General features: G+C 42.5%; 2 protein-coding genes, 1 non-coding gene and 1 pseudogene across 8 annotated transcripts; all 4 read left to right on the top strand.

Annotated features, from left to right (window-relative positions):
* The first annotated feature begins 23,058 nt into the window (after positions 1 to 23,058).
* LOC126108218 (probable cytochrome P450 6a13) lies at positions 23,059 to 69,873 on the top strand. The gene is made up of 6 exons (XM_049913451.1): positions 23,059 to 23,097; positions 23,188 to 23,396; positions 42,484 to 42,574; positions 51,705 to 51,828; positions 66,821 to 67,036; positions 69,821 to 69,873. Exons 1-6 carry the CDS (start codon positions 23,059 to 23,061, stop codon positions 69,871 to 69,873), a joined length of 732 nt encoding a protein of 243 aa, XP_049769408.1.
* Positions 35,175 to 35,249, top strand: Trnas-cga (transfer RNA serine (anticodon CGA)). The gene has a single exon. It is a non-coding gene; the product is annotated as a tRNA-Ser (tRNA).
* A 48,176-nt stretch (positions 69,874 to 118,049) lies between the features above and the next one.
* Positions 118,050 to 550,425, top strand: LOC126108568 (histone acetyltransferase KAT2A). Of its 6 annotated transcripts, XM_049913855.1 has the most exons (18): positions 118,498 to 118,629; positions 148,381 to 148,545; positions 180,080 to 180,199; positions 199,182 to 199,319; positions 228,213 to 228,583; positions 244,539 to 244,662; positions 268,637 to 268,785; positions 288,013 to 288,150; positions 330,064 to 330,197; positions 345,409 to 345,600; positions 353,013 to 353,231; positions 373,399 to 373,591; positions 471,308 to 471,513; positions 490,485 to 490,705; positions 497,263 to 497,423; positions 526,869 to 527,093; positions 533,907 to 533,997; positions 549,881 to 550,425. In XM_049913855.1, exons 5-18 carry the CDS (start codon positions 228,215 to 228,217, stop codon positions 550,072 to 550,074), a joined length of 2,616 nt encoding a protein of 871 aa, XP_049769812.1. In that variant the 5' UTR covers positions 118,498 to 118,629; positions 148,381 to 148,545; positions 180,080 to 180,199; positions 199,182 to 199,319; positions 228,213 to 228,214; the 3' UTR covers positions 550,075 to 550,425. The 6 variants fall into 6 exon arrangements, with proteins under 6 accessions (XP_049769814.1, XP_049769812.1, XP_049769816.1 ...); XM_049913857.1 differs by lacking the exons at positions 118,498 to 118,629; positions 148,381 to 148,545 and adding an exon at positions 118,050 to 118,109; XM_049913859.1 differs by lacking the exon at positions 180,080 to 180,199.
* Positions 322,590 to 322,707, top strand: LOC126109022 (5S ribosomal RNA; annotated as a pseudogene).
* Positions 550,426 to 576,716: the final 26,291 nt, after the last annotated feature.

The raw sequence follows: 576,716 nt of genomic DNA, 5'->3' as shown, positions 1-576,716 counted from the left end.
AAGTATTAAAATATGGCTGTATGTTCTTATTGCAGTGACTTACAAGCTTAAATGTTTTGCACCACCAAGAGACCGTACACCTTAGTTTGTGAGACAAATTTCACCTCGATACATCCACCCCTTCCTGAGAAAAAGGGTTTTTGACTGTCTCACAGATAGATAGACAACAGAGAGATTCTAAATAGTTCAAATGGCTCTGAGGACTATGCGACTTAACATCTGCGGTCATCAGTCCCCTAGAACTACCTAAACCGAACTAACCTAAGGACATCACACACATCCATGCCCGAGGTAGGATTCGAACCTGCGACCGTAGCAGCAGCGCGGTTCCGAACTGAAGCGCCTAGAACCTCTCGGTCGCAGCAACCGGCAGAGAGATCCTATAGGAGTTCAATTTTTACGGTTCGGGACACGAAAGCCTAAAAACAAGTGAATGTAAAAATAATATCGCTAGCAATGACGTCGTACGTAAAATTGGCGTCTTGCAATTATTAAAAAAACTCCGTCTTCAAGGCACGAGTGGCCTACCGGGACCACCCGCCTGCCGGCCACGCCCTACAGCGCTTGACTTCGTTGATCTGACGGGAACCGGTGTATCCACAGCGGCAAGACCATTGCCATTAAAAGATAAAAAAACTACAATAAAAAATCTTTAAAATGTTGAAATTGTTTTTGCTAAAATCCTTATGTGGCATGTGTCAAAATTACACTACTAGCCATTACAATTGCTACACCACGAAGATGACGTGCTACAGACGCGAAATTTAACCGATAGGAAGAAGAATCTGTGATATGCAAATGATTAGCTTTTCAGAGCATTCACACAAGGTTAGCGCAGGTGGCGACAGCTACAACGTGCTGGCACGAGGAAAGTTTCCAACCGGTTACTCGTGCACAAACAGCAGTTGACCGGCGTTGCCTGGTGAAACGTTGTTGTGACGCCTCGTGTAAGGAGGAGAAATGCATACCATTACGTTTCCGACTTTGATAAAGGTCGGATTGTAGCCTATCGCGATTGCGGTTTATCGTATCGCGACATAGCTGCTCGCATTGGTCGAGATCCAATGACTGTTAGCAGAATATGGAAACGGTGGATTCAGGAGGGTAATACGGAACGCCGTGCTGGATCCCAACGGCCTCGTATCACTAGCAGTCGAGATGACAGGCGTCTTATCCGCACGGCTGTAACGGATCGTGCAGCCACGTCTCGATCCCTGAGGCAACAGATGGGGACGTTTGCAAGACAACAACCATTTGCAGGAAAGTTCGCCGACGTTTGCAGCAGCACGGACTATCAGCTCGGAGACCGTGGCTGCGGTTACCCTTGACGCTGCATCACAGACAGGAGCTCCTGTGATGGTGTACTCGACGACGAATCCGGGTGCAGGAATGGCAGAACGTCATTTTTTCGGATGAATCCAGGTTCTGTTTACAGCGTCATGATGGTCGCATCCGTGTTTGGCGACATCGCGATGAACGCACATTGGAAGCGTGTATTCGTCATCGCCATAGTGGCGTATCACCCGGCGTGATGGTATGGGGTGCCATTGGTTACACGTCTCGGTCACCTCTTGTTCGCATTGACGGCACTTTGAACAGTGGACGTTACATTTCAGATGTGTTACGACCCGTGGCTCTACCCTTCATTCGATTCCTGCGAAACCCTACATTTCAGCAGGATAATGCACGACCGCATGTTGCAGGTCCTGTACGGGCCTTTCTGGATGCAGAAAATGTTCAACTGCTGCCCTGGCCAGCACATTCTCCAGATCTCTCACCAACTGAAAACGTGTGATCAATGGCGGCCAAGCAACTGGCTCGTCACAATACGCCAGACACTACTCTTGATGAACTGTGGTATCGTGTTGAAGCTGCATGGGCAGCTGTACCTGTACACGCCATCCGAGCTCTGTTTGACTCAATGCCCAGGCGTATCAAGGCCGTTATTACGGCCAGAGCTGGTTGGTCTGTGTACTGATTGCTCAGGATTTATGCACCCAAATTTCGTGAAAATGTAATCACGTGGCAGTTCTAATATAATATATTTGTCCAATGAATACCCATTTATCAACTGCATTTCTTCTTGGTTTTGCAACTTTAATGGCCAGTAGTGTAAATTGCATGTTTTTCAGATAAAATACTAATAGTAGACGATAAAATAGTAAAACTCAACTATATTTAAAAAGTTTTGCGCCTGATGACGTCATGAGAGAAACGGGTAAAAACTGTGCAGTCCGTACATTAAATTTGTTAACAAGCTTTCGTTTACATATATATGGATAGTCTACAAATCACAATTTAAATGCCTTGCAGTGCGTTCATCCAGCCACCTTTACATTACTTCTCTGTTATTCCATCCTCGAACAACGCGTGGAAAAAACGAACATCTGTATTCTTCCGCGCGAGCTCTGATTTCCCTTATTTTATTATGATGATGATTTCTCTCTCTGTAGGTTGGCACCAACAATATACACTCCTGGAAATTGAAATAAGAACACCGTGAATTCATTGTCCCAGGAAGGGGAAACTTTATTGACACATTCCTGGGGTCAGATACATCACATGATCACACTGACAGAACCACAGACACAGATACAGGCAACACAGCATGCACAATGTCGGCACTAGTACAGTGTATATCCACCTTTCGCAGCAATGCAGGCTGCTATTCTCCCATGGAGACGATCGTAGAGATGCTGGATGTAGTCCTGTGGAACGGCTTGCCATGCCATTTCCACCTGGCGCCTCAGTTGGACCAGCGTTCGTGCTGGACGTGCAGACCGCGTGAGACGACGCTTCATCCAGTCACAAACATGCTCAATGGGGGACAGATCCGGAGATCTTGCTGGCCAGGGTAGTTGACTTACACCTTCTAGAGCACGTTGGGTAGGACGGGATACATGCGGACGTGCATTGTCCTGTTGGAACAGCAGGTTCCCTTGCCGGTCTAGGAATGGTAGAACGATGGGTTCGATGACGGTTTGGATGTACCGTGCACTATTCAGTGTCCCCTCGACGATCACCAGTGGTGTACGGCCAGTGTAGGAGATCGCTCCCCACACCATGATGCCGGGTGTTGGCCCTGTGTGCCTCGGTCGTATGCAGTCCTGATTGTGGCGCTCACCTGCACGGCGCCAAACACGCATACGACCATCATTGGCACCAAGGCAGAAGCGACTCTCATCGCTGAAGACGACACGTCTCCATTCGTCCCTCCATTCACGCCTGTCGCGACACCACTGGAGGCGGGCTGCACGATGTTGGGGCGTGAGCGGAAGACGGCCTAACGGTGTGCGGGACCGTAGCCCAGCTTCACGGAGACGGTTGCGAATGGTCCTCGCCGATACCCCAGGAGCAACAGTGTCCCTAATTTGCTGGGAAGTGGCGGTGCGGTCCCCTACGGCACTGCGTAGGATCCTACGGTCTCGGCGTGCATCCGTGCGTCGCTGCGGTCCGGTCCCAGGTCGACGGGCACGTGCACCTTCCGCCGACCACTGGCGACAACATCGATGTACTGTGGAGACCTCACGCCCCACGTGTTGAGCAATTCGGCGGTACGTCCACCCGGCCTCCCGCATGCCCACTACACGCCCTCGCTCAAAGTCCGTCAACTGCACATGCGGTTCACGTCCACGCTGTCGCGGCATGCTACCAGTGTTAAAGACTGCGATGGAGCTCCGTATGCCACGGCAAACTGGCTGACACTGACGGCGGCGGTGCACAAATGCTGCGCAGCTAGCGCCATTCGACGGCCAACACCGCGGTTCCTGGTGTGTCCGCTGTGCCGTGCGTGTGATCATTGCTTGTACAGCCCTCTCGCAGTGTCCGGAGCAAGTATGGTAGGTCTGACACACCGGTGTCAATGTGTTCTTTTTTCCATTTCCAGGAGTGTATTTTCGCATTCGGAGGAGAAAGTAGATCACTGAAATTTCGTGAGAAGATTCCCGGCACCGCTTTTGTTTTAATGATGTCCACCCCAAAGCCTGTCTCATGTCCGTGACACTCTCTCCGTCTCTCCCCTATTTCGCAATAGTACAAGACGTACTGCCCTTCTTTGAACTTTCTCGATAAAAACGTTAATCCCGTCTGGTAAGTATTCCACACCGTGCAGCAGTACTCCAAAAAGAGGACGAACAAGGCTACTGTAGACTGTCTCTCGAGCAGATCCGTTGTATTTTCTTAGTGTTCTGCCAATAAACGCAGTCTTTGGTTTGCCTTCTCCATGACGTTTTGTGTGTGTTCCTTCCAATTTAAATTGTTCGTGATTGTAATTCCTAGGTATTTAATTGAATTTACGGACTTTTGTTTGACTGATTTATCGTGTAAGCGAAGTTAAATGGATTCATTTTAGCACTCATGTGGACGACCTCTCACTATCCGCTATTTAGGGTCAATTGTCAATTTTCGCACCATAGAAATATCTTTTCTACGAGGTGCATTCAAGTTCTAAGGCCTCCGATTTTTTTCTCTAGTTAACTACTCACCCGAAACCGATGAAACTGGCGTTACTTCTGGACGTAATCACCCTGCAGACGTACACATTTTTCACAACGCTGACGCCACGATTCCATGGCAGCGGCGAAGGCTTCTTTAGGAGTCTGTTTCGACCACTGGAAAATCGCTGAGGCAATAGCAGCACGGCTGGTGAATGTGCGGCCACGGAGAGTGTCTTTCATTGTTGGAAAAAGCCAAAAGTCACTAGGAGCCAGGTCAGGTGAGTAGGGAGCACGAGGAATCACTTCAAAGTTGTTATCACGAAGAAACTGTTGCGTAACGCTAGCTCGATGTGCGGGTGCATTGTCTCGGTGAAACAGCACACGCGCAGCCCTTCCCGGACGTTTTTGCTGCAGTGCAGGAAGGAATTTGTTCTTCAAAACATTTTCGTAGGATGCACCTGTTACCGTAGTGCCCTTTGCAACGCAATGGGTAAGGATTACGCCCTCGCTGTCCCAGAACATGGACACCATCATTTTTTCAGCACTAGCGGTTACCCGAAATTTTTGTGGTGGCGGTGAATCTGTGTGCTTCCATTGAGCTGACTGGCGCTTTGTTTCTGGATTGAAAAATGGCATCCACGTCTCATCCATTGTCACAACCGACGAAAAGAAAGCCCCATTCGTGCTGTCGTTGCGCGTCAACATTGCTCGGCAACGTGCCACACGGGCAGCCGTGTGGTCGTCCGTCAGCATTCGTGGCACCCACCTGGATGACACTTTTCGCATTTTCAGGTCGTCGTGCAGGATTGTGTGCACAGAACCCACAGAAATGCCAACTCTGGAGGCGATCTGTTCGACAGTCATTCGGCGATCCCCCAAAACAATTCTCTCCACTTCTCGATCGTGTCGTCAGACCGGCTTGTGTGAGCCCGAGGTTGTTTCGGTTTGTTGTCACACGATGTTCTGCCTTCATTAAAGTGTCGCACTCACGAACGCACTTTCGACACATCCATAACTCCGTCACCACATGTCTCCTTCGACTGTCGATAAATTTCAATTGGTTTCACACCACGCAAATTCAGAAAACGAATGATTGCACGCTGTTCAAGTAAGGAAAACGTCGCCATTTTAAGTATTTAAAACAGTTCTCATTCTCGCCGCTGGCGGTAAATTTCCATCTGCCGTACGGTGCTGCCATCTCTGGGACGTATTGACGATGAACGTGGCCTCATTTTAAAACAATGCGCATGTTTCTATCTCTTTCCAGTCCAGAGAAAAAAAAATCGGTGGCCTTAGAACTTGAATGCACCTCGTAAATCGTTTTGCAATTTGTTTTGATCTTCTGATGACTTAAGTAGAGGAGGATGGGATTAGTGTTTAACGTCCCATCGACAACGAAGTCTTTAGTGACGGCGCACTAACTCGCATTAGGGGAGGATGGGAAGGGAAATCGGTCGTGCCCTTTCAAAGGAACCATCCTGAAGTGATTTAGTGAAGTCACGGGAAACCTAAATCAGGATGGATGGACGCGGGTTTGAATCGTCGACCTCCCGAATGTGACTCCATAAGTTTTAAAGATTTATATTCAGACAAGTTTCAGAATTACGACTGCATGTTTTTCAAATAAAACATTGAAAGCAATTATTTTGATTTAATAATAGTGTAAAATAGTTGTAAGGATTGAGGTACAGCCGTTAACAAATAAAATTTGAACCATAGGGAGCTGTTCAGGGTTGTAACGTAGCTCTGACGTATCGGCGATTGCTTACAAAGTATGATTACAAACTCTGCGAATTTGCGGAATAACTGTACAGTAGATATCGAAGAAACTGTCACTCCTTCACGTTTATTGCTCTTCAAGCGCCTTTTCTTTTCCTTAGCTTTGAGTTGACAATGGCCTAATCTAAAGTCCGAAACCGGTCGTATGTGGGTTTAAAAAAATTCCAGTTACACAACTGGAGCAACCTTTCTTCAATTGAACAAAAGCTGCGGAATCAGTGTCATCTAAACATGGAGAAAACAGTAATGCATTTTGAATAGTTTTCAATAACATAGAACAGATAAATAATTTTTTTTTTTTTTGAAAATTCACTTTTTCATATTCAATAAAGGACTTTAACATTGGAAGTAGAAACAAAAGCATGCCTTTGCTTCATTTCGAACGATAGTGTGCACATTGTTTTTCCAAAACAGGCTCTTCTTCTATAAAATGCAAACAGTATCTTAGGCAATAAGTTCGTTCTGTGGAAGCCTGATAATATTGGTGAAAAACGTTTACAAATCTGAGGGTTAGTAGTTTTTATACGTCCTCTTCCTTTTATTGTTTAATCCTCTTCAGTAATGACACTTCGATTCTGTTTGCTACTTTGTAAGGTTTTACCCATGTTTGCCTCGTGGCAAAAAGCACTTTGGCGGATCATCAGAAAAGTAATTGCGCTAAGTCTTGATTTTCACACGAATTACACATTCGCCCATCACGTATTGCTTCAAGTGAATCCTTTTCTGATCACCGGTCCCATTCACAGGTTTCAAATATTTCGTAGTTCCTTTAAATCAGTCATTTCCCAATCTTTCCCCAAAATCCTGGTTTCCACATCTGCATAAACTTCCTGGTATATATTTGGATGCAATATTTTTTTTTTTTAATTTTGGGAAGTTTCTTTTCTATTCCACCAAAAACTCATGTTAGCAGGTAAATAGGAGTGTCCTCGAATTGAAAAGCTCAGAAGTACACCAGTTAACATTCACTAGAGATTCTCTTCTAACAAAAATATCGAAAATCAATGAAAAATACAATTAGTATCCACACACTATCACACACCCAGTATCAACACTAACAGGTTTTTACGTCTGACTTCTGTATTTCTAACAGGTAGAATGAAAAAAAAACCATACATAGTAATGCTGTAACACTGAATACGAATATCAGTTGATCATTGTTGGTCAGTTGAAAAGTTTGCACCATTCTCACATTGCTTAATAAAACAAAATAAAATAAACTGATGGACTTTCGCAGTTCGATACATTCATAGTAGAGGATAAATACTATTTTTTGCATTTGTTCCTTTTGGCGGCTCCTATCTACATCTACAAAGATGTACGTACGGTACGTGGCGGAGGGTAACTTCTACCACTACTTGTCATTTACACGACTGGCCATTAAAATTGCTACACCAAGAAGAAATGCAAATGATAAACGGGTATTCATTGGACAAATATATTATTCTAGAACTGACATGTGATTACATTTTCTCGCAGTTTGGGTGCGTAATAACGGCCTTGATACGCTTGGACATTGAGTCAAACAGAGCTTGGATGGCGTGTACAGGTACAGCTGCCCATATAGCTTCAACACGATACCACAATTCATCAAGAGTAGTGACTGGCGTATTGTGACAAGCCAGTTGCTCGGCCACCATTGACCAGACGTTTCAATTGGTCAGAGATCTGGAGAATGTGCTGGCCAGGGCAGCAGTCGAACATTTTCTGTATCCAGAAAGGCCCGTACAGGACCTGCAACATGCGGTCGTACCGAAATGTAGGATTTCACAGAGATCGAATGACTGGTAGAGCCACGGGTCGTAACACATCTGCAATGTAACGTCCACTGTTCAAAGTGCCGTTAATGCGAACAAGAGGTGACCGAGACCTGTAACCAATGGCACCCCATACCATCACGCCGGGTGATACGCCAGTATGGCGATGACGAATACACGCTTCCAATGTACGTTCACCGCGATGTTGCTAAACACGGATGCGACCATCATGATGCTGTAAACGGAACCTGGATTCATCCGAAAAAAAGAAGTTTTGCCCTTCGTGCACCCATGTTCGTCGTCGAGTACACCAACGCAGGCGCTCCTGTCTGTGATGCAGCGTCAAGGGTAACCGCAGCCGTTGTCTCCGAGCTGATAGTCCATGCTGCTGCAAACGTCGTCGAACTGTTCGTGCAGATGGTTGTTGTCTTGCAAACGTCCCCATCTGTTGACTCAGGGATCGAGACGTTGCTGCACGATCCGTTACAGCCGTGCGGATAAGATGCCTGTCATCTCGACTGCTAGTGATACGAGGCCGTTGGGATCCAGCACGGCGTTCCGTATTACCCTCCTGAACCCACCGTTTCCATATTCTGCTAACAGTCATGGGATCTCGACGAACGCGAGCAGCAATGTCGCGATACGATAAACCGCAATCGCGATAGGCTACAATCCGACCTTTATCGAAGTCGGAAACGTGACGGTACGCATTTCTCCTCCTTACACGAGGCATCACAACAACGTTTCACCAGGCAACGCCGGTCAACTGCTGTTTGTGCACGAGAAATCGGTTGGAGACTTTTCTCGTGTCAGCACGTTGTAGGTGTCGCCACCGGCGCCAACCTTGTGTGAATGCTCTGAAAAGCTAATCATTTGCATATCACAGCACCTTCTTCGTGTCGGTTAAATTTGGCGTCTGTAGCACGTTCATCTTCGTGATGTGGCAATTTTAATGGCCAGTAGTGTACTTTCCTGTTCCACTCACAAATAGAGCGAGGAAAAAACGACAATCTGTATGTCTCCGTATGAGCCCTAAATTCTAGTATCTTATCCTCGTGGTCATTATGCACAATGTATGTTGGCGGCAGTAAAATCGTTCGGCAGTCAGCTTCAAATGTCGCTTCTCTAAATTTTCCCAATAGCGTTTCTCGAAAAGAAGGTAGTCTTCCATCCAAGGTTTTCCATTTGAGTTCCGGAAGTATGTCCGTAGCACTTACGTGTTGTTCGACCCTACCGGTAAAAAATATAGCAGCCCGCCTCTGAATTGCTTCCATGACTCCCTTCAATCCGACCTGGTACGGATCACAAACACTCCAGCAGTGCTCAAGAGTAGGTCGCAACAACGTCCTATATGCGATCTCTACTAAGGAGACCGCCTACACTAAGCTTGTCCGTCCTCTTTTAGAATACTGCTGCGCGGTGTGGGATCTTTACCAGATAGGATTGACGGAGTACATCGAAAAAGTTCAAAGAAGGGCAGAAAGTTTTGTATTATCGCGAAATATGGGAGAGAGTGTCACAGAAACGATACAGGATTTGGGCTGGACATCAATAACAGAAAGGGTTTTTCGTTGCGACGGAATCTTCTCACGAAATTCCAATCACCAACTTTCTCTTCCGAATGCGAAAATACTTTGATGACACCGACCTACAAAGGGAGAAACGATCACCGCGATAAAATAAGGAAATCAGAGCTCGTCCGGAAAGCTGCAGGTGTTCGTTCTTCCCGCGCGCTATACAAGATTGGAATAATAGAGAATTGTCGACTGATGACCTCAGAAGTTAAGTCGCAAAGTGCTCAGAGCCATTTTTTGAGAGAATTGTGAAGGTGGTTAGATGAACCCTCCGCCAGGCACTTAGATGTAGATGTAGATATCTCCTTTTTCCTAAATTTCTCCCAATAAACCGAAGTCGGCCATTCGCCTTCTCTGTTACAGTTCTCACACGCTCGTTCCATCTCATATACACTCCTGGAAATGGAAAAAAGAACACATTGACACCGGTGTGTCAGACCCACCATACTTGCTCCGGACACTGCGAGAGGGCTGTACAAGCAATGATCACACGCACGGCACAGCGGACACACCAGGAACCGCGGTGTTGGCCGTCGAATGGCGCTAGCTGCGCAGCATTTGTGCACCGCCGCCGTCAGTGTCAGCCAGTTTGCCGTGGCATACGGAGCTCCATCGCAGTCTTTAACACTGGTAGCATGCCGCGACAGCGTGGACGTGAACCGTATGTGCAGTTGACGGACTTTGAGCGAGGGCGTATAGTGGGCATGCGGGAGGCCGGGTGGACGTACCGCCGAATTGCTCAACACGTGGGGCGTGAGGTCTCCACAGTACATCGATGTTGTCGCCAGTGGTCGGTGGAAGGTGCACGTGCCCGTCGACCTGGGACCGGACCGCAGCGACGCACGGATGCACGCCAAGACCGTAGGATCCTACGCAGTGCCGTAGGGGACCGCACCGCCACTTCCCAGCAAATTAGGGACACTGTTGCTCCTGGGGTATCGGCGAGGACCATTCGCAACCGTCTCCATGAAGCTGGGCTACGGTCCCGCACACCGTTAGGCCGTCTTCCGCTCACGTCCCAACATCGTGCAGCCCGCCTCCAGTGGTGTCGCGACAGGCGTGAATGGAGGGACGAATGGAGACGTGTCGTCTTCAGCGATGAGAGTCGCTTCTGCCTCGGTGCCAATGATGGTCGTATGCGTGTTTGGCGCCGTGCAGGCGAGCGCCACAATCAGGACTGCATACGACCGAGGCACACAGGGCCAACACCCGGCATCATGGTGTGGGGAGCGATCTCGTACACTGGCCGTACACCGCTGGTGATCGTCGAGGGGACACTGAATAGTGCACGGTACATCCAAACCGTCATCGAACCCATCGTTCTACCATTCCTAGACCGGCAAGGGAACTTGCTGTTCCAACAGGACAATGCACGTCCGCATGTACCCCTTGCCACCCAACGTGCTCTAGAAGGTGTAAGTCAACTACCCTGGCCAGCAAGATCTCCGGATCTGTCCCCCATTGAGCATGTTTGGGACTGGATGAAGCGTCGTCTCACGCAGTCTGCACGTCCAGCACGAACGCTGGTCCAACTGAGGCGCCAGGTGGAAATGGCATGGCAAGCCGTTCCACAGGACTACATCCAGCATCTCTACGATCGTCTCCATGGGAGAATAGGAGCCTGCATTGCTGCGAAAGGTGGATATACACTGTACTAGTGCCGACATTGTGCATGCTCTGTTGCCCGTGTCTATGTGCCTGTGGTTCTGTCAGTGTGATCATGTGATGTATCTGATCCCAGGAATGTGTCAATAAAGTTTCCCCTTCCTGGGACAATGAATTCACGGTGTTCTTATTTCAATTTACAGGAGTGTAGCTTTGTAACGTTACGCCCGTATACTTAAACGACCGAACTGTCTCGAGCAGGGCGCTAGTAATACTGTGTCCGAACATTACAGGCTTGATCTTCCTATTTATCCGGATTAGCTTACATTTTTCCACGTGTAGGGCTAGCTGCCATTCATCAGACCAACTGCAATTGTTGTCTAAGTCGTCTTGTATCTTCCTAGAGTCACTCAACTTCGACACCTTACCGTACACCACGGCATCATCATCAAACAACCGCACATTGCTGCCCAACCTGTCCGCCAAATCATTTATGTATGTGGAGAAAAACAGCGGTCCTACCACACTTCCATAGGGCAATCGTGAAGATACCCTTGTGTCCGATGAACACTCGCAGTCGAGGAAAACATACTGGGTTATGTTACTTAAGAAGTCTTCCATCCACTCACACACACTATGTGGTCAAAAGTATCGGACACCTGGCTGACAATGACTTACGTGGCGCCCTCCATCGGTAATGCTGGAATTGAACATGGTGTTGGCCCACCCTTAGCCTTGGTGACAGTTTCCCCTCTCGCAGGCATACGTTCAATCAGGTGCAGGAAGGTTTCTTGCGGAATGGCAGCCCATACTCCACGGAGTGCTGCACTGAGGAGAGGTATCGATGTCGGTCGGTGAGGCCTGGCACGAAGTCGGCGTTCCAGAACATCACAAAGCTGTTCTAAAGGATTCAGGTCAGCACTCTGTGCAGGCCAGTCCATTGCAGGGATGTTATTGTCGTGTAATGACTCCGCCACAGGCCGTGCATTATGACCAGGTGCTCGATCGTGTTGACAGATGCAATTGCCACCCCCGATTTGCTCTTCAACAGTGGGAAGCAAGAATGTGCTTAAAACATCAATGTAGGCCTGTGCTGTGATAGTGCCACTCAAAACAAGGGCTGCAAGCCCCCTCCATGAAAAACACGAACATAACACCACCGCCTCCAAATTTTGCTGTTGGCACTACACACCTTGGCATATGACGTTCACCGGGCATTCGCCATACCCACACCCTGCCATCGGATCGATCGCCATATTGTGTACCGTGAGTCGTCACTCCACACAACGTTTTCCCACTGTTCAATCATCCAATCTTTACGCTCCTGACACAAAGCGAGGCGTCGTTTGGCATTTCCCGGCGTGATGTGTGGCTTATGAGCAGCTGCTCGACCATGAAATCCAAGTTTTCACACCTTCCGCCTAACGGTCATAGTACTTACAGTGGATCCTGAAGCAGTTTGGAATTCCTGTGTGATGGTCTGGATAGATGTCTGCCTATTACACATTACGACCCTCTTCAAAAGTCTGCGGTCTCTGTCAGCCAACAGACGAGGTCGGCCTGTACACTTTTGTACTGTACGTGTCCCTTCACGTTGCCGCTTGACTATCACATCGGAAACAGTGGACCTAGGGATGTCTAGGAATGTGGAAATCTCGCGTACAGACGTATCACACAAGGGACACCCAATCACTTGACCACGTTCAAAGTCCGTGAGTTCTGCGGAGCGCCCCATTCTGCTCTCTCACGATGTCTAATGACTACTGAGGTCGCTAACATGGAGTGCCTGGCAGTAGGTGGCAACACAATGCATCTTATATGAAAAAGCTATGTCTTTGGGGATGTCCGAATACTTTTGATCACATAGTGTGTATAGAAACAGCAGCAGTCCTGTCACACTTCCCTGTGCTGCATTCCTGCCGATACCATTGTCTGTTACGAACTCTCGCCGTCGAGATCAACGTACTGGGCTCCGTTACTTAAGAAGTCTTCGAACCACTTACATATCTGTGAACTTATTCCATATGCTAGTACCTTCGTCAACAGCCTGCAGTGGGGGACCGTGCCAAATGCTTTCCGAAAATGTAGAAATACAGAATTTGCTTATTGCTTTCGATGGTTTTAAAACGAGTTTTGACAATATCTGAGCGTAGGAGTGTGTAGAACGGGTCATGAGATACACGAGTTCATATCAAACTCAATTTTTTCCTCCAGTGGACATTACGCGTTTTGAAATTGCGCTCTTTAGATAGAAACTAAGTTTTCAACAAACGTTACAATGGAGAGGGGAGGTAAATTTTGTTACATATTTAATCATCCAACTTTTTATATCAGTCGAAATATTAAATCAAGTACACATATTTTTGGTAACGTTTTTATATACCCGCGTCTCATTTGCCGACACTTTAGCCAAAAAAAAATTGCACCAAAAGTGGTCCGTTTTCGAGACATCTTTAATATGGCGTAACACTGAAACTCCATATTTTCGAAATATGCAAGTATAAATGCGAAAATCACCAAATGCGGCATGTTAGTTTCACAAGCACTGAAGTCAGCATGGTGGCAACCCTGTTTGTTTCTGTTAGCCAATCACAATACGGGACGCGTGATATACTCAGCATATGACAGCACAGGGCTGGAGTTGCAGTTAGGTTGGGAAATAATAGCACATCTAAAATTGCTCCCAGTGAAGTGAGTAGGAATCACGTTTTATAACCTTGGTTGTCTGAAATATTTGTCTGTCTTTTCTCACAGCAATTTAAACTGTACTATAAGTGTAGTGTTGGCAGAAGAGCCAACACTGTGGAGCAAGAGGAGGCCGAAATGCACGCGTCAACTCACGCAGGCTGGCGTTAGGTCTGGAACAGGATACGTAATGAATGCTATAAAGAAAAGTAGGTAACTGCTGGAATACTTAACTTTAATCCATCATTTGTATACAGCATTCTTGATGATACAAGTGAGACTCTCTCTAGAAATGGTTAATGGCGCCTTGCTAGGTCGTAGCCCTGGACTTAGCTGAAGGCTATTCTAACTATCTCTCGGCAAATGAGAGAAAGGCTTCGTCAGTGTAGTCGCTAGCAACGTCGTCGTACAACTGGGTCGAGTGCTTAGTACGTCTCTCTAGACCTGCCGTGTGGTGGCGCTCGGTCTGCAATTACTGACAGTGGCGACACGCGGGTCCGACATGTACTAATGGACCGCGGCCGATTTAAAGCTGCCACCTAGCAAGTGTGGTGTCTGGCGGTGACACCACAATAAGATCCCTACATTGTACCTCTTTCCTTTAAGTGCGCCTACAATTTTTAATATGGGCTTCACACGATCGCACGAGCGGCAAGTTTTATATGTTGGAAGCAATGAATTGCGCTGCCCAGGCAAAAACAGAATTTGCGGAAGTTCGCCTCCAAATACAAATGGTTCAGATGGCTCTGAGCACTATGGGACTTTACATCTGAGGTCATCAGTCCCCTAGAACTTAGAACTACTTAAACCTAACTAGCCTAAGGACATCACACATATCCATGCCCGAGGTAGGATTCGAACCTGCGACCGTAGCGGTCGCGCGGTTCCAGACTGTAGCGCCTAGAACCGCTCGGCCACTCAGGCCGGCCTCCCAATACAAATACGCTCCAGGCATATACCATACACGTAGCTTATTAAAAATCACATCAATATTGCCAGGTACAAAACGGTGTTACAGAGAGAGATGATGTAATCACCTACGTAGCTATATTGAGGCAACAGTCATAATGATAATATCCTGTTCTGACCTGATTTGACGACGAAATGCTTTTAAGTATCTCGATAGAAATTAATTTTATTTTTTAACGAAAGCTGTTATCTCACTGTTATTGATCAAGGATATTACTTAAATTCAGATTGCAATCAGTCAGACTTTAATATAATGACCTTCATGTATTACGCAAGACTGTTTGAAACCATTTCCTACGATTATCTTTTCGGCTGAAGGCCGTAAATAATTAATGTTTTCAAGTTTAACGTAATGGCTGCCTCTGCGCCATTACGACAAATGAAAAGCAGATGTTCAAAACAATCTCCCTACCAGATTCTTATGTTATTATTTTCTTAATCATTTCACATGGAGGGAGATGAAATGGGGGTACACGTAATTACGTTTAATACATACTGGGTGTTTGGAAATTCCCGTTGCAGACTTGTGGGGCGTGTATAGGGGAGTGAGTACATAATCTTTTCATAAGGAATCTATGTCCGGAAACGTACCGGTTCTCTTCTACGACGGTTTCTCTTCAGATATTAAACTCGTATCAGCAGACATTTCTCTGTCTCTACAGGAGTCTTGCAAATTAAACTTTGCGTAAGACCTTACAAGAAGTAGTTCATAGGGGATAAATCCGGCGATCCTTTCGAATAACCTAATATCTGTATTGCTTCACGCCTAATTAAATTCTTCAGGCAGAAGTGAATGAGTTATCTGAATTGTAACCGTTGAAGAACGGAAACGGTATGATTCCGGACGTTGGTTTCTATCCGAAATATTATGTACTCAATCCCCTCTACAAGTCGTAAAAGCGTGTAACGGGAATTTCAGAACACACCGTATATTGCGGAAAGATACATATATTCACCCTTACGTCCGTAGCTTTTCATTTCTAGAAAAAAAGTAAAAGCATTCTTCTTTAACATCAGACACGTAGTTCATAATCAAGAACTTTCTATAATATGGGATCTTGGGAGTATTACAATCTGTAGGTGTTCTTCCTGTTTCTGCGTTTTCACATTTGCTTACAACTGTGGGTAATAGGTACTCTTAGATTAACATGTAGTTTTTCTTTCTGTTTCATTCTTACATTTTGTTCATGGGACGGACTTCTATCAGAATTTTTCCAGTTTGCGTTACATCCTAAACTATGCGCAATCAGCAGTTGTGATATATTCGAGTAAACTGTCAAATATTTGTGATAACCAAGACTATTAGCCTGTGCTAATAGATCCCAACTTAACCCTACCCTCGGTCATGTCCCTTGTGCTGTGATTGGTTGACGCTGTCCCGTGTCCTGTGCTGTGATTGGCTGACAGAAGCAAACCAAGCAGTCGCCATGTTGACTTCAATGTTTACGAAGCTAACGTCCCGCATTTAGTGGTTTTCATATTTGTACAAGCGTGTTACGAAAATATAGAGTTTCAGTCATACACTGATTTAAAGATGCCTCCAAAATGCACCTTTTATGGTGCAGTTCGTTGGGCTAAAGTGTCGCGAAATGTGAATAGAACGATTTACTTTTCAGCGACATTCTAAAGCTCTTGAGATGACGAGTACACAGACATACGGCTTGTTAATACTGTCGCTGAAACTTTCAGTAAAAATGTCTGACAAATGAGATAAACCTGAAGGGCAAGGTGACCGAAAAAGCCGGCTGTTGCGGTGTGCCGGCCGGGGTGGCCGAGCGGTTCTAGGCGCTTCAGTCCGGAACCGCGCTGCTGCTACGGTCGCAGGTTCGAATCCTGCCTCGGGCATGGATATGTGTGATGTCCTTAGGTTAGTTAGGTTTAAGTAGTTCTAAGTTTTAGGCGACTGATGACATCAGAAGTTAAGTCCCATAGTGCTCAGAGCCATTTGAACCATTTTTTTGTTGCAGTGTAAACATGGTCAGTTAGGGCTCCAATGCTATGCTCCCTCATTCTCTCTTTTTCCCAGAAAATGTCATCAGATAAAATTGAATATGTACGCACATGTGACGTAGTTTTCCTAGGACCTTTTGATACGTTGCAAATTATCGTATGCAGTTGTAATCTGTGTCTTTCTCGTGTAAAGTAGCTCTAAAAGGTAATATATGTTGTTTTACAAGTCGACCTTAGGTACTGGCTGTTTGAGTTCTTCGTACTCGCGAGACTTGAAGATCATTGCCAAAACTCCACCCCCCCAAAAAAAACCACCTTTGAAATTAAAAAAATACCAGCACCTTTCAAGCACAAAACATTTCATTTTAGTCCCTGGTAGCGCAGTATTTAGAACAAAAGTTTTATAATTGAGAATAGGCTGGTTCAATTCTCTTAGTAATAAACTTCGTTTTTGCTTTCACTTAAGTCCTAATTTACACACGTCAAAAAAAAGTTTTGCATCACCCCAGTTCCCATAACATCTGAAGATAGACGTTGACTGTGGATATTGTATCACAGTACCTTTGACTGTTAACAGAAGTCACTAAACCCGCCCACAGATGTAAACAAACATGCATGAGCAGCGCCTATTAGACGGAGTGGGTCCGAAAGCCGATCAGTTCCAGTCACTCCACAAGGAAGGAGGTACACGGTTCGTGTTGTCTGTAGTTCAACCGTGCCTAGACGGTCAATACCGCGGTTCTATCGCGTCCGCATTGTTACTTCGGGCCAGGAAGGGCTCTCACCAGCTCGTCGGAGTGAACCAAAGCGATGTTGTTTGGGCATAGAGGAGACACAGAGAGACAGGAACTGTCGATGACATGCCTCACTCAGGCCGCCAAGGGCTACTACTGCAGTGCATGACCGCTACCTAGCCGGCCGGAGTGGCCGAGCGGTTCTAGGCGCCACAGTCTGGAACCGCGCGACCGCTACGGTCGCAGGTTCGAATCCTGCCTCGGGCATGGATGTGTGTGATGTCCTTAGGTTAGCTAGGTGTAAGTAGTTCTAAGTTCTAGGGGACTGATGACCTCAGCAGTTAAGTCCCATAGTGCTCAGAGCCGTTTGAACCATTTTGAACCGCTACCTACGGATTAGGGCTCGGAGGAACCCTGGCAGCAACGCCACCATGTTGAATAATGCTTTTCGTGCAGCCACAGGACGTCGTGTTACGACTCAAACAGTGCGCAATAGGCTGCACGATGCGCAGCTTCACTCCCGACGCCCACGGGGAGGTGCATCTTTGCAACCACAACACTATGCAGCGCGGTACAGATGGGCACAACAACATGCGAAATGGACCGCTCAGGATTGGCATCAAGTTGTCTTCACCGACGAGTGTCACATATGCCTTCAAGCAGACAATCGTCGGAGACGTGTTTGGAGGCAACCCGGTCAGGCTGAATGTCTTAGACGCACTGTCCAGCGAGTGCAGCCAGGTGGAGGTTGCCTACAGCTTTGGGGCCGACGGACGCCACTGGTGGTCAGGGAAGGCGTCGTGAATGCCATCCTCCGACCGATAGCGGAACCGTATCGGCAGCTTATTGGCGAGGGATTCGTCTTAATGGACGACAATTCGCGCCCCCATCGTGCACATCTTGTGAATAACTTCCTTGAGGATAATGACATCGCTCGACTAGAGTGGCCAACATGTTGTCCAGATAGGAACCCTATCGAACATGCCTGGGATAGACTGAAAAGGGCTGTTTATGGACGACGTGACCCGCCACCCACTCTGAGGGATCTACGCCGAATCGCCGTTGAGGAGTGGGACAATCTGGACCAACAGTGCCTTGATGAACTTGTGGACAGTATGCCACGACGAATACAGGGATGCATCGATGCAAGAGGACGTGCTACTGGGTATTAGAGGTACCGGTGTGTACAGCAATCTGGACCACCACCACTGAAGGTCTCGCTGTTTGGTGGCAGAACATGCGATGTGTGGTGAGGAATAAAAAGGGCGTAAATGATGTTTATGTTGATATCTATTCCAGTTTTCTGTATAGGTTCCGGAAGTCTCGGAACCGAGGTAATGCAAATCTTTTTTATTTTTTAATGTGCGTATTTTTAGAAACCCACTGATGTGTACTTGTATGAAGTTACGTTGACATGCGACCGTGACTTCCGGGTGCTTCACCTATTTAGCAGGCAGTGGTCGCGCACTTTGCCTGCTTACTGTGTGCTGTGCCTTATCGTGTTGTGCTGTACGTATGTGCCAGGTGCGATGCCGCGCGGTATTAGCCGAGCGGTCTGAGGCGCTGCAGTCGTGCACAGTGCGACTGGTCCCGGCGGAGGTGCGAGTCCTCCCTCGGGCATGGGTGTGTGTGTTTGTCCTTAGGATAATTTAGGTTAAGTAGTGTGTAAGCTTAGTGACTGATTTTTGTGTTAGCAGAAGAGGGAACACCGTGTTACGAGTGGAGGCCGAAATGCACGCGTTTTAGCTCACGCAGGCTGGTGTGAGAAGGGAAGAACTATACTGACGTGAGGTCTGGAACATGACAAGGAATGACAATTCAGAAAGTGGATGTGATTAGTTTGATACTTTAATCCATTAATGATGAACGTCGCTCTTGACGGTACATGATTCACAATACTACCTGTTCAGATTTTAGCAACTGAATATGGCGCCTTGCTAGGTCGTAGCAAATGACGTAGCTGAAGGCTATACTAAACTGTCGTCTCGGCAAATGAGAGCGTATGTAGACAGTGAACCATCGGTAGCAAAGTCGGCTGTACAACTGGGGCGAGTGCTAGGGAGTCTCTCTAGACCTGCCGTGTGGCGGCGCTCGGCCTGCAATCACTGATAGTGGCGACAAAATGGTTCAAATGGCTCTGAGCACTAAGCGACTTAACTTCTGAGGTCATCAGACGCCTAGAACGTAGGACTACTTAAACCTAACTAACCTGAGGACATCACACACATCCATGCCCGAGGCAGGATTTGAACTTACGACCGTAGCGGTCGCGCGGTACCAGACTGAAGCGCCTAGAACCGCTCGCCCACACCGGCCGGCATGGACGAGGTGACCCACCAACCAGTCTGAGGAATGTACGCCGAATCGCCGTTGAGGAGTGGGAGAATCTGGACCTACATTGGCTTGATGAACTTGTGAATTGTCTGGCACGAGAAATACAGCCATGGATCAGTGCAAGAGGACGTATTAGAGGTACCGGTGTGTACAGCAATCTGGACCACCACCTCTGAATGTGTCGATGTTTGGTGGTACAACATGCGATGTGCGGTGAGGAATAAAAAGGGCGGAAATGTGTTTATATTGATCTCTATTGCAGTTTTCTGTACAGGTTCCGGAACTCTCGGAAACGAGGCGATGCAAAACTTTTTTTGATGTGTCTACATTTAGAAATCGATTGATGTCGTGCACTTGTATGAAGGTACATTGACATCCGACCGTGACTTCTGGGTGCTCCACCTTTTTAGCGCGCTTTGCCTGCTTACTGGGTGCTGTGCCTTATCGTGTTGTGCTGTACGTACGTGTCAGGTGCGACGCCGCGCGGGATTAGCCGAGCGGTCTAAGGCGCTGCAGTCACGGACTGTGCGGCTGGTCCCGGCGGAGGTGCGAGTCCTCCCTCGGGCATGGGTGTATGTGTGTGTGTGTTTCTCCATAGGATAATTTAGCTTAAGGGGCTCCGGAACGCCCTGTACTTGCAATGTTAAAATAACGCTTATAAATTACATCTTTCGTCACAAAGTATTTGCGGTAGGAAGTTGAACTTTTTACAGATTATTTATTGGAATATGGGCTACAGCTTAACACAGAGATTTTACAAAATTTTAGTTCAGTTATTAAAGATGATTCTTTTTTTCAATTGTAATTAAAATTCACAACATTTTTTTGCAATTTTTTATTTATATATTCAAAAATATACAGTTTTTTGGAAAAAGGCTGTGTTAAATTATGCAGAAGGTACTGTGTAACATTTACTGAAAGTTTGAAACAAATATGTTTGGAAGATCCTTAGAAAACATGTAATTAGTATGAGAAAATAAAAGTTTTGGGAATCGAGCGACAAAGATTGGATTAACTTTTTAGTGCATTCCAGGTCCACTGGATGGATTATCTTCATCCTCTGCAAACTCCTCCTCCAGCTTCCTCTTGTTCCTCCTCCTGTTTACTCTTGCTCGTATTTCTAGACTCTTTACAGCCCTGTCTGCAGCCCGAAGGCGTTCCTTGTCTAAAGCAAGCATCGCTCGTACCGTGTTAGAACCTATCTTCATTCCCATATTTCTAAATACCTTGCACCTTACAATGTTGCCATCATTGAAAGTCGCAACAGCATCATACACACCAAAGTGAAGTGTTTCTATTCCTACAAATACAGTCTTGGGGATTCTCGACCATATAACACTATTTACACTTTCATTGGGGTTTTGAGTTGTTCCGTGAATACACTTTTTCAACAGTTCAGGTGCTGCTAAGTCTCTGAAAATAGGTTAGCCACAACACATACTTTATCTCACATCAGTAAAATGTACCTGATGAACACGGACGTTAATAATAACACTATTTGACAGCAGTTTAACAGCGCCACAGTGGGTCACGCCCATGTAGAACACATTTCAAAAAAATTTTAAAAATACGAGGGCAGTTCAATAAGTAATGCAACACATTTTTTTTCTCGGCCAATTTTGGTTGAAAAAACCGGAAATCTCTTGTGGAATATTTTCAAACATTCCCGCTTCGTCTCGTATAGTTTCATTGAGTTCCGACAGGTGGCAGCGCTGTACGGAGCTGTTAAAATGGCGTCTGTAACGGATGTGCGTTGCAAACAACGGGCAGTGATCGAGTTTCTTTTGGCGGAAAACCAGGGCATCTCAGATATTCATAGGCGCTTGCAGAATGTCTACGGTGATCTGGCAGTGGACAAAAGCACAGTGAGTCGTTGGGCAAAGCGTGTGTCATCATCGCCGCAAGGTCAAGCAAGACTGTCTGATCTCCCGCGTGCGGGCCGGCCGTGCACAGCTGTGACTCCTGCTGCAATGGCGGAGCGTGCAAACACACTCGTTCGAGATGATCGACGGATCACCATCAAACAACTCAGTGCTCGACATGTCTGTTGGTAGTGCTGTCACCATTGTTCACCAGTTGGGATATTCAAAGGTTTGATCCCGCTGGGTCCCTCGTTGTCTAACCGAAGACCATAAACAGCAAAGGAGAACCATCTGTGCGGAATTGCTTGCTCGTCGTGTGGCTGAGGGTGACAATTTCTTGTCAAAGATTGTTACAGGCGATGAAACACGGGTTCATCACTTCGAACCTGAAACAAAACGGCAATCAATGGAGTGGCGCCACACCCACTCCCCTGCCGAGAAAAAGTTTAAAGCCGTACCCTCAGCCGGTAAAATCACGGTTACAGTCTTCTGGGACGCTGAAGGGGTTATTCTGTTCGATGTCCTTCCCCGTGGTCAAACGATCAACTCTGAAGTGTATTGTGCTACTCTTCAGAAATTGAAGAAACGACTTCAGCGTGTTCGTAGGCACAAAAATCTGAACGAACTTCTCCTTCTTCGTGACAATGCAAGACCTCACACAAGTCTTCGCACCCGAGAGCAGCTCACAAAACTTCAGTGGACTGTTCTTCCTCATGCACCCTACAGCCCCGATCTCGCACCGTCGGATTTCCATATGTTTGGCCCAATGAAGGACGCAATCCGTGGTACGCACTACGCGGATGATGAAGAAGTTATTGATGCAGTACGACGTTGGCTCCGACATCGACCAGTGGAATGGTACCGTGCAGGCATACAGGCCCTCATTTCGAGGTGGCGTAAGGCCGTAGCATTGAATGGAGATTACGTAGAAAAATAGTGTTGTGTAGCTAAAAGATTGGGGAATAACCTGGTGTATTTCAATGCTGAATAAAACAACCCCTGTTTCAGAAAAAAAATGTGTTGCATTACTTATTGAACTGCCCTCGTAGTTGTAGTCTTCGGAATTGAATAAATTATATATCTATTAAAAGGTAATAGTCTGCAGATTCAGAAAACGCAAAAAAGTAAACATTGAACTTTTCATGATTTTGAGCCTTTCCGGAGCCCCTTAAGTAGTGTGTAAGCTTAGGGACTGACGACCTTAGCAGTTTAGTCCCGTAAGATTTCACACAAGTTCGAACATTTTTTTTTCTTTCCAGGTGCGGGACCCGGTGCTGGCGCGCCGTCTGCTGGGCCCCGACTTCGTGAGCTTCTCGTCGCGCGGCGTGCCGTGGGACGCGCGCGGCGACCCGCTGGCCGCCCACCTGCTCACCATGGACGGCCCCGCGTGGGCGGCGCTGCGCCGCAAGCTGGCGCCGCCCTTCTCGCCCGGCCGCGTGGCCGCCGCCGCCCCCGCCGTCGCCCACTGCGCCGCCGCCCTCGCCGCCGCGCTGCGGCTCCAGGCGCTGGAGTCCGGCGCCGGGTCGGCCGACCTGGAGGCCAGGGAGCTGGCCGCCCACTACGCCACCGACGTCATCGGCCGCGTCGCCTTCGCGCTCGACTTCGGCTCCCTGCGGGGGCGCGGCGCCGCTGACGCCGACGTCGACTCCTCGCAGCGCTTCGGCGTCATGGCGCGGCGCGTCATCCGGCCCACTCCTTCGGCCGTGCTCAGGTCTGTACCGGCAAGCTGCCTTCACTGAAGCTGCCCCTAGACTGTCAATACCATTGTTTAATGCTTCTACAGGGTGTTTCAAAAATGACCGGTATATTTGAAACGGCAATAAAAACTAAACGAGCAGCGATAGAAATACACCGTTTGTTGCAATATGCTTGGGACAACAGTACATTTTCAGGTGGACAAACTTTCGAAATTACAGTAGTTACAATTTTCAACAACAGATGGCGCTGCGGTCTGGGAAACTCTATACTACGATATTTTCCACATATCCACTATGCGTAGCAATAATATGGCGTAGTCTCTGAATGAAATTACCCGAAACCTTTGACAACGTGTCTGGCGGAATGGCTTCACATGCAGATGAGATGTACTGCTTCAGCTGTTCAATTGTTTCTGGATTCTGGCGGTACACCTGGTCTTTCACGTGTCCCCACAGAAAGAACTCACAGGGGTTCATGTCTGGCGAATAGGGAGGCCAATCCACGCCGCCTCCTGTATGTTTCGGATAGCCCAATGCAATCACACGATCATTGAAATATTCATTCAGGAAATTAAAGACGTCGGCCGTGCGATGTGGCCGGGCACCATCTTGCATAAACCACGAGGTGTTCGCAGTGTCGTCTAAGGCAGTTTGTACCGCCACAAATTCACGAAGAATGTCCAGATAGCGTGATGCAGTAATCCTTTCGGATCTGAAAAATGGGCCAATGATTCCTTTGGAAGAAATGGCGGCCCAGACCAGTACTTTTTGAGGATGCAGGGACGATGGGACTGCAATATGCGGCTTTTCGGTTCCCCATATGCGCCAGTTCTGTTTATTGACGAAGCCGTCCAGGTAAAAATAAGCTTCGTCAGTAAACCAAATGCTGCCCACATGCATATCGCCGTCATCAATCCTGTGCACTATATCGTTAGCGAATGTCTCTCGTGCAGCAATGGTAGCGGCGCTGAGGGGTTGCCGCGTTTGAATTTTGTACGGATAGAGGTGTAAACTCTGGCGCACGAGACGATACGTGGACGTTGGCGTCATTTGGACCGCAGCTGCAACACGGCGAACGGAAAACCGAGGCCGCTGTCGGATCACCTGCTGCACTAGCTGCGCGTTGCCCTCTGTGGTTGCAGTACGCGGTCGCCCTACCTTTCCGGCACGTTCGTCCGTCACGTTCCCAGTCCGTTGAAATTTTTCAAACAGATCCTTTATTGTATCGCTTTTCGGTCCTTTGGTTACATTAAACCTCCGTTGAAAACTTCGTCTTGTTGCAACGACACTGTGTTCTAGGCAGTGGAATTCCAACACCAGAAAAATCCTCTGTTCTAAGGAATAAACCATGTTGTCTACACCACACTTGCACGTTGTGAACAGCACACGCTTACAGCAGAAAGACGACGTACAGAATGGCGCACCCACAGACTGCGTTGTCTTCTATATCTTTCACATCACTTGCAGCGCCATCTGTTGTTGAAAATTGTAACGACTGTAATTTCGAAAGTTTGTCCGCCTGAAAATGTACTGTTGTCCCAAGCATACTGCAACAAGCGGTGTATTTCTACCGCTGCTCGTTTAGTTTTTATTGCCGTTTCAAATATACCGGTCATTTTTGAAACACCCTGTACATCTACATACATACTCCGCAATCCACCATGCGGAGGGTACCGCGAACCACAACTAGCATGTTCTCTCCCTGTTCCACTCCCAAACAGTTGTTGTGGTCTTCAGTCCTGAGACTGGTTTGATGCAGCTCTCCACGCTACTCTATCCTGTGCAAGCTTCTTCATCTCCCAATAACTACTGCAACCTACATCCTTCTGAATCTGCTTAGTGTATTCATCTCTTGGTCTCGCTCTACGATTTTTACCCTCCACGCTGCCCTCCAATGCTAAATTTGTGATCCCTTGATGCCTCAGAACATGTCCTACCAACCGGTCCCTTCTTCTTGTCAAGTTGTGCCACAAACTCCTCTTCTCCCCAATTCTACTTCATACCTCCACATTAGTTATGTGATCTACCCATCTAATCTTCAGCATTCTTCTGTAGCATAACATTTCAAAAGTTTCTATTCTCTTCTTGTCCAAACTATTTATCGTCCACGTTTCACTTCCGTACATGGCTACACTCCATACAAATACTCTCAGAAACGACTTCCTGACACTTAACTCTGCACTCGATGTTAACAAATTCCTCTTCTTCAGAAACGCTTTCCTTGCCACCGCCAGTCTGCATTTTATATCCTCTCTGCTTCGACCATCATCAGTTATTTTGCTCCCCAAATAGCAAAAGTCCTTTACTACTTCAAGTGTCTCATTCCCTAATCTAATTCCCTCAGCATCACCCGACTTAATTCGACTACATTCCATTATCCTCGTTTTGCTTTTGTTGATGTTCATCTTATACCCTCCTTTCAAGACACTGTCCATTCCGCTCAGCTGTTCTTTCAGGTCCTTTGCTGTCTCTGACAGAATTACAATGTCATCGGCGAACCTCAACGTTTTAATTTCTTCTCCATGGATTTTAATAGCTACTCCGAGATTTTCTTTTGTTTACTTTACTGCTTGCTCAGTATACAGATTGAATAACATAGGGGAGAGCCTACAACCCAATCTCACTCCCTTCCCAACCACTGCTTCCCTTTCATGTCCCTCGACTCTTATAACTGCCATCCAAAAGGAATTTTTTTTAATGAATGGGACTCAAGAAGTATTTAATTGTAAGAAACTTCCTGGCAGATTAAAACTGTGTCCCGAACCGCGACTCGAACCCGGGACCTTTGCCTTTTGCGGGAAAGTGCTCTACTTCTCTCTCTCTCCTTTTTTTTATCTACCCAAGCACGACTCACGCCGAGTTCTCACAGCTTCACTTCTGCCAGTACCTCGTCTCCTAGCTGTGAGCAGGGAGCGTGAGTCGTGCTTGGGTAGCTCAGGTGGTAGAGCACTTGCCCGCGAAAGGCAAAGGTCCCGAGTTCGAGTCTCGGTCCGGCACACAGTTTTAATATGCCAGGAATTTTCATGTCAGCGCACACTCCCGTGCAGAGTGAAAATCTAAGAGCATCGTTCTGCTGATGAACGATGGACTACGGGAAATTTTGTTTCATAATATGTTAAGTATGGTTATGCTAAGAGGAAAGCTAATACGAGTGCAAATGAAAATAGTTAATAACATAAAGTACACTATGTGATCAAAAGTATGTGAACACCTGGTTGAAAATGACTTACAAGTTCGTGGTGTCCTCCATCGGTAATGCTGGAATTCAATACGGTGTTGGCCACCCTTAGCCTTGATGACAGCTTCCACTCTCGCAGGCATATGTTCAATTAGGTGCTGGAACGTTTCTTGGGAAATGGCAGCCCAATTTTCACGGAGCGCACCACTGAACAGAGGTTACGATGTCGGTCGGTGAGGCCTGGCACGAAGTCGGCATTCCAAAACATCCCAGAGGTGTTCTGTAGGATTCAAGTAAGGAATCTGTGCAGCCTAGTCCTTTATACGGATGTTATTGCCGTGTAACCACTGCGCCAAAGGCCGTGTGTTATGAACATGTGTTGAAAGATGCAGTCGCCATCCCCGAATTGCTCTTCAACAGTGGGAAACAAGAAGATGTTGGCCTGAGCTGTGATCGACCTACGCAAAATAACAAGGAGTGCAAGACCCCTCCATGGAAAACACGGCCACACCATAACACCACCGCCTCCGAACTTTACTGTTGGCACTACACACGTTGGCAGGTGACGTTCAACGGGCATTCGCCATACCCACACCCTGCCATCGGATCGCCACATTGTGTACCGTGATTCCTCACTCCAAACAACGTTTTTCCACTATTCAACCCCCCAATGTTTACGCTCTTTACGCCAAGCGAGGCGTCGTTTGGCATTTACTGTTGTGATGTGTGGCTTATGACCAGCCGCTGGTCCATGAAATCAAAGTTTTCTCACCCCCCGCGTGTCACAGCACTAGCACTCACTGTTCAGTCGTCCAATGTTTACGCTCCTCACACCAAGCGAAGCGTCGTTTGGCATTTACCGGCGTGATGTGTGGCTTATGAGCAGCCGCTCGACCATGAATTCCAAGTTTGATCACCTCCCGCCTAAGTATCATAATACTTGCAGTGGACCCTGATGCAGTTTGGAATTCCTGTGTGACGGTCTGGATAGATGTCTGCCTATTACACATTACGACCCTCTTCAAATGTCGGCGGCCTCTGTCAGTCAACGGCCGAATTCGGCCTGAACGCTTTTGTGCTGGACGTGTCCGTTCACGTTTCCACTTCACTATCACATCGTAAACAGTGGACCTAGTAATGTTTAGGAGTGTGGAAATCTCGGGCACAGACGTATGACGTAAGTGACACACAGTCACCTGACCACGTTCGAAGTCCCTGAGTTCCATGGAGCGCCCCATTCTGCTCTCACGATGTCTAATTACTCCTGAGGTCGCTAGTATGGAGTATCTGGCAGTAGGTGGCAGCACAATGCACCTAATATGAAAAACATATGTTTTTGGAGGTATCCGGATACTGTTGATCACATATTATATATTTGTACCACAGAAGCGAATTTCTCAGTCTTATCAATTTAATTTCAGAGACAAAAATTGAGCTTCGATACTCACAAATTGTCGAAACAGAACTGCACATTCACGTCGCCGTGTAGACAGCCATTTACTAAACTAGTTTCACAGTCGTGCCTCAAGTTTCGAGACTCACAAGGGGAAGGCCAACCGATTCGGCTCAAATTTGGCAGGTCGCTTGTGGACAACCTAAAATGAAAGAATCTAAGATATTTTGGGTCAACACCCCCTCGTTTTTGAGAAAATCACCCCTAATGTATGACGAGCAATCAACACAAAATTGACGGGATCGATAGATAATTGTAAGTACAGCATTTTTCATCATCAGGTATGGGGTCCGAAAACGCATACTTTTCAAGAAATGGGGGTAAGAAACTTTTACAACTGCCGCTTCTGTACCGACATGCAAAAAGCTTTTCGCCGGCAGCGCCGATAGCGCAATGGCCAAGGTAACTGGCTCGGAATGGGAGAACCCGGGTTCGAATCTCGAAGAAACCTAGAGCATGTTATTCTTTTCGTTTCTATCTTTCCATATCTCAATTGATAGGGATAGGAGGGTTAATAAGGCAAGTAAATCAATAAGGAATGATAATAATAAGGTAGGAAAACTAATTTCCCAAACGCCGTGAGTTAGTAAAGTATTAAACTTTTAAGCCTTGTCACATGAAAACAACTCTGAGTAAGAGTGCTGCGAATTCCTCACGAGGGATCACAGATTGCCAACCGCGCGACGCTTGTTTACAGCGAGGCACGGGACAGAATGTACGCGCGGAGAGTTAAGTTGTCACGGTTGCCTCTTCGTCATATCATAATTGTGAAGAGTGAAGGTGTCCAGCACGAGCCTTATAGAAGTCAATCGGAAAGAGTTGTTTTCCGTCATTAGGCTGCCGCGAACCTCGCGGATACATGTAGTGATTTTTCCATCGTTAATGCACCGAATGAAATACGTTTTGTGAATGAATACAGTGCCCTTCCGTAAGTAACATACACTCCTGGAAATGGAAAAAAGAACACATTGACACGGGTGTGTCAGACCCACCATACTTGCTCCGGACACTGCGAGAGGGCTGTACAAGCAATGATCACACGCACGGCACAGCGGACACACCAGGAACCGCGGTGTTGGCCGTCGAATGGCGCTAGCTGCGCAGCATTTGTGCACCGCCGCCGTCAGTGTCAGCCAGTTTGCCGTGGCATACGGAGCTCCATCGCAGTCTTTAACACTGGTAGCATGCCGCGACAGCGTGGACGTGAACCGTATGTGCAGTTGACGGACTTTGAGCGAGGGCGTATAGTGGGCATGCGGGAGGCCGGGTGGACGTACCGCCGAATTGCTCAACACGTGGGGCGTGAGGTCTCCACAGTACATCGATGTTGTCGCCAGTGGTCGGCGGAAGGTGCACGTGCCCGTCGACCTGGGACCGGACCGCAGCGACGCACGGATGCACGCCAAGACCGTAGGATCCTACGCAGTGCCGTAGGGGACCGCACCGCCACTTCCCAGCAAATTAGGGACACTGTTGCTCCTGGGGTATCGGCGAGGACCATTCGCAACCGTCTCCATGAAGCTGGGCTACGGTCCCGCACACCGTTAGGCCGTCTTCCGCTCACGCCCCAACATCGTGCAGCCCGCCTCCAGTGGTGTCGCGAAGGCGTGAATGGAGGGACGAATGGAGACGTGTCGTCTTCAGCGATGAGAGTCGCTTCTGCCTTGGTGCCAATGATGGTCGTATGCGTGTTTGGCGCCGTGCAGGTGAGCGCCACAATCAGGACTGCATACGACCGAGGCACACAGGGCCAACACCCGGCATCACGGTGTGGGGAGCGATCTCCTACACTGGCCGTACACCACTGGTGACTGTCGAGGGAACACTGAATAGTGCACGGTACATCCAAACCGTCATCGAACCCATCGTTCTACCATTTCTAGACCGGCAAGGGAACTTGCTGTTCCAACAGGACAATGCACGTCCGCATGTATCCCGTGCCACCCAACGTGCTCTAGAAGGTGTAAGTCAACTACCCTGGCCAGCAAGATCTCCGGATCTGTCCCCCATTGAGCATGTTTGGGACTGGATGAAGCGTCGTCTCACGCGGTCTGCACGTCCAGCACGAACGCTGGTCCAACTGAGGCGCCAGGTGGAAATGGCATGGCAAGCCGTTCCACAGGACTACATCCAGCATCTCTACGATCGTCTCCATGGGAGAATAGCAGCCTGCATTGCTGCGAAAGGTGGATATACACTGTACTAGTGCCGACATTGTGCATCCTCTGTTGCCTGTGTCTATGTGCCTGTGGTTCTGTCAGTGTGATCATGTGATGTATCTGACCCCAGGAATGTGTCAATAAAGTTTCCCCTTCCTGGGACAATGAATTCACGGTGTTCTTATTTCAATTTCCAGGAGTGTATGACGAGTACTGTATGTAGTTTGTTGTAATTAGCTCGTCTGTTTATGCTGTAGTTACTAGTTATTGTTTGTTGTGTACTATCTTTCGAGATTCGAACCCGGGTTCTTCGAGTCCCAGCCAGTTACCTTGGCCGGTGCGCTATCAGCGCTATCGCCGAATAGCGTTTACCACGTGGGTACAGGAGCGGCAGCCGTATAAGTTTCTTCCCTCGATTTCTGGAAAAGTTTGCGTTTGCGGACCCCATACCCGATGATGAAAAATGCTCTATTTACAATTATCTATCGATCCCTCCAATTTTGAGTCGATTGCTCTTCACAACCTTTAGGGGTGATTTTCTCAAAAACGCGGGGGTGTTGACCCAAAATAACTTAGATTCCTTCGTTTTAGGTTGTACACAAGCGACCTGCCAAATCTGAGCCGAATCCGTTGGCCGTGTCTGAGGCCTTCCCCTTGTCAGCGTTGGCGACGGCAGTTAGCGCTGAAACAGCCAGTTTTACGTTATGTCGCTTTTTTTTCATGTCTGTTTAAGTTGTCTGTTAAACCGCTCAAAATAGCTGGTTTCTGAAATAACTGATTTTTGGTTTCTTGTTCCTATTATTTCCTCTAATAAACGCAGAAGTCGAACAAAGATTGAAATAATTAGTCTCTAAGTTTAGAGGTACATGGAATCAAAATATTTAATAGGCAAATAAAAGAAAACTTCCTCCGTCCACCGTTCGTTGTTATTCTTGAAAAGTGATAGTAAGTGGTTGAAAAGTACAGATCTCCAGTATTCTCTTATTGATTCTTGAAACTCTGCTCAAAAATCATGTTGTCACCAGGATCATATCGATCTTTGGCCATTATGAATAGTTAATGTTAGAGTGAAAACTCAGGTTCGAGAACTCTATTTTTCGTGTTAATTTGTCCGTCTTCGAGGGCTCCAAATAGGTAAAGGCATATTACCGGGTGATCAAAAAGTCAGTATAAATTTGAAAACTTAATAAACCACGGAATAATGTAGATAGAGAGGTAAAAATTGACACACATGCTTGGAATGACATGAGGTTTTATTAGAACAAAAAAAACCATATTGCTAGACGCAGGTCCCCAGACCTCAGTCCGTGCGATTATTGGCTTTGGGGTAACCTGAAGTCGCAAGTGTATCGTGATCGACCGACATCTCTAGGGATGCCGAAAGACAGCATCCGACGCCAATGCCTCACCATAACTCCGGACATGCTTTACAGATCTGTTCACAACATTATTCCTCGACTACAGCTACTGTTGAGGAATGATGGTGGATCTATTGAGCATTTCCTGTAAAGAACATCATCTTTGCTTTGTCTTACTTTGTTATGCTAATTATTGCTATTATAATTAGATGAAGCGCCATCTGTCGAACATTTTTTTTTTGTAACGTTTATATTTTTTGGCTCTAATAAAACCCCATGTCATTCCAAGCATGTGTGTCAATTTGTACCTCTCTATCTATATTATTTTGTGATTTATTCAGTTTTCAAATTTATACTGACTTTTTGATCACCCGGTATATAGACACCGACAGCAGATCAGCTACTGTCTATTTTTATTGTCAACTGTGAATGGACTTTTGTTAAGTTTTTAATTTATTAGTCTTACCATGATTTCCTTCCTCTTCAGACAAATCTTTAATCTTTTAAAGCAAATGGAGTGTTGTACTTCATTGCTACGTCACTTCGTCAAAATATTTCCAGTCTAGGGTTGGTGTCATTCTGCAATACAACGGGTGCCCGGTGACGACAACAAGAAACTACCGTATAGACCAGGCGGGGGGAAACCTTGCACACGGCACGTAAGTGCGTACCTTAGCCACGACACATGGCAACAGCAGCATTATTGTCTCACCAGTACTGTACTAATTTTTATGCCGATTCTTTACTGCTTGCTTCTGTCGGCATTGTTATTAAAGAAAGCAATGGTCGCTTCTTACATTTTCTGCAATAACACAATATTTCAGAATAACCCAAATTTTACGTATAAAATTACTTTGCTTTCAAGAAAGGTTTATTTAAAAACGAGAAATTGTAGCACAGTTGACATCTTGGGTTGTCGGGTGTTCTGCCGGATATCAGCGTCGTACTTGCACCATATTTCGGTCACGTAGCTCGTGACCTTCATCAGGTGCGACCTGAGACTGCTCCTCGAGTTTTTTTTTCCTTTATTGGGTTTCGATTCCCCCTAAAGGGGGCGGGCTGGCAGCAGCTGATTACGCCGCTCTTCAGCCTACAGAATTTGTTTTAAAAAGATGAAGATAATAAAAAATAATAACGGCGATAAAATCGGTGACTTAAAGGTAAAAATGGCAGAAAATTCTGGAGCGTAAAACATAAAACACAGGGTGGATGAAGCTAATAAAACACACAGGAAGCAGAAAAACAATAGACAGACAATTAAAAAAAAACACGGCGACAGTCTGGGTTCTGTTCGCAAGAGATATAAAAAGCACACCCAGCGACAGCATGATTTCCGTTCGCAACACTGTGGAAGGACGCACAACACCGAACACTCACTTAAACACTGCGCTAAAAGTTGGCAAAAATACGACATACCACACCCGACAGCAGGTGGGGGGAAACTGGTCAGATGACGGGAAAAAGGGGGGGGGGAAGGAGAGGAAAAGTGAAGGGGGAGGGTGGAAAGGAGCCAATGGAAGAGGAGGATCCATAAGAGGGTTGGGGGGGGGGGTGCTGAGCAGACGGGCCAGGGATTGGGGAAGGCAGAGGAGGGAAGTACAAAAGGACTCGGGGGGGGGGGGGGGACAGAAAGGAGATGATAGGCGGGGAGAAAACACAGGATGGAAGGGGGGAGGAAGAGGGAGCCCAGGGAAAGGACGGAGGAAAGGAGGGGGGGTTGAGGATCAGAGTTGATAGGAGGGATAAATGGAGGGAGAGAGGGCATCATCCGGGAGGGGGAGCTGATGGAAGCCACCTTGGGAAAGGAGACGTAGGGTGTAGAGATGGAGGGTAGGGGGGACACAACGGTGAAGACGTGGCAGGGGGCGGGGATGGGAGAGGAGAGGAGCAACTAGGGGGTGAGGGGGTTCAAGACGGCGGGAGGTGTAGAGGATGCGGATATGTTCGAGGAATAGGAGCAGACGGGGGAAAGGAATGAGATCATAGAGGATCCGCGTGGGGGACGGGAGGCGTATACGGAAGGCGAGGCGGAGTGCATGACGCTCAAGGATTTGGAGGGACTTATAGCTTCTCGAGTGGACCTGGTCCAGTATTTATGCCTATGACCTTCCCCCTCCACCAACGGCTGCAGGCGCTTCGTCTGTGGTCCGCGCCCATTCCCTGCGACCTGCTGGGGCGTTGCTGCTCTGTTTTCCATCATCCAGAGCCGCAGCGGACGAAAAACGGAGCGGCAACGCTCCAACAGGTCGTGGTGAGCGGGCGCGGACCGCAGGGGGAACGCTCGGTACCCCAGACCGTAGATGAAATCCCCAGGAGCGGGTTTGGTGGGCGCGGACCGCAGAGGGAACACCTAGAACCGCAGCGGACAGAAAACGGAGCAGCAAAGCCCCAGCAGGTCGCAGGGAATGGGCGCGGACCACAGAGGAAGCGCCTGCAGCCGTTGGTGGAGGGGGAAGGCCATAGGCATAAATACTGGACCGGGTCCACTCGAGGAGCAGTCTCAGGTCGCACCTGATGGTCACGAGCTACGTGACCGAAATATCGTGCAAGTACGACGCTGATATCCGGCAGAACACCCGACAACCCAAGATGTCATTAGATCGCCGGGAAAGCCTGAAGAGTTGTAGCACAGTTGCTATGGACAATTGATATTTCGGTTTTTGTACTCTGTTATTTGTAAAAAAAAAAAAAAAATAAAATAAAATAAAATAAAATAACAGTCGGCCGAAGTGGCCGAGCAGTTAAAGGCGCTACAGTCTGGAACCGCACGACCGCTACGGTCGCAGGTTCGAATCCTGCCTCGGGCATGGATGTGTGTGATGTCCTTAGGTTAGTTAGGTTTAAGTAGTTCTAAGTTCTAGGGGACTTATGACCACAGCAGTTGAGTCCCATAGTGCTCAGAGCCATTTGAACCATTTTTGAACCAAATAAATAACACCTGTTACAACCGAAAATACCGGTTAAACGGAGCTAAAATACCATTATCAGTTTCAACAGGTCGGTTTTCCCCATCAGTACTCAGTGCCCTCGTGTAAACCAGGCTTGGGCATCCATCTCTCCGAACTCTTGACGCCTGACACCAGGTTCATCGGCAACCCGCTACACTTGACGCCATTGCGGGGTTGCATCAGTGCCATGAGAACGGCGCAACTCAGCATCTTCATTTATGATTTAAATAACAAAACGCTGCCAAAGTCACGATTTTTCATGCACAGCACGACGGTTTTCGGGAATTATTCTCATTATCAGGTGCAAATAACTAGGTCGGTATTTTATGTGGCGGTTGTGTGTGTGTGTGTGTGTGTGTGTGTGTGTGTGTGTGTGTTTTGATCGGCTTCTATAGCCCTGTTACACACCTAACCAGTTCTCAAAACCAGGCATTACAAAACACATAAAAAACGCTGGAACCAATTCGCAAGTATAGAAGCAGATCTTAGGATACTCCATCACTTACAGAAATCACATACAGTGGATTTGTACACCACAAAAAGCAAGGAGAAAAAGTTTCAGTGACAATATATATGTCTCCAGAATGAGATTTTCACTCTGCAACGGAGTGTGCGCTTATATGAAACTTCCTGGTAGATTAAAACTGCGTGCCGGCCCGAGACAGAAGTAAAGCTGTGAGCACGGGGCGTGAGTCGTGCTTGGGTAGCTCAGTTGGTAGAGCACTTGCCCGCGAAAGGCAAAGGTCCCGAGTTCGAGTCTCGGCCTGGCATACAGTTTTAATCTGCCAGGAAGTTTCAATATATATGTTCGTTTCTGCATACATGTCGCTCAATATAAGCAAAAATATAATATAACCAGTAAATACCCGATTTTGAAGCATTCTAACTCCCATGTTTAACACAGATTCAAACTTCTGATTAATTTACAAATCGGTATGCATGTCACAGCATGTGTTACCAGTATGTTCCGAAACGCCGTGCATAAAAACGTGATCTTACAGTGCATATACCTCGGCCACATTTCAGGCCGTTTGCTTCTCACATTTTCTCGCAGACGTCCCGATAGTACCATCGATTAACAGTTTGTCCCTGTGGTACGAATTTATGATGAACTGATCCTTCAAAGTCAAAGAATACTATCAGCATGGCTTTGACATTTGACCTGACCTGACGAGCTTTGTTTGGTCTTGTAGAATCTTTACTGACCAATTGTGAAGACTGAACTTCAGTCTCATAACCCTAGACCTACGTCTCTTCACCAGTTATGATTCTCTTAAGGAATGTCTCTTTCTCATTTGCGCGATAAAAAAACTTTTCACAGATTGCTAGGCGATGGTCTTTCCGGTCTTGACTCATCAGCCGTGGGACGAACTTGACGGCAACACGCTGCATTCCAAAATGCTGTGTCAGGATTTCGTGACGTGATCCAACCGAAACGTTACACTACTGGCCATTACAGTTGCTACACCACGAAGACGACGTGCTACAGACGTGAAATTTAACCGACAGGAACAAGATGCTGTGATATGCAAATGATTAGCTTTTCAGAGCATTCACACAAGGTTGGCGCCATGGACGACACCTACAACGTGCTGACATGAGCAAAGTTTCCAGACGATTTCTCATACACAAACAGCAGTTGACCGGCGTTGCCTGGTGAAACATTGTTTTGATGCCTCGTGTGAGAAATGCATACCATCACGTTTCCGACTTTGATAAAGGTCGGATTGTAGCCTATCGCGATTGCGGTATATCGTATCGCGAAGCTGCTGCTCGCATTGGTCGAGATCCAATGACTGTTAGCAGAATATGGAATCGGTAAGTTCAGCAGGGTAATACGGAACGCCGTGCTGGATCCCAACGCCCTCGTATCACTAGCAGTTGAGATGACAGGCATCTTATCCGCATGGCTGTAACGGATCGTGCAGCCACGTCTCGATCCCTGAGTCAACATATGGGGACGTTTGCAAGACGACAACCATCTGCACGAATAGTTCGACGACGTTTACATCAGCACGGACTATCGGCTCGGAGACCGTGGCTGCGGTTAGCCTTGATGCTGCATCACAGACAGGAGTGCCTGCTATGGTGTAGTCAACGACGAACCTGGGTGCACGAATGGCAAAACGTCATTTTTTCGGATGAATCCAGGTTTTGTACACAGCATCGTGTTGGTCGCATCCGTGTTTGGCGACATCATGGTAAACGCGCATTGGAAGCGTGTATTCATCACGCAATACTGGCGTATCACCCGGCGTGACGGTATGGGGTGCCATTGGTTACACGTCTCGGTCACCTCTTGTTCACATTGATGGCACTTTGAACAGTGGACGTTACATTTCAGATGTGTTACGACCCGTGGCTATACCCTTCATTGGATCGCTGCTAAACCGTACATTTCAGCAGGATAATTCACGACCGCATGTTGCAGGTCCTGTACGGGCCTTTCTGGATACAGAAGATGTTCGACTGCTGCCCTGGCCAGCACATTCTCCAGATCTGTCACCAACTGAAAACGTCTGGTGAATGGTGGCCGAGCAACTGGCTCGTCACAATACGCCAGTCACTACTCTTCACGATCTGTGGTATCGTGTTGAAGCTGCACGGGCAGCTGTACCTGTACACGCCATCCAAGCTCTGCTTGACACAGTTCCCAGGCGTATCAAAGCCGTTATTACGGCCAGAGGTGGTTGTTCTGGGTACTGATTTTTCAGGATCTATGCACCCAAATTGCGTGAAAATGTAATCACATGTCAGTTCTAGTGTAATATATTTGTCCAATGAGTACCGGTTTATCATCTGCATTTCTTCTTGGTGTAGCAAGTTTAATGGCCCGTAGTGCAATCTCTCGAACATTCTTTCTTCTATTTACTTTACTTTACACGTGGCTAAGGCCTTATCGACCATACACCTGCTCTACGAGCCTCTTCCAATTATTTCTATCCAGGGAAATTGTTGTCCAATCAGAGTTGATGCCCATCCTAGCTGCATCTTCCCGGATATTCTCCATCCACCTAATTCGAGGTCTTCCTCTTCTTCTCTTTCCTTCTAATTTCTTAGTGGATGCTATTTTGGGTAGTCTGTTCTCCGGCATCCTTGCTACATGACCAGCCCAGTTCAGTCTTCTCTTCTTTAACATTTCCACAATGGTACTATGTTTGTACAGCTCCCGTAGTTCTTCATTTTTCCTTATCCTCCACTCCATGACATTTTCATCGAAGATTGGTCCAAATATTTTTCTTAGTATTTTTCTTTCAAGTATCAACAGTTTTTCTTCATCTTTTTTCCTGAATGTAATACCTTCACATCCATATAATGCTACTGGTACAATAGTTGACTGATAAAAACGGATTTTGAATTCAGTACTAAGTGATCTCATCCTTAAAATTTTGATACAGCTGTAAAAAGTTCTATTAGCTGCTGCTAGACGGGCGTCTATTTCTATTTCTGCCCTATTGTCTCTGCTAAAAAGACTCCCTAAGTACTTGAAGTGGTCAACTGCCTTGAAAGTGAGACCATTTACGGTCAGTGGTGTATTCTTTTGGAGTTTTTTACTTATGACTAGATATTCTGTCTTTTCTTCATTCACATGAAGTCCAGTTTTCTCAGCTATTTTGTAATAATTTTCTTTCTTCTATTGGCATGCACAATTTCGTTGACATTCCTGACATGAGCGTCGTCGGTAGACAGCGAAGGACGTCTTGAACGAGGGTCGTCTTTAACTTCCACCCGGCCATTTTTAAGCTGCGTGAACCGTTCGTAACACCGAGTACAGCTCAACTACTCGACACCGTGGGCTTCCTGCATGAATTGGTGTGTGTCTGTAAAGGTTTTCTCGAGTTTCGCACAAAATTTAATGCAGACGCGTTGCTCCTCTAAGTCTGCCACTTCGAAATTCGCAAACTGTGCGGCACAGCGTTATACTCAATGCAGCACTGAACAATAACTAAGAGACTTGCAACAATGAAACTTTGCAGGGATGCCAGCCGCATTTCGCTCCAACACGCCACTTCCGCGAAATTGTGAATGTTCCGGAATTTTTTGTACAGACAACGTACACTGATTTTGACTGTAAGCCTTGTCTTACTGTGTTAAACCTTTGGCGTAAAATTATACGTTTTACTTTGTAGATTTTGACAAATTTTTTAAATTCGGTGAGTAACTAGATGAACATTTCGACTTAATTAACGGAATAATTGTTATATTTTTGCGTTCCATGCATTAAAAAGTTACCAAGAGGCACGGATTATCGCGAAATACACTCCTGGAAATGGAAAAAAGAACACATTGACACCGGTGTGTCAGACCCACCATACTTGCTCCGGACACTGCGAGAGGGCTGTACAAGCAATGATCACACGCACGGCACAGCGGACACACCAGGAACCGCGGTGTTGGCCGTCGAATGGCGCTAGCTGCGCAGCATTTGTGCACCGCCGCCGTCAGTGTCAGCCAGTTTGCCGTGGCATACGGAGCTCCATCGCAGTCTTTAACACTGGTAGCATGCCGCGACAGCGTGGACGTGAACCGTATGTGCAGTTGACGGACTTTGAGCGAGGGCGTATAGTGGGCATGCGGGAGGCCGGGTGGACGTACCGCCGAATTGCTCAACACGTGGGGCGTGAGGTCTCCACAGTACATCGATGTTGTCGCCAGTAGTCGGCGGAAGGTGCACGTGCCCGTCGACCTGGGACCGGACCGCAGCGACGCACGAATGCACGCCAAGACCGTAGGATCCTACGCAGTGCCGTAGGGGACACTGTTGCTCCTGGGGTATTGGCGAGGACCATTCGCAACCGTCTCCGTGAAGCTGGGCTACGGTCCCGCACACCGTTAGGCCGTCTTCCGCTCACGCCCCAACATCGTGCAGCCCGCCTCCAGTGGTGTCGCGACAGGCGTGAATGGAGGGACGAATGGAGACGTGTCGTCTTCAGCGATGAGAGTCGCTTCTGCCTTGGTGCCAATGATGGTCGTATGCGTATTTGGCGCCGTGCAGGTGAGCGCCACAATCAGGACTGCATACGACCAAGGCACACAGGGCCAACACCCGGCATCATGGTGTGGGGAGCGATCTCCTACACTGGCCGTACACCACTGGTGATGGTCGAGGGGACACTGAATAGTGCACGGTACATCCAAACCGTCATCGAACCCATCGTTCTACCATTCCTAGACCGGCAAGGGAACTTGCTGTTCCAACAGGACAATGCACGTCCGCATGTATCCCGTGCCACCCAACGTGCTCTAGAAGGTGTAAGTCAACTACCCTGGCCAGCAAGATCTCCGGATCTGTCCCCCATTGAGCATGTTTGGGACTGGATGAAGCGACGTCTCACGCGGTCTGCACGTCCAGCACGAACGCTGGTCCAACTGAGGCGCCAGGTGGAAATGGCATGGCAAGCCGTTCCACAGGACTACATCCAGCATCTCTACGATCGTCTCCATGGGAGAATAGCAGCCTGCATTGCTGCGAAAGGTGGATATACACTGTACTAGTGCCGACATTGTGCATGCTCTGTTGCCTGTGTCTATGTGCCTGTGGTTCTGTCAGTGTGATCATGTGATGTATCTGACCCCAGGAATCTGTCAATAAAGTTTCCCCTTCCTGGGACAATGAATTCACGGTGTTCTTATTTCAATTTCCAGGAGTGTATATGTAAAAACAGACGAATCACACTGATTTAGTGACATGAGCCATAACTAATTCATGAAGAAATACTTTCGAACATGTCTATACCTACAGCTTATTTCGCCGAATGCAAGAGAATATAAACACATTTCATGCGCTAATGCTGTCGTACGTTGTCGTCTTTATAGGCACCTTTCTTGACACTTAAAACTTTTGTATGGAGTCAGATGATTTGCTCTTTCTTATACTTCGACTTTCTGATACATGAATATATTTATAAATTTAATTACTTTTGCTTCAAAAGCGAATGCGTTGAAGATTCTTGCCGTCTGAGGCTCATTTTTAGCAACAATAGTGGATTTTGCTTTTGACGATTTATTATCACGTCTGTGTGGTTTTCCTGTAAGCTACAAATGTGTGGCTTATTTGGTGCGTGAAATAATGTAGGTCTTACATTCCATAAAGGTTTAGTACTTTCCGCATTCACTGATTTGGCTGAAAATGTAGTGAACAAAACTCTGCTTTGTTGGATAGATATACGACGTCTTTCTGCAAAAGCTCAGGTCTCCTGGTGTTTACTAACAAGTTTTTGTTATTGAAGGAAAACGACACTATTCCGTACATGTCTTACGTCACAAGAGAATCGCAGATAGACTGTCATGTAATGCACCGTTTCATATCTCCAAAGGTTCATAGGAAACTAAATAATCACAAATTTGGTGTAATTTTTTTATTAGATTTTTATGGAACTACATACACTCCTTGTTGTAAAAACTATGTTACAAATCAGCATAAACGTTCGTATTCGCAGTCATCCCAAATCATATTCATAAGTGTCACTTGCTGGCCACTTCGGGCGCTGCAATCGCTGGGGAGCAACAAAAACCAAACGGAGTGTCGCGATCATAGACCATAGATAACGCAGGCTGACCATGACGTCATTTGACTGATACCAACATATGAGTCACGTGTCTCAGATCATTACTCATTTATAGTGCGCAATTAATGACACTTTTGTTGCGGATCAAATGTGCTTTTTACTAAATGCAGAAGTGAAGACCTTCACGTATGCTCAGATAAGTCTTGTTTTGTGTCCTACAGATTTGGTAAAGTGACAAAAATCTCAGTTGTGTAAATGAATTACTGTAAAATACTTGCAGAGGTATTTCCATAAGTTGAAAGTTAGGATGGATGTTGGTTCTTGCATGTAAAACTTGGTGAATGACTAAGACTTTGAGACGAGATATCATTAATATATAGCTCACTACACCAGTATAATCAACGTTTTGTAATATATTACGCTCTCTGTCTTGATATCGTTTCGGTATCTGTACTGGATTAAGCAAAAGTCAGAAAATATATATGCTTATTTTACGTAAATATCTGATATTACGCACATAAACGAATTTCTTTTCTCACAAAAGGTTACTAAATCATTTCACACATATTGTTGTGGAATCTGTAGAAAACGAATGCTGCATTCGAAATTATTATTTTGTCTTCCACTCCTGTGGAAGCGATGAACTAAAAGAATTCAAAGTGAAAAAAAAAGTGTTCACTAAAGGACAGTAATTCTGTCGCTTGTTAAAAGAACTATCAATACATTTCAACTTAGCCACATGTAGAAACGATAAACATTGCTTTATTATCTGGAATTTCGGAGAAACTAGGTTAACTGCACTACTGCATGTATAAGAGTAGTACTACAGTTCGTTGAACTGTCAAAATCAGAGCTTGATTTCAGCTATGAACGAGAGAAACTGTAACTGTCAGTTCCACTTCACACTGGGCGTAATGTCAGAAACTCGGCCTTCTGCCCCGAGTCACGTGACTTAGATGTTGGTTTCAAGCGTTAACGCGGCAGAGATAGTGACATGCGCAGTCCCGTCTGCTTTTAGCCATGACGACATCGACATGTCGGACTAAAAAAGAGGGGAGGGGGCATCGGACTCTTCAGTTGACTCCAGCTCAGATGAAGCAGGCGATACCGCGAAACACCCAAACATACAAGAGAATGTGGTATTGAACACTTCAGTTTACATCATCTCAAATGGAGCATGCGATTCCCATCAACTCCTGAACAACAAAAGAAAATGGTATCGTAGACTTCAATTGACCTATAATACACTTCAGATGAAACAGGTGAGTCCAATCAACCCTCCAGTCAATGACATCGCTTTTACCACCAAAAACTGTACTGGTATCGTTCGTGTGTATATATATATATATATATATATATATATATATATATGTGTTTGTGTGTGTGTGTGTGTGTGTGTGTGTGTGTGTGTGTGTGTATGTGTGAGAGAGAGAGAGAGAGAGAGATTACACCGATTTCAGGTAGTGTTTTTATTTTGTATTTCTGTCCATTTGCAGGAGGTTTGCAAGGCTGCTGCTCCCCGAGTGGTTCTACCGGCGCCTTAAGGTGCGCTCTGTGCCTCAGGATGTGGCGGACTTCTTCTGTGAGGTACGTGCCGGCCTCACTGGGAAAGCATTCAATGTCAGAGTAGTGGCATAAAACAGAGCATATAATTTGTCACCATTTTTCTTCAGGAAGGGAGTATCCACTGAATTTGCTATTTATTTATTTTCTTTGTGTGAGGCTGCAGCAGGAGTTGATAGTTTGGGAACACTGTATTTTCTTTGATTGAATGAGAGCATTTGATTTTGTGGACCATGCAGTACTTTTACATAAGTAGAGTAAAAGCTTGAGATCTGGAGAGTAGAAAACCATTGGTTGTCCTCCAGTGTCTACAGATAGGAAGAGGTTTGAATCTGACTCTGTTCATGTAAAGTGATAGGTGCCACAGTGCTGTGTTCTGCATCCACTGCTCTTTTGATGCGCACTGTCTGTTAAAAAGTGTCCAGTCACTTATTAGTGAGCATCAATGTGGGGTGCGGCAAACCTTCGCCTTTGTGACAGTTTCAACTCTGCCGGGAACAGTGTCACAGTGATCTCTGAGTGTTTGTAGACGAATGGCAGCATATTCTCCCTCAAGAGCCAAAACTAAAAAAGGTAGTCATGATGCGAGTTGGGGTCAAAGCAGCCCCGAATCTACGATTTCTCTGAACCGAACCAAAAACTTGATAGCGGTGCTCCCTCCCCCGAGAGTTTGAGAGAGGACATCAGAAATTAAAAATAAAATCGATTTTTCAAAAATATGTTCAATTTGTAGCGTACATCTTTCTGAAGAGGTTGATATATCAAACATATATGTTAGAGGATATTTAAGACATGTTACTTGGTCGTGTTGTTGTTGTGGTACTCAGTCCAGAGACTGGTTTGATGCACCTCTCCATGCTACTCTATCCTGTGCAAGCTTCTTCGTCTCCCAGTACCTACTGCAACCTACATCCTTGTGAATCTGTTTACTGTATTCATCTCTTGGTCTCCCTATACGATTTTTACCCTCCACGTTGCCCTCCAATACTAAATTGGTGATCCCTCGATGCCTCAGAACATGTCCTACCAACTGATCCCTTCTTCTAGTCAAGTTGTGCCACAAACTCCTCTTCTCCCCAATTCTATTCAATACCTCCTCATTAGTTATGTGATCTACCCATCTAATCTTCAGCATTCTTCTGTAGCACCACATTTTGAAAGCTTCTATTCTCTTCTTATCTAAACTATTTATCATCCACGTTTCACTTCCATATATGGCTACACTACATACAAATACTTTCAGAAAGGATCATCAGTTATTTTGCGCCCCAAATAACTAAACGTATTTAATACTTTAAGTGTCTCATTCCCGAAACAAATTCCCTCAGCGTCAACCGACTTAATTCGATTACATTCCATTATCCTCGTTTTGCTATTGTTGATGTTCATCTTATATCCTCCTTTCAAGACACTGTCCATTTCGTTCAACTGCTCTTCCAGGTCCTTTACTGACTCTGACAGAATGACAGTGTCATCGACGAACCTCAAAGTTTTTCTTTCTTCTCCGTGGATTTTTATTCTTACTCCGAATTTTCCTTTTTTTTCCTTTACTGCTTGCTCAATATACAGATTGAATAACATCGGGGAGAGGCTACAACCCTGTCTCACTCCCTTCCCAACCACTGCTTCCCTTTGATGTCCCTCGACTCTTATAACTGCCATCTGGTTTCTGTACAAATTGTAAATAGCCTTTCGCTCCCTGTATTTTACCCCTGCCACCCTCAGTATTTGAGAGTATTCCAGTCAATATTTTCAATAGCTTTCTCTAAGTCTACAAATGCTAGAAATGTTGGTTTGCCTTTCCTTAATCTATTTTCTAAGATAAGTCGTAGGGTCAGTATTGCCTCACGTGTTCCAACATTTCTGCGGAATCCAAACTGATCTTCCCCGAGGTCGGCTTCTATTAGTTTTTCCATTCGTCTGTAAAGAATTTGTGTTAGTATTTTGCAGTTCGGTAATTTTCACATCTGTCAGCACCTGCTTTCTTTTATTTGGTCTTAAGTGTGCCAAAGTGCAGTGCCATGCCTCTTCACACAGCAGTCTTGTACCGCACATTACTGTATTTCGCTCTGTGAAATTTATTTTGTAATTGAAGCCATCAAACCTTCATTCAGAACAGTGGAAGTTAAAATGCCCTGTGGTGCTTCTTCTGGTCCAAGTAGGCCGGTTTGACAACCTACCTCTCTCTCTCTCTCTCTCTCTCTCTCTCTCTCTCTCTCTCTCTCTCTTTTTTTTTTTTTTTTTTTTTTTTTTTTTTTTTTTTTTTTTTTTTAAAGGAACTCACAGTTAATACTGGGTGGGATTATTTGTGACCCGGAGGATAAAAGCTCTTCAGAAAATTTGCACTCCTTGTTGCCTACTAGCTAAGAACTTCCTCTTTTGTGTGACATGAAATTAAATATAGGAAACGTAAAACCAGTAAAGACAAGAGAGAAGCAAGACAGTACACGTTTCTTCAGTCCTTAGGTCCTAGCATTTTTTTCTCTCTAATCTTCCTACAGCTTTACATGGCATAGTTTCCTTTCTGGAAGAGAATCTGTTACCTCATCAAAGTTCGTCAAACATTTTGCTATATGAAAAATGAAAATGTCGTTGCCTAATACTGAAAAAAGTTGTTAATACAAATAGCACCAGGGTTGGTGTGATTTCTCGATTTGATTACGTCTGTTTTGTCACTGTCTGGTAGATAAAACGAAATATGCCTTTCTAATATGGCAGAAATTGTAACACACGCCAAATAAGCAAGACTGTTTTGGCACAAACGGTCATTTTTATGTACCTCATTTATATAAATAACGCGACAGAATATAATGCATGAAGTACCAATATCAAATGCTTATTAGGCTTACGACAAGCAAAAAGTTATATGTTAGGAAATAGTTTGACATTTCAGTTATATGCTTCAGTTTGTCAAGCTCAAGATTGAAAAGTAGTAGTACAAAATTTTTATGTAAGTTTCTAAAGGTCATATTCTTCCGTATAATTTGTGTGATGTCCCCATTTCTGCTTCCTCGTCCTAACAAACAATCTTATACACTAATTCTGTAACTATTCTTGCAACTATCAAAACTTATCCTCTGGTTAAATTCACTAGCCCTTCCAGAATCACAGGTACAGTAATCCCGCATTTATTCTCCAGTTAGGCGTTACTACGCGATCGTTCAACATGTTTTCTGCTCTATTCTGAGCATAGAACATAGCGGTTGCTGACTGGAGACTGTACGACTGGATCTTAGTAGTTTAGCGGTCTGGCAAAAATTTTCTGTCAAACTTCCATTTTCTTGGATGCACCCAGAAGATAATATGTAATCTTTGTTACCTGTTGTTCCTATTCATCGTTTATTTCCACTCTGGTAATCTGAATCTATGAATTTTCCTAATAATTATAACAACACTTACATTCGCACACCCAATCAACCACATAAGCAAACAGCGATTGGAATTCACCCATTCGGGTTTATTCGGCACATCTCATATAATCCCATTCCCTTTTGTCTCCAGGAAAGGCTTTTATTTCTACACTACTGGCAATTAAAATTGCTACACCAAGAAGAAATGCAGATGATAAACGGCTACTCATTGGACAAATATATTATACTAGACCTGACATGTGATTACATTTTCACGCAATTTGGGTGCATTGATCCTGAGAAATCAGTACCCAGAACAACCACTTCTGGCCGTAATAACGGCCTTGATACCCCTGGGAATTGAGTCAAACAGAGCTTGGATGCCGTGTACAGGTACAGCTGCCCATATAGCTTCAACACGATAACACAGTTCATCGAGAGTAGTGACTGGCGTATTGTGACGAGCCAGTTGCTCGGCCACCATTGACTAAACGTTTTCAATTGGTAAGAGATCTGGAGAATGTGCTGGCCAGGGCAGCAGTCGAACATTTTCTGTATCCAGAAAAGCCCGTACGGGACCTGCAACATGCGGTCGTGCGTTATCCTGCTGAAATGTAGGGTTTTGCAAGGATCGAATGAAGGGTAGAGCCATGGGTCGTAACACATCTGAAATGTAATGTCCACTGTTCAAAGTGCCGTCAATGCGAACAAGAGGTGACCGAGACGTGTAACCAATGGCACCCCATACCATCACACCGGGTGATACGCCAGTATGGCGATGGTGAATACACGCTTCCAATGTGCGTTCACCGCGATGTCGCCAAACACGGATGCGACCACCGTGATGCTGTAAACAGAACCTGGATTCATCCAAAAAATTGACGTTTTGCCATTCGTGCACCCAGGTTCGTCGACGAGTACACCATCGCAGGCGCTCCTGTCTGTGATGCAGCGTCAAGGGTAACCGCAGCCACGGTCTCCGAGCTGATAGTCCGTGCTGCTGCAAACTTCGTCGAACTGTTCGTGCAGGTGGTTGTTGTCTTGCAAACGTCCCCATCTGTTGACTCAGGGATCGAGACGTGGCTGCACGATCCGTTACAGCCGTGCGGATAAGACGCCTGTCATCTCGACTGCTAGTGATACGAGGCCGTTGGGATCCAGCACGGCGTTCCGTATTACCCTCCTGAACCCACCGATCTCGTATTCTGCTAACAGTCATTGGATCTCGACCAACACGAGCAGTTATGTCGCGATATGATAAAACGCAATTGTGGTAGGCTACAATCCGACGTTTATCAAAGTCGGAAACATGATGGTACGCATTTCTCCTCCTTAGACGAGGCATCACAACAATGTTTCACCAGGCAACGCCGGTCAACTGCTGTTTGTGTACGAGAAATCGGTTGGAAACTTTCTTCATGTCAGCACATTGTAGGTGTTGCCACCGGTGCCAACCTAGTGTGAATGCTCTGAAAAGTTAGCCATTTGCATATCATAGCATCTTCTTCCTGTCAGTAAAATTTCGCGTCTGTAGCACGCCATCTTCGTGGTGTAGCAATTTTAATGGCCAGTAGTGTAGATGTGACAGGAATTCCCTTGTCAGAGACATCACATACACTATGCATGCGTTCAAAAATCAGCTTATGGTTCGTTCAAAAATCACCTTAGAATGTATTAAAAAATGTTCAAAAACCAACAGGGATGCATTTCAAAATAATATGTATAATCGTTAGACTAACATGCGCGGGATGCTAGTCACTTTGTGAAAAAAGGTTTCTTTTCTTCAAGAGTATGAATTTGGCACCCCCTGAAATTGCCACCGAGAGCACATATCCCAATTTCCCGCCCCCTATATCCGGACCTGGTTTGGGGCGAAGTTGACGTTCCAACTCATCCCAAAGATGTTCCATTGGGTTCAGATCAGGACTCTTGGGAGGCCGGTCTGATGCAAGAAAGCCATTCCCCCAAACCATTTGCTGCTTTATTCAGAGTGCAGAATGGAAATGAACGTATGTCGCAGTGCCTGGGGAAGTTCTGCTGCCGAGTGCAAGTCTTATTTTAGTCGTCACCACATTGGATGACTTGTGCACCAGTGATGAGGATGAAACGATGATGAGGACAACACAACACCCAGTCCACGAACGGAGAAAACCTCTGACCCGGCCGGGAATCAAACCCGGGTCCACCTGCACAGGAGGCAAGCCACAGTACCACCCAGCTAAGCAGGCGGACATTCAGAGTGCAATGTCTTGCTGATGAAAACAGCTATCATCTCTGAACAGAGTTCTGTAAAATGTTTTCACATCCTTCCATGTTTACCATTTTCTTCAGCACAATAAGGGCCCACACTCTAACCATGAAAAACATCGCTATACCTTAACACCGGCTCCTCAACGCTTGACTGTTGGCACTACACGTGATGGCAGGTAATGTTGTCTGGGCATTCACTAAACCCAAACTCTTCCACTGGATTGCCACAGGGTATAGCATGATTCGTCACTCTAAATCACTTGCACTTCACAGCAAACATAAACATAGCCAAAGCCTTGCAGACAAACAAAAATTACGCGAAGCGAAATGTAGTGTGAGGAGGGCTATGCGAGAGGCGTTCACTGAATTCAAATATAAAGTTCTATGTACTGACTTGGCAGAAAATCCTAAGAAATTTTGGTCTTATGTCAGAGCGGTAGGTGGAGCAAAACAAAATGTCTAGACACTCTGTGACCAAAATGGTACTGAAACAGAGGATGACAGACTAAAGGCCGAAATACTAAATGTCTTTTTCCAAAGCTGTTTCACAGAGGAAGACTGCACTGTAGTTCCTTCTTTAGACTCTCGCACAGATGACAAAATGGTAGATATCGAAATAGATGACATGGGGATAGACAAACAATTAAAATCGCTCAAAAGAGGAAAGGCCGCTGGACCTGATGGGATACCAGTTCGATTTTACACAGAGTATGCGAAGGAACTTGCCCCCCCCATCTTGCAGTGGTGTACCGTAGGTCTCTAGAAGAGCGTAGCGTTCCGAAGGATTGGGAAAGGGCGCAGGTCATCCCCGTTTTCAAGAAGGCACATCGAACAGATGTGCAGAACTATAGACCTATATCTCTAACGTCGATCATTTGTAGTATTTTGGAACACGTATTATGTTTGAGTGTAATGACTTTTCTGGAGACTAGAAACCTACTCTGTAGGAATCAGCACGGGTTTCAAAAAAGACGATCATGTGAAACCCAGCTCGTGCTATTCATCCACGAGACTCAGAGGGCCATAGACACGGGTTCCCAGGTAAATGCCGTGTTTCTTGACGTCCGAAAGGCGTTCGATACAGTTCCCCACAGTTGTTTAATGAACAAAGTAAGAGCAAATGGAATATCAGACGAATTGTGATTGGATTGAAGAGTTCCTAGATAACAGAACGCAGCATGTCATTCTCAATGGAGAGAAGTCTTCCGAAGGAGGAGAGATTTCAGATGTGCCGCAGGGGAGTGTCGGTACTGGCTTGTACACTCCTGGAAATGGAAAAAAGAACACATTGACACCGGTGTGTCAGACCCACCATACTTGCTCCGGACACTGCGAGAGGGCTCTACAAGCAATGATCACACGCACGGCACAGCGGACACACCAGGAACCGCGGTGTTGGCCGTCGAATGGCGCTAGCTGCGCAGCATTTGTGCACCGCCGCCGTCAGTGTCAGCCAGTTTGCCGTGGCATACGGAGCTCCATCGCAGTCTTTAACACTGGTAGCATGCCGCGACAGCGTGGACGTGAACCGTATGTGCAGTTGACGGACTTTGAGCGAGGGCGTACAGTGGGCATGCGAGAGGCCGGGTGGACGTACCGCCGAATTGCTCAACACGTGGGGCGTGAGGTCTCCACAGTACATCGATGTTGTCGCCAGTGGTCGGCGGAAGGTGCACGTGCCCGTCGACCTGGGACCGGACCGCAGCGACGCACGGATGCACGCAGAGACCGTAGGATCCTACGCAGTGCCGTAGGGGACCGCACCGCCACTTCCCAGCAAATTAGGGACACTGTTGCTCCTGGGGTATCGGCGAGGACCATTCGCAACCGTCTCCATGAAGATGGGCTACGGTCCCGCACACCATTGGGCCGTCTTCCGCTCACGCCCCAACATCGTGCAGCCCGCCTCCAGTGGTGTCGCGACAGGCGTGAATGGAGGGACGAATGGAGACGTGTCGTCTTCAGCGATGAGAGTCGCTTCTGCCTCGGTGCCAATGATGGTCGTATGCGTGTTTGGCGCCGTGCAGGTGAGCGCCACAATCAGGACTGCATACGACCGAGGCACACAGGGCCAACACCCGGCATCATGGTGTGGGGAGCGATCTCCTACACTGGCCGTACACCACTGGTGATCGTCGAGGGGACACTGAATAGTGCACGGTACATCCAAACCGTCATCGAACCCATTGTTCTACCATTCCTAGACCGGCAAGGGAACTTGCTGTTCCAACAGGACAATGCACGTCCGCATGTATCCCGTGCCACCCAACGTGCTCTAGAAGGTGTAAGTCAACTACCCTGGCCAGCAAGATCTCCGGATCTGTCGCCCATTGAGCATGTTTGGGACTGGATGAAGCGTCGTCTCACGCGGTCTGCACGTCCAGCACGAACGCTGGTCCAACTGAGGCGCCAGGTGGAAATGGCATGGCAAGCCGTTCCACAGGACTACATCCAGCATCTCTACGATCGTCTCCATGGGAGAATAGCAGCCTGCATTGCTGCGAAAGGTGGATATACACTGTACTACTGCCGACATTGTGCATGCTCTGTTGCCTGTGTCTATGTGCCTGTGGTTCTGTCAGTGTGATCATGTGATGTGTCAATAAAGTTTCCCCTTCCTGGGACAATGAATTCACGGTGTTCTTATTTCAATTTCCAGGAGTGTATAATCCAGCCTTCGTTGCCAATGAATAGCAGTCAGCGTGGGTGTGTGGTCAAGGTGGCTGCTGTGGAGGCCCGTACAGAGCAGCATTCAGTGAACAGTCATTGAGCACACACTGTTCGTAGCTCCTTGGTTCATCTGGGCAGTCAGTTCCTCAATAATTGCATGTCTATTCCCTGGTACACATCTTCAAAGCTTTCACTCACTCCTGTCAAAAATGGTTCAAATGGCTATGAGCAATATGAGACTTAACGTCTGAGGTCATCAGTCCCCTAGAACTTAGAACTACTTAAACCTAACTGACCTAAGGACATCACACACATCCGTGCCTGAGGCAGGATTCGAACCTGCGACCGTAGCGGTGCCAGACTGTAGCGCCCAGAACCGCTCGGCCTCTCCGACCGGCTCACACCTGTCATCTAGGGCCCACGGTGGCACGTAAAGTGCCCCCCGCCACACACCGTTGGGTGGCTTGCAGAGTATAAATGTAGATGTAGATGGTGCACCACAGTTTCCTTGTTGCCGTTTTGCCACGTGTGGTGTACTTCAACCATAGCAGCACCCGTACAGCTTAGAAACTTAGTTGTTTTAAAATACTTCCACCCGTGGCCTGGAAACCAGTGATCGTGCCCATTTGAACTTCAGATAAATTTTAAATTGCTCTGTTTACACATTACGAGGACTTCTCTGTTTTCCACATTGCCCTGACCCGCTTTATATACCCTTCACTGCTAGTGCTGCTGTCTGCTGTCTTTGGTTGTTGCATGTTGACATGTAATGTAGGCTACGATGACATTCGTGTGACTGGACCGTGTGTCTACAGACTCATTTGAGGACCGAGTAGCTGTGGCTGTTGTGGTTCCCTTACACGTATGTTGTGTGTGTATTTCAGGTAGTGCGTCACTCGATGGACGAGCGCGAGCAGTCCGGCGTGGCGCGGAAGGACTTCCTGCAGACGCTGCTCGACCTGAGGAGCGAGGGGCGCAGGGAGGGCGACAACTCCCTGGGCGGCATCGGTACGTCTCTCCGTGTGCCGATAAATCCGGCACTTTTTAACACTTCCACTATGTATATTTTTTGGAGTTATCTTAAGGGGGGTTTGACGTCAAACGGGCCGACTTGGAGCAGGAGAGGCATCACAGGACATTTTAATTACCAGTGTCTATACTTTTACAAATAAATTCATCAAACTTTGTCAGCATCACCAGGAATGATTCAGGATTCACACTAATTGCAGTGGAAGTTCAAAAACATGACAAAAAAATTTTTTGTTACGTGTGAAATTTCATCATTTTTTCACTTACTAATGACTGTATTTGTTGCTATAGGTACACTTTTCTTCATAAGTTAGAGAGATTCTTCGATGAATTTTGCAGAGCATACATACCATACTTACAGGTGTATGAAACTCTAGAATTTATTTAATTTATGAAAAAACGAATGATCTGTTGGATTTTAAACTTCGTGTTTAGAAAAAAACACAAATTTTGTAGTTAATTACCTGAATTTTTACCACAGTTTTTAATAGATTTGGAAAATTCTAGAGTTTCATAAACCTTTAAGTATGGTTTGTACGCTGTACAAAATTCATCGAACCATCTCTCTTACTGTGAAGAAAAGTGTACCTATAGCAACAAATGCTGCCATTAGTAAGTGAAAAAAATGATGAAATTTCACATGTAAAAAAATTACTTTATTATGTTTTTGAACTTCCACTGCTATGAGTGTGAATTCTGAATCCTTCCTGGTCATGCTGACAAAGTTTTACGAATTTATTTGTAAAAGTATAGACAGTGGACATTAAGATATCCTGTGGTGCCCCTGCTGCTCAAAGTCGGCCTGTTTGACGTCCTACCCCCCTTAATTAAAGCCTAGTCACATGCAAAAATATGAAAAAATGTCGCTCATTGTGGGAATGGGTAGCACCTACAGGGTTACTCGGAAATATCTCCAGGGTTTTCGAAGATAACTGTCCAAACACTAAAAGATATACAAAAACAGACACAGAGTATCTCTCCAAATTTTAGCTCACATTGCAGCTGCTCAATGTCAGCACCATTTGTAATGCTGGAAATGTCAATACGGCATGCAGTTTTCTGACTCAGATAAATTGGCCGTGCGGTCTAACGCACGGCTTTCTGGAGTGGGAAGAAGCGCCTGGTCCCCGGCACGAATCCGCCCGGCAGACTTGTGTCGATGTCCGGTGAGCCGGCCAGTCTGTGGATCGTTTTTAGGCGGTGAGTCCGGGCTGGTTCCCCTTATTCCACCTCAGCTACACTATGTCGGTGATTGCTGCGCAAACAAGTTCTCCACGTACGCGTACACCGTCGTTACTCTACCACGCAAACATAGGGGTTACACTCGTCTGGTGTGAGACGTACCCTTGGGGGTCCACTGGGGGCCGAACTGCACAATAAGCCTGGGTTCGGCGTGGGGCGGCGGAGGGGTGAAGTGGACTGCGGTAGTCGTCGTCGGGTTCCGGACCACTGCGGCAGGGACCTAGCGTCTCCGTCATACCTAGGCCCCCGGTTATCACACAATTCAATACAATACAGATAAATTGTCTGAGATGTTGCGACAGTAGCCTGCTTTGCAAACCTGTTAACTGAATTGTCTGTGTGCAGGCCTGAGCTTATTCAGTGTGACAATACGGAGCAAAGGGTTAACAATGAAACTTCAACACACCACGACCTAAACTGAGGTGAAAAAATCGTGGAGTACCTTCCAATATTGTGTCGGACTTCCTTTTGCCTGGCACAGTGCAGAAACTGTCTGCGCCCCAGAAGCCAAGTGGTCAGTGCGACAGAATGTCAGTCCTGAGGACACGGGTCCAATTCCCAGCTGGGTCGGAGATTTTCTCCGTTCAGGGACTGGGTGTCGTGTCGTCTAATCGTCACTATTTCACCCTCGTCGACGCCCGAGTCGCCGACGTGGGGTCAAATCGAAAGACTCGCACCAGGCGAGCGGCCTACCCGACGGGAGGCTCTAGTCACACGTCATTTTAGTGCGGCAACTCGACTCGGCAGGGACTCGACAAGTCATTGCAAGTCCCCTGCAGAAATACTGATCCGTGCTGCCTTTAAAGCCATCCATAATTGTGAAAGTATTCCCACTGCAGGATTTTCTGCACACACTGACCTCTACATTATATCTCATAAATGTTCAGTGGGTGACCAAATTATTCACTCAAGTTGTTTAGAATGTCCTTCGAACCAAATGTGAACTCCATAAAATTCCACCATTGTTTGGGAACGTGAAGTCCACGAATGGCTGCAAATGGTCTCCAAGTGGCCAAACATAACAATTTCCAGTCAATGATCGGTTAAGTTTGGACCAGAAGACACAGGCCATTCCGTGTAAACACAGACCACATAACTGTGGAGCCACCACCAGCTCGCACAGTGCCTTGTTGACAACTTGGGACCATGGCTTCTTGGGGTCTGTGCCACACTTGAACCCTACCATCAACTCTTATGAGCTAAAATCGGGATTTACATAACCAGTTCAGTTTTCCAGTCGTCTAGGGTCCAACCAATAGGCTCACAAGCCCAGGAGCGCGTTACAGGTGATGTCACGCTGTTACCAATGGCACTCACATTGGTTGTCTGTTGCCATATCCTATTAATGCCAAATTTCCTAATGGGTACATTAGTCATATGACCCACATGGACTTCTGCACTTACACTCCTGGAAATGGAAAAAAGAACACCGGTGTGTCAGACCCACCATACTTGCTCCGGACACTGCGAGAGGGCTGTACAAGCAATGATCACACGCACGGCACAGCGGACACACCAGGAACCGCGGTGTTGGCCGTCGAATGGCGCTAGCTGCGCAGCATTTGTGCACCGCCGCCGTCAGTGTCAGCCAGTTTGCCGTGGCATACGGAGCTCCATCGCAGTCTTTAACACTGGTAGCATGCCGCGACAGCGTGGACGTGAACCGTATGTGCAGTTGACGGACTTTGAGCGAGGGCGTATAGTGGGCATGCGGGAGGCCGGGTGGACGTACCGCCGAATTGCTCAACACGTGGGGCGTGAGGTCTCCACAGTACATCGATGTTGTCACCAGTGGTCGGCGGAAGGTGCACGTGCCCGTCGACCTGGGACCGGACCGCAGCGACGCACGACCGTAGGATCCTACGCAGTGCCGTAGGGGACCGCACCGCCACTTCCCAGCAAATTAGGGACACTGTTGCTCCTGGGGTATCGGCGAGGACCATTCGCAACCGTCTCCATGAAGCTGGGCTACGGTCCCGCACACCGTTAGGCCGTCTTCCGCTCATGCCCCAACATCGTGCAGCCCGCCTCCAGTGGTGTCGCGACAGGCGTGAATGGAGGGACGAATGGAGACGTGTCGTCTTCAGCGATGAGAGTCGCTTCTGCCTTGGTGCCAATGATGGTCGTATGCGTGTTTGGCGCCGTGCAGGTGAGCGCCACAATCAGGACTGCAATACGACCGAGGCACACAGGGCCAACACCCGGCATCACGGTGTGGGGAGCGATCTCCTACACTGGCCGTACACCACTGGTGATCGTCGAGGGGACACTGAATAGTGCACGGTACATCCAAACCGTCATCGAACCCATCGTTCTACCATTCCTAGACCGGCAAGGGAACTTGCTGTTCCAACAGGACAATGCACGTCCGCATGTATCCCGTGCCACCCAACGTGCTCTAGAAGGTGTAAGTCAACTACCCTGGCCAGCAAGATCTCCGGATCTGTCCCCCATTGAGCATGTTTGGGACTGGATGAAGCGTCGTCTCACGCGGTCTGCACGTCCAGCACGAACGTTGGTCCAACTGAGGCGCCAGGTGGAAATGGCATGGCAAGCCGTTCCACAGGACTACATCCAGCATCTCTACGATCGTCTCCATGGGAGAATAGCAGCCTGCATTGCTGCGAAAGGTGGATATACACTGTACTAGTGCCGACATTGTGCATGCTCTGTTGCCTGTGTCTATGTGCCTGTGGTTCTGTCAGTGTGATCATGTGATGTATCTGACCCCAGGAATGTGTCAATAAAGTTTCCCCTTCCTGGGACAATGAATTCACGGTGTTCTTATTTCAATTTCCAGGAGTGTATTTCACATAGTGTTGCTTATTTGTTAGCACTGACAACTCTATGCAAATGGCACTGCTCTCGGTTGTTAAGCAAAGGCCGTCAACCACTGTATTTGCAATGGTGAGAGGTATTGTCTCAAATATGGTATTCTAAGCATACGCTTGACACTGTGGATCTCAGAATATTGAGTTCCATAGCAATTTCCGAAATGGAATGTCCCGTGTATCTACGATACATGATCAAAAGTATCCGGACACCGGGCTGAAAATGACTTAAAAGTTTGTGATGCCCTCGTTTGGTAATACTGGAATTCAATATGGTGTTGGCCCACTCTTAGCCTTGATGACAGCTTCCATTCTCACAGGCATATGTTCAGTCAGGTGCTGGAAGGTTTCTTGGGGAATGGCAGCCCATTCTTCACACAGTGCTGCACTGAGGAGAGGTATCGATGTCGGTCGGTGAGGCCTGGCATGAAGTCGGTGTCCCAAAACATCCCAAAGGTGTTCTGTAGGATTCAGGTCAGGACTCTGTGCAGGTCAGTCCATTACAGGAATGTTATCGTTGTGTAACCACTCTGCCACAGGCCGTGCATTATGAACAGGTGTGCGATCGTGTTGAAAGATGCAATCGCCATCCCCGAATTGCTCTTGAACTGTGGGAAGCAAGAAGGAGCTTCAAACATCAATGTAGGCCTGCACTGTGATAGTGCCATGCAAAACAACAAGGGGTGCAAGCCCCTTTCATGAAAAACGCGACCACACCGTAACACCACCGCCTCCGAATTTTATTGTTGGCACTACACATGCTGGCAGGTGAAGTTCACCAGGCATTCACTATACCCACACCCTGCCACATTGTGTACCATGATTTGTCATTCCACACAACGTTTTTCCACTATTCAATCGTCCAATGTTTAGGCTCCTTACACCAAGCGAGGCGTCATTTGGCTTATGAGCAGCTGCTTGACCATAAAATCCAAGTTTTCTCACCTCCCGCCTAACTGTTGTAGTATTGCAGTGGATCCTGATGCAGTCTGGAATTCCTGTATGATGGTCTGGATAGATGTCCGCCTATTACACTTCAACTGTTGGCGGTCTCTGTCAGTCAACAGATGAGGTCGGCCTGTACGCTTTTGTGCTGTATGAGTCCCTTCACATTTCCACTTCACTATCACATCAGAAGCAGTGGCCTAGGGATGTTTAGGAGTGTGGAAATGTCGTGTATAGACGCATGACACAAGTGACACCCAATCACCTGACCACGTTCGAAGTCCGTGAGTTCCACAGAGTGCCCCATTCTGCTCTCTCACTACGTCTAATGACTACTGAGGTTGCTGATATCGAGTACCTGGCAGTAGGTAGCAGCACAATGCACCTAATATGAAATATGTATGGTTTTTGGGGTCCCGGATAGTTTTGATTATGTAGTGTAGCTACAATGTCCATTCCGCGTTCAGAGTCCGTTGATTTGTGGCTATAATCATGTTGGTAACCTTTTCACATGAATCATCTGAGCGCAGATGACAGCTTCACCAATTTACCAGCCTTTTGTAACTTGTGTACAGATACTACCACCATCTGTATAGGTGCATATCACTACTCCATGATTCTTTTCACCTCAGTGTATAGGTCCAATCTGTAATTATAAGAATTCTGAAAAACTACTAGCAGGCTTCCCTTTGCCAGTGGGACATTGATACACAGCAATAACATGCAGCAAATTCCCACTAATCTCTGCTAACTTATTGCAGGCTACATACATCCCAGTGGTAGTGAAAGGGTTAAACAAAATAACATTATTCTCAAACAATTCACCTTCATTTCTCAACATGATTTATAACATGAACTGTTCACCTTGGAGTGTAAAATAGTCTTTCAGAAAAAACATCATCCAAACAATTCTGAAGATAGCAAGTGGCAACAAGTGTGAGAATTACCGCGCAGTCAGCTCACCACCTCATGCATCTGACATGCTGACAAGAATAATATGCAGAAGACTGGAAAAAATTGAGGATCTGTTGGATGACAATCAGTTTGGCTTTAGGAAAGGTAAAGACATCAGAAAGCCTTTCTGATGTTATGCTTGATAATACACTCCTGGAAATTGAAATAAGAACACCGTGAATTCATTGTCCCAGGAAGGGGAAACTTTATTGACACATTCCTGGGGTCAGATACATCACATGATCACACTGACAGAACCACAGGCACATAGACACAGGCAACAGAGCATGCACAATGTTGGCACTAGTACAGTGTATATCCACCTTTCGCAGCAATGCAGGCTGCTATTCTCCCATGGAGACGATCGTAGAGATGCTGGATGTAGTCCTGTGGAACGGCTTGCCATGCCATTTCCACCTGGCGCCTCAGTTGGACCAGCGTTCGTGCTGGACGTGCAGACCGCGTGAGACGACGCTTCATCCAGTCCCAAACATGCTCAATGGGGGACAGATCCGGAGATCTTGTTGGCCAGGGTAGTTGACTTACACCTTCTAGAGCACGTTGGGTGGCACGGGATACGGCCAGTGTAGGAGATCGCTCCCCACACCATGATGCCGGGTGTTGGCCCTGTGTGCCTCGGTCGTATGTAGTCCTGATTGTGGCGCTCACCTGCACGGCGCCAAACACGCATACGACCATCATTGGCACCAAGGCAGAAGCGACTCTCATCGCTGAAGACGACACGTCTCCATTCGTCCCTCCATTCACGCCTGTCGCGACACCACTGGAGGCGGGCTGCACGATGTTGGGGCGTGAGCGGAAGACGGCCTAACGGTGTGCGGGACCGTAGCCCAGCTTCACGGAGACGGTTGCGAATGGTCCTCGCCGATACCCCAGGAGCAACAGTGTCCCTAATTTGCTGGGTAGTGGCGGTGCGGTCCCCTACGGCACTGCGTAGGATCCTACGGTCTTGGCGTGCATCCGTGCGTCGCTGCGGTCCGGTCCCAGGTCGACGGGCACGTGCACCTTCCGCCGACCACTGGCGACAACATCGATGTACTGTGGAGACCTCACGCCCCACGTGTTGAGCAGTTCGGCGGTACGTCCACCCGGCCTCCCGCATGCCCACTATACGCCCTCGCTCAAAGTCCGTCAACTGCACATACGGTTCACGTCCATGCTGTCGCGGCATGCTACCAGTGTTAAAGACTGCGATGGAGCTCCGTATGCCACGGCAAACTGGCTGACACTGACGGCGGCGGTGCACAAATGCTGCGCAGCTAGCGCCATTCGACGGCCAACACCGCGGTTCCTGGTGTGTCCGCTGTGCCGTGCGTGTGATCATTGCTTGTACAGCCCTCTCGCAGTGTCCGGAGCAAGTATGGTGGGCCTGACACACCGGTGTCAATGTGTTCTTTTTTCCATTTCCAGGAGTGTAGAAGCAAGACTGAAGAATAATCAAGACACATTCATAGTATTTGACAACCTGGAAAATGTGTTCCAGTGTAAAATGTTGCAAGATGTTTGAAATCCTAAGAAAAGTAGGAATAAGATTTGGAGAAAGACGGTTAGTATACTGTATGTAGACGAGCCAACGGGGAACGATGACAGTATAAGACCAAGAAAGAAGCGCTCAGATCAAAAGGAGTGTTAGACAGTGATGTAGTCCCTCATCTTTATTGTATAATCTATACATCAAAGAACAATCAGGGAAATAAAAGAAAGATTCAAGAGTGGAATTAAAATTCAGGGTGAAAGAATATCAATGATAAGATTTGCTGATGACATTGCTATCCTTGGTGAAAGTGAAGAAAAATTACACAGGACATATTGAATGGAATAAAAAGTCTAATGAGCGCAGACTATGGATTGAGAGTAAGTTGAAGAAATATGAAAGTAATGAGAGGTAGGAGAAATGAGAACAGTGAGAAACTTTACATCAGAATTGAGATCATGAAGAACATGAATTTAAGGAATTCTGCTACCTGGGCTGCAAAATAATCTATGATGGACAGAGTGAGGAGGACATAAAAAGCAGAGTAGCGTTGGCAAAAAGAGCATTCCTGGCAAAGAGAAGTCTACTAGTATCGAACAAAGGCCTTACTTTGAGTATGAAATGTGCGTGATTCATCTACATCTACATCTACATCTACATACATACTCCGCAATCCACCATACGGTGCGTGGCGGAGGGTACCTTATACCACAACTAGCATCTTCTCTCCCTGTTCCACTCCCAAACAGAACGAGGGAAAAATGACTGCCTACATACCTCTGTACCAGCCCTAATCTCTCTTATCTTATCTTTGTGGTCTTTCTGCGAAATATAAGTTGGCGGCAGTAAAATTGTACTGCAGTCAGCCTCAAATGCTGGTTCTCTAAATTTCTTCAGTAGCGATTCATGAAAAGAACGCCTCCTTTCCTCTAGAGACTCCCACCCGAGTTCCTGAAGCATTTCCGTAACACTCGCGTGATGATCAAACGTACCAGTAACAAATCTAGCAGCCCGCCTCTGAATTGCTTCTATGTCCTCCCTCAATCCGACCTGATAGGGATCCCAAATGCTCGAGCAGTACTCAAGGATAGGTCGTATTAGTGTTTTATAAGTGGTTTCCTTTACAGGTGAACCACATCTTTCCAAAATTCTACCAATGAACCGAAGACGACTATCCGCCTTCCCCACAACTGCCATTACATGCTCGTCCCACTTCATATCGGTCTGCAATGTTACGCCCCAATATTTAATCGACGTGACTGTGTCAAGTGCTACACTACTAATGGAGTATTCAAACATTACGGGATTCTTTTTCCTATTCATCTGCATTAATTTACATTTATCTATATTTAGAGTTAGCTGCCATTCTTTACACCAATCACAAATCCTGTCCAAGTCGTCTCGTATCCCCCTACAGTCACTCGACGACGACACCTTCCCGTACAGCACAGCATCATCAGCAAACAGCCGCACATTGCTATCCACCCTATCCAAAGATCATTTATGTAGATAGAAAACAACAGCGGACCTACCACACTTCCCTGGGGCACTCCAGATGATACCCTCACCTCCGACGAACACTCACCATCGAGGACAACATGTTTGGACTGCAGCATTGTATGATAGTGAGAGACGGGCTGTGGGGAAACCAGAGCAGAAAAGGACTGAAGCATTTGAGATGTGGTGCTACAGAAAAATGTTGAAAATTAGTTGGTCTGATAAGATAAGGAATGATGAGGATCTTTACAGAATCGATAAGGAAAGAAATGTATGGAAAACACTGACAAGAAGAAGGGACAGGGTGGTAGAACATCTGTTAAGACGTCCCATAATATCTTCCCTAGTGCTAGAGGGAGCCGTACATGGTAAGAACCGTAGAGGAAGACAGAGGTTGTCATACAGGGTGTTTCACAAATGACCGATATATTTGAAACGGGAATAAAAACTAAACGAGCAGCGATAGAAATACACCGTTTGTTGCAATATGCTTGGGACAACAGTACATTTTCAGGCGGACAAACTTTCGAAATTACAGCAGTTACAATTTTCAACAACAGATGGCGCTGCAAGTGATGTGAAAGATATAGAAGACAACGCAGTCTGTGGGTGCGCCATTCTGTACGTCGTCTTTCTGCTGTAAGCGTGTGCTGTTCACAACGTGCAAGTGTGCTGTGGACAACATGGTTTATTCCTTAGAACAGAGGATTTTTCTGGTGTTGGAATTCCACCGCCTAGAACACAGTGTTGTTGCAACAAGACAAAGTTTTCAACGGAGGTTTAATGTAACCAAAGGACCGAAAAGCGATACAATAAAGGATCTGTTTGAAAAATTTCAACGGACTGGGAACGTGACGGATGAACGTGCTGGAAAGGTAGGGCGACCGCGTACGGCAACCACAGAGGGCAACGCGCAGCTAGTGCAGCAGGTGATCCGACAGCGGCCTCGGGTTTCCGTTCGCCATGTTGCAGCTGCGGTCCAAATGACGCCAACGTCCACGTATCGTCTCACGCACCAGAGTTTACACCTATATCCGTACAAAATTCAAACGCAGCAACCCCTCAGTGCCGCTACCATTGCTGCACGAGAGACATTCGCTAACGATATAGTGCACAGGATTTATGACGGCGATATGCATGTGGGCAGCATTTGGTTTACTGACAAAGCTTATTTTTACCTGGACAGCTTCGTCAATAAACAGAACTGGCGCATATGGGGAACCGAAAAGCCCCATGTTGCAGTCCCATCATCCCTGCATCCTCAAAAAGTACTGGTCTGGGCCGCCATTTCTTCCAAAGGAATCATTGGCCCATTTTTCAGATCCGAAACGATTACTGCATCTCGCTATCTGGACATTCTTCGTGAATTTGTGGCAGTACAAACTGCCTTAGACGACACTGCGAACACCTCGTGGTTTATGCAAGATGGTGCCCGGCCACATTGCACGGCCGACGTCTTTAATTTCCTAAATGAATATTTCGATGATCGTGTGATTGCTTTGGGCTATCCGAAACATACAGGAGGTGGCGTGGATTGGCCTCCCTATTCGCCAGACATGAACGCCTGTGACTTCTTTCTGTGGGGACACTTGAAAGACCAGGTGTACCGCCAGAATCCAGAAACAATTGAACAGCTGAAGCAGTACATCTCATCTGCATGTGAAGCCATTCCGCCATACACGTTGTCAAAGGTTTCGGGTAATTTCATTCAGAGACTACGCCATATTATTGCTACGCATGGTGGATATGTGGAAAATACCATACTATAGAGGTTCCCAGACCGCAGCGCCATCTGTTGTTGACAATTGTAACTACTGTAATTTCGAAAGTTTGTCTGCCTGAAAATGTACTGTTGTCCCAAGCATATTGCAACAAACGGTGTATTTCTATCGCTGCTCATTTAGTTTGTATTGCCGTTTCAAATATACCGGTCATTTTTGAAACACCCTGTACATCCAGCAAATAATTGAAGCGGTGGGTTGCTGCTGCTGAGATGGAAATGTTGGCACAGGAGTGGAATTTGTCATGGGCTGCGTCAAACCAGTCACAAGACTGATGGGAAAATAAAAATAAAAAAGAAACCTTTCCAGAAAAAGAAAAAAATGCGATTTTCTGAGTTCTGTGAACTAAGAGTTCGCTTGTGCCTCGACATCTTCACTGGATGTGAATTTCTTCTACATAACGAATTTTTAAAGTTTTGAGTGAGGAGAGAAGTCACTCAGAGCAGAATTGAGAACAGGGTGGGGTGATGCACCGCTTTGTGGTGCAAAACCGCGGTAATATGCTATGGTGAAAGAGAAAATTTTTTTCAACAACTCGTTCATCTCTGTGGCAGGAATATGTGCAGTAAATGAATCTGAGGTAGTTCTGCCCTCTGCTAGGGGATCTATAAATATATTGATAGACATTTAAAGTGTTCACCATGAACACCTAGAGCAAATGCTACTGTACTTAAAATGGAACTAAATTCATAATCAGTTTTAATTTTGATTAAAATAAAACAACCCTTGTGTAAAATTTCATAATTTAGGTTACATATGCATTTAAGTGTGCAATACATGTTTATATTTAACTGACATTATTATGTTGAATATGGAAGAAACAAACTTCAAAATGCCACAGTCTCTTTAGTAGAGCATTTATTCAGATAACCAGTTTTTACAAACTATGTTGCCATCTTCGGATCTTATGCACTACACTTGAAAAATCACGTCCATATGTACAATAATTTGTGTCATATAATAAACAGCCATTCCAAGGACATGCATGCAATAGTATATTCTTATGTCAAAAGCAAAAGAATCATTAAATAAAATATCAAACAAAGTGCACCGAATATACATGCTCATGCTCACTTAAAACCATGTATATACTCCCATGATAATACAAATAATTGCTCAACTAAAGTGAGCATCGTATTTCGAAGTTTATTACAATACTTCCATTTTCATATCAATCTGGATTGCCCCCAGATTGCAATAGTGTCAAATGTATATAACATTATTAACTTTGCAAAACGGAAAACCTAATTTTAAGATGAAGCAAAATCATTATCCACTAAGAACTGTATGACAGTGCCAAAATTCTGGAAAGAAAATCAAAAAATGCACATGTATCAGCTACTTCACCAAAATAAAGTATAATATATTCCATTAGAACCTGGCTGACCCAGTGACATTTTAAACTGAAATATCCACCATTTGATTTTCTCAGTACTGATACAAATATAGAATGTTCATTAATTGTTGTTACTGATTTCTAGGACATGTAGAAGCAAATGAGTGCATATTATTTTGATTAGGAACTGATGCCTGAAAAATATACCTTTTCCATTCTATGACAGTTCCAGTTCAGGTGTTTAACTCATCCACTTCTGCTTGAGGAATTGAATTAGCCATGCTGCAGTACAGTTATTTGGTAATAGTTCGAAAGGAAACATAATGAAACATCCATTTATCATTTAAGCACATTTGTTTGTGATGATGTTTGGTTTTTGGGGTTCACAACTCCGCAGTCATCAGCACCCGTACAAAGTCCCAATTTTTTCACAGTCCAATTTTTTTCACAGTCCAATCTAGCCACAGTCATGAATGATGAGGATGATGATGAAATGATGAGGACAACACAAACACCAAGACGCGTGCAGAGAAAATCCCCAACGCGGCCAGGAATCAAACCCAGGACCCCATGATCCAGAGGTAGCAACACTAGCCACTAGACCGTGAGCTGTGGACAGCACATTTGTTTGTTTTAACACTTAAGCATTATGTGTTTACGTTTTTCCAAAACAAAAAAGAACCCAGGATACTGTACGTACAGAACAGTACTGATGTACAAAGAGCGTTCAAAAGGTTTTGCACAGTAATCTCCAATTTCTTTATTTTTTGCAGGAGGCTGATTAAAACTGTGTGCCGGACCTAGACTCGAACTCGGGACCTTTGCCTTTCGCGAGCAAGTGCTCTGGCAACTGAGCTACTCAAGCATGACTCACGCCTCGTCCTCACACCTTTACTTCAGCCAGTACCTCGTCTCCTACCTTCCAAACTTTACAGAAGTTCGAGTCTCGGTCCGGCACACAGTTTTAATCTGCCAGGAAGTTTCATACTTGGAATGTTTAACTGTACATTGAGCCTACTCAGTGTAGCCTCCGTCAGCTGTGAAGCATCTGGCCCAACTTTCTTTCTATGATGTAAATTCACTTTGGTAAAATTGTGGGATTGATTTTTACACCATCGCCTGACACAGGAAATAAGGTCTTTCTCACTGTCAAATGTTTTAGTGTGCAGGTGGGCCTTCAGATGACCAAAGATGTAAAAATCAGATGTAACCAAGTCTGGACTGTAGGGAGGATGAGGAACAATTTTCCAACCCATTTTCCTGATTTTCTTGTGCGTCATAAGAGCTGTATGTGGTTTGCCATTTGTCATGGTGTAGTCTGATGAGCTGACCCTGAAGCAGTGGTTTGTGAGCCTTGATGGCATGTCGCAGTTTGTCCAGTGACAAATAGTAATGGTCCTGGTTAATTGTGGAGCCAGGTTCCAAAAAGTCCATGAAAATGACACCACACTGATCCCTGAAGAAGGAGACCATCACCTTTCAGCCTGCTGTTTGTGAAAGTCTCGGTTTCTTCTTCCGAGGGGAACTCGGATGACGCCACTACACGATTGGGTTTTGCTCTCAGGTTCGTACAAAAACACCCATATTTCATCCTGGGCAATGACAATATCAAAACACTGTATCCACTCTTCAGTAAAGGTCTTCATGAGACCCTCACACACATTGTTTTCATTTCTCTTCTCAGTAATTTAGTCACCCATTGTGCACAGACTTTTGTGTACCCTAGTGACTGTACCAGTGATACAACACTACCCAATGTCAAACGAGTCATTTCAGCAAGCTGTCATATCATCACACATATGTCATTTTCGATGATTTGATCAGTGATCTCCTTATTCACAACACTCACTGCTGTCAATGGTTTACCGTATCGTGGATTGTCCAGTAGAGAGAAATCACCTTCTTTAAACCTCTGCAACCAGCGCTGGATACTGCAGTGATCCACTGTGTCCTCCCCACAAACAGGGAGCAACTTCCTGTCAATCTGTGTGGCGGAGTCATCGCCGGTCTCGAAGACGAACTCCATCACCTACCATTGTTGCAACCTGACATTTACGTCGTGGTCCATTATGGCTCACATGTAAATAAAAGAAAATACTTTTATATACCAATTTATAGCTAAATGTTCCAAGTATGTTCACAAAAAATTTCATTCTCCTCCTGCAAAAAATAAAAAAAATAGAGACGACTGTGCAAAACTTTTTGATTGCCCTTTGTATTACGACAGCAGCTCGATGTGTTGACCGTCGACATTGTTGCAGACATTGTACCTAGTCTGTGCGGTGTTGCCTTGGAGCATCACAGTCTTGTCTCCTCACGGTGAAGGTACCTGTTTCTCGGTGCCACTGCATAACTTTAGCAAAACTTTTGTGCTATGGCATGTTACATTACAGAAAACATTTGTGATGCTGCCGACTAGCTGCTCTTCTGTTAGCTCCAGCTTCATTGTAAGCGAGGAGCATGTCTGCACGTTTCAAAAATGTGTAACAAACCACATTTACTGTACCGGAAACTCACAGGCACCAAATAGGTCTCGCAGCAGGGCAGATGTTAAGTGACATCAGGTAATCGTCTGATACAGTACACACCATCTTGTTTACCCTATATCGCACACCAGGACAAGCAGCTTTGAGAGTTTTCTCTTTCCTTCATCAGATGTGTGCATTACTTGTGCGAATTGAAACCATCGTAGAATGGAAATGGTATGTTTCTGCACGTGGATTCCTATTTAAAATATTACGTACTCACTCCCCTCTACAAGTGCTCGAGGTTTGTAAAGGGACTTTCCGAACACCTGGTATAGTAGTAACTATTTTTGTTGAGACAACTACGTGTGCAACTATACAGCTTCCTGCTTACTCTCACTTCACCCCACCGCATTGGTGCGCAGAGCTGACGGAGGCGGTGGTGGCGGCGCAGGCGGTGGCGTTCTTTGCGGCGGGCCTCGAGACGACGGCCAGTGCCGTCTGCCTGTGCCTGCTGGAGCTGGCCCACGCTCCGGACATCCAGCAGCAGGCCTTCCTGGAGCTGGAGAAGGCCGGGGTGCAGGACCCGCCTGCCTACGAGGAGCTCCAGGGACTGCCCTTTTTGGATGCCATCGTTGCCGGTACGTTGTCTGAGCCACTTTATCATTGTACAGGGTTATTACAAATGACTGAAGCGATTTCACAGCTCTACAATAACTTTATTATTTGAGATATTATCACAATGCTTTGCACACACGTACAAAAACTCAAAAAGTTTTTTTAGGCATTGACAAATGTTCGATATGTGCCCCTTTAGTGATTCGGCAGACATCGAGCCGATAATCGAGTTCCTCCCACACTCGGCGCAGCACGTCCCCGTCGACGAGTTCGAAAGCATCGTCGATGCGAGCTCGCAGTTCTGGCACGTTTCTTGGTAGAGGAGGTTTAAACACTGAATCTTTCACATAACCCCACAGAAAGAAATCGCACGGGGTTAAGTTGGGAGAGCGTGGAGGTTCAACTGTTTCTTCGCTCATTGCAGGCCGACCCGTTGATTTCCCCTTACAGAGGCATCCAGAAGCTTTAAACTGCGCATACCGTCGCCAAATGGAGTTAGCAGTTGGTGGATCTTTGTTGAACTTCGTCCTGAAGTGTCGTTGCACTGTTATGACTGACTGATGTGAGTGCATTACAAGCACGACATACGCTTTCTCGGCTCCTGTCGCCATTTTGTCTCACTGCGCTCTCGAGCGCTCTGGCGGCAGAAACCTGAAGTGCGGCTTCAGCCGAACAAAACTTTATGAGTTTTTCTACGTATCTGTAGTGTGTCGTGACCATATGTCAATGAATGGAGCTACAGTGAATTTATGAAATCGCTTCAATCATTTATAATAGCCCTGTACTTAACCATTACTGTCCTAAAAGCATTTTCACTCTGCAGCAGAATTTCCAGCGTAACTATGGTTTGTTTGTCATAAGAATAAACCTGACGTAAACAAACTCAAACATGATGATTGGTTAGCGCAGTAGCACACATATGACGGGGTAAAAAAAAAAAAAAATGCAGATGATTGTTTTTGCTAGCGCTATTTTATTCCCTTTTTTTTCTTTTTACGTATATAACTGGAAATTTAAGTGACAATGAGCAGCTGTGAAATTAATTTTGTTTTCTTCTCGATAGAAACGCTGCTGAAACTGTCTTAATGTTGAAAACAGCTTACCGATATGACATTATGGGAAAAACTCAAGTGTACGAATGGTTGGCTCGATTTAAGAAATGGTGACATGTCGACTGATGACAAACCTCGTTCTGGACATCCATCAACTGCCCGAATCGACGAAAAAATTCAAGTGCTTGCACTTGCAGACCATCGACAGACAATTGATCCACTGTCAGACGTTAGTGAGTTATCTTGGGGCTTCGTCAGTGAATTTTAATTGAAGATATGGGAATGAAAAGTGTTGCTGGCAAGTTTGTTCATCGGGTTCTGAATGACAATCAAAAGGGATTTCGAATTGAAACATGTTGTGCTTTGAAACAACAGCTTGAAACTGTTCCAGATGTTCTGTTGGAGGTCATTACTGGCGGTAAGTCATGGTTACAACCGAAGAAAGAAAACAACAGTCAAGCCAATGGAAGGTGTCATCATCACCCAGTCCAAGAAAATGTCATCAAGTTAAGTCAAACATCAAAACAATGCTAATATGCTTTTTTGATGCCAGAACATAGTAGTTCATTCAGAGTATGTTCCCACAGATCGTCAATCACACCTTTTATTTGGAAGTTTTAAGAAGATTGCACAATTCATCAAATTCATCAAATAAGACTCAATTTGTGGCAGACAGGAGACTGGTTCTTCCAGCACGACAACGCACCTGCACACCCAGCCATCTCTGTTAGGCAGTTTTTAGCTAAAAATGGTATGGTTCCACTGCCCAATGCACCTTGCTCACATGACCTAGCTCCATGCAAGTTTCTCTTATTTCCACATACGAAAAGGGGTGTGAAAGGACAGTGATTTGACAACACTGAAGAAGTCAAGAAAAAAACAAGGGAGGATCTGTCAGCCATTTCTAAAGATGACTACAAACAATGTTTCGAACAGTGGAAGCACCAGTGGGACAAATGTATTAGTTGTAGTGGAGAGTCTTTAGAAGGGGATGTGGCTGTTTTGTAAACAGTTTGAAAATATATAGCTTTTAAAAATTAAATTTTTTTTGGAATACCCCTTGTACACTGGTGTTGCTATTCTCTTGGAAGTTGTTACACTTATATATCAGATATCTTATACAGAAAAAAATTAGGTATCTTCTGTAAATGAAAATTCAAGACATTCTAATGTATTAACAGCCATCTACATTTTCTTAATCATACCTGAGCTATGTAGTTTCTATCTAAAAAATAGTGTACAGTCTGTGTAAACGCTAGTTGTTCTTAGATTATCACAATGTTAATATGAACTATAAAAACGGTTTATGCTGTCTCCTGCTGTGTAGTGAAACACATTCATGGAACACCCTTGAAAACAGATGAGGAACAGTTTTTTTTAATGTTTTACACAAGGTTAAAGTGAAAATCTGCTTTGAAGTTTTCTCAGGAACTTTGCTTACTAAAGCCAGTTTTTTGAACAAGATGTGTGGGTGTTTCAGTAGCATCAGTGAATAGTAATCAGGTTTTCTCTGGATATCTGGTTCAAAACTCGCTTTGGTCTTTTTCTTTTAAATTTTTGTATTCAATTTGAATACCTACAACGTTTGGGGGTGTACAAGTCAGAAATTGTGCTTTGTATTTTGAAAATTATGGATGTATTTTCAGTAATATTTTAATTGAACCTCATTAGAATATCATCTTTTAGCTAAAAAATAGATATCTGTTTTGAGTTACTCTGACCTCCTCCTTTTTTTTTTTTTTTTTTTTTTTTTAGGTACCTTACTTGATTCAAATTACACCAGAGCCATAACAAAGTATACAGAATAAAATTTTCACTCTGCAGTGGAGAGTGCACTGATATGAAATTTCCTGGCAAATTCAAACTGTGTGTGAGACCGACACTCAAACTCTGGACCTTTCCCTTTCACAGGGAAGTGCTCTACCAACTGAGCTACACAAGCACAGCTCACGACTCTTCCTCGCAGCAAGTTTCACAGGAGAATTTCTGTTAAGATTGGAAGGTAGCAGATTAGATGCTGACAGAAGTTAAGCTGCGAGGATGGGTCGTGACGTGCACGTGGGTAGCTCAGTCAGTAGAGCAGTTGCCTGCGAACGGCAAAGGTCGTGAGTTCGAGTCTCAGTCTGGCACACAATTTTAATGTGCCAGAAAGTTTCACGACAGCACACACTCCACTGCAAAGAGAAAATCTCATTCTGGAAACATACCCTGGACTGCAGCAAAGCCATGTCCCCACAATATCCTTTCTACTGGGAGTGCTAGTCCTGTAAGTTTCACAGGGGAGCTTCTGTTAAATTTGGTAGGTAGGAGATGAGTTGCAGGCAGAAGTAAAGCTGTGAGGACGGGGTGTGAGTCGTGCTTTGGTAGCCCAGATGGTAGAGCACTTGCCCGTGAAAGGCAAATGTCCTGAGTTAGAGTCTTGGTCTGGCACACAGTTTGAATCTGCCAGGAAGTTTCAAATAACGTAATTTAGAAATTTTGTAAAGTTTTCCCTTAATATTATATACATTTTAAAAAAGGGGGATTAAAAGTGGTATTTATCTCGAGTTCTTAAAATTGGATGAGCCCGAAACTTTTGGCTACCTTACTAGTACCTATATGGTAGTGTCTTGTGCAGCCACATGTATCATGTCACAGGAGATTCAGCTGTGCCACCGAGCGAGGTGGCACAGTGGTTAGCACACTGGACTCGCATTCGGGAGGACGACGGTTCAATCCCGCCTCCGGCCATCCTGATTTAGGTTTTCCGTGATTTCCCTAAATCGTTTCAGGCAAATGCCGGGACGGTCCCTTTGAAAGGGCACGGCCAATTTCCTTCCCAATCCTTCCCTAACCCGAGCTCGCGCTCCGTCTCTAATGACCTCGTTGTCGACGGGACGTTAAACACTAACCACCACCACCATTCAGCTGTGCCCAGAAAACAAAATTACAGAATGGTTGTCCCATTGTGTAATGGTGGTTCCTCTGTGGTTATTAATTGCTCAGATGTCGTGTGACTATCTCAGAGAGAGACTTTTACGAAGGCACAGGAAACAGTGTGCGGCTGTCCTCAAACTTTATTTGCGCGTGTACATTTGCAGAGACGCTGCGGAAGTACCCTCCGAGCCCAAACCTGGTGCGCGTCGCCACGCAGCCGTACCGGCTGCCGCACTGGAGCGAGGAGGGCGAGGAGGGAGGAGCGAGGGAGGTGTCGGTGGGGGCGGGCACGCGGCTCGTGGTGCCCGTGTTCGCCATACAGCGAGACGCGCGCCACTTCCCGGACCCGGAGGACTTCCGGCCGCAGCGGTTTCTCGCCGCCAGCTCCAGGGGGAACCCCGCCTACATGCCATTCGGCGACGGCCCCAGGGTCTGCATCGGTACGTGCTGCCTGCCAAACAAATGTTCCTGTGGGTTGAAAGTGAACATTTAAAAATGCACACGGTTCATTTAAAAACTAAACAACTGAAATGTGTGGGACTTAAAATACAATATAACAATCAATTTTTGGAAGGGATCGACATGATCATATTCCTCGGATTTAAAGTGGATAAGAATGTAAGGAGATCGGGATATCATTTTTATTGGTATTTTGAAATATAATAATACAAAAAATTTAATATATATTGAAATGAAACGTTAACCAAACAGTTCGTATATTTTGGTGTCTATGCAAAGAAAATATAGAAACTGTGGAATTCATAATGGAGTGAAAATTGATTTTTATTGTTGTGGACTGACAAGACAGCCAGTCCACAGTGACGGGTAACCGAAATGCACGCGTACACACACGCCGGCTGGCGTGAGGTCTGAAACAAGATACGTGATGAATGCTATAAAGAAAAGTACGTAGCTGCGTTAATACTTAACTTTAATTCATCCTTGTGGTACATCGCTATTGTTAATACAAGTGAGACTCTCTCCAGATATGGTTAATGGCGCCTTGCTAGGTCGTAGTCATGGACTTAGCTGAAGGCTATTCTAACTGTCTCTCGGCAAATGAGAGAAAGGCTTCGTCAGTGTAGTCGCTAGCAAAGTCGTCGTACAACTGGGGCGAGTGCTAGTCCGTCTCTCTAGGCCTGCCGTGTGGTGGCGCTCGGTCTGCGATCACTGACAGTGGCGACACGCGGGTCCGACATGTACTAATGGACCGCGGCCGATTTAAAGCTACCACCTAGCAAGTGTGGTGTCTGGCGGTGACACCACATTTATCTTACATAATGAATTATTGTTAAAAACTGTTCAAAAGCTGAGATCACTTTTTTTTTTTTAGTTGGTTTCAACAGTCGTAGCTGTCATCCTCAGGCCTAAGATTAAGATTATTGAAACCGGTTGTCTTGAATAAAAAAGAAAAATATTTGTGCAATCTTGACTTTTCAATGGTTTTTACAATTAAAACAGATTGCCCTTCAATACTCTCATAATGAGAAAAATCAATAAGGAATTATGTTTAATTTTTATTTTAGGTACCCTATACTCCCATACTATCACAAATAAAAGGTTAAAACAAATTATATTCTTTTAATTGTCAAAATGTTAAAAGAATAAAGTAGGAAAATTTACCAATTTCTTGTTTTGTGTATTTACAAAAACGTTTTTTAGAAGCTGATTTTTTTCCCGTGATAATTTAAGAACAGATGACGAGCTCCAACTTAAGATATTCAATACATTATGGGATAATAATGTTCACTTTGTAGGCAAGTACTGTGTTGTTATTCATGCAAAATTTTGTTTTTGTACCTTTAACATTAGATGAGGTGAAGATACCTAAGTATGCTAAAACACTTGCTGTCTCTGGTTCCTTTTCATCTTATTTGGTTTTCTTTCTTTCCTTTGTTGTTCTGGTCTCCTTTGCCAATCTTTGAGCTGCTTTTTCAACATCAGAGACATGTCTGTCTACTCATAGTAGTTCTGTTTTCATGTTGTCCCTAGTTTTGATACCTTGTCTGTTCACAGTTTTTAATCTGCTTGTTACTCCATCATCAAAACGCATTATGGCTTCCATCACACCAATCTGAATAGCCAACATGCCAAGAAAAACATATTTTGGTGCTGCCAATTGCAGCTGTGTAAACTGTTGTTTGGATTCTGCATTTTGAACATAAAAATGTTTCCAGGAGTTTCAAATCTGAAAGATCCCTATGTATTGGCTGTAGTTCTGCCATAACAGTCCTGGCGTGGGGTGAAGCATTTCCTTTTGGCCTGAGGCTATGCCATGTTGATAACACAAAACATTTTGGCACGTCGTAATGTTGCGAAAAACACAAGTAAACTGAAGTAAACTACTTATATCAATAGAACGATAGAGCGCAATACATCCCTGCTCACAACACTGTCGACATGTTCCTCAAGAGTATAACACAAATGAGTTTCCACAGGTATATTGGCACCAAAATTAAATAATGTGACATTTAAGATATTGAATACATTATGGGATAATAAGTTCACTTTGTAGGCAAATACTGTGTTATTATTCATGCAAAATTTTGTTTTTGTAGCTTTAACACTGGATGAGACAAAGATAACTAAGTATGCCAAAACACTTGCTGTCTCTGGTTCCTTTTCATCTTATTTAGTTTCCTTTCTTTCCTTTGTTCTTCTGGCCACCTTTGCCAATCTTTGAGCTGCTTTCTCAACATCAGATACATGTTGTCTGTCCACTCATAGTAGTCCATTTTTCATGTTGTCCCCAGTTTTGATACCTAGTCTGCTCACAGTTTTTAATCTGCTTGCTACTCCGTCATCAAAACGCATTATGGCATCCAGCACACCAATCTGAAAAGCCGACATGCCAAGAAAGACATATTTTTGGTCTGCCAAATGCAGCTATTGAAACTGTCGTTTGAATTCTGCATTTTGCACATAAACATGCTTCCAGGAGTTTTAAATATGAAAGATCCCGATATATTGGCTGTAGTTCTGCCATAACAGTCCTAACATGGGGTGCCCACATGTATGTTTTTGTCCACTTGCTTGACGCCTATTGTACTTGAACCATGAAGCATTTCCTTTTGGGCCGGCTGCGGTGGTCTAGCGGTTCTGGCGCTGCAGTCCGGAACCGCAGGACTGCTATGGTCGCAGGTTCGAATCCTGCCTCGGGCATGGGTGTGTGTGATGTCGTTAGGTTAGTTAGGTTTAAGTAGTTCTAAGTTCTACGGGACTTATGACCTAAGATGTTGAGTCCCATAGTGCTCAGAGCCATTTCAACCATTTCCTTTTGGCCTGAGGCAATGCCATGCTGACTAACATAAAATTTTTTGGTATTTTGTGATGTTGTGAAAAACAAAAGGAAACTGAATAAACTACTTATATCAATAGAAAGACAGAGTGCAATACATCCCTGCTCACAATACAATCAACGTGTTCTTCAAGGGTATCACACAAATGAGTTTCCACAGGTATATTGGCACCAAAATTAAATAATGTGTCATTTTAGGCAATATTGCGGAGTGGACAGTGCAGCTCAGTGTGGTGTTTCAGGTCAGCGGCTGGGGATGCTGCAGCTGAAACTGGCCATCGCTTCCGTGGTGAGGCACTTCGAGTTGTCGCCCGTGCCGGGCCGCACCGTCTTCCCTCCCCGGCTGGAGCCGCGGGCCCAGGTGGTGGCGCCGCGGGACGGCGCGTGGGTGCGCTTCACGCCCCGGCAGACGCAGTCGTAGGAGAGAGGCTGCGGGCCGACCTCGTGTCGTTCTGGAGTACGCTGCGTGGAGCCCGCTTCTCCACACACTTAATACGGCTGTGTGCCACGCGCACTCCTAGACTGTTACCGCAGCAACTGTTACCAGTGTCCTCGCCATTCGATTAACGTTTCACTACCGACTTCACTATCGGCAGCGACGACAGCTTCCCTTTCGGCACTGTCGGCGTCGACACGCGTGCACCCCTTGCCGTAATATGCCGAGCCGCTGTGTGACCGTGTCTAGCCTCAGCACACACATCATAATACATATTTTGTATCAGACAGAAGCGCAGATAATGGCTAAAAGTCACGTATGAAATATTTTTTGTTTACACAAACTGAAGTAAGAAATTTGAAACGTGATTCTGTGTACTGGCATGTAGCAGTAAGTGTGATACTGTTGTTAACACTCACCTGGCAACTTCCATTTTCATTTACTGTCAGCACAGAATTAATCACTACTCGCATAACAAGTTCTCATTAAGTTATCCGTGTTAATGGCAGTTGAGCTCTGAGACTGGAATAAATTACTCGAGGAGATACAGCAACCAACCACTTATTATACAGCTCTATTTATAAAAAGATTTTGACCTGCCCATGTACCTGAGTGTAGTAACACGCCACTTCCAGCATGTGAGGAGTCGACCCTACCTCAGATTGAATCCACCTCGTGGATTAATGACGGGGGGTAGTGGGCTGCGAGACCAGGATGTGGTTTTTAGGCAGTTTCCCACATCCAACTAGGTAAATACTGGACTGGTACAAACGTCCCATCTCTGATATGTGATATGGAAACATTTAGAAAAGCAGTCTCAAACTTGAGCACGAGATTTACCCTAAATGCAGACACTTGGGGTACACGAATTCTGTCCCGGGAGCAGTGGTCGCTTCAGGAATGGCATCTGGCCACTAACATAGCCCAACCTGCTTCATATTCCAACATCACAGAGAAACTAGAACGGGCACAAGAAGAAAGGATTTATAATGAGATTTGTTTTGGGCTTATGTCCACTTTTAATTGGAGTAATAGATTTATATCTTTGTAACATTTTTGTTGATTGCATTTTGAATGCTGCAGCTGTCCTGTGCAAAATAGTGACTGTCTTAATTTTTCAAGCTGTATATTTACCTTTAATTAATAGTCAGATACCTTCTCATTTATCTGTGCAGCCCAAACACTTTCAGCTTCACTGATGAGCTGATGCAATGCAGCATTCCCCAAATGTTTTTATTGGAAATTACATTGAAAGTCAAGTTACAGCTTTCTCACAGACTGCAAAATTATTTCTCAATTCAGTTATGTTTACAGACCTAATTCTGCCGACCTTAAAATTTGCGACACACTTCTGTGAGACTAAAAATCTGTTTAATATACAATGTATATTCTGTAATAAATCATGCTAGGTTATTTTATAGCTAGCTTATTTTCAATTTTCTTAGTGTTAATGACATAAAATGATTACTAATAGGAATTAACATGAAAGCATATCTGTCTAGTAAAATAATGGCTGGGTAGCATTAATAGAATGATAACTAAATTATATTGAATTTTACGAAAGTGATACGGCATATTTCACACAGTAAAAGCAACGTTACTATTTTGTGCTGACCCACTGTAGCATTCAAAATATCCAATAGAAGCAGTGAAATTTATTACACCAACTGAAAACTGCTGAAGGCCTGAAAGGCATTTTGACATAAATAAAGCTGTATAAAAAGCGACTAGGCAATTGTTGTAATTCTTCAGGTCCATTTCTAGTACAATTTTTGTTGGTGTGCTCACTATGCAGGTAATATTTCACTACTGACATCATTATCAGAGACAGCAGCTGCTCTGCCATCATTATTTACAGCCTATATCTGCACATACCACGAGCCATGACATAGGGTACCTGGAATAACTATTACTTCGTTTCTCTTATATTCTGCTTTTGAATGGGACAAAATTCTACATCTAAATACTTATTTGTGTGTGGATCTACAACCACTATAGAATTCTCAGAGAAAGTCATTTTCTTGCATAGGCTGTTGTTTTAATTTTGAAGTGAACATTTTATTTCATTATTCAGTAATCAGCTGATTTCGCCCACTTGGGTAGCATCCAGTTCAATTCAGAGTAAAAGTAGTCCCGTACTCAGGGAATGAGTTTGGGAGAACAGGTGCAGGAATCCTGCATCACTATCCCAGGCCGCACTGTAGTGGAGTTTGTTCGCCATTGCCTTACCCCGACCTGTTACCGAGTGCCAAATGTGTATCTGTGTCATACGGATGACTGATGAATGCTTGTACAGTTTAGTGTCGGGTTTGTGCTGTTTTGGATGAAGGTAAGGGAGAGGATGGCCAACGGCCTCGCCGCAGTGGTAACACCGTTTCCCGTCAGATCACCGGAGTTAAGCGCTGTCGGGCTGGGCTAGCACTCGGATGGGTGACCGTCCGGTCTTCCGAGCGCTGTCGGTAAGCGGGGTGCACTCAGCCCTGGTGAGGCAAACTGAGGAGCTACTCGATTGAGAAGTAGCGGCTGAGGTCTCGGAAACTGACATACGTCCGGGGGAGTGGTGTGCTGACCACATGCCCCTCCGTATCCACATCCAGTGACGCCTATGTCTGAGGGTGACACGGCGGCCGGTCGGTACCATTGGGCCTTCGTGGCCTGTTCGGGAGGAGTTTAGTTTAGTTTTTAAGGGAGAGGATGAAACTTAGTGCCGGCACACGTCCGGCTCTTCTCGAATAGCATCGTCATGGCTACCGAGCTTAACAGTTCCTTCTGGTCGATGGATCACCATCTACGTTGTCGCAGGAGCACTTTGATGAGAGACTGTGGGGAGGTCTGCAATGAAATCCAACACATTGGTGCAAAGTCTGGCAGTCAGAAACTTCACGCCATGACCTCTCCTCCCCCTGCCAGCCAAACACTGGCAGTGAAAATTTTCCATCACCAGGATACGAACCAATAGGCCTGCAAGTCGAGGGCCACCGAAAGAGTATGCATTAGCAACCTCGGCTACGGAGGTGGATTTATCGAGCTATATCACAATAAAAATTATTATTACAATGTCACGGTCCACAAATTAGTGATGATGTCCCGAATAATAATTCCACGCAACCATATTAGTATGGGCACATATGGGCACAAACTGTATAAACATCAACATTTGACACAATTGACACGAAAAAGTGCAAAAATACAAATTACATATAATGTTGCCAACCTATTGCATATGTTAAGTCCACATGTAAAAATGAAAAAAAATTCATCCTTTTTCTGAATATCGTCACTGTTAAAACATGTTGACCACACCATGTGTGTTTGCACTTCATCAGCTACACTACAATACTGCAATAAGTCATTCATGCTGGTGCAGTGATGAAACCTGCACAACGGCAGCATTCCTCCCATTTTTCAGGTGGCCTTCACATTTGTGACAGCCTAGCAGGCATGGTTGCAGAAAACTCTTACTGGAGCTGCCATCATATGTTGCTTTCCCTACCACAAATGCTGCGTGGATCATGACATGCCATAACCAATTTTTTAATAGCTTGAGAAGATCCAACAGGATGAAATTAACTGATTGCTAAATAATGGTATCAAGTGATAATTTCACAATAAAAGAACAGGCTATACAGGAAATTGACTTCTGTTGTGGATGCCACATCTACATACACACTCTCAAAGCCAGTGTACAGTGTTTCTTTGTACAATTGTGAGTCATTGCTCCATTTTGTTTTTGCTTGCAGAAAGAAATTCCTGTTTGCCTCTTTACAAGCCCTAATCTCTCTTACTTTATCCTTATGGTCCTCATAAAGTATGAAAATTTGAGGCAATAAATTGTTGTGCAGTCTGTCACAAATGTTAGTTCCCTTAACATCCTCCGTAGAGTGTCATTGTTGTTTTCCCTCCAAGTATTCGCTTTTTTAACACTCTGCTACTGATCAGACTGACTCATAACATACCTGGCAGCACATCTCTGAATTGCTCCAATGTCTTCCATTAGTCTTATGCTCTGTAAATCCCAAACACTTGAGCAGTACTTGAGAATGTGTCACACAACTGTTCTGTAGGCTGTCTCCTTTACAGGTAGAATTCTCCTCGTACACTGTAGTCGGCAAAGAGTTGAAATAATTGTGCCAAACCCTGATGTGTTTATAACCGTGGAATGTGCAATTTATTCACAAGAACAGTGCTGATAATTAGTTAGCACGATATTCACTACGACAATAAAACTGATTTTGTGATGCACGATGTGCAGCCAAAATTACAACTTGAACGGTTCAATACTGGCCAGTGAGGTTTATTGTCACAACATCAGCAAGTGATTCCAAGTGTTTTCTCTAAACATCACATTCATTGGCCTCCTCCTACTCGCAACTATTCCATTATGGCACAGCATAACCTAGACCTTGGCTATGTTACAGCTCTCTCTATCTCTACAACCCTTCAGTACAAAAAATAATTTCTCGCATATAGCACTCGTTGGCTTCATCAACTTATGTTTCATTCTGTTAATCAAATTGGATGCTTCTTTTAAAATAACCTTGTATATCTCTCCTTTTTTCCTAAAAGGTAGCTGCAAGAAGATACAGAAGGAAATTTCAAATTGACATATGTCATATACGAGGGCAGTTCAATAAGTAATGCAACACATTTTTTTTCTGAAACAGGGGTTGTTTTATTCAGCATTGAAATACACCAGGTTATTCCCCAATCTTTTAGCTACACAACACTATTTTTCAACGTAATCTCCATTCAATGCTACGGCCTTACGCCACCTTGAAATGAGGGCCTGTATGCCTGCACGGTACCGTTCCACTGGTCGATGTCGGAGCCAACGTCGTACTGCATCAATAACTTCTTCATCATCCACATAGTGCCTCCCACGGATTGCGTCCTTCATTGGGCCAAACATATGGAAATCCGACAGTGCGAGATCGGGGCTGTAGGGTGCACGAGGAAGAACAGTCCACTGAAGTTTTGTGAGCTCCTCTCGGGTGCGAAGACTTGTGTGAGGTCTTGTGTTGTCACGAAGAAGGAGAAGTTCGTTCAGATTTTTGTGCCTACGAACACGCTGAAGTCGTTTCTTCAATTTCTGAAGAGTAGCACAATACACTTCAGAGTTGATTGTTTGACCACGGGGAAGGACATCGAACAGAATAACCCCTTCAGCATCCCAGAAGACTGTAACCGTGACTTTACCGGCTGTGGGTATGGCTTTAAACTTTTTCTCGGTAGGGGAGTGGGTGTGGCGCCACTCCATTGATTGCCGTTTTGTTTCAGGTTCGAAGTGATGAACCCATGTTTCATCGCCTGTAACAATCTTTGGCAAGAAATTGTCACCCTGAGCCACATGACGAGCAAGCAATTTCGCACAGATGGTTCTCCTTTGCTCTTTATGGTGTTCGGTTAGACAACGAGGGACCCAGCGGGAACAGACCTTTGAATATCCCAACTGGTGAACAATTGTGACAGCACTACCAACAGAGATGTCAAGTTGAGCACTGAGTTGTTTGACGGTGATCCGTCGATCATCTCGAACGAGTGTGTTCGCACGCTCCGCCATTGCAGGAGTCACAGCTGTGCACGGCCGGCCCGCACGCAGGAGATCAGACAGTCTCGCTCAACCTTGCGGCGATGACGACACACGCTTTGCCCAATGACTCACCATGCTTTTGTCCACTGCCAGATCACCGTAGACATCCTGCAAGCGCCTACGAATATCTGAGACGCCCTGGTTTTCCGCCAAAAGAAACTCAATCACTGCCCGTTGTTTGCAACGCACATCCGTTACAGACGCCATTTTAACAGCTCCGTACAGCGCTGCCACCTGTCGGAAGTCAATGAAACTATATGAGACGAAGCAGGAATGTTTGAAAATATTCCACAAGAAATTTCCGGTTTTTTCAACCAAAATTGGCCGAGAAAAAAAATGTGTTGCATTACTTATTGAACTGCCCTCGTATAAATAAGAACGAGTTCTTCATGACATTTGGAACAGTGACTGTGAAGTAACTCATACTGTCCTTGCACTCACTTGGAGCCCTCTGCGTGGAACAGAGGTGCTGGTAAGAAGGAGTGCATGCATTTCCATCACCACCTACAGCCACATTGTACCTGTTTCAACCCTTTGAAGCACATTGCCAGTTTGGGAATAGGAGATGAAACAAACTTTCTCAATGCAAAGTATGCCATTCTGCTGGCCATTTATGCAATTTCTTAAGTTATAATTTTTTTAAATGTATACAGTGATTTATACTTAACTATGTTCAGTCTCTCTCTCTCTTCTCTCTTTCTCCCCCCCCCTCTCCCCCCTGTCTGTCTGTATGTCTCCCATCTTGTCTCTAACCCCTCCCTCCCTGCCAACTGTCAAGTGTATGCAAGGTGTCCCAGGAGAAACATTCAATATCAGGGAGAAGACATGAGTTCTCACTTGAAGCAAATAACTTTATATGGACATATGCCCTATTCTGAATGGTTTCTGAGATAAAACGTGTTAATTGTCACTGTTGTACCCTTTTCTTGAATAACTCTAAAACTGTGGCATCTAGCGAAAATGAGTCGCAGTACAAAATTAAACTACATCAGATCTTCTACAAAAAAAGTTCCTATTCATTTTTTCTTTAGGACTAACAGCTTGCTTGAAGAGAGGGAGATAATACTGAAAATCTCACACAATGTGCATGTGCTGTAGCTTATGAACTTCTTGTGGGATAATTGAAAGACCACAAGTGTTCTATTTCAAGTTGTTTGTCTTGACACTGCAGAGGTTCGTTGTAAACAATGACAATGTACTGAATAATACAGAAAGTAAATAACAGTGTACATTAAATGTGTTCTATCTCGGAAACCATTCGGAATATGGCGTATCTTTATATGAAGTTTTTTTTTTCATTCAAATGATTATTCCTGCCTCATCTCTGAATATTGTCCATCACCTCGTGGTATACCCTGTATATGATTTCAGTTTGTGCCTGAAGTTTATCCACTAAGTACTTCAATTGATGGATGGGTGATCAAAGACTTTTTATTGCTGAGTACTTCACTCCTTTCTGGGCCACACTAGGGTGAATGAGTACATTATTTATACTTCTGATATTCTGTTCATATTTCTAGTATTATATTTATGAATGTTACTCTTCTTTTCAAACCTCGATTGATTACTGACGACAAGCTCCGTAAGGGGGTAGATGTACTGTGTGGCTGTGGTCAGTATACTCAACTGCTTATGGAGTTCTCTACAAGAGGTTCTAGTATGAACACTACATGCCACCCTTATTACAGCCTCCTGTGCAACACACACTTTTCTCCTCAATGATGTATTACCACAGAATATCATGCCACCAATATTAATGAATGAAAATGGGAAAGGTAAAGTTTTTCGACATTTTCACCTCAAAAATCTGATATTGTCTGCAATGAGAGTAAATGTTCAAGAGAATCTGTAACATATGACTTCCAGTTCAGGTTCTTATTAATATGCACATACATTCATACATACACCCACCCACCCATCCAGCCATACATACATACATACTACTGATGACGAACCCTGAAGACATGTGCCAACCTTACAGTATTCCTCCACAGATGGTAATCTTGTGCAATTTGGATTGAGTTCTCATTCATGCCCAGCTACTGAAGGTCCTTCTGCAGTTCATCCTGCCATCGGCCCAGTAGGTGTCTGGCATCGTGGAAATGTGCCCTCTCCACTTCCATTTTCTGCACAATTCTTTTTGGTACGTTTTTCCCTTCTGGTCCTTATTGACATTGGAACACGCTTTGCCGCCACATGTCGGGTACCATTTTCTGTGATACTTTTTACTACCAGAGTTGTTTTACAAATGTTTGTGTAAGTGATACAATATTTCAAATGCTTCATTACATTATTTTCCTTTGTTTATTACCTACCAGAGCATTCGGCTACATGGAAATCCATGAATCATCAGCTTCCCCTTCTGAGCCAGAATTGCTGATTTCTTCTTCCAGGGCACTACAAACATTGCTGTCATCAAAATTTACAATATGAGAACTACCTCGAGCATGAGCAGTGGGCCAACAAAGATACAGGTAGCAGACGAACAGATAGTTCAGAACTGGAGAATTACAAGGAATGTTTTTTAAGTAAGTACCGTTTTGAAATTAAAAAAAGATTTGCTAAGATATCTCAATAATTTTATCTTTACATGAAAGCCTGTACCTTAATCTGATTTTCTACATAATTTCCATCAATATTGAGGCACTAGTCATAACGTTACACCAAATTTTTAATACCCTCCTCAGAGAAGTCTGCCGCCTGACTTGTTAACCACCGTATCACCACTGTTTTGACTTGGTCATCGTCTTGAAGACGCTGACCGCCCAGGTGTTTCTTCAAGTGCAGGAGCAGATGGTAGTCACTGGGCACAAGATCGGGGCTGTACGGAGGATGATCTAGAGTTTCCCATCGAAAAGATGTGATGAGATCTTTGGTCCGATTCGTCACGTGCGGATGGGCATTGTCTTGCAGCAAAATGATGCCCTTGCTCAACTTCCGTGGACTGTTGCTTTGATTCTGGTGTGACATAGGCCACCCACATTTCATCGCCCACATCACTTTGGCTTAAGAAATCGTTACCGTCGTTCTGGTACCGCTCAAGGAAAGCGATGCAGTGTCGACACTTTCGGTACCAAACGTGCGCACAATTTTCACTAATTCAAGTGCTCGGTCACAGTGCTGTACAAAACACTACGAGAAAGATTAGGAAAGTCATCCCGCAAGGAGGAAATTGTAAAGCGGCTGTTTTCTGTCACCTTATTGTCCACTTCCTGCACCGAACTTTCATTAACGACCGAAGGACGCCCACTCTGTTGTTCCTAGTGCACATTTGCGCAGCCATCTTTAAATGCTCGCACCCACTTTCTTACCATTCCATCACTCATAATGTTTTCTCCGTAAACTGCACAGATCTCACGATGAATATTGATCGCTTTCAGGCCTTTAGCAGTAAGAAATCTGATAACAGCCCGTACTTCACAGTCAGCGGGACTCACAATTATCGGAGGCATCTTAAACACTCAGTACACAACGTAAACAAGGAAGAATCAGACTGTAATGGCGTCAGTGCATACATTAAGGTACAGGCTTTCATGTAAAAATAAAATTATTGAGATATCTTAGGACGTCTCTTTTTAATTTCAAAATTATACTTACTTAAAACACACGCCTTGTATATGGTAGAACAATGCAGTGACCCTCCCTTCTGCAATCTACACGGTTACCAATAGAGAGCAATAGTGAGCGACACCTAAGTAACTGTCACTCCCAAGTCCCAGTCGAGCTCCATCTACAGTTCGTTAAATAGTGCCCAGCAAATATATGATCCTTGCCTTAATTTCTTAATGATATATAACCAATGACACTTGTGATTATTATCAACTGAATTACGTCAAAGGTAGTATTCTGAAATTGTAACTGTAAATATGACTGACAATGCAAGTCTGATGTGGCCGGAAGGGGTGCTCGTTGTGGCAGCTTCTTGTGATGAGCAGGAAGTCTAGGTTCGTGTCCCACGCTGGAACAGATTTCCATCAGTCACGAAACTGTCATGTCATTATTGTGCTGGCAGTAGAAGACTCAGATTTTGAAACCTCTTCTTCTCCCTTACAGCTGCACACAAGCTGTTAATGTAATCTGTAAATACAACTAAACATGAAAGAATAAGAATTAAGAATACTAATCTAAAATTTAAAAAAAAAAAAATGTGTCATAAATGCATCATGACATTGTGTACTCTGAAAATATTTATAATGTTGATGTCAAATTTTTATGTACTTAATTTGTTACCTCAGTCATATTTATATGTGGTTTTGAGACTGACAATAAATATTTTATGTGAAAAAATAAATATGATTTGTAACGTAGTATCAGATTTATTATTTTTTGCTGCAATGTTCCTGTGTTCTTGAACTGTCATTTTTTCTCTGACCCTTTTGCCGCACAGGTAAAATCCCTGTGGGAGACCCAGATGGGAGACCTGCCCAATTCACCCACCCGACACGTCTTGCTCCAGCCCTGTAATAGGCTTCTCCTTCCTGGCAGATTAAAACTGTGTGCCCGACCGAGACTCGAACTCGGGACCCTTGCCTTTCGCGGGCAAGTGCTCTACCAACTGAGCTACCGAAGCACGACTCACGTCCGGTCCCACAGCTTTACTTCTGCCAGTATCTCGTCTCCTACCTTCCAAACTTTACAGAAGCTCGCCTGCAAACCTTGTAGAACTAGCACTCCTGAAAGAAAGGATGATGCGGAGACATGGCTTAGCCACAGCCTGGAGGATGTTTCCAGAATGAGATTTTCACTCTGCAGCGGAGTGTGCGCTGATATGAAAGGTCCCGAGTTCGAGTCTCGGTCGGGCACACAGTTTTAATCTGCCAGGAAGTTTCATATCAGCGCACACTCCACTGCAGAGTGAAAATCTCATTCCAGGCTTCTCCTATCCAATCAGAGCCAGGCCACCTATGTGACAGTGCTAACATCATACACCATCCGTGCTGCAACTTCTGCTCAGCATTTTACGTGGGCAGGGTCATCAATCAGCTGTCTACCAGAATGAATGACCACCGCCAAGCTGTGGTCGGGAGCAGAACTAATCGGCCAGTAGCAGAACACAGTGCTGAGTGTAACGTGCTCCGAATTCAACAATAGCTGCTTCACAACTTCTGCCCGCTAGCATCCTTTTCTGAACTGTGTAGATGGGAGTTATCCTCACAATACAGCTTTTGATCATTTGAAAACATGAAGTCTGTACAAGAATCCACACTCATATTCGGCATTTCACAAAACCCACTGATTCCCATAGTGGCATACACCCAGCATGATGTTTAACTTCAAAAAATGCAGTCAGTGTGAACTTATTAAACAAAACTCATCATGAGTATACACTGTTGTTGTGGTCTTCAGTCCTGAGACACTATTGGCCATTAAAATTGCTGCACCACAAAGATGAAGTGCTACAGACGCGAAATTTAACCGACAGGAAGAAGATGCTGTGATATGCAAATGATTAGCTTTTCAGAGCCTACACACAAGATTGGCGCCGGTGGCGACACCTACAACGTGCTGACACGAGGAAAGTTTCCAACCGATTTCTCATACACAAACAAAAGTTGATGGGTGTTGCCTGGTGAAATGTTGTGATGCCTCGTGTAAGGAGGAGAATTGCGTACCATCACGTTTCTGACTTTGATAAAGGTCGGATTGTAGCCTATTGCGATTGAGGTTTATTGTATAGCGATATTGCTGCTCCCGTTGGTCAAGATCCAATGACTGTTAGCAGAATATGGAATCAGTGGGTTCAGGAGGGTAATACGGAATGCCGTGCTGGTTCCCAATGGCCTCGTATCACTAGCAGTCGAGATGACAGGCTTCTTACACACATGGGTGTAACGGATCGTGCAGCCACATCTTGATCCCTGAGTCAACAGATGGGGACGTTTGCAAGACAACAACCATCTGCATGAGCAGTTCGATGATGTTTGCAGCAGCATGGACTATCAGCTCGGAGACCGTGGCTGTGGTTACCCTTGACGCTGCATCACAGACAGGAACACCTGCGATGGTGTACTCAATAATGAACCTGGGTGCACGAATGGCAAAATGTAATATTTTTTGGGTGAATCCAGGTTCTGTTTACAGCATCATGATGGTCGCATCCGTGTTTGGCAACATCGCGGTAAACGCACATTGGAAGTGTGTATTCGTCATTGCCATACTCCATTTCAGCACGATAATGCTCAACCGCATGTTGCAGGTCCTGTATGAGCCTTTCTGGATACAGAAAATGTTCGACTGCTACCCTGGCCAGCACATTCTCCAGATCTCTCAACAATTGAAAACGTCTGGTCAATGGTGGCCGAGCAACTGGCTCGTCACAATACGCCAGTCACTACTCTTGATGAACTGTGGTATTGTGTTGAAACTGCATGGGCAGCTGTACCTGTACACACCATCCACGCTCTGTTTGACTCAATGCCTAAGCGTATCAAGGCCATTATTACGGCCGGAGGTGGTTGTTCTGGGTACTGATTTCTCAGGATCTATGCACCCAAAGTGTGTGAAAATGTAATCACATGTCAGTTCTAGTATAATATATTTGTCCAACGAATACCCGTTTATCATCTGCATTTCTTCTTGGTGCAGCAATTTTAATGGCCAGTAGTGTTCTAAAAGGAATTGATAAGTTCTTTGTCTATGTTTTTTATGTTTCACAATTAGTCCAACACTTCACGAAAAAAAAAAATTACTGAAATCTTTGTGCATGTACACAAAGTGCTTGATAGCACTTTATTGTATAGTGCTTTTGGAAATTCGCAGTTCATTGGACTATGGACTACAGACATAGATTACATTTGAAGTTTAAAATAAAGTTGGCAGAACAGGTTTTTCACAGATAAATTATTGTTTTTTAAATTGTTCTGCTGTTACATAAGTAATTGTTTGGTTCAGTTGATGAAAGCTTCTGAATGTGATGTGTTGAACTTGTTTTCAGATTATGGTGTTTTCAACCGAGGAACATACTTTTCTTGTTGAATATGTGTTTCAACAAGGCAATAAATAGATATATTTAGTGCAGGAGGCTTCTGCTTAAAAATTCCCAGAAACAGCTGTATGTCATCATACCACAGTTTGTTGACTCGTTCAGAAGTTTTGAAAAACAGGCTCAGTGAAACATGTTGAAGAAACTGAACGGCCAGTTAAACTAAATGAACAGACGTTGGTTGGATATTTCTGAATATGCAGCAGTGCCCAGTGAAATCATTGTGATTTGGCACAAGAAGAAGATATTGAGCTTCCAATCATACATAAAGCAGTTAGTCGAACACTAAACTGTTCCTGTGTAAAGTGACAGCAATGCAAAAATTAAAAGAAATTAATCATGAAAAGTGACTATGTTACTGCAAAAGACATACATCTTTCATTGGCTGTACCCAGCCAAACTTCCCTCTGCCTCAGTATGCTTAAGTGGAATGGAAAGAAAGGAGAAAGCACACATTCCTAATACGTACTGGAATTGGATATATGTCCTAATCTCCTTCACTGCCCCTTTCTTTATCCATCTTCTCTTCCTTCCCCCTGTCTCTCTATCCATCTTCTCCTCTCCCTCTCTCTTCATCTCCTCCTTCACGTTTTCTATCTACATTTCCTCCCACCTCTCTGCCCATTCTTCCCCCCCACCCCCCCTCTTTGACCTTGAGCCTTGTTTATTGTGGCAAATCCAAATTCTGAAGTAGTATTCTAATCATAAACCAGTAAGCCATAAATACAACTTCCTGTTTGCTAACAACATTTCACTACGGTATATTTCATATACATGTTTATGTATTAAGAAGTATACAGTCTATCTGTGACTAAACATTTATTACAGTAACAAGTAGAAATCAGAAAAGTACATTTTGAGGTTTTGGTAACAATGCTTTCCTTCCTTTTATATATAAAGAATTAGGTACCTAAAAACATGCCCATGTCTGAATTCTACATTGTGCCAAAATTTCAAAGCAGTCGGGCAATAACTTTAGGAGATTAACAGTTTTGAACAAGCCAACATTTACATTTTTATAATCTTTCACTTTTTGTTGTATGTATATATCTGACATATGTACCAGAGGTCATTGCAGTAGGTATATAGAAAAACACTTGGGAATTAGAGTGCAACATTGTGTTTAAAATTTCAATGCAATCCCTGAAGATTTAAGATTCTGAAGAAATGGACATCTATGTTTGTACTCGTATAGAAACTGTAAAAATTTCTAATTGTAAATCTCAGGAAGTTTACGTTTTGAAATTTTGACAAAGTGTTGCATTGGAATATGCATGTGATTTTATACACCTATTTTTTTGTAATATATGTAATTTATAATTTTTTTAAAAAAATTGATAATAGGGAAACAGTGTTACACAAAATTTCAAAAAGAAAGTAATTGGTCAAGAACTTTCAGAGATTAATGATTCTGAACAAACCAACATTTAGTCAAACAATGGAAAATCCAGGATGGAACATAACAATATTGTTACAAACCAACATTTACATTTTTATTTATTAGACTGAGTGGAATACAATGATATTCTGGATGTCACATTCTGTCCAGACAAAACCTACCTCCATCTCTCTGGAGTTGTTAACACAGGATTATGGTCAACAGGAATCCTCGTCTGTGCTTGAAACACCACTGCATCGTCAGAAAATTGGAGTGTGGGTAGCAATACCCAGACAAGGTATTACTGCACTTTTATTTTTTGATGAAACTATGAACGGTGAATGATTAAGTTTAATGATCTATAATTTCATTTGCCAACTAAAGTAATAAGAAAGCAACTACTCACAGTTTCAACAAGTTGGCACTACTGCACACACACAGTTAACAGCATGCATCTTCTGGAAGAGTTTTTCGGGAGCTTGTCTCAGAAAACCTACGGCCCCCTCACTCATCAGACCTTACAACAGCAAACTTTTTTCTTTGGGGAGCGACAAAACGTGTATTGGAATTGCCCGTGCATGCTTTGTGACCCAGAAACTGAAGACACTGCATACTCGAGAAATGTATCACAATCAGATGAGCAGAAAATGTTTTCCTATAAAACTGAGTGGGTTCAGACTTGCATAGCTGCCTTTGGATGTCATTTCCTACATATGTTGCAACTGCACAGCAACTTTCTAAAGACACTACACAATTTGTAATATTAGCAATTTTGGCTTTCTGCCAGCATCAAATGTGTTAAAACAAAATGGAAAAAACGCTAATAGAACATAATAGGAATAATATGGCTGAAGGCTGAGTCAGCAGTAAAAAACTAGCAGTACATAGGTGCCAAATATAAGGGGCTTTCAAAAAGAAATGAGCCGGAGACATAATTACAGAAACCAGTATCTGTATGTTAGAAGTATTGATCCTAGCTGTTGAGATACTTGTCCCACTGTGACACAAGGCAGTGAATGGCTGTCTCATAAAATTCCTGGGGCTGCGATGTTAACCAGTTCCGCACGTACAGCTGGACGTCATCATCCGAAGTGAATCGGAAAGGTTATGCTGATGTTCTTCTTTGACTAAGATGGCCCCCTTCTGATTCGCTTCCTGCAGCATGGGACAACAGTGAATCCCCAGCGTTACTCGCAACTCCCCTGTGATTACGCCACTTTTGGCCCCCTTAAAAAGGCTCTGAGGGGCAAACGATTTACCTCGGCCGATGATGTCCAGCTGTATGTGTGAAACTGGTTAACATCGCTGGCCCGGGAATTTTATGAGACAGCCATTCACCGCCCTGTGTCACAGCGGGACAAGTGTTTCAACAGCCAGGATCAATACTTCTAACATACAGGTACTGGTTTCTATAATTATGCCTGTGGCTTGTTTCTTTTTGAATGCCCCTTATACATAAAAGTTCATTTGTTGAAATATAGAAGTGACTGGAATGAAGAATACACAAGAAGTTAATAGAGAGTAGTGCGAATCACAAATTTATGTTAACACATTACGTGAGTCTCACAGATATGTTGATCATACTAATATTGGCTACAAACTTCCATGGAAATGTTAGCCATGTACAAACTCACTCATAACTTATTATACAGTTCTTCCTCACGTGTTTGTCGGTCAGAGACTCGTTACATAACTGTTAACATGGTAATAGGTAGCTTCAGACTTTGTACACATAGTGATGTTCATCGTGTGTCAGATCAATGTGGACTCATTACATACGGTAGTTATTGCTTATGTGCTAGCTCGCTCAGGACTGAAGATTTTTGGGTGGGGTCAGCTATTTAAGGACTTGCATATGAATACTGTTGGATTTTGGAAGCTATGTCTTTGTTTATGAATCTCAATGGTTGAAATTTACTACATTGGATGACTATATTCACAACATTGACTTGGTTTGCATAATGAGTAGTTAATTAGTAATTTACAAAAGGTTAAAAGAACTGTTTTTTATGTCTGCTCTAGAAATTACCATCTTACAAGTAAAGCTGCCATATTTGAAATTATGCAGGTTCTTAATTAGGAGCTTGATAAGTTAATTAAGGGTGTCAACCAGACAGAAAAATTAAGGTAAAAGAAGTATGTCAAACTTTTGAAACTAACAGGTGTAGTGGCTGAAAAGGCAAAATTAATTTTGGGTGTGTTTGAACTTAATTACAGTTCTCTGTTAATTTTATTAGTATCAGGAAAATTAAAACATAACCGCAAAAGCAGTTGATGAGATGCTCCCTCACCACTTTTATTCAACCCGGTCTTGGACAATATTAACAAACAGTGGGAAGAAAAAGTACAAGAGATTCAATTAGGAAGATCACATGCAAAGAAGACGATAACAAAATGCCTTGCAGTTGCAGATGAAATGGGAATACACTGAACAGTAGACAAAAAGCACTGGAATACTTCCACAAAGTCTCTGCCAAAAGAGATCTACAGATATCATGTGAGAAAATGCAATGCATGGAAGGAAAAAACAACAACACACAAGGTGAGCACACGAAACACAGAAAGGTTAACATCTACAACTACATCTACATAAATACACTCCTGGAAATGGAAAAAAGAACACATTGACACCGGTGTGTCAGACCCACCATACTTGCTCCGGACACTGCGAGAGGGCTGTACAAGCAATGATCACACGTACGGCACAGCGGACACACCAGGAACCGCGGTGTTGGCCGTCGAATGGCGCTAGCTGCGCAGCATTTGTGCACCGCCGCCGTCAGTGTCAGCCAGTTTGCCGTGGCATACGGAGCTCCATCGCAGTCTTTAACACTGGTAGCATGCCGCGACAGCGTGGACGTGAACCGTATGTGCAGTTGACGGACTTCGAGCGAGGGCGTATAGTGGGCATGCGGGAGGCCGGGTGGACGTACCGCCGAATTGCTCAACACGTGGGGCGTGAGGTCTCCACAGTACATCGATGTTGTCGCCAGTGGTCGGCGGAAGGTGCACGTGGCCGTCGACCTGGGACCGGACCGCAGCGACGCACGGATGCACGCCAAGACCGTAGGATCCTACGCAGTGCCGTAGGGGACCGCACCGCCACTTCCCAGCAAATTAGGGACACTGTTGCTCCTGGGGTATCGGCGAGGACCATTCGCAACCGTCTCCACGAAGCTGGGCTACGGTCCCGCACACCGTTAGGCTGTCTTCCGCTCACGCCCCAACATCGTGCAGCCCGCCTCCAGTGGTGTCGCGACAGGCGTGAATGGAGGGACGAATGGAGACGTGTCGTCTTCAGCGATGAGAGTCGCTTCTGCCTCGGTGCCAATGATGGTCGTATGCGTGTTTGGCGCCGTGCAGGTGAGCGCCACAATCAGGACTGCATACGACCGAGGCACACAAGGCCAACACCCGGCATCACGGTGTGGGGAGCGATCTCCTACACTGGCCGTACACTACTGGTGATCGTCGAGGGGACACTGAATAGTGCACAGTACATCCAAACCGTCATCGAACCCATCGTTCTACCATTCCTAGACCGGCAAGGGAACTTGCTGTTCCAACAGGACAATGCACGTCTGCATGTATCCCGTGCCACCCAACGTGCTCTAGAAGGTGTAAGTCAACTACCCTGGCCAGCAAGATCTCCGGATCTGTCCCCCATTGAGCATGTTTGGGACTGGATGAAGCGTCGTCTCACGCGGTCTGCACGTCCAGCACGAACGCTGGTCCAACTGAGGCGCCAGGTGGAAATGGCATGGCAAGCCGTTCCACAGGACTACATCCAGCATCTCTACGATCGTCTCCACGGGAGAATAGCAGCCTGCATTGCTGCGAAAGGTGGATATACACTGTACTAGTGCCGACATTGTGCATGCTCTGTTGCCTGTGTCTATGTGTCTGTGGTTCTGTCAGTGTGATCATGTGATGTATCTGACCCCAGGAATGTGTCAATAAAGTTTCCCCTTCCTGGGACAATGAATTCACGGTGTTCTTATTTCAATTTCCAGGAGTGTACTCCGCAAGCGACCATACGGTGCGTGGCAGAGGGTACCCTGTACCACTACTAGTCATTTCGCTTCCTGTTTCACTCGCCAATAGAGCAAAGGAAAAATGATTGTCTGTGTGCCTCTGTATGGGCCCCAATTTCTCATGTCTTATCTTTGTGTTCCTTATGCACAATGCATGTTGACGGCAGTAGAATTGTTCAGCAGTCAGCTTCAAATGCCAGTTCTCTAAATTTTCTAAACAGTATTTCTTAAAATGAACACTGCCTTCCCTCCAGGGATTCCCATTTCAGTTCCCGAAGCACACCTGTAACATTTATGTGTTATTCGAAACGGTAACAAATCTAGCAGCTCGCTTGAATTGCTTCTATGTCTTCCTTCCGTCCAACCTGGTATGGTTCCCAAATACTTGAACAGGTTGCACCAGCATCCTATATGTGGTCTCCTTTACAGGTGAACCACTCTTGCCTAAAGTTCTCCCAATAAACTGAAGTTGACCATTCACCGTCCATACCACCGTTCCCACGTGCTTGTTACATCTCGTGTAGTTTTGCAACATTACACCTAGATATTTAAATGACTTGACTCTGTCAAGTGGCACACTAGTAATACTGTATCCAATCATTACAGGTTTGTTCTTCCTACTCATCCACATTAACTTACATTTCTCCACCTTTACTAGCTGGCATTTATCACACCACCTGGAAATGTTGTTTAAGTCGTATTGTATCTTCCTGCAGTGACTCAACTTCGACATCTTACCATACACCATGGCATCGGCAAACAACTGCAGATTGCTGCCCACCATGCCCGCCGAACCATTTATGTACGAGGGCAGTTCAATAAGTAATGCAACACATTTTTTTTCTCGGCCAATTTTGGTTGAAAAAACAGGAAATTTCTTGTGGAATATTTTCAAACATTCCCGCTTCGTCTCGTATAGTTTCATTGACTTCCGACAGGTGGCAGCGCTGTACGGAGCTGTTAAAATGGCGTCTGTAACGGATGTGCGTTGCAAACAACGGGCAGTGATCGAGTTTCTTTTGGCAAAAAAAACGGGGCATCTCAGATATTCATAGGCGCTTGCAGAATGTCTACGGTGATCTGGCAGTGGACAAAAGCACGGTGAGTCGTTGGGCAAAGCGTGTGTCATCATCGCCGTGAGGTCGAGCGAGACTGTCTGATCTCCCGCGTGCGGGCCGGCCGTGCACAGCTGTGACTCCTGCAATGGTGGAGCGTGCGAACACACTCGTTCGAGATGATCGACGGATCACCGCTAAACAACTCAGTGCTCAACTTAACATCTCTGTTGGTAGTGCTGTCACAATTGTTCACCAGTTGGGATATTCAAAGGTTTGTTCCCGCTGGGTCTAACCGAACACCATAAAGAGCAAAGGAGAACCATCTGTGCGGAATTGCTTGCTCGTCATGTGGCTGAGGGTGACAATTTCTTGTCAAAGATTGTTACAGGCGACGAAACATGGGTTCGTCACTTCGAACCTGAAACAAAACGGCAATTAATGGAGTTGGCTCCGACATCGACCAGTGGCGTGGTACCGTGCAGGCATACAGGCCCTCATTTCAAGGTGGCGTAAGGCCGTAGCATTGAATGGAGATTACGTTGAAAAATAGTGTTGTGTAGCTAAAAGATTGGGGAATAACCTGGTGTATTTCAATGCTGAATAAAACAACCCCTGTTTCAGAAAAAAAATGTGTTGCATTACTTATTGAACTGCCCTCGTATACAGAGAACAACACTTCCCTGTGGCACTCCTGTCTATACCCTTGTCTCTGATGAACACTTGCCATTGAGGATAACATGTTGGATTCTTTTACTTAAGAAGTCTGAGCCACTCACATGTCTGTGAACTTATTCCATATGCTCATACCTTTGTTATCAGCCATCAAAGGGGCACAGTATCAAATGCTTTCCAGAAATCTAGAAATATGGAACTGGCTCGTTGCTCTTCATCCATAGTTCGCAGTATATCATGTGAAAAAAAAAAAAACAGAGTGGAAAAATAGAAGTATGCAGGGGAATATCTACAAACTGAATTATCAAACAAGGCGTCCAATATGGAATGAACAGAATAACTTGTAAAACCATATAAACTGACATGGACACAATTTAAACCTATCAAGACAGGCCAACTAAGGCACTAGAATGAAGTTGTATCAGGAGCACTCTGCACATCAGAAACAATTAGGCATCACAAGGACAGAAAAGACAGAACATAAAATCCTTAGAAAAACTTTTGAGCTATAAACAGAGATGGATGAAAAGACCAACCAAAGAATTATAGCAACACACAGACATGATCAAAAAACACTTTCTAATGTTCTAGGGACACATACATAGAATTCACAATGACAGACTCACAAAGATTATTTTTTGTGCAGTAAAGAACTCAATCAAAAAAACCAAATGGCTCCGAGAAACAGAAGATCTAAAACAATCAAGAATCAATATACAAATAATAAATGGAAGGCACAAATTCAGAAACAAAATTAGGAAATGAAATTTTAAGCACGAGGAGCGTTTGCAAAGTCCATGCAAAGTCGAGAGATGGCACTACCAGTGTGTATCAAACTCATAGCATCTTTTGAAAGAATGCACACCAAGTTTCAGCCATATTGGTCTATTTCTTTGTCTTTGGCATTCGTGTGAATCAAGGAAGGCGAGTGATTGTCAAAAATTAGACAAAAAAGCATTTCGTGTGGTGATTAAACATTACTTTATGAAAGGCAAAACACTTCAGGAGACTAAAGAGAAGCTTGATAAACATTACGGTGACTCTGCGCCTTCGATTAGAACAGTTTATAAGTGGTTTCAAAATTTTCGGAGTGGCCATATGGGCACAAGTGATGCTGAACGTTCTGGACGCCCTGTGGAGGTTACCACTCCAGAAATCATTGATAAAATACATGATATAATGATGGATGACAGAAGAGTTAAGGTGTGTGAGATTGCTAGTGCTGTGGGCATCTCATATGAACGGGTACATAATATTTTGCATAAACAATTGGACATGAGAAAGCTATCCTCAAGATGGGGGTCTGCAATTGCTCACGCTTGTCCAAAAACAGAATCGTGTGAAGTGTTGCAAGGGTGGTTTGCAGCTGTTCAGGAAGAATCTGCAGGATTTTAAGTGTCGTTTCGTCACTGTGGATGAAACATGGATACATTAATATACTCCTGAGATCAGAGAACAATCAAAACAACGGGTTACCAAGGGAGAATCTGCTCCAAAAAAGGCGAAGACCATTCCTTTGGCCGGAAAGGTTATTGCGACTGTCTTTTGGGATTCGCAAGGGATAATCCTCATCGACTATTAAAAGGGTAAAACTATTGCAGGTGCATTTTATTCATTGTTATTGGACCATTTGAAAACCAAACAGCAAGAAAAACGCCAGTGATTGGACCCCAAAAAAGTCCTTTTCCATCACAACAATGCACCAGCTCACACCTCAGCAGTTGTGGTCGCAAAATTAATGGAAGCTGGGTTCCAACTCGTTTCACATCCCCCCTATTCTCCATACTTGACTCCCTCGGACTACTATTTGTTCCCCAATTTGAAGAAATGGATGGCGGGACAGAGATTTTATTCAAATGAGGAGGTGATTGCAGCAACTAATAGCTCTTTTGCAGACTTGGACAATTCCTATTATGGGAAGGTATCAACAAATGAGAACAGTGTTGGATGAAGTGTATATGTCTAAAAGGAAACTATGTTGAAAAATAAAAAAGGTTTTTCCCAAACACGTAAGTAGCTTTTATTATTGCAAGGACTTTTCAAACGCCCCTTGTATGTAGCCTACACTCAGTTCTTTGCTATGGAATTCTTCTCTGGGACAATTGCACAAAATATGAACACATTTTTCAAATTACAAGAAAAAGATAATAGTTGAGCTCTTCGTAAAAATCTGTTCCAAACACTGTGGATTTTAATTACACCATACAAGTATATTTGTCAATCAGTTGTACACATCAAAAATAACATTCATAAGTCCTACACAAACAGCTCTGTCCACAACAGTGGAACAAGATCTAGACTGAACTTTCATTTACCAAGATAGAATAAACACAAAACTCAAAACAGCATTTTCTATCAAGGAATAAAACTGTACAATAAACTGCCCAAGGCGATTAAAGAGGTAACGAAAACAAACTTACTAACACCTTATCTCTTTCTGAGCTCAACATGTCACTTGTTATAGAGGGATGCTGACTCAGTTTTTCAGGCTAGCAAATGGGAAATTGATAGTTTTGTAAAGCCTCATTGCCCATTCTGTGAAGACCTCATCGTTACTGCTGTGAGGCCGAGTTGTCACTGTTGTTATGCTAGGGCAAACTTATGGGTTATGAAACAGCTTCTGGTACAGTGCACTGCTAAGACAATTTCTCACTGCCATTGTCACACAGCTATGCCCAACAGTCAGGTAGCAGGATAGGAGAATGAAGGTTATAGAACACTCCAACAAATCAGTAACAAAGCCACACAAATGAGTTAAAAAGGTTTACTTATCTTTGTGACTGGTTGAATATTGAAATCTGTAACACTACTTGTGCACTGTAGCACAAAAAAAGGCCCTCAGTGGCTAAGTGCAAATAATCATAGGTTAATTTCACAGTATATGGTAAATGCAATTTACAAATACTGTCTGTTCACTTCTAAGAGTTCACTAAAAGACGTTCCCTGTCTAAGTTATAACCTGGACGATGATCTAAAATCAAATGGATGAAAGCTGCTCTTCTATCTTCCGAGCAGGGTTCTGTCTGTTTTCGTTTTTCGTATACTGACTTTTCTGGAGACTATAAATCTACTCTGTAGGAATCAGCATGGGTTTCGAAAAAGACGGTCATGTGAAACCCAGCTCGCGCTATTCGTCCACGAGACTCAGAGGGCCATAGACACGGGTTCACAGGTAGATGCCGTGTTTCTTGACTTCCGCAAGGCGTTCGATACAGTTCGCCACAGTTGTTTAATGAACAAAGTAAGAGCATATGTACTATCAGACCAATTGTGTGATTGGATTGAGGAGTTCCTAGATAACAGAATGCAGCATGTCATTCTCAATGGAGAGAAGTCTTCCGAAGTAAGACTGATTTCAGGTGTGCCGCAGGGGAGTGTCTTAGGACTGTTGCTAGTCACAATATACATAAATGACCTTGTGGATGACATCGCAAGTTCACTGAGGCTTTTTGCAGTTGATGCTGTGGTGTATCGAGAGGTTGTAACAATGGAAAATTGTACTGAAATGCAGGAGGATCTGCAGCGAAATGACGCATGGTGCAGGGAATGGCAATTGAATCTCTATGTAGACACGTGTAATGTGCTGTGAATACATAGAAAGATAGATCCTTTATCATTTAGCTACAAAATAGCAAGTCAGCAACTGGAAGCAGTTAATACCATAAATTATCTGGGAGTACGCATTAGGAGTGATTTAAAATGGAATGATCATATAATGTTGATGATCGGTAAAGCAGATGCCAGACTGAGATTCATTGGAAGAATCCTAAGGAAATGCAATCCGAAAACAAAAGAAGTAGGTTACAGTACGCTTGTTCACCCACTGCTCGAATACTGCTCAGCAGTGTGGGATCTGTACCAGATAGGGTTGATAGAAGATATAGAGAAGATCCGACGGAGAGCAGCACGCTTCGTTACAGGATCATTTAGTAATCGTGAAAGCATTACGGGGATGATAGATAAGACTCCAGTGGAGGACTCTGCAGGAGAGACGCTCAGTAGCTCGGTACGGGCTTTTGTTAAAGTTTCGAGAACATACCTTCACCGACGAGTCAAGCAGTATATTACTCCCTCCTACGTATATCTCGCGAAGAGACCGTGAGGATAAAATCAGAGAGATTAGAGCCCACACAGAGGCATACCGACAGTCCTTCTTTCCACGAACAATACGAGACTGGAATAGAAGGGAGACCCGATAGAGGTACTCAAGGTACCCTCCGCCACACACCGTCAGGTGGCTTGCGAAGTATGGATGTAGATGTTTGGTTATTGGCAGATTGTCCTCAACCGGCAGTTGCCTGAGGCAAAGTCGATATCTTCATCCTCAGTGCCGCCTGTGACACCCTGGGAACTCATGCAAGTGGCCAGTCTATATGCCACTGGCACCAGCTCGCATCTTTGCACCTGTCGTGCTTTTGCCTTGGCTGTGTCTTTTTCAGATGACACAGCAGATAGTGGGTGTAGTGTTGTGAAACAATTTGTGTATAACAGCCTATGCGGAGCGTGTGCAGTGACTGGGAGTGAGAAATGAATGGACAGTGTAGCACTAGCCTTTTTCTTTGTTAAATAACTGCTTTGCTACCCAGTATTGTACACTAGGGGAAAGCCAAATGAGGAAGCACTGCTGTTAAATAGATCAGCCTTGTATTTGGGAGGATGGAGGCTCCAATCTTCATCCAAGCATCCTGAGTTAGGTTTGCCACGGTTTCCCTTCATTACAGGGCTATTACAAATGATTGAAGCGATTTCATAAATTCACTGTAGCTCCATTCATTGACATATGGTCACGACACACTAAAGATATGTAGAAAAACTCGTAAATTTTTGTTCGGCTGAAGCCGCACTTCAGGTTTCTGCCGCCAGAGCGCTCGAGAGCGCAGTGAGACAAAATGGCGACAGGAGCCGAGAAAAAGTATGTCGTGCTCGAAATGCACTCACATCAGTCAGTCATAACAGTGCAACGACACTTCAGGACGAAGTTCAACAAAGATCCACCAACTGCTAACTCCATTCGGCGATGGTATGCGCAGTTTAAAGCTTCTGGATGCCTCTGTAAGGGGAAATCGACTGGTCGGCCTGCAGTGAGCGAAGAAACGGTTGAACGCGTGCGGGCAAGTTTCACACGTAGCCCGCAGAAGTCGACGCATAAAGCAAGCAGGGAGCTAAACGTACCACAGCCGACAGTTTGCAAAATCTTACGGAAAAGGCTAAAGCAGAAGCCTTACCATTTACAATTGCTACAAGCCCTGACACCCGATGACAAAGTCAAACGCTTTGAATTTTTGGCGCGGTTGCAATAGCTCGTGGAAGAGGATGCGTTCAGTGCGAAACTTATTTTCAGTGATGAAGCAACATTTTTTCTTAATGGTGAAGTGAACAGACACAATGTGCAAATCTGGGCGGTTGAGAATCCTCACGCATTCGTGCAGCAAATTCGCAATTCACCAAAAGTTAACGTGTTTTGTGTAATCTCACGGTTTAAAGTTTACGGCCCCTTTTTCTTCTGCGAAGAAAACGTTACAGGACACGTGTATCTGGACATGCTGGAAAATTGGCTCATTCCACAACTGGAGACCGACAGCGCCGACTTCATCTTTCAACAGGATGGTGCTCCACCGCACTTCCATCATGATGTTCGGCATTTCTTTAACAGGAGATTGGAAAACCGATGGATCGGTCATGGTGGAGATCACGATCAGCAATTCGTGTCATGGCCTCCACACTCTCCCGACTTAACCCCGTGCGATTTCTTTCTGTGGGGTTATGTGAAAGATTCAGTGTTTAAACCTCCTCTACCAAGAAACGTGCCAGAACTGCGAGCTCGCATCAACGAAGCTTTCGAACTCATTGATGGGGACATGCTGCGCCGAGTGTGGGAGGAACTTGATTATCGGCTTGATGTCTGCCGAATCACTAAAGGGGCACATATCGAACATTTGTGAATGCCTAAAAAACTTTTTGAGTTTTTGTATGTGTGTGCAAAGCATTGTGAAAATATCTCAAATAATAAAGTTATTGTAGAGCTGTGAAATCGCTTCAATCAGGCAAATGCCAGGATGTTTCTGTAATGCCACAGCTGACTATCTGCCCCATCCTTGCCAAACAAGACCTGTAGGAATGTAAATGACTGTGTACGAGGTGTTTCAGAAGTGTTGGTCAATAATTCACACATGGAAAGTACAGGCTAAAAGTAGCTAAAAAGCTCCAATAAACATGGGTCTGCAAATCAACCTTTGCTGAGGTATCACAAAAATCGAGTTGGGAACCAACTGCAAATGCCCTGGATACCACGGTATTTACATTGGTATCTCAAAGTACGGGAACGACTATCTGTTTGTTTACACATGCGTAACTACTTCTCTTTCCCCCTCCGTGCATTGTGCCGTACCGGCCTCACAATCTAGTACAAATGTGAAGGCACCATTCACAGAGGTTACACCGACGAACAGTACGCTGACATGCACTTCACGTATGGGAATGCAAATGACGGTGGCCTTGAGGCTGCACAACTGCATGAAGAAGCTTTTCCTCTCCACAGGCAGCCTGACAAGCGTACATTTAGCCAGTTGCATCGGAGCCTAACAGAAACTGGGACTTTTGCACACCACGTACAAGCCGGTCGACCCAGATCCATTACACCCATTGCTGACAAGGGAACCTCCCCATCGCACCCCCTCAGATTTAGTTATAAGTTGGCACAGTGGATACTCTTCGAAAAACTGGACACAGATCAATTGTGAAAACAGGAAGAAGTTGTATGGAAGTACGAAAAAAATAAGCAAAATATACAAACTGAGTAGTCCATGCGGGAGATAGGCAACATAAAGGACAACCTGAGGTCATAAGTGCCGTCGTCCCGCGGTTAGCGTGAGCAGTTGCGGAAGAAGAGGTCCTTGGTTCGAATCTTCCCTCGAGTGAAAAGCTTTAATTTTTTATTTTCAGACAATTTTCAGTTCAGGCACTCACACATAATTAACTTCCCTCTCCGAAATTCTAGGACATGTTCAGATTTGCTTGGACAGATGCAGGATTTGACGGTCTACACACGGAAAAATTTGAAAACGTTAAAAACATATGTTATGACAGAGCACAGGGAAAACTGTGCGACTGTGAAACTGTTGCATTCATTTGTTGCAGCTTATGTGACAAACTCTTATGTTTTCATCACGTTTTTGGGAGTGATTATCACATCCATAAGAAAACCTAAATCGGACAAGGTAGAAGAATCTTTCTACCCATTCGCCAAGTGTACAAGTTTGGTGGGTCGACAACATATTGCTGTCATGTGACGCACATGCCGTCACAAGTGTCGTACAGGATATATCAGACGTGTTTTCCTGTGGAGGAATCGGTTGACCTAGGACCTTGCGATCAAATGTTTTCGGTTCCCATTGGAGAGGCACGTTCTTTCGTCTACTAATCCCACGGTCTTGCGGTGCGGTCGCAAAACACAGACACTAAACTTATTACAGTGAACAGAGACGTCAATGAACGAACGGACAGATCAAAACTTTGCGAAAATAAAAAATTAAATTTTTCAGTCGAGGGAAGACTAGAACCAAAGAATTCTCGTACCACAGCTGCTCACGCTAACCACAAGACCACAGCGCTCCTGAGCTCAGTGTGTCCTTGATGTTGCCGCTCTTAAGCATGGACTACTCAGTTCGTACATTTTGCCATTTTTTTCATAGTTCCACACAACTTCTTCCTGTTTTCTCGATTGATCTGTGTTCAGTTTTTCAAGGCCTATCTACTGTGCCAACTTACAACTAAATCTGAGAGGGGTGCGATGGGGAGGTTCCCTTGTGAGAAAGGGTGTTCTGGAGGGGCTTACAAAACGTTGTTTCGAAAGAGACTGGTTTTGAAGCTTTAATAGACAACAGTATTTGTAAAAGAAGTGCCAAATATGAGCCTACACTATTTTCACCTCCTCGCGAATTTCGTCATTTTTTCGACGAATAAGCGTATTACTGGAAAATAGTATGCGAATTAAATTTTGTATTCCACACTACTGTGCACAGAGCTGTTGCGTATTAAGTGTCATGTTCAGCATACATTTACTAGATGAGATATAACACTTCAAAGTTTACATTTTCTTCCTGCCACTATTTTCATGTCCAACTTTGATTCAAGTTATCTAGCATTGTTAGCCCACGTTGGATAATAACATACACTGTAAAACCGTGGTCTTTCTAATGAGCCCAGTTTGGAGAGTTTTACAGGACATAATTTTTCGTAAAATCCTGTTGAAAACAGCGCATTTTTTTTACTTTTTTACAAAATTTTAAAATATGCTCTTCATTTAATCAGTATTGGCAAATGGCACATAAATGAAACTTTATATCTGTTTCTTGAGCTCTTAAGTTACTACATGCCAAGTTTCATGTTCGCCTTACGTTTAGTCCCCGAGGTATAAGAAGCCAACTTAAAAATTTTTGGGCTACTTTGTTTAAAATTTTCCAGCTGAATATGACTCATAAAATTCTTTTCATTGATATTATTGAGAGATTGCATACAGTTGTACAAGATGGCCAAATTTCATTTCTTTCAGTAAAGTATTTCCCGAGATATAGCAGTTCAGAGTCGCCAGCAATTCACACTCGCTCTGCTGAATGTCGCGCATTGTGTCAAATATCTGACTATATTTCGGCCAGTACTGTTCCGACGAACGTCGAACTTCATCAATGTTCATCGGGGACGTGTGCAAATGTTCATATATACGAGGGCAGTTCAATAAGTAATGCAACACATTTTTTTCTGAAACAGGGGTTGTTTTATTCAGCATTGAAATACACCAGGTTATTCCCCAATCTTTTAGCTACACAACACTATTTTTCAACGTAATCTCCATTCAATGCTACGGCCTTACGGCACCTTGAAATGAGGGCCTGTATGCCTGCACGGTACCATTCCACTGGTCGATGTCGGAGCCAACGTCGTACTGCATCAATAACTTCTTCATCATCCGCGTAGTGCCTCCCACGGATTGCGTCCTTCATTGGGCCAAACATATGGAAATCCGACGGTGCGAGATCGGGGCTGTAGGGTGCACGAGGAAGAACAGTCCACTGAAGTTTTGTGAGCTCCTCTCGGGTGCGAAGACTTGTGTGAGGTCTTGCGTTGTCACGAAGAAGGAGAAGTTCGTTCAGATTTTTGTGCCTACGAACACGCTGAAGTCGTTTCTTCAATTTCTGAAGAGTAGCACAATACACTTCAGAGTTGATCGTTTGACCGTGGGGAAGGACATCGAACAGAATAACCCCTTCAGCGTCCCAGAAGACTGTAACCGTGACTTTACCGGCTGAGGGTATGGCTTTAAACTTTTTCTCGGTAGGGGAGTGGGTGTGGCGCCACTCCATTGATTGCCGTTTTGTTTCAGGTTCGAAGTGATGAACCCATGTTTCATCGCCTGTAACAATCTTTGACAAGAAATTGTCACCCTCAGCGACATGATGAGCAAGCAATTCCGCACATATGGTTCTCCTTTGCTCTTTATGGTGTTCGGTTAGACAACGAGGGACCCAGCGGGAACAAACCTTTGAATATCCCAACTGGTGAACAATTGTGACAGCACTACCGACAGAGATGTCAAGTTGAGCACTGAGTTGTTTGACGGTGATCCGTCGATCATCTCGAACGAGTGTGTTCGCACGCTCCGCCATTGCAGGAGTCACAGCTGTGCACGGCCGGCCCGCACGCGGGAGATCAGACAGTCTCGCTCGACCTTGCGGCGATGATGACACACGCTTTGCCCAACGACTCACCGTGCTTTTGTCCACTGCCAGATCACCGTAGACATTCTGCAAGCGCCTACGAATATCTGAGATGCCCTGGTTTTCCGCTAAAAGAAACTCGATCACTGCCCGTTGTTTGCAACGCACATCCGTTACAGACGCCATTTTAACAGCTCCGTACAGCGCTGCCACCTGTCGGAAGTCAATGAAACTATACGAGACGAAGCGGGAATGTTTGAAAATATTCCACAAGAAATTTCCGGTTTTTTCAACCAAAATTGGCCGAGAAAAAAAATGTGTTGCATTACTTATTGAACTGCCCTCGTAATTTCGAGGAAATTTGTGGTGATAGTTGACACGGAACGAGCAACTTGCCCGTGAAGGCAAAGGTCGCGAGTTCGAGTCTCTGTGTGGCATACAGTTTTAATCTGGCAGAAAGTTTCATCTCATCGCGTACTCCACCGCAGAGTGAAAATTTCATTCGGCAAACATCCCCCAGGCTGTGGTCAGGCCGTGTCCCCGTAATACCCTTTCTTCCACGAGTGGTAGCCCTGCAAGTTTCGCAAGAGAGTTTCTGTAAGTCTGGACGTTGGGACATGAAGCACCAGAGGAAGTCTGTGAGGAGGGCTCGTGAGTCGTGCTCGGGTAGCTCAGTTGGTACAGCACTCACAAACCGGGACATATACAGGGGATAGGCAAAATAATGTGAACAGTGGTCATAATGGGATTGTCGTGTTTGACGGTCAACAACACAAGTGAGGCTCGTGTCACGCTGGACTGAGCGTGTTCAGTACGGAATGTGAATCAGGCAGTAGTGCACACTTGGTATTTGCATTCAGAGGCCCAGGTTGACGTGCAATGAAAGACCTGGCGGAGTTCCAAAGAGGGCAGATTGTGGGGGCCCGAGTAGGTGGATCATCAGTAATCAAGACAGACAACTTATTGGACGTTTCAAGAGCAACTGTTCCAACGGTCATGACAGCCTACACAAAACATGGAAAGACATCACTGTGTAAACTTAACAGTGGGTGCAAATCAAAACTAAACGAGAGAGATCGAAGTACGCTAATACGAATTTTGTCAAAACAACACAAAACTACGGCAGCTAAAGTGACTGCACAGCTCAATACCCATCTTCGATCCCCGTATCTAATGATACCGTCCGCTGAGAACTCAATAAAGTGAATATTCGTGGACGAGCTGCTACACCAAAAACATCCGTGACGACAATCGACGCAAAGAAACGTAAAACACGGTGTCAGGAGAATAAATTCTGGACGGCTGATCAGTGGAAACATGTTATACAGGGTGATACAAAAAGGTACTGCCAAACTTTCAGGGAACATTCCTCACACACAAAGAAAGAAAATATGTTATGTGGACACGTGTCCAGAAACACTTACTTTCCATGTTAGAGCTCATTTTATTACTTCTCTTCAAATCACGTTAATCATGGAATGGAAACACACAGCAACAGAACGTACCAGCGTGACTTCAAACACTTTGTTACAGGAAATGTTCAAAATGTCCTCCGTTAGCGAGGATACGTGCACCCTCCGTCGCACAGAATCCCTGACGCGCTGATGCAGCCCTGGAGAATGGCGTATTGTATCACAGCCGTTCACAATACGAGCACGAAGAGTCTCTACATTTGGTACTGGGGTTGCGTAGATGAGAGCTTCCACCTGCCCCCATAAATAAAAGTCAAGAGGGTTGAGGTCGGGAGAGTGTGGAGGCCACGGAATTGGTCCGCCTCTACCAATCTGTCGGTCACCGAATCCGTCGTTGAGAAGCGTACGAACACTTCGACTGAAATGTGCAGGAGCTCCATCGTGCATGAACCACATGTTGTGTCGTACTTGTAAAGGCACATGTTCTAGCAGCACAGGTAGAGTATCCTGTATGAAATCATGGCGGTGAATCGAGGAAGTACAGTACATACTGACGAAACTAAAATGAGCTCTAACATGGAAATTAAGCGTTTCCGGACACATGTCCACATAACATCTTTTCTTTATTTGTGTGTGAGGAATGTTTCCTGAAAGTTTGGCCATACCTTTTTGTAACACCCTGTACAGTACGATGAGTCAACGTTTTCATTATTCCCAACATCGGGCCAGGTTTACATGTGGAGAAAACCAAAAGAATCCTACAATCCTGATTGCTCGATTCCAGCGGTTAAGCACGGAAGTGGAAGTGTGACCAGCTATTTGTGTTACAGCTAACAGTTATGTGAACATTTTAGGTGATCAGGTGCACCCCATGACTCAAATGTTGTTTCCCAACAGTGATGCCATATTTCAGGGCGATAATGCATCCATTCTCACAGCCAGGACAGTACAATCGTGGTAACAGAAGCATGCAACTGAACTGCAACTTCTTTCCTGACCAGCACAGTCTCCGAACTTGAGCATTACAGAACTACTGTGGACAGTATTGGAGCACACACTCCGGAGCAGAGTTCCGCCTCCCTCGTCACTTTTTTTTGTCATCAGTCTACTGACTGGTTTGATGCGGCCTGCCACAAATTCCTTTCCTGTGCTAACCTCTTCATCTCAGAGTAGCACTTGCAACCTACGTCCTCAATTATTTGCTTGACGTATTCCAATCTCTGTCTTCCTCTACAGTTTTTGCCCTCTACAGCTCTCTCTAGTACCATGGAAGTCATTCCCTCATGTCTTAGTAGATGTCCTATCACACTGTCCCTTCTCCTTATCAGTGTTTTCCACATATTCCTTTCCTCTCCGATTCTGCATAGAACCTCCTCATTCCTTACCTTATCAGTCCACCTAATTTTCAACATTCGTCTATAGCACCACATCTCAAATGCTTCGATTCTCTTCTGTTCCGGTTTTTCCCACAGTCCATGTTTCACTACCATACAATGCTGTACTCCAGACGTACATCCTCAGAAATTTCTTCCTCAAATTAAGGCCGGTATTTGATATTAGTAGGCTTCTCTTGGCCAGAAATACCTTTTTTTGCCATAGCGAGCCTGCTTTTGATGTCCTCCTTGCTCCGTCCGTCATTCGATATTTTACTGCCTAGGTAGCAGAATTCCTTAACTTCATTGACTTCGTGACCTTCAATCCTGATGTTAAGTTTCTCGCTGTTCTCATTTCTACTACTTCCCATTACCTTCCTCTTTCTCCGATTTACTCTCAAACCATACTGTGTACTCATTAGACTGTTCATTCCGTTCAGCAGATAATTTAATTCTTCTTCACTTTCACTCAGGATAGCAATGTCATCAGCGAATCATATCATTGATATCCTTTCACCTTGTATTTTAATTCCACTCCTGAACCTTTCTTTTATTTCCATCATTGCTTCCTCGATGTACAGATTGAAGAGTAGGGGTGAAAGGCTACAGCCTTGTCTTACACCCTTCTTAATACTAGCACTTCATTCTTGATCGTCCACTCTTATTATTCCCTCTTGGTTGTTGTACATATTGTATATGACCCGTCTCTCCCTATAGCTTACCCCTATGTTTTTCAGAATCTCGAACATTTTATATTGTCGAACGCTTTTTTCAGGTCGGCAAATCCTATGAAAGTGTCTTGATTTTTCTTTAGCCTTGCTTCCATTACTAGCCGTAACGTCAGAATTGCCTCTCTCGTCCCTTTACTTTTCCTAAAGCCAAACTGATCATTACCTAGCACATTCTCAATTTTCTTTTCCATTCTTCTGTATATTATTCTTGTAAGCAGCTTCGATGCATGAGCTGTCAAGCTGATTGTGTGATGATTCTCGCACTTGTCAGCTCTTGCCGTCTTCGGAATTGTGTGGATGATGCTTTTCCGAAAGTCAGATGGTATATCGCCAGACTCATATATTCTACACACCAACGTGAATAGTCGTCACTACAGGAGTTAGAAGAGGTTCTGATCGAAGAGTGCACTTAGGGACAAAAATAGCTTAATGTGGAGACTTCAACATTCATATTGGAGAAGGTAATGATAAAGAAAGAGCTTTCACGAACTTAGTAAGCAGCAATTGGCTATTCGTAGGGAACTGTGTACCAACAAGAGAAGCTATTTGTCTTGACACAGTTGTGACAAACCTAAATAGTTGGGACTACAAAGTAAGTGTGATGGACCCTATACTAGCAGATCACCATGTAGTAATCATGAAGTTATGGACAAACTCAGTAAGTATACAACAAATTCCCAGCTGGCATTCAGATTATGTATTCAGAAATAGAGTTATTACAAAGAAAAGCTTAGATGATTTCAAAGCTACAATGTCTTCTATAGAGTGGCACCAAACAATTGATGAATTGCCACCAAATTCTGCATTCAATCACACGTTCCAGACCCTTAAAGTGAAATTTGATGAACATTTCCCATTAAAACCCAAGAGATATTCAAATGCTAAATCAAAATGTAGACAAAAAACTAACAAAGTAAAGAAGTGGTATACTCCTAGACTAGCTAAAATAAGATGTATTGTCCAAATACTAAATGACAAGGTCAAAGCTGCTAAAAATATAGATACTAACAAGGGAACCTCCCCATCGCACCCCCCTCAGATTTAGTTATAAGTTGGCACAGTGGATAGGCCTTGAAAAACTAAACACAGATCAATCGAGAAAACAGGAAGAAGTTGTGTGGAACTATGACAAAAATAAGCAAAAATACAAACTGAGTAGTCCATGCGCAAGATAGGCAACATCAAGGACAAAGTGAGCTCAGGAGCGCCGTGGTCCCGTGGTTAATGTGAGCAGCTGCAGAACGAGAGGTCCGTGGTTCAAGACTTCCTCGACTGAAAAGTTTAATTTTTTATTTTCAGTTTATGTGACAAACACTTATGTTTTCATCACTTTTTTGGGAGTGATTATCACATGCACAAGAAAACCTAAATCGGGCAAGGTAGAAAAATCTTTTTACCCATTCGCCAAGTGTACAAGTTAGGTGGGCCGACAACAAATTCCTGTCATGTGACGCACATGTCGTCACCAGTCTTGTATAGAATATATCAGACGTGTTTTCCTGTGGAGGAATCGGTTCACCTATGACCTTGCGATCAAATGTTTTCAGTTCCCATTGGAGAGGCATGTCCTTTCGTCTACTAATCGCACGGTTTTGCGGTGCGGTCGCAAAAGAGAGACACTAAACTTATTACAGCGAACAGAGACGTCAATGAACGAATGGACAGATCATAACTTTGCAAAAATAAAGAATGTAAAATTTTCACTCGAGGGAAGACTTGAACCAAGGACCTCGCGTTCCGCAGCTGCTCACGCTAACCATGGGACCACGGTGCTCGTGGGTTCACATTGTCCTTTATATTACCTATGTTGGCCATCGACTACTCACTTTGTATATTTTGCATATTTTTTCAGAGTTCCACACAACTTCTTCCTGTTTTCTCGACTGATCTGTGTTCAGTTTTTGAAGGTCTATCCACTGTGCCAACTTATAACTAAATCTGAGGGGGGTGCAATGGGGAGGTTCCCTTGTAAGGATAGACTGTACTGTAGTTATTTACAGACCAAAAGGATCTACAGAAAGGAAGTAGAAAAAGCAAAGAAGGAAAGCAATGCCAGATTTATTGAAGAAGCTCACAATCCTTGTAAAGCAGCATGGAACCTGGTTAATGAACACAGGAAAAAGCCCACCTCTTGCTTTAATTCTTGCAGTGCAGATGAGTTTAATGATTATTTTATAAAAATAGTGGAAAACACAGTAGACGAAATTCCTGACTTTGGGATAGATCCTGCAGCTGCTGTGAAATATGAGAATAAATGCAGCATGGTAATGTGGAAGAGAGTGTATCCAAAAGAAATAATAAAAACTGAAAAAAGCTACAAATCTTCAGGGAGCCCTGATATTTATGGCATGTCCTGCACTATGCTAAAAACTATAATCAGTGAAATTGCACAGCCATTAGCAGTAGTAATAAATAAAAGCCTCTGTGCAGGGGATTTTCCAGACTTCCTGAAAGTAGCAGACACAGTGCCTGTTTACAAAACAGGCAGTCTACATGAAGTGTCAAGCTACAGGCCCATATCTATAATACCAGTACTAGCGAAGGTGATGGAATCGATAATGAAAGAACAACTATTAAGTTACTTTGAAGGAAATAGTCTCTTTTATGATGCGCAACATGCCTTTTGGAAGGGCAGGTGGACAACAACAGCTGTACTTGACTTAGTTACAAACATGAGTCAGGGTTTTGAACACACAGAGTCTATAGCACTAGTATTCCGTGTCCCTAGTAAGGCATTTGACTGCATCTCAACAGTGGAGCACCGGGTGATGCAGCAGATGTTAAACTTCTGGGCTTTCTCATTGATACCAAATTAACCTGGCAACAGCACATCAAACATGTATGTTCCAAACTTTCACGGGTCCTGTACCTCTTGAGGAAACTGAAAAGTATAGTACCAGAACAGTACCCTATAACTGTGTACTATGCAATGTTCCACAGCCACATTAGTTATGGGCTGTTGTTGTGGGGCCATTCAGCATGCTGCAAGAATATGCTTATACTGCGAAAGAAAGCAATGAGGAAAATTACTTCAAGCAAAAAAGACAGACCACTGTAAAACAATTTTCACCAGGTTAGGAGTTCTGGCTGTTTACAGCCAGTATGTATTGAACTGCCTCTTCCACATAAAGAGAAACGATGATATTTACAGAAAGAGAAATGAAGTCCACAAATGCAGCACTCGCAACAAAGACAGTATCGACATGCCAAGGCGTTGATTAGCAAAGACACAAAACAGCTTCCCAATGGTGGCCCTAAAATTGTTTAATGCTCTACCTGATCACATTCAGTCTTTACCATGGGAGCAGTTTAAAACTACTATTTTGTGTAAGCTAAAAGAGCAACCCTTCTACAATATTGAAGAATTCTTCTCTAGTAACAGCATAGTGTTTACTTGAGCTGCAGCTCAGTTCCGTGACTTCAACAGCAACTGTTATATTTAATTTCATTATATAATTGTATCTATTTTATAGTTGTGATATTATTTTAATCTAATTTATAACTTAAATATGTCTTGCAGTATTAAATTACTATCATAGTAGAGCTGTATTCATGTATTTTGATAATGTTGTATCTTGATGCTGTCTGTGCAGCTGTGGCTGGTGAATGACATAGAACTGGTAATAAAGAATTGGTAATAATAATAAAGAATTGACATAACATTCCTCTGGAGACTATACAATTATTATATGCAGCATTCCAAGAAGAATCGCACATGTGTTAAGAGCAAATGCGGGTCCAACCCATTATTAATAAACAATTCCCTAGCAAGTACAGGTGTTCGCATTATTTTGCCTATCCCCTGTATCTTAAGCTGAAAAATGGGCGTAATTTGGGAAGGAGAAAGTGGTGCAATTCTCTTAAGCTTGAAAAAAGTAATTTCTCCCTCCTTTTATGAAGAACCAATCTTCTGAATATTTTTCTTGGAATGAACGCTTCCTCTTAGGCATTTTGAGTTCACTTGAAATAGTCAAACGCTAATAACAAATTGATGAGATGATGAGGTCCCATACTCCGAGGAGCGTAGGAAACAATACGGGAGAACCGCACTACCGACTTGGCAAGGTCCTAGCGGAAGTGGTTTGCCATTGCCTTCCCCCAACCGTAATGGGGATGAATGATGATGATGATGACATAATAACACCCAGGCATCTCGAGGCAGGGAAAATCCCTGACCCTGCCGGGAATTCTGGTTCATAGTAATTTCTCCCTCCTTTTATGAAGAACCAATCTTCTGAATATTTTTCTTGGAATGAACGCTTCCTCTTAGGCATTTTGAGTTCACTTGAAATAGTCAAACACTAATAACAAATTGATGAGATGATGAGGTGCCATACTCCGAGGAGCGTAGGAAACGATAGGGGAGAACCGCACCACCTACTAGGCAAGGTCCTAGCGGAGGTGGTTTGCCATTGCCTTCCCCCAACCGTAATGGGGATGAATGATGATCATGATGATGACATAATAACACCCAGGCATCTCGAGGCAGGGAAAATCCCTGACCCTGCCGGGAATCAAACCCGGGACCTCGTGTGCGAGAAGAGAGAACACTACCGCAAGACCATGAACGGCCATACCATGTTGAATACACCGGTTCTCGTCCAATCACCGAAGTAAAGGCAACATCGGGCCCGGTAAGTACTTGGATGGTTGACCGCAAATTAACAGCAATAAAACTCAGGCAGTTAGAGAACCACATTGGTGCAGAGCTTCAGCTGAACAGAGCTAAGGGACAATAATGGAAACTCAACAGCATTTTGCACAATAATTCTTCCTAGGCTGCGTTCACAATGGCACCGACAACGGTTGTCAGACAACATCGCCAGAGGTCGCCCGATAACTTCGGGAGACAGCTGGTCATAGAGCGTACAATCTCTTTTGTCAATTTTTGGCAGGGTCAATGAGGTTAGGCGAGGTTAGAATCAATTCTGTGTATGAAGTAGGTTAGTTTTAACCTCTTAGGATGGGATCGATACCACGTGGCCTATATGTATGGAGAGAGTGCTGCCTGCATAGCGGCTTCTGCTGTTAAAAGAGACGCCGAATGAATTGAATGTGCTATCCTATCTTCGTAAAGAATGTGACGAGTGCTATACACTCTGTCCTCAGTTATCAGAAGAGCCAGACAAGTTTTATGAATACAGTATATGAGAGGACGAGAGAAACGTTCTGTTACATACTCGAGATAGTTCATCTTGAAAAGCAAATTATAAACACTATATTTCGCTGTATTTATTTAAAGTAGTGCAGACGTACGTCGATTAACCTTCCATGACTTTCATTTAGCACACGAGTGAAAGACAAGCATAAAGTGTAGCGTGAGATACTCTGAAAACCAAAACCAGTTAAAAATGGAAATACACTCCTGGAAATGGAAAAAAGAACACATTGACACCGGTGTGTCAGACCCACCATACTTGCTCCGGACACTGCGAGAGGGCTGTACAAGCAATGATCGCACGCACGGCACAGCGGACACACCAGGAACCGCGGTGTTGGCCGTCGAATGGCGCTAGCTGCGCAGCATTTGTGCACCGCCGCCGTCAGTGTCAGCCAGTTTGCCGTGGCATACGGAGCTCCATCGCAGTCTTTAACACTGGTAGCATGCCGCGACAGCGTGGACGTGAACCGTATGTGCAGCTGACGGACTTTGAGCGAGGGCGTATAGTGGGCATGCGGGAGGCCGGGTGGACGTACCGCCGAATTGCTCAACACATGGGGCGTGAGGTCTCCACAGTACATCGATGTTGTCGCAAGTGGTCGGCGGAAGGTGCACGTGCCCGTCGACCTGGGACCGGACCGCAGCGACGCACGGATGCACGCCAAGACCGTAGGATCCTACGCAGTGCCGTAGGGGACCGCACTGCCACTTCCCAGCAAATTAGGGACACTGTTGCTCCTGGGGTATCGGCGAGGACCATTCGCAACCGTCTCCATGAAGCTGGGCTACGGTCCCGCACACCGTTAGGCCGTCTTCCGCTCACGCCCCAACATCGTGCAGCCCGCCTCCAGTGGTGTCGCGACAGGCGTGAATGGAGGGACGAATGGAGACGTGTCGTCTTCAGCGCTGAGAGTCGCTTCTGCCTTGGTGCCAGTGATGGTCGTATGCGTGTTTGGCGCCGTGCAGGTGAGCGCCACAATCAGGACTGCATACGACCGAGGCACACAGGGCCAACATCCGGCATCATGGTGTGGGGAGCGATCTCCTACACTGGCCGTACACCACTGGTGATCGTCGAGGGGACACTGAATAGTGCACGGTATATCCAAACCGTCATCGAACCCATCGTTCTACCATTCCTAGACCGGCAAGGGAACTTGCTGTTCCAACAGGACAATGCACGTCCGCATGTATCCCGTGCCACCCAACGTGCTCTAGAAGGTGTAAGTCAACTACCCTGGCCAGCAAGATCTCCGGATCTGTCCCCCATTGAGCATGTTTGGGACTGGATGAAGCTTCGTCTCACGCGGTCTGCACGTCCAGCACGAACGCTGGTCCAACTGAGGCGCCAGGTGGAAATGGCATGGCAAGCCATTCCACAGGACTACATCCAGCATCTCTACGATCGTCTCCATGGGAGAATAGCAGCCTGCATTGCTGCGAAAGGTGGATATACACTGTACTAGTGCCGACATTGTGCATGCTCTGTTGCCTGTGTCTATGTGCCTGTGGTTCTGTCAGTGTGATCATGTGATGTATCTGACCCCAGGAATGTGTCAATAAAGTTTCCCCTTCCTGGGACAATGAATTCACGGTGTTCTTATTTCAATTTCCAGGAGTGTATATACCGTACACCACGTTTGCAAACCACCACTGTATATTAACAGTATCACTATCTCACCGGCAGAAAACGCCAGTAAGCACTAATATACAGTGGCCAAGCGGTTCTAGGCACTACAGTCTGAAACCGCGCGACCACTACGGTCGCAGGTTCGAATCCTGCTTCGGACATGGATGTGTGTGATGTTCTTAGGTTAGTTAGGTTTAAGTAGTTCTAAGTTCTAGGGGACTGATGACCTCAGAAGTTAAGTCCCATAGTGCTCAGAGCCATTTGAACCATTTGAACTAATATACATCTACTCTGCAAATCACATTTGAGTGCCTGGCAGAGGGTTCGTCGAACCACCTTTACAATTCTCTGTTATTCTAGTCTTGTATAGCACGCGGAAAGAACGAACACCTATATCTTTCCGTACAAGCTCTGATTTTATCGTGGTGTCATCAAAACATTTTCGTATTCGGAGGAGAAAGTTGGTGATTGGAATTTCGTGAGAAGATTCCGTCGCAACGAAATACGCCTTTCTTTGAATGGTGTCCAGCCCAAATCCTGTATCATTTCAGTGACACTCTCTCCCATATTTCGCGTTAATACATAACGTGCTGCCCTTCTTTGAACTTTTTCGTTGTACTCCGTCAGTCCTATCTGGTAAGGATCCCACACCGCACTGCAGTATTCTAAAAAAGGACGGAGAAGCGTAGTGTAGGCAGTCTCTTTAGTACATCTGTTACATTTTCTACGTGTCTTGCCAATAAAACGTAGTTTTCGGTTAGCCTTCCCCACAACATTTTCTGTGTGTTCCACCCAATTTAAGTTGTTCGTAACTGTAATACCTAGGTATTCACTTGAATATATGGCTTTTAGATTAGACTGATTTATCGTGTAACCGAAGTTTAACGAATTTATTTTAGCACTCATGTGGATGGATGACCTCACTCTTTTCGTTATTTAGGGTCAACTGCCAATTTTCGCACCATTCAGATATCTTTTCTAAATCGTTTTGCAATTTGTTTTGATTTTCTGATGACTTTATTAGCCGATAAACGACGGCGTCATCTGCAAACAACCTAAAACGGCTGCTCAGATAGTCTCCCAAATCGTTTATATTGATAAGGAACACCAAAGGGCTTTGGGGAACGCCAGAAATCACTTCTTTACTCGAAAACTTTCCGTCAATTACTACGAACAGTGATCTCTGTGACAGGAAATCACAAATCCAGTCACATAACGGAGACGATGTTCCGTAAGCACGCAATTTCTCTACAAGCCGCTAATAATAATTTGTAGAGGACTATTGACAACCTACCACAAAAAAGATCCAGTACAGTAGCTATAAGCGTATAAGATATGCCACCCTTTTCACTTGAACAAGTTATTTTTTTTTGAGGTCATAATCTAATGCCTAAAATTTCCATTAAAGATTTTACCTATTTGAGGTTTCGGATAAACCTGCCATTTCAGTGCAATGATTTCGAACTATAGCCTGATGATGATTTTTTCATCCTCAAGATGACACAAAGTACTTTTTCTTGGACTAAGCTTATCAGTGTCTCAAGCTCCATATTCGTCGGTCGATTTGACCGGAAAAAAAAATTTGAATTTCACCGATTCTCGTACGAAGTCTGTACGTTCGGGAGATAAGAACGGTATAGTGTGACTGCGCACTTACGTGACGTACTGATTTGAAAAGATCGGCCGTCTCCAGCCGATGTCGGTAGTCGGCGGAATGCACTGACATCGCTGCTACTGTGACCACAGCCTTAGGCAGTTACAATGCTTCCGATCTCATCACCCGAACGTGAAGAATTCGGACGATAGTCGGTAAAATTCAAATCTGCTTTTTTTCAGTTATTATGGCGGACGCGAGACTATGTGTGAACTGTGAGAAAGTTTAGTTAAAGTAGGAGTTCGTGGCGTCCTGTCCTGAGGGTGAAAAATATCAAATCAGGTTTTAGTTCGAACTCTACTAGACTGAAATCGCAGGTTTATTCGAAACAGCAAGCAGGCAGAAATCATTATGGGAAACTTAAGACACAGATTATAATTTCGAAAAATAGTCCGTTCAAGTGACAAGGATCTTATGTTCGAAGTTACTGTAAGGGATCTTTTTGGGCTGTCTACAAATTATCATTACTGCTTACTGCCGTTTTTATGCTAGTAGGGGGCGGGGGCGGGGGGTGGTGGTGATTCAGTTACATGAAGTTGTCTGCAAATATGGCGTACATATGTGTTTCCACTTTTCAGTGCTTCAGATGTTCAGAATATCTTACTCTAAACTTTGTCTATCACACGTATGCTGAATGAAAGACACTGATGGTTAATTGATGTATGTCTGCACAACTTCAAATAAGTTCAGAAAAACAGATTTCGAGTTCTTATAGAGGTGGGATTCGAATTCTATTAAAAAACCCGATACATTAAAGATTCAGTTCCGGCTCAGGTAAAACTAGAAATCACCCTTCAAAGTTTTTGGGTAATATGTTGGATGCTATTTATGATGCCTTAAAAACCAATTTAAAAGCCAGTATTTTCACTCTTGCACACGAAATACCACGAACTTTTTAAATTTGTTCTAAACCAGAATTTGGAGCTGTGTAAGTGCACTAAAGGACGCTGTAATTTAATTGATTGGCGTTATTAAAAGGTACACTCAATCTAAAATAATAGTGCCACCAGAAATCTTGTTACTTTCTTTCTCAAATCCACTGGGCAGGTGTACTAAAATTTACAGCACTCGCCATGTTCTTTACGAGACAGTCCTATGGCTCATTTACATGCATTCGCCATCTTTTCAATAGCAAATTTGTAGTACTCGTATCCAAGCACATAAGTGTCATGCTATCTACTTTAATGTTAAAAATCTAACCTACTTCATACACCGAATAGATTGTAACCTTACGTAAGCTAAACTCCTCGATCCCGCCAAAAACTGACGAACGAGATCAGAAGCATTGTGACCAAGCTGTCTGCCGATTTTATTGAACGACATCCGGTGATAGGGTCTGACGACCTTTGTCAGTGCCAGTGGAAAGCAACTTTAAGGGACAGCGGCAGCAATAACTCGTTTAGTTTAACAGCTGGAGATGAAATAGAGATCCACGCAACAATTTGGAGAAACAATAAATAGGATAAGAATATTTCTCTAAAATCCGAAAAACTGGAGCAAACTGCTGTCCCGGAAGTATTTTTCGGAACACCGACTCCTTCAATCAACGTTTTTACATGGGGCTCCCAAAACCAGATTTCGTAAACCGATTTCCCAATTCCGCTTCTGAATGGTTATGAACACTTCAAAATTGATTCGGGAAATCCATTTCTGGTTGCCGGTTTTTCAGTTACGCAATCGATTTTCGCTCCCATGTAAACGCAGCCAGTTTTAAAATATGCATGGGTGTCAGTTCTCGTCTTGTTTCTAAAACTTTTCGGCAAATATTGGCGGTGTGACTTTTTGTACATGAAGAATAAGTTGAATATTAGACTGAAGCTGTTTACATCTCGTCTAATTGAAGAGAAATAACGATTGTGCTAACTAAATCATTAACTGTATCAGCTGTTTTCCAGACGCCATATTTAACTAGGTTACCGAATCCGCTTCAGAACTTAACATGTAAACACGGCAACGGTAAACGGTTTCGGAGATTCGGTTTTCGTCTTCCGGAAGGTGTATCACAGGTAAACGTAGTGAATCTGAAACAGGGACTGTCTAGAAAAGCCTGGACTTCCGGCAACACCGTTTTAATGCGGTGGGAAGTTTCTAGAAAGAGCATTTGATCGCCACAGACGTTGCGCATGTGCAGTAGACAAAAATTGCAAATGGTCCTGATAGCTATGACATCTATGCTCGAACAACCCATGTACCTTTCTGTGAAAATCGACATCCGGTGGTAATCAATCTGCATAATGTGTGGTGGTTGAATTGAAAATGTTACATTTCCTCTGTTATTCGTGAGTGAACCAAACCGATTAGAATTTTGCGTTTACTCTCAGTACGTAATTATTAGCGTACTGTGATTTTGTTCCGTGTATTCTACACGGACTAAAGCAACGAGTTAACTCGTTGGAGAAATGTCAGTGTACCGTTGGTAACAATTTGGTATAATATCTTTAGCACTTGAGCTCTTTGACAGCTTCTGTGCAGCAGGCCTCATATGTTTGTTTTGATACCTGGGAGAAGCGTCAGCGGCTGTTAGCGGTTAGTTGACTACTGATTGAAGAAGCAGTTTTTGCATAGATGCTAATGTACGATAACATACTGTTTAATGGCACATTCCAGCCTATAAAATTCTGTGTATGTTGATGCTGCAGTTGTCTAAGAGAAAGAAAATTATTGTTTTGCAAATACAGGAAGGCTTATTATTGCCGCACCCTCCATCCCAAATATATTCCGTCACATATAAGAAACACTACGTGTAATTACATGCAAGTGTTTTCTGCAAGCGGATGCTACCTGTTTGTACACGATATGGACACAACAAATAGGGACGCTTGTCAGTGTGCAGATATAAAGTGCTGAAAGTCTCTCTCCCTTGCAGAAATGGTCCCCTCCTCCGTATGGTGTAAGCCACTATACCATCCACTTATTTTCGAGGTTTTTCCTGTTGTGAATTGTACATAGAATATTTAGAACATATTTTCCAATTATGATATTATTTGTATTAATAGCCTTGGGGGGGGGGGGTTGTATTAGTTGTCAGTGCAGTTGGATATTGCATAATTTTTTTTGCGGACACACAGTACGAGAGCTAAGACATTTCACTGAGGCCTCAGCACTGTACTGTGTGACTGCACGGTATTCGTGATTTGCACTAATACTGATGGCGTAGTAGGTACACAGTGATAATTCCTCAGTACAGTTCTGAAACTGTGTTAAACCTTTGAAAGTCCTTTTGTTGTCGTGCTCTTTCACTAAATGAAAACTTCCAGTTTCATCTTTGATACCAAAATTTATTCTGTGGTGAACCTGTCATTTCATACTCATTACATGTAGGCCTATGCAGATCTGTTTAAAGAAGATATAAGATGCAGGTTACAAATGTGTTATGACAGAGCTCTTTATTCAAATGTTGGATGTTGGAATATTTACTAGCAATCAGTTTATTTTCATTGACAAACTACTTTGTTTACTATCAGGAGTGCAGGCAATTTATTAAACTCCATTTATTTCCTTTAGTTTCTGTCCCATTGATCTACCCATTTGTCAGCAATGGTACATTTGATTAATAAATGTTTTTCTGATTTGGGGAATGCCTGTATTGTAGGTCCAGTTTTCAGTGACTAAAGGGAAAAAAAATCATTTAGTGAAATCAAGCCAATTTATACATCTGTTTACCCAAACAGCAAACCACTGTAAATTATACAGCAAATGATACTTAGCATTGAACGATGTGTTAGGGTTTCTTCACATTACATTTGTGTATGGTGCATAGGTCGATTGAGTACTTAAATCCTCAGTGCACACTGTATATAGTTTAATCCTGCTTTTGCAGTATCTCTGGACTGATATGAAGGTGACTGAAAAATATCTCTAGAATTTCCCGCAATACTGGTCCTAGAAACTTTGTACATAGGCTTTCACAGAATATTTGGCATCTACATTCAAACATCTGCCAATTCTGGTTTTTCAGCATTCTTATGACATCCTCCTGTTGGAGAAACAAACCTATGACCATTCGTGCTATCCTCCTCTGTGTAACCCTGTTAATCCCATATGGTATGAGACACACATATAAGCAATATTGTACATCCACATTTATACTCAGTGAGCCACTGTAAGGTGCATAGCAAAGGTTATGTCCTGTTGTACCAGTTGTTAGGGTTTCTTCCCATTCCGCTCACATGTTGTTCACAGAAAGAATGATTGTTTACAAGCGTCTGTGTGCACACTAATTAATCTTGCCCTCACAATCCCTATGGGAGCGATATGTGACGAATTATTATTCCTAGAGTCAGGATTTAAAACTGGTTCTTGAAACTTTGTAAGTAGACTTCCTCGGTATAGTCTACATCTATCTTCAGCAGTCCGCAAGTTCAGTTTCTTCGGCATGTCTGTGACACTCTCCCACAGTTCAAACAAATCTGTGACCATTTGTGCTGGCATTCTCTGTATATTTTCACTGTCCCCTGTTAGTCCTGTTGGGTATGAGTTTGAGTAATATTCCAGAATGGGTCGCACTAGTGATTGGCAAGCAATCTTCTTTGTAGTCTGATTGCATTTTTCCGGTGTTCTACCAATAAACTAAAGTCTTCCACCTGCTTTCCCCACGTCTGATCGTATATGATTGTTCCATTTCATAGGTCAGTACTTAATTAGAGTGGGGAATAGTGTGTTGCTGCTAGGTAGAGCCCTGGCAGGGGTGTAGGCAAGATGGTTCAGGCAAATTAGAAACGGGGTATCAAGTCACGAGTATTGTGAAGACTTAGCCAGGTGATAGAAGAAATAGGGAATTTGTGCAAAGGTTTTCGCAAACAGGACCAGATTGTTATAATAGGTGGAGCAGGGAACAGCCTGGCAAAGAACAGTAATTAAAGCATTGGAGGTGAACTTGATGATATAGGAGTAGCAGCTACACACACAAATGTGAGTTTTGTGGAGGTCCTGCAGTACCATGACCAGCCCTGGGTTAGCATTGCTTTGAGCTGTGTGAACACTGAGTTGAGAAGGCTGCCCCACTGACTGAAATGAAATTTCATACTAGTGCTGTGCCAGTTGCTGCAGTTGGGAGATGTGAATATACCAGACATGGGAAATACGGAAGCGTCCGATCCCGCCCGTCTGCTTTGACCCATGACGTCACAAATATGGCGGAAACAAAAACAAACACAAACACTTTCCACAAGAAGCCTAATGACACTATCGGGACAAGCGCGGGAAATGGGGTGTTTTGGGTGGGGGGGCAAACTAAATATAAACAAATTTAGACGTCTTGCGTAGCTACAACGTGTAAGTGAAGACAGCCATGCATGAATACCCACCCACCTCCCCAGGGGTCGTAACCCCTGCAACCCATAGAAGATAAAGATGCTTCAGTAGCTGATTAGTGTTTTTTGTCTTTTTTTTAAAAAAAAAAATCTCACGGGATAGAATGAACAGATCAGAAAAGTGAACAAAATAAGATAAAACAGAACTGGAGACAGCCACACTCAAACCAAACTCCGCGCCGTCATGACGTCACACACGACAACACCCTTACGTCACGGGTCAAAGCAGACGCGTGGGATCGGACACTTCTGTCGACCCCAGACGTGGCATATACCTGAATAGGAGAGGGAAATATAGGTTGGCGGATAATATAATAATATACAGAGGCCCACCATCACACATAGCAAGACACCCATGTTTACGATGTCAGAGGGACTCCTTTTTTTTTAGGTTAGAATCAGGGTTCAGGTACCCTGATTTGAAAGCACTGAAAATAATGGAAGAACCTCACAAAATACTTAAGAATGCACAGAAAAGCAAGGTTAGCTTATTTTATCAAAATATTAGAGGACTGAATAATAAGTAGAAGAGCTTCTTGTCTGTTTGGAAAATTTAGAGCGCTCTGGAAAGATAGACGTCCTGTGCCTGTTTGAACACCACATAACCACAGGGTTAGATAAGTTACATATAAAAGATTATGCTATTGCCGCCTACTTGTACAGAACTAATATGGAAGAACGATGAGTTGTTACATATATTAAGACAGAACACAAATTAAAAAACATTAAGACATGTAGATTTTATAGGGATTAGTACATAGAAGTGTGCGCTGGTGAATTAATATCGAAAAATAGTTCACTTTCAATTGTAACTGTATATAGATCCCCGGTGGGAAATTTTGAATCTTTTATGAGGAATCCAGGGTTTTGTTTTTCGTAGTTGTAGCTGTTGGCTCTTTCATATCAATAGCTATGGTTCACCTATATAGGTCAAGGGAAGTGTCCAACTACTGTAGATTTTGTAATTTTTTTTTTTGTTAGTCTTTTTGTGTGTTTTGGAATTGTGGTGTGTTTTTGATCTGTTATATTTAGCTTGTCCCCTCCCTGAAACCTCCAGTTTCCCGCAGTTGCCCCGTTAGTTTGATTGTATTTTAGGAGTGAGTTGTTATTGTCTTATTTATACGTATTTTCGTATTTGTTGCAGTGTGTATGTAGTGACATCATTGGCACCATATTGTAGACACTTAGAATAGCCCTTTCCGCTGTATTGATGATGTTACGGGTCAAAGCAGGTGGGTGGAATCGGACACTTCCGTAATCCCCAGACTTGTAACTGTGCTAGCTGTCAGACAGCAGCAAGCAGTTAATGGTCTGTGGTGACTTCAGTGTAGATTTTATACAGGATTCTGATAGGAAAAGTGACCTGTAAACGTTGTTTGGATCCTATAATTTGATCTCAATAATTAACATTCCATCACAGGTGGATGAAGATAGTTGGACCCTAACTGATAATGTTTTCTTTGGTGAAGCTCAAAGCAAGAGAATAATTGTTTACTCAGTAAGAAATGCTCTCTTTGAACGTGATACACAGTTAGCTATGATAAGTAACATAGTTCTTTCCAGTATGGATACTCTTCAGGGGAAATAAGTTGTAATAATTAATTACTCGAGGATGAATGTTTCTGAGAATAGTTTAAGAAGATGACTGGGAGAAATTACAATGAACCAAATGCTAACATAGAATTTAATCTATTTCATAATAAATTCATATCATTATTTGAAAATAGCTTTTTGCATAAGTTAATCAGAAAGGAATCTAAGCACAGCTACGTAAAAAAAAAAAAAAAAAGACCAAGACTCGAACTCGGGACCTTTGCCTTTCGCGGGCAATTGCTCTACCACTGAGCAAGCGAAGCACAACTTGCGACCCATCCTCACAGCTTAATCGTGCCAGTACCTCACCTCCCACCTTTCAAACTTCTCAGAAGTTCTCCTGTGAACCTTGTAGAACTAGCACTCGTGGAAGAAAGGATACTGTGGAGACATGGCTTAGTCACAGCCTGGGGAATGTTTCCAGAATGACATTTTCAGTCTGCAGCAGAGTGTGTGCTGATATGAAACTTCCTGGCAGATTAAATCTGTGTGCTGGTCTGACACTCGAACTTGGAACTGCGAAAGGCAAAGGTCCCAAGTTTGAGTTTTGGTCCGGCACACAGTTTTAATCTGCCAGAAAATTTCATACCAGGGCACACCCTGCTGCAGAGTGAAAATACCATTCTAAAAACACTTATTGTTGTAAATAACTTGATTTCTGGACTCATTACTTCTGGACAGACCAAATAGGAAAACTTCTGGCTGCCAATATTTCATGTCTAACCATTGCCACTAATAATAATAATAATAATAATAATAATAATAATAATGTGTAAACCATACAGCAATTTAATAGCCATTACATAGCTACTGTTGAGTTGTGCTGTCAATTAGTTTATTTATCTGTTGCAAACAGAGTAAGGAAGCGATTTCTGGTCAATTGCGGAAAGTACCTACAATTCAGAAAAAGGGTTTCCATGAGATATTTTAAGGATATGTAATGTATGTGTCTCAGCTTGACTTTCATAGATACATAGCACAAAGTATGTGTTTACGGGCTGCCCTATATAAGGAGGTTGTTCATACATTTATTTCACAAGCTGAAATCTCCACCATTTTATGTTGTTAGTAGTAACTTATCTAATCAGTATTAGACTAATGAAATATCACCACCACTATCAACGACAACAACTACTATAATAACAATAATAATAATAATAATAATAATAATAATAATAATAATGCTCTTTTAAAAAGAATTTGGTTTTGTGACCGAAACACAATCAAACCCTCTTCTTTCTGCCCCTCAGAAAATTTTATTTAGTCCCCAGAGAGGGTAATTAACTACCCTCAGGTTGGGAACCATTGCTCTAGAGACTAGAGGATCTGTCTGAAACTTAACTGAAGCACCCTGCAAGAGTTTAAGTAACTTCTGTCTACTGTTGCTTGCACCAATTTGTGAACAGTTTTGTGACAAAAGGACACACAAATCTAAATACAAATTCAGTTTTAACATTGCTGAAAAGCTGATGGTCCTCGTATGAACATTAAACACTTACCCGCAGCCTATGTGATTAGGATGTACTGGTATTCTTTGGGACTTCGTGAAGTTACCTGGCCTAGCTGTCAAATGTCACAGGTTAGGCTACAGTTAAGCTCAAATGTATTGCTCTGGAGGAAGGTACTGGGCAAGATGTACAGAACTGTGGATATTTCAATGTCATTTGTTTCCCCAGAACAATGCACTTGCACTAGAAATCGGATTTGTTACTTGTTGATGGAGCAAGACCTCCCACACAGGTCATAAATATGAAACTTTAGTTACTGAAGATGTTTTTTTTTTTTTATTTACATAGCAAAAAGTTCATGAATTTTAGTCATTTGAATCTTAACTACACTTTATCAGTTGTCACTTCAGAAATGTGGCCTTTCTTTTCTCAAATCTAAAATTTCATTATTTGCGAAATTTTGTAGAGTGGGTGGGGTAATGACTGATAATAGACCTCATTCAGGGTAGTTGTTGAGAATGACTGGTACAGAGTGGAAGGAGGGCAGTAATGCAGTTTGCTATCCACATTGGCAATGCACATGTTGGTGCACTTTGCTGTTTCAGGTTATCTTGTTATTTGGTATTGTGTTGCTTTTAATGTTGTTTGCCATTTGTCCAAAGTGAAATATGTAAAAATGAATGTGTAAGATTACGTGAAATCTCCAATAAGGCTTCGCCAACTCTCAACGAAACCTCGACCTCGGGCTACGCTACAGATCAGTATGTCATCACTGCTGCCATTTCATATTCACATTCAATGGTTTCCCTACTAACATCCAGATAGTCACATTTCAACCTATTCTATCCCTTGAATTATGCTACAGATTGATCTGTCACCGCCGGCTGTGGTGGCCGTGTGGTTCTAGGCGTTGCAGTCCGGAATTACGGGACTGCTACGGTCGCAGGTTCAAATCCTGCCTCGGGCATGGATGTGTGTGATGTCCTTAGGTTAGTTAGGTTTAAGTAGTTCTAAGTTCTAGGGGACTGATGACCTAAGATGTTAAGTCCCATAGTGCTCAGAGCCATTTTTTGATCTGTCACCACAACCTATATCCCAAAAAATAATATAGCCAATGAAAAGGCTATTGCCAGTGTTCGGCTCTGTTCCTGTTTCCACACATATGACATCATGTGGTATGTCATGTGGAATCAGTAGGTTCAGTAAAACCAATGTATACTTGTAGCAATTCATTTTTTTAAAACTGTGGGTTGTAGTTTAATTATTCCATAATCAGCATCAGTGGTAGCTAGAGCCAGTTGGTCAGTCTCTGGTCCAGAAATTCAAAGACAACACTTGAGTAGATACTATCCGTGTCAACTAATTTGAAGTGTTTGAGAGTGACTTTTTATTGCAAATGGCATTGGGGGTCTTCCTGTCAGAGGGGTAATTTGCAAAGCAAACAGGGTTCCCTTCCAAGTATCATAACTTTGTGTAAAAATGCCCTTATGGTGATGGCGGCTTTTCTGATGCATGCTGCAGTTGTGTGTCTGCGCAGTGTTTGACGGGAAGTGCACATAACAAATCATTGTTCTGATGATTAGGCAAGATGACAGAACCAATGAGAAAATAGCGTTCAATAAATGTTGCCGCAATGTGGAGGGTAATTACACAGTAGCATATAGGAATGGGCAGGATGTTGTTATAGAAAGCAGAGTATTCCACAGAATTTAAGCTGTACTCTGACATTCCTCTGTATATATTCGGGAAAAAACTCTGAGGAAAATATTGGTAATTGAAATTTTGTTTTACTGATAGCCAACTCAATTCATGTATTGTATCTGTGGCACACTCTCCACTATTTCACAATGGCACAAAACGAGTTGCTCTTCTTTGAACTTTTTCTATATTCACCATCAATCCTGTCTGATGCGGATCCCACACTGCACAACAATATTCCAGAAGAGGGCACACAGGCATAGTGTAAGCAGTCTCTTTAGTACACCTGTCACATTTTCTCAGTGTTCTGCCAATAAATCACAGTCTTTGATTTGATTTTCCCACTACATTATCTATGTGATTGTTCCAGTTTAAACTATCCATAATTGTAATCCATAAGTATTTAGTTGGATGTAAAGCCTTTGGATTTGTATTATTTGATATGTAACTGAAATTTAGTTTATTCCTTTTGGTATTCAAATGGATGACATCACACTTTTCATTATTTAGAGCCCATTGCCACTTTTTGCACCATACGGATATCTTGTCTAAATAACTTTTCCAGTTCTTTTGATCATCTGCAGACAATCTGAGAAAGCTGTTCAGATTGTCTCCTAAATTGTTTATGAAGATGAGGAATAGCAGAGGGCCTACAACACTTCCTTGGGGAACACCAGATATTACTTCTGTTTTATTTGATGACTTTCCATCAGGTACTATGAACTGTGACCTTTCAAACAGGAAATTGCTAATCCAGTTGCACAACTGCTCATTGGAAATTGGAGAAAAATTGACAGATTAAGTAACATGTATAGTGCTGTTGCAGATAGCAGTGTGTTAGCTGGTATTAGGGATAAATTGAATGTGGAGAGGCCAGAGGTTTGAGCACGCTCATAAAATAAATGTGTTACACCACAGCAAGTCTGTGGCCAGATGTTCTTTGCTATAGAAAGGGGACAGAAAGTGGGACATTTTATTGTACTGATGGATTACATGAAAATCTGTGATGTATATATCCAGTGCTTGATTAGTAAAAAAAAAGATGAAGTACCAGTACTGTGGTCTTCAGGGCAGTTAGACTTATTAAAGCATTATTTTAATGCTCTCCTGTGCAATTTGAAAGAGAAAATACAACATTTGTTCCAGTAAAAAATACGTTCTATCATATCACATCCCAGAATCTGTGGTTCTGATTATTTCTTTTGTCACAGGGTACTGGTAGTACTGGTGCGTACTGTCACAAATCAAGCAGCATACACAGCTAAAAATGTTCATTGCCACAGAAGCAGAAAGCTTCATAGCAGTTTAATGTAATAGTAACAATAACAACAATAGTACTAAGTATCGAAGTACAGGGACCAAATGAATGAGGTAGTGCAAGTGTTAAAGACACTAATCTCATGTTCAGGATAATGGATGTTGCTTCGTTTGACCTGCTAATTTAGATTTTTGAAGTTTTTCCTTAATAATTTCAAGCAAGCGGTTTCTTCATCGATGATACAACCAACCACATGTTCTATCCTCATAAAAGCATAGTTATATTTGGTTTGTTGGTTTGTATGTATGTATATTTTTGAGGTATTTATTTTCATTGTATTGTAATGACAGATCCTTTATCATTGTAAGATGATCTGTGCCTTACATTAACTTTTTTTTTAGATCACTCATGAACAGTCTGTAATATCATATATTTCTAACATTAAACAAGTTACATTCCTTTCTCATACAAATAGTTGTAATTGTTATACTTTAAGACCATATGTCAATCCCATAGAGGTAGTAGATGGACTAGTAGTAGCAGTCGTTTTTGTGATTGTGGTTTTCATCCATTGATTCATTTTATCAGGCTATTTGACATGGGATTGGTGTATCTAAAAAAAGAGAGAGAGAGAGAGAGAGAGAGAGAGAGAGAGAGAGAGAGTAATGTATAGAGGTATTTACACACTTACAGGTTTAGTTTGACAAGCATGGGACAGCTCTTATTGTGGGACCCATACCGGCATTTGTCTGAAATGATTTTGGGGGAACCATGGAAAGCCTAAATGAGGATAACTTCCACTCTTCCAAAATGAGCCCAGTCCGTTTAAAACAGCAACATCTTTATTAGGTTACTCCAGAGTACTATACCATTTTATTTACACGTTTTTGCAAAAAAAATCATTTCCTGAAGCATACCATTTTGCGGTGTTACAGCATGTCAATAATACATAAAATTACAACTTCTCCTCAGCTGTTCAGTTCTCCTTTTAATATTCTGTCAAGCCTGCCATGTGGTATGCCCATTTTCAAGCATATTTGCCTCCCCCCCTTCTCTCTCTCTCTCTCTCTCTCTCTCTCTCTCTCTCTCTCTCTCTCTCTCTCTCTAGCGCGTGCACACACACACACACACACACACACACACACACACACACACACACACACACACATTTTTCTATGGATTTGGGTGATTTGGCGAAGGGGACCAAACAGCAAGATCATTGGTTCTATTTGAATATGGAAGGACAGGGAAGAAAATCTCCCATGCCCTTTCAAAGGAACCATCCCAGCGTATGCTTGTACCGATTTAGGGAAATAGTGGAAAACCTAAATCACAAAGGCCATATATGGTTTGAACCACTATCCTTTCAAATGCAAGCCGAGTGTGATAACCTTCTATGGAGTAGGAGTAGCTGTTGTGGAGATACGATTTCAGTTTGTGTTTGAAGTTAATTTTATTACATAGTCTAAATTCTTTCTGTCACTAAATAGCTAGTCAAAGAGTTAGCTTTTTTTCTGAATATCTCTTTCTGTTCTGTGCCAAACTGAGGCTGATTGAAGGACAGTGTAAACCATTTCGCCTTCTAATACTGTATTTGCGGATATTACTGTTGTGAATCTTACCTGTCTTGGATGCAGTCAAACAGTTCTCAAACTAATTGTTGATAACAAACTTCACAAGGGAGTAAATGTTATCAGGATGTCCAGCTGTTTACAGAACACTCGCAAGAGATTCTAGAGTGGATGCCCCACATTATCCTTATTACATCCTTCTTTGGAAAACAAACTTTTTTTCTCAATGGCAGGCTATCCCGGAATGTAATTCGGTAATACGTTTGTGAATGAATCTTTTTCTTAAGGTCACCTTTCCCTCGGCAGTCCCCTCCTGGAGTTCCAAATGAAGAACTATTCCAGAATCCTTTGGCAATGGAGAGATCATCATGACACTTTTTCAGCTACAGGCCACATGTTCTGGGGATACACGTTATGTGTCTTTAATGCAGTGGTTTCCATTGCCTTCTGCATCCTCATGCCACTGATCACTGCAGGTTCTTCCACCTTTAGGGGCAGTACCCACCCCAAGAACAAGATAGTGCCCCAAACCTCTGACAAGGTCGTAGGCAGAATGAGGGCAACTTCTTATGCCGGAATTTTTCGGCCGGCAAAGCCAAATATTAATTAAAATTTGAATGATGGCGGGTTTTGAGAATGGGACTGAGGACATTTTGATTACTAATCAAAGACACTAAAGCTAGTAAAATAAGTAAAGTTTTGACATTTTCATCTCTAAAATCTGATATTGTCTGTAACGCAAAAATTAGAGTAGAGAACTTGGCTGTTATTTAGTTTAAATGAATTGACATTTTTTTCTATTTGTATTTGATGATTGTTTTATTTTGTTACTGTTTCTTTGTAAATAAAGTTTAAAATTGATAACATAGTTTTGTTAAAGAACATGTCTGTCGTGTAGAGGATGGCTGGGAGACATGTATTTAATGTTGTTGTTGTGGTCTTCAGTCCTGAGACTGGTTTGATGCAGCTCTCCATGCTACTCTATCCTGTGCAAGCTTCTTCATCTCCCAGTACCTACTGCAACCTACATCCTTCTGAATCTGCTTAGTGTATTCATCTCTTGGTCTCCCTCTACGATTTTTACCCTTCACTCTGCCCTCCAGTACCAAATTGGTGATCCCTTGATGCCTCAGAATATGTCCTACCAACTGATCCCTTTTTCCAGTCGAGTTGTGCCACAAACTCCTCTTCTCCCCAATTCTATTCAATAACTCCTCATTAGTTATGTGATCTACCCATCTAATCTTCAGCATTCTTCTGTAGCACCACATTTCGAAAGCTTCTATTCTCTTCTTGTCCAAACTGTTTATCGTCCACGTTTCACTTTCATACATGGTTACACTCCATACAAACATTTTCAGAAACGAGTTGCTGACACTTAAATCAATACTCGATGTTAACAAATTTCTCTTCTTGAGAAACGTTTTCCTTGCCATTGCCAGTCTACATTTTATATCCTCTCTACTTCGACCATCATCAGTTATTTTGCTCCCCAAATAGCAAAACTCCTTTACTACTTTAAGTGTCTCATTTCCTGATCTAATTCCCTCAGCATCACCCGACTTAATTCGACTACATTCCAGTATCCTCGTTTTGCTTTTGTTGATGTTCATCTTATACCCTCCTTTCAAGACTCTGTCCATTCCATTCAACTGCTCTTCCAAGTCCTTTGCTGTCTCTGACAGAATTACAATGTCATCGGCGAACCTCAAAGTTTTTATTTCTTCTCCACGGATTTTAATACCTACTCCGAACTTTTCTTTTGTTTCCTTCACTGCTTACTCAATATACAAATTGAATAATACCGGTGAGAGGCTACAACCCTGTCTCACTCCCTTCCCAACTAATGCTTCTCTTTGATTTCCCTCAACTCTTATAACTGCCATCTGGTTTCTGTACAAATTGTAAATAGCCTTTCGCTCCCTGTGTTTTACCCCAGCCATCTTTAGAATTTGGAAGAGAGTATTCCAGTCAACATTGTCAAAAGCTTTCTCTAAGTCTACAAATGCTAGAAGTGTAGGTTTGCCTTTCCTTAATGTTTCTTCTAAGATAAGTCGTAGGGTCAGTATTGCCTCACGTGTTCCATCATTTCTATGGAATCCAAACTGATCTTCCCTGAGGTCGGCTTCTACCAGTTTTTCCATTCGTCTGAAAAGAATTCTCGTTAGTATTTTGCAGCTGTGACTTATTAAACTGATAGTTTGATAATTTTCACATCTGTCAGCGCCTGCTTTCTTTGGGATTGGAATTGCTATATTCTTCTTGAAGTCTGAGGGAATTTCACTTGTCTCATACATCTTGCTCACCAGATGGTAGAGTTTTGTTAGGCCTGGCTCTCCCAAGATATCTTTTTGAAAATATTTTTACTGTCTGTCTTTTTTCATTGGGTATCATATTTAGATTTGTAGTGTACTGGCCACCTTTCTGATTTAAATATAGATTTTGATAGAGCTAGTGAAGATTTTTTTATAGCTTTCAATATTTTCTGTTAGATGCCAACTAGAACGGGTTGTTAATAATACATTTCATTACTGCTGTGTTGTTCTGCCTGGAGACTAGTTTGATGCATTTCTACACACCACATTACTAATGGGATGATTTCTTGATACCTCAGTATGTGTCTTGTCACCAACGGCACCACAACAGCACCAACTTTTGTTTCTAGTCATTCCATTTTTGGTACTGCTATCACACATCTCAAAATATTTATTTCTCTTTTTCACACTTTAGTTTTTCTCCTAGCTTTCAGCAGTTTATTTTCTTTACTCGGTAGCCAAAAACGAATGTGGAGAACAACTGCAGAGTGATCTTTCCTATAGAAGAAATTTGATCTGACTGTAAGTCGGCTAGGTGAGAAGAGAGCAAGACCATCATTTTCTGGTACCGAGAAGAGACTAAATGGGAAGATGCTTTTCTTTTAGTCATCTGTCTTTTGATTGGTTTGATGCAAGGCACAACGAATCCCTCTCCTGTACCAATCTTTTCATCTCAGAATCCCACTAGCAAACAATCTCTAATCTCTGTCTTCCTCTATACAGTTTTTGCTTTCTGCAGCTCCCTCTAGTAATGTAGAAGTCATTCCCTGATGTCGTAACAGATGAACTACTATCCTGTTCCCTTTTCCTGTCAGTGTTTTCCATATATTCCTTTTTCGCTGGTTCTGCAGACAGCCTACTCATTCCTTGCCGTATCAGTCCCCATAATTTTCAACATTCTTCTGAAGCACATCATCTCAGATGCTTCGATTCTTTTCTTTTCCAGTTTTTCCACACTCAGTGTCTCACTACCATAAAATGCTCTGCTTCAAACATACATTCTCAGAAATTTCTTCCTCAAATTAATTGTCTCTTGTCATGGAATGAAAGACATATAATTTTCATCTCACTTTGAAAGCAGCGTAACTCATATTCAGTAAGTTTTGTCTTCTTCAGAACGCATGAAAATCTTTCCTAGAAGGCATAACTGTACTTGTTACACGAAATTGCATTTTGTGCAGTTCCTGAGGAAATTGTGGGCTTGGGTGGAATCTGTCAGTAAACATGTGATAGCCTGAACCACCTGCACAGGCTGGCAAATGCTGTGCCAAACGAACCACTATTCGGGTTGCGAAAGGTAAACCAGGATTAATTAGATTGACCGTAGTTGTCTTTACACAATATGGGATGTGAGAAAAACATAGCCATTGTCTGAATTGAACAGTCAGAAAACTCTTTAACTTAAAATTCTCATCTTACTGTGCTGTCATCTGAAGCCACATTTCTTTTTTGTGCTTAAAGTTATTTGCATTTACTGTCAGTATACTCACTAACTTTCTTCACTTTGCTCCCTCTCATATGTTGACACCCCTGATCTGTGGTGGGTGGAAATAAACACAGCACCCAAAATATTTAAAAAAGAGAGATGAGAGGAAACATCCTTTACTTCTGCCAGCGCACACTCCGCTGCAGAGTGAAAATCTCATTCTGGAAACATCCCCCAGGCTGTGGCTAAGCTGTGCCTCCACAATATCCTTTCTTCCAGGAGTGCTAGTTCTGCAAGGTTCACAGGAGAGCTTCTGTAAAGTTTGGAAGGTAGAAGACGAGGTACTGGCAGAAGGTAAGCTGTGAGGACGGAGCGTGAGTCGTGCTTGGGTAGCCCAGATGGTAGAGCACTTGTCTGCGAAAGGCAAAGGTCCCAAGTTCGAGTCTCGGTCTGGAACACGGTTTTAATCTGTCAGGATGTTTCAGAAGTTAGGTATATTGGTCTAATTTTGGAGGTCTGTCCTTTTACCCTTCTTATATACTGGAGTCACCTGCGCTTTTTTCCGTTCACTTGGAACTTTGTTCTGGGCAAGAGATTCTCAATAAATGCAGGCTGTACTGTACTCTTAGTAAAATCAAACTGGGGTTCCATCCATACCTGACGATTTATTTGCCTCTAAATTTTTTGGTTGCTTCTCTACACCAGCTACGCTTATGACTATGTCGTCCATAAGGGAATCTGTCCGATGGTCGAATGACAGTATGTTTGATTGATTCCCCTGTGTGAACGATTTCTCGAACATGAAATTTAAAACTTCAGCTTTTGTTTTGCTATCTTCAATTGCCTCACCAGACTGGTCAACAAGGGACTAAATGGAAGCCCGAGACCCACTTAGCGTTTTTATGTAAGACCAGAATTTTCTCGAGTTCTCTGCCAGAACTTTTGCTAAGATGTGGCGGTGGTACTTGTTGTATGCTTCGCACATAGACCTTTTCACAGCCGTACAAATCTCTACTAACCTTCACTTGTCATCATTTGTGCATTCCCTTTTGAACCGAGAGTGCAACCCCACACTTCTGTCTGGTACTGAATTTGTGATCTCTTGATGTCTCAGAATGTGTCCTACCAACCAATCCCTTCTTCTAATCAGTCTGTGCCACAAATTTCTTTTCTGCCCAATTCGATTCAATATCTCCTGGTTAATTATTCAGTCTATCTATTGAATCTGTGACATTTTTCTGTAGCACCACTACTAAAGTGTCTCGATTCGTAACGAAATTTCCTCAGCATCACCTGAATTCGACCACATTCCATTATACTAGTTTTGCTTTTGTTGATGTTCATGTCGTATTCTCCTTCCAAGGCAATGTCCACTCGATTCAACTGCTCTTCTAAGTCATGTGCTATGTCTAGCAGAACTGCAGTGTCATCGGCAATCCCCAATATCTTTATTTCTTCTCCCTGCACTTTAATTCCTACTACAAACTTTTCCCTGGTTTCCTTTACTGCTCGTTCAATGTATCGATAGAATAACATCTGTGATAGGCTGGTGATAGGCTGCAATCCTGTCTTACTTCCGTCTCAACCTCTACTTCTCTTTCGTGCCCCTTGACTCTCGCAACTGCTGTCTGGCTTTTGTACAAGTTGTAAATAGCCCTGCACTCCCTGTATTTTATCAGTGCTATCTTCAGAATTTCGAAGAGAATATTCCAGTCAACATTGTCAAAAACCTTTTCTGATTCTACAAATACTGTAATGTAAGTTTACCTTTTCTTAACCTATCTTGTAAGAGAAGTCATAGCTTCAGTATTACCTCACACTTTCCTACATTTCTCTGGAATTCAAACTGATCTTCCCTGAGATTGGCTTCTACCAGTTTTTCTGTTCTTTTGTAAAGAATTCGTGTTAGTGTTTTGCAACTGTGACTTGTTAAGCTGATAGTTCAGTAAATTTCACATCTGTCAGCACCAGGAATTGGGATTATTATATTTTTCTCGAAGTCTGAGGATGCTTCGTGTGCCTCAAACATCTTGCACACCAGGTGGAAGAGTTTTTTCGTGGCTGGCTCTCCGACAGGTATCAGTAGTTCTGATGGAATTTCGTCTATTCCCAGGGCATTGTTTCGACTTAGGTCTTTCGTTCTCTGTCAGATTCTTCTCACAGTATCGTGTCTCATCTTCATCTACATCATCTTGCATTTCAATAATATTGCTGTCAAGCACATCTCCCTCGTATAGATCCTCTGTGTACTCCTTCCACCTTTCAGCTTTCCCTTCTTTGCGTAGTACTGGTTTCCCATCTTAACTGTTAATATTCGTACAGCTGTTTCTCTTTTCTTCAAAGGTCTCTTTAATTTTCCTGTAAGTACTATATATCTTTCCCCTAGTGATATATGCTTGTAAATACTTAACATTTGTGCTCTAGCCATTCCTGGTTAGCCATTGTGCACTTTATCTACATCTACATCTACAGCTATACTCTGCAAACCACCCCAAAGTGTGTAGTACGTGCTGTAACTACTCTAATCTTGTCATGATCCCTATGTGAGCAATACGTAGAGTCACCATTTAAAGCTGGTTCTTGAAACTTTGTTAATTGACTTTCTCAGGACTTTTTACATCTATCTTCAAGAATCTGCCAGTTCAGTTCCTTCAGTATCTCTGTGACACTCTCACACAGTAAACAAACCAGTGATCATTCCTGCTGTCCTTCTGTGTATATGTTCAATATCCCCTGTTAGTCCCGTTTGGTACGAGTCCCATACACTTGAAGCAATATTCTAGCTTATTTATAAGCAACCTCCCTTGTAGACTTTTCTACCAATAAACAAAAGTCAACCACCTGCTTTAGCTATAATCAAGCCTATATGATCGCTCCATTTCATATCCGTACAAAGTATTACTCACAGGTATTTGTATGAGTTGGCTGATTCCAAATATGACTCATTGATATTATAGTCATAGGATAATATGTTTCTTTGTTATGTGAAGTGCAGTTTTACATTTCTGAACATTTAAAGCAGATTACCAATCTCTGCACCATTTTGAAATCTTATCGAGATCTGACAGAATATGTATGCAGCTTCTTTCAGACTGTTCTTCACTATACATAACTGTGACATCTGCAAAAAGTCTGATTTTGCTATTAATATTGTTCAAAAGATCGTATATATACAACATGAACAGCAAGGGTCCTACCATACTCCCTGGAGCACACCCGAAGTTACTTCTACAACTGATGATGACTCTGCATCCAAGATTACATGCTGTGTTCTCCCTACCAAAAAGTCCTCAACCCAGTCACAAATTTCACTTAATACCGCATACCATTGAACTTTTGACAGTAAGCACAGGTGTGATACCCAGTCATATGATTGGAAGTCAAAAAATACAGCATCTCTGAGACTTTTTCGATCCAAAGCCTTCAGTATGTCATGTGAGAAAAGTACAAGTTGGGTTTCACATGACTGATGTTTTCAGAATCCATGCTGGTTAGCATGGGGAGGTTATTCTGTTCAAGATACCTCATTATGTTTGAGCTCAATCCTGTCAATCTCATTTTTTAGATGTTTATATTCCCCTTCACCTGCATCATTTACTGCATTTTTATATTTTCACCTTACATGAATTAAATTCAATATCGCCTGTGTTATTCAAAGACTTCTACTAGGCCTTGCCTCTTTACCTAGCTGATTGTGTGCTGTCTTCACTATTTTCTCTCAGAGTTACCCATTCGTCTTCCACTGCATTCTTTTCCCCTACTCCTGTCAATCATAGCCCAATCCTCCTCTGAAATTCTCAACAACCTCTGATTCTTTCAACTTATCCAGCTACCATCTCCTTACTCGCCTACCTTTTTGCAGTTTCTTCATTTTTAATCTGCTGTTCACAGCCAATAAATTGTAGTCAGAGTCCACATCTACCTTTGTAATGTCTTACAAGTTAAAATCTGGTTCCAAAATCTCTGTATTAGCATTTATATAACCAATCTGAAACCTTCTGCTGTCTCTAGGTCTCTTCCATGCAAACAACCTTCTTTTGTGATTCTTACACCAAGTTTTGGCAATGATTAAATTATGCTCTGTGCAAAATTCTACCAGGCGGGTCCCTTTTTCATTCCTTTCCCCCAGTTTATATTCACTTACAATTTTTCTTACTATCAAATTCCACTCCCCCATAACTGTTAAATTCTTAACTCCTTTAACCACCTGAATGAGTTCTTTTATCTCATCACACATTTCTTCAATACTGTCGTCATCTGTGGCATATAAACTTGTACTGTGGTGGTGGGTGTGGACTTCATGCCTGTTGTGGCTACAATAATGTGTTCACTAAGCTGTTCATAGTAGCTTACTCACATTCCAATTTGTTGTTCATTATTAAACCTACTCCTGCTACCCCTGTCCAATTTTGTTTTTATAACCCTGTATTCACCTGACGAGAAGTGCTGTTCTTTCATACTATGTCTGGCATCAACTATCCATTTCCCTTTTTAAATTTTCTAACCTACCTGCCCGATTAAAGGCTCTAACATTTCATGCTCTGATCTGCAGAATACCAGTTTTGTTTCTCCTTATGATAACATCTAAATGTTAAATATGAACTTCGTAAGCACTGAATGGTTGGTTTGGGTGTCCACACGGAAATTGTGTGTTGCAACTTTCCTACACAAAAGTCAGCATCCTAAAGATAGGCCATGAACTCAAGAATCAACTTCTACACAGTCAAGAATAGCTGCAGCTTCTCAGTATCTTGCATAGGTATTGGGTGAAGGCTTGCTGGTCCCAAACTGAAAATTTTGGGTGATGTCCAGCTGTTCAAATACTGTCATATGAACATACAGTACCACTCATTAATTTCAGTACACCCAGTGAACGACATCTAGTTCTCTGTAGATAAGATCCAGTACTGTGGGTACTGTTCAGGAAGCAAAGAAATAGTACAACAGTTGTCATGATTTTTGTTTGTGGTCATCGATATACAATAGTGTCCAAGAAACAATGTTGTGTTTACCTATATACCGATGGACGCCACATTTGGTGCACCTGTGTTGTTCTCTGTAGTGATGTGACATCCACAGCGAATGGCAAGTATTGCTACAATACATAACATGTGGTTCCTGAACGTCAGTTCCTTCGTTACATTGAAGTGTGCACATTGCTAATATGGCTCCACGAGTGGAGATATCCATAGAAAAACTTGCTGCAGTTGTAGCACTTAGCCAAGCAGGTTTATCTATTCGCCAAATTGTGAAACAGTGTAGTGTGTCTATAGCGGGAGTGCAATACAACCTTCACTGCCAGAAGACAACAGGTAGCAATAAGAACATACCATGACCAGGATGACCGAGTAAAACAACTAAAAGTGATGATAAATATATCAGAATTACCAGTAAGAGAAACAGATTCAAAACAGCACCCCAAATTCAAGCAGAATTGGTAGAAATGAATGTGAGAACAATATCTGTTGCAACAGTAAGAAGGAGACTGACAGGCCAGCTTGGAAGGATATTTCACAGCAAGAAAACTCCTTCTAAGGCCCATAAATAAACAGAATGGGCTAGAAAATATCGTAATTGGACATCAGAAGAGTGGACGAAGGTGTTATTCACCGATGAATTGAAGTTTAAGATTTTTGGAACTAGAAGGAGAATATTTGTTCACTGATTCGTAGGGGAAAGGGTAGCCCAGCAGTGTGTTCTACCTACACGTAAACGCGATGGAGGTTCTATTGTGGTTCGGGGATGTTTTGCCAGAGATAGAGTTGGTGACATTGTGAAAATAGAAGGATGTATGGATGAGAAGCAGTACCACTGCATACTTCATTATCATGTAATATGAAGTTGATTGCACTTAATAGGAAAAGGGTTCACTTTTCAACAGGATAATGTCCCAAAACATTGGTCGGCATACTGTGTGAACTATTGCGTCAAAGGAAAAACATAAAGTACTGACTGATATGCACTATGGTATGGTTGTCCCAAAGCCCCGATTGTAATCCCATTGAAATGGTCTGGGAGGAAGTGGACAGGTGTATCAGGGAAATTAATATATCCAGTAAGGAACATCTCTGGAATATTGTTAAGGATGTGTGGAATCGTATAGATTCACAATACGTACAAAATCTGATTGACCGCGTGCCTCGAGTTGGTGAGGGAGTCATTAAATCTAAAGGAGGATACTTTGATGAAAGTAAAATATAATGCTTGTGCTTGTATTACATATGTGGAAGTTAATATAATTTGTTTTGTGAGAAATAACATTTGATTTGTGTTGTAAATCTGAAATACGAGGGTGTATTGAAATTGATGAGCGGTAGTGTATTGCGATTTTGGAAGCTATATAATCATTTGAAAAATGCCTAGGTTATATTTTGCTAGTTAGGATAGACTGTAAATAGCAGTAATTTGACTTCTGAAATATGTTGTGGGTTAACAGATTGCAAAAGCTTATGAAACCATTTCTTGCATCCGTGTTGGGAATACCCCATTTATGAGTACACGTGCCATACTTAGAATTATGGTAAATTTTTCAAAAATCCTAATTAATGACTCAACTGATTAGTGAGGTGGGTCATTTTGTGCATAAAAATCTGGTCAAAGTATAATGGCAAGGGTTGGAATTTAATAAACACAAAGGCAAATCTACAATGTAAAATGTAACAGGTCCCAGAATGTAACATTAATTATCTGGTATTTAATTAATTTCAGGTAACTCAATATACCTTAATGGAAAGTCAGGATTTCACTCTTTTTAATGGACGTATGATCAGCTAACTGGCTCACTAGGAATTTCCTCTTGTATGTTGCATTAAGAAGTTCAGTTAGCCATTCCCCCCCCCCCCCCCTCCCCCCCCCCCCCCCCCAATTAACAAGGTTTTCATGTAAATTACCTGCACTATGAGAATCAACACATTACAAATAAGACTCTGAACAATAAAGCCAACTGAAACTCATCCTACATAATGTTATGAAATATTTATGCATGTGTTATACGCACACCATGTAGGAAGCTATCAAAATGGAATAATGAATATAATTATTAGTGGAGGTGCAAGAAGAGCAGATGGGAGATTCCAGCTTGCTCTGTTTCACATGTATATCTGTTTTCGTACTGTGCTTTTTGTATAGACTGAGATTCATCTTTTCTCTCTCTCTCTCTCTCTCTCTCTCTCTCTCTCTCTCTCTCTCCAGTCTGTTCCTATTTTATTGATTTTACAAACAGTTTTTTCCCATTCACTCGATCAAACGGGGTTTCGAAGTCAACAAATCCAACATATATTTGCTTTTCCAGAATATATTTTTCTTTCTAAAATCATTTGCAGTGCCTTTACAGCTTCTGCAGTTTCTTTTCCCTTCCTATTTCCAAATTGGGCTTCTTGTAAACGTTGTTTAATTTTAACAATTAGTCTTTCCTTAACAACAATATTAAGCAGAATTTTTCAAGTGTGCCTCTGGTAGCTGTGTCTGCGTCAAATCTGTCTGAAAACTGGTTGTCGGAAAGTAGGCTATTTTAAATGATGTTCACACCAGATTTACAGTCCAGAACACACTAATTGCACCTTAATATTAAATAACCTACATTTTATGGCCAGATTGAATGTCATCTATTATAATTTATGGACAGATAATCAGCTAGCCACATACTACACTCGGTATATGTTCTACAACGTGATCGCTCGAGTGCAGTAATTTAATATTGAAGTGACAGAAGTTTACATGTGGAGTACCGCAAGGAAGCGTGATAGGACCTTTATTGTTTACAATATACATAAATGACTTAGTTGACAACATCGGTAGCTCCGTGAGGCTATTTGCAGATGACACGGTTGTCTACAAGAAAGTAGCAACATCAGAAGACTCGTACGTACTCCAGGAAGACCTGCAGAGGATTAATGCATGGTGCGACAGCTGGCAGCTTTCCCTAAACGTAGATAAATGTAATATAATGCGCATACATAGGGGCAGAAATCCATTCCAGTACGATTATGCCATAGGTGGTAAATCATTGGAAGCGGTAACGACCGTAAAATACTTAGGAGTTACTATCCGGAGCGATCTGAAGTGGAATGATCACATAAAACAAATAGTGGGAAAAGCAGGCGCCAGGTTGAGATTCATAGGAAGAATTCTAAGAAAATGTGACTCATCGACGAAAGAAGTAGCTTACAAAACGCTTGTTCGTCCGATTCTTGAGTATTGCTCATCAGTATGGGACCCTTACCAGGTTGGATTAATAGAAGAGATAGACATGATCCAGCGAAAAGCAGCGCGATTCGTCATGGGGACATTTAGTCAGCGCGAGAGCGTTACGGAGATGCTGAACAAGCTCCAGTGGCGGACACTTCAAGAAAGGCGTTACGCAATACGGAGAGGTTTATTATCGAAATTACGAGAGAGCACATTCCGGGAAGAGATGGGCAACATATTACTACCGCCCACATATATCTCGCGTAATGATCACAACGAAAAGATCCGAGAAATTAGAGCAAATACGGAGACTTACAAGCAGTCGTTCTTCCCACGCACAATTCGTGAATGGAACAGGGAAGGGGGGATCAGATAGTGGTACAATAAGTACCCTCCGCCACACACCGTAAGGTGGCTCGCGGAGTATAGATGTAGATGTAGATGTAGACATTAAATTAACACTGTTACTGATTAATGTTCTTAAATCACTGTCCCTTCAGGTATATAGTCATGTCAAAATGAACACGCTGTGCACAGTAAATATCATTTGGAAATAACACAGCTTACAGTCTGATCTTATTGTCGCAGTAATCATTATCGAAAACGAACACAGTTTTTGAGATTAATTGACACTTCACAATGTTGTTGTTGTTGTTGTTGTTGTTGTTGTGGTCTTCAGTCCTGAGACTGGTTTGATGCAGCTCTCCATGCTACTCTATCCTGTGCAAGCTTCTTCATCTCCCAGTACTTACTGCAACGTACATCCTTCTGAATCTTCTTAGTGTATTCATCTCTTGCTCTCCCTCTACGATTTTTACCCTCCACGCTGCCCTCCAATGCTAAATTTGTGATCCCTCGATGCCTCAGAACATGTCCTACCAACTGGTCCCTTCTTCTAGTCAAGTTGTGCCACAAACTCCTCTTCTCCCCAATTCTATTCAATACCTCCTCATTAGTTATGTGATCTACCCATCTAATCTTCAGCATTCTTCTGTAGCACCACATTTCGAAAGCTTCTATTCTCTTCTTGTCTAAACTATTTATTGTCCACATTTCACTTCCATACATGGCTACACTCCATACAAATACTTTCAGAAACAACTTTCCTGGCACTTAAATCTGTATTCGATGTTAACAAATTTCTCTTCTTCAGAAACGTTTTGCTTGCCATTGCCAGTCTACATTTTATATCCTCTCTACTTCGACCATCATCAGTTATTTTGCTCCCCAAATAGCAAAACTCCTTTACTACTTTAAGTGTCTCATTTCCTAATCTAATTCCCTCAGCATCACCCGACTTAATTTGACTACATTCCATTGTCCTCGTTTTGCTTTTGTTGATGTTCATCTTATACCCTCCTTTCAAGACACTGTCCATTCCGTTGAACTGTTCTTCCAAATCCTTTGCTGTCTCTGAGAGAATTACAATGTCATCAGCGAACCTCAAAGTTTGTATTTCTTCTGCACGGATTTTAATACCTACTCCGAATTTTTCTTTTGTTTCCTTTACTGCTTGCTCAATATACAGATTGAATAATATCGGGGAGAGGCTACAACCCTGTCTCACTCCCTTTCCAACCACTGCTTCCCTTTCATGCCCCTCGACTCTTATAACTGCCATCTGGTTTCTGTACAAATTGTAAATAGCCTTTCACTCCCTATATTTTACCCCAGCCACCTTCAGAATTTGAAAGAGAGTATTCCTGTCAACATTGTCAAAAGTTTTCTCTTAAGTCTACAAATGCCAGAAACGTAGGTTTGCCTTTTCTTAATCTTTCTTCTAAGATAAGTCGTGAGGTCAGTATTGCCTCACGTGTTCCAGTATTTCTAGGGAATCTAAACTGATCTTCCCCAAGGTCAGCTTCTACTAGTTTTTCCATTTGTCTTTAAAGAATTCGCGTTAGTATTTTGCAGCTGTGGCTTATTAAACTGATTGTTTGGTTAAATAAATGATTAAAAACAGTCACTGAATTTCAGAATGATCTTCCATGTGTGAAACTTGTATAAACTCTGCACACTATATGAGCTTTAATTTGTGCCAGCTCATCTGCAATACATTTTTGGATGCAGATCTTACTCATTTTATCTCCTTCCCCAGACTGACTGCAATGCCTCTTGAAATGTCCCTTTTAAGTTTACAATTATTAACACTACTCTCAGATGATAATGTCTACTGCTTTTTTACAAGTTACAATTAAATATTTATGTTCCTGATTAACTGATTAGTAGAGAGATACAACAATAATTGCTATTGAGCTATGCTGTCTATTTTGCCAAAACCTGTGATCTTACCTCAGTAACAACATTTTTGGTAGTAATGCTAATTACTCTGGAACTAAGCTGATTGCAAGAGTTGCTAATATATTTCCAGCACTAGCTGCACAGATTCTTCAATTATTTGGTTACCGAAGAACATTTGACTCAGTACTGCACCAATGCTTATTGTCAAAATTATGATCATATGTAGTATCAAGTGAAGTTTGTGACTGGATTGAGGACTTTTTGGTTCACAGGACACAGAATGTTATCTCGGATGGAGAGTCATCGTCATACCTACTCTGTAGAAGTAACTCTGGGTGTGCCCCAGGGAAGGGTACTGGGACCCTTGCTGTTCGTGCTGTATATTGATGATCTTGCAGACAATATTAATAGTAAAATCAGGTTTTTGGCAGATGATGCAGTTATCTGTAATGATATACTATCTCAGAGAAGCTGCATAAATATTCAGTCAGATATTGATAAGATTTCAGCGTGGTGCAGAGTGGCAACGTGCTGTAAATGTTCAGAAATGTAAAATTTTGCACTTCACAAAACTAAAACGTGGTATGCTATAACTATAATATCAATGAGTCACTGTTGGACTGGGTTACTCATACAAATACCTGTGTGTAACACCTTGTAGGGATATGAAATGGAATGATCACATAGGTTCAGTCATGGGTAAAACATTTATTGCTAGAATAGTGGGAAAGTGCAATCAGTCCACACAAGAGATTTGCTTACAAATCACTCGCTCAACCAGTTCTAGAATATTGCTCAAGTGTGCGGGATCCGTATCGTATAGGACTGTGATATTGAATGTATGCAGAGAAGACCAGCACGAATGGTCACAGATTTGTTAAATCTGTGGGAGAGTATCACAGAGATGCTGTAGGAACTGAGCTGGTAGACTCTTGAACACTCCCGAGAAAGTCGATTAACAAAGTTTCAAGAACCGGCTTTAAGGGGAGCCGGAGGTGGTCAAATCCAAAAAATTACCGATTTTTTTTTTTTTTTTTTGCTACCGAAAATTAATTGGAACATTCCTCTTTAATGTAAACTTTGAATTATTGTTCTACTCACCCTAGAAGTGGAGTTATTACCATTTTCCCCCACGCCTGCAGAGGAAATGGGCGGCCGCTGAATGCATCTAACACCCTCTCGTGACTTCCTGGCGAACTGCTTGCGATTTTCTCGGCCTGTTACACATACAGCGCTTTATGTTACGCATACAGCGAGTGTGCAAGGGTTGGCTACATTGTTTTCTGTGACAAATGAAGCGCTAAGAGCGCGGAACATCGTCTCTTTGCTGTTTACCATTTCCAATTAGTTCAGTGTTGCGCCTTTTGTTGGTAGTATTATACTTCTTGTGTAAAGCATTGTTCTGGTTACGATGCCATGTTTTAGTAACCGTGTATATAAGAAGAGGAAAAACATAGGGAAAAGAAAATTAACACTAATACCAAGTTGCAATACTACAATTACTGAAACAGTGCGTTCTTCTGCTAAGCAACACGTGGCCGGCCATAGCCCTGTGACATCTTCTAGCAAATACAACCTTGGGGATGGTGACTCCAAAGGTTTCAAGACTATAGAGGAACTGAAATCATATGGAAATGAATTTGTAGTTGACAAGTTGGAATGCATCGAGCATGTGCAAAAGCCTATGGGTGCACAGCTTCGAAGGCTCAAACAAACTTTGGGTTCGAGTAAGCTCAGTGATGGAAAGACAATAGGAGGGAGAGGCAGGCTTACTGATGAGGTGATTGAACGTCTACAGAGATACTATGGCTATGCTATAAGGCAAAATACTAGTAATGTTAGTGACATGCGAAAAGCAGTGTGGGCATTGTTCCTTCATACTGCCTCTTCCAATGAATACCCTCAACACAGCCTGTGCCCAAAAGATTCCTGGTGCAAATATAATGCAAAAAAGGACTATGATGACAAACATGGTTTGCCAGCAGCTGTGATAAATGCAATAAAACCAATTTTTCATGACTTAGCACAGCCAGAATTGTTACACAAATGTCTACACGGAAAGACGCAGAATCCTAATGAGAGCGTAAACAATTTGATTTGGAAAGTGATTCCTAAAAGGGTGTTTGTAAGCATCAAAACACTGCACTTTGGCACTTATGATGCAATAGCAACCTACAACCAAGGGAACAGTGTGAAGTGTTAAGTTCTGAAGGCATTAGGATTTACAGCTGGGGCGAACACTGTACGAGCACTAAGAAATATTGACAGAGAAAGGATAAGAGGAGCAGAAAGAAGAGAAAGGCATACGAAGTATGATGGAACAACAGGCCAGAAAAGAAGACAGAAGAGGAGGCTTTGGGAGGATGAAGAAGAAGACCCTGACAATCCATCCTACAGTGCAGGAATGTATTGAGAAACTTTGATAGCCATTTCCCGTAAATTAGAATTTTTCGAATATAAGGAACATTTTCTCAAAATCCACTCAAGCTAGTGAGATGAAATTTTTATACAGCACTCCTAGTGGTCAAACGTACATTGTAACACAGCCATTTGGCAATATGTTCAGTAGTTTCATTTCAGTTTAATTATAAAGCAATTATTTGTAAAAAAGATTTGGGTCATTAATAAAAAAAAAATTGGAAGGAAACTAGAAAAGATACTTCAAAATCCCTCTGTCATAACTGGAATACTAAACCACTCTATATGTAAAAAAATTCAAATTTTTCTATTTGGTAGTTTATTCATAAATGTTCCTCAAACTTAGTGATTTTAACATGGGCAGCATAGGCACCTCTGGCTCCCCTTAAATGATTCCTCAAGGGATATACTACAATCCCCTACATGTCACTCACATAGGGATCGTGAGGATAAGACTAGAATAATTACTGCATGCACAGAAGCGTTCAAACAAACATTCTTCCCAAACAAACATTCTTCCTGTGCTTCATACATCAATGGAACAGGAAGACGCCCTAATTTATTTATTTTTTAAATGACATGTCAAGTTCCTTAGGACCAAATTGAGATCAAAGGTTCTGGAATGTGTCAGTACATGAAATTACAACATAAAAGTAATAATAGATAAAAATAAAATGTTTACGAACCCAAGAAAAGTCAAGCCATAAGATCAATTAAGCTCAATCAACAATACAACAAGAATCAGTTTAATTTTTCGAGGAACTCCTCAACAGAAAAGGAGGAGTGACCCACGAGGAAACTCTGCAATTTCGATTTGAAAGTGTGTGGATTGCTGCTAAGATTTTTGAATTCTAGTGGTAGCTTATTGAAAATGAATGCAGCAGTGTACTGCACACCTCTCTGCACAAGAGTTAAGCAAGTCCGATCAAAATTAAGGTTTGATTTCTGATGAGTATTAACTGAGTGAAAGCTGCTTATTCTTGGGAATAATCTAATATTGTTAACAAGAAATCCAGTAAGATATAAATATATTGTGAGGCCAGTGTCAATACAGTAGAGCGTCGATTATCCGAAGTAATTGGGGGACGTGGGTGTTCGGAAAACTGGTTTGTTCGGATAATCAAATGGGACCTGAGATAGGTTCTCCTTCCGATCCCTTTTGTGTAAACCACTTGTAAACAGCATCATCTAGATCTTTGTTAGTGGCGAGCTTCACAGTTTTACGGCTTGTTGATCCATCAGTAGAATCGAGCATAGCTATAAAATTTGCTATGCTCGTCTTTTGTTTTTTTATATCCGTAATTGTCGACTTCCCCACCTTGTACTTATTGGATAAAGTGGTTGCAGATTCACCTTCTTCTAACCTTTTAATAATTCGTACTTGTCCCTCACAGAAAGGACAACACGTTTACGTTTAAGCATTTTGTATCGTCAAGTTCACTTCTTCACGCAGCAGCACACAAGTGGACGTAACAGAGAACAGGAGGTGACTGTTTGCACAGTGAGAAGTCCTTCTCGGGGGCGCGCAATCCTTCAAACTGCGCGGAGCGGCACATCTCAACTCAAAGCTGGCGCAGCTGTTGCTGTGAACAGCTTTGATACTGCCGCTACTTCTACTGCCAGTGCCGAGCCGACAGAAGTGTGCCGATTATTGAAACACAGCGACTGGCGGCTCGGCCGGTCAGCAGCACCTTGTGAAGCAATGTTCCGCCAGCGGTGGCCCAGTGCGGCAACTACTGTGGGAAACTTGGTTTGGGAGTGAGGGGGATGATGGAGAGTAACAGGTGCGAGCGAGTACACAGTTCGGTTAAGCGGTCGTTCAGTTGATCGACGTTCGGATAATCGACGCTCTACTGTATACCCAGACTTGTGAACAGGGGTCGACAAGAGGTTCGTGAACTTATACCCTTTATTACCCGAACCGCCTGTTTCTGAGCCAAAAGTATCCTTTAAGAATGGGAAGAGCTTCCCCAAAATATAATACCATATTACATAAGTGAATGAAAATAAACATAGTGGACCCTGAACGTGGGCTTTCCACGGCAGTTTACTATCTGAACACACAAAAATTTGAACTGTTCAGTTTCACTAATCATATGCCCATTCTGTGAAATTAAAACATCAAGTTTTGTTGAATTGTGTGTTATAAACTGTAAAAACTGAGTCTTACTGTGATTTAACATTAGTTTATTTTCTGCAAGCCATGAACTTATGTCATGAACTGCACTATTTGAAACCGTGCCAATGTTACACGCAACTGGTATAGTAGGACATACTCTCTGCCCTGCACCTCATGGTGGTTTGCAGAGTGTAGATGTAAATGTAAATGTAGATGTAGATTTAGATTTATGTATATGTTTAAATAGGAACAATGATAATGAAGTTTTATATCACTGGTATTTGTAATTAGCACCATTTTTAGGTAAACTAATCACATTTGCGAATACCAGTTAATCAAAAGAATTTAACGGCTAACAAGGTTGACTAAGCCCTGAGTTAATAGTCAAGATTTCAGGTACTGTGCACTAACCACGTAAGTAATAATCTCGAAGATATTTGGCAAAAAATAAAAATTTTTCCTGGAAGAAAAAAAAAATAATTGGGGGGGGGGGGAGGGGGGGGGGGAATCCACCTGCTTTGTTACGACTGGTAGCATTTGATAAAGGACATTTTGATATGACTGTAATTTTATTTACTGTGAACTAGTACGTCGGAAGTACCGAATCACCCATTATGAGTAGTTTTCCGTGGCAGAACACGCATATGAGAGTGGCTGCTGAGCTGCATTTGTTCTTTTGTTACACAAACAGGTTCTGAGACAGTGCTATTAAAGGAGTGGCATAAAAGGTGCTGATAAGACATCAGTAATGGCGGCAGATAGCAGTTGAGCATCTTGTGATTGTGAAGGGAGTGTGTGGGTGCCGGGTGCTAGAGTGGGCTGCAGTGGAATCTCCGAGCAGTTAGCTGTAGTGCAGGTATACGAGGGAGACTTTGTTTTCCTCCTCTTTTTGTTTTGTTTCTGTTTTAATTTTTTGAGTCACATTGGGTTGTGACAATTAATCAGAATTGTTATCAGGTAAACAAAAGGCTCAGTTCTGCCAGTTCAGCAATTATGAACTTCTTTCACTGTTATAATTATATTTTTCCCTGAGACATTTAAGTCTCTTCTTTATCTGCAATAATGATTGAAGTAGAAGAAATGGATTAAAATTTGTGACGCGTCTGGGACTCGAACTGGGATGCTATTCCAATGCTGGAGAGACCTGGCAGCAGTGACAATGTAAGGGAAAATAAGCAGAAGATATGAACTGAAAGTTTGTGTTTGGGAGGGCACTCAACTTAAGTGGTTCGTGCAGCAATGTTAACGATAGTGCTGTGGTGGTGTAACGGTTAGCATTTCTGCCCAGCGAGCAAGACGACCTGGTTTTGAGTCCCGACCACAGCACAAATTTTAATCCATTTCTTCTGCTTCAGTCATTATTGCAGATAAAGAAGACACTTAAATGTCTCAGGGAAAAATATAATTATAAGATCTATAAGATAATCTATTACGTCCAATGCTGGGGTGCTTTCCAATGCCGGAGAGCCCTGGCAGTAGTGACAATGTAAGGGAAAACAAGCAGAAGATATGAATTGAAAGTTTGTGTTGGGGAGGGCACTCAACTTAGGTAGTCCGTGCAGTAATGTTAACCGTAGTGCTGTGGTGGTGTAATGGTTAGCATTTCTGCCTAGCAAGGAAGAAGACCCGGGTTCGAGTTCCAGCCGCAGCACAAATTTTAATCCATTTCTTCTGCTTCAATCATTCTTTCACTGTGTTGACATTGTCACATTACCGTTCACTGGCTTATGAAAAGTCACTAACATAGTGTGAACTTATAAAACACTGCAGATGATTTGCTTGGAGCATATTGCCAATGTAAATCAAGAGGCAAAAACATCGAATTTTAACATGCAACTAAATCAGTTTTTAAGTGGACACTTATCTTCAGGAAGCATAATTCATTTCTGTCTGGCTGTTCCTTTTGTAACATACCATAATAACCTGATAAATATCTCCATTTTGTGTTTTGTGTATTCTTTCCATGTGGAGCAAAATATGACAAAACTTTGCACCATCAGACTAGTACTAGCACATGGTTTCAGACTGGTTTAACACTCATCATAGACTCCCTTGACCACTTAAAGAAGACATGTCAAGTTGCACACAGGCACAATTAAGACACTCACGTGTTTCTGTTGGCAACTTGACGTGTCTTCTTTATGGTCAATAGCAATCTGTCTTTTCCTACATTGTTGATATTCCTTATTGGAGTTTCCATTGTTTGGCATGCAAAAAATGAACAAGACCTTTTTGTAGAGAACGTAATGTAGTTGAATTTTGTATTGGGATATGTTTTTGCTGGAGGCCATAGTTTTCGAATTATATAATAAAAAAAAGTACAAAAATTACCTTTGAAGGCATTTTTCATGTATGACTTGAAAACCGTGGCTGCCAGTGAAAAAGTATCCCAGTACAAAATTTAACTATGTTAAATTTTCTACAAAAAGGTCTTGTTCATTTTCTCTGTAGGACTAATTGTTTGCACATAGCAAGTGAGGGACTATGAGAAGCTCATGTAGTTTTTGAAGACATTGAAGGTTGCATAAACCCAATTGATAGTGGCAGCTGAATCACCTTGCTATGTGTGCGTGCGCGTGTGTGTCTAACCAGTGATTTTAATCGTGGCTGTTATTTTCTCATCAATTGCAGTATATATTTAAGAATAAAATTCACTTGTAAATTGCACAGTTGTTTTATTTCGCTTCACCGGTTTCAACAGATTAATCTGCCATCTTCAGTGCATAATATTGGTTTAGCAGATGTCAGTATATTCTTCATGTAAGCATAACAACATGTCAAGTCCAATAATGTTTGTATTGTATGTGATAATTGGACACACAGATTGATAATTTACGGTAAATGATACACATTTATATACATACTTATGCCGGCAAAACAGCTTGACTATGTACATAAATATGATCCATTTACTGTAAGTTATCGATCTGTGTTTACAGTTTTACATACAGTATGTATACTTTTTTGAGTTGTAATTTCATTATGCTTCTGCATAGAAAACATTGACATAAGCTAAACCAATATTATGCTCTGAAGATGACAGAATAATCTGTTGAGCCCAGCAACATGTAATAAAAGTAATTGTGTAACTGACAACTGAATTTTATTCCGAAATATATTTTACAGTAATTGACATGATTTTAAAGAATTGTTGGTGCTTAAATATGATTAAACCTACAATTAAACAATTTTACATAAATGTAAATATTGAAAAATATTCTACAACAAATGAAAATTCTCTTTACATAATTGTAAATGTCGTTATGTATGTCTTTGTGCAAAATTTCATTGGTTACATTTTGTTAACAAATAATTTAAGTAAGATATTCATTTACTTTTTAATTATTGGATAATTCTTAATACTAGCATTAGGTCTGAATCTTAAATTAGTAATGAGCATTATACATTTGACAGCTCCAGCGTAAGCAAATTTGGGAATGTGATTTCAGGACCTGGGGCCAAACCAACATTCTGGAAATTTCTGTGAAGCTAAATTTATGTAAAATAGGGATAATTTGAAAGCTGTATACAAGGTGAAGGTAATTACAAACTGGTATTCAAGTGCAATCAAAAATTGTCACATTAGCAGTTATGTACAAAGTATGTGTTCCACGTACCACCTGTGAATCGGGATGTTCATTAGTCCCAGCATCGATAACTTCTTGTTTCCTAGTCTGCTGTGTTACAACTTGCAAAGAGGACTGATGGAACACATTCACTTAATACTGTCCTGGGGCATAATTTTCTGGAACAATGCAGTTTAGTGCAAAAGAAGTATTCATCTATGGAAGTGTGTGCTAAAAATATTGTGTAAAGTTGATAACCAGACACCTTGTGAACAGTAAAGCTATTTGCAACAATTTGTGATATCGCATGAAATAGTAATCTCACAGAAGCCTTTTTGAGGATCATGGAATTCCGAAACTCACTTCCAACTATATTTACACCTTAATGGTTTTTGTTGCTGATGATAAAACATCAGTTACGAAGTGTTTTTAGGGAGATGGACTCGGCAACTATGATGGATAACTACAGCAACATGATGTTGCTATTAATGTCCGATGATCTACTTTTTTTTCTATTCTTTGGTTTTCTTTAATTAATTCATTGCATTCTGCAATGTGGACAAAGAGCAGAATATGTTCAAGAATGCTTGGTAATAAACTCTCATAAAACAGCTATAACTGTGTCTGCTAGATTTAACATAAACAAATGACTAGGAAAGCTACAACTTTAGAATGGACGTGGGAAAGGAGGTTGGCTGCTGTTTCTCCAGTTGCAGTTAACAGCTGCATGCTCAGTATTTACATATCTGTATTGATATTCATCAACTAGCAATAAGCACCTGGTCCCCATAAGAGTAGACGCCTGTTACTATGCGTGCAACAAATCAGAATCTTCAATTCTCAAGTGAGATTAATAAGATTACTGGTGGAATGAGTGGGAATGAAGTATGTTAATAATTCTCTTTTAATTGGTATAGATTCCCAATTTTTTGCTTTCTGTTTGATGGGAGTTTGTTAACCCTTAACTCACGAGGTGACTTTACTGTAATGTATACCCTGAGGTGTGGTCTCTGAGATCCCTATCTTTACACCAAGTTTTAAGCTGTAAATCATTTGAAAATTTAATTTATGTTATGTAATATTTATGGTTACAACTACAGGGCTATTACAGATGATTGAAGTGATTTCATAAATTCACTGTAGCTCCATTCATTGACATATTGTCACGACACACTACAGATAAATAGAGAAACTCATAAAGTTTAGTTCGGCTGAAGCCGCACTTCAGGTTTCTGCCGCCAGAGCGCTCGAGAGTGCAGTGAGACAAAATGGCGACAGGAGCCGAGAAGGCGTATGTCGTGCTTGAAATGCACTCACATCAGTCAGTCATAACAGTGCAACGACACTTCAGGACGAAGTTCAACAAAGATCCACCAACTGCTAACTCCAGCAATTCGCAATTCACCAAAAGTTAACGTGTTTTGTGCAATCTCACAGTTTAAAGTTTACGGCCCCTTTTTCTTCTGCGAAGAAAACGTTACAGGACATGTGTATCTGGCCATGCTGGAAAATTGGCTCGTGCCACAACTGGAGACCGACAGCGCCGACTTCATCTTTCAACGGGATGGTGCTCCACCGCACTTCCATCATGATGTTCGGCATTTCTTAAACAGGAGATTGGAAAACTGATGGATCGGTCGTGGTGGAGATCACGATCAGCAATCCGTGTCACGGCCTCCACGCTCTCCCGACTTAACCCCGTGCGATTTCTTTCTGTGGGGTTATGTGAAAGATTCAGTGTTTAAACCTCCTCTACCAAGAAACGTGCCAGAACTGCGAGCTCGCATCGACGATGCTTTCGAACTCATTGATGGGGACATGCTGCGCCGAGTGTGGGAGGAACTTGATTATCGGCTTGATGTCTGCCGAATCACTAAAGGGGCACATATCGAACATTTGTGAATGCCTAAAAAAACGTTTTGAGTTTTTGTATGTGTGCGCAAAGCATTGTGAAAATATCTCAAATAATAAAGTTATTGTAGAGCTGTGAAATCGCTTCAATCATTTGTAATAACCCTGTATTTTGTTGGAGAAACAGAAATTTCCTCATCACCATTGTCGTGAAGCCTCTTGTCTGCTAGCAGAATTCTGATCACTGGAATTTGAAAAATCATTATATTCTTTATCTACTTCTTGTTCTATGTCCTTCACATCATTCTCCATCCACTGACTAAAAATTTCATCGAACTTAGAGTGCGTAAAATTGTCACATTCTAGCGAACACATTTTGTACTGAACTGACGAAAACAGGTGTGTAGTTCACAAGATGCAGTTTAGGAGACCTCACCACATGTCAACAGCACATGTCAGCAACAATCAAATAGGGCGATAACGCAACTGACAATAATAATTTGTAGGGTTGGTGATTAAAAGAGTGTAGGTGATGTATAAAAACTATTCCACCATAGCTGACCTACGAGAGCAACCTAGAAAATTCTGGTGTGATCTACACTTCATGAGTTAAGTATTAAATGTTTGGAGTACATAACTTCAACCTGAACCCCATTCTGTATGAAAATTGTGACTCTGTCAATTACAGTATACCTAAGGCTGATATTTTTTATTAATGGCAAATAATTTGTAGACTTAGCGAAAGCTTTTGACGATGTTGATTGGAATACTCTCATCGAAATTCTGAATAGGGCTGGGGTAAAATACAGGGAGCGAAAGGCTATTTACAATTTGTACAGAAACCAGATGGCAGTTATAATAAGAGTCGAGGGGTATGAAAGGGAAGCAGTGGTTGGGAAGGCAGTGAGACAGGGTTGTGGCCTATCCCCGGTGTTATTCAATCTGTATATTGAGCAAGCATTAAAGGAAACAAAAGAAAAATTCGGAGTAGATATTAAAATCTACGGAGAAGAAATAAAAACTTAGAGGTTTGCCGATGATATTGTAATTCTATCAGAGACAGCAAAGGACTTGGAAGAGCAGCTGAACAGAATGGACAGTGTCTTGAAAGGAGGATATAAGATGAACATCAACAAAAGCAAAACAAGGATAATGGAATGTAGTCGAATTACGTCGGGTGATGCTGAGGGAATTAGATTATGAAATGAGACAAAATAACTGATGATGGTCAAAGTAGAGAGGATATAAAATGTAGACTGGCAATGGCAAGGAAAGCATTTCTGGAGAAGAGAAATTTGTTAACATCGAGTATAGATTTAAGTGTCAGGAAGCCGTTTCAGAAAGTATTTGTATGGAGTGTAGCCATGTATGGAAGTGAAACGTGGACCATAAATAGTTTGGACAGGAAGAGAATAGAAGCTTTCGAAATGTGGTGCTACAGAAGAATGCTGAAGATTAGATGGGTAGATCACATAACTAATGAGGAGGTATTGAAGAGAATTGGGGAGAAGAGGAGTTTGTGGCACAACTTGACTAGAAGAAGGTATCGGTTTGTGGGACGTATTCTGAGGCATCAAGGGATCACCAATTTAGTACTGGAGGGCAGTGTGGAAGGTAAAAATTGTAGAGGGAGACCATGAGATAATTACACTTAGCAGATTCAGAAGGATGTATGTTGCAGTAGGTACTTTGATATGAAGAAACTTGCACAGGATAGATTAGCATGGAGAGCTGCATCAAACCAGTCTCAGGACTGAAGACCACAACAACAACAACAGTATTACAGATTAAATAGAGGGAGCAGAATGACTCAAATAATACGAATATATACTGCAGAACCTGCAGTTACCTATTTTACACCATGTTTGCACTGCTTGTTTTTGCCAAAGAAATACTTAATTTACTTCAACCCAAGACACCTTAAGGGGACAAGAACTGAAGGTATGCTCAATAAACTAATTCCCCTATCTTCAGGTCAGTGCAAAGCTAGATACAGGGATTGGACAGAAATGCCAATATTATGAAAAGGCAAGATTACTATCACCATATAGCATAGACACTGAGTTGGAGATAGGCACAACGACAAAAAGGACGGTCAAACAAGTTAGCTTTCAGCCAAAGAGAAATTAGAAAACACACACACGCGGACGCAACTCTCACACACGTGACCACAGTCTCTGGCTGCCGAGGCCAGACTGTGTGTGTGTGTGTGTGTGTGTGTGTTTTCTGATTCTGGTGAAGGCTTTTATGGCCCAAAGCTAACTTGTTTGAAAGTCTTATTGTTATGCCTATCTGTGACACAGCATCTCCACTATATGGTGAGTAGCAATCTATCCTTTCCATAATGTTGTCGAAATACCATGAGAAACAGATGTTTCAACATTAATGCAGTTGCTAGCCAAGCCTGCAGGTTGCACAGCCGTGTTTGACTTAAACGAACAAGTCATCAATATGTTGCAAATGTCAGTCACGGTCAGAACAATCTTTTATGTCGTTGTGAGAGCTTTATGTCTGAGCTAAGTGAATTTGATCGTGGGAAAATTGTCGGTGTTCGTATGCCAGGTCATCCCATAAGCGAGGTAGCCGAAGTGCTTGGTGTTTCCAGGAGGCATCATATTGAAGATTTATATCGTATACTGGGAAAGCAGAAAAAGATAATCTGCTAGTCAAAATGTGGACGAAAGTGTGTGTTATTGTGATGGACAGACACTGAAGGGGGTTGTGATGAAAAGTGGATGGCCCGCAGCTACAAAAGTCATCGCAGAACTTAATTTCACACTCACAAATCCTGTCAGTACGAAAACAACATGATGGGAGCTCCATGAATAGCAAGGTGAACTGGAATTCCAAAATGACACATCAGTGATGCAAATTCTCATAATAGGGAAACATAGTGCCGAATGAGATTTTTGCTCTGCAGCGGAGTGTGCGCTGATAAGAAATTTCCTGGGAGATTAAAACTGTGTGCGGGACTGAGACTCTAACTCGGGACCTTTGCCTTTCGGGACCTTTGCTCTACCATCTGAGCTACCCAAGCATGACTCACGCCCCATCCTCACAGCTTTACTTCTGCCAGTATCTCGTCTCCTACCTTCCAAATTTCACAGAAGCTCTCCTGTGAATCTTGCAGAACTAGCACTCCTGGAAGAAAGGATATTGCAGGTACATGGCTTAGCCACAGCCTGGGGGATGTTTCCAGAATGAGATTTTCACTCTGCAGCAAAGTGTGCGCTGATATGAAACTTCCTGGCAGATTAAAACTGTGTGCCGGACCGAGACTCTAACTCGGGACCTTTGCCTTTCGTGGATAAGTGCTCTACCATCTGAGCTACCCAAGCACGACTCACGCCCCACACTTGCCCGCCAAAGTCAAAGGTCCCGAGTTCGAGTCTCGGTCCAACACACAGTTTTAATCTGACAGGAAGTTTCATAGTGCCGAAGCCGTAAAACCTGGGCTTTGAAGCAATGGAAGAAAGTCATTTGGCTGGATGAGTTTTGTTTCATGTTGTTTTTAATGTCTGGCCAAGTTTATATCCTAAGAGAGAAACATGGCGGGGTTTGGTTGGTGATTTAGGCAGCTGTGTCAGGGTGTTCTGTGGGGTCCCATGCAAGCTCACATTATTGCCAAGGATTGTGTAGACATTTTGGGTTATCAGGTCCATTCCACCCCTACCCTCTGCTGCTATGAGCAGAGTTTAATTAACTATTTGGCCGGATTTTTTAAAACCAGAATTGTAAGTATCTGTGGATTTGGAAAGGAAATAAACCATTGAGATTTTCTTTGTACTCTCCATCTTGAAGCTGTCTCAGGTGTCTTGAAACTGCTAATCCACAATTCCCCAAACTGTATGTTGGCGACTGCAGAATTGCACTGCAATTACTTTCAGATGCCAGTTCTCTAAATTTTCTCAAAAGTGTTCTGTGAAAAGAACATTGTCTTCCCTCCATGGAATCCTGTTTGAATTCACTAAGCCTCTCCATAGTACTCACGTGTCAGTCGAGTCTACTGGCAACAAATCTAGTAGAATGTCTCAGGACTGCTTCGATGCCTTCGTTTTATCTGACCTGGTTGGGATCCCAGATACTTAAGCAGTACTCAAAATGGGTAGCATAAGTCTCCTATCTACGGCCTCCTTTATACACTCGTGCTCATAAATTAAGGGTAACTGCAGAATGTGGTGCCACACAACGTGGCACTACATAGAACTGGGGCTAAGAGCATAGGGACATAGGGAACACATACGACACAGATCTGTTAGTCCACAGTATTGGCGATAAGTTGAGAAAACCATCCCGAAATACACGTGCTACAAAACGCCAGTTTCCTGCGCATTAATACGGGATATGATCACCATGTACACATACACAGGCTGCACAATGGGTTGGCATACTCTGGATCAGGTGGTCAAGCAGCTGCTGGGGTATAGCCTCCCATTCTTGCACCAGTGCCTGTCCGAGCTCCTGAAGTGTCGTAGGGGTTTGAAGACGAGCAGCGATACGTCGACCGAGAGCATCCCAGACGTGCTCGATGGGGTTTAGGTCTGGAGAACAGGCAGGCCACTCCATTCGCCTGATATCTCCTGTTCAAGGTACTCCTCCACGATGGCAGCTCAGTGGGGCCGTGCGTTGTCATCCATCAGGAGGAAGGTGGGACCCACTGCACCCCTGAAAAGGTGGACATACTGGTGCAAAATGACGTCCCGATACACCTGACCTGTTACAGTTCCTCTGTCGAAGTCATGCATGAGTGTAGGTGCACCAATCATAATCCCACCCCACACCATCAAACCACGACCTTCATACATTCAGGCTATAGCTGGACCCGACCTTGAAAGTAACCTCAGACCACTGTTCCTATGACCATGTACTGTGTTCTTGACACCAGGCTTTACGGGCTCTCCTGTGACCAGAGATCAGTGGTATGCACCTTGCAGGTCTCCGGGCGAATAAACCGTGTCTGTTCAGTCGTCTGTAGACTGTGTGTCTGGAGACAACTGTACAAGTGGCTGCGGTAAGGTCCCGAGCGAGGCTACCTGCAGTACTCCGTGGCCGTCTGCGGGCACTGATGGTGAGATATCGGTCTTCTTGTGGTGTTGTACACTGTGGACGTCCCGTACTGTAGCGCCTGGACACGTTTCCTGTCTGCTGGAATCGTTGCCATAATCTCGAGATCACACTTTGTGGCACACAGAGGGCCCGTGCTACGACCTGCTGTGTTTGACCAGCCTCCAGTTGCCTTAGTATTGTACCCCTGATAACATCATGAATATGTGTTTTTTGAGCCATTTGCCACACACAGTCACCATTAGCACATCTGAAAATGTCTGCACACTTCTAGCTGCACCGTACTCTGACGTGCAGCAACACACCTCTGCGTATGTGGACTGCTGCCAGCGCCACCGTGCGATGACCGCAGGTCAAATGCACCGCACGGTCATACCCCGAGGTGATTTAAACCAGCAAACCGCGCACCAGAGCGTTGTTTCACCATGTGTCACCAGTATCCTTGATTTATGAACATGAGTGTAGATCAGCTACAACCCATCCAGGTTACTAGGACTCTCTGTGGACTTTGGCTGTGTGTGTGTGTGTGTGTGTGTGTGTGTGTGTGTAAATGAGAGGAATGCTGTTTCATTCAGTTATTTGCTGTCAAAAATAGCAAGAAAGTGTAATAAATTTCCAGTCATATCGTAATACAAGATACATTTCTGTTGCTTGTGCACTGTTATGTTACATCGTGTAAATTATAATGATGTCAAATTTCTGTGAGTTGCTACAGTGGCTCCAAAATTAAAGCAACAAATCATAATTGTCCAAAGTTGCATTTAATTTGCTGTGAAACAGTATAAACAGGTGATAGTAAAGTAGAAGCATTGTAAAGAACACAGAACATAATCAACTGCAACATGCGTAATGGTAGACAAAAATGTTCATTTTTATCCAACTTAACGGATTTGCACACACAGCTGGTTAATGTGCCCAGTACGGGATGTGGCCGTCTCTGGCAGCGTACAGTCCTGACGACTACAGGGCACGCTGTGAATGATATCGTCAATCTCATGTTGGGGCAATAACGCCCATTCTTCCTGCAGAGCTGCTCACAAGTCTTAGACAGTGGTTAGTGGATGCTGACGTGCTGCAACCCGTCTCCCTAGTGCATCCCAGACATACTCTGTAGGATTCAAATCGGGAGAGTCAGTAGGCCACACTGTGTGTGTAATATGTTCTGTTTCCAGAAAAACATCTATCACCCATGCGCTTACGAGGTTGAGCATTGTCTCAATTAGTACGAAGTCTGGGCCCACAGCACCTCACAGCAACCGTGCATGAGATCTACATCTACATCTACATGGATGCTCTGCAAATCACATTTAAGTGCCTGGCAGAGGGTTCATCGAACCACCTTCACAATTCTCTATTATTCCAATCTCGTATAGTGTGTGGAAAGAATGGACACCTATATCTTTCTGTACGAGCTCTGATTTCCCTTATTTTATTGTGGTGATCATTCCTGTTTATGTAGGTCGGTGTCAAAATATTTTCGCATTTGGAAGGGAAAGTTGGTGATTGGAATTTCGTGAGAAGATTCTGTCGCAAAAAAAAAGAAAAAATGCCTTTCTCTTAATGATGTCCAGCCCAAATCCTGTACCATTTCTGTGACACTCTCTCCCATATTTCGCAACAATACAAAACGTGCTGCCCTTCTTTGAACTTTTTCGATGTACTCCGTCAGTCCTATCTGGTAAGGATCGCACACCGCACTGCAGTATGCGAAAAGAGGGCGGACGAGCATAGTGTAGGCAGTCTCCTTAGTAGGTCTGTTACATTTTCTAAGTGTCCTGCCAATGAAATAGGTATTTAGTTGAATTTACGGATTTTAAGTTTGACTGATTTATCATGTGGCCTAAGTTTAACGAGTTCCTTTTAGCACTCGTGTGGATGACGTCACACTTTTCGTTATTTAGGGTCAACTGCCAATTTTTGCACCATTCAGATATCTTTTCTAAATTGTTTGGTAGTTTGTTTTGATCTTCTGATGACTTTATTAGTCGATAAACAACAGCGTCATCTGCGATCCTGAGATTTCCTCACAGTACCTGACAGCAGTCAAATCTTTCTGATTCACCCGTACAATTTCACGAAGAGGTGTTAGGGTGATCAACATATCCCTGCTCACACCCCTCAATATCGGTCCATTCCGACAATGTTCGGGTGCTGAAATCGTCTCCCATGTTTCCACCAGGTGCAGATCGATCGAGAATTGATCACTCTCCGGACCCGAAAGGGACATTGGCCACTCTTCGACCATCCAGGTGGCATGTTGACGGCTCCACCTTACACGTTCCCTTCTGTGAAGACATGCCAGAGTAAACAGACAGCAGGCCTCCAACAATAAAGACCACTCTGCCGAAGCCTCCTGTACGCCGTTTGCCTCACTACAACGTTTCCAGTGGATGCTGCGAGGTCAGATGCCAATATCAGTGCAGTATTAAGGCAGTAACATTGTGCCCTTACAGCCAAATAACAGTCCACCCTTTCTGACGTTACACGTGTTCGACCCTGTCCTGTATACAGTTTTGGTCTCTCTAAACTGTCGCCTCATCCGAGCAACGACAGTACAATTCAGGTTAAGCCGTCAGGCCACATCACTTTGAGACTCTCCTGCTTCCATTCTTCCTTTTAGATTAGATTAGATTAGATTAGATTTACTTTCATTCCAATTGATCCGTAGTGAGGAGGTCCTCCAGGATGTGGAACATGTCAGAAAAACAACAATACATGACAAATATTTACAACTAAAACAAATAAGCTAATGTACCATTCCACAGGTCCCAAGTGGAATGATCGTCATTTTTTAATGAACACTAAGAGTCATTTTACAAATACTAATGCACTGAATTTAAAATAAAAAAGTTTTTTATTTATTTATAAGGTAATAAACATGTAATACAACTACTGTAATACTTATTTACAATAAACACATTACTGCACTGAAATGGTGCAGAAGTTAGATTATACACACACACACACACACACACACACACACACACACACACACACAAATTTTCAGTGAACACATTACTGCACTGAAATTGTGCAGAAGTTATGTTGTACTTATATACAAATCAGTTGGTTTTACTAAGAAATTCATCAATGGAGTAGAAGGAGTTGGCCACCAATAAATCCTTTAGGCTTCTCTTAAACTGAATTTCATTGGTTGTTAAGCTTTTTATGGCTGCTGGCAAGTTATTGAAAATGTGTGTTCCTGAATAATGCACACCTTTTTGTACAAGACTAAGTGACTTTAAATCCTTGTGAAGATTATTCTTATTTCTAGTATTGATTCCATGAATTGAGCTGTTGGTTTGAAAAAGTGATATATTTTTAATGACAAATTTCATTAAGGAATAAATATATTGGGAAGCTGTAGTTAGTATCCCTAGTTCCCTAAACAGGCTTCTGCAGGATGTTCTTGAGTTCACACCACATATAATTCTTACTGCACGTTTTTGTGCCCAGAAAACTTTAGCTTGGCTTGATGAATTACCCCAAAAAATAATCCCATATGACATTATGGAATGAAAGTAAGCATAGTATGCCAGCTTTTTCATTTTTATATCTCCTATGTCTAACAAAATTCGCATTGCAAACAGAGATTTGTTAAGACGCTTCAGCAGTTCTGTGGTGTGCTCCTCCCAGTTGAATTTATTATCAAGCTGTAGTCCCAAGAATTTAACACTGTCCTCTTCTTCTATCTTCTTGTCATCGTATGTTAGACATATACTCTTGGGACACCCCTTACAAGTTGTGAACTGCATGTAGTGTGTTTTTTCAAAGTTTAGTGACAAAGAATTGGCTAGGAACCAGTGATTAATGTCCACAAATATTTTATTGGCTGATCTTTCTAAGACTACACTTGATTTGCTATTTATTGCAATATTTGTATCATCGGCAAACAAAACATACTTGGCATCTGGTAATGTTACTGATGAAAGGTCATTGATATACACAAGAAAAAGTAAGGGCCCCAAAATGGAACCTTGTGGGACCCCACATGTAATTAGTTCCCAGTTGAATGATGCCTGATAGCTTGATACATGTCTCTTTCCTAATAACACCCTTTGTTTCCTGCCAGAGATATAAGATTTGAACCATTTTGCAGCATTTCCTGTTACGCTATAATATTCTAGTTTACTTAAAAGGATATTGTGATTTACACAGTCAAATGCCTTTGACAGATCACAAAATATACCAGTTGCCTGCAATGTTTTGTCTAATGAATTAAGCACATTTTCACTGTAAGTGTAGATAGCCTTCTCAATATCAGAACCTTTTAGAAATCCAAACTGTGACTTTGACAGTATGTTATTTGAGATAAAATGGTTATAAAGACGACTGTACATTACTCCTATGACCCTCCACAACAGAGAGCATGGTAGGTGACTTCTCTGTGTGATACTGCAGTGTCTGTGACTGTGTACACAGCGACTTTGGATGTAGGACTACCCTGCAAATGCTACTCTGGTCAATAGGTGCCCTGACGGCATTCGTGGGGTGGTTGTCTGTCAATCAGAATGCCATTTTCTGTGCAGAATACGATTGTAATGACATATGTTGACTGTTTCTACGATCGTATTGTGAATGAGACACAGGATGGGGAAATAGCAGTTTGTTGCTATAATTTTTGCCACTAGTGTATTTTAGTCCCTAACACTATTGCACGATACATGAACTTCTGACATTTTCAGATGTGTGCTGTGTTTCTCAGAAATGCAATTTGTTGGGAGGTATATTAAAGTGATGTACTATATGCAGGTGTAAACAAATCTACCTATAATCTGCAAAGCTGCCATGTCTATCTGTCTGAACTTGCTCCTCCGAAACTACAAGACAAATTTATGTGGGGTTTTCACAGGTAATGTAAGCGTAGCTTGGGGTACCGCTGTAAAGGCATACGGGCTTTATTTCATCAAAATCCAATCACGGAAAGAAATATACAGTATTGTGATTTTAAGTTGTAACTAAAACAATCGTATTTGTGTGCTACTCTGTTTGAACACCTAATCTCTTTCGTGGGGTTTTCACCGGTAGCTTGAGCACAGTTTGGGGACACTGTATAGGGTTTATTTCATCTAGATCGGATCACGAAAAAAGAAAGATATCGTAATTGGAAGTTCTATCTGTACAAAAACTCTGTCTGTTAGCTTTCACTACTAATCTGCTGTACTGATTTTGATGGAATTTGATATAGAAATACGAGATATGTCCACAAAGTAAGTTCCGTTTGGTTATATAAAACAAATGTGTAGAGATACAGAAAAAATATTTATTGTACAAAAATCTACAACTGTTAAACTACTTTTCCACATAGCTTCCAAAATTTTGTAGGCACTTGTCATAGCGTACCACAAGTTTTTGTATGCCTTCTTCATAGAAGGTTGCCGCCTGTACATTCAGCCGTGTGGTAACATGTTCTTTCAGCTCGTCATCATCGTTGAAGTGTTGACCACCGAGGACAGATTGTAGGTGTAAGAAGAAATGAAAGTCGCTAGGAGTGAGGTCCCAAAAAAAGGTGCACATGACTTTTCGAGGTGTCAAAATTTGCTCAGGCTTAACCTTCGTTGGGGATGAAGTATGCCTCCATTCCATTGATTGCCATTTTGTTTCAGGAGTGTTGTACAATACCCAAGTTTCATTCCCTGTGACTATCCGAAAAAGAAAGCCACCGCCTTCTTCATTGTAGCGTGTTAAAAACTGAAGTGAACTGCCAATCCGTTGTTTTTTGTGTCGTTCAATATGAGAAAAGTTTTCGAAATTTCAGTTTTTTAGTAACAATTTCATGAATTAGTGATCGTGAGATTTGTGGAACTTCCATAGCAAGGGCACTAAAGGTAAACTTACGGTTGTGCTTAAGCTTCTATTCAATTGTGTGAACCAGTTCATAAGTAAACACAGATGGGCGTCCACTTCGTTCTTCGTCATGCACTTGATCACGCCCTTCATTGAACGGTCTGACCCATCTTATAACCATAGAATCACTCATAGGATTTTGTTTGTAAACCTCGCAGATTTGTCGATGACTCTCCTTTGGTTTAACATTATTTGCAGTTAGAAAACGAGTCACAGATCTGATTTCAAACACAGCGGCATTTTCAATTACAGCTGACATTATAAAGAAACACGACAAAGCACACGTCAGCAACAGCGATATGAAAATGGTGTACATGTCTTCTCCTTGAGTCAGAGTAACTTCTGCGCATGCTCGGAACTGCAATCGTAGTGCTGCTGCGGAAAGAAATAGAAACGGAGCTTACTTTGTTGACAACCCTCATAGCTTGAACACCAAGGAAGACCATAGGCTACTTTAGAAAGTGTACACTCCAACAGACTTATTGGTTTGAAGAATTTTACACAAATTAGGGAAAAAATTTGTTCTTTGAGCTTTGAGAAAGCTGTTTACTTTTTGACTTTTGATCTTTATTATATTTGTAAAAATGTTTTTATTGGTTGATACACTATGTGATCAAAAGTATCCAGACACCCCCAAAAACATACATTTTTCATATTAGGTACATTCTGCTGCCACCTACTGCCAGGTACTCCATATCAGCGACCTCAAGAATCATTAGACATCGTGAGAGAGCAGAATGGGGCACTCCGCACAACTCACAGACTTCGAACGTGGTCAGGTGATGGATGTCACTTGTGTCATACGTCTGTACGAGAGATTTCCACACTCCTAAACATCCCTAGGTCCACTGTTTCTCATGTGATAGTGAAGTGAAAATGTGAAGGGACATGTACAGCACAAAAGTGTCTAGGCCGACCTAGTCTGTTAGCTGACAGAGACCGCAGACTGTTGAAGAGGGTCGTAATGTGTAATAGGCAGACATCTATCCAGACCATCACACAGGAATTCCAAACTGCATCAGGATCCACTGCAAGTACTGGGACAGTTAGGCGGGAAGCGAGAAAACTTGGATGTCACAGTTGAGCGGCTGCTCATAAGCCACACATCACGCCGGTAGATGCCAAATGATACCTCGCTCAGTGTAAGGAGCGTAAACATTGGGCGACTGAACAGTGGAAAAACGTGTGGAGTGATGAATCACAGTACACAACGTGGCGATCCGATGGCAGGGTGTGGGTATGGCGAACGCCCAGTGAACATCATCTGCCAGCATGTGTAGCGGCAGCAGTGAAATTCAGAGGTGGTGGTGTTATGGTGTGATCATGTTTTTCATGGAGGGGGCTTGCACCCTTGTTGTTTTGCATGACACTATCACAGCACAGGCCTACATTGATGTTTTAAGCACCTTCTTGCTTCCTACTATTGAAGAGCAGTTTGGGGATGGCGATTGCATATTTCAACATGACCGAGGACCTGTGGCAGAGTGGTTACACGACAATAACATCCCCGTAATGGACTGGCTTCCACAGAATCCTGACCTGAATCCTATAGAGCACTTTTGGGTTGTTTTGGAACACCGACTTCATGCCACGCCTCACCAACCGACATCGATACCTCTCCTCAGTGTAGCACTGCGTGAACAATGGGCTGCTATTCCCCAAGAAACCTTCCAGCACCTGATTGAACATGGAGTGGAAGCTGTCATCAAGGCTAAGGGTGGGCCAACACCATACTGAATTCCAGCATTATCGATGGAGGGCACCACAAACTTGTAAGTCATTTTCAGCCAGGTGTCCAGATACTTTTGATCACATAGTGTACCTGCATTGGTGTTGCACTGCGTTGCATATATGCTGCAACAATGACCTCAGATAGAAACTTTTTGATCACCTTTTATAGTAAGTGATAAACTGTGTTCCTTTTGTCATTTGCTTGGAGAGAAAGTTTGTGGAAGTTTGAAATTATGTGTAAAGTTTTTGGGAGTCTCCTAAAGATCTCATTCTCAAATACTAGATGAATAAACTCTGGGTATTGGCACACTGTCAGTTACACTGCCTCAAGATGAACACACAGTTTCTAACTGTATTACTTGTATGAAGATGGTATCTGTTCTTTTGGACATGTCCAAAGGACAGATACCATTGGTGATCTTGCAGCTCTCGAAGAATTAAATTACAGTGAAATGCAGACCATTAGCAGCATACAGGCGTCGATAAATATAAGCGAGAACAGATGAAAATGTTTGCCCCGACCAGGACTCGAACCCGGGATCTCCTGCTTGTATGGCAGATCCTCTATCCGACAGAGCCATCTAGGAAATATGGGTCTCACGGGGAGTGTGCCAGAGGTAAGTCCCTGCAGTTGCACTATCCTCTGTGTCCTCGATGGCTCAGTCAGGTAGAGTGTTTGCCATGTAAACAGGAGATCCTGGGTTCAAGTCCCATTCGGCGCACACATTTTCAACTGTCCCCGCTGGTATTTATCATCGCTCGTAAGCAGCTAATGGTCTGGATTACATTGTAATTTTGTGTATTACTTGTCTTACTGTGTTAACCTTTGAACGTATGAGATGTGTGAGAAAAATAATGAGACTGACAGTACTGCAAACAATCTGGCAACTTAGTGTTCTATTTGTGTAGACCAGTGTGTTCTTCCCTCCCAGATACTCAGACCGAATTTCAGCTCCGTACAATTACCACGTGATTTTTGAGAGCACCATAAGCTAAGTTTTGTTTTTATTGTGTGTTACGAAAATGGAATAATTTAATTTAGAGTAATGTTATGCCCTCAAGTTTTGTGCTAAACATGGGGAATCCACTAGTACAACCTTTGAAAAGTTGAAACAGGCCTGTGGGAAACATTCCTAATCAAGAGCACAAATTTTTTGCTGGCAGAAATCATTTTTGGAAGAGCGAGAACACATTGAAGATGAACCTTACTGCATGTGACCTTCAACTTCAAGAAACATTGAAATCATCGAATGTGTCCTTGATTTTCTGAGATCAGACTGACTTTTAACAATGAGGGTGACGGGTGACCTGTTAAACTTAAATGCTTTCACCGTACATCAAATTTTGACTGAAGTTTTATGCACGGGAAAAGATTGTGCCAAAATGGTGGTGAAAATCCATACAACTGAGCAGAATGATAGTCGAAGAAATGTGTGCGTTGATCTTCTCGAGAGAATTGCTGACGACCACTAATGGTTCAGTTGTGTGATCACAGGATTTCTTAGTATGATCCTAAGACAAACAACGAAGTGAGGAATGAATACTGAGACATCTCCTCGACTGAAAAAAGCTCGAACAAGCAAATCGGAGATCAAAACAATGCTGACTTGCGTTTTTGACAGTAGGGGTATCATGCATAAGAAATTTGTTCCTCCAAGACAAACTGCCAACCAAGTGTTTTACAAAGATGTCTCGGGAAGGTTCAGAAAAAGGGTGAATCGAGTGAGATAGACATTGCAGAAAGGGGAATGCTTCATCACGACAACGGCCCATGTCACACGGCCACTTTCATCACAGAATTTTTGACCTAAAAAGGGATTCCTGTTTTTCCACAGCCCCTCTGTTCGCCTGGTCGGAGTCCTTGTGTCTTTTTTTTTCACAAAATTGAAAAAGTCTTAAAACGATGTCATTTTGGGACTCTGGAGCACATTCAAAAGAATGTGATTGGCCTGTTGAAGGCCCTACCAGTTGAAGCCTTTCAGCATTGCCACTAAAACTGGGAACGACGACTCCGGCAGTGTATATCAGCTGAAGGGAACTGCTTTTAAGGGGACAGTATTGTTTTCGATAAAAAAAAAAAAAAACTTTGATAGACAACAAATCATTATACTTCTTTGTAATTAGATTGACAGCATTTTAAATTTATAAATTCGACCAACAATTATGCGAAGTATTGGAAAATAACATTTTTGTTGCCTGTACACTAGAACTGATATCTGGTTCTGTGTTCTGGGATACTATTTTAGTAATATACAGGGTGGAGAAAAATTGTGTCATGAAATTTTAACCCTGGATAGCTGATGCCGGTAGAAACCAGTTGTGTAGGTCGACAACGCAGAATTTTTAAACTACGGAAAGTTGGTGCCACGCGCTCCAATTGGCCACTGGATTGCCCAGTTGCCAGATGCTCTGGACAACCCGTGAGCACAAATGCATGCCCGACAGAGGTTGCAGTGTATCCAAAGCGGCCCCCACGCTACGTGGTAGCACGCCGGGTTTCCTTTCTGGGGGACTGGGGGCAAATCGACTGGGGTCCCGACACATCCGTTGTAGTCTCGTAATAAGACATTCTGGGAACAAACCCGTCAAAAGCTGATGGTTCGCATACAGAAAGTTTTTACAAATTTTTTGTAGCTAGGACATTGTTTACGTAAAGCAGGTGCTCAAACTGGCGACCCTCTGATGCGACACAAGCTTGGTAATGTCGAACTGTGTTTTGCCGAACTCTTTCAAACATTCCTGGTATTGCCCTGATGTGATTGGTGGCATGCTGAATGCAATGCATGAATTCCGCTTCATTTCTAGGTGGTTCACATCCAGGTGGGTGAACTAGAACCTTGAAGGATCCCCACAGGAAAAGGTCTGGTGGCGCGAGGTCTGGTGATTGTGGAGGCTATGTCCTACGAGCACCTCTGCCAATTATCCGGCCGTCAAAGAGTTCATTTAAATATCTGTGCACAGCACGACTGCTACGTGCGTTCGCCCCATCATACTACAACCACACGCATAGCCGTTTGTCCAGGGGAACGTCTTCCAGCAGACCGGGTAGAGTTTCTTGCAAAAAGTGAAGGTAATTCACCCCGGTAAGTTGAGGAGGTAGACGGACCAGCCCAATCAGGTGGTCACCCACAATACTTGCCCAAGTGTTGAGCGAAAATTGTTCCCGGTGTCCGTGGACGAACGTGACGTGAGGATTTCCCCTTGCTCAGTAATGAAAGTTTCAAGCATTGTTAAAGCCATCCCGATGGAAGGTGCACTCGTAGGTAAACAACACAATGGTGGGGAAGTCGGGATCTCGTGCAACATGTCGCAGAAACCACCGGCAAAACCCAAGCCTGTGTTCATAGTCCGCCACAGGATTTAGGTCTCGGACAGGGTGGAAACTAAATGTATGCTGGCCGTCATCCCTCAAATTCTCCCAGATTAACTGATGAGTGACCCCCATGCTGTGTCCAGCCGCTCGAGTACTTCTCACAGATATTTCCTCGAAGTGCTCGAGAACAGTCTCTTGAAATGCAGCATCCCTTTATGTTCGACGTCTTCCAGCATCACCATGATATCCCACTAAAGAGCCTGTTTCGCCACGTCACCGGTGAATTGCTGTGAATGTTTGCGGGTGTGAGTGGCACTGTTCTGTGTACTGTTCCTCATACAACCATCGAGGTCTTCGTGCATTACCGCTGGCTAGTCCATAAACAAAAACCATATCTCATTGTCCTTCAAATGAATACTGTGTGCCATGCTTACTGTATGACTAAATCACAGGTGACGTGTGTATGCTCCGAAGCGAAGCTTACGTGTGAATGCCTCTGATTTGAGGTGGAGACAGACAGCAAGACCTATCTGACACGTCTGCGTATCACGATGGGACAGTGACGGGGAGAGGGTCGTTTGTATGTGTGAACTGACAACCGTAGGGCTGCCTGTCAACCGACGAACTGCAACAGGGCAATCCCACAGCCAATTGGAGCGTGTGGTGCCAAGTTTCTGTAGTTTAAAAATTGTCGACCTACACAGCATTAGTAAATTTTGTTTCTATTGGCGTCGGCTATCCAGGGTTAAAATTTCGTGACACAATTTTTCTCCACCCTGTAGACAGACTGTGAGAAAACTGCAAAAGAAGAGAATCAAAACATGTGAGAATGGTGCTACAGAAGTATGTTAAAAATTAGGTGGACCAATAAGATAAGGAGTGGGAAGCCTTTCTGCAGAATCAGTGTAGGGATGAAACTGGAAAACATTGGCAAGAAGTAGGTATAGGATAATAGAACATGTGTGAATAAATCAGGGAAAACAGGGAATAACTTCCATGGTACTAGAGGGAGCTGTAGAGGGTCGAGGGGAAGATAGAATGTGGAATACATCCAGCAAATAACTGGAGACGTGGGGTGCAAATGCTACTCTGAGACGATGAAGCGGTTGGTCCGGAAGAAGAAACCGTGCTGACCTGCAACAAACCAATCAGAAGAATTTGGGGCGGGGTAATCCAGCAGTGGTTAAGTATGTTCACCATACCAAAACTAATATGGTTATCATTGTGCACACACAGTGTACGTTACAGACAAATCCACCAGAATGACGCTTGCTGTGATATGCCTCATCTGGCGTGATCATAGGGTGGCGCACCACAAACATTGTATTTCTTCTGTATATATTTCAGTTAGATAGGTGTAGGTAATTATTATCTTTCTTTGTACACAGATTCTTGTCAGGGATCTTTACCGTTAGCATCTAGATCGGTCCTTATTAAACTTTTTTGCTCAGAAGGCAGTACTGACATTTTGTGGCAACACCACAGGCTGCGTATGTAACGAATTTATTATTAACTGTCAGTGTACATAAATTTGTGTGTTATGAGCCCCCAATAGACTAGATATAGCTGGTGCGTAAGAAGTAAGAGAGAGTTAAAAATGGGGACCATTATGAACAGTTAGTATCGACTGCCCTCTGTTTTTCAGATTACTGCCACCCTCAGCAACCACCTCTGTAATTGCCTGACAAAGTAATGTTGTGTTGTGTGTACAAGTAGATGACTAATTGATTAATAACAGTAACTGTGATTATGTTTAAATGCATTCTGCAATATGAGGCACGATTACCAACGTGTACTAAATATCTTGAATGTCATTTTTCTTCTTGTCATTACATTACATTACAGGAACTTTAATTAATTTAATGTTTCTTACTATAAATATGCACCACGTTTGAAGGTGGTGGTCTCTGTTCCATGCATTCACTAATCCATATTACTTCTGTGTCAAAATACACTCCTGGAAATTGAAATAAGAACACCGTGAATTCATTGTCCCAGGAAGGGGAAACTTTATTGACACATTCCTGGGGTCAGATACATCACATGATCACACTGACAGAACCACAGGCACATAGACACAGGCAACAGAGCATGCACAATGTCGGCACTAGTACAGTGTATATCCACCTTTCGCAGCAATGCAGGCTGCTATTCTCCCATGGAGACGATCGTAGAGATGCTGGATGTAGTCCTGTGGAACGGCTTGCCATGCCATTTCCACCTGGCGCCTCAGTTGGACCAGCGTTCGTGCTGGACGTGCAGACCGCGTGAGACGACGCTTCATCCAGTCCCAAACATGCTCAATGGGGGACAGATCCGGAGATCTTGCTGGCCAGGGTAGTTGACTTACACCTTCTAGAGCACGTTGGGTGGCACGGGATACATGCGGACATGCATTGTCCTGTTGGAACAGCAAGTTCCCTTGCCGGTCTAGGAATGGTAGAACGATGGGTTCGATGACGGTTTGGATGTACCGTGCACTATTCAGTGTCCCCTCGACGATCACCAGTGGTGTACGGCCAGTGTAGGAGATCGCTCCCCACACCATGATGCCGGGTGTTGGCCCTGTGTGCCTCGGTCGTATGCAGTCCTGATTGTGGTGCTCACCTGCACGGCGCCAAACACGCGTACGACCATCATTGGCACCGAGGCAGAAGCGACTCTCATCGCTGAAGACGACACGTCTCCATTCGTTCCTCCATTCACGCCTGTCGCGACACCACTGGAGGCGGGCTGCACGATGTTGGGGCGTAAGCGGAAGACGGCCTAACGGTGTGCGGGACCGTAGCCCAGCTTCATGGAGACGGTTGCGAATGGTCCTCGCCGATACCCCAGGAGCAACAGTGTCCCTAATTTGCTGGGAAGTGGCGGTGCGGTCCCCTACGGCACTGCGTAGGATCCTACGGTCTTGGCGTGCATCCGTGCGTCGCTGCGGTCCGGTCCCAGGTCGACGGGCACGTGCACCTTCCGCCGACCACTGGCGACAACATCGATGTACTGTGGAGACCTCATGCCCCACGTGTTGAGCAATTCGGTGGTACGTCCACCCGGCCTCCCGCATGCCCACTATACGCCCTCGCTCAAAGTCCGTCAACTGCACATACGATTCACGTCCACGCTGTCGCGGCATGCTACCAGTGTTAAAGACTGCGATGGAGCTCCGTATGCCACGGCAAACTGGCTGACACTGACGGCGGCGGTGCACAAATGCTGCGCAGCTAGCGCCATTCGACGGCCAACACCGCGGTTCCTGGTGTGTCCGCTGTGCCGTGCGTGTGATCATTGCTTGTACAGCCCTCTCGCAGTGTCCGGAGCAAGTATGGTGGGTCTGACACACCGGTGTCAATGTGTTCTTTTTTCCATTTCCAGGAGTGTATGTACCATAGCTCCTGATTGGTACGAGTTGCACATACCTGTTATTGTCAGTACTGGAAGACAGTCAATAAAACATTAGCCCTCTCACGTCCAGTGACCACACTACTTACCCCTCTGCCCCTGAGCTAAATAAGCAGCCAACTTCACATAGATTACAACCAAATTCATCAACATCAATTAAAATTAAGCACATCGTAAAATATTTCTGCCTCTGTAAGTATTTTTATTTCTTATTGAGCAGAAAACTATCATCTTAATAAGCTTTTAATGTTATTTTTCGGATCTGGGTGCTAACTGCCAGATGCATATCTACGTTTTAAATTAAAAACAGTCATCAAAAACATCTGGAAAACAGAAAAGGTGCAAGAAGAATGGTAGTCAGTGATAATACCCCTCCACAGGAAAGGAGACAAAAAGATCCTAGTAACTACAGAGTAATTGCAATACTGCCTGTGACATACAAAATTTTATCAAAAGCTCTGTTAAATCAGCTAGAGCCTCAAATAGATCCACAGATAGTTGAATACCAAGGAGGGTTCAAAAAGGGAAGATCATGCAGTGAACAGATCTGGTGCTGGAGAACAATATTGACGACAAGAAAGTCCAGGAACACCACAGTAACATTTGATGACATCAAGAAGGTCTACAACTCCATTGATAGAGAAACACTCAACACACTGGCAGAAATCAGGGTGGACAACAAAACCAGAAAGCTAATCCAGGAAAGATTAACAAATGCAGCATCCGAAGTGAAGTTTATGGAGAGACTTTGCAACCTTTCAAAATCAAGACAAGAGTGAGGCTGGGAGATTTTGTCACCCAGTCTATTTAACTCGGTATTGGAGAAAATGATCAGGACGTGGGACAAAGGAGTCAGTGGGGTAAAGATGCGGAGACACAAGGATGGAACTGTCAACGTGAAGTGTCTAGCCTTTACCGATGATATAGCCATTGTAGCAAATAACAAAAAAGAACCCAAGGAAGCTCTGGAGACACAACACGAAATCTCATCCAAAATATGACTACAAATCTCACATGAAAAAATGCAATACATGGGCACAAAATCCACAGAAATCGACTAGTAACAAATTAAGGAAAGATAAGACAAGTAAATAGTCATCTTAGAACCACAAGTAGACAGTTTCAAATACACACATAAAAAAAAAGTTTTGCATCACCTCGGTTCCGAGAGTTCAGGAATCTGTTCAGAAAATTGGAATAGAGATCAACATAAACATCATTTCTGCCCTTTTTATTGTTCATCAAAAACACACATTGCATGTTGTACCACCATACAGCGAGACCTTCAGAGGTGGTGGTCCAGATTGCTGTACACACCGGTACCTCTAATACCCAGTGGGGTGTCCGAGACCCACTCCTGATTTTTATCCAAAATTTCCTGTCACTTCGTACTTTCCGTGTCCAAGTTGGGATCTCTCATAGTGCCCCCATATCCGGGAGAATGGGGTCCTGCAGGGCTCTGTATTGAGTGTGTGTCTATTTTTAGTGGCCATTAATGGTCTAACAGCAGCTATAGGGCCGGCTGTCTGACCTCTGTATGCAGACGACTTCTGCATTTCATACTGCTCCACCAGTACCGGTGTTGTGACAACGAAGGCTTTCCCGGCGTAGTAATTGATAATATTCTTCTCGGGTATGCAGCCGGGTCGTAACGTCTTCATGACACAATATTTCCGCGGTCCAACTGGCCGCCATCTTCAGGTGAGAGTGCTGGTGCACGAGCTCACCAGAACTGAGAGATTCGGCGAGCTCGTGCACCAGCACTCTCACCTGAAGATGGCGGCCAGTTGGACCGCGGAAATATTGTGTCATGAAGACGTTACGATCCGGCTGCATACCCGAGAAGAATATTATCAGTACTGGTGTTGCTGAGCGGCGCCTACAGGGAGCCATCCCCAAGGCGCAGTTATGAGCTCTAGCCCACGGTTTCCAGTTTTTGGCCACAAAGTTGCATATTATGCACTTCTGTTGGCGTTGTACCGTTCGTCTGGAACCAGAACTTTGCCTTAATGACAATCCACTCACTGTAGTGGAGACGTATCGATTTTTAGGACTGGTTTTTGATGCCCAGTTGACTTGGCTTTCTCACCTTCATCACCTTAAGCGGAAGTGCCGGCAGCATCTTAATGCCCTCCGCTGCCTGAGCAACACCAACTGGGTTGCAGATCGCTCTAAGCTGCTGTAGTTCTACAGAGCCCTTGTTCAATCCTGACTATGGGAGTCTGGTTTATGGTTTGGCGGCACCCTCATTGTGTTTACTCGACGCAGTGCACCACTGTGGTGTTTGCCTAGCAACAGAAGCTTTTAGGATGAGTGACCAGCATCCTGGTGGAGGCCGGAGTCCCTCCATTGCAGGTTAGGCGTGCACAACTTCTGGCCAGTTACGTTGCACATGTTAGTAGTTCTCCTGCGCATCCGAATTACTATCTCCTTTTCCTACCCACAGCGGTTCATCTCCCACATCGCAACCCTGGTCGGGGCTTCCAATTGCAGTTCGTATCCGACCCCTTCTTTCTGAACTGGAGTCCTTGCCTTTACCACCTTGAGGTCCATTCATGTACACCTCTATGGTGTACACCTAGGCCACGGCTTCACATGGCCCTAAGGACTAAGTTAACCCTGCGTCTCTCCGCTGCCACTTCCTCTAGATTCTTGACACGTACCAAGGCCACAAAGTGGTTTACACCGACGGCTCACTGGCTGACGAACACGTCGGCTTTGCCTGTGTCCGTGGAGAACATATTGAACAGCATTCTTTTATGGCGGTGGTGCCGCGACAAACACTTCGCTGTAGAAACGGCTTACCAAGTCACCGCCACACTTTTAATAGCGGGCCGACTGGTCCGCTGGAACAGTGAACAGAAAGATGAAAACCCAAACACTCTGATTCAATAACAGTCGGTACTTATCTTTATTAACGAAGATACAGAAACACAGTAGTGAACTCCGTGTCTACAGAAATCTGTCTAGCTTGAGTCGGAGCGGCTAGGTCAGCGTCGGCTGACGACAAACATCAACTCTGCTGCGAAGAACACACAACGGACTAGCAAGTACACAAATCGGTGGCGATCATACCACTGAGCGGCGAACACAGAACTGTCCTGGCGCTCGCGACTCCAGCGCTTAAGAAGCCAGAAGCCAGCGGTGGCGCGCGCAGCCTTGCGGCGATTTCCTGTATCGCCGGCGCTGCTTATGCGGACGGCGTCCGGACTTTGATGCTGCCAACCTTTTGGCAGCGGGCTCGGTTGGCATTACTGGCTAGGATATAACACATTCCTTGCCCGATGGCTGCAGTGTTTTCACTGCTGTGCTGGTGGCTATATCTCGTGCTATTTAGCACATCCGTTCGTGCCCTGGGGAATCGTTTCTTCTGTGTACTGACTCCTTGAGCAGCCTACAAGCTGTTGACCAGTGCTACCCTTGTCATCCTTTGCTAGCAACCTTCCAGGAGTCCATCTATGCCCCGGAACGGTCCAGTCGTTCAGTGGTGTCGGACCGGACCCCAGGTCACGTCGGAATCCCAGGCGACGGACTTGCCGACAGGCTGGCCTAACAGCCTATGCAGAAACTGCTTTTGGAGATCAGCTTCTCTGCAACTGACCTGCGTTCAGTACTGTGCCACAAGGTTTTGCGGCTTTAGGAGATGGAATGGCATAACCTCAGTAGCCACAACAAACTGTGTGGCATTAAGGACACTACAAAAGTGTGGAAGAACTCCACGCAGGCCTCTCGCAGGGAGTCTGTGGTCCTCTGCCAGCTCCACATTGGCCACGCTGGGTAACACACGGCTACCTCCTGCGCCGTGATAATCCACCTGTGTCGGTGAGGCTCCCGACTGACAGTGACCCGTACTTTGGTCAGCTGCCCTCCTTTGGCTGCTCTGCGACGGACTCTTCAGTTACTGGACTCGTTGCCATTAATTTTAGCTGACAATGCCTCATCAGCTAATTTTGTTGTACATTTGATGTGTGACAGTGGGTTTTATCATTCTATATAAGCTTTTGCACATGTATTTTGTCCCTTTGTGTTCCCCACTCTAATGCTTTTAGGGTGGATGTTTTAATGTGTCGTATAGTGGCTGGCTTTTCCTTTTAATTCTCGTGGTTGGCCAGCCGTGGTCGTCTGCTCTCTAGTTTTTATCCCTTCTGCCTGTTTTAGGCTTCTCTCTGTGGTTTTCTTTTCCTGTCTTGTCCGTAGTAGTGTCGGTTGTCCTGTCATTCTTCTGGTTCTTCCATTCTCTTATTATTGTGCTGTACATCTCCTTTCTTTTCTTCTTCCCCTTGTGTAATTATTTTACCGGGAACAAGGGACCGATGACCTCGCAGTTTGGTCCCTTCACCCCCTCCTTTAAACAAACCAACCGACCTTGCTGCATTTGCTGGACAGTGTGTCTAAGGCATTAAGCCTGACCGGGTTCCCTCCAAACACTTCTCTGATGATTGTGTGGTTGAAGGCATGTGCGACACTCGTCGGTGAAGAGAACACGAGTCCATCTATACTGAGCTATACGGTGTCGTGGTTGCAAAGATGGACCTCGCGGTGGATGTCGGGAGTGAAGTTAACACATCCTGCACCCTACTGTGCACAGTTTGAGTCGTAATATGAAATGTGACATCCTGTGGCTGCACGAAAACCATTATTCAACATAGTGGCATTGCTGTCAGAGTTCCTCCGAGCTATAATCCGTAGATAGTGGTCGTCCACTACAGCAGAACCCCTTGGGCGGCCTGAGCGAGGCATGTCATCGACAGTTCCCATCTCTCTGTATCTCCCACATGTCCGACAACATCGCTTTGGCTCACTCCCAGGCGCCTGGACACTTCCCTTGTTGAGAGCCCCTCCTAGCATAAAGTAACAATGCAGACATGATCGAACCACCATATTGACCGTCTAGGCACGGTTGAACTGCAGACAATACCAGCCATATAGCTCCTTCCTGGTGGAATGACTAGAACTGATCGGCTGTCGGACCCCCTCCGTCTAATAGGCACTACTCTTACACGTTTGTTTACATCTTTGGGTGGGTTTAGTGACATCTCTGAACAGTCAAAGGGACTGTGATACAATATCCACAGTCAGCATCTATCTTCAGGAGTTCTGAGAACCCTGAGAACTGGGCAATGCAATATGTGTACTTGGGAGAGATTATATCGAAAATAGGACTGAACACAACATCCAATGAAGAAAGGATCACAAAACTACAAAAAGCTTATAAACTTACATGAAACAATTACAACAAGAGAAGTATTTCCCTCAATGCCAAATTAAGACACTATAGTACAGTTGTCTTACCAGCGGCCTTGTATGCCCCAGAGACAACAATCAAGGAAAGTATAAAAATTAAGGAGATGGAAAAACAAGAAACGAAAATACTGTGGAAGATCTATGGGCCAGTTCAGAAAGAGGGGAGGTGGATAAAGATATGGACAAAAGAACTGTATGAACAGACAGAGATGATTACAAACAACACCAGGAAAAGGAGGGCAAAGTTCTACAGACACATACTTAGAGTGGACGAAAATAAATTGACAAAGAACGTTTGCAATGTTGTTGTTGTTGTTGTTGTTGTTGTTGTGGTGGTCTTCAGTTCAGAGACTGGTTTGATGCAGCTCTCCATGCTACTCTATCCTGTGCAAGCTCCCTCATCTCCCAGTACCTACTGCAACCTACATCCTTCTGAATCTGCTTAGTGTATTCATCTCTTTGTCTCCCTCTACGATTTTTACCCTCCGCACTGCCCTCCAGTACTAAATTGGTGATCCCTTGATGCCTCAGAACATGTCCTACCAACCGATCCCTTCTTCTGGTCATGTTGTGCCACAAACTTCTCTTCTCCCCAATTCTATTCAATACTTCCTCATTAGTTATGTGATCTACCCACCTAATCTTCAGCATTCTTCTGTAGCACCACATTTCGAAAGCTTCTATTCTCTTCTTGTTCAAACTATTTATCGTCCATGTTTCACTTCCATACATGGCTACACTCCATACAAATACTTTCAGAAAGTTCTTCCTGACACTTAAATCTATACTCGATGTCAACAAATATCTCTTCTCCAGAAACGCTTTCCTTGCGACTGCCAATCTACATTTTATATCCTCTGTACTTCGACCATCGTCAGTTATTTTGCTCCCCAAATAGCAAAACTCCTTTACTACTTTAAGCGTCTCATTTCCTAATCTAATTCCCTCAGCATCACTCGACTTAATTCGACTACATTCCATTATCCTCGTTTTTCTTTTGTGGATGATCATCTTATATTCTTCTTTCAAGACACCTTCCATTCCATTCAACTGCTCTTCCAAGTCCTTTGCTGTCTCTGACAGAATTACAATGTCGTCGGCGAACTTCAAAGTTTTTATTTCTTCCCCATGTATTTTAATTCCTACTCCAAATGTTTCTTTTGTTTCCTTTACTGCTTCTTCAATATACAGATTGAACATCATCAGGGATAGGCTACAACGCTGTCTTACTCCCTTCTCAACTACTGCTTCCCTTTCTTGCCCCTCGACTCTTATAACTGCCATCTGTTTTCTATACAAATTGAAAATAGCCTTTCGTTCCCTGTATTTTACACCTTCGACCTATAGGGACAACTAATACAGTGAATACCAACTGGGTAAAGGAAAACCATGGAAGACCTCAACATCTCCACAGAAGACATGAGAGACAGGGAAAATAGAGAAAAAAACCAAAAACGGAAATTTCAGCAAACACCCAAAGAGAAGAAAATGGGATAGAAGTGGACAGAAGAGAGGAAGAAGAAACACAGTGACTATACGTAAGGTCTATGACCTGCTTTACCCACGACTGAACCTGTGTGATCATTCCATTTCATGTCCCTACAAAGTTTTACTAGGTATTTGTATGAGTTGTTTGATTTTAACAGTAACTCATTGATATTATAGTCCTAGCATACCATATTTTTTCATTTTGTGAAGTGCACAGTTTTACGTTTCTGAACATTTAAAGCAAGTTGTCAGTCTCTGCACCACTTTGAAATCTTATCAAGATCTGACTGAATATTTATGCAGCTTTTGTCAGATAGTACTTCATTATGTATCACTGCATCATCTATTAATACTGTCTGCAAGGACATTAATATACAACATAAATAGCAAGGGTCCCATATCATTTCTGTGGGGCACACCCGAAGTTACATCTACATCTCATGATGACTCTCCATCTGAGATGACAAGCTGTGTCTTCCCTACCAAAAAGTCCTCAATCCAGTCACAAATCTCACTTGATACTCTATATGATCAAGGTTTTGACAATAAGCGTAAGTGCAGTACTGAGTCAAATACTTTCCGTAAACAAGAAACACTGCATCTATCTGATTGCTTTAATTCAAAGCTTTCAGTATGTCATATGATAAAAGTGTGAGTAGAGTTTCACGCGATCAGTATTTTGAAATCAATGCGTGGTTGGCACATATTGTGTGAGAAAAGGGGAAGCTGAGTTTCGCACAAACAGTGATTTCTAAATCCGTGTTGATTTTTGGACTGAAGTTCTTCTGTCTCCAGGAAACATTATACTCAAACTTATCTTAAGGATATTAATCTGTAATTTTGCAGGTCCATTCTTCCCCTGTTCATATATACCTGTGCTTTTTTTCCAGTCACTTGCAACGGACAAGACATTCATGGTTAATGCAAGCTAAATAAGAAGCCATTGCTGTAGAATCGGTGCATAACAACTTATCTCAAGTGGTTAGCTGAGACCTGTAAAGAGTATCATTGTAAGTAAAAAAAATTATGTGAAATTTATACAACTGCACAATCCTGTATTACTTCCAAAATTCCGTGTTGAGTGCAATTTCCATTCCTGTCACCATTTGTTTTGAGACATCCTTACTTTCAGATGTGAGACCTTCTTGCCTGGGAAGTTTAACACCAGTATCTATTTCCCATCCACTTTTATCCTCCTCCTAAAATGTTCTTGCACTTCTTACATTGCCTCTATGGCATATAGCCTAGACACAGTGGTGGTGAACTGTAATACCTTCCTTCCAACCATCTTAACATTAACTTGGAACAGTACATAAAAGAAGGGAAAGGCAATCACTCACCTTTAGCCAACTGATGTGTGGAGCATACAGATAAGTAACAGAAAATTGTGTTCACACTAGCTTTTGAGTTCTTGTGCTTTGTCTAGTAAAAATATGCACAGTCACACAGAAAACCACACAAGACACCCAAGTGTGTGGCTACAGTGAGACTGATAATTGATTATTAATTATTGACAGCAGTTGCCTGGGCAACACAGATGACTTCAGCCTCTGCTTCACTATGTGGGCCGTTTGGATGCTTCCTTCCAGCTCGAGCTATGCAGGTCGGAGTCATCTCTTCAGCGTATCTTGCCCTCTCACAGTGCCCGTTGCCAAAATCCCTGCTACCTACAGGGTTATTACAAATGATTGAAGCGATTTCACAGCTCTACAATAACTTTATTATTTGAGATATTTTCACAATGCTTTGCACACATATACAAAAACTCAAAGTTTTTTTAGGCGTTCACAAATGTTCGATATGTGCCCCTTTAGTGATTCGGCAGACATCAAGCCGATAATCAAGTTCCTCCCACACTCGGCGCAGCATGTCCCCATCAATGAGTTCGAAAACATCGTTGATGCGAGCTCGCAGTTCTGGCACGTTTCTTGGTAGAGGAGGTTTAAACACTGAAGCTTTCACATAACCCCACGGAAAGAAATCGCACGGGGTTAAGTCGGGAGAGCGTGGAGACCATGACGTGAATTGCTGATCATGATCTCCACCTCAACCGATCCATCGGTTTTCCAATCTCCTGTTTAAGAAATGCCGAACATCGTGATGGAAGTGCAGTGGAGCACCATCCTGTTGAAAGATAAAGTCGGCACTGTCGGTCTCCAGTTGTGCCATGAGCCAATTTTCCGCGGGCTACGCGTGAAACTTGCCCGCACGCGTTCAACCGTTTCTTCACTCAATGCAGGCCGACCCGTTGATTTCCCCTTACAGAGGCATCCAGAAGCTTTAAACTGCGCATACCATCGCCGAATGGAGTTAGCAGTTGGTGGAACTTTGTTGAACTTTGTCCTGAAGTGTCGTTGCATTGTTATGACTGACTGATGTGAGTGCAGTTCAAGCACGACATACGCTTTCTCCGCTCCTGTCGCCATTTTGTCTCACTGCGCTCTCGAGCGCTCTGGCGGCAGAAACCTGAAGCGCGGCTTCAGCCGAACAAAACTTTATGAGTTTTTCTACGTATCTGTAGTGTGTCGTGACCATATGTCAATGAATGGAGCTACACTGAATTTATGAAATCGCTTCAATCATTTGTAATAGCCCTGTAGTTTCCCATTACCTTACCTTGCATTTTCCCCTTTGTCCACACCACTCTTTCAACGTCCATATCATGTATTTCCAAGTCCATATCATGCACTGTCTTTCTCACATAGCTCCTCTACCACACCCTGTTCGGACATGCTCTCTCCCTCTCTCCCACTCTTACTTATGGTCTGGATTTTGTTGTAATTTCATTCTTTGAGAGCTGCAAGATCATCAATGGTATCTGTTCTTTCAGACATGTCCGAAAGAACAGATACCATCTTCATATAGATAAGGCTTACCGGCCAATGATCTTCTTCAGTGCAAATGTACTCACATTACTCAAACTCTTGCGGGAATCGGTAGACTGACTGCTGCGAGTAATGAGTGTAGTGGGAAGGCGCACTACAAATGTAGTGTGTGGACAGTAAGTTGGAAATGTGGGTCTCACGGGGAGCATGCCAGAGATAAGTCCCTGCAGTCACACTATCCTCTGTGTCCTCGGTGGCTCAGTCAGATAGAGCGTACCTGCCATGCAAGCACGAGATCCCAGGTTCGAGTCCCGGTCTGGGTATACATTTTCAACTGTCCCCGTTGATATTTATTAATGCCTTTAAGCAGCTAATGATCTGGATTTCATTTTAATTTAATTCTTCGAGAGCTGCAAGATCACCAATGGTATCTGTTCTTTCGAACATGTCGAAGCGGAAGTCGTCGCTCAAGACAATTCTACTTCAGTTAATGATGCTCCAGGCCAAAGATATGTCCCAGACAGCAACCTGATTATTGTCCACCTTAGGGCCTGACAACCACGAGTGATGATTTGAGGTACAATTTCATTCCATAGTAGGATCCCTTTGGTGTCATCTGCAGCACCCTTAGAGCACAGAGGTACGTCGATGATATTCTATGCCCCATTATGTTGCCCTTCATGCTTACATTTCAGCAAGATAATGCCCACCCGCACAACATGAGACTTTCTACTGCTTGTCTTCGTGATTTCCAAACCCTACCTCAACCAGCAAGGTTGCCGAATTTCTTCCCACTTGAAAATGTTTGGAGCTTTAAGGATAAGTCCCTACAATTATCTCGAGGTTTTGACATCTGATGTGCCAACTGGATAGAATTCCGTACAATATCTCTTAAGAGGACATCTAACAATCCTGTCAATCACTCCCGAGCTGAATGGCTACTTTTAGATGTGGACCAATGCCTAATTTTACTTGCTCAACATGTGAAGCTCTTTCTCTTCGATAAATCTTCCATTGTAATTCTTCAAGCTTTCCCGGCAAGGTGTTGTCGTGTTGATTAATCGGGTTTCTGCTGGTTATCTGGGTCTTTCCTGCACGGTATTTCAACTGTGTGACTGCTGTCTGATACTGATTCCAGTGTGGAATGAGTCCGGTATTTATGCCTATGTTGTGCTAGGTGTTCACTCTGCCATCTGCGCCGTGTTTGGTGCTCTGTCCGTTGCGTGTGCCGACCAGTAGCAACGGCTGCAGCATTTTCTTCTAGATGCAGCTGTTCCAAACGCTGTGCACGTACTTTGTGGTTATTATCCATTGTCAATATAGCTGAGTTAAGTTCTGAATGGCGTCCGAGCTGTGCTAGACGTTTCATCTTCTGATTGTCGTCGTTTGAGTCCTACTCTGAATTAGGACATTCTGTTACCGTGCTGTGTTGTGTTAGGTGTTCTGTCGGAAGTTCTTGTCCCCCCATGAGCGGCTGCAGTGTCATTTCCAAGCCGATTGTGTTCAAATCGTATCTCGAGACTCGGAAGAGCGTCCTCAGATACTTTGTCTGTAGTCTGAGGTGCCATTTCATGTACGTTCTTATATACATGTACTGGGCTGTTATCTCCAATTCCATCCTTATACTTGTGTCCCTTGGGGTCTGGATGTTGTCTATGTTGCGTCTTCAGAAGATTGAGTGCCGGGTTCCAGGCCGAGCTCAGCTGGAAACCGGTGTCCCGGTTAATGAGATTCTCCACAACTATAATCTCAATAGATTCTTTCATGACACTGTCCCAGTATCTCGATGTTTGTGTTAAAATCTTGGCGTTTACCATGTACTGTGTGAATGTGGTATGGCATACATCGGCCAGATGACCAGGACGGTTGAGATCAGGTGCAAAGAGCACCAGAGGCACACAAGACTGAGACAGGCAACCAAGCCACCGGTTTCCGAACATTGTTTAGAACTCGATCATTCTGTGAAGTATAATGATGCCAAGATTTTAACACAAACATCGAGATACTGGGACAGCATCATCAAAGAATCTATTGAGATTAAGGTTGCAGAGAATCAAATTAACCGGGACACCGGTTTCCAGCTGTGCTCAGCCTGGAACCCAGCATTCGATCTTCTGAAGATGCAACGTAGACAACATCCAGACCCCAAGGGACACAAGTATAAGGGTGGAATTGGAGATCATAGCCCAGTATATGTAACTAAGAATGTACATGAAATGGCACTTCAGACAACAGACAAAGTATCTGAGGACGCTCTTCTGAGTCTTGAGTGACGATTTGAACACAGTCAGCCTGAAAATGACGCTGCAACCGCTCGTGGGGGGGCAAGAACTTTGGACAGAATGCCTAAAGGTGCGTTTCCACTGAGTTCGCAACATTGTTCGCAACATTGTTGGTCGCTAGTAATGGTCTGCTGATATTTGCAACATGTTCGCAACACAAAATCAATGTTCCACGGCTGCGTTGGTAGAGATCAAAGAAACATTGTTCGTGGCCTGCTACCACTAAATTCCGGTACGCAGCGCTAGTGTTCATTTGCTCTGAGTGAGTATTTTGGTGTTTGTTTTGCAGGAGTGTAGTGGTGTGTTTATTTTATGTCCCTTCATTTTTATTTGAAATGGAGTGGTCACGAGACAAAATTTTCCAGATGATATCGCTCTGTGAGGCAGAGGAGTGCCTGTGGAATGTACGTTGCACATGTTACAAAACTACTAAAATCAAACATGACTCATTACAAAAAGTTGCTGCTGGTGCAGTGACGTGGACAAAAAAAATTAAATCTCTCTTGTCTCAGTACCGACAAGAGAAAAGAAAAATAGAGTAAAGTAAAAAATCTGGATGTGGTACTGACACACTTTATGAAACGAAATGGTTTGGATTTAAATATCTACGTTTCCTGGATGATAAGGAACTTCAAATGGTTCTGAGCACTATGGGACTTAACATCTGAGGTCATCAGTCCCCTAGAACTCAGAACTACTTAAACCTAACTAACCTAAGGACATCACACATCCATGCCCGAGGCAGGATTCAAACCTGTGACCGCAGCAGCAGCGCGGTTCCTGACTGCAGCACCTAGAAGCGCTCGGCCACACTGGCCAGTTATAAGGAACTATTTGAGATATGGCTGGCTTTGATAGGAGTCTCCTGACGCCAGAAAACGAATAGTAACAGCAAGTCTTTGGTACACAGGGATTGCTTTTCTGAAATTTATGTCTTTCTGTGAAACAACTGGTCCTATAATATTCAACAACATTTCAAAATCTGACTTCACATCCTAGTGAAGTTACAAAAGCCAGAACAGTCTTCCAAATACAGCTCACAAAGCATGTCATTCCCGCCACATCTTCTGTAGTATGTTTTGGTCCACCAACAACGACTACGTCGTTTTCTTTGCCTGTTCATTTCGTTGAGTATTATTAGTGCAGCACCAAATGTCATTAATTCTTCCTCTTCACTCGACATAGCGTATCTCTTGATGTGACTACACAAAGGAACCTGTCAGTTCACCGTCGCAGACTATGCGAATATGTAGAAATGTTGGTCGCTAGTGTAAACGGGAGTGCGAACAACGAACATTGTTGCCAACATGTTGAGGGAACAAGTTGCACACAATGTTTCGAACAAAAACATGTTCTGAGCTCAATGTAAATGCGCCTTAACACGACATACCACAGTAACAGAATGTCCTAATTCACAGGACGACTCAAATGACGACAATCGGAAGATAAAATGTCTAGCACAGCTCAGACGCCATTCAGAACTTAACTCAGCTGTACTGACAACAGATAATAACCACAAAGTGCGTGCACAGTGTTCAGAACAGTCACGGCTAGAAGAAAATGCTACAGCCGTGGCTATCAGTCAGTGTACACCACGGACAGAGCACCAGACGCGGCACGGACGGCAGAGGGAATGCCTAGCACAACATAGGCATTAATACCGGACTCGTTCCACACTGGAATCAGTATCAGACAGCACCTGAAGAAGACTGTGAGTCGTGCAGTTGAAATATCATGCAGGGAAGACACGAATAACCAGCAGAAACCCAATTAATCAACATGACAAATCTTCCGTTATTTTCTGAAATAATTTGTTTATCTCTACATGTCAGATCTTTGCTCAGGATTAACACGTTAATTGGCATGCTGTGCACATACACTGAAGTGCCAGAAGTCATGGGATACGTCCTAACATCCTGTCGTACCTCCTAATAGCCTGCTTAGTGGAGCAATGTGCCATGCTGTGGACTCAACTTGTTGGAAGTCTGTACAAATATGCTAAGCTACGCTGTCCCTATAGCTGTCCGTAATTCCAAAAGGGTTGCCATTGCCAGATTTTGTGCACAAGTGTTTGATGGGATTCATGCCGGACGATCTGGGTGGCTAAATCGTTCAATGGAATTGTCCAGAATGTTCTTCAAACCACTGGCGAACAATTGTGGCCTGGTGACATGACACATAGTCATCCATAAAAATTCCATCATTGTTTGGGAACATACAGATATATTCAAACTATTAGACTAAAGACATTTTTTTTTTCAAAACTTTACATTTATTACACATTTACATCCACATACAGATTATATTTACATATTCAGTACTTTGTATGCATGCCACTGTTCTTAATCAACATTTTTATCCTGTTTGGCATAGTTTCTATTAACATTTCACATGAAACTTTAATATCATTGTCATGGTACCAGATTACCTCTAGTTTCTCAATGAGACCTTTTTTGTTGGTTATTATAAATTTCCTTATCCTCTGTTTTGCAATGGCCCATAAATTTTCAATTGGGTTCATATAAGAGCTATTCCCTGGCCAGGGCAACACTTTCAGTTGTTTTCTTCCAAGTACTTTGAAACACTTTTGGCTTTGTGGCAAGTTGCCCCATCATCCATAAAAATGGTATCTTTAGTAGGAAACCACTCATTTATTTGGGGGAAAAGTTCCATTTCAAGGATTTCTTTATACAGGGTGAAAAGTATTTAAACCGACAAGGTTGTAGGGGACATCAAAACAAATATTTTTCCCTAATGTCATTTTTTCCTATGTGGAGTATTTAAACTGGTAGAGGAAGATTTCTCTGGCGGCAAATTAATTAAACCAACAAACACTTTTCCATTTTTTATGATCACAAGATTACACATTAACAAAACCCAATTTCAATTACAGTAGATTTTCAAAAATGCTTCCATTGACACGTAAACAAAGGTTACACCATCGGATCATGTTCCGTCTGACACAGGTAAAAATCCCAGGATTATCCTGAATTGTTTCTGCTGCTGCTACTATCCGGGCAACCAGATGCACTTCTGATGCAACAGAAGTTGCGTAAACAAGGTTGCGCATCTCTCCCCACACAAAAAATTCCAGAGCGGACATATCTGGGGATCGAGCACGCCACGGTACAGGACAACGTCTGCCAATCCACATTTCTGGGAACCGTCGGTCCAGGAATCGACTCACACGATGACTGAAATGTGCCGGTGCCCCGTCATGTTGGAACCACATGCATTCTCTTGTAGGGAGTGGGCCATCTTCCAGCAAATCTGGCAATGCTCTGGCGAGAAAATTGTAATAGTGCCTGCCATTTAATGGCCTAGGTAGCAGATAGGGCCCAATTAAACAGTCCCCAATAACACTGACCCACACATTAACGAGGAACCGCACTTGACGAGCGCTAGTAACTGTTGCATGTTGATTATACCTACTCCAAACATGTGAATTGTGCACGTTGAAGATTCCATCACGCCAGAGTGTTGCTTCATCAGTAAACAACACAGAGGATGGTTGGTTGGTTGGTTTGTGGGGGCCGAAGGGACCACATTACAAAGGCCATTGGTTCCATGCAGAGGATGGAAATGTAGGATGCATTTCACACTGTTCCAGGTACCTCTGCGAAAATTGTGCTCTGGGTGGATAATCAACTGGTTGTGGACACGCTGTAAGTAAAATGGACGTAACAACTGCTCTCGAAGGACTGTTCTTACATTCGTCCCCATGTTACGTGCAATTGCACGAGTGCTGATTGAAGGGTCCCACTCCACATGCTGCAAGACAGCTTCCTCAAATTGCAGCATTCTTACCATGCGAAGGCATCCCTGTCCAGGTAATCTGCTAAATGACCCAGTCTTACGCAGGCATTGGTACACAGAAGCAAAGGTCGTATGATGCGGGATACGGCAATTAGGATATTGTTGTTGATAAGCCCGCTGTGCAGCTCGTCCGTTGTGGTGTGCTACGTAGTACCCACCAACCATATCAGTGTACTCACTCCAGGTGTATCACTCCATTAATAAATAGCCTCCATCGGTTTAAATAATCCTCATAGGAAAAAATGACATTAGGGAAAAATATTTGTTTTGATGGCCCCTAGAACCTCCCAGAGTTTGTCTGTTTAAATACTTTTCACCCTGTATTGTTCTTGCCTCAGTGTCCCTTCTACAATGTGTAATCTGCCAGGGCGTTTCACGGACATCACACTCCAAACCATAACCGAAGTTGGATGCTTCACACATTGCTGCACACACTCAGCATTGAACTGTTCTCCAGGTCTGCGACAAACATACTGGCTGCTTTCTTCCACCACAGTGAATGCAGATTCATGACTGAAGCATACTTGAAGCATGTGTACAAAATTGCAAGCTAGAAAAGTTGGGAATAGTAGTGTAGGAGACCTCAACAGTCCCAAAATTCATTTTGTATCAATAAAACATGACAATTTCAAGACAAAAATCCTAACTTTAGAGATCAGACCCCCTTAATTTACCATATCTTTGCACATACCTTAGCCCACTCACTTGTCCACTTCTAAAGTTGTTGACTCCACTGCAATCTTTTGGTTTTCTTAGCAGGCCTAATTTTCTGTTTTTTTCCTTGGTCAGCATACCTTTAAACGACATTCAAACAGCCTCCTCCTCACTGTCACAGGTGAAACTTTGACACCCAAACCTTTCAGCTGATGGCTCGTGTCTGTTAAAGTAAGTTTACGGTGATACCACAGCCGAAATTTTCTGAGGTGAAACATCTTTTGTCTTCCCCATAACTTCACTTTCTTTGGGAACTCCTCGATTTATTCCTGTAGCTAAAAACGTGCAAGTTCACAAGCTACATAATATCTTGTTAATGTAGCAAGAAGTTGATAGAATAAATAACAAGCTGAAGTACACCACAGAAACATAAAACATTTTGTAAACACAGTTTCAAAGCATGTACACAGATATCTAACACAACACAATTTGGAGGGGAAATGATGAATGTTACCAACTGTGAAAAATTCAGTGGGCTGTGAGTTGCTTGGAAGTGAAATTTCGTGGCATCACTCGAACCATTAAAACAAATCAATTATTATACTTTTCTTTCCTATTTTTACACCAGAAAACTTAAGAGTATCAAAAATACACTCCTGGAAATTGAAATAAGAACACCGTGAATTCATTGTCCCAGGAAGGGGAAACTTTATTGACACATTCCTGGGGTCAGATACATCACATGATCACACTGACAGAACCACAGGCACATAGACACAGGCAACAGAGCATGCACAATGTCGGCACTAGTACAGTGTATATCCACCTTTCGCAGCAATGCAGGCTGCTATTCTCCCATGGAGACGATCGTAGAGATGCTGGATGTAGTCCTGTGGAACGGCTTGCCATGCCATTTCCACCTGGCGCCTCAGTTGGACCAGCGTTCGTGCTGGACGTGCAGACCGCGTGAGACGACGCTTCATCCAGTCCCAAACATGCTCAATGGGGGACAGATCCGGAGATCTTGCTGGCCAGGGTAGTTGACTTATACCTTCTAGAGCACGTTGGGTGGCACGGGATACATGCGGACGTGCATTGTCCTGTTGGAACAGCAAGTTCCCTTGCCTGTCTAGGAATGGTAGAACGATGGGTTCGATGACGGTTTGGATGTACCGTGCACTATTCAGTGTCCCCTCAACGATCACCAGTGGTGTACGACCAGTGTAGGAGATCGCTCCCCACACCATGATGCCGGGTGCTGGCCCTGTGTTCCTCGGTCGTATGCAGTCCTGATTGTGGCGCTCACCTGCACGGCGCCAAACACGCATACGACCATCATTGGCACCAAGGCAGAAGCGACTCTCATCGCTGAAGACGACACGTCTCCATTCGTCCCTCCATTCACGCCTGTCGCGACACCACTGGAGGCGGGCTGCACGATGTTGGGGTGTGAGCGGAAGGCGGCCTAATGGTGTGCGGGACCGTAGCCCAGCTTCACGGAGACGGTTGCGAATGGTCCTCGCCGATACCCCAGGAGCAACAGTGTCCCTAATTTGCTGGGAAGTGGCGGTGCGGTCCCCTACGGCACTGCGTAGGATCCTACGGTCTCGGCGTGCATCCGTGCGTCGCTGCGGTCCGGTCCCAGGTCGATGGGCACGTGTACCTTCCGCCGACCACTGGCGACAAACATCGATGTACTGTGGAGACCTCACGCCCCACGTGTTGAGCAATTCGGCGGTACGTCCACCCGGCCTCCCGCATGCCCACTATACGCCCTCGCTCAAAGTCCGTCAACTGCACATACGGTTCACGTCCACGCTGTCGCGGCATGCTACCAGTGTTAAAGACTGCGATGGAGCTCCGTATGCCACGGCAAACTGGCTGACACTGACGGCGGCGGTGCACAAATGCTGCGCAGCTAGCGCCATTCGACGGCCAACACCGCGGTTCCTCGTGTGTCCGCTGTGCCGTGCGTGTGATCATTGCCTGTACAGCCCTCTCGCAGTGTCCGGAGCAAGTATGGTGGGTCTGACACACTGGTGTCAATGTGTTCTTTTTTCCATTTCCAGGAGTGTAATTGTTTAGTCTAATAATATGAACATGTTTGTAAAGCAATGGATGGCTGCAAATGGTCTCCAAGTAACTGAACATAACCATTTCCAGTCAGTGATCGGTTCACTTGGATCAAAGGATCCTGTTCACACTGTTATGGAGCCCCCACCAACTTGCACAGTGCCTTGCTGGCAACTTGGGTCCACAGCTTTGTGGGGTCTGTGCCACACTCTGACCCTACCGTAAGCTCTTATCAACTCAAATCAGAACTCATCTGACCAGGCCACAGTTTTCCAGTGGTTTAGGGTCAAACCGATCACGAGCTCAGGAGAGGCACTGAGGGCGTTGTTGTGCTATTAGCAGAGGCACGTGCGTCGGTTGTCTGCTGACGTAGCCCATTAGTGCCGTATTCCCCCGCAGTGCTCTAACGGATATGTTTGTCGGATGACCCACATTGATTTCTGCATTGCTTCATGCAGTGCTGCTGGTCTGTTAGCACCGACAGTTCTACACAAATGCTGCTGCTCTCGGTCGTTAAGTGAAGGCCATCGGCAACTGTGTTGTCCATTGTGAGAGGTAATGCCTGAAGTTTGGTATCTTGAGAATACTCTCGACACTGTAACACTGTGGATCTCAGAATGTTGAATTCCCAAATGCTTTCCGAAATGGAATGTCCCGTGCATCTAGCTCCGACTACCGTTCCGTGTTCGCACGGTCATTATCACGTCGGAAACCTTTTCACGTGAATCACCTAAGTACAGCTGATAGCTCCGCCAATGCACTGCCATCTGTATATGTCCTTATCACTGTCTCGTGACTTTCGCACCCTCAGTGTATGGCTAACATCAGCTCCCACCATTCAGGCCAGCCACATACACTATATGATCAAAAGTATCCGGACACCACCAAAACATATGTTTTTCATATTAGGGGCATTGTGCTGCCACCCACTGCCAGTTACTCCATGTCAGCAACCTCAGTGGTCATTAGACGTCGTGAGAAAGCAGAATGCGGTGCTCCGCAGAACTCACAGACCTCGAATGTTGTCAGGTGATTGGGTGTCACTTGTGACATACGTCTGTACACGAGATTTTCACACTCCTTAACATCCCTAGGTCCACTGTTTACTATGTGATAGTGAAGAGTAAGCATGAAGGGACACGTATAACACAAAAGTGTACTGCCTGACCTTGTCTGCTGGCTGACAGAGAAAACTGACAGTTGCAGAGGGTCATAATTTCTATCTAGATCATCACACAGGAATTCCAGACTGCTTCAGGATCCACTGCTAGTACTGGAGCGGCTGCCCATAAGCCACATATGACGCCGGTAAATGCCAAACGACGCCTTGCTTGGTGTAAGGAGCGTAAACAATGGATGATTAAACAGTGGAAAAACGTTGTGTGGAGTGACAAATCGCGGTACACAATTTGGTGATCCGATGGCAAGATGTGAGTATGGCGAATGCTCGGTGAACATCATCTGCCAGCGTGTGTAGTGCCAATTTGTTTGTCTCGTGTTTTTCATGGAGGGGGCTTGCACTCCTTGTTGTTTTGTGTGGCGCTATCACAGCACAGGCCTACATTGATGTTTTAAGCCACTTGTTGCTTCCCACTGTTGAAGAGCAATTCGGAGATAGTGATTGCATCTCTCAACACAGTCAAGCACCTGTTGATAACATACGGCCTGTGGCAGAGTAGTTACATGACAGTAACATCCCTGCAATGGACTGTCTTTCACAGAGTCCTGACCTGAATCCTATAGAACACCTCTTCGTGCCAGGCCTCACCGGCCGACATCGATACCTCTCCTCAGTGCAGCACTTTGTGAAGAATGGGCCACCATTCCTCTAGGAAACCTTCCAGCACCTGATTGAACGTATTCCCGCAAGAGTGGAAGCTGTCATCAAGGCTAAGTGTGGGCCAACACCATATTGAATTCCAGCATTACTGATGGAGGGTGCACAAACTTGTAAGTCATTTTCAGCCAGGTGTTCGGATACTTTTGATCACATAGAGTATGTCTGAAATTGAAACTTTTGCAACCAATGAGAAATTCCATTTTTTCTTCCACTGTGAGTAATTGATAGATGTAAGAAAGAGCTTAAAATGTGAATATCATTTATACAGGGTGTTACAAAAAGGTATGGCCAAACTTTCAGGAAACATTCCTCACACACAAATAAAGAAAAGATGTTATGTGGACATGTGTCCAGAAACGCTTAGTTTCCATGTTAGAGCTCATTTTAGTTTCATCAGTATGTACTGTACTTCCTTGATTCACCGCCAGGTGGCCCAATTGAAGGAAGGTAATGTTGACTTTGGTGCTTGTGTTGACATGCGACTCATTGCTCTACAGTACTAGCATCAAGCAAATCAGTACGTAGCATCAACAGGTCAGTGTTCATCACGAACGTGGTTTTGCAGTCAGTGCAATGTTTACAAATGCGGAGTTGGCAGATGCCCATTTGATGTACGGATTAGCATGGGGCAATAGCCGTGGTGTGGTGCATTTGTATTGAGACAGATTTCCAGAACGAAGGTGTCCCGACAGGAAGACGTTCGAAGCAATTGATCGGCGTCTTAGGGAGCACGGAACATTCCAGCCTACTACTCGCGACTGGGGAAGACCTAGAACGACGAGGACACGTGCAATGGACGAGGCAATTCTTCGTGCAGTTGACGATAACCCTAATGTCAGTGTCAGAGAAGTTGCTGCTGTACAAGGTAACGTTGACCACGTCACTGTATGGAGAGTGGTACCGGAGAACCAGTTGTTTCCGTACCATGTACAGCATGTGCAGGCACTATCAGCAGCTGAATTGGCCTCCACAGGTACACTTCTGCGAATGGTTCATCCGACAATGTGTCAATCCTCATTTCAGTGCAAATGTTCTCTTTACGGATGAGGCATCATTCCAACGTGATCAAACTGTGAATTTTCACAATCAACATGTGTGGGCTGACGAGAATCCGCACGCAATTGTGCAATCACGTCATCAACACAGATTTTCTGTGAACGTTTGGGCAGGCATTGTCGGTGATGTCTCGATTGGGCCCCATGTTCTTCCATCTACGCTCAATGGAGCACGTTATCATGATTTCATACGGGATACTCTACCTGTGCTGCTAGAACGTGTACCTTTACAAGTACGACACAACATGCGGTTCATGCACGATGGAGCTCCTGCACATTTCAGTCGAAGTGTTTGTACGCTTCTCAGCAACAGATACGGTGACTGATGAATTGGTAGAGGCGGACCAATTCCGTGGCCTCCACGCTCTCCTGACCTCAACCCTCTTGACTTTCATTTATGGGGGCATTTGAAAGCTCTTGTCTACGCAACCCCGGTACCAAATGTAGAGACTCTTTGTGCTCGTATTGTGGACGGCTGTGATACAATACGCCATTCTCCAGGGCTGCATCAGCGCATCAGGGATTCCATGCGACGGAGGGTGGATGCACGTATCCTCACTAACTGAGGACATTTTGAACATTTCCTGTAACAAAGTGTTTGAAGTCATGCTGGTACATTCTGTTGCTGTGTGTTTCCATTCCATGATTAATGTGATTTGAAGAGGAGTAATAAAATGAGTTCTAACATGGAAAGTAAGCGTTTCCGGACACAAGTCCACATAACATATTTTCATTCTTTGTGTGTGAGGAATGTTTCCTGAAAGTTTGGCCGTACCTTTTTGTAACACCCTGTATAACATTATAGATATTTGAACTTAAAAATATAAATATCATTTATGTAACATTACAGATATTTTATTTTCTGTCATGTTTCTCAAAACATTCTCAGCAAATACACAGCTGATGAGGACAATTTGGCAAAAACACTTAAGCCATTATTGCTTTCTTTGCGGTGACATTCCTTTCTTTGGTTTGGTTTGTTGGAAAATTTGCAGAAAGTATGCATCCTATGAATTTTGTAACTTTTTAAAATTTTGTTTGTTGAGGTATAGTGAGCTTTGATGCTTATTTTTTCCTCACTTTCAGAGGGAAGGCAAAACAGTGATTCAGCATTTTCCTTTCTGAATGTTCTGATTCTGCTTTGTGATGTTGGTTTTTTACTTGACTCAGGTACACCTTTACAACAGTTATACTTAGAAGGTACTCTAGATCATGAAACAAATCTCTGTTTCAGTGCCTCTTGCACTTCATCTTTCTTTAAATTTTTTTATTCGGGCATTTCTGTAGATACAAAACTTGTACATACATTCCGTTTGCATATATTGTAACAAACAATGAACGAAAATAGACTACAATCATAGCACGACCATTATATCTCACTTTATTGGCGGTTGGAGTTAGTCACAAATATTTTAAATCCAAACATAAAGCAGTGTCTCTAACAGAATGACCTCTTCCATGACAATCAGCATGGATTCCTAAAACTTCAGTCAGGAAATTTATAAAAAGCATTTGAATCAGTATCACATGAACACTTCGTAATGAAAGTACTATCATATTGTATATCAAATAATAATTGTGACTAGATCGAGAATTTCATGCATTTCACAATAGTTTTCAGTATGGATCTGCTGCAGATACACTATGTGATCAAAAGTATCCAGACACCTGGCTGAAAATGACTTAAAAGTTCGTGACGCCCTCCATCGGTAATGCTGGAAAGCAATATGGAGTTGGCACACCCTTAGCCTTGATGACAGATTCCACTCTCGCAGGCATACATTCAGCCAGGTGCTGGGAGGTTTCTTGGGGAATGGCAGCCCATTCTTCACGGAGTGCTGCACTGAGGAGAGGTATCGGTATCGATGTCGGTCGGTGAGGCCTGGCACGAAGTCGGCATTCCAAAACAGCCCAATGATTTTCTATAGGATTCGGGTCAGGACTCTGTGCAGAACAGTCCATTACAGGGATGTTATTGTCATTTAACCACTCCACCACAGGCTGTGCATTACGAACAGGTGCTCGATCGTGTTCAAAGATGCATTCGCCATACCCCGAATTGCTCTTCAACAGTGGGAACAAAAAGGTGCTTAAAACATCAATGTAGGCCTGTGCTGTAATAGTGCCATGCAAAACAACAAGGGGTGCAACCCCCTCCATGAAAAACGCGACCACACCGTAACACAACCGCCTCCGAATTTTTCTGCTAGCACTACATACGCTGGCAGATGACATTCACACACAATGTTTTTCCACTGTTCAATATATCCAATGTTTACACTCATTACACCAAGCGAGGCATCGTTCGGAATTTACTGACGTGATGTGTGACTTATGAGCAGCTGCTCGATCGTGAAATCCAAGTTCTCTCACCTGCTGCCTAACAGTCATAGTACTTGCAGTGGATCCTGATGCAGTTTGGAATTCCTGTGTGATGGTTTGGATAGGTGTCTGCCTATAACACATTACGACCCTCTTCAACTGTCGGCGGTCTCTGTCGGTCAACAGACGAGGTCGGCCTGTACGCTTTTGTGCTGTAGGTGTCCCTTCACGTCTCCACTTCACTATCACATTGGAAACAGTGGACCAAGGGATGTGTAGGAGTATGGAAATCTCGCATACAGATGTATGACACAAGTGACACCCAATCACTTGACCATGTTCAAAGTCCTTGAGTTCTGCGTAACACCCCATTCTGCTCTTTTGCAGTGTCTATTGACAACTGAGGTAACTGATATGTAGTACCTGGCAGTAGGTGGCAACACAATGCACCTAATATGAAAAACAGTGTTTTTGGGGGTGTCCGAATACTTACAGAAAACAATTATGCAACCTCTGTTGTGCACTTTATGCAAAAATTAATGTTTGGTGCTGAAGAAGTATTTCTTGCAAATCTGCTTGGCGGACAGTAGACAACATTTTTTCTGGTACACTGTCCCACATGAGTGAAGTTTTTAGACAGTTTGCTCACGGTCATTTTCAGCTGATGCCAGCACCAAATCTCCACCTCAGAAAATAAAAGTGCTGGATTAAGCCAGAGTGGGGCCCATATCAAATGCTAAGAAGAGGCCTTCCACATACATTAGACCCCAAAGTTTAGGATATAAAATAAAACAAGACTTTACTTTGTTCTCAAAACAGTATGTATGGTGAACAAACATTTAAAACATAATTTTTTTGCACCCTTAGAAAATATAAACACACCCTTACTCCAATAAGTAGAAATTCACTTCATTAAATTTGTGCAAATTAATGAAGTTACATAATAAATGAAGTGAGGCTTTCAAGGATCAGAAATTAAAATCAAAGAAAGAATTGTATGTAAATCCAAATTAAACAAATAAAACTTACACCCATGTTCATTTTGATAAGGGTTTTGAAAAAATTATGATTCTGTAAGTAATGAACATGTAGTCTTTAGCTTATAAGCATAGAGCCTTAGCAATTTATGCCACAGAGCTACAAGGTAAACTAGTGTTATTTTTAATGGTTTAGATCTTTTGTGAGAAATTACTTTTGTCACATTTTCATGATTGGGGTCCACCAGGTTGGATGGCTGAAATGTGTGAAACCTGGCACCCAGTCCTACACCATTATATGGGTGGTTTCATGAAGTCAATCCCGCCACTGATGTCTTAGTGGCAAATAAACCTTTACTGTATTTGGAAGTAGGAGTGTAAGAATTATAACAATTACATTTCATTGCCAGATGAGATAAAACATCAATGATTCATACCTACATTGTTAAATACATTGCACACAGAACCCACATTTTTTTAAACTCGTTAACATGTATGAACAAACTTTAGTCTTCAGTTCTTCTTCTTTTTCTGTCTGCAAGCACTTGATAAGATTATATTTCACTCTCTTAACATTTTCTACTGTTGTTAAATATTAGTACTGTATCCTATTAGCCCACAGCAACTTGCAAAGAAACAGCAGCACAAAAGAAATGCAGCAAGTGTGAAACTGCAACACGTTGTACAATAGTCCATCGACAAGAAAGGAACCTTCACTCTAGATGGCCTGTATCAAAAGTGGGCCCACTGTAAGAAAAGTAAATACATTGTTGAAGGAAAAAATGACAGCTAGTAGTAGACATACAAAAGTAATGTGGTATCCATTCATTGCCCTCTTTTTGGTTATCAATAGCCCTATTCTAATTGCCCAGGTTGTTGTGACTAGCTTGGACAACTTTAGGGAATGCCCCCGCAAGTTTAGCAGTGTTATCAACTTAGGACACACAAAGTACGGTGTAGCCAGTGCTCACCTTTAGAAGGGAGCTAAAATTGTTGCTACTTATTGTTGATTTGGACATCACCATCTTTCCATTGGATGGTACATAGAATATCAAAAATGGTTCAAATGGCTCTGAGCACTATGGGACTTAACTTCTGAGGTAATCAGTCCCCTAGAACTTAGAACTACTTAAACCTAACTAACCTAAGGACATCACACACATCCATGCCCGATGCAGGATTCGAACCTGCGACCGTAGCGGTCGCGCGGTTCCAGACTGAAGCGCCTAGAACCGCTCGGCCACTCCGGCTGGCATAGAATATCAACTGATTATTTTACACAAAGGTGTGGGCCTCTTAGTGCGCAGTGCCCATAGCATTTAATAACTCCCGGATGGATGCTTCACATTTTCTCATCCCAATAATGCGCCCTCTTCCAAACTTGCTGATTGACGGTATGGTCCGCGCATATGTCTGCGAGGCATGCTGCGCGACTGCTCATGCCATACTAATCCATTACCTTTGCTTTATAGAGACAACTAGAACTGCAGGCACATTTTAGTGGCAGGCGGTGTTGCATTGTGATATTGGTGTTGACCTTGAACCCGCGGACTCACATGGTTCAAATACTAACCATTTCTGTAGAACATACTATTGTACATATCCTGTGAATATGAACGTCCTATGTCTAGTCATTCAAGGGGTTCTCACCATGTAGCGGAGATGCTGAGTCGCAGATAGGTACAACAAAAAGATTTTCACACTTAAAGCTTTTGGCCAATGGCCTTTGTCAACAATGCACACACACACTCACGAAAATGCAACCTTCACAGACGACTGCAGTGTGAAAATCTTTTTGTTGTGCCTATCTGTAACTCAGCATTTCCACTATGTGGTGAGTAGCTACTTTCCTTCTCATAATATTGTTACATTCCATCCTGGGTTTTCCATTGTTCATTCAAGGGGTTCTTTTTTTCCTGAACATGAGTGTACATTACCACACAGAACCAAGTTTACACAGTTCGCAAACAGGTGGCACGCACATCTTTACTTGCTTTGTTTGAGTGACTACTGTGATATCTGTACACAAAGTATGTGAGTTACCAAATTGTGCAGTAGCATGAATTGGCAGAGGTGAGAAGAATGCTGCATGGAATGAAAAAAATAAGACACTAGTATTTGAGTTGTTTCTTTGTTTTTGTTGTGCAGGTTAGTGTGTGTACCTGAGGCTGCAGAGTAGCTCCATTCACTTTCGGCTGCATTCCAGAGAGGATGAGCTGCTAACTCATCCCACACTGCGGTCTGTTCTGTAGCAGCGCTTCTGCAGTCGCTTCTCCGTTTTAACAGGTAACTGGACTAGCTTGTAGTGTAACATGTAAGCATCTGTTGAAGTTGTTTGTATTGCTCATGGGTATTTGGCCAGGTGTTCCTATTTACGTAACATGGCATTTTGACAGGTTACCTTAGTGTGTCTTCAGGTGATACCTGTAGACTGAGCTTCTTCACTGCATCACACCTCCTTTGCACTCTTACCAACCCACACTCCGTCCCCACGACCAGGTTGCATCCGACATTAGAATGCTGTGCTCAAATTCTAGTTCCTGAATGCTGTTGCTGCCCACGTCAGGCTTGGAAGTTGCAATCATCCACACTGTGACATCAGTTGCCTGAGTGCTGGATCCCATGCTTTACTGAGAGGAAGCCACCGCCTCTGTTGATCAGGCTGTAGGACACTCATATTTTGATTGCTTCCTTTAGAACAAAGTCTCAAAACAATGAAGACTGTCTCAACACTTACACTATGTGATCAAAAGTATCGGGACATCTCCAAAAACATATGTTTTTCATATAAGGTGCATTGTGCTACCACCTACTGCCAGGTACTCCATATCAGTGACCTCAGTAGTCATTAGACATCATGAGAGAGCAGAATCGGTCGCTCTGTGGAACTTGGGCACTTCGAATGTGGTGAGGTGTCACTTCCGTCTTACGTCTGTATGCAAGATTTCCACACTTCTAAGCATCCCTAGGTCCACTGTTTCCGATGTGTGAGTGAAGTGGAAATGTGAAGGGACACGTACAGCACAAAAGCGCGCAGGCCGACCTCATCTGTTGACTGACAGAGGCCACCGACAGTTGAAGACGGTCGTAATGTGTAATAGGCTGACATCTATCCAGACCATCACACAGGAATTCCAAACTGCATCAGGATCCACTGCAAGTACTGTTAGGCGGGAGGTGAGGAAAGCTGGATTTGATGGTCGAGCGGCTGCTCGTAAGCCACACATCGTGCCAGTAAATGCCAAACGATGCCTTGCTTGGTGTAAGGAGTGTAAACGTTGGACGATTGAACAGTGGAAAAAACATTGTGTGGAATGGGGAATCACAGTACACAATGTGGTGATCCAACTGCATAGTGTGGGTATGGCAAACGCCCGGTGTACTTCATCTGCCAGTGTGTGTAGTGCCAGCAGTAAAATTTGGAGGTGGTGGAGTTACGGTGTGGTCGTGTTTTTTGTGGAGTGGGGTTGCACCCCTTGTTCTTTTGCGTGGCACTATCTCAGCACAGGCCTACATTGATGTTTTAAGCACCTTCTTGCTTCCCACTGTTGAAGAGCAATTCGGGGATGGCAGTTGTACCTTTCAACACAATCGAGCACCTGTTCATAATGCAGGACCTGTGGGCGGAGTGGTTGGGTGACAATAACATCCCTGTAATGGACTGGCCTGCACAGAGTCCTGGTCTGAATCCTATTGAATACCTTTGGGATATTTTGGAACTGTGTCAGGCTTCACTGAACAACACCGATATCTCTCCTCAGTGCAGCACTCCGTGAAGAATGCGCTGCCATTCTTGAAGAAAGTGTCCAGCACCTGATTGAACGTATGCCTGCGAGAGTGGAAGTTGTCATCATGGCTAAGGGTGGGCCAACACTATATTGAATTCCAGCATTACCGATGGATGGCGCCATGAACTTGTACAAGTCATTTTCAGCCAGGTGTCACGTAGGGTATGTTTCTTCATATTTCATTGAGTCCCTGTAGCCATGCAATGTTCTGGAACCATGTATTTGGTTATTTGCATAAATTCAGTTTGTCCCCTGTGCTCCCAGCACCTTTCTTCAATTGTCTGCAAAGTCTGCCCAACATACGGCTGAATGCATTTAGATGGTGTGTGGTAGACGCCCACTTTACAGAGCCCCAAGACATCTGTTACCACGTCTAATAGTGTACACGTTCTTGGAGGTGGATAGAACATCATTTACTGTTACAGTAAGACAGGAATTTGCAAGTTTTGTTTGATACTTTGCTTGCATACGGCAGATGCGCCACTGTCTTATTCTCCTCATTGGTGGGCCTGTACCTTCTTGATTTCTTACTCCCACTTACTTTACACATTTATTGCACTGAAATTCACTCTAAGACAAAAAAATTATGCACCGTGAAGGAATTATCTGAATGGGATGGAAATTGGTAGATATGATCTTTGTTCACAGACAAACAAGTGGTTCCAATTTCACATCTACATCTATGTCTACATACATACTCCGCAATCCACCATACGGTGCGTGGCGGAGGGTACCTCGTACCACAACTAGCATCTTCTCTCCCTGTTCCACTCCCAAACAGAATGAGGAAAAAATGACTGCCTATATGCCTCTGTATGAGCCCTAATCTCTCTTATCTTATCTTTGTGGTCTTTCCGTGAAATATAAGTTGGCGGCAGTAAAATTGTACTGCAGTCAGCCTCAAATGCTGGTTCTCTAAATTTCCTCAGTAGCGATTCACAAAAAGAACACCTCCTTTCCTCCAGAGACTCCCACCCGAGTTCCTGAAGCATTTCCGTAACACTCGCGTGATGATCAAACCTACCAGTAACAAACTTGGCAGCCCGCCTCTGAATTGCTTCTATGTCCTCCCTCAATCCGACCTGATACGGATCCCAGACGCCCGAGCAGTACTCAAGAATAGGTCATACTAGTGTTTTATAAGCGGCCTCCTTTACAGATGAACCACATCTTCCCAAAATTCTACCAATGAACCGAAGACGACTATCCGCCTTCCCCACAACTCCCATTACATGTTTTCCCACTTCGTATCGCTCTGCAATGTTACGCCCAAATATTTAATCGACGTGACTGTGTCAAGCGCTACACTACTAATGGAGTATTCAGACATTACGGGATTCTTTTTCCTATTCATCTGCATTAATTTACATTTATCTATATTTAGAGTTAGCTGCCATTCTTTACACCAATCACAAATCCTGTCCAAGTCATCTCGTATACTCCTACTGTCACTCAACGACGACACCTTCCCGTACACCACAGCATCATCAGCAAACAGCCGCACATTGCTATCCACCCTATCCAAAAGATCATTTATGTAGATAGAAAACAACAGCGGACCTACCACACTTTCCTGGGATACTCCAGACGATACCCTCACCTCCGACGAACACTCACCGTCAAGGACAACGTACTGGGTTCTATTACTTAAGAAGTCTTCGAGCCACTCACATACTTGGGAACCAATCCCATATGCTCGTACCTTAGTTAAGAGTCTGCAGTGGGGCACCGAGTCAAACGCTTTCCGGAGGTCGAGGAATATGGCATCCGTTTGATACCCTCCATCCATGGTTTGCAAGATATCATGTGAAAAAAGGTCGAGTTGCGTTTCGCAGGAGCGATGCTTTCTAAAGCCGTGCTGATGCGTGGACAGAAACTTCTCTGTCTCAAGGAAATTCATTATATTCGAACTGAGAATATGTTCGAGAATCCCGCAACAAGCCGATGTTAAGGATACTGGTCTGTAATTTTGAGGATCCGTCCTTCTACCCTTCTTATATACAGGCGTCAACTGCGCTTTTTTCCAGTCGCTCGGGACTTTACGTTGGGCAAGAGATTCACGATAAATTCAAGCTAAGTAAGGAGCCATTGCAGTAGAGTACTCATCAATTGGATGATTTATGTGAGGGAAAGAGCTTCACAAATCGAGGAAGTCAGTAATGCGTTGGTTCACCTCTGACCCTTATGCAAGCAGTTGTTTGGCTTGGCATTGATCGATAGACTTGTTGGTTGCTCTCCTGAGGGATATTGTGCCAAATTCTGTCCAGCTGGTATATTACATCATCAAAATTCCAAGCTGGTTTGTAGGCCCTTACGATAATGTTCCAAATGTTCTCAATTGGAGAGAGATAGGGCGACCTTGCTGGGGAAGGTAGGATTTGCCAAGCACAAAGGTAAGCAGTAGAAACTCTTGCTGTGTGTGGGCAGCATTATCTTGTTGAAATGTAAGCCCAGGATGGCTTGCCATGAAGGGCAACAAAACTGAGCATAGAATATTGTCAAAGTACCGCTGTGGTTTAAGGCTTCCATGGATGACAATCAAAGGGTTCTCCTATGAAATGCAGACATGCCAACTATCCTGATTTAAGCAGGAGACTCCCGATTTTTCCAATTCCTACCGATCTCCCAACCGTGAAGACCGATCTTCCGATTTTCAGAGCAGTTTCAATCCTTACTATTTGAAAATCCTGCCCCTTCGATATATTTGTGGATGACAATGTATGGCCGGCTCTTGTATATGTTAACTTGGAAGATTCGTGCGGTGGCTGTAGGGAGCGGCAGTAGGCGTAGCTCACGCTTCGTATCTACAAGGAAGTAAGGAACTTATTGTTGACAGCGTTCGGAGACAAATGAATATCTTTCAACGAGTTTCAGTTTCCTCCACTTCTGGTAGCAACAGTGCAATCGTAAAGTAATTGTGGACAATGAGTAGTTGATAGTCGTTCCAAGCGAAATGATTAGCGTTGTTCTTTCTACAAGGAAGTGCTGTCAAGTTGGGGGATTTCCTCCTAAATTTAGGGGGAATTAAGCTGCCTGGGGGAAATTAGAGGGATAAATGTTTCAGGGGGGAAAAATATTTACAGTTACTACCCTCCCCTCCCTGCCCCTCCACTCAACAATTTTATTGTTGACTCCCTTTTACTGCCACAACCCCCCACTCGCTTACCCGACAGTGTGACAAATTATTTAGGGGAATTTGAAGTGCAATATAGAGGGAAACGGTGCACCAGGGTTGGCATTATTGATACATGACCATTGTCTAGAACGTATGACCATTGTGTTCCCGGTGCTGCTGCATGATTTGTGTACTCTGTAGTACTTGTTGCCTGCATATCATGGAGGTGTTAATTATTTTTTGTGCAGGATGGAGAAGAAATACGATGCAGTGTTCAGAAACGTATATAAGGAAGAGTTTCCATGTTTAAGTGAATTGAGGAAGGGACAAACTTATGCTTTTTGTAGTGTTTGTAGATGTGACTTTTCAGTGGCTCACGGCAGGAAATGCGGCATTCTTAAACATGTGCAAACTAAAAAAAACAAGGAGAGTGTCCATTGTGTAGAATGGAACCAGAAACTTCTCGTGTAAACCCCAAAATGTAGATTCTGTGACGAATGCCGAGGCTTTATTTATCTCATTTATTGTAGAGCATAACTTGACTATAAACTGTGCCGACCGTGCTGGGCCTTTGCTTCGCAAAATGTTTCCCGATTCTGAAATTGTGGAACAATACGGGTGTGCCAGGTACAGGTACTGAATTATTGCAACTTTGTCAGGGATGTGTTGTAATTCACAATAGTACAGCGCTAAAATTCTCCTGATTTTTCCCTTTTGAAAGTTGGCATATCTGGAAATGAAATGAAATGGCACTGCAGACCATCACTGTTGGCTGTTGGGTGAGTGACAGGTTGGTTTCCCACTGCTGTCCAGGGTCTCCTCAGACATGTCTTTGCCGGTCTCTGGGGCTCATTTCATAGTTGGCCGCATCATTGAAGATTATTCTACTCCAGCCAAAGAGATTCTGGGCTGAAGACACGTCTGGAAATGCTCTGGACAACAGTAGAATCCCCCACTCCCCATCCAGGGGGCTCCCCGCTCTTTGGTGAGTTTGTGCGTGGCTTCCACAGGGTCCCAGCCTTTGCAGCACCTCTTCACTTTCTGTGCTGCATGTCTATCCTCCTCCTTCCTTTTCCCCTCCCTCGGTGAGCACGTCTTGCGTATTTTCAGGAATGCATTCTGAAATTTCGTAGCCCAGCGACGGACAGTCCCGAGTCTGATTTTTCTTTCGTCCTCAATTATTTACCTCCTCTCCGTCCTCCGCTTCAGTGTTTGAGGTCTCTCTTCCTTCTTCCTCCCTGTGTGCTTCTGAAGGCTGACCCACATGTTTGACATATAACAGGCGACTTGGTAAAGCGCAATTCCCAGCCGTGGGCCGACAGGTGGGATTCGTACGTACCCCTGGTACAGGCCGGGCACAGGGAAGGGCGATTGCCTGAGCTATTGCCTTCCCAGTTGCCAATTGGTCCCCCTGTGTGGAGTTTGGGAGATATGACTTGAGGTATGAACAATCATCTAAGGCGAGTGAGCCCCCATCTGAGGGGGGCTTCCAGTCGCAGTGGGTGCAACATCGAAGACGTTGGTGATTGTGGAGGATTTTTTCGCAATGAGCTAATCATCTTTATCTCGAATTAAAGTTAAAGCAATTACAGCCCTCTGTCACAAAATTTAAGTCTTTTGACCAAGTTTCAAAACTTCTCTGGGTGCCTTCATCAGAAATTAAATATTCAAATTAGCGTGTCACATATAAGATAAATATCAAGCAAGAAAGGTTTATTCACAAAAATTTGAAAAGAATACATGGAAGGCTGCTCATACCCAAAAAAACGCAGTTTCCTCTTTTTTTTTTTTTTTTTTGACTAAAACTTTTTTCTCTTGATATTTATCTTATACGTGACCTGCCAATTTGAATATTTAATTCCTGATGAAGGCACTCATAGAAGTGTTGAAACCTGGTCAAAAGACTTAAATTTTGTGAGTGAATGCTGTAATTGCCTTAACTTTAATTTGTAAACAGTCACTGAACTAAGCAGCCATGTTTAAAGTTTTAATCTTCTTCTCGTGTTTAATCTTCCTGTTCGTGTTGAGGTGCATCGTATGCTGAATTCTTTGTGTGGTGTTATTTACACTCTGCTGCTTGATGGTCTGACAAAGGCAGAAACCTAAAATGTTCTCTCTGTGATCCATTGAGTAGTGAAAAATGTTGATGCTAACTTAGTGCCTATGCGCAACTTTTTTTTCACGTTTGGTGGAATAGAGCTTCCGTGAAAGATCAAAGCAGGCTGTGAAGTTATGATGGTCCGATTTTACATTCTGAAATTGGTGTGCTGCTACCAGAGTCAGTGTTACAATCACACTCACGTGTCCTGTCATAACGTGACCAAATATGTTACTTGTGAAACTTCCTGGCAGATTAAAACTGTGTGCCCGACTGAGACTCGAACTCGGGACCTTTGCCTTTTGTGGGCAAGTGCTCTACCATCTGAGCTACCGAAGCACGACTCACGCCCGGTACTCACAGCTTTACTTCTGCCAGTACCTCGTCTCCTACCTTCCAAACTTTACAGAAGCTCTCCTGCGATCTGCCAGGAAGTTTCATATCAGCGCACACTCCGCTGCAGAGTGAAAATCTCATTCTGGAAACATCTCCCAGGCTGTGGCTAAGCCATGTCTCCGCAATATCCTTTCTTTCCGGAGTGCTAGTTCTGCTAGGTTCGCAGGAGAGCTTCTGTAAAGTTTGGAAGGTAGGAGACGAGGTACTGGCAGAAGTAAAGCTGTGAGTACCGGGTGTGAGTTGTGCTTCGGTAGCTCAGATGGTAGAGCACTTGCCCGCGAAAGGCAAAGGTCCCGAGTTCGAGTCTCGGTCGGGCACACAGTTTTAATCTGCCAGGAAGTTTCATATCAGCGCACACTCCGCTGCAGAGTGAAAATCTCATTCTGGATGTTACTTGTGGTAGGGATGCTGACAAGGGTGAGTCCCCACAGTATCAATTGTAATGGCAACTACGCGGCCTTATCCCATTAGTGCCACGTGTCTCTCGATGAGTGGACCGTCCAAGAGATGTGGGCGTAGGGAAAAGTATCCTACACTGTCGCAAGTTGTTGGCTAGTCGAAAGCCCTGCATTTTACCGTGCTCCACTTATAGTACCGTTCTTGCTGTGCCTCACTCCATGAAGTACATGGCCACACAGACTTGGGATCTCCAATTCAGTATTGTAATTGTGAAATCATCCAATATCACTGTAGCATCCCTGTTTCCTTCTCTTACAGCTGTGCAACAAGCCACCAGATCTTTGCCCCTGGCAGAGAAATCACCTGGCAACAGACATCTGAGTCTCGTCTTCCTACTCTAAGAAATCAAACAGAGGCAAGCAGTCTCCTTCCCCAATGCGGAGATTCTGTTCGACAGTGTCACCGTGTGGTACCCTCACCTTGCCGACCTCCATTTCACTGGCACTCTCGGCCTACCATTTTTCTGCTCTGGAATCCACAGGTCGACTCAGGAACAACGCCGGCGCCTCTGTAGATTTCATAGAATAGGATCCTCCAGCCTCTGTGCCCCGTAGCGGTGTCCCTTAAAAGACTTGCACTCGGCAGCCGTTGAGGTGACTGCCCGTCATTTTCTCCCTCCTCCCCATTCCCCATTATGACACTTCCACTATGGAATGTTCGTGACATTAGATCCAACAAGTTGGAATTATGGCTGCTCTTGGAATCTCAGCATCCTGCTGTTGTTTTCTGCCTCCAAAAAACGAAATTGTGTCCTCTCAACCACTTTGACCTCATGCATTTCCTTCCGATCCGCTTTGACCTTCCCTCTGAGGACAGCATTCCGTCTGATTGGGGAGTCGTGCTGCTCATTCGTAATGATGTCCTTAGCCAAACCATCTCATTGAACGTCAGGCTGCAAGCTGTTGCAGTTTGCCTTTCCCTTCCTCCCTTGACCTTTTCCCTTTGTGCCGTCTACACCAGGGCAAACTTACTTCAGCTTATCGGTCAGATCCCTCACCCGTTTCTGTTGCTCGGTGACTGTAATGTCAACCATCCCCATTGCCGCTCTTCCAGAACATGTCTGAGAGGTTCCCTCTCTGCTGACCTTCTCAATCAACTCAACCTCGTCTGTCTTAACACTGGAGCATCCACTTTCTCTTCAGACTCCCTGCACACCTATTCTGATTTGCCCATCTTGTTCTGTACTGCCCAGCTTGCCTGTACTCTCGTGTGGTCCATTGTCTCCGACATATACTCGAACAACCATTTCCTGTGCTATCTATTTGCTCATTCCTACCCCATATGCATGTAAACCCAATTCACAGATTTCTAAGGCCGACTGGAAGCTTTACTCCTTCCAGGCGACCTTCAACAAAAATTCCACAGTCGTGATGAACAGATAAGAGTGTACCTTACGATTGTTATCCTTACTGCCGCAGAATGTTCCATACCTCGCATTTAATCTTTATTGCACCGTGTCTCCCGGTCCACTGTTGGACTGAGACATGCCGTGACACAATTTGTGCGCGGAGATGTAATCTCCGCATTTTTAACTACCATCGTATGACAGTGAACTATATTCGTTATAAACATTTGCGAGGGCTTTGTCACATTCTTCAGTATAGTGAAAAAGCTAGCTGGATTTTGTTTGGTTGTTCTTTTCACAGTTTCACTCCCTCTTATGCCGTACGGGCAACCTCCGTCGGCTCTCTGGTACCGAGGTCCATTCCCTGATTTTCAGCCTGACCATAGTAGATGTTGTCATTGGCAACTGTGTTGCTGTCTCCAAGACCTTGGGCCACTATTTTGTGGAGATTTCGAGCTCCACCCACTGTCACTCTGTCTTCCTCCCTCGGAAATGAGGGGAGGAGGCTCAGGTGATATTCTTCTCCTCTCAGAATAGTGACTGCCACAATGATGCCTTTACTATGAGGGAGCTAGACCATGCTCTCACCTCATACTGATCTTCTGCCCCAGGGCTGGACATTATTCACATTCAGATGATGCAGCACGTTTCTCTTGCGGGCAAGCACTTTCTCCTTCAAATGTACGACCGCATCTGGGTGGATGGCACGTTTCCTAGACACTGGCGTGAAGCCATTCTCATACCAGTACCTAAGTCCAGTAAGGACAACACCTTCCTTCTAGCTCCAGACCCATTTCTCACCAGCTGTGTTTTTAGGGTGATGGAATGTATGATTCGCGGTCAGCCGGTATGGTGGCTCGAGTCTCACAAATTACGAGGGTGAGTCAAATGAAAACCTTAAATTTGTAATAACAAATCGAAATTTCACGCCGTTATCCTGTAAGTTGGTAAGCGAGCTACAAACAGCGTGCAGAATGGCCTGTAGGTGGCACCATAGTGGAGATTCACACATACCATTGCAGTATCAATAAAAAGATGGCCACCCCACTTGAGACTTGCACCAGGGAAGAACAGCATTCTGTTATTCGGTTTTTGCGTAGTGAAGGTGTGAAACCTATTGAAATTCATAGACGAATGAAGGTTCATTATGGTGATGCATGTTCGTCAGAGCAGCAAGTCTACGAATGGAGTAGGAAGTTCGCAAATGGTGTGACTTCAGTGGAAGATGCTCCTCGTCCAGGTCAGGCAAGATGAGTTGTGACTCCACAGACCGTTGCAGCAGTTGAAGCCACAGTGAAGGAAAACCGCCGAGTGACACTACATGACATTGCAGCGTGTTTACAGGTTAGTCGTGGGTCAGCACACCACATTGTGCACGATGTGCTCCAGTTTCACAAAGTGTCTGCAAGATGGGTGCCACGGCGGCTGACTCCTGAAATGAGAGAACGACATGTTGATGCTCGTGAAGAACTTCTTCGGCACTTTGAACGAGAAGGTGATGGCTTCCTTGCAAGAATCGTTACTGGGGATGTAACCTGGGTTCACTTCCAGCAACTGGAAACGAAGAGAGCGAGAAAGGAATGACGCCACTGCTCATCACCAAAACCAAAGAAGTTTCGAACAGAACCATCGGCAGGGAAGGTTATGCTGACACTCTTTTCGTATGAAAAAGGCATCATTCTGGAGCATTACGTGCCTAGAGGGACCACTGTCACCAGTGCATCATACACAGATCTCCTAAAAAATCATCTGCGGCCTGCAATCAAATCAAAGCGACGTGGATTGCTGTCAGCAGGTGTCCTTTTGCAACATGACCATGCAAGGACCCACACTGCCCGTACAACAGTTGCAACAATCACAGACCTGCATTTTGAGTGTCTTCCTCATCCACCATTCTCACCAGATCTTGCCTCAAGTGATTTCCATATGTCTGGACCACTCAAAGACGCAATGGGAGGAAAGAAGTTCCATTCTGATGAAGAGGTACCCAAAAGAATTTTTTTCTAAAGGAATTTATGCTCTGTAAGCGCTGGAGGACTTGCATTGAGCATCGGGGAGATTATGTTGAAAAGTGATACAGCTTTGTACCACTTCCGCACTACAAATAATATTTAAGGTTTTCATTTGACTCACCCTCGTGCTAATCATTGCACAATGTGGAACTTGTGCAAGCCATTCTGCAGTTGACCATTTTGTCACTTTGTCAGCTGATGTCATTAACGCTTCGCTGCAGAAATGCCAGACTGTGGTCATGTTTTCTGGTTTGGAGAAAGCCTACAACATCTGCTGGAGGACTGTTATCCTCCATAGTCTATACATGTGGAGCTTCCACGGCCGCCTCCCCATTTCCTTCAGGAATTTTAAAAGATCGAGTTTTCGAGGTATGTGTGGCTTTGGCCTTGCAGACACCTTTACCCAGAAGAAAGAGTGCCTCAAGGCTCTATCCTGAGCATCGTTCTCTTTGCTGTAGCCATTAACCCTATTATGGACTGTCGCCTGCCAGAAATCTCCAGCTCCTCCCCTTTCATTGATGATTTTGCGGTCTATTGCAGTATTTCACCTACTTGTCTCCTTGAGCGGCATCTTCAGCGATGTCTCGATTGTCTTTACTTGTGGAGCATCGACACTGGCTTCTGCTTTACCACTGACAGAACCATTTGTTTGAATTTCTTGTGGTGCAATGGCCTTTTTCCACTGTCTCTTTACATCTTGGGCCTGTTGCTCTTCCATTTGCTGAAACTACAAAATTCGTGAGGCTCATGCTTTGTATGAAACTTTCTTGGTCCTCCCACACACTGTACCTGGTTCTGCAGTGTTCTACGTGTCCTAAGCGGTACTTCCTGGGCAGTCGCGCAGGATTAGCCGAGCGGTCTAAGGTGCTGCAGTCGTGGACTGTGCGGCTGGTCTCGGCGGAGGTTCGAGTCCTCCCTCGGGCTTGGGTGTGAGTGTTTGTCCTTAGGATAATTTAGCTTAAGTAGTGTGTAAGCTTAGGGACTGATGACCTTAGGAATTAAGTCCCATAAGATTTCTCACACATTTGAACTTCCTGGGCAGCGGGTCTGAACACCCTCCTCCATTTGTATCAATCCCTTGTTTGTTTGAAACTATGACTGTGGGTGTTTTGTTTATTCATCTGCATGTTGATCCATCTTACTCTGTCTTAATACAAACCACCATCATGGAATACATTTGGCCACTGGCACCTTTTCCACTAGCCCTGTTGAGAGTCTGTATGTAGGAGGTGCCAAACTACCATTGCCATACTGGTATAATGTCCCTCTCAGCAGATACGCATGCTGTTTGTCTGCCATGCCCTGACACCCGTTCTATGCCCTCTTTTTCGATGACTGCAACTACTGATCGTAGCAGTTCATTTTCCACAGCAGAATTTCTCGACACAGTGAAGTTCATAATAGTGATTGCAATTGCTTGACAAATCGATCCGGTGCGGGGCGTCGTAGCGAGCGACCAATTACAGGAGATTTTGAATATTGTGATCCACTGTGGGACCTTGAACAGGTCGAGGTAAAATATGTGAATAGTGGTTTGACAGGGTGTATACGGTCTGGGACATCCAGGAGAAACCCGGGAATTTTTTCATCTGGGAGAAAACCGGGGATATTTTAGAATTCCGGGATTTTGTCAGTGTTCTACTTTTCAGTTAATTTTTTGTAATTTTGGCTGGTAAGAACTGATACTCTAACGTCCGCCAGCAGTGAAATGTGTTAAAGGCTTTAGAACGAAGACTGTGCAGTATTTCATAACAACAAACTGCTTACGATGAGCGTGACGTCACAATTGGTTGCATTAGGTTCGTTTGAGCATTTTCCAGCGGGCTCACGCGCATGCATAGTGGAGTAGCATATGAGGTGTACGTTCTGCTTCTGGCTACGTGACTGTTAGTGATTTTGCTATTTCCTCTTCGTTACAAGCTCTCACGTCAAATGAAAACAAAACGGATTTCTGTCTGGGAGCTATCAAGCGAATCAAAATACAGTCACATAATTACGGACGGCCTTGCAGATCAATGAAGTTATTTTTGTCGGTTTGCTAAAGAAATTTGGCTTTTATTAATCTTTTCCACAGAGGCAGTCAATTTATTTGAAACGAAGTATTTCAGTCCAAACCGTTCGCTAGTTTCAACTGTTCGCTGAATTTCAAGTGCACGTTTTCGTCTTATGGCAGGTATGGCGTTACGCCATAATAAAGAACCTAACATGAGATAATACAATAGTGGTACTCCAAGAAAATTTACGTCCCGAAAATCATGTGGAGAAACTTAATATCAAGATGGGGCCTAATTCATTGTGAATCTGAACATACGAATGTGCACTTTAAGCCGAATTATGCATTTTAGTATGGTTTACTAAATTTCGATACTCTGATTACCTGTTTCTTTTATGACGTAAATTCGTATACGGGCTTCCTACGTCATCGTAGCCGGCGCACGCGCAGTAACGCCTGTTTTCTGAAGCTCTCTGGCAGGTGTTGAAACGAACCTGTTTGTAACAGGTTGCGGGAAAATATTACGAATGGTGGTTTGAGAAGCGTTAGTTTCAAAGTAAATATTCTTTTACGCAAGTTGGATTATGTTACGTGTGAGAATGTTGGATGAATTTCTTAAGCCACAGAGCGCTCGACTCTCATTTAATACTTAACGCTTTGAGAACCAACCGCTCGAAAGAATTTCGACCGCAGAAGACCATACATTTATTCATTATTTAAAATTTTACTGGCACATCTGTATATGTATCGTAAAGTGTAACACACGCAAAAAATGACTAATATTATATGTATGCTATAAGTACACTATGTATATTAATTTAAACCACAAACTTTTCCTATTTGTGTTCGCGATATTTAACAGTGATGTTGCTATTGTCTGACTACATCACGTGGTCTAAGCTCTTAATATCTGCTGTCATCGCCTGGCGAGATCACATGACATCAGCTATGATTGGCCTACAACGGCACGTAACATTCTCGATTTCAATGCTTTGAAAACTAACGCCCTATGTTTCGTGGAATTCGAATTTATAGTTTCGTACTACGCAAAAATGCAGCGGTTTTTTTTTGTTTCTTGCCGGGTTTAATTTTCTAAAGCGCCGGAAATTGTACACAGGTGTATAAAACTTTAACCCTTCATAGGATTTCCCGAGGGAAAGTATACTGTTACTTAACACTAAAAAGTGTATTTTTACCGGGAAATCCGGGATTTTTTTCCTTGTCCGCGTGTACGGTACACGCGTTACTTTAAAAGGAAATTTCTTTTACGCAAGATGAATTTTGTTACGTGTGAGAAAGTTCGACGAATTTCTTAAATCACGGAGCATTAGACTCTCATTCAAAACTTTACACTGAGGACCAGCCACTTAGCAAAATTTCTGGCCCAAAAGACCAGCCATTAATGCCGTTATAAAATTTTACCGGCACATTTGTGTTTGGTATATCGTAAATGGTAACACATGCTAGAAAAAGACCAAGTTTCAAGGTTAGTTCTTCACATTTATTTTAATTCTTTCATAGAGTACAAAGTATGCAGTACCGATGGCAAAAATATAATTATCCTTAAAAAGAAGTGAGTTCTTGAACAATTCCATATGTAATTGGCTTTTCTGTCGAAAAATAAGTGCCTGACGGAACATGTATTTTGCCCAGGTAACCCACGAAATTTTCGGTGCACAGCAGTGAAATTTATTAACGTGCCTGTCAGAAATATTCAGCTGCTGCAATTTAAGGTGTGCTCGTAGGATCTTGCCTAACCACACCCTCGGAAAAACAAAGCAAAAACTTTTTGATGACCAGTATTATATATGAAAGCTTAACTTTTCTTGCAGCTATACTGTATGTATATTAATTTAAACCATTAACTTTTCTTATTTGTGTGTTCACGCTACTTAACAATGACGTCGCAATTGCGTAACTACATCACATATCCTGTGCTCAGTATCTACTCTCATTGGCTGGCAGGATCACGTGACATGAGCAAGCTGTAACTGGCTGACCAAAGCGGTCGCAATCTCGGTTTCAGTGCTCTGGAAGGTGCCGAGTTGTATGTGGTGGGATTTGTTTTTATACTTTCGTAATATGAAAATATGCTGTGTAAATGTAGCTTTTTTTGCTGGGTTTCGTTTGCTAAAGTGCCGGGAAGTTTTATGCCGGTGAATAAAACCTTCACTACTGTAAGGATCGAGATAAGTTTTGCAGCTCCGAGGGAAAGTATATCGTCATTTAACACGGAATAAATGTACTTTCAGCCGGGAAAAAGCGTATTTTCGCCCTGAGAAAAAGTGTATTTTTTGCTGGAAAATCCGGGAAAAATCCAGGACTCTTTTCTTGTCTGCATATACAGACTGTCTGAGACCAATTGGTTGTGCCTTCGTCATTGGCACCTAACATTTTCCGTATTGGCTTCCAGAACACTGCTCGATTGTTACAGCAGAGCTCTCCACCCCATATCAGGTCACCCAGTAGATCCAGCGACACAGGGTTTCTAATTCCCATCTGCTTCAATTCTCTCATTGCCCTTCAGAACCTGTGTGTGCTCTACATAGTCCATCCGTTAGTGCAACTGCTCAAGAAAGCTTCCAGTTGGCAGCTGTCGAGGTAGCCACCATGACGTTCGTGTGGGTTGCCGGTCACGTCGGTCTGATGCGTTGCTATCGAGGCTGCAATCCTCTTATCTCGGCCTGCTGGCTCTTCTATTCCTTGGGATGATCTTCGTGTTGCCGTCTGTCAGCAGGTGGTGTCATTTTGGCATAACCTGGTCTTCACTTCTTGGGAACAAGATCTGAGGAATTAAACACTTCCCAGTGGCTTGGCCGAGTTCCTCTTGGCCCTCTCATTGTGAGGAAATGATCTTAGCTCAGTTGTATATTTGGCACTGTATTTTTAGCCATCACCGTTTGCTAAGTGGTGGTCCCCCACCACTTTATGCGCATCATCATCAACCTTTGACAGTTTGCCATTTCCTGACCCAATACCCATTTTTTAACTCCTTACATTCAAGTGTATGTTTGCCGTCCAAGTTATCTACGGTTTTATTGAATGACATGTGGGCTGTCGACTGCATTTAACTTATTATCCATCGTAGCAATATGGTGAAGTATATACAACTTTTGTTACTGGACCTCCGCTGTCTCTGTGGAGTATTTTGTGGACCTTTGTCCAAGGGGAAGTCATTTGTAGCTCTCTTTCCTTCCATCAATTGGGCTTAATGTATAGTTGCTTTAACTTCTTTTACTTGTTGGTGTTCTAATTTTATGACATGGGCACATATGACCTCATTTGTTTCTACACCCTAAAACAGGAAAAAAAGCAGCAGTGGCTTACCAAGCTGACTGTCGCCCATCATATGGCCTGACAACCAGGATTGTTGGTCTGTAGGCTGCCATCTCTTTCTCGTAGCAAGAACACTTGGTTGTCACAGATGCAAAGTTAATATGAGTAACCAACTGAATAAATCATAATTCATTGTTGTTGTTGTTGTTGTGGTATTCAGTCCAGAGACTGGTTTGATGCAGCTCTCCATGCTACATACAGTAAAGCTGCGTGCTCTCGGGAAAAATTACGGCTGTAGTTTCCCCTTGCTTTCAGCCATTCACAGTACCAGCACAGCAAGACCATTTTGGTTGATGTTAGAAGGCCAGATCAGTCCATCATCCAGACTGTTGCCCCTGCAACTACTGAAAAGGCTGCTGCCCCTCTTCAGGAACCACACGTTTGTCTGGCCTCTCAACAGATACCCCTCCATTGTGGCTGCACCTATGGTATGGCGATCTGTATCACTGAGGCACACCGAGCGGGGTGGCGCAGTGGTTAGACACTGGACTCGCATTCGGGAGGACGACGGTTCCATCCCGCGTCCGGCCATCCTGATTTAGGTTTTCCGTGATTTCCCTAAATCGCTCCAGGCAAATGCCGGGATGGTTCCTCTGAAAGGGCATGGCCGACTTCCTTCCCAATCTTTCCCCAAACCAACCAACCAACCAACTGAGGCACACAAGCCTCCCCACCAACAGCAAGGTCTGTGGTTTATGGGGAATTTCATTATTACTCTGTAATGTTCAGTTGGAGACTGTGATACCCTTATATTAAAATACTCAGTCAATATCCCTGAACAACGTCCAAAATTTGTCAGTAGAGTTTCAGTTCTTCCTTTACAAGTTGTCGTTTTGGAAGGAATAGCAAATATTTTGGGATGTGGCAGTACAAAAAATTCAAATAAAACATTCCATGTAATACATGTCCAAATTCTATTTGGTTATAGAGATGCAGGTATTAGAATGTAACCCAAACAAATACTCACAGAAGGTGCTGAGGAAAGGCAAATGATTAAATTCAAAGGTGATGGCCATAACTTTCACTTCTGACTTCGATGCAGAATTGAATTCTCTTGACAACAACACGTCTAGGTCTTGTGAATTCGTCTTTGCATTGTTTTATGAGGGCAGGGCTATTCATAATCCAAACAATGAATTCATCTCTTGTGTTTACTTTTTTTTTTGCAGACTTTTCCTTTATTCATCCCCACAGGCAACAAACTGAATGGCTAAGGTCTGGGGGCCTTGGTTGCCAAAATACCTGACCATTTCTGCCAATCAATCTTCTCAGGAACGCCGTGTTTGGATGACTTAAGTCACTTGAGAACTACAGAGTAGGCACAAAGTCCCATTACCCACTATCTCAGGTGCATATATTCATATATGGCCAGATTTTATTAATGTGGGATCATGGCAGAGGACAGCTTTGACGTATTGTGACCATACTTTACTATGTATTACAGAATGTCTGTATGTGCACCATTGTTTTGATGGCAGTGTATGACACTGCTCTATGTACAGTGTGAAGTTCTACTCAACACTGTTGACACAATTGCAGTAAATGCCCACGGAACGGCGCCCCGCCAACTCTGTCTCGTAATGTATTGCAGCAGCCTTCTGCCAATGAAACCCCCATAATGCACTGTCGCAAGATGACTGGTCAAGACTTTAGGATGGCCATTCCAAAGGTGCAGGCAGAAGGACAATGACACATCCAATTCATTTATCACAAAATGCGCCAGTGATATATCCTCTAACGGTAGTAGCATTATGGGCTGGTGCTTCATCCTGCTGGAACCATTATATGACCAAATAGTCACCGATCTTGCAGATATGGAATAAACCAATCACGTGTTATGGTAAGGTACACACTGCAATTCAGAGCATTGTCAAAGAAATATGGACCTACCGATTAGGTTGCAGGTATTCCAGTCCAGATCATGATGTATAGTGGGTTTTCTTCCTGTTCTTTGTAAAAATGAAGGTTTGCTTTACTCCAGAAATAAATGTTTCTAGGTTTTGCATTTGCCCACAAGTCTGATGACATTTTTGCATGTCATTATCACACAGTTCGTTTACAAACAAAAGTTTTAAAGGCCTATAACTTTTGTAATGTCAAGTATGGAACTCCCGATTTCTGTGACTGCTTACGAATGGTAAACTTTTGGTGAATGTTCAAGTGACACTGCAGCCTTCACACGTTTCCAGTCATGTTGGTGGTAATCCTGAGTAGGGCTTATTTTTTAAGCTCCCCCCTACCCCCTCCCCTCCCCCCTCCCACTGTAAGATTGTTGATTTTGATGGAGAAGGTTTCTGAAACCTTACAGTGAAGTTCCGATGAATATCTCCATTGATTTTCCTGTATGGGAACGTTTGTGAGCCCATGTGCTCATTACTGTCCGTTCCTCCATGGTGTAAATGGACTCAGCCACGATTTAGATGTACATCAGCACCTACAGCAATAAGAAATAACAATTCATTAATGTCTATGTAATACGTAGAGGGTAACGAGACTTTGTGATCACTCTGCAGAATGCGCATTGGCCTCGTCATCCTGCAAGAACGTACCCACCCTTGTAGCCACAGGAACCTCTTCCAGTAATGCTGGAGGCTCATTTTGAAGAAAGTCTAGATAAAAGGGCCTTTGACCTCCTTTTGTCCCTCGATGCCTTGGGCTTTGGCATAACACAATAGGCCTAATCAACTGATTGTTTACCACACTGCATATACAGGGTGTTACAAAAAGGTACGGCCAAACTTTCAGGGAACATTCCTCACACACAAAGAAAGAAAATATGTTATGTGGACACTTTCCATGTTAGAGCTCATTTTATTACTTCTCTTCAAATCACATCAATCATGGAATGGAAACACACAGCAACAGAACGTACTAGCGTGACTTCAAACACTTTGTTACAGGAAATGTTCAAAATGTCCTCCGTTAGGGAGGGTACACGCATCCACCCTCCGTCGCACAGAATCCCTGATGCGCTGATGCAGCCCTGGAGAATGGCGTATTGTATCACAGCCGTCCACAATACGAGCACGAAGAGTCTCTACATTTGGTACCGGGGTTGCGTAGACAAGAGCTTTCAAATGCCCCCATAAATGAAAGTCAAGAGGGTTGAGGTCAGGAGAGCGTGGAGGTCACGGAATTGGTCCGCCTCTACCAATCTGTCGGTCACCGAATCTGTTATTGAGAAGCGTACGAACACTTCGACTGAAATGTGCAGGAGCTCCATTGTGCATGAACCACATGTTTTGTCATACTTGCAAAGGCACATGTTCTAGCAGCACAGGTAGAGTATCCCGTATGAAATCATGGCGGTGAATCGAGGAAGTACAGTACATACTGATGAAACTAAAATGAGCTCTAACATGGAAATTAAGCATTTCCAGACACATGTCCACATAACATCTTTTCTTTATTTGTGTGTGAGGAATATTTCCTCCGCTACAGTTGCAGGTTCGAATCCTGGTTCGGGCATGGATGTGTGTGATGTCCTTAGGTTAGTTAGGTTTAATTAGTTCTAAGTTCTAGGCGACTGATGACCTCAGAAGTTAAGTCGCATAGTGCTCAGAGCCATTTGAACCAGTTTTTGAATATTTCCTGAAAGTTTGGCCGTACCTTTTTGTAACACCCTGTATACAGAGAAGTATTCTGGAAAATATGTCCCCACAATAACACACAGGTTTTCATTGGTCATCAGTGTGAGGTATGAGTGCTATTGATACAATCATGAATGACAGTGGCTTCATGAGTTAACAGAGAAATTTTCAGTTGGCTGACAATGAAATTCTAATCATCTAGCTTCATCTCCTTGAAGATGTTGAATACATTGTAAATGATGAGGATAGAATATGTGCATGTATAATGGCTATTGTATGTACAACACAGAAAGTATAAGAATTTTGCATGTGCTTGTTGAAGGACTTCTTTGTACCAACTGAATAATGTCTTCTGCTTCATCCGCACTGTTCATCGACACTTTCAGGAGATATGATGAGATATGACTGTTTGGAACTGCACCGATCTCTCACAGTTATGGAAAGCATCAGTAATCTCTCTTCAATCTGGTACTGTTTAGTTACAAAATCGTGCACAGTATTCCCAACAAGCAGCAGCGTTTCCGTTACAAAACCCACACACAAATACTGTATCGGCATAAAACATTTGTATCATATATATATTTATAGCATGCTTCAACAGTAGAGTAGGACTGGCCAACAAATTGATAATTTCAGTTACATAAACTAAAGCACAACTGCAGAACTTGAACATAAAAACAAAAATAGCAATCAGTAAATAAAACCATAGCAACTTGACTGACAACACACAAATGCAAGCTACCTCTGAAACTGACAAAAGTTAGACCCATGTTTTATGGCATGCTTTATTGAAATTATCCTATACTGTTGTTGTTGTGATCATTGTCATTGTCTTCAGTCTGAAGACTGGATGATGTAGCTTAGCTCTCAAGCTACTCTCTCCTGTGCAAGCCTCTTTATCTCCGAATGACTACTGCAACCTACATCCTTCTGAATCTACTTGCTGTACTCATCTCTTGCTCTCCCTCTAGAGTTTTTATTCCCTTGATGCCTCAGAATGTGTTCCTATCAGTTGATCCCTTCTTTTAGTACAGTTACACCACAAATTCCTCTTCTCCCCGATTCTCTTCAGTACCTCCTCATTGGTTACATGATTTACTCATCTAATATTTAGACATTCTTCCATAACACCACCTCCTAAAATATTTACTACTATCTGAGAAACCTGGCATTGCCTAGGTATTTATTTATTCCAATCTTCTATTAGTCCATCTTCTCCTCCCACCTGTATTTGTCAATCTCCACCACCCCTATTCTCTGTCCATCCCTTCTTCCCACCTCTCTTTCAATCTATTCCTTCCCCCTCTATCCACCTGCTGCTTCGCCTCTGTCCATCTCATCCTCTCTCTTCTAATTCCTTCTCTTCTTCCCCCTTTAATTCCATCTCCTTCTCCTTCACTGTTTGTCAGACCCCTCCTCCCACTCTTTGTCCATCTCTTCCTCGTCCCTCTTTCTGTCCTTTCTCTCTCACTGTTCATCTCCACCCCCTATCCATGTTCATCTTTTTCCCTTTCCTATCTGTGTCCTTGTCCTCCTCTCTCCTCTATCCATTTCTCACTTTCCTATCTCTGTCTATCTCCTCCTCTTCCTGCTCTTGCTCCTCCTCCTATCTGTGCCTATCTCCCCCTTCCCTTTCACTGTCTGTCCATCTCCTTGCCCCCTCCCCCCCCCCTCTCTCTCTCTCTCTCTCTCTCTCTCTCTTACTCTCTCTCACTCACTCACTCACTCACTCACTCTCACCTCAATAGGAGGCTGGTGGTTCTTCCCCCTACAGCATTTCTTTCCAAATTAACTAATATTTGCACTAAATTTGTCTGAAATCATTCCAGGGGTTTAGGGTGAGCTTTTTACCCGTGGCTTTTGTCACATGCGCACATGTCAAATACAGGGTGAGTCATGAGATTTTCCCCTGGTTGCTGGAGGTTATTCCATAGGTTATTTGGAACAAAAAATGTAAATACAGTAATGTGATCAGATCCGTAACATGCCACGGTGTATGGAGCGCTACACTTGTATTCACAGGACACACGATCGGTCTTAGGTAGACAAGTGCAGCGAGTGGTATGTTTGCTTAACAACCACGTTGTTGATACTGCAGTCACTGTTTACTATTACTGTCTCCTGTGTACAGTACACTTTGCGATACCATACAAGTTTTCATCGCAAGAGTATGGAGAGACGGCGTACATTTTGGGCTTCTGTGATGGTAATGCGAAAGTTGCTGTTGCCAAATATCACTGTCGGTATCCTAATCATAGGATTCCGAGTGCCAAAACATTTAGTGGAACATATCCAACATTGCTAGAAACTGGTACTCTTCCCAGTATTCATAGTGACTCCAGAAGACATCGTGGCATTCAAGAAGAGGAAAACATTCTTAATTCATTAGAGCGCAGTCCTCGCCTAGATACCCGATTGAATGTTTCACAAACTAAGGTACATACGATTCTTCATGAGGATGGCCTGTATCCTTTTCATGTGCAGAAAGTTCACCATTTAGAACCACATGATTGTGCCAACCGTTGGTACTTTTGTAACTGGTTAAATGGAAATCGGCAGCTCTATCGCTTCATAATGTTCAGTGATGAGGCTACCTTTACAAGAGGTGGCATCAACAACACGCATAACATGCATGTCTGGGCAGACGACACGGTACTATGTCAATTTCAGCACAGATTCAGTATCAGTGTCTGGTGTGGTGTTGTGTGTGGCCAGTTACTGGGGCTGTTTATTCTCCTGGGGAATTTAAATGGTCATATGTACGGTGACTTTTTTACAAGAAGACTTACTGCAGCTTCTTAAAGACGTTCCTCTGGAAACAAGATGCGACATGTACGTCCAACACGATGGCGCACCTGCACACTTCCACCGTGTAGTAACAGCTTATCTTAATCAGCAATTCCCACATTAATGGACAGGTCACGGGGGCCCTATCAACTGGCCTGCCAGGTCCCCAGATTTAACACCCCTAGAGTATTGCATCTGGGATGGATGAAACACATCGTGTATGAAGTTAAGGTGGAAACATGAGAAGAATTGATACAATGCATTCGATGGCGCAACATCAATAAGGAACCAACATGTGAAATTACAAAATGCTACTTGCACTGTACACAATATTATGGAAATGGAAGAGGATGTAGATGAAGGCGAAATGGGAGATATGATACTGTGTGAAGAGTTTGACAGAGCACTGAAAGACCTGAGTCGAAAGAAGGCCCTGGGAGTAGACAACATCCCATTAGAACTACTGACAGCCTTGGGAGAGCCAGTCATGACAGAACTCTACCATCTGGTGAGCAAGATGTATGAGACAGGCGAAATTCCCTCAGACTTCACGAAGAATATAATAATTCCAATCCCAAAGAAAGCAGGTGTTGACAGATGTGAAAATTATCGAACTATAAGTTTAATAAGTCAGGCTGCAAAATGCTAACGCGAATTCGTTACAGATGAATGGAAAAACTGGTAGAAGCCGACCTCGGGGAAGATCAGTTTGGATTCCGTAGAAATGTTGGAACACGTGAGGCAATACTGACCCTACGACCTATCTTAGAAGAAAGATTAAGGAAAGGCAAACATTTCTAGCATTTGTAGACTTAGAGAAAGCTTTTGACAATGTTGATTGGAATACTCTCTTTCAAATTCTGAAGGTGGCAGGGGTAAAATACAGGGAGCGAAAGGCTATGTACAATTTGTACAGAAACCAGATGGCAGTTATAAGAGTTGAGGGGTATGGAAGGGAAGCAGTGGTTGGGAAGGGAGTAAGACAGGGTTGTAGTCTGTCCCCGATGTTATTCAATCTGTATATGGAGCGAGCAGTAAAGGAAACAAAAGAAAAGTTTTATAGTAGATATTAAAATCCATGGAGAAGAAATAAAAACTTTGAGGTTCGCCGATGACATTGTAATTCTGTCAGAGACAGCAAAGGACCTGGAAGAGCAGTTGAACGGAGTGGACAGTGTCATGAAAGGAGCATATAAGATGGACATCAACAAAAGCAAAATGAGGGAAATGGTATGTAGTCGCGTGTACTTGGGTGATGCTGAGGAAATTAGATTAGGAAATGAGACACTTAAAGTAGTGAAGGAGTTTTGCTATTTGGGGAGCAAAATAACTGATGATGGTCGAAGTAGAGAGGATATAAAATGTAGGCTGGCAATGGCAAGGAAAGCGTTTCTGAAGAAGAGAAATTTGTTAACATCGAGTATAGATTTAAGTGTCAGGAAGTCTTTTCTGAAAGTATTTGTATGGAGTGTAGCCATGTATGGAAGTGAAACATGGAGGATAAATGGTTTGGACAAGAAGGGAATAGAAGCTTTCGAAATGTGGTGCTACAGAAGAATGCTGAAGATTAGATGGGTAGATCACATAACTAACGAGGAGGTATTGAATAGAATTGGGGAGAAGAGAAGTTTGCGGCACAACTTGACTAGAAGAAGGGATCGGTTGGTAGGACATGTTCTGAGACATCGAGGGATCACCAATTTAGTATTGGAGGGCAGCGTGGAGGGTAAAAATCGAAGAGGGAGACCAAGAGATGAATACACTAAGCAGATTCAGAAGGATGTAGGTTGCAGTAGGTACTGGGAGATGATGAAGCTTGCACAGGATAGAATAGCATGGAGAGCTGCATCAAACGTCTCAGGACTGAATACAACAACAACAACAACAACAACAACAATAACTCGCACTGTTCACTCCCGTGTGAATCTTTGCCCTCAAATGCAGGGAGGAAATTTTGAACACTTGCTTTAAATCCACTCTGAATGCAAAAGACTGCTGCAAAATTGTTTAAATTAATTATTATGTGTATTTTTGATAGTGAAATCCTGCAATAAAAGTTTTTTCTGCCATTTTCTTGAGTTTTTCAATTGCTTTAGCTCCTTAAGTAGGATCTGATCCCATTACGTTATTTACATTTTTTGTTCCAAATAACCTCCCGAAATCAGGGGAAAACCTCGTGACTTGCCCTGTGACACGTATGTAACATATGTCATGTGTATTTGTACGCAAATTTTACATGTATATCTAGCGAACTCCACCTGCGGTTTCATTTTCGTGCAGCTTAATGTTTATGAAAATGTGTTGTGGATAGAGGTGGTATAAAGAAGTAATAAATTAAAATGTCATGCATGATGCGGCAGTTTCTCAAGCATCTCAGTGTTTATGACATTAGATCTCCTGAACTGTGTGTTGTAAAATGATGTACAGGTTGTTTGAAAAAGAACTCCCTTTTTTTTTAGTATGAATTTAATGGGGAAATTAATGAAAAATTATATCAATGAGTACATATTATGAAAGAGAATTCCTTAAAGTTTTATTTAATGTTAGTAGACTTCAACGTGGGATCCGTTGCTCTGCAAATGTTGAAACGATATTCCACTTGAGAAGTGGATGTATTCACCGACATTTCAGGTGTAATTGTCCCAACTGCCATGACGATTGTTTCCCGTTAATGATTGATGTCTCTGATCCTTTCACTGTACACAAGATTTCTTATGTGGCCCCAAAAGAAAAAGTCCAGTGGGGTTAAGTGTGGGCTTCGCGGTGGCTGCGGTATTGGGCCAGAGCCCTTCCTATCCACCTTCCTGGAAAGTGAGTGTCAAGAGCCGCACGCTCGTGGTTACTGTAATGAGGTGGGGCGCCATCTTGTTGGAAAAGCACAAGCCCCTGTTCCACCTCAGTATCGTCCATTTGGGGGAAGACTTGCCCTGTCAACATGTCACAGTAAACGTCCCTGTTTATTGTTTATTGTACGAAAATGAAAGGACCAATCACACGATCTTCCGTAACAGACATTAACTTTGGGAGAATCGTTTTGACACTGAATAACTTCATGTGGATGCTCTGCTCCCAAAATTCTACAGTTATATTAACTGTTCCACTAACATGAATTGTAACCTCATGAGAAAAGAGAAACTTTTTCAAAAATTTGACGTAATCGTCAATTCTGTGTAGGAAGTCAACAACAAAATCAAACCTTTTGATTTTTTTCAGTAGGTTTTACTTCATGTAACATTTGCAATTTGTAGGTGTGCAGCTTAAGCCGTTTACGCGCATCATCATATACAGTACCTTTAGGCACTCTTGATTGTAGACTACGTCTGGCCAATGACTTCTTCGGGCTCCATACACACGAAATACAGATCTGTTCAACAACATCTTCATAAGTTCTCGGTCTACCTGGTGATTTTGTTTTTAAAATACTACCAGTTTCCTTGAAAGACTTGAGCCAGTGACGGATAATTTTTGCTGTAGGTGGTTCACCACCATACTGACGTCTAAAATTACTTTGCACTGTTATAACTGACACAGTTTTCACAAGCCAAATAACACAGTGCACTTTTTGTTGTGGAATACACGTTGTTGTTGAGTTGCTCTGTACTGCACTGCATGCACTCCTGGACTGAACTGATGGAAAGAAAAAAAAAGAAAACCAGCACTGGTGCCGTCCGATGCTCAAGCAGACCTGCCAACTGTAGGGGAGCCAATCTTGGAGAGTTGATGAATCGAACACCACAAACTAGAATAGTGTATGTCACTTTGTACAGATTCTAGGACACATTAAAACTAGGGAGTTCTTTTTCAAACACACTGTATTTGCTACATACATTCAGCAGCATATGTGGATGCTGTCTGTAAAGTGTGATGTGAATAGAGTTAGTAGCAAAGAATAATAAATTAAAACGTCATTTGTGATGTGGCAGTTTCACGCACATCTCAGTATTTGACATCATATCTACCATACTGTGTGATGTAAAATGGTATACTTTTTTTAGGTACATTCAGCAGCATATGTGGATACTGTCTGCAAAAGGTGTTGCAAATAGAGTTAGTAGAGTGAAGTAGTAAATTTAAACATTTTGCATGACGTGGTAGTTTTCACACATTTGATGCTTATGACATTGTATCTCATTAGCTAAGTTTCATACAATGATGTAATTTTCCTGATACATTCAGTGATATATGTAAATACTATCAGCAGAATGTGCCACAAATCAGTTAGTAGTAAAAGATTAATAAATTAAAATGTCATACTTCATACGGCAAACTACCATACAAACAATGAAAATGCAGTGAGCACAAACATTTTTCTTTACGTCATTTTGTGGGGGTCATCACAGAGAAAAAGTTTCATAAAGGTTTGAAATTGTGTGTAAAGTTTGTTGCAAGTCTGTAAGTGTCTCTTTCTCTAATATTGGATTATTAAAGTGTGGGTGTCCTTGTGTTGTGGGCTACTTTGCTTTTTCACCCACATCCCCACCCCTATGATAGGTAGGTGATTCTTACCCCATAGTGATTCTTTTCAGACAGTAAATGATGTGTGTACACTTCCATTTGCTATATTGTGTTAGCTCCCTCTACCACTTTCTTCCTGTGTTGTCCATGTTTTACTGCTGACGGCATGCTTCGTCCCACACTTCAGTGTGGGTAGGCACATATTTTTCCAAGCTTGGTACCTGTGTTTTACTTTCTGTTTTATCTTACTGTTCTGAGTATTTTCTTGACACACATCTCAATCTGTTACTGAGCGGGCACTGAAGACCTTGCTGTCGTGCGCCCATACAGCCCACTCCATCCACCTCCACCATCATCAAGTTTAGGAGCAGATGTGGAACATACGAGGGTCATTCAGTAATTAAAGAGACAAATTGGTCTGGAGAAAAAAGTGTTTATTTTTAGAAAACAATACTTTTTCTACTTTTCAACATGATCCTCATGAACATTTATGCATTTCTTCTAACAGGCTACAAGATTTTTTTATTCTGGACTCAAAAGAATTCTTTACCTTGATGTTTGAACCAATTTCCCACAAACTTTTTCACGTCTTCATTGTCCTGGAAGCTCTTCCCACGCAATGCCTCCTTCAGTGCGCCAAACAAATGGAAATCGCAAGGTGCTAAATCAGGATTGTAAGGGAGATGAGGCAGTACTTCCCAACTCATATTGTCAATGGTTTCATGAGTTAGTTGAGCAATATGAGGACGTGTGTTGTCTTACTGAAGTATCACACTTCTCCTCTTGAGATCCACGATGTTTCTCTCTCGTGGCTGGCTTCACCTAGCTTAAAAGCAAATCTGAGTAGTATTGGCTGTTCATTGTATGCTGTTCTTTGAGATAATCACAAAAAACCAGATCTTCAGCATCCCATAATACCATCAACATGACTTTTCCTGCTGATGCTTTGGTTCTGAATTCTTTCTTGACAGGTGAGTTGTTGTGCTTCCTCTCTGTGCTTTGTCTTTTTGATTCTGGCTTCTAATAGTGAACCCAAGTTTCATTACGAGTTAAAATTTTGTCGAAGAAGTGCTCACCTTCTCTTTCATAACGTTCCTTTAGCTCAGTGCACTCTCTCAACCTTGTTTCCTTGTGAAGCTGCGTCAACCCCTCTGGGACCCATCTTGCACATTTTTTGCCATAGTTCAACTTGTTACAGATATTGTTATGAACTGTACCAGTACTAACTTGAACCTTATCAACTATCACTCTCACAGCCACATGGCTGTCGGAATGAATGATGTTATCAATTCGACTTTGAAATGAGGGAGTTGAAACTGCAACTGGTCAACCGCAACGGTGTTTGATAGTCACTGAGTCACGACCATTTTTGAACTGCTCTACCCACTTAAAAAATTTGCACTGTTCATACAATCTTCACCATAAACTTTAGACATTCTAAAGTATATATTTACTGGTTTCTCGCCTTCAGCAAATAAAAAATGAATAACAGAATGTTGTTCAAGCGGAGTTGAGATATTGAAATGTATTTTTGAGGTTATAAACAAAGCAATGTTGATACATCAGCTGATCAAGTCTCGTCTCAGTGATGCCGACTTAAAGCCACAACAGTAGCTAACTTTCCCTACAAAATTTTTTTCCCCAGACCAATTTGTCTCTTTAATTATTGAATGATCCTCATACATACATATATAGTTTTATAATAATATATACGTAGTTTTATAATTTGTATGGACTTCTCCTGTAAAAAGTGCAAGGAAATTCTGCAACATCAAGAGTGTTAGGAGATACACGTATTATTGTAGACATGAGCCAGCAGACGCTCGCAGACGACGGGTCCGCACTGGCCCACCTGTCCGAGGACGACATCTCGGCCGCCGTATCCGGGGACGGCCTCGTGACCGTGACGGCGCCGGGCGTAGCCCCGGCAGACGTATCCTCTGGTATCGCCACGCAGGGCGGTGCCGGGGGCGACTCGGGCCCGGACGCGGCGTCCGCTACCGCGGTCGGCGAAGAGAAGGCCGGCGGGTCGCAGCCGGTGGGGACGTCGGGGTCGGCGGCGGACCAGGCGTCGCGGCAGTCGAACCTGCAGCGCATCCAGATGCGGAAGCAGCAGGTCTACAACTGGAGCCACAGCAAGAAGATGCTCAAACTCGCCATTTACTCCGCTTGCCAGGTGGGTGCGTCCTCTGCTCTCTACGGGACTCCGTTGGACCCTGGAGACTTTTTTAATTTTGGCAATTTCAGCTGTTTCTCAATAACACTGTCGTTAATATTTGTATCACTCGTCTTCACCATGGTGTGAGAATTAAACTGGAACAGTACTTTTCTTATTTATTTTGTAACGGAACATTTGAAAATGTTCAGGGTTTCTGCTGAGTAACAGAAAATAGCAGACCAATATGTGGCACTGAGACACTCATAACAGAGAACATGTGTTAACTGTTTACAAAACTTACACACTAGCTTTTCAGCTCTTGCTGCTTTTCTCGTAAATGTACACACATTCACACGGGACGCCACACGCCCTCCCGTGGACACGTGAGTGGTCATTTGAGTGTCTGCGTGGTTGTTTCTGTGAATGTGTGTACTTTTGCTAAAAAAAATATAGCAAGTAGCCCAGTCAAATGGTAGTTTTTCTGTAATAAAATTGCAGAAGTTCTTTCTCAACGGTTCTATATGTTTTTGGTGGTACCAAATCCGAATTTGATGTTTGCTGCCTCCTAGGAGGTTGGCTTCACAACGAAAATTGCATAAGAACCTCAAATTATTGGCACTTTTTTCTGTATCTTGATTATATTTCGAAAACTGTGCATTTTCCAAAGATGATCATTCTCTGCAAAATTAAGGAAAATTGCCTACAAAATTCACTACTCAGGTTTGTTATTCTGTCAAGCAGTACTAGAGCACGCTAAACAGTAGCTGCTGGTTCTTCTACGAAAACATCAAAAACACCCATTCCTGTGCCATACAACTCATAAAACATACGTGTTACGAACAAAACTCCCACACCAAGTGCAAATACTTTAGATTTCGTATAAGAAGTGTTTGTAACATTCAATTTTGTCGTAAAGGGGAAAGGAGGAAAGTGAAAACTACAAAATATACCTTCTCTATGCTACAGCTTTAGGACCCCTTCCATCTGTCTCTCATTGGCACCATACTTTCGGTGTATTATGCTTAAATGAGGTTGTTGTGAATCAACTGATGGGAAAGATTGTTCATTGAAATCAGTAACACATTGCATGTACAACATACCAGGTAAATGATACGAAAGAGGAAAATGAATATGAAATCTGTATGTAGTAATGTACATGCGTCATGAAGTGAGTGAATTCAGTGTCTACAGGTGGGTCATCACTGTGTGTAGGTTCTCCACCTGGAAAAGGAAGAGGCATGCAGTGATAGAATATGAATACAGAAGACAGATAAGCTGTTTTATGAACTATTGATGTATGAAGAATTACTGATGTCTTGTGCACAAGTTTTTTACTTGTCGCTGTTGGCTACTGATGGCCCAGGCAATGTTTCTTGGGCACTAGAAGACCCAAGGGTCGTGGGTAATGGAAGGCTCAGGCAAATAGTCAGGGACTGTGGAAGGTCCAGGTGGAAAAATGAGTTGTTGCTTTTCTTCAACTGAAAATATTGTAATTGAATATTTAATTATATGTTAGAGACAAATTGATTAGTAAAGATGAATAATGCTGCAAAATATGAGGGTAAGTCAATTATTATCCGCAATTTAGTTATATTTTTGCTTATTTTGGTAGTACTGTCATTTTACGTTGATGATGCATGCTTTGTGTATTTGTTGTTATATCTTTTTGCAATTTTCAAGCTGCTAGGTTAGTTTCATTATCACTGCCGTGCTGTATATTTCCACCAAAGAAGAGCAACGTTCAGTGATACATTTTTTGTGGTCGGAAGGCGTATCAGAGGCTGAAATTCATGAAAGACTTTTGGAACAGTGCGTGAGCAGTGTCTACAACGGAGTGTCTACGAATGGATTGAAAAATTCGAAAATGGTTGCACGAGTGTTACACACGATGAAGGAGCAGGACGACTGTTAACCGCCTTCTGAGCATTCACATGAAATGATTCTCTTAGACCGACGATTAACTATTGACGAAGTGGCACATTGTCTGCAAATTAGTCACGGTTCTGCCTATGAAATCATCCACAACAGACTTGGGTTTCATAAAGTTTGTGCAAGATGGGTCCCAAAACAACGCACACAGTTGCATAAACAAACACAGTTAGACATCTGCAAAAATTATTGGATCGCTATGGTAATGAAGTGGACAGCTTCTTAGACAGGATCATTACTGGTGATGAAACATTGATCCATCATTACGAGCCAGAGTGTAAATGGCGTAGTATGGAATGGAAACATCCAAATTCACCGTCCAAGAAAAAGTTCATGACCTAACCGTCCACAGCAAAACTGATGCTTACAGTTTTTTAGGACACACAAGGTCCAGTATTGGAAAATTATGGGGAAAGGGGCACAACAGTAAACAGTGTACAGTACAGTGAGATGCTTACTACGAGACTAAAGCCTGCAATTTGAAGCAAATGCCGAGGATTGCTGTCAAAAGGTGTTGAGTTGTTGCACGACAATGACTGTCCGCATTCTGCTGCCCACACTGCTGAAACACTCCAGAAACTCAAATTTGAAGTACTGGATCCCTCTCCATATAGTACCGATCTTGCCCCTTCTGACTATCACTTTTTTGGTCCACTCAAACGGGCATTAAAGGGCCGACGATTTGCCTCGGACAAAGTAGTGGAAGAAGCCGTGCTTTACTGGCTCACAGCTCAACCGAGAACCTTTTTTTATGAGGAAATCAGGAAGCTTGTTAAACAATGGACCACGTGCGTTGAAATGCAAGGAGACTATGTCGAAAAATGATGTTCTTGTAAGTTTCCTATTTGATTGCAACAAAATTTTATAACTACTTTGTGGATAATAAATGACTTTCCCTCATATTACATGAATTAATACAGTCTGTCACATCAACTGCTTCGGACATAGGCTCTGTGAGAGACTCGGCCCATTCGGTTTTGTCTTTTGTGTCAAAATTGTCGTTGATGTCGAAGCACAACCCCTCACATTGATGGCACAGTTTTGTGTAGAACAGTACTGCCCGCCTACATCCACACTGAACTTCGCAAGCTGTCTTTTATTTGCAATATATAAGCTGAAGTAGCTTCTCAGGAGTCAGGGTTTCAGAGTGGTAATGGGAGACAACTGATTTTTTGGCAACTTTCTTCCCCAATGCTCTGGATCAAAGTAGTTTCCGATCTACTGTAGCTCCCGATCTAAAACTCTACAGGTGTGCTGTTCATCTGCAGCTTCAGTGGAATTTATGAAAGTTGCTTCTGCTGATACCTTGTAGGCTGATGTCACATATTGCTCAAGCCTCAGCTGCAGTGTTACAGTTGGATGGTTACCACAATAAGCGGCAATCACAAATTTCTCATAAGCCACTATTATTTCTGTTGGATGGATTGAAGGATCAGTGAATTTATTAATGCTGTTGTTGTTGTTGTGGTCTTCAGTCCTGAGACTGGTTTGATGCAGCTCTCCATGCTACTCTATCCTGTGCAAGCTTCTTCATCTCCCAGTATCTACTGCAACCTACATCCTTCTGAATCTGCTTAGTGTATTCGTCTCTTGGTCTCCCTCTATGATTTTTACCCTCCACACTGCCCTCCAATGCTAAATTTGTGATCCCTTGATGCCTCAAAACATGTCCTACCAACCGATCCCTTCTTCTAGTCAAGTTGTGCCACAAACTTCTCTTCTCCCCAATCCTATTCAATACCTCCTCATTAGTTACGTGATCTACCCACCTTATCTTCAGCATTCTTCTGTAGCACCACATTTCGAAAGCTTCTATTCTCTTCTTGTCCAAACTAGTTATCGTCCATGTTTCACTTCCATACATGGCTACACTCCATACAAATACTTTCAGAAACGACTTCCAGACACTTAAATCTATACTCGATGTTAACAAATTCCTCTTCTTGAGAAACGCTTTCCTTGCCATTGCCAGTCTACATTTTATATCCTCTCTACTTCGACCATCATCGGTTATTTTACTCCCTAAATAGCAAAACTCCTTTACTACTTTAAGTGTCTCATTTCCTAATCTAATTCCCTCAGCATCACCCGACTTAATTTGACTACATTCCATTATCCTCGTTTTGCTTTTGTTGATGTTCATCTTATATCCTCCTTTCAAGATACTGTCCATTCCGTTCAACTGCTCTTCCAAGTCCATTGCTGTCTCTGACAGAATTACAATGTCATCAGCGAGCCTCAAAGTTTTTACTACTTCTCCATTTATTAATGTATGATACAATATTTAGATTTTTGGAGAGGGGTGTTGAAAAATTTAACTTTGCGTTCGTTGAATAATGTGGAGATAGTTGCAACAATTCATTGCTTGGGGGAAGAGCACATGGTTGACAATACCCTTCTCCACTGGACTTTCCAGATGGTGGAAGAGCAGAGAAGCTGTACATCTCCCTGGCTTGAGAGAGTCCGCAGCTCATGGCTAGTTGCTACCTCTGGATCATGGGGTCCTGGGATCGATTCCTGGCTGGGTTGGGGATTTTCTCTGCCCAGGGACTGGGTGTTTGTGTTGTCATCATCATATCATCATCATCATCATCATCATCATCATTTGTGACAGTGGCTAGTTTGGACTGTGAAAAAAAAAAAAAAACTGGACTGTGTAAAAATTGGGACTTTGTACAGGCGCTGATGATTGCGCAGTTGAGCGCCCTACAAACCAAAATTCATCATCATCCCTGGCTTGAGCAAATATGCATTGGCTGTAAAAGTGGGGGAGGGGGAGGGGAGGAATTTGGAGAGTCATCACTCAACCATGATTGCGACATGCTCCTGAGTCAAAGCCAGGAATTCTGCTGTCTGCACTATTAGTATGACATCATCATCATCATCATCATCTATTTACTTTTGCTGCATTCGTCATCAGCATGGAGATTACTCTACCCGTATTTTTCGCATTTTGTGAAACTGATGATGTCTTATTGCTTCTAAGTTGTATCTCCACAGACTGCTTTTTAGTCGACCACCTCAAGTGCTTTATGGACTTGGTAGTCTACTGCCCATCAGAGTTCTGTCAAACACAACTGTTACACTTTGATTATACTTCCTTAATACAAATAGATATATGAGTTGCATATTTATTCAAAGCTATGCCCACCCGACTGTACGAATCTGTGAAGAAAAAAGCCTATGCCGACCTGGAGAAGTGGTGGTTGAAATTGCAAAAAAATCAGTTTTCTCCTATTACCCACCGAAACCCTGGCTCCGGAGAGCCTCCTTCAGCTTATATGTTGTAAGTGCAAGACGGGCACGTCAGTGGGCAGGACTGCCCAAAACTGTGCTAGCAATGTGAAGGGTTGTGCTCCAACATCGACAACAATTTTGATGTAGAAGACAAAGACAACTTTGATTAGCCCCTTGCAGGACCACAGTCTGAAGCAGCTGAGCCGACACAAGGTATTAATTAATTCATGTAATATTTGCAACATTATGCATCTTTACCACTTGATTTTTCTCTGTCATATCATGAATCATTCAATTACAGTATTTTCAGTTGAAGAACAGCAAAAACTCAGTTTTCAGCCGAGACCTTCCACAGCCCCTGATGTTTTGTCTGAGCATTTTGTTGCGCAGGACCCTTCTTCAGATGGATGTTCTAGTGCCCAAGAAACAGTTTCTGGGCAACCAGTAGTCAAAAAAAGAAGAGTAAAAAAACTGTACATATGATATCAGTATTTGGTCATACATAAATGGTTCACAATACTGCTTATCTATCTTCTGTATCCATATTCAATCACTAAATGCCTCTTCCTTTTCCAGAGGGAGAACCCAACTGCAGTGGTTACCCAATCATGGACATGACATTCACTCATTTCGTGACACATGTACTTACTACATACAGATATCATATTCTTCTTCCTATTGTGTTTCATGAACCCGTTTTCCTATCAGTGCATTCAAAACAAACTCTTTTTAAGTGTAGCACACTGAAAGTATGACACCAATGAGAGACAAGTGGAAGAGCTCGTTTGGCTGTGGGGCAAAGAAGGTATTTTTCATAGTTTTAGCTTTCCTCCTTTCCCACCCTATGAGAAAACTCAATGTTACATCTGTCTCTTAAGGGAAATTTAATGTACTTTCACATGGTGTACGGGTTTTGCTGACGACATGTATTTTTTTTCAAGTTGTATGTCATGGGAGTGAGCGTTTTTGACTTTTTCTCAGAAGGGCCAAAAAGTCGCTGCCTTTCACTGGGCTCTAGTGCCAATACTGCTCATCAGAAAATCAAACCCGAGTAGTGCATTTCCTTGGGAATTTTCTCTTTTTTAATTTTGTACTGGATGGTCACCTTTGGAAAACTCGTAGTTTTCAAGATATAACTGAGAAAAAGAAAAAAAGTTCCAAAATTTGGAAGTTTTTTACATTTTTTGTTGTGAAGTCAATGTCCTACAACACAGCAAACATGAAATTGGGATTCAGCACTGCATAAAACATACAGAACTGCTGAGAAAAAACTTGCACAATTTGATTACAAAACAACAGTTTCGAACACGAATTGACAGGACTGAAGAGCTCAAAAACTAGTGTGTGTACTTATATCCCACATATCAGTCCACCACAGGCGAGTCATTGCCTTTCCCTTATTTTAGATAATTTTAAATACTAATTTTGAAATATAAAGTCTTTAGACACAGTAAAATGTTTGTTCGAAAGAAGAGCATGAGAGCTATAAAATGAGCTGTACCAGTTTAGAAACAAACAGTTTTCAGTTCATTTCACCTTTCCTTGGTTTTCATGCATAGTAAATCATGAATATTTCTTTAAATAAAATATTTCCAATTGATCTAACTATACTGTTGTCATCAATAATATATTTTTCTTTTTCATCTCATATTTTTCTTCAAACTGTAATCTTAAATTTATGGCTGTTGATCTACAGTGAATATTGAATGAGAAGATGAATGAATGAACCTTTTTGCGTCCAAGAAATAGTGCTGTTTTTGTGTGGCATCCTGAATAGTTTTAATTGACTTACTGTTTATGTTATTTCAGAAGTTTGAATGTAATTAGATAGCACTGGAGGTTCAATCTTCTTTACTTATTTGTGCTGGCATGTGAGGATAACTACACAATATCTCTCTTCCAGCAGCAGATGTCATAAGTTCTCCTGCAGCCACAATGAATAAAAACATAAAGGAATTAAAAATGTTAGCTGACAGTGCGCACTGATTTATGTCAATGGGACAAGTTGAAAATTTGTGTCTGTCTGGGATTCAAACCTGGGTCTCCTGCTTACGAAGCAGATGCATTGTCTACTACGTCATATGGTCATCTTAACTGCGGCATTTCCTGTCAGACCCAGAGTCTCAAATTGCACCACACAATACTGATGTAGCCAGCCATGAGAGAGAGATGTTGTAGATCTCAGAGGAGTAGTGTGATTCTGCAGCAAGACAACACACATCCTCATATTGCGCAACTAGCCCATGAAACCATTGACAAAATGGGCTTTAAGTACTGCCTCATCCCTCTTACAGTCCTGATTTAGCTCCTAGTGATTTCCATTTGTTTGGTGCACTGAAGGAGGCATTACGTGGGAAGGGGTTCAAGGACAACGAGGATGTGAAAAACTTTGTGGTAAATTGGTTCAAACATCAAGATAAAGAGTTTTTTGTAGCCCCCTGCTCAACTTTTCAACTTTCCCATTGATATAAATCAATGCCCAGTGCCAGTTAATGTCTCTAATTCCTTTGTCTCTTCATCAGTGATAATTAACACCATATCTTAAACTGTCTACTATAAAACACTTAAACAGAAAAGTAGTGAATGACAATGAGTGACATACAGGTATGAGTTTTTGAAATTTACAGTATTTGTTAGTAATTATTCTTTGTTGAACAGTGGTTATGATACACGGACCCTGAGTCAGTGGCCCAACCAACAATACAGACATGCTGTGGAGAGGAATTCTTCTGACAGTTGGTAAAATTGTTGTTTTATTGGTACATAGCCAGTTTTGTGGTGTATAGCCGCATCATTCAGCTGCAACGTATGTGGTAAAGGGTAATGTACAGTGTCTCAACTTTGTGGATTATTAGAATTAATGAAGGTAATATTTAAACCTTATCCACAGTGTTAAAACGTCATAGGTGTACCCATTGCTCCTACTCAAGATATATTATTCAGTGAATATTATCCATATTACGAGGGTCATTCAATAATTAGAGAGACAAATTGGTCTGGAGAAAAGTGTTTATTTTTACAAAACAATATTTCTTCTACTTTTGAACATAATCCTGGTGAACATTTATGCACTTGTTCGAATGGAGTACAAGCTTTTTTATTACGGCTGCAAAGAACTCTTTATCTTGATGTTTGAACCAATTTCCCACAAACTTTTTCATGTCCTCATTGTCCTGGAATCTTTTCTCATGTAATGCTTCCTTCAGTGCACCAAAAAAATGGAATCACTAGGTGCTAAATCAGGACTGTAAGAGGGATGAGGCCCATTTTTGTCGATGGTTTCATGGGTTAGTTGCGCAATATGAGGATGTGTGTTGTCTTGCTGGAGAATCACACCTCTCCTCTGAGATTCACCACGTATCTCTCTCTCATGGCTGGCTTCACCTTGTTTAAAAGCAAATCCAAGTAGTATTGGCTGTTCACTGTATGCTACTCTTCGAGGTACTCACAAAAACCTGGACCTTCAGCATCCCAAAACACCATCAACATGACTTTTCCTGCTGATGCTTGGGTTTTGAATTTTTTCTTGGCAGGTGAGTTGGTGTGCGTCCACTCCATGCTTTTGTCTTTTTAATTCTGGCTCATAATAGTGAATCCAAGTTTCATCACAATTTAAAATTTTGTTGAAGAAGTGCTCACCTTCTCTTTCATAACATTCCTTTATCTCTGTGCACACTCTCAACCCCGTTTCCTTGTGTAGCTGCGTCAACTCCTTTGGGACCCATCTTGCACATGTTTCGTGGTACTTCAGCTTGTTACAGATAATGTTATGAACTCCACCAGTACTAACATAGACCTTATCAACTATCATTTTCACCGTCACATGGCAGATGGCACGCATATTGTCATCAGTTCGACATTCAAGTGAGGGAGTTGAAACTGCAACTGGTTGGCCAGAACGGTGTTCGTCAGCCACTGAGTCGCAACCATTTTTGAACTGCTCTACCCACTTGTAGAAATTTGCACGATTCATACAACCTTCACCATAAACTTTAGACATTCTACAGTATATCTTCACTGGTTTCTCACCTTCAGCAAGTAAAAAATGAATAACAACGTTGTCAACTAATGTGGATGTTTCAAGTGGACTCGCCACCATGAAATGTATTTTTCAGGTTATAAACAAAACAATGTTGATACATCAGCTGATCAGAGCTTATCCCAGTGATGCCAACTTAAAGCCATTAAAGTACCAATCTGGCCCTACTTACAGTTTTTACCCCAGACCAGTTTTTCTCTTTAATTATTGAATTGGCAAATGAAGAGTGACAATGCTGTGATTCAGTTATTTTGTTAAAATTGCTGGCGGCTGCATCCTGTAGCTTTTGATCTTTGTTTTAAGATTTGCTTACATCTAAAAGAAGAAAAAATATTTTATATGGAGAGGATGTTGAATATTTTTTTAAAAAAAAAAAGCTGGATTGGCTATAAAACAGTCACTATTGACATGATAGTCAGTTCACAATACAAATTACTGTGTGAGATGGTATAAGGGGGCACTGTCTTACTGGAGTGACAGCAGGGCAACCCAGTGTTTGGAAGAGTAGAAACAGCCCACACAAGCATCTAAGATGGACTAACAGGTGGGCAGAATGGAATCTAGCTTATGGATGGTGCAATGTCATTTACACGTGACTAGGAGCACTGGTACACTCCCTTTCCAAGACAGTTTAATACTGAATTTTATTATATAATAATAATAATATTATGAAAGGGACAGTTGCTACTCACCATACATTGTAAATGCTGATCACAGGTAGACACAACAAAAAGACTGTCAGAAAGTGAGCTTTTGGCCGACAAGGTCTTCATCAGAGATAGAACACACACACACACACACACACACACACACACACACACACACACACATGACTACAGTCTCTGGCTGCTGAGGGCACTGCATGCAGCTGTGCACGTGGGAGAAACAACCAGGTGGTGGGGGTGAGGAGGAGGTTGGGATTGGGGGAGGGACATCAGGGTAGGAGTGGGGGACAACAAAACAAAGTGGTGCTTGTGGGAGCATACAGGGACGAGGTGGAGAGAGGATAGGGCAGCTAGGTGCAGTCAGAAGGTTAGATATATGGGCATGGGGTATGTGGTGGTGGTGGTGGTGGTGGTGGTGGTGGTGGGGGTGGGCGGGGGGGTTAGTGGAAAACAATAGAGGTGAAGAGACTGTGGGTGCGATGGTGGAATGGACTGTGTAGTGCCGGAATGGGAACAGGGAAGGGTCTAGAGGTTAAGGATGGAAATTAATGAAGGTTGAGGTCAGGAGGGTTACTCAAATAAAGGGTACATTTCAGGGAGATTTCCCACCTGCACAATTCAGAAAAACTGGTGTTGGTGTGAAAGATCCAGCTGGCATGGGCTGTGAAGCAGTCATTGAAATGAAGAATTTTATGCTGGGCTGCATGCTCAGCAATGGGGTGGTCTAGCAATGACATTATTTGAAACCAGTCATGTGATTTACTAACTAACCTGCAACCACTGTGCTGCATTCTACATTTGCATGACAACTAATAAGCTGTCTGTCCACAAATGGCCGAGAAACAGCTGGAACACCCTGTTGCTGAGCGTGTTGCCCAACACGATGTTCCACATTTCAGTGATCGCTTCACAGCCTGTGCCATTTGGATCCTTGCCACCAACACCAGCTTTTCTGAATTGCGTGGGCGGGAACTCTCTCAGCAATATATCCCATGTTCCTGTAACCCTCTTGGCCTCAACCTTCAGTAGCCTCTGTCCTTACCCTCTAGCACCTTCCCAGTCTGCTATTCCACCAGTGCACCCCAGGCTTTTCACCTGTCTCCTTTACCACTAACCCCGTGCCCTCCCAACTGCACCCAGCTGCCCTACGCTCTCTTCTCCTCCCGGTGGGGTCAGGGATTTTCACCTGCCTCGAGGTGACTGGGTGTTTGTGGTGTCCTCATCATTTCATCTTCATTTGTGAAAGTGGCGAGATTGGACTGTGCACTTGAGCGCCCCACCAACCAATCATCATCATCATCATCATCATCATCACCACCACCACCACCACCACCACCACCACCACCCGGGTTCGATTCCCGGCGGGGTCAGGGATTTTCACCTGCCTCGAGATGACTGGGTGTTTGTGTTGTCCTCATCAGTTCATCATCATCCAGGAAAGTGGCGAAATTGGACTGAGCTAAGGTTGGGAATTTGTACGGGCGCTGATAACCACGCAGTTGAGCGCCCCACAAACCAAACATCATCACCATCACCACCACCACCACCACCACCACCACCACCACCACCATCATAATAATCATAATCATCTCTTCTCCTCATCCCTGTATGCTCCCACAAGCAGCACTTTACCCCTATCCACTATCCCTCCCCCTCCCTGTCTCAGCCTCCCCCCCCCCCCCCCCCCCAGTTGTTTCTACCAGTGTGTGCAGCTGCATGCAGTGTGGCCTTAGTAGCCAGAGACTGTAGTCGAGAGAGAGAGAGAGAGAGAGAGTGTGTGTGTGTGTGTGTGTGTGTGTGTGTGTGTGTGTGTGTGTGTGTGCGTGCGCGCGCCATCTCTGATGAAAGGAAGCCTTGTTGGCTGAAAGCTCATTTTTCTGACAGTCTTTTTGTTGTGCCTATCTGCGACTCAGCATCTCCGTTGTATGGTGAATAGCAGCTACCCTTTTCATAATATTGTTACATTCCATCCTAGATTTTCCATTGTTGAGTTATATAGTAAAACTTAATCATATAAATGATCAGAGTTAGTGAGAATGCTATGGTGCTTTAATTCTAATTGATTATTCAACATGGGCAGTGCTTTTTCTTTTTTTATATTTAAAACTTTCTACTTCCTCTAATATATTCAAAATATGCCTTTATTCTTTTTTTTATGAGAGATTTTTAACTTTTCTGAAGGGCTTGTGATGCTAAGCCTTGCTTTGCATAAGTGCGTTGTTAATAAAAATTGGGGATTATTTAAGTTAAGGTGTTCTTGAAATCTTTCATCAAATGACCTACTGGTTTGCCCTATATTTTTCTTAGGCAATCATAACATTTAACGCAGTTCAGAAACCCTTCACTATATTTATTTACCACAGCTTTGTCCTAATGCCTGAGTTTTCTACCTAGATCTGAAGAAGTAAAGTACACTGGAGTGATGTTTGGAAGTCTAATACATCTGCCAATTTTTTTGGATAGTGCACACAAATATGGTATTCTATTAAAAGTAGTGTCCCTTTGTCTGATTATCTGGTCAAAGCATTATAAGATTTTAAGATGTAAAAAAGAAAATGCAAGTTCATTAATGGATCACAGCTTTGTCACCCTTTCTTCGCTAATGTAATATAGGTAGTATTCATAGAATATCTTGACAACTAGGAGTGATTGGTAAACGTGTGACCTTCTAACGTGAATATATTCTATATATTACCTTTCTTAATTTTAATAGTCCACAAAGTTGAGACATTGTATATTACTCCTTACCGTGTAGAGTACGCCCAATGACGCGGCCTTAGGCCATGGAATTAGTTGTGTATCAATGAAACAACAGTTTTATCAGCTGCAGATGCCCATAATATAAAATACTTTGTGACAATAATATAAGATGATGTGTGCAGTTATGACAGCAGCCAAAATTACGTACTACTCACTAGTAGATCAAGATGAGAGAGTGTGAACAAGATCTCATCATAAAATAAGTGCCGGCAGACACACCAGTGGTTTAATATATTTGTTGACAAGGATTTAAAGTCATTGTAATGGAGATGGAGTAATTGAGCAATACTTATACTCTTGTTCCAACCAGTGCTGGAAAACATTTCTCATTCTGATGTCAGTACCTCAAAAACGTGATTTTGGGTGGATTCCAGGGCTTCTTAACATGATGAGAATTGCTGACTATGCATTTTTTGTTTGACACAAATGAACAAAAAGAAGTTGGTAGGTAATAAATGAGACACTAATTCCATATTTTTCTCCATCAAATTATCAACTTTTTGACTTGCTGTGTCAGGTGGCATTTTCACAATGAAGAAAGGTGTGACGATGTTGGTCGTTTTACCTGATTTCGTTGATGACATGTGGCAAATAAATCAGCATATATCATCCAGCATTAACTGCTCTTCAATCCTCTAAAGCAATGGTGGCACCGTGTCCAGGGTAGCCAAACATATAAGCCATTATTTTCTAGGAATTTAGTTGCAAATGAACATCTTATGTTGGTTTTGGTTCATATCATTTGGCTTCTATCTCATATATTGTATGCAAGTTTCGCAAACTGTTAATGTGTCGTATACAGATAGATGTACCTATATTGCATCTACACATGTACTCTGCAAGCTGCCGTATGGTGCTTGGTGAAGGTACCTTGTACTATTGCTAGTTATTTCCTTTCTTGTTCCACTCACAAATAGAGCAAGCACAAACCAAGTCTACATGCCTCCATATGAGCCCTGATTCCGCTTATCTTGTCCTTGAGGTTATTGTGCAAAATGTACGTTGGTGGCAGTAGTAGTGTTCTGCAATCAGCCGGAGGTGCCGCTTTCCTAAATTTTCTCAACTGTGTTTCACAGAAAGAATGTCATCTTCCATCTGTGGATTCCCATTTGAGCTCAAGAAACATCTCTGTAATACTCACAGGTTGATTGAACCTACTGGTAACAGATCTTGCAGCACATCTTGTGAGTTTTTCGATGTCTTCCATCAACTCGACCTTCCGGGGGTCCGAGACATTTGAGGAGCACTTAAGAATGGAACACCTTAGTGTTCTGTATGTGATATCCTTAATAGGTGAACCACACTTTCCTACAATTCTCTCAATAAACTGAAGTCTGCCATTCGCCTTCCCTACCACAGTTTTCACCTGTTTGTTTCATTTCAAACCACTTCTAAATGTTGTGTTAAGATATTTAATCAGTGTGACTGTATCAAGTGGTAGACCACTAATACCGCGTTCAAAGATTAAAGGATTGGTTGGTTTTCCTACTCATCTGCATTGACTCACATTTTTCTACATTTAGAAGAAGCCATTCATCATGCCAAAATAGAAATTTTATTCAAGTCATTCTGTATCCTTGTTCCGTCACTCAATGCTGATTACTCCCCTTGTATTCCCATATATTTTCAGCATTTGTACACACCATTTGACGGGAGTGTGTTTTTGAGCATTGGTTAAATTGTGCAGTATCTACCACAAACAGGTAATTTTCGCAGATTAATACTGATGCAAAATCGAGTGTACTTCATTGTAAAGTGTCAACATTTTCTGGGACAACAACCAATGATGATCAGTCAACCTTCCTGAAATTCATTACCAACAAAAATTCTTCAAAACCAGGTGTAAACAGTGTTTTACAAAGGTGACTGCTTAACTGAAGATGAACGAAGTGATTTGGGGCATTTATGCTGATTGAGGCATTTATGAAAATTGTTAGAAATCGTCTGCAAAATCTTATCATGAAATTGTCTTTTCTCAGCCACACTCTCTTTTTTCTACACTTCCCCTTCACTCACACACCCACCTACTGTCCACATTCTGAAAACAGTGACTGTAAATAATCTACTGTACCAATTACTGAGTACCTATTGTTTTAACAATAGCAAATGACATATTTTATGACAATACTGTCACATCTCAATAGTATCGTATAATCTGTAACAACTACAATCTACCGTTCAATTACATACTAAAATTCATGGTTGTTCTTAAAATTTGCAATCGAGAGAACAAACGATAGCCAGAGATAGCTGCACATCGACGCCACGTGACGTGTGGTGGCGCCCCCTACGATCTCTATATAAGCGGCGGCCCCAGCTCCTAGCAGCCAGTCGTCGACTCACCTCGGAAGATGTTCTCCGTAGTTGAGAACGAAACGTCAGGAAGAAGAAGTTCTACAGATCGACCACGGCGACTTAGCCCGGAAGATTTTACTGATAAAGACGCCGGCCGTGAAAGCCTACAAGGAATGATTTGACTTTAGAAAGATTTCCAAGAGAGTTGATCAGTAAAATGACTCAGTGTTCATCACTGAGAGGCAAGCATTGAATGATAATGTTACTGCAAAATGAATTCTTATTAGCTTTAGTTAACAAAAGATGTCTTGGGGGCCCAAAATTAATAGAATGTTGTGTACATTTATGAACCTGATACTTTTCATAATCACAAATCAACGTGAAACCAACTAGCCTACTATTACTACTAACAGTTCCCTCCACCCCCACTCCCTTAGCAGGCACAGCTGGCTTACAGTCAAAATTTGTGGAACTTTGACAGATTGTGTACAGAATTTGTCAGCACAAAATATGGTTGTGTATTTTACATAAACAGAATTTAGGTAGGAATACATTTTCAGATCAGAAATTAAATAACTTTTGTGAACAATTAATACAGGATAATGGTGATTTACATTCTAATCACACAGTCCCTATATTCAGATCACACAGTTCCTTTTGAACTGTCATTTGCACTGTATCTAGGGTGAATGTAGAACAGGCTTTTTGTTCACATTGTAAATATTATTAAACTAATTACGTATTCTCATTATTTGTTTTGGAACATTTTATACCGCAATTTTACAAGAAATGGTTATAATTTGACATTAAAAAGCATGACTACCTAATAGAATTATGTTATTTAGCTATAATCCATTCAGAATCAAAAGTAGGGGACGTTTGACATCAGTAATAGATATTATCATATTTATGTACAACTGAATTCTTCATTAAATCTACATGATCAGGTGCTACAGTAGTCTGTGCCATTACAAGGGATGTTTGTTAAAACTTAGAATGTGACCCACACACCGTATTCTGAGCTCTCTGAAACAGTGCTGTGCTGCAGGGTGAAGACTGCAAGTGTAACGGCTGGAAGACGGCATCTCCCGCATCCAAGAACCTCCGTGTTGATGCCCCTCAGCCACTGGCCAACTTTTCAGACCCGTGTCGCAGCTGCAGCCACGCCCTAGGTGAGTTCAACGCGGTGCACTCTCGCTGTCGTTGATCGACTGCTTACTGTGAAAAATAAAATGAGGATGGGGAAAAGGAATTAAAACCCATGAACCTTTATAAACCTTTGATAATTGGTGCTAAGAGGGGAAACACCCCATTGTACAAATCCTCAACCCCCCCCCCCCCCCCCCCCCACCTCAGATTTTGTGGTAAGAGGACCCAGAGGAAAGGCTGTAAAAACCTGAACACGGATCAAGCATGAAAGCAGGAACAACCTATACTGAACTGTGAAAAGAAAGCAGAATAGAAACAGTGAACAGTCCAAGGACAAAAAGTGCTATATAGAGCAGCCCAAAAGAACAACAGTGTCATCAAGGTTGCCACAAGTTCTGGAAATCAGGGAAATCGAGGAATATCAGGGAATTTTGAACATGTCAGGGAAATCATGGAAATTTGAAAAAACACTGAAAAAATCTCATTTTTGTCTCAGTAGCTGAAATGATTTGTTTACTGAGTTGTCGTGCATCGTCGCTGGCTGGGCACAGCAGAGTACGTGTGCTGTTTCCCTACTCCCTCGTTCTTACTGCTTCTCCCCTTCCTACCATTCCCCTCGGACTGTAGTCACTGCTGCCACCACTTCTTGTGGCTAGCCTATCAGCTGCCGACCGAGGCAGGGAGGCGTGAGGAGTCGTTTGTTTGGATCTGATTCTCAGAGAGCGGCCGGAGACAGCAGTCGTGCGTGTGTGAGTTGTGTCCGAGTGATTATGTGAAAGTGTATGTGCTCTCCTTTTCTGACAAGGGCTATGGCTGAAAATTTAGTTGTGAGAGTGTCATTGTCATTCCTGCATGCCTGTCTGTGGCTCAGCGATCATCTTCCCTACCCTTATTAGTACTGATTCTTGGAATCTTTGCGCTAGTACCTGTTGCACGGATTGATCACTGTGGTCAACATAGTATCTGTGACATGTGAATTTTGATGACGAAGCAAAACCGTAGGCCATTTCTGTGGGTGTATCTAATGCAGGGCTTAACAACTGGCCGGTTCTGAGCGCGAGTACTCGCGTCTGCTCAGGCACGTGCAAGGTCGCGGAGTAGGGAGGGAGGGGAAACGCACGCGCATGTTTGAATACGGTCGCTGCGTGCCTATTGAATTCGCGCCGACTGTGTAACGTTTACAGTACTATGATAAGCTCTAACAGTCACTTCACTGGTTAAGAATCATGTCAAGTCACCGTTGTATAACCCCAACCATGCTTTCGCAGTTCAACCCCCATTGGGAGGAATTTTATCTGTTTACAGAAAAAGATGGTGTTGCAAAATGTTTAGTATGTCACAAAACGCTGAATTCTTTTACGAAATTCAATTTGCAGCGACATTATATGTCGTACCACGCAAAAGACTACGGACGTGGAAAATATGATGGACCAGATCATGTACAGGAAGTTATTAAACTTAAAAGGAAGCTATCCGAAGAAGATCTGGACGACGAAGAAAAATCAACTGAGGCAGCTCTCAGAGTGAGTTACAAAATTGCTTTGCTTTTAGCAAAATCCGTGCACCCCTTCACTGATGGCGATTTAATAAAAGAATGTTTGGTAGTTGCAGCGGAACATGTGTGTCCATCTCAAGTTGAACAGTTTCGGATTGTGCCATTATCTGACATGACCATTATGCGTCGCATACAGGACATGGCAGACGACGTCCAGAGCCAGCTTGCAAATATCTGTAAAGATTTTATAGCGTATTCTCTAGCTCTGGACGAAAGTGTTGATATCACTGGAACAGCGCAGCTTTCCATATTTATTAGAGGTGTTAATAGAGATCTTCAGGTGAGGAAGGAGCTCCTCGATGTAGTAGCCGTGAAGAACACTACAACCGGAGGTGATATTTTAAGTAGTGTTGAAGAAAGTGTTGAAAATATTGGTCGTGGAATTCTTTAGTTTCAGTGTCTACAGATGGTAGAGGCATACACTACGCTAATAAAATTGTGTGGCACGTTGAAATACGGCTAAGACACAAATTGAAAATATGATCACTATTTTTTCTTATTTACTTAAATTTGCCATATTTCGTGACAGTACCTTTTCCATTAAACGTTTATACGGCGATATAGTCTTGGCTTCAGTTGTCTGAGAATGATTCCACAATGCATCTTTGTTGGTTGCAGAATTGACGTGGTTCAACGTGTTTCTCTCATTTTGGTGTTTCAAATACAGTTTCTTCAAATGTAATTTCTTCTTTTTTTTTTTTTTTTTTTTTTTAGTTCATACAAAAATAATAGTAACATACTTCAAATTGTTCTTCCGTCAACACCATGGTCAACACACACCAAGAGTTAGCTGCCGACTAAGTACAGTCAAAGATGACTCCAACGTCAAAGATGTTTTACACCACACACAATCTTCCAGTTGTAATCAGTCTCTCTGCTAATCTTCGATACATTTTCTAATAGTAATCAATATGCTTTTACTCTCAAAAACAGAAGTAAATTAACATATAATAAGACAAATTATAATAAATCCTGACAAAAAATATAAGAAAACATTTACAATTCGGTATCGACAAATACGGTAAAAAAAAATAACGTCTCCCAGATCCATTACAACTGCTCCCCAGGGCTTTTGTTGTTATGGACATATACAACAAAATCCCGACCACACTCAGTAATGGATCTGTATTACACAATTAGTACATTAATGATGCAGTCTGACAACCTCTACCAAATTTGGACTCTTTGAATCTGTGGACTTGTTACTGGCTGTTGTTGCAATAATACTTCCCCATCAATATCATACACAAAAATTCAAGTAAAGAAATTATTTGACATGACAAATATACATGGTATAAAACATACATGAGAAATATTCTAACATACAGCATACAGATTGAAAATAATAGAAAGGCAAAACTCATTTCCTACAATAAGTTTCAAAAAAAATTTTTTTTTTTTAATATCAATGTTAATTTCATTATGCTTACATATTGTACAGTAAAAACGATACTGGACATATATAGTGTAATGTGTTTTTCTCTATATTTGCCTTTTATATATATATATATTTTTAACTTCTGATTTTTTTATTTTTTATATTTTTTTTAGTCATGTTTTTTGTTTTTTGTATATTTTTCTTTTGCTTATGATTTTCTTTTTAATTTTTTTTTACTCATGTTTTTTTATTTTGTATTTATTTTTTTTTTTTTCATATGATTTTCTTCTTTTAGTACAGCTAAAGATACATCAGTACTATCTAATTTTTTTTTTTTTTGCAATCATTTATGTACACTTGCCTCTCTACTACAATATTACTACAAATCACATTCTTGTGAAGAGTACTTTTGCTCCCCACAACATCAGTATAAACAACAATAAACTGCTCATATATCATGAGGCTTTATCTAAAATTGGTTTTGAAACTTATACCTTTGCATGCATGTCCTCACATGCATGCCTTCACCCACAGGGAAGACTTGGCTTCCAAAAATTAGAAAAATTCAGAAATGCTCACTATGGAGACTTTTTTTTTTGTAAAAAAGTAAAAATAAATCTCTATCTCATTTTTTTGTTACAACAGTGTTTTTTCATCAGTTTCAATTAACATGTGACTTCAAATTATTACTTTATACATACAAATATACATACTTGGTTGTACAGGCAGTTTTGTTCTAACAAGCATATTCCAGTGGAGGACTTTTGTTTTAGATGATAATAGGTTATTTAAATTTTGAAATTATGATTTCTATTTATATAGTTTCACTCCATCTTTTTTTTTCGAAACCACTACTAGAGGATTATTATATGCACTGATACTCCTTTCTATTATATTACATCCTTCCATCTTTTTCAACTCTTTCTCAACAGCAGGTCTTTTTGATATTGCAATACTGTATGGTTTTATGAAAAATGGTTCATGAGATTTTACCTGAAGCTCACACTGATAACCCTTTACCCTACCAGGTATGTCACTGAAAACATCACTGTATTCCCACAGCAGATTTTCTAACTGTTGTTTTTGCTCCCCAGATAAATTTTGTGTTTCTGAAATTTTCAAATTTACTAAATTCCCAAATTCAACTTCATCAGTATCAAATCTATGAGTTTCAATATTCTCCAATCTATTTTCTTTTAGTAAATTGATACTGTCAAAATTTCCATTACTCTGATCACCAAGTGTGTTCACAAAATTTGTCTGAATGTATTCCCTTTCACTAGTTTCTATCAAAAGTTTTCTTCCAACCCAATCAAATGCTGTATTTACTTTTACTATCCAATTCATACCCAAAAGAAAATCCTCATTAAATTCCTGAATTACAAAACATCCATGTGTGAACAACTTGCCTTCAATTAAAAATGTCACTAAAGCCTGGCTTTTTACCAATTTACTGCTCTTCCCAGTAGCACCTTTTATCCTTACCCCAACAACTGGCATTTCAACAAAATCTTTCCCCACTTTCAATTTCTTGCTTAACCTTTCAGATAGTCCCGAGATCTCACTTCCTGTATCAATTAAACATTTACCAATCCATGACCCAATTTGAACTTTTATATAAGGACTGCAAAATTGATCACTTTTCTCAGAACCTGTATCCTCATGTAACAAATCACTTTCAATTTCCCCAAACCTATACTTATCAGAATCATATGGTATATCATTACATGTATTATTTGTCACAGTTATAAAATTTGCACAAGACACAAAATTATCATTAGTACTCTCTATTATCTCAAATAGCCAAGAATTTTCATCCAAATCACATTGTATACTATTGAAGTACTTATCCTTCAGCTTTTCAAAAATAAAATATCTCATCTTTTTCCACCACTCAGGACATACAGTTTCACATACATTAATAAGCATCTTTCTAAAGTTCTTGTCAAAAGAAATAGTTTCACTGTTCAGCCATATATTCATAAGAAATGTGTGTGTGTCATTAGTATCTGTAAAAGTTTCACTTAGGCTACAAGTTATACATGTGGCACCGTTATTTGTGTAGTCAGATTCTTTACCAACAACATCAAAATTCACACTTTCACATACATCCATCTTGTGAGCTTTATTCATCCTGGTAACATCCCTGGGAATTTCTATAATATTCTCACTATTTAATCCATTTTCAACCATGTGTATACCCAACTCCCTATTTAAACTAATGAAATACCTTTCCTCAACATCATCATCAATACCATTACCATCATTATCAACTTTATCAACAACATCATTATCATTATACATATTCAAGTCATACACATTCAAATTATCCCCCAAAATATTATTTCCCCTTTCTAAAGGTACCAGATCCCTTTCACCAATATTTTCATTCTCACAGCATGCATTCTCTCTTTCATTCACACACATCTCTGAACTACTACAAATCACATCATCTGACAAAAAGTTGTTCTTTTCTGCCCAAGTGTAAAATTCTGTTAAATTAAATGGATCACAATTACTTTTATCTACTGTATGTTCTTGTGTACTGAAAATTTTATTTTTATCAATATTATTTTCCTCTTGAAATTTTTTCAATAAGTAACAACTAATAACCTCATGTGATAGCTTAGGTTTGGAACTGTCATGTTTGGGTTTATGATCGTCACATCCATTGGTCCTTTCATCATGCTCACCTTCTGCCTCAACCTTGCGGACCTTCAAGGGGGCATCTACTCGTTTTTTGTTTCCTGAATTACAACTGGTTCCTGTTTGAACTGCTGATTGTGGTTCTGCCAATGCCTCTGATCCACATTTCTGTTCCCATTCCTTTGCCAAACATTACCTGATTGTCGGTAGTTTCTATCGTACTGATCTCTATCAAAATTTCTGTGATTTTGATCCCTAAAGTGTTCTCTATTTTGTTGATTATTAACGCGAAAATGTTGTTCTTGTTTTGGATAAAAATTATGGTCCTTCTTCAGAAAATTGTTATATCCCCCTGAATTCTGACTGACACCATGATAATTGTTTTGTTCCCTTTTTTGAAAGTTATCATTTTCCCAATTTTGACCGTTACCTTTCTGAGTAAACCCACTGTGTGTTCTTGTTGTTACCCTATCCAACTTTTCAATATAATTGAGAAACTGCTCTACATTACTATCAGGACAATGAACTAAACTCAACTGCATTGCTGATGGCAATCTTCTCTTTAAGGTATCAATTTTGATCAAGTCATCCAAAGGTTTTGTTAAATGAATAAGTTTTTGAAGTTCACTTTTGCAAAATTGTTTCATGCTCCCATCTGATTCTCTATAGTTTCTCCCATTCAAAAATTCACTTTTGATTCTAGTTTGTTTAAGATCATCCCAAAAATTTTCCAGAAATTTTGATTCAAATTCTGAAAATGTCATCCCCATAGTTACAATCTGGTTTGCCCAAGTCAAAGCTTCCCCTTCCAAGAATTTTTTCACAAATTTAATTTTTATTTCATCTGGTGAGTGAGGTAAAAAACAATCTTTACAATACTGCATAAAATCAACGGGATGTAAGGGTCCATCTACCGAAAAGTGCTTCACTGGAATATTAGATACAAGATTACATGTGTTGAAATTGTAATTTTTGCTTTGAAATTCAATGTTAAAACTTTCAATTTTTTCGCTAAGTTCTTTGACAGATTTTTTGTTTTCTAAATCATTGCATTCTACTTTTTCTTCTAGAGTAACCAAACGATTGTCAGTTTTTTGTTCTACATTTTTTACTAAAACTTTTGTATTCTCATCCAAATTTTTAATTTCCCCTTTAATGTCATTAAAATCAATTAAATTTATTTCCCTATCTGCCAGTAACTCACTTTTTACAGTATTAATTTCACCGCTCAATTTAGCATCAATTTCATTTACTTTTGCTTCCACAGATTCAATTTTTTCCTCAGCATTGCCAACTCTGTTCGAAAGATCACCCACTTGGGTATTGACTGCTTGGACTTGCAACAAAATGTTATCAATTTTTTCATCCCAGTAAGTCTTATTGTCGTCAAGTGTTTGTTTAATTTCTTTCGTGAAATTTACAAGAAAACTTTTTAAATCAAACTTATCGGTTCTTTCACTTTCATTTGACCTGTCCTGATGTTCGAAGTCTATTAAATTACTACTTTCTACTTTAGGCACAATACTCTCGAAAATCTCATAAGTCATTGTGAAGAACAAAAAATTTATACACAACAATACAAAACAAGATAAAAAGATTGTTTTAACAAAATACGATGGTTTCGTGACTTATCTGGAACACTCTTCTACTGTTGCAAAACCACGTTATCCATCCATGTGATTGTTGACCAAAATTCTTGAAATATTTTCTTCTGTCGAAAATTATACACTCCTGGAAATGGAAAAAAGAACACATTGACACCGGTGTGTCAGACCCACCATACTTGCTCCGGACACTGCGAGAGGGCTGTACAAGCAATGATCACACGCACGGCACAGCGGACACACCAGGAACTGCGGTGTTGGCCGTCGAATGGCGCTAGCTGCGCAGCATTTGTGCACCGCCGCCGTCAGTGTCAGCCAGTTTGCCGTGGCATACGGAGCTCCAACGCAGTCTTTAACACTGGTAGCATGCCGCGACAGCGTGGACGTGAACCGTATGTGCAGTTGACGCACTTTGAGCGAGGGCGTATAGTGGGCATGCGGGAGGCCGGGTGGACGTACCGCCGAATTGCTCAACACGTGGGGCGTGAGGTCTCCACAGTACATCGATGTTGTCGCCAGTGGTCGGCGGAAGGTGCACGTGCCCGTCGACCTGGGACCGGACCGCAGCAACGCACGGATGCACGCCAAGACCGTAGGATCCTACGCAGTGCCGTAGGGGACCGCACCGCCACTTCCCAGCAAATTAGGGACACTGTTGCTCCTGGGGTATCGGCGAGGACCATTCGCAACCGTCTCCATGAAGCTGGGCTACGGTCCCGCACACCGTTAGGCCGTCTTCCGCTCACGCCCCAACATCGTGCAGCCCGCCTCCAGTGGTGTCGCGACAGGCGTGAATGGAGGGACGAATGGAGACGTGTCGTCTTCAGCGATGAGAGTCGCTTCTGCCTTGGTGCCAATGATGGTCGTATGCGTGTTTGGCGCCGTGCAGGTGAGCGCCACAATCAGGACTGCATACGACCGAGGCACACAGGGCCAACACCCGGCATCATGGTGTGGGGAGCGATCTCCTACACTGGCCGTACACCACTGGTGATCGTCGAGGGGACACTGAATAGTGCACGGTACATCCAAACCGTCATCGAACCCATCGTTCTACCATTCCTAGACCGGCAAGGGAACTTGCTGTTCCAACAGGACAATGCACGTCCGCATGTATCCCGTGCCACCCAACGTGCTCTAGAAGGTGTAAGTCAACTACCCTGGCCAGCAAGATCTCCGGAACTGTCCCCCATTGAGCATGTTTGGGACTGGATGAAGCGTCGTCTCACGCGGTCTGCACGTCCAGCACGAACGCTGGTCCAACTGAGGCGCCAGGTGGAAATGGCATGGCAAGCCGTTCCACAGGACTACATCCAGCATCTCTACGATCGTCTCCATGGGAGAATAGCAGCCTACATTGCTGCGAAAGGTGGATATACACTGTACTAGTGCCGACATTGTGCATGCTCTGTTGCCTGTGTCTATGTGCCTGTGGCTCTGTCAGTGTGATCATGTGATGTACCTGACCCCAGGAATGTGTCAATAAAGTTTCCCCTTCCTGGGACAATGAATTCACGGTGTTCTTATTTCAATTTCCAGGAGTGTATTTTTCGCCGAAACATTTCTTTTCCAAAACTTTTACTTCCCGATGAACACAAACACTGTAACACACATTCTGAAGAAACTGGTATTAACACACAAAAATTTTCTTCCTCGTAGCACTGTTGAAAATCTCGTGAACACGATATCCCGGCTGAGCCCCCAGTTGAAATACGGCTAAGACACAAATTGAAAATATGATCACTATTTTTTCTTATTTACTTAAATTTGCCATATTTCGTGACAGTACCTTTTCCATTAAACGTTTATACGGCGATATAGTCTTGGCTTCAGTTGTCTGAGAATGATTCCACAATGCATCTTTGTTGGTTGCAGAATTGACATGGTTCAACGTGTTTCTCTCATTTTGGTGTTTCAAATACAGTTTCTTCAAATGTAATTTCTTCTTTTTTTTTTTTTTAGTTCATACAAAAATAATAGTAACATACTTCAAATTGTTCTTCCGTCAACACCATGGTCAACACACACCAAGAGTTAGCTGCCGACTAAGTACAGTCAAAGATGACTCCAACGTCAAAGATGTTTTACACCACACACAATCTTCCAGTTGTAATCAGTCTCTTTGCTATTCTTCGATACATTTTCTAATAGTAATCAATATGCTTTTACTCTCAAAAACAGAAGTAAATTAACATATAATAAGACAAATTATAATGAATCCTGACAAAAATATAAGAAAACATTTACAATTCGGTATCGACAAATACGGTAAAAAAAAATAACGTCTCCCAGATCCATTACAACGTGTACATTCTCCTTTATTTGTTTCATTTGTCGCAGTAATAATTCGTGAGTGATATCCCTGCAGGTGGCCGCGGATTTACATTGACTGGCGGCAGCTGTTGTGTGCCCCACGTGACTCTCCCCACTCTCAGCTCTGGTCCGGTAGTGGGGGTAGCGTGCTCGCGCTGCTCCGTGCTCGCGCCTTGCTGCTCACAGCTTGCCTCGCGAGCACTTATGTTGTGAAGCCCTGATCTAATGGATCGGGCCTGCCGATATGAAGCCCATCGTTTCCCCTAACTTTCAGGCCCTCCCATCGGATCTGGTCTCACCAATCTGCCCACCAGCCGGGTCTGTCCGTGTGTGGTGTAATGCGGTAGGTTTTCACGGTTTATCCACTGATCCACAACTCCAGTGCTACTCGGCAGGCCAGAGGCCGTGCGTGATGGATTTCAGGAACTGTGACTGTCTCACCTCAAGTGCATTCTACAGTGCGGCATTTTGTAGACATTTTATTTATTCTAGTACATTTTGGCATATTGAAAGTAGCTCTTATATTAGAAAGTATTGACGATACAAAGAAAAAAATTGTGGCTGTTGCTGGCAGTTTGTACACTATGTACTCATACGTTTCTCAAAAGAAAAATCACATAATACCTGTAAAATCAAACGATTGTGTGGCATTGATGGCCCGGAGGCCCCATCCGGGGAAGTTCGGCTGCCGGGTTGCGAGTCTTCGTTCGGGTGACATCGCATTGGGCAACTTGAGTGTCGGTAATCGTAAAATGATGATGAGAACGACACGACACCCAGTCCACGAGTGGAGAAAATCTCCAACCTGGCCAGGAATCAAACCCAGGTCCACTGATTGGTAGGCAAATGTTACCACTCAGCTTAGTGGGCAGAAACACAAACCTCTAAAACAATAGACGTAACAAAGTGGGTAATAACTGACAATAATGAACATAATAGAATCAACATTTTATGAGTGATCACCTACAGTGTTGGTTTGCACAATTCTTCCCTGCCTTATACACTTCTTTCAAGAAGCCTACTTTTACCTGAGGAGGTTATTTCTGAAATTAGTGAAGGTATTTTAAATCTGTTTTGCGACTCCAAGGAAATGCATATTTTTGCCGCCAAAAGTGTCTTGTTGTTTTACTGAAATAAAATAACATCAGTGGTCTTAACTAAATACGTATACCGTTTGGCTTGCTTTCTCCATCTAAAAACAGTTCATTACAAAATGTGTCGATGTTAGTACTTAAAATTTTTGCTCACACATTTAGAAATACAGAATTTTTTTTCCTTACCCCCCCCCCCCAAACTTATGTCTATATTCACCTTTGAGATCTCAAAATTCACCAGGGAAAAATGCTAAAACTTGTCTGAAAATCAGGGAAATAGCAGGGAATTCCAGTTGGGGAAGCTTGTGGCAACCATGGTCATGATTAAGTGGTCAAGATGTTGCCCGGCCATGTAGGCGAGCCATGCTCAAATCTCTCTGCTGCCTTTTTTTCCCACTGTTCGCCGTATTCAAATTCGTGTCTTTCTCTTGGTGTAACATCCATTTGCAACAGTGAGGTGTAAGAAAGGGACCTATAATGACAGTTGATTGTGCACAACTACTCTATTAACAGCCAAAAGGAAGTGGCTTTCGAATGGGAAAACATTTGATGACAAAGTGACAAGTCAACCGAATTCTCCACCGGAAACCACGTCTGGTGTGTCATACACAGCATTAGTGACAGTACATGTGTCATATGATAGGAATCTCGTACTGACACACCTTATTTGTATGCCTGGTAAGTAAGTGAGATACATCTCCTTGCCCAGTTTAGGAGTTTGTATGAAGGATATGAGATCACTCCCAAGGAAATGGTGAAAACGTAATAGTTTGTCACATAAGCTGCAACCAGTGAGTGCAACAGTTTCACAATCACAAAGTTTCTCTGTGCTCCATTAAAACATATGTTTTTAATATCTTTGAAGTTGCATTCCATTTTGGAAGCTTTCACTCTTGAATTTCTTTGTTGTAAAATTGTTCACATCCGTTTGTTGTTTTCATTTCTGTGAGATGTTCACGCGGTATCTCTCCTGCTGTCACCGTTCATCACATTTACTTGCGATTGTAGCATATTCTTACCACATGATTCATATTCTATAACCAATGTATAGTGTGGCAACTACCAAGACTACAGAAAGAGAATGAACATTTCAGTGATCATACGAACAGTCCATAATGTTGTGAAGGAAAAAAAAAGGCAATAAAGATAAATGGTATGAGAGAGAGATGTGAACATGCTTGCATGCTTCACAGTCCAACACTGTGATCACCTGACCATAACACTGTTGGTGTTAATGTTGACTCAATATTGCACTTGTTAAGCTTGGACCATTCACTGATCCTAGAGTACTTTTTCACACTTCAATGCACCTTCTTCCTGTTTTCACACTGGATCTGTGTTCAGTTACGGGCTATCCACTGGGCCATCTTACTGCTAAATCTGAGAGGGAGGGGGGTCGTGGGGAGTTTCCCCTCTAAGAAGAATCCTGTGGAAAAAGACTGTTTAGCTTTTCCCTATAACATAGCTATAGTGACACAAAATTATGAAACAGCACAGAACAAACTAATGTACTGGAAGAAGTACTATCTTGCTAATATATATACAGGACGTCATGTCCAGACACTCCGGGATGATGATGGCATTGAAACAGAGGATGACAAGCGTAAAGCTGAAATACTAAACACCTTTTTCCAAAGCTGTTTCACAGAGGAAGACCGCACTGCAGTTCCTTCTCTAAATCCTCGCACCAACGAAAAAATGGCTGACATTGAAATAAGTGTCCAAGGAATAGAAAAGCAACTGGAATCACTCAACAGAGGAAAGTCCACTGGACCTGATGGGATACCAATTCGATTCTACACAGAGTACGCGAAAGAACTTGCCCCCCTTCTAACAGCCGTGTACCGCAAGTCTCTAGAGGAACAGAAGGTTCCAAATGATTGGAAAAGAGCACAGGTAGTCCCAGTCTTCAAGAAGGGTCGTCGAGCAGATGCGCAAAACTATAGACCTATCTCTCTGACGTCGATCTGTTGTAGAATTTTAGAACATGTCTTTTGCTCGAGTATCATGTCGTTTTTGGAAACTCAGAATCTACTATGTAGGAATCAACATGGATTCCGGAAACAGCGATCGTGTGAAACTCAACTCGCATTATTTGTTCATGAAACCCAGAAAATATTAGATACAGGCTCCCAGGTAGATGCCATTTTCCTTGACTTCCGGAAGGCGTTCGATACAGTTCCGCACTGTCGTCTGATAAACAAAGTAAGAGCCTACGGAATATCAGACCAGCTGTGTGGCTGGATTGAAGAGTTTTTAGCAAACAGAACACAGCATGTTGTTCTCAATGGAGAGACATCTACAGACGTTAAAGTAACCTCTGGCGTGCCACAGGGGAGTGTTATGGGACCATTGCTTTTCACAATATATATAAATGACCTAGTAGATAGTGTCGGAAGTTCCATGCGGCTTTTCGCGGATGATGCTGTAGTATACAGAGAAGTTGCAGCATTAGAAAATTGTAGCGAAATGCAGGAAGATCTGCAGCGGATAGGCACTTGGTGCAGGGAGTGGCAACTGACCCTTAACATAGACAAATGTAATGTATTGCGAATACATAGAAAGAAGGATCCTTTATTGTATGATTATATGATAGCGGAACAAACACTGGTAGCAGTTACTTCTGTAAAATATCTGGGAGTATGCGTGCGGAACGATTTGAAGTGGAATGATCATATAAAATTAATTGTTGGTAAGGCGGGTACCAGGTTGAGATTCATTGGGAGAGTCCTTAGAAAATGTAGTCCATCAACAAAGGAGGTGGCTTACAAAACACTCGTTCGACCTATACTTGAGTATTGCTCATCAGTGTGGGATCCGTACCAGATCGGGTTGACGGAGGAGATAGAGAAGATCCAAAGAAGAGCGGCGCGTTTCGTCACAGGGTTATTTGGTAACCGTGATAGCGTTATGGAGATGTTTAACAAACTCAAGTGGCAGACTTTGCAAGAGAGGCGCTCTGCATCGCGGTGTAGCTTGCTCGCCAGGTTTCGAGAGGGTGCGTTTCTGGATGAGGTATCGAATATATTGCTTCCCCCTACTTATACCTCCCGAGGAGATCACGAATGTAAAATTAGAGAGATTAGAGCGCGCACAGAGGCTTTCAGACAGTCGTTCTTCCCGCGAACCATACGCGACTGGAACAGGAAAGGGAGATAATGACAGTGGCACGTAAAGTGCCCTCCGCCACACACCGTTGGGTGGCTTGCGGAGTATAAATGTAGATGTAGATGTAGATGTAGACGTTACAGAAAGGTACGGCCAAACTTTCAGGAAACATTCCTCACACACAAAGAAAGAAAATATGTTATGTGGACATTTGTCCGGAAACGCTTACTTTCCATGTTAGAGCTCATTTTATTACTCCTCTTCAAATCACATTAATCATGGAATGGAAACACACAGCAACAGAATGTACTAGCATGACTTCAAACACTTTGTTACAGGAAATGTTAAAAATGTCCTCCGTTAGCGAGGATACGTGCATCTGCCCTCCATCGCACGGAATCCCTGATGCGCTGATGCAGCCCTGGAGAATGGCGTATTGTATCACAGCTGTCCACAATACGAGCACGAAGAGTGTCTACATTTGGTACCGGGGTTGCATAGACAAGAGCTTTCAAATGCCCCCATAAATGAAAGTCAAGAGGGTTGAGGTCAGGAGAGCGTGGAGGCCACGGAATTGGCCCGCCTCTACCAATCCATCGGTCACCGAATCTATTGTTGAGAAGCGTACAAACACTTTGGCTGAAATGTGCAGCAGCTCCATCGTGCATGAACCACATGTTGTGTCGTACTTGTAAAGGCACATGTTCTAGCAGCACAGGTGGAGTATCCCATATGAAATCATTATAATGTGCTCCATTGACCGTAGGTGGACGAAACTAAAGTGAGCTCTAACATGGAAATTAAGCGTTTCCGGACACATGTACACCTAACATCTTTTCTTTATTTGTGTGTGAGGAATGTTTCCTGAAAGTTTGGCCGTACCTTTTTGTAATACCCTGTATATGTTTTTTTTATTTGGGGAGGGAGGGTTGCAAAAACAATGTCAGATACTGAAAACACCACAAATCTGTTAAATACCAGACACAGAACAATAAAACATGTGAGTGGTTTTAATATCTGTGTGAATGGGTTACAGCCATTGGACAAAGTAAAATGTCTTGAAAGTAAGAGCCACAAAAATGTAAATAACTTTCCAAACCTAGCAGAAATTTAGAACAAAAAACTCTTTTCCATAACTAAAAAAATTTGTGGTGAGAACTGTCATTAAAACCAGTTTCAGTATGTATCCAAGTGTTTTATCTTTTTCTGGCAGAAAATAGAGAAAGATGTTCAACCATACACGTTATTTTAAGGCTTTGTAATATTTGTTACATTCCGCTTACAATTATAAATAATAAATCAAATGAAAGAGAAACTGAAACATTTTTTTCTTACAAGTGTGCAATGTGAGAACCATTCGTTGCACATTGAGTTGATAGATGAGTTCTTCCCAAACCTTGATCAGTGTGTTGGGTATTTGTTGTGGTGGTTGTAAAGTTGGGTAGATCAGCTGGTAGCAGATGCACATACACAGGATCCTTTATGAGCCCTCAAAAGTAAAGGTCGCATGACGTCAGATCGTGACTGAACATTCATGTAATGCAAAACGAGCTCTGTCACCTGCCCTCTTCACCCAATCCAGTGGTCGGGTACAACGTCATTTAACCGAGCGCTTAGTGGGTTACGCCAGTTACGCAGTGCACCATCCCGCTGCCAGAATGATGATCTGAGGTTCAGCTTCTTCCCATTGAGGAAAGGGGCATAGTTCTAGTGTATCAGGGTAAGAACACCAATTACAGTTGCCTCATTGATAAAGAAAGTCCATAAAAGTTCTACTGGGATACGACACAAAAAACATTCAATTTAGGGGAATCTCATGTGACTGTACCACCACCTGGTGATTTGCTGACCCCCGGATGAGCACTTTATGCGTATTCAGATTTACACTTAGGTGCAATGGCAACTCATCACAAAATATCGTTATCATGCAGCAACATTTTGTTTGCAAAATGGCATGTAAACTGTAGTATGTAAGCTTTAGAGCTTGCAACAACTGCAAATTATAAGCATGCAGGTGTACGAGTGGGTGCAGAAAAAAAAAAGAAAAAAAGAAAAAAAAGGGGGGGGGGGAGGACAACATTGCTGTGGGCGGAGTAGCTTGTGTACTATGCATTTCTACCACTAGGCGTGTATAGCATAACTCATTGCCAGTTCAGTGACGCCTGTGTTGTCGACTTGTTCATCTGCTGTGTTTGTTTTTGTTACCGCTGTTTTGTTCTTGTTTCATTTCTTATGATGGCAAGTTTAAGTGTACACACAGTTGTGAAATTATGTTTTCTACTCAGTACAAATGCTGCTGAAACTGTTTTAATGTTGAGAACAGCTTATCAAGATGATGCTAGGGGAAAAACTCAAGTGTACAAGTGGTTTGCTCAATTTAAAAATGGCAACATGTCAGTTGATGACAAACCTTGTTCTTGATGTCAGTCAACTGCCCGAATCGACAAAAATATTGAAAAAATTCAAGAGCTTGTGCTTACAGACCATCAACGGCCAATTGATCACTGTAAAGAGATTAGTGGGTTACCGTTGAACTTGGTTCATCAAATTTTAATGGAAGATTTGGAATTGAAAAGGGTTGCTGCCAAGTGTGTTCCTTGGGTTCTGACTGACAATCAAAAGGAATGTTGAGTTGAAACATGTCCTGCTTTAAAACAACAGCTTGAAACTGATCCAGATTTTCTGTCAGAGGTCATTGCTGGTGATGAGTTGTGATTCTATGATTACGGCCCAGAAAGAAAGAAACAGTCAAGCCAATGAAAGACGTTGTTGTCACCCCCGTCCGAAAAAATGTCGCTAAGTTGAACATCAAAACAACGTTGATATATATTTTTGATGCTAAGGGTCTAGTTCATTCAGAGTTTGTTCCCCCAGATCAGGCCATCTATCAATCCTTTTACTTGGAAGCTTTAAGAAGTTTGCACAACAGTGTTCGTCAAAAAAACCCAATTTTTGCCAGACAGGACACTGGTTCTTCCACCACGATAATGTACATGCACACACAGCCATCTCTGTTGGTGGCTAAAAATGGCACAGTTGCGCTGCCCCATGCACCTTACTTGTCTGACGTGGCTCTGAGCAACTTTTTCTTATTTCTATGTACAAAAAGGGCCATGAAAAGGACACCGATTTGACGACATTGAAGAAGTCAATAAAGAATCGAGGAAGGAGCTATTAGCCATTTCTGAAGATGACTGCAAAAAATGTTTTGGACAGTGGAAGTGCTGGTGGGACAAATGTATTAATCATACTGGAGAGTATTTTGAAGGGGATAAGGTTGTTCAAGAAGAATTTAATAATTCCAATCCCAAAGAAAGGACATGTTAACCAATGTGAAAATTACCGAACTATCAGTTTAACAAATCACAGCTGCAAAATATTAATGCGAATTCTTTGCAGACAAATGAAAAAAACTGGTAGAAGCCAACCTCGGGGAAGATCAGTTTGGATTCCGTAGAAATATTGGAACATGTGAGGCAATACTGACCCTACAACTTATCTTAGAAGATAGATTAACGAAAGGCAAATCTATGGTTCTAACATTTGTAGACTTAAGGAAAGCCTTTGGCACTGTTGACTGTAAGACCTTCTTTCAAATTCTGAAGGTGGCAGGGGTAAAATAGAGAGAGCGAAAGGCTATTTACAATTTGTACAGAAACCAGATGGCAGTTTTAAGAGTCGAGGGGGATGAAAGGGAAGCAGTGGTTGTAAAGGGAGTGAGACAGGGTTGTAGCCTCTCCCTGATGTTATTCAGTCTGTATATTGAGCAAGCAGTAAAGGAAACAAAAGAAAGATTCGGAGTAGATATTAAAATCCACGGAGAAGAAATAAAACTTTGAGGTTCGCCGATGACATTGTAATTCTGTCAGACAGCAAAGGACCTGGAAGGGCAGCTGAACGTAATGGACAGTGTCTTGAAAGGAGCACATAAGACAAACATCAACAAAAGCAAAACGAGGATAATGGAATGTAGTCGAATTAAGTCGGGTAATGCTGAGGGAATTAGATTAAGAAATGAGACACTTAAAGTAGTAGAGAGGATATAAAATATAGACTGGCAATGGCAAGGAAAGCGTTTCTGAAGAAGAGAAATTTGTTAACATCGAGTATAGATTTAAGTGTCAGGAAGTCGTTTCTGAAAGTATTTGTATGGAGTGTAGCCATGTATGGAAGTGAAACATGGACGATAACTAGTTTAGACAAGAAGAGAACAGAAGCTTTCAAAGGAAGAAAATTTGTGGCACAACTTGACAAGAAGGAGGGACCGGTTGGTAGGACATGTTCTGAGGCATCAAGGGAGCACCAATTTAGTATTGGAGGGCAGCGTGGAGGGTAAAAATCGTAGAGGGAGGCCAAGAGATGAATACACTAAGCAGATTCAGAAGGATGTAGGCTGCAGTAGGTACTGGGAGATGAAGAAGCTTGCACAGGATAGAGTAGCATGGAGAGCTGCATGAAACCAGTCTCTGGACTGAAGAATGCAGCAGCAGCAACAACAACAACAACAGCAACAAGGTTGTTTTGTAAACAGTTTGAAAATATATAGCTTTTAAAAAATAATTCCGGTTTCTTTTTGGGTACCCCTTTGTAAGTATCTCCTTAAATGTCTCCACACAGACATCACTGGATTTGCAAACTCACAACCAGCCTTTGCTACTGATTCCTTGAAGCTACATGTGAAAGACTCTCACTTGTTCAACAAGTTCTTCAGTCACTCTTGTTCATTTCATATTTTTTTCCCTTTGCACACAGGTATGCAAACAAAACTGTTTGCATTGCTCTTTCATTTGATGTATCATTTGCGATTGTAAGTTGAATGTAACAACTGCTACAAAGCCTCAAAACTCGTTTACACATTTTGAAGCCTCCTGTATATTGGTTTTATATTATGAGCAGAATCTATGCAAAACTGAAATCTGCATAAAAGTGAGAATAACTGCTTACCGCTGCGCACGGTGTAGCCTTCTCATTGTGGTAGGCACTGCCAGACTGTCGATACCTGTGCTGAAACGAACATTTATGTGGGTTGACAGGTCATTTGTTGCACCAATGCTTGGCTTCCAGCCAAGTTTGGAATAATAAATCCATGGAGCGGTGGTGTAGTAACCTTCTAGTCCTCCTTACAAGAGCTCCATCAATCCGCTCCACTATATGTGGTGGAAGTGGGAGAGGGGAAAAATAGACAGGCCAGAATATAAAAGATATAGTGTCTACTACAAATTACACATATAACTTTCCACACTTATTAACTCTTGCACGATGCTTTGTCAGTAATCTCTGCCTTGCTTATTATGCTAACCTCCACCCTTAAGCTCTCAGGTTTTCAAATCTTGTCTGGTTCAGTTCCCAACAGTAAGTCTCTCCTTCTCATCCTGTCCAGTAAGTCTCCCCTGACCTGGGGTTGTGAGTGACTTTTGCGAAATTCTTCTCCCCCTTCAACCTTTCGTCAAGGAGGAGGATCCAGTGGCTTCAAAAGCTTGCACATTTTGTTAACTTTGAAGTTTTCTCCTGCTGTCCTTTGGTGAGTAAATTTTTTGTCTGTTGAGTAACATTTTTAAAAATTGATTAGTTTTGTTAACAATCAACTTGCTGTTAATTTGTTTGAGTTAAATGGGTTTGCTTTTGCTATTTTACACCAGTTGTACAAAATTTACTAAATGTACCACTTTTTCTTTTTCCCACAGTTGTTGTTTTCTCGTGATAGAACAGCATTAACATTTCTAAATTTTATAGTTATTACATTACTTTTCATTTTCTCAAATATTATGAATTATTTTGTTAATATCAGGCTTTAACAATTGGCTATATGGTTTAAAATTATTTATCGTAGACTGGAATATGGAATTAATTTTTCCTTTCAAATTAATATTACAATTTGTGATGAAATTGAAATTTACTTGATGTAAACAATCGACTGTCCCAAAAATCCATATTTTTATCAGAAATTCTTAGGTTAGACAATCAGTAGACTCAAGTTTTAAATGATTTAAAATACTCTGGAAGATAATTGAAATTGAAAATTATCTATGCAAAACTGAAAGACAGTGTGTAGACTGAGGAGAGAAATTTTGAATATGAAATATACATATGAGGTTCTGGAACTTAAATAATGGCAACTATTTATTCACAACCAATACAGAAGAGTTACACGTTTGTACCTGTCACTGTCCTCGAAAGTAGTCACCAGCGTTGTGTAGAACCCATTGCAAGCGATGTGGAAGGCGTAGTATACCGTTAGCAGTGAGAATGGTGCAGTCTACTGCCTCTCGAATCTCTGGAAAAGTTCTGAAGTGACTGCTACGAAGTGGTTCCTTGATCTTCGGAATCAAATCAAAGTCGCAAGGACTTAAGTCGTGGGAGTGTGGTGGATGGTACAGTACTTTCCAGTCCCATCGACCGAACAGAACAGCCACAGCTTGTGCTGTATGCAACCGCAGATTGTTGTGCAAAATGATGGGTGGGTTGCGCAGAAAGTGTCGTCACTTCTTTCACAAAGCTGGTCACAGATGTGGTTGTTGTTGTTGTTGTTGTGTTGGTCTTCAGTCCTGAGACTGGTTTGATGCAGCTCTCCATGCTACTCTATCCTGTGCAAGCTTCTTCATCTCCCAGTACCTACTGCAACCTACATCCTTCTGAATCTGCTTAGTGTATTCATCTCTTGGTCTCTCTCTACGATTTTTACCCTCCACGCTGCCCTCCAATACTAAATTGGTGATCCCTCGATGCCTCAGAACATGTCCTACCAACTGATCCCTTCTTCTGGTCAAGTTGTGCCACAAACCTCTCTTCTCCCCAGTCCTTCCTCATTAGTTATGTGATCTACCCATCTAATCTTCAGTATTCTTCTGTAGCACCATATTTCTAAAGCTTCTATTCTCTTCCTGCCCAAACTATTTATTGCCCATGTTTCACTTCCATACATGGCTACACTCCATACAAATACTTTCAGAAAGGACTTCCTAACATTTAAATCTATACTCGATGTTAACAAATTTCTCTTCTTCAGAAACGCTTTCCTTGCCATTGCCAGTCTACATTTTATATCCTCTCTACTTCGACCATCATCAGTTATTTTGCTCCCCAAATAGCAAAACTCCTTTACTACTTTAAGTGTCTCATTTCCTAACCTAATTCCCTGAGCATCATCCGACTTAATTTGACTACATTCCATTATCCTCATTTTGCTTTTGTTGATGTTCATCTTATATCCTCCTTTCAAGACATTGTCCATTCCATTCAACTGCTCTTCCAAGTCCTTTGCTGTCTCTGACAGAATTACAATGTCATCGGCGAACGTCAGAGTTTTTATTTCTTCTCCATGGATTTTAATACCTACTCCGAATTTTTCTTTTGTTTCCTTCACTGCTTGCTCAATATACAGATTGAATAACATGGGGGAGAGGCTACAACCCTGTCTCACTCCCTTCCCAACCACTGCTTCCCTTTCATGTCCCTCGAATCTTATAACTGCCATCTGGTTTCTGCACAAATTGTAAATAGCCTTTCGCTCCCTGTATTTTACCCCTGCCACCTTTAGAATTTGAAAGAGAGTATTCCAGTCAAAATTGTCAAAAGCTTTCTCTAAGTCTACAAATGCTAGAAACGTAGGTTTGCCTTTCCTTAATCTTTCTTCTAAGATAAGTCGTAAGGTCAGTATTGCCTTGCGTGTTCCAACATTTCTACGGAATCCAAACTGATCTTCCCCGAGGTCGGCTTCTACCAGTTTTTCCACTCATCTGTAAAGAATTCATGTTAGTATTTTACAGCTGTGGCTTATTAAACTGATTGTATGGGAATTTTCACATCTGTCAACACCTGCTTTCTTTGGGCTTGGAAGTGATGCTCCAAAAACGAACAGTAATACATTGACGGTCTGCCGTGGAGGATTGTAATGCGTTAGGATAACACCATCACAGTTGTATAAGAGAATCCCCTTAACCTTCACCATACTGGGGTTCTGATGCACTTTTTACTTTCGCAGCGACCCATAATGACACCACTCGTTGGATTGGCGTTTCAGTTTTTGGCTCGTATGATGTGGCCCGTGTCTCATCCAGTGTTACGATACGGCATAAGAAAGCCTCTCCTCCGCACTCGTAGCACTCCAAGTGTGTCTGAGTAGCACTGTAACGCCTCCATTTCTGCTTTTCCGTCAAGTCGTGCGGAATCCATTGTGATGCAATTTTTCACATGCCCGAGTATTCCTTCAGGATGTGAAGCACAGTTGTACGCACTAATCCGGTTTTGTGGGCGAGCTCACGAATCGTAAGCCGTCGATCACTGTCCACTAATGCGGCAACAGCACGCACGTCTTCTTCAGAGACGCTAGGATGACCTGCCCGATGCACGTGTGCCACAGTTTGCCGACCTTTGTAGAAGGCTTTTACCCGATGTGCCACTGTTCTGTACGGCCATGCAGATTCCCTGCACACCTCTCGAAGACCTCGATGACACTGTCGTGCCGTACGACCTCTGGCACACTCAGTCTCGATCCAACTCCGTTGTTCCTGTTTCGAAAGCACAGTGTCACCGTTACGTTAGACTGCTCGCTCACAAGTGACTGTGTTTCCCTCGACTGTGGGCGTGCCGGTGACGTGGGACGGGCGAGTCCATTTGCTCAGAGGTAAGGTAGGTATGTCGACAACGTGTGCATCAGCAACGGTAATACACTCCTGGAAATTGAAATAAGAACACCGTGAATTCATTGTCCCAGGAAGGGGAAACTTTATTGACACATTCCTGGGGTCAGATACATCACATGATCACACTGACAGAACCACAGGCACATAGACACAGGCAACAGAGCATGCACAATGTTGGCATTAGTACAGTGTATAGTCACCTTTCGCAACAATGCAGGCTGCTATTCTCCCATGGAGACGATCGTAGAGATGCTGGATGTAGTCCTGTGGAATGGCTTGCCATGCTATTTCCACCTGGCGCCTCAGTTGGACCAGCGTTCGTGCTGGACGTGCAGACCGCGTGAGACGACGCTTCATCCAGTCCCAAACATGCTCAGTGGGGGACAGATCCGGAGATCTTGCTGGCCAGGGTAGTTGACTTACACCTTCTAGAGCACGTTGGGTGGCACGGGATACATGCGGACGTGCATTGTCCTGTTGGAACAGCAAGTTCCCTTGCCGGTCTAGGAATGGGTGAACGATGGGTTCGATGACGGTTTGGATGTACTGTGCACTATTCAGTGTCCCCTCGACGATCACCAGTGGTGTACGGCCAGTGTAGGAGATCGCTCCCCACACCATGATGCCGGGTGTTGGCCCTGTGTGCCTCGGTCGTATGCAGTCCTGATTGTGGCGCTCACCTGCACGGCGCCAAACACGCATACGACCATCATTGGCACCGAGGCAGAAGCGACTCTCATCGCTGAATACGACACGTCTCCATTCGTCCCTCCATTCACGCCTGTCGCGACACCACTGGAGGCGGGCTGCACGATGTTGGGGCATGAGCGGAAGACGGCCTAACGGTGTGCGGGACCGTAGCCCAGCTTCATGGAGACGGTTGCGAATGGTCCTCGCCGATACCCCAGGAGCAACAGTGTCCCTAATTTGCTGGGAAGTGGCGGTGCGGTCCCCTACGGCACTGCGTAGGATCCTACGGCCTTGGCGTGCATCCGTGCGTCGCTGCGGTCCGGTCCCAGGTCGACGGGCACGTGCACCTTCCGCCGACCACTGGCGACAACATCGATGTACTGTGGAGACCTCACGCCCCACGTGTTGAGCAATTCGGCGGTACGTCCACCCGGCCTCCCGCATGCCCACTATACGCCCTCGCTCAAAGTCCGTCAACTGCACATACGGTTCACGTCCACGCTGTCGCGGCATGCTACCAGTGTTAAAGACTGCGATGGAGCTCCGTATGCCACGGCAAACTAGCTGACACTGACAGCGGCAGTGCACAAATGCTGCACAGCTAGCGCCATTCGACAGCCAACACCGCGGTTCCTGGTGTGTCCGCTGTGCCGTGCGTGTGATCATTGCTTGTACAGCCCTCTTGCAGTGTCCGGAGCAAATATGGTGGGTCTGACACACCGGTGTCAATGTGTTCTTTTTTCCATTTCCAGGAGTGTAGATTACATCGCGTAGTGTCTCCACAGCAGTGTTGCCACTATTTCAGTTCCAACCTACATATGTGTCTGGTTGTATGTTAGTTTTGTGTATCATCATCTACAGTACTGCTTGATGTCGGTGGTTACAGTATAAATTAGATTCGCCAAATATGTTACAGCTGCCAGTGATCATTTACACAAAATGTCATTTAGTGTGTGTTCGTGTGCAGAGACCCACGTGAGCCACCTGCAGCCTCCGCTGTCTATGGAGGAGGTGAACCAGCTGCTGGGCATGGTGGTGGACGTGGAGAACATCTTCATGAGCATGCACCGCGAGGAGGACGCCGACACCAAACGTGTCTACTACTACCTCTTCAAGGTGGGAACCTAGCCTCTCCTGCTTGTCTGTCTCTACAGTACACCTTCTCTGTCCTGCGAAAGGATAAAACTTGCAGCCTGACACTCACAAGGAGACCTCCTCAGTACTTTCCTACTTGAATGTCACTGTCAAAGACACCAATTTTCTAAAGCAGTATTATACACTTCTTGAAAACATTAAAAAATTAAACTTTAAATATTTGGAGGTTGGCACTGTTAAGTGTCAGGAAGTCGTTTCTCAAAGTATTTGTATGGAGTGTAGCCATGTATGGAAGTGAAACATGGGCAATAAATAGTTTAGACAACAAGAGAATAGAAGCTTTCGAAATGTGGTGCTACAGAAGAATGCTGAAGATTAGATGGGTAGGTCACGTAACTAATGAGGAGGTATTGAATAGAATTGGGGAGAAGAGGAGTTTGTGGCACAACTTGACTAGAAGAAGGGATCGGTTGGTAGGACATGTTCTGAGGCATCAAAGGATCACCAATTTAGTACTGGAGGACAGCGTGGAGGGTAAAAATCGTAGAGGGAGACCAAGAGATGAATACACTAAGCAGATTCAGAAGGATGTAGGCTGCAGTAGGTACTGGGAGATGAAGCAGCTTGCACAGGATAGGGTAGCATGGAGAGCTGCATCAAACCAGTCTCAGGACTGAAGACCACAACGACAACAACAACAACAACAACAACAACACTGTTAAGTTCAAAAAAATTCCAGGCTTTCAACAGAAACTTGTTGATGTATGTGTACTGTACTAGCCTTGTAATTCCTAGGCCTTGGTTCATTTCTGACTACATGTAATTTAAAAAAAAAAATCTATTTGCATTCTATGTTTAATATCAGATAGAAATGGTAGCTAACATCTATCATGATTCTTCAGCTTCTCCCAGTGTGGCTCATCAAGAAATAGTTGACAGGTGAACGGCCAGATGTCGGTATCTGAGAAGCACAATATTTCGGCAAGCAGCCACGTTGCCATTATCTGGTCCACTTATGAACTGCCTGCTTAGGAGCTGGCATTGCGTTTTTATCTTTTCTCCCTCCTCAAACTTGCAACTCTGTTTGCGGTCACTGCGCAATGGTGGTGAACCATCTAGTGTTTCCTCCTGCAGTGATACGTATTCTTCATCCAGAAAAACGTGTTCCACCACTTCCTTACAGTCGGATATTTAGAAGATAATTATGTAAGAACATTATTTACATAGACAGTATCTAAACAACTTCCAACTGCATGCTCTGTTTGTTGATATATGTGCAGAGATGATGTAAGAAGTGTGGGCACAGAATGCCGGCAAAGCACAGTGGCGATCGTGCGTCTGTGCGTACTCTGAACCAGTCGCTTATGATTTGATATCGGAATTTGGCAGTGTGAAGGCAGAGAGAAAGAGGTGTGGTCCACAGTGCCAACATCCAGAAACAGCTGAACAAAGCATAAGAGAAATGTCACTTTCTTCTGTGATGTTACCATATTCACTTTGAAAATGTTGTTTTTGTTAATATGTGATCTGTTCACCCAGTGTATATGTATGTTATATAAGAGCAGCAGAATAAAGAAGAGTTCTTTAAAAGGCAGTTACATCATTTCATAGCTTGAAGACTATAGAATTCTCTTATAGCCATTGACCCTCTGCAAGCAGAAGCCGCCAACACGATGAGTGTTGGTGGCCCTGCACAGCAGGTCCACAGCATCGAAAAACTATGTCCACAGCTCGTGGTCTGGTGGCTAGCGTTGCTGCCTCTGGACCACGGGGTCCCAGGTTCAATGCCCAGCCAGGTTGGGGATTTTCTCTGCCTGGGAACTGGATTGTTTGTATTGTTCTCCTCCTCCTCCTCCTCCTCCTCCTCATCATCATCATCATCATCATCATCATTCATGACAATGGCTAGATTGGATTGTGAAAATATTGGACTGTGTAAAAATTTGGATTTTGTACGGGTGCTGATGACAGTGCAGTTGAGCGCCCTACAAACCAATCATCATCATCATTGTGGTGTGTGTACTGTAAGACCTTCGGTACACGCACCATCAGATTATTTGACTTGTCACTCTAACGAAGTAGGTGAGTGTCAGCAATATGTATCGTGGCGTGTTTATCTTCTGCCGTTGGGTCAGACGATAGAAATGCCACTTGCACGCTTAGAGTAGCAGATTGACGGTGACCAACTTTAAACATAACTTGATTAATTTTCACAAACATTTATTAAAATAATAACAAGCGTAAAATTACTTAACTTGGTTCTGGATGCTATTTACAATTGACAATCTGAAGTTCCTTTGGTCTTGGTATGTCAATCACATATCTCTGATACTTGACAAAGTGTCTATACATTTATCTTCATGGCTATGTACAGGAATATGATAATCTTATTAGGCGCAGACTGAAACTTGACTATAGACTGGTACAGACTGGTGCAGACTAGTGCAGACAAATGCAGACTGACTAATCGGAGGTCTGTACACTCATTATAATACCTCGTGCATTCAGGTATCACTGCACGAGTGTGATCCGCGAGGAGAAAAGGTTGTACATTAGCAGCAATCTCATTGGCTGCATTACATATTAATACGCGGATCGGCGGAAGCAGAATTTGGTCCGTCTCTAAGGCAGCGCCATCTTGTAGTGCGGAGACAGATGAGCGCTGCGCCTGCACTGTTGTGCTCAGTGGAGCGCGCTCTAGTGGGAAAGTTGTGTACGCACTGACTACGCGGAACTATGTACACAACAGTCATCATCGAGAAACTATGAGAAGACGACTGTAATAAAATACTCGGGGGGGGGGGATTCCACTAGCAGTGTCCGGTTAACAGTTGTTTGAAATGTAACCTGTTTTCTGGACTCAGCACAGCCATCAGAAACTCTCCCTTTCTTGTTACATTTCACTCGCCCTACATCGACCATCTCCTCCCCTGCCTTTTGGAATTAACTTTTTACTGCTGCTACAGACATGCTCTCTGCATTCCGTGCAGTACAGATGTACTACTCACTAAATGCTGGTTCTGGTGCTTGGAGATGGTGTTCTGGCTGATATGATACAATTACCATCCGATTTTTTGAAAACTATTAATTATCCAGTTTTTCGAAAACTGTAAGGAGAAAAATTTGTTTTTTCACATCTTACAGTCTTATGTCTTTGCTCAATAAACAACTGAATTTCTTTTTGTTGTCTGTCACACTTACTGTGGCGAATCAAGTAAAACATTACGCGAAATTTGAAGAGTTTCCAGAGGTAAAAATGCATTTCATAAACTTTGTGTATTGTTGATTTTTGCTCATAAGTTGCAGTGAGTGAAATTGAGGTAAGATATTGAAATTTTATTTAAAATGGAGAGCAGAATGATATCTCATTGTTTTCTCGAGTTGTGCAGTTCTATAACTGATGGGTGGTTGCGTGTGACACGCACATTTCTGTCTGTGCAGACTTGCCAGCTGGTATGAAATACTTATCACCCAATTTTAAGAAAACTATGTGGTGAAAAAATTTAGTTTTTGAACATCTTGCAGTCTGATATCTTCACTCAATAAAGGACTGAATTTCTTTTCATTAAATGCCATAGTTACTGCACTGTGTCAAATTAAATAAAACATTGTGCAAAATTTTATATTGCAGAGGTAAAAACGCGTTGCATAAACTTTGTGTAGTGTTGATTTTAGCTCATGCATTGCAGTGAATGAAATGTAGATAAGATATTGAATTTTTATTTAAAATGGGGAGTAGAATGATATGTCATTTTGTTCTCAAGATATTGTGTTTTATATCCAACGGAGGGTGGTGCGCAGCATGCCTGTTCACATACTTGCCCATCGCAAACGGTGTGATCATAACGATATCTGATAAATGATTCTAGATATCAAAATGAGATTTTTTAAAAATGATACCAGATACGGAAGTAACTTGTCCGCAGCAGTATGGCGTCAGTGGCTTTAGATGTATACTGAAGTCCACGGCGATGTAGGAGAACCCAAGTGGCTCTCACAAACACGTCCACAGCTCCTGAGGAATGTCGTAGCAGGATGTGTATACAGGGTTATTACAAATGATTGAAGCGATTTCACAGCTCTACAATAACTTTATTATTTGAGATATTTTCACAATGCTTTGCACACACATACAAAAACTAAAAAAGTTCTTCTATGCATTCACAAATGTTCGATATGCGCCCCTTTAGTGATTCGGCAGACATCAAGCCGATAATCAAGTTCCTGCTACACTTGGCGCAGCATGTCCCCATCAATGAGTTCGAAAGCATTGTTGATGTGAGCTCGCAGTTCCGGCACATTTCTTGGTAGAGGAGGTTTAAACACTGAATCTTTCACATAACCCCACAGAAAGAAATCGCATGGGGTTAAGTCGGGAGAGCATGGAGGCCACGACACGAATTGCTGATCGTGATCTCCACCAGGACCGATCCATCGGTTTTCCAATCTCCTGCTTAAGAAATGCCGAACATTGTGATGGAAGTGCGGTGGAGCACCATCCTGTTGAAAGATGAAGTCGGCGCTGTCGGTCTCCAGTTGTGGCACGAGCCAATTTTCCAGCATGTCCAGATACACGTGTCCTGTAACGTTTTTTTCGCGGGAGAAAAAGGGGCCGTAAACTTTAAACCGTGAGATTGCACAAAACACGTTAACTTTTGGTGAATTGCGAATTTGCTGCACGAATGCGTGAGGATTCTCTACCGCCCAGATTCGCACATTGTGTCTGTTCACTTCACCATTAAGAAAAAATGTTGCTTAATCACTGAAAACAAGTTTCGCACTGAACGCATCCTCTTCCACGAGCTGTTGCAACCGCGCCGAAAATTCAAAGCGTTTGACTTTGTCATCGGGTGTCAGTGTTTGTAGCAATTGTAAACGGTAAGGCTTCTGCTTTAGCCTTTTCCGTAAGATTTTCCAAACCGTCGGCTGTGGTACGTTTAGCTCCCTGCTTGCTTTATTCGTCGACTTCCGCGGGCTACGCGTGAAACTTGCCCGCACGCGTCCTACAGTTTCTTCGCTCACTGCAGGCCGACCCGTCGATTTCCCCTTACAGAGGCATCCAGAAGCTTTAAACTGCACATACCATCGCCGAATGGAGTTAGCAGTTGGTGGATCTTTGTTGAACTTCGTCCTGAAGTATCGTTGCACTGTTATGACTGACTGATGTGAGTGCATTTCAAGCACGACATACGCTTTCTCGGCTCCTGTCGCCATTTTGTCTCACTGCGCTCTCGAGCGCTCTGGCGGCAGAAACCTGAAGTGCGGCTTCAGCCGAACAAAACTTTATGAGTTTTTATACGTATCTGTAGTGTGTCGTGACCATATGTCAATGAATGGAGCTGCAGTGAATTTATGAAATCGCTTCAATCATTTGTAATAGCCCTGTACTTGTCCACAGCACTGAAAGAATTGATTAAAATGGATTACTACCATACAAAGGTGCTGACTCAAGCTTTTAACTTCTGTGACTGTGTCGTTAAAGAATCAATAGAGATTCAAGTAATTGAGCTGCTAATCAATCATGATAGTGCCTACATTGTTGGTAATGTTTGGGAACCTGCACTTAGACTGATTAAGAAGAGGGAGGGGAGATCTCTCAATGAACCAACTATGGGAGATGCCACCAATGTGTCCCCCCCCTGCCTCTTGGCACAGATCCTGGACAGAGCAGCAGTTGGGGGGGGGGGGGGGGGAGAGAGCTGCTCCAGCAGCTCCACTCCTAAGCCATAAGTTCATCAGCAAACTTGATGGCAGTGTAATCGCTTGCCAAAATACCGTGCCCATCTTTTCTGATAAACCCACAAATTATAGTTTCAGTTGCTGGGTGCGTGATAACCCGAGTATTCACAATAAATTAAAATTTGGTACCAAAATGCAACACATGACAAAAAATGAAATACTTTATTTCTGGACATTATAAAAAGATACAAATGAAACATTAAAATCTGCATTATTGATGTTTACATTACTGGTTCATTTAAGAAGAAGACATTTCACATTTTTGTACAAAATTTTAAGTAAGAAAACTTCTATTTTGATGCAGTTAGTAAATTAAAATAAAAAGTTGCTGGTTTATTTAAAAAAATTATGGCTCAGTGTTTTTAATTAACATCTCTATATGATAAAAGTAAAAAAAAAGTTACACCTAGAAAGAAGAATTGAACTAGTAACCTTGTGATTACAAGGTTAGAGTTTTATGCATGCAACTAACGAAGGCTCTGTCAAAATACCTGAATTTTTTGCTATAATTTCTGTTGACCTCACTGTGGATACTTGGTGAAACATGGTTACGGGGGAAAACACACTTTTTTGCTGATTCTTTTATTAATTATATCTTGTATTTTATTTTTTTAATGCTGTCAGTGTTGGTACGCAGCTGTTTGTTGTTAGGCTTCCCAGTACAATGTTCCAATTTATGATATAAAATTGCATAAGTTATCAAATGATGGCAGTGAGTAACAGTGTCTTCTTTACTATAAACTGCACGTTTGTGTGATGCAACGACACCAATTCAAAACAAATTCTCATTTACAAAATCATGAGTTCTGATTAATTAATCAGTCATAGTGTTGCCACTGTTTTGATCTGTTGATCTTCTAGAATGATTGATGTGCATCCCACAACTTAAGATATTTTATATAAATATGGTGTCCAGAAGAACAGACATGATTGGTGATCTTACAGCTCTTGAAGAATGAAATTACAGTGAAATCCAGACCTTTGTAGCTGCTTACAGGCATTGATAATTATCAACGGGGACAGTTGAAAATGTGTGCCCCAACGAGGACACGAACCCCTGCAGTCTCACTATCCTCTGTGTCCTCGATAGAACATCTGCCATGTGAGCAGGAGATCTCGGGCTTGAGTCCTGGTCAGGGCACACATTTTCAACGGCCCTCGTTGATGTTTATCAGTGGCTGTAAGCAGCTACAAAGGTCTGGATTGCATTGTAATTTCATTAAGACATTCTGTTCAATCTTTCAGAAAAAATTTAATTTATTTATTGTATTTTTTCTTTATGGTTTAGTACAACACCAGTCTACCCCTTATTCTAAAAGAATCAAACTCCCATGTATAAAAAAGCTTCAGACTTCTGATTACTTTACAAATGAGTTGATGTGCTACTAGTTTGATGTTGAGCATGTAACTGAGAGAAATATTAAGAAAGGGTGGAAATTTTGTTCAAAGTTGTTGTTGTTGGAAGCTGCTAACAGCTCTCATTATTAAACAGCAGGCAGTTGTAGTCTGGATAATTTGTGCTCCATTATAAGACAAAAGCTAGTTCTTCCACTCATTTCAATGTTTGATGTCTCACAACGATATAATTATGCCGGTATGTTCAGTGATATACATAAGTACTGTTGGAAAAGTGTGTTGCGAATAGAGCCGGTAGTAAAGAAGTAATAAATTAAAATGCGTTGCTTGATGCTGAAGTTTTATTGTATGAACTCCAAAAATGTAGTAAATGATAAACTTTATTTCTGTCATCATCATCATCATCATCATCATCATATGTAGCTTGTCACTGAGAAAAAGTTTGTTGTAAGTTGAAAGATGCTCTGTCTCAAGTGACACACACACACACACACACACAGTTTCTAACTGTAATACTGGCCTTGTCGTGTTAAACTTTTAACATAAGATTACACATCTAATAAGTAGATTGTCACAGCGTTTTAAATTTTTAAATTTAGTCAATAACTCAGTGAAATATGGCATTTTGCATCTTACATTAAAGTTCCCGTCTCAACTGGTTACCATGAATTACCGTGAATTGAAAGTAATGGTATACAGTGAAACAATTTCATTTCCTTCACTTAGTAATGATTTTTCTTTAGATACAATTTTTTTTTTTTTTTTTTTTTTTTTTTTTTTTTTTTTTTTTTTTTTTTACAAAGAGTCTGGCGTGTAACCTGAAAGCGATGTTCAAACTGTTCATGTGATCTGGATATGAAAGTGGGCAGTACTTGTAAATCTTCTGAAAGCTGACAATGGATCTCCAATTAATTATTCATAAAAGTGACTAGTTCTTGGATTATTCTCTACAAGTTAAATGGTTGTCTTAGATGTGTGATAAGCTGTTATGCTGCTTTCCGAATTGGATTGGGAAATTTTCCAGTTGATGGGTTTAAGTATATCATGATGAGATATGTAATTAGAATGTAAGAAGAGTATCTAGTAACAAAAGCTTTGAAACTGCCTGCGAGATTAAAACTGTGTACCAGAATGGGACTTGAAACCAAAACCTTGCTCTTTTGTAAGAAAAGTTTTCTTTACTGTTCCAAGGGGTGTGAAAATAGGGTAGTAAAAGCAGTGGGGAAGTAAATCTTTCTTCCTGAGATTTAGTGATTTGTCATTGTGGATCAGTAACAAAAGCAACAAATTAAAATTGATAAAATCTTCTTGGCCTTCCATCTGGCTGGCTGCTTTGAAATTCTGTGACATTTTGAGTCTATCACTCTCATCAGCTTGTGGTGAAGTATCTAGATAACGTAGGCATCCCATATGCATATACCTACATGGCAGCTGCCTCTCCCCACCCTGTACCCACCAGTGTGGCAGTCAACATCTCGTGGTGGGGGCAAACTGCCATTCAATTCTCAGAGTGTTGAGTCTCGCCCAGACTGGCAAAGCTTCTATTGCTGGGCACGGTCTCGTAATAAGTGCAGTACTCTGTACCAAACCTGTGTGGTAGCCGTCATCCCTGTTGGTGACATTGTCACGGAGCCTTATCTAAATTGATTTTTTAATAGAGCTCTCCGAAAACAACATTTTTGTTTTCAAATTTTGCAAAGAAGTAGTAGAGAAAGAGCAACTAACCTATGTCCCCCTTATTGGGCCTCCTTTTGCAAAGGTAGTGATATTCTTCAGTAACCTTTTGATGCCCACAAGAAATGAAAGGTAAGCTTGGCTTGGTAAAGGACAAACATCAACAGTGAGTGTGGCTCCCAGTACATTAGGCAAACATAGCAATCAATGTATCTCATAATGCTGCACGGGGCGCACTAGATGTGTACGTCAGGGGCATAAAGCTAAGCCGGCAGTGTCAGAACACAACCTCAAAGACCGGTATACTCTAGAATGTGAGAAAACATGAAATGGTGTGCTGGCTTGTGGCTTTTGAGACAGCATTATTAAACAAATTGAAATGGGGCTCCATGACAATCTTGTCATTAGGGACAAAGGTTACAAGCTTCGTCGTAGATCTCTGCACTAGCAGCTGTGTGCGAAGACCGTGCCCAGCAGTTCACACTTCACCAGTCTGGGCAAGGCTAAATGTGCTGAAAGTCGAATGGCTGTCTGCCCCTACAATGGGGTGCTAAGCCCCATGCCAGGGGGCACGGGGCATGGGGTGTGGGGAGACAGCTACCCTTCAGATATAGTGGGTCGGTGAATTTGATAACACAACAGGTATAAATAACAGAGACTATTCATCAATGATACACTCTCCTTGACTATTTACAAGAGTCTGCCAATGCTGGGGTAACTTTTTGATTCCATGACTAGAAATCGTGTGGTTTAGAAGTGAAGAACTTGTCGAACCATGTTCGCAGTGCACTTTCATCTGGAAAGGAAGTTCATTGAAAGTTGTTCGATAGACAGCAGAAAAATGCAAATCTGAGGGCCCAAGATTGGGGGAATAAGATGAGTGCAGAATGACTTCCCAACCTGACTACTGTATAGTGCTTTTTGTCAGTCCAACAGAATGCGAGCAGGCGTTATTGTGGAGTAGCGTCACTTTATGCATCTTTCCTGGTCGCTGTTCCCAGACTGCGTCTGAAAGACATCTGAGCTGTTGACAGTAAGTGTCAGTGGTGATGGTTATACTTCACGGAAGTAATTGTTAGAACACCAAACAGTCACTGTTCCGCCAGATGCATAACATTACCTTTTTGGATGCGCACAAGTCTTTGTACAAGAAGTTACTGCTTTGTTTGGGCTCACCCATTCCTTTCGTTACGTTAGCATAAAGACACCATTTCTCATCACTACTAACAATACAGGATAGGAATGGTCGGTGCTGTTCACGAGCCAGTTGATGATGAACAAGCAGAGATGCACAAACTGCCACCCACTGATTTTTGTGATTTAGTGTTAGAGCATGTGGTCCGCATACACCCAGTTTTTTACCCTTCTCCATTGCATGCAAATGTTGCACAATGGTGGAATGATCATAGTTTATCACATTTGCAAGTTTTCGAGTACACTGGTGTGGATCATTGTGGATTTAGGCATCTAAACAATCTTCATCCAACCTAGGTCTTCCTGAACATGGAGTGTCACTAATTTCAAAACAATCCTTCTCAAAACAAGAAAATCATTTTCTTGCTGTGCTCTGTCAAACAGCATAATCCTGATATACAGTACAAATATTTCCTGCCATCATCCCTCTTATTGAACTCGAACAGTAGAATATTTCAGATATGTTCAGATTTTCCCGTGTGGCATTCCATTTTCTAGCGTCCACGGTTCCATGCACTACTTCCGAATGAACGAAATGTAAACTGAAACAAATTTAAAGTCCAGGTCAGAATATTGACAATATTAGGAAAGAAGGATAGATTGCTACTCAATGTAAAGATAACCTGTTGATTTGTGGCAAGCACAACGAAAAGACTAACTACACACTATAGGTTTCGGCCAAAGGCTTCTTCAACAATGAACACACACACACACACACACACACACACACACACACACACACACGCGTGCACACGCACAAGCAAGCAAACACACCTTATGCACACATAACTGCTACCACCAGCAGCTCAGACCGCACATCTTTACAGTGAGTAGCAATCTGTCCTTTTCTTAATATTGTTAATATGTAAAACAGCAACAGTGAACTACAAATGAAAAATGAAAATCAATGAATGAATCCATAACAACTGGAAAACTAATGTACAGAACAAAAATGCTACAAACTTATAAACCAACTATTGGGACACCCCTGTAATCTCAGTGATTTGCCAGATGATGATGTCAATTAAAACTGGTAATGGCACTGTTTGTGTGAATAAATAGCATTATCATCAGTGTCAGCTTGCCATTTGCTTTTTTCCAAGAACCAACTTATTCACAGTCTCAAAAATGTCAGTTTTCAAGAAATAGTGGGAAGAAAGCTTTTGTTCCAAGTTCCATTAAAACTGAGGCACTACATTTTATTTGTGATAATACAAGAACAGAAATACAACTAGTAGAACTGTAGTCAACAAAAACAACTTCTCATACTTTTTAAATTTTGGAATCCTGGACGTAAGCACAGCTTGGCACAAATACCGTGTGCCGTCTACTAACTCATGTTTGAAAGTCTGTCTCCACAGTTTGTCACCTGGATCAAGTCTATAGGCTTGCAACAGAGTAATGAAAACATAACAGCCCTGAAAATCTGTTTTGAAAGAAAAATGGCATGTAAAATGTTTTGTATTCCCACCCTTGAACTGGATAACATGAAACTTCTGTCAAGTCATAATGTTCAACACAAGTCCTCTACATAGAAGTCTATCCAAAGAAAGAATAACATTTCATTTGTCTGATCAAAATCAAATGTATTCTTCAAGGACTGGCAGGGCTTCTGCAGAGTGGGGAGTGGGTTGGCAATGCGAGGAACTTCTATATTGGCATCCACACAGGTACTTCCTTTCACTGGATGACTGTAATCACCGTCCCATGTTGAAGACACACATCATCCCGCAGCATGGTACTTCACGTGCAAATAAAATGTCAAACCTGCTTAGTATTTTTGATCTCCTCTACAATGAAAGGTTTCCATTTGCAAGTATCAATTGTTAATAAGAATACATAGGCATACATATATAATAGAGGGAAACATTCCACGTGGGAAAAATATATCTAAAAACAAAGATGATGTGACTTACCAATGAAAGCGCTGGCAGGTCGATAGACACACAAACAAACACAAACATACACACAAAATTCTATCTTTCGCAACCAACAGCTGCTTCATCAGGAAAGAGGGAAGGAGAGGGAAAGACGAAAGGATGTGGGTTTTAAGGGAGAGGGTAAGGAGTCATTCCAATCCCGGGAGCAGAAAGACTTACCTTAGGGGGAAAAAAGGATGGGTATACACTTGCGCGCGCGCCCACACACACACACACACACACACACACACACACACACACACACATATCCATCCGCATATACACAGACACAAGCAGACATTTCATCATCTTTGTTTTTAGATATATACATCTTAATTGTTCCTCTTCCTTGACATTTTCTTTCAAGCAGCAAGCTAAATCCGAGGAAAGGCTGTCAACTCTGAAAAAATTTAATGACTATTTTTTTCATCGCTATGACATAAAAAGCATTCCAGTTATATATATAAGCTCTTCAATCAAGAAACAATTAACAATAAATTATTGTAAAAAGAGAACAGTATCTTTGAGGCATTGTGGTGCAACACATTCCCTCGACATCACAGGCCTGTGCGGCAGGCGCAATAGTGGACACGGTGCTATGCAGCATACGGAAGCTGCCGTGCTCGCTCACCTAAAAAAAAAGTACAGTAACAACCAAATGCTTGTGGAAGGAAACATTAAATATATGACACAGTTCACTAAACGAAACATAGTCAAATTAGATTTTACATGCGATCAGCAGGAATACACTTAGGTGACAAAAATCGTGGAATGTCTCGTAATATCGTTTCCGACCTCCACCTTCCAGGCATAGTGCCGCAACTTGACGTGGCATCAACTCGAGAAGTCGTCGGAAGTCCCCTGCAGAAATACTGAGCCATTTGCCTCGACAGCTGTCCATAATTGCAAAGTTGTTGTTGGTGCAGGACTTGGTGCACGAACTGACCTCGTGATTGTGTTTCTCGAATCTTCAATGGGATTCATCATGGGCGATCTGGATGGCCAAATCGTTTGCTCGAATTGACCACTGCGTTCTTCAAACCGACTGCGAAAAATTGTGGCCTGGTGATGTGGCTCGTTGTCATCCATAGAAATTCCATCGCCATTTGGGAACGTGAATTGCATAAGCAGTCTATAAAAAGGATAGAAAATCGGATGCACTTAGTTACCGGCCAGTTTCACTGACATCTATTTGTTGTAGAATCGTGGAACATGTTTTGTGTTCAGACATAATGATCTTTCTAGAATCTGAGAAGCTCGTCTGCAGAAACCAGCACAGCTTTAGGAAACAGGGGTCATGCGAGACACAGCTGGCCTTCTTTGCGCATGATATACAACAGGCTCTAGATGCTGGCTCCCAGACTGATGCCATACTTCTTGACTTTCGAAATGCGTTCGACTCAGCTCCGCACTGTCGCTTACTCCTAAAAGTGTGTGCTCACAGTCTATCCGATGACATACGCGGTTGGGTAGAAAGTTTTCTAACAGACGGGGAGCAGTATGTCGTCCTGACTGGGGAGACTTCAACAGAAACAAGCGTAACATCAGGTGTGCCCCAGGGAAGCCTAATAGGTCTGCTGCTTTTTAGGATTTACATAAACAATCTGGTTGATGGTATTGACAGTGGCATTAGACTGTTTGCCGATGGTGCTGTAGTCTACAGGAAAGTAGTATCACATGAAAGTTGTGGAAAAATCAATGAGGATTTGCGGAAAATAAATGCGTGGTGTAATGACTGGCAGTTATCTCTCAATATTAGTAAGTGTAACCTACTGTGTAAAACAAAGCAAAAATCCCCATTAATGTATGAGTACAAAATAAATGCCCAGTCTTTGGAAGCAGTAACATCCGTCAAGTATCTAGGTGTGACTATTCGAAATGATCTCAAATGGAATGATCAGATTACACAAGTAACAGGCAAGGCGAACTCTAGATTGCGGTTTATTGGTAATATCTTGAAGCTATGCAGTCCTTCAACAAAGGAAATTGCTTACAATATGTTAGTTCGTCCAGTCTTAGAGTATTGTTCATCTCTATGGGACCCTTACCAGTTGGGTCAATTCCAGAGATTGAGAAGGTCCAAAGAAGAACGGCAAGATTCGTGACTGGTGCATTTAGCCATCGCAAGAGCATTACAAATCTCGTAGACGGTTTGAAGTGGGATACACTTGCAGATAGACAGCGTGCTAAACAGAAGGGGCTGCTCACTAAATTCTGAATTCTGATCTTCATTGAGGATGTAGAGCATGTATTATTACCACCAACTTTCAAATCGCGCAGTGATCACTATTTCCCTTGTGCGATCTGCGAGTGGAACTGAGGGGGGGTGGGGGGGTGATATGACATTGACACGAATTGTGCCCTCCACCACACACTGCTTGGTGGCTAGTGTATATATGTATGCTAGTGTATATATGTATACATATAGAATGAATATAATAGAGGGAAACATTCCACGTGGGAAAAATATATCTAAAAACAAAGGTTTTGAGACTTACCAAACAAAAGCGCTGGCAGGTCGATAGATACACAAACAAACACAAACATACACACAAAATTCAAGCTTTTGCAACAAACAGTTGCTTCATCAGGAAAGAGGGAAGGAGAGGGAAAGACGAAAGGATGTGGGTTTTAAGGGAGAGGGTAAGGAGTCATTCCAATCCCGGGAGCGGAAAGACTTATCTTAGGGGGAAGAAAGGACAGGTATACACTCGCGTGTGTGTGTGTGTGTGTGTGTGTGTGTGTGTGTGCGCGAGTGTATACCTGTCCTTTCTTCCCCCTAAGGTAAGTCTTTCTGCTCCCGGGATTGGAATAACTCCTTACCCTCTCCCTTAAAACCCACATCCTTTCGTCTTTCCCTCTCCTTCCCTCTTTCCTGACGAAGCAACCGTTGGTTGCGAAAGCTTGATTTTTGTGTGTATGTTTGTGTTTGTTTGTGTGTCTATCAACCTGCCAGCACTTTCATTTGGTAAGTCACATCATCTTTGTTTTTTGTATACATATAGATATTTAGATGTAGAATGGTTGCAAATGGTCTCCAGGTAGCTGACGATCCACACCATTGTCGAACCACCATCAGCTTGCACAGTGCCTTGTTGACAACTTGGGTCCATCGCTTCGTGAGGTCTGCACCACACTCAGACCCTACGATCAGCTCTTACCAACTGAAATCGGGACTCACCTGACCAGGCCACAGTTTCCCAGTCGTCTGGGGTCCAACTGATATGCTCACGAGCCCAGGAGAGGTGCCGCAGGCAATGCTGTGCTGTTAGCAAAGGCACTCGCTTCGGTCGTCTGTTGTCAGAGCCCATTAACACCAAATTTTGCCACACTATCCTAACGGACACGTTCGTTATACATCCCACATTGATTTCTGTGGTATTTCGTGCAGTGTTGTGTGTCTGTCATCACTGACAACTCTGTGTAACACCATTGCTTTCGGTCATTAAATGAAGTCCGTCAGTCACTGCACTGTCCGTGGTGAGAGGCAACGCCTGAAATTTGGTATTCTTGGCACTCTATTGACACTGTGGATCTCAGAATACTGAATTCTTTAACAAATTCCAAAATTGAATGTCCTCTGCCTCCAGCTTTAACTACCATTCCATGTTAAAAGTCTGTTAATTCGTGTCCTGTGGCTATAATCACATTGGAAACATTTTCACATGAATCAGCTGAGTACAAATGACAGCTGTACTGGTGCAATGCCCTTTAGTACCTTGTGTACATGATACTACGGCCATATTTACACTATGTGATCAAAAGTATCCAGACACCTGGCTGAAAATGCCTCAGAAGTTCGTGACGCGCTCCATCGGTAATGATGGAATTCAATATGGTGCTGGCCCGCCCTTAGTCTTGATGACAGCTTCCACTCTCGCAGGCATACGTACAATCAAGCTGAAAGCAAGGGGAAGCTACAGCCGTAATTTTTCCCGAGGGCGTGCAGCTTTACTGTATGGTTAAATGATGATGGCGTCCTCTTGGGTAAAATATTCTGGAGGTAAAATAGTCCCCATTCGGATCTCCGGGCGGGGACTACTCAAGAGGACGTTGTTATCAGGAGAAAGAAAACTGGTGTTCTACGGATCGGAGCGTGGAATGTCAGATCCCTTAATCGGGCAGGTAGGTTAGAAAATTTAAGAAGGGAAATGGATGGGTCGAAGTTAGATATAGTGGGAATTAGTGAAGTTCGGTGGCAGGAGGAACAAGACTTTTGGTCAGGTGAATACAGGGTTATAAATACAAAATCAAATAGGGGTAATGCAGGAGTAGGTTTAATAATGAATAAAAAAGTAGGAGTACGGGTAAGCAACTACAAACAGCATAGTGAACGCATTATTGTGGCCAAGATAGACACGAAGCCCACGGCTACTGCAGTAGTACAAGTTTATATGCCAACTAGCTCTGCAGATGATGAAGAAATTGATGAAATGTATGATGAGATAAAAGAAATTATTCAGGTAGTGAAGGGAGACGAAAATTTAGTAGTCATGGGTGACTGGAATTCGAGAGTAGGAAAAGGGAGAGAAGGAAATGTAGTAGGTGAATATGGATTGGGGCTAAGAAATGAAAGAGGAAGCCGTCTGGTAGAATTTTGCACAGAGCATAACTTAATCATACTAACACTTGGTTCAACAATCATAAAAGATGGTTGTATACATGGAAGAAGCCTGGAGATACTGGAACGTCTCAGATTATATAATGGTAAGACAGAGATTCAGGGACCGGGTTTTAAATTGTAAGTCATTTTCAGGGGAGGTGTGGACTCTGACCACAATCTATTGGTTATGAACTATAGTTTAAAACTGAAGAAATTGCAAAAATTTGGGAATTTGAGGAGATGGGACCTGGATAATCAGACAGAACCAGAGGGTGTAGAGAGCTTCAGGGAGAGCATTAGGGAATGATTGACAAAAATGGGGGAAAGAAATACAGTGGAAGAAGAATGGGTAGCTTTGAGAAATGAAATAGTGAAGGTAGCAGAGGATCAAGTAGGTAAAAAGACGAGGGCTAATAGAAACCCTTGGGTAACAGAAGAAATATTGAATTTAATTGATGAAAGGAGAAAATATAAAAGTGCAGTAAATGAAGCAGGCAAAAAGGAATACTAACGTCTCAAAAATGAGATCGACAGGAAGTGAAGAATGGCTAAGCAGGGATGGCTAGAGGACAAATGTAAGGATGTAAAAGCATGTATCACTAGGGGTAAGATATATACTGCCTACAGGAATATTAAAGAGACCTTTGGAGAAAGGAGAACCACTTGCATGAATATCAAGAGCTCAGATGGAAACCCAGTTCTAAGCAAAGAAGGGAAAGCAAAAAGGTGGAAGGAGTATATAGAGGGTCTATACAAGGGCGATGTACTTGAGGACAATATTATGGAAATGGAAGAGAATGTAGATGAAGATGAAATAGGAGATATGTTACTTCATGAAGAGTTTGACAGAGCACTGAAAGACTTAAGTCGAAACAAGGTCCCGGGAGTAGACAACATTCCGTTAGAACTACTGACAGCCTTGGGAGAGCCAGTCCTGACAAAACTGTACCATCTGGTGAGCAAGATGTAAGAGACAGGCAAAATAACCTCAGACTTCAAGAAGAATATAATGATTCCAATCTCAAAGAAAGCAGGTGTTGACAGATGTGAAAGTTCCTGAACTATCAGTTTAATAAGCCACAGCTGCAAAATACTAACACAAATTCCTTTCAGACGAATGGAAAAACTGGTAGAAGCTGACCTCGGGGAAGATCGGTTTGGATTCCGTAGTAATGTTGGAACACGTGAGGCAATACTGTCCCTACGACTTATCTTAGAAAATAGATTAAGGAAAGGCAAACTTAAGTTTCTAGCATTTGTATACTTAGAGAAAGCTTTTGGCAGTGTTGACTGGAATACTCTGTTTCAAATTCTAAAGGTGGCAGGGGTAAAATACAGGGAGCAAAAGGCTATTTACAATTTGTACAGAAACCAGGTGGCAATTATAAGAGTCGAGGGGCATGAAAGGGAAGCAGTGGTTGGGAAAGGAGTGAGACAGGGTTGTAGCCTCTCCCCCATGTTATTCAATCTGTATATTGAGCAAGCAGTGAAGGAAACAAAAGAAAAATTCAGAGTAGGTAGTAAAATCCATGGAGAAGAAATAAAAACTTTGAGGTTCACCGATGACATTGTAATTCTGTCAGAGACAGCAAAGGACTTGGAAGAGCAGTTGAACGGAATGGACAGTGTCTTGAAAGGAGGATATAAGATGAACATCAACAAAAGCAAAATGAGGATAATGGAATGTAGTCGAATTAAGTTGGGTGATGCTAAGGGAATTAGATTAGGAAATGAGACACTTAAAGTTTTGCTATTTGGGGAGCAAAATAACTGATGATGGTCGAAGTAGAGAGGATATAAAATGTAGACTGGCAATGGCAAGGAAAGCGTTTCTGAAGAAGAGAAATTTGTTAACATCAAGTATAGATTTAAGTGTCAGGAAGTCGTTTCAGAAAGTATTTGTATGGAGTGTAGCCATGTACGGAAGTGAAACATGGACGATAAATAGTTTAGACAAGAAGAGAATAGAAGCTTTCGAAATGTAGTGATACAGAAGAATGCTGAAGATTAAATGGGTAGCTCATATAAATAATGAGGAGGTATTGAATAGAATTGGAGAGAAGAGAAATTTGTGGCACAACTTGACTAGACAAAGGGATCGGTTGGTAGGGCATATTCTGAGGCATCAAGGGATCACCAATTTAGTATTGGAGGGCAGTGTAGAGGGTAAAAATCGTAGAGGGAGACCAAGAGATGAATACACTAAGCAGATTCAGAAGGATATAGGTTGCAGTAGGTACTGGGAGATGATGAACCTTGCACAGGATAGAGTAGCATGGAGAGCTGCATCAAACCAGTCTCAGGACTGAGGACCATAACAACAACAACAGTGTATATGTGGAATCACTACCCTAAGACTTTGTCACCACTCTGTATTCTGCATGACGCAATCCTTTAAACGAAACGTAGTCAAATTAGACATTGCGTGTGATTGTGTCATCAGCAGGAGTATGAATGCTACTGCTGACAATGTTACAACACTACAAGTGAGAGTGTGAGGGCATGTGCTTGTGTGTGTGTGTGTGTGTGTGTGTGTGTGTGTGTGTGTGTGTGTGTGTGTTCTGATAGCTCTGAAGGAGGACATTGTCCAAGAGCTTACAGATGTTGTGTTTTATTTGTTTCCTATTGATCACACAGTAGTTGAGATGTATAGTGAGTTGTTACCTGGACTCCTCTCTTTATGTGTAGTCCACCAAACTCTTTTCATCACGACATTTACGTTCTCCGTGCCAATTATATTACATTGTTTGTGACGTGTTGCAGCTGCTGCGCAAGTGCATCCTGACAATGACGAAGCCATCGGTGGAGGGTCCCCTCGGACAGCCGCCATTTGAGCGGCCTAGCATTGCTAAGGCCATCACCAACTTCGTACTGTACAAATTCGGACATCTGCCACAGAGGGTCAGTAAATCTAGAAATATTGATTCATTTACAACCCCTCATTTGTCCAGCGCTATGAACTTTATAACAGTTTTCATTTTCTGCCGCAAACATGTTTATGTTTTTGATTAGCAGTTTCAACCATCTCATACAATAATCCTCAGATTTAGAAATAATAATTAAAATTTCAAGATTATGAGAAGGAAAGGTGCTACTCACCATAAAGCGGAGGTGCTGAGTCGCAGATAGGCACGACAAAAAGACTTTCTCACTTAAAGCTTTTGGCCAGTGGACTTAGTCAACAATGCACACACACACACACACACACACACACACACACACACACACACACACACACACACAAAAATGCAACCCACACACACGACTAGTGCATGATGGGTGTGGCAACTGGGTGGGGGAAAGGAAGGGTCTGTTGTGGGGCGGGGGGGCAGTGAAGTGCTGCAGGTGGGGCGGCAGGCAGAGGAGAGGACAGAATGGCAGAGGGGGAAATAGCAGAAAATGAGAGAAATAAATAAAAAATAATAAAATAAATAAAGAAAAAAAAAAGACTGGGTGTGGTGGTGGAATGACGGCTGTGTAGTGCTGGAATGGGAGCAGGGAAGGGGCTGGATGGGTGAGGACAGTGACTAACGAAGGTCGAGGCCAGGAGGGTTATGGGAATGTAGGATGTGCTGCAGGGAAGATTTCCACCTGCACAATTCAGAAAAGCTGGTGTTGGTGGGAAGGATGCGTATGGCACAGGCTGTGAAGCAGTCACTGAAATGGAGGATATCATGTTTGGCAGCATGTTCAGCCACAGGGTGATCCACTTGTTTTTTGGCCACAGTTTGTCAGTGGCAGTTCATGTGGACAGACAGCTTGTTGGTTGTCGTGCCTACATAGAATGCAGCACAGTGGTTGCAGTTTAGCTTGTAGATCACATGACTGATTTCACAGGTAGCCCTGCTTTTGATGGGATAGGTGATGTTAGTGACTGGACTGGATTAGGTGGTGGTGGGGGGACATATGGAACAGGTCTTGCATCTAGGTCTATTACAGGGGTATGAGCCACGAGGTAAGGGCTTGGGAGCAGGGGTTGTGTGTAAGGACGGATGAGTATATTGTGTAGGTTCGGTAGACGGCGGAATACCACTGTGGGAAGGGTGGGAAGGATTGTGGGCAGGACATTTTATTTAATTATTATTATTTCTCTCTATATCTCTCCTTTTCCACTATTCCTCTCCCCACCCCTCCCCTGTCCTCCATCTAACCTGCAGCACTTCACTGTGCACCACTCCCACCGTACTATCCCTACCCCTTCTCACCCCAGCCTCCTCCTTATCCCCACCCAGTCACCACTCCCATCATGCACTGGTGCTGCTGCTCACAGTGTGGTTTCAGTTCTCTGAGACTGCAGTCGTGTGTGTGTGTGTGTGTGTGTGTGTGTGTGTGTGTGCGTGTGCGTGTGCGTGTGCATGCGCATTCGTGCGTGCACGCGTGCATCTATTGTTGACAAAGGCCATTGGCCAAGAGTTTTAAGTGTGAAAATCTTTTTGCTGTGCCTATCTGCAACTCGGCATCTCCGCTATACGGTGAGTAGCAACTTTCCTTGTCATAATATTGTTACATACCATCCTGGATTTTCCGTTATTTGGTAATTCATATTTCTATACAATTTGACATGTGGCACATGAAATAAATGTAATGTGATGGACAGAGGAGCTGTGCATTGAATTGCAACTAATGTAAAATGTGTTCTGCTACAGACTGTACTGCAGAACCAAAAAATAAAATGAAAACCGTTCATTATCACTATCTGGTAGTGGTGGAAATGATAAATGTAAAACAGTGGACATTTTTTCTTAACTCTGATGCTAAACTACATTCTTTTTTAATAAATATAATGCAGTTGTTAATATTAATTGAAAATGTAAATTCTTGTAGTCAATCATATTTATTATTTATTCTTTCTACTATTTTTGTCAGTAAGATGAACAGTAACATAAACATGCTACTGAACACAGGCTCTTTTTCCAGCCTGTGACTGCTAGAAAGGTTTATATTAATGTTCATCTATGCAACACAAGCATCCACATACTTTGAGCCTTGTAGTAAAATAGTAATAAGTTTTTTGTTGTGTACTACTAGTCATTGGCACAGGCATTTCATTTTGGACAGCAGGAAACCTTTAATTTTTTGTGGAGGCTCAGTTTTCTGTTATCCACAGTAGGTGATAAGTTAATATTGTTTGCAAACTTGCAGCTGTGACAAACTAGTGTTTCTGGGAGTTGTCCTTTTTTTTCAAAGTGTCAAATTTACCATAATTTAATAAAGTCATGCACTTCTGAGAATCATAGCTCAGTAAAATTATCAGATAAAATTCAAAGTATTTGTAATATCGTATAGCTTGAAGTAGTACTCATGCGATATTTTTAGAAGTTAAATTTAATTCTTTCATAGTTTTTCATACTTCTTGTGAGAAACACCATTTCAAATGAAATAATAAGTATGCTGTATTGTTCAGCATTTGCTTTAAAAACAGTATTAGTAATTACTTTTGTGGTATCTTCAATGCGAAGCTGTAGAAAATTAAAAAGTAAATAGAAACAGGGGCAACACCCAGGAATCATGACATGGCCGTTGCCAGTTGCCTGTTGCTTAAGTTCTGTTGCAGCCCTTCACAACCTAAGTACAGAGTGAGCCCAAATATTTATTATTTAATTATTTTTGCTCCATGTTTCAGGCTCTATAAACCTTAAAGGTGAAATGACTGTGTAATAAAAAAAGGTTCAAGCCAGTCTAAGTTTAATCTGTATAAAAATGGTGTTTTTGCTTGATAAATTAATAAAAGATTTTAAAAATAGGTTATTATTGTTATATACCTCCATCAAGAACAGACATTTAACTTCAAAATGAATCGTAGTTCACTGAAATGCAATATAAAGTTTTTGAGTTACTTGGCAGACAAATTGTCACAGTTTGAAAATTATCCAAAATATAGCAAATTTTAACTCAAAAACTTGTAAATGTATAAGAGATAACATTGGGAAAGTTGTTTTCTTTTACAGTGACTGACTCATGTAAAAATTATTAATGATTCTAAAAAATACAAGGTCAGTTTCTTATTTTTCATTCAATATGAAATGGAATAGCCTACACACAACACAAACGTGCCTTATTATTTGACATAAGTTCATCTGATGATGCAAGTGTAATTTCCCAATAGCATAGTGAAAAGTGTAATATAATAAAAATCAGTATTTTGAAGGAAGTATCAACATTGGCTGCAATTGAGGAGTGAAATAATTGGGGCAAAAGTTGAAAATTTGTGCGAGACTGGAACTTGAAACTGGATTTCCTGCTATATGTGAGCAGTCAACTTATCCACTTTGGCTATCTGAGCACACTTTCTGTCTGACCCAAATTCTCAACTTATCCCACACTACCAAGTGGCATCCCTGTTCGTTTACTTTATTCATGCACAGCATTTCCTGTATATCAGCAACAAGTTCGGACGCTATTGTGGATCCACACTGAGGATATCATTGCAGTCAGTATTACAGATACACTACATGTACTGATGGAGAGAAACCACAACACCAAAAAATAATTAATGTAGAGTAATGAAATTTCAGGAATACATTTGTTCAGGTAACATTTTTAACTGATTAACATTGCAAGATTACAGGTTAATGTAAGCATGATTACTGGGTATTGTGAATGTAAAATACCGGTACTTTAATAACAAGTTTAACTGACAGAATGTTTAATGCAAGAATTCAAACATGCATGCATTGTGTTGTACAGGTGCCAACTGTCAGTTTGTGGGATGGAGTTCCATATCTGTTGCACTTGGTCAGTCAATGTAGGGACGATTAATGCTGTTTATGTATGTCACTGCAGTTGTTGTCCGATGATGTCCCATATGTGCTCGATTGGAGACGGATCTGGTGATCGAGCAGGACAAGGCAACGTGTTGACACACTGTACAGCGTGCTGGGTTACAAAAGTGGGATGTGGGCAAGTGTTATCCTGTTGGAAATCATCCCCCATAACGCTGTTCACTAATAGCATCACAGTAGGTCTAAACACCGGATTGATGTACAAATTTGCAACCAGGGTGTGTGGGATAACCTGCTGCCATACAAATTGCATTCCAGACCATAGGTCCAGGTGTAGGTCAGGTGTGTCTATAGTTAAATTCTTTTATCTTGACGGCTCATGCATGCCCGCTCAGACGCGGGAGATTGCTGCATTGCCAAGTTGCGAACGATGCACACGTCAAGAGAAGCAGTGCCATAGTATACTATAGTTCACAGACTTACATTTATGGGGGAGCGCGCAGTTTATGAAGTAAAGCCACCACGGTCGCATTAACTCATTCACTGCTACAAAGATGTGCTCCCCACATTCCGCGCTGTGTGCAATTTTGTCATCACTGCACTGCTCGCCTGTGCAGACACATGGTGTTCCGACTGCTTTGACACACTTATCATTCGATTTAACAAAAACTATTTGGCCCAAAGATTTGATTTTTACACATCTTCTTGGCCGATACCTTCCCCCCATAAATGACTTAATTTTGTTTCAACGTTCAACGCAGTTATTGTGCAGCATTAAATGTAGTAAACCATTGTACAAAATTTTGAAGAGTTTGCAGAGGTAAAAGTCCATAGTGTATATTTTCCGTATGGTCGATTTTAGTTGCCACAATGTTGAGAATGAAATGTGGACAAGATAACTAAATTTCATATAAAATTTACTGTAAAACAATATCTCATTGAATTTAAGTACCAGATAGGTGTCGTATGTAATATTGAGAAATATTCCATCTTTCGCGACTGTAACGAAAGTTTTATTTACACCGGGCGCATTTGGCTTTACTTTAAAACACTTCAGTCAATCAAAAGGAAATAGATAAAATACATTAAACAAAACTGTGAACTTACAAAAACATTAGGACTTGAATATACTGTGTATCAGTGAAGTGCTCTGAGCAATGTCAAATATAATTTTTGTGTGTGGCACACACAGATAGCATTTATTTGCTAAAACACTGATCAGCCGACACAAACGTTAAATATTGTGTTATTGCAGCACAAAACTACGAAAGGTGACTTGGCAATGGAGGAGACAAAATACTGCCCACTGAAGATGCTTCAAAAGAGAAAAACGCGTCTGGTCTAAATAAGATGCTTATTACAGTTGCAGAAGAGGAATATATTTCAATACCATTGGTAAAACTGCGACTGTGGAACAAAAACAAGAAAGAGAACTTGAGTACCATTGTGTATGTTCCGTACCTATCATTGATAGAAGTGCTTTAAAATAAAGCCAAACGCGCCTGGTGTAAATAAAACTTTTATTAGAGTCGCAAAAGACGGAATATTTCTCAGTATTACATACGACACCTATCTGGTACTTAATTTAAATGAGATATTGTTATACAGTAAATTTTATATGAAATTTAGGTATCTTGTACACACTTCATTCTCAACATTGTGGCAACTAAAATCGACCATACAGAAAGTATACGCTATGGACTTTTACCTCTGAAAACTCTTCAAAATTTCGTGCAATGGTTTACTACATCTAATGCTGCACAATAACTGCGTTGAACATCGAAACAAAATAAAGTCATTTATGGGGGGAAGGTATCGGTTAAGAAGATGTGTAAAAATCAAATTTTTGGGCCAAATAGTTTCTGTTAAATCGAATGATAAGTGTGTCAAAGCAGTCGGAACACCATGTGTCTGCACAGGCGAGCAGTGCAGTGATGACAAAATCGCGCACAGTGCGGAATGCGGGGAGCACGTCTCTGTAGCAGTGAAAGGGTTAATGAAGAGACAAAGCACTAGAAATTTCAAATTACATTCAAATGAATAAAATTCATGAAGTAAGACACTTCGATATTGTTTTTAAATAAAGAAAATATTAAGCACCGCACAAGGTTTGAACTCAGAACCTTTCACATAGCAGCCCGACACCTCGACCATCACGCTAACGCAGCTCGTCGTCCAATAGAAATCCTGGAAGACTCTAAAATGTCACTCAAAATACTGACAAACATTGTTGGTATGACTATGAATTACTCACGCTTTGTCGAAGTACAATAGGAAATAAACAATTACCGCTGTTCTTTATTGCGAAAAAGCGGTTCGTGAGAATGATACAGACACCTTTCCTGGCTATCGTCTGAATTATGAGGCGTATTGCTTGTTTGGTTTAATTAATTATTAGAATATGAAGCGATTGGTATAAAGAATGGGTTTTCCAAACTTTCTATAAAAGAAAGTCTCCTATCAAGACGTTGCTTTTGTTCTACACTCCTGGAAATTGAAATAAGAACACCGTGAATTCATTGTCCCAGGAAGGGGAAACTTTATTGACACATTCCTGGGGTCAGATACATCACATGATCACACTGACAGAACCACAGGCACATAGACACAGGCAACAGAGCATGCACAATGTCGGTACTAGTACAGTGTATATCCACCTTTCGCAGCAATGCAGGCTGCTATTCTCCCATGGAGACGATCGTAGAGATGCTGGATGTAGTCCTGTGGAACGGCTTGCCATGCCATTTCCACCTGGCGCCTCAGCTGGACCAGCGTTCGTGCTGGACGTGCAGACCGCGTGAGACGACGCTTCATCCAGTCCCAAACATGCTCAATGGGGGACAGATCCGGAGATCTTGCTGGCCAGGGTAGTTGACTTACACCTTCTAGAGCACGTTGGGTGGCACGGGATACATGCGGACGTGCATTGTCCTGTTGGAACAGCAAGTTCCCTTGCCGGTCTAGGAAAGGTAGAACGATGGATTCGATGACGGTTTGGATGTACCGTGCACTATTCAGTGTCCCCTCGACGATCACCAGTGGTGTACGGCCAGTGTGGGAGATCGCTCCCCACACCATGATGCCGGGTGTTGGCCCTTTGTGCCTCGGTCGTATGCAGTCCTGATTGTGGCGCTCACCTGCACGGCGCCAAACACGCATACGACCATCATTGGCACCAAGGCAGAAGCGACTCTCATCGCTGAAGACGACACATCTCCATTCGTCCCTCCATTCACGCCTGTCGCGACACCACTGGAGGCGGGCTGCACGATGTTGGGGCGTGAGCGGAAGACGGCCTGACGGTGTGCGGGACCGTACCCCAGCTTCATGGAGACGGTTGTGAATAGTCCTCGCCGATACCCCAGGAGCAACAGTGTCCCTAATTTGCTGGGAAGTGGCGGTGCGGTCTCCTACGACACTGCGTAGGATCCTACGGTCTTGGCGTGCATCCGTGCGTCGCTGCGGTCCGGTCCCAGGTCGACGGGCACATGCACCTTCCGCCGACCACTGGCGACAACATCGATGTACTGTGGAGACCTCACGCCCCACGTGTTGAGCAATTCGGCGGTACGTCCACCCGGCCTCCCGCAAACCCACTATACGCCCTCGCTCAAAGTCCGTCAACTGCACATACGGTTCACGTCCACGCTGTCGCAGCATGCTACCAGTGTTAAAGACTGCGATGGAGCTCCGTATGCCACGGCAAACTGGCTGACACTGACGGCGGCGGTGCACAAATGCTGCGCAGCTAGCGCCATTCGACGGCCAACACCGCGGTTCCTGGTGTGTCCGCTGTGCCGTGCGTGTGATCATTGCTTGTACAGCCCTCTCGCAGTGTCCGGAGCAGGTATGGTGGGTCTGACACACCGGTGTCAATGTGTTCTTTTTTCCATTTCCAGGAGTGTATTACCGTACTGTATTTATGACTGAACGTTTCTAACACTGAAGGCAGTCGTCCGTGCTCTACACTGCAGTCGAGCTCTGGCAACGTCGTTCTCTGTTCATCGGCCGACTGTGTTTTGTGACGTCAGATGCGCAGAACGAACCTAAGCTCGGCCGCCGTCATAAATGACGCGCACTATAGCGTGCAGACGGGTTTGTTGCGGGCCCCCGGTTGGTCTCCTCCCAGCCGACACACGGCCATCACTGGCACTGGGGCAGAAATCGGAAAACAAAAGACATCCACCCTGCCTTCCAATGAGCTCTCACTTTACACCACTGGAGCCACACATGTGGTGGTTTCGGGTCAGTGAGATGCACACTACAGGATATCAGACTCGGAGCCGATTTGTAACTGTTCATTGTGTCACTGTGGTGCTCAAATTGCTGCTGCAGGTGCAGTACGGTGCACCAGAGCCGTATGCCGAACACGGTGGTCTTCCCTCTGGGTAGTGCAATGTGGCCGTCTGGAGCCCGATCGTCTTGCGACTGTACACTGTCGACCACCGCTGCCAGCACTCATTTACAGTGACTACATTCCTGTCGAGCCTTTTGCAGTATCGCAGAAGGAACATCCGGCTTCTCTTAGCCAAATTACGTGACCACGTTCAAACTCGGTGAGGTGTCGATAATGGCATCTTTGTCACATTAAAGGCATTCGTGACTAACGTCAACTCACCACATCCAATCTGAAAGGTAACTACTGTATTTACTCGAATCTAAGCCGCACCTGTAGTGGTATATTATGAATGAAAGTATGTGCAAATTGCAGAGTAATTCTTTTGTGAAACTTAAAATTTCATTTGAAAAGTTCCAATTATTTTCTTTACTGTTATTATGTGATAGTTAAAGTCATTATTGAAGGCATTGCATTATACTCATAACCAAGTGAATAACTCGCCAAACTTTATTGTTTGTCAAACAGCATTCTTTAGAAGAGTCCTTTCATTTTAGTCCAGTTTTTTTTGCTCTGTGGTCGAGTGGTTCTAGGCGGTTCAGTCTGGAACTGTGCGACTGCTGAGGTCGCAGGTTCGAATCCAGCCTCAGGCGTGGATGTGTGTGATGTCCTTAGGTTAGTTACTGTATTTACTCGAATCTAAGCCGCACCTGAGAAATGAAACTCAAAATCAAGGAAAAAAATTTTCCCAAATCTAAGCCGCACCTGAAATTTGAGACTCGAAATTCAAGGGGAGAGAAAAGTTTTAGGCCGCACCTCCAAATCGAAACAATGGTGGTCCATTGTAATATGAAACACAATTTAGGTCGAATGAATGACGCTACAGCTGCAGTAGTTTGATTTGAGTCGTAAGCTTAGCAGTTAAGCTTCAGCAGGTAGCCATTGCTATGCGTCAGGTGCTGCATCTGTATTTATACGGGTACCCTTCCTTTTTCACGTGCTTAGTCTGGTTTGAATCGATTGCTTATTTTTCTTTGATCTGATAAGTGCCGTTCTCTTTGTTATAGGTGTGTACGTCACTCTAAGCTGAAAATTCATTACTGTACTGTGTCGTGCATTGTCGCATTCTGATAATGAGTGTTTACGGCCTGTCGCTGCCCGCAGCACGGCTTGCTTTTGTGTGCGCTACCGCCGCTTACAATTAAAAAAAAGAGAGAGGAATCGTCTCATTAGCGAAACAATGACAATAGACCACTATTTGTTGTTACTTACACTGCTGCTTTCTTTGATAATGATCAACAAGAACCAAATAACAGGCTGCGTATGATAGAAGACGTTCTGAACGAGAGTTTAGCGAAAATTTTTCTCCGTTTGAAAATCTTTGCAGACGCCTCTTTAGTACATACATTCTGCGCAGAAATTAGAGTCATCTTAGATTTAAAAATCTAGTCAATTGCCGTGCTTCGTTTCTGACTGTATCACTATTAGGCATAAGAATAATACGAATATATGATATGAATATTCTTCCGCGTTTGCTGTTGTCTCACTCTAGTTTCGTAGTTTATTAGGCATACAGGATTTAAATAAGATAGCAGCAAACACGAAAGAATACATGGGAAAATATTTATATTCGTATTATTCTTATGGTGAAGAGAATACTGCATGTGATTCACAATTCATAAAAGTTCGTATTAGTAACCATCTCTTCTCACAGGTAGGAAAAAATTCAGAATGTAGAGTTGGCCATATTGACAAACATCCCAAAAGGTCTTGCCAGTCGGATTTTCGTAGTACATTCGAAGATGAACAATACGGAATTTGTATTTACTTCGTTGGTTAATGTATGGAAATGCAGTAGTCGAAACTTGGAGTGGGGGAAAAAGCTCGTTCTCCACTTTTTTTTTTTTGACGCACAGGTTTTGACGCCAGTATTTATCTTTGTGCCTGCAAAGCATGCCTGTGTAGCGCTACATATATTTGACGGCAGAAGTTAGTTGTGGCGGCACCTACCAACATTTTTCAGAACTTCCGCCTACTTTGCACTCGATTCTAAGCCGCAGGCAGTTTTTTTGGATTACAAAAACCGGAAAAAAAGTGCGGCTTAGATTCGAGTAAATACGGTAATGCTAACGACTGTTACAGCACACGTGTAAAGGAAACCTGATTTGCAACCTCACAGTCGTGTTTCTAGCACCACTCTTATGTGACCTGCACTAAATTTGAATAGACGTCATCCTTCAGATGTAGAAACACATCTACCACTTTTGTCTATGTCACTCAACTCCTTCTTGGTGCAGGGTCCCCCCCCCCCCCCCCTCCCCCTAATCTGTGGTATCTGTTCTGCGGGGAAATGCTACGAACAAATGAGGGAGGTGAATGGACAGGGACACTAGTAGCGCGTGGTATGTTGGAAATTTGGGTTGGACGGAAAGTGTGCTCAGATAGCCGAAGTGGTTGAGGTGGATGACTTGCATAAAGTAGAAAATCTGGGTTTGAGTCCCCAATCTGGCACAAAATTTCAGCTTTTAGCATTGAATTATTTCAGTGCCCAGTTACAACTGACATTGGTACTTTCCTCGAGATATAGATATTTACGGGTGCTACATCAAAAACAGTGGTGTCAGTTCTGTTGGTCATGTCTGGCAGAACAGACAGCACGTACACTATTAGATTAGATTAGATTAGATTAGATTAGATTTACTTTCATTCCAATTGATCCGTAGTGAGGAGGTCCTCCAGGATGTGGAACATGTCAGAAAAACAACAATACACGACAAATATTTACAACTAAAACAAGTAAGCTAATGTACCATTCCACAGGTCCCAAGTGGAATGATCGTCATATTTTAATGAACACTAAGAGTCATTTTACAAATACTAATGCACTGAATTTAAAATAAAAAAGTTTTTTATTTACTTATAAGGTAATAAACATGTAATACAACTACTGTAATACTTATTTACAATGAACACATTACTGCACTGAAATGGTGCAGAAGTTAGATTATACTTACACACACACACACACACACACACACACACACACACACACACACACACACACCAATTTTCAATGAACACTTTACTGCACTGAAATTGTGCAGAAGTTATGTTGTACTTATATACAAATCAGTTGGTTTTACTAAGAAATTCATCAATGGAGTAGGAGGAGTTAGCCACCAATAAATCCTTTAGGCTTCTCTTAAACTGAATTTCATTGGTTGTTAAGCTTTTTATGGCTGCTGGCAAGTTATTGAAAATGTGTGTTCCTGAATAATGCACACCTTTTTGTACAAGACTAAGTGACTTTAAATCCTTGTGAAGATTATTCTTATTTCTAGTATTGATTCCATGAATTGAGCTATTTGTTTGAAAAAGTGATATATTTTTAATGACAAATTTCATTAAGGAATAAATATATTGGGAAGCTGTAGTTAGTATATGATCAAAAGTATCCGGACACCCCCAAAAAAGCGTTTTTCATATTAGGTGCATTGTGCTGCCACTTACTGCCAGGCTCTCCATATCAGCAACATCAGTAGTAATTAGATACTGTGAGAGAGTAGAATGAGGCGCTCTGTGGAACACACGGACTTCAAACCTGGTCAGCTGATTTGGTGTCATTTGTGTCGTACGTCTGTATGTAAGATTAATACACTCTATGCTCCACTGTTCCCGATGTGATAGTGAAGTGGATACGTGAAGGGACACGTACAGCACAAAAGCGTACAGACCAACCTCGTCTATTGACTGACAGAGGCCACTGACAGTTGAAGAGGGTCGTAATGTGTAATAGGCAGACATCTGTCCAGACCATAACACAGGAATTCCAAACTGCATCAGGATCCACTGCAAGTACTATGACAGTTAGGCAGGAGGTGAGAAAACTTGGCCGGCCAGGGTGGCCGAGCGGTTCTAGGCGCCACAGTCTGGAACCGCACGACCACTACGGTTGCAGGTTCGAATCCTCTCTCAGGCATGGATGTGTGTGATGTCCCTAGGTTAGTTAGGTTTAAGTAGTTCTAAGTTCTAGAGGACTGATGACCTCAGAAGTTGAGTCCCATAGTGCTCAGAGCCATTTGAATTAATTAATTTATTTATTTTTTTTTTTTTTTTTTTTTTTTTTTTTTTTTTTTTTTTTTTTTTTTTTTTTTTTTTTTTTTTGGTTGAGAAAACTTGGATTTCATGGTCAAGTGGCTGCTCATAAGCCACACATCACACCAGTAAATGCCAAACGATGCCTCGCTTGGTGTAAGGAGCGTAAGCATTGGACGATTGAATTGTGGAAAAACGTTGTGTGGAGTGACGAATCACGGCACACAATGTGGCGATCCGATGGCAGGGTGTGGGTACGGCGAATGCCTGGTGAACGTCATCTGCCAGCATATGAAGTGCCAACAGTTAAATTCGGAGGCGGTGGTGTTATGGTGTGTTCGTGTTTTTCATGGAGGGGGCTTGTACCTGTTGTTGTTTTGCATGGCACTATCACAGCACAGGCCTACATTGATGTATTAAGTAACTTCTTGCTTCCCATTGTTGAGGAGCAATTCGGGGATGGCAGTTGAATCTTTCAACACGATCAAGCACCTGTTTATAATGCATGGCCAGTGGCGGAGCGGTTACATGACAACAATATCCCTGTAATGGACTGGCCTGCAGAATCCTGATCTGCATCCTACAAACACCTCTGGGATGTTTTGGAACACCGGCTTCGTGCCAGGCCTCACCAACCGCCACCAATACCTCTTCTCAGTGCAGCACTCCGTGAAGAATGATTGAACGTATGCCTGTGAGAGGGAAAGCTGTCACCAAGGATAAGGATAAATGTAAATGTCGTGTGACTATGGCCTCCTGTCAGGTAGACCATTCGCTGGGTGCAAGTCTTTCGATTTGACGCCACTTCGGTGAGTTGCTCATCGATGGGGGTGAAATGATGGTGATTAGGACAACACAACAGCCAGTCCCTGAGTGGAGAAAATCTCCTAGCCTGCTCGGAATCGAACCTCGGCCCTTAGGATTTACATTCTGTTGCGCTGACCACTCAGCTACCGGGGGCGGACAAGACTAATGGTGGGCCAATACTGTACTGAATTCTACCATTACTGATGTAGGGCACCATGAACTTTTAAGTCTTTCTCAGCCAGTATAATAAATATGACCAGTTACAGCTACTTGTATTTTCAGATGGATTAATATTTTCGTTATTGTTACATAAAAGGTGTAATCTAGCATCTGAATAAAAAACTGTCTCATTTACATTTCCGTTACTACCAGATGGTCATACTGAACGGGTTTTGTAGAAATTGATCTCAGAGGAAAATCTGAGTTCGTCGTGAACTACCCTCGACATGTCATCGGCACAACTGACTGACATCTTCAGGCTTGACAAACACACAGCTAAGCTACGATTAAATCTTCCTATTTATGCCAGGGTAAATAGGAAATGCATACCTAAGTGTGACACTACCAGATTTGGTGGCAAGTAATGACGATTTCCTGGTTAGTAAAAGGAAGAAGTTACGCCACCTGTCACACAAAGAACTGTGTCATAACCTGACGTGGATTGCAACCTAATTGTTTAGAAGCTCACACTCAGATGAGCAGTGAAGCAGGATTTGTGGTCATCTGTTTTGTGGCACATGATCGATTATGTACTGTAGTTAAAGATTAAGTAAAGGCAAACCTACGTTTCTAGCATTTGTAGACTTAGAGAAAGCTTTTGACAATGTTGATTGGAATACTCTCTTTCAAATTCTGAAGGTGGCAAGGGTAAAATACAGGGAGCGATGGCAGAGTCGAGGGGCACGAAAGGGAAGCAGTGGTTGGGAAGGGAGTGAGACAGGGTTGTAGCCTCTCCCCCATGTTATTCAATCTGTATATTGAGCAAGCAGTAAAGGAAACTAAAGAAAAGTTCGGAGTAGGTATTAAAATCCAAGGAGAAGAAAAAAATTTTGAGGTTCGCTGATGACATTGTAATTCTATCAGAGACAGCAAGGGACTTGGAAGAGCAGTTGAACGGAATGGATAGTGTCTTGAAAGGAGGGTATAAGATGAACATCAACAAAAGCAGAATGAGGATAATGGAATGTAGTCGAATTAAGTCGGGTGATGCTAAGGGAATTAGATTAGGAAATGAGGCACTTAAAGTAGTAAAGGAGTTTTGCCATTTGGGGAGCAAAATAACTGATGATTGTCGAAGTAGGAAGATATAAAATGTAGACTGGCAATGGCAAGGAAAGTCTTTCTGAAGAAGAGAAATTTGGTAACATTGAGTATAGATTTAAGTGTCAGGAAGTCGTTTCTGAAAGAATTTGTATGTAGTGTAGCCAAGTATGGAAGTGAAACGTGGACGATAAATAGTTTAGACAAGAAGAGAATAGAAGCTTTCGAAATGTGGTGCTACAGAAGAATGCTGAAGATTAGATGGGTAGACCACATAACTAATGAGGAAGTATTGAATAGGATTGGGGAGAAGAGAAGTTTGTGGCACAACTTGACAAGAAGAAGGGATCGGTTGGTAGGACATGTTCTGAGGCAGCAAGGGATCACCAATTTAGCATTGGAAGGCAGCGTGGAGGGTAAAAATCGTAGAGGGAGACCAAGAGATGAATACACTAAGCAGATTCAGAAGGATGTAGGCTGCAGTAGGTACTGGGAGATGAAGAAGCTTGCACAGGATAGAGTAGCATGGAGAACTGCATCAAACCAGTCTCAGGACTGAAGACCACAACAACAACAACAACAAGAACAACAACAACAACAGTGAAATAGTGACAGGGTTAAGCTGAGATTTTTCAGGTTGATGTGGTTGGAGACCGTATAGAATGACTCAGAGGTTAGGCTTAGGAGGTAGGTATGGTGATGATGGATGGAGTGAGACTCTGGGTTGGCTTTTTATGGCTTCTTTGTGTCTTTGCAATAAACATGCCAAAGAGCACAGACAGTAGTTTATATCTTAACTGAGTGTACAACATAGATGAGGCTTAGTAGATTGGATAATAAATTACCAGTGGCTACCCCAGCCTATAACTTTGTTGAGATTTGAGTATACATACTAACGTCTGGTACTAACAGTGGAAGACCCATACTCTATTATTCTACTCAAACCGTTGGGTTTAAGTACTTGTCACAATGAGAGTGACATACAGACACAGGTACATCTAGACAAATGTACATTGGAAACCAATAACCCTAGTCCAGAGGTATGAACAGGCAAGCTTTGCAAGTCTTATTGTACAAGCTTAACTAAAGATAATGCATACTCAAATGGGATCCACTGTGGGATGTCGGTCATTTGAGGCTGGAACTCATCCGATTGCTGGACACTTGAACTCTGACTTATATGGCATTTGAAAGCCTCTGTATATACGGAGGTGACAAAAGTTATGGGAAACCTCCTAATTTTGTGTCAAACCTCCTTTTGCCTGGCACATTGCAGAAATATTGAGCCGTGCTACCTCCGTAGCCATACATAATTGGGAAAGTGTTGTCAGTGCAGGAATTTGTTCACAAGCTGACCTCTCAATTATGTCCCATAACTGTTTGATGCGATTCCTGTCAGGCGATCTGTGTTGCGAAATCATTGGCTTAAGTTGTCCAGATGTTCTGATATGGTGCGTGTTGTTTGGGAACATGAAGTCCATTAATGGTTGCAGGCAGTCTCCAAGTAAACGAACATAACCATTTCCAGTTAATCATTGGTTCAGTTGAACCAGGGGACCCTGTCCATTCCATGTAAACATAGCCCACACCATTATGTGGAATCATTACCAGCTTGCACAGAGCCTCGTTGACAACTTGGATCCAAGGTTTTGGGGGATCTGCGCCACACTCAAACTGTACCATCAGCTCTTACCAGCTGTAATCGGGGCTCATTTGACCGGGCCACGGTTTTCCAGTCATCTGGGGCCTCGTTGACAACTTGGGTCCAAGGTTTTGGGGGATCTGCGCCACATTCAAACTGTACCATGAGCTCTTACCAGCTGAAATCGGGGCTCATCTGACCGGGCCACGGTTTTCCAGTCATCTGGGGCCTCGTTGACAACTTGGATCCAAGGTTTTGGGGGATCTGCGCCACATTCAAACTGTACCATGAGCTCTTACCAGCTGAAATCGAGGCTCATCTGACCGGGCCACGGTTTTCCAGTCACCTGGGGTCCGACCGATTCGGTCGCGAGCCGAGGAGAGGTGCTGCAGGTGTTGCCGTGCATTGCAATAGCAAAGGGACTCGTGTCAGTAGTCTGCTGCCATAGCCCATTAACGGCGGATTTCACCACACTGTCCTGACGGAGACATTTGTTACGAATCCCACACTGATTTCTGCTGTTATTTCACACAGTGTTGCTTGTCTGTTAGCACTGATAAATCTACAAAATGACGCTGCTCTTGGTCATTAAGTGAAGGCTGTGATGAGAGGCAATGCCTGAAATTTGGTATTCTTGGCACACACTTGACACTGTGAGTGTCAGAACATTGAATTCCCTAACAATTTCCAAAATGGTATGTCCCGTGCATCTACCGTTCTGCACTCAAAGCTTGTTAATTCTCATCATTGCAAATAATCACGTCAGAAAATTTCCTACATTAATCGTCTGTGTGGAAATCACGGCTCCATCAGTGCACTACCCTTTTATACCTCGTGTACACAATATTACCACTAGGTGTATATGTGCATATCGCCATCCCGTGACTTTTATCACATCATTGTATGGCATTTGGGACTCATTGTTTACACAAGGGACATGTCGCTTTTTATCTCTAATTTGCAGTCAGTGGTTTCTCAATGCATGTGATGGATTGCAATGTGTGTATCTACCTATCTTACAAGGCTTACAGCTAATGTTCGTACTTAGATGACGATGATGATTTTTTTTTTTTTTTTTTTTACAATCCCTCACGATTTGGTCATTACAACCGAGAGCTACAGTGCACACACAAAAGCTATTGTTCATACTGTGCACTGCCATCAGCCACTTCAGCACCCTCTGTCAGAAGCTATCCACCAACATACATGTTTACATTTGCACATGACCATCCGCATCATTGTAGTCCTGTAATGATCAGTTTAGTAAGTCATGACTGCAAAATACTAACGTGAAATCTTTACAGACAAATGGAAAAACTGGTAGAAGCCGACCTCAGGGAAGATCAGTTTGGATTCCGTAGAAATGTTGGGACATGCAAGGCAATAGTGAGCCTACAACTTATCTTAGAAGATAGATTAAGGAAAGGCAAACCTAAGTTTCTAGCATTTGTATGCTTAGAGAAAGCTTTTGACAGTGTTGACTGGAATACTCTGTTTCAAATTCTAAAGGTGGCAGGGGTAAAATACAGGGAGCGAAAGGCTATTTACAATTTGTACAGAAACCAGATGGCAGCTGTAAGAGTCGAGGGGGATGAAAGGGAAACAGTGGTTGGGAAGGGAGTGAGACAGGGTTGTAGCCTATCCCCGATGCTATTCAATCTGTATATCGAGCAAGCAGTAAAGGAAAAATCAGAAAAGTTCGAAGTTGGAATTAAAATCCATGGAGAAGAAATAAAAACTTTGAGGTTCGCCGATGACATTGTAATTCTGTCAGAGACAGCAAAGGACCTGGAAGAGCAGTTGAACGGAATGGACAGTGTCTTGAAAGGACATCAACAAAAGCAAAACCAGGATAATGGAATGTAGCCGAATTAAGTCGGGTGATGCTGAGGGAATTAGATTAGGAAATGAGACACTTAAAGTAGTAAAGGAGTTTTGCTATTTGGGTAGCAAAATAACTGATGATGGTCGAAGTAGAGAGGATATAAAATGTATACTGGCAATGGCAAGGAAAGCTTTTCTGAAGAAGAGCAATTTGTTAACGTCGTGTATAGATTTAAGTGTCAGGAAGAGTTTTCTGAAAGTATTTGTAAGGAGTGTAGCCATGTATGAAACTGAAATATGGATGATAAATAGTTTAGACAAGAAGAGCGTAGAAGCTTTCGAAATGTTGTGCAACAGAAGAATGCTGAAGATTAGATGGGTAGATCACATAACTAATGAGGAGGTATTGAATAGAATTGGAGAGAAGAGGAGTTTGTGGCACAACTTGACTAGAAGAAGGAATCGGTTGGTAGGACGTATTCTGAGGCATCAAGGGATCATCAATTTAGTACTGGAGGGCAGTGTGGAGGGTAAAAATTGTAGAGGGAGACCAAGAGATGAATACACTAAGCACATTCAGAAGGATGTATGTTGCAGTTGTTATTCGGGGAATGAAGAGGCTTGCACAGGATAGAGTAGCATGGAGAGCTGCAACAACAACAATCCCAAATCAAATGGAACATACTGATACTTAAATTGATGTACATTGTCGAAATAATCAGTGGTGGAACTTTTGATTTTATAGCTCCTTCATTAAAAGTGTTGACTGTGGTCCATTTCCTTGGAATATCGGGCACTTTGTGACATGCTAACTGTGAAATGATTTTCATGAAACTGAAAATTTAATTTCAGAACATTTATTACAAAATTTTAACAACATGTAACAGAGTCTTGACACCACAAAATCTGTCGCAACATTGAGATTCTCATTGAGACAGAAGACAAACTGAAGTAAATAACACCCCATGACTACCATCAAGGATGCTTATGTAGTTACAGTAATGGAGATCAGACATATGCATTATTATTATATTATTTCATAAATTATAATGAGGTTTTAAAATTCCTCAACTGATCAATAAATCCAGATACAATTTTATATGAATTTTTGTCTGAGAGAATAACTTAACAGAAATACATTTGCTAACTCTGTAAATATGAGCCCTTATTTGTAAAAATGATGCTTCACATAAAAATGTTAATTACTTCAATATTACGTAAAGGTAATTGTTCCCAGCATGTTTTCACTGTAATTTTATCATATATTATTTAATAAATTTCAAATACAACTAAAAATTAATAAAGATAGCAGTAACTGTTTTCATTTACTGTACAAGCTAACTACGAAGAATTTTACAATGTATTAGACATCCTAATTGGTTGAAAATACTGAATAGGTTCACTGATTAAATGTCAGACTGTCTCTTCTATTTGAAAACATTGTTACAAAGCATAGGCTGCTGAATGTACTTCATATATGCAATAAGTTATGTTACCATTGCAATATCCGATATAGCTGTCATCGATCTATTTGTTGTGTACAGTCCAGATATTTATGTCACCACCAAAATATCATTCCTCATATTCCTGAAGATGTAGCTCAGTTGCACCAATGCGGTATTGGGGGATTTACAGTGACATCCATCTCCTCTCCAGAGAGCTATTTCTAAAACTATGGGGAAGCCTCGAGCAATACATCTTATACCACAATGGTTTTTATCTTCAGTTTTTTGGTTCTGCAGTACAGTGTTTAGCAGAACAATTTTAATGACTATATGAATTAGGATAAATTACTCCTCACCACATTGAGGGGGCAGACAGGCACATTTAAAGTAAACTAAACCATTAGATGCAGTCTGTCAGACGTAGAAAAACCCGCACAAATCACATGTCAGACAAGTTGTTCCAGTTGCAGAACTCATTGCATCCAAATAAGTAAAATTTTCAGTATAGCAAAAGACTATCACTTTGTTTGGACAACATAGGGAATGGCATTTTTTGGAGAAGATGGTAAAGTTTTCTCCATCCAGAATGAAATTTTCACTCTGCAGCAGAGTGTGCACTGTTATGAAACTTCCTGGCAGATTAAAACTGTGTGCCAGACCGAGACTCGAACTCGGGACCTCTGCCTTTGCGGGCGAGTGCTCTGCCAACTGAGATACCCAAGCACAAATCGCAACCCTTCCGCATGGCACAGTTTCATATCAGCACACACTCTGCTGAAGAGTGAAAGTTTCATTCTGGAAACATCCCCCAGGATGTGACTAAGACATGTCTTCACAGTATCCTTTTTTCCAGAAGATATGCAGGAAAGCTTCTGTGAAGTTTGGAAAGTAGGAGATGAGGTACTGGTGTAATTGAAGCTGTGAGGATGGGTCGTGAATCGTGCTCGGGTAACTCAGTTGGTAGAGCACTTGCCCACGATAGGCAAAGGTCCCGAGTTTGAGTCTCGGTCCGGCACACAGTTTTAATCTGCCAGGAAATTTCATATCAGCACACACTCCGCTGCAGAGTGAAAATCTCATTCTGGAAATATCCCCCAGGCTGTGGCTAAGCCAAGTCTCTGCGGTATCCTTTCTTCCAGGACTTCTGCAAGGTTTGCAGAAGAGCTTCTGTGAAGTTTGGAAGGTAGGAGACAAGGTACTGGCAGAACTGAAGCTGTGAGGACGGGTTGTGAGTCGTGCTCGAGTCGCTCAGTCGGTAGAGCACTTGCCCGTGAAAGGCAAAGTTCCCGATTTCGAGTCTCGGTCCGGCACACAGTTTTAATCTGCCAGGAAGTTTCATATCAGCGTACACCACTGCAGAGTGAAAATTTCATTCTCGAAACATCCCCCAAACTGTGGCTAAGCCATGTTTCCGCAGTATCTTTTCTTCCAGGAGTGCTAGTTCTGCAAGGTATGCAGGAGAACTTCTGTGAAGTTTGGAAGGTAGGAGACGAGGTACTGGTGGAATTGAAGCTGTGAGTACAGGTCATGATTCGCGCTTGGGTAGCTCAGTTCATAGAGCACATGTCCATGAAAGGCAAAGGTCCCGAGTTCGAGCCTCAGTCCAGCACAATTTCTCATTTTTGAACTAATAAGAAGAAATCTATTGGAGCTAATGAGTCTTACAACAGTTCATGGTACTCCAGCTGTATTTTTCTTGTAAGACTGTTATGGAGATGAATGATGATGATGAAGACGACACAGCAACACCCAGTCATCTCAAGGCAGGTGAAAAATCGCTGACCCTGCCGGGAATCGAACCCGGGACCTTGTGTTCGGGAAGGAAGAAAAATACCACGAGACAACGAACTGTGGACCTGAAACACAGATTAATGATATTTTTTATACATATTTGTCATGTGTTACATAATGTGTAGTGGTACATTATGAATGCAAGTATGTGCAAACTGCACAGTAATTCTTTTGTGAAACTTAAAATTTCATTTGAAAAGTTCCACTTATTTTCTTTACTGTTATTATGTGATAGTCAAAGTCATTAATGAAGTCCATTGCATTATACTCATAACCAAGTGAATAACTCACCAAACTTTATTGTTTGTCAAACAGTATTCTTTAGAAGAGAGTCCTTTCATTTTCGTCCAGTTTTTTTGCTCTGTGGTCGAGTTGTTCTAGGCGGTTCAGTCTGGAACTGTGCGACCGCTGCGGTCGCAGGTTCAAATCCAGCCTCAGGCGTGGATATGTGTGATGTCCTTAGGTTAGTTACCGTATTTACTCAAATCTAAGCCGCACCTGAGAAATGAAACTCGAAATCAAGGAAAAAAATTTTCCCAAATCTAAGCCGCACCTGAAATTTGAGACTCGAAATTCAAGGGGAGAGAAAAGTTTTAGGCCGCACCTCCAAATCGAAACAAAGTTGGTCCATTGTAATATGAAACACAATTTAGGTCGAATGAATGACGATACAGCTACAGTTGTTTGGTTCGAGTCGTAAGCTTAGCAGTTAGCTTTACCAGGTAGCCATTGCTATGCGTCGGGCGTTCCGTCTGTATTTATACGGGTACCCTTCCTTTTTTGTGTGCTTCGTCTGGTTTGAATCGATTGCTTATTTTTCTTTGATCTGATAAGTGCCGTTCTCTTTGTTATAGGTGTTTACGTCACTCTAAGCTGAAAATGGATTACTGTGCTGTGTCGTGCATTGTTTGTCGCATTCTGATAATGAGTGTTTATGACCTGTCGCCGCCCGCGGCATGGCTTGCTCTTGTGCACGCTGCCGCCGCTTTTTTTTTTTTTAAGGAATCGTCTTATTGGCGAAACAATGGCAAGAGACTGCTATTTGCTGTTACTTACAATACTGCTTTCTTTGATAATGATCAACAAGAACCAAATAATAGACTGCATATGATAGAAGATGTTCTGAACAAGAGTTTAGCAGAAATTTTTCTCCATTTGAAAATCTTTGCAGACGCCTCTTTAGTACATTAAATTCTGCACAGAACTTAGAGTTATCTTAGATTTAAAAATCTAGTCAATTGCTGTGCTTCATTTCTGACTGTATTACTATTAGGCATAAGAATAATATGAATATAAACATGACATGACATGTATATTCTTCCGCCTTTGCTGTTGTCTCACTCTAGTTTCGTAGTTTATTAGGCAGACAGGATTTAAATGAGATAGCAGCAAACACAAAAGAATACATGGCAAAATGTTTATATTCGTATTATTCTTATGGTAAAGAGAATACAGCATGTGATTCACAATTCATAATAGTTACTATTAGCAACCATCTCTTCTCACAGGTAGGAAAAAAATTCAGAAAGCAGAATGCAAAGTTTGCCATATTGACAAACATCCCAAACAGTCTTGCCAGTCAGATTTTCGTTAGTACATTGAAATTCTGCTGCATTCGAAGAGGAACAAAACGGAATTTGTATTTACTTCGTTGGATAATGTATGAAAATGCAGTGGTCGAAACTCGTGGCGGAGAAAAAAAGCTCATCTTCCAACTTTTTTTAAAAATTTATTTACTGACGCAGAGGTTTTGACGCCAGTATTTATCTTTGTGCCTGCAAAGCATGCCTGCGTAGCGCTACATATATTCGACGGCAGAAGTTAGTTGTGGTGGCAGCTACCAACATTTTTCAGAACTTCCGCTTACTTTACACTCGATTCTAAGCCACAGGCTGTTTTTTGGATTACAAAAACCTGAAAAAAAGTGCGGCTTAGATTCGAGTAAATATGGTAGGTTTAAATAGTTCTGGACTGATGACTTCCGATATTAAGTCCTATAGTGCTCAGAGACATTTGAACCAGATTTTTGCTGATGTTTGGCAGGCTTTTGTAGAAGTCTTGAAATTATTCTTTCTTCAGAGTTACCCCTTTCTGCAATTGTGATGGTGCAATACTGCAGTCAAGTGTGTTTACTATGTTTTAGTATGCATTTACTGTTTTAGCTTACTTCCCCTCTCACAATCCAGTTTCTAGATGTCATAAATTTGACTGGATTCTTTTATAGAGCTAAACAGTGATGTGCAAATCATCAGGTTGTTTCTGTAGTCTGGAAACTGCTTTCGTCTAGTCCATTACATAAGAGTTGATTCTGTACCAAACCACTCTTGTGTAGACATTAATGATGTTTATATATTCTTTATAAATGAGTGATGTTGCAGTCATTTTAAGTTAGCCTCACTTCATCCAAAAACTGTACAAAGTTTGATGAGTGACCACCTCACCATAAGAAATAATTGCGTTATTTTATGTAATGAAGACAGAGAATCCTCAGACAAAGACTTTTTTTTCCACCACAGTCATTGACATTGGCTTGACAGAGCGGTAGATTTCAGAGTCAGTGTTTCTCAATTTGTTGTGCTGTCCCGATTTCATCAGAGTATTTGTTGTACACATCCTCGAGCCACATGAAGACACATGTATCTTATTTTCCCAGAGAATCTTCATAGTTTCTTTTACCAGTTGTAAAATTGCAAATATTGGGTTGGCGCATAAGTTGGTAGCATTTTTCCATAACTTTAACAAACACAACAGAGGCGTTAGTCATGACTAATATAGTCTCCTTCACTATTTACAATAGTCTGCCAATGCTAGTGTAACTTTCCATTTCCACGACTGTAAAAATCAACAGGATTTAAGAGCTCGTCAAGCCGTGTTTGGAGCATATTTTGATTTGGAAAGGAAGTGCCTTGCAGGTTGTTCGTTAGTGAACAAGGAAGGTGAAAATGTGAGGATGTAGGGTCAGGTGAATAAGATGGGTGTGGAATGACTTCCTAACACGACTCCTGTTAAGCGTTTTTTGTCAGTCTAGCAGAATGGAGGCGGGTGTTATCGTGGAGTAGCGTCCTTTTGCACAGTCTTCTTGGTCATTGTTCTTGGATTGTGTCTGCTAGATGTTTTTGTTGTTGACAATAAATGACAGTCGTGATGATGGTTGGACCCCGGGGAAGCAATTTTTAGCACACCACACCGTTGCTGTTCCATCAAAAGTATAATATCTTTTGTGGATGGACACAGATCTTTTGTAAGGGGAGTTGCGGCATTGTTTGGGCTCGGCCATTCCTTTCTTTTGCGTATCTCAACATAAAGACACCGTGCCTTGTCACGAGTAACTATATGAGCCAGTTGATGACGCGCAAGCAGAGATGCACCTACGGCCACCACCTGATTTTTGTGATTTTGGCTTAGAGCATGCGGTACGCTTATACTCAATTTTTGAACCTTTCTCATTGGATCCAAATGTCACACAATAGTGGAATGATCACAGTTTATCACATTTGCCAATTCTTGAGTACGCTAATGGGGATCATTGTGGATTAATGTGTTTAAATGATCTTCTTCATACTTTGAAGATCATCCTGAATGTGGGGAGTCACTAATGTCAAAATTATCCTCCTCAAAATGAGAAAACCATTTTCTTGTGCTTCTCTGTCAACCGCATTGTCCCCACACACGGCACAAATGTTTCTGGCTTCCTCCTTTGCTGCCACCCATCTGTTGAAGTCAAACAGAAGAATATGTGATAAATGTTCTGATTTCTCCACTTGGCACTCTATTTACTAACATCACAGCTCCACTCAGTATCTCCCAATGTCAAAATGACAACATTTAAAAAAATCAAGTATGAAGTACAAATAAAAAATAACAATCAATAAATAAAACCACAGCTACTGGAATACTGACACGTAAAACAAAAACTCTACAAATTTATGCACCAATCTATCATTTGGGATTTTTGAGATGGGTTGATTCTGTGCTCAGCAATACAGGGTGTACATAAAGTCCAGGAACACTTTCAATTATTTATTGCACAAGAACCAAACATTGTACAGATATCATACATATGTCATTTTGAAGAGAAACACTGAATTTTTTCATGTATACCGCCACAGCGTAGTTAGGTAATTTGCCGATAGTCAGTGCTAGTCGCAAACATGACGAGTTCAGGTGCGGAGCGAGCTTTCTGTGTGTTGGAGTTTGACAAAAACAAGTGTGCTACAGCTGTTCAGTGGATGTTTAGAACCAAGTACAGTAAGAATCCACTAACAAGGAAGGCCATTTACTGCTGGCACAACAAATTCATTATGATAGCTTGCTTGTGCCCGTCAAAGAGAAGTGGACATCCCAGTGTGAAGTGAATCGGAAGGACGTACGAGAGACCTTCGTAAGGAGTCCAAAGAAATCGGTGTGTCGTGCATCCCGTGAACTCGAAATGGCTCCAACGACTGTGTGGAAAGTCCTGCTACAGAAGCTGTGTATGAAACCATTCAAATTGGAGCTAGTGCAGAAGCTCAATGATGGCGACAAAGACAAGCATTTTGAGTTTTGTTCACAGTTGCAACAACTGAATGAGGATGTGGATGGCATTGTGGATTGCTTAATTTTTAGTGATGAAGCCACTTTTCACACTAATGGGAAAGTGAACGTGCATTGAATCTGGGGTACAAAGCATCCACACGAATGCATTGAATTTGAGTGTGATTCCCCAAAGGTAAAATTTTTCTTGTGCCTTGTCACGTCAAAAACTGTACGGGCCATTCTTCTTCGCCAAGAGCACTGCTACTGGAAAATCCTACTTGGACATGTTGCAGCAATGGCTGATGCCTCAAATGCAATCGGCCTCTCCATTAATCTTTGAGCAGGGTGGGGCTCCACCCCATTTTCATTGTGAAGTTCTTGGATACCTGAACACGGAGCAGCCACGTCGATGGATTGGCCGTGCTACAGAAGGGGACAGCTGTTTCACGAAATGGCCTCCCCGATCACCAGATCTCACCCCGTGTGACTTTTTTCTGTGGGGACACATTAAAGATCTGGTATATGTACCGCCTCTATCACGTGATGTAGCAGAGCCCGGTGATAGAATACGGGAAGCAACTGACAGTCGACAATGTCGTGCTGGGGCGGGTATGGCAAGAATTGATTACTGTATTGACGTCTGCCGGATCACTCGTGGTTTGCTTATCGAATGTTTGTAAAAAAAAATCTTTCAGAGTTTCTCTTCAAAATGCAATGTGTATGACATCTGTACAATGTTTAGTTCTTGTGCAGTAAATAATTGAAAGTGTTTCCGGAGTTTATGTACACCCTGTATTTGTTCATCACTATTCTGCCTCTCATGCTCACAGAATGTGTCACCTTTCCTTTTGTGAATTTTCAACTAAAGATTTTGTTTCATTTCCATGTCAGTACTGGATGTACTGCAGTCTGGGAACAAAAGACATTTGAATGGACTGGGTCCTCTGCTCCAGCAGAACTCATTATTGACTGGAATAGATCGTAGTTGGCTACTTGGAGTATATGTGCAACCCTTCATGGACTTTGTGTTCCCAAACAGTAATGCAGTTTTTATAGATGACAATGCGCTATGTCATCAGGCCAAAATTATTCACTATTGGTTTGGAGAACACTCTGGACAGTTCAGGCGAATGATTTGGCCGTGCATATTGCTAGACAGGAATCCAATCGAACATTTATGGAACGCAATCAAGAGGTCGGTTTGTGCACAAAATTCTGAATGCTGAACACTTTCGCAGTTGTGGATGGCAGTAGAGTCAACGTGGCTCAGTATTTCTGTAAAGGACTTCCAATAACTTTTTGAGTCCGTGCCATGTCGAGATGCTGCTCTACTCCGAGCAATCCGCAGCTCATCGTCTATTGGCTAAGCATTGCTACTTCTGGATGACGGGGGTCCCGGGTTCGATTCCCGGCCGTGTTGGGGATTTTCTGTGCCCGGGCACTGGGTGTTTGTGTTTTCCTAATCATTCCATCACCATTCGTGAAAGTAGTTACATTGGACTGTGTACAGATAGGGAATTTGTACAGGCACTGATGACTGTGCAGTTGAGCACCCCACAAACCAAACATCGTTTTTACTCTGGGCAAAAGGAGGTTTAGGAAGTATCCCATGACTCTTTTCACTTCAGTGAAAGTGCATTTGTAAGCTATGCTCTGGTACAGTCAGTCAGTCATGGCTGGGTGAGTGGTCCCTTTAAGATGCACACCATGTAGGGCAGTGTGTGGCATAAAGAAATGCATAATTTTAAGATACCATATTTACTCGAATCTAAGCCGCACTTTTTTCCGGTTTTTGTAATCCAAAAACCGCCTGCGGCTTAGAATCGAGTACAAAGCAAGCGGGAGTTCTAAAAAAATTTTGGTAGGTGCCGCCGCAACTAACTTCTGCCGTCGAATATATGTAGCGCTACACAGGCGTGCTTTGCAGGCACAAAGATAAATACTGGCACCAAAACCTCTGCGTCAGTAAATAAATTTAAAGAAAAGGTGGAAGACGAGCTTTTTTTTCTCCGCCCTGAGTTTCGACCACTGCATTTTCATACATTATCCAACGAAGTAAATACAAATTCCGTATTGTTCATCTTCGAATGTAGCAGAATTTTAATGTAATACGAAAATCCGACAGGCAAGACAGTTTGGGATGTTTGTCAATATGGCCAACTGTACGTTCTGAATTTTTTCCTAGCTGTGAGAAGAGATGGTTGCTAATAGTAACCTGACGAAATGTGGATCACATGCAGTATTCTCTTCACCATAAGAAAGAATACGGATATAAACATTTTGCCATGTATTCTTTCGTGTTTGCTGCTATCTCATTTAAATCCTGTCTGCGTAATAAACTACGAAACTAGAGTGAGACAACAGCAAATGCGGAAGAATATACATATCGTGTCATGTTTATATTTGTATTATTCTTATGCCTAATAGTGATACAGTCAGAAATGACACACGACAACTGACTAGATTTTTAAATCTAAGATGACTCTAATTTCTGTGCAGAATTTGATGTACTAAAGAAGTGCCCGCAAAGATTTTCAAACGGAGAATAATTTTTGCCTAACTCTCGTTCAGAACATGTTCTATCATACGCAGTCTATTATTTGGTTCTTGTTAATCGTTATCAAAGAAAGCAGCAGTGTAAGTAACAATAAATAGCAGTCTCTTGCAATTGTTTCGCTAATGAGACGATTCCTCTTTTTTTGTAAGTGGCGGTAGCGCGCACAAAAGCAAGCCATGCGGTCGGCGACAGGACATAAACACGCTCTATCAGAATGCGACAAACAGTGCATGACACAGTACAGTAATGCATTTTCAGCTTAGAGTGACATAAACACCTATAACAAAGAAAACGGCACTTATCAGATCAAAGCAAAATAAGCAATCGATTCAAACCAGACGAAGCACGTGAAAAAGGAAGGGTACCCGTATAAATACGGACGGAGCGCCTGACGCATAGCAATGGCTACCTGGTAAAGCTTAACTGCTGAGCTTACGACTCGAACCAAACTACTGTAGCTGCATCTTCATTCATTCGACCTAAATTGTGTCTCGTATTACAATGGACCAACGTTGTTTCAATTTGGAGGTGCGGCCTAAAACTTTTCTCCCCCCTTGATTTCGAGTCTCAACTTTCACGTGCGGCTTAGATCCGGGAAATTTTTTTTTCCTTTATTTCGAGTCTCATTTTTCAGGTGCGGCTAAGATTCGAGTGCGACTTAGATTCGAGTGCGGCTTAGATTCGAGTAAATATGGTAAACAAAAGTTGGTAATTATGTTTCAGCATCTGAAAGATGATGTATACTCATATTTCACACAAGTCGCATAAGAGTGGCACTGGTGGTGCCACTGTGAGGATGCAAATTAGGTTTGCTTTAAATACACGTTGTAATGGTCACGAGTGCTAGTTGCTGTGAGATTGGATGTGGTGAGTTGATGTTAGTCAGGAATACCTTTGAGGTGACAAAGACGCCATCATCAACGGGTCACCGAGTTTGAACTAGGTTGTGTAATAGCGCTACGAGGAGCTGGATGTTCGTTCTGTGATATCGTAGAAAGACTCGGCAGGAATGTAGCCACTGTACACGATTGGCCACGAGAATGTTCGATCACAAGAAGTGTGCCACTGCCAAGAGAGAGAAGACCGTTATGGTCGGCAATGGCACTAACACACCATACTGCATCTGCCACAGCAATTTGCGCAGCAGTTGGTACCACATTGACACAATGTACTGTTATTTATTTCATTCGTGTTCTGTAGACCCATTAGCGATAAATCGCTTGGGTGTAGAATGTGTCATTTACATAGATTTCAGACATTTGTTTATAATAATAGGTTGTACAATGAATAATATATTACATAGAAAAAAAATGTTTACAAGAATTATTTTTTGTAAAAAGTTACAAATTACATTGAACTGACTTACAATACAGGGTTATTACAAACGATTGAAGCGATTTCACAGCTCTACAATAACTTTATTATTTGAGATATTTTCACAATGCTTTGCACACACATACAAAAACTCAAAAAGTTTTTTTAGGCATTCACAAATGCTCGATATGTGCCTCTTTAGTGATTCGGCAGAAATCAAGCCGATAATCAAGTTCCTCCCACATTCGGTGCAGCATGTCCCCATCAATGAGTTCGAAAGCATCGTTGATGCGAGCTCGCAGTTCTGGCATGTTTCTTGGTAGAGGAGGTTTAAACACTGAAACATAACCCCACAGAAAGAAATCGTATGGGGTTAAGTCTGGAGAGTGTGGAGGCCATGACACGAATTGCTGACCGTGATCTCCACCACGACCGATCCATCGGTTTTCCAATCTCCTGTTTAAGAAATGCCAAACATCATGATGGAAGTGCGGTGGAGCACCATCCTGTTGAAAGATGAAGTCGGCGCTGTCAGTCTCCAGTTGTGGCATGAGCCAATTTTCCAGCATGTCCAGATACACGTGTCCTGTAACGTTTTTTTCGCAGAAGAAAAAGGGCCGTAAACTTTAAACCGTGAGATTGCACAAAACATGTTAACTTCTGGTGATTGCGAATTTGCTGTACGAATGCGTGAGGATTCTCTACTGCCCAGATTCGCACATTGTGTTTGTTCACTTCGCCATTAAGAAAAAATGTTGCTTCATCACTGAAAACAAGTTTCGCACTGAACGCATCCTCTTCCACGAGCTGTTGCAACCGCGCTGAAAATTCAAAGCGTTTGACTTTGTCATCGGGTGTCAGGGCTTGTAGCAATTGTAAACGGTAAGGCTTCTGCTTTAGCCTTTTCCGTAAGATTTTCCAAACAGTTGGCCGTGGTACGTTTAGCTCCCTGCTTGCTTTATTCGTCGACTTCCGCGGGCTACGCGTGAAACTTGCCCGCACGCATTCAACCGTTTCTTCACTCACTGCAGGCCGACCCGTTGATTTCCCCTTAGAGAGGCATCCAGAAGCTTTAAACTGCGCCTACCATCGCCGAATGGAGTTAGCAGTTGGTGGATCTTTGTTGAACTTCGTCCTGAAGTGTCGTTGCACTGTTATGACTGACTGATGCGAGTGCATTTCAAGCACGACATACGCTTTCTCGGCTCCTGTCACCATTTTGTCTCACTGCGCTCTCGAGCGCTCTGGCGGCAGAAACCTGAAGTGCGGCTTCAGCCGAACAAAACTTTATGAGTTTTTCTACGTATCTGTAGTGTGTTGTGACCATATGTCAATGAATGGTGCTACAGTGAATTTATGAAATCGCTTCAATCATTTGTAATAGCCCTGTAGATCAGAATCAATTCACATATTCTCATACATAAATTCGTCCAGTGAGTAAATGGTTTTACTTAGAAGATATTTTTTAAGTTAATTTTTAAAAGTAGGTGTATCAGTAACTGGTATTTTTATTGCCTGAGGGATAGCATTAAATATTTTTATGCAAGAGTAGTGTACTCCTTTTTGTACCATACTTAGATTCTTTTGTTCAAGATGTAGATCATTTTTTACCCTGGTGTCATAGTTATGATACACGCTGTTCATTTCGAAAAGGGAATGGTTTTTACACAAGAAACACGAGAGAGAAAATGTACTGAGATACTGTTGTGAGTATTCTCAGCTCTTGGAAGAGTTTCTGGAAGGAATGTCTGTAATTGACACCACACAGAATCCTAATAACTCTTTTCTGGGCTATGAGGATTTTGCTTGCCTTTGGCTGGTTTCCCCATAATATAATTCCATAGGCCATCAGGGCATGAAAATAACCAAAATGGGCAGCTTTCAAAGTATTGAAGTCACTGAAGGAAGCACTCGCACGATAGCGCAAATTGCTGAACTTAGATTTTTTTATATAGGTAAGGAATGTGTAAGGACCAGTTTAGACTGCTGTTAACAAGTAGACCCAGGAACTTTGTTGACTCCACTCTTGCTAAATTCCCATCATTGTATTTAACATTAATCTCTCCTTCGATATTTTGGCTTGTACAGAATTGAATCAGTTGAGTTTTTTCGAAATTTAGTGGTACTCCATTAGAGGTAAGCCAGTTAAAGGTCTCCTGAAAAATTGCATTTTCAGTGATCTCAAGATTAGTATTTGTTGAATTGTCTACCAGAATCGTCGTGTCGTCGGCAAACAGAGTAAATTTTATCTTAGCCCTTGTACACATTGGAAGGTCATTTATGAAAATAAGGAAAAGTAGAGGACCCAGAATAGAGCCCTGTGGGACTCCACAGTTTGTTGTGCCCCAAGAAGAGGACACTGGTTCCCCATTAGTGTCATTTACCATGACTTTCTGTCTCGAGTCCTTTAAATAGGAGGCAAGCCACATCTCTGCTTCTCCAGTTAACCCATAAAATTCTGCCTTTCTCAGAAAAATGTCATGGTTCACTCAGTCGAACGCCTTAGAAAGGTCACACAAAATTCCAGTTGTTAGAAATCAGTTGCTTCGGTTGCTTCAATGTCAGGTCTGAGAGAGATGCCCTGTAGGGCGAAATACTAAATGTCTTTTTCCAAAGCTGTTTCACAGAGGAAGACTGCACTGTAGTTCCTTCTCTAGATTGTCGCACAGATGACAAAATGGTAGATATCGAAATAGACGACAGAGGGATAGAGAAACAATTAAAATTGCTCAAAAGAGGAAAGGCCGCTGTACCTGATGGGATACCAGTTCGATTTTACACACAGTACATGAAGGAACTTGCCCCCCTTCTTGCAGCGGTGTACCGTAGGTCTCTAGAAGAGCGTAGCGTTCCAAAGGATTGGAAAAGGGCACAGGTCATCCCAGTTTTCAAGAAGGGATGTCGAACAGATGTGCAGAACTATAGACCTATATCTCTAACGTTGATCAGTTGTAGCATTTTGGAACACGTATTATGTTAGAGTATAACGACTTTTCTGGAGACTAGAAATCTACTCTGTAGGAATCAGCATGGGTTTCGAAAAAGACGGGCGTGTGAAACCCAGCTCGCACTATTCGTCCACGAGACTCAGAGGGCCATATACACGGGTTCACAGGTAGATGCCATGTTTCTTGACTTGCGCAAGGCGTTCGATACAGTTCCCACAGTCATTTCAGGAACAAAGTAAGAGCATATGGACTGTCAGACCAATTGTGTGATTGGATTGAAGAGTTCCTAGATAACAGGACGCAGCATGTCATTCTCAATGGAGAGAAGTCTTCCGATGTAAGAGCGATTTCAGGTATGCCGCAGGGGAGTATCGTAGGACCGTTGCTGTCACAATATATATAAATGACCTTATGGATAACATCGAAAGTTCAGGAAAGCTTTTTGCAGATAATGCTGTAGTAAATCAAGAGGTTGTAACAATGGAAAATTGTGCCGAAATGTAGGAGGCATGGTGCATGGTGCGAGGAACGGCAATTGAATCTCACTGTAGACAAGTGTAATGTGCTGCGAATACACAGAAAGATAGATCCCTTATCATTTAGCTAAAATATAGCAGGTCAGCAACTGGAAGCAGTTAATTCCATAAATTATGTGGGAGTACGCATTAGGAGTGATTTAAAATGGAATGATCATATAAAGTTGATCGTCGGTAAAGCAGATGCCGGACTGAGATTCATTGGAAGAATCCTAAGGAAATGTAGTCCGAATACAAAGGAAGTAGGTTACAATATGCTTGTTCGCCCACTGCTTAAATACTGCTCAGCGGTGTTGGATCCGTACCAGATCGGGTTGATAGAAGAGATACAGAAGATCCAACAGAGAGCAGCGCGCTTCATTACAGGATCATTTAGTAATCATGATAATGTTACAGAGATGATAGATAAACTCCAGTGGAAGACTCTGCAGGAGAGACGCTCAGTAGCTCGGTGCGGGCTTTTGTTAAGTTTCCAGAACATACCATCACCGAGGAGTCGAGCAGTATATTGCTCCCTCCTATGTATATCTCGCGAAGAGACCATGAGGATAAAATCAGAGAGATTAGAGCCCACACAGAGGCATACCGACAATCCTTCTTTCCACGAACAATACGAGACTGGAATAGAAGGGAGAACCGATAGAGGTACTCAAGGTACCCTCCGCCACACACCGTCAGGTGGCTTGCGGAGTATGGATGTAGATGTAGATGTAGATGTAGATGTAGATGTAGTGTGTATTCCTCTGACCCCAAACCACCGCCATCTGTGACTTCAGTAGCGTCAAGCGAGAGCTCGTTGGAGGGCAGGGTGGAGGTCTGTTGTGTTTTCGATGAAAGCGGGCTCTGCCTCGGTGTCAGTGATGGCTGTGTATTGGTTAAGAGGAGGACAGTTGATGGCCTGCTACCAATCTGGCTGTGTGCTAGACACACTGGATCTACACGTGGAGTTATTATCTGGGGTTCTGTTTAGTTTGATAGGAGGAACACACCATGGTTATCCCATGCACCCTCCATTACAAATTTGTGCATCAGTATGGTGATTTGACTATTATGATGCCATTCATGAACAGCATTCCACGGGATCTTTTCCAATAGGATAACGCTTGCCAACATACTGCTGTTGTAACCCAACATGCTCAACAGTGTGTTGATGTGTTGCCTCGATCACCAGATCTGTCTACAATCGAACACATAAGGGACACTGTCGGACGATAACTCCGGCGTCATCCACAAACAGTATTAACCATCCCTTTGTTGACCGACCAAGTGTAACAGGCACGGAATTCCATCCCACAAACTGACGTTCGGCACCTGTGCAGCACAACACAGTTCGTGTATGTTTGCGTTCAACATTCTGTCAGTTACACTAGTTGTTAATGTACCAACATTTCACATTTGCAATGGATTGTCTCATGCTTACATTAACCCCTGCTGTTTCAATGTTACTCACTTAAATATGTTATCTAGACAGATGTATTCCCAAAATTTCATTACTCTACATTAATTATATTTTGTAGTTGCAACTTTTTCCCCTTTAGTGTATTTCAAGCCAACGGCCCTGCCACAACGGTAACACCGGTTCCCGTCAGATCACCGAAGTTAAGCACTGTCGCGCTGGGCTAGCACTCGGATGGGTGACCGTTTGGTCTGCCGAGTGCTGTTGGCAAGTGGGCTGCACTCAGCCCTTGTGAGGCAAACTGAGGAGCTACTCGACTGAGAAGTAGCGGCTCCGGTCTCGGAAGCTGACATACGGCAGGGAGAGTGGTGTGCTGACCACATGCCCCTCCATATCTGCACCCACTGACACCTGCGGGCTCAGGATGACTTGGCAGCCGGTCGGTACTGTTGGGCCTTCCAAGGCCTGTTAGGACGGAGTTTGGTTTGGTTTCGTTTAGTGTATTTCAACCAAACGAAGAGTCTTGTTCTGATATGATACAATCATTTTTGGTTCTGCTTCTACTTTAAGTACCTTGTTGGTTCCATCTGTGGCATTGTCAAGTATGTCCGCCCCTGGTAGCTGGTGGTCAGTGCGACGGAATATCATACCTACCGGCACAGGTTCGATTGCCTGCTCGGTTGGAGATTTTCTCCGCTCAGGGACTGGCTGTTGTGTTGTCCTAGTCACTACCATTTCATCCCAATTGACACGCAAGTTGCCAAAGTGGCGTCAACTCAAAATACAGGGTTATTACAAATGATTGAAGCGATTTCACAGCTCTACAATAACTTTATTATTTGAGACATTTTCACAATGCTTTGCACACACATACAAAAATTCAAAAAGTTTTTTTAGGCATTCACGAATGTTCGATATGTGCCCCTTTAGTGATTCGGCAGACATCAAGCCGATATCAAAGTTCCTCCCACACTCGGCGCAGCATGTCCCCATCAATGAGTTCGAAAGCATCGTCGATGCGAGATCGCAGTTCTGGCACGTTTCTTGGTAGAGGAGGTTTAAACACTGAATCTTTCACATAACCCCACAGAAAGAAATCGCACGGGGTTAAGTCAGGAGAGCGTGGAGGCCATGACACGAATTGCTGATCGTGATCTCCACCACGACCGATCCATCAGTTTTCCAATCTCCTGTTTAAGAAATGCCGAACATCCTGATGGAAGTGCGGTGGAGCACCATCCTGTTGAAAGATGAAGTCGGCGCTGTCGGTCTCCAGTTGTGGCATGAGCCAATTTTCCGCGGGCTACGCGTGAAACTTGCCCGCACGCGTTCAACCGTTTCTTTGCTCACTGCAGGCCGACCCGTTGATTTCCCATTACAGAGGCATCCAGAAGCTTTAAACTGCGCATACCATCGCCGAATGGAGTTAGCAGTTGGTGGATCTTTGTTGAACTTCATCCTGAAGTCTCGTTGCACTGTTATGACTGACTGATGCGAGTGCATTTCAAGCATGACATACGCTTTCTCGGCTCCTGTCGCCATTTTGTCTCACTGCGCTCGCGAGCGCTTTGACGACAGAAACCTGAAGTGCAGCTTCAGCCAAACAAAACTTTATGAGCTTTTATATGTATCTGTAGTGTGTCGTGACCATATGTCAATGAATGGAGCTACAGTGAATTTATGAAATCGCTTCAATCATTTGTAATAGCCCTGTACTTGCACCAGGCGAACAGTCTACCCGACGGGAGGCCCTAGCCACGTGGCATTTCCATTTTCCATTGTCAAGTATGGGTCGCACAGCTATGAATGTCTGTAAAAGGGTTCTGCAGTATGCTAATCGGGCCTTATGTGCTACAAACTAGAAATCAGGGTTCTGGAAATTTTGTAATTGTGAAACTGGGTGGCAAGAGAAAGATAATGCCAAGAAATACCATAAATCAGAGCAGCACTCTGTTTAAAGAAAACAAAGACTATGTTGGAAGGAAAAAAGTTGAAGTTTTTGTACTGGGTAACATTCCAGTCAGAGAGTAAAAAGTATTCTCTTTTGTTATTATTATTATATCTGTAACAACAGTTTTTCCTCCCGTATCAGTTTCGTCTTCAGGCATGTAGTGTGGCAACCTTATAAATTTGTACATGTAATGATTTAATAAAAAAAAATACCAATTTCCCAAAAATTCTCATTCTCAGGTTCCTAATTATAATCGTTTAAAAATAACTGTTCTTGCAGGTTTTCGTCTTGCCGGTCTTGAAACTGTAACCAGTTTTGATGCAACAGTGAAGGGACTGATGGTCCTTGTAGTATGGTCCCTACAAACCAACCAACCAGCAACTTTGAAGTGGTTCAAGTACTGAGTCCTAACATTTTTAACAGAAATACACAGTTTTAATGTCTCATGATGTTTCAGATTTGTACACATTTCACTGAAGAGTGAAAATTCATTCTGGAAACCTCCCGCAGTCTGTGGCTACACCGTGTCTGCATGGTCTCCTTTCTTCCGGTACAAGTCCCAGTAGGTATGCAGGAGAACTTTTGTGCAGTTTGGAAAGTAGGAATGAGGTACACGCAGGAGGAGCTCCGAGGGCGGGTCACAAGTCACACTGGGGTAGCTGAGTGGCTACAGCACTTGGCCACCAAAGGCAGAGGTTCCACGTTCACGTCGCAATGTGGCACATAGCTTTACTCTTCTAGAAAATTTCATATCAATGCACACTTTGCTTTAGAGAGAAAATTCATTCCAGATTGTTGACAGATACGTGTGAGGATTGGAAAGTACACACAGTAACATTTTTCTCCTGTGGTATTGGAGCTATAATGTTTATATTCCACTGCAATATACAGGGCTATTACAAATGAGTGAAGCGATTTCATAAATTCACTGTAGCTCCATTCATTGACATATGGTCACGACACACTACAGATACGTAGAAAAATTCATAAAGTTTTGTTCGGCTGAAGCCGTACTTCAGGTTTCTGGCTCGAGAGCGCAGTGAGACAAAATGGCGACAGGAGCTGAGAAAGCTTATGTCGTGCTTGAAATGCACTCACATCAGTCAGTCATAACAGTGCAACGACACTCCAGGACGAAGTTCGACAAAGATCCACCAACTGCTAACTCCATTCGGCGATGGTATGCGCAGTTTAAAGCTTCTGGATGCCTCTGTAAGGGGAAATCGACGGGTCGGCCTGCAATGAGCGAAGAAACGGTTGAAAGCGTGCGGGCAAGTTTCATGCGTAGCCCGCGGAAGCCGACAAATAAAGCAAGCAGGGAGCTAAACGTACCACAGCCGTCGGTTTGGAAAATCTTACGGAAAAGGCTAAAGCAGAAGCCTTACCGTTTACAATTGCTACAAGCCCTGACACCCGATGACAAAGTCAAACGCTTTGAATTTTCGGCGCGGTTGCAACAGCTCGTGGAAGAGGATGCGTTCAGTGCGAAACTTGTTTTCAGTGACGAAGCAACATTTTTTCTTAATGGTGAAGTGAACAGACACAATGTCCGAATCTGGGCGGTAGAGAATACTCACGCATTCGTGCAGCAAATTCGCAATTCACCAAAAGTTAATGTGTTTGTGCAATCTCACGGTTTAAAGTTTACGGCCCCTTTTTCTTCTGCGAAAAAAAAAAAACGTTACAGGACACGTGTATCTGGACATGCTGGAAAATTGGCTCATGCCACAACTGGAGACCGACAGCGCCAACTTCATCTTTCAACAGGATGGCGCTCCACCGCACTTCCATCACGATGTTCGGCATTTCTTAAACAGGAGATTGGAAAACCGATGGATCGGTCATGGTGGAGATCACGATCAGCAATTCGTGTCATGGCCTCCACGCTCTCCCGATTTAACCCCGTGCGATTTCTTTCTGTGGGGTTATGTGAAAGATTCAGTGTTTAAACCACCTCTACCAAGAAACGTGCCAGAACTGCGAGCTCGCATCAACGATGCTTTCGAACTCATTGATGGGGACATGCTGCACCAAGTGTGGGAGGAACTCGATTATCGGCTTGATGTCTGCCAAATCACTAAAGGGGCACATATCGAACATATGTGAATGCATAAAAAAACTTTTTGAGTTTTTGTATGTGTGTGCAAAGCGTTGTGAAAATATCTCAAATAATAAAGTTATTGTAGAGCTGTGAATTCGCTTCAATCATTTGTAATAACCCTGTAGTTTGAAGTTTGTGCTACAGACTGTATTTTGTTTTCATGTCCAGCTCTAGCAAGAGAAGCCTGAACTATAAAACAAACATGGCATGCATGTTAGTCATCAACTTCTGAAGAGCAGGGAATTGTAGTTCGATATTTGTGGACCAGAGGCGATAAACTGAGCTAAATTCACAGGGATATGTGTGGCATGTATGGGAATACTGTATGGACTGTAGAAATGTCTCCAGGTGGTGTGCATTCTTCCCAGAGGGCCGTGTTAACCTTAGTGTTTCGTCACACTCCAGGCAGTCGGTATCAACAGCTGCAGCCCCACAGAATGTCGGAGCCATTGAGGTAGCAATTTTGCAAACCTTATCGCAACAGTTCAACATTTCCTACAGTACAGTGTATGATATTGTTTGTGACTCATTGAAATTTCATAAAGTTAGTGCTGCTGGGTGCGTAAGAACCTGATAGATAACTGCAAGGGCCAGTGAAGTATGAAAAGCCCAGATCACTTAACGTGTTATGCCACAAAAGGGCACGACTTTCTGAAAGCAATTGTCGCTTGTGACGAGTTGTGGTGTACCACTACATACCTGGAACCGAGGAGGCCTCTGTAGCCTGGAAAATGCTAGTTGAAAGTTGCTCAGTCTTCTAGGAAAATGTTTGTAACAGTGTTCTGGGGTATGTGTGGGATTTTATTGGTCGTCTTTGCTGAACATGGGGGTACTGTGAATGCTGCAGCCTACATTAAGATTAGATTAGATTCAGTTTTCATCAAAAATGTGAGATGATTCCCATGGGTGTGGAACATGTCAGAAAGTATAACGTAAAAACATAAACATTTGAATATAATACTTGCTACCCTGATCATTTGTCAGGAGATTGTCAAAATAGGTGAATACAGTGAGGTAAACTGGAACAGCTAATATTTACAGAATTAACACGCTGTCAAAATGAAACATTGTTATGCAGTATTATTAAATTTATCATACACAAAATACCTAATCTTGACTGTTGTGACCAAGTGCTGTCAAAACTGAAATCAGACAGACATTTTTACTTAAGCTGGCTTAACAGTCCCTGTAAAGATATTCATGTATAGAGTAGAAGGAGTTGCCTATCAAAAAGTCTTTCAAACTCTGTTTAAACTGTGTTTTATCTCAAACCAAGTTTTTAATGGTTGCTGACAATTTATTGAAAATGTGTGTTCCTGAATATTTGACCCCTTTTTGGATCACGGTAAGTGATTTTAGGTCTTTATGTAGATTGTTCTTATTCCTAGTATTGATACTAGGTGCTGAGCTATTGGTTGGAAACAGGGATGCATTACTTGCAAAAAATTTCATTAAGGAATTAAAATACTGAGAAGCAGTGGTTACAAAGTTCCTTGAACAGGTTTCTGCATGATGATCTTGAATTTACACCACAAATGATTCTTATCACATGCTTTTGCGCCCTAAAAACTTTTGCTCAGTTTGATGAGTTGCCTCAGAGTATGATCCCATATGACATAACAGAAAGAAAGTTTTTTATATTTATATCTTCTACATCTGACATCATTCTCACTGCAAATACATACTTGTTTAGGTGCTTAAGCAATTCTGTGGTATGCTCTTCCCAACTGAATTTGCTATCGGGTTGTAATCCCAGAAATTTAACACTGTCAACCTTTTCGATATGCATGTCTTTGTATGTTATGCACATACTGGAAGGAAATCTCTTACAGGTACTGAACTGCATATAGTGGGTCTTCTCAAAGTTTAATGACAGTGGCTTAGCTTTAAAGGTGAAAATTGGATTAGCAGCTATTTCTAAATCTGTACATGACTTGCTACTTATTGCAATGTTTGTGTCATCTGCAAACAAAACAAGCTTAGTATCGGGCAATGTAACAGATGAGAGGTCATTAATGTACACAACAAAAAGCAACTTTGATTAAGCTGCATTGTGTCCTTTATGATACGCACCTCTGTGTTAATGCTGACAGTGTCAAAGTACTTCACGAGAATGCTCGCCCCTGTGTTGCTACTCTTGTTCGTGAGAAAATCGTCAAATTTGGGTGGGAGGTGCTCCATCATCCACCGTAATGTCTGGACCTTGCACTGTCAGACTTTCATCTGTTTGGTTCCGTGAAGAAGTTCCTGGCCAGCCAACGCTTTGTGACTGATTTGGAAGCAAAATTGGCAGTCTGCAGAGGGCTATACTCCACCCGAGCAGACTAATCTTCCCTTGTACTTCGCATGAACATGCAACAGCTCAGAACCTTCTTGATATCCTCAATGTGGTGTCACCGCCAGACACCACACTTGCTAGGTGGTAGCCTTTAAATCGGCGGACGTCCGCTAGTATACGTCGGACCTGCGTGTCGCTACTGTCAGTGATTGCAGACCAAGCGCCGCCACACGGCAGGTCTAGTGTAGAGACACTTCCTAGCACTCGCTCCAGTTGTACAGCCGACTTTGCTAGCGATGGTTCACTGACTACATACGCTCTCATTTGCCGAGATAACAGTTTAGCATAGCCTTCAGCTACATCATTTGCTACAACCTAGCAAGGCGCCATATTCAGTTACTTTTCTGAACAGATAATATTGTGAATGATGTACCGTCAAGAGCGACGTTCATCATTAATGGATTAAAGTTAAGTATCAAACTAATTACGTCCGCTTTCTGAATTCTAATTCCTTGTCATGTTCCAGACCTCACGTCAGTATAGTGCTTCCTTCCTCACGCCAGCCTGCGTGAGCTAAAACGTGTGTATTTCGGCCTCCACTAGTAACACGGTGTTGGCTCTTCTGCCAACACAACACTCAATATATGAAAGTTTTCCACAGAATTTTTGTATACACATTGAAAATAGAGAGAATTTAAACAAAATTTTAATGGGAATTGAATAAAGTAAGTTTTACAACAGTCAGCCTGTCAGACTGATTTAATATTACACATCATAAGGAGTAACACATCTTGTTTCCTGCAAGGAACAAAATGTGTTTTTCTGCACTACAACCAGAGGACATGGTGTGTTCTGTAGCAGCTTAACTATTTCAATTCCTTCTATTTTGTAGATTAAATGGAATCTGCACTGTTTCTACAATGTTGTGTGTCTTGACAAACTCGTGCTCTTATATATAATTTCACATCAAAATTGATACGAGACATTTTACAACTGGATTATTCAAATTTTATAAAAGCTTTAAGTTTTATTTTCATATCTGAAGGTGGCCTTTGAGATGGTTGAAACTAGTAAACTGAAAACATAAATGGAATTATGTTTAGAAATAAAAATAACTTTAACAATTGTGTCAATTACCATCATCTCCAAATGATAAAAATGTCATTCTTCACAACTAGGAATTGTGTGATATTTGTAATTTATGTTACTGTGAACTGCCAGGTTTCAGTAGAGTAAAAGTTTCTTATGATTCAAAATGAAATGCTTACATTAGGCCACACTTGTGCTGTGTTGTAGGAGTGGCAAACAATGTACGATCTGGCCAAGATGTTCCTGCACTGCTTGAACCACTGGAACTTCGAGACGCCCAGTGTCCGCCGCCACACGGTCACTGCAGAGGAGATATCTGCGTACAAAGTCAATTACACCAGGTGAGCCAAGGGAGAAGTGTTTTTGTTAGAGGCAGCCACGTTGGTTGTTCTGTTTGTTGCAGTAGCTTCAACTAGCTGATGTCACATAAACTTCCTTTACCACCCACGTATTTTTCATTGCCTGTTTCTGATGATGCAAGCTATTTGAAATGCTGGGAAAAAGAGATGTGAGCCACATGAAAAATGGATGATACACAATTTGTCTAAGAACTGAGGGGGAACAATAGGAAGGGCAGCCACGGTGGCCGAACGATTGTAGACGCTACAGTCTGGAATGCACGACTGATATGGTCACAGATACGAATCCTGCCTCGGGCATGGATGTGTGTGATGTCCTTAGGTTAGTTAGGTTTAAGTAGTTCTAAGTTCTAGGGGACTGATGACCTTAGATGTTAAGTCCCATAGTGCTCAGAGCCATTGCGGAATGGAAGGCCAACAACAGAGTGCTTGGATTGAAAGTGGTATAAGACATGAATGTAGTCATTCCCCCTACTGTTCAGTCAGTACATTAAAAGATCTGTGATGGAAATAAAACAATGGTTCAAGAGTGAGATTCATATTCAGGGTCAAAGGGTATCAGTTATAAATTTCACCGCTGACATTGCTATCATGCTGACATAGCTATTCTTGACACTTCCTGGCAGATTAAAACTGTGTGCCGGACCGAGACTCGAACTCGGGACCTTTGCAAAGGTCCCGAGTTTGAGTCTCAGTCCAGCACACAGTTTTAATCTGCCAGGAAGTTTCAAAATCAATGCACACTCCGCTGCAGAGTGAAAATTTCATTCTGGTTTGCTATTCTTAATGAATGTGGAGAAGAAATACAGGACATATTGAATTGCATGAACAGTCCAGTGAGTACTGAATATAGATTAAGACTAAACTGAAGAAAGACAAAAATAATAAGGAGTAGCAGAAATGAGATTAGTAATGAACTTAACATAAAAATTGGGGACCAATAAGTAAACAAGCAAAATAACATACAATGGATGAAGCAAGGCGGACGTAAAAAAACTGATTAGTACAGACAAAGAGGGCATTATTGGCTAAGAGAAGTCTGCCAGCATCAAACATTGGGCTTAATCTGGGGAAGAAATTTCTGAGAATGTAGGTTTGGAGCACAGCATTGTATGGTAGTGAATCGTAGGCTGTGGAGAAACCAGAACAGAAGACAATCAAAGCATTTGAGATGTGGTGCTCTAGATGAATGGAGAAAATTAGGTAGTTTAATAAGGTAAGAAATGAGGAGAGTCTCTGCAGAATTGGTGAAGGAAGGAACACCTAGAGATCGCTGACAAAAGGAGGACAGTGTGATGGGACATGTGTTAAGACGTCAGGGAATAACTATCATAGTACTAGAGGGAGCTATAGAGGGCAAAACTGTAAGGGAAGATAGAAACTGGAATACGTCCAACAAATAATTGAGGGCATAAGGTGCAAATGTACTCCAAGATGAGTTTTGCACATGAGAGGAATTTGTGGCAGGCCACATTGAACTTGTCATAAGATGACTCTTACAAATAACACAAAAAGTAGGCCTCATAGCATAGTTTGAGAAACTCAAAATGGCCATCAAAGTAGGCCAACAGTTTAAGAAAAACCCAAAATTTGTTTTTGCTTCCAAGCTGAGACCCACCTATCTTGTTCTTCCTCTTCTTTTTTGGTGCTAAATCTAGTAAATGTTTTACAGTTAGCAGTTGGATGGCATCACTTTGTTGATACTAGGTCGTCCTTTGTCCCCAGAGGATCTTGCTCATCAATGAACCTGGGGAACTGTTTGATCGTCTATCAATACTTAATAGTCAGGGTCATCAACATCACATTTCCGCCAATTTTGAATGTTTTCCTGATCACAGTCTTCAAACTCTGAAGATACTTTAATCAGCCCAGCCAGTTTGGTTACAAATTTACTTTTTTGTGGCTCTTCAGTAGTTAATTGTGAAAGAGATATCAGTGCAGAATGTGGGTTCTCTCCGTGTATTGCATCTGTCTTGTGTAAGAATGAAACTGTTAGTGATTCACAAGAGTTGTGTGAAATATGTATTTATGAAGAAGAGTGTCCATTTGTTTGTTTGTTTGTTTGTAAGTAATTCATACAAATCTACAGTTGTATTCCGATGTTGATGAAATTTTGCACACTTTACCTTCAATACAAGGGGAAGATCATTGTCTACATAAAATTTTGTAATCTTACTTCAAACTTGTATAACAGGGAAAGGTTGTTACCAAAAGTCTCTAAAAAGTTTTTTGCTGATTTATTTCAGATTTCTACGTGATTGCCTAATGGACATTTGGTCGGACAAAAGCTGTGTATTTTTTTAGTGTGCAAAATATATAAATGTATGTATAAAATATATAAAGAAGAAACATTGTTGTCAAACATCTCGAAAAGTACTGGAACAATTTACTTCAAGTTTATACATTTAGATGAGACAATGAAAACAATTAATGAAAAGTTAAAAGCCTAACAAATTATATATATCGTGGTAAACTGACTGTGATTTCTGTTGCGAGAATAAATTACAGTGGCAGTACTCATTTTGGAGATAGTGCCATCAGACGCCATTAAATCACGGGATGAGTGAAAGCTTGAGAATTTGGCAGAAACATAATTAACAACTCAGATTTATTGATTAGTTGTTATTGTTACATATGCAACAGAATAAGGTTGGCTGTGGAGAACCTACCGCTGAATTTAATAGAAGTCACCGTCGTCAGGGGTACGTCACAGCTGAAGACGTATTCATTCATTGCATTTTGTTGATACACAGTGATTTGAATATGCTCTATGATTTAAATTTATTGCCCTTTTACTATGTGGCTTGCATTTTTTATTACACTAACCATTTTTGATGAATTCAGGTTGAAGGCTCAGTGGGGTGTATCCAGTCATTAGCGCAGGCACCAATTTGCCTATTTTCAGAGGCCAGGCCTGCTACTTAGTAATTAGTTAATGTACAGGCCTCAGTTTGCTAAGTTGCTATAATGAATGAAAAGTAGGACACATCATCATTTGGAATTTTTACGAAAACTGTTAAAAAACTCTTTTTACATGGTGAACTATAAATTCTTGATTTTTTAAAGAACCATAACTTTGTACGGAAAAACAGTACAGACTTCAGCTTGTGCACAGTAGGTCTTTAGTCCTAATATTAAGTATAAATAATAGTAAAAAGCATTTGGTATTGCAATTAATAGTTCTTACCTTCACTTAAAGATGACTCCATTGGGGAAAAAACATCAAATTTGACAATTTCAAAGTCCTTGGAGGGGGAGGGGAGGGGGAGGAGGAGTACGTAGGCAATTGAATCTCAAATTGATTTTTTGCTGAAATGTTTACATATCTGGTAGCAATCTTAAGGGCTAGGAAGAATATCATGACTCACTTTATTCATTAGCAAAGAGTAAGATGAAAGTGCCACTCACACTTACCATCCACATCCAATATTGCAGGGAATTGGTAAATAAAATCGAAGTGTACTCATTAAAAAATTGTCCCTAAAATACTTGTGGTTGATCTGTAAATCAGAACTGTAAACTGTTGAGAGATGAAAACAGTTACCAATCATTTTTCATGATGTATATGTTGTATTTCACTGTTAAAAGTGTAAATAATTACAGGAGACAGCTTGGGTGCACATATGTGACAATAAAATATATCCTTATTCTGTTACTGTAAATTAAAAAGACAACTTCAGTGAAATAAAAGAAAATACACAAGCATTAATGAGAGACATTAATATTTTTTTTTTTTACATACAATGGTGTCCAAAATTAAAACAACAAATGGAAATTTTTCAAGGTTGTGATTATTTTGCCACAAAACACTATGAACAGTTGATAGTATAGTAGAAACAATGTAAAGAATACAGAACGTAATCAAATGCTATGTGCAAAATGGTAGACAAAAATTTTGTTTGTTTTTTCCAACTTCACAGATTTGCACCCACATTCCAACTTCTAAATGTGCGCAATATGCGGTGTGACCACCTCTGGTAGCAGCACAGGACGTGCTGTGAGTGATGTCATCAATCTCACGCTGAGGCAGTAGCGCCCATTCTTCCTCCAGAGCTGCCCACAAGTGTTGGAGAGTAATTGGTGGATGCTGATGTGACGCAATTTGTCTCCTCAGTGCATTGCAGACATGCTCTATGGCATTCAAATAGGAAGAACGAGCAGGACACGCTATGTGTGTGATATCTTCCATTTTCAAGAACACGTCAGCCATCTGTGCTCTATGAGGTCGAGCATTATCATCCGTCAGTACGAAGTCTCGGCCCACAGAACCTCACAACAGCACATAAGAGGTCCCAACATTTCATCACGATACTTGACAGCGATTAACCCTTGCCGATATAGCCGTACAATTTCATAAAGAGGTGTTCGAGTGGTCAACATAATCACCGCCATTCTCCTCGATTGTGGTTTCTTTCCACGTGTTTGGGTCCTGAAATTGTGTTCCACATTACCTCTAGATGGGAATTCATTGAAAATCTTACTCCAGACCAAATCGGGCCTCATCTGTGAAAAGAACATTGGCCCACTATTCGACCGTCCGGGTGGCATGTTGACAACTCCACTTTAGATATTCCCTTCTGTGAAGACACATCATGGGTATATGATACAGCAGGTCTTCAACAACAAAGGTCACTCGGAAGCCTTCTGTATACTGTTTGCGTCAATACGACACATCCAGTGGATGCTGCGAGGTCAGATGCCAGTTGCCGTGCAGTATTAAGGCAGTACCGTCATCTTACAATCAAATAACGCTCCTCTCTTTCTGAAGCCACATGTGGTTGGTCTTACCCTGGTCTTCAGAATACACTTTCAGTCTCTATAACCTGTTGCTGCATCCGAGAAATGACAGAATGATTCACATGAAGCCATTGAGCCACATCAGTTTGCGACTGCCCTGCTTCCGTTTTTTCTATGATACTTCACCACAGTGTGTCTTGTAGGCATCATCTCTGTGCCATACTGCACCATCTGTACACAGCAATTGTGGATGTGGAACTATCCAGCAAACACTAACCCGTTTGATAAGCGTTCTGAGGTCATTGTTCGTGTGGTTGTCCATTGAACGGAATGCCATCTTCCATTCTGGATATGATTGTACAAACATCTGTTAATAGTTTGTATGGCTATATCATGAATTAGACACAGGACAGGGAAATAGTGATTTCTTGATTTAATTTTGGATGCCAGTGTATACAGGGTGATCCATTGATAGTGACTGGGCCAAATATCTCACGAAATAAGCTTCAAACGAAAAAACTACAAAGAACGAAACTTTTCTAGCTTGAAGGGGGAAACCAGATGGCGCTATAGTTGGCCCGCTAGATGGCGCTGCTGTAGGTCAAACGGATATCAACTGCGTTTTTTTAAATAGGAACCCCCATGTTTTATTACATATTCATGTAGTACGTAATGAAATTGGAATGTTTTAGTTGGACCACTTTTTTTGCTTTCTGATAGATGGCGCTGTAATAGTCACAAACGTATAACTACGTGGTATCACGTAACATTCCTCCAGTGTGGACGGTATTTGTTTCGTGACACATTACCCGTGTTACAATGGACCGTTTACCAATTGCGGAAAAGGTCGATATCTTGTTGATGTATGACTATTGTGATCAAAATGCCCAACGGGCGTGTGCTATCTATGCTGCTCGGTATCCTGGACGACATCATCCAAGTGTCCGGACCGTTCGCCGGATAGTTACGTTATTTAAGGAAACAGGAAGTGTTCAGCCACATTTGAAACGCCAACCATGAACTGCAGCAAATGATGATGCCCAAGTAGGTGTTTTAGCTGCTGTCGCGGCTAATTCGCACATCAGTGGCAGACAAACCGCGCGAGAATCGGGAATTTCAAAAACGTCGATGTTAAGAATGCTACATCGACATCGATTGCACCCGTACCGTATTTCTATGCGCCAGAAATTGCATGACGACGACTTTGAACGTCGTGTACAGTTCTGCCACTGGGCACAAGAGAAATTACGGGACGATGACAGATTTTTTGCACGCGTTCTATTTAGCGATGAAGCGTCATTCACCAACATTGGTAACATAAACCGGCATAATATGCACTATTGGGCAACAGAAAATCCACAATGGCTGCGACAAGTGGAACATCAGTGATCTTGGTGGGTTAATGTATGGTGCGGCATTATGGGAGGAAGGATAATTGGCCCCCATTTTATCCATGGCAATCTAATTGGTGCAATGTATGCTGATTTCCTACGTAATGTTCTACCGATGTTACTACAAGATGTTTCACTGCATGATAGAATGGCGAGGTACTTCCAACATGATGGATGTCCGGCACATAGCTTGCGTGCGGTTGAAGCGCTATTGAATAGCATATTTCATGACAGGTGGATTGGTCGTCGAAGCACCATACCGTGGCCCGCAAGTTCACCGGATCTGACGTCCCCGGATTTCTTTCTGTGGGGAAAGTTGAAGGATATTTGCCGTCATGATCCACCGACTACACCTGACAACATGCGTCAGTGCATTGTTAATGAATGTGCGAACATTATGGAAGGCGAACTACTCACTATTGAGAGGAATGTCCTTACACGTATTGCCAAATCCATTGAGGTTGGGACATCATTTTGAGCACTTATTGCATTAATGTGTTATTTACAGGTAATCACGCTGTAACAGCATGCGTTTTCAGAAATGATAAGTTCACAAAGGTACATGTATCAAAGTGGAACAACCGAAATAAAATGTTCAAATGTATGTACATTCTGTATTTTAATTTAAAAACCCTACCTGTTACCAACTGTTCATCTAAAATTGTGAGCCATATGTTTGTTACTATTACAGCGCCATCTGTCAAAAAACGAAAAAAGTGGTCCAACTAAAACATTCATATTTCTTTACGTACTACATGAATGAGTAATAAAAAATGGGGGTTCCTATTTTAAAAAACGCAGTTGATACCCGTTTGACCTATGGCAGTGCCATCTAGCGGGCCAACCATAGCGCCATCTGGTTTCCCCCTTCAAGCTAGACAAGTTTCGTTCTGTGTAATTTTTTCGTTTGACTCATATTTTGTGAGATATTTGGCCCGGTCACGATCAATGGACCACCCTGTATACTGGTGTATACAGGCATAAAAGTTCTTCAAAGAATAGTTTCATAAACAAATCCAGATACAAAGAAGGAAATTGCAGTGTTGAAACTCTTTCATCTTGCAAACGTTGTTTTCCTTGGCTTATTGATCCAAAAATGAACTAAGTTCACATAGATGTAACAGATAAGACCTTTTCAAAGCACTTACTGTCAAATTCATACAACCATGCACCATGACTTTGTGAGAACAGAACATCTACCTTACGTCAGTGCATCTTATATGCTGGCGAATATGGTAATAAACAATGAGACAGAGTTGTTGGCCAGTACTTAATGTCAGGAGGGGAAATGTGCAGTACTGCTGGTAAACACACGCAGAAGTGTAAGGGGTCACACTACTGCCCAGCCTTTTATATGAATAGTTCATTCATTGTGGAGGAGACAGGCATAGATAGGTTGGGGAAGGTTAATGGAGGACCGGTTACTCGGAACCCAGTGTGAGAGGGATGCAGCCGTAGTGATATTGAGGGGAGGCAGAGATAAATGAGAGTGCTTCTATCGACAGTACTTAAATATTTTACCATCTGTAGCTAAATGCTGTACAGCAGTTCTGTGTCATAGTCTATTAGTTTTCTTCATTGAATTTTCCTTTGATTCAAGAAACTAGGCAAAGTTTGTTTTTGGATTGTATCCATGTTTCAGTGCTTTTCACGTCTAATACAAGATTGGAAAGAATTAGTATCCAGTGTCGGCAATTCGACAGGTGAATTAATAATTTTTTCTAGAGCTACCACTCCTCTGAAGCACGGTTCATAAGCCTCCTTAAAATCCATAAAAAGTCCGTATTTCAGCTACATAATTTTAGGGGTCCTTGAAAATTCCTTAGTTTTATATGTCTTCGAAAAATTACTATTGTCTGACATGTCATTTCATGGAATGATTTTTATACCTTTGTTTTATTTTATTAATTCTGAAAATTTGGTGTGGCATGTTTATGTACTTACACGAGTAATGTAATACCATTTTAAGATTCTGTATTTTTAGGAAAATTTACACACACTACTGGACGTCACTTGTTACTTGTTAAGAAACTTTGAATTACAGATCTTCGTCAGCTTATACCGTTGCTGCTGTGTAAACGTGACTTGTCTGTGCTTTTAATGTTGTGCACAACGTGTTCAAGAGTAGGGGACAGCTTCAAGCTGGAATGTGGACTTATTTTTAAGTAGTCTGTACCATTTGCTCAAAGATTCACCAAAAAACTTGGGTTAAAATTTTGTGTGCACATCGACGGTTAGACAGTGGTACGGCAGTATCGACAGCCATAGAAATCTGGGCTGACGTGAAAAAGTACGTGTCCAATGTTGAGAAGGGTGAGTTGTAAGTCATTCACTGTCATACAAAATGCTGTAAAAGATAAGCATATACCTGCCAAGTTAAACCTCTTTCTTTGGTTCCCAAAACTTAGTGAACCATTTTTGTCTCGCTATCAAAGTGACAATCCCTTCCTTCTGTTTCTTGCAGCATATTTGACAACTATTACCTGCAATACACTGTCAGCATTCAATGTGTTAGAAGAAGAAAAACTTAACAGCACTCAGGTCTCCAGCAAATTTAGCAGAGTTCACATTTGAAAAAGATTCTCAGAATCATGCATCAGAATTTAGTGTGGGATTTTTTGATACCGATTATTGCAGTAGTCTAAATATCAACAAAGTCACAGACACATTGGAAATAAAATATGAAGCTATGAAATTTACTGTTGCATTTATTAAAAAGGTTGTAGAAAGGTTTCTTGTAAACTGTCCTCCTGTTGACTTATTTTTTGTCTGGACCCAAGAAATAGTGTGTCAAAGAAAGAGTCCTGCATCAAGAGAATGAAGGTGATTTTGAGCAACTTAATTGACAGTAACTGTATTTGTCCAGCTGAATGTAATAGCTAGCTCCTGCATTATAGAAATTTTGTTGAATATGCTCCATCCAGCACTTTTCCCAATTTTGATCCCATATCTCGGGATTCTAAATTGGATGTTTTTTTTTTTTTTTTAATATAAGTTTAAGGAAGAAGATATGAAAATAGATTCCTTTGAGAATAGTGAAGTACCACATCAGTTTTTGTGATGGCTTAGGAAAAGTGGAAAAGAACTTTTTTCATCAGCCTCTAATGCTAAGCAGAGATACATACTAAGTTTTGACAATAAAAAAAAGCCAAGGAAGCTGAGTGTGTCTGTGAAGGAGAGAGCATGTTTAGAAACTGATGTTGCAAAACTAAGAAAATCTGCTGATGAGTTGTCAGAAAGAGCATGGAAGACTATGTGCATTGCACTTTGTTGTCAGTCAAACACTTTCTGAAGAACAGCTAAGGAAAAAATGAGGAAATAAGTGAAACTGAGAAACAAATTGAAGAAATGAAGAAATCTGAAGAATTATGTGAAAATAAGAATTATGTGAAAATCATTTTATGTCAAAACTGAATGTATTAAGTAAAAAATAGAAAATTACCAAACTTAAAATGCTGCTAGTCCTTTTTTTTGTGGTGGTGGTGGTGGTGGGGGGCAGGGGGAACGTGCAGTGCATAATGTAATATGTATAATTACATGATTAAATTTTTTCCCAATGATTTTGTAAAGTGTTAAATGTAATGTGAGCAAACTGAGTGATACTTTTTCATACTATGATCTAAAACTCAGCATCTTTGCACGAGAGGATGTTAATGCTAGAAACCTCAGATAAATTGAAGAAGTGTTTTCGATAGTGTGTTAAGGTATTCTTGTATTTTTAAGTGTATGAATTATAGATGAAAAATAATTTGTTGAAGCCTATTTATGAAATTGCAGCTGTTTTCCATGTTTAAGTTTTTTGTGTACACTGTGTATATTTGCAAGTAGAAAGTCCTTAAACTTCTTATATTCATATGCTTAAAAACACCTCGATTTAAAAAGAATATGAACCCATCATTGCTGAACTCTGGAAATCTGCTGGAAGCGATGCCATGGGCAAGCTCACTGAGATCATCCAGGACATCTGGGAAACAGAGAAATTACGATGTAATGATCCATCTACTTCACAAAAACAGAGATTTTATTGATCTGAACAACTATCGTGGAATTTCTCTTGTCCTGGTAACATACAAGATCCTCTCAAAGGTGTTACTAACAAGGGCAGAAGATCAACTGGATAGTCAACTGGTAGAATATCAGGGAGGCTTCAGGAAGACCCAATCCTGTGCTGAACAGATTCTCAACCTTAAGACTGTACTGGCATACTCCAAGATGAGAAACCGCAAGATGGTTATCACCTTTGTTGACTTCAGGAAGGCCTACGACTCTGTCGATAGAGAAATGCTTAGCAAAGTACTCCAGGAACTAGGACTAGACAACAAAACCAGCAGACTCAGTCTAGAAACCTTGACAAATACCCATTCCAGGGTCGAATTTAGAGGTGAGATCTCAGAAAGCTTCAAGATAAAAACTGGAGTGAGGCAAGGGGATGGACTTCCCACTTCTCTTCAGCTGTGTCTTTGAAAAGGTTGTGAGAGAATAGTGCAAGGAACCGACGAATTTGGGTGTTCAGAATGGTGTGTGTACCTGGCCCGTAAGAACAAAGGACTGATTGTAGATTGCCTGGCTTTTGCAGATGAGGTGGGACTGACTGCCAATCCTCTTGAAATGGTAACAATGCAGGTAAACTGCCTCAGAAAACAGGAAACCAAAGTGGGTCTTCAATGTTGCTGGAGAAAACGGAGTTATTCACCAACATCAAAGAAACAGAGAGATGTTACTAGACCAAGGAAACATCAAAAAGACTGAGAAGTTTAAGTATCTCGGCAAATGGATTGAACCCAACTTATCATAAAAAAATCATCATCCGTGAGTGTCAACATGTTGGAACTAGCCTATCGACTGACTACGAACACTTGCAACAAAAAATGCCTGTCACGCAACCTGAAACTTAAGCACTACACATCAGTCATACAACCAGAAGCCCTGTATGCCCTGGAATGTCTTTCTGTGAAACAGAGAGGTCTGATGAAGAAATTGGAAGTCAGAGAGAGGAGAATCCTCAGGAAGATCCTAGGTCCGGTAGAAGAAGCTGGGGAATTCAGATGTCAACGTAAGTCAGAGATCTACAAACATGTTGAGAGTCTTTAACTGTGCAAGAAAAAGAAGGGCAGCTTTCTATAGCCATTTTGCAAGATTGCCTCCAAACAGATAGACCAACCATCTGTTCACCTTCTGGCAAAACAAGAAGGTTCGCACCACTTTGCTGACAAAAACCGAAAAGGCCATTAAAGAATTGGCAATAACTGGTCTCCAGAACAGACAATCTGTGAGACGTACCCAGAAGGAAGCCCGAGGATTTCAGGAAAAGCCCCGAAGGAAAGATATGCCCTGGACAGAAAGAAGGAAGGAGTTACATTGGCAGCGGATGCAAGACTACTGGGCAGAGATCAAAGCCCGACAGTTGAACAAGCGTGGTCCAAAGTAGGCCCATTCGAAACAAGAAGAAGAAGAAGAAGAAAAGGATAGTTGCTACTCACCATATAGCAGAGATGCTGAGTCGCAGAAAGGCACAACAAAAAGACTGTCACGCAATTAGCTTTGGGCCAACAAGGCCTTCATCAAAATCAGGCAACACGCGCGCGCGCACACACACACACACACACACACACACACACACACACACACACAGACAGACAGACAGACAGACACACACACACACACACACACACACACTCTGATGCAGTGTGCGATTTGTGCTTTTACCAGAGGGGGGGGATGTCCTAGAGGGTTAGTATAATTATATATGTTACTAGCTTGGACCCTGGCATTACTCATCATTAAACAGTTATTTATAAATAGATGTTAATGCCGAAAGTCACTATTCACGCATATGCACTATCAGGAAAGCCATTCCTTGTTATATCTTTAAAAGTACATTATAGGTAAAGCTTATTTACAAAATAATCTACATACAGGTATACGAGGGGAGTTCAAATAGCAAAGATACATTTGTGAAAAGCTGTACTTATTCTGATGATAGAAAACTGAAACATGCGTTATTTTTCTACGCAACATCCCTCGACTTCAATGCAGTTTTCCCGACGTTTTACGAGTTTTTTTTTATTTCATCAGAAAAATACGTTTTTCGGTTGCATCTGTAACCAATATTGCACCGCAGCAATGACGTCTTCATCACTTTCAAATCTTCTTCCCTGTACTGCTTCCGTTAAGGGTCCAAACATGTGAAAATCGCTTGGAGTCAGGTCTGGACTGTATGGTGGATGTTCCAGCACCTCGAATCTCAACTCCTTTATTGCGTCAGCTGTCCGTTTGGCAGAATGTGGGCGAGTGTTATTTTGCTGCAGGATGACACCTCTTCACAGTTTTCCACACCGTTTGGATCTGATTGCAGGTTTTAGTTTCATACGCAACACATCACATCCACCATACAATACAGACCTGGCTCTAAAGCCTCGTTTACGCTGGGGCAACGTCTTGCAACATTGTGGCATGCTACGGAAATGTGGCGTGCGTCGTCATGTCATTTAGTTCTAAATGTTTTGAAATGCTTACCTACTACATAACACTTTTTCAAAATTAATAAGCAAACATATTAATAGTATTAATATTAAGACTGTATTAAAAACTTTCAGTGTTCGGCTCCACAAATTTAAATTATATGTAAAGTTTTACTCCAGTGCTTGGGAAATAAACATCCCAGGTTGGGATGCATAAACTAAAACCACAGGAGGGGGTGGTCTGACGCGGAGGGGGGGAAATCTCCCCCTGCAAATCGCACACTGCTCTGATGCAAACCCAACTCACACACAAATGAACACAGTCTCTGGCAGCTGGAGCCAGACTGCAAGTAGCAGGGCATTATGAGAGAGGCAATCTGGTGGGTGTAAGGAGGAGGCTGGGGCAGGTAGGAGGAGGGATGGTAGGGTAAGGCTGGAGGCTGGAGGATGTGCTGCTGGGAGCATGCAGGGATGAGGTGGAGAGAGAGGCAGCTAGGTGCAGTCGGGAGGTTAGACGGATGGCGGGGGGGTTAGCGGAAAAGGAGCGAAGTAAAAAGACTGGGTGTGTTGGTGTAATAGAGGACTGTGTAGTGTTGGAATGGGAACAGGGAAGGAGTTTGATGGGTGAGGACAATGACTAACGAAAGTTGAAGCCAAGACGGTTACGGGAATGTAGGTTAAATTGCAGGGAAATTTCCCACCTGCGCAATTCAGAAAAGAAGCTGGTGTCGGTGGGAAGGATCCACATGGCACAGGCTGTGAAGCAGTCATTGAAATGAAGGACGCCGTGTTGGGCAGCATCCTCAGCAACCGAGTGGTCCGACTGTTTCTCGGCCACAGTTTGTTGGTGGCCATACGTGCAGACAGATGGCTTGTTGGTTGTCATGACCATGTAGAATGTGGCACATTTGTTGCAGCTTAGCTTGTAGACTACGTGACTTGTTTCACAGGTAGCAGCCCTGTCTTTGATGGGATAGGTGATATTGTGACAGGACAGATGGTGATGGGACAATGTACAGGACAGATCTTGCATCTAGGTCTATTACAGGGATATGAGCCATGAGGCAAGGGGTTAGGAGCAGTGGTTGTGTAGAGATAGACGAGGATATTGTGTAGGTTTGGTGGGTGGCAAATTACCACTGTGGGAGGAGTAGGAAGGATAGTGGGCAGGACATTTCTCATTTCAAGACACAACGACAGTTAATCGAAATCCTGGTGGAGAGTGTAATTCAGTTGCTCCAGTCCTGGGTGGTACTGAGTTATGAGGGGAATGCTCCTGTGTGGCCCAATGGTGGGGCTTTGGGAGGTGGTGGGAGACTGGAAAGCTAAGGTATTGGAGATCTGTTTTTGTACGAGGTTGGGAGGCTAATTACAGTCTGTGAAGGCCTCAGTATGTTTCCTCAGTATATTCTGAGAGGGACCACTCGTCACTACAGATCCGATGGCCACGGGTGACTCGGCTGTACGGAAGGGACTTCTCGGTACGAAATGGGTGCCAGCTGTCTAAGTGGAGATATTGCTGGTGGTTGGTAGGTTTGATACGGACAGAGGTACTGATGTAGCCTTCTTTGAGGTGAAGGTCAACATATAGGAAAGTGGATTGTTGGGTTTAGTAAGACCAGGTGAATCAAATGGGGGAGAACGTGTTGAGGTTCTGGAAGAATGTGGACAAGGTGTCCTCACCCTCGATCCAGATCGAGAAGATGTCATCAGTGAATCTGAACCAGGTGAGGGGTTTGAGATTCTAAGTGTGCAGGAAGAATTCCTCTAGATGCCCCACGAATAGGTTGGCATAGGATGGTGTCATTTGAGTGCTCATAGCCATACTCTGGACTTGTTTATAGGTAATGCCTTCAAAGGAGAAGTAATTTTGGGTGAGGATATAGTTGGTCACGGCAACTAGGAAGGAGGTTGTCGATTTGGAATTCGTCGGGCGTCGGGGAAAGGTAGTGTTCGATAGCTGTGAGGCCGTGGGTGTAAGGATTTACTGTAAATGGAGATTGCAACAATAGTGACGAACTGGGCACTATCTGATAAAGACACAGGAACTGTGGAGAGTGTCGGTGGAGGAAATGGTTGGTATTTTTTACAGGGTGTGTACATGGGTGAGAAGAAAAAAATTCCCTGATTTTTCCCAGTTAAAAATATACTTTTTCCCAAGCAAAAAATAAGAGAAGTCAGAGCTCGCACAGAAAGATTTGTGTGCTCATTTTTCCCATGTGCTGTTAGAGTGTGGAGAAATAGCTTGAATGTGGTTTGATGAACCCTCTGCCATGCAATCAATTGTGAATTGCAGAGTAATCATGTAGGTGTAGAAGTAGTGTAAGCAGAGGTGAGGTTGTGGCTCTGTCAACAAGTCAGGCATTCAAACGTTCTACAGTGACAGTAACAACAAACTGGTTTCTTGTTGGGGAGGGGGGGGGGTCGCCAGGACGACTGTGTTGAGAAATAAATGTGTAGACAACAATAAAGATGTAGAATGTTAGTAAAGTTTGTTTTCTTTAAAAAGCTTTAAGAGCTTTCACTTAAAAAATTTGGAGTCATTACTTTTCAGTGCGCCCTTGTACTTTAATTTTGGAGTGAGTGAGTCCTCGTCATCACCAGGTGGCTGGTGTTCTGCCACGTGCCGGCATTCTGTGACTCGCTGCCACACTTCGAGACGACGCTGGTGTTCGGGCGGACGTTGCTGCGTGCCGTGTTCCGCTCGGTGTGCCGCCAGCTGATGGACAAGTGCCACAGTGAGCGTGACCGCATGCCACCCGAGAAGAGGGTGCTCGTACTGACACACTTCCCCAGGTGAGTGCACAGCTGACGGGACCGTTACTGTCTCAGCCAGCATCCACTGCTTGTGAGGTGACCACACGGCTGTCGGATTTTTATAGTTTTTTGTATTTATGGTATGTGAAGATCAGAACTCAAATATACCTGTCCCAAAACAGTTTGCTGCAACTCTCAAGAATACTCGAGAAATACACTTTGAAGTTTTCCCATTTTTATTGTGCTAAACTAAGACAGTGTACTTTTGACAAGCAGCACGGCTACGTGTTAGAGTGCGTGCGTGCCTGATGCGTGGTGGGCCCGGGTTTGAACCTCGATAGAATCAAATTTTTAAACAAAGGTGCATGTTCTGTGAGCATTTATTTGGAGCAAAAAATACAAAAAGATAGAAGGAAGTTAATTTGCAATTTTTTAGTTATATGATCAGAAATTAAGAATTTTTGTTTTTGCAATGAAAATTGGATTTTTCTGTGCAGTTTATTAGGTTGATGGATCTGTTTGCACCATTTTTCCATAAGTTTAATAGACTCAACAGCTACACATAACTGTCCTTTTGTCATCAGTAATATACTCTCCTTCAACATTTACGACAGTCTGTCAATGCTGGGTTTACTTTTAGATTCACCCGGTTTTGAGTCAAAGATCTCATCAATCCTCGTTTGGAGCACATTTTCATCCAGAAAGGAAGTTTCTTGAAGGTTGTTTGATAGACGGTAGAAAAGGTGAAAATCTGAGGGCGCAAGGTCAGGTGAATCGGTTGGGTGTGGAATAACTTTCCAGCACAACTCCTGTATAGCGTTTTTTGTCAGTCTAGTAGAATGTATAAGGGCACTGTTATGGAGTAGCATCACTGTACGCAGTCTTTCTGGTCGTTGTTCTCAGATTGTGCAGGACATCTCGGTTGTTGACATTAGATGTCAGCAGTGACGGTTATACTTCGGAAAATCAATTCAGGGTACACCACGCAGTCATCGTTCCACCAGATGCGTAACACTATCTTTTGTGGATTCGTGGAGTTCTTTGTATGGGGAGTTGCTGCTGCTTTTGTGCTAAACCATTCCTTTCTTTTTCCTTGTGTTATTGTAAAGACACCATTTCTCATCACCAGTGATGGTACAAGATGGGAAGCAAGCAGAGGTGCACTTATGGCCATCAGCTGATTTTTGTGATTTTGGCTTAGAGCGTGCAGTACCCATACACCCAATTGTAGAACCTTCCCTCCTACATGCAAATGTTGCACAATGGTGGAATAATCACAGTTCATCACATTCACCAATTCCCATGTACACTGACTTGGATCATTGTGGATTAAAGCATTTAAATGATCTTCGTGAAACCCGCAAGGTCTTCCTGAAAGTGGAGAGTCACTAATGTCAAAATGATGCTCCTCAAAATGAGAAAACCATTACCATGACACACACTGCCCCATGGCATTAACCCAATGCACAGCGCAAATGTTTCTGCCTGCCTTCATTGTTGTTATCCCTTTATTGAACTCACACAGAAGAATACATCAGAAGCTGTTCCGAATTCCACAATTGCCGTGCCCTCTCGTAGTGTCCACAGCTCCACTCACTATCTCCAAATGACAATATAGAAACTTAAATAGCAACAATGAACTACAAATAGAAAATTACAGTTGATAAATAAAAACATAGCAAGAGGAATAACCATATGCAAATAAAAAACGCTACAAATTTATGCACAAACCTAACATTATTCGAAATAAAACAGTGTGCATTTTTCGTCAATATGTCAATTAGATGTGTCAGTTAACATACATTTGATAACTTTTGTATTTAAATGATGCAGATGTTCAAACTGAATTAGCGGAAGGGGTTGTTGGGATGGGGATGGGACAGTGACGGAAACAAGACTCGTATAGTGATTACCATTCTTGTGCATTTTATGTATTTAACTGTTCATGCAAATACTTGTAGAACATTCATCTTTGCTTAAGAATTCGATTCCACCTCGAATCTAACCCAGACCCTGACACAGTGAACAAGGCTTATACCAAAGAACCTCATTGCTCACCGAAAAATATGGGCCTTATTTTAGCATTTTAAACACGGTTCAAAAACTTCAAAGGCGATTTCTCGAGAATTTTTGAGAGTTATATTGTACTGCTTTGGGCGACTGATATTTGGGCTCTGTACTTCACATACCGTAAATATGAAAAATTACAAAAATCCGATTGCCTATGGTTACCGTGTCAGTTGAGGCTTTTTCCGCTATCTTGTGCTGTGTTGTGTTTCTTCAGTTACACTGCTGGTCACTAAAATTCAAAGATTAGACTGACACAGAGTACAATATTCTTGGATATGCAAATGGTTAGCGTTTCATCATAATTGCAGAAAGGATGTAGCAGTAACAGCATCTACATTCTCTTGGTTATAGAGGTGGCACAGCAGGCTTCTCATTCAGAAATTACATTTAAATGTTGGTTGTTCACAAGTACATCAAATTATGCACCACGTAAGTGGGTGAGATGTCTATCAGCATGTGTCGGAATTTAGGATTGGAACCCTTCAGGATTGTGGTTTGTTGTTCAACAATGTTCCTGCTGGAATAAGTCAGGATTCCACGACTGTCGGAGGGACATACCTGATAGATTGCAGGATCTCTGCAGCTGCACATGACTAGCACCCTAAAGGACAGATGTATTTATTGTCACCAGACTGTGCAGAGATATTCGGTCACATGACGTACCGACGATAAGGAAATGGGCTCGGTTGTAGCAAGACAAGTATCCACACAAGCCCGGGGACATCGTCTGGAGCACTGTGATCTATCAGCACAACTGATGTTATGGTTTGGAAGCTGCACTCATTGTTCTTGTCTGGAGATCGTAAGTGCTCTAATAGATCGTGCGTTGTCGACAACAAAATGTGAACCTGCAAGATTGCTATATATATGTAAATAAGATTGGTACTTCTCTTGCGTTGTGTTGCGTTTATGTCTTTTCAAGTTGTGTTGCGTTTTCCAGGTTCCATTTTTTGTGGAGCTTCTCTTTGCTCATTGTCTCTGTTTTCTCTTAATTAAGTGAAAATGTTTTTGCACTGGTAGACATTGGGTGTTGTGTTGTGTAGGCTGATCTCTGCCCACCGAATACATTACGTCACTGTCAGCAGTGTTGTCCAGTAGTAGATTTTTTCAGAGCAAGTTTCGCATATGTCTGACCACGAATTCTATATACAGGGTGGTCCAGTGATCGTGACCGGACCAAATATCTCATGAAATAAGCATCAAACAAAAAAACTCCAAAGAAGGAAACCAGATGGCACTATGGTTGGCCCACTAGATGATGCTGCCATAGGTCAAACGGATATCAGCTGCATTTTTTAAAATAGGAACCCTCATTTTTTATTACATATTCGTGTAGTACGTAAAGAAATATGAATATTTTAGTTGGACCACTTTTTTCGCTTTGTGATAGATGGCGCTGTAATAGTCACAAACGTATAAGTACATGGTATCACGTAACATTCTGCCAGTGCAGATGGTATTTGCTTCGTGATACATTACCCGTGTTAAAATGGACCGTATACCAATTGCAGAAAAGGTCGATATTGTGTTGATGTATGGCTATTGTGATCAAAATGCCCAACGGGCGTGTGCTATCTATGCTGCTCGGTATCCTGGACGACATCATCCAAGTGTCCAGGCCGTTCGCCTGATAGTTACGTTGTTTAAGGAAACAGGAAGTGTTCAGCCACATGTGAAACATCAACCATGACCTGCAATAAATGGTGATGCCCAAGTAGGTGTTTTAGGTGCTCTCACAGCTAATCTGCACATCAGTAATAGACAAATTGCATGAGAATCTCAAAAACGTTGGTGTTGAGAATACTACATCAACATCGATTGCACCCGTACCATATTTCTATGCACCAGTAATTGCATGGCGACGACTTTCAACGTCGTATACAGTTCTGCCACTGGGCGCAAGAGAAGTTACGGGACGATGACAGATTTTTTGCACGTGTTCTATTTAGCGACGAAACGTCATTCACCAACATTGGTAACATAAACCGGCATAATATGCACTATTGGGCAACAGAAAATCCACGATGGCTGCGACAAGTGGAACATCAGTGACCGTGTTGCGTTAATGTATGGTGCGGCATTATGGGAGGAAGGATAATTGGCCCCCATTTTATCCATGGCAATCTAAATGATGCAATGTATGCTGATTTCCTACATAATGTTCTACCGATGTTACTACAAGATGTTTCACTGCATGACAGGATGGCGATGTTCTTCCAACATTATGGATGTCCGGCACATAGCTCGCGTGCCGTTGAAGCGATATTGAATAGCATATTTCATGACAAGTGGATTGGTTGTTGAAGCACCATACCGTGACCCCCACGTTCACTGGATCTGACGTCCACGGATTTCTTTCTGTGGGGAAAGTTGAAGGATATTTGCTATCACGATCCACCGACAACGCCTGACAACTTGCGCCAGCGCATTGTCAATGCATGTGCGAACATTACGGAAGGCGAACTACTCGCTGTTGAGAGGAATGTCCTTACACGTATTGCCAAATCCATTGAGGTTGACAGACATCATTTTGAGCATTTATTGCATTAATGTGGTATTTACAGGTAACCACGCTGTAACAGCATGTGTTTTCAGAAATGATAAGTTCACAAAGGTACATGTATCGAAGTGGAACAACCGAAATAAAATGTTCAAACGTACGTACGTTCTGTATTTTAATTTAAAAACCCTACCTGTTACCAACTGTTCATCTGAAATTGTGAGCCATATGTTTGTGACTATTACAGCGCCATCTATCACAAAGTGAAAAAAGTGGTCCAACTAAAACATTAATATTTCTTTACGTACTACACGAACATGTAATAAAAAATGGGGGTTCCTATTTAAAAAAACGCAGTTGATATCCGTTTGACCTATGGCAGCGCCATCTAGCGGGCCAACCATAGTGCCATCTAGTTTCCCCCTTCGAGCTAGACAAGTTTTGTTCTTTGTAGTTTTTTCATATGACACTTATTTCGTGAGATATTTGGCATGGTCACTCTCAATGAACCACCCTGTATATGTGTTAAATTTAGTACAGATATTGATGTTTCTCTTATATAAATCAGGCGATGTAATATCAATGCTTAAATATAGAAATATAATTTTTTAGCTATGTTAATATTACATGTTGACTATTATTTAACATTTTGAGTGAGCTCATCAACATTACATTTTCTTTATAGGTTTATCAAACCTGTGGCATTTTATGTGCTATTTAATCACTTTGGCAGTATGCTTTTGACACTGAGATTGAGTTTTGAATATGTTATTTACAGTCCAATATAATTCTTACTTACTCTGAATAATCCAGTCTAGTAAGTTTGACGAAAAGTGAGTTTTTTTCCAGATTCTCAAGTGCATGAGCTTTCTAGTGAGGTATAAACTCCAGAAAAGGTAAATAGTTATGGTACTATTAAATTTATGTAAATTATAGGTTTCTTGAAATTTAATGTTGCTTGCACATTTTGGTGACTTTGAAGGTTGTTTATAAGTTGTGGTTTATATTGATCTAGATTGAGAATCATTATGCTTTGCTGATAGTTAATGTTGTTTTATTACATAGTTTGTCATGTTAGGGATTTTGTCTTTACATTGAGTGTCACTGAATGAAAGAAATTAAATCATCTATAACACAAGTAAGTACTTGACATCATGCTGGATAAGATTGAGACTGTTATTATTCCAGTTACAAGTACTAATTTTTACCTCATAGCAAAAGAAGGTAAACTGAAGTTATTGATACCAAGTCGGGAGAGTTTGGTTCATTAAGCCAGTAGTATGTGCCATGTCTTCGAAAACATTAATTTGTATGACAATGGACATCACATTTTCAGAAGTTGTAGCAAACTCATCTGCAAATGTGAGGTAACTTATTCCAGTATTTTTGCTTCCTGTTCCCAAAATTGTCAGTGAAATCTTACAGTAATTCAGTTTTTCCCTCCAAATTCTCGCTTCTTTTTCGCAAGAACTCAGTTAAAAAGAATTGCGGAAAGGCCATCACCTTGTTGTACACCTGTATTTATTTGAAAGGACTGATATATTTCTTCCATAAACTTCACGTTAGATGTTGTGTCTCTAAGCGTTTCACAAATTATTCTTCTTAATTCTTGCTTTGGACTTGTGTTCTCTACGCTCCTTCTCCAATCATTTCTGTTCCTGGCTTTTGTGATCCATTCTCCATTTCTCAGGCCCATCACCTCCGTATCCCTGTTGATACCATTCTTCCATCTTGTCCATGGTCTTTCTTGGCCCCTTCTGCCTTCCACAGATCCTGAGAATGCTATTGGACACGCACTTTCCTCTTCTGTCCTAATTAGGTGTCCAGCCCGCATGTCTTCCTTTCTTCATCCTTCAAACTATATCAGCTAGTGAGTATAGGTCTGCCAGTTCCTGTTGTTATTTATTTATTTATTATTTTTTTAATTTCCTCCATTCCTGTGACTTGGTGTCCCTCTTGGGACCAAATATTTTCGTTAATCTCTTTCTCTTGCAAACCAGCAGGTTTTGTTCATCTGTTTTTGTTAATTGTTTCAGAGGTGCATTGAGCTGCCAGGAGAATTATATTATGGTACATAAATCTTTTTGTTACTGCCTTAATGCACAGCAGTCCTGTAACCAAAATATAATATATTTACCACTGCAATCTTTGCCTTAATTTCAATTTCCATTCTATTCTGCTTGCTAAAAATGCTCTCCAAATATTTACACATGTCTACTCTTTTAAAAAGAATTCATCAACTGGCAATGAGATTTATCATTAGGTGCCTTCCTCATGACCATGTACTCAGATTTCTCCCCATAAATTTGTAACTCTGCTTTCCCTGAAATATTTCTGTTAGAACTTGTCATGAGACGCTAGTCCTGTTTACTACCACTTACTGGGACAACATTGTCTGCATCTGCAAGCCAGTTTGTTATGACGTATAACCCAGTTTTATTTCAGATTGGTTTAATTTTTGATTCCCTCTGTCTGTCTTTTCTAAAATTCAATTCAAAAGTATTGGAAATAAGATGCCTTCCTGTCTAAGACCAGTTCTTACTTCAAAATGCTCTGACATTCCTTTAGTGATCTTTACTCTTCAATAAGTTTCGTCTGAACACATCTGTACTAACTTTATTAACTTGTGTGGAAAGTGAAGCTCTTTCAAACCATTTTATTTGCTAATTTAGACTTTACACCAAACTTTCAGAGTATTTTACAGATAAGTTCTCTGTTAACAGAAGCAAAGGTCTTCTTGAAATCGTCAAAGATTACTACAGTCTACTCGAATTCGTACCGATCGGGCCCGTCGCCTCACTGCGGCAGTCGACGCGCGGAACGAACTTTTTTAAGCCCCGGCGACTTCCCGCGGTCCAGCTGAGGGCCCCGTGTGTCGCAGGTTCCTGACGATGCTGGAGGACGAGATCTACGCGTCCTCGTCACCCATCTGGGACCCGGACTTCAAGCAGGCGCCTCCCCCGCACGTGCTGGCTGTGACCGCGTCCATGGGGGCGGCCACGGCGACGGCCGGACCCGCGGCCGGGGCCGCCGCACCGGGGGCTTCCCCCGCCTCCAACTTTGCTCGCAAGCAGCTGCGCGAGAGTGGGTCTGTCGCCAGGTGGGTACAGGTGGGAATTCTTGTAACGTCTCCCCTCGTGGCTTTGCTTTAATTTTGGTTTGATTTTCGCCTATGATGGCACATTTGTGCATAACGTTCTCAGTAGACCATTTACACGGTGGTGGCAAAAGTCGTGGAATACCTCATAATATTGTGTTGTACCTCCTTTTGCCTGTCATAGTTCAGCCACTCCTTGTGGCATGGATTCGACTTGTTGGAAGTCCGCTACAGAAATGTTAAGGAGACATTGTATGTCCTATGCCGCCAATGTTAAATTATTGAATTTTGTGACCCATTATATTGGAAACTTTTTCAAGACACCAACTTATAATTTTCCACAATTATTGGATGCATCTTTCTAGCTACACTGAACTAGAATTATTACTAAAATTGTATTGTGGGACATGTTATATTTTTTCACATTTTTTTGACAGAATTTTGTAAATAAATGAACATAAAAACAAAACAACTTACGATATTTTAATTATTGTAGTTCCATGTGTGTTGAATCTCACACTTGGCATGCTGTGAAAATTTCATGCCTCTGCCATCAGTACTTTTTTAGAAACTGTAGTTCAGAGATGTTGAGGTTTAAAACTTTCTTTATTACAAATTCTTATACAGACTTACCGAGCGAGGTGGCGCAGTGGTTAGCACACTGGATTTACTTTTGGGAGGATGACGGTTCAATCCCGCATCAGGCCATCCTGATTTAGGTTTTCTGTGATTTCCCTAAATCGCTCCATGCAAATGCCGGGACGGTTCCTTTGAAAGGGCACAGCCGACTTCCTTCCCCGTCCTTCCCTAATCCGATGAGACCGGTGACCTCACAGTTTGGTCTCTTCCCCCAAACAACCCAACCCAACCTCTTATACAGACTTACATTTCTGTGTCTTTTATGCACTAGAAATTCTTTCTTCCTTCTTTTGTCATTTGCTGAGCAGCTAACTCTGTTTCATGTACACAAAGCTCATCCAGTTCCCACAGTCCTTTAGCTGTGTTCTGTCCAAATCTTACCCCTAACTTCTCCAGAACCTGAAGTATTTCATAGTTCCCACCATTAAAAGTTATTTCAGCATCAGACAGTCATAAGGCCAACAATTACATTTTTACGCACGCGGCACCACGCAACATTATTGAAGGACTCATTCACATTCTGGGTCTCCCATGTTAACACTTCTTTAGTAGCTCAGGATTTGCCAAATCTCTGTAAATAGGTTTGATTGCCTCCATTACTGACAAAGGAAGAGAATGTGTATGTGTTAATTCATGCAAGATGCCAGAAAATCCAGCATGCGTATATTTACACCGAGTGTTTTGTGGAGGTGGACACAAAGCATGACATGACTTTCATCGGTGTTTTCAAGTACATATCTGTTACCCGCAAATTTGCATTTCTTGAAGTTACTTTTATGCTTAACTCATTTTATTTATAAAAAGCAATAGAAGTTAGCTTACTACAAAAATAACCGATAATCACACTACTTTCAACGAAAACTAGTAGCAACAACAAAGGACTGATTTGTTTATTCGTAATCCAACTTCTGAGACGTAGCGGTAGGCACAAAAAAAAAAAGCAATTCACAGCCATCTAGACTGTGTAGTTCTCAAGATCTGACTGCTCAACTGTGGCAGTATACGCGTAGCTGCGAAATTTGACAGTCACACATCATGTCCATTATAATTATCCGGGCTGTTATGCCGTGGTCGGTTGATGAATTCAGTGGTGATTCCCAACGTTTCGTCTCCGACTGCGGGAGACATCTTCAAGGGGGTCCGTAGCTCGATGGGAGGTCCAACACACACACACTGGCTCGCTACTGACTGCCACTAAATTCCGTGTCCGCGCGCCCCCGCGCCGCGACGTGACGTCACGTGTTTTGAAAACGTCAGTGCAAGAGAGGATATTAAATGTAGACTAGCAATGGCAAGGAAAGTGTTTCTGAAGAAGAGAAATTTGTTGACATCGAGTATAGATTTAAGTGTCAGGAAGTTGTTTCTGAAAGTATTTATATGGAGTGTAGCCATGTATGGAAGTGAAACATGGACGGTAAATAGTTTGGACAAGAAGAGAATAGAAGCTTTTGAAATGTGGTGCTACAGAAGAATGCTGAAGATTAGATGGGTAGATCACGTAACTAATGAGGAAGTATTGAATAGGATTGGGGAGAAGAGAAGTTTGTGGCACAACTTGACCAGAAGAAGGGATCGGTTGGTAGGACATGTTCTGAGGCATCAAGGGATCACCAATTTAGTATTGGAGGGCAGCGTGGAGGGTAAAAATCGTAGGGGGAGACCAAGAGATGAATACACTAAGCAGATTCAGAAGGATGTAGGTTGCAGTAGGTACTGGGAGATGAAGAAGCTTGCACAGGATAGAGTAGCATGGAGAGCTGCATCAAACCAGTCTAAGGACTGAAGACCACAACAACAACAACAACAACAACAACAACAACAGTGCAATTGGCCGCTGTCCGTCGCCGTCGATCGCCGTTGCCATCACCCAGTAGTGGACGGGTGGTACACATCTTCTTTAACACCGGCATCCATATACCGTTTAATTTGACGCCCTCCTCCTTTCGGTTGAAATTACTTGGGTGTTTAGCGATTTCGATTGCCTCCCTGTAGAGCCTTTCGTAGTATCCGCTCGTGGCCGCTGGTACTTGCATCTCCTCGAAACGAATATTGTGGTTCCCTGGCTGGAAAGCATGCTCCGCAACAGCTGATCGTTCCGTTTCTCCTCTTCTACAATTTCCCTTGTGCTCTTCCAAACGTGTAGAAACAGTTCTTTTGGTGGTACCGACCACGGCATAACAACCCGGATAATTATAATGGACATGATATTTCCGGCCGTGAAAGTTTACATTTTAGTCACACATCAACATTCAAAATATTATTTGAAGGTCTAACAATTGTCTGATTTTAATGTATTATGTAGCAAAATGTTCAGGAAAGTCCAAAGTACATTATGGAGTAGAAAACAGAAAATGTTAAATTCATAATTGCGAAAGTGTTACCAGTGCAGAATTTTGTGCACAAATTCACCTCTTGATTATATCCCATAAGTGTTTGACGGAGTTCGTGGTGGGTGACCTGAGTGGCCAGATCGTTTGCTCGAGCTGTTCAGAATGTTCTTCAAAGCAGCCACAATCCATTGTGGCCCAATGTCAGGGTACATTGTCATCCGTAAAAAATCTATTATTGTTTTGGAATGAAAGAGGAGAAAGACTAATTGAGTTCTGTAACAAGTTTCAGCTAGTAATAGCGAATACCCTGTTCGAGAATCACAAGAGGAGGAGGTATACTTGGAAAAGGCCAGGAGATACGGGAAGATTTCAATTAGATTACATCACGGTCAGACAGAGATTTCGAAATCAGATGCTGGATTGTAAGGCGTACCCAGGAGCAGATATAGACTTGGATCACAATATAGTAGTGATGAAGAGTAGGCTGAAGTTCAAGACATTAGTCAGGAAGAATCAATACGCAAAGAAGTGGGATACGGAAGTACTAAGGAATGACGAGATACGTTTGAATTTCTCTAACGATATAGATATAGCAATAAGGAATAGCGCAGTAGGCAGTACAGTTGAAGAGGATTGGACATCTCTAAAAAGGGCCATCACTGAAGTTGGGAAGGAAAACATAGGTACAAAGAAGGTAGCTGCGAAGAAACCATGGGTAACAGAAGAAATACTTCAGTTGATTGATGAAAGGAGGAAGTACAAATGTGTTCCGGGAAAATCAGGAATACAGAAATACAAGTCGCTGAGGAATGAAATAAATAGGAAGTGCAGGGAAGCTAAGACGAAATGGCTGCAGGAAAAATGTGAAGACATCGAAAAAGACATGATTGTCGGAAGGACAGACTCAGCATACAGGAAAGTCAAAACAACCTTTGGTGACATTAAAAGCAATGGTGGTAACATTAAGAGTGCAACGGGAATTCCACTGTTAAATCCAGAGGAGAGAGCAGATAGGTGGAAAGAATACATTGAAAGACTCTATGAGGGTGAAGATTTGTCTGATGTGATAGAAGAAGAAACAGGAGTCGATTTAGAAGAGATAGGGGATCCAGTATTAGAATCGGAATTTAAAAGAGCTTTGGAGGACGTACGGTCAAATAAGGCAGAAGGGATAGATAACATTCCACCAGAATTTCTAAAATCATTGGGGGAAGTGGCAACAAAACGACTATTCACGTTGGTGTGTAGAATATATGAGTCTGGCGATATACCATCTGACTTTCGGAAAAGCATCATCCACACAATTCCGAAGACGGCAAGAGCTGACAAGTGCAAGAATTATCGCACAATCAGCTTAACAGCTCGTGCATCGAAGCTGCTTACAAGAATAATATACAGAAGAATGGAAAAGAAAATTGAGAATGCGCTAGGTGACGATCAGTTTGGCTTTAGGAAAAGCAAAGGGACGAGAGGCAATTCTGACATTACGGCTAATAATGGAAGCAAGGCTAAAGAAAAATCAAGACACTTTCATAGGATTTGTCGACCTGGAAAAGGCGTTCAACAATATAAAACGGTGCAAGCTGTTCGAGATTCTGAAAAAAGTAGGGGTAAGCTATAGGGAGAGACGGGTCATATACAATATGTACAACAACCAAGAGGGAATAATAAGAGTGGACGATCAAGAACGAAGTGCTCGTATTAAGAAGGGTATAAGACAAGGCTGTAGCCTTTCGCCCCCTACTCTTCAATCTGTACATCGAGGAAGCAATGATGGAAATAAAAGAAAGGTTCAGGAGTGGAATTAAAATACAAGGTGAAAGGATATCAATGATTCGATTCGCTGATGACATTGCTATCCTGAGTGAAAGTGAAGAAGAATTAAATGATCTGCTGAACGGAATGAACAGTCTAATGAGTACACAGTATGGTTTGAGAGTAAATAGGAGAAAGATGAAGGTAATGAGAAGTAGTAGAAATGACAACAGTGAGAAACTTAACATCGGGATTGATGGTCACGAAGTGAATGAAGTTAATGAATTCTGCTACCTAGGCAGTAAAATAACCAATGACGGATGGAGCAAGGAGGACATCAGAAGCAGACTCGCTATGGCAAAAAGGGCATTTCTGGCCAAGAAAAGTCTACTAATATCAAATACCGGCCTTAATTTGAGGAAGAAATTTCTGAGGATATACGTCTGAAGTACAGCATTGTATGGTAGTGAAATATGGACTGTGGGAAAACCGGAACAGAAGAGAATCGAAGCATTTGAGATGTGGTGCTATAGACGAATGTTGAAAATTAGGTGGACTGATAAGGTAAGGAATGAGGAGGTTCTACGCAGAATCGGAGAGGAAAGGAATATGTGGAAAACACTGATAAGGAGAAGGGACAGGATGATAGGACATCTGCTAAGACACGAGGGAATGACTTCCACGGTACTAGAGGGAGCTGTAGAGGGCAAAAACTGTAGAGGAAGACAGAGATTGGAATACGTCAAGCAAATAATTGAGGACGTAGGTTGCAAGTGCTACTCTGAGATGAAGAGGTTAGCACAGGAAAGGAATTCGTGGCGGGCCGCATCAAACCCGTCAGTAGACTGATGAACAACAACAAAAAAAATTGTTTTGGAACATGAAATCCATGAATGGCTGCAAATGGTCTCCAAGTAGCCGATCATAACCATTTACAGCCAGTGATTGGTCTAGATGGGCCAGAGGACCCAGTCCATTCGATGTAAGTACCATTATGGATCCACCACCAACTTACACAGTGCCTTGTTGGCAACTTGAGTCTGCACCACACTTGTACCAGCTCTTACCAAATGAAATCAGGACCAATGTATGAGGCGACGGTTTTCCAGTCGTCTAGGGTCCAGCCAATATGGTCACAAGCCCAGGAGAGCTGCTTCAGGTGATGCCGTGCTGTTAGCAAAGGCACTCACGTCGGTTGTCTATTGCCGTAGCCCGTTAACGCCACATTTCGCTGCACTGGCGTAACAGGTACGTTCGTCGAGTTCCACACTGATTTCTGCAGTTATTTCAGGAAGTGTTGTTTATCTGTTGGTGCTGACAACTCTACACAAACAGCGCTGCTCCCCGTCGTTAAGTGAAGATCGTTGGCCACTGCATTACTTTGTGATAGGTAATACCTGAAATTTGATATCCTTGGCACGCTCTTGACACTGTGGGTCTCGGAATATTGAATTCCCTAACGATTTCTGGAATGGAATGTCCCTCGTGTCTAGCTCCGACTACCACTCCGTGTTCAAAGTCTTTTTAATTCCCGTCATGCAGTCGTCATCACATTGTAACCCTTTCCACATGAATCACTGAATACAAATGAAAGTTCTGCCAGTGCAGTGCCCTTTTATACCTTATGCGCACAATACTACCGCCATCTGTATACGTGTATATTACTATCCCATGACTTTTGCCACGAGTGTAATATTTGTCACCTTTCAGTACCATAAATACCATCAAAAATCAAAATGCCTTCCCTAGCCTCTCTTTTACAACAAACTGGTTCAAGTCAGTTTTCTTTGACTTATTAGAAAGCCAACGAATGGAGACAGCAAATTGGTAACCATTTATCATTTCCAGTACTAAAACTGAAAGTAATTATTTTGAAATAACTACTTTCTTGAAGTTCTGTACATTTTCTTCATGTTATCGCCTCAGCAGCCTTGACGTGTGTAAGTGCCTTGTGTGATGCAGAAAGATATTGGGCTCATAATCCATATATATTATAAAAGTGGATGTGTGTGTGTGTGTGTGTGTGTGTGTGTGTGTGTGTGTGTGTGTGTGTATGTGTGTGTTCCACAACTCCTCCTAAACCACTGCACCAATTCCAACTAAATGTGATACACAGGGTGGTCCATTGAGCGTAACCAGGCCAAATATCTCACAAAATAAGCGTCAAATGAAAAAACTACAAAGAACAAAACTTGTCTAGCTTGAAGGGGGAAACCAGATGGCACTATGGTTGGCTTGCTAGATGGCGCTGCCATAGGTCAAATGGATATCATCTGCGTGTTTTTAAAATAGGAACCCCCATGTTTTATTACACGTTCGTGTAGTACGTAATGAAATATGAATGTTTTAGTTGGAACACTTTTTTCCCTTTGTGATAGATGTTTCACTGCATGACATAATGGCAATGTACTTCCAACATGATGGATGTCAGACACATAGCTCGCGTGCGGTTGAAGTGATGTTGAATAGCATATTTCATGACAGGTAGATTGATCATCGAAGCACCGTACCGTGGCCCGCACGTTCACTGGATCTGATGTCCCTGGATTTCTTTCTGTGGGGAAAGTTCAAGGATATTTGCTGTCATGATCCACCGACAACACCTGACAACATGCGTCAGCACATTGTCAATGCATGTGCGAACATTACGGAAGGCGAACTACTCGCTGTTGAGAGGAATGTCGTTACATGTATCGCCAAATGCATTGAGGTTGACAGACATCATTTTGAGCATGTATTGCATTAATGTGGTATTTACATGTAATCACACTGTAACAGCATGTGTTCTCAGAAATGATAAGTTGACAAAGGTTTGATGCTTATTTCGTGAGATATTTGACCCGGTCACTATCAATGGGCCATTCTGTATATATGAAAGGCAACAATTGCTTTGAGCTTGAGAACAACCTACATATCAGAGGAGCAGGCATGGGAATGAAAAAGAAGCGTAGCCTGTGATGCAGGAGTTAACCCAGTATTTTATTTGACTTGCAAAAAACTTTACATATAATTTCAAAATTTAGTGAAATTTTTCTCGTTGGCAAACCCTGCAAAATTATGAAAAAAATGTTTATCATTTACTACTATTTTGCTATTCATGCAGGATAAGCCAGCCATCCTGATACCACATTAAAACATCACACTAAAATTTTAGGAAACATGTCGGACAGTCACAAAACCTTAAAAATTGTAACATGTACGAGAAGTGAGATTATAATTCTGAACATGTCAGTATCGATAGCAAATATATGGAGTATATTGAGTAATCCGGTACATAATGAAAGATTAGCCATTGAACAGTTCCATATCAATTCACTGACAACAATAACTTTATCTGGGAACTCTTCCATTTGGTTTGTGTGTGCATAGAAAAAGAACAATGTGGAGATTATGAGTCCACCATGATGCACCTTTGTTATTTGCTTACTTCTTTATTCCCCAAACTAGTTTCGGCACCAAATATCACCATCATCAGTGGGTTCTTTAAATCTAAAACGTGTGTGTTATGGCATGTTTTTAAGAACTGTTGTTGTTTGTGCTTTTTCTCAGAAAAAGCACAGAAAATAGGCCACAAACAGTGATGACAGTTCTTAAAAATATGCCATAACATACACTAAATAAGGTAGCATGAAAGTATCCACAGAAAACTATATTTAAAAAAATGAACAGTAAAAATATAAACATGTAATGATGTGGTACTGTGTTTGTATAACTATGCTATTTTCTACGTGTTTTAGATTTTAAGAACCCACTGACAAAGGTGATATTTGTGAACTACTCTCTCTCTCTCTCTCTCTCTCTCTCTCTCTCTCTCTCTCTCTCTCTGGTTTTTGTTTTGCCATCTCGTTTTCCTCCAAGTTTGTAAAAACAGCTTTTTCTCCCTTTGCCCCACTACAGGCAGCCTGAGCTCACTTGTACCTCTCCCCTGTCAAAAGAAGAAATAACAGTTATTTTGGATTAAACCAGACTACTCAATGAAAAACAGAAACATTGAATTGTCAGTAGACACACACAAAGGAATATAATTTTCTAGCTTTTGGCATTTTCCTTTGTCAAGTTAGATTAACACACACACACACACACACACACACACACACACACACACACCTGTATACATGCATGGTGCTGGCTCCATGTGTTAGGCATAGGTGTCTGTGTTTGTGTGTGTGTGTGTGTGTGTGTGTGTGTGTGTGTGTGTGTCTATCAACACTTGAAAGCTTCTGACACCCAAAATCTGTTGTAGCAGCAAACCCCTTATTTTCTAAAGAATACAGCTCCCAGGTACGAAATAGCTTGAAATGTCTGATTAGAAGAGTGTTAATGTTTGAAATAGATTTGGCATTAAGCATGTGAACAATAAAAGTATAGAAAAGATTTGAAATTATGCTTAAAGTTTGTTGGAAATTGCTAAGTGCTCACACTATGAAAGATGGATAAATATAGTCTGGGGAGTTTACCAATGTAGGTAAAAGCTAGTTTTTCACACATCTCAATGTCTATGATATTGTATCTCCTGAATTGTGTGTTGTTCAGTGATGCAATTTTGCAGCTGTTTTCAGTGGTATATGTGGGTGCTGCCTGCAAAATGTGATGCACGTAGAGTTGGTTATAAAAAATGATAAAGAAGTGTTTGACGCATAATTTTACTGCAGAACAGCAAAAATGTAATATGCAATAAACTTTTTTTGTTTCATCATTTTGTGTGTGTGTGTGTGTGTGTGTGTGTGTGTGTGTGTGTGTGTGTGGGGAGGGGGGGGGGGAGAATCAGTGAGAAAAAGATGGATAAGTGGATGGCTATCACTCATTCAACACATTCTACAATTGCTCTTGGTCACCTCATGTTCTGCCCTTTTCAACATCAAGCTGATGATACCATCGATGGGTGTTGTTATAATTTGGAGGGTTACAATTGAAATTAATATGGAACACAAGAAGGTTCTTGTTCATTGTTCACCATCTTTGCTATTTGCACTTTCTAATGGAAGACAGAGGAAACTGCATATGTGCACATGTAAACAAACAAAACTGTTGGAGTTGCTCTTTCTTTCGATGTGTCCTTTACAATTGTAATTTGAATGTAAGAAATGCTACAAAGGCTTGAAACCCTAATATTCATTTTGAAGCATCCTTTACTTATTCCACATATGCCGTCATAATAAAGATGAACCACAAACAAAAATTTGACTTTGAAAATCCTGTTTAGATTCATGGCACACGTGTCTTACCTCTCTGATATTCAAAATTGGTCAACTTTAACATTTTTTTTTTTTTTTTGGTTAGTGAATACAAATATTTAGTTCATTGTAGGACTTTTTCAACATTTTATTTTTCAGGTGTGTGTAAAATAAGTTTTAAACACAAATAGGTTTTGTTCATGATCAAATTATCTGCTGCAGTTGTAAAATTATTTATTCACAGACTCCTTACACTGTCGGGTTTCAGGGACTCAGCCCTATTGTCAGGTGTATCTGTAAGTTAAAATAAAACAATATATCTAAACTATAAACAAGCTAACAGTGCTAGACAAAAAGCTAATCAGTATCACATAAATGCACTCAGTTTAACATACCTATAAATAGTAGGACAAAACATTGACGTCAAAGCTAACTATACATGCTGTACGTGGCGCATCAGATTAAATACTCAAACGTTCCTCACAAAAAGCATCTTTCACCTGTAATGGATATATGTCATCCTTATCCAGCAAGTACTGGCAAGAGGGCACATAGCCTAAAAAAACAAATAAAGCGAGATTAGACACTATACACTATGTGGGAGGCACACAGCTGAAAACACCATGCTAAAAACTATGTAACATTCAGCTGTACAGGACCAATCATTCAAATGTTTATGTAGCATTGTCATTGGAAGGCAGCACACGAGTAACTTGTAACTGGAACAATGAAATTGCTATTCAGGGGTCATTAACTGAGAAACTCAAAACACATGCAAATTGATGCTACTACACTGCAGCTAACACATCAGAACCTTGCACAGAGTGCCAGGGCATTGCAGCTGCCAACAGAAAGAGAACGGAGCAGTGGTGCTACAGGCCACATCGTAGTAAACATGACGTTAGAAGTGCACATTATGGACTGTAGTGTAATTAGGATAAGGATCGAAGAGACGATGAAATTTTGGAAATAGAACTAGCTATAGAAAAACAGCTCAAAGTAGTAATGGCACATGTAGAAGAGATATTTGTCCTTTAAAAAACAGTGCACAGTAGCCATAGTTAATAATAATTTTTTTAGTTTTTTGAGACTCAGTGCCCTCTCGCCAGCACTTGCTGGATAAGGGTGACTTATGCCAGTTACAGCTGAAAAGTATTTTTTTGCACCGGCACATTTGGGTATCTGATGAGCCATGTATGGCAGGCATAGTGCCTTGTAAGTTAGGTTTGACACGGACTCTTCATCCTACTATTTATAGCTATGTTCAGTGGAGTGCATTTATGTGATCACAATTAGCTTTTTCTCTAGCACTGTTGGCTTGTTTGCGCGCTGACAGAAAAAGTCTCACAACACCAAAAATTAATTAATGTAGTGTAATGAAATTTTGGGAATACATTTGTCTAGGTAACATATTTAAATGATTAACTTGGCAAGATCACAGGTTAATGTAAGCGTGAGATTAGCTATTGTAAATGTGAAATGCTGGAACATTAATAACTGGTGCATCTGCCAGAATGTTGGATGTGGCTATGCAAATGTGCACGCATTGTGTCATACAGATGCCAGGTGTCAGTTTGTGGGATGGAGTTCCGTGCCTACTCCACTCGGTCAGTCAATTCAGGGGCAATAAGTGCCGCTTTTGGACGACGCTTGAGTTGTCGTCTGATGACGTCCCGTATGTACTCGATTGGAGACAGATGTGGTGACTGACTAAGCCGAGGCAACCTGTCGACATTGTAGAGCGTGCTGGGTTACAGTGGTGTTACGTGTGTGAGCATTATCTTGTTGAAAACACCTCCTGGAATGCTGTTCGTCAGTACCAGCACAACAGGTCGAATCATCAGACTGATGTACAAATTTGCAGTCTGGCTGTGTGGGATGACCACAAGTGTATTCCTACTGTCATACGAAATCGCACCCCAGACTGTACTTCCGGGTGTAGTAGCTCCAGTGTGTTTAGCACACAGGCATGCTGGCTGCAGCCCTCAGCTCTCCGCCACTTAACCGACTCCCGGCCATCACTGGCACCGAGGCAGAACCATCTTCCGTCAGAAAATGCAACAGACCTCCACCCTGTCCACCAATGAGCTCTTGCTCGACACCACTGAAATTACAAATGGCGATGGTTTGGGGTCACTGGAATGCGTGCTATAGAGCGTCTGGCTCGGAGCTGTTCTTGCGGTAACCGATTTGTAACAGTTCACTGTGTCACTGTGGTGCCAATTGCTGCTCAGACTGCAGGTGCAGATACAGTACGGTGCGCCAGAGCATACGCCGAATACGATGGTCTACCCCAGGGCCGGCCAAAAGCTGCACATGTGTGCACGTATGCGACAGGGAGCGACAGCGACAGCTGTTATTAGACATGTGTCCTAAATGAACGGCGGCGGCTCCACTTCCCTGTTTATGTGGTACAAGCAAGAGCGCAACATATCCAGTCTCGTTTATCCCTGGTGACCGTAACCTTAACAGAGAAGTACTGAGAAATGGCAAGTACTGTGAAAAAGCAAAGCACGGGAGATCTATGTTCTCAGTCGTTTAAAAATGACTGGGAACTGCAATTCCTTTTTGTAGCCGTTGGTGAAAACTCACAGTGTTTGCTGTGCCGCCGAATAATAGGCGTCCAGCGTAAGTTTTCAATTGAAAGACATTACAGTACATATCACAAAGACGAGTGTAGTGTACTCAGCAGTGAAGACCGGCAAGCAAAATTAAATGTCCTTCAGAAAATGGATGAGACACATCAACTCGATTTTACTGTACGTCAAAGTAACTGATACTTCTTGAACTCTTAGTTTCTTGTGTTACATTTATGTCTATTTTACTGTACGCTGTACAATGTACTGTTTTCAATTTTCCAGAGTGACAACCACACTAAATCTTCACTGCGAGCAAGTTTTAAAATCGCATTAGGAATTGCACAATCTGGGAAACCCTTTTCCGAAGGGGAGTTTGTGAAAGGGTGTCTGATTGATGCTGCAGAACTTGTGTGTCCCACGAACGTTAGCAGGTTTCAAGAAATCAGTCTATCCAAACAAACAGTGACAAGACGTATCAGTGCTACGGCCAGCGATCTGCACAGGCAGCTAATAAATAAGGCTAAATACTTTGTTGCTTTCTCTGTTGCGCTCGATGAAGCAACAGATCTTACAGTTACAGCCCAGGTTGTGATATACATAAGAGGTGTCGTAACGCGCTTTGTGTAACAGAGGAGCGATATCTGTGCATAGAAACATTCACGACATGAACGCTGACGGCTGCGGCGTGCACGCTGTCACCCGGAAGTTGCACACTTGCAAGAGCACCACATGCGTGTAGAATTTCTGGTCGGCCCCGGTCTACCCTCTCGATGGTACCACGTGGCCATCTGGAGCACAGTCTTCTTGCAACTGTACATTCTCGTGGCCATCACTGCCTGAACAGTGGCTGCGTTCCTGCCAAGTCTTTCTGCAGTATTGCAGAAGGGACATCCAGCTTCTCGTAGCCGTGTTACACGGCCCGTTTCAAACTCGGACACTTGTTAATGGTGTCTTTGTCACCTTAAAGTTGTTGTTGACTAACATTAATTTACAATCTCCAATCTCAGAAGTAACTAATACTGACAACTGTTAAAGTGTGTATTTAAAGCAAATCCAAGTTGCATCTTCATAGTGGCGCTGCTAGTGCCACTCTTAACCAGCTGGCACAAAATTTGAATATTGCATCATCTTTCATATCTGGGAACACGACTACCAACTTTTGTTTTTCGCACTATTCCTTCTTGGTGTTGCGATTTTTTCCCCCATCTGTGTAATTTAGTAATAGTCATCATCATCATCATCATTTAAGACTGATTATGCCTTTCAGCGTTCAGTCTGGAGCATAGCCCCCCTTATAAAATTCCTCCATGATCCCCTATTCAGTGCTAAAATTGGTGCCTCTTCTGATGTTAAGCCTATTACTTCAAAATCATTCTTAACCGAACCCCACCATCTAAGCCTGTTCGCCCTGACTGCTACATCTATAGAGTTCATTCCCAGTTTTTCTTTGATTTCCTCATTGTGCACACCTTCCTGCCATTGTTCCCATCTACTAGTACCTGCAATCATCCTAGCTAATTTCATATCCATAAGCTCAACCTTATTGATAAGGTAACCTGAATCCACCCAGCTTTCGCTCCCATACAACAAAGTTGGTTGAAAGATTGAACGGTGCACAGATAACTTAGTCTTGGTACTGACTTCCTTCTTGCAGAAGAGAGTAGATCGTAGCTGAGTGCTCACAACATTAGCTTTGCTACACCTCGCTTCCAGTTCTTTCACTATGTTGCCATCCTGTGAGAAACCGTCCACCTGTTCTAACTTTGTTCCTCCTATTTGGCACTCAATCCGTTTATATTTCTTTCCCACTGACATTACTTTCGTTTTGGAGATGCTAATCTTCATACCGTACCCCTTACATTTCTGATCTAGCTCTGAAATATTACTTTGCAAACTTTCAATCGAATCTGCCATCACAACTAAGTCATCCACATATGCAAGACTGCTTATTTTGTGTTCACATATCTTAATCTCACCCAGCCAGTCTATTGTTTTCAACATATGATCCATAAATAATATGAACAACAGTGGAGACTGGTTGCAACCTTGTCTTACCCCTGAAACTACTCTGAGCCATGAACTCAATTTACCATCAACTCTAACTGCTGCCTGACTATCCATGTAAAGACCTTTAATTGCTTGCAAAAGTTTGCCTTCTATTCCATAATCTCGTAGAGCAGACAATAACCTCCTCCTAGGAACCCGGTCATATGCCTTTTCTAGATCTATAAAGTAATAGTTTATTTGATTTTTTTTTTTTAACTTTGTTACCTCTTGCTGGCATTTGCTGGATAATGCTGACTATGTCAGTTACAGCTTAAAGGCACTTTTTTACAGTAGGGTTTGGATATTTAATGAGGAACCATGTACAGCAGATGTGGTGCTTTGTAAGTTATTTTTGCCCTGAACCCAATGTCCTAATATTAATAGGTATGTTCGATGGAGTGCATTTATATGACTCCAATTAGCTTTTCGTCTATTACTGTTAGCTTGCTTATAGTTTAGATATATTTCGTAGCCTCACTATTTGTTTTACCAATTTTCTTTCAGAAATGAAAACAAAACATGAACTTCGTTTGTAGTGTAATATCCTGGACAGTTTCTGTATGCTGGGAGCAGCTGTTTCATGTGTCTACAATATGACTGTTAGAAGTCTCTATGGCAACACCTCTTTATAGCTCTATAGATGGCAACTGTTTTTGCATACAGACATTTCCACAACAGTTGAGAACTGTCAAAAGCATAGCACGAATTTTCTTAAGCTTCGAACGGGTGCACCAATTTTCATAACACAAGCAGGTGTGCGGCAAACTTTGCACACATGTAAAGAATAGCTGTCTTTGTGTTACCAGTGTATGAGGTAAATAACAGTTTAATCTTAGTTTAATTTAACAATGGTGTTTATTATATGAGCTAAATTACTGTTTAATCAAACGAATCTGTCGTTGTGCACAAGTGTTTCCACAAGTAATGACCCACTCTGAGCCTTAAACAGTGCAGTTGAATCGGATCCCAGTCAAATTCTTATTCGGTTACTAATCATTTCACAGACAAATACCTCATTGTGGGATTGTGCTTCTAGCTCAGAATCTGGGTCATTTTCTTGCACGGATCGAAAAAATTTTTCTCACTTGTCTCGCTGTTTGTTTTATATTACTGCTGCTCACTTGGAAGTATGACAGCATAATGTATCAGTGTTTAGCTGAGGCAATAATGAAGGAATAGGTATGGGCTTGCAATTGTAAAACAGCAGTGGAATGTTACAAGACAGTATTACTGCAGTTGGCGCACTTTATAAGTGGGCACAGCTGCTTAACGGTTAAGTTGACTTGATTGTAGGAATGTCATAGTGGTAAAGAATAAATGTATTAAAGCTTTGTGAGTGATGTGACATTTTTTTCACACATCTCAGTGTTTATGACATCAAATCTCATGAACTATGACAGCTAGCTGGTTCTCACTCCAAGAGCAATTGTTGCCAGACAGTAACAGATATGAGGGTTGTCCATAAAGTAAGGTCTCTAACGAGCCCCCATTGGGAACGAGCTAGCTCAGATTTGAAACAGTAGCATGTTCCTTGCTTCCCACACCATTATTCTAGCCAGTCCCCACCTCTCTGTGACTCTCATTTTTGGCGTAGCAGCTGTTAACAATGGAAGGGAAAATAGATGCTCCTGCCAAATGTGGATTGCGTTCTGTGATCAGATTTCTGTGGTTTAAGGGGTCAACACCTATTGAAATACGTCACCAGTTGTTCGATGTGTGTGGAGAAAAGTGTATGGACATAAAAAAATGTGCCGAAGTGGTATAGGGAATTTGCAGACGGGCGTACAAACGTTCATGTTGTGGCCCGCCACAGGCATCCACCAGTTTCAGATGATACAGTGACGAAAGTTAAAGTTTTGCTTGTGGATCGGCATGTGAGTGTGCGAGAGATTGCCGAACTGATAGGGGATGCCTCTAAGACTACGGAGGACAAGATTTTGATGGACATTTTGAAGTATCACAAGATGTGTGCCAGGTGGGTGTCATGCATGCTCACTGATAAACACAAAAAGGAGTGCATCAGAAGTGCCCCCAAGTTTCTGCGCTGTTACTGGGAAGAAGGTGAGGAATTTCTGGATTCAGTTGTAACTGGGGATGAGACGTGGGTCCACTACTTCACGCCAGAGACTAAAAAATAATCAAAATTATGGCGGCATTCTGGTTCTCCAATCCTCAAGAAGTTCAGGCAAATGCCATCAGAAAGGAACGTTATGGCTTCAGTATTTTGGGATAGAAAAGGCATTCTGCTTGTCTACTACCTGGAAAGGGGTACAACAATTGATGTGGCAAGGTACTGCGAGAGACTAATATAGCTACACCGGGCTGTACAGAACAAAAGGCAGGGTCGGCTGACAAAGGGAGTTCCTTTTGCACCGTGACATCATCTGCCCTCACGATGCCAGCACGACGACAGATCTTGTCACCAAATTTGGGTGAGAAGTCATTGACCATACTCTGTACTGTCCTGATTTGACTCTCAGTGACTACTGTTTGTTTCCCACCTTGAAACAACGTTTGGGGGGAATTAAATTCTGAAGCAACAAAGAGCTGAAGGCAGCTGTCGATTCCTTCCTGTATGAGTGGGTGGGACAGTGGTATGATGAGGTTATGAAAAAGCTTCTGGAACATCTCCAAAAATGCATTGATCGTGACGGGGACTATGATGAAAAATAGCTAAAACCCCAAGCTTTTAGAATCTGTAATTTATTTTGCAATAAAATAATGTTTACTATGTGGAAAATCATTGGAAATCTTAATTTATATACAACCATCGTATATGTCCCAGGTGGTCTAGTAGTTTAGGAGGAGATGTGTAAAACACACACACACACACACATTTTTATAATACAAGGGTCGGAACTTAAATATCGGCAACTATTTATTCGCAACCGATACAAAAGAGTTACATGTTTGCACCTGTTACTGTCCTTCAAAGCAGTCATCAGTGTTGTGTAGAACCTGTTGCCAGCGATGTGGAAGGCGTAGTATACCGTTAGCAGAGCCTGTTCTGTTGATGGTGCGAATGGAGTGGTCTACTGCCTGTCGAATCTCCGGAACGGTTCTGAAGCGAATGCCACGACACGAGGACTCGAGTCAGGGAAGTACGGTGGCTAGTACAGTACTCCGCAGTCCCGTCAACCGAACAGAGCGGCCACAGCTCGTGCCGTACGCGCCCGCACTTTGTCGTGCGAAATGACGTGTGGGTTGTGCAGAAAGTGTCACCGCTTCTTTCGCAGAGCTGGTCACAGGTGATGCTCTAAATTTATTTATTTTATTTAGCGTATGGCTCATAACATCACAGTAAAAATGACAGAAACAACACGATTTAAAAAAAAATCACATATGTATAAACAGAGCAATAAATAACAGTTTGTATATAAGGACACTGCCAATTGTAAATTAACACTCACAGAAGAGCAATCACAAGCAGACGTCCAGCTTAGATAATAAATAGTCGATTGCCTCTCGGGTCGCCATTAGTAAATCCTGTGGGTCACCCTCGTATACCCTCAGTGGGCATTCCTGCACGACGTGTTCGACCGTCTGTCTCTCAGCGCCACAGTCGCAAGCGGCCGAAGGAAGTTTACCCCACCTGTGTAAGGAGTCGGCGCATCTCCCACAGTTGGTTCTGATGCTCTAAAAACAAACAGTAATACGACTTAAGTCCTTGCGACTTTGATTTGATTCCGAAGATGAAGGAACCACATCGTAGCATTCACTTCGGAACTGTTCCAGAGATTCGAGAGCCAATACACTGCTCCATTCGCACCGTCGACAGAACAGGCTCTGCTAACGGTATACCACGCCTTCCACATTGCTGGCAACGCGTTCGGCACAATACTGGCTACTACTTTGAAGGACAGTAACCGGTGCAAAGATGTAACGCTTTTGTATCAGTTGTGAATAAATAGTTGCCACTACGTAAGTTCCAACTCTCGTATGTACGTATTTTAACTTACACAGGGTGTATACGGCCCGGGACATCCGGGAAAAACCCGGGAATTTTTTCATCCGGGACAAATCCGGGAAAAACCCGGGAATTTTTTAGAATTCCGGGATTTTTCATTGTTTTAGATTTCAGTTAAAGTTTTATAGGTTTGACGTGTAAGATCTGATACGCTGACAAAGAACTTTAGTCCACTAATGCTGAATAATACTGCAGCAATGAAACATAAATCAGAGAGTAACACCAAAATAAAAGTTTAGTTGCATAGAAAATGGGTAATTTACACAATGCAGAGACCAGTTTGCCGACACCGAAAAGTGTCAAAGGCTTTAGGTCGAAGATTATGCAGTACATCCGTAATAACTAACGTGCATTCGATGTGCGTGACGTCTCAATTGTTTACATTCCTAACAGATCACCAGAAAATATTACGAATAGTGGCTTGAGATGCGTTACTTTCAAAGTAAATTTCCACGCAAGATGATTTATGTTACGTGTGAGAATGTGCAGTGAATTTCTTAAATCACAGGGCGTTATAACTCTCATTCAAAGCGTTAACACTTTGAGGATCAGCCATTTGAGAAATGTCGGGCCCAGAAGATAAGTCATTTATGCCAGTATTTAAAATTTTACCGGCACATTTGTATTTGATATGACTTAACGTGTAACACACGCTAAAAAAAGACCGAGCTTCAAGTTAGTTTTCATATTTAATGTTGTTCTTTCATAGATAAAAAATTATGCAATCGATGGCAAAAAGTGTAATTGACCTTCAAAAAAATGTGCATAATGTGTTACTGAGCAATGTCACAAGTCTCTTTGTGCCAGAACACTTCGACTTTTCTACACAACTGATAATCATTTTGGCACGATTTTAATTGCCAAATTAGAGCCTGTTAGTAGCCCTACGGACTTCCTATCATTGTAGGACTAATAACAGTGGATGCCAATGAACGATGCAATTCTCGTTCGGACATACACATCTACTTAAGAGTTGACCGGTGTAGAAAAGCACTTTGCTGAGTTGAGCGAGCTCGGCCTATCTTCGTAACGTACGCGCCGCGGCCTGTCTTTCTCGTAGGCCTCGTGCTCTAACTGCCGTCATTTGCTAGCGAGATCACGTGACATGAGCTATGACTGGATGACAAAAGTGCATCGCTCCACGCAATCTCTGTTTTATAGTTTCGGAAGCTACTGTGCTGTAATTTGTGGAATTTGTGTATATACTTTCGAAATACGAAAATAAACTCTGTGTATATTGTCTCGCATCAAACAACTTCCCAAACGCATTGTTTTTCCTGGATTTCGTTTCCTAGAGTGCTGGGACGTCCTCCGCCGGTATAAGGCCTTTACGATTCACAGGACTGATAGCTTTTTAAGCTCCGAGGGAATGTATAGGTTTCTAAGCTCCGAGGGAATGTATACTGATACTTAACACGGATGTATTTTCACCCGCTTTATACGTAATTTCATCCGGGAGAAATTGTGTTTTTAACCGGGAAATCCGGGAATATTTTTTTCTTGTCCACATAGACACCCTGTTACAGATTCACCTGAAGATGGGGCCGAGTCCCTGAAACGTCGTAGTGCAAGGACTTCAGTCGATAACTACTTTTACAACTGTAGCTGGCGATTTCATCAGTTGCAGATGTCCCCGTCAGCAAAAGCAAACGGGCTAAACTCCGTTCCATTTTTTGACAGCACCGAGAAGCGTGTGGCTCAGGACGAAGCCTCAGGGACACCGAGTGCGAGCGGCGGAGGAAAGCGGCGCAAAACTGCGGCGTCGGCGCTGGCGGCCGCCGCGGGGCAGGAGGCCGGAGGAGACCTGCCGGAGGAGACGGTGGCCGACATCATCGCACAGATCGACCACCCCGGCCACTCCGCAGGCCCCGACGTGAGTACAGTGTAGAGTGGCCGGCCGTGTCGCACGCGCGCGGCGCAAATGTGTGCTCGTATGTTGCGATCTACTGCTTTTTTGTGACCTGCGAAATAAGATTTTTAAAGATTACAAGGAGGCCCGAGGCTGGCCATCCTTACCTCCGGGAACTAAAATCCTTACAAGGGAACCTCCCCATCGCAGCCCCCTCAGATTTAGTTATAAGTTGGCACAGTGGATAGGCCTCGAAAAACTGAACACAGATCAATAGAGAAAACAGGAAGAAGTTGTGTGGAACTATGAAAAAAATAAGCAAAATATACAAACTGAGTAGTCCATGTGCAAGACAGGCAACATCGAGGACGGTGTAGACTCGGGAGCGCCGTGGTCCCGTGGTTAGCGTGAGCAACTGCGGAACGAGCGGTCCTCGGTTCGAGTCTTCCTTCGAGTGAAAAATTTTAATTTTTATTTTCAGACAAATTCAGTGTTCAGGCACTCGCACATAATCAACTTCGCTCTCCAAAATTCCATGACATGCTTGTAGATATGCAGGATTTGACGGTCTACACATGGAAAAATTTGAAAACATTAAAAACGGATGTTTTGACAGAGCACAGAGAAAATTGTGCGACTGTGAAACTGTTGCATTCATTTATTGCAGTTTATGTAACACACACTTATGTTTTCATTTTTTTTTGGGAGTGATTATCAGATACACAAGAAAACCTAAATCGGGCAAGGTAGAAGAATCTTTTCACCCATTCGCCAAGTGTGTAAGTTAGGTGGGTCGACTACATATTCCTGTCATGTAACGCACATGCCGTCTTTAGTGTCGTATAGAATATATCAGACGTGTTTTCCTGGATCAAATGTTTTCGGTTCCCATTGAAGAGGCACGTCCTTTCGTCTACTCATCGCACGGTTTTGCGGTGCGGTCGCAGAACACAGACACTAAACTTATTACAGTGAACAGAGACGTCAATGAACGAACAGCAGATCACAACTTTGCAAAAATAAAATAAGTAAACAGGGAGGGAGGACTTGAACCGAGGACCTCTCGCTCCGCAGCTGCTCACGCTAACCACAGGACCACGGCGCTCCGGTGCTCGCGTCATCCTTGAAGTTGATTATGTTGCCTATGGACTACTCAGTTTGTATATTTTGGTTATTGTTTGATAGTTCCACACAACTTCTTCCTGTTTTCTCGATTTATTTGTGTTCAGTTTTTCAAGGCCTATCCATTGTGCCAAATTATAACTAAATCTGAGGGGGGGTGCGATGGGGAGGTTCCCTTGTTAGTACTGCTAATACAAACAGCTAAAAGTAGAATATACAGTGTTATACAATAGTTCAAAAAATACTTTAAAATTACTGTGTCTTACCGAGATCTTGTTCCCCACCGTCACCTTCAAAGTACTCTTCTTAGAAGCAAACCAGCGAACCCCTGATTCTGTAAAGAATTGAACTCCCATGTATAAAACAGCTTCAAACGTATGATTACTTTACACGAGTTAATAATGCATTAAATCTTTAAGTGTGTAAGTGAGAAAAAGTACAGGAACTGTGTGAAATTAAGCTCGAAGTTTATTGGAAGTTGCTTGAAATTATGCTTAAAGGTTATTGGAAGTTGGTAAGTGCTCTCATTATGAAATACTGGGTGAATATAGTCTGGGTAATGTGCGCTCCATTTCAAACAGAGGCTAGTTTTTCATGCATCTCAATGTTTATGACATATCTCTTGAACTGTGTGTCACACAGTGGTCTATTTGGATACTGTCCATGAAATGTGTTGCCTTTTAATTTATTACTTCTTTACTACCAACTATATTCACAGTGTATTTTGCAAACAGTATCTACATATACCATTGAATGTACTTCCAAAATTATATCGTTGTCCGACATATAGTTCAGGGGATATGATGTGATACACATAGAAGCTGCTTAAAATGGAGTACAAATTATCCAGACTATATTCATCCATTGTTTCATAATAAGAGCATTTAGTGATTTCCAAAAAACTTTAAGCATAATTTCAAACCTTTTATAAAATGTTTCTCACTTACATGCATAATGTCACATTTTTAACCCATTAACTAACTTGTAAAGCAGTCAGACATTTGAAGCTGCTTTGTACACAGGAGTCCAAATCTTTAAAGACTCGCACGTTTACAGGTCTACTGTAATTTGTTACAAGCTGTTGCAGAGCTCTCGGTTGGTCTGCCTATGATCCTGCAGAATCATATCCCTAAGTTTCTGAACATTTCCTGTTGAGATGCCAGCTCATAGCCGACCAGATCTGTCATCAACAGTGGTCAACATGGGCCCATTTGGTGTGTTACTGCAGTGATATCCCAAAGTTGAAAATAAAAGTTTTTCACCAATATTTCATGTGAGCCATGTGAAACCACAAACTCGCAGGAAGATGACAGTAGAAACTTGCTCATCGGCAGCCATCTGGAATGAATTATTCACTCTGCAGTGGAGTGTGCACTGATATGAAATTTCCTGACAGATTAAAATTGTGCGCCAGACTCAGACCGAGGGCATTTGCCAGTTTTTACTCTTCCAGGAAGTTTAATATCAGCACACCCACTTCACTCCAGAGTGAAAACTTCATTCTGGAAACATCCTTCAGGCTGTGGCTGAGCCATGTCTCCACAATATCGTTTGTTCGAGGAGAGCGAGGCTTGCAAGTTTCACACGAGAACCTCTGTGAAGTTTGGAAGGTGGGAGACGAGGTACTGGCGGAAGTAAAGGAGTGAGGATGGGTCACGAGTCATGCTAGGGTAGCTCGGGGAGTAGAGCAACTTTTCGCAACTGGCAAAGGCCCCATGTTTTGAGTCCCAGTGTGGCATGCAGATTTAATCTGCTAGGAAGTTTCAGCATCCAACCAAACTATTCGTCTCATAGCCACTTGCCACTGGTTCAGTAAGGATGAGTGGGGTGTACTTAAAACCATTTGTTCTGTGTTTCTTCTTTAGGGGGTAGATTAGTTCCTACACTAAAAGATGCCTACCATCTTCCCTCCACAAATAATGAACATATAAGATCCTAAAGCTAGAACTAGAGTTTTGTGCTCTGAAATAGGAAATGTTTCCTCATGGAGGTAAGTATTTACCAGCCATTCTCTCACCTTGAATTATTAACACTTCTCTGCGTCGAATTTTCCTATTTACAAGATTTTAGTCACTTGCAGTTGCTGTCTAGAAATACTTAATTTCATTTTGCTACTAGCCACAATCACCTTCAGGAAGTACTTCCATTACATTTGATGACATAATGCAATTGTTCTCCTATCATTCTGTACATTTTTAGTTAGATAGTGATCAGAAAGAGATATTTATACGGGGTTATTACAAATGATTGAAGCGATTTCACAGCTCTTCAATAACTTTATTATTTGAGATATTTTCACAATGCTTTGCACACACATACAAAAACTCAAAAAGTTTTTTTAGGCATTCACAAATGTTCGATATGTGCCCCTTTAGTGATTAGGCAGACATCAAGCCGATAATCAAGTTCCTCCCACACTCGGCGCAGCATGTCCCCATCAATGAGTTCGAAAGCATCGTTGATGCGAGCTCGCAGTTCTGGCACGTTTCTTGGTAGAGGAGGTTTAAACACTGAATCTTTCACATAACCCCACAGAAAGAAATCGCATAGGGTTAAGTCGGGAGAGCGTGGAGGCCATGACAGGAATTGCTGATCATGATCTCCACCACGACCGATCCATCGGTTTTCCAATCTCCTGTTTAAGAAATGCCGAACATCATGATGGAAGTGCGGTGGAGCACCATCCTGTCGAAAGATGAAGTCGGCGCTGTCGGTCTCCAGTTGTGGAATGAGCCAATTTTCCAGCATGTCCAGATACATGTGTTCTGTAATGTTTTTTTCGCAGAAGAAAAAGGGGCTGTATACTTTAAACCGTGAGATTGCACAAAACACGTTAACTTTTGGTGAATTGCGAATTTGCTGCACGAATGTGTGAGGATTCTCTACCGCCCAGATTTGCACATTGTGTCTGTTCACTTCACCATTAAGAAAAAATGTTGCTTCATCACTGAAAACAAGTTTCGCACTGAACGCATCCTCTTGCACGAGCTGTTGCAACCGCGCCGAAAATTCAAAGCGTTTGACTTTGTCATCGGGTGTCAGGGCTTGTAGCAATTGTAAACGGTAAGGCTTCTGCTTTAGCCTTTTCCGTAAGATTTTCCAAACCGTCGGCTGTGATACGTTTAGCTCCCTGCTCGCTTTATTCGTCGACTTCCGCGGGCTACGCGTGAAACTTGCCCGCACGCGTTCAACCGTTTCTTCGCTCACTGCAGGCCGACCTGTCGATTTCCCCTTACAGAGGCATCCAGAAGCTTCAAACTGTGCATAACAACGCCGAATGGAGTTAGCAGTTGGTGGATCTTTGTTGAACTTCGTCCTGAAGTGTCGTTGCACTGTTATGACTGACTGATGTGAGTGCATTTCAAGCACAACGTACGCTTTCTCGGCTCCTGTCGCCATTTTGTTTCACTGCGCTCTCGAGCACTCTGGCGGCAGAAACCTGAAGTACGGCTTCAGCCGAACAATATTTTATGAGTTTTTGTACATATCTTTAGTGTGTCGTGACCATACGTCAATGAATGGAGCTACAGTGAATTTATGAAATCGCTTCAATCATTTGTAATAGCCCTGTATGTGTGTGTTTCATTATACACTGCTCTGCAAACCTTAAGGGCGAGCTGGATAAAGTAACATAACACATTAACTAGTGATTAGAACTGAGTGAAAGTTTGGGAACATGTTGCCAGAGGTCTCTCTCACGTACAGAAAGTTAGACGTTACACTGTGTGAAGGCAGTATGACTGTACTGGCAAATGGGGCTGGCCTAGCAATGTGAGGTAGTTGAAGGAATGGCAGAGGATTGTGTGTCAATCAGCGAGCAGTTATGGCACACTGTGTCGGTGATCTTCATTACGACATGTCCCAGAAATAACGTTTTGATGACTTCACATTGCGTAGACTCACACTAAATGGGAGAAGGACGAAGTGTGACGAGTGTAGCTGAGGAGTTTTGTACCACTCACACCACTGTTCCACGTGCACGGGGAGTGTCCCTAACCACAGGAAATGCTGCCTGAAAGGAGCTAAGGTGGTCGGTCACGAACAACTACAGCAGCAGACGAGTGCTACATTATGCAACAGGCAAGAAGTGACCCACGTCTAACATCGGTGCAATTGCAACTATATTTAACAGGACCGCAAGGCACGCAGTCTCTTGCTCCGTAGTGGGGTGCGTGGAGGTTGTATCTTTGCCCGACAGGCAGTATGTTGTGTTCCCTCGACCCGCCCCCATTGGTGACATTGTTTGTGATACAGAATGAGATTTTTCATTCTGCAGCAGAGTGTGTGCTGATATTAAACTTCCTGGCAGATTAAAACTGTGTACCGGTTTGAGACTCGAACGTGGGACCTTTGCCTTTTGCGTGCAAGTGCTCTACCGACTGAGCCACCCAAGCACGACTCACGACCCACCCTCACAGCTTTACTTCTGCCAGTGCCTCGTCTCCTACCTTCCAGACTTCACAGAAGCTCTCCTGCGAACCTTGCAGAACTAGCGCTCTTGGAAGAAAGGATACTGTAGAGACATGGCTTAGCCACAGCCTGGGGGATGTTTCCAGAATGAGATTTTCACTCTGCAGCGGAGTGTGTGCTGATATGAAACTTCCTGACAGATTAAAACTGTGTGCCGGTCCGAGACTCGAACTCAGGACCTTTGCCTTTCGCGGGCAAGTGCTCTACCAACTGAGCTACCCAAGCACCACTCACGCCCCGTCCTCACAGCTTTACTTCTGCCAGTACCTTGTCTTTTATCTTCGAAACTTTACAGAAGCTCTCCTGCGACCCTTGCAGAAATAGCACTCCTGAAAGAAAGGATATTGCGGAGACATGGCTTAGGCACAGCCTGGGGGATGTTTCCAGAATGAGATATTCACTCTGCAGCGGAGTGTGTGCTGATATGAAACTTCCTGACAGATTAAAACTGTGTGCCGGACCGAGACTCGAACTCGGGACCTTTGCCTTTCGCGGGCAAGTGCTCTACCAACTGAGCTACCCAAGCACAACTCACGCCCCGTCCTCACAGCTTTACTTCTGCCAGTACTTTGTCTTTTACCTTCGAAACTTTACAGAAGCTCTCCTGTGAACCTTGCAGAAATAGCACTCCTGAAAGAAAGGATACTGCGGAGACATGGCTTAGCCACAGCCTGGGGGATGTTTCCAGAATGAGATATTCACTCTGCAGCGGAGTGTGCGCTGATATGAAACTTCCTGACAGATTAAAACTGTGTGCCGGACCGAGACTCGAACTCTGGACCTTTGCCTTTCGCGGGCAAGTGCTCTACCAACTGAGCTACCCAAGCACGACTCACGCCCCGTCCACACAGCTTTACTTCTGCCAGTACCTCGTCTCCTACTTTCCAAACTTCACAGACACTCTCCTGCAAACCAGAATTGAAGCTGTGAGGAGGGGTCACGAGTCGTGCTTGGGTAGCTCAGTTGGTAGAGTCTCGGTCCGGCACACAGTTTTAATCTGTGAGGAAGTTTCATATCAGCGCACACTCCGCTGCAGAGCGAATATCTCATTCTGGAAAGATCCCCCAGGCTGTGGCTAAGCCATGTCTGTACAGTATCCTTTCTTCCAATTGTGCTAGTTCTGCAAGGTTTCCAGAAGAGCTTCTGTGAAGTTTGGGAGGTAGGAGACGAGGTACTGGCAGAATTGAAGCTGTGAGGGTGAGTCGTGAGTCGTGCTCGGGTAGCTCAGTTTGTAGAGCAGTTGCCCGCGAAAGGCAAAGGTCTGGAGTTCGAGTCGCGGTCCGGCACACAGTTTTAATCTGCCAGGAAGCTTCATTATCTGTGATGCTGCCGAGAGCATAGGGACTGCACCAGTGAGGAGTCGGTTCACGTGCTCTCCGTGGATGTGAGCAGATTCAGTCTGAGTAGTGATTCTGGATGTACCCTTTTATAGCAAGAGGTGCGAGCACGTAATACACCTGAGAACATAGTCGCACATGGTCGTTTTGGTGGTCCAGTGTTGTCTGGGAAGGCATAATGTTGCGTGTCCGTGCTGACCTCCAGATCTTCGAACACGGTACACTCACCAGTCGAGATTGTTGTGACACAGGTCGCATCTTTTTGAGGGTGTATTTGCCCCTGACTTAATTTTTATTGATGATAGTGCATGACCGCAGTGGACAGTGTACCTTATTTACTCGAATCTAAGCCGCACCTGAAAAATGAGACTCGAAATCAAGGAAAAAAAAATTTTCCCGAATCTAAGCCGCTCCTGAAATTTGACACTCGAAATTCGAGGGGAGAGAAATGTTTTTAGGCCGCACCTCCAAATTGAAACAAAGTTGGTCCATTGTAATATGAGACACAATTTAGGTCGAATGAATGACGATACAGCCACAGTTGTTCGAGTCGTAAGTTTAGCAGTTAAGCTTTACCAGGTAGCCATTGCTATGCGTCAGGCGCTCTGTCCATATTTTTTACGGGTACCCGTCCTTTTTCGCGTGCTTCGTCTGGTTTGAATTCATTGCTTATTTTTCTTTGATCTGATAAGTGCTGTTCTATTTGTTATAGGTGTTTATGTCACTCTAAGCTGAAAATGCATTACTGTACTGTGTCTTGCATTGTTTGTCGCATTCTGATAATGAGTGTTCACGACCTGTCGCCGCTCTCGGCATGGCTTGCTCTTGTGCACTCTACCGCCGCTTACAATTATAAAAAAAAAAAGTGAGGAATCATCTCATTGGCGAAACAATGGCAAGAGACTGCTATTTGTTGTTACTTACACTGCTGCTTTCTTTGATAATGATCAACAAGAACCAAATAATAGACTGCGTATGATAGAAGATGTTCTGAACGAGAGTTTAGCGAAAATTTTTCTCCGTTTGAAAATCTTTGCAGACGCCTCTTTGGTACATTACATTCTGCACAGAACTTAGAGTCATCTTAGATTTAAAAATCTAGTCAGTTGCCGTGCTTCATTTCTGACTGTATCACTATTAGGCATAAGAATAATACGAATATAAACATGACACAATATGTGTATTCTTCCGCATTTGCTGTTGTCTCACTCTAGTTTCGTAGTTTATTAGGCAGACAGCATTTAAATAAGATAGAAGCAAACACGAGAGAATACATGGCAAAATGTTGATATTCATATTATTCTTATGGTGAAGAGAATACTGCGTGTGATTCACAATTCATAAAAGTTCCTATTAGCAACCATCTCTTCTTACAGATAGGAAAAAATTCAGAACGTAGAGTTGGCCATATTGACAAACATCCCAAACAGTCTTGCCAGTCGGATTTTTGTAGTACATTGAAATGAAATGCTGCTACATTCGAAGATGAACAATACGGAATTTGTATTTATTTCGTTGGATTATGTACGAAAATGCAGTGGTCGAAACTCTTGGCGGAGAAAAAGCTCGTCTTCTGCCCTTTTTTTAATGACTCAGAGGTTTTGGCGTCAGTATTTCTCTCTGTGCCTGCAAAGCATGCCTGTGTAGCGCTACATATATTCGACGGCAGAAGTTAGTTGTGGCGGCACCTACCCACATTTTTCAGAATGTCCGCTTGCTTTGCACTCAATTCTAAGCCGCAGGCGGTTTTTTGGATTACAAAAACCGGAAAAGAAGTGCAGTTTAGAGTCGAGTAAATACGGTATGTGAAGGAGCTCGTGGAATGAGAGGATATTTGGCGAATGAACTGGCCTACCCATTCGCCCAACTTAAATCCCGTCGGGCACGTGTGAGCTGCTTTGGGGATACGTGCTGCAGCACGTCCACAGGCACCGACGACCACCCGGCTGGTGTCAGCCGTGCTAGTGGAGGAATGGAGTGCCTACCACAAGAACTCCTTACCGAGGTTGTGACCAGCACGGGAGTCCATTGCAGAGCACGTATTGCCGTTGGTGATCATGCACCCTGTTAAGAACCTTGTGCCCCCTTTCAACATGTCACGAATCACAGTGGCTTCACTGTAATTATCGTCTTTGAATGAAATTGTCATTTCTGTTCGTCTCATTGCGTATTTCTTTCTATTACCTTCTGTATTATACTGTAGTAGTTCATTCTACGTGCAGACCGAGTATCATCGAGCTGTGTTACTCGGCAGTGACACATTGTGAAATAGTTACTTTTGTCCATAAGTTTTGCACACCATTGTACGAGGGTGGTTTGTAAAGTTCACGGAATGGAATAGAAAAAAAGTACTTCCATCACTGAAACTTTTTTTATTTTTCAGTGTAGTCTCCTCGTAGGTTAATGCACTTGCTCCAGCAGTGTTCCAATGCCTTGATCCCAATGGAAAAAAGTACTTCTATCACTGAAACTTTTTTTATTTTTCCATGTAGTCTCCTTGTAGATTAATGCACTTGGTCCAACAATGTTCCAGTGCCTTGATCCCATCTCGAAAATGAGTTTCCTCTAGGCCTGCAAAATAGTTGTCGACTCTGAATATCAGTTCTTCATTTGAAGTGAATCTTTGTCCGCCAAGAAAAATTTTCAGTTTTGGGAAGAGGCTGAAATCTAGTGGTGAATAAGGTGAGTGTGGCAACAATTCACACCTTACTTCATGCAATTTTGTCCTGGCAACAGCACATGGGTGAAGGCGTGCATTGTCTTCGTGAAAGATGACTTTCATCCTTGCTAAACCTGTCCTTCTATCACACATCTTTTGTTGCAAATTGTCCAGGAGGTTAGCATAGTATTCTACTGTAATTGTATGCCTAGTGGGAGATAATCTACAAACAGAATCCCCTTCGCATCCCAGAACACTGATGCCACGACGTTTCCTGCCGAAGGAATTTGTCTTTGCTTTCTTTGATGGCGGACAATCAGCATGTTTCCACTGCTTTGACTGTTGTTTTGTCTCTGGGGTATAGTAGTGCACCCAAGTTTCGTCTGTGGTCACAAACTGGTGCAAAAAAATCTTGTTTGTTTCCCCTAAAATGGGTCAAACATTGTTCGGATATGTCCATTCTCGTGCGTTTTTGATCCAGCACTAAGAGTCGCCGCACCCATCTTACAGATAATGTTTTCATTTCTAATTCTTCAGTTAAAATGTGATATACCCTTTCAGATGACATCTGGCAAGTAGGAGCAATTTCATGCACTTTCAATTGGCTATCCTCTGTAACCATTTTGTGCACTTTTGCAATGATTTCTGGAGTAATGACAAAACTTGGCTGACCACTGCGTGGATCATCGTCGAAGCTCTCCTGACCAAAATTAAATTCATTGGTCCACTTGGCAACAGTTGAATATGTAGGAGCAGAATCCCCCGGAGTATTCTGGAAATCGGCAGGAATGTCCTTTGCTTTAAAATCTTTCTTTACGAAGTACTTAACCACTGCTCAAATCGCGAATTTTTTCCCCCCATCTTCGCAAATCACTATGCGGGAACAACAGAGCCATGTCACCACGACAGCTCTCTTCCATGAGCGCTGATGTGGCACGTGTGTGCAGGCAACAATCCAATGAATATCACATGAACAACTCGTTGCGCTAGTGCTGACCTCTACTGGTGAATCCAAGAACTTTTCAAACCATCCTCGTATTACATGGTATTTCTGACGTGATATAATGATGTATGCTTGTTTCTGATCATCATTGCCTGCCTCATGCTGGGTGGCAGCGGGTGTTTCTGATGGCAATATTTTCTCTATTCCCTGTTCCACTCATCGATGGTGCGTGGGGACGACGATTGTTGGTAAAGGTCTGTATTAGCTGTAATTTCACAGATTTGCTTGTTATGATCATTTTGTAAGATGTACGTAGGAGGAAGTAATGCAAGGCATGATCAGTAAATTCATCAACTTTGTCCTCTTCAAAGCAATTCCCCCCAGGTATAATACAGTCATGCTAGTGCTTTTTTCAGGTTTCAAAAAACTCCTGCAACTGAATTTTTGGTACAATATTCTTCTCCTTGAATGATTCTGTTTTTATCTTGTCAGTGGTGGCAAAACAACATCCTTTCATGATTTTATTCAGCTTTGGAAGTAGAACATCATCAGTGGAAGACATGTCGGGTAAATCCAGTGGCTGAGGCAACACAACGGTTTTATTTCTTATCAAAATATAATGGACAGACATTGAGGTGTGAGTGGGGGCATTATCGCCACGCAGTTTCTGTGAGTGGTTTTGCCACAACTCTTGTCATTTTCTTCAGATTGCTCATGCAAATGGCAAATAACTTCCAGTTAGTATTCCTTATTGACAGTACAACCTGTAAGGCAGGAACTCATGATGCACTATCTCACTGTAAGCGAAGAAAATAGTAAAAAGAAACTTTACATCTGATCGAACTCGTCGAGATTTTTTGTCTCGGCTCTTCAGGCAGTTTCCATTTGGGCAGTTGGACCTCAGTTTCAACGTCATGTCTGTATACACGTTTCGTCACCTGTTATCACCTTCTTTAAAAGTTCTCGATCATTGTCAGCTTCATTCACCAATTCCTGAGTAACGTCTACACAATATCATTTTTGTTGAAATTTAACAATTTCAGAACAAACTTTGGTGCTACATGTTTAATGCCCAAAACATCCAAAAAATTGCTTGGCATGAGCCAAAGGGTATGCCGACATCATCAGCAACCTCTCGAATGGTAGTTTGGCAGTTTTCCAGAATCATTTTCTTTACTTCTTCCATATTGTCGTCAGTAATTGATGTGCTAGGTCGTCCAGGGCAGTCATTGTCTTCTGTATTTCCTCAACCTTCTTTGAAATGTTTGTCACTTTCGTATTACTCATAGTAGATTTGCCAAAAGCCATAGCCAACATTTGGAATGTGGTGCTGCACTTCATTCCATTTTTCAAGCAAAATTTAATGCAAAAGTCCTTGAGCCATCCTTTTCGAAAGTAAAAATTTGTAGAGCACTCAAAAACATGTATAACATTTTTCACTGTCGACACTGTAGACTAAATATTCCAGAGAGCTGAAAATGCAAACTTACATCAGGAACATGTCCACCAATGAGGTTAAAATTAAAAATCAGATATCCACTACTGGCCATTAAAATTGCTATACCACGAAGATGACATGCTACAGATGTGAAATTTAACCGACAGGAAGAAGATGCTGTGATATGCAAATGCTTAGCTTTTCAGAGCATTCACACAAGGTTGGCGCCGGTGGCGACACCTACAACGTGCTGACATGAGGAAAGTTTCCAACCGATATCTCATACACAAACAGCAGTTGACCAGCGTTGCCTGGTGAAACGTTGTTGTGATGCCTTGTGTAAGGAGGAGAAATGCGTACCATCACGTTTCCGACTTTGATAAAGGTCGATATGTAGCCTATCGCAATTGCAGTTTATCGTATCGCGACATTGCTGCTCGCGATGGTCGAGATCCAATGACTGTTAGCAGAATATGGAATCGGTTGGTTCAGGAGGGTAATACTGAACGCCGTGCTGGATCCCAATGGCATCGTATCACTAGCAGTCGAGATGACAGGCATCTTATCCGCACTGGTGTAACGGTTCATGCAGCCACGTCTCATCCCTGAGTCAACAGATGGGGACATTTGCAAGACAACAACCATCTGCACAAACAGTTTGACGACGTTTGCAGCAGCACAGACTATGAGCTCGGAGGCCATGGCTGCAGTTACCATTGACACTGCATTATAGACAGGAGCGCCTGCGATGGTGTACTCAATGGCAAATCTGGGTGCACGAATGGTGAAACGTCATTTTTTCGGATGAATCCAGGTTCTGTTTACAGCATCACGATGGTTGCGTCCGTGTTTGGTGACATCGCGGTGAACGCACATTGGAAGCATGTGTTCGTCATTGCCATACTGACATATCACCCAGTGTGATGGTACGGGGTGCCATTGGTTACACGTCTCGGACACCTCTTGTTCACATTGACGGCACTTTGAACAGTGGACGTTACATTTCAGATGTGTTACGACCCGTGGCTCTACCCTTCATTCTATCCCTGCGAAACCCTACATTTCAGCTGGATAATGCATGACTGCATGTTGCAGGTCCTGTACGGGCCTTTCTAGATACAGAAAATGTTTGACTGGTGCCCTGGCCAGCACATTCTCCAGATCTCTCACCAACTGAAAACGTCTGGTCAATGGTGGTTGAGCAACTGGCTCGTCACAACGCACCAGTGACTACTCTCTATGAACTGTGGTATCGTGTTGAAGCTGCATGGGCAGCTGTACCTGTACACGCCATCCGAGCTCTGTTTGACTGAATGCCCAGGCATATCAAGGCCGTTATTACGGCCAGATTGGGTTGTTCTGGGTACTGATTTCTCAGGATCTATGCACCCAAATTGTGTGAAAATGTAATCACATGTCAGTTCTAGTATAATATATTTGTCCAATGAATACCCGTTTATGATCTGCCTTTCTTCTTGGTGTAGCAATTTTAATGGCCAGTAGTGTATAAAGCCCGCTAAATTAAAAAATTCCCATTAATTTTCGATTGCACTTCATATATAGCTTGCTCCTTCTTGGAATGTGTGCTCTTGGAATTTTAAAAGCAAACTTCTCTGTAACTGACAGTATCTCTCTTGTCATCTCTGCCACTGGAATTTGTTGACCATCTCCACACAATCCCACACATACTAAACGAACCCACAATGAGAAATACTGCTCTTTTTTTGACTTCCTGTATTTCATTATTAGCCCTACATGTTAAGGATCCCAGTGTGATATCCTGGTGTGAATAATACTCAAGTATCAGTCCAACAAGTATTTTGTTAGGCATTTGTTTTGGAAATGAATTACATTTCCTCAAACAGGTAAGAAACCTTTGCTAACAGCACAACAACACCTGCAATGCCTCTCCTGACCTCGTGACCGTATCGGTTGGAAGCTAGGTGACTGGCAAACTGTGGCTTGGTCAGATGAGTTTCAGTTTCAGTGGGTCAGAGCTGATGGTAGAGTTCAGGTGTGACACAGACTCCACAAAACCGAGGACATGAGTTGTCAAAGAGGCACTGTGCAAGCTGGTGGAGGCTCCATGAAGATGTGTGCTGTGTTTACATTTACTGGACTGGCTCCTTTTGTCCAACTGAACCGATCATTGACTACAAATGCATATATTCAGTAACTTGGAGGCATCCACAGCCATTCGTGGGATACATGTTCCCAAACAATGATCAAATTTTTATGGATGATAATGCACTATTCACTGAGCCAAAATTGTTCTCGGTGTGTTTGAGGAACATTCTAGACAATTCGAGTGAATGATTTGGCCACGCAGATCGCCCAACATGAATCCCCTCGAACATTTATGGGGCATATTAAGAGATCAGTTCGTACACAAAATCCTGCACCAGAAATGCTTTCACGACTAATGGGTGGCTATGGCTCATTATTTCTGCAAGGGACTTCCAACAACTTGCCGATTCCGTGCCACGTCAAGTTGCTGCAGTATGCTGGACGAAAGAATGTCCGACATGATACTAGTGGTTATGCTGTGACTTTTGTCACCTCACTGTATGATGATTTGAAATTGACTTATCAGTAGCACATATCAGGATGTTGTGTGTATCACAAAGTGGTATTTCTGGACACATAATTTAGTGCACTGTAGGTCATACATTGCTGCATAAGAAATGGAACCTTAGACTAAAAAATTATTTTTAATATCAGGAGAAAAACAACCCTGCATTTTCAATAAGTGGATTTATTGATCTGCACTATGTCACAATTGATTAAATCATTGTGTGTTATGTTGAATATATACTGATGGCATTTTGAGAATCTTACTTGTACATGTTTATCAAGTTAGGTGCAGCCATAGTGGTAATATTTTTATAAAGTATGACACTTTAATCATTGAAAAATGTTCCCTAGTGTAATATTTGATAAAACAGGTATTTCCTGGCAATCACATTTTTATTTATTTATTTATTTATTTATTTTTATTTTCCCATTCGACATCAGTAATCTTCAGATCTAAAAATAAAACAGTAAATGTTTATTTAATTTTGCATGACAAGTAAAATACTTTTGGTTTTATAAAATAATTTTTACACCAATATGTTGCACAGTACTCTTTTGACTTTTTGAGGAATGTTCATTGTTATTAACTAAAGCACGTGTTCTGCTATACTTCATACAGCAGAAATTAGAGAGTAAAAAAAATTCACCTTCACCACCTGGTAGTGATAAACTAACACATGTTATGTGGCATGCACTAAAATGTGTTATGCAGCATGTGTAATAATTAAAAACTACCTTTTCCACACAATTTTTAACAAACTTTTGTGGCATGATTACATAAAGAACCCGTATTAGTGTTACAAACGTAAATACTAAACTGTTTCGATAAATCGAGACACACAAAATAATAATAAAAAAAATTCCCAGATGGTTGATCCTTTTGTAGCTACAGATGAGCTCTCTACATTCCATGCTGAGGTGGCTTTTGTAATGGCTGTACTGCTCAGCAATTGCTGGTGCCTGGGCTGAGAGCATTACAGCCAATATCAAATAGTTAACCTATTTTTTTGAAAACTATTAGTTGAAAAAATTTGATTTTTGCCCATCTTACAGTCAGAGTTCTTCACTTGATAAAGAACTGAATTTCTTTTTATTATCCATCATACGTACTGAGCTGCATCAAATTACATGAAACAATGCACAAAATTTTGAAGAGTTCATAGAGGTAAAGATGCACTGCATAAACTTTGCATACGGTTGATTTTAGCTTGTACATTGCAGTGAATGAAATGTAGATAAAGTATCAAAATTTTATTTAAAATTGAGAGCAGAAGGATATTTCATTTCATTCACGAATTATTCGGCTTTATATCCTAAGGACGGTCGTGCACAACACGCCCATTGACGTCCTTGCACGTTGCGAATCCTGTGGTCGTAACAATTGTCATATCTCGTAAGAAATTCAAGATATCAAAGCAAGGCTTTCTGCAAATGGTAGCACACAATGAGACAAGCATGTTGTATGGTAAATAGTCAAAACGTTTTTATTCACTGAGATGTGGAAGCAGCACTGTGAGGTCGTTGGCTCAGGACGCATTGAGACATCCAGGCGGAGTGAATTTACATGTCCACAACACCTGGGGAATGGTGTAGTAGCACATGTATTCATGCCCACAGTAACAAAATGGTTATCATTTTAGGTTTTTATACATTGATCTCATGACACTGCAGTTAGTATACAGGCCTAACATGAAGTCTACCAGCAAAATTTCAGTGTTTCCTCACAGATATTTTCAGTGTGTTTTTACATCTACATGTATACACTGCAAACTAATGTGAAGTGCCTGGCAGTGGGTGCTTCCACTGTCCCATATATTACTTCTTACTGTCCCACTCAGATACGGATCAAAGGAAGAAAGATTCTTTTTTAAATGCCTCCGTGTGTGTGCAATTGATATAATCTCGTCTTGGAAGAAATATGTAGGCAAATGTACTATATTGGTAGATTTCTCACTTAAGGCTGATACTAGAAAATGTTTAAGTATGCTATCACAGCATTGCTCGAATCTGTCTTCAGGTGTCTGCCTGGTCAGGTTTCTCGGCTTCTTCGTGATACTCTTTGGTGTGCCAAACAAACCTGTGATAGTTTATGCTGCCGTTCTTTGTATAAATATGTGTTGCAGAATTGGCCTCTGGGTGTCACAAGTTGTAGGCCCAGCAGTGTAAAAGATGATGATGATGATGTTTGGTTTGTGGGGCGCTCAACGGCGTGGTTATCAGCGCCCGTACAATTATCCAATCTTTGCTCAGTCCAGTTTTGCCACTTTCCTGGATGATGATGAAATGATGAGGACAACACAAACACCCAGTCATCTCGAGGCAGGTGAAAATCCCTGACCCCGCCGGGAATCGAACCCGGGACCCCGTGCTCGGGAAGCGAGAACGCTACCGCGAGACCACGAGCGGCGGACCAGTGTAAAAGGACACGGGGAGTGTTGTGTTGTCAGTAGAGAGGCAGTAGCCGCATAATGGGTCAGTCAGGGGTACTCCGTAACTTTGAGCACTGATGTCAGCTGAGTAGCAAATCAGTGAGGGACATTGAAGCTCCTGTAAAGATGTGCAAGTCACCTGATGGAGATGGATTGTGAAGTGGGAAAGCGAGGGACAACAGCAGCTAAACCGAGACCTAGAAGATCTCACGTACTGACAGACACAGACAGTCGAGTATTGCTGAACGAGGTTCTAAAAAATTGAGTGAAATCAGTGGAAGGAATCACTTGTGAGTTCCAAAGTGCTATTAGCATTCCAACTAGCCCACTGACTGTGTACAGGAAATTAAAAAGAATGGGCTACAATGACCAAGCAGTTCCTCATAAGTGCTATACAGGGTTATTACAAATGATTGAAGCGATTTCACAGCTCTACAATAACTTTATTATTTGAGATATTTTCACAATGCTTTGCACACACATACAAAAACTCAAAAAGTTTTTTTAGGCATTCACAAATGTTAGATATGTGCCCCTTTAGTGATTCGGCAGACATCAAGCCGATAATCGAGTTCCTCCCACACTCGGCGCAGCGTGTCCCCATCAGTGAGTTCGAAAGCATCGTCGATGCGAGCTCGCAGTTCTGGCACGTTTCTTGGTAGAGGAGGTTTAAACACTGAATCTTTCACATAACCCCACAGAAAGAAATCGCACGGGGTTAAGTCGGGAGAGCATGGAGGCCACGACACGAATTGCTGATCGTGATCTCCACCATGACCGATCCATTGGCTTTCCAATCTCCTGTTTAAGAAATGCTGAACATCACGATGGAAGTGCGGTGGAGCACCACCCTGTTGAAAGATGAAGTCGGTGCTGTCGGTCTCCAGTTGTGGCATGAGCCAATTTATTCGTCGACTTCCGCGGGCTGCCGGCTGCGGTGGTCTCGCGGTTAAGGCGCTCAGTCCGGAACCGCGCGACTGCTACGGTCGCAGGTTCGAATCCTGCCTCGGGCATGGATGTGTGTGCTGTCCTTAGGTTAGTTAGGTTTAAGTAGTTCTAAGTTCTAGGGGACTGATGTCCACAGATGTTAAGTTCCATAGTGCTCAGAGCCATTTGAACCATTTTTTTTCCGCGGGCTATGCGTGAAACTTGCCCGCACGTGTTCAACCGTTTCTTCGCTCACTGCAGGCCGACCTGTCGATTTCCCCTTACAGAGGCATCCAGAAGCTTTAAACTGCGCATACCATCGCCGAATGGAGTTAGCAGTCAGTGGATCTTTGTTGAACTTCGTCCTGAAGTGTCGTTGCACTGTTATGACTGACTGATGTGAGTGCATTTCAAGCACGACATACGCTTTCTTGGCTCCTGTCGCCATTTTGTCTCACTGCGCTCTCGAGCGCTCTGGCGGCAGAAACCTGAAGTGCGGCTTCAGCCGAACAAAACTTTATGAGTTTTTCTACGTATCTGTAGTGTGTCGTGACCATATGTCAATGAATGGAGCTACAGTGAATTTATGAAATCGCTTCAATCATTTGTAATAGCCCTGTATTTATGTAGCCAGTACTAAGACCGGTATTACACTATCCTATTTCTTTGACAAAGATTTGATCAAAGATATGGTCAAATATTTGCCAAATTTGTTTGACAAAGATCTTTGACGTAGCGCTAAAAAGGGGTATTACACTGTCGTCATATTTTTCAGTCAAAGTTCAAGATGGCTGACAACAACAATTTGTTATTATGCGCAGCAGTTGCATGTACCACAAGTGCACTGTATGCGCATTAGGAAGACAAGCGGGGGGAAAAAAAGCAGCATACATGGGTGAAGCCGTGGGTTTTACGATGAGACAATAAAAGCATTCGACAAAACTTGTTACGTGAGCTTCTAGTGGATTACGTCAAGTCGTACATAAATTACTTAAGAATGGATGAGCATACATTTCAGTATTTGCTCAGTGAAGTGTCTCGTCATATCACAAAGCACAATACTCACTCAAGAACTGCTATATCTGCAGAGGGCACTCAGGCTCAGAGTAACACTCTGGTTTCTTGCTACAGTAGAGAATTACTCTAGCTGACAGTACAACACTCAAATCTCACAGTGCACATTTACTAAAATAATACCTGGAACGTGTGAAGCAATTTACAAAGCACTAAAGAACCAATATCTGATAAGAAATAAATGTTCAATACACTTTATGTGCATTAAGAACGATTTTTATTGTAGATCAAATTAATAATTACATTTTGTGTCCCACAACTACAAAATTAATAGAAATGTGTGAAGTTGCTGAGGCACTTTACAATGTGAGGCATCTTGAGTACAAAAATAGATTAAGAAGACTGGAGAGCTTAGAATAAACAGCCATTAATTTTCTTTTTTATGTCATCAGCCGTGCACCCGGGCGGTGTCTCACATCTGATGACCTCCGCAATTTTTTTGTTTGCTCTTCGGTCTTTTTAATCTATTTTTCTACTCAGGGTGCCTCACGTTGTAAAGCGCCTCATCAGCTTCATACATTTCTATTAATTTTGTAGTCGGTGGCACATACGAATTAAACTTCGCAGCCACGGTGACAAACACACTACTGTTGACAGAAAGCTGCAGTGATGCTAGCGCTCCTAGTTGTAACATTTCACATTGCAGTGAACAGAAGACGAGTGACTTTTATGATCAAGTCTACAGCGAAGCCCTAGATTTGATCATATTTATTTGACGACAGTCGAGGTTTCACAAAGTTCCCTATTACACCATCAAATTCATTTGACATATCAACTTTGACAAAGAAATATGATAGTGTAAAACTGGCCTAAGCGGTGTATGAGGTGGCCTAATGAATAACACCACTGGACAGTGGGGGAGTGGAAATGAATGGTATAGACAGATGACACACACTACACCAAAGAAAGGGTTGGGTTTTGGGAACAGCGAAGTACAGAGGAAGTGGTGGTATGTTACGTGAGTATTTTTCATCTGGGGTGTGGTTTCCTTATTAAGCTTAGGAAAACACTACGTGTGAAAGGACCTGAACACATTTCACAGCATTATGTACTGCTTACGGTAGAAGAACAGTTCAGAGACAATTATTGTTTGTATCGGTACGACAAAGCGGCAGCTGTAAGGCAACGATCTGTCGGCAATAAGATTCGTAAAATGGACTGGCCCGTCTGGATTTGCAACCTCTGCCCAATGGAACAGCTCTGGGATGAGTTAGAACATCAGCTTCACTCCAGAGCCCAGTGTCCAACATCGCTACCTTCTTTTGTTTCGGCTCTGACGAAGAAAGAGCTACCATTCCTCGACAGCCATTCAGACACCTCGTTGAAAATGTTCTCGAAGGAGTTTGACCCGACATAAAGGCAACGGGTCGACGCACCCCACATTAATGTCCACTAGCAGGTGTCCAGATACTTTTGATTAGAGATGTATTTATGCAAATACTGAGGTAACTGAGTACTGCTTTGACTGTAAAAACTGTTAATTTCAGTATGAGCATTCTGTGGTAGGGCTCAGTAATTTCTGAGTGAGGACACTATGTGGTTAAGTACACCAGGGATCAAAGTCCCAGCTTTCCATTGACATTTAGGTTCCTTCTGGTGTTTATTGACGTCTTAAGGGAAATGCAGGTCTGGTTCCTTTGAAAAGTGCAAGGCTTGTTCTCCCTCCGTGTTTGACTGCAGATAAGGCAGTGGAAATTATATTTAAGTGTGGTGGATTGTGTGGTAACCAGGTTTCATCCTCAAATGCACCTGTACCTGTTATGATGTCATGTCTGCTGTGTGTGTGGTTTGTGGCCACAGTCACAGTTCCTGAAGCTGAGGGAGTCTCGTGTCAGAAACATGGCAGCTGCAGATGGTAGGTCACCCAGCTCACTTGTCCGACATTTAACCTCGTACACTGCATTCTCTTCCTTTTAAGGGATGCAGCAGCCACTGTTTTGTGCATTTTAGGGGAAACTTTATACTGGCTCCGAGACTGTCTAGATGTGCGTTGTGGCCCTGTGGTGGTTGTATCTTAAATTAACTATCCCATAAATTTCTCTTGCATGGTGGAAGGACTACAGTCAGGACTATTTATCTATGTAATGGTGGAAGTGTTCCAAATAGCTTTGGTTGTATGTAATGAAAACTCTCACATAATCTCAACTGTAGTTCATATCATAAAATAGTTTACTGGTGGCAGACTACAGTAGATAAACAATAGTTTTTAGCTCATTCTGTATCATCAAAAGTGGATTTGTATATACTGTATATAATGTTTTGCAGGGCACATCACTGCTGTTTTGGAGTGATTCAATTTATTAATGGTGTTCATGAAATGTAAATCTTTTGTGTGTGTGTGTGTGTGTGTGTGTGTGTGTGTGTGTTTGTAGCATTACATAAGCCCATCGCATGATGTACTTGATTTGAAATGTACCATAATTGAATACTACACCATTTGTTGAGTCTTGCCCTCACACGAACCTACTCCTCTCCTTTGCACTTCATGCCTTCATTTACCTTCATCCCACCGCACAACACCTGCACCAAGCTTCTCCTTTATTCTTCACACATCTTATCCTCCTCATCTCCATTCCTCATTTCCTCAACCGTCTGCTCCCACCTTTGTTTGTTCCTCTGCCCTCACCAGCCTCTGCACCCTCACCAGCCAATGCGCCCTCACCAGCCTCTCTACTTCACCCATCACTGCTCCATTTCCATTTCTCCCACTCATGCCCTTCCCTTCCCCCTGTTCCCCTTCCACCTCATGCCCTTCCCCCTCCTCTCCTTCCCCATCCTCCCCTTCACCCTTCCTCCTCCTCCCCTTCCATTTCCTCCCTCTCCCCCTTCTACCCCTCCACCCATTCCCCCTCCACTCATTTCCCCTCCTCCCTTTCCCCCTCCGCCCTTTCGGCCTGCATCCCTTTCCTCCAGCATTCCTTTCCCCCAGCACCCCTCCCCCCTACACCCCTCCCCCCTGCACCCCTCCCCCCTGCACCCCTACCCCCTGCACCACTCCCCCTGCACCCCTCCCCCCTGCACCCCTTCCCCATCAGTCTCTCACCCAATTACTTCTCCCCCCTTTACGCTTGGTATCTCCCCCTCCCTATGCATCTCCCCCTGTACCTTTGGTATCTCCCCTCCCCCCTATGCATCTCCCCCTGTACCCTTGGTATCTGCCCCCTATGTTTCTCCTCTGTACCCTTGGTATCTCCCCCCTATGTTTCTCCTCTGTACCCTTGGTATCTCACCCCTCTGACCCCTACCCCAGTACCCTTGGTATCTCACTGCTCTGACCCCTCCCCCTTTACCATTGGTACCCCACCCTCAGTGCCTCCCCCTTCTCTCATCCACTTCTTTCCCCTTCTCCATCTGCTCCTTCCTCATCAGCACCTTTCCTACCTCCCCCAAGCCCCTTTACCCCATCCTTTACACAAGTTCCCCACGTCTCCCCTTCCCCACGTCTCCCCTTCCCCCGCGTCTCCCCTTCCCCCGCGTCTCCCCTCCCCTTCCTTTCCCCCGCGTCTCCCCTTCCCTTCCCCCGCGTCTCCCCTTCCCTTCCACTGCGTCTCCCCTTCCCCGCGCCTCCCCTTCCCTTCCACTGCGCCTCCCCTTCCCCTGCGCCTGCCTCTTCCCCTTTGTCAGCCTCTTCCCCTTTGTCAGCCTCTTCCCCTTTGTCAGCCTCTTCCCCTTTGTCAGCCTCTTCCCCTTTGTCAGCCTCTTCCCCTTTGTCAGCCTCTTCCCCTTTGTCAGCCTCTTCCCCTGTGTCGATCCCTCCCCTTATCACCAGCTCTTCCCATGGTGAACTTGTGAGAGCCACTGTTATTGACTGATAATATTAGATATAACTTGGGACAAATGCATGGCAGCCTATAATCTTTGCTGGTCTGTAGTGTGCTCTGTAATATATTATGTTTGGCTTTGGGTTTATGACAATACTTCATATGCTTTCTGGAATTGTACGTTGTGTGAGTCATTCAAGAAGTGAAGAGACTGTGCATTGTAGAATACCAGAATAAAACATTGCTGGTATTTTTCTGATCAGTCGTACCAATTTCTTCATCACTCTTTCATTAAATAACATCCAACAATCATTAAGAATGGGAGTGAGCTTTTTGCGAATGCCATTAAAAGAAAAACTGCTGATATCTGCTTAAAAGCTAAATTGACTCCTGGATGTTTAACCTGAGCTGAAAATTGTGTGCAAATCTTGTAGGTTTTCTCAGAATTGTTGAGCACTTCAAAAATTGACAACTAAGCGTTTCTGATTGGAAGTATGTGAGAAGATCAGAATTCTCTTTATCCTTTATGTTGAAATGTTTTAGATCTTGCTACGGTAAGTGTGCTTTGGAGAAGAAATTACAATATGTGGAAGGAATTGATTATATCTGTTACAGTTCATTTCATTTTCATAAGATGGACAGAATATTTTTAAATGGCTGCCAGATACACTGCGGTCATATTTTTGTTTTGTTTATTTATAATTTTCATTTAATAAAGGCCACTCGGTGATGAGGTTCGGATCTGCTATTCGAGTTTCAATCCGAACAAGAAGAGATGGGACAGAAGCATGCCACTTCTTGAAATGAGAAAATGTTTTTCGAGCTTACAGGTAATGCTTACTGCCTGGGGAACCAAAGTGTTCACCCCTGAATAGTATTTTTGGAATGGGAGCTTGTAGCCAGTAATTGCCACAATAGACAGATGCCTGGAAATGAAATTTGATTGCTGCATTATCATTCGATATGTGGTGAAAATGACTGTTCATTTCCTGTAACAAAATGCGCCCTGTGCTAAGTCGCTTGTGCTTGCAGCTAGCAAGGAATTAGGCTCAGCGGCTGCTTAAAGAGTTATTCAATAAGTAAAGAGAGAAAAATCTAACAAAAGCAGAAAACTCCATTCTCTAAGGAGAGACAGCTTATAATCGAGGTTTGATAATGTTTCCAGAAAAATGATAATTGTTAAAGCAAAAAACACCATATTTTTTAATTAATGAATAGTTCAAATAAAGGCAAGGTAGCCCAATTTTCTTGGAGAAATAATTCATTGTGACTATCTTGAAATTTCGTGCAATGTAAAGGTCCTAGAAAAAGGAAAGGCAGTGTGACATAACTAAAGTCTTTAAAACAAAGCATAAATGTAAAATAGCAACAGTTGAACATTCTAATATGGCAGTGAAATGCTCAAATGCTTGGACTGAGCTACAAGACAGACAAACTGGAATTACTGGATGAGAGAGAAGGAACAAATTATGACCAGTAATGAGCAGAAATGGTTAGAAATTAATAAGTAACAGTGAAATGAAATAAAATAGATGAGGAAAATTGTAGAACCATTAAGAAGGTAGGACTGGAAGGCACTCGTTTAAGAAAATGAATCGGATTGTGTCATTGAAATTGAAAGTGATCAGGGAATAAACTGGATGTAAGAAGGACAAATTGCGGACAATATACATTCTGGAAACTAAATGTTTAAAAAAGAAAGTAGTGGCAGTGAAAACGAAAATCATGGTGAGATTAAAAATGATGCACAGAAGAAGCAATGACTGAAGAATGACTTTCGTGAATGTTAGCAAGTGGTCTGGTTACTTTGAAAGCAAGTGAACATTTTGCTTGTTTTTCAACAGGATGGTTGACCATTCATGGTTTTGCTTTTTTGTCTGAATTTTTTATTAATAAACTTACTATTAAAGTTGATGACTGGAGAAATTATTGAAAAAGGTATGTCATCTGTTCATGCTGGTTAATTCCACATTAATGACAAAAGATGAAACTGTCATACAAGTAACAAGATCCATCTTCAGAGAGCTAACAAAGCATTTGACAGTAACTTTTTATTTGTGTGCTAAGTGTGTAACATTTTGTCAATGAAGGAAATGGATTTTCACTGTGAAAAGGCTTGGGTCAATGGTCAAAAACTCGCAGGAATATTGACTGAAAAATCATAAATACAATGAAAGAAAGAAAGTTGAAGAATAAACTACTGTTTGGCAAAGTTATGTTAATGGTATTTGTGAATTAAAATGTCATGTCAGTTCTTCCTTTGTTTAGTTTCATTGGCAGGACAGTGTACTCACTAAATCTCTCTTAGACACAGAGAAAATTGAAATACACTGAGGAACAGAAGTCATGGGATAGTGATTTACTTGGTAGTAGTATCATGTACCTAAGGTATAAAAGGGTGATGCACTGGCAAAACTATCATTTGTACTCATGTGATTAGAGCCGCACGATGGGAATTTTCAAAGCAGAATAGTAATTTGAGGTAGAAACATGGGACATTCCATATCGGAAATCATTAGTAAATTCAGTATTCTTGAATCTACAGTGTATAGTGTGTGCTGTGAATGCCAAATTTCAATTATTTCCTCTCACAATGGATAATGCAGTGGCTGATGGCCTTCACTTAACAACCGAGAGCAACGGCATTTGTGTAGAGTTGTCAGTGTCCATTATAATTATCCGGGCTGTTATGCCGTGGTCGGTTGATGAATTCTGTGGTGATTCATCAACCGACCACGGCATAACAGCCCGGATAATTATAATGGACATGATATTTCCGGCCGTGAAAGTTTACATTTTAGTATAAGAGTTGTCAATGCTAACAGACAAGCAACACTTTATGAAATAACCGCACAAATCAATGTGGGACCTACGACTAATGTATCTGTTACGACAGTGCAGTGAAATTTGTTGTTAACGGGCTACGGCAGCAGAGGACCGACGCGAGTGCCGTTGCTAACAACACGATATCGCCTGCAGCACGTCTCCCGGGCTCATAACCATATTGTTTGGACACTGGATGACTGGAAAATCACGGCCTGGTCAGTTGAGTCCCAGTTTCAATTGATAAGAGCTGATAGCAAGGTATGAGTTGTGGCACAGACCCCACAGAGCCGTGGAACCAAGTTGTCAACAAGGCACTGTGCAAACTGATGATCGCTCCGTAATGATGTGGGCTGTGTTTAAGTGGAATTGCCTGGTCCTCTAGTTCACCTGAACTGATCATTGAGTTCAGGTTACCACACATGTTATCAGGCAACAAGTTTTTACGATCGGTTCGAAGAACATTGTGGACAGTTCAAGAGAATGGTTTAGCCACCCAAAACACCCAACATGAATCCTATAAAACTTTTACGGGACATAATTGAGAGGTCAGTTCATGTACAGAATCCTACGCTGGCAACCTTTTCACAATTATGGATGGCTGAGGTAGCATGGTTCAATATTTGTACAGGGCACTGCTAACGATTTGTGGAGTCCGTGCTACATCAAGTTTCTGCACTATGCTAGGCAGAAGGATGTCTGACACGATATTAGGAGGAATCTCATGACATTTGTCACCTATGTGTAGGTCGTTGTGAGTGAAAAGGCAGGAACCCCTCTGATGACAGTTTCTCCCCTGTAGCAGTGAAGTACAAGTGTGGAACAAGTGGAGGTGTTACATTATTGCAGTGCATGTATGTCCGAAGGAAGAGAGACTGTGACGACTATAGCCGTTATGAAATCCATGAAATGTATTCACAGTTATGAATATGGACAACCTTCACCTATATAACAGAATGATGGCACTGAAAATTCTCTGTTGATCCATCGTGAATATTGGACAGGGACTGGACATATATTTGCTTAAGAAAAATCACCAAACAGCTGTACATTCTGAGAAATTGTTGTTTTATTTACATGAGCAGTTTTCGCATCTTGACAGCAACTCAAGTCTTTGAAGTACGCACTGCACAGAAAATTCACAGAACCTAGGTGTTGATGGCTCCAGTTACATATGCATCGATGTACCTGATTCTCTATATGTGATGTGCATAGGGGCCTGAAGATGGCATTACTGAGATGCTGAAGCTAGTCATGTAAATAAAACAACTACTTCTGAGAACATACAGTTGTTTGGTGATTTTTCTTTGGTAAACTTTGAAAATTTTTCCAGTTCATGACACAAACTTGTATTTTCCAGTTGTCTTGAGCAGTCACTTTAACTGCTTTGGCTGTCTGAGCTCATTTCACGGCCAAACCCAAACTTCCGTCTGTTGTCGTACATGTGCCTACAACCTGCACTTACTTCATTCGTTATGTACAATCCTGTGCAGGGGATCCATTTTAATTGAAAGTTGCCTCCTTGGTATTAGTGGCTAGATAAGATATTGCAGCATGTGTACGAGTGCAAGTCGAAACGCGTGGACAAAGACGTATGGAACTTTGGATCTGGCCTCGAATCAATGCTCAAATAGCTGAAGTGTTTAAAATGATTGCTCACGAGTGGTGGGAAATCGTGGGTTCGAGTCCCAGTCTGGCACAAATTTTCAGTGTCATCATTCCATTATATAGCTGAAGGTTGTCCTTATTTGTAACTGCAAGTACATTTCATGTATAGTATGGTGTTAATCCAGGAAAATACATGTCCAAATTCAACAAAGCTAGCACTAAGTAACAATTTGCTCTGAAGTTCAAGTACACTGTGCCACCAGATTTCTTTTCATCTGTATTGCTTTTAAGGAAATAGGTGGCATCAGGTTTCTCGACAGTGAAGAATTGAAAATAAATGTGGAAACTTAGCTCACCCTTCGAGACTGCCAATTTAATTTTTTTTTAAATGCCGCTATTGTACCAGATATAGGACATGTATTCAACTTTTCCAGGAGATTAGATCCAGTGTGAAGATTACGTGAAAACACAAATGCATAAGTCTCTTTGCTTATTGAATGACGCTACGGCAGCTGCTTTTGTAGCCTATTTCTAATTTTCTTTTCTGTGGCTTTCTCAAGGAGGCGCGGGAGCGAGCGCTGCGATCTCCAGAGTGAGCCACAGCTCGGCTGTGGGCACCCAAAGTAGGGCCCGAGGGCCACGAAAGACCTGGCGCACGTGGGCGCCCGCCAGGCTCTCGCTCTCTCCGTGTCTGTGCCAAAGAATAATCCCCGCTTTGTTCTCCCTGTCGCTTCCTCGACTCGATCGAGATGGTAATTCCCCTTCGCCCCGAGGCACTGTGTACTCATTTATTAAATATACTGGAAACAAATAAACGATTCCGAGAAAATTGTTTTGTATTTTTCCTCGGCCCTTTCTTTGCAGCTCACTCGGGACTCGGCGTACGGTCCCGAACGTGTGCGACCTAGAGGTGCGATTGCCACGGAGCCACCGGTGACCTGCACTGTTACAGCTCGGTACATCTGGCATTTGCATTTGCTCGTCAATAGGGTTACTGTATAACTTACGAAGCAAAATCGGGACATTTTAAAAGTACTGCACAGAAAAGAAGCCGCATGCAGGACAAGTGAGTAAAAATCTGGGTGTGATTCAATTTTCAGCCGTACAGACACCTTGAATGGAGAACTGTAAGATGAATGGGGCATTTCACTTGTTTTTAAGGCATGTGACATTTAAAAGTCAGATTGCTCCCTCTTGTTAATAATTGTGATGTACCTTTTAATTTACAAATAATTGTAGAAACTAACACAGTTATAATAACCACTAATGACATGGTAGATTTTTCTTTTTGGTAACAAAACAAATTAGTTTACATTTGTTAGGTATATGACAGAGAAACGACATGAAAAACAATCATTTTGGTACTTTGAGAAAATCTTATGACGTTTTGTTTCAAATTTAATGTACAATAACCTTTCATTATGACTACGTAGTAATGAAACTTCATTTCTGTATTCCTGCTACTTGTTATACAGAGTGGTCAGAAACAGCCTGAAAAGCTTTTAAGGATGCTCAGGGTTGGTTGTTCTGCGAAATAATTGTAAAAAAAAATTCGGTTCATTTTCGACTTAATTAGCACCAAAGTTAGCGAACCAGGCCACTGTGTGCACAAATTCAAGATGCCCGCCAGATACAATTGGTGTCAGTTGTTCTCGTAGCAAAGATGATAGCACACGAGACTGCTTAGCATATTTGGCTTGGGTTTGATCCACGTCCAGTGTCAAATTTTTGTATTGCTTTCTTGTCCGGTTTTAGGAAACTGAATGTGTTTGTTGTCACCTTCTCCAGTAGGGCACTCGAGTTGGCACACACATTGGCTGACTGGCTAACTTCGGTGTTAAATAACTCGGAACCGGCACATGTTACTGCATTTTTCTCTTAACAATTTTTTCTCAGCACAATCTACCCTGTAGCACCCTTATCAGCTTTTCAGTTTCTAACCACCCCATATATTATTATAGATGCTAGTGTGCGTTAACCCTTTTGCTGCTACTGATGAGCTCTCCGCATTCCGTACTGAGGTGGCTTTCGTTATGCCTGTACTGCTCGCCAAATGGTGGCACCTGTGCTGGGAGACAGTGCTCCGGCTGATATGAAATACTTATCTAATTTTTCGAAAACTATTACATGGAAAAAATATGATTTTTGCACATCTTGCAGTCTGATGTCTTCACATGATAAAGACTGAGTTTCTTTCTGTTATTCATCTTATTTATTGCCCCACCTCAAATTAGGTAAAACATTGCCTGTGCTGAAAGATGACATTTTGACCAATGTGAAATATTCAACATCCGATTTCTCGTAAACTATCAGATGAAAAAATTGATTTTTGCACATCTTACAATCTGATATCTTAACTTGATAAAGAACTGCATTTCTTTTCAGTATCTGTCATTCTTACTGTGCTACATCAAATTAAAACAGTACACGGAAGTTTAAAGAGTTCACAAGATAAAAACACACTGTGTAAACTTTTCATATAGTTGATTTTAGTTCATACATTGCAGTGAATGACATTTTATTTAAAATTGAGAGCAGAAGAATATGTCATTTCATTCTCAAGTTATTGGGTCGTATATCCAAAGGAAAGTCAAATTGTGTGGTCATAAAGATTGTCATATCTCATAAACGATTAAAGATATTGAAATGAGGTTGTAATAGCACACAATAAAGCACGTGTATTGTATGATAAATACTCGAAACTTTTTAATTTACCGAAATATGGAAGTAACTCCTCTGTAGCAGTGAGAAGTTGGCGACTCCGGACACATTTAAATGTCCATAGTGAGTAGGAATATCCAAACAGCATGCGTATACATGTCCACAACACCTGGGGGACAGCATAACAGGATGTGTATTCGTGCCCACAGCAGCAAAAGGAATAATTACGTGACTGTTTGGCATGTGACACTTTGTCCTTACAAAATTTAATTGCCATAGAGCTTAAAAACCGATTGAGATATACTAAAAAAGCACTATAAGACAAGGGTAAAAGCTTATTTAATCTATGAATTTATCAGACTACCCCATAATGATAGCTACACTTCCCAGAAAGTTGTCAGAGTGAGGTCCACAATTACTATATAAAGCTACATTCATAAACATGCATTAAGTATCAAACAAGGCAACAGTATACTTAAAGCTACATTCATAAACAGACATTAAATATCAAACAAAGCAACCATATAAATAAACAAACTGCTTGATGCATATTGTAACTAGACATCCCAACAGCAAATAAGTTCACCCCTTCTGCCAGTTGTTGGTCAGGTAAAACGGACACTATGTTGGTGTCATCAGTCAGAACACATTCATCCATCTCATGTGGCCACACAAAGATGGCATTCTTAATTTTACAAAATTAGTCTAGTCTGTCACATCATCTACATTTGGCGTAGCAACGTCTTGTAGGTCCGCATTAGACTCAGAATTGATCATTGCTAATAAATTGATAGTAGCTAATATCGCAGACATAAATAGCCTTAATCACATTACAGATACTCACTTTGTTCAGTGTTTATAAGACCTCCCTTTGAATAACTTTTCGCCAATGTCTTTTTCTGTTGGCCACAGTTTGCAGTAAATTTGCTGTAGCGTTGCTGCTTGTTTATTGTGTGACTTCATCATTGCTTTCTGAGCTCTGCAGATTGCTTTTCCCAATGCTTGAGGAGAAATTTTATGAGCAGTGGTTTCTCGTTTCTGCTTTTTAAGTTTTTCTTGCTCTGTCTAACATGTTTCCTTTCTGCAGCCCTTTTGCGTTGCTCTTTCTTTCCTGCCAGTGTTTCTCTAATTTTCTCCTTTTTGCAATACACTCTGCCTCTCACTTACTGCTTCACTTTACAGTGTTTTTCTTCTTCACCTGCTAGCAGTTGTGCCAGCTTACTTTCCCAGGTCTGAGAGACACGGCCACCAGATTTAACCAATATTTTGAGGTAAAAACAGCCTTGTTGCGTGCGTAACAAAATGAAATTTACAGTAAACTACACCTCATATTTCAGAAACAAACATAATTAGATGAGAACTGATTGTTCAGGTAGATTCACTTGGTGATGAAGTTACATCACAGATGTTCTCAAGCCAGAAGGCACTGTTTCGGAGCTTCAGCCCAGGAAAATTAGCTTAGATTATTTAGCATGTGACTAGAACCGCATGTCGGAACAGGTTTGTTGACAGCCATTCTGAATAATTTGGGCAATGTTGCCAGATATGATCCATGGATGCTAGGTGCAACTATCAGTGCTACAAACTTTGGAAAATACTTTCCTCTTGCTTTGGGAAAGGGTAAAAAATTCACGTTCCCAACGGGAATGTTACAATTTTTGTGTTTACACAGGCCTTGGTACATAAATTTCTGGTTGTTGATTTTATATCAACCTTGCGAGACATTGGAAAAGTGTATGATAGTGTACGTAGAAGCAAAGTGTGGAAAGCCCTGGAGAACAGAGGAGTAGCAAAACAGATTATTTGGAGAATAAGGGAAATGTACCATGGGAGTGTGAACTGTGTGGAAGTCGGAGGAGAGAGATCAGCTCGGATTGAACAGAAGAATGGCTTGAGGCAGCCCAAAGTGCACTTTCACCATTACTCTTCATCGTAATGATGAGTGATATAATGAGTACAGTAGCACAAGTAATAGGCGAAAGGAAGATGAAAGCTATGGTGTTTGCAGATGATCTGATGATTTGGGGGAATAAGGAGGGGGAAGTACAAGAGCAGTTGGACATATGGGAACAAACAGTACAAGAATATGGGATGAAATTTAGTATAAGTAAGAGATGATTATATCAAAACAAGAAGGAGAGAGGAACAGCTGGAATAATAATTAGTGGGGGACGATTGAGGAGAGTGGAGAGTTTCAAGTACCTAGGAAACCTGATACAGGAAGATGGAAAAAATGACAGAGAAATAAACGAGTGGGGGAGAAAACCAGAAGCATTTCAGAAGAGTGTCAGAAGCCTGATATGGAGGAAGGATCAGTAAAAATGTTATATACTGGTCATACTACATCTTGATCCTGCTGTATGTATCCAAAACCTGGGTTATGAAAGGAAAAGAGAAAAGCAAAGTACATGCTAGTGAGATGAAATTCTTGAGGAACAGTATTGGAGTGACAAAGATAGACAGCTTAAGAAGTGAGAGGATCAGAGAGTTAATGAAGGTGGAACCATTACAGGAGGAGATGGAGAAATCAAGGCTGAGATGGTATGGGCATGTGCATGTCAAACGAATGGAGGAGAAGAGGATACCAGTAGGATGCACGAGATGAAACTGGGAGGAAAGAGACCGAGAAGAAGATAGAAAGATGCATGGCTGAAAGGAGTGGAGGAATGCGTCCAGAAGAAAGGAGAAGACTGGACCAAGGTGAAGACGGAGAGATGGTGGCAAGACAGAAGACGACGGAGAGGCCTACCTTCCAAACAGACCTGGCCAGAGGCCAGAAACTGTCCAAGATGATGATGATGATGATGATGATGATGATGATGATGATTCATCATCACCACCATCATCATCATCACCATTTTTATATCAACCAAAATAATAAATTTTTGAAAATATTATGTAGTTGGATGGATAAAAAAATCTGCTCACAAAGTGGTCGCAGGAGAACACACATATAAAGATATTTTAATTTGCAAGCTTTCAGAGTGTATGGCTTCTTCTTCTTCTGGCAGAAGGGTTGAGAGGGAAAGAAGAAGGAAAAGGACTGGTGAAGCTTAGGAAATTCGGACAGTTTGGAAAAGTTGCACAGAACCCCAGATCAGGGGAGGTTTACCAGATGGGAAAAGAAGGAAGGGTTTTCCTTCTTACCCCATCCGCTAAGTCTCCCCCTGATCTGGGGTTCTGATGGTTAATTTTGTTAGACTTGTTTTTTTTTATATATATATTTTGTTTTATTATGTTTCATTTCAAATGCCACTTTTGCTAGTTTCTTGAAAATTAAAATACACACATCTTGTCCAAAATATGAGATGCCCTGATCGTCAACAAAAGTAAAACTGAGGTGATGGAATGTTGGCGAATTAAGTCAGGTGATGCTGAGAAAATTAGGTTATTTTGTTGCTTTTGTTATGCTGGATAATCAGGAATTCACCTGTAAATTATATTGCTTTGAAGCACACAGGCTGTTTATATACTAAATTTCCACTTTGCTCTCTTTGTCCTTTATTTGCAACCACTTTAGAAGCCTTGTACGGCTTCATTTTCAGACACGTAAGCACAGGTTTTTGAGTCAACAGTTGTCCAATTGGTTCGATGCGGCTGCTACGAATTCCTCTCCTGTGCTAACCTATTCATCTCAGAGTAGAACTTCTATCCTATGTCGTCAATGATTTGTTGGATGTATCCAATTTTTTCCTACAGTTTTTCCCTCTACAGATCGCTTTTAGTACCGTGGAAGATATTCCCTGGTGTCTTAGCATATCTCCTGTCATCGTGTCCTTTCTTCCTGTCAGTGTTTCCCACCTGCTCCTTTCTTCAGTGACTCTGTGCAGAACATCCTCATTCCTTGATCTGATGGTCTACCTGCCTTCTAACATTCTTCAGTAGCACCACATCTGAGATGCTTCAGTTCTATTCTGTTCCAGTTTTCCCACAGTCCGTGACTCACGACCATACAATGTTGTTTTGTACATTCTCAGAAATTTTTTCCTCAAATTAAGGCATATGTTTGATACGAGTAGATTTTCTGCCCTCTTTGCCTGTATTAGTTTGCTTTTGATGTCCGCCATTCTCCGTCTGAAATTGGTTATTTTGCTGCCTACGTAGTAGAATTCCTTGACTTCATCTACTTTGTGACCGTCAATACTGATGTTAAGTTTCTCTCAGTTCTCATTTCTGCTACTTCTCATTACCTTTGTCTTTCCTCAATTTGCTCTCATTCCATATTTTGTACTCATTAGACTGTTCATTCCATTCAGCAGATGCTGTATTTTTTATTTACTTTCCCCGAGTATAGCGATGTCATTAGTGAATGTTATCATTGAGCTACATCTACATAGATACTCCACAAGCCGCAGTATAGTGCATGGCAGAGGATATCCTGTGTGACTACCGGTTATATCCTTTCCTTTTCCACTCCGAGTGGAGCAAGGGGAAAAGACTTTCTATATTCCTCCGTACGAGCCCCAATTTCTCGTAAGTTATCTTTGTGATACTTATGCGCAGAGTTGGTTGTTGACAGTAGAATTGTTTGGCAGTCAGCTTCAAATACCAGTTACCTAAATTTTCTCAAGAGTGTTCCTCGAAAAGAATGATGCCAGGGATTCCCATTTGACTTCCTGAAGCATCTCCATAACAGTCACGTGTTGTTCAAACCTACTGGTAACAAACCTAGCAGCCCGCCTCTGAACTGCTTTGATATCTTCCTTCGATCCGACCTGGTACAGACCCCAAACACTCGAGTAGTACTCGAGAATGGATCACACCAATGTCCTATATGTCTCCTTTACAGGTGAACCACTCTTTTCTAAAATTCTCCCCTAAAAGCAAAGTCGACCATTTGCCTTCCCTACCACAGTTCTGACATGGACGTTCCACCTCATATCAGTTTGCAATGTTACGCTCAAATATTTAAATGACTTTACACTGTCAAGCAGGACACTGTAGTTGAATTCTTTTATCATGGCGGCTCGCGCTTGCCCGCCCAAACGCGGGAGATTGCTGCATTGCCAGTTGCAAACAACACACACGCTAAGAGAAGCAGCGCCATAGTATAGTATAGTTCGCAAACTTACGTTTAGGGGGGAGCGCGCAGTTTGTGAAGTAAAGCCACCACGGCCACATTAACCCTTTCGCTGCTACAGAGACGTGCTCCCCACATTCTGCGCTGTGCGCGATTTTGTCATCACTGCACTGCTCGCCTGTGCAGACACGTGGTGTTCTGACTACTTTGACACACTTATCATTCGATTTCTTTTGGCTCTGTGTGTTGTCTTCAAGAGAATTCAATGTCCCCAGTTAAAATGAAGACCCTTCATAACATAAACAGTGTTTATAAACTGGGAAGTATTCCATCTTTAGCAACTGTAATAAAACTTTTATTTATACCAGAATCATTTCGCTTTTTTCTAAAACGTTCTCATTAAAACAAAGTTGGTGAAGTACACAAAACGGAATTGTGAATGTAATAAAACATAGAAACTAAAATATATTGTCAGTGAGACGCAGTGCGCGAACAATTTGTGTTTGTCACAATGGACAGCAAATACTTGCCAAAACATAGATCAGTCGACGAAAACATTGAATATGATGTTGCCAAAGCAGCGAAGCAAAGAATTGCGTCAGACAATCAAGTAGCTCAGCAACGTACGAGCCGAAATTCTGCTCTAAATAATACTTTTAATACTGTCGCAAAAGGATATATCTCAATATGAATAGTAAAACAGCGACTGTGGAAGAGAAGATATACAAACAAAACAGATAACATGAATATTGAATGTGTGCCTTTTCATTGTTTTTAATTCCTGTGAAAAGAAATATTGGAGGGCAAAATTAAGAAAACTGAAAACTTATTATGATTATAATGAAGAGACAAAGCACTAGAAATTTCAAAAAATTACGTTCAAATGAATAAAATTCATGAAGTAAGACACTTCAATGTTGTTTTTAAATAAAAAAAATATAAAGCACCAAACAAGGTTTGAACTCAGAACCTTCTACTTTACAGTCAAACACCTTAACCATTACACTAACGCACCTCGTCGTTTTTCAAAAAAGCTGGAAGACTCTAAAATATCATGCAAAATACGGACAAACACTTGGTATGACTATGAATTACTCACGTTTCGTCAAAGTACAATAGGAAATAAACCATTACCGCTGTTCTGTATTGCGAAAAAGCGGTTCGTGAGAATGATACAAATACCTTTCCTTGGTATCGCCTGAATTAGGAGGCTTCTTGCGTGTTTGGTTTAATTAATTAATAGAATATGAAGCAATTGGTATAAAGAATGCTTTTTTCCAAACTTTCTATAAAAGAAAGTCTGCTATCAATACATTGCTTTTGTTCAGCTACTTTAGTTTATGACTGAATGGTTCTAAAACTGAAGACACTCGTCCGTGCTCTTCACTGCAGTCGAGCTCTGGCAACGTCGCTCTCTGTTCATTAGCTGACTGGGTTTTGTGACGTCAGATGCGCAGAACGAATCTAAACTTGGCCGCCGTCGTAAATGACGCGCACTTTAGTAGTACTGTATCTATACAGTACAGGTTTGATCTTCCTACTCATCTGCTTTAGCTTAACTTTTCCACATTTAGAGCTAGGTGCCATTCATCACACCAACTAGAAATTTTGTCAAAGTCTTTTTCTATCTTCCTGCATTGCTCAACTTTGACACCTTACCGGACACCACGGCATCATCAGCAAACAACTTCAGATTGCTGCCTACCTTGTCTGCCATATCATTTATGTATCCAGAAATACGGAATCTGCCTGTTGTCCTTCGTCGATAGTTCGCAGTGTATCGTGTGAGAAAAGGGCGAGCTGAGTTTAACTCGTGTGATGCTTTCTAAAATCACTGATTCTCTGTCTCAAGAAAAGTTATTGTATTTGAACTGAGAATATGTTCAAGGATTCTACAGCAAACAGAAGTTAGGAATATCCTTTCACCTTGAATTTTAATCCCAATTTTGAACTTTAATTTTATTTTCACCATCGTTTCTTCAGTGTATAGGTTGAACAGTAAGGTCGAAAGACTACTTCCCTGTCCTACACCCTTTTAAGTCTGAAGCCTATGTTCTTGGTCTTGCATTCTTGTTGTTTCCTCTTGGCTCTTGTACATATTGTATGTTATCCCTCTTTCCCTATAGCTTAGTCCTATCTTTCTCAGAATTTCAAACACATTGCACCATTTTACATTGTCAAACACTTTTTCCAGGCCAACAAGTCCTACAAATGTGTCTTCATTTTTCTTAAGCCTCACTTCCATTGTCAGTCGCAATGCCACAAATGCTTCTCACATCTTATCTTTCCAGAGGTGAGGCTGATAGTAATCTAACAGATTCTCAATTTTCATTTCTATTCTTTTGTGTGTTATTCTTGTCAGCAACTTGGATGCATGAGCTGTTAAGCTGGAAAATGGAAATGTCGTGTGGCTAGGGCCTCCCGTCGGGTAGACAGTTCGCCTGGGGCAGGTCTTTCGATTTGACGCCACTTCGGCGACTTGCGCGTCGATGGGGATGAAATGATGATGATTAGGACAACACAACACCCAGTCCCTGAGCGGAGAAAATCTCCGACCCAGCCGGGAATCGAACCCGGGCCCTTAGGATTGACAGTCTGTCACGCTGACCAGTCAGCTACTGGGGCAGACAGCTGTTAAGCTGCAGCTGATTGTGTGATAGTTCTCGCATTCATCAGTTTCTCTCTCTCTCTCTCTCTCTCTCTCTCTCTCTCTTTTTGGGATTGTGTGGATGATATTTTTTTCTGAAAGCCTGATCGTATGTCTCCAGATATGTAGGTTCTATACATGAATTTGAACAGTCACTTGGTTGCCATTTTCTGCAATGATTTCAGAAATTCCAAACAAACATTATCAATTTCTTTTGCCCTATATGATTGCTCTATTAAAGTTTGACTGGATCCCCTATGTCTTCCATACCAACACCCATTTCTTCCTCAGTCACTTCATCTCACAAGTCCCCTTGTAGAGGCCTTCAGTGTACTCTAACTGTTCTCTTTCTCCTCTGCATTTAACAGTGCCATCCCCATTGCCTTCTGAATGGCAGTGCCCTTGCTTTTGATAGCACTGGAGATTGTCTCAAGTTTTCTGTATAGTACAGCTACTGAAGTAAAATGTACCCACAAATATCTTTTGTTGTTGCCCCATGGCATCCATTAAAATGATACATATGAAACCTAATATTCACAATATATTTACGACACTGGAAAATGTTGTGGTACAGCAGTGAGAAGTATTTGATGGTGTATTTTACTTTAGTTAATGCACCAAAGTGTTTGAAGATGAAACCATAAACGCTTCAAAATTGATTGCAAATAAAGTGAACAACAGACAGATCCTGAGAAAAATTCTGGGACCCATACAAACAGATGGTGAGTGCAGAAGACAGACCAGGAGCTATACAAACATACTGAGAAAATCACAGATTTAGCCAGGAAGAGACGTCTCGCTTTCCGCCAACGTATCACAAGGGTGGACCACACAAGACTGACCAATCAACTTCTCAACTACTGAAAGAGCAGGAAGACCGTGACACCGTGGCTGGTAGGAGTCAAGAAAGACATCCAGTGACTGAACGTAATGGAAAGTGACATTAGAAACGAGCACTTCTCAGAAGGATACTAAAAGAAAAGAGATTTCAGGACAGATTGCCCCCATAAAAGGACTGGTGCCCTGTGGACAAAGGAGGGAAAGGAGGGACACAGCCAGAGAATGCGAGATTACTGGGCAAACATCAAGTTCCTTTCCAGGCTGAAAAGTTGAATAACGTGTTCCTTAGGTGGTCCATTCGAAAGAAGAAGAAGAACAACAGACACAGGTGAGTGAAAAATTACTATGAAAATTAGCTTGTCTGCTCCAAAACAAGGAGTCAGATTATAAAATGAGGTACTGAAAGCAGTGGACGAGTTTAGCTATTTGGGTAGAAAAATGTCTGATGATGTCCAAAAGGGAGAGGATATAACGTGAAGACTCAAGATTGCAAGAATTATGTTTGTGAAAAACTGAAACATTTTAATATATGATAGAATTGTTTAGGAAGTGTTTTCTGAAGGTAATTTGTCTAGAGTGTTGCCTTTCACGGAAGTGAATGTGGAAAAGAAGCAGGTGCGTCAAGAGAATAGAACCATTTGAAATGTGATGCTGTAGAAAAATATTGAACATCAGATGGACCGATCGATGAGGAGGAGGTACTGAATTAATTGGGGAAACAAGAAATTCGTTGCACAAATTGATTGAAATATGGTATGGTTGATTGGACACATCTTGAGGCATCAAAGAATCATCAGTTTGGTAATGGGAGGAAATATGGGGGCTAAAAAGTGTAGAGGTAGATCAAGGCATGAATACAGTCTGTAGATTCAGAAGGATTTAGATTGTAGTAGTTAAACCAGGGCCAGCCAAACGCTGCACAGTGTGCAGACGTGCGGAAGTGCTGCACATGTGCGCACGTGTGCGACAGGGAGCGACAACGACATCTGTTATTAGACATGTGTCCTAAATGAACGGTGGCGGCTCCACTTCCCTGTTTATGTGCTACAAGCAAGAGGAAAATTGTTCATTAAACCGATAGTTTCAATGTATACTTACATTTAGGTTTTTTTTTAAATGTGTGAAGGGCTACGCTCAGCTGAAGTCGATAAAACATAACATTCATCTAACTGTCGGTTACTATGCAGATTTCAGGCGGCGCTGTTGAAAGAGATAGCAATAATGGTATTGAAATAACAGGTGATCATCGAGACATCTGCGATTATCACTCTGTTCAGTGGTCAGTGAGACATAAATTATGTGGGTGTAACTGAGGGCACCGAGAATTAGTTATAAGAAACCTTGCATTATTTTAATGTTATTTGAAATCATGACTAAGGTTCGTTGGAAGTCGCTAAGTGCTCTCTTTCTTAAATACTAGCTCAAAAACATAACGCGTATTTACGTGCCGTCAGTCAAGCTGCCTTAATAAAAACCCACGGTTGTTAACTGTGTTACATGTCTTACTGGGTTAAACTGTTAACATAAAAGTAGATGTCTCAATGATAGACTGTGACAGTATTTTAAATGTTTAATACGCGAAGTACCTTCCCTCGGTTGGCTTGCAAGCTGTGGAAAGAGCACTAGAATGCGCCGGTACAGAGTATCCCAGCAAGTGGATAAAGCGACATCTGTGGGTAGAAACATGCACTACGTGAACGCTGACGGCTGCAGCGTGCACGCTGTGACCCGGAAGTTGTACATGCGCACGAGCACCGCACACATGCAAAATTTCTGGCCGGCCCTGAGTTAAACAGAGGTGAAGAGGCTTGCACAGAATAGAGTGGCATGGAGAGTGACATCAAACCATTATTCAGATTGAGAACCACAACAAACATATTACTAACTTATTTGAACAAAATAGGAGGTTAATAACTTGGATATCAAGAGAAGGTATTACAAGTTTTGAACTGTACTTGATGGAGTAGAATCAAAACATGAGCTATGATGATGATATACTTGCCTCAGTAATAAAGTAAAGGAGCTATCTGGAAATCCACATTGTTGGAATAATTTATAGTTAAATAAATTCTGATTCTTTGACAATAGGTTAGCTCTTCCATGATTTTTTATTTATTTTTATTTATTTATTTATTGTTCCGTGGGACCAAATTAAGGAGTAGTCTCCATGGTCATGGAACGAGTCAATACATGAAATTATAACACGGTATTAGAAACAGATAAAATGAAATATAAAAAAACATATTCAGGTGACAAGTCGTAAGTTTAAATGAAGAAAATCAACAATGTAACACTGGAATTTGCTTAATTTTTTAGCTCTTCCAGGAGCTCCTCGACAGAATAGAAGGAGTGAGCCATGAGGAAACTCTTCAGTTTAGACTTAAAAGAGTTTGGGCTACTGCTAAGATTTTTGAGTTCTTGTGGTAGCTTATTGAAAATGGATGCAGCAGAATACTGCACTTCTTTCTGCACAAGAGTCAAGGAAGTGCATTCCACATGCAGATTGGATTTCTGCCTAGTATTAACTGAGTGAAAGCTGCTAACTCTTGGGAATAGGCTAATATTGCTAACAACAAACGACATTAAAGAAAATATATACTGTGAGGGCAATGCCAGAATTCCCAAATTTTTGAATAGGGGTCGACAACAGGTTCTCGAACTTACACCACATATAGCTGGAACAGCCCGTTTTTGAGCCAAAAATACCCTTTTTGAATCAGGATAATTACCCCAAAAAATAATATCATACGACATAAGCGTATGAAAATATGCAAAGTAGACTACTTTTCGTGTTGAAGTGTCACTTATTTCAGATACTGTTCTAATGGTAAATAAAGCAGCATTTAGCTTCTGAACAAGATCCTGGACATGGGCTTTCCACAACAGCTTACTATCTATCCGAACGCCTAGGACTTGAACTGTTCCGTCTCGCTTATAATATGCCTATTCTGTCTGATCAAAATATTGGTTCTTGTTGAATTGTGAGTTAGAAACTGTAAAAACTGAGTCTTACTGTGATTTAGCATCAAATTATTTTCCACAAGCCATGAACTTATTTCATGAACTACATCATTTGTTACTGTTTCAATATTACACACAAGATCCTTCACTATCAAGCTGTTGTCATCAGCAAACAGAAATATTTTTGAATCACCTGTAATACTAGAAGGCATATCATTTATATAAATAAGAAACAGCAGTGGCCCGAGCACCGACCCTTGGGGAACGCCCCACTTAACAGTGCCCCATTGGGACTGAACATCACTACCACTCTCAATATTGCGGAGAATTACCCTCTGCTTTCTGTTCTTAAAGTAAGAGGCGAACCAACTGTAAGCTACTCCCCTTACTCCATAATGGTCCAACTTCTGCAGTAATATTTTGTGGTCAACACAGTCAAAAGCCTTCGTTAAATCAAAGAAAATACCTAGCGTTCGCAACCTTTTATTCAATCCGCCCAAAACCTCACAGAGAAAAGAGAATATAGCATTTTCAGTTGTTAAGCCATTTCTAAAACCAAACTGAACATTTGACAACAAATTACGTGAATTTAAATGTTCCAGTAACCGTGTATATACAACCTTCTCGATAACTTTAGCAAACACCGATGGCATAGAAATAGCTCTAAAATTGTCAACATTATCAATGTCTCCCTTTTTATAAAGTGGCTTCACTACCGAGTACTTTAATTGGTCAGGAAACCGACCACTCCTAAAGGAAAAGTTACAGATATGGCTGAGAACTGGGTTAACATACATAGAACAATACTTCAGTATTCTGCTAGATACCCCATCATATCCATGAGAGTTCTTGGTCTTTAGTGATTTAATTATTAACCCAATCTCCCTCTTGTCGGTATCATGGAGGAGCATTTTATTTCATTTTAGTTTGAGACAATGAAAATTTCTGCCTTGAATAACATTTTAACTGTACCAGTGGTGCAATCCACCAGCCTTAGACTTTGTTTTGTCACAGTGTAAATGTCACTATTTTGTTTGCAAATTGTATGTGGTAATAGTTAGTCGCCAATTTTAAGTCTCAATTATTTATTTTCTCCTGCAACATAATGCTTGTTTGACTTCATATAAGTCAGTTGATACTGTGTCCAGTGCTAAATTAAGCACTGCAAATGTGTGTATACTCCACATTATCACCCTGCTCTTTTCAAATGCAAAGTATTGCAGTAATTGGCTGTTAACTTTGTTCCTGTTTCACCATCACCAACACAGGAAACATTACAATACCATTTGTCAAAACTGTTTCTGTGTGTGTTGGAAGCATCTACGTGTTTATCAGTAACATATGAAATAACACATACAGACCATAATACACCAAACTCTGAACACATTTTATTGCACATACAACCATGACATTTCTTATAAAATCAGTACTGTTTAATGAACTCAGTTTGATGCAGCTAAATGTTTTGTGTGAATGAAGCATAATAACAATATTAAGGATACACTTTTCCAGTACAATAGATGAAAGCAACCTTTCAAGTGAGGTGTTTAGCTAGAACAAATGGTTCGAGGCATCAGATTAAAGTGTACCAGGACAATTTGTAAGAAACAGGGACAGTCTTGGAAAAATTGCAATGGATGGAAATGCTAAACACAAAGATCTGTGTGTCTGTTACTGCCTTTAATGTACATGCTTTCATTACAGAGAGTGCAGTCTATGTTGATTTCAGAAAGGTAGTAGCTACTGGCACCTATATTGGACATCGTCTCATATTTTGCAAGATTTTTCTAGCACCTGGGAAGGTTAACAATATAACAAGCTGACAATGAGGAATGTAGCATCACAACAAAATACACTGCCTGACAAAAAAGTGAACCACCAGAAGGTGAGGGGGAAATTAAATGAAACTTCATGGGTTTGAGAAGGTGTATGTAATTTCAGAGCCCACTTATTGGTATAACATTGCACCACCTGTGACCTGGATGCATTCACTGATTCAGTTGGAAAGGGTGTCATGAAGCCATTGCTCCAAAGGGATAACCAAAAATAAGTGGCATTATTTTTTAAAAGCTATATATTTTCAAGCTGTTTACAAAGCAATCTTACCCCTTCAAAATACTCTCCATTACAACTAATACATTTGTCCCACCAGTGCTTCCATCTTTAGAAATGGCTGACAGCTTCCCCCGCAGTTTTTCCTTGATTTCTTCAGTGCTCTCAAATCAGTGTTCTTTCATGCCCCTTTTCATGCATGGAAATAAGAAAAATGCACACAGAGCCAGATCAGATGAGTAAGGTGTGTGTGATACCGGAACTGTGCCATTTTTAGCCAAAAACTGTCGAACAGAAATGGCTGTGTGTGTGCAGTGCATTGTCGTGGTGGAAGAACCAGTCTTCTGTATACCACAAATCGGATCGTTTTTGATGAACACTGTTGCACAATCTTAAACTTCCAAATAAAAGGTTTGATTGACGGTTTGACCTGGGGGACCAAACTCTGAATGAACTACACCCTTGGCAACAAGAAAGCAAATCAGCATTGTTTTGATGTTCGGTTTGACTTGACAACACTTTTTTTTTTTTGGATGGGGTGATTATTACGTCTTCCATTGGCTTGACTGTTGCTTTGTTTCTGGATTGTAACCATAGCACCATGACTCATCACCAGTACTGATCTTTGACAAAAAAATCTGGATCAGTTTGAAGCTGTTGTTTCAAAGCACAACATATTTCAACTCAATGTTCCTGTTGATAGTCAGAACCCAAGGAACAAACTTGGCAGCAACCCTTTTCGTTTCCAAACCTTCCATAAAAATTCACTGAACCGTGCTCCAAGATAACCCACTAATCCCTGACAATTGGACAATTGCCTGACAATGGTCTGTGAGCACATGCTCTCGAATTTTTTCAATGTTTTTGTCAATTTGCGCAGTTTATGGATGTCCAGAATGTGAGGTTTGTCATCAATCGTCACGTCGCCACTTTTAAATCGAGCAAACCACTCGTACACTTGAGTTTTTCCCTTAGCATCATCTTGGTAACCAGTTTTCAGTGTTGAAGCAGTTTCAGCAACATTTTTACCGAGTAGAAAACAAAAGTTGACAGCTGCACATTGTGCACTTAAACTTCCAAAATAAGAATAAAACAGCTCTAGGATAAACAATCACTGCAGATGAACAGAACAAGCCAGATCAACAACACAGGCGGCACTGAACTGGCAGTGAGTTACCCTACGCACGTCTAGCGGCAGAAATGCGTACTACAAAAGCTCTGCCCATGGCAGTGTTATTCCGGTGTTTTGGGTACCCCCTTGTAAGTCCATTGTCATATGGTGCTAATGGCAAGGATGAGATGACACCTTGTGGTGGGCAGTAGTGGCAGGTGTTGGGTCTGTAATGGTGACCTTTTTTTTGGGGGGGGGGGGGGGGGCAAACTGGCTCACAACTCGTGTACCCCAGATACTGGCACTGGGGCAAATTTGCCACCCGAGTTGTTCCTACACTGTTCTATCAGGGACAAATCTGGTGGTCTTGTTGGCCATTAGAAAACTTCAACATTATGTAGACAGTTTTTAGAGACACGTGCTGTATGTGAATGGGCATTGTCCTGCTGAAAAATTCAACCTTGATACTGTCACATGAGAGAGAATGCACGAGGATGCAGAAAGTCCTCATGTACTGTAGCGCCTCAGAGTTTCCCCAGTCACTAACAGCCATGAACTGGCGTCATACTCGAACACTTCTCACACCGTGACGCATGTAGCATCCAGTTAGTGGCCCAGATGCTCAGTGACATTGGAGACTGGAGAAGGCCCGTCCAGAGCTAACTTGGAGATAGCTAACTGGAAGTTTGAAAGACTTAGAGAGTTTGGTCAGGAAATAATCAAATGGAGGCAATACTTGAATAACTATGATCTTCAGTTGTTCTTCTGAGGAAGAATTGGTTATTGACTTGAATGAAAGTACACTACTCCTGATTGATTTCAAAATCCCACAGAGGGAGGTATGCTGCAAGGTACACTATGTGATCCAAAGCATCCAGACACCCCCATAAACATACGTTTTTCATATTAGGTGCGTTGTGCTGCCACCTACTGCCAGGTACTCCATAGCAGTGACCTCAGTAGTCATTAGACATTGTGAGAGAGCAAAATGGTGGGGCTCCATGGAACTCACAGACTTCGAACGTGGTCAGGTGATTGGATGTCACTTTTGTCATACATATGTATGCTAGATTTCGACACTCCTAAACATCCCTAGATCCACTGTTGCTGATGTGATAGTGGAGCGGAAACGCGAAGGGACATGTACAGCATAAAAGCACACAGGCTGACCTCATCTGTTGACTGACAGAGACTGCCGACAGTTGAAGAGGGTCGTAATGTGTAATAGGCTATCCAGACAATTACACAGGAATTCCAAACTGCATCAGGACCCACTACAAGTACTATGAAAGGTGGGAGGTGAGAAAACTGCTCATAACCCACACATCATGCCTGTAAATGATAAATGATGCCTGGAGTGTAAACATAGGATGAGTGAACAGTGGATAAACGTGTGGAGTGATGAATCATGGTACACAATGTGCCATCCGATGACAGGATGTGGGTATGGCAAATGCCCGGTGAACATCATCTGCTGGTGTTTGTAGTGCCAACAGTAAAATTCGGAGGTGGTGGTGGTATGGTGTGGTCGTGTTTTTCATGGAGAGGGCTTGCACCCCTTGTTGTTTTGCGTGGTACTATCACAGCACAGGCCTACACTGATGTTTTAAGCACCTTCTTGCTTCTCACTGTCGAAGAGCAATTCGGGCATGGTGATTGCTTCTTTCAACACAATCAAGCACCTGTTCATAATGCACGGCCTGTGGCAGAGTGGTTACATGGCAACAACATCCTTGTAATGGACTGCCCTGCGCAGAGTCCTGACCTGAATTCTATAGAACACCTCTGGGATGTTTTGGAATGCCGACTTTGTGCAAGGCCTCACTGCCCGACATCGATACCTCTCCTCAGTGCAGCACTCCGTGAAGAATGGGCTGCCATTCCCCAAGAAACCTTCCAGCACCTGACTGAACATATTCCTGCGAGAGTGGAAGCTGTCATCAAGGCTAAGGTTGGGCCAGCACCTCATCGAATTCCAGTATTACCAATGGATGGCGCCACGAACTTGTAAGTCATTTTCAGCCAGGTGTCTGGGTACTTTTGATCACATAGTGTATAATTTCAGTCAGTCACTGGCCAAGAAAACACTTCTTCATAGAATGACCTCTTTGCAGCAGGCACATAATCAATGACTTTCTTCACATCTACCAACTTCATTTTGGAATAGGTACTTGGTGTGTTGGGTAGGCCATTGAACTGCTGTCCGTTAATTCTGTAATGATGGGCTCATGTCATTTTCTTAAGTGAAAAGTATGTCTTACTAATCCATCGATATACAGATTCGAAACACGTGCAAATTTGTCACTGCGTGTATATTCGCGAAAGCTTTTTTGCAAAACAGTTTCCTTTCACTTCCAAGCATTAAATGGTAAAGAGGCATTGCTTCCCTGCAGTTTTCATGACATTCTGATTCAGATTTCTGAGGACACCTCTGCTTTGCTTCCTTTGCCTCAATAGGGCACTGCAGATGTATGACCTGGGCATCTTTGGTAAGAAAATCAAGAAATCTTGCCAAAATATTATTACGTCGAATTACGTTAATGGAATCGTAACATTTCATTCTACAAGGATATTAATAATATAAGATTGGTATTGGTAGAGGGAGACCAAGAGATGAATACACTAAGCAGATTCAGAAGGATGTAGGTTGCAGTAGATACTGGGAGATGAAGAAGCTTGCACAGGATAGAGTAGCATGGAGAGCTGCATCAAACCAGTCTCAGGACTGAAGACCACAACAACAACAACAAGATTGGTATTGCTGGTAATATTGATATTACTTACATTACTACAGTTGTTTCAAGAAAGACTGATATTTATCTGCAAGATTTTCTAACTGCTTTCCCTGGAACATAATCTTCTCTGTAATTTTGATAAGGCAGTCCTTGCTACAAGCTGTCTTTACCTTATTATATCATAATCTGCACTATTATTCTTCCTTTTTGGAGCTACAGTAATACAACTAACTGCCGCTCAATGAACATTAACGGTGACTGTTAGCGCCACAAGAAGCGGAATAGATAATTTCATCAACAATGTGTAGTATTGGAGGAAAACAGACTCTGCGCTGGAATGAGCAGCATCTGTTGAAAAGAAATAAGTCAGTGACTCATTTGGTTTCAACAAAAACAGCGTAAAGTGCACCACCTTTTCTACCATTTGCAGGAGCATGACGTGTTTCATGTCAACACCAAATGATAGGCTATACGTTTAAATGTACTATTCAGTAAAAAAAGATGTATTTGGTTTCAACAATTTGCGAGTCAGTTGTGTGCTCGAGTGCTTAAAACACCAGACTGAGCACATACAATTGACAGAAGTTAGAATGTTACCTGAACATGTGCCGTGGGCACACAACAGTGATACTGTGTAATCTTGACAAGGAGTCACAGCATGCTTGTACAATTAGAAGGCTTCTGCTATGCAGAAACTCTTGTGGCTCTGTATCTCCCATCGAACGTGACTACTCATTTCTATCAGACGAAATGAATGATTAGGGATAAATCAGAGTCTCCAGCTGCTTAAATAATCACTATTTGCTTTGGGGAAAAAATGTTGTTGACAGGTTCGCATAAATTAATCTTAATTGTTGATAACCGATTCTGACAAATGTAACTGTTGTTGAGTTGCATTGTATACTTCACCTAAGATGGATCCACAACGTATGTAATGTGTGAGACAAACATAAAAGAGGTATACAAACGTGCATTTTGCTGTGTATTGTGCATTTTAAGAATTAACAAGCCTCTAAGAATACTACGTATGCGAACAGCCCGTGTGCACAAGGGGCTTTTTGACTGTAAATGGTTTTGTTTTTGACAGATCTGTCTGTAATGTGCTGTATTTTATCCACCATAATGACAACATGGCATGAGGTACTAGCTTACAGTGGAACACATTTTACAACAAGAACTTTTCGAAGACCAGAAGATGACAGACAAGATAGACTGATTTATGCAATCTTGGCTATTGACAGATTTTTCCCAAGTAAAATATAGAATGCTCCTAAGTTTAATATGAGAAAATTGTCACTGTCTGTCTGTAGTATGGAAATACCCTATTACATATTACTTTAATGTACTGACATTACATGGTTTGCTTGGAGGGCCAGTCTGTAAGTAGACGAGAACTTTAGGATACATCCATCTTGTTCCAACTGCCTGAATGTAAGTTGCATGTCTGAGGATGTGTGTGTCGACTTGGGTTCAAGGTGAGCAGAAAATTAAAGAACAGACATTACAAAATTTTTAAAAAAAGTTAACTGAAATAATGACACTCTTTCTGAAAGTGCACACTTATCAAATCAAAATCTGCTGCTGGGTAACATTCAAAACTCTATTACTCCATTCTGTAAGTTTTAACTGCTCTCCACTTTAAACTGAAGTTAAATTATTATGTCTGACTAATATCTAGTTGCATGAATGGAAACTTTTGCACGAGAGAAGTTGCTACCGCAATATTTTAATACAAATGTCCCTCACACTCCCAGTTATAAATTTAACTCCTGTCTGAATTCTCAAGCCTATAACACAAAATGATTAGGCAGTTACAGTTCATAACCACACCCTGACTGCCTCTTGTTGACAAAGTCGCCACCTGCAAAAAAATTTCTGTGGCTCTGTAGAATTCCTGTGATCATCAACTCTGAAAATTCTCAACACTGTGGGGAAGCCATCTTGGCTGCAATGGCGTACCCGCTCTGCAGCATGGGAATCAGTGTCCAAATTGTGTATTAATTTCGAGAAAAGTCCAGAAATTAATCTCTAAAAATAGAGCATAAACGACCGTGGTGCAGGATTTACTGATTTCCCAGGATAAAAAGTTCCCCCACGAGTTACGAGACACCAAATAATGTTCCGAGTCACAGACTAGGGAGACTTTAAAATAACCAGACAATTAAACGTACCTTTTCCATGAATGATCTTCGTAGCCACATTTCAGGATACATCGTCCTCTTGTTTGAGAGAAAATGTTATCATAACTAATCAAATTACGTTCTGTATTCAAAATGACAGCTTCCAACAATGCCGGTAATTGCAGTTTAACTGTGATACTACCATCGGATTCCTCTCTGTAATTGCTAAATCAGAAAATAAGTTCATAGTACAAGTAATGTTCCACATTGTATCCACTGGGTTTTTATATTGTGAATCAGAGATAATCTCTCTTCTCTCACAGTCATAATGAGTCTTTGATCCATATAGATAACTTGTGTAGTTGCGCATAAAGATTTGTGCTAAAAGAGAAAAAGTAATAGGAAAAGGGTGATATTACAAACTTGTAATGTGCTGTAATGGCATAGTAGGTACAGGGGGTGATGGGGAGGGGGGGGGGGGGGGGATCCAGTGACATTTGGTTTGGTAACAGTTGTTTGACTGGTTTATTTGGTTCAGCCTGTAACAGAGATATTGTGATAAATAGTCCTCTGTGGCACGCTCACTTGCTGTGACCTGGGAGTGGAGTGACCTTGCTTGGTAGCCAGTCTACATTTATACTCTGCTGCAAGCCACTTTAAAGTGTGTGGCGGAGTGCACTTTATGTACCAGTGTACTTCCCCTTTTCCTGTTCCAGTTGCGTGTGGTTTGTGGGAGGAACAATTGCTGGTAAGCCTCTGTGTGGGCTCGAAACTCTCCGATTGTATATTTGTGGTCTTTTTGCGAGATGTAGGAGAAAGCAATGTATCGGGTTGACTCTTCTAGAAAAGTACACTCTTGAAATTTCGACAGTAGACCAACCTTTGTCAGGTGGTACTGACAAAGGAAACTCCCCATTGCAGCCCTCTCAGATTTAGTAGTAAGATTGCCTAGTGGATAGCCCATCAAAAACTGAACACAGATCAAGCATGAAAACAGGAAGAAGGTGCACTGAACGGTGAAAAAAAGAAGCAAAATAGAAACAGTGAATGTTCAAAGAACAAGTGCAGTAAAGAGCAGCGTGAAACAGCAATGGCGTCGGGGGTAAAGAGTCATAGTGTTAGATAGCCAAGTGGGCGAGCCGTGTTCAAAACTCTCTCATCCCATTTATTTATTTATTTATTTATTGTCACAAGATTATGAACTGTCTGTCTGGTCACTGAAATGTTTGTTCTCTTTCTTTCGTCTTGGCAGTTGTCATACTATACATTCGTTATAGAATATGAGACGTGTGGTAAGAATACGTTACCGTCGCAAGTAAATGTGATGAATAGCGAGGGCAGGCGAGATACCACATAGACACACAGACGTCTCACAGAAATGAAAACAACAAATAAACAGATGTGAACTGTGTTACAACAAAGGAATTCAAGAGTTGAGACTTCCAAAATAGAATGCAACTTCAAAAATGTTAAAAACAAATATTTTGACAGAGCACAGAGAAAGTGTGTGACTGCAAAACTGTCGCGTTGATTTCTTGCGGCATATGTGACAAACTATTATTTCATCATTTCCTTGGGAGTGATCACATTCACATTCATACGAACACCTAGGCAAGGAGGTGTATCTCACCCACTTACCAGTCATACAAATTAGGTGTGCCAATAAGAGATTCCTATCATGTGACACACGTACTGTCACTATAGTCTGATCCAAAAAATGGTGGTTTGCTTCTGTCACGAGGCATGAATGTGGATTGCATTGTTGCCAATTCTGAGCAACACTTGTTGTACATGCATGTTGAGCTTTGCGCTTGAAGAAAACATATGTCGTGAAAATTATGTCTCTCATTTGCTTATGAAGGATTTGTCACTTATGACCACCATCAGCAATGCCAGTTCGCAATATGTGAAATAGAAATTTACTAAACAACACTATGTGGTCACGTTTAATGTTTGCTGTAGCTGTGCAATTCACAGCAGAGCACTCAGTAAAATACTGAATATTCAGTGGCTGTCTGAGAATGCGTAATGTAGGTGCATAGAACAAAACTAAACTCAACTGTCATCATTCACTACTCCAACTATAATGCCACGTATGACACATCGGACATGTTTTCTGGTGAAGGATTCAATTGACTTTCTACCTTGTCATCAAACGTTTGCAGTTTCCATTCAAAAGCCATTTCCTTTTGTCTGCTAATAGAGCAGTTGTGCAGAATCAGTTGGCATTATAGGTCTCTTCCTTATAGCTGCCGGAGTGGCTGAGCGGTTCTAGGCACTACAGTCTGGAACAGCGTGACCGCCACGGTCACAGGTTTGAATCCTGCCTCGGGCATGGATGTGTGTGATGTCCTTAGGTTAGTAGGTTTAAGTAGTTCTATGTTCTAGATGGCCTCAGAAGTTAAGTCCCATGGTAATCAGAGCTATTTGAACCGTATAGCTCACTCTTGCAAACTGATGTTACACCATGTCACAGACACAAATCTGAATAAAGTCAACAGTGGAAGGAAAAAAAGAAAAGAAAAAAAAATTGGCACGTGTGGTTGGAACACGGCTCTCCCCTGTAACAGTCCAACATCGTAACCATGACACCATTTATCTGACCGTCTGCTCTATACTGCTGCACTTCTTGTCCATGGACCGTTCACTGTTTCTATTTTGCTTTTTTTTTTTCCTGCCCAATACACTTTTTTACTATTTTCATGCTTGATCACCAAGCAAGGTGGTTAGCACACTGGACTTGCATTCGGGAGAATGACAGTTCAAACCCTTCACTTAAAACCCGTCTCTGGCCATCCTGATTTGGGTTTTCCACGATTTCCCCAAATCGTTTCAGGAAAATTTTGGGATGGTTCCTTTGAAAGGCTACAGCCAATTTCCTTTCCCATCCTTTCCTAATCCGAGCTTTTGCTCCATCTCTAATGACCTCGTTGTTGACGGGACATTAAACACACACTCCTCCTCCTCGTGCTTGATCTGTGTTCTGTTTTTGATGGCTATCCACTGGATCCTCTTACCACTAAATCTGAAGTGGATGGAATGAGGGGTTTCCCTTGTGAGTTGTGAGGGGAGTGTTCCTTTGTGGCCAGATAGTGCAACTCTGGGAGGTGGTGGGTGACTAGAGTCACCATCCAGGACTGGAGCAACTGAATCCCATTCTCTGCCAGGGTTTCAACTACCTCTCGTTGTGCCCTGAGATGAGGAATGTCCTACCCGCCCCTCCCTCAGTGGTATTCCACATCCCACTGAACCTGTGCAATATCCTGTTCTATCCCTACTCCACCCCTGGTCCTGGGTCCTTGCCTCGTGGCTTGTATACCTGTAGTATACCTAGACACAAATTCTGCCTCGTACATCCTTCCACCACACCACCGCCACCAACTCCAGTCTGGTCACAAGCATCATCTATATCCCATTAAAGTCAAGACAACCTGTGGAAACAGGCACATAATATACAAGCTAAGCTGCAACCATTGTGCTGTGTTCCGTGGGGGCGTGACAACCGACAAGCTATCTGCACGAGAGGCCACCGACAGACCTTAGCCGAGAGATAGCTGGACCACCCAGTTGCTGAACGTGTTGCCAATACAGTGTGCTTAACAGTCTTTGGCATCTGGATCCTTCCTACCGACATCATCGTTACAGAATTTTGCAGGTGGAAACTGTCCCTGCAATATATCCTATATTCCTGTAATGCTCCTGGCCACTGTAATAGTACTTTGACTACCGCGCCTCCGCCAATACAAAGATATAATTTACGATTGCGCACGCAGAAAAGCGCTGCGCCAGCGACCAATTTTTATAAATAATTTTGTTAGTCTTTTTTACTTTTGCGTAGGTTTTTTGTTTTTTAACGACTAATTGAGGACACTCTCTCTCTCTTGTCTTCATACAAAAGACGTGTATTTTTCGGCGCTGTGTTGAATGTGCTTTTGGGTGGAAATTAAAATTATATTACAATGTGACGTTGTTTCAATAGTGATTCGAGGTGGTTATTGCCAAATTTGTAAATTGATCATGACAGTGAAAATTTGAAAAAGTTTTCGACAGACAGAGAAAACTGAAAGACGGGTCGTCCTACAAGAGAAATTAGGAGGACAGCCATGAAGACTATATTGTAATTAATACTGCGTATCTAACAAGATTATAAGGTAAATTTCAATTCGTTTCTGATGCTATTTCCGTACAGTCGCTTTTTGTAGTGTTGCCGACCCGGTCTGCCGTGCACGGTCAAATTACAGCACGATCTCAATCAATAATACGAAGTCCACCTTATCCGTAACTGAAACCACCAAAATTCGAAACCCAATCAGATTTTCTATTTTGTATTTTTCATGGTATTTTCCCAAGACAAAGGCAACACTACACCACAACCTTCACTAGTCCCTGTCCTCTTACACCTGTCCCATTCCCTGCTCTCACTCCAGCACTACACAGTTTTATATTTCACAAATGCACCACTAATCTTTTTCCGTCCTCTACTTCTCTTCTCCCGCACATCCTCCCCCAGTCCATTCCCCCGTCTACACCTAGTTGCCACCTCTATCCCCACCGCACCCCAATATCCTCCCACAGGTAGCACTAAACCCTTTGCCACCTCTACCCTGTTACCCCTCCCCCTCATCGCCTCACCCCCCTCCTCGTCCCCATCACCTAGATCGCTTCTCCCATCAGGTGCAGTTGCTTTTGCAGTATGGCCACAGTGGCCAGAGAGAGTAGTCACGTGTATGTGCGCTGTGCTTCTGTAAATGTGTCTGTACGTTGTCTGCTTCAGAAGAAAGCATTTTGGCTGAAACTTATATGTATAGCAATCTTTTTCTTCTGGCTGACAGTGACTCAACATCTCATCAATATGGTGAGTACTGGACAAAAAAAATTGACCATGTTATGTTTTAATGCCAGTCCTGACAAAACTCTACCATCTGGTGAGCAAGATGTATGAGACAGGCGAAATACCATCAGACATCAAGAAGAATATAATAATTCCAGTCCCAAAGAAAGCAGGTGTTGACAGGTGTGAAAATTACCGAACTATCAGTTTAATAAGTCACAGCTGCAAAATACTAATGCGAATTCTTTACAGACAAATGGAAAAACTGATAGAAGCTGACCTCGGGGAAGATCAGTTTGGATTCCGTAGAAATGTTGGGACATGTGAGGCAATGCTGACCCTACGACTTATCTTAGAAGCTAGATTAAGGAAAGGCAAACCTACGTTTCTAGCATTTGTAGACTTAGAGAAAGCTTTTGACAATGTTGACTGGAATACACTCTTTCAAATTCTGAAGGTGGCAGGGGTAAAATACAGGGAGCGAAAGGCTATTTACAATTTGTACAGAAACCAGATGGCAGTTGTAAGAGTTGAGGGGCTGAAAGAGAAGCAGTGGTTGGGAAGGGAGTGAGACAGGGTTGTAGCCTCTCCCCGATGTTATTCAATCTGTATATTGAGCAAGCAGTAAAGGAAACAAAAGAAAAATTCGGAGTAGGTATTAAAATCCATGGAGAAGAAATAAAAACTTTGAGGTTCGCTGATGACATTGTAATTCTGTCAGAGACAGCAAAGGACTTGGAAAAGCAGTTGAACGGAATGGAGAGTGTCTTGAAAGGAGGATATAAGATGAACATCAACAAAAGCAAAACGAGGATAATGGAATGTAGTCGAATTAAATTGGATAATGCTGCGGGAATTAGGTTAGGAAATGAGATGCTTAAAGTAGTGAGTGAGTTTTGCTATTTGGGGAACAAAATAACTGATGATGGTCGAAGTAGAGAGGATATAAAATGTAGACTGGCAATGGCAAGGAAAGCGTTTCTGAAGAAGAGAAATTTGTTAACATCGAGTATAGATTTAAGTGTCAGGAAGTCGTTTCTGAAAGTATTTGTATGGAGTGCAGCAAAGTATGGAAGTGAAACGTGGATGATAAATAGTTTGGACGAGAAGATAATAGAAGCTTTCAAAATGTGGTGCTACAGAAGAATGCTGAAGATTAGATGGGTAGATCACATAACTAATGAGGAGGTACTGAATATAATAGGGGAGAAGAGGAGTTTGTGGCACAACTTGACTAGAAGAAGGTATCGGTTGGTAGGACATGTTCTGAGGCATCAAGGGATCACCAATTTAATATTGGAGGGCAGCATGGAGGGTAAAAATCGTAGAGGGAGACCAAAAGATGAATACACTAAGCAGATTCAGAAGGATGTAGGTTGCAGTAGGTACTGGGAGATGAAGAAGCTTGCACAGGATAGAGTAGCATGGAGAGCTGCATCAAACCAGTCTCAGGACTGAAGACCACAACAACAACAGCAACCACAACATGTTGTAATGATTAAAACTTTATAACTAACCCTCATACAAGGCTTGCTCTGGAATTAAGGTTTCCTTCTATTTTACAGATATACAATCTTGTTTATTCTCATAGAAATTTGGCTCATTGGAAAGAATAAACTTAATTATAGTACTATTTTTCTACTTAATCACTCTTTTTTGTAGACGGTGAATCAACTTCTCTATCCCCACGTCGTAGAACTCCGCCAACCCACTGGAGAAGTGTTTCACTTCCTCTTTGACTTCATTGTTGCTCTGGAAGTGTTGGCCACCCAAGTGTTCCTTTAACTTGGGGAACAAGTGATAATCACTAGGCGTGAGGTCCGGACTGTACGGTGGGTGGGGCATGAGAGTCCGAGCAAAGTTCGTCAAAAGTTCCTGGGTTTGGCAGGAGACGTGAAGTCAGGCGTTATTGTGAAGCAGCTGTCAGTTGGCCTCTCCGACAGTTCTGAATCGATCGCATAAGTTTTCGTAGAGTTTTACAGTAACTGTCTTAGCTTATTGTTGTCCCATTTTCCATGAACTTGATCACCAGTATGCCCTTACGATTCCAAAACACAGTGGCCATGATTTTGCCATCAGGAGGAGTTTGCTTAAACTTCTTTGGCACTGGTGACCCTGAGTGACGTCATTGTTTGGATTTTTCTTCATTTCAGGAGTGTAATAAAACACCCACGTTTCACCTCCAATAACAGTGGAGCCCAACAATAATTCTTTATCTTCGTGACACTTTTGAAGAAACTGCCAAGTGCAGTGAAGCCATTTCTCCTCGTACTGTGTTGTCAGCACATGCAATATCCATCGAGTGCAACACTTGTGATATCCTGTTGTTTTTCATTAAAGCTCTTTGAACTGTAGCACGAGAACTCGCAGGAATCCGAGCAACAAGTTCACGGACCTTGATCCTCCTGTTTTGAAGCACTTTGCGTTGGACCATCCTGATAACCACTTCCAAAACTGAAGGTTTTCCGCTCTTCGTTCTTCATCACGGATCTCCTTCCAACTAAGACTCCCTGCAACATTTTCAGATGTGTGGAACATACACACACTTGTTGCCATACACTTGAGTCAGTTGACAATGAATATCCACAGCCATGTCCCTCTCACATGCAGAAACTGAATTGTGGAACGAATTTCTCACTTGTCGGGATCAACAGTGGGCACCTCCATTGCGAACGGCTGCAGAGCCGATACCAAGCAGCACAGCGAAGTGTGGCCGGGTGGAATCGAGAGTGGAGGAACAGCTGCGCACAGCAGTGTTGACGGATTTCAGCTAGCACCTTCCTGTGTGGCTGAAGCTCTTTGGGAACCTTACTTCTGTATCAACCCTTGTATTTCTATCTCATTTTGCACATAAACAGCCACTCGGCATGGGAGGAAGCACAGAGCTGTGGCTAATCACATAAACAAGAAGCTAAAGAATGAAGCTGAGCTCACACACACACACACACACACACACACAGAGAGAGAGAGAGAGAGAGAGAGAGAGAGAGAGAGAGAGAGAGAGAGAGAGATACGGAATGACTGACTGATGATGACCTCCTGCAGTCCCAGTTTAGCCATGGACTTAATATAACTGGGAAGATTAAGTACTTTTCAATTTTCAAAAAGTTCCCACTTCAGTATGACACCACTGGACAATGGGTACTGATGAAAAACAACTTCTTATGTGGGATTTAGTCAGGTTTGTGACTGGAATGAGAACTACTCAACAGGCTGCATGGAGAATCATTTGCAAGCACAGAAGTAATTTCGAGTCTTCTCCAGGTAGATTAATTGCAATGATATTGGTTGAGTAGAGCTATTGCAGCAGTGACCAACTGAAGATAGTGGTACTTGCTTCTATGAAATGTTGTGAGATTTATACAACAGCTTCTGGTGGAAGACATAAGAACTTCGTATCAAGCTTTGTCAGGAAGCAGTTGCTCCTATACAATATCTGGGAGTATTTGTAAGAGTGGTTTATGTGGTGTCACCGCCAGACACCACACTTGCTAGGTGGTAGCTTTTAAGTCGTCCGCGGTCCGCTAGTATACAACGGACCTGCGTGTCGCCACTGTCAGTGATTGCAGACCGAGCGCCGCCACACGGCAGGTCTAGAGAGACGTCCTAGCACTCGCCCCAGTTGTACAGATGACTTTGCTAGCGATGCTACACTGACAAATACGCTCTCATTTGCCGAGACGATAGTTAACATAGCCTTCAGCTACGTCATTTGCTACGACCTAGCAAGGCGCCAGTATCATTTAATATTTATCTATGGATGCCTGTACCGTCAGACCGATGTTCTCCAATTGTGGATTAAAGTTAAGTATTCCAAGAGCTTTTTACTTTATTTATTAGACTCAACTCCTTTAACTGTTCCAGACCTCACGCCAGTCTGCGTGAGCTTAAACACGTGCATTTCGGCCTCCTCTAGCTATACGGTGTTGGCTCTTCTGCCAACACATCAGTTTGAACTGGAACTACCACATTAAATTTATTGTGAATAATCCAGAAGCCAGTATACCCAATATTTATCGGATTTCTTTTAGTACCCATGTGGATGACCTCGCACATTTCTTTGTTTAGTGCTAATTGCCACTTTTCGCACCATACAGAAATTCTCTCTAGATCATTTTGTAAATGGAATTAATTGTCTGTTGATTTTACTAGACGGTAAATTACAGGGTCATCTACTAACAGTCTAAGGAACTGCTCAGATTATCACCTAGATCATTTACAAAAATGAGGAACAGCATAGGGCCTATGACATTACCTTGCGGAACGCCAGATTTCACTTCTGTTCTGCTCGATGATTTACTGTCTATCACTACGAACTGTGACCTCTCTGAGAGGAAATCACACATCCAGTCACACAACTGAGACAATACTCCATATGCATGTAATTTGATTAATAGTCGCTTGTGAGGAACGGTATCAAAAGCCTTCTAGAAATCTCGGAATATGGAATCGATCTTAGATCCCTTGTCAACAGCACTCATTATTTCATGGGAATAAAGAGCTAGCTGTGTTGCACAAGAACCATATTTTCTGAATCCGTGTTTGTTATATATTAATAAGTCATTTTCTTCAAGGTGATTCATAATGTTCGAGTACAGTATATGCTCAAAAATCCTACCGCAATTTGAGGTCAGTGACATAGGTTCAAATGGTTCTGAGCTCTATGGGACTTGACTTCTGAGTTCATCAGTCCCCTAGAACTTAGAACTGCTTAAACCTAACTAACCTAACGACATCACACACATCCATGCCCGAGGCAGGATTCGAACCTGCAACCAAAGCGGTCGTGTGGTTCCAGATTGTCACGCCTAGAACCGCTCGGCCACGACGGCCAGCCCAGTGCCATGGGTCTGTAATTCAATGAGTTACTCCTATTTCCTTTCCTGAATACTGGTGTGACCTGCGCTACTTTCCAGTCTTTAGGAACAGACCTTTCGTCAAGTGAGCGGTTGTATGTGATTGCTAAGAAAGGCACTATTGTGTCTACATACTCTGAAAGTAATCTGATTGGTATACAATCTGGACTGGAAGACTTGTCTTTCTTAAGTTATTTGAGTTGTTTCGCAACACCTAAGTTATCTACTTTTATGTCACTCATGCTCTGGTTTCGAATTGGAAGAATTCTCAGAAAATGTCTATCAGCAAAGGAAGTAGGTTAAAAAATGCTTATTCGGCCAATACTTGAATGCTGTTAGTCCGGTATTCACACCAGAGAGGATTGGTAGAGGAAATAATGAAGATCCAAGAAGAGCAGTGCATTCTGTTACAGGTTCATTTGGGAATCACAGAGATGTTCCACCAACTCTAGTTGTAGACACTGCAAGTGTGATGTTCTGCATCATCTACATCTACATCTACATCTACATCCATACTCTGCAAGCCACCTGATGGTGTGTGGCAGAGGGTACTTTGAGTACCTCTATCGGTTCTCCCTTCTATTCCAGTCTCGTATTGTTCGTTCAAAGAAGGATTGCCGGTATGCCTCTGTGTGGGCTCTAATCTCTCTGATTTTATCCTCATGGTCTCTTCGCGAGATATACGTAGGAGGGAGCAATATACTGCTCGACTCCTCGGTGAAGGTATATTCTCGAAACTTCAACAAAAGACCGTACCGAGCTACTGAGCGTCTCTCCTGCAGAGTCTTCCACTGGAGTTTATCTATCATCTCCGTAATGCTTTCGCGATTACTAAATGATCCTGTAACGAAGTGCGCTGCTCTCCATTGGATCTTCTCCGTCTCTTCTATCAACCCTATCTGGTACGGATCCCATACTGGTGAGCAATATTCGAGCAGTGGGCAAACAAGTGTACTGTAACCTAATTCCTCTGTTTTCGGATTGCATTTCCTTAGGATTCTTCCACTGAATCTGTCTGGCATCTGCTGTACCGACGATTAATTGTATATGGTCATTCCATTTTAAATCAGTCCTAATGCCTACTCCCAGATAATTTATGGAATTAACAGTTTCCAGTTGCTGACCTGCTATACTGTAGCTAAATGATAAGGGATCTTTCTTTCTGTGTTTTCGCAGCACATTACACTTGTCTACATTGAGATTCAATTGCCATTCCCTGCACCATGTGTCAATTCGCTGCAGATCCTCCTGCATTTCAATACAATTTTCCATTGTTACAACCTCTCGATACACCACAGCATCATCTGCAAAAAGCCTCAGTGAACTTCCGATGTCATCCACCAGGTCATTAATGTGTATTGTGAATAGCAACGGTCCAATGACGCTCACCTGCGGCACACCTGAAATCACTCTTACTTCGGAAGACTTCTCACCATTGAGAATGACATGCTGCATTCTGTTACCTAGGAACTCTTTAATCCAATCACACAATTGGTCTGATAGCCCATATGCTCTTACTTTGTTCATTCAACGACTGTGGGGAACTGTATCGAACGCCTTGCGGAAGTCAAGAAACACGGCATCTACCTGGGAACCCGTGTCTATGGCCCTGTGAGTCTCGTGGACGAATAGCGCGAGCTGGGTTTCACACGATCATCTCTTTCGAAACCCATGCTGATTCCTACAGAGTAGATTTCTAGTCTCCAGAAAACTCATTATACTCGAACATAATACATGTTCCAAAATTCATGGCATGGGTTGCTGTTAAAATTTGAAGAGTGTACTTTCCTAGAAGTGTCAACCAATATTTTTGCTTCCTCATACATATTTATCACGAAAAGACCCTGAAGGTAAAGTGAAAATATAACACACTTTTCAGTTTTGACAACATGCACAGACTCATTCGCTTTGTGGTTGATTAGAAGAACCCTGATAGATTCAATTAGCTTCTTTTCTGGTCGAGGTATTAAAGACGCAGTGTCAGTTACTTACAACAATAGATGAATTGAAGTTGTGAATTGTAGAAGCGTGCCAACAACAGAGGTTCTTACCAATGCTAAACATTCATTAATTTTATGGAATATTCCGTCAGTTCTTGGAGGAACATATTCATATTAATAACCTGAATACAATATATTAATGTTCCACAGTAATATTTATTTGTTGGTTATGAACTGGCTTTTGGCTTCTTAGGCCATCACCAAAGAAGTTAATGCTGAACAGATAGTCCACACAACTTCAGTGAGAATTCATAGCTGTACAAAGAATGCTGTATGTAGGAGCAGCTGAATGAACTTGCACGTATAAACAACCTAACGGATAAGGTTAACAGCAAACTGATAACACAGTGGTGTACTGAGAAGTGTTATATCTGAGTGATTGTTCAAGGATACAGGATGACTTGGAGTGAATTTCTGTTTGGTATGATGAGTGACAGCTTGCTCTAAATGTGCCAAAATGTAAGTTAGTCCAGATGAGCAGGGAAAACAATCCTCTGATGTTCAAATACATATTATTTTCCCAGTAAGTTTATTTAAAAGTTTCAAACCTGTGTGGCATGGACCCCTACTGACACATTCTGGTGTCCTTACGGAAGTTTTTATTGAGTCAGGTGTTATCGTTACGTACATCACAGTTCCTCTTCATACTTTTGTTATTATCTGTTACAGTTGTTTTGGAAAATAAAATGGTTCCATTCATATAAGTGCGTGGTAGTGAAAGTATGTTGAGTGCAGATTTGTGTGACTCACTTATTGTACTTCTGATTATTATTATAATAGCCTTTTTTTATTTTTATTTTTTTAGGATTTTAAATGTACTGTGTGCTGCCAGAGAATGTCACCAGTGTGTTGCTTCATGGTTCAGATGTGACTGAATATAAACACAGCAAGCACTGTTTATAGGTTTCATGTTGTTTCACTCCTTCACGGCCTGTTATCAGCACCTGTATGAAAATTAGTAGAAACAAATGTGGTTAAAACATCTTAAACATTATAAAATGAGTGATAGTCAATCTGAGATAAATTTAAATTCACCTTATCTCACATCCTTAAAGTTAGTGTAAATGTGGTCAGCTGTTCTAAAACAGTCAATTACAACACAAGTAAGACAAGAAGAAAACTTAAATAAATTCACAATGGAAAATCCAGGATGGAATGTAACAATACGAGAGAAGGAATGTTGCTACTCACCATATAGCAGAGGTGCTGAACTGCGATAGGCACATCTAAAAGATGCACACAATCATAGCTTTCAGCCATTAAGGCCATTGTCAGCAGTAGACACACACACACACACACACACACACACACACACCCACACACACACACACCCACACACACACACACACACACTCACACACTCGCGCAAGTGCAACTTGCACACACATCTGCCGTCTCAGGGAGCTGAAACTACACTGCAATCAGGAGCACCAGTGCATGATGGGAGTGGTGACTGGGTGGGGCTAAGGAGGAGGCTGGGGTGGGGAGGGGGAGGGAGAGTATGGGGGGAGTGGTGGGCAGTTAAGTGTTGCAGTTTAGACGGAGGGCAGGAGAGAAGGTGCGGAGGGGGGAGGGGGTAAGTAGCGGAAAGGAGAGAAATAAAAAGAAATTTAAAGACTGGGTGTGGTTGTGAAATGATGGCTGGGTAGTGCTGGAATGGGAACAGGGAGGGGGCTGGATGGGTGAGGACAGTGACTAACGAAGGTTGAGGCCCGGAGGGTTACGGGAACGTAGGATGTATTGCAGGGAAAGTTCCCACCTGCACATTCAGAAAAGCTGATGTTGGTGGGAAGGATCCGTATGGCACAGGCTGTGAAGCAGTCATTAAGATGAGGGATATCATGTCTACATCTACATCCACATGATACTCTGCAATTCGCATTTAAGTGCTTGGCAGAGGGTTCATCGAACCACAATCATACTATCTCTCTACCATTCCACTCCCGAACAACGCGGGGGAAAAACGAACACCTAAACCTTTCTGTTCGAGCTCTGATTTCTCTTATTTTATTTTGATGATTATTCCTACCTATGTAGGTTGGGCCCAACATAATATTTTCACATTCGGAAGAGAAAGTTGGTGACTGAAATTTTGTAAATAGATCTCGTCGTGACGAAAAATGTCTTTGCTTTAATGACTTCCATCCCAACTCGCGTATCATATCTGCCACACTCTCTCCCCTATTACGTGATAATACAAAACGAGCTGCCCTTTTTTGCACCCTTTCGATGTCCTCCGTCAATCCCAACTGGTAAGGATCCCACACCGCGCAGCAATATTCTAACAGAGGACGAACGAGTGTAGTGTAAGCCATCTCTTTAGTGGACTTGTTGCATCTTCTAAGTGTCCTGCCAATGAAACGCAACCTTTGGCTCGCCTTCCCTACAATATTATCTATGTGGTCTTTCCAACTGAAGTTGTTCGTAATTTTAACACCCAGGTACTTGGTTGAATTGACAGCCTTGAGAATTGAACTATTTATCGAGTAATCGAATTCCAACAGATTTCTTTTGGAACTCGTGTGGATCACCTCACACTTTTCGTTATTTAGCGTCAACTGCCACCTGCCACACCATACAGCAATCTTTTCTAAATCACTTTGCAACTGATACTGGTCTTCGGATGACGTTACTAGACGGTAAAGCACAGCATCATCTGTGAACAACCTAAAAGAACTGCTCAGATTGTCACCCAGATCATTTATATAGATCAGGAACAGCAGAGGTCCCAGGACACTTCCCTGGGGAACGCCTGATATAATTTCAATTTTACTCGATGATTTGGATGATACATGGAAGAACCCTGGATACACTAAAAGGTATCAGATAGATTATGTAATGGTAAGACAGAGATTTAGGAACCAGGTTTTAAATTGTAAGACATTTCCAGGGGCAGATGTGGACTCTGACCACAATCTATTGGTTATGACCTGTAGATTAAAACTGAAGAAACTGCGAAAAGGTGGGAACTTAAGGAGATGGGACCTGGATAAACTGAAAGAACCAGAAGTTGTACAGAGTTTCAGGGAGAGCATAAGGGAACAATTGACAGGAATAGGGGAAAGAAATACAGTAGAAAAAGAATGGGTAGCTTTGAGGGATGAAGTAGTGAAGGCAGCAGAGGATCAAGTAGGTAAAAAGACGAGGGCTAGTAGAAATCCTTGGGTAACAGAAGAAATATTGAATATAATTGATGAAAGGAGAAAATATAAAAATGCAGTAAATGAAGCAGGCAAAAAGGAATACAAACGTCTCAAAAATGAGATCGACAGGAAGTGCAAAATGGCTAAGCAGGGATGGCTAGAGGACAAATGTAAGGATGTAGAGGGGTGTCTCACTACGGGTAAGATAGATACTGCCTACAGGAAAATTAAAGAGACTTTTGGAGATAAGAGAACCACTTGTATGAATATCAAGAGCTCAGATGGAAACCCAGTTCTAAGCAAAGAAGGGAAAGCAGAAAGGTGGAAGGAGTATATAGAAGGTCTATACAAGTGCGATGCACTTGAGGACAATATTATGGAATTGGAAGAGGATGTAGATGAAGATGAAATGGGAGATACGATACTGCGTGAAGAGTTTGACAGAGCACTGAAAGACCTGAGTCGAAACAAGGCCCCCGGAGTAGACAACATTCCATTGGAACTACTGACGGCCTTGTGAGAGCCAGTCCTGACAAAACTCTACCATCTGGTGAGCAAGATGTATGAAACAGGCGAAATACCCTCAGACTTCAAGAAGAATATAATAATTCCAATCCCAAAGAAAGCAGTTGTTGACAGATGTGAAAATTACCGAACAATCAGTTTAATAAGCCACAGCTGCAAAATACTAACACGAATTCTATACAGACGAATGGAAAAACTAGTAGAAGCTGACCTTGGGGAAGATCAGTTTGGATTCCGTAGAAATACTGGAACACGTGAGGCAATACTGACCTTATGACTTATCTTAGAAGAAAGATTAAGGAAAGGCAAACCTACATTTCTAGCATTTGTAGACTTAGAGAAAGCTTTTGACAATGTTGAGTGGAATACTCTCTTTCAAATTCTAAAGGTGGCAAGGGTAAAATACAGGGAGCGAAAGGCTATTTACAATTTGTACAGAAACCAGATGGCAGTTATAAGAGTCGAGGGACATGAAAGGGAAGCAGTGGTTGGGAAGGGAGTAAGACAGGGTTGTTGCCTCTCCCCAATGTTATTCAATCTGTATATTGAGCAAGCAGTAAAGGAAACAAAAGAAAAATTCGGGGTACGTATTAAAATCCATGGAGAAGAAATAAAAACTTTGAGGTTCGCCGATGACATTGTAATTCTGTCAGAGACAGCAAAGGACTTGGAAGAGCAGTTGAACGGAATGGATGGTGTCTTGAAGGGAGGATATAAAATGAACAGCAACAAAAACAAAACGAGAATAATGGAATGTAGTCAAATTAAGTCGGGTGATGTTGAGGGTGTTAGATTAGGAAATGAGACACTTAAAGTAGAGAAGGAGTTTTGCTATTTGGGGAGCAAAATAACTGGTGATGGTCAAAGTAGAGAGGATATAAAATGTAGAATGGCAATGGCAAGGAAAGCGTTTCTGAAGAAGAGAAATTTGTTAACATCGAGTATAGATTTAAGTGTCAGGAAGTCATTTCTGAAAGTATTTGTATGGAGTGTAGCCATGTATGGAAGTGAAACATGGACGGTAAATAGTTTGGACAAGAAGAGAATAGAAGCTTTCGAAATGTGGTGCTACAGAAGAATGCTGAAGATTAGATGGGTAGATCACATAACTAATGAGGAAGTATTGAATAGGATTGGGGAGAAGAGAAGTTTGTGGCACAACTTGACCAGAAGAAGGGATCGGTTGGTAGGACATGTTCTGAGGCATCAAGGGATCACCAATTTAGTATTGGAGGGCAGCGTGGAGGGTAAAAATCGTAGGGGGAGACCAAGAGATGAATACACTAAGCAGATTCAGAAGGATGTAGGTTGCAGTAGGTACTGGGAGATGAAGAAGCTTGCACAGGATAGAGTAGCATGGAGAGCTGCATCAAACCAGTCTCAGGACTGAAGACCACAACAACAACAACGATGATTTGCCATCTATTACTACGAACTGCGACCTTCCTGACAGGAAATCACGAATCCAGTCACACAACTGAGACGATACCCCATAGGCCCGCAGCTTGATTAGAAGTCGCTTATGAGGAACGGTGTCAAAAGACTTCCGGAAATCCAGAAACACGGAATCAACTTCAGATCCCCTGTCGATAACGGCCATTACTTCATGTGAATAAAGAGCTAGCTGCGTTGCACAAGAATGATGTTTTGTGAAACCATGCTGATTATGTATCAATAGATCGTTCCCTTCGAGGTGATTCATAATGTTTGAATACAATATATGCTCCAAAACCCTACTGCAAAGCGACGTCAATGATATAGGTCTGTAGTTCGATGGATTACTCCTACTACCCTTCTTAAACACTGGTGCGACCTGTGCAATTTTTCAGTCTGTAGATACAGATCTATCAGTGAACGAGCGGTTGTATATGATTGCTAAGTAGGGAGCTATTGTATCAGCGTAATCTGAAAGGAACCTAATCGGTATACAATCAGGACCTGAAGACTTGCCCGGATCAAGCGATTTGAGTTGCTTTGACAGCATTTCCAGAAACAGGGTGATCCACTTGTTTTTTGGCCACAGTTTGTCAGTGGCAGTTCATGTGGACAGATAGCTTGTTGGCTGTCATGCCTACATAGAATGCAGCACAGTGGTTGCAGCTTAGCTTATAGATCACATGACTGGTTTCACAGGTAGCCCTGCCTTTGATGGGATAGGTGACTTTAGTGACCGGACTGGAGTAGGAGGATGTATGGGACAGGTCTTGCATCTAGGTCTATTACAGGGGTATGAGCCATGAGGTAAGGATTGTGAGCAGGGGTTGTGTCAGGATGGACGAGTATATTGTGTAGGTTCAGTGGACAGCAGAATACCATGGTAGCAGGGGTGGGAAGGATAGTGGGTTGGACTTTTCTCATTTCAGGTAGTCGAAACTCTGGCGGAGAATGTAATTCGGTTGCTCCAGTCCCGGATGGTACTGAGTTACGAGGGGAATGCTCCTCTGTGGCTGGACTGTGGAACTTTGGGAGGTGGTGGGAGACTGGAAAGATAAGGCACGGGAGATTTTTTTTTGTACAAGGATGGTTATTTTATTAACCATCCTTGTACAAAACACACACACACACACACACACACAACACATTAATGAGAATTTTTGCAAAAGTAATTAAAAACAAAGTGGAAAAAAATTTTAGAACCCAAGAAGAACAATGTGGATTCACGGCTGGGAGATCATGTGTAGACCATATTTTCACATTGTGACAGATTTTGGAGAAACATAGGGAAAAATAAAAAAATATAGGATTAATTTTCACAGATCTAGAAAAAGCTTATGATACTGTTCCAAGAAAATTACTTTGGAGAGCACTACATATGGCAAACATAAACCCTTCCTTGATTAAAATAATACAACAGATGTATAAAGATAACATTTGCCAAGTGAAAGTTGGTAGTAAACTTTCACAGAAATTTAGAACAAGCAAAGGCCTTTTACAGGGCTGTCCCATGTCACCATCATTATTTAAAATCTATATAGATATTAGCCTTAGAACATGGTCTCGTAAATGAAATAGTATGGGATTAGAAATAAGAGATGGAGTTTACCTACATCATTTATTATTTGCTGATGATCAAGTAGTCGTAGCACAAGATGGGGAGGATGCTAACTATATGTGCAATCAACTAGCAGTAGCATACAAAACTTGGGGTTTGAAGATTAATTACCAAAAAACAGAATACTTGAGTAATGATTCAGATGAGCTATACATTGAAGGAAAGAAAATCAAAAAGATAAACACTTTCTGTTATTTGGGATCCATTTTAGAAATCGAGGGAAAATCAGAATCAGAAATCGATAAAAGAATTAGTAGCGGACGGAAGGCCATTGGGATGCTTAACTCAGTCTTACGGAGCAGGAATGTAATGAGCAGAACTGAAAAATTAATATACAGATATGTATTAGAGAGTGTGGTTCTGTACGGAACGGAGACCTGGACAATTAACGTGAAGCACATTAAAAAAATACAATCTCTGGAGATGGACTTTTGGAGAAGATCGGCAAGAATCTCCAGGAAAGAAAAGATAAGGAACACCGAAGTAATAAGGAGAATGGAAATGAATATACGACGTAATGGATAGGAAGAAATTACAGTGGTACGGGCATTTACGACGAATGGAGGAAGCCAGAATACCAAAATTGATACTGGCGTGGGAACCGGAGGGGAGAAGAAGAAGACGACCTGTGACCACCTGGCTCCAGAATGTACAGCACACAATGAGGAGAATGGGCGCAGAGGAAGAGGACACGCAAGATCGAAACACCTAGAGAAATATAGTTTAAGAACGTTTATTGTTTGTATTGTAATTTCCAAGTAAATTATTATGTTGGAGATAAGCCTCTGTAATGAGGAAAAGCTCAAAAATGATAATAACAAGGACGGTAGGATAATTACGGTCAGTGAAGGCTTCAGTGAGACCCTCTGCATATTTGGATGCTTGTGTTTCAGCCCTACATTGCCAGTACTGGCTCCTAATTTCAAGTCACACTACTATCAATGCAAACCCTGTGGTGCACAGCCTGAACATCATTCCTGTAAAGCTGGGTATCCGTGCAGTAAATAGGTTGCTGTCTACACAGGCTCATGCAGTGAAAGTTTAATTATAACCACCCTGTATTCCTGTGAATTTATTTAACAGAGGAGCTCAGAGGGATCTATTTCTGCACTAGGTTTGGGAAACATGGTTTGGAAGTTAGAATCAATTGGCAAATTGGGAATTGCTCCTGGGAGAGGCCGATGCCCGATAGTGCCACGAGTTGTTGAAGTTACTGTTGCCATGGCTGATAATGCTGGATGCAGTGTATAGTCTGAAAGCAATGCACGAGCTTCCACAACAGTTGAACATTCCATAGTCCACAATTAAAAAAGTGTTGCGAAGTGGATAGTGCGACCAATGACCGCAGCAGTCTGGTCCCTTTAATCCCACAAATGGATAGTGCGATTCCAGGCTGTACACAATTAACATATGTTACCATCACAGGTGGAAATTAAAATGTATTTCTTCAAGTTGTTTATTCCTCACATTTTACACACACACACACACACACACACACACACACACACAGTAAAAATATATAGCCTATATATTTCCAAACATATATAACCGTAACATGTAAGAATTTGAAGTAAATTAGTGGAGTACCTTCTGAGATGTTTGGTAACAGTGTTTCATCATTATATATATATTTAAAATATGTGTCCATTAGAGTATTGTGCAAAAATTCGAAGCAAATCAGTCAAGAACTTTTTGAGATTTTTGGTAATAACATTTCCCTTTTATATAGTGCATATTTATTTATATGTTACATATACTTAAAAAATAGGTATATAAAAATGCACGCATTTTCAAAAGCAATGTTGTGTCAAAATTTTTAAGTAATCGGCAAAGAACTTTCGGTGATTTAAAATTTTGAACAAACGAACATTAACATTTTTATGTAGATTTCCCTCATAATTATTACATACATATTTATATGTTAGACATGGCACTCCAATACCTATGTAAAAATGTGCATATTCGAATGCATTGTTGTGTCAAAATTTCAAAGCAATCGGTGAAGAACTTTCGGAGATTTAAGATTTTGAACAAGTGAGCATTCACATTTTTGTTTGTATAGATTTCTCTTCCGCGTATGCTCAAAAATGTTCCCACAAAATTTCATTTCCTACAGTCAGTCATTTTTCATGGGTCCCTCTCAAGTTATGACCGTGTAATTGTGGCCACCTTGTACGTGACTGGTTGTTCATGAACAAGAAAAAGAAAAATAATAAAAATAAAAAAGAGGGTGTCAGACTCATAGATAAGACATTAAAAACTTATCCCTAAAATTTTAACCCGATGAGGAGCCACATTGGTCAGCACACTGGATTCATATTCAGGAGGGTGACAGTTCAAATCCATGTCCAGCTGTCAAGATTGAGGTTTTCCATGATTTCCCTATATTGCTCCAGACAAATTCTGGGGCAATTCCTTTGAAAGGGCATAGCCAATTAACTTCCCAATCTTTTCTTAATCAGAGCTTGTGCCCCGTCTCTAGTGACATTGTTATTGACGAGACATTAAATACACACCTGACAAGTTAAATACATTATGGATCTGCATTCTTTGAAGTGCACGTTTCAACTGGTACCCTTCCTTGAACTGTACATTTCAAAGAATGTGGACCCAATGGAACATCTAACAAGCATTAGTGGAATGTTATGGGTGTGGACATCCCCACTTACACAAGGTGCTTATTAACTGTGTTGTTTTTGTATGTGAAAAACCTGTTTTTATTTTTAACAAACCTCTGTGGGGTGTGCTACACACTGTTCTCTATAATGTCGACATGGCATGCATGACACAGTTATAATGGAAAAGGACATTTTTAGAAGATCAGAAGATGACAGTCTTAACTCTTGAAACCAATAATCAAGAATAAATAGTAGTGAACACAATCTTGTCTATTAAAAGTTTATCTAATACAAGTACTGGATATGGAGTGGGCAGTTTGTGTAAATGTGTTCAAAATGGTTCAAATGGCTCTGAGCACTATGGGACTTAACATCTGAGGTCACCAGTCCCCTAGAACTTAGAACTGCTTAAACCTAACTAACCTAAGGATATCACACACACCCTTGCTCGAGGCAGGATTCGAACCTGCGACCGTAGAGGTCACGCGGTTCCAGACTGTAGCGCCTAGAACCGCTCGGCCACCCCGGCCGGCTGTAAATGTGTGCTTGATACTGGGAGACCATAGAGCTTGCACTGTATTGTTGAATGCTATGAGAATAGTGACTCCGGAAGCAGTGTGTCTGTGGCAGGCACTACCTCAATCTGTGGACTCCCTCAGCATCTCTGTGACAATACTGACAGACAGGGGAGTATATTGTTGAAAGCTTGGAATATTCTACCAGTTTGATGTGACAGGTCCACTGAAAATATTTGACACAGCATACTATTTACTTGCTGCTGCTTCTGATATACAAAGATTATTTTATGGTACACTCCTTACAGATGCAGATTTGTGCTTAAGGATAATTTGCTACAGTGTATTCAGTTCTGAATATGGCAGTTAAGTTTCATATTCTCCCCAACTATTGAACACAGACCTAGTAGGACACACAAGGTCAGCTATACTTTGCACAAAATATTATTAAGCTCATGAAATTTTAATTCAGTCATTCAATCATATATTCTCTCACACACCATTTTCCATAAATCCCAGCTTTGATGAGAGCCTTCATGTGTGCGGAATGAGACAAGTTGTATATTACCAGGCAGGAGCACCTATTCCAGAAACTCCTGCAAAATATATTAACAACAAATTATGACTAGCATTAATCTACTCAAACTGATCATTATGGCAATTACTGTAGGTTACTTTACATATTTCCATCCTTTCCAGGCCCATTTATCCGGTGAAGGCCATTTTGGGATGCATAAGGTACATCTCCAATTACGTGGAGACAACCATACGTGTGCATAGGCTGCTATTACAATGAGGTCACGACACTATAAGGCATTTTAAAGCTGCTGCCAGCTCCCTCAATCTCCCCCGCCCCCTTCCCCTCAATCTCGCCAATATGTGAACAATCCATACAATTAGGTGGAGAACCAACCATATCTGTGTATAGGCCATTATTACAATGAGGTCACCACTCTTAGGCATTTTAATGCTATTGCCAGCTCCCTGTGTCTCCTTGCCCCCCCCCCCCCCCCCCCAATCATCCCACCATGTGAGCATAAAGTTTCTGAAAGTGTTTTAAAATTTTGTACATAAGGCGGCACGTAGAAAACTGGTTACAAACCACACGCACCCTGGCTGGTCAGCACATCGACTCCCGACAACAAGCTTCGGGCCTTAAAACCTCTTCCCGTGTCTTGGACGTCCTCCTCATGCCCTTCTCGGTGGGAGGAAGTCATTTTAGCCCGGTTAAGAATTGGACACTGCCGGTTCAGCCATCGCCATCTGCTGACGGCTGCGCCGGCGCCGTTCTGCCCATGTGGGCACTTGCTGACGGTTAGACACATTTTAATGTCCTGTCCAGATCTTAACACACTGCGCCTCGATCTTAACCTGCCAAATACTTTCGATGCCATTTTAGCGGATGACCCACGAGCAGCTGCTCGTGTTCTTCGTTTTATCAATTTGACAAACCTCGCTAAGGACATTTGATGATGCTGTTTTTTAATCCTATGCCTGCCAGTCTGTCTTTTATCGTGTTTTCCCTTTTAGTTGTTGTTGTCAACTTGTGCCTCGCGGTGCATTCTTAGAGTAGTCAGGGCGCTAATGACAATTGAAGTTGTGTGCCACAAAAAAAAAAAAAAAAAAAATCGACTCCCATCATTAATCCATGAGATGAATTCAGTCTGGGGCTGGTGCATCTTCCAGAAGCAGAAACATTAACATACTGTGCTATCTGGGCAGATTTAATATATTTATGTTAGTAAAAAAAGTTTTTATGGAAAAAACCATTGCTCCTGCTGCTATCTTACTGAGTTACTCTTCCCTACAATACTTCAGATTAAGCATTTAGCCAGCTGTCTGCTAGAGACCAGAAATGGAGTGAATAGGAGTCTAATGTTTGGGTTGCATACTTCACAAATCGAGGTGCCACTGTTACATCAGTCCCAATGGGCTTCCTTCGTTCCCACTGTAGTTCTGTGATTATAAGTTTAAGAACTGTGGTACTGCAGTTGCTTCATACTAGTCAACTTGTTCTCTCTTACTGAAGTGTGCAAGAGTGTGAGGCTAATTGTGACTCATTGTTAGTGTGGAAGATGATTATACAATCTTGCCACTGTAAAGTAGCACTGATAAGATGAAATGACTGATTGTCGGGATCGTACGGCCTTTAATGAAGCTTGCGTTTTGTGAGACTGTGGAGTGTGTAAGACAAAAATTAATTTGATGCTAAGTACGCAATTGCACACGTAGAATACTGGTGCCAGTTATGTATCACACTCAAAGACTATCCTCAAAATTCTAGGCCAGCTGCACCATTGTATAATAATGCAGAATAAAACAGAGTTCCATGTCTTGCCAAGAGGAAAAATCAAGTTGTCTACCAACCTAAGTTCAATTGAGTACTTGTAAACACTGTCCCAAAAATTTGACACTCCAGCAACCGTTGAGGCCATGTCAAATTTCATGCTGTACCCCTTGTTTAAGCAATGCTCCACTACTGCCAATATCCCAGGCTGTAGCAGCCTTGTGTGATGGCGGTGTCCCGCACACCTGTCCTGAACTGTGCAAATCTGCTGGGTGATGTAAGCCTTTCCACACTGACTCAGAATTTCGTATGTGCTAGGCTTTCTCAGTCCCAAATCATCCTTGACAGAGCCGAGTAGTGCCCTAATATTGGCATTTGGATGCAATACTCTCTTAATCTTAGATCTCCTAAAAATTCTTTCTATCTTAAATCATACGCTTCCAGCATAAGGAATGAATGCCACAGATCTATGCTCCTCTTCATATACCTCTCAGATGGTCAGAACTCCGTAGCCTGACAAATCTGCTGCTCACGGTATCTATTGTCCTTCAACAGAGATGACGAGTGCAAATGCTGCGGAAAGGTCCTTTAAGATCGAAATAATTTTTTGAAGATTTGACATTAAGAGTGTATTGTGCCCACCTGCCACTATTAGGGCACTATTGACTCTGTCAGGGATGATTTTGGACTGAGCTAGGCTGAAACATATAATTGCGCAAGTTCCTGTGATAGAACATCTACATAAGAAATGGCATACGCTCCATGTACCGAAATCCTATGGACACCTGTGCATGCAGATGTCAATTGGTTTGTGTGAATTTTCAGTGAACACTGTGTCTCAGAGACCATCATTTCTTTTGTAAACCATTGCATCCAAACTTTTGACCTGTATGCTAAATTTAATTCTGGGCTGAACTGTCATACCCCGTCCTGCCTCATCTTCAAAAACATGAGGGGAGTGATGCTGTCCACCTGAAAGCACACCAAAGTGTCACTGGCTGTAGATGCATTTTCCTCTCTTGAACCGTGCAAGGATTTTCTGGGCCCCAGGTGTGGCAGTTCCTTTTATTCACAAATCACATCATATTTCCACAAAATGCAACCAGTCTTATTGGAAATGGTCCCTGTGTAAGGCAAAAAGGCTTTGGACCTTGGAGAGGCGATCTCAGGACAGATTAACTCAGCTGACAAACTCTCAGAATCTGAAATGACATTAGCCTTGTGAACGAAGCTCAGTGTTTAGTGTTTACAATGTGTGTGTGTGTGTAATTGCTGTGAAAACAAAGGTCTTTCATTCTCTTGCACAGCACTTACCTGTGTTAGTTTCTTCTTTAAAAAGATGTGGTCACTTTTAAAAATATTGGCAGTTGCTAACATTGTTACCCAGTGGCACTTGCGTAAGTTATTTGAATACTGCAACTTGCTCTATGAAGTTTTAAAAATTTCCTCTTGGGAGCCTATAGACTACTGGAACTTGTAGTTTGTATGTTTCGAAGCCTACTGCCGAGGTACAGCACTCAAATAATACCTGTTCAATGCAGTACTCAATGATGTCTACGGCATTGGAATTTACTCCAAATTTGTGTCTGCAGGCACTTCCCTTTTCTTCTCAGTAGGAGCAAGAAAGGATAGTTATGGCAGAAAGAAATGTTCAGGTGTTGTCCTGATTGTTATATTGCTTTGTGTATTACTATGTATGTCAAAACATAACACAAAAGGTAAATTACACAGGAGAAAGGTTTTCTATGTTAAAAGATTCATAGAAATATTTTGTATGCTTTAGAAATATCCATTTATAAAAATGGAAATGAATAAGTTACCTCTAATTGTAGACCCATTTCCATTCTTGCCATATATTCAAAAAATTTTAGAAGGTAGTTCACAGCAGAATATTCTGGCAATAACCAATTAAGAATATTTCAGTTTAGCTTGAGACTTCTCTGTGGAAGAAGCAGTATACAGTGTAATCAGAAACAGTCTGAAAACCTTGTAAGGTGTTGCATGGTAGGTTGTACTGAGAAGCAATTGTTAAGCAAAACTTCAATACATCGTGCCACTTCTGAGTTAATTAAGACTGAAGCTAGCCAAACAGTCCATCGTGCGTGCAAATTCGAGTGTCCTGTCGGAGACGTTGTCACAAAGTGTATTCTTTGTTTGGCTTCCTAAAATCTAACAAGAGAGTGATACAAATACTGGACGTGGTACAAAAGTAAGGATCAGATCAAAGCCCAAGGCGGAGCAGTCTTGTGTGTTACCATCTACTCACTGAAAACAACTGACACTAATCGTATCTGGCAGTTCACTTGAATTTGCCCACGCAATGGCCTGATTGGCTAACTTCAGTGCTAATTAACTTAGTAATGGAACAACATACCGAATATTTTTCTTAACAGTTATTTCTCAGCACAACCTAACCTGCAACACACTTACAAGCTTTTCAGACTGTTTCTGGCCACCCTATATAATCTCACTAACTCAGTTCCGATAGATCTAAACATGAAAAATTACCCTGTTGTCATTTTTCTCTGATCTTGTCACAGCCTTGTATTGTGTAGATCATAAATACTGCAAGACAACTAAAATGTTATGGCAGTAAATTTGTTCCCTTAGGTGTGTGGAGCCTCATCTTAACAATAGAAACGGAAGGCTATGTTAGCAAAGACTAAATTTGGAGTAAGGAAAACATTAAATATGGTGTCCTGCAAGGTTTGGTTCTTGGCTTACTCCTGTTCTTGGTGTGCATAAATGATTTACCATGGACTTTGGAGGTCTCTGCAAAACATGTAATGTTTTCATAAACAATCTAAATACTTGAATACCAGTCACAACCAGAAGATAATGGAACTAACTTACAACTTGTTCGCAGCCAACACTTAACCCTTAATCTTGTAAAAACTCATATTATGCAGTTCTGAACAAATACAAGTAACTTACAGATATCTGAAGTAGATATCACAGGGCACTGAGATGAGTAATAATCTGAGGTAGCACCAGCATGTGGACAAGTTAACCAAAAGCTCAGTTGTGCCTGCTTTGCACTTGGAAATCTCTCTCCTCATATTAACATGTAGGCAGGACTGCTAGCTTACATTTGTTACTCGGCACTATCAGTTTGGATTCCGTAGAAATGTTGGAACATGTGAGGCAATACTGACCCTACGAATTATCTTAGAAGATAGATTAAGGGAAGGTAAACTTATGTTCTAGCATTTGTAGACTTAGAGAAAGCTTTTGACAATGTTGACTGGAATACTCTCTTTCAAATTCTGAAGGTGGCAGAGGTCAAGTACAGGGAGCAAAAGGCTATTTACAATTTATACAGAAACCAGATGGCAGTTATAAGAATCAAGGGGCACGAAAGGGAAGCAGTGGTTGGGAAGGGAGTGACACAGGGTTGTACCCTATCGCCGATGTCATTCAATCTGTATATTGAGCAAGCAGTAAAGGAAACAAAAGAAAAATTTGGAGTAGGAATTAAAATCCGCGGAGAAGAAATAAAAACTTTGAGGTTTGCCGACGTCATTGTAATTCTGTCAGAGACAGCGTAGGACCTGGAAGAGCAGTTGAACTGAACGGACAGTGTCTTGAAAGGAGGATATAAGATGAACATCAGCAAAAGCAAAATGTAGACATGAAGAGAATAGAAGCTTTCGAAATGTGGTGCTACAGAAGAATGCTGAAGATTACATGGTTAGATCATCTAACTAATGAGGAGGCATTAAACAGAATTGGGCAGAAGAGGAATTTGTGGCACAACTTGACTAGAAGAAGGGGTCAGTTGGTAGGGCATGTTCTGAGGCATCAAGCGTGGAGGGTAAAAACTGTATACAGAGACCAAGAGATGAATATGCTAAACAGATTCAGAAGGATGTAGGTTGCAGTAAGTACCGGGAGATGAAGAAGCTTGCACAGGATAGAGTAGCAGGGAGAGCTGCATCAAACCAGTCTCAGGGCTGAAGACCACTACAGCTACTAACCTATAACTTATACTTCTTGGGAATTGAAGCTAAGGTGAAAAGAAATCTTTGTTCTACAGAAGCGCTGAATAAAAATATTGTGTTAAGTTGATAACCAAACATCTTGCAAAAGTGTGTTCAGGCACACACACACACACACACACACACACACACACTCCACACGATGGTATTTGTGGTTAATAACAAGAGTCAATTTTAGATGAACTCAATAATTCACAACCACAATGCTACAAGTAGAAATAACTTCCATCTAGATTATGTATCCCTGTGTAGGGCTCAAAATGGAGTTTTATATTCTGGTGTAAAATGCTGCCAGTAGGCATCATGCTGGAAATTGAATAACTGATGTAAAATAGTACTCTATTGGCCACTCTGTCTACAGTTTATCAGACTGGTTGAGATTTGCTATTTGGGGAGTAAAATAACTGATTGTAGGTGGGTAGACATAATATAAAATGCAGACTGTCTGTAGCATGAAAAGCAATTCAGATTTTTTTTTTATTTATTTATCTTTTCAGGGGGGGGGGGGGTGGAGAAGAACAAACAAACACTTTGAAACAAGCCACTGATCCTCCTCCTGTACTATAAGGGGCAGTCAAATGAAATGAAAACCAAACACCTGCCACCAGGGTTCTAAGGAAGTGATTCTCATTGGTTTCCTTGAGCATGGTGCACCAATTAATTAATAGAGGTGTTGTGAAACACCAACAAAGTTAAGGCAGGTGACACGAAATGAGTGTCAGGAAAAATTTAGTGCAAAAATTTTGTTTTTTCAAGAGAATGCACATCCACACATGGCCAATCGTACGCGAGAGCTCCTACAATACAATTTAAGATTAATTGAGTAGATCATGTACCTGATGAGGAGATACTGAAACAAACTGCAGAATAAAGAGAAATATCTGGTGCAAGTTCACTAAAACAAAGGATCAGTTGAAAGTTCACATCCTGAGACTTCAAGAACTCCTCTATTTGTTAATGGATGGAAGTGTGACTGAGGGGTAAAAACTGCAGAGGTAGACCAAGAGATGAATACAGTAAGAAAGTTCAGAAGGATGTATGATGTAATAGTTGGATGGGAGGTGTTTGATCATCCACCAAACAACTCAGATTTGGCACCAAGTGACTACTATCTCTTTCCACCAAAGAAGACAAGGCTTGCTATATAACGCTATGATACTGATGCCAAACCGCATGCTGGTATAAACCAGTCATTTCAATCACAGGCACCAGATTTCTACATAGACGGCATTGAAAAACTTGTGCTACCATATGAAAAGTGCCGCAGTTTGAATGGTGATTATGTAGAAAAATAGCTAAGAGTGGACTTTTAAAATATGTATAAAAAATTGGTTTTTCCATATTGTTAATTTTATATTTCAAAATGTCTGTTACTTTCTGGATGACTCTCATATCGTAATGTGTTTGGTTCTTACTTTTGAATGGAACTTTTTCGTGATCCCATTGTAGGAGGTGTTGGGTTTTCATTTGACTGCCCCCCATACTAAGCTGAAAAAGATGTGTTTAACATCCGATATTAGTTTAAGTGTTACGAAGTCTCTCTTGAAGGTATTTGTCTGGATTGCAGCAATGTATGGAAGTGAAATGTGGTCAGCAAGCAGTTAAGACAAGAAGAGAATAGAAGCTTTCAAAATTTGTTGCTACAGAAGAATGCTGGAGATAGCCGAGTAAATCAAGTAACTGACGATGATGTCAAACTGGGGAGTAAAGGGATATTTCTGGAGCAAGTTCACTAAAAGAAGGGATCAGTTGAGAGGTGAACTCCTCAGGCTTCGTGAAGTCATGAGTTTGGTAATGGGCAGAAGTGCAGGGGAAGAGGGGATAAAGTGTTGCTAAAGTGACTACAGAACGCGTATGGGATAACATTCAAATGACGGACTTGGAATATTTCTGATCGGTAGCATCAGCCGAGATCCGCTAAACGTACATCACGAACCGGGGTCTCAAGGATGAAACAGTTTTGTCTATATAAGTAATTATTTTGTTAAGAAGGTGTCAGTCTTCATGAAGCTGTACGTGCAGCAACATCGACTGCTCACACAGAAGATGCCACGTTATTATAGGAGAACAAGGCGTACCCGCCCAACAGTGTATAAAGCTATAGACAATGTTACTATCAAGGCCAAGAACTATGTAGGTGCACAAGTCGTCTTGCACAGTCCATCAGTTTTCTGTGGTGGAGTTCTGAATTTTACCCGTAGCAACAATGATGCCAACCAGGGTAATGGCTGGGTTACCGTTGCTTTAGTACGTGGACCTAAAGTTGATAAAGTGGCAGGACTGGATTCCTTAAACAGCCGTGACGTCATCGCTTATTGGACATTCCAGATCGCAGAGGTCTACAATAGAGATATGATTAAATCGTATTACCTCTCGTCGAAGCCTTCGGTCTTCAGGACGAGAATCATTGTAAAATAAATGAATCTGGATCTGTGTCTATGTGGGTGAAAGGTGTTGATAACTGTAAAAAAATTACTGTTGTCGGTGACCTCACTCATTATTATAGAAATTAAGTAAAGTATTCCTATTCAATATCCATACCAAAAAAAACCTACAGTTAGCTTAATTAATGAGCGTATTGCATCAGCCACATTTTATACACTCTGTGTGAGCATTGACCTCAGTGATTACACAACTGCTTATCGCTCTTTGTTTACAAACATGACAAAACAGCAGGTACGCGTGCTGCTAAATAGACTACAGCACACGTACGAGATAACACCCAGATGTCCGACTTAGAAAATTTCTGATCGGTAGCATCAGCCGAGAACTACTAGACATATGTCGTGCTGCTAAAGTGACTACAGATTCAGATTTATTTATTTTACGATGATTCCTCGTCCTGTGGACCAAAGGCATCGATGAGAGGTAATACGATTTACCCATATCTCTATTGTAGACCTCTGCAGTCTGGAATGTCCGATAAGCGATGATGACACAGCCGTTAAACGACTCCAGTCCTGCCACTTTATCGACTTTAGGTCCACATACTAAAGCAACGGTAACCCATCCATTACCTTGCTGATTGGCATCATTGTTGCAAAGGGTAAAGTTCAGAACTCCACCACAGAAAAGTGAGGGACTGTGCAATACAACTTGTGCGCCTACATAGTTCTCAGTCTCGATAGTAATATTGTCTGTTGCTGTGTAGACTGTTGGGCGGGTACACCTTGTTCTCCTATAATAATGTGGCATCTTCTGTGTGAGCGGTCGATGCTGCTGCACGTACGGCTTCATGAAGACTGACACCTTCTTAACAAAATATAGACAAAAATTGTAGAGGGAGACCAAGAGACAAATACAGTAAGCAGATTTAGAAGAATATAGATTGCAGTAGTTATTTGGAGGTGAAGAGGCTTGCACAGGATAGAGTAGCATGGAGAGCTGCATAAAATCACATTTGAGACAGAAAATAACAGCAGCAGCAGCAGCAGCAGCAGCAGCAGCAGCAGCAACAACAACAATGTTGTTGTTGTTGTTGTTGTTGTTGTTGTTGTCTTCAGTCCTGAGACTGGTTTGATGCAGCTCTCCATGATACTCTATCCTGTGCAAGCTTCTTCATCTCCCAGTACCTACTGCAACCTACATCCTTCTGAATCTGCTTAGTGTATTCATCTCTTGGTCTCCCTCTACAATTTTTACCCTCCACGCTGCCCTCCAGTGCTAAATTTGTGATCCCTTGATGTGTCAGAACATGTCCTACCAACCGGTCCCTTCTTCTAGTCAAGTTGTGCCACAAGCTCCCCTTCTCCCCAATTCTATTCAATACCTCCTCATTAGTTATGTGATCTACCCATCTAATCTTCAGCATTCTTCTGTAACACCACATTTCAAAAGCTTCTATTTTCTTCTTGTCCAAACTATTTATCGTCCATGTTTCACTTCCATACATGGCTACACTCCATACAAATACTTTCAGAAACAACTTCCTGACACTTAAATCAATACTCAATGTTAACAAATTTCTCTTCTTCAGAAATGCTCTCCTTGCCATTGCCAGTCTACATTTTATATCCTCTATACTTCGACCATCATCAGTTAATTTGCTCCCCAAATAGCAAAACTCCTTTACTACTTTAAGTGTCTCATTTCCTAATCTAATTCCCTCAGCATCACCCGACTTAATTCGACTACATTCCATTATCCTTGTTGTGCTTTTGTTGATGTTCATCTTATATCCTCCTTACAAAAATTCGACTACATTCCATTATCCTTGTTGTGCTTTTGTTGATGTTCATCTTATATCCTCCTTACAAGACACTGTCCATTCCATTGAATAGCTCTTCCAAGTCCTTTGCTGTCTCTGACAGAGTTACGATATCATCGGTGAACCTCAACGTTTTTATTTCTACTCTGTGGACTTTAATACCTACTCCGAATTTTTCTTTTGTTTCCTTTACTGCTTGCTCAATATACAGATTGAATAACATTGCGGAGAGGCTACAACCCTGTCTCACTCCCTTCCCAACCACTGCTTCCCTTTCATGCCCCTCGACTCTTATAACTGCCATCTGGTTTCTGTACAAATTGTAAATAGCCTTTCACTCCCTTTATTGTACCCCTGCCACCTTCAGAATTTGAAAGAGAGTATTCCAGTCAACATTGTCAAAAGCTTTCTCTAAGTCTACAAATGCTAGAAGCGTAGGCTTGCCTTTCCTTAATCTATTTTCTGAGATAAGTCGTAAGGTCAGTATTGCCTCATGTGTTCCAACATTTCTGCAGAATGCAAACTGATCTTGGCTGAGGTAGGCTTCTACCAGTTTTTCCATTCGTCTGTAAAGAATTTGCGTTAGTATTTTGCAGCTGTGACTTATTAAACTGATAGTTTGGTAATTTTCACATCTGTCAACACCTGCTTTCTTTGGGATTGGAATTATTATATTCTTCTTGAAGTCTGAGGGTATTTCGCCTGTCTCATACATCTTGCTCACCAGATGGTAGAGTTTTGTCAGGACTGGCTCTCCCAAGGCTGTCAGTAGTTTTAATGGAATGTTGTCTACTCCCGGGGCCTTGTTTTGACTTAGGTCTTTCAGTGCTCTGTCAAAATCTTCACGCAGTATCGTATCTCCCATTTCGTCTTCATCTACATCCTCTTCCATTTCCATAATATTGTCCTCAAGTACATCGCCCTTGTATAGACTCTCTACATACTCCTTCCACCTTTCTGCTTTCCCTTCTTTGCGTAGAACTGGGTTTCCATCCGAGCTCTTGATATTCATACAAGTGGCTCTCTTTTCTCCAAAGGTCGCTTTAATTTTCCTGTAGGCAGTATCTATCTTACCCCTAGTGAGATAAGCCTCTACATCCTTACATTTGTCCTCTAGCCATCCCTGCTTAGCCATTCTGCACTTCCTGTTGATCTCATTTTTGAGACATTTGTATATCTTTTTGCCTGCTACATTTACTGCATTTTTTATATTTTCTCCTTTCATCAATTAAATTCAATATATCTTCTGTTATCCAAGGATTTCTACTGGCCCTCGTCTTTTTACCTACTTGATCCTTTGCTGCCTTCATTATTTCATCCCTCAAAGCTACCCATTCTTCTTCTATTGTATTTCTTTCCCTCATTCCTGTCAATTGTTCTCTTATGCTCTCCCTGAACTCTGTACAACCTCTGGTTCTTTCAGTTTATCTAGGTCCCATCTCCTTAAATTCCCACCTTTTTGCAGTTTCTTCAGTTTTAATCTACAGTTCATAACCAATAGATTGTGGTCAGAGTCCACATCTGCCCCTGGAAATGTCTTACAATTTAAAACCTGGTTCTTAAATCTCTGTCTTACCATTATATAATCTATCTGATACCTTCTAGTATCTCCAGGATTCTTCCATGTATACAACCTTCTTTTATGATTCTTGAACCAAGTGTTAGCTATGATTAAGTTATGCTCTGTGCAAAATTCTACCAGACGGCTTCCTTTTTGATTTCTCTCCCCCAATTCATATTCACCCACTATGTTTCCTTCTCTCCCTTTTCCTACTCTTGAATTACAGTCACCCATGACTATTAAATTTTCGTCTCCCTTCACTACCTGAATAATTTCTTTTATCTCATCATGCATTTCATCAATTTCTTTATCATCCGCAGAGCTAGTTGGCATATAAACTTGTACTACTGTAGTAGGCATGGGCTTCGTGTCTATCTTGGCCACAACAATACGTTCGCTGTGCTGTTTGTAAAAGCTTACCCGCACTCCTATTTTTTTATTCATTATTAAACCTACTCCTGCATTACCCCTATTTGATTTTGTATTTATAACCCTGTATTCACCTGACCAAAAGTCTTGTTCCTCCCGCCACCGAACTTCACTAATTCCCACTATATCTAACTTTAACCTATCCATTTCCCTTTTTAAATTTTCTGACCTACCTGCCCGATTAAGGGATCTGACATTCCACGCTCCGATCCATAGAACGCCAGTTTTCTTTCTTCTGTAGGCAGTTGGTTTCTCATAGGACCATTTCACGAGTGTACCGTGAATATCAGGAACCCGTAAAACATCAAATCTCCGACAATGCTGTGGCCGGAAAAAGATCCTGCAAGAACGGGACCAATGACGCCTGAAGAGAATTGTTCAGTATGACAGAAGTGAAACCCTTCCACAAATTCCTGCAGATTTCAGTGACGGGGCATCGACAAGTGTCAACATGCAAACCATTCAACGAAACATCATCGATATGGGCTTTCGGAGCCAAACACTCCCTCGTGTACCTGTGATGACTGCACGACACAAAGCCTTACGCCTTGCCTGGGCCCATCAACACAAGAATTGAACTGTTGATGACTGCAATCATGTTGCCTGGTCGGATGAGTCTTGTTTCAAATTGTATTGGGTGGCTGGGTGTGTATGGCTATGGAGACAACCTCATGAATCCATGGACCCTGCATGTCAGCAGAGAACTGTTCAAGCTGGTGGAGGCTCTGGGGCAAGTGCAATTGGCGTGATGTCGGACCACTGATGCATCGAGATACGACTCTGACAGGTGACACGTGTGTAAGCATCCTGTCTGATCACCTGCATCCATTCGTGTCCATTGTGCATCCCGACGGACTTTGGCAATTCCAGCAGGACAATGTGACACATCCACACATCCAGAATTGCTGCAGAGTGGCTCCAGGAACACTCTTCTGAGTTTAAACATTTCTGCTGGCCACCAAACTCCCCAGACACGAACATTATTGAGCATATCTGGGATGCCTCGCAACTTGCTGTTCAGAAGAGATCTCCATCCCCTCGTACTCTTGCAGATTTATGGTCAGCCCTGCAGGATTGATGGTGTCTGCTCCCTCCAGCACTACTTCAGACGTTAGTCTAGTCCATGTCAAGTCGTGTTGCAGCACTTCTGCGTACTCGCGGGGGGGCTCTACAATATATTAGGCAGATGTACCAGTTTCTTTGGCTCTTTAGTGTATAAAGCACAAACAGTATTGTGAGAAGGAAAGTTACCACTCACCATATAGCGGAGATGCTGAGTCACAGATAGGCACAACAAAAAGATTTCGCATGCTCGTGTGTGTGTGTGTGTGTGTGTGTGTGTGTGTGTGTGTGTGTGTGTGTGGGCGCGCGTGCGCGTGCGCCCGTGTGCGCGCGCGTGCGCACGTGTGCGCGAGCGCGTGCATGCGTGTGCCCGCGCGCCCACTCCCATATGTATGTGTCTATTGTTGACAAGGCCAGTGGCCAAAAGCTTTAATTGTGAAATGAAATTACAATGAAATCCAGACCATTAGCTGCATACAGGTGTTGATAAATATCAACGGGGACAGTTGAAAATGTGTGCCCCAATCAGGGCTCGAACCCAGTACCTCTTGCTTACATGGCAGATGCTCTATCCGACTGGGCCATCAAGAACACAGAGGATAGTGTCACTGCAGGGAATTATCTCTGCCACACCCCTGTGAGACCCACTTTCCCAACTTACTGTCCACACACTACATTTGTAGTGCTCCTGCCCACTATACTCATGACTCGCAGCAGTCAGTCTACCGAATCCCATCAGAGTTTGAGCAATGTGGGTACATCTGCACTGAAGATGATCTTTGGCTGGTAAGCTTCATCTATATATGAATATGATATCTGGTCTTTCGAAAATGTCTGAAAGAACAGATATCATATATCATTGGTGATCTTGCAGCCATTAAGGCCTTCGTCAACAAGTCTCACACACACACACACACACACACACACACACACGCGCGCGCGCACGCGCAGTCACTCGTTCACACAAATGCAACTCACACACACAACTGCAGTCTCAGGCAACTGAAACCACACTTGAGACTGCAATTGTGTGTGCGAGTTGCATTTGTGTGCGTGTCTGTCTGTCTGTCTGTGTGTGTGTGTGTGTGTGTGTGTGTGTGTCTCTGTGTGTGTGTAGGTGGGCGGGTGGGCGCACACATGCGCACGCGCGCGTGTGTGTGTGTGTGTGTGTGTGTGTGTGTGTGTGTGTGTGTGTGTGTGTGTGTGTGGGCGCGCGCGCGCGCGCGCGCCTGTGCCTGTGCCTGTGCCTGTGCCTGTCTGTCTGTCTGTCTGTCTGTCTGTCACCTATTGTTGATGAAGGCCTTAACGACCGAAAGGTTTAATTGTAAGAGTCTGTTAAAAGAGAAAAAGTGTTTCAACGTATTCTGGAAACCTGCTACATCTCTTTACATTATGAAGAGCAATTCTTGCTGTGCACTATCCCATAGAGGCATATTTCCACTAAGAAATTTACAGGGTTTTCAAAAACCCTTTAACTGATGTGAAAATTGATGCTGAATCACATACACTACAAAAGTTAGCACCTAAAAATGGTGATGCCCCAAAACTTGTTATAAAGTTATGCACAAAAAAGGGAAAGAACAAACTACTAATAGAAATCAGACCACGTTAGAAAAGAGTGAGCAAGTAGAAAAAGATAAATTTATAGCATTTCCATAAGGAACTCACATTTACGATAAAATAAGTTGTTTGTTTTGAAAAACTACGTTGCGAATTGGCTTCAGACGAGAATGTCACATCAGTATTATACACAACATACATACACTATGTGATCAAAAATATCCGGTCACCTGGCTGAGAAGAATGACTTAAAAGTTTGTGGCGCCCTCCGTCAGTAATGCTGGAATTCAATATGGTGTTGGCTCACCCTTAGCCTTGATGACAGCTTCCACTCTTGCAGGCATACAATATGTTCAATCAGATGCTGGAAGGTTTCTTTGGGAATGGCAGCCCATTCTTCACGGAGTGCTGCACTGAGGAGAGGTTTCGATGTTGGTGGTGAGGCCTGCCTCGAAGTCAGTATTCCAAAACAACCTAAAGGTGTTTTATAGGATTCAGGTCAGAACTCTGTGCAGGCCAGCCCATTACAGGGATGATATTGTCATGTAACCACTCTGCCACAGGCCGTGCATTATGAACAGCCGCTCGATCGTGTTGAAAGATCCAATCGCCATCCCCAAGTTGCTCTTCAACAGTGAGAAGCAAGAATGTGCTTAAAACATCAATGTAAGCCCCTGCTGTGATAGAGCCATGCAAAACAACAAGGGGTGCAAGCCCCCTGCATGAAAAACATGACCACACCATAACACCACCGCCTCCGAATTTTACTTTTGGCACTACACACGCTGGCAGATGACGTTCGCCATACCCACACCCTGCCATCAGATTGCCACATTATGTACCATGATTCATCACTCCTCAGATTGCCACATTATGTACCATGATTCATCACTCCACACAACGTTTTTCCACTGTTTAATGGTCCAATGTTTATGCTCCTTACACTAAGCGAGGCATCGTTTGCCATTTCCCGGCGTGATGTGTGGCTTATGAGCAGCCGCTCAACCATGAAATCCAAGTTTTCTCACCTCCCGCCTAACTGTCATAGTACTTGCAGTGGATCGTGATGCAGTTTGGAATTCCTGTGTGATGGTCTGGATAGATTTCTGCCTATTACACATTACGACCCTATTCAACTGTTGGCGGTCTCTGTCAGTCAACAGACTAGGTCATCCTGTACGCTTTTGTGCTGTACGTTTCCTCTTCACTATCACATTGGAAACAGTGGACCTTGGGATGTTTAGGAGTGTGGAAATCTCACATACAGAAGTATGACCCAAGTGACACCGAATCACTTGATCACATTCGAAGTCCATGAGTTCTGCGGAGCACACCGTTCTGCTCTCTCACAATGTCTAATGGCTACTAAGATCACTGATATAGAATACCTGGCAGTATGTGGCAGCACAATACACCTAATATGAAAAATGTATGTTTTTGGCAGTGTCCGGGTACTTTTGATCACATAGTGTAAGAGCCTACCATATAAATGTGCAGAATATATAAAATAACATGTAGTGAGTTGGATGAATCTTAGTTGGGCAAACAGGGAGAAACTTCAAAATGCGATTTAGAGACAGTATTAATGTTATTAAGAGCAACCCCTCAACATTCAGTGCTCATTAATGAGAATGCAAGCGTTCTGCTGACGACTTGAGTAAAAAGATCACTGTTCTTCATATAGCAGAAAAAGGGTAGATCATTGAACATTCTTGAAGAAATTGAGATATACACCATTTGACTAAACACCGTGACAATACACTTAAGGAGGAAACAAGTTTATGGAATAAAATGTATATAAAAAACTTTAAGAGTATTTTAATCGATTAAGTTGAGTTTGAGGTCTCTCCGTCTTCTGCTCGAAAAATTGTCTGATTTTACATGAAAATTTGGATTACCATCAGGTCCGAGTCTTTATTGACAACCTCACTATACTATAAACAAAGATTTTGCATTGCGGCCAATATGCTCAATGTATAGTTCATGACAATTGACACTGGTTTATATACATGTTCCATATATTTGGAAAAATTATAGTTTTAACATACTAATTGTCCAAACATGATATTGTACGTGATGTTTAAAGCTTTGTATTGTTCCATAAAAACACGGGAGAACTGCCGGATATCAGTAACTTCCTGCCACGATATTTCGGCGCAGAGTCTTCTGGCCATCTTCAGGTGAGTCCCACTGTAGTAGTACTGGCGAGTACGCGATGAGCTCCGCTATTTAAAGCCGTACTGAGGTGACATTGCACATGCACATGCACATGCACATGCGTGGCCAGAAGACTCTGCGCCGAAATATCGTGGCAGGAGGTTACTGATATCTGGCAGCTCTCCCGTGTTTTTATGGAACAATGATATTTTACATTTAAAAATTACTGTTAGAGATGCGTATAAATGCGATCTCAGAAATAATAAAACACTCTTTGGCCCATTAGTCAGTTCTATGTTTACATTACATAACAATTACATCAAATGTGACCAATAAACGTCACTACCTAAGAATTGACAGCAATATCATGGACGACAACCTGTGTACTGAGAGATGAACTTTAAGTTGAACGCCACAAAGAACTTATAACTGACAAGCATGTGATGGAAATACATAATGTAAGTAGTCTTGTGTTTCTGTTGTTATGTATTCTGTTGTCCTTGTGATCAGATCCCACTGATGATAGGTTATACATCCAAATACTGGTTTGGCTAATAAATGTTTTAAGTGCAGCCTGTAATGTTTAGAAGGTGTTTTTTAACATATATTTGTTAGCTAGGGACCACCAAACATTCAGGATTCTTACCTCACCAAAAGTCTACTTGGACAGCTTTAGAAATACCCTGAAAGATTTGTTATGTTGGTGACTTCTTTTTATTATTTAATTATTGGTCATGTGAATCTAGGACTGTACAGTGTACAAAAGATATTGGATCGTTTCTTAATTACTACTGACATTTCCTGAAATTTTTTACCTTTTTAAATTTAGCAAAAGGTAATATTAAACAATATTTTATTATTCTATATGCTTTACAAAATCAGTCTTAATAAGTTCTGCAGTTTTGTTTTTCTAGCTACTCCCTTGCTGTATAGAAGCAGTGCTTTACCAAGTAATCTCTCACTGTTGATTTGAAATTGTTTCTGTCCATTATTATTTTTGTGGATTTGGGTAATCTGTTATACCATTTGATGCCCTTCTGTAATAGAGCAATGTTTGTGTGTTGTAAGTGTACATCATTTATTTTTTTTGTGTGGCAGTGGTGTATAGATTCATTATGAGTCATGCATGGATTACTACTGTTTAATTATTTTTCCATAATTACATTTTCTAGTATGTAAAGACAGGGAAGTGGTAGTATTGTATTTTTCTCAAGTAGTAGCTTGCATGATGAGCTTTGGTCCACCAGTTCCATTAGTCTAATAATCTTTTTCTGTATTCGAAATTTTCTCAAAATTGCTCCACAATTTCCCCATAATATTACACCATATTTCAATATTGAGTGAATGTAAGCAAAGTATATGGTCCTGAGATAATCATATAACAACAAAAACAATCAATTATTGATAAAATTATTTAATTGGATAGATAAAGAATCTACTCACCAAGTGGCGGCAAAACACACACACAAAAGACTGTTGTGATTGGTAATCTTTTGGAGCCAGAGGCTCCTTCTTTAGGCAGAAGGGTTGAAGGGAATGAAGAAAGGTGAAGAAAAAGGAGTGGAGAGGTCAAGGAAAAGGGGTAGATTTTGGGAAAGTCTTTCCTTCTCATCTCATATGGTAAGTCTCCCTGACCTGCAGATCTGGGTGGCTTTCCCAGAATCTGCTCCTTTTCCTAGACCTCTCCACTCCTTTTCCTTCACCATTCTTCCTTCCCTTCAACCCTTCTGCCTGAAGAAGGTGCCCGTGGCTCCAAAAGCTTGCCAATCACCGAGATCCGAGGCTTACCATATGGAATGAGAAGGAAAGACTTTCCCAAAATCTATCCCTTTTCCTAGACCTCTTCAGTCCTTTTCCTTCACCCTTCTTCCTTCCCCTTTCACCCTTCTGCCTGAAGGAGGAGTCACTGGCTCCAAAAGCTTACCAATCACAACAGTCTTTTATGTGTGTGTTCTGCTGCTGCTTGGTGAGTAGATTTTTTTATCTATCCAATTAAATAATGAGACTATATATGATGTACAGTTTCTTAGTATCCTTATCATGAAACATGTTTTGCTCAGTTTTCTGTTTATGTAGTTTATATGTGTATCTCATTTCATGTTGTGTTGTATCCATATTCCAAGAAAAATTTTTCCGTCTCTGTTTTCCTGAATGTTTGTCAATTTGTTGCAGTATATGGATTAGCTGATGGTGAACATGTCAATTACAACAGTTTTTTTTCCAGATTTATTCAATTCAATTTTTATTATCACATAACATGCCTTATACAATCAAAGATTGTGACATAGGTGACTTGTCAGTTTTACACTATATATAATAATACTAAAAATAGACAATAAACTAATAATATATATGGTGTAACATCTTCAAAGAGGTATTTTAATTACAATTATACTACATTGTTGCCATTCACGAAATCTTCTACACTATAGTAACATTTATCTTTCAGACATTTTTCCAGGTCTCTTTTCGTACCTTTTACATTTGGATCATCCATATCTTTCCATGTTTTATTTACAAATTTCATGCCCATATAGTATGGGGTTTTTTCATATCATTTTAAACTGTGGGTAGGTAACATGTAGCTCGTTCTATATCTAGTATCATATTAATGCAAGAAAGAGTTGCCCTCAAAAAGCTATGGGTTTCTTTTCGTGAAAGTGAGAGTTTCATAGATGTATATGCTTGGAATGCTCATTAGATCTAGTTTTACAAATAAAGGTTTACAATGTTGCTTTGGTTTTGCTCCCACCATTGCTCGGATGATTCTTTTTTTTAGTCTAAAAGCTCTAAGTAAATTTGTTTTTTCAGACCCCCAGAAAATTATACTATACCTAGTGACTGAAACAAAATATGCATTATATACAGTTTTTCTTACAGCTAAATCAGTAATACTATATAAGATATTTATGATATATACAAGGCTATTCAGTCGACCCAGTATGTTGTCCACATGGTGACTCCATAACTGGTTTTTATTGATACGCCAAGGAATTTGACACAGTCTGCAGTCTCTAATTTTTGTCCACATACCTTATTTCACTTATAGACTGTGCAGATTGTTTTGTGGTGAAATGAACAATTTCTGTTTTAGTAAAATTTAATGTCAAGTTATTGTTTTTGACCCATGCCTCCACTTCCCCAAGTATTTGTTCAGCATGGCGAATTAGGTCTACCTCATTTTTACAACAGACTACAGCTTTTGAGTCATCTGCATAGAGGATAGTATCAGACTGGACCTGACATGGCATATCATTAATATAATACAGAAATAGCTGTGGCCCTAATTTTGAACCTTGTGGAACACCTAATTGAGTGTGTTTCCAGCCAGAGAGAAATTTCTTGCCGTTGATGTTAATAAGTACTCTTTGTTTTCTGTTTGGAAAGTATGATGACATCCAGCTAAGAGATTGCCTTGAAAACCATAGCGTGCCAATTTTTGGAGAAGCAGGTCATGATTTACTGTGTCGAAGGCTTTGGACAGGTCACAAAAGATGCCTGACACACACATTCTGTCATCAAGACATCTGCTGACTTTTGTGACTAATTCATTTATTTACTGTGTCGAAGGCTTTGGACAGGTCACAAAAGATGCCTGACACACACATTCTATCATCAAGACACCTGCTGACTTTTGTGACTAATTCATTTATTGCATGTATTTATAATCAAGCTGTTTGCATCACAGTACTCTTCTATGATTTTCGTAATGGCCTTAATGTTGTTTTCAAAGGTTTCTTTGGTACTTCCTATAATGAAGATGGCGGTGTCATGTGCAAGCAGGCAAAGCTTAGTATTACTGCTAACAGCAGTATATACACTCCTGGAAATTGAAATAAGAACACGGTGAATTCATTGTCCCAGGAAGGGGAAACTTTATTGACACATTCCTGGGGTCAGATACATCACATGATCACACTGACAGAACCACAGGCACATAGACACAGGCAACAGAGCATGCACAATGTCGCCACTAGTACAGTGTATATCCACCTTTCGCAGCAATGCAGGCTGCTATTCTCCCATGGAGACGATCGTAGAGATGCTGGATGTAGTCCTGTGGAACGGCTTGCCATGCCATTTCCACCTGGCGCCTCAGTTGGACCAGCGTTCGTGCTGGACATGCAGACCGCGTGAGACGACGCTTCATCCAGTCCCAAACATGCTCAATGGGGGACAGATCCGGAGATCTTGCTGGCCAGGGTAGTTGACTTACACCTTCTAGAGCACGTTGGGTGGCACGGGATACATGCGGACGTCCATTGTCCTGTTGGAACAGCAAGTTCCCTTGCCGGTCTAGGAATGGTAGAACGATGGGTTCGATGACGGTTTGGATGTACCGTGCACTATTCAGTGTCCCCTCAATGATCACCAGTGGTGTACAGCCAGTGTAGGAGATCGCTCCCCACACCATGATGCCGGGTGTTGGCCCTGTGTGCCTCGGTCGTATGCAGTCCTGATTGTGGCGCTCACCTGCACGGCGCCAAACACGCATACGACCATCATTGGCACCGAGGCAGAAGCGACTCTCATCGCTGAAGACGACACGTCTCCATTCGTCCCTCCATTCACGCCTGTCGCGACACCACTGGAGGCGGGCTGCACGATGTTGGGGCGTGAGCGGAAGACGGCCTAACGGTGTGCGGGACCGTAGCCCAGCTTCACGGAGACGGTTGCGAATGGTCCTCGCCGATACCCCAGAAGCAACAGTGTTCCTAATTTGCTGGGAAGTGGCGGTGCGGTCCCCTACGGCACTGCGTAGGATCCTACGGTCTTGGCGTGCATCCGTGCGCCGCTGCGGTCCGGTCCCAGGTCGACGGGCACGTGCACCTTCCGCCGACCACTGGCGACAACATCGATGTACTGTGGAGACCTCACGCCCCACGTGTTGAGCAATTCGGCGGTACGTCCACCCGGCCTCCCGCATGCCCACTATACGCCCTCGCTCAAAGTCCGTCAACTGCACATACGGTTCACGTCCACGCTGTCGCGGCATGCTACCAGTGTTAAAGACTGCGATGGAGCTCCGTATGCCACGGCAAACTGGCTGACACTGACGGCGGCGGTGCACAAATGCTGCGCAGCTAGGGCCATTCGACGGCCAACAGCGCGGTTCCTGGTGTGTCCGCTGTGCCGTGCGTGTGATCATTGCTTGTACAGCCCTCTCGCAGTGTCCGGAGCAAGTATGGTGGGTCTGACACACCGGTGTCAATGTGTTCTTTTTTCCATTTCCAGGAGTGTAGATCATTCACATATAGTGGTCCAAAAATGGAACTTGGCGAACTCCATGTCTGACCACCCGAATGATGAGTATTGACTACCTCATTTACTTCATATGTTGGCTCTATTAGCTGTTTTCTTTTACTGAGATACAATTTAATCCAGTTATGTGCTGCTCCACTAATATCTGAGTTCTGAATCTTACAAGTAATTTATCATGACTGATTGTATCGAATGCTTTTGATAAATATGGTAATGTGCTCGGGCTATGTTCCTTCCTATCTAGGGCTTGTAGCATTTCATACATAAAAGTTAAGGTTGCTGATTCGTTTGAGTGATTTCTTTTTTGTTTATTTGTATGCAGCATGCTCCATTACAGTATTTGTAATACTACATTTAAGTAGTTTGTTATTTTGTGTGTGTGTGTGTGTGTGTGTGTGTGTGTGTGTGTGTGTGTGTGTGTGGGCGTGCACACATGTGTGTCATATGATGATGATGATGATGATGATGATGATGACGAGAGAAGGGAAACGATGAAACCCTGTGCCGGCACATAGCCTGCTGCTCGTGAACAGCATTGAGGGGGCTGTCGAAGTTAACATCCCTATCTGACAGATGGATCACTACCAACAGTGTCACATGTCCTCACTTTGTGAGACACTGCGGATCGGTTTGGTATTTATACCAGATCACAAGCACAAAGTCTTGTGATCAGGCAGTTCACGTCACCACTTCACCTACCTTTGCCAGCCAAATACTGGCAGTGAAAATGTTTTCAACGAACAGGATTCGAACTGGCTTATCCTCAGGTCAAGTGCCACTACACGAGCGTGCATTAGCAGTATCGACCTTGGGTATAGGGCTGTCGATAAAAAATAGAGGTATCGATATACCAGTATTTTTTCCAAAAAAATATCAATATATATCAGCAATATTTTTCCACCGATACATCAATATGAAAATGGTAATATTGGGTGCCGATATTTTTATTGTATATTATGTTTTTTCACAATTTTCGAAAAATATTTGAAATTGTTCTTTGAAATTGTGTTAGGACATAATTTTACATTCATTGTGTAATGGAGCCTCAGTACTTTTTTAGCTTTCATTACATCCACTCTTTCTCTTTGACTGTGTGAAGAGAGTATATGTGGTACAAAAGGACAACACTGATTGCACTAGGGAGTGGTGGTGTGAATAGAATAACAAGATTTCCGATGTCAACAAATGTTAAATCCTGCCTAGTCAGCAAAGATGGGGTGTCTAGGAAACCTGCTTTCTTGGATTGCTAGACAACAATTTGAGCAAATCGTATTAATGGGTTTTATTATGAAAAGTAATCCACAATACTTAACTTTGAGAATTATATAGATATGTTGCAAGCAAAGGGCGACATTCAAAATAAATAAGCTTCTTCACTTTATACAATTCCTTATATACAGTTGACATTCTATTGAGGTCGCTAGTCTTGAGGCTTCTGTAGAACTAGGCAGTGGCCAGTCGGGTGCAGTGCGTATGTCCTCTTCGCACAGAGGCCACTGCTGTTGCCTGCAATCAGATGACATCTTGTCACAGCCATGTCCACTCTATCATTCCCGACTAGTGTGTCGGCACTCGACTTCACGCTGTAACGACAAACGGTACATCAGTTGCATTACAAAATAATTTTTAACACAACTGGTGTGCTATTTCTTCTCGTTTTCCTTAGGGGGATAGACAGGCTGCTAGCTTGTTGATTTACAGAATAATAATAAATCAATATCTGCTTTTGTCTATGTATGTGCAGATGGATATGTGAGTGTGTGTGTGTGCGCGAGTGTATACCTGTCCTTTTTTCCCCCTAAGGTAAGTCTTTCCGCTCCTGGGATTGGAATGACTCCTTACCCTCTCCCTTAAAACCCACATCCTTTCGTCTTTCCCTCTCCTTCCCTCTTTCCTGACGAAGCAGCTGTTTGTTGCGAAAGCTTGAATTTTGTGTGTATGTTTGTGTTTGTTTCTGTGTCTATCGACCTGCCAGCACTTTCGTTTGGTAAGTCACATCACATTTTAGATAAATCAATACTTCAATATACACCTGTAAAACTGGCAGTATACAGTGTGTCACAAGGGTTATCCCTTAGATTATTTGGAACAGAAAATGTAAATACAGTAATGTGATCAGATCCATAATTAAGGAGCTACAACAGAGTTCCAAAACATGCCACGGTGTATGGAGTGCTACACTTGTATTCACAGGACACACAATCAGTCTTGGGTAGATGAGTGCAGCGAGTGGTACGTTTGCACAGCAGCAACATTGTTAGAGCCATTTGAACCATTTTTTTGTCTCCTGTGTACAGTACAAGTTTTCATCCAGGACTATGGAGAGATGGTGTACATCTTGGGCTTCTGTGACGGTAGTGCGAAAGCTGCTGTTGCCAAGTATCGCTGTCGGTATCCTAACCGTAGGATTCCAAGTGCCAAAATGTTTAGTGTAATGTATTGAACATTGCTAAAACTGGTACTCTTCCCAGTGTTCGTATTCACTCCGAAAGACATCGTGACGTACCAAGAAGAAGAAAACATCCTTAATTAAGTAGAGCGCAGTCCTCGTTCAAGACAAGACACCTAACTATGCAATTGAAGTTTCACAATCTAAGGTATGCAGGATTTTTCATGATAATGGACTGTATCCTCTTCATGTGCAGAAAGTTCACCATTTAGAGCCACACGATTCTGCCAACCGTTTGCACTTTTATAACTGGTTAAATGGAAATCAGCAGCTCTATCACTTCATAATGTCTGGTGGTGTGGCAACCTCTATAAGAGATGGCATTTACAATATGTATGTCTGGGCAGATGAAAATCCCCATGCCACCGTTGTATTTCAATTTCAACACAGATTCAGTGTCAATGTCTGTTGTGGTAATGTGTGTGACCAGTTAATGCGGCTCTTCATTCTCCCGGTAAATATAAATGGTCAGATGTACGGTAACTTTTTACGAGAAGACTTATCGCAGCTTCTTAAAAGATGTTCCTCTGGAAGCAAGATGACACATGTACGTCCAACATAACAGGGCATCTGCACACTTCTGCCATGTGGTAATAGCTTATCTTAATCGGCAATTCCCACATCGATGGATAGGTCTCAGGGACCCTATCGACGGGCCTGCCAGATCCCCAGATTTAACACTCCTAGATTACTGCATTTGGGGGTGGGTGAAAGACATCGTGTACATAGTTACGGCGGAAATGCGAGAAGAACTGATACGACGCATTTTCAATGCCGCAACGACAGTAAAGAACGAGCGTGTGAAATTACAAAATGCTACTTGCACGATTCACTCCCCTGTGAATCTTTGCCTTCAAATACAGGGAGGAAATTTTGAACACTTGCTTTAAATCCTCTCTGAATGGAAGAAACTGCTTCAAAATTTTTTTAATTAATTTTTATGTTCGTTTTTGACAGTGAAATCATACTGTAAAAGTTTTTTTCTGCCCTTTTCCTGAGTTCTTTTAATTAGCACCTTAATTATGGACCTGATTTATTTACATTTTTTTTCCAAATAATCTAAGGAATACCCTCCGGAAAGTGGGGGAACACCTCGTGACTCACCCTATATTTACAATGTGCAGCTGACATTTTTATTAGGCAGGTATGTCAATATTTTTTCCACTGATATATTGATACAATGATACTTTTTTTCAGTATATCAAGAGCAGACAATTACATTTTTTTAAAATATCAATATATTGGATTCCTGATATTTAAAAAAAAATATCAATAGTCCTACATCTACAACTACATCTACATCTATACTCCGCAAGCCACCCAACGGTGTGTGGCGGAGGGCACTTTACGTGCCACTGTCATTACCTCTCTTTCCTGTTCCAGTCGCGTACGGTTCACGGGATGATCGACTGCCGGAAAGTAGACCTCTCTAATTTTACATTCATGATCTCCTCGGGAGGTATAAGTAGCAATATATTCTATACCTCATGCAGAAATACAGCGGCATCCAAAATACATTGTATAAATTATTTTCATGTTTCTCCCTTAACTTCATACACAATGTCTTTCATCCACTCCCAGATGCAGTAATCTAGGGGTTTTAAATCTGCAGATCTGGCAGGCCTGTTGATAGGGCCCCCATGACCTATCCGTCGATGTGGGAATTGCCTATTATCCTACTGTGGAGGCAGGTACTGCTTTTCTATTGACAACACAGTAATCCTCACATCATTTTTTTTACCAGTGAGTCCAGCTGGCGTGCCGTCTAGTGATCAATTCTGCATTACGTAGGAGTGTTCCGGTGCTTTTCGTCGGGCAGTGTATTTGTGCCACTCACAGTGAAGTGTGGACCACTGAAATTTCCACAACATCCAGCAAGGCTAAAGTAATACTGACAGATGCGTCTCATTTCGCAGGCCGTCTTTCCCGAGAACGCGCCCCGAGACGAGACGGCGAAGCTGGAGGAGGCGCGCGGCATCATCAGCTTCCACGTGGTGGGCAACTCGCTGATGCGGCCCGTCTCCAAGTCGACGATGCTGTGGCTGGTCGGCCTGCAGAACGTCTTCTCCCACCAGCTCCCGCGCATGCCCAAGGAGTACATCTCCAGGCTCGTCTTTGACCCGTGAGTATATGACTCTCCATCTAAACGTGTGCTCTGCAAAGCATTGTGAACTACCAGAGCATTCATCCTAACTGGTATCCAGGTGCTAGTCGTGCAGAACTGTCTGCTGCATTTTACACAGTTCAGATGAGATGAGAATAGAATCTTTTGAAACGCAGTGCTACAGAATAATGCCAAAGATGATACAAGTAGATCACATAACTGATAAAGGGGAACTGAATCAATTTGGGGAGAAAATAAAATTATGACATTATTGAACAAAAAGAGGGATATATTGTACGAGAGTGGTTTGAATAGTTCTTGGATTCTCCAAGAGAGATCAACGCAAGCACAATGAGTTGTTCATGTGGTATTCTTTGGCCAGTTGCCTGTAAACACGTGCTACATCAGTGCTCTTGGAAGAGAGCTGTGGCGATAACATGGCTCTGTTGTTGTTCCCACGTAGTGATGTGCGAAGATGGAAAAAAATCGAGATTCGAGCAGTGATTAAGTACTTCGTAAAGAAAGGTATGAAAGCAAAGGACATTCATGCCAATTTCCGTAATACATTGAGGGACTCTGCTCCTTCATATTCAACTGTTGTCAAGTAGACAAATGAATTTAAATTTGGTCAGGAGAGCTTAGATGATTATCTGAGCAGTGGTCGGCCACAATGTGTCACTACTCCAGAAATCATTGCAAAAGTGCACAAAATGGTCACAGAAAATCACCAGTTGAAAGTACGTGTAAATGCTCAATCCTGACATATGTCATCTGAAAGGGTGTATCACATTTTAACTGAAGAATTAGAAACAAAAAAATTAGCTGCAAGATGGGTGCTGTGACTCTTGACGCTGGATCAAAAAGGCACGAGAATGGACATACCGGAACAATGTTTGGTCCGTTTTAGGAGAAACGAACAAACTTTTGTGCCAGTTTGTGACCACAGATGAAGCATGGGTGCACTACTATACCCCAGAAACAAAAGAACAGTCAAAGCAGTGGAAACATGTTGATTCTCCGTCACCAAAGAAGGCAAAGACAATTTCTTCGGTGGGAAAGGTCATGGCTTCAGTGCTCTGTAATGTGAAGGGGATTCTGTTTGTAGATTATCTCCACACTGGACAAACAATTACTGGAGAATACTGTGCTAACCTCCTGGACAAATTGCAACAAAAGATATTCGAGAAAAGGCCAGATTTAGCAAGGAAGAAAGGTCGTCTTCCATCAAGACAATGCGCGCCCACTCACATGTGCCATTGCCATGGCAAAATTACACAAACTAAGGTATGAATTGTTGCCAGACCTGCCTTATTCGCCTGATATGGCTCCGTCAGACTTCCATCTCTTCCCAGAACTGAAAATTTTTCTCGGTGAACGAAGATTCACTTGAAACGAAGAATTGATAGGCGGAGTTGACAACTATTTTGCAGGCCTGGAGGAAACTCATTTTCGAGATGTGATCATTCACTGGAACATCCTCGGACCAAGTACAGTAATTTACAAGGAGACTACATTGAAAAATAAAAAAAGTTTCAGTGATGTAAGTACTTTTTTTCTATTCCATTCCAAGAACGTTTCAAACCACCCTCGTAAATACACTAAAAGAAAAAAAATCACAACACCAAAAAATAATTAATGTAGAGTAATGAAATTTTGGGAATACATTTGTCTAGGTAACATATGTAAATGACTAACATTGCAAGATCAAGGGCTACGTATGAGATAAGCTGTTGCAAATGGGAAATACTGGTACATTAATAACATTAATAACCAGTCTAAGTTCCGGAATGTCGAATGCAAGAACGCAAACATCCGTGCATTGTCTTGTACAGGTGCCGTATGTCGGTTTGTGGAGCAGAGTTCCGTGCCTATTACACACGGCCAGTCAGTACAGGAACAGTTAATACTGTTTGTGGATGATGCCGGAGTTGACATCCAATGATGTCCCGTATGTGCTCGGCTGGAGACAGATCTGGTGATCGAGCAGGCCGAGGCAATAAGTCAACACTCTGTGAAGCATGTTGGGATTACAGCTTGATAATAAATTCAACTGGGAGGAGCACACCACAGAACTGCTGAAGCGTCTTAACAAATCTCTGTTTGCAATGCGAATTTTGTCAGACATAGGGGATATAAAAATGAAAAAGCTGGCATACTATGCTTACTTTCATTCCATAATGTCATATGGGATTATTTTTTGGGGTAATTCATCAAGCCAAGCTAAAGTTTTCCGGGCACAAAAACGTGCAGTAAGAGTTATATGTGGTGTGAACTCAAGAACATCCTGCAAAAGCCTGTTTAGGGAACTAGGGATACTAACTACTGCTTCCCAACATATTTATTCCTTAATGAAATTTGTCATTAAAAATATATCACTTTTTCAAACCAACAGCTCAATTCATGGAATCAATACTAGAAATAAGAATAATCTTCACAAGGATTTAAAGTCACTTAGTCTTGTACAAAAAGGTGTGCATTATTCAGGAACACACATTTTCAATAACTTGCCAGCAGCCATAAATAGCTTAACAACCAATGAAATTAAGTTTAAGAGAAGCCTAAAGGATTTATTGGTGGCCAACTCCTCCTACTCCATTGATGAATTTCTTAGTAAAACCAACTGATTTGTATATAAGTACAACATAACTTCTGCACAATTTCAGTGCAGTAATATGTTCACTGAAAATTTGTGTGTCTGTGTGTGTGTGTCTGTGTGTGTGTATAATCTAACTTCTGCACCATTTCAGTGCAGTAATGTGTTCATTGTAAATAAGTATTACAGTAGTTGTATTACATGTTTATTACCTTATAAATAAATAAAAAAACCTTTTTATTTTAAATTCAGTGCATTAGTATTTGTAAAATGACTCTTAGTGTTCATTAAAAAATGACGATCATTCCACTTGGGACCTGTGGAATGGTACATTAACTTACTTGTTTTAGTTGTAAATATTTGTTATGTATTGTTGTTTTTCTGACATGTTCCACATCCTGGAGGACCTCCTCACTACGGATCAATTGGAATGAAAGTAAATCTAATCTAATCTAATCTAATCTAAACAGCAGTATGTGGGCCAGTGTTATCTGTAGGAAAATACACCCTGGAATAGTGTTCATGAAAGGCAGCACGGGGTCGGGTGTTCCTAATTGTCGGGGCACAAAGTTTCAAATACCGGCTCCATGGCCATTGTTCGGTCTTCACAGCTGAGCTCTTTGCCCTCTACCAGGCTGTTCTTTACATCTGCCGCCACCGACATTATGCTTATGTCATCTGCTCCGACTCCCTGAGCGCCATCCAGAGCCTCAGTGATCCGTACCCGGTTCACCCTTTTGTACACCGGATCCAACGCTCTCTTCAGCAGCTGGTGGACGTCGGTTCTCCGGTTAGCTTTATGTGGGTTCCTGGCCATGTCGGTATCCCTGGGAACGAAGCTGCAGATGCCGCGGCCAAGGCTGCGGTCCTCCAGCCTCGGACAGCTTCTTGTTGTGTCCCTTCGTCCGATTTTAGCAGGGTCATTTGTCAGCGCATTTTATCGCTGTGGCATGCCGATTGGGCTGCACTTACAGACAACAAGCTTCGGGCCTTAAAACCTCTTCCCGTGGCTTGGACGTCCTCCTCACGCCCTTCTCGGCGGGAGGAGGTAGTGTTGGCCCGGTTAAGAATTGGACACTGCCGGTTCAGCCATCGCCATCTGCTGACGGCTGCGCCGGCGCCGTTCTGCCCATGTGGGCACTTACTGACGGTTCGACACATTTTAATGTCCTGTCCAGATTTTAGCACACTGCGTCTAGATCTTAACCTGCCAAGTACTTTCGATGCCATTTTAGCGGATGACCCACGAGCAGCAGCTCGTGTTCTTCGTTTTATCCATTTGACAAACCTCTCTAAGGACATTTGATGATGCTGTTTTTTAATCCTATGCCTGTCAGTCTGTCTTTTATCGTGTTTTCCCTTTTAGTTGTTGTTGTCAACTTGTGCCTCGCGGTGCATTCTTAGAGTAGTCAGGGCGCTAATGACCATTGAAGTTGTGCACCACAAAAAAAAAAAAAAAAAAAAAAAAACGAAAGGCAGCACAATAGGTTGAATCACCATATTGATGTACAAATTTGCAGTCAGGTCGTGTGGGTAGGCTACGAGAGTGCTCCTGTTGTCATACAAAATAGCACTCCAGACCATAACTCCAGGTGTAGGTCTAGTCTTTCTAGCATGCAGACAGGTTGGCTGCAGGCCCTAAACTGGCCTGCTCCTACGCAGCACACGACCATCACTGGCACCGAGGCAGACCCGACTTTCGTCAGAAAATACAGCAGACCTCCACCCTGCCCTCCAGTGAACTCTCACTTGACACCACCGAAGTCCCAAACGATGGTGGTTTGGGGTCAGTGGAATGTACATTACAGTGCGTCTGTCTCAGAGCTGTCCTTGAAGTAACCGATTTGCAACAGTTCACTGTATCACCAGTTGCTGCTCAAAATGCTGCTACAGATGCAGTACAATGCACCGGAGCCCCACGCCGAAAACAGTGATTGTCCCTCTCATTAGTGTCATGTGGCCGTCCAGTGACCGGTCTTTCTGCAACTGTACACTCTCGTCACAACCACTACCAGTAATGATGTACAGCGGCTACATTGCTGCCGAGGCTTTCTCCAGCATTGCAGAAGGAATGTCCGGTTTCCCATAGCCCTACTACATGACCTTGTTCAAACTCAGTGAGACGTTGATAAAAGTGTCTTTGTCACCTTAAAGGTATCCTTGGCTAACATCAAACACCACATCCAATCCCAAAGGTGTTGTGTTGTTGTCGTGGTCTTCAATCCTGAGACTGGTTTGATGCAGCTCTCCATGCTACTCTATCCTGTGCAAGCTTCTTCATCTCCCAGTACCTACTGAAACCTACATCCTTCTGAATCTGCTTAGTGTATTCATCTCTTGGTCTCCCTCTACGTTTTTTACCCTCCACGCTGCCCTCCAACACTAAATTGTTGATCCCTTGATGTCTCAGAATATGTTCTACCAAGCGATCCCTTCTAGTCAAGTTGTGCCACAAATTTCTCTTCTCCCCAATTCTATTTAATACCTCCTCATTAGTTATGTGATCTACCCATCTAATCTTCAGCATTATTCTGTAGCACAATATTTCGAAAGCTTCTATTCTCTTCTTGTCTAAACCATTTATTGTCCACGTTTCACTTCCATACATGGCTACACTCCATACAAATACTTTCTGAAACGACTTCCTGACACTTAAATCTATACTCGATGTTAACAAATTTCTCTTCTTCAGAAACGCTTTCCTTGCCATTGCCAGTCTACATTTTATATCCTCTCTACTTCGACCATCTTCAGTTATTTTGCTCCCCAAATAGCAAAACTCCTTTACTACTTTCAGTGTCTCATTTCCTAATCTAATTCCCTCCATATCACCCGATTTAATTCGATTACATTCCATTATCCTCGTTTTGCTTTTGTTGATGTTCATCTTACATCCCCCTCTCAAGACACTGTCCATTCCATTCAGCTGCTCTTCCAGGTCCTTTGCTGTCTCTGACAGAATTACAATGTCATCGGCGAAGATCAAAGTTTTTATTTCTGCTCCATGGATTTTAATTCCTACTCCGAATTTTTCTTTTGTTTCCTTTACTGCTTGCTCAATATACAGGTTGAATAACATCGGGGAGAGGCTACAACCCTGTCTCACTCCCTGCCCAACCACTGCTTCCCTTTCATGCCCCTCGACTCTTATAACTGCTGTCTGGTTTCTGTACAAAACGAGCTAGTTCCAATATATAGAGGCGTGGCAGTGACAGGATTTTTAACTGTTGAAACAGTGGTATACAGTGTTCAGTTCTTTTTTTACATTTCATTATTCTTACCATTAAAGCAAACCTGATTTTCATCTTCATAATGGAGCTGCTAGCAGCATTTTTATGCAACTGGCATGAAACTGCAGTATATGACGGTCATTCAGTAATTAAAGAGACAAATCGGTCTGGAGAAAAAAGCGTTTATTTTCACAAAACAACACTTTTTCTACTTTTCAGCATGCTCCCTTGCACATTCATGCACTTGTTCCAGTGGGATATAAACTTTTTTATTCTGACTGCAAAGTACCTTTTATCTTGATGTTTGAACCAATTTCCCACAAACTTTTTCACATAGTCGCTGTCCTGGTACCTCTTCCCACATAATGCCTCCTTCAGTGTACCAGACAGTTGGAAATCACTAGGTGCTAAATCAGGGCTGTAAGGGGGATGAGGCAGTACTTCCCAGCCCATTTTGTTGATGGTTTTAGAGGTTCGTTGAGCGATATGAGGATGTGCATTGTCTTGCTGGAGAATCACATCTCTCCTCTGAGATCCACAATGTCTGTCTCTCATGGCTGGCTTCACCTTGTCTAATAGCAAATCCAAGTAGTATTGGCTATTCATTGTACACTGCTCTTCAAGATAATCACAAGAAATTGTACCTTCAGCATCGCAAAACACCGACAACATGACTTTTCCTGCTGATAATTGGGGTTTTGAATTTTTTATGGACAGATGTGATGGTGTGCTTCCACTCCATGCTTTGTCTTTTTGATTCTGGCTCATAACAGTGAACCCAAGTTTCATCACTAGTTAAAATTTTGTTGAGGAAGTGCTCACCTTCTCTTTCATAACGATTTTTAGCTCTGTGCACACTCGCACCCTTGTTTCCTTGTGTAGCTGCGTCAAGTCCTTTGGGACCCATCTTGAACATGTTTTGCAGTACTTCGGCTTGTTACAGATAATGTTATGAACTGTACCAGTACTAACTTGAACCTTATCAACTATCATTTCCACAGTCACATGACAGTTGGCACGAATAATGTCATCAGTTCAATTTTCAAGTGAGGGAGTTGAAACTGCAACTGGGCAGCCAGAACAGTGTTCGTCAGAAACTGAGTTGCATCCGTTTCTGAATTGCTCCACCCACTTGTAAAAATTTTCTTGATTCATACAACCTTCACCATAAACTTTAGACATTCTTCAGTAGATATTCCCTGGTTTCTCACCTTCAACAAGTAAAAAACAAATAGCAGAACATTGTTCAACTAATGTGGACATTTCAATATCGGACTTGCCATCTTTAAATGTACTTTTGAGGTTATAAACAAAACAATGTTAATACATCAGCTGATCAGGGCTCATACCAGTGATGCCAACTTCAAGCCATAAAAGTAACAAAATTTGCCCTACTAATAGTTTATTCCCCAGACCAATTTGTTTCTTTAATTATTGAATGAACGACCCTCGTATATCATCTTTCAGATGTAGAAACACACCTGCCAGCTTTTGTTTGCTAAACAACTCCTTCATGGTAGTGCAATTTTTTTTTTTTTTTTTTTTTTCCTGTCAGTGTAGTTGGAACAATATGGACGATTATCATTCATGCTGTGTTCGTCATTTGGTAGTTGAAAGTAGTGAGACAGTCTCTTTCAGCATCACCCTGCCTGGATACAATGTAAAGAGGAATAAGTTTGCACTTGGCTGTGCGCACGGGATTAGCCGTGCGGTCTGAGGCGCTGCAGTTATGGACGATGCGGCTGGTCCCGGTGGAGGTTCGAGTCCTCCCTTGGACATGGGTGTGTGTGTTTGTCCTTAGGATAATTTAGGCTGAGTAGAGTGTAAGCTTAGGGACTGATGACCTTAGCGGTTAAGTCCCATAAGATTTCACACACATTTGAACATTTTTTAACTTGGCTGTGGTATGGAGTAGCTGGACCATGAGAACAAAAGTAAAAAGTGACCATATTGGAAGAAGAACAATCCAAGGTAACTTAGAAAACATCACACTGACAAATCCGCCACACACACACACACACACACACACACACACACACACACACGAGGAAATACAGCTCATTCTAGGGTTGATAATGAATACTGATGAGATATCCTGATGGAGTCTGATCGACGTAAACTTTAAGAAGACAATAAGTTAGTTGCTCATTCTACTTGGACATCACAAATTATTTGGTTGAAGTTTAGAATATGGTGTATATTTCTTGATTACATGCAAGATTAGGTAGAGAAGTCTGATTAACCTGCAAAGGAACCATGATCAAGTGCTAAGCTAAAGGAGATGTAAATTGTATTGCATGTTACACCTCAGTGCCGAAAATAAAAGGCAAAAGATGGTAAGTGAATATACCGTAAAGACTGCTAAAAACCAAATAAAATGTCAAGGAATTGGGAGATTGTCAAATAGAGAAAATTAGGAGTCAAATACGAAAAATGAGTAAAAATAATTGCCAAACTGAGAGAGATCATCTTACAAAGATAAAAGATCACCAAATAAAGCAAAAATGTTGCCAAGCAAAGATAATCATTCATCATGTTTCATAGATCCCATCAAGGAGGGAAAACTACAGGGATGTGGAATCTGTGAAGATATGCATTAAGAGGGGGCATTCATGAAAAACACAGACTATTTAAAAGATGGATCAAATCCACAATTTTGAAAATATGGCAATGACATTTAGTACCATGCCTTACTTGAAATTAACACATTTACTTTTAAGTTCCTTGGATTATATATATTCTACTTTTCTTTTAAGGAACTTAAAAATTTTATTTTCAAAAAATAATATATGTACCTTTATCAGAAACTGTTCGAGATTTCTGCAAAATTGTGTTATACAACAACAAAAAGTGTGTGTAGAATGTGACTAAAAATACAATTTTTGCATACGCACCTTCATTTTCCCCATCATATCTTGGGCACAATTAGCAATGAGCTGGGTGAACAGTTCCACCCCCCTGCGGGTTCGGGGGTTAGAATAGGCCCGCGGTATTCCTGCCTGTCGTAAGAGGCGACTAAAAGGAGTCTCACATGTTTCGGCCTTATGTGATGGTCCCCTCTCGGGTTTGACCTCCATCTTTCTAAATTATTCCGAAGAGCGAGCCAATTGGGGAAGGGCGCCTTACATGGTGCACTGTATCCGTCGTGCAATTAGACCTTTAGCCGTCTTTCTCGTCGTTGCAATGGTGTCCCGCTCGTTTTCGATCTCTTGGGCGATTACCACACTGCACTCTGCAGTGTTTCTTTTAACTGCGACGACGACCTTGGCCATTTTTGCACCTAAGATCCAGCACGGTAGCCAGCCCGTTGTGGTGGGACCGCCATGTACCCTCTTGGTTGTAGCCCCCTGACAACACAGGGATCGCTCTACTGATGCCTGCGCCGTTCACTCCCCACGTATGCCAAGGAGTAGATGCCCATCTCCCTGGGGCATCAGGACTCCCGGCAATGGCCATCCTGCCAGGTGGCTATTGCTGCGGCTGGGTGGCGCCCGTGGGGAGGGCCCTTGGTCGGAGTAGGTGGCATCAGGGCGGATGACCCGCAATGAAGCGTGGTACATCATCTCTCGCTGGTGGGCCACCATCAGCAGTCTCTAAGCGATCGAGGTCTAACCTCAACGGCAGGAAATACGATCCACGATCATTTCCCTCCCTGGCCACTCCATGGGAGGAACGTATGGCAAAAGAAGGCAGTGGAGACTATTCACCCCGGTTCCTTGTGTGTACGCGAGTTGATGGGGAATCGTTTCTGTCAACCAAGCCCCAGTTTTTTGTGGAGCATTTAGAGGACAAGTTCGGGGAGGTGGAGGGCTTGTCCAAGATGCGCTCTGGTTCTGTGCTCATCAAAACGGCATCCTCTGCCCAGTCACGGAGGTTGCTCAATTGTGACAAGTTGGGGGATGTTTCAGTTAACATCACGCCGCATTAGAGTCTCAACATGGTCCAGGGTATTATATTCCACAGGGATCTTCTTCTGCAGTCCGACGATGAATTACGCGCCAACCTCGAACGACGAGGTGTTCACTTCGTCCGGCGCGTCCATCGGGGTCCGAGGGATAATCAGGTAGCCACCGGTGCCTTCATCTTGGCCTTTGAGGGTGATGTCTTACCCGAAAAGGTTAAGGTGATGGTTTACCGTTGTGATGTGAAGCCATATATCCCTCCTCCGATGCGGTGTTTTAAATGCTGGAAGTTCGGGCACATGTCATCTCGCTGTACTTCCAGCATCACGTGTCGGGATTGTGGACGTCCTTCGCATCCTGATACTCCATGTGCCCCGCCTCCTATCTGTGTTAACTGCGGAGAACACCATTCCCCCTGCTCGCCGGACTGTAGGATCTTCCAGAAAGAAAGGAAGATAATGGAATATAAGACCCTGGACCGCCTGTCCTACACCGAGGCAAGGCGGAAATTTGAGCGGCTACATCCTGTGCCAATGCCAACTAGTTATGCCGCTGCTGCAACACCAGTTCGATCTCAGCTCGGTCAGCATTCACCGGCCCCCTTGGTTGTGGGGGGCACTTCACTCCCTGTTGCTCCTGCTCCATCTACTTCAGGAGCAACACCACCCCAACCACCGGGGACATCTGTTCCCCCTTCACAGCCGGAGAAGCGTGAGCCTTCTTCGGCTCCTCTCGCTCGGAAGGGGTCCCTTGGGGCCCTCCCATCCCAGGCTTTGCCCAGTGCCAAAGCGGACACCCGCAAGGTTGTCAAACAACCACCGGTCGCTGGTCGTAGGGCGTCACGGTCGTCTTCAGTCCCAGAGACTGACCCAGTGAGGCCCTCCCAGCCAGAACCACCTAAGGCTCAGCGCGCAAAGCAGTCGAAGAAAAAGGCTCCCAAGCATCCTGAAATTGCGGTGGCACCTGTCCCACCGCAACCTTCTCCCTCTGCGTCCGAAGATGAGGTGGAGATCCTGGCGTCCGCTGAGGACATGGATCTCGCCAGTCCCTCGGATGCAATAGATAGCTGTTGTCCAGGTGGTGACTCAGTAGCAGCAGGGGCCCCGGAGGCGTAATCTGCCTCCCCAGTCCCTTCACGCCTTTCCCATCCATGGCTAATACCATCCTCCAGTGGAACTGCAGCGGTTTTTTCCACCATCTAGCTGAGCTCCGCCAACTTCTCAGCCGTCATCCTTTCCTTTGCATTGCTCTGCAGGAAACTTGGTTTCCAGCACTGCGAACCCCCGCCCTCCGTGGGTATCGGGGTTATTTTAAGAACCGAGCAGCTTATGAAAGGGTGTCTGGTGGCGTCTGCATCTATGTCCTTAACTCTCTTCACAGCGAGTTTGTACCTCTACAAACAGCTTTAGAGGCTGTCGCTGTTCGGGTGTGGACGCCACAGGCTATCACCGTCTGCAGTATTTACCTTCCACCTGATGGTGTTGTCGCACAGCATGTCCTGGCTGCTCTGATAGCCGAACTGCCGCCACCTTTTTTGCTGCTGGGTGATTTCAATGCCCACAACCCTCTATGGGGTGGGACTGTCTCCGATGTTCGCGGTCGGGCCGTGGAGCATGTGTTGGCTCAGCTCGACCTTAGCCTCTTGAACACCGGTGCTCCCACGCATTTCAGTGTGGCCCATGGCTCGTTCTCGGCCATCGATCTCTCTATTTGCAGCCCTGGCCTTCTCCCATCCCTCCACTGGAGAGTGCACCCTGACCTGTGTGGTAGTGACCATTTTCCCATCTATTTGTCACTGCCCCAGTGTCATTCTTCTGGGCGCTTGCCCCGCTGGGCTCTCCACAGGGCTGACTGGCCAGCTTTTACTTCCGCTGCAACCATTGAGTCTCCCCCACAGGGTGACATTGACGAGGTGGTTCGTGTTTTAACCACGTCCATCATTTCAGCGGCCGAGGCTTCCATCCCCCATTCTTCTGGCCTCCCTCGGAGGAAGGCTGTCCCCTGGTGGTCGCCGGAGATTGCTGAGGCTATTCGCGACCGTAGGCGGGCTCTCCAGCGTCATAGGCGGCACCCGTCTCTGGAGACCCTCATCGCCTTTAAGAGGCTCCGTGCCTTCGCCCGCCGTCTTATTGCACGGCGTAAGCAGGAGTGCTGGGAGCGGTATGTTTCCTCCTTGGGCTCCCGTGTTTCCCCCTCGCTCGTGTGGTCCCGGATACGGCGGATTTATGGACACCAGACCCCTACGGGTGTCCCTGGGATCTCTTTGGACGGCGCTGTGTGCACGGACGCTGCCGCCATTGCTGAACACCTTGCTGCGCACTTCGCTACGAGCTCTGCGACTGCAACTTATCCCCCCGCCTTTCGCTCTTTCAAGGAGCGGGCCGAGCAGACGCCGTTATCGTTCCACACGCGTCGTTCTGAAACTTACAATGCTCCTTTCAGCGAGAGGGAATTCCTCGCTGCCCTCGCCGATTGCCCTGATACAGCACCAGGACCGGACTGCATCCACGCACAGATGCTGAAGCATCTCTCCAGGGACTGCCAGAGACACATTCTTGCGATATTTAATCGCATTTGGAGTGAAGGCGTGTTCCCGTCGCAATGGCGAGAGGGTGTTATTGTCCCCATCTTGAAGCCCGGTGCGGATCCACTGGCGGTGGACAGCTATCGTCCCATTACCCTCACCAACGTTTTGTGCAAATTGCTCGAACGTATGGTGGGGCGGCGTTTGTGTTGGGTCCTTGAGTCGCGCGGTCTCCTCGCTCCATCCCAGGGTGGCTTCCGTCGGGGCCGGTCTGCAGTGGACAATTTGGTGCGGCTGGAATCTGCTGTCCGTATGGCCTTTGCCCGACGTCAGCATCTCGTTGCTGTGTTTTTCGATCTGCGGAAGGTGTATGACACCACATGGAGGCATCACATCCTCGCCACATTGCATGAGTGGGGTCTTCGTGGTCGGCTCCCGGCTTTTATTCAAAGCTTTTTATTGCGCCGCTCTTTCCGGGTGCAAGTCGGTGCCACCTCTAGTTCCTCTTACATACAGGAAAATGGGGTCCCGCAGGGCTCGGTGTTGAGCGTCTCCTTATTTTTAGTGGCCATTAATGGTCTGGCTGCAGTAGTGGGGTCGTCGGTGTCTCCTTCTTTGTATGCCGACGACTTCTGCATCTCATTTAGCTCCACGACTACGGGAGTCGCCGAACGCAGGCTGCAAGTCGCCGTTCGCAAGGCAGCATCATGGGCTCTGACTCACGGTTTTCAGTTCTCTGCACCCAAGACTCGAGTTATGCACTTCTGCAGGCGTCGGACGGTCCACCCTCATCCTGAACTTTACCTCGACGGCCACCTGCTTGAAGTGGTGGACACTTGCCGCTTCTTGGGACTCTTGTTTGATGCCCGGCTCACATGGGTTCCTCATGTTACTCAGCTGAAGCAAAAATGCTGGCGGCACCTCAACGCCCTCCGCTGCCTTAGCCACACATCTTGGGGTGCAGATCGCTGCACGCTGCTGCGGTTGTACAGGGCCCTTGTGCAGTCCCGGCTTGATTATGGGAGCCTGGCCTATGGGTCTGCGTCCCCCTCAGTGTTGAAGTTGTTAGACCCCATACACCACTGTGGGGTTAGGCTTGCCACTGGCGCTTTTCGCACCAGCCCCGTGGATAGTCTACTGGTGGAGGCCGGGGTTCCCCCGCTGCGGATTTGCCGCCATCGTCTGCTCGTCGACTATGCTGTCCACGTTCATTGCTCGCCAGATCATCCCAATCGTCGCCTGCTTTTCCCTGCTATGGTCCTCCATCTGCCCGAACGGCGACCTAGGTCTGGGCTTTCCGTCGCTGTCCGCGTTCAGTCCCTGCTGTCGGAATTGGGTTCATTCCCTCTTCCGCCTCCCTTCCGGGTCCGTGCACCTACGCCTCCCTGGTGTTTGTCCCGGCCGTCCGTCCGTCTGGACTTGGCACAGGGAACCAAGGACTCGGTTCCGCCTGTGGCCCTCCGTCGCCGTTTTCTTGCTCTCCTCGCCTCATTTTCGGACTGTGAGACTGTCTACACTGATGGTTCCCTGGTTGATGGTCGCACTGCCTACTCTTTTGCTCATGCTGCTCATGTTGAGCAACGCTCCTTGCCGGCTGGCTGCAGTATATTTACTGCAGAGCTGGTGGCTATATTGCGCGCTCTTGAGCATATGCGTTTCTGCTCAGGTAGGTCCGTCGTCATCTGCAGTGACTCCCTGAGCAGCCTTCAGGCCATTGACCGCTGCTATCCCTCCTCTCCTCTGGTGTCCTCCATTCAGGAGACTGTTTCCGCCATTGCCCGTTCTGGTCGTTCGGTGGTCCTGGTTTGGACGCCCGGTCATGTTGGCATCCCAGGGAACGAACGTGTAGACAGGCTGGCCAAAGGGGCGATCGACGCCCCGGCTTTGGAGGTCGGCCTTACGGCTCGCGACCAGCAGATGGTGTTGCGCCGTAAGCTGATTGGGATGTGGGCTGCTGAGTGGCGTGGCATGACAGCCCCGAATAAACTGCGGGCTGTCAAGGGGACGACCGATGTGTGGCGTTCCTCCCTGCGGGCTTCTCGCAGGGACTCGGTAGTCCTGTGTCGGCTGTGCATCGGCCATACATACCTGACGCACGGCCATCTGTTGCGTCAGGAGGATCCCCCCTTGTGTCGGTGTGGGTCCCGGCTGACGGTCGGTCACATTTTGCTGGAGTGTCCTCGACTGCGCACACTCCGGCAATCTTTTAATCTCCCGGGCACTTTGGCTTTGGTTTTATCTGACGATGCCTCCATGGCTGATGCCGTTTTAAATTTTATCCGTGGTAGTCCGTTTTATGGTTCGATTTAGGGAGGTCCTGCACCTTTCCTTTTCTGTGTCTTTTGTCCTTGTGTCCTTGTGTCTGTTGCTGTTCTGGTGTGCCGTGAGATGGTTGGCTCTTTCCCTTTTTTTTTGTTCTCGTGGTCAGTCAACCAGTCTCCGGCCGTCTTCCTTTCTTCTGCTTCTTTCTGTCTGGTGTTCCTCTGTCCTGTTCTTGTCTGTAATGTTTGTTGCTCCATTTGTGTTCTTTTAGCGCCTGGGGGGTCGTCTCCTCCCCCTTTGGTTTTTACCTGCTCCGTAGATTTTCGGCTCGCCTGATTTTGGAATGGGGGACTGATGACCTTCGCTGTTTAGTCCCCCTTAAACATCCCAACAACCACCACCACCAACAGTTCCACCAAGAGATCCTTACCATGAAATATCACTATCACTAATACTAGAATCATTCAGTTGTTAGCAATTACTATTTGTTTTTATTTAGATAGATGGATGAGACGTCATACAAAAGAAAAGCATCCTCATTCCATTTCTGCAAATAAATTGATGTAAAAATGTGTAATACATCAACATTTGTAATGGTGATTACTGTATTGATGGTATATGTTACTTTCTGACTAATATTATGATGGCTTTAATGTTTTTGAATAAGTTTTGGGGTATGTGTGTCGTACTGTGGTTTTTTTAATATTTGCCACATACTGGAAATAAAACTGAATTTTTTCATTATTATTTTGTACCTCAGGAATGTGATCTCATAGAGAAAAACTGGTTTCCACTCTGAATTTAGTACCTTAAAATCAAGTAAATCTATCTACTTAGAAACTAGTTGCTGAAAACAGTTTAAATTTGTTGACTAGTGTAATATTATGATCACTGCTGCTGTGTTGCAACTCTCCATGCTACTCTATCATGTGCAAGCCTCTTCATCTCCAAATAACTTCTGCGATCTACATCATTTTGAAACTGCTTACTGTATTTAAGTCTTGGTCTCCCTCTATAATTTTTCTCCCATACTTCCCTCCAATACCAAATTGACAATTCCTTGACATCTCAAAATATTTCTTACCGACCAATCAATTCTTTTAGTCAGTTTGTGCCATAAATTTATTTTTCTGTAACTCAGTTCAACATCTCCTAATGAGTTATACGATCTACCCATCTATTCTCTTTTGCCAGAACTGTTTATTTCCCAGGTTTAATTTCTCTACAAGGCTACAATCCAGACAAAAACCTTCCGAAAAGACTAAACACTTTTAAATTTATATTCAGATTTCTCTTTTTCACAAATGCTTTCCTCTCAATTGCTGGTGTGATGTTAAATTCTGTCATGTATTCTGCTGCCCAAATCTTATAACTTCGTTGTCATTTTTGACAGAATTATCGTGTCATCAGCAAACTTCAAAGTATATATTTCTTGCCTCTGAACTTTACTACTTTTTCCAAATATCTCCTCGGTTTCCTTTACTGCTTGCTCAATGTACAGATTGAATAACTTCTGGTTTAGGCTACAACCCTGCGTCACTCCCTTCCCAACCACTGCTTCCCTTTAGTGTCCTTTGGCTCGTATGACTTCAGTATGGTTTCTTTACAAATTGTAAATAACCTTTTGCTCCTTTTAATGTAACAACTATACGAGGGTCGTTCAGTAAGTAATGCCATATATTTTTTTCTCAGAACCTATATATCGTTAAGAGTCAGAATTTGGTGACAATATACATCAACATGTCATGTCCGTGTCCTATTTTCCTACGCAGTCTCCATCAGGTTCTATGTCTGTATGCCAATGTTGTGAAAGAGCATGTATTCCCTGCTAGTAAAAGCTCTTATCCTATAGGCATAGCCACATTTTCACTGCATGAGTGACTCATCTTCATATATGAAATACTTCTCTTTGAACAGAAAAACTCACATCTGTTTGAAGGAAATACATTCACACATGCCTATGAAACTAGACATAAATTGAAATACGTGCTACCTTGTCACCGACTCACAGTATATGAAAATACACCATATTACATGGCTCTGAAGATCAGAAATAAGATAAGGTCAATATTTGGTGAATCCACATTGGAGACCATTGGCACATACCTAAAAAGCAAATGTTATTATAGTCTAGAAGAATTTCTAAATGAATAAAAAGCATGTTATAGTGTAGAAAAAGTTATAAATAGGAATAGGGAGTAAAGGTGCAAGTACAAATGGTATTCTTTCGAAGCCATATAGACACAAAGTATACACATTCACTTTATATTCATGTTTATATATATATATATTTAAAAAGAAAGACGATGAGACTTACTAAACAAAAGCGCTGGCAGGTCGATAGACACACAAACAAACACAAACATACACACAAAATTCTAGCTTTCGCAACCAACGGTTGCCTCGTCAGGAAAGAGGGAAGGAGAAGGAAAGACAAAAGGATATGGGTTTTAAGCGAGAGGGTAAGGAGTCATTCCAATCCCGGGAGCGGAAAGACTTACCTTAGGGGGAAAAAAAGGACAGGTATACACTCGCACACACACACATATCCATCCACACATACACAGACACAAGCAGACATTTGTAAAGGCAAAGAGTTTGATATAGAATTATATGGCGGTTTGTATCCCGTTCAGTACATCCATACTTCATATAGGTGTGTGAAGGCTATAGTAATGATTCGATGAGTTACGAAAAGATTTAAAATATAATGTTGTATTTTTATTATAATAAGCAATGTATGTATGACATATTTCCTGTAGTATATAAAATACTGTAACAACTTAGCTTAAAGACTGATGAGTCACCAATGTTCTCAATCGAATGATTGTATAAAAACATGTTATGTGACAATTAAGTATCTTATCTTATCTTATCTTTCTCATCATCTTCAAAGTGTGTTGTCTGTAGAGAATCTTTAAGTGGTCCAAAGAGATGGAAGTCTGAGGGTGGTCAGGTCTGGATTAAGGGTGATGAGACAACGATGTCCAACCCAGTTTGGCAGTGTGTTCCCGGGTTCTCAGACTTGTGTGTGGGTGTGCATTATCATGTCAAAGCAAGATTTCTGCTCGATTCTTGTCGAATCGAACATGTCAGAAATGGTTCTTCAGTTTATTCAAAGTCTTCACGTATGCCTCGTAATTGACGGTCGACACTCTCGGCAAACATCCGTGTGAATGATGCCGTCACAGTCCCAGAACACTGTCACCGTGATTTTTCCAGCAGACGGGGTTGTCTCGAATTTCTTCTTTGGTGGTGAATGAGGATGATGCCACTCCACAGACTGCCTTTTTGTTTCTGGCACAAAGTGGCACACCCAGCTTTCATCTCCTGTCACGATCTGTGACAGAAAGGTCTCAACACACTCCAACAATTCAGATGAAATGTGTGGTGTCACCGCCAGACACCACACTTGCTAGGTGGTAGCCTTTAAATCGGCCGCGGTCCGCTAGTATACGTCGGACCCGCGTGTCGCCACTGTCAGTGATTGCAGACCGAACGCCGCCACACGGCAGGTCTAGAGAGACGTCCTAGCACTCGCCCCAGTTGTACAGCCGACTTTGCTAGAGGTGGAACTGACAAATTACGCTCTCATTTGCCGAGACGATAGTTAGCATAGCCTTCAGCTACGTCATTTGCTACAACCTAGCAAGGCGCCTTTATCATTGGATATTTATCTTGTGATGCATGTACCGTCAAGAGAGATGTTCACCAATTGTGGATTAAAGTTAAGTATTCTACCAGCTACGTACCTTTTTTATTAGATTCAACTCCTATAACTGTTCCAGACCTCACGCCAGCCTGCGTGAGCTTAAACGCATGCCTTTCGGCTACCAGTCATAGTGGATTGGCTGTCGGGTCAGTCCACAACAAAATGTCCTTTCTTCAGATCTTGTGGTCTGCTCCTCCTCTTTGACTATCTGAGAGCCTTGGTCGTTCCTGATGCACTTCCAATGCTGACTGACAACTGTAAAGCCAATTGTCGAGTTCGATGCACCATTTGGCACGAATAATGGCATCTGTACTATTCGGCATGTCTGGAGCAGTGGCTGTGACAGCATGGCTGATTGTGGAGCTCTGTTTCTGCATTTCCTGAGGCTATCACTTTCTTTACCTACCGCCCAACTGTACTCCTATCAACTGCACGTTTATGGATGTCCACCGTGATTTATTTTTCTACACACGAGAAGTATGCTGCATGTAACACGAGTCATATGTAGATGACGTAGATGCCATTTTGGCGGTGTTCTGCGGCTCTGCCATCTGCCAGGAGGGTTCGAAACTTCACCAGTACAGAGAACAAACATCAAATGTGAAACACCAACGAGGGCATTTGTCTACATATATTAATGGCTTTTTAAAAAAAATGTGGTGCATTAGTTTTTAATTGACCCTCATAATTATATAATTTAAGGTCAATTGGAACAATTACATCACACGTTGTTTGGCAACATACACCGAGCTGCTCTGTTCTGCAGCAAGCACAAGACACTGGCCCTGATCAAGGACAACCGGCCCATCGGCGGCATCTGCTTCCGCATGTTCCCCGCACAGGGCTTCACGGAGATCGTGTTTTGTGCCGTCACCAGCAACGAGCAGGTCAAGGGCTATGGCACGCACCTCATGAACCACCTCAAGGACTACCACACTGGCCTCGGAATCCTGCACTTCCTCACTTTTGCTGACGAGTTTGCGATTGGTAAGTATCGGTACAAGTAGCAACATAGTATTAAATTGCTGCACAGTGTCTGCTGCACAGTCTGATCGTCGATGATCGGCTTGTGCTGAAAAGTGTTTTGAGGTATTTGCTATGATATTAACTATTTACCTCAAATGCGCATAGGTATCCTGTTGGGATTAAGGCCAACAGAAACATTCCGTATGCCTAGATTTCCAGAAAGCTTTTGACACGGTGCCCCGCTGCGGACTGTTAACGGAGGTCCGAGCTTGTGGTATAGCTTTTCACAAACCTGAGTGGTTTGAAGAACCCAGTACGTTATTCTGGAGGGTGAGTGTTTGCCAGAGGCAAAGGCATCGTGAGGAGTGCACCCAGGAAAGTGTGATAGGACCACTCTTGTTCTTTTTATACATAAACAGTGAGGTGGACATTGTGAGCAGAAGTCTCCGACCGTTTGCTATTGATGCGTGCAGGGAAGTGTTGCTGTGGAGTGGCTGTAGAAGGATACAGGATGACTCGGATAGACTTCCCGTGTGGCGTGATGAATGGCAGCTTGCTCTAAAGGTGCAAGAACTTATGAGTGGGACCAGTGGTGTAATGTTTGAATGCAGTATTAGTGGGATAGTGGTGTTCAGTTTAACAAAATCACACCTATTAAATATCTAGGCATAAATACTTGTTTTGTAAATAAAACTGCCTTTTCCTGCTGCTACTTAATTTATTTATCCCATACACGTTTCACCTTATCTTGTTCTAAGGCATCATCAGTGGTTTGATTTGGTGAACTGCGTTTCCTCTCATTTGGTCTAGAGGTCGCACTACCACTTTTATTACTGCCATATAAGGCCAGTTTTGCGTTCTGACCTTCTTCACACTGTTCACCATGTTTCTCATTCATTTTTGTGGTGTACTATTGTTCTTTTGTCACTCGGTATAACTATTTCACCGATACCGCTCTTCACGATGTAAAAGTACCTTCACTAGTAGACCTGTACTCTCAGCTATACTCCAAGTCTTCTAAGCCAAAATGTTTGCATCAAGGAAAGCTTCAAGGCCACCGTAATCTGCAGGATTCCCCCTTACAACAGCCAAGGTCAGCCATCTACTGCCTCCAAACGCAGCAGAAACATCACACGTGAACTGCATTCTCAGTCCACGGAAGACATTTCGACCACCAATAAACTGCTGCTTATTGAATTGCCCAGCAAGGCCAGTATCTATTGCCTTCAAAGACATGTACACGGGGACACTGCACCGCCAACAGCGATGGTAACCGTGTCGCAGAGGCATTGCAGAGGTATGTTAACACAAGTGAACGCACCTCTGCAATGTCTTGTCATCGTTGACGGCACAGTGTTCCTGTGTACAAGTCTTTGAAGGCAATAGACATTGACCTTGATGGGGAATTCAATAAGCAGCAGCTTATTGGTGGACCAAATGTCTTCCATGGACTGAGAATGCAGTTCACGTGTGATATTTCTGCTGTGTTTGGAGCTAATGCATGGCTGTCCTTGGCTGTTGTATGGGGGAAATAATGCAGATTATTTTGGCAATATTTACATTGTGAAAAGCAGTGTCCAGCAAAATAGTTGTATCGAGTGGCAAAAGAACAATAGTACACCACAAAAAAGAATGAGAAACGTGGTGAACAGTGTGAAGAAGGCCAGAACGCAAAGATGTGATTATATGGCAGTAATACAAGTGGTAGTGCAACCTCCAGACAAGATGTGAGGAAACGCAGATCAGCAAATCATTCCATTGATGATGCCTTAGAACAAGATAAGGCGAAATGCATATGGGATAAATAAATTAAGTTGTTGTTGTTGTGGTCTTCAGTCCTGAGACTGGTTTGATGCAGCTCTCCATTCTACTCTATCCTGTGCAAGCTTCTTCATCTCCCAGTATCTACTGCAACCTACATCCTTCTGAATCTGCTTAGTGTATTCATCTCTTGGTCTCCCTCTACGATTTTTACCCTCCACACTGCCCTCCAATGCTAAATTTGTGATCCCTTGATGCCTCAAAACATGTCCTACCAACCGATCCCTTCTTCTAGTCAAGTTGTGCCACAAACTTCTCTTCTCCCCAATCCTATTCAATACCTCCTCATTAGTTACGTGATCTACCCACCTTATCTTCAGCATTCTTCTGTAGCACCACATTTCGAAAGCTTCTATTCTCTTCTTGTCCAAACTAGTTATCGTCCATGTTTCACTTCCATACATGGCTACACTCCATACAAATACTTTCAGAAATGACTTCCTGACACTTAAATCTATACTCGATGTTAACAAATTCCTCTTCTTGAGAAACGCTTTCCTTGCCATTGCCAGTCTACATTTTATATCCTCTCTACTTCGACCATCATCAGTTATTTTACTCCCTAAATAGCAAAACTCCTTTACTACTTTAAGTGTCTCATTTCCTAATCTAATTCCCTCAGCATCACCCGACTTAATTTGAGTACATTCCATTATCCTCGTTTTGCTTTTGTTGATGTTCATCTTATATCCTCCTTTCAAGACACTGTCCATTCCGTTCAACTGCTCTTCCAAGTCCTTTGCTGTCTCTGACAGAATTACAATGTCATCGGCGAACCTTAAAGTTTTTACTTCTTCTCCATGAATTTTAATACCTACTCCGAATTTTTCTTTTGTGTCCTTTACTGCTTGCTCAATATACAGATTGAATAACATCGGGGAGAGGCTACAACCCTGTCTTACTCCTTTCCCAACCACTGCTTCCCTTTCATGCCCCTCGACTCTTATAACTGCCATCTGGTTTCTGTACAAACTGTAAATAGCCTTTCGCTCCCTGTATTTTACCCCTGCCACCTTCAGAATTTGAAAGAGAGTATTCCAGTTAACATTGTCAAAAGCTTTCTCTAAGTCTACAAATGCTAGAAACGTAGGTTTGCCTTTTCTTAATCTTTCTTCTAAGATAAGTCGTAAGGTCAGTATTGCCTCACGTGTTCCAACATTTCTACGGAATCCAAACTGATCTTCCCCAAGGTCGGCTTCTACCAGTTTTTCCATTCGTCTGTAAAGAATTCGCGTTAGTATTTTGCAGCTGTGACTTATTAAACTGATAGTTTGGTAATTTTCACATCTGTCAACACCTGCTTTCTTTGGGATTGGAATTATTATATTCTTCTTGAAGTCTGAGGGTATTTCGCCTGTCTCATACATCGTGCTCTTCAGATGGTAGAGTTTTGTCATGACTGGCTCTCCCGAGGCCATCAGTAGTTCAAATGGAATGTTGTCTACTCCCGGGGCCTTGTTTCGACTCAGGTCTTTCAGTGCTCTGTCAAACTCTTCACGCAGTATCTTATCTCCCATTTCGTCTTCATCTACATCCTCTTCCATTTCCATAATATTGTCCCCAAGTACATCGCCCTTGTATAAACCCTCTATATACTCCTTCCACCTTTCTGCCTTCCCTTCTTTGCTTAGAACTGGGTTGCCATCTGAGCTCTTGATATTCATACAAGTGGTTCTCTTCTCTCCAAAGGTCTCTTTAATTTTCCTGTAGGCTGTATCTATCTTACCCCTTGTGAGACAAGCCTCTACATCCTTACATTTGTCCTCTAGCCATCCCTGCTTAGCCATTTTGCACTTCCTGTCGATATCATTTTTGAGACGTTTGTATTCCTTTTTGCCTGCTTCATTTACTGCATTTTTATATTTTCTTCTTTCATCAATTAAATTCAATATTTCTTCTGTTACCCAAGGATTTATACTAGCCCTCGTCTTTTTACCTACTTGATCCTCTGCTGCCTTCACTACTTCATCCCTCAGAGCTACCCATTCTTCTTCTACTGTATTTCTTTCCCCCATTCCTGTCAATTGTTCCCTTATGCTCTCCCTGAAACTCTCTACAACCTCTGGTTCTTTCAGTTTATCCAGGTCCCATCTCCTTAAATTCCCACCTTTTTGCAGTTTCTTCAGTTTCAATCTGCAGTTCATAACCAATAGATTCTGGTCAGAATCCACATCTGCCCCTGGAAATTTCTTACAATTTAAAACCTGGTTCCTAAATCTCTGTCTTACCATTATATAATCTATCTGATACCTTTTAGTATCTCCAGGATTCTTCCAGGTATACAACCTTCTTTTATGATTCTTGAACCAAGTGTTGGCTATGATTAAGTTATGCTCTGTGCAAAATTCTACAAGGCGGCTTCCTCTTTCATTCCTTCCCCCCAATCCATATTCACCTACTATGTTTCCTTCTCTCCCTTTTCCTACTGAGGAATTCCAGTCACCCATGACTATTAAATTTTCGTCTCCCTTCACTACCTGAATAATTTCTTTTATCTCGTCATACATTTAATCTATTTCTTCATCATCTGCAGAGGTAGTTGGCATATAAACTTGTACTACTGTAGTAGGCATGGGCTTTGTGTCTATCTTGGCCACAATAATGCGTTCACTATGCTGTTTGTAGTAGCTAACCCACACTCCTATTTTTTTATTCATTATTAAACCTACTCCTGCATTACCCCTGTTTGATTTTGTATTTATAACCCTGTAATCACCTGACCAAAAGTCTTGTTCCTCCTGCCACCGAACTCCACTAATTCCCACTATATCTAACTTTAACCTATCCATTTCCCTTTTTAAATTCTCTAACCTACCTGCCCGATTAAGGGATCTGACATTCCACGCTCCGCCCAAGAGTTATCAATTCTTCACATGTCTGTCTGATGCCTTTAGCGGTGATGTTTGTGTTTCAAGCCGTAGAGGATTCAACTGGTACAAGAGCTCTTTGGTGGTGATATAGAACATGTAGAGCTTTGTGAATTTGTTCTGGATGTGAAAATAGAAAATAAAATTTCCTTTCACATTTAGTGTTCAGTAATGAGACTAAGTTCCATGTAAGTGGAAAAGTGGACTGACACAACATAAGGAGATGATGAACACAGCAGCCCCACACCATAGTTGAATATAAGGGAGACACTCTGAAGCTCTGTGTATTGTGCCATTTGTGCTTTGCATAAAAGACAGTTACAAGAATCATGTACCTGATTATGGCACAATTGCAAGAACAAACTGAAAATTTCATTTTTCATCAGGGCAGAGCATCACCACACTGGCTCTTGCATGTGAGAGCGTTTCTAAACAATGAGCTGTTTCAGCAATGGATCTGTACAGTGTGCACCATCACAAACTAATAGTTCAGATTCATGATCGGGTACCTCCCCACATTCATCAGCAATTCTCATTTGGACAGATTTCTTTGGCATTCCTCCATGCATAGAAAATTTGGTCTCAGACATCTGTTGAGCTCACAGAAAGTGTTTTTCGGAAGATTATGCGTTTGTGCCGCCTCTTCCAACAATGTTGGGTGTACTGTAACACTGCATAGCAACAGCAGTGACTGTAGGGTTCCAGACAAACTCACAAAAGTGTGGGATGATGATACTTGTCATCTGTTTGTCATGTGTCCACAGGAGGGCACACTGAACATTTATAAAAGGTAAGTGTGGTACTATACGTAATTGTAAAAAGAACCCCGAGGTTTTATGTTCATGCATGTAAAAGATGTAAATATGTACAGCTCCTTTGAATATTAAAATGTTGTAAACCTTGGAATTAGTTAAAATTCACCCCCAATTTTCTGTTTTCATTAACATAGAGGATATGGTCATGCAAAATTGGTTGAATCTTTTTGAAACACCTTGTATAAAGATATTTGTGGTGATTATTTGATAAAGTAGTCGAATTAAGTCGAGTGATGCTGAGGGAATTAGATGAGGATATGAGACACTTAAAGTAGTAAAGGAGTTTTGCTATTTGGGGAGCAAAATAACTGATGATGGTCGACGTAGAGAGGATATAAAATGTAGACTGGCAATGGCAAGGAAAGCGTTTCTGAAGAAGAGGAATTTGTTAACAACGAGTATAGATTTAATTGTCAGGAAGTTGTTTCTGAAAGTATTTGTATGGAGTGTAGCCATGTATGGAACTGAAACGTGGATGATAAATAGTTTCGACATGAAGAGAATAGAAGCTTCCGAAATGTGGTGCTACAGGAGAACGCTGAAGGTTAGACAGGTAGATCACGTAACTAATGAGGAGGTATTGAATAGAATTTGGGAGAAGAGGAGTTTGTGGCACAACTTGACTAGAAGAAGGGATCAGTTGGTAGGACATGTTCTGAGACATCAACGGATCACAAATTTAGTATTGGAGGGCAGCGGGGAGGGTAAAAATCGTAGAGGGAGACCAAGAGGTGAATACACTAAGCAGATTCAGAAGGATGTAGGTTGCAGTAGGTACTGGGAGATGAAGAAGCTTGCACAGGATAGAGTAGCATGGAGAGCTGCATCAAACTAGTCTCAGGACTGAAGACCACAACAACAACAACAACAACTACAACAACAACATCATTTGATAAAGTAATTAATCCTTGTTTTAAACATGTATCAAGTTGGAATGAAAAAACTAATGATCATATTTTTAACTTTGTACCGTAATATTCTTGATGACTCCCTCATGAGTTGTAACTGATTGTGTCACATTCCTTGTCAGCCATGTGTTTTTACATTATTGTTTAACGCTCACATATTTTCGCAGGATACTTTAAGAAGCAAGGCTTCAGTAAGGACATAAAGATGAACCGGGCGCAGTACCAGGGCTACATCAAGGACTACGAGGGTGCAACCCTGATGCACTGCGAGCTCAACCCCAAGATTGCGTACACCGAGTTCTCTGCTGTCGTTCGACGGCAGAAAGAGGTCGGTGTTCTTGTAGTTCTTGTAGTCACCCTAGCATGCTGGACTCATTGCTTTTGTTTTCAGAGCTGACACGAAGATCTATATCTACAGTTTTGTATTTAGTTTGATAGTGTAACAATGCTACAGTAAGCAATACTTAACATGAATGCTTCATTACTACCCAGTTAAGTGGACAAATCAGCACATTTTTCTCACTTACTTCATTTGCGTAGTGTGTATGTGCTCCCCACTGCCACTGGAATGTTGAATTTTTAGTCCTTTAGAAAGAAAGTGCAGCTGGGGGGGGGGGGGGGGGGGGGGAACCATACATTCCACATAACTACAAAATAATGAAAGACACATGACTGGAGTGTCAAACGCTCTATCAAGTTGTTTGCAGTTGATGCTTCTGTCTATAGGGGGTGGGAAGGGGAAAGGGGGGGGGGGGGGGGGGTTGCAGTGCCAGGAGAATGCAGGAAGACCTGGGGAGGATTGACAGTAGTTGTCAGTTGCTGCCAAAAATAAATCTCAACATTCATCTGCTACTCCCAAGTGACCAACAATTCATTTCTACCTAAAAAGAATGACTTGTGAAATGCTGTCTGGTGCCATGAACTGAACTGAAGCTATGACTCAAGAACTGCTCGCCAACATTGAGAAATGTGTTGGAAGCAATAACAATGTATTGTATTTGTACATCTTTTCAGTTATGAGGTGGTGTTTCTGCAAAGAAAATATACTGTTTATCTTAAGGATAAGAATAATTATTGCTCATATTTTACAACTAAATTTTTATTATAATTCTAGTCCAAACATCATTCATCTACTTCTGTTAAGCATTTGCAGTGGATCTAGAAATAAATAAGAGAGTTAAATGTTTATTTAAGAACTTTTTGTTTTGAGATACACTATGTGATGAAAAGGATCCAGACACCTGGCTAAAAATGACTTACAAGTTCGTGGCATCCTCCATTGGTAATGCTGGAATTCAATATGGTGTTGGCCCACCCTTAGCCTTGATGACAGCTTCCACTCTCACAGGCATACGTTCAGTCAGATGCTGGAAGGTTTCTTGGGGAATGGCAGCCCATTTTTCATGGAGTGCTGCACTGAGGAGAGGTATCGATGTCGGTTGGTGAGACCTGGCATGAAGTCGGCATTCCAAAACATTCCAGAGGTGTTCTATAGGATTCACATCAGGACTCTGTGCAGACCAGTGTGCAGACCAGTCCATTACAGGGATGTTTTAGTCATTTAATCATTTCACCACAGGCCATGCATTATGTACAGGTGCTCAATCGTGATGAAAGGTGCAACCGCAATCCCCAAATTGCTCTTCAACAGTGGGTAGTAAGAAGGTGCTTAAAACATTAATGTGGGCCTATAATGTGTTAGTGCCATGCAAAACAACAAAGGGTGCAAGCCCTCTCCATGAAAAACACGACCACACCATAACACCACCGCTGCCGAATTTTACTGTTGGCACTACACACGCTGGCAGATGACATTCACCAGGCATTCGCCATACCCACACCATTCCATCAGAACGCCACATTGTGTACCGTGATTTGTGACTCATGACTCCACACAACGTTTTTCCACTGTTCAATTGTCAAATTTTTACACGACTTACACCAAGCAAGGGGTTGTTTGGCATTTACCGGTGTGATGTGTGGCTCATCAGCAGCCGCTCAACCATGAAGTCTAAGTTTTCTCACCTCCCGCCTATCTGTCACAGTACTTACAGTGGATCGTGATGCAGTTTGGAATTCCTGTGTGATGGTCTGGAAAGATGTCTGCCTATTACACATTACAACCCTCTTCAACTCTCGGCGGTCTCTGTTGGTCAACAGACGAGGTCGGCCTGTACGCTTTTGTGCTGTACGTGTCCCTTCACATTTCCACTTCACTATCACATTGGAAGCAATGGACCTAGGTATGTTTAGGAGTGTGGAAATCTTGCGTACAGACGTATGACACAAGTGACACCCTGTAACATTACGAGTCAAAATAAATGTAACGGAACTTGAATAGCGTAAAGTTATCATTAAAAACGCAGGCCGCGCGATTTGTTACGATTTGGTTGGTCATAATAGTAGTAACATGCTTTTGAATACAATTAAAATATAACAGCGATACCTGTTTACCGTTATTGGAAGTAATATGTAGTAAATTAATAAGTAAGGTAGCCAATCCTATAAGAAGAGGTGAAATTGGCCATATTAAGGTGTTTTGCTTTATGTCGACTAAGCCGATGATACGGCGTCTTTTTTTCCGTTTACTCTTAGAAAGAAAGTAAACAAATAAGTAACGAAGTGCTAATTGTGCGTTGTGAAAAATATAGGAGCGAATTTTAAATAGCTACAGTGTATAATCAGACTAACAAATGGACATTCAGTTACGCGAAATAGCGGACAGCGAAGTGTGGTCATTAAATTGAGTACACCTACAGGGCGGTCAATTCCGGGATAAGTCTATTCGCATCTCACGAGGGACGCGATATTGAGACCGGTTTTTTTTTTTTTTTTTTTTTTTTTTAAGTATATCACGGAGAGCGGGCTTCAATTTATAAAAAGGAGAAAAGATGTATAATTATCATTGACTGTTGGTGTTAAGCAACCAAAACTGTTCATCAAAGGGTTTCGGTGAATGAGTGGTGAATGCGAAATGAAACTGTGAACAAAGTTATGTTAAATAAAGCAGAAGAGACAAGACAGTTTGGTCGTATCTGTTATTATTCCATAAACTGTAACATTTCTTCTCGTTGTACGAAGCCTTTATAGACGATCGTTATGACAATTTGCTTTGAAGGGATCTCGTTACGAGTTAAGTTTTGGGGACCTGGTCAAGAGGGGATAGTTCGTAGATCCTAACTACTGCAGCTATTCTGGAATCAGGTGCTACCGTGACCATTGTGTGTTGTCAATGGCCTAAGGTCATCATATCTCATGCTCTAAGATCGACGCATCTTTCCTCTTGGTATAACGGTGTCTCACGGTAACAATGACAACGGTGACGGCAAAGGAAGATACGGTAGAACCCAATCACCTGACCTTGTTTGAAGTGCACGAGTTCCACAGAATGCCCTATTCTGCTCTCTCACGATGTCTGATGGCTACTGAGGTCGCTGTTATGGAGCACATGGCAGTAGGTGGCAGCACAATTCACCTAATATGAAAAATGTATGTTTTTGGGAGTGTCTGGATACTTTTGATCACATAGTGTACATTGGTGAGGTGAAACATGACCACTTTGTTAATAGCATGTTAGTCCAATTTTGGAATGAAATACAGCAGTGGTTGTGCATGGCATCCATTCTATAAGCCCTTGGTAGGTCGCCTGAGGTATGTGGAGTTAGGTGGCTATGTACACGTCACACAATTCTTGTGAACTATAAGCCGGTGGTTTTTTGGCATGGATCTAATGCCCAGTAAAGTCCCAGAAGTATTCCATTGGGCTCAGACCACACAAAGTTGTTGGCCAAGGCATCAAAGTGAGTTCCGTAATAAGTACCTCAAACTACTGTATCAAGATTCTGGCCTCGTGACAGGGCATTTATCCTGCTGGAAGATGCTATCACAATTAACAGGGTTGCCACAGGTTCTGGGAATCAGGGAATTTCAGACATGTCAGGGAAATCAGGGAAAATTGAAAAAATTCTGGAAAAATCTCAGTTTTGTCTCACTAGATGAAATGGTTTGTTTACTGAAGTGTCACGCATCATTATTGGCTGGATGAAGCTGAGTATGTGTGCCACTTCCCTACTTCCTAATTCTTACTGCTTCTCCCCTTCCTATGACTCCCCTCAGTTAGAGCTGCCACCATATCTTGCCGCTAGCATAGCCGCTGCTGACAAAAGGCAGGGAGGCATCAGGAGTGGTCTGTTTGGATCTGATTCTCAGAGACGTAGACGCAGCGGCCAGAGGCGGTGGTCACAGCGAGTGTGGGAATGTGTGTGTGCTCTTGCTTTCTGACCTAAGCTATGGCTGAATATTCAGTTGTGAGAGTGTGATTGTCTTTTCTGCGTGCCTATCTGTGGCTCAGCAATCATCTTTATGGTGAGTTGCGACTTTCCTCATTATTATTGATTCTCAGAGTGTTTGAATAAGTTATCTTTTGCACGGATTGATCACAATGGTCTCAGTTCATCAATGTGCCGTCTGTGGCTCATGTATAGCTGGTCACACAAGTGGATTTCCACTACTGGCCAAAACTGCAGCCTGTTTCTGCCAGTATCTGTAATGCATCAGTCCTTTGTGATCTGAAGTCATTCGGTTCCCACTAATGTGCAGGCCCTACGTGTCAGATGTAGTCCCGCTGATCTGCCCGCAGGCTGGGTCTGTTTGTGTATGACATAATTTTTATTGTAAGCGGATTTTCATGGTTTATCCACGGTCCCAGGACTGCGGTGCTTCTCAGAAGATTAGAGGCCTTGGGCAGTGGATTTCAGGAATTGCGACTGTCTCACCACAAGTACGTTTTTCTGTGTGGTGTTTTTTAGACATTTTATTTGTTTTAGTACATTTTGACATTTAAAAACTAGTTTATATGTTAGAAAATATGGATGAAAAGAAGAAGAAAATTGTGTCAGTTGCTGGCAGTTTGTATGCTATGTACTCGTATATTCCTCGCAAGAAAAATCACAAAATACCTGTAAAATAATGAATATATCACATTGAGTAATAAATGACAATAATGAACATAGTAGAACCAACATATCATTGGCAGTCACCTACAGTGCTGGTTTACACCATTCTTCACCGCCTTATACACTTCTTTTGAGAGGCCTCTTCTTTTCTGAGGTTATTTCTGAAATCAGTCAAGATATTTTAAATCCGTCGTGTGACTCCAGGGAAATGCGTATTTCTCTCACCAAATGTGTTTTCTTTTACTGAAATGAGATAATATCAGGGGTCTTAATGAAACACTCATACCATTCGGGTTGCTTTCTCCATCTAAAAACAGTTTGTTACAAAAGATGTTGGTGTTAGTCGTTAAGATTTTTGCTCCCATCAGGAAATGCCATCTGCTTGTGAGTTTGTTTTAGATATTTCCTCTTTTGCACTATTGTTTCTTGTACCATAGCTGCAAAGACAAATTGTCAACTTATGTCTTAACTTACCCTTGAGATCTCTAAATTTGTCAGGGAAAAATGCTAAAACTTGTCTGTAAATCAGTGAAATATCAGGGAATTTCACGTGGGGAAACTTGGGGCAACCCTGGTCAAGGAAAGAATCCAAGTTGTCTGCAGTAATGTTAGCATCATCCTCAGGCTTTCATGGTGCCTTTGATTACTACCATAAATGCCACAGAAGCCCAGATGAATGTCCTCCAGAGCAAGATTTTGCTTCCACCGAACTGAGTCCGTGACCTGTTGCACGTTACAAGCAGCTATTCACATGAATGATGGCATATCTGGGCACAACCATTGACTTGGTTTAGTAAGAAATGTGATTTATCTGACGAGTTGGCATGTTCTCATTGATCTGTTGTCCAATCTCAGTGTCCGTGTGCCCACTGTAGTTGTAATTGACGATGTCGTTGGATCAGAGAGGAAACACATAGGGGTCATCTGCTATGGAGCTCCACATGTTCAACAATGGTCACTGAGTAGTGTGCTCTGAAACACTTTTACCTATTCCAACATTGACCTCTGTTGTAACATTGACCTCTGTTGTAACATTTGCCACAAATTGCCACCTGCCCTTCTTTACAGGGCGGGAAAGCCTGTGACCTAGACATTCATCGATGAGGTATGGACATCTGACACCTTTTCGCCTACTCTTGGTTTCACTGTCCTTTGGAGGAGCTCATGACAGTAACACACAGACACCCAGCTTCATCATTTCTGAAATGTTGGTTCCTGAGTGCCGAGTTGTAACAATCTGCTGTTTGTGATAATTACACGTGTTGGTGGATTTCACCAGTTGCTGTATTGGTCACTAGAGTAATATCTCATTCATCTCTGCTCCACTTAAATACTTTCCTTGCCACGCCACATACATGCAGTGCTCCCTTTCAATCTCATGATAGGCAGTGCTTGTGATGTTTTGGCTCGTAGCGCAGTGGCAGCACTTTCAGATATCCATAATATTTACATGATATACATGTTATTCATAATTACAGAATTGCACTTGATCACTTAATTTTATGTCTCTTATGCTTCTTGTTTACACCAGTGTAAAATGTCTTAATGCAATTGTGTGGCACATTATTTATGAAGACAATAATAACAGTTCAGTTTCAAAAGATGAGTAGTAATTGTTTTGTACAACACAAGCAGTGTCAAAGCAGTAACTCAAGAAGAGCACCTGCTAATATGAACAGTATAATCTTGGCAACGTATTCACAACTAATGTGTGTCCAGGAAGTAGGGACAAATCTGAATTTTGTGCCATTTTGTCATATGACAGTTGGCAGCCGTGGTTTTTACATGTTTGTTATCTGCGATCCTTCCCATTAGTAGCCTGATAGCTTTTATGTGGTGAACATCGTTGTTTGATGTTTTATTTTCACCATGGAGCAGATGACAACTGAGCAATGTATCCAAGAAATAAAAGCTTACTACAAAAGCAGTGAAAGTCCCACGGCAACCATTCGTGAATTGAGTGTGACAATCAGACATAATGCTGCTCCAACCGAATCATCAGTTTGGAAGTTGATCTGGAAGTTTGAGACCACAGGTTCTAATTCTAATGTCAAGAAAACAGGACGACTGCATTTTCGAACACAAGAAAAATATTGCTTTTGTGCGCAACAATGTGACCGAAGTTCCAGAAAATCGGTTTGCTGACGAGCTCAACAATTGAACTTATCACCAAGTTCACTGCATGAAATCCTTTCAGAATATCTGAAAATGCATGTGTACAAGAATCAACTTACACAAGAGTGTGAGACATCAGTTTGCTCAATGGGTCTTGGCTCGACAAGTGGGGAATGAGAAATTCACAAAAAGAATAATTTTCTCAGATAAGGTGTACTTCTACCTCAGTGGGTATGTCAATAAGCAGAGCTGCAGAATTTGGGGTAACAAAAATCTGCGAGTGACTGTGGGAGATGAGATGCATCCACAATGCATGACTGTTCTGGGCAGTAGGAGTCATTGGCCCCTACTGTTTTGAAAATGATAATGGAGCTGCCTTCACTGTTAATGGCAACCATTGCTGAAACATGCTTTCTGATTTTAATGAATCATCCTTTCTGATTGGTTTTTCACTCTTATTGATGAAAATGAGGATTTTTGGTTTCAACAAGATGGTGCGATGTGTCACACATCCCGTGAAACGCTAGCTGTGTTGAATGAAACGTTTCCTCAAAAAATTATCTTTTTGCATGGCAACCAGGAATGGCCTGCCAGATTGTGCAGTCTTGGACATTGTGACCTCCTTTTGTGAGGATTTGTGAAATCAAAAGTGTATGTGAACAAACTACAAACAATGCTCCAATTGGAGGGTGGAATTAAAAGGGTTATTACTGGCATCCCACCAGATGTTTGTGAACACGTCATCAAGAATTTCAGTGAATGCATTGCTTGTTGCCGCATGGCCTTGGGTGGTCATATGGAGGATATAATATTTCGTACACGATTGGGAGAAGTCACTTAATGTGTTTGTAAAAAATTACATTCTCAATAAATTTTATATGTTCTATAGCGCTGTAATATTCGTCCCTACTTCGCAGACGCGTACTACTATGCAATTGCAGTGGTCAGATGTAATAAAAATATTCAGTGGTGGGTCTAAAATAACTGATCGAACACATGAAGTGAAGTGCTTTATCTTTTCCTGATCACCACACCAAATGCTCACTCTGCCTTCCTCGGAAAAAGTCGCAGCTTACAATAGGGTCAGTACTTACCACATGGCGTCTCCTGACTGCCAGGCTCCTTGGACTCAACAATACCCCAATCAAATATGACAAATAAAGTGTGCTACTGCAGTGCCACTAAAAGTAATAATTATTCTTATAGTTCAGAAATAAAATATTCACTCTTCACAAATAACATTGCTCCTATGGAAGTTCTTCATTGTGATATGATTTTTCTTTATAGATTATCATGTTTTGTGTATTTGTTTGTGTTTGCTTTAACAAGAAATGTGTTTTGAAAGATTCTGCACAGCTTTTTGAGTTTTTGTCAGCCACCAGTAACCTCCCACTCTCAATTCCTTAATGAATTGAACTGCCATACATAAAACAGATTCAAATGTCTGATAACATTGCAAATTACTAAGCTTGCAAAACCTTTATAGTTGAAGATGCAAAACCCTGATTGTTTTGGTTTTAGTAGTCATCCACTGGAAGAGTATAATGTGGGAAATTTGTGCTCTGCCTTAAGAAAAAGCTATTTTTTTATGGATCTCAATGTTTATGAAGTCATAGCTCCTGAAATACACAGTGTGATCTAAAGTATCCGGACACCTGGCTGAAAATAACAAGTTCATGGCTCCCTCCGTCGGTAATGCTGGAATTCAATGTGGTGTTCGCCCACCCTTAGCCTTGATGACAGCTTCCACTCTCGCAGGCATACAATCAGTCAGGTGCTGAAGGTTTCTTGGGGAATGGCAGCCCATTCTTCACGGAGTGCTGCACTGAGGAGAGGTATCGATGTCGGTCGGTGAGGCCTGGCACGAAGTCGACATTCCAAAACACCGCAAACGTATTCTATAGGATTCAGGTCAGGACTCTGTGCAGGCCAGTCCATTACATCGATGTTATTATCGTGTAACCACTCCGCCACAAGCCGTGCATTATGAACAAATGCTCGATCGTTTCGAAGGATGCAGTCACCATCCTCGAATTGCTCTTCAACACTGGGAAGCAAGAAGGTGCTTAAAACATGAATGTAGGCCTGTGCTGTAATAGTAACATGCAAAACAAGAAGGGGTGCAACCTCCCTCTGTGGAAAACACGACCACATCATAACACCACCACCTCCGAATTTTACTGTTGGCAGTACACACGCTGGCAGACGATATTCGCTGGGCATTCGCCATGTCCACACCCTTCCATCACATCGCCACCTCACGTACAATGGTTTGTCACTCCACACAACATTTTTCCACTGTTCAGTCATCCAGTGTTTACGCTCCGTACACCGAGCAAGGCGATGTTTGGCATTTACCGGCGTGATGCGTTTCACATGAGCAGCCGCTAGACCAAGACATCCAAGTTTTCTCACATCCTACCTAACTGTCGTAGCACTTACAGTGGATCCTGATGCAGTTTTGAATTCTTGTGTGACGGTCTGGATAGATGTCTGCCTATTACACATTACGACTTTCTTCAACTGTCGGCGGTCTGTCAGTCAACATACGAGGTCAGCCTGTAGGCTTTTGTGCTGTACCTGTCCCTTCACGTTTCCACTTCATTATCAAATTGGAAGCAGTGGACCTAGGGATGTTTAGGAGTGTGGAAATCTCATATACAGACGTATCGCACCAGTGACATCCAATCAGCTGACCACGTGCGAAGTCCACGAGTTCCGCAGAGGGCCCCATTCTGCACTTTCACGATGTTTACTGAGGTCACTGATGTGGAGTACATTCAGAGGTATATCTACACTCCTGGAAATGGAAAAAAGAACACATTGACACCGGTGTGTCAGACCCACCATACTTGCTCCGGACACTGTGAGAGGGCTGTACAAGCAATGATCACACGCACGGCACAGCGGACACACCAGGAACCACGGTGTTGGCCGTCGAATGGCGCTAGCTGCGCAGCATTTGTGCACCGCCGCCGTCAGTGTCAGCCAGATTGCCGTGGCATACGGAACTCCATCGCAGTCTTTAACACTGGTAGCATGCCGCGACAGCGTGGACGTGAACCGTATGTGCAGTTGACGGACTTTGAGCGAGGGCGTATAGTGGGCATGCGGGAGGCCGGGTGGACGTACCGCCGAATTGCTCAACACGTGGGGCGTGAGGTCTCCACAGTACATCGATGTTGTCGCCAGTGGTCGGCGGAAGGTGCACGTGCCCGTCGACCTGGGACCGGACCGCAGCGATGCACGGATGCATGCCAAGACCGTAGGATCCTACGCAGTGCCGTAGGGGACCGCACCGCCACTTCCCAGCAAATTAGGGACACTGTTGCTCCTGGGGTATCGGCAAGGACCATTCGCAACCGTCTCCGTGAAGCTGGGCTACGGTCCCGCACACCGTTAGGCCGTCTTCCGCTCACGCCCCAACATCGTGCAGCCCGCCTCCAGTGGTGTCGCGACAGGCGTGAATGGAGGGACGGATGGAGACGTGTCGTCTTCAGCGATGAGAGTCGCTTCTGCCTCGGTGCCAATGATGGTCGTATGCGTGTTTGGCGCCGTGCAGGTGAGCGCCACAATCAGGACTGCATACGACCGAGACACACAGGGCCAACACCCGGCATCATGGTGTGGGGAGCGATCTCCTACACTGGCCGTACACCACTGGTGATTGTCGAGGGGACACTGAATAGTGCACGGTACATCCAAACCGTCATCGAACCCATCGTTCTACCATTCCTAGACCGGCAAGGGAACTTGCTGTTCCAACAGGACAGTGCACGTCCGCATGTATCCCGTGCCACCCAACGTGCTCTAGAAGGTGTAAGTCAACTACCCTGGCCAGCAAGATCTCCGGATCTGTCCCCCATTGAGCATGTTTGGGACTGGATGAAGCGTCGTCTCACGCGGTCTGCACGTCCAGCACAAACGCTGGTCCAACTGAGGCGCCAGGTGGAAATGGCACGGCAAGCCGTTCCACAGGACTACATCCAGCATCTCTACGATCCTCTCTATGGGAAAATAGCAGCCTGCATTGCTGCGAAAGGTGGATATACACTGTACTAGTGCCTACATTGTGCATGCTCTGTTGCCTGTGTCTATGTGCCTGTGTGATCATGTGATGTATCTGACCCCAGGAATGTGTCAATAAAGTTTCCCCTTCCTGGGACAATGAATTCACGGTGTTCTTATTTAATTTCCAGGAGTGTATTATAAGTGATACACATTTTTCCTTCCAATCTTCTTTTTTCTGACTGTGGGTGGAGGGGTTGTCACTGAGAACAGGTTTCAAAAATGTATGCTGTTTAGTCTAAAGTTTGTTGGAAGTCAAAGTGCTCTCATTCTCAGTTACTGGATGAATGTAATCCTGATGATTTACATGGTGTGAGTTTGTTTGTTTATTTAATCCATTTGCCTGACACAGTAAATAGGACTTCGCTATTTTACCAAATTGAGTGTAGTTTTCAGTAGACTTCATACACATGTGAAACTTATTGAACAGCTGGGGGACCTTTTGTTGGACAGAGTTGAAGTTTGCATGTAATCTTACATGTTAATATCTCCAGCTTCATGGAGATGAGTTTTCAGGAGTCTCTAGGTTCACTTCCATTAACGATTTTTGTGGCTCTCTTCTGGATTGTGAAAGTGCTCAGGGCAGTTGCAAAATTTCCTCAGAATATCCTACCTCATTTTAGGTGGACCTGTGTGCATGCATAGTGTGTACTTGTTATTCTTTTCTGGCTACCACATGATTTCAACTCACTCCTTGCATAGTAACCAGTACTTATTCTGGCATTTAAATTTCCAGTATGTGTATTCCATTTCAGTTTTTTTTTTTGTACCCACAGACCCAGAAATTGGAATACACTATTAGTAACTGTTGCTTTCTTATTTACTCTTACAAGTCATTACGAGGGGTCTGCATTCTGTGTGGTGTGAAAGTTCTTGGAAACTGTCTTTTTAGTGTTGATGGTTAATCTGTTGATTGCAGCCCAGTTGCCGAGTTGATCAGTAGCCAAGTTCACAGCTTTCTGAACTGCCTCTGTGTTCTTCCCTTGTTGTTGTTGTGGTCTTCAGTCCTGAGACTGGTTTGATGCAGCTCTCTATGCTACTCTATTCTGTGAAAGCTTCTTCATCTCCCAGTACCTACCGCAACCTACATCTTTCTGAATCTGCTTAGTGTATTCATCTCTTGGTCTCCCCCTACGATTTTTACCCTCCACGCTGCCCTCCAATACTAAATTGGTGATCCCTTGATGCCTCAGAACATGTCCTACCAACCGATCCCTTCTTCTGGTCAAGTTGTGCCACAAACTTCTCTTCTCCCCAATCCTATTCAATACTTCCTCATTAATTATGTGATCTATCCATCTAATCTTCAGCATTCTTCTGTAGCACCACATTTCGAAAGCTTCTATTCTCTTCTTGTCCAAACTATTTACCGTCCATGTTTCACTTCCATACATGGCTACACTCCATACAAATACTTTCAGAAATGACTTCCTGACACTTAAATCTATACTCGATGTTAACAAATTTCTCTTCTTCAGAAACGCTTTCCTTGCCATTGCCAGTCTACATTTTATATCCTCTCTACTTCGACCATCATCAGTTATTTTGCTCCCCAAATAGCAAAACTCCTTCACTACTTTAAGTGTCTCATTTCCTAATCTAATACCCTCAACATCACCCGACTTAATTCGACTACATTCCATTATCCTCGTTTTGCTTTTGTTGATGTTCATCTTATATCCTCCCTTCAAGACACTATCCATTCCGTTCAACTGCTCTTCCAAGTCCTTTGCTGTCTCTGACAGAATTACAATGTCATCGGCGAACCTCAACGTTTTTATTTCTTCTCCATGGATTTTAATACCTACTCCGAATTTTTCTTTTGTTTCCTTTACTGCTTGCTCAATATACAGATTGAATAGCATCGGGGAGAGGCTACAACCCTGTCTCACTCCCTTCCCAACCACTGCTTCTCTTTCATGCCCTTCGACTCTTATAACTGCCATCTGGTTTCTATACAAATTGTAAATAGCCTTTCGCTCCCTGTATTTTACCCCTGCCACCTTCAAAATTTGAAAGAGAGTATTCCAGTCAACATTGTCAAAAGCTTTCTCTAAGTCTACAAATGCTAGGAACGTAGGTTTGCCTTTCCTTAATCTTTCTTCTAAGATAAGTCTGTAGTATACAGAGAAGTTGCAGCATTAGAAAATTGTAGCGAAATGCAGGAAGATCTGCAGCGGATAGGCACTTGGTGCAGGGAGTGGCAACTGACCCTTAACATAGACAAATGTAATGTATTGCGAATACATAGAAAGAAGGATCCTTTATTGTATGATTATATGATAGCGGAACAAACACTGGTAGCAGTTACTTCTGTAAAATATCTGGGAGTATGCGTGCGGAACGATTTGAAGTGGAATGATCATATAAAATTAATTGTTGGTAAGGCGGGTACCAGGTTGAGATTCATTGGGAGAGTCCTTAGAAAATGTAGTCCATCAACAAAGGAGGTGGCTTACAAAACACTCGTTCGACCTATACTTGAGTATTGCTCATCAGTGTGGGATCCGTGCCAGATCGGGTTGACGGAGGAGATGGAGAAGATCCAGGGAAGAGCGGCGCGTTTCGTCACAGGGTTATTTGGTAACCGTGATAGCGTTACGGAGATGTTTAACAAACTCAAGTGGCAGACTCTGCAAGAGAGGCGCTCTGCATCGCGGTGTAGCTTGCTCGCCAGGTTTCGAGAGGGTGCGTTTCTGGATGAGGTATCGAATATATTGCTTCCCCCTACTTATACCTCCCGAGGAGATCACGAATGTAAAATTAGAGAGATTAGAGCGCGCACAGAGGCTTTCAGACAGTCGTTCTTCCCGCAAACCATACGCGACTGGAACAGGAAAGGGAGATAATGACAGTGGCACGTAAAGTGCCCTCCGCCACACACCGTTGGGTGGCTTGCGGAGTATAAATGTAGATGTAGATGTAGATGTAGAAGGTTAGTATTGCCTCACGTGTTCCAGTATTTCTACGGAATCCAAACTGATCTTCCCCGAGGTCGGCTTCTACTAGTTTTTCCATTCGTCTGTAAAGAATTCGTGTTAGTATTTTGCAGCTGTGGCTTATTAAACTGATTGTTCTTCCCTTTGAGGAGAATATTATTGTTCTGTGTGCATCTACAGCCAGGTTCAAGTCATTAATATACTGGAGGAATAGTAGCTGTCTCAATACTGAATCCTGCGGACACCTGGTTTAAATGTTTTATTGTTAGATGGGGGTTTCGGCTATTGAACTGAATTGTATGTTAGTTTACTTCATGCTGACTTTCTGTATGCAATTTCATAGAAATGATGCAATCATTTTGTTTACAGGTCCTCTGATACCATACTTTTCAATTTTTTCCAGCAATATTTTCTGATCCACAGTGTCAGGGGCCTTTGACAGATCTATAAATATGCCTGTATTGAGTATGTGATCTAGTAACATTTTAATGCAGGCATATACTGCTGTTTCTTTAGATTTATTGTTTTTAAACCCATATTGGGATAAACTAGGTAAAACTTTTTCATCCATGAACCCCATCAGTTATTTGTACTTTTTTTTCAATTACCTTATGCTGCCTCAAGAAATAAACACAATTTACAACTTTAATAATTGTGTAAAATCTGTCATGTACGATTCTACCTGTTTATGAATAGATTATGACAGTATTAAAAAAAATTTAAATTCACTCAATAATTTGTGAAGTACTGAATTGCCACTCAAAGCCATTAGACAGGCAAATTGCAGCTAGGTTTGGGTGAGCAGGTGATCATGTTAACTGTTTGGCAATATACAGGGTGTCCCAGCTATCTTGTCCACCTAAAATATCTCTGGAACAATAACAGCTATTGGAAAACGACTTTCACCGGTATCAACGTAGGGCTGGGGCCCATGAATGTACATATTTGGAAACATTCAAAACTAAAGCATGTGTGTTTTTTAACACAAACTTATGTTTTTTTTTTTTTTAAATGGACCTCCTATATTTTTTCTTCAGCAATCCATAGCATGACAAAGCACATACACAATGGTGTTGATTGCATCGCAATATTCCCATTACATCCCGAGATATTGAGACACGAAGTTGACGTTTGAAACACCCGACATGCGCTGCTAGCGCACGTCCTGAGGCTCAGGCATGAACCCCATGCTGCCCGTAATCGCGATGTGATTGACAAGTAAGTGTCCCTCTTGATAAGTATGGAGGTGTGATTACACATGTCAATCACATCGCAATTATGGGCAGCGTGGGGTTCATGCCTGAGCCTCAGGACGTGCGCTAGCAGCGCATGTCGGGTGTTTCAAGCGTCAACTTCGCGTCTCAGTATCTCGGGATGTAATGCGAATATTGCGATGCAATCAACGCCATTGTGTATGTGCTTTGTCATGCTATGGATTGCTGATGAAAAAATATATGAGGTCCATTTAAAAAAATATAAGTTTGTGTTAAAAAACACATATGCTTTCATTTTAGAATGTTTCCAAATATGTACATTCATGGGTCCCAGCCCTACATTGATACCGGTGAAAGTCGTTTTCCAATAGCTATTATTGTTCCAGAGATATTTTGGGCAGACAAGATAGCTGGGACACCCTGTAGATATTTATTTCGGTGATGTTTCACTGTCAGCAGGCACACATTAATTTAGGATTTCAGCAATATATAAGGCAGGCAATGTTGAGGCTTTTCCACTGAAAGGCATTGCTATGTGCCAGAAACATAATGAATAATTCTGTGATCATGGCAAATCCTTAGGATGTGTGGCTCACAAAATTCTCCTTTATTAGCTAAAGTGTTATGGCATTAATGGCACTCCTCTTGCACAGATGGGTTCTTATCTCCATAACAGAAAGAAGAGTGAAAATAAACATCGGGGGGGGGGGGGGGGGGGTGTTATAATAATAATATATGGAGTGTCACAGTGATAGGTACTGGGACCAAAAACCAAACCAAAAACAAAGAAATAGTGGTTGCTGGTGATTTCAATGTAGATTTTCTTAAAGATTCTCCCAATAAGAACTTATTTGAGTTAGTAACACTATCATTCAACTTAATTCCCACAGTAAAGTTCCCCACTAGGATAGCCACTTGCTCACAAACAGCCATTGATAATATCTTTATAGAAAAGACAAATGAACAAAATTATATTACAAAACCAATAGTCAATGGCCTCTCAGACCATGACATGCAGTTCCTTCTGTTAAATGTTAATACTGAACAGGATATAAAATCTGTTAAATCTGAGCTCAAGAGGGTAATCAGTAAGCCAAAAATTGATTATTTTAGGACACTCCTCAGAGACATTCACTGGACTGATGTTTACAGTGCTCATGGCATGAATGAAAAATATAACATTTTTGCTAATAAAGTGCTTACCTTATTCGAACACTGCTTTCCCCCAAAACTTACCAAGGTTAGAGCAAAGTCTACAAAGAAGCCATGGATTACTCGAGGAATAGGGGTATCTTGTAAAACCAAAAGAAAACTGTATCTGTCAATCCGAAACATTTCCAATGTTGATGCTATAGCACATTATAAGAAATACTGCAAAATATTAAAGACTGTAATACGGATGTCAAAGCAAATATATTACAAGGAAAAGATAGTCATATCAGATAACAAAATAAAGACAATATGGGATATAGTGAAGGAGGAGACCGGTAGAACCGGACATGAAGAGGAACAAATAGCATTAAGAGTAAATGATGCATTGGTGACAGATGTGTATAGTGTTGCAGAACTTTTTAACGAACATTTTATAACTGTTACTGAAAAGATGGGGTTGTCAGGTTCGGTAGATGCTGCTATGGATTACCTTAGACCAGACATTTCAAGTAACTTCCATAATATGAATTTGACCCTCACTACCCCAACAGAAATAATGTCCATCATAAAATCTTTAAAATCAAAAACATCTAGTGGGTATGATGAAATATCAACAAAGTTAATTAAAGAATGTGATTCTGAGCTAAGTAACATATTAAGCTATCTGTGTAACCAGTCGTTTATCAGTGGAATATTTCCTGAATGGCTGAAATATGCTGAAGTTAAGCCACTGTTTAAGAAGGGAGATAAAGAAATAGCATCAAATTTCCGTCCAATTTCACTGTTGCCAGCATTCTCAAAAATTTTCGAAAAAGTAATGTACAGTCGTCTTTATAACCATCTTATCTCAAATAACATACTGTCAAAGTCACAGTTTGGATTTCTAAAAGGTTCTGATATTGAGAAGGCTATCTACACTTACAGTGAAAATGTACTTAATTCATTAGACAAAAAATTGCAGGCAACTGGTATATTTTGTGATCTGTCAAAGGCATTTGACTGTGTAAATCACAATATCCTTTTAAGTAAACTAGAATATTATAGTGTAACAGGAAATGCTGCAAAATGGTTCTAATCTTATATCTCTGGCAGGAAACAAAGGGTGTTATTAGGAAAGAGATATGTATCAAGCTATCAGGCATCATCCAACTGGGAACTAATTACATGTGGGGTCCCACAAGGTTCCATTTTGGGGCCCTTACTTTTTCTTGTGTATATCAATGACCTTTCATCAGTAACATTACCAGATGCCAAATTTGTTTTGTTTGCTGATGATACAAACATTGCAATAAATAGCAAATCAAGTGTAGTCTTAGAAAGATCAGCCAATAAAATATTTGTGGACATTAATCACTGGTTCCTAGCCAATTCTTTGTCACTAAACTTTGAAAAAACACACTACATGCAGTTCAGAACTTGTAAGGGGTGTCCCAAGAGTATATGTCTAACATATGATGACAAGAAGATAGAAGAAGTGGACGGTGTTAAATTCTTGGGATTACAGCTTGATAATAAATTCAACTGGGAGGAGCACACCACAGAACTGCTGAAGCGTCTTAACAAATCTCTGTTTTCAATGCGAATTTTGTCAGACATAGGGGATATAAAAATGAAAAAGCTGGCATACTATGCTTACTTTCATTCCATAATGTAATATGGGATTATTTTCTGGGGTAATTCATCAAGCCAAGCTAAAGTTTTCCAGGCACAAAAACGTGCAGTAAGAATTATATGTGGTGTGAACTCAAGAACATCCTGCAGAAGCCTGTTTAGGGAACTAGGGATACTAACTACAGCTTCCCAATATATTTATTCCTTAATGAAATTTGTCATTAAAAATATATCACTTTTTCAAACCAACAGCTCAATTCATGGAATCAATACTAGAAATAAGAATAATCTTCACAAGGATTTAAAGTCACTTAGTCTTGTACAAAAAGGTGTGCATTATTCAGGAACACACATTTTCAATAACTTGCCAGCAGCCATAAAAAGCTTAACAACCAATGAAATTCAGTTTAAGAGAAGCCTAAAGGATTTATTGGTGGCCAACTCCTTCTACTCCATTGATGAATTTCTTAGTAAAACCAACTGATTTGTATATAAGTACAACATAACTTCTGCACAATTTCAGTGCAGTAATGTGTTCACTGAAAATTTGTGTGTGTGTGTGTGTGTGTGTGTGTGTGTGTGTGTGTGTGTGCGCTTGTGTGTGTGTGTGTGTGTGTGTGTGTAAGTGTGTAAGTATAATCTAACTTCTGCACCATTTCAGTGCAGTAATGTGTTCATTGTAAATAAGTATTACAGTAGTTGTATTACATGTTTCTTACCTTATAAATAAATAAAAAACTTTTTTATTTTAAATTCAGTGCAATAGTATTTGTAAAATGACTCTTAGTGTTCATTAAAAAATGACGATCATTCCACTTGGGACCTGTGGAATGGTACATTAGCTTATTTGTTTTAGTTGTAAATATTTGTCATGTATTGTTGTTTTTCTGACATGTTCCACATCCTGGAGGACCTCCTCACTACGGATCAATTGGAATGAAAGTAAATCTAATCTAATCTAATCTAACCATATTTTTGTTCATATTTCTATATAAATGATATTTCGATAACCTTAAAGAGGGGTTCAGAAACTAATTTTTGCTGATCACACAAACATGTTAATGAACAGTCCAAACTGAACCCTAGCAGAGGCAGCTCAGATGGTAGCTGACAATGCCAACATGTGATTCACAGCTGTTTCAGTGTAACAAAGACTCATATTATGAAATTTCATACAAGCAATAACGACCTTTTAGTACCAGAAGTAGATAGTAATGATTATACACTGAATGAAACACACCGAGTAAAATTCTGCGGGATCCAGTTGGATAAACAGTCGAGTGAACATATTGACAAAAAGCTGGATTCCATATTCTTAGATTTCTGAAAAGCATTTAACATGGTATCCTGCTGTAGACAGTTAATGAAGGTACAAGCATATGGAATAGGTTCCCAGATATATGAGTTGCTAGAAGACTTCGAAAGCAGTAGAACACAGTAAATGGTCCGCATGATGAATGTTCATTAGAGACAAAGGTGTCATGAAGAATGTCCCAGGAAAGTGTGATCAGGCCACTATTATTCTCTCTATATATCTAAATGATCTGGCGGAAGGAGAATGGTTTACTTCAGTTTACTGGGAGAGTTTTAGAAAAGTGTCAGTGTTTTGGAAAGGAAATCACATACAGATCAGTAGTGTGACCAATTCTTGATTACTGCTAGATTGTTTTGGATCCCCACAAGGTCAAATTAAGGGAAGACACAGAAGCAGTGCAGAGCTGGGCTGCTAGATTTGTTACCGGTTGGTTTCAACAATTTGCATGTATTACAGAGACGTTTTGGCAACTCAAATGGTTATACCTTGTGGGAAGGCAATGTCCTTTATGAGGGAAGCCGCTGAGAAAACTTAAGAGCGCTCACATTTGAAGTTGCCTGCAGACTGATTCTACTGCTGCCGACATACATTTTGACTAAGGACCACAGAGATAAGATAAATTAGAGCTCGTACGGAGGCATACAGAAGTCATTTTTCCCTCATTCTACACTCCTGGAAATGGAAAAAAGAACACATTGACACCGGTGTGTCAGACCCACCATACTTGCTCCGGACACTGCGAGAGGGCTGTACAAGCAATGATCACACACACGGCACAGCGGACACACCAGGAGCCGCGGTGTTGGCCGTCGAATGGCGCTAGCTGTGCAGCATTTGTGCACCGCCGCCGTCAGTGTCAGCCAGTTTGCCGTGACATACGGAGCTGGTAGCATGCCGCGACAGCGTGGACGTGAACCGTATGTGCAGTTGACGGACTTTGAGCGAGGGCGTATAGTGGGCATGCGGGAGGCCGGGTGGACGTACCGCCGAATTGCTCAACATGTGGGGCGTGAGGTCTCCACAGTACATCGATGTTGTCGCCAGTGGTCGGCGGAAGGTGCACGTGCCCGTCGACCTGGGACCGGACCGCAGCGATGCACGGATGCACGCCAAGACCGTAGGATCCTACGCAGTGCCGTAGGGGACCGCACCGCCACTTCCCAGCAAATTAGGGACACTGTTGCTCCTGGGGTATCGGCGAGGACCATTCGCAACCGTCTCCATGAAGCTGGGCTACGGTCCCGCACAGCATTAGGCCGCCTTCCGCTCACGCCCCAACATCGTGCAGCCCGCCTCCAGTGGTGTCGCGACAGGCGTGAATGGAGGGACGAATGGAGACGTGTTGTCTTCAGCGATGAGAGTCGCTTCTGCCTTGGTGCCAATGATGGTCGTATGCATGTTTGGCACCGTGCAGGTGAGCGCCACAATCAGGACTGCATACGACCGAGGCACACAGGGCCAACACCCGGCATCATGGTGTGGGGAGCGATCTCCTACACTGGCCGTACACCACTGGTGATCGTCGAGGGGACACTGAATAGTGCACGGTACATCCAAACCGTCATCGAACCCATCGTTCTACCATTCCTAGACCGGCAAGGGAACTTGCTGTTCCAACAGGACAATGCACGTCCGCATGTATCCCGTGCCACCCAACGTGTTCTAGAAGGTGTAAGTCAACTACCCTGACCAGCAAGATCTCCGGATCTGTCCCCCATTGAGCATGTTTGGGACTGGATGAAGCATCGTCTCACGCGGTCTGCACGTCCAGCACGAACGCTGGTCCAACTGAGGCGCCAGGTGGAAATGGCATGGCAAGCCGTTCCACAGGACTACATCCAGCATCTCTACGATCGTCTCCATGGGAGAATAGCAGCCTGCATTGCTGCGAAAGGTGGATATACACTGTACTAGTGCCGACATTGTGCATGCTCTGTTGCCTGTGTCTATGTGCCTGTGGTTCTGTCAGTGTGATCATGTGATGTATCTGACCCCAGTAATGTGTCAATAAAGTTTCCCATTCCTGGGACAATGAATTCAAGGTGTTCTTATTTCAATTTCCAGGAGTGTATTTTGCAAGTGGAACAGGAAAGGGAATTATGACTAGTCGTACAAGGTACGCTCTACTACGCACCATAGAGTGGTTTGCGAAGTATGTATGTGGATGTAGATGTAGAACTAATCGAGAAAGTTGATTCGACATGTTATGCCATTAGAAGCCTCTCTCTCACTATGCTGATTTTTGGTCAAGGCTGTTGTCTTGTTTAGCCAATTGTCACTGTCTCTCGTCTACCGGGGCTATGCACCTACAGTAAATAAAATGTTTACTAAGCAGAAGTGAGTTTCAAGCCTTTTAAGGAACTTTGAATTCTCTCTCTCACTTTCAAATCCATTTACTTCTTAATGGTTTTTATTGCTGATAATAAAAATCAGTTTCAACTGTACTGTGATATACACAGTCACAGTACAAGACACAAGAATAATTTTTCATGTAGGCAGTGAAGGCTCAAAATAGAGTTACATACTCTGGTGGGAAGATATTGTATTGTATATTTATTGGTCCTGTGAATCATACATTGTACAGGGGTACATAATGATATAGGACAGGTCAAGTAATTGCAATAAAGTTTAACAGAAAACTGTCATATGGTTTCCAGTATATAGCGATGTAAGTCTAACATGTGGGAATAACATTTCACAAAATACACAAATAAATTTTACACATACATTTCTTACTTTTGGCCTTGATTATCAGATACACACATACATGTAATAGACCACATGTAATACACAGATAAATCTACATGGACACATTTCTTATTTTGGCCTTAAATGTATAAACTATTTAAATTTTTCATATACTTACATTGTAGATAAAAATTCATCAACACTTTAGTAGCAAGTAGTCACTCACTGCAGTTTTGAATTTTTGCACGCCACGTACTGCCTTAATTTTTTTAGGTAGTTTGTTATACAGTTTTTTTCCTGCTCGCAAGGGTCCTTTTTGTTGTAGTGTTGTATGTGAAAACTGCATATGTAAATCTTGATTGTTCCTTGTGTTGTATAAATGGATATTTTGCTTTTTTTGGAGCAATCTTGCTATTTTCATCTACGATTTTCCTTTAAAACATTATTGTTTCTACGATATGTAGGCATGGTAATGGAAGAATGTGAAGCTTTTTAAATGAGGGTTTGCATGAAGATCGAGGTGCTGTGCTTTCCATGGCTCTTATAATTCTTTTTTTGGGCAATAAAACCGCTTTTGCTGGGTGGTTATTTTGATAGCAAATTAAACCTTATCTTAGTAGTGATTCTGCTTGGGCATAGTATGCGTTTTTTATGACTTGCATTGATGTGCATCCCACAAGAATTTTTATACTATAACAAATGGTATTTAATTTACTACATAAGTACTGTGTGTGTTTCTGCCATCTTAGGTCACTTGGATCCAAAATATTGATTTTGAACAAGCTCCCACTTCACATGAAATAAGAAATAGGCGATTACTAGCAATTCAAACAAAAAAGAAAAATATACCTCATTATCCACTCTTTTTACAAATTATCTATGAATATCTAGCTTCTGGGACTGAAAATTTATGCTCAATGTTTTTTATAAAGCTGTATAACAAGCAATAATGTGCTATAAATAGGATGTACTGTTTACAGATGTAAAAATGTTTTCTTTGAAAATGCCATTGTAATTAATTAAACATTATGCTGCTAATTGCAGGTAAATAGCAGGTATACAGGTTGTAAATGATAACTATTTACAACATACTGTAGTGGTGTAGAGGAAATCAAAATGAACAATTTGATAAGAGACGCTTAGGGTCTGGCAAGTCACAAAACTACCTCAAGAAAAATGAACAAAAGTGACTTTCAAACACAGTCCCGCACCACACACACACACACACACACCATGGCAGACAGCTGCGTCGATATACACAATGCTTCTTCTCTGAACATGTTGTACTGGTTAGGGGAGTTATACTGAACTACTTCTCTACTTTTGAAATGATCTCTTACTCTCAGAATATTTTCATAGCAGCTTGGCTGTATTTTCTTCTTCGCAATACAACAATTATACATGTTTCACATACGTTTCCAAGTCTCGCAAATCAAGCCCGTCGGGAAAACATTAGTACTTAATATATAGCATTACAATCTCTTTTGTTTTTAATAACCCCTGTTAAAACAGTTCTTGCTCCTAGCAAGTCAAACAACAAGATATTTCATTTGTTCATGACAGTCACTGCCATTTCACTGTCAAAGAGTGTCCCTTGATTACTCCTGGGAATGGATATACGACTTGCCAGGCGTGAGCAGCCCTCACTTGTCAGAGCCACTGTTGTGTCGCATCTCTTGGTTTTTCGTGACAGCTGTCCCTCCTGCACACACAGATATGTGTGATGCAGTAAAAAGCTCTCTCGCCCTCGTCATTAAAATATCGGGTGTTCGAGACAGTGGAGAGCTAAGTGTTTCTAGAATTTACCCTGAAATTCTCGAAGCACTACAACACACCACTTACCTTTAGTTCATCCTCATTGACTGGGCTATTACTGCATCAATTTAGTCATGCTCTTATAGATTCTAAAATTGACATTTGTATAACATTTACATTAGAATTGTGGCGGCCTAAAAAAATTAAATCTTTCTATTTGTCTGGTCTGCTTACTATAAAAATGCAGTATGGATTAACTTTACATTGAATTGTAAATGTAATCAGTTCTTGTGTAACATCTACATTTGTTTATTTTTCTTTTGTTTAAATTGGTAATGTAAATAAAAAAAAAAAAAAAAAAAAAGTTTGACTAAGTTTGTGGCATAATGGCAAAGCCAGTGAAGACCGAAAAAAGGTCTAATATGGGAAATAATTTGTGTAATTGCAAATTTTTCTGCACCGAAGGGAGTGTGTGCCATGAACAACATACTAATGGATGGAGGATTATTGTAGGAGTGCAGGAGCATTTGAAAGTCACTTTTGTTTCATTTTCTTCAGTAACTCTAAAACCACAGCCTGTAGCAAAACTGTATCTCAGTACAAAATGAGACTACATTAAATTTTGTGCAAAAAAGGTCCTATTTATTTTTACCCAGTATACATGTGCAGTAGCTAGATGGATTTTGCAGGGCAGTTTGAAGCAGTTTCCCAACGTGGTAGGTCACAAGTGTTCTGTATCAAGTTGTTCATCTCGACTTCCTCTACAGCACTGTAGTACATTTTAAACAGTTATTGTTTGCACCCGGTATAGTTAAACGGAGAAGGCAGCAGAATTTTTCAAAGTAACTACTTTCTTTCTAATTTACTCAATTAAATTTAGATGGAATACGTGTGAATGGCATTGAACTGTATAGCTGTAGTTTGTTGTTAAGTGTGGAATACACACAAAATTTCTATGAAGTCTGTGTGTCTGTGTTGATGTATATCTTGACTAGTTTCACATTCTTGTAGGTTCTCCTTCTTGGTAGGATCTCCAGAACACAATGAATGATTGAATAAATTGAGGAATGATTGTATGTGGGTCAAATGAAGGTACCAGTAAACAGAGATAGTTAAGTTATAGGGATGTCCCACTGTAGACTGCACTGTTTATCATTACTTTCAAGCAAGATCGAACAGAGTCCTGTTTATATTAGACAAGCATGAACTCTACTCCTTGTTCACACACATATATTTGGAATTTCCGCAATATACTCAGTGGCTCTCCTAAGAGTTGATTTCCACTGGTGTTTCAGCACATATTTGCCATTTCATTTCGTATCTGGAATCAGCCCAAACAAATTCTGCTCATCAGTTCTTTCATGCGACTGCCAGTATTGACTGAAAGCATCAGTTTGTTCCCTGTAGCAAACAAAATTATTTTTGAAGTGGGATTTTATGTGACCATTTTGTAGAGCAGTCCCAAATTGGCCTAATGTGACATTTGTAACAATATAATGAGAAGGATAGTTGCTGCTCACCATAAAGCGGAGATGCTGAGTTGCAGAAAGGCATAACAAATAGGCTGTCGGAAAATTAGCTCTCGGAAAACGAGGCCTTTTTCACAAATAGACAACATACACACACTCGCGCAAACCCAGCTCACACACGTGATCACAGTTTCTGGCAGCTGGAGCCAGATTCTGAGTTAAGTTTGCACGAGTGTCTATATGTTTATTTTTGACAAAGGCCTTGTTGACAGAAAGCTAACTTTCAGACAGTTTTCTTGTTGTGCCTTTCTGTGACTCATCATCTCCACTTTACGGTGAGTAGCAGCTATCCATTTCATTATATTGTTACATTCCATTGTGGATTTTCTAGTGTGACATTTGTTTTATTGGTATGTGTTCACAGGAACAGTAAAACACAAAAAGTGACCAGTATGACAGCAGTGACTGAGCAGCAATGTTCCGTGACGATAGCAGTCAGTGTAGGCTGCGGGTTCAGAAATTTCTGCACTGTTAATACACCTGGGAAACTTTCCAGAATTTAATTCTCACCTTGTTTTAGTGGAATGTGGTGGTCTTCATTGTATAAGGGAGGGGTAGGGTGGAGGAATTCGTTGCACAATTACTAAATGTGTTTATTTCAGAGATTGGTTTCTGGATACTAATGCTCCATTTTCAGTGTAAACAATTCATTTATGGATATAAAAGTACTATGCACTAGCACGTCAGAGCAATGCCCCATCTACAGTATTATCAGAAAGGGCACACATACTTTCTCTTAGTAAATTTATTAATTCTGAGAGTTGAATTTTCTGTTTTATTCACAGTGTGAATGCCTGCTCTCTCTTCTTAACTTCACAGTATTCATCTGGAAAAGGTGTTATTAACTTAAGCAACTGGAATAGCGTTTCTTTTGCTTTTTCTGTTTAGCATCTGTTCAAGTCTCTTTCCATCACATAAACTATTAATGTATTACAACACTCTAACATCCTGGGTGATCGATGACAACTTACACACATTCTTGCCAAACTTGTACTCATAACTAACCTACAGAAACATCTCCCACGAAAAAGCACTCGACATTGTGTCAAAGGTAACACAATTAAAAGAAAATATGTTGCAGAGATTAAGTTGAGTTAGTATAAAATAATTTAATGTTTTCATGTACTTGTTACATTAACTCAAATTATAAAATGTTTGTTCTGTATTGTAATTAAAAATATAAATAAAAAACTAGTAGTAGGTTTCAGGATGTGACAGCATCACACAAATAATTGATTATGTATGCAGTCTTTACTTCAGAAGTAAATCTATAACGATTTGTTAGAATTTTGCATACAAAAATAACAAATTGAACTTATCCATACCATGCCATGATAAAAATGAAGAGACTGATACTAGCTGAAAGAAACACCTATACTGTAGATATTTATTTTACTTTTATGGCCTCATTAGACTGCTGTAATCATCATTTGCCAATCATGTTCTTTGATAAGTGCATGTTTCGTTCCTTCTGAATATCTTTTCATTTTTTATGACCTTTGTGTGTTTCGTCATCTGTAAATGCACTTTTTACTGTGATTTGTTTGTCTGTTTTTGGTTTACATCTTATTTTCTGGTTTATCAGTTTCTTGATCTAATTTGCTTGATCCATCATACTTGGTTCAGATTACAGAGTTTCTCTATAATTTTTGTAACCTAAAGATGTGGCCTAAGAAAGAAATCTTTGCCTTTCGTGTAGCATCTGAACAGGTTCCCTTTATACTACTTTGTTTGGCACTCTCCTCAGCTGTCCTTTTTGATACATTTTTTTTATTTTAATATGTTCTGCTGTTCTTCTCTCTCCTTTTTTAGGATTTCATCGATTTTTTTTCTCTGAGTGACTAAAAAGAGTTTCACTTCATATGCTACCTTTAGCTGAACCACCATCTTGTAGTGTTTTCATTCTGTTTTGATTGTGTGACATCTTTTGTGCTCGTGCACTATGCTGGCTTTTGAGCCTTTATAATTTTACTAGCTCTTTCTTGCCAAGCAAGTTTTTTTTGTTCAACTGTGTGTTAAAATTTCTCCCAAGTATTTAAACTTTTACACTAGTTTCACATTTTTGTTTTTTACTGTTACGTAATGGGTGTGGATCTTTTTCCGTCATCTTGTTCATCAAATTATATCTGGAGTCATAATTTTTGTGGTATATTTTGGATTTCTGGCTCCTTGTATATTACTAGCTAGTAACTCTAAGTGAATCCTAAGCAGTTTAAGTTACTTGATGAAAAAAATACAGTTCAACACATTTTGCTCAATCACAAGCTCATACAACGTTACACCTCCAAATCTAGTTCTCCAGTGCATTTCATAGCTTCATCCGATGTGTGGTAGATGCCCTTTGTACATTCAAAGATGTCAGTTGGCAATGATATGGTGGATTGATTGTAAGGAGACACTTCAGCTACAGTTTGCAGAATCAACCCATCTTGACTCATGCAGCCCATAACCACTTCTGCCTTGTTTGGTTTCAACCTGGTTCACGATCTTCCATTCATGTCTGGGGAGATTTGAATCCTTGTATCTGCATGGAAAGGTTCTCGAATAGATATTTGTTGGCTACTGGTGTCTGTTCCCATTGTATTTTTCATGAGTGTTTGACACTGAAACAGGGCCCTACAAGGTTATCAGCTGTGCGCCATGACAGTTTCCTAGATTTTGAGTGCTGTTGTTCTGTTTGTGCAATATCTCAATGACTGGGTGCTTGAGGATCCTTCTTAATGTTGTCTCAGACCTTCAGGAGAGCTTCTAATATTCTTAGAGTTGGAGGTGGGATATTACTGAGAACAGGAAGCAATAGGGTGTTGTTCTCCGAATACAACCCCGCAGTTATTCACATTGTCTGATTGAGTTAAAAATCTGTTTTCCTAGTGTGACCACTGTTGATCCAAGTTGAACAGCTGAATTCAGCAACAGAGTATGATAGGGCTAGGGCTGTGGATCTTAAAACATGTGCATTAGCTCCCCATGAGGAACCAGAAAGTTTTTGATGAATGTTATTTGAGAAATATTAAATGAATTTGCAATTGCGAATAAGAGCAAACGTCAGCTGTAGAATGAAATGATGACATTGAACATTTGTACCAGACCAGGACTCGAACCCGGATTTCCCACATTTCGTGAGTGGTCGCCTTACCATTTGGCTATGTGCACAACTCATGGCCACATCCAAACTCCCGTATGTCTTCACCTATGCGTCTATGACCCATACTCGTACATCCATTGTGTATATTTCCGTACAGGTCAGATGTACTTGAAAATTGCTTGCCCGGTATTGGCAGATAAATACGATATTGCAGTGCCTGTATTCATCTGCCAATATCGGGCAAGCAATTTTCAAGTACGTCTGACCTGTACGGAAATATACACAATGGATGTACGAGTACGGGTCATAGACGCATAGGTGAAGACATACGGAAGTTTGGATGTGGCCGTGAGTCGTGCACGGATAGCCAAATCGTAAGGTGACCACTCGCGAACTGTGGGAAATCCGGGTTCGAGTCCAGGTGCGGCACAAATTTTCATTGTTGTCATTCCATTCTACAACCGATGTTTGTCCTTATTAGCAATTGTGAATTCATTTCATGTATCGTATAACGGCTGTAATCGCTGCAGTGCATTCATGCATGTTCAAAGGAACTTTGCATCGTAATCAGAATAATGTAGGCACTACAGTATTGTATTATTTGAGAGATGCTGCTTGTTAGTAAATACTGTGTCTAGTGTTATTTTGGTGCGCTATAGTACACCAAGACTTGGCCTCTGAATCTGATGTCTCATTTGTAATTTCCGTGTCTGCTGCTTAGCTAAAATGCAGATATAACTGAAACTTCCAGGCAGATTAAAACTGTGTGCTGGACCGAGACTTGAACTCGGGACCTTTGCCTTTCCCAGGCAAGTGCTCTGCCAACTGAGCTACCCAAGCACGACTCACACCCCATCGTCACAGCTTTACTTCTGCCACTACCTCATCTCCTACCTTCCAAACTTTACTGAAGCTCTCCTGCAAACTTTGCAGAACTCCTGAAACAAAGGAGATGAGTTACTGGCAGAAGTAAAGCTGTGAGGATGGGGCGTGAGTCATGCTTGGGTAGCTCAGTTGGTAGAGCACTTGCCTGCAATAGGCAAAGGTCCTGAGTTTGAGTCTCGGTTCGGCACACAGTTTTAATCTGCTAGGAAGTTTCATATCAGCGCACACTCCGCTGCAGAGTGAAAATCTCATTCTGCAGATATAACTGTGTTCTGGTGATAGGTGGAGTCACCATATCCAAGGCTTCCACATCTTGTAATCCCAGAGCCATAATCATCTCATTGTTAAACACAAATTCAAGTTAATTTGATCTTTCTTGGTTCTAAATTGTATTTTCTTATGTTTTCCCTTGTTTCTTACACGTATTACGACTTTCAGAGTTAACTTTGCATTTTCTTGCAGATTGTGAAGAAGATAATAGAAGCCCGGCAGCAGGAGGTACAGAAGGTACACCCCGGGCTGACGTGCTTCCGTGAGGGTGTGCGCTCCATCCCTATTGAGAGCATCCCGGGCATCCGCGAAACGGGCTGGCGGCCTGCGGCACGGGCGACACGCGTCTCCCGTGTCACGGAGGAGACGGCCGACCCGGACGCGTTGCACGCCACCCTCAAGAACGTCCTCAATACGGTCTGTACCGTGTTGCTCGCATCTATAAAGAATTTGAATTGCTGTGTGTGAGATGTGATAGATTCAGTGAAAGCGTTTGACAGTGTTGACTGGAATGTGTTCTTCAAAACTGTGAAGGTAGCAGGGATAAAATGTGGGGAGTGAAACATTGCTTGGAATTTGAGTGGAAACTGGACTGCAGTTATACACTGAAGTGCCAAAGAAACTGGTATAGGCATGCGTATTCAAATACAGAGATATGTAAACAGGCAGACGCCTGTGTAGGACAGCTACTGTCTGGCACAGTTGTTAGATCGGTTATTGCTGCTACGATGGCAGGTTATCAAGATTTAAGTGAGTTTGAATGTGCTGTTACATTTGGCGCACGAGTGATGGGATACAGCATATCTGAGGAAGAAATGAAGTGGGGATTTTCCCGTACAACCGTTTCACGAGTGTACCACGAATATCAGGAATCTGGTAAACGTCAAATCTCTGACAATGCCGATCTGGAAAAAGATCCTGGAAGAACAAGACCGACGATGACTGAAGAGAATAGTTCAGCATGACAGAATTGCAACCCTCCCACACATCGCTGCAGATTTCAATGCTGGGGTATCAACAGGTGTCACCGTGTGAACCATTCAATGAAACATCATCGATGTGGGCTTTTGGAGCTGAAGGCCTACTCGTGTACCGTTGATGACCACATTACACAAAGCTTTACGCCTCGCCTGGGCCCGTCAACACTGACATTGGACTGTTGATGACTGGAAACGTGTTGTCTGGTCGAACGAGTCCCATTTCAAATTGTATCGAGGAGCTGGACGTGTACAGGTATGGAGGCAATCTCGTGAATCCGTGGACCCTGTATGTCAGCAGTGGACTATTTAGGCTGGTGGAGGCTCCGTGATGGTGTGGTGCATGTGCTGTTGGAGTGATAAGGGACCCCTGATATGTCTAGATATGACTCTGACACGTGACATGTGTGTAAGCATCCTGTCTGATCACCTGCATCCATTCGTGCCCATTGTGCCTTCTTCTTATGGGCTTGGGCAATACTGGCAGGACAGTGTGACACGCCATGTGTCCAGAATTGCTACAGAGTGGCTCCAGTAACACTCTTCTGAGTTTAAACACTCCCGCTGGCCACCAAACTCCCCAGACATGAACACTATTGTACATATCTGGGATGCCTTGCAATCTCAACCTCCTCGTACTCTTACAGATTTATGGACCGCCCTGCAGGATTCACAGTGTCAGTTCCCTCCAGTTCTATTTCCGACATTAGTCGTGTCCATACCACGTCGTGGTGCAGCACTTCTGCGTGATCGTGGGGGCCCTTTGACAGTATTAGGCAGGTGTACCAGTTTCTTTGGCTCTTCAGGGTAAGAGTGAAATAAAATGAATGGGAAGCAGTAGTTGACGAGGCAGTGATACACGGTTATAGCCTATCACTAATGTTATTCAGTCTGTATGTTGAGCAAGGCATAAGGAAACTAAGAAGAAATTTGAGAAGATTAATTTAAGAGAGAAGAAATAAAAACTTTACATCTACATCTACATTTATACTCCGCAAGCCACCCAACGGTGTGTGGCGGAGGGCACTTTACGTGCCACTGTCATTACCTCCCTTTCCTGTTCCAGTCGTGTACGGCTCGCGGGAAGAACGACTGTCTGAAAGCCTCTGTGCGTCCTCTAATCTCTCTAATTTTACATTCGTGATCTCCTCGGGAGGTATAAGTAGGGGGAAGCAATATATTCGATACCTCATCCAGAAACGCACTCTCTAGAAACCTGGCGAGCGAGCTACACCGCGATGCAGAGTGCCTCTCTTGCAGAGTCTGCCACTCGAGTTTGTTAAACATCTCCGTAACGCTATCACGCTTACCAAATAACACTGTGACGAAACGCGCCGCTCTTCTTTGGATCTTCTCTATCTCCTCCGTCAACCCGATCTGGTACGGGTCCCACACTGATGAGCAATACTCAAGTATAGGTCGAACGAGTGTTTTGTAAGCCACCTCCTTTGCTGATGGACTACATTTTCTAAGAACTCTCCCAATGAATCTCAACCTGGTACCCGCCTTACCGATAATTAATTTTATATGATCATTCCACTTCAAATTGTTCCGCACACATACTCCCAGATATTTTACAGAAGTAATTGCTACCAGTGTTTGTTCCGCTATCATATAATCATACAATAAAGGATCCTTCTTTCTATGTATTTGCAATACATTACATTTGTCTATGTTAAGGGTCAGTTGCCACTCCCTGCACCAAGTGCCTATCCGCTGCAGATCTTCCTGCATTTCGCTACAATTTTCTAATGCTGCAACTTCTCTATATACCACAGCATCATCCGCGAAAAGCCGCACGGAACTTCCGACACTATCTACTAGGTCATTTATATATATTGTGAAAAGCAATGGTTCCATAACACTCCCCTGTGGCACGCCAGAGGTTACTTTAACGTCTGTAGACGTCTCTCCGTTGATAACAATATGCTGTGTTCTGTTTGCTAAAAACTCTTCAATCCAGCCACACAGCTGGTCTGATATTCCGTAGGCTCTTACTTTGTTTATCAGGCGACAGTGCGGAACTGTATCGAACGCCTTCCGGAAGTCAAGAAAAATAGCATCTACCTGGGAGCCTGTATCTAATATTTTCTGGGTCTCATGAACAAATAAAGCGAGTTGGGTCTCTCACGATCGCTGTTTCCGGAATCCATGTTGATTCCTACATAGTAGATTCTGTGTTTCCAAAAACGACATGATACTCGAGCAAAAAACATGTTCTAAACTTCTACAACAGATCGACTTTGAGGTAAGGCAATCATGTTGTAACCCTGACAGAGGACTCGGAAGATGAGTGCAACAGAATCAGCAGCATTTTGAAACATGTTTATAGGATGAACACCAGCAAAAGTAAAACAAGTGTAATTAGTGTAGCTAAATTAAATGCGGCAATGCTCAGGAAAATAGATTAGCAAATGGGATAGATGATGAGTCTTAGTAATATAGCTGCAAAGTAACCAAAGATGCCAGTAGTCGAAAACAGGGTTGTGCAAAATGGTTTGGAAAGCTTTAAGCGTGTTGTAGGATAGCTTACGCTGAGAAATAATTGTTAGGAAAAAAATCCAATTCATTGCACCATTTCCTTGTGAATGAGCATTTAAGTTAGCCAATCAGGCTGTTGCATGCGCAAATTCAAGTTGCCCACCCGATGTAATTATTCTTATAGCATAGATGATAGTGCATGAGCCTGTTCAGCATTGGGTGCTGGTTCAATCATCACTAACATCCCGTGTGCAATTTCTGTATCGGTTTTTAGAGACCAAACAAAGAATACATTTAGCAGTATTGTTTCTGGCGGGCCACTTGAATTTGTGCACACAGCAGCCTGACTGGCAAACTTCAGTACTAATTAACTTGGAAACAGCACAATGAATCGAATTTTTTTCTCGAGGATTATTTCTCGGCATAACTTACCCTGTAAAGGAGTTTTGCTATTTGGGGAGCAAAATAACTGATGATGGTCGAAGTAGAGGGGATATAAAATGTAGACTGGCAATGGCAAGGAAAGCGCTTCTGAAGAAGAGAAATTTGTTAATATCGAGTATAGATTTAAGTGTCAGGAAGTCGTTTCTGAAAGTATTTGTATGGAGTGTAGCCATGTATGGAAGTGAAACATGGATGATAAATAGTTTGGACAAGAACAGAATAGAAGCTTTTGAAATGTGGTGCTACAGAAGAATGCTGAAGATTAGATGGATAGATCACATAACTAATGAGGAGGTATTGAATAGAATTGGGGAGAAGAGAAATTTCTGGCACAACTTGACTAGAAGAAGGGATCAGTTGGTAGGACATGTTCTGAGGCATCAAGGGATCACAAATTTAGCATTGGAGGGCAGCGTGGAGGGTAAAAATTGTAGAGGGAGACCAAGAGATGAATACACTAAGCAGATTCAGAAGGATGTAGGTTGCAGTAGGTACTGGGAGATGAAGAAGCTTGCACAGGATGGGGTAGCATGGAGAGCTGCATCAAACCAGTCTCAGGACTGAAGACCGCAACAACAACAACAACGTACCCTGCTCCTTACAAGCTTTTCAGACTCTTTCTAAACCCCTGTATAAAATTCAGACTGGCAGTAATAAGAAAAGCCTTTCTGAAAATGAATATGCATGTGGAGAAATTTGAAGTGGAGTGACAACATAAAATTAATCACAAATAAGACAGACGCCAGACTGAGAAGCATTGAAAGAGTCATCAGGAAATGCAGTCCATCAACAAATGAAGTAGCTTAAAAACCACTCATTTGACCAACTGTGGAAAACTGCTCACCAGTCAAAGATCCTTACCAGATAGGACTGATAGAAGAAATAGAGAAGATCCAAAGAAGAGCAGCATGTTTTGTTACAGTTTCATTTAGTAAGCAGGAAAGCATTATGGAAGTGCTCACCCAACTCCACTTCCAGATGCTGCAAGAGAGGCATTCTACATAAGCGAGTGGTCTACTGTTAAAAGTTCTAAGAACATACATTTCTAGAAGGCTCAACCAGTATACGAGATGTGTCAAAAAACTAAGGTGACTTTATATTTTTATAAAAAGATATTTATTTATTCATCAATACTCATGCTGTCCCCTTTAAAATAATCCCCATCAGATGCAATACACTTGTGCCAATGCTTCTTCCAATCCTCTAACCACTTCTCATAAGCACTTTTTGGTACAGCCTCGAGTCATTCCACCGATGCAATCTTCTCGATTGCTGAAAATCTTCATCCTTTCATTGGTCTCTTCAGTTTTGGGAACAGGAAAAAGTCACAGAGGGCCAAATCTGGCGGATATGGTAGCTGAGGCATGAGTGCCGTGTTGTTTTTGGCAAAAAAACCTCTCACAAGCAACGATGAATGAGTGTGTTCATTGTCGTGATGCAAAAGCCATGAATTGTTTTTCCATAATTCTGGACTTTTTTGCATATTGCTTCTCACAAATGATGCATAACATCGAGGTAATATTCCTTATTGACCGTATGACATTGAGGAAAAAATTAATGATGCACTACACCACAGTAATTGGAAAAAAAAACAGCGAGTAAAAATTTTTAATTTGATCAGACTTGGTGTGCTTTTTTCGATCTTGGCTCTTCGCGGGATGCTTCCATTGTGACGATTGGGCCTTGGTTTCGACATCATAACTGTATACTCATGTTTCGTCACCAGTTATGGCCCTTTTGAGCAAATCAGTATCATCATTGACGTCATTCAAGAGCTCCTGACTGATGCTCATGTGATGGTTCTTCTGATCAAAATTGAGAAGTTTTGGAGCAAACTTCGCTGATATGTCTTGTGCCCAAAACATCTGAAAAAACTGCATGACACGCATTTTATATCCTCTCTACTTCAACCATCATCAGTTATTTTGCTTCCCAAATAACAAAACTCTTTACTACTTTAAGTGTCTCATTTCCTAATCTAATTCCCTCAGCATCACTCGATTTAATTCAACTACATTCCATTATCTTTGTTTTGCTTTTGTTGTTGTTCATCTTATATCCTCCTTTCAAGACACTATCCATTCCGTTCAACTGCTCTTCCAAGTCCTTTGCTGTCTCTGACAGAATTACAATGTCATCGGCGAACCTCAAAGTTTTTATTTCTTCTCCGTGGATTTTAATACCTACTCCGAATTTTTCTTTCGTTTCCTTTACTGCTTGCTCAGTATACAGATTGAATAACATCGGAGAGAGGCTACAACCCTGTCTCACTCCCTTCCCAACCACTGCTTCCCTTTCATGTCCCTCGACCCTTATAATTGCCATCTGGTTTCTGTACAAATTGTAAATAGCCTTTCGCTCCCTGTATTTTACCCCTGCCACCTTCAAAATTTGAAAGAGAGTATTCCAGTCAACATTGTCATAAGCTTTCTCTAAGTCTACAAATGCTAGAAACGTAGGTTTGCCTTTCCTTAAACTATTTTCTAAGATAAGTTGTAGGGTCAGTATTGCCTCACGTGTTCCAATACTTGTACGGAATCCAGACTGATCTTCCTTGAGGTCGGCTTCTACTAGTTTTTCCATTCGTCTCTAAAGAATTCGCATTAGTATTTTGCAGCCGTGACTTATTAAACTGATAGTTCGGTAATTTTCACATCTGTCAACACCTGCTTTCTTTGGGATTGGAATTATTATATTCTTCTTGAAGTCTGAGGGTATTTCGCTGTTTCATACATCTTGCTCACCAGATGGTAGAGTTTTGTCAGGACTGGCTGTTCCAAGGCTGTCAGAAGTTCTAATGGAATGTTGTCTACTCCTGGGGCCTTGTTTTGACTTAGGTCTTTCAGTGCTCTGTCAAACTCTTCACACAATATCATATCTCCCATTACATTGCCCTTGTATAGACCCTCTATATACTCCTTCCACCTTCCACCTTTCTGCTTTCCCTTCTTTGCTTAGAACTGGGTTTCCATCTGAGCTCTTGATACTCATACAAGTAGTTCTCTTTTCTCCAAAGGTCTGTTTAGTTTTCCTGTAGGCAGTACCTATCTTACGCCTAGTGAGATAAGCCTCTATATCCTTACATTTGTCCTCTAGCCATCTAAATGTATGATGTGTAATTATTTAATTCTGATAACTTAAATTTTCCTCACTGAAGAAAGAGTTTGTTTGTGCCTGGCATAATTCATATCATATTTAGCTTTTCAGCTGATGCAATTTGTTTGATGATTTTGAGTTATTTTCCTGTTTTCTGGTAACTTTGTACGTATAAGACACAGTAAGTAATAAGACTGGTGTATCACAGTACTATCTGTTCTTATTTTTGCAGATTCGCAACCACAGTGCGGCATGGCCCTTCCTGAAGCCTGTGGACAAACTGGAGGTTCCAGACTACTATGACCACATTAAGTACCCTATGGGTGAGTGTCACTATCTACTTGTCTTTTCTAACCAAGTATGTTTTAGAAAAAACATACAGGAAAACATTGTGGAATCAATTGAAACATAGCTGTTATTTCAGTAAGCTGCTGCCTCGTACATTTTAACCTTTGTAGGAGACTTCATGGATTGCATTTTCTTTTTCTTATCCCAGAACCTCTTCATCCTTTCTGTTCACTTGCTCTCTTCTTCTGAGGTATTCAGTATCCTCTTATCCTCTCTGCTCCACTAGTAATCTAGTTCCTCTAATTATAATCATTATCATAACATCATAACATACATAAAAACATTTAAAAATACTCATATTTGCTAATTTCAGGTGCTTCTGTCTGTTAATTAAGCTTATTTGCAATATAATTGAATTGCTTTAGAACATGTGATGCTACAGGTTTACTGAGTTCCTGTAGTTGGAAATATTCAGGCATGTATATTTTGTAGTTTGAGGGTAGTAACTTCTTCTCTTAATAAGTACTCAAAAACTATTTATAATTAATCTTTTTAGAGAGCACAACTTCCACTTCCACATCATTGTCCTAGTTTTTACAACTTCGTGTGACTGGCACTAAAACAGCTCCACACATATTCTGCTGGGTCGCACTGTACTCATTTGGCAGGAGTAAATTATTGGTTTGGTGGGTGCAGCTGCTGGAGTATAATTATATTCGTAACATTGTAAACCAATACATGCATTATGGATAGCAACATTTTAATTTAGTTAGAATTATGACTAGTAATTACAAAATTATCTAGATGAACTATGGTTTAAATGACAGAACATAATTACATCTTCTAAAATTAAACTTAACAAATTTGCAGTCCTTTGCATCAGAATTTGTTTTGTAAATGTTTTTAACAATTAAAATTATAAAGTTTTAATTCCGAAAAATGATTAGATTAGCTTATGCTTTGCTAACATTTATGTTTGGGTTTCTTATCATATATTGCTATTTTTTGTGTTTTTATTCTACTTCACAAAAGAGCTAAAGCATGTGCTTATATGACAGTCATTGCTGTCACAAAAATTGGGTAAAGGTACTGTTAATTAACTTTCCGTGTAGCCAGAAGAATAATAACCAAAGTGATCAAATAATAAAAATGTATTCTTAAACATTTAATGTGTCACAAAAAGTGTATCAGGTTGTGAAGTAGATTAATATATTGTGTTGTTCTACTAATTCATCTTGTATTACATTGCACTCTCCATCATTTTCCTGTATCCTTCTTTGTAATTGATCTCTGGCTTATTGACCACTGTGTACTTGACTCCAGTTTACCATATCTTCCACCTCGGTCACCAATTCCAACCAATTTTTCCTTAACTTATCCTTCTAGGTCTCTGTCTTTCCTCTTGCGCTATGCATTGCTTCCTCCACTCATCGGAACCAAGAGTATCTTCAAAGATTTCAAACACAACTCTGGATGAAACGACAGGGACAAGAAGTTTCATAGAACGTGACTGCACAACCCAGAAGAGTCAAAAGCAGCTAAGACAACCAGTTGCAAAAGCCTACATTGTATGATTGCCTTTTCCAGTGTGATTTCGCCTTATACTGTGCTTCTGCTCCAATACAATCCTTCCATAGGCTTTCACACTGCAACACGGTCTTTCAACAAAATGATCATTACATCCGCAAATGGTGCACATGTCAGAAACACAGGAAAGAAACGATGACACAAGATGGGAAGTCTGCCTGCAGGCAGGACTCAAACCACACTGTAGATGAACAACAGACTGACTGAACTACGGATACGACACAAAGGGTGCAAGTCAATAGCAACCCACGCAACAATGAAGCACAATGAACTTTCCACACGACGCTGTCAACAGGTTAAATACGAGCCTCGATCCATATCGAGATCAAAGAGGAAAATCAATACCACAGCAAAGCCGTCAACGAGTAATGAGTATGATGGAGATAGTAACAAACGTTATCAGACAAATTACGCAAGTGACTGAGTGATTATGTGTGGTGGTGTGTACACCAGCTGCAAGGGACACTATTGGCAGGTATATTCACGTGACGAGATGGAGCCACACTCACGATGTGAGTGTAGCTCTGTGACGACATTGTCCTCTATCGTCCATTGAGGTCCATATGCTCAGGCAGGCATTCAACTTCTGCACAGCCCAGTAATAGGTCCTATTAGTAGGCTGGACTCCCTCTTTAGAGAGCAAATGCCCCAAGTACTCCACTGTGGGCTGAAAAAAAACTGCACTTTCCAAACGAAAACAGGACAGTGTCTCACAGGGTCATGAACAGGGTGCCGAGATCTTCCAGATGTTCCTGGTGGGAAGGTCCTCCGGCAATAAGGTCATTCAATTAATTGACACAAGCCGAAATATGCTGTATCAACTGTTCCAGAAGTCACTGGAATATTGCAGGGGTTGAGGAATGCCAAAAAGGAGTCACTTGTACTTATACAACCCAAATGGCGTGTAAAGGATGACAGTGTTCTAAGATGCCTCATCTAAGGGTAGCTCGATGTACACACCAGCAGGGTTGATTTTGGAAAAATATTCCCCAACCCCCTCTCCCAATTTTGTGAGGAGATCGTCTTGCTGGAGAATAGGATAGATTTCTACCTGTGGTTAAGCGTTGATGGTCGCCATGAAGTCCCCACACAAGCGAAGGGACCCATTCAGCTTCCGGATGATGACTGGGGGTGTGGCCCAAGCTCTAGATTTGACAGTTTTAACAACCTCATCTGCCTACAGGTGATCGAGTTGCTGCTTCACGGCAGCCTTTAACGCCACCACAATCAGTCTGGTGCAGAAAAAATGAGGCACGACATCCCACCAAAGGGTGATAGGGACCTGAAAGTCCAAAGCACACCCCAAATCTGGTTGAAGGAGAGGTGCCGTGCCGAGTTCATTCAGTTCCTGGAAAGGGGCTGCAGTGGAAACCACCTTGACTCCATCTGAGATAGAAAATCCAAACACCCTGAATGTGTTGTGGTCAAAAATGTTGGTAGCTGACAAAGAACGCCAAAAGCGGAGTAATGTGTTGTAAGTTGCTGCAATTGAGAACTGCCCGTGAAGAGGAATTGCACCACCTTCATAAGCCACCAAATTGTACGAGGATGACGACAATTCAGGGGAACACAGTTGTATGTAAGTCACCTGATTCATCAGAGAGATGGTGGCCCCAGCATCCACCTGAAAACGGATGACCTGGTGAGACATGCAAAACAATTTCTGCCTGAAGGGTTAACCCTGAGGGACTACTATCTGCAATGCATGTACCGTGTCCCGGTGTGATCACGGTGCTGGGTGGGGGCGGGACACACGACTGCGACACACTTAGCGGAGATGCCCCTCCTTGCTACAGCGTGTACAGGACTTCCAGCAATCTGTACAGTCTTCTTGGGAGTAAGAGGAAAAATGCTGTGGACATGAAGGGACCAGCCCCTGCAGCCATTGTCAGGTCACAACTGGAGGTGCAGAAGTCCTGGAGACATCGGACAAAGATGAAGTGTGACATTGCTGCAACCTTGTGGTCATCCTATGTTTATGATGCTTAGCTGGCACATGCAAACTACTGCCACTTTTGCCTCAGCCTTGAGTGTTTCGTTAGCTGCCTGTACTTTTTTTGAATGAATGTGTGATGCACAAGATGATGGGTTATGCAATTTCAGTGCCACCTTGCAAACCTCCGGGTCAGGGGCCACTTGAACAACCACATCACAAATCGAGAAGTTGGTGTAGGAAGCCTTCCAGCCTCGATTGGTGCAAGTAAAGTCTCATTTTCGGCTGAGACCTTACAAGTCAGTGACCCACGAGGGTATGACTGTTCCACCTGTTTACGATATTGATGAAATTCGAGCCTGGAACCGACCACATCGTACTGCTGGAAATAATAATTAGTCAAAAGAATGTGTATTTCCTGAAAGGAGAGGACGATGGGGTCAGACAGAGGAACCAATTTTCAGAGGAGAAAATGTGTCTGATGATGCCCGAGGCAGAAAGAGTGAATGAATCGACCGAGACTTGAAACACCGTGGAATGTTGCTTCAGTCAATGTACATATGTGTTCCAGACCTCGGTAGCATCATTGAAGAAGGAAATGACGAGACGAAATGTGGTGTGGAGTGCAGGGGGTGTCGGTCCCTGTGGCACACCGGCCTCCTGCACAGGAAGTTTGTCCGCCAAGAGCTGAAGTGACTTTTGTAACAAGTCTGTCCGTGATGTTTAAAGCTTTCCCGGCGTTCTGATTTTTCCATAAAAACACGGGAGAACTGCCGGATATCAGTAACTTCCTGCCACGATATTTCGGCACAGAGTCTTCTGGCCATCTTCAGGTGAATGCCACTGTAGTAGTACTGGCGAGTACGCGCTGAGCTCCGCTATTTAAAGCCTTCTGAGGTGACATTGCGCATGCGGTGCTCAGCGTGCGCGTTCGTAACGGCTCCGTGCGCTGCGCCTCGCGCCCTCCACCGTGAAAGCCTGGCGTATCGATATCAGGTCGATTTCCATCTTTATGCAGATAACTACGTCGACTACGAACTTTCTCTATAACAGGATTCCATGCAGAGTTCAGTTGATAACCGCTGTCTCGACTGATGAGAGTCTCATTGTCAGACAATGTTATTTCCACAGATTCATTGATAATCGAGCTCCAAAAGTTTGATGTATGGGCCAAAATTTTTGTGTCCTCGTAATTCGTGGAACGGTCTGTGGAAACGCAATGTTCGGCGATTGCGGACTCGGTGGGTCGGAGAAGGCGAGTATGCCATCGGTGTTCCACAGTGCGTTCCTGCACAGTTCGTGTCGTTTGCCCTATATACGATTTGCCGCATTCACATGGAATTTTGTATACACCCGGTTTACGCAGGCCCAGATCGTCTTTAACGGATCCCACCAGTGATGAAATTATGGAAGGAGGGCAAATGACGACTCTCACTTGATACTTTCTCAATATTCTGCCTATCTGTGAAGAAATATTCCCAATAAATGGTAGGTAATCAGTCGACCTGAAGGCCTCTTCCTCGTTCCGTCGTTTGTAGGTCTTCGTCTCTCTGTTCACTTGCCGAGGTGAAAAGCCATTCTTCAAAAATACTTTTTGCAGGTGTTCCAGTTCCGCTTGAAGACTGTCGGCGTCAGAGATAGTATGGGCACTGTGGACCGAGGTTTTGAGAACGCCCACTGTTTGCGCTGAATGGTGGCAACTAGTAGCTTGTAGATACAGGTCTGTACGAGTGGGCTTTCTGTACACCAAGTGACCGAGTGTGCCGTCACTCTTCCGTCGCACCGAGACGTCTAAAAATGGCAGACAACCATCTCTCTCTATCTCCATGGTAAACTTTATGTTTTAATGTATGGAGTTCATGTGATGTAAAAATTCTTGGAGACGGGTCCGGACCATGAGTGCACACTATAAAAGTGTCGTCAACGTACCGCCAAAATACTGTCGGTTTAAAAGTGGCAGAGTCGAGCACTCTCTCTTTTATAGTGTGGCCTCACGGTCTGGCCCATCTCCAAGAATTTTTACGTCACATGAACTCCATACATGAAAACATAAAGTTTACTATGGAGATAGAGAGAGATGGTTGTCTGCCATTTTTAGACATCTCAGTGCGACGGAAGAGTGACGGCACACTCGGTCACTCGGTCACTTGGTGTACAGAAAGCCCACTCGTACAGACCTGTATCTACAAGCTACTAGTTGCCACCATTCAGCGCAAACAGTGGGCATTCTCAAAACCTCGGTCCACCGTGCCCATACTATCTCTGACGCCGACAGTCTTCAAGCAGAACTGGAACACCTGCAAAAAGTATTTTTGAAGAATGGCTTTTCACCTCTGCAAGTGAACAGAGTGACGAAGACCTACAAACGACGGAACGAGGAAGAGGAAGAGGCCTTCAGGTCGACTGTTTACCTACCATTTATTGGGAATATTTCTTCACAGATAGGCAGAATATTGAGAAAGTATCAAGTGAGAGTCGTCTTTCGCCCTCCTTCCAAAATTTCATCACTGGTGGGATCCGTTAAAGACGACCTGGGCCTGCGTAAACCGGGTGTATACAAAATTCCATGTGAATGCGGCAAATCGTATATAGGGCAAATGACACGAACTGTGCAGGAACGCACTGTGGAACACCGATGGCATACTCGCCTTCTCCGACCCACCGAGTCCGCAATCGCCGAACATTGTGTTTCCACAGACCGTTCGACGAATTACGACGACACAAAAATTTTGGCCTGTACGTCAAACTTTTGGAGCTCGATTACCAATGAATCTGTGGAAATAAGATTGTCTGACAACGAGGCTCTCATCAATCGAGATAGCGGTTATCAGCTGAACTCTGCTCGGAATCCTGTTATAGAGAAACTTCGTAGTCGACGTAGTTATCTGCATAAAGATGGAAATCGACCTGACACCGATACGCCAGGCTTTCACGGTGGAGGGCGCGAGGCGCAGCGCATGGAGCCGTTATGAACGCGCAAGCTGAGCAGCGCGTGCGCAATGTCACCTCAGTACGGCTTTAAATAGTGGAGCTCGGCGCATACTCGCCAGTACTACTACAGTGGCACTCACCTGAAGATCGCCAGAAGACTCTGCGCCGAAATATCGTTGCAGGGAGTTCTGATATCCAACAGTTCTCCCGTGTTTTTATGGAACAAGTCTGTCCGTATCTGCTGCTGGTGCATCAGCTGCTGCTGTTTCTCAAACGAGCTAACCAATTTCACCGTGCTATGAAACAACTTTCTATTTCCCCATTGCCGATTGCTATATCCACGAGTAGTCGGATACCGGTGCACGCATCAGAAAAACAGCAAAAAAGAAATTATGAAAACTCAAGGTGGGAAGACCGCCTGCAGACAGGAATCAAACCACGCGAGAGTTGAGCAACAGGCTGACCGGACGGCAGACCTGACACGACATGAGCAAGTCAGTCGCAACCTGTGCAACGGTGAAGTGCAATGCGCTTTTCACACAACACTGTAACAAGGTCAAGTATGAGTCACAATCCAAATTGAGACCAAAGAGGAAAACCTGTACCAAAGTGAAATTATTGACAAGAAGTTTACATCTATATCTAAATGGTTACTCTGCAATTCACACTTAAGTGCCTGGCAGAGGGTGCATTGAACCATTTTCATACTACTTCTCTACAATTCCACTCTCGAATGGTGTGTGAGAAAAAGGAACACCTAAATCTTTCCGTTCGAGCTCTGATTTCTCTTATTTGATTATGATGATCATTTCTGCCTACGTTGGTGGGTGTCAACAACACATTTTCGCATTCGGAAGAGAAAGTTGGTGATTGAAAATTCGTAAATAGATCTCGCCGCAAAGAAAACCGCCTTTGTTTCAGTGACTGCCACCTCAACTCGTGTATCATATCAGTGACACTCTCACCCCTATTGTGCGATAACACGAATCGAGCTGCCCTTCTTTGCACATTTTTGATTTCCTCCGTCAATCCTACCTGGTAAGGAGCCAAGACCGCGCAGCAATATTCCAGTAGAGGACGGACAAGTGTAATGTAGGCTGTCTCTTTAATGGGTTTCTCACACCTTCCAAGTGTTCTGCCAACAAAGCACAGTCTTTATTTCACCTTCCCCACAATATTATCTATGTGGCCTTTCCAATTTAAGTTGCTCGTAATTGTAATTCCTAGCAATTTAGTCGAATTGACAGCTCTTAGACTTGTGCAATTTATCGTATACACAAAATTTATCAGATTTCTTTTAGTACCCATGTGGATGACTTCACACTTTCCTTTGTTTAATGCCAATTGCCACTTTCCGCACCATTCTCTCTTGATCATTTTGTAATTGGAATTTATCGTCTGATGATTTTACTAGACGGTAAATTACACCGTCATCTGCAAACAATCTAAGGGGGCTGCTCAGATTATCGCCTAGATCATTTATGTAAATGCGTAACAGCAGAGGGCCTATGACACTACCTTGCAGAATGCCAGATATCACTTCTGTTCTACTCGATGATTTACCGTCTGTCACTACAAACTGTGACCTATCTGAGAGGAAATTACAAATCCAGTTACACAACTGAGACGATACTCCATATGCACGCAGTTTGATTATTAGTCGCTTGTGAGGAACGGTATCAAATGCCTTCTGGAAATCTAGGAATATGGATCGATCTGAAATCCCTTGTTGACAGCACTCTTTACTTCATGGGAATAAAGAGCTAGCTGCGTTGCACAAGAACGATATTTTCTGAATACTTGTTGGTTATGTATCAATAAGTCATTTTCTTCAAGGTGATTCATAATATTCTAGTACAGTATATGCTCCAAAATCATACTGCAAATTGAGGTTAGTGATTCAGGTATGTAATTCAATGGGTTACTCCTATTTCCTTTCTTGAATATTGGTGTCAGTAGTACGGTGGAGATAGTAATGAATGCTATCAGATGTCAGATGAAGCATATGACTGACTGAGCGGTCGATGGGTGGCAGTATTTGTGCCAGCCTCAAGGACGCTATTGGCCTGTGTAGTCACCTTGTGGTGGTGGTGGTGGTGGTGGTGGTGGTGGTGGTGGTGGCGGCAGCGGTGGTGGTGGTGGTGGTGGTGGTGGTGGTGGTGTTTGGTTTGTGGGGCACTCAACTGCGCATTCATCGGCACCTGTACAGAGTTCCAACTTTTTCGCACTCCAATTTCTTACACAGTCCAATCTAGCCACTGTCACAAATGATCATGGTGATGATGATGACACAAACACCCAGTCCCCGGGTCATGTGATGAGATGGTGGCACACTTACCATGCGAGTGCAGCACTGCAGCGACATTGTTCTCTATCGCCCATCAAGATCCATTTGCTCTGGCGAACAAGCGATTTTCGTGCAGCCGAATACTAGAACAATCACACCCACAGAGGCACATCAGTTCCTACCGATCTTTGTTGTTTTGCATAACCTTGAAAAAGCTGTGCCCACATTGACAAATTACAAATCTGCTGCTTATTTGTCTTCTTCAAGGTATGATTGCTGTTTCAAGTTTTTCCTGTACAAATAAATGTGAAACTTTCCAAATTTGTGACAGTTCTGTGGGTGATTTTAACTCCTAAATAACAGAAATAATTCCTTTTAGCCTCAAACAACTGGTTCACGATAAACGTTGAACTGTAATACAAATTCCATCTGCTCACTACTCACTACAGTCGCACAAAAATGTGTGAGTCCGCTCACATGAGATAGGCCAGAAAGATTACTGTAGGCAAATAATCATAATTTTCATTGCTGGCACTGAAAATGTTTAAATTGACTTTACAACCATTTTTACAGAAATATAACAAATTTAGTGAAAACAACTATGTCAATAACTTTATAAAATGTACATAATTATGTTTCTTGTTAATTAATCTCAAAATTACACTATTCATATGGAAAGAAAGCAGCAGTTCAGAAAGTATATCATTTAGAAAAAAATTGATTTACACAAAGTTGTAGTTTTTTATAAACATAGCAATAGATACCCACTGGTATCAAATATGCCTTAGACGTGATTACGTTACAGCACCCATCTCACACCAGCCCTATTAGGGTCCAGTGTTTTTCTAGTTGTTCTGCACTGTATCTTCAAAGCATTAAATCAGCTGCATACAGTACTGCATTTTTCGGTGTTGTCTTTTAGTGTCTGATATTTACGTCCTTAGATATATTATTTTTGTTGTCAACAGGGTGTCCTTCCTACAAGTGACCAGGCACAATTTCTCTGGTGTTTCAGTAGATATTTGAAATTTCATTTTTGCATTGTGTAGCTGGACATTGTAATTCTGTCAGAGACAGCAAAGGACTAGGAAGAGCAGTTGAACAGAATGGATGGTATCTTGAAGGGAGGATATAAGATGAACATCAACAAAAGCAAAATGAGGATAATGGAATGTAGTCGAATTAAGTTGGGTGATGCTGAGGGAATTAGATTAGGAAATGAGACACTTAAAGTAGTAAAGGACTTTTGCTATTTGGGGAGCAAAATAACTGATGATGGTCGAAGTAGAGAGGATATAAAATGTAGACTGGCAATGGCAAGGAAAGCGTTTCTGAAGAAGAGAAATTTGTTAACATCGAGTATAGATTTAAGTGTCAGGAAGTCGTTTCTGAAAGTATTTGTATGGAGTGTAGCCATGTATGGAAGTGAAACATGGACGGTAAATAGTTTGGACAAGAAGAGAATAGAAGCTTTCGAAATGTGGTGCTACAGAAGAATGCTGAAGATTAGATGGGTAGATCACATAACTAATGAGGAGGTATTTAATAGGATTGGGGAGAAGAGAAGTTTGTGGCACAACTTGACCAGAAGAAGGGATCAATTGGTAGGACATGTTCTGAGGCATCAAGGGATCACCAATTTGGTATTGGAGGGCAGCGTGGATGGTAAAAATCGTAGGGGGAGACCAAGAGATGAATACACTAAGCAGATTCAGAAAGATGTACGTTGCAGTAGTTACTGGGAGATGATGAAGCTTGCACAGGATAGAGTAGCATGGAGAGCTGCATCAAACCAGTCTCAGGACTGAAGACCACAACAACAACAGCTGGAGTCAGACCAAACAGATACCGCTCATCACATTTTTCACACTACACTCAGTGTCAACAGAAAGTGTCGGTTTGTTTCCCATTATCGAAAACAAAAACAAAAATATATATATATATTTTTAAGTGGAATTTTTACATGACCATTTGGCTGAAAATTAGTCTAGTGCAAAATTCAATTTATCAATATGTATTAACAGGGACTGTAAAACACACAGAAAAACCAATCTTCCAGCAGGGACAGCACAGTCCTACTGACCGTTACAGCCATGCAGCAGCACTGCTCAGTCTCTGGTTTTTCATCATCACTGTCAATATTAGGTTGGTGCTTAAGTTTGCAGTGTTTTTCAATATGTTTAATAAACAAAAGATATATGAGGGTCATTCAATAATTAAAGAGACAAATTGGTCTGTGGAAAAAAGCATTTATTTTTAAATACAATACTTTTTCTGCTTTTCAATATAATCCCCCTGAACATTTATGCACTTGTTCCAATGGGATGCAAGCTTTTTTATTCTGGCTGCAAAGAACTCATTTATCTTGATGTTTGAACCAATTTCCTACAAACTTTCTCATGTCCTCGTTGTCCTGGAAGCTCTTCCCATGTAGTGCCTCCTTCAGTGCACCAAACAAATGGAAATCACTAGGTGCCGAAGTAGGACTGTAAGGGGGATGAGGCAGTACTTCCCAGCCCGTTTTGTTGATGGTTTCATGGGTTAGCTGAGCAATATGAGGGCGTGCATTGTCTTGCTGGAGAATCACACCCCTTCTCTGAGATCCACGATGTCTCTCTCTCATGGCTGCTTCACCTTGTTTAAAAGCAAATCTGAGTAGTATTGGCTGTTCATAGTACGCTACTCTTAGAGATAATCACAAAAAAATGGACCTTCAGGGTCCTAAAACACCATCAACATGAAACTTCCTGGCAGATTAAAACTGTGTGCCGGGCCGAGACTCGAACTCGGGACCTTTGCCTTTCGCGAGCAAGTGCTCTACCATCTGAGCTACCCAAGCACGACTCATGCCCCGTCCTCACAGGAGATCAGGTACTGGCAGAAGTAAAGCTGTGAGGACGGGGCGTGAGTCGTGCTTGGGTAGCTCAGTTGGTAGAGCACTTACCCGCGAAAGGCAAAGGTCCCGAGTTCGTGTCTCAGCCTGGCACACAGTTTTAATCTGCCAGGAAGTTTCATATCAGCGCACACTCCGCTGCAGAGTGAAAATCTCGTTCTGGATCCATCAACACGACTTTTCGTGCTGATGCTTTGGTTTTGAATTTTTCTCTGACAGGTGAGTTGGTGTGCTTTCACACTTCATGCTTTGTCTTTTTGATTCTGGCCCATAATAGGGAACCCAAAGTTTCATCCAAGTTAAAATTTTGTTGAGGAAGTGCTCACCTTCTCTTTCATAATGTTCCTTTAGCTCTGTGCAGACTCCTAACCTGGTTTCCTCGTGTAGCTGCATCAACTCCTTTGGGACCCATCTTGCACATGTTTTGTGGTGCTTCAGCTTTTTACAGATAATGTTATGAACTGTACCAGTACTAACTCAAACCTTATCAACTATCATTTCCATAGTCACACAGTGGCTGGCACAAATAATGTCATCAATTCGACTTCCAAGTAAGAGAGTACAAACTGCAACTGGTCGGCCAGAACTGTGTTCATCAGTCACTGAGTCGCAACCATTTTTGAACTGCTGTGCCCACTTGTAAAAATTTGCATGATTCATACAACCTTCACCATAAACTTTGGACATTATACAGTATATGTTCACTGGTTTCTCACCGTCAGCAAGTAAAAAATGAATAACAGAATGTTGTTCAACTAATGTGGATGTTTCAAGCATATGTGCCATCTTGAAATGTATTTTTGAGGTTATAAACAAAACAATGTTGATACATCAGTTGATCAGGGCTCATCCCAGTGATGCCAACTTAAAGCCATAAAAGTACCAAACTTGCCTTTACTAACAGTTTTTTACCCAGACAAATTTGTCTCTTTAAATAGTGAATGACCCTCGTACATAACAGAGACTTTCTTTCCTATTCTGGCACTGTAGAAATCACACAGTTTTGAGGTGAAGAGCTTGTCGAGCTATTTTTGAAATGCATTTTCATCTGAAATGGAACTTAGATGTGTGGGTGTGGGATGACTTCCCAATCCAACTAGTGCATAGTGTTTTTCGTTGTCTGTTGGTCTAGCAGAATGTGAGCTGGCATTATTGTCGAGTAGCATCACTTCGTACAGTCTTCCTGGTCATTGTTCTCAGATTGCATCAGCAGGACGTCTCAGTTGTTGACAATACATGTCAGCAGTGGTGGTTACAGCTCAGGGAAGCAATTCGTGGTACACCACACTGTTGCTTTACACCAGATACATAACATTATCTTTTGTGTTTGCACGCAGTTATTTGTACGGGGAATTGCTGCCTCATTGGGGCTTAACCATTCCTTTCTTCTCTGTACATTGGCATAAGGACACCATTTCTGGTCACCAGTAACAATACAGCATAGGAATGGTCAGCATTGTTCAAGGGCCAATTGATTACCAGCAAGCGGAGATCCGTATATGGCCACATACTGATTTTTGTGGTTTTGGCTTAGAGCATGCAGTACCCGCAGACTCGATTTTTGAACCTTTCCCCATTCCTTACTAACATCGCACGATAGTGGAATGGTCACAATTCAACACATTTGCCAGTTCTCTAGCACACTGATGTGGATTAATGTGTTTAAATAATCTTCTCTGAACCCTGAATATATTCATGTGCATGGAGTCACTAATGTCAAAACAAATAAATAAACCCATAGCAACTGAAACACCAACTTGCCAAACAAAAATGGTACAAATTTATGGACCAACCTAATACGTACATATTGATAAAATGAACATTACAGTAGACTAATTTGGGAATGATCTATCAAATGAGCATGTAAAATTCCACTTTAAGGCTAATTTTGTTTATAACTGAAAACAAACCAACACATCCTGTCAACGTTGGGTGTCATATGGAAGATGTGACGAACAGTTGTACATTAAACTGACGTCTTCTTCATGCTCTCTATTATTTCCACATATTCCTGTTTCTTCCTGTTAGATACAGACCCTGAATGTGGCTCTCCAGCAGGGATACGACTTCCTCAAATCCTGCCCTGAAATGAGATCCATCCTTCATGAAATCTTCCCCACTCCACCAAGAGTGTATTTCCGTCGTCCACCTAACCTTCGTAACCTCTCAGTTCATCCCTATGAAATCCCCAAACCACCTTCCCTACCCTCTGGCTCCTACCCTTGTAACCGCCCCCAGTGTAAAACCTGTCCCTTGCACCCTCCCACCACCACCTACTCCAGTCCTGTAACCCGGAAGGTGTACACGATCAAAGGCAGAGCCACGTGTGAAAGCACCCACGTGATTTACCAACTGACCTGCCTACACTGTGACGCATTCTATGTGGGAATGACCAGCAACAAACTGTCCATTCGCATGAATGGACACAGGCAGACAGTGTTTGTTGGTAATGAGGATCACCCTGTGGCTAAACATGCCTTGGTGCACGGCCAGCACATCTTGGCACAGTGTTACACCGTCCGGGTTATCTGGATACTTCCCACTAACACCAACCTGTCCTTTTTTCCCCCTAAGGTAAGTCTTTCCGCTCCCGGGATTGGAATGACTCCTTACCCTCTCCCTTAAAACCCAAATCCTTTCGTCTTTCCCTCTCCTTCCCTCTTTCCTGATGAGGCAACCGTTGGTTGCGAAAGCTTGAATTTTGTGTGTATGTTTGTGTGTCTATCGACCTGCCAGCGCTTTTGTTTGGTAAGTCTCATCATCTTTGTTTTTAGATATATGCCCGTAATGTACGTTTTTTATGTCAATAAATCCCCTTCCTCCTTCCTGACTGTTTAATGTGAATCTTTCTGTTGCTGAATGTATGTGATGTTTTCTATATTTGTGGCATTGTGATCGTGTAAGTGTATTGAGTGCTTCTAGGTCTGTGTTACTCCATTTCACTACTCCAAATGAGTAGGTCAATATTGGTATAGGATAAGTATTTATAGCTTTTGTCTTGTTTCTTGCTGTCAATTCTGTTTTCAGTATTTTTGTTAGTCTTTGTCTATATTTTTCTTTTAGTTCTTCTTTAATATTTGTATTATCTATTCCTATTTTTTGTCTGTATCCTAGATATTTATAGGCATCTGTTTTTTCCATCGCTTCTATTCAGTCACTGTGGTTATCCAATATGTAATCTTCTTGTTTAGTGTGTTTTCCCTTGACTATGCTATTTTTCTTACATTTGTCTGTTCCAAAAGCCATATTTATATCATTGCTGAATACTTCTGTTAACTTTAGTAATTTGTTGAGCTGTTGATTTGTTGCTGCCAGTAGTTTTAGATCATCCATTTATAGCAAATGTGTGATTTTGTGTTGGTATGTTCCAGTAATATTATATCCATAATTTGTATTATTTAGCATGTTGGATAGTGGGTTCAGAGCAAGGCAGAACCAGAAAGGACTTAATGAGTCTCCTTGGTATATTCCACGCTTAATCTGTATTGGCTGTGATGTGATATTATTTGAATTTGTTTGGATATTAAGTGTGGTTTTCCAATTTTTCATTACTATGTTTAGGAACTGTATCAATTTAGGATCTACTTTGTATATTTCCAATATTTGTAGTAACCATGAGTGGGGTACACTATCAAAAGCTTTTCGGTAATCAATGTATGGGTAGTGTAGCGACCTTTGTTTAGTTTTAGCTTGATATGTCACCTCAACATCTATTATCAGTTGCTCTTTACATCCTCGTGCTCCTTTGCAGCAGCCTTTTTGTTCTTCATTTATAATTTTGTTCTGTGTTGTATGTGTCATTAATTTCTGTGTAATGACTGAAGTTAAAATTTTGTATATTGTTGGTAGGCATTTTATGGGGCGATATTTAGCTGAATTTGGTGTGTGTGTCTGATCTTTAGGTTTCAGATAAGTTATTCCATGTGTAAGTGTATCAGGGAATGTGTATGGGTCTGCAATGTAACTGTTAAATAATTTATATCTAAAAAGAAAGATGATGAGACTTACCAAACAAAAGCGCTGGCAGGTCGATAGACACACAAACAAACAAACATATTTTGGCAATCAACCACGTTGCCATATTGCCGAAATATTGTGTCCTATGCACACTCATACCAGGCTGTTCACCCGAGATTTTTTTTGTTACTGAAAATAAAATTTTTGTGGGCACTAGAAGTCATTAGATGGCCACCTGCAGCTTAGTAACGTAGATTGCTGCTATAATCTGATGACATTATCGTCGTTGGCAGTGTGTCAATCTCCACTCTTTCCCTCTTTTCGTCACAGACCTGAAGACGATGGGGGACCGGCTGAAGGCGAGGTACTATACGACGCGGCACCTGTTCGTGGCGGACATGACGCGCATCTTCACCAACTGCCGGCTCTACAACAGCCCGGACACGGAGTACTACCGGTGCGCCAACGCCCTCGAGAAGTACTTCCAGACGCGCATGCGTGAGCTCGGCCTGTGGGACAAATAGGAGCGGCCCTGCGGCTCGCCAGCCGCCGAGTGAAGGTCGTGACGGACGCCGAGTGCCGGAGTGCTGGACACGTATCCGATTCTACGACAGGTCACTCACGAGTCCGGGTCGGCTGCCGTGGCAGCGAGAACTTGAAGTGCGCAAATGTGGTGGAACAGCCGCTCGCGAAAGGAGAGTGTGTGCGTGCGTCGGGGGAACTTTTGATTGTGGGGCGCCACGAGTGTATGTAGGGGTAGCCGAAATGCTGGAAGTGGTTCCCGGATGGGGGCGACACATCTCTAATGACAATGCATTTAGGCTGTCTTCTGCCTCCCCCCCCCTCCTTCTCCCCAAGATGCCGTTTAAATACATTGGTGGCAAACATTAGCAATGTTGCCATTACACCGACATATATCCGACAATTGTCTCTGGATCTGAATGCGGAACTTAAATTTTTACGAGTGTAGATTTGCGTACTGTGTATTTCGGCTGCAGTTCAAACTTTGGCAGTAGCTGAATATTTGTGATGTGTTTGTAACTACGAACTGAGTGCTGAATAGGTTTACATACATCTTGTGTGCTTTCATAATAATGATTCAGTTCTGGCAAACTGTGAAAGATACATGCATTATTAGTCAGCAGCCTTCAGTTTAGTGTAAACTCGGTAGTTCCAAAGTGTGGCAAATGTGTTATTTCAGCACTGGGCACGTCTTCTCGAATGAGGTAGCTTCAAGATTTCTCACAAACGTGGTACCACAGAAATTGGGCTACTTAATCGTATAAAGCTAACCTTAAAAGATCCTGTAGTTCCATCTTGTACGAAGTGAATGGGGCTGCAGCTGGTCAGAGACTTGAAGAAATTAAATATCGACAGCCACAATCTTATGGATTATTTTATTGGACTACCAGTTTTGGTGTTTCAATGGCATCATCTTCAAGTCCCTTTACATGTAGCTAAACAAGTCATCCAAACATTCACACTATTATAAGAATCACTAGTTTCAACTGGCTTCCATACATTTCTGACTCTTCATCGCAGATGTGGACTCGCCCTCTACTGATGACAGAGGTGTGGAGAGTCCACGTCTACAGAGACGTTTCAGAAATCTGTGGAAGCTAGTTGAAATTAATGATCCCTGTAACAGCACGTATGTTTAGATGACTTATGTAGCTATGTTTATTAGGACCTGAAGATGGTATCAATGAGGCACAGAAACTGGTAGTCCAATAAAATAAATAATAAAATTATGGCTGTTGGTATTTATTTTTTCAAACCTAAAAGAAGTTATATTATGTTATACACATTGTAATTTAGATGGTCAGTGTGTAAAGTCTGATTCCTGATGAAATATTTAGGGAAAGCCATCTATTAACAAAGTGTGATGAAAATTTTTATTGCATTTCTTAATTATAAGGCCCCTGTGTTTCTGTCTTATATAGAGAAATATTAACAGCTTGTCTTATAAGTCGGCAACTTTCACTATGAACTCTTCACTCTAAACTCGAACGTGGCACGTCCGTTCCAAATAAAATAATATGCACAATTCTTTGTCTTCTGATAGTGTGGAATATTTATATTGTTGCCATATCTATGACAGCTCTGTCACTTAAGTGTACCTGTGTGTTGTTTTTAAAGACAGCATAGTGCTGATACCATTTATGGATTCTTTGTTTAGCTTACTGGCTTATAATATAAACAATGGGTGTAATATTTTCTGTAGTCATGTGTGTCTTGTCCATTGTTTATGAAGCCAATAAAGAGAAATGTTAAACTGTTGATTGATTTATTCACTTTATCACATTATGTAGATTTATTTATTTTATTCTCCAAAGACAGATATGATTTGTTTTGGATTGAGGGCACATTCATACAATAACTTTCTGGGTTCAATTACAGAAAACAATGTATGTCAATAATTTATAAAAAGTACAGGGAGGGTGACTATACTCTACTCCTCTGAGAAGCATGCATTAATACTGTGAAAACACTTTTTAGTTTTATGCTTATACTTGTTACTTGTGGTCCATCTAATTCCAACAAAATAAAATGAACATTTTGTGCCATATGTGTTTCACCTTTATTATTTGAAATACATCATCAGTGGCTTGAAATATTTACATACTTGGTGTATATTATTTTGTGGTACATATTCGATGTTGTACATTGAGGTTATAATAGTTCTGACACTTTTTGATTTTCCATGGTGTAATGATAGTTTAAACTTCTATTAACAATTTTTTAATATACACACTGTGATCAAAAGTATCCAAACACCCCAAAAACATATGTTTTTCATATTAGGTGCATTGTGCTGCCAGGTACTCCATATCAGCAACCTCAGTAGTCATTAGAAATTGTGAGAGAGCAGAATGGAGCACTCTGCGAAACTCACGGACTTTGAACATCGTCAGGTGATTGGGTGTTACCTATGTCATACGTGTATACGTGAGATTTCCACACTCCTAAACATCCCTAGGTCCATGTTTTCCGATGTGATAGTGAAGTGGAAACGTGAAGGGACACATACAGCACAAAAGTGTACAGGCCGACCTCGTCTGTTGACTGACAGAGACCACCAACAGTTGAAGAGGGTCATAATGTGTGATACGCAGACATCTATCCAGACCATCACACAGGAATTCCAAACTGCATCAGGATCCACTGCAAGTACTATGACAGTTACACAGGAGGTGAGAAAACTTGGATCTCATGGTCGAGCGGCTGCTCATAAGCCACACATCACTCCAGTAAATACCAAACGACACATCGCTCGGTGTAAAGAGTGTAAACATTGGATGATTGAACAGTGGAAAAACATTGTGTGGAGTGACGAATCACGGTACACAGTGTGGTGATGTGATGGCAGGGTGTGGGTATGGCGAATGCCCGGTGAACTTCATCTACCAGCGAGTGCAGTGCCAACAGTAAAATTCAGAGATTGTGGTGTTATGGTGTGGTCGTGTTTTTTATAGAGGGTGCTTGCACTACTCCTTGCTTTGCATAGCACTATCGCAGCACAGACCTACATTGATGTTTTAAGCACCTTCTTGCTTCCCGCTATTGAAGAGCAATTCGAGGATGGCGATTGCATCTTTCAGCATGATCAAGAACCTGCTCATAATGCATGGCCTGTGGTGGAGTGGTTACATGACAATAACATCCCTTCAATGGACAGTCCTGCACAGTCCTGACCTGAATCCTACAAACACCTTTGGGATGTTTTGGAACGCTGACTTCGTGCCAGACCTCACCGACCGACATCGATACCTCTCCTCAGTGCAGCACTCTGTGAAGAATGGGCTGCCATTCCCCAAGAAACCTTCCAGCACCTGATTGAACGTATGCCTGTGAAAGTGGAAGCTGTCATCAAGGCTAAGGGTGCACCAACACCATACTGAATTCCAGCATTACCGACGGAGGGCGCCTTGAATTTTTAAGTCATTTTCAGCCTGGTGTCTGGATACTTTCGATCACATAGTGTACTTCTTACTGTTCTGGGTTTAGAGCTGTTTCCTGTTTACTGCCACTTTAAATTTTGTTTGCACAGCATTAGGAAATGAACAGTCCTTTACTTCATGTTATGTTTCGTATATTGTCGCCAATTGGTTAATGCTGTTGCCAACTATCGTGTGTGTGTGTGTGTGTGTGTGTGTGTGTGTGTGTGTGTGAGAGAGAGAGAGAGAGAGAGAGAGAGAGAGAGAGAGAGAGAGAGAGAGATAGTAGGTTAGATACGTCTTTGAATTTGTAGCATATCGTGCATTGGAGACTGTGGCTGAGAGTATCATGTCCGAAGGCCAGATATACAAGAAAATGAAACAGAAAGAAACCTATCTGATCTAGATGTGTAGCCTGTGACAGCACTCCTCTTGTAAATTTTGCACTGATTGATTTTTCAGACCCATTGTCACATTTTTTATTCACACTGCCGTGCAAACAATCATTTCAGCATTTAGGTTCGATTGAAGGGATGCTTAAAGCTGAAAGTTGAGTCACCTGCAGCACTGCTGAAAAACTTTCTGTATGTAAACAAGTCAAAGGTGCATCCCTTACTGGAGTAGTTTTTCAGAATATTTTTTTTTCTAATAAGTTAAAAACTATAGATTTGAAACAAAGAGATAGAGGGGCTGGCCAGTACTTACCTCAGCTCAGTACAGCCGATAGCTTCACATAAAACAGAACCGAAAATTTACGTTCCTAGCTTTCGGAACAAATGTTCCTTCATCGGGGAGGAGAGGGGGGAAAGAAAGGGAAGAAGGGAAAGGAGATTCAGTTACTCACAACCCAGGCTATGAAGCAACAGGGAAAGGAAAATAGGGAGGGTAGCAAGGATGGAGGCATGGTAGTCAGAGGGAAGCCAAAGATATTCCACTGTAAGTACTGTGCCAGCTTCAAACCAAAGAGGATGCATACAGAAGTAAAGAGGTATATAGTATAAAGATAAACACAACTATGTAGGATCAAAAGATGCGTGAATGGCTAAAGAGGAAAGGGAAAGAGGAAAAGACTGAAGAGTAAATGGGAGTGAGGTTGTTTAACGTAGGTTCAGTCCAGGGGGATGGCGGGATGAAAGGATGTGTTGGAGTGCGAGTTCCCATCTCCGCAGTTCAGAGGGACTGGTGTTGGGTGGGAGAAGCCAAATGGCACATACGGTGTAGCAGGTTCCTAGGGCCCTAGAATTATGCTGGAGGGCATGCTCCGCTACTGGGTATTGGGCACCTCCTAGGCGGACAGTTCGTCTGTGTCCGTTCATGCGCTCAGGCAGTTTAGTTGTTGTCATGCCGATGTAAAAGGCTGTGCAGTGCAGGCATGTCTGTTGATAAATGACGTGTAGTTTCACACGTGGCCCTGCCTTGAATTGTGTATGTTTTACCAGTAGCGGGGCTGGAGTAGGTGGTTGTGGGGGGATGCATGGGGCAGGTTTTGCAGCGGGGTCGGTTACAGGGGTAGGAACCGCTGGGTAGAGAAGGTAGTCTGGGAATATTGTAGGGTTTAACAAGGATGTTACGGAGGTTAGGGGGGCGACGAAAGGCAACTCTGGGTGGTGTGGGGAGAATTTTGTCAAGGGATGATCTCATTTCAGAGGTTGACTTGAGAAAGTCATATCCCTGGCGGAGTAATTTGGTGATGTTTTCGAGGCCAGGATAATATTGGGTGACAAGGGGGATGCTTCTGTGTGGTCTGGGGGTAGGAACATTGTTGTTGGACGGGGAGGAATGTACTGCTCGGGAAATCTGTTTGTGGACAAGGTCTGCAGGATAGTTGCGGGAGAGGAAAGCACTGGTCAGATTATTGGTGTAATTGGTATAATTGTTGAGGGATGTTTCACATCTTTATATGAGATTTTCCATTAATCATTTAAACTATAGATTATTTTTGCGGTTTTAAGATCATACCCATGTCTGTCTCCTCCTTTAAGAAACTCACAAATCCACCAACATTTATGAGCAATACTGCTACTTTTCGGTTGGTGCATGTTAGGTTATTGAGTGCTGCACACAAAATGTAGCTTAATTTCATAGTTTCCAAACAAATAATAACTGGATATGTTAAGTCACATCTAAATGGATGGTGCTATGCCAAACCTATTCCTTCCATTGTCAGTACATCAAAGGGAGCAGAGTGTTCGGAACAGTAAGCTTGGGTGCGGATATGATGTTGCATTGTGCAGAACTGTGGCTCTGAGGAGTTCCGCCATTTGCCACTGGGTGGCAATGGCATTGGAATCATTCTCACAGTGGCAGCTGGCAAATTCATCATAGCTCAGCCAATATTCTTGAAAATTTACAAATTATTACACTACCTTTTCCTTAAATCAGTCTATTTATCACTGAAAAACATCTAACAATCCGTACCGTTGTTCCTGAGGTTACCTCAAATGTACAGAAGAAAGTGAGCAGGGGACTTGAATTCGCATGTGTAGAGATTGCCTCTATCCAGAGAGTGAAATTTCAATAAAAATTTTAGTCAATCTCTGGTGAATCATAGATCACTGATTTCAAATCACAATGTATTCACCAAAAAAACTATTACTGGCACTGCACCTCATAGAAACAACCATGTAGCTATCTTTTAAAAACATCGTTAACTGTGATACCCCTTGTGCAGTTAAGAATTGGTCCGCCCAGAATAAATATAATGCAACGACTGACCATTACAATGTTCCATTTTGTGTTGCTTTTTGCAAGTAACTGCCAGTAATGGATGCCAAGTCTCCTAGACCACTGTGTCACAAATTCATACCATGTCACAAATTCATACCAGTCTTCCAGGTACTGCATTCTCTGGACCATGAAGCTTGGTGGTGGTTCAGACATATTTAGTGGTGAACAGAAACAATTTTTTCCCAAATTTATCGATAAAAATATTTTTCCCCCACTTGGTGCCATTCTAACATCACTCAATGAACATTCGATTTCCATTCTTGTAATCTGAAATTAATATTTCAGCAGAGCATTAAAATGTATGTAACTGGACCATTGCAAATGTAATAGAAAATTCATTTTGAAATACTTCATAGGTGTTCTGTGTGATGTATACACAAATAGTTTAATTTCAAAGTGACCAAACAAATAATACCAGTATACCGTAAATCACATCTCAACCGATGGTTCCACATCATTCCTTAAGTTCTCGGAACATCAAAGGAAGGTACGAGGTGTGATCAAAAAGTAACAGGAATTCTTTAATTTAGCAGACTTTATACATCAGATTTTTAATTTTTTTTAAACTTGTTGATACACATGTTCCTGATGTGTGTGTGTGTGTTTTCAGCTGTTTTGAATATTTCGTTTATTGTTGGCAATCAAAAGGTTATATGTATTTTCGAGTGCTCAGTGAATTTTTACTTACAAAAAGCATGAATCAAAGAAATTGCATTAAATTTTGCTTGAAAAATAAAATAAAGTGCAGCCCCACATTCAAAAAGTTGTATGTAGCCTTTGGCAAATCTACTACAAGTTAAGACAAGAGTTTATGAGTGATGTAAATGTTTCAGAGAGGGTCTAGAAGATGTTGAAGATGGTGACCACTGTTGATGCCCTAGCACACCAATTATTGATGACAATGTGGAAGAAATAAAGAAAATGATTCCGGAAAATCGCCGAATCACCATCAGAGATGTTGCTGCTGATGTCTACATATCCTTTAGCTCATGCCAAGCGAGCTTTTGGAAATTATGGGCTTGATGAAATGTGTAGCAGCAAAGTTTGTCCCAAAATTGTTGACTTTCAACCAAAAATGACATCACACAGACATCATTCAGGAATTACTGGATGAAGTTGACAAAGATAAAAACTTCTAAAGAAGGTTAATAACAGGTGTTGAAACATGGATATACACATATGATGTTGAAATCAAGGCCTAGTTGCCCCATTGGCAACTGCCTTAAGAGCCAAGACCAATGAACTTTGACAAATTAGATCACATGTGAAGGTTCTTCTCACTGTTTTCTTTGATTACAATGGGACAGTACATCATGAGATCCTGCCTTATGGTTGTACGGTCAATAAGGACTACTACCTCAAAAAGTTCTGAGCTGTTTATGTAAAGCAGTCCGCAGAAAATGACCAAAATTGTGGCAAAACCATGTGTGGAAATTGTATCGTGATAATGCTGCGGTTCGTGCGTCAGTGCTTGTTTGTGCAAGCAAAACCTTTATGCTGCCTCAGCCACTGTATTCACTGGACATGGCTCCCTGTGACTTCTTTCTATTCCGAAGGCTGAAGAGAACTGTGAAAGGATATCATTTTGCTACCATTGATGATAAGCTAAAAACAGAAACACTGAAGGAGCTGAACACCATAATGAAAAATGAGTTCCAGAAGTGCTTCTGAAATTGGAAAAAGGACTGGCACAAGAGTGTTATATCTGAGGGGATTACTTTGAAAGGGACAGAGTTGATGTTGATGATAAATACATAAAGATACTTGAAGAAAAACAAAAATCCTGCTACTTTTTGATCACACCTTGTATGTGCTTCGCAGGCCTGGTATAGCCCTGCCTCACCTCAGAGGTTGTTTGTCTGTAGAAGAATCGCTGAGTTGTGTAACACTGTGCATCCTGCAGATCCCACAGGATCTGACGGTGCAAGCCACGCCGCTACACAGCGCTGCAGTCACAGGCATATACACTCCTGGAAATTGAAATAAGAACACCGTGAATTCATTGTCCCAGGAAGGGGAAACTTTATTGACACATTCCTGGGGTCAGATACATCACATGATCACACTGACAGAACCACGGGCACATAGACACAGGCAACAGAGCATGCACAATGTCGGCACTAGTACAGTGTATATCCACCTTTCGCAGCAATGCAGGCTGCTATTCTCCCATGGAGACGATCGTAGAGATGCTGGATGTAGTCCTGTGGAACGGCTTGCCATGCCATTTCCACCTGGCGCCTCAGTTGGACCAGCGTTCGTGCTGGACGTGCAGACCGCGTGAGACGACGCTTCATCCAGTCCCAAACATGCTCAATGGGGGACAGATCCGGAGATCTTGCTGGCCAGGGTAGTTGACTTACACCTTCTAGAGCACGTTGGGTGGCACGGGATACATGCGGACGTGCATTGTCCTGTTGGAACAGCAAGTTCCCTTGCCGGTCTAGGAATGGTACAACGATGGGTTCGATGACGGTTTGGATGTACCGTCCACTATTCAGTGTCCCCTCGACGATCACCAGTGGTGTACGGCCAGTGTAGGAGATCGCTCCCCACACCATGATGCCGGGTGTTGGCCCTGTGTGTCTCGGTCGTATGCAGTCCTGATTGTGGCGCTCACCTGCACGGCGCCAAACACGCATACGATCATCATTGGCACCAAGGCAGAAGCGACTCTCATCGCTGAAGACGACACGTCTCCATTCGTCCCTCCATTCACGCCTGTCGCGACACCACTGGAGGCGGGCTGCACGATGTTGGGGCGTGAGCGGAAGACGGCCTAATGGTGTGCGGGACCGTAGCCCAGCTTCATGGAGACGGTTGCGAATGGTCCTCGCCGATACCCCAGGAGCAACAGTGTCCCTAATTTGCTGGGAAGTGGCGGTGCGGTCCCCTACGGCACTGCGTAGGATCCTACGGTCTTGGCGTGCATCCGTGCGTCGCTGCGGTCCGGTCCCAGGTCGACGGGCACGTGCACCTTCTGCCGACCACTGGCGACAACATCGATGTACTGTGGAGACCTCACGCCCCACGTGTTGAGCAATTCGGCGGTACGTCCACCCGGCCTCCCGCATGCCCACTATATGCCCTCGCTCAAAGTCCGTCAACTGCACATACGGTTCATGTCCACGCTGTCGCTGCATGCTACCAGTGTTAAAGACTGCGATGGAGCTCCGTATGCCACGGCAAACTGGCTGACACTGACGGCGGCGGTGCACAAATGCTGCGCAGCTAGGGCCATTCGACGGCCAACACCGCGGTTCCTGGTGTGTCCGCTGTGCCGTGCGTGTGATCATTGCTTGTACAGCCCTCTCGCAGTGTCCGGAGCAAGTATGGTGGGTCTGACACACCGGTGTCAATGTGTTCTTTTTTCCATTTCCAGGAGTGTATTTGCAGTCACCTGTCCACATGAAACTGCGTTTTTAGTCTTCCACGGATTAGGTCATGTGTCCAACTATCGACAACCTTACAATCTCAGATCCAAACAACCAACAGCTGTCATGAGTTACAATATGGACCCAACACCTGCTGCTACTGCCCACCACAAGGTGTCGTCTCGTCCTTGCCATTAGCACCATATGACAATGAGTGGGTACCCAAAGAACCGGAATAACATTGCCATGGGCGGAGCTTGTGTGAAATGTGTTTCTGCCACTAGGAGTGTGTAGTACAACTCACTGCCAGTTCAGAGCCGCTTGTGTTGTCAACCTTGCCTGTCTGTTCATCTGCAGTGATTGTTTTTGCTAGCACTGTTTTGTTCTTGTTTCGTTTTTTATGATGACAAGTTCAAGTAAACAATATGCAGCTGTAAAATTTTGTTTTCTGTTCGGTAAAAATGCTGTTGAAACTGTTTTAATCTTCAAAATAGCTTGCCAAGGTGATGCTAGGGGAAAAGGTCAAGTGTACGAGTGGTTTGCTCTCTTTAAAAATGGCGACATGTTGAGCAATGACAAACCTGTTCTGGATGTCCATCAGCTGCCTGAATCGATGAAAATATTGGAAAAATTCTAGAGCTTGTGCTCACAGACTGTCAACAGACAATTGGTCAACTGTCAGAGATTAGTGGGTTATCTTGGAGCTCAGTTCAGCGAATTTTAACAGATGACTTGGGAATGAAAAGGGTTGCTGCCAAGTTTGTTTCTTGGTTTCTGACTGACAGTCAAAAGGAACATGAGTTGAAACATGTCGTGTTTTGAAACAAAGCTTGAAATTGATCCAGATTTTCTATCAAAGGACCTTACTGGAGATGAGTCGCAGTACTATGATTACGACACCAAAACAAAACAATAGCCAAGCCAATGGAAGATGTCATCATCATCATCGCCGCCGTCCAAGAAAATGTTGTCAAGTCAAATCAAACATTGAAACAATGCTGATTTGCTTTTTTGATTCCAAGGGCTTGTTCATCCCGAGTTTGTTCCCCCAGATCAGACCATCAATCAGACCTGTTATTTGAAGTTTTAAGAAGGTGGAGCAACAGTATTCGTCAAAAAAGACCCGATTTGTGGAAGACGGGAGACTGATTCTTCCACCACGACAATGCACCTGCACAAATAGCCATCTCCGTTAAACAGTTTTTGGCTAAAATGGCACAGTTCTGCTGCCCCACGCACCTTACTCACCTGACCTGGATCCATGTGCGTTTTTCTTATTTCAACACATGAAAAGGGGCATGAAAGGACACCGATTTGACAACACTGAATAAGTCAAGAGAAAAACAGATGAGGAGCTGAAACTTCCTGGCAGATTAAAACTGTGTGCCGGACCGAAACTCGAACTCGGGACCTTTGCCTTTCGCGGGCAAGTGCTTTACCAACTGAGCTACCCAAGCACGACTCATGCCCTGTCCTCACAGCTTTACTTCTGCCAATACCTCGTCTCCTACCTTCCAAACTTTACAGAAGCTCTCCTGCGAAACTTGCAGAACTAGCACTCCTGAAAGAAAGGATATTGTGGAGACATGGCTTAGCCACAGCCTGGGGGATGTTTCTAGAACGAAATTTTCACTATACAGCGGAGTGTGCGCTGATATGAAACTTCCTGGCAGATTAAAACTGTGTGCTGGACCGAGACTCGAACTCGGGACATTCCCCAGGCTGTGGCTAAGCCATGTCTCCCCAATATCCTTTCTTTCAGGAGTGCTAGTTCTGCAGGGTTTGCAGGAGAGCTTCTGTAAAGTTTGGAAGGTACGAGGCGAGATACTGGCAGAAGTAAAGCTGTGAGGACGGGGCGTGAGTCGTGCTTGGGTAGCTCAGTTGGTAGAGCACTTGCCCGCAAAAGGCAAAGGTCCCGAGTTCGAGTCTCAGTCTGGCACACAGTTTTGCCAGGAAGTTATGTTTGAGTGTTTCATTCAAATGGATAACCAGAAATACTGTACCATTTTATGAGTCTTTCTTATCCATACTGTATAGCCAGTGGAAATTCATCCCAAGTTATTGAAAAGATGTAACAAGTGTGCACTTTCATATTAAACAGTTAAGAAATGGGTGGTTCACATTAAAGGCACAGTACTTTTCTTGATCATTGTCGAGGATATCACAAAACGAGACCCACAGATCAAAACATACAGAGCTTCATTGCAAGCGTAATTGTCGTGATGTATATTTGACTATAATTGGAGACATGAACGATGGTGGTTGAGTTTTGGATTGTGCTGTGCATCTACATCGCGCATTTCTGACAGCTGAAAAACATTTAATAGACCATCTGACTTATGTACTACCACCTTCACATTAATTTCATTTCGTATAGCTTTGCAACGTCATGCCTAGGTATTTAATTAAGGTGACTCTGTCAAGTGGCACATCACTAATGCTGTATTCAAATATTGAAGGATTGTTTTTGTTACTCATCTGCATTAACCTAAATTTTTCTGCATTAAGAGCAAGTGGCCATTCATTGTGCCAACTAGAAATTACATCTAAATCATGTTGTACTCTCCTATAGCCACTAAACAATGACACCTTACCGATTACAGGAGTCACCGGTGCTTTTTTCCAGTCACTTGGGACTTTGTGATGGGTGAGAGATTCGTGATAAATGCAAGTTAAGTAAGGGGCAAGTGCTGTAGAACACTCTGTGTGAAATTGAATTGGTACTCAACCTGGATCTAGTAAATTATTTATTTTTAACTCTTCTCGTTGCTTCTCCAAACTAAGAATGCCTATTACTATGTCGTACATATGGGAGTCTGTACGACAGTCCAACAATGGTAGGTTTGTATAATTCTCCTGTGTGAATGATTTATTAAATGTGAAATTTAAAACTTCAATGTTCATTTTACTATCTTTTATTGCCTTACCAGGCTGATCAATAAGCGACTGGATAAAAGCCTTCGTCCATCTAAGTGATTTGTAGCGGCACCACAGTTTAAGATAGGAAAGTTAGATTTGGTGCAACATTCTGAGCACAAGTTACAGCCAGGTGCGGGCCGCATTGCAGTTACGCATACCAATGGTTGCGAAGTAGAATGGAGGCCACAGGGCCGTCGAACCGCTGAAAAGAGTAAATGCAACGGTACGCATGGCGCAAGTTACAAGCAAAAGGGGCCCACCGGCACAATCTGTGTGTGGTGAGTACGTGACACGGAGTGGCACGTTAGCAAAACAGGGGTGCATAGCCGAGCATAAATAGGTGCCGTTTTCTAACGAGAGTCATTCAAGTGTGACAACTATCCTGGACGGCGGGGTGTGTCGCGTGACCAGCTACACGCAGCAGCAGATGGGCCGCCAGTGTTCCAGTCCACAGTGGGTCGCCGGTTCGACGCTCTGAGGCCGACGTGGGGTCCACAGCCAGCCAGCGACAGGCCACTCCAAAGCTCGGCATCGTGGGCATTCGTCCTGGTTTCCATGTTCATTATAATTATCCGGGCTGTTATGCCGTGGTCGGTTGATGAATTCTGTGGTGATTCCCAACGTTTCGTCTCCGACTGCGGCAGACATCTTCAAGGGGGTCCGTAGCTCGATGGAAGGTCCGACACACACACTGGCTCGCTACTGACTGCCGCTAAATTCCGTGTCCTCGTGCCCCCGCGCCGCGGCGTGACGTCACATGTTTTGAAAACGTCAGTGCAATTGGCCGCTGTCCGTCGCCGTCGATCGCCGTTGCCATCACCCAGTAGTTGACGGGTGGTACACATCTTCTTTAACACCGGCATCCGTATACCGTTTAATTTCACGCCCTCCTCCTTTCGGTTGAAATTATTTGGGTGTTTAGCGATTGTAGAGCCTTTCGTGGTATCCGCTTGTGGCTGCTAGTACTTGCGTCTCCTCGAAACGAATATGGTGGTTCCCTGGCTGGAAAGCATGCTCCGCAACAGCTGATCGTTCCGTTTCTCCTCTTCCACAATTTCCCTTGTGCTCTTCCAAACGTTTAGAAACAGTTCTTTTGGTGGTACCCACATAAACATCACCACAGCTGCATGGGATCCTATACACTGCGTTAACGTGCGTTGAGGCAGCCACGCAGAAATCATACTGACGTACAGGCTACTGCAAAATCTAAGGTTTTCCTGCCATTTGTTAAAAATGTAACGGAAAGAATAGGGAGGATCTTGACGAAGCGGAATATTACCGTAATTTACAAGCCCACCAGGAAGATACAGGAATACCTTAAGCCTGCCAAGGATGCTCGCAGATCTTTGAAAAAAGCTGGAGTGTATAGGATCCCATGCAGTTGTGGTGATGTTTATGTGGGTACAACTAAAAGAACTGTTTCTAGCAGGCCGGAGTGGCCATGCGGTTCTAGGCGCTACAGTCTGGAACCAGGCTGCCGCTAGGGTCGCACGTTCAAATCCTGCCTCGGGCATGGATGTGTGCGATGTCCTTAGGTTAGTTAGGTTTAATTAGTTCTAAGTTCTAGGCGACTGATGACCTCAGACGTTAAGTCGCATAAAAAAATAAAAAAAAAAAAAACTGTTTCTAAACGTTTGGAAGAGCACAAGGGCAATTGTAGAAGAGGAGAAACGGAACTTTCAGCTGTTGTGGGGCATGCTTTCCAGCCAGGGAACCACAATATTCGTTTCGAGGAGACGCAAGTACTAACGGCCACGAGCGGATACTACGAAAGGCCCTACAGGGAGGCAATCGTAATCGCTAAACACCCAAATAATTTCAACCGAAAGGAGGAGGGCGTCAAATTAGACGGTATATGGATGCCGGTGTTAAAGAAGATGTGTACCACCCGTCCACTACTGGGTGATGGCAACGGCAATCGACAGCGATGGACAGCGGCCAATTGCACTGACGTTTTCAAAACATGTGACGTCACGTCGCGGCGCGAGGACACGGAATTTAGTGGCAGTCAGTAGCGAGCCAGTGTGTGTGTCGGACCTTCCATCGAGCTACGGACCCCCTCGAAGATGTCTCCCGCAGTCGGAGACGAAACGTTGGGAATCACCACAGAATTCATCAACCGACCACGGCATAACAGCCCGGATAATTATAATGGACATGATATCTCCGCCCGTGAAAGTTTACATTTTAGTGTCCTGGTTTCCGACACACACCGGAGGCATCCTGAGGCAAGGGCCACAGGTTCGGTCTCCGGATTGCGGGCGCTCGGGGTCGCCGCGATTTCAGCTACGCCAGCGAGGACGGAAGCAGCGGGCCGCTCGGCGGCTCCCAGCAGAGCAGCGCTGGGTCGACGGGGAAGAAGAGCGCCGAGCCGGCTATCGGCGCAGCCCTGACGACGCAGTCCTATGAGGCGGACACACAGCAGCGCGTTGCGCTGGGGCGGTGGCTCCAGCATTGCGGGACCCTGCGACGTGGACTAAGGTGAACTGTTGTGGAAGCAAATAAATCACTTGGAAAGGTCTCGCCGAATTTTAATACGGAACCTCCTATGCACCATCCACTACAGATTTTATGTAGGACCAGAATTTTATTGGGTTGTCGGCATGATCTTTCGCTAAGGTGCGATGGTGGTAGTTGTTATATGTTTCAGAGATCAGTCTTTTTGCAAATGCAGAACTTTCTACCAACTTTTGCCTGCCATCACTTTTGTGTGTCCTTTTCCTGTGCTGGGGATGCACAGTCTTTGCTTCCTGAGCATTTTCCGAATTCTGTTATTAAACCATGGTGGGTCTTTTCTTTACTTAACCCACTTACTTGGCATACAATTGTCCACAGCAAGATCCGCAATCGGTTTAAACTTTGCCCCTAATTCCTCCACATCCATCATATTGGAACTTAAAGGTGTCCACTCATTTTCTACGTGGGATGATTAAAACTGATTATTGCTCTTTCTAACAAAAGTACTCTCTTAGGCTTCTTGATGAACTTTAGTAACAATCATTACTATATGAATAAAATAGAAAGAAACATTCCACATGGGAAAAATATATTAAAAACAAAGATTCCATGACTTACCAAACGGGAAAGCGCTGGTAGACAGGCACAATAAAAAAACACACAAACACACACACAAAATTTCAAGCTTTCGCAACCCACGGTTGCTTCGTCAGGATAGAGGGAAGGAGAGGGAAAGATGAAAGGATGTGGGTTTTAAGAAAGAGGGTAAGGCGTCATTCCAATCCCGGGAACAGAAAGACTTACCTTAGGGGGGAAAAAAAGGACAGGTATACACTTGCACACACACATATCCATCCACACATATACAGACACAAGTGATGTCTGCTTGTGTCCTGCTTGTGTCTGTATATGTGTGGATGGATATGTGTGTGTGTGCGCGCGAGTGTATACCTGTCCTTTTTTTCCCCTAAGGTAAGTCTTTCCGCTCCCGGGATTGGAATGACTCCTTACCCTCTCCCTTAAAACCCACATCCTTTCATCTTTCCCTCTCCTTCCCTCTATCCTGACAAAGCAACTGTGGGTTGCGAAAGCTTGAAATTTTGTGTGTGTGTTTTTTATTGTGTCTATCTACCAGCGCTTTCCCGTTTGGTAAGTCATGGAATCTTTGTTTTTAATATATTTTTCTCATTACTATATGACATCAACATCACTAATCCCTGTCTCTATACCGACACTTTTGATAATTTCAGGCCTGTTTGTAGCTACAGTGTATAAAACATTTCCATTATGTGTGGGCTATTGAACTAGCTACTCAAGACAGTTTTTGGAAAATGTGTTCAAAACCACTTCATGAGACTGCCTATCCATACCACCTACAACAAATTCCTAGACATCCCAGCCAATACTTGGTAGGTTAAAGTCATGTCCAACTAATATTGCATGATATGGGTGTATCTCATTACTGGGCAAAGAGTTTCTTTGAATGTTTCTAAAACAGTTACGGTGAATTGGGTGGTTGGTAAAAACATCCAATAATTAATTTGAGTTCATCTAGACCTGTCAGTCATTTCCAGACAACTTCACTGCTAGACTCAATCGCCTCCTACAGCATCTAATCTGGTTTTAAATGTACAATAAGTATTTTGGCTTTTTCACGTAAGTTTTCAGCCAACTCTTGATTCTGAGAATAATTTGAGAATGACAACTTTCCTAGGGGGGGGGGGGGGGGGCAATAAATCCAGGAATTTTGTGACAAATACTGGGTGATCAAAAAGTCAGTATAAATTTGAAAACTGAATAAATCATGGAATAATGTAGATAGAGAGGTACAAATTGCCACACATGCTTGAAATGACATGGGATTTTATTAGAACCAAAAAAATACAAAAGTTCAAAAAATGTCTGACAGATGGCGCTTCGTCTGATCAGAATAGCAATAATTAGCAATACAAAGCAAAGATGATGTTCTTTAGAGGAAATGCTCAATATGTCCACCATCATTCCTCAACAATAGCTGTAGTCCAGGAGCAATGTTGTGAACAGCACTGTAAGGCATGGAGTTATGGTGAGACATTGGCGTCGGATGTTGTCTTTCAGCATCCCTAGAGATGTCGGTCGATCACGATACACTTGCGACTTCAGGTAACCCCAAAGCCAATAATCACACGGACTGAGGTCTGGGGACCTGGGAGAAAGTGGTGGCTGAGCACACGATTATCACCAAATGACGCGTGCAAGAGATCTTTCACGCGTCTAGCAATATGGGGTGGAACGCCATCCTGCATGAACATCGTACGTTCCACCAGGTGTTTATCAGCCAGGCTGCAGATGATGCAATTCTGTAACATATCGGCATACCTCTCACCCATCACGGTAGCAGTTACAAAACCAGAATCACGCATTTCCTCGAAAAAAAAAGGCCCGATAACAGTAGATGTGGTAAATCCAACCCATACCGTGACTTTCTCGTCGTGCAATGGAGTTTCCACGACAGTTCTAGGATTTTCGGTAGCCCAAATTCTGCAGTTGTGGGCGACGACAGACCCTCGGAGCGTGAAATGAGCTTCATCGGTCCGCAACACGTTACTCAACCAATCGTCATCTTCCACCATCTTTTGAAACGCCCACAATGCAAATGCCCTCCACTTCACTAAATCGCCAGGTAACAGTTCATGATGCCGACGGATTTTGTACGGATAGCATCGGAGGGTACGCCTCAGTGCTAACCAAACAGTAGTGTATATGGAATGCCGGTGCGACATGCAACTGCACAAGCGCTGACTTCCCCGTGCATAGACAAAACCGCTACAGTCTCCATTTCTTCATGAACTGTCTCAGCAGCATTACGCCTTGTGCTCGGTCAGCCACTACGGGGTCTACCGTCTAAACAACCTGTGGCTTCGAACTTTGAAATTATTCTCGCCACAGCTGCATTTGTCAACGGGCCTTTACCCATTTGAATCCCCTTCTTATGGCGATAGGATCGTAACGCTGAACTAGCACATTCCCCATTCTGATAATACAGCTTCACTAAAAGTGCCTTTTCAGGTAACGTCAACATGCTGTGACTACTGGTGCATCTGATTCATTACAGCTCCTTTTATACACGATTGTCATGCACAGTCACTGACGTGTTGCTGCCCAGCGCCATCTGTCGGACATTTTGTGAACTTTGTTTTTTTTTTTTTTCTTTCTTTCTTTTTTTTTTTTTTTTTTCTTTTGGTTCTAATGAAACCCCAAGTCATTCCAAGTATGTGTGTCAATTTTTACCTCTGTATCTACATTACTCCGTGGTTTATTAAGTTTTCAAATTTATACTGATTTTTTGATCACCCAGTACTTTGACAGTTTATTGTGTAAAAAAATTTTGACAGTTGAAGCGTCTTTACTTTGTACACAATCTGATTTAGCTGTCTGTAGATCAACTGGCAAATGTTCGCCCCACAACCTCAAACTACCACCTAGACTAAAAATCTCCCATGTGCACTTCGCAAGTACTCTGCTACCGGAGTAGCTGCTTCCTTTGTGTAGTGCACCCGTGAACAATGGGGAGGCCCTTCTCTTGGCTTTATACTAAAGGACCCCTATCAACTCTGGGTACTATGCTGCACACTGCGAGTTTTGCTTGCATCCCAGATGCAGAGTTAGTGGGTTCACCAGTTCTGCCAGTGTCCTGTACGAAATGAGGATGGACTCAGAACCCAACCAAAAGACATCATTGGTGCTGACATGAACCACAACTTGCATACAAATGCAGCTGGCAACCTTGATAGCTGCAGGCAGGGCCGCCTCCGCATCTCAGATGAGGATACTTCCCCCCCCCCCCCCCCTTTCCTGGACAGACATACCGAGCACACGTTGAACTTCTTTACAGCCCTGCAGGCTATTTGCCAAAGGGGTTTCATAATGTACCTAACATTTGAGTTTCAGATAACTAACAAACCACTGTTCCTGTGTGCCTGTTCAGACCTTGCTGAAGAAGTGGCCGAGGCAAGAGAGCAAACCTCCACATTCACTCTCTGCCTCGAGTGATGCAAACGTGTTACAGCGCACCACTCACACTGTAGTGAGGGTGGACCCAGTGCCAAATACACTGCGAGGTGATTCGACAGCAGAGCTGGTGGGCGAAACGGGCGACACCCGAGTTGCCTCGTGTAGTGCACCAGATTTTCTGCCACCGTCACATTCCGAGGCAGCAGCCTGAAGGCAGATGACCGTGGCCAAAAGTGTATTCAGTTGTTCACGAATTGTGGCCAACTCCTCCTGCATCCGCACACAGTTATGCACATGTCCTATCCACCCTAGCCATCCTGAAGACAGACGTTGACTGTGGATATTGTGTCACAGACACAGTCCCTTTGACTGTTCAGAGATGTCACTAAACCTACCCAAAGATGTAAAAAAATTTAAATATTAATTATATGAACACATTGGAAAGCTAAGTACAGGGCTATTACAAATGATTGAAGCGATTTCATAAATTCACTGTAGCTCCATTCATTGACATATGGTCACGACACACTACAGACACGTAGAAAAACTCATAAAGTTTTGTTCGGCTGAAGCCGCAATTCAGGTTTCTGCCGCCAGAGCGCTCGAGAGCGCAGTGAGACAAAATCGCGACAGGAGCCGAGAAAGCGTATGTTGTGCTTGAAATGCACTCACATCAGACAGTCATAACAGTGCAACGACACTTCAGGACAAAGTTCAACAAAGATCCACCAACTGCTAACTCCATTCGGTGATGGTATGCGCAGTTTAAAGCTTGTGGATGCCTCTGTAATGGGAAATCAACGGGTCGGCCTGCAGTGAGCGAAGAAACGTTTGAACGCATGCGGGCAAGTTTCGCGCGTGGCTCATGACACAACTGGAGACCGACAGCGCCGACTTCATCTTTCAACAGGATGGTGCTCCACCGCACTTCCATCATGATGTTCGGCATTTCTTAAACAGGAGATTGGAAAACTGATGGATTGGTCGTGGTGGAGATCATGATCAGCAATTCATGTCATGGCCTCCACGCTCTCCCGACTTAACCCCATGCGATTTCTTTCTGTGGGGTTATGTGAAAAAATCAGTTTTTAAACCTCCTCTACCAAGAAACGTGCCAGAACTGCGAGCTCACATCAACGATGCTTTCGAACTCATTGATGGGGACATGCTGCGCCGAGTGTGGGAGGAACTTGATTATCGGCTTGATGCCTGCCGAATCACTAAAAGGGCACATATCGAACATTTGTGAATGCCTAAAAAAACTTTTTGAGTTTTTGTATGTGTGTGCAAAGCATTGTGAAAATATCTCAAACAATAAAGTTATTTTAGAGCTGTGAAATCGCTTCAATCATTTGTAATAACCCTGTATATAACTTGCTAATCTTCTGGTGTACCACCAACAGAACCAAGTGTCTCAGAGGGCTGTGTAGCTGGCCATTCAAAACCAAAAAATGACAACTGCACTACAGAATTTGAAAAATTTACACTTCACAGTTACTGAAATGTGAGACTACAGACACATGCAAAGAATTAATGAATTAATCTGTGAAAGCACACAGAAAAAAATTTATAAACACACATCAAAAAAAGTTTTGCATCATCCTGGTTCCCAGCACTCCTGAAGATAGACATTGACTGTGGATATTGTATCACAGACACAGTCCCTTTGACTGTTTGGAGATGTCAGTAAACCCACCCAAAGACGTAAACAACCATGCATGAGCAGCGCCTATTAGACGGAGGGCGCCTGACAGCTGATCAGTTCCAGTCATTCCACCAGGAAGGAGGTACACAGCTCGTGTCGTCTGTAGTTTCTACCGTGCCTAGATGGTCAATACTGCGGTTTGATCGTGTCCGCATTATTACTTTGTGCCAGGAAGGGCTCTCAACAAGGGAACAGTTCAGGTGTCTCGGAATGAACCATAGCAATGTTGTTGGGACTTGGAGGGGAGACGGAGAGACGGGAACTGTCGATGACATGCCTCACTCAGGCTGCCCGAGGGCTACTACTACAGTGGATGACTGCTTCCTATAGATTATGGCTCGGAGGAACCCTGACAACCTCGTCACCATGCTGAATAATGCTTTTCATGCAGCCACATGACGTCTTGTTACGACTCAAACTGTGCGCACGAGGCTGCATGATGCGCAACTTCACTCTCAACCTCCAGGGCGATGTCCATCTATACAACCACAACACCGTGCATTGTGGTACAGATGGGCCCAACAACATGCTGAATGGACCGCTCAGGATTGACATCACATTCTCTTCACTGACGAGTGTCACATATGCCTTATGCCTTCAACCAGACAATCGTTATAGACGTGTTTGGAGGCAACCCGGTCAGCCTGAATGCCTTAGACACATTGTCCAGCGAGTGCATCAAGGTGGAGGTTCCCTGTCATTCTGGGGTGGCATTATGTGGGGCCAACGTATGCTACTGGTGGTCATGGAAGGCGACGTAACGGCTGTACGATACGTGAATGCCATCCTCCGATCGATAGTGTAACCATATCGGCAGCATATTGGTGAGGCATTTGTCTTCACGGACGACAATTAGCAACCCAATTGTGCACATCTTGTGAATGACTTTCTTCAGGATAACGACATTGCTTGACTAGATTGGCCAGCACCTTCTCCAGACATGAACCCTATCAAACATGCCTGGGATAGATTGGAAAGGGCTGTTTATGGACGACGGGACCCACCAACCACTCTGAGGAACCTCACCAAATCGCCTTTGACGAGTGGGACAATTTGGACCAACAGTGCCTTGATGAACTTGTGGATAGTATGCCACGATGAATAAAGGCATGCATCAATGCAAGAGGATGTGCTACTGGGTATTAGAGATACTGGTGTGTGCAGCAATCTGGACCAACACCTCTGAAGGTTTCGCTGTATGGTGGTACAACATGCAATGTGTGGTGTTCATGACCAATAAAAAGGGCAGAAATGATGTTTATGTTGACTCTATTCCAATTTTCTGTACAGGTTCCAAATTCTCGTAACTGAGGTGATGCAAAACTTTTTTTGATGTGTGTATGTAATTAGCAACTCTTTTGGTGTGTCACTAATGGGGGCTGGAGCCTGACAGAAAAATGCAGATGGAATTGGACAAAATTTCCACTCGGTGTAACAAATAGTGGCCCTCTTTTAACTGTGGAAATGTAAGATAAATTTTATGACAATGAGAAATAACATTGTAATAGCTAATTATAAGACTGGAGAACAGTGGTGAAAATTTTGAGCATGTAACATTGTGTAAGTACTTAGAGATAATACTAAGAAGCAATACAACATGGGATGAATACGTAAAATACATATTGGGGATTGTGACTGGAAGGCTTTGATTTATTGAAAATATTTCCGGAAAATGTGGTTCATACATAAAGGAAATTGTATATGAGATGGAACAAATTTGGAGACACGCTGGTAGGATGGCACAAGGTGGTATGGCTGATATGAAAATGTAACTGATATGCTTGGGGAACTTAATTGGGACTCGCTGGAAGAAAGCTGATGTCGCAAAACACTATTGGGTACATTTAGAGAACCCGTATTTGAGAAAGACATCAACCATTCTGCTCCTGCCACTGGATATCTTGTGAAGCCATCACTGGAATAAGATATAGTGTGTCATATTTCCCTCAATCAATACATGAATGGGACAGGAAATCACCAATGCTCGTATAAGATACCCTCTGCTACGCCCTGCGTGATGATTTGCAGAGTATATGTAAACATGAAAACATCAGTAAATTGCGCAAAATGGTGCCAGATGCTCGGTGGGTCATATTAAAATGCAGAGAACTTTACACTGTGAATTAACTACAAAATAGCTTTGCACAAGATGGGTGCCACTCGTAGAATGAGCTAGTACGAAAATCAATCTTTCACTAGTCTCAAAATCATTTTGAAAAGAATCGTCCTGATTTTTAGAACCAATTCATTACATCTACATAGACACTGTGAAGTGCATAGCACAGGGTATATCCCACCGAACTGGTTATTTGTGCTTTTTCCCATTCCATTTACATATGGAGTATGGGAAAATTTATTGTTTAAATGCCTCGTTGTGGTTGGTAATTCGTCTAATCTTGTCCTCACTGTACCTACGCAATCGATAAGTAGAGGGTTGTGGTATATTCCTACAGTCATAATTTAAAGCTGTTTCTTGAAACCTTGTTAGCAGACTTTCTCGGGATATGTTACTTCTATCTTCAAGTGTTCACCAGTTCAGTTTCTTTAGCATCTCTGTAACACTTTTCCATGGATCAAACAAACCTATGATCATTTGCGCTGCCCTCCTCTGCATACGTTCAATTTCCCCTGATAGTCCTATCTGCTAGGGGCCCACACACTTGTGCAATATTCTAGGATGCGTCGCACGAGTGATTTGTAAGCAGTCTCCTTCGTAGACTAATTGCATTTCCCTGGTCTTCTACCAATAAACCGGTCTGTTACTTGCTTTATCCATAACTGAGCCTAAGTGATCGTTCCACTTCATGTCCCTACTAAGAGTTACACCCAAGTATTTGTACAAGTTTATAGATTCCATCTGTGACTCGCTAACATTATACCCATAGGATACTATAGGTATGTTCTTTTGTTTTGTGAAGTGCATAATTTTACTTTCTGAATATTCAAAGCAAGCTGCCAACCACTGCACCACTTTAAAATGCTACCGAGGTTTGACTGAATACACTCCTGGAAATTGAAATAAGAACACCGTGAATTCATTGTCCCAGGAAGGGGAAACTTTATTGACACATTCCTGGGGTCAGATACATCACATGATCACACTGACAGAACCACAGGCACATAGACACAGGCAACAGAGCATGCACAATGTCGGCACTAGTACAGTGTATATCCACCTTTCGCAGCAATGCAGGCTGCTATTCTCCCATGGAGACGATCGTAGAGATGCTGGATGTAGTCCTGTGGAACGGCTTGCCATGCCTTTTCCACCTGGCGCCTCAGTTGGACCAGCGTTCGTGCTGGACGTGCAGACTGCGTGAGATGACGCTTCATCCAGTCCCAAACATGCTCAATGGGGGACAGATCTGGAGATCTTGCTGGCCAGGGTAGTTGACTTACACCTTCTAGAGCACGTTGGGTGGCACGGGATACATACGGACGTGCATTGTCCTGTTGGAACAGCAAGTTCCCTTGCCGGGCTAGGAATGGTAGAACGATGGGTTCGATGACGGTTTGGATGTACCGTGCACTATTTAGTGTCCCCTCGACGATCACCAGTGGTGTACGGCTAGTGTAGGACATCGCTCCCCACACCATGATGCCGGGTGTTGGCCCTGTGTGCCTCGGTCGTATGCAGTCCTGATTGTGGTGCTCACCTGCACGGCGCCAAACACGCATACGACCATCATTGGCACCAAGGCAGAAGCGACTCTCATCGCTGAAGACGACACGTCTCCATTCGTCCCTCCATTCACGCCTGTCGCGACACCACTGGAGGCAGGCTGCACGATGTTGGGGCGTGAGCGGAAGACGGCCTAACGGTGTGCGGGACCGTAGCCCAGCTTCATGGAGACGGTTGCGAATGGTCCTCGCCGATACCCCAGGAGCAACAGTGTCCCTAATTTGCTGGGAAGTGGCGGTGCGGTCCCCTACGGCACTGCGTAGGATCCTACGGTCTTGGCGTGCATCCGTGCGTCGCTGCGGTCCGGTCCCAGGTCGACGGGCACGTGCACCTTCCGCCGACCACTGGCGACAACATCGATGTACTGTGGAGACCTCACGCCCCACGTGTTGAGCAATTTGGCGGTACGTCCACCCGGCCTCCCGCATGCCCACTATATGCCCTCGCTCAAAGTCCGTCAACTGCACATACGGTTCACGTCCACGCTGTCGCGGCATGCTACCAGTGTTAAAGACTGCGATGGAGCTCCGTATGCCACGGCAAACTGGCTGACACTGACGGCGGCAGTGCACAAATGCTACGCAGCTAGCGCCATTCGACGGCCAACACCGCGGTTCCTGGTGTGTCCGCTGTGCCGTGCGTGTGATCATTGCTTGTACAGCCCTCTCGCAGTGTCCGGAGCAAGTATGGTGGGTCTGACACACCGGTGTCAATGTGTTCTTTTTTCCATTTCCAGGAGTGTATTTGTACAGCTTCATTCAGACAGTATTTCTGTGTAGATAACAGCACACCTGCAAAAAGTCTGAGGTTACTATTAATATTGTCTGCAAGACCATTAATATTCAACATGAACAGCAAGGGACCCAACACATTTCCCTGGGGGTACACCCAAAGTTACTTCCACATCTGTCGATGACTCTCCATCCTAGAGAACATGCTGTGTTCTTCATACCATGAAATCCTCAATCCAGTCACGTATTTCGTCTGATACCACATGTGGTCATACTTTCGACAATAAGTGTAGGTGTGGTACCAAGTCAAATGCTTTTTGGAAAATAAGAAATTCTGCATCTCCCTAACTGCCTTGATTGTTGTTGTTGTTGTGGTCTTCAGTCCTGAGACTGGTTTGATGCAGCTCTACATGCCACCCCATCCTGTGCAAGCTTCTTCATCTCCCAGTACTTACTGCAGCCTACATCCTTCTGAAACTGCTCAGTGTATTCATCTCTTGGTCTCCCTCTACGATTTTTACCCTCCACGCTGCCCTCCAATGCTAAATTTGTGATGCCTTATTGCCTAAGAACATGTCCTACCAACCGGTCCCTTCTTCTTGTCAAGTTGTGCCACAAATTCTCCCCAATTCTATTCAATACCTCCTCATTAGTTATGTGATCTACCCATCTAATCTTCAGCATTCTTCTGTAGCACCGCATTTTGAAAGATTCTATTCTCTTCTTGTCCGAACTAGTTATCGTCCATGTTTCACTTCCATACTCCATACAAATACTTTCAGAAACGACTTCCTGACACTTAAATCTATACCCGATGTTAACAAATTTCTCTTCTTCAGAAACACTTTGCTTGCCATTGCCAGTATACATTTTATATCTTCTCTACTTCGAACATCATCAATTTTATTGCTCCCCAAATAGAAAACTCATTTACTACTTTAAGTGTCTCATTTCCTGATTTAATTCCCTCAGCATCATCCGACTTAATTCGACTACATTCCATTATCCCCGTTTTGCTTTTGTTGATGTTCATCTTATATCCTCCTTTCAAGACACTGTCCATTCCGTTCAACTGCTCTTCCAAGTCCTTTGCTGTCTCTGACAGAATTACAATGTCATCGGCGAACCTCAAAGTTTTTATTTCTTCCCCATGGATTTTAATACCTACTTCGAATTTTTCTTTTGTTTCCTTTACTGCTTGCTCAATATGCGGATTGAATAACATCGGTGAGAGGCTACAACACTGTCTCACTCCCTTCCCAACCACTGCTTCCCTTTGCTGTCCCTCAACTCTTATAACTGCCATCTGGTTTCTCTACAGATTGTAAATAACCTTTCACTCCGTGTGTTTTACCCCTGCCACCTTCAGAATTTGAAAGAGAGTATTCCAGTCAACATTGCCAAAAGCTTTCTCTAAGTCTACAAATGCTAGAAATGTAGGTTCGCCTTTCCTTAATCTTTCTTCTAAGATTACTGCAAAAAATTTATACCAAAATAAAACAACAATCAGAGCAGTGAGTCACAAATGTATCATACTGATGATTAACGGAAGTACATGATAAATTCTCTTCTCAATTTTTGGAAAAAATGTATAAATACGAGGTTATCATGTGTACCTTTTATGAGTACTCAGAAACTGT

This window comes from Schistocerca cancellata, chromosome 11 (assembly GCF_023864275.1).
Source record: "Schistocerca cancellata isolate TAMUIC-IGC-003103 chromosome 11, iqSchCanc2.1, whole genome shotgun sequence".
NCBI lineage: Eukaryota > Metazoa > Arthropoda > Insecta > Orthoptera > Acrididae > Schistocerca > Schistocerca cancellata.
Note: the sequence above shows the minus strand (reverse complement) of the source record. Positions and strands in the feature narration are given on the sequence as shown.

Coding starts and splice junctions, on each gene's coding strand:
- LOC126108218 (XM_049913451.1), top strand. CDS start 23,059: ATGGACGGCCCCGCGTGGGCGGCGCTGCGCCGCAAGCTG. Junction 23,397..42,483: donor ACTCCTTCGGCCGTGCTCAG/GTCTGTACCGGC, acceptor GTCCATTTGCAG/GAGGTTTGCAAGGCTGCTGC. Junction 51,829..66,820: donor CAACTCCCTGGGCGGCATCG/GTACGTCTCTCC, acceptor ATTGGTGCGCAG/AGCTGACGGAGGCGGTGGTG.
- LOC126108568 (XM_049913857.1), top strand. CDS start 228,215: ATGAGCCAGCAGACGCTCGCAGACGACGGGTCCGCACTGGCCCACCTG. Junction 228,584..244,538: donor CCATTTACTCCGCTTGCCAG/GTGGGTGCGTCC, acceptor GCTGTGCTGCAG/GGTGAAGACTGCAAGTGTAA. Junction 471,514..490,484: donor TCCAGGCTCGTCTTTGACCC/GTGAGTATATGA, acceptor TCTGTTCTGCAG/CAAGCACAAGACACTGGCCC.